The following is a 576716-nucleotide window of genomic DNA, read 5'->3' as shown; positions in this document are numbered from 1 at the left end:
TATTTAGTGCCTTGGTCCTTCAGTGAAGCCTCGGCCAAGATATGGAGGGGATCGAGCCTCTTTCTCCTTTTTTGTGCCTTGGCCAACCGCCTTTGGAACATCTTCATCTTTGCCTTGCACACGTGCATTCTCACCCAATAATGGTTCTTCATGTTTCTCAACAATTTTTTATCTTGGTTGGCCTTAGCCAACAGCCTCTCCAAGTGAGCATTGAGCTGGATAAGCATGGACTCTCGCTCAGCGGGCAAGAGATCACCGGGTCTTCTTCGATTCAAGTTGCGGTCACTACGAATCCTCCACAACTCATCAAGAGCTTGCTCATCCTCCAACTGTTTGTTGCGCTGCTCCAGATATGAGATTGTCCATTGTGCCCCCTCTAATCTCCTCTGCAATGCATCATTTTCATCTCTGAGGTGCTGAATGATCTCCTTTGACTCTAGGCTATGAGAACTGACATCAAGATCAACAAGCTCTATATCTGGAACACCTGATGGCCCCTCATCAATCCTGGGCTGTTTGCCCCTCTCTGATACCTATGCTGCTATCGGAGACGAGGCCCCTTCCACTTGGTGTGGAGATAACACTCGTGGTGCTGATGAAGAAGGCGAGACCCCTTCCACCTGGTGTGGAGAAAATACTCGCCTAGATGCTGCAAATAAGGCCCTGTGGCCTCTCTGATAAGTGACCAAGGGAGAAGAGCTGACATGGCTAGTCCCGGGGATATCATGCTGCTGTGATGGTCCTCCCTCCTCATGAACAATCTCAAGGGGTGATGATGGCGCTATGAAAAACTCACGAGAGATAAACTCCTCCCATGGGATGCCCTGATGTTTTGACTGTTTGAGATGTTGTTTCAAGGGGACAAATAGCACAAGGGAAATGTTAGGGAGGGGGACTTTTGAGGGGACTTAGGGAAAATATATGTAAGAGGGAATTTAGGGAAGAAATTATGACATATACAACATCACATAATCATAATATGCAACGGTTTTATGGGAAGTAGGGTTTAGGGTTATGTTATTGATTTTTAGGGGTAGGGGTAGGGTTTTAGGGCTTTTAGTATTTTTGGTAGGGAGATTGGGTAAAAATGATAAGGGAGGTGATAACGGAATGTGGGGAAAAAGTGGGGATGAAAAGGATGACCTTGAGCACAGCAAAACAAAACCCTAGCTTTACTTGCACTTTGACCTTTTTAAGCACAATACACATGAATTTCCCATTTCATCTTGATGGCATTTGACACATCTTCCATGCTCATTTTTTCTTTACCAAGCAAAATCACCATGATTTACAGGCCTACCTGAAGAAATTTAGGAGAAAGAAGTTGATTTGTGGCTCACTGGAAAATTTTTGTAGGTGAATCCTGATGGGTCGCGCGCACTGCCCAATGGGTCACGCGCCCTCAATGGTACGCACCAGTGTAATTTTTGCACTAGCAAAGGCACCCTGATGGGTCGCGCGCCTCTGACGGGTCGCGCGCCAGGATCAACGGGTCGCGCTTTTTCAGGAGGCTTTTGGAGGCCTTCCCGGTGTCGGAATCGGGAACAAGATAGCTTCTTGGAAAGGTCTTTGAGTCTACCTTCCAACCCAACTGGAATTTTTCAATTTGGAGTTCATTTGCCCTGTCAAAAATCAAATCTCCCAAGCCTGGTAAAAATGTGCCAAATGAGGCTGCCTCAAGGAAGAATGCTGTTGCAGTCAACTTTTGAATGCCTTCCTCAACCCCAAATTGAGCTCATGATAGCTCATTGGAAATATCTTTGTGTCTAGTTATCATTTTACCCATCAAGAAAGTCATTGGGCCAACCAAGCTAGGAGAAAACGTGATTTTCCCAAGGTCACTTAAGAGGTGTTTTTGATTCTCCTGAGGCAACGGTATTCTTCACATTTTTCTCAAACCATGACACTTGTGTAAAAAGTGAAGGAGGTTTCTCTTCCTTGGAATGGTTTGAAAAAAACCCTCTCTCAGTTTTCCAAAATTCATCTTTTATTGCTCAGAAACATCATTTTAGTGAAACTTATCCCGATTTGTGGAACAAGGGATTTTGTCGAAATGAAGCGAAATGAAGGGGATAAGGGGCTTCTAAATTCTTGGGGAAATTTTTGGAAGTAGGGAGGGATGTTAGGAAGCAGGGGAAAGTGGAATCTTAGGGATTGAGTGAGGGTAAGGGGTCCAAAAGGGCAAAACACAGGCCAAACCTAGAAAATTGCCAGGTTGTAGCTAGAAACTAGGGTTTGTGCCAAAATGAGGAATTTGGCGGATCTAAGGGATGGGAAGTGTTTGATAAGGTACTTTAAGGATAGGGGAAGGTGTATGAACATCAGGATATGAGTTTTGCCGATGATTTGGCCTCCCAAGAGAAATTGCCTTCAAAACCCTAGGAGAGGGAAATGAACCTTGCCTAGGCACAACTGAAGCATGAACAAGGTGTAAAATGACTCATTAGACACTGACATGATAATGAAAACCCTATGAATGATGATAGACTCAGCTAAATGATGACATGGACCGCCATTTGGACAACTTTAGAAGGAGTGAAAGCAAACCCTAGACCTAATGCCTAGTGACCAAATTTTGCTTGAAGACTCACTGAAATGACAAAATTTGGCCTTAACACTCTAAGACCACTTTGTAAGAGCATATTTGATCACTGGAGGAAGGCTGGAAAGACTGACACTAACATTGGCTCCAATGGGGAAGGTAGCTCCTTGGAGGTGCCAAGAACGACAGATCTCTGGAAGAGCTAGACAGTGCCTTCATCCATTGGGCAATGGAGTCAAAAACTCAAACTAAAATGCATGACTGAAAACTGATGACTCGGATGACACAAATTGACTCTCACTCAACTAAAAACTGACTCAATACTTAAACACAACTGACAAACTGAAAATGATGCTCAAAGTGGAGCTTATTCATCAAAACCTACTCTAACAGTTTCATTCATCACAGGATCAAGTGAAATGAAACAACCAATGCAACCAAGTAAGCATCCCATCTGCTGTTCGAATTCTCTACAAGTGCTCACTTATGAACAACAAGAGAGAACTACTGAAAGGCAACTCCCATGACAACTTAGAAACAGATCCATAAAATGATATGAATTCTCTCCCCACCTCCAAAAACACTGCATAAGGATCTTGAAATTCAAGCACACTGAAACTTAGCTCATCCAATGGATTACTTCTCTTCTCCTCATACCATGAATGCAAACTTTGATCTGAGCCTTGTGACGAGACCTCTGCTGAAAATGATAAAGAAACCGGCTGCCGGATCAAATTCATATCAGCACATGTTTCAAGCTCACCTGTAATCAATGGAAAAAGACTTTGACTGCAAACCTCATCCAAAACATCAGCTATTGGATCATGAAAAACTTGAAAAGACTGCTGCAATCCCATTTCTATTGGTTCCATTGTGATTACATGATTGCCTACATGCTGCTCATTCTTCACTGAAGATGGATTATGCAAATTTCCCTTCAAATACTGAAATGATTCAAAACAGAATGGTAGGGAACCTTCTTGTATCATTTGATCAAATATGTTAGCTTCCATGCCTTCATCTACAACTTGACAACCAATGGAATTTTGGGGCTGCAAATCTGAATATGAGAAGTCTTGAACAAAATTTCCATTGCTCTCAAGATGATTCAAATAAAGACTTGTTGACATTTGATTTCTGACTGCATGGTAGTTATCTCTGATGAACTGAAACGAATCAAAACAAAAAGGCAAAGATCCTTCACTTACTTCAAACTTTGATGCACTTTCCTCATCAATGTCATAGCTGATATGTGATGGCTGAACATTGTATTCAAGCTGCTGAAAATGAACTTTTTCCTCCCACAAACTAGCTGCTGATTTGTCTGCAAGATTAGCTTCTGTTTGGAGAACATAATCATCATCATACTGATCAAACTGAGGCAAATCATCAGTATAAAACACATCATCAAGCATACATGTCATATCAACAGATCTCTCTTCTCCAAGATGATTAATAAGACAATCATCATCAGATCTATAACAATTGGTATCAGAAAGAAAATGGTTTGAATCAGCAACATGTTCTTCTTCAATCAGCGAGCCATGAACATCATAATCATTCCTTATGTTGATCTTGTCCATCATCTTTTCCACTGCACTTACCAAAATGTCAAGCTTCACCTCTAGAGATGTTGATTCGGCCAGATCTATGTTTTTCATCTCTTCTTCTTTAAACCTTGCCCTTCGGATCAGCAGATGAGCCTCTACATTTACTGCATTGTTTTTCATCTCGTGAAGTGTTGCAATATCCCTTTCTCTCAGCTGAAACTCCATCTCCGGATCAAAGGCACCCGGATAGTGCAAGAGAGCAAATCTAGGAGTAGGCCTTATATCAACTGGCATCGAATAATAAACTTGATTAAATCTGGCTGAAAACTGTTGTACTGTCTCCCCTGGCAATCTTTTCAGCTGGTTATACTCTTCTACAATCAAGAAAAGGTTTTGCCCGATCATCCACCTGTCGAGAAAAACTTTGACAAACTGCTGGAAATCTGAAATGCTTGCATCAGGCAGGGCTTTGAACCAACTCTTCACTTTGGCTTGCAAAGAAAGAGCAAAAAGCCTTATACTAACATCTTCTTCATCAACTTCAAAAAGATCTAGAAAATTCTCAAAATTCTGCACATGTTGCTCAGCGTTGACATTCTTACATTCACCATCAAACCTTGGCAAGTATAGATCATAGTTTTTGGGGAAAGCATGAAGAACAGAAGGTAAAACAAGAGGTTTATACCGATCTGGAATTTTACAAGGTGTAGGGGTATGTACAGCAGGTATAGAATCAGTCTTGGTCTCTTGAGATTCATCAATCTGAAGATGGTCATCACAAAATTTAGAAGAAAGGTCTTGATCAAGCTCAAAGGTATGCAAATCTTTGGTATTCACAATCTTCAAAGGGAAAGAATCGACTGCAGGTCGAGGATCTCTTCTCAAATACAATATACTTTGCAAAGCCTTCTTGACATTCTTGGGAAAAGAGAAGAAATAATTTATGACAAAGAACAAAATGTCTTGGATGAAATTCCAACTTGAATACCTGGTCTGTCCATGTTGTCCTTTCATGTGTCTGCTGGTCGGGATCATCCTCCAGTGGAGTCTTTGGATCTGATCTCGAAAAGGATTTAGAGTCGCCAAGTGAATGATTTCAACCTTTCAAGTGTCTGATTGTTGTCCACTATCAACAATCAGATCTGAACTTGATACATGTACTGGGGTAAAATGCAAATGAAGTGCTGTATCCACAAGCTCACGGAGATTGACTGAAGCAGCGTTTATCTACTTCCGCTTATGCAAAGCAAAAGCGTTTCGAAGGCTACCTGGCATAACTTCAGGCTCCGTCTAAGACTTATGAAACAAACACATCAATCCACAAACAAGTTTGTTCTCCCCAGTATGGTCGCCAATATGTTAGCGCTTGAAATTTCACCTTAGGCTGAGAAAGGTAAACCTCAAGGCAACATCAAACCACTTAGCCTCGTAGCTAGCCCTACGGGGCTGGAGAGGGCTCTCTCCAGTCAATCTCAGTAAAGATCTTCAATGGGCGAGATGACCAATAGGGTAACACTGATTTTAGGCTAGTAAACTGATCAAAAGGGTTGATTTGGGATTTTTAGGGTTTTTGGTGGCAAATTGAGGAGTGACAATTTTGGGTGCGGGGATAGGACACAGTTTCTGCAGGGGGTTCTTTGGGGCGAGATAGGATACAGTATTGATGCCTTAGATTGAGGTGAATGGATGAGAAAGACAGGTGAGGAGCTAAGGAGAGCAAACAATAACTTTGAATTCTCCTTAAATAGTAGAAAACATTGAAATTAAACAAACTTAAAAGCAGAGCATGACAATCATGAATTCTACTTTAACACTTCATTTGTTTAATGTGCAGAAGGAAAAGAAAGGAAATGATTCACATAACACGCTTACAAGTACATAGAGAAACACACCATCAATACATGTAACCACAAGAATCCCAAAAAGGACTGCAAAACCCTGGTCTTCCTTTGCCAAAAATTGCAGAGATACAGTGAATAATACAATAAGAGCTTCTCCCTCAAGAGTCCAACCATGAAAATGAGCAAGAAAGTACATAATATAGATCATCTAACCTCTTTCCCTGCCTCCATGGGTCGAGCTCACTATCCTAGAAGCTATTTCAGTCACTTCTAAACTAAGCACTGAAAACTAGGCAGTCAAAACAACTTACCTCTATAAGCTAGGAAACCAATTCATTCATTTAATTTTCACCTATTTCATGAATGAATCTTCTAGAAGAGGTACATAAGTGTAAAAGTGTCATAAAAGTACATTAATTACATCAAAGATCATAATAATCCACCCCAAAAATTCAAACAGGGTCAAACTGCGTTTTTCTGAGCTGTACACTGAAATTTGGAGAAATTTGCCTGACGGGTCGCGCGCCTCTGCCTGACGGGTCGCGCGCCTTTGGGACCACTTTTGGGGCACTTCCAGGTGTCCAAATTGAGCAAGAGTAGGCTTGTTGGAAAGGTCTATGAGTCTACATTCCAACCCAACTAGAATTTCTGAATTTGGTTATCATTTGCCCCTCCAAAATTGGAATCTCCCAAGACTGCTTTCTGTGTCTCAAAAATGTGGCAGAAAGTCATTTTTTGCTTGTTTTTTGACTTTCTAGAGGCCCAAAACTTCATAAAATCTCTTGTCCATGGATGAGCATATGTAACTTCTCATGAAAAATCTAGAAATGCTGAGTTTTTGCAAAATGGAGTTGCCAGGATGAAGGGTCGCGCGGGGGGTGAGACCCGTTAATGGAGAAAACCTGTAAATTGCCTGAAAAAACCAAAATTTACCCAAAATGCTCAAAATTTCTTGGGATTTGTGCTGTGGCTAGGCTATTTAGTGCCTTGGTCCTTCAGTGAAGCCTCAGCCAAGATATGGAGGGGATCGGGCCTCTTTCTCCTTTTTTGTGCCTTGGCCAACCGCCTTTGGAACATCTTCATCTTTGCCTTGCACACGTGCATTCTCGCCCAATAATGGTTCTTCATGTTTCTCAACAATTTTTTATCTTGGTTGGCCTTAGCCAACAGCCTCTCCAAGTGAGAATTGAGCTGGATAAGCATGGACTCTCGCTCAGCGGGCAACAGATCACCGGGTCTTCTTCGATTCAAGTTGCGGTCACTACGAATCCTCCACAACTCATCAAGAGCTTGCTCATCCTCCAACTGTTTGTTGCGCTGCTCCAGATATGAGATTGTCCATTGTGCCCCCTCTAATCTCCTCTGCAATGCATCATTTTCAGCTCTGAGGTGCTGAATGATCTCCTTTGACTCTAGGCTAGGAGAACTGACATCAAGATCAACAAGCTCTATATCTGGAACACCTGATGGCCCCTCATCAATCCTGGGCTGTTTGCCCCTCTCTGATACCTGTGCTGCTGTCGGAGACAAGGCCCCTTCCACCTGGTGTGGAGATAATACTCGTGGTTCTGATGAAGAAGGCAAGACCCCTTCCACCTGGTGTGGAGAAAATACTCGCCTAGCTGCTGCAAATAAGGCCCTGTGGCCTCTCTGATAAGTGACCAATGGAGAAGAGCTGACATGGCTAGTCCCGGGGATATCATGCTGCTGTGATGGTCCTCCCTCCTCATGAACAATCTCAGGGGGTGATGATGGCGTTGTGAAAAACTCACGAGAGATAAACTCCTCCCATGGGATGCCCTGATGTTTTGACTGTTTGAGATGTTGTTTCAAGGGGACAAATAGCACAAGGGAAATGTTAGGGAGGGGGACTTTTGAGGGGACTTAGGGAAAATATATGTAAGAGGGAATTTAGGGAAGAAATTATGACATATACAACATCACATAATCATAATATGCAAGGGTTTTATGGGAAGTAGGGTTTAGGGTTATGTTATTGATTTTTAGGGGTAGGGGTAGGGGTAGGGTTTTAGGGCTTTTAGTATTTTTGGTAGGGAGATTGGGTAAAAATGATAAGGGAGGTGATAACGGAATGTGGGGAAAAAGTGGGGATGAAAAGGATGACCTTGAGCACAGCAAAACAAAACCCTAGCTTTACTTGCACTTTGACCTTTTTAAGCACAATACACATGAATTTCCCATTTCATCTTGATGGCATTTGACACATCTTCCATGCTCATTTTTTCTTTACCAAGCAAAATCACCATGATTTAGAGGCCTACCTGAAGAAATTTAGGAGAAAGAAGTTGATTTGTGGCTCACTGGAAAATTTTTGTAGGTGAATCCTGATGGGTCACGCGCACTGCCCAACGGGTCTCGCGCCCTCAATGGGTCGCACCAGTGTAATTTTTGCACTAGCAAAGGCACCCTGATGGGTCGCGCGCCTCTGACAGGTGGCGCGCCAGGATCAACGGGTCGCGCTTTTTCAGGAGGCTTTTGGAGGCCTTCCCGGTGTCAGAATCAGGCGCAGGATAGCTCGTTGGAAAGGTCTTTGAGTCTAATTTCCAAAAAAACTATAATTTTTCAATTTGGAGTTCATTTTCCTTGTAAAAAATCAAATCTCCCAAGACTGGTCAAAATGTGCCAAATGAGGCTGCCTCAAGGAAGAATGTTGTTGCAGTCAACTTTTGAATGCCTTCCTCAACCCCAAATTGAGCTCATGATAGCTCATTGGAAAATTATTTGTGTCTAGTTATCATTTTACCCATCAAGAAATTCATTTGGCCAACCAAGCTAGGAGAAAACTTGATTTTCCCAAGGTCACTTCAGAGGTTCTTTTGATTCTCCTAAGGCAACGGTATTCTTGACATTTTTCTCAAACCATGACACCTGTGTAAAAAGTGAATGAGGTTTTTCTTCCTTGGCATGTTTTGAACAAAAACCTCTCTCATTTTTCCAAAATTCATCTTTTATTGCTCAGAAACATCATTTTAGTGAAACTTATCCCGATGTGTGGAACAAGGGATTTTGTCGAAATGAAGCAAAATGAAGGGGATAAGGGGCTTCTAAATTCTTGGGGAAATTTTTGGAAGTAGGGAGGGATGTTAGGAAGCAGGGGAAAGTGGAATCTCAGGGATTGAGTGAGGGGAAGGGGTCCAACAGGGAAAAACACAGGCCAAACCTAGAAAATTGCCAGGTTGTAGCTAGAAACTAGGGTTTGTGCAAAAATGAGGAATTTGGCGGATCTAAGGGATGGGAAGTGTTTGATAAGGTACTTTAAGGATAGGGGAAGGTGTATGAACATCAGGATATGAGTTTTGCCGATGATTTGGCCGCCCAAGAGAAATTGCCTTCAAAACCCTAGGAGAGGGAAATGAACCTTGCCTAGGCACAACTGAAGCATGAACAAGGTGTAAAATGACTCATTAGACACTGACATGATAATGACAACCCTATGAATGATGATAGACTCAGCTGAATGATGACATGGACCACCATTTGGACAACTTTAGAAGGAGTGAAAGCAAACCCTAGACCTAATGCCTAATGACCAAATTTTGCTTGAAGACTCACTGAAATGACAAAATTTGGCCTTGACACTCTGAGACCACTTTGTAAGAGCATATTTGATCACTGGAGGAAGGCTGGAAAGACTGACACTAACATAGAGGACATTCTCTTAAGGGATGCTTTCTTCTACATTTAGGACAGAAAATAGATAATATGTCTTCCTCTTCTACAAGTTTTGTTCTGAAACTTCAAAGAGTGTATCTGTTTACTAATAGTATTCATTATTTCAATTTTCATATTATCCATTTTGTTTTCTAGTTCGATAATCATATCATCAATAGATTCAGTTTTCCTTTTTTTATTCTGAATTCCTTTACCAGATCTATATTGGTTCCTCGAGAATTTCCTGAACAAGTCACAGATTTGATCAAAAGGTTTTTGAGCAATATCCCCTTGTCCCAACAGATTTAAATTATTCCTAGCATCATTAGTAAGCCCACATAAGAACAAGGTTCTAATAGTACTTAGATCAAATTTGTGCTTTGACCTTTGGAGGATGTACAAGAATCTCTCCAAGTAGTCCTCTAGCATCTCATCATCATTTTGCACAATAGTAAATATTTCATCTTGAATATCCCTAGTTTTACAATATTCCTAATATTTTGATAAAAACACTCTCTTCATTTTATCCCAAGAATTTATAGTGTTTCCTCCTAGTCCCATGAACCAGTGGAGTGCTGCATCCTTGAAAGTTGCAGGAAATAACTTTAACTTTTGGGCATTAGATGAGTAATCATAACTTCTACACAAAATATCAAACTCAAATAGGAAAGAGTCTGGATCTTCATGTACCTTACCATAGAAATGAGGAAGAGCTGATGGTGGAATATTTTTCATTTTCACTTGTATGTTAGGATTCACAATCGGGAATCCAAAAGTATATTGTTCCTCATTTACCTGATTTTCACCACTTCCTTCTGCATTGTATTCCATATCTGCCATTGTTTTTCTTCCACACGAATTGCTCTTAGTAGGCTGAGAAGGCTGACTATGGATTCCAACAGTCTCCTTCTTCCCCTTTAGGGATGTGTCACACTTGAACTATTGCTACCAGAGCCTAAGTGGACTATTCCTTTATGACAAGTCTGAGTTTGTTTGGACTTTCTACCTGCAAAAGAAGGCCCAATGTGAGTTTTGGTTTCAAATTTATCAGTGTTTCTTTGGCCCCTAGTGGGCTTCGGACCCCTACCTCTTTTAGGCATTCATTTAAAAAAAATGACAAAACGAAATTCAAATAAAAGCTGCGAGTTAAAAAATAAATTGGCACCTATAAATTCCTTCAAACAATAGAAGCACACTGTAGAAAAAGATAATAGCAGACTTACCCCTATTGCAAAAAAATGGAAAATTCTTACCAATTCAAATTGCCTCCTCGACAACGGCACCAAAATTTTGGGTGTAGGAATTGCGCTTAAGCAAACTCCTCAACACTTAATTGTCAACTCGGGGGTTTCGAAAACTTAGAAATGAAGCATAGGCAATGCTAGAAATGGTATGAACTTTTCCTATTTCTAATCCTACTTCTTAAAGGAAATTCTTTGCAGAATCAGATAGAAAACAATTGAAAAGGCAATTAACACCAAGGCAACTCTAGTGCTGGAATGTAAAAGACAGTTTGCAAGTAAATCAAGTAAAGAAATCCCACATGACGGAAACAATCTTAAATGATGGAATGAAATGCTATGTTCATCTTTACAGTCTGACAAGTGGGCCCTTGCAGAATCCTATCTTCCTTCTGATCTTCCTCTCACACAAATAACCTATCCTTGCATTGTTGCAATCTTCGTGCACTAGTGAAGGTACAATATTCATGTGTAAGAGTATATTTGACCTTCCTTACTGAAGACTTATGTCTGAGTGAAGGTGCTCTAAGCTTCCGGGCTTAGAGCACTCTGTTTCTGTGTCAAGAGACTTGCTCTTGCACCGAAACAGAGTTCCCTTTACTCAGTTCCCAAATTACTTTCGAAAGTTGAAAGATGTGCTGGAAAATAATTGCAACTGTAAATGAAATTCTGAAGTAAACTATCTATGAAAAAGGAAATGCTTCAACTCATTAAACTTTGCAGAGGAAATAAACTTCATGAAATAAAAGCACTTTAAAAGAATCAAACAGTAGCCTAAGTACTTTGCATGTGTTAATCAACGTTGGTACTTTACCCACAATGATGATATTCTTTGCAAGTATAATGTGGTAATTCGATATAACTGCTTCTAGATCTTTTAGAGATGAACTTTTAATACCAAAAACAGTTACTCAATTAATGATTCATTCACTTGCGAAATAACTAAAAGTAAAAAGCAGGTAAGTGATTAAATGTTTGCTGCAACGAATGACTAAACCAAGGTGCAAGTAACAGCTTGCATTAGTGCAAGAAGGAGTTCCTTGCACAATCTGGTTGAAAATGAATTAAAACAGAGAACAAGAGTAAAGGAAATGCAAGAAAGATATTTCATAAGCAAAATAAACACAAATACTCTTCAAACCACGGATACCTTAATTTAGAACTTAAAGATTAGTGATTAAACTAACATCACACAACTACAAAAGAAATAACCACACCTTCTTTCTGAATAACGAAAGTGAGAGGGGTAAACGAGCTGGGTTGGCTGGGCCCTAGCCAACGAACTCGTTCCCCTTCTAAGGAACGAAAGAGATCAGCACTTCAAAGATACATTAAAGACAAATTTAAATTTTGCGCATGCAAATCATAATGGTTCCTTGTATTAATCAATTTGGAAAAGTACATTACAGAGCAGTCCAGCCCCACAGCGAGGCAATAACCAGATTACATAAACAAAAATTATAGTCGATGGTTCCATCCCTTCCTATCTACGATATACAACATATATATATCCTTTCGGCTCTAGTCCATTTACACTAATTATAGATAAATATCATTCAGGCCTCTCAGCCAAACAGACTTAGAAAACCAAAATTACAACTATGGCCAGTGGTTATAATACAAACGAACTTCGCTTGGCCAAAACCTAACTTTGGAGAAAAATCCCTAAATGCATGCCACCTATTATCATACTTCAGTTCATCAACAGTTAGACTTGGAGTCGAAGATCCAGATCTGTCCTCGTGGAAGATAGCTTCTTGGAAATCTCGGACAATGGTGGTGCAAGAATCTACCTGCACTAGTTAACTCATTCATCATTAACATTAAGTTCCATGATTACTCTAGGAAATCAATATGATTTACAAGAAATATGTAAATAGGCATGAAATCTATATAAAAAGATTAATAAAGTGTTGTAATAAATCTTAATATAAAATATGACAATGTGCAGGAAAAGGGTAACCATCTTGTACCAGTGTAAGAAAGAACGGTCTTTTATTAAGATAAAACAGAGGTTGATATTGATGGAAATGGGGTAGAAAATAGGGCAATTTAGGATACCAATAATGCATGAATAGTAGGTCAAATATGCCCTGTGAAGTCATTGTATGAAATTTAGGTCATCATGATGCTATTGGTTTTTATGATGCTAATGTGTTGGCTGAGATAGAGCCAGAGATGCAGACTATCAAAGTGAGGTTGCAGCAGGGGTAAGAGCAGATCGCCATACAGGTATGTTATGTTTGGCATGCATGTATGTAAGTTAAGGATATTTATATGCATTAGGTTTATATACATTAGGTTTATGTATGTGTTTTTTGATGTTATGGTTACATTCATGATAGATGGTAGTTCATGAGTGTAGTTATATGCACATGTGTTGGATAGTCAAGGATGGTAGTAACTTGTGGTTGTATGCATTGCTAATTTTGTTTTATGTTAGATAACTTGATGAGAATGTTATATGTTGTTAATGAGCATGTTATATGTTAACTGCTTGTTGTTACATGTTAGTTAACTTGATAATTAGGGTTATTTCAGTGAGATATTGATGTTGTAGTTTGGATTGGTCATATGCATGATGGTTATGTTCATTGCATTGAAGATCTTGATGTTATATGTATTGTGTTAACCTAGTTTGACCTATGCAAATGGTTATAGTTACGATATTCAAGTATGAGCCGATATATTTCTGATATGGTGTTGTACTAATCTATACTAATTGTACATATGTGATTGTTATGCATGAGTGACAAATGCTTATGAGCTTATGATGTGAACATGTTAGTCAGTTACTGTTATGGATATCATGATTTAGGTTTGAGTTGATATGCTGTGATGTTATATCGTGCTAACCTAGATTGATTGTGCACACAAGATAGCATCCCATGAAATACACTCAGGTATGAGTTTGCTTATTTCATATATTTGGTGGTTGATTGTTTGATTATGTCATCTATTTGGTGTTTGAATGTTTGGTGTCTATTACATTGTCTGGTTGATTTATTTAACATAGTATGTTTGCAAGTGGATTGAATGTTTGATGAATTTCATAATATGAGTATGTGTTCCAATGATCTCGCTTTAACATGTTTTTACTAACACATGTGCATTGATACAATTGATATGTACTTGAGTGTAGTAGGTGATAGTTGTAGCATTATGTCTAATGACTCTGAGTTGACTATGGATTATTACATGATTGTTTGTAAAAGATGATCTCAAATTGATAGATATGATTGTCTTGATATTTGGAACATGTGGTTGACATGTGTGAGCAGTTGCAAGAAACATGCTTGGTATTAGTGTGACGAGGTAATAATTGATGTGTTTATATAACTAACAGTTGGGTGACAGGACGATATATAGTAAGACTCAGTTGCAGTAGGGTAAATGTAAAAGAATGGAATCAGGTAAGAATTCCTTTGGCTATGTTTGGAAACCCTAATTCCAAATGAATGAGTGTTTTTCATACAGGGAGTCTTCTTAACCTTGATTTTGGTTGACATTATGTGGATATGTGCTAGATTCATGAACATGTACTTAAAAAGTATATTAGCTAGTCTTTAGTTACAGGTGGATCTGTCAAAGGATTGGAGTCCCTTGAGAGATGGTGTGGATGTGTCCAGTTGAAAGTAACATGATTGGCACAACAAGATAAGGTAATTGATGTATTGTCATGTTTATTTATACACTAAAAATTATGTGTTTATGGAAATATGATGCAGGAGACTACATGGCAAAGAGAGGTTTCCATGAAATCTTAAATAGGGCTCTGGTTGAGCTTCCCTCGGAACCATGGGGATTGAGTCATGGTGTTTGTTGTTAGTCTTCTGCTTTTGGTATTTTTTTTATTTTCTTGCACTTGATTGCAGCTTTATTCATGTCTAGAGTATGGCCATACCACTTCATTTGCAGAGTCATATTGTAATTGAATTTCATGGTTTTCTTCTTAGTTGTTTCTTGTCTTTCCTTTTATGTTTTGAGTGTCTTGGAATTGTTTGGGAAAGAGGAAAGTTAATGGAGCTCAAGGAGAGCTATGTGGTACTGTTGTAGCAGCAACCACCCTCCAAAATTTTGGCCTGCACCAATTTCAAAGCCTCCCTTGAAGAGTTTCAATTGATGACTGCACACACTCGACTTCACTTCGTGAGCTCGTGTGAGTCTTTACATTCGCCTTGCTTGTTATTGCATTCAAGTCCCTTCATGTTGATGTCTAAGTCATGCTTTCGATTTTGTTCTGGTTATGCTCAAATTCTATGCTTCGTATGTCTTTGTTTTGTTCACCATGAAATCATTTGTCGCACTCACACATGGAGTCACATTCACTATCACGCAAGCATCATCTCAATCATGAATGATCAACCATGAGTATCGTGTTTGTCGCTTGCACCATTGGTCAGTCATGTTTAACATGTGTGTCTGGATGGTTCGGTCGTTTCGTTGTCAAGTCATGTGAGTGCGTGTTCATATGATCACTTATGCATCTTCCTACTATTCACACACTTAGTCATTTTTTCTGAGGTTCTAACGACCAGACTCCTCACTGACAGCCGAACCATCACCCTGCTTTCGACTTGATCGATTGTCAACCAGAATAGTGCAGAAACACCAAGCTAATTATTTCAACTATCACTACGCGCAAGCAACTCAAACAGGACTCATGCTGGCCACCCAAACAGTTGACCGATTGTTCATCTCAAAAATTGTGCAGTACTCACGAGCAGGCCTCCCACTGCCCATCAATCAGATTAGCTCAGAAATTGCACATAGATGATCAGCAGACTGGCCTTCTGGGCTTAGTATAGTTTTCCCAGCGAATAGCTCCCAGTAGTAGACTGCCTGTTCCCTCTAGGAATTGCGCAATTCTAGCTGCCAGTGACCCCAGTAGCCAACTAGCAGTTCCCTATGGGAATTGCGTAGTTCTGTCTGAAAGTGACCCCAGCAACCAACTGGCAGTTCCCTCTGAGAATTGCGTAGTTCTGGATGCCAGTGACCCTAGCAGACAACTGGCAGTTCCCTTTGGGAATTGTGCAGTTTTGGCTGGTAGTCTCCTAGGCAGTTCCCCAGAAAAACTGCGCAATCCTTTCCTGTTGGCCCTTCATGCAACCCGACCCATTCCTCTAGAAAATTGTGCAAATCTGGTTGTCCATCCCAGCTGCCCATTCATTCTGAAAAATGCACAGAGCATGCCTGCCTTGCCTTCCAACAGCTCAGACTGTTCCACCCAAAATTTGTGCAATTTTGCCTCCTAGTTGAGCTAGACCTGCAGATAGTCACTGTTAACCTAGATTCACTATCTCTATCTCTCAGTGACTCTTGCGTAGTTTTCATCAGCAGTTGCCCAGAGCCATCATCCCGCATCACACCCTTGCTACCTCTCCCGGTCACCTACATCTAAATGATCATGTGTCATGGTAGACTAGGAGGTTTTGGATTTGATGTCGTCTCGTCATGAGTGACTGCAGGTACAGGTACACCAACCAACATGGCAAGACAACGAACGAGATGAATGAATGGAGCACATGCAGAAGGAAAAGTTCACCAATGGACGAATGAACGAAGCATGCGAAGCAGAAAAACGTGAAGAACATGCACCTTCATGAATAAATGAACCTGTTAAGCCTTCCAGCATGGAAGTAAGGAACAACATGTTAGAGCTCCATCAAGCGAACCAAGGACCATGAAAGACTCCACGCACTTCACAATGCAGAGGTGAAGCGATGATACACCATGAAGACATCCATCACTCAGTAGCACTGTAGCTCGACATGCACTCCAACAACAACACGAGTGTACCAACGCATTTCAAGTCATGTCAAGTCATGTCGCGCGCATCTCCACTACTGGCTATGTTGTCAATCAATGTGATGTAACGTGGAAGTCCAAGAGACCCACTTGTTTAACATAGAGTCATGTAAGTCAAAAATTCATAGAAGTCGAACAGTCATGAGGGTAGTTGAGCAGCCACAAGGGTCAAGTTCACCCTTGGCTATAAATACCCCATCATTTGTACATGCAAAGGGGATTTTCACCTTATCTCCTCCCACATAGCCAAGAGAGTCTGTAATATTTTCTTTGAGGAGTAAGTAGTGGCTCCAACACTCCGTTGACAGGGTTAGTGATGTATGGTGTAACGATGTGTCTTGGAACTTTCTCTTAATTCAGAAGCCTATCAACAGGCCAACACGTTTTCACACGTATTGTATTTATTTTAAGACTGATCTTTAACACTTGTAATGCATGTTTCTTTAACCTGTGTTCTACATCTGAACTGATTCATTTGTTGTAATGCATAATTTATTAATAAAAATGTGTTGTATATGTTGTTAATGTTGTCCCGTCCATGTTGACTTCTTTGTCGTACATCAGACAGACCTTTCACATGAACCATTCTATAACAACCATTGCACTCGTTCAAACTAATCTGTAAGTGTTGTACGTGTTATCTTACCTTGTATGTTGTGACTGTCGCATCCAAGTGGATTGCTCCACCGGAAGCTGTGTATGTCCTTTTGTGTTGTGTGTTCATAGCTGAGTTGGGACTGATCCCTTTCAACCTGGAAATCACCTTCATTCTCTTCCCCTCACAGTGAAAGAACCATTGACACAAGTACACTTACACTCACTAGGCACACGAACCTCACTTCCTGAAGACAAAGCAGACCACTCTTCTGTGATGACAAGCAAGAGTTGAGGAAGATCTTAGGTAATGGCAACTGGGCCATAGTACTAGATGGGACTCCTACACCAAATGGTGTGAAGTCTAGTTGGGACTACATACCGAGGAGATCCCTTGATGTTAGCAGGTCCAGCACTGTCAACAGGTACTCAACAGGTAATGTAAGACACGAATGAAGCTCAATGCATGAGTAAGTGCAGCAGAAGGTAAGACTATGACAATTGGTTAGACTGGTTGGGTCTATTGTGGTAAATGGATGGTGGCAGTACATACATGAGAAGGGTAACCAAAAAAGGTAAAGTAAATGGATCTGAGGTGTTAGATGCCTTGGCTATGTTGGGAATGGTTGTTCTCAATGTCGTGCATGCTATGCACAAATAAGGAATTTCTCTTAACCTAGACCTTATGTTATCTAGTAATTATGTTATGATCATGACTATGTTGATGTTTATATGTATGTATGTGTATGCATGTATGAATGTCATGTCTGGTAGGGTTATCATTGATCATGACTATTTTATGTTAATGCTTATATGTACATATGTATGTAGGTATGTTGTTAACTAACTAGATCATTATTATTCTATGTTGATGTTTATGTATATGTATGTATGTACCCATGTATATATGTCACTGTTTGACAAGTCATTTGGAATCATTCTCATGGGGGAATGATTGCTTATGCAAGAGAATGGCATGATGAGGTTCCTGGTCTTATGCGAATCAAATGGGAAGAGTAGTCATGAAAAATATATGAGGTCAGTATCATGTGGTTATGAGTTCATATTATGTGATTATATTATATCTATGTTATGGATAGGCTATACCGAGGGATACATCAGCGAAATGAAAGCAGTGTGGTCTGCGGCATGCTAGGATAAGCATGAATAAGACACTAGAAGCAAGGTTTCTTGGTAAGGACAATGTGGTTTCAGATGTGTGGTATTATTGTTGTGCATATGTTGTATATGTTGTGCATGTTGCATCTGTGATGATTGTGCGCATGCAGTATTGTGAATATGTAGTGTGTACATGTTGTTTATGCAACATTATGTACAAGGTGTTATTATAGATAGTGTTGTATGAATGTTGCATATTCAATGTTGGGTACAAATGATGCTATGTACATGTTGGATATACGGTGTTGTGTACACATTGTACTGTGTGCATGATGGATATAAGTTGTTGTATGTATATGGCGCTTTGCACATGTTGGATATGTGGTTTTGTGTACAAATGATGTTATGTACATGTTGGAAATGCAGTGCTATGTACAAGTGGTGTTGTGTGCATATTGTACATGTGGTGCTATGTACATATGGCGTGGTGTGCATGATTTTACAAGTGGTGTTTTGTGCATGTGGTGTTGTCTACATGTTGTACAAGTGGCACTGTGTGCAGGTGGTGTTGTGTACATGTCTTTCATGTGGTGTTGTGTACATGTGGTGTCGCGTACATGTTGTGTGTGTGGTACTATGTACATGTTGTACAATGGTGCAGTGTAGATATGGCATTGTGTACACATTATGCAAGTGGTTTCATGTACATGTGATTTTGTGCACACATTGTGCAAGTGGCGCTTGGTACATGTGGTACTGGTGTATGTGTCGGATTGCGTGCATGTCGTACATGTTGTGTTGAGGGCATATGTTACTAGGTATGTGCATTGTGTAGGTGCATGTATTGTGTGGTTTTGTACATCGAGAACAGATGTATTGTGTTGTGTTGTACACCAGGTTTAGGTGTATGTATTATGTTATGCACTAGATGTAAGGAATATGTATTGTATTGTATACACTGGGTGCAGGTGTATGTGTTGTATGTCAGGTATAGGTGCATGTGTTGCATGGTGTTGTATGGTATGTGTGGTTGTATGTGTGTGATGCACAGTATGCATATGTGCACCTGGTTGAGGAGAAGACACTGAGTGTTTGTCTAGTGTGGCGACTGATCCAGAGTGCGTACAAAATAAAGACAAAGATAGAAGCTAACGATTGATGAAATGATAAGTATCCAGTTTTTATTTCAATTTTATTATGCATGTGATTTATGACTATGGTATATGATGATTATATGGGATCTATGATTCTATTTTATGATGGTTACATGTGATTTATGATTTTGATCTATGATGGTTGTGTTTAAGCTAACTTGATGTGATATTTTTATACATGTTGATTTGGTCAAATATGCTAGTTTGACTTATTATGACAGGAATCGAACATGATTGCAAATGTAACTTATGGATGAGCTACCAATGAGGTACAATTTGAAGTTATTTTAATTTATTTTGAATCTAATGGAAGTTATGTGCTTGGTATAGGAAACATATAAATTCTTAGTTCGATGGTTAAAATCAATTGCAAGAATTAACAACAACAGTGAAAAGAAATTGGAACAGGCAACAGTATGCTGGTAAATCACTTTAGGAGCAGGGCCATTGTGGGATACTAGTACCCAATTGTGTCCATTGATTTCCATGAGCATGTTATGACTGGTATGATGGTTTTGAGGTAGGTATATGCCTTGGTTTTTGTATCTTCTCATGTGAGGAAGTCTTTCCAAGGGATGGACTGTCGGGATGGGGGTGCTAATGGAACTTGGAAGGTGAGTCACTGCACATAAGGGGTTGACCAGATTGCCCAAGGGACTATGTAGCAAAGAAGGGAAGGTCAGGGATGGATTTTTTTTTCATTAGCATTTCTAGATGGAATCATATGCACAATGGGAGTGCGCCCTGAAACAATGAACTAATAATTGTTCGTTGAGAGGAAAAGTGGCGCAGGATTATAGCGTTGGGCATTGGATGTAGATTTGACCTTGCAGTGGATTCTAGACTTCCTGGGAAGGAGGTGAATCCTGGTATTACTTTGAGGGTCGAGGTGTGAGCCTCTAGATTCCCTTGTTGCGAATGCATGCATCGTATTCTCTTATTTGTTGGTTTAACAGATGTGCATATATATATATATATATATCTGTGTGTGTGTGTGTGTATTATTGTAAATACTATATCGAGATAGTTTATAAAGATCCATAGAGAATATGGTTATTTGCTTGTTGAAGCAAATATGTGTATGTATATGTGAATTGTAAATACCGTAATGAGTTGTGTTATAAAGCTCCAGTAAGATGGTCATTGTAAATACTGCAACGAGCTGTGTTATAAATCTCCATGGGAAGTATGTTTTGTTTTAAGTGGCCTTGTTGGATATAGGTGTCATTGAACACTGAGGATGGTGTTTGTTCCCCCAAGGGGGAGGGTTCTGTAAAAGCCTTGGTTAAAAATCCATGTAAAAATATATATAAGTCCATGGTGATGGGACACGTATTCCAAGTTGAATGGAGGGGAAAACATCCTATAGGGTGTTGATTTGGTTTATTATGGCTAAGGAAAGTGGCAAAGGCAATGGCTAAATCTTTGGAAAGGCATGAGGCATTAATTGGCACATTTATTTATGAAAATAATGGAAATTAGGAGAAAAGGAAGGTGAAAAGTCACAGGTTGCATGTGAGGAGGAAATTGAAGGAAAATAATGGAAAATGAAGAAAATAGAGGCCTCATTAATAAAAAGGCTTATGAGGATCAGTTTGCAAGCTTGGTCAGCAAAGACTTGATCAGTTCAGTTTTGGAGCTCTCTCATTATTCTCTCTCTATCTCATACTCTTGGATACTTAGAGTTTTCTTGGAGCACTCTTGGAGGGTGTGGCATACTTGGAGTTTTGGAGCAAGAAGGAAAAGGAAGAGAAGGAAAGTGCAAGAGGGCATTGATATCAATAGCTACAATGTGTTTTTCTTGCAGGTATCGAGTCACATGTAAGTTTTCCTCACTATTTTTGGCATGCATGACACGTGCATGTGGTTTCTTGGTCATGATATATCACTGGCATGGAGGATTTCCTAGATTGATAGTGGATATTCCTAGCCTTTCCATTTTCTACATACCCATGGTGTTGTGTGTTTATTTACTTTGTTTCTAGTTGGTTCTTATGTTTCCTTAACTTGGGTTGAGCTATTAGTTCCTGGAAGCCTTGGTTAGACAAACACTCTGGAGCCCTGTAATGGCTTGGGTTGAGTTACTAGCCTCGTAGCCTTGGTTGGACAAATGCTCTGGAGCCTTGGAACAACTTGGGTTGAGTTACTAGTCTCGTAGCCTGGGTTGGACAAATGCCTTGGAGCCCTTGGTGGGTTGAGTTACTAGTCCCGTAACCTTGGTTGGAAAAATGCTCTAGATCCTGGTGAAAGTTGTGGGTTAAGTTACTAGTCCCATAGCCTTGGTTGGACAAATTCTATGGGGCCTGGTAAAATCTCTGGGTTGAGTTACTAGTCCTGGAAGCTGAGTTGGAGCAAACAATCTAGAGCCTTGGAAGGCTGGGATAGAGACAGATCTGATGATGGTTTTTTGATGTTCGACTGTGAGGTGGAACCACTGTTGGATGGGTTGAGGTCGATGACCTCTGGAAGCCCTGGATGAGTTTTGATTGATGTGTTATATGAGATCCCACATTCATGCTTGGAATATGGCACGTGGGTGAATGGAAAAAGAGATATTTGGCTCAGCCATTCTATGGTCAAGTGGAACGTGGAAGTCCCACCTCGGGTTTGGATTTTGCATCAGTAATGAAAGATTATTTCTCCTTGTATATCTATGAGAATTATGATGGATTATATGCGGTTTATATGGCTGTGATTTCATTGATATTTCGGTCCCTGCTATGTTGGTTATGTATGTATTTTATGACAACATTTATGTATGGCTCTCATCATGTTATTACTTGTTATTGAATGATCAACGTATATATAACCTAATGGATGAAATGGCATATAACGTGATAAGGAGATAATGCTTCATAGAGAATCTCATATAAGTATGAGACCCCTATGCTCAAATCTATTGTTTACACATGTAGGTTACATGTCGATTATATGTTTGATGAAAAGCCTATCATGGCTAGTAGGGATATGGTTAAGGTCTTTTTGAGCTTATTTCTTTTTTGAATCATTATTTCCCTGTACTTTAATTGATTCTGAGCTTTCATTCCATTCTGTGTAGTGGCCTGGGCACGGGGCCTAAAAAGGTGGCTTAAATCCTGGGGTCGTTGGCACAAAACTGGAAATTTTAGTCCACAGTCACTGATAGGTAGGCCTATAAGAGTGACTTTGGGTTTCTATTTTCTCCCTTGCCCGTAGCATGAGAGTGATTATGGCCTAAGAGGTCCAGAATAGTAGTAGGACCCAGGGACAGGTTATCTCAGTGGCTAACTTGTCTTCTGAGTGTTCTATTGATGATGTTGGATAACTGTGTGTGATGTTTCGTCGATTCCATTTCCTTAAAGTTACTTAGGAGATTGAATCATATCATAGTGGCCTCTCGTCGCATGTTTACACTGGCTGACTAGTTTCTTGGGTAGATGTGGAAGGAGGGTGTTACATGGGAAACCTATGATAAATCATCCACATCAACTTTGCAGGCCTCACACTTCTTTGACCATATTCTTAGAATGCATGACCTGATTCTTGTCACTCAATGCTCGAAGTTTATACTGCCAACGAAAACCATTTTCAACACCAGTTTGCATAGTAAACTCACAAGCAATAATAGCTCACCACCCGATATTCCATAAAAGATGCATCGATATCTCCCTCCACCATACCAAATAAACCTTTGGAAATAGAAGTGTCCTTCTAAAGCCAAAACTGCTATGATATCAAATGCATAATTTTTACCATGAGAGAAAAATCATTTACCACAAGAATAATTAAAACCAAAAACAAAAATCATTAAATACATAATCCATAATATTTACCCTAGAAAAATCCCAATTCCAAGGAAAACCCAACCAATGGAATTCCATTAATCCTTTGGCCAAACCCGTGGTTGGGCTAGCTAAGTGAGCCTTCACTACTCACCTCCTTGACACCATTACAATGAATTCCTCCCAACTTTTTAAAAGCTCCTTTACAAGCAATCCACAGGAACAAAACCATGGGAAACCAAAAGACCATGGGCCTAAAACCATTACTAATTACCTGGTTAACTTTGACTCTTTCCTCGAGTCAAGTTTACCTAATGTGGTGTAATTGTCAATAACCACCATGAAGTATCGCTCACCACTTGGAGCATTAGTTCTTGAAAGCCCATATAAATTTTGTATGGACTAGTTGTAAAGGTTTGGTGGATGAATGTTCTTTTGTTTTTAAAGGCACTCAAGTTTTCTTCCCCATTTGGCATGATTTGCAGATTATATTTTTTAGCTTTCTAATTTTTAGTAGGTCTCTTATTTCTTTTTTCTTTCTAATCTTTATAATATGATCAAAATTCAAGTCTCCCAATCTTTTGTGCCACAAGCAGCTCTCGTGAAGTTTCCCTAAATAACACTCCTTATTTTCATCCTTGAGAATGTATAAATTTTTTGAGGTTCTCACAACCTTTGTCACTACTTTTCCTATGTTTTCTAACTTTAATTCACAATCTTAGGAGCGAAAAGTGACGTCATACCCTCTGTCACTCATTTGGCTTACACCCAACAAGTTATTATTGCGTCTTACAAAATGAATATCCTGAGAATTACCATTTCCATTGTTTAGCTTCATTGTGCCCTTGCCCATGATCTTGACTAGATAATTATTGCAAAAAGTAACATTTCCTGATTTATTTTCATTTAGCGACAAAAACTTATGCTTATCACTAGTCATATACCTATAACACCCACTATACACATACCAGTAGTTGCTTTGGTTTTTGCCATTTAGGACAACGCCACATTTTCCTTTCTTTTCTTCCTTTTTCTTCTTCCAAAACTTGGGTTCTTCTTGTATTTTCTTGATTTGAGAAGATGGTTTGAATTTTCTGATTCCACACACATTTGATTTATGGTCAAAGTTATGACAATTATAACATTCAATAAAATCGAATAAAGGAGAAAAAGGATTATTGTCCCTGGGATTATTTCTACCTGAACTTTCAAATCTATGACGTCTATGTGGCTGATAAGATTCATTTTTTTATTTTTTTCTTATTGTTTCTAAGATATGTTCTGCAATTCATAGCCTTGTGACCAAAATTTGTGCAGTAATAATAGTAACCATAGAAAAAAAAATTGTATCTTGGAATAGTTTGCCTTTGAGGATGTGATCTTATGAGAATTTTATGACTTGTCTTTGAAGGGAGTAGGGATTTTGAAAAATTATTGCCTGTTCTTTTAGGCTATTTGAAACTATGTTAAAGAATTTCTTTGGCTACTACTGAGTTGTAATGTTGATATGTTCCTACTATTTTTTCACTTGCTTAGTGTGTTTGTTGTTGTGAATTTTCATTGACTATTTTTTAGTTGTATTACTATCAATTTTCTTGCTTTGTGATTGTTGATTGCTATCATTTCCTTGAATTCCATTTCCATTACTTTCTTTGAGTGCTTCGATGAAGTTGATTGAATTTTTGTCTTCAAGTTTATTGTTACTTGTTTCTTCTTTATAGCCCAAAGTAGTCTTGATGAGAGGGGATCTTTTAATACTAAGAATTTCATCTAAATTTTCACATCCTTTATTATGCTTTAGGTTTGGTTCATTTAAGCCTATTTTCTCTCTAATTCCTTTCTAATAAATACTATCCCTTCCTCCAAATTTTCACATTCCTTTCCTTTTTCTTTCAGTTGTTGCAATGGAATGGCTTCAATCTTCTTTGCTTCTTCTAAATCTACCTCTAGAAGAAGGATTGATGAGTCTTCACATCCATGTTCTTCCTTTTTCATATGTAATCAATAGCTCTTTTTGTTTCTTATTATTTTTCTTGATTATATTGATTTCTTCTAAGGAATTGATTAATTCACCTTCCAAGTCTACTTCAACCTCTTCTTCATTTAATTCACATTCATCATGTCCTTCATCTTGGATTTCTATGGCCATGAGCATGAAATCACTAATCCCTTCCTCATCAGAAGATTGCTCATTTTTATCTACTAAGGAGATGTTTTCTTCTTGGGTATATAATATTCTCATTTTAAATGTCATCTCCTTCATAACTCTCTCATACTTATTATTTTCTTTGCTACTAGGTTTATTATCATTAGAATAAATTTCAGCCTAAAAGTGGCCTCCTAAGGAAAAATAATAAAATAATAACTAAAATAATAGAAATAAGAGTTATGAATTTTGGAGGGAAAATAAGAAAATTACTTTTTTAAATGTATTTTGGCATGTCTCCTTATATGTTTACTCACATTTCAGCGTAGACACTCATTGGATGTGGAATTAAATTCCACATCGAATGAGTGACCATTATGCATACTTCTAAGAAGACCCACACTAATAAAAATCGAAGATACATTAAAAAGTGTGTTCAACACACTCTTTTAAGGTGTCTTCATTTTTTTATAAATGTCTCTTCTCGAAAGTATGCATAATGGGTATTCGTTGGATGTGGAATTAATTCCACATGAAATGATTATCTACACTTGAAATTTGAGTAAACCTATAAGGATATAAGCAAAAAATACAATTAAAAAAGGTAGTTTTCTTCTTTTCCCTCCAAAATATTTACATGTATCTCATTTTAAATTTAAAGTATTTGTATTGCTTTACATGTTATGACATGAGAATTGTATGAAAATTTCGTGGGAAATTTTAGGCTGAAATTCCCTCTAATGCTTCCTTTTTGAATGGACATTTAGATGCATAATGACCTACTCTTCCACAATTAAAGCATTTGAAGGACAACTTACGTTTATATTTTCTATTTCCTTTCTTCAACCTTCTAACAAGCTTAGCCTCCTCTTCATTCAATCTAAAAATTTGGCATTTTCAGTCACCTTTGGTTTTCTTATTTAATTTAAAGGTTGCTTCCCTTGATGTAGATTTTCCTTTTTTGGTTCTCATTTCATAGGCAATCAATGTTCCAAGTAATTGATCCATTTTTAAATTTTCAAGGTCAAACATCTCCTCAATCGTTGATCCCTTGCACTAAATCTAGAAAGAAGAGATCTCAATACCTTTTGAAATATAGTGAATCCTTTATACTTTCATTTATAAAGCTCATGTTATTTATTATCTCATCAACCTAAGGAAACATTTTTCTACATCCTCATCCTAATTTATTTTTAATGACTCAAATTGCATTATATATACTTATAGTTTTGCCTTTTTTACCATACCATCACCTTCATAGTTGTTTCGCAACTTGTCCCACATTTCTTTTGTAGTCTTGCAATGCATAACTTTAACAAATTTTGATTCAAACAACCCACTTAGGATTGCATTGATAACTTTGGAATTGAATTAAAATTCAAGGTTGTCCTCTATATCAACCAATATAGGTGGATTTTCATAGCCATTTATCATTGCATCCTACACCAAGGGACATTAGATATGCTCATTCTCACTTTCTAGAAAGTATATTTCACTCCATTAAAAAAAGGAGCTTGTTGGTAAGAGATCCATCTTGAATAGCCATGTCTCAAGTTTAGATCTAACTACTAGTTTAGATTGATGTTGAAGGAACCAACTCTGATACAAACTATCAAAAAATAGGATAATGCTGGGGGGGGTGGGAGAATCAATATTATGACCAATTTTAACAATTTATAAACTAATTAAATTATTCAGGAAATTACCATTAAACAATACATAAATCACACAACAATACCATAAACGGCATACACATATAACACATTTATTTTTACATGGATACCCATAAAGGGAGAAAACCAATAATATTCTTTTTAATTTTGATCAAAAATACAAACACCAACTTCTTTTTACATTATATTATGTAGGCATTGTTGATTTTCTAGGTGCAATATTTATGAATTCCTTTATGTAGATCTTATTTTTAACTTATTCCAATATATCATTCAACAATTATACTTCAGAATCTCAACATAAAGAAAAATAGAATAGTATAGATCACAATGCACAAAAGGAAGACAAGATTTACCCTAGGAAAACCCACCAAGGGGAAAAACCCAATAACGTTTTTGAATAGAGAAAATTTTCTTGTTCAATGGGAGACAAACCTAGACCTATGGTCAAACCTGGTCTTCTCCTCTAAGTTAAGTCACCCAATTTGTTCCAGCAATTCGTTATGTTTATTTGACCTAGAATTTTAGGCCTCTTGCAATTTCCATTTGCCCCAAAAAATTTAGCCCTACAATAGCTACCCAATTACGCAGAGAATTTCAGCCCCCTATAATAGAATGCCCAAAAAAATGTGAACCACAAACAGAATATCCAATCCATACATTTTATTTGCAAGAGATAGAAGAGAGAGAGAGAGAGAATATGTCCTTCTATTTTTCCTATTCATCCTTCTTGTCCAGTAGTTGCTTGCCCATAAACTGTCTTATGTGAGTGAGATCAAATTCCCAAGCAGAGGAGGTTGAACTACCTTTATATAGTGAATTTTCTTGTTCAAATGGGAGTGTCTCTTGGCTAAGGCTGAATTGACTTGGAGAGAAGTCAAATTGTCACTTTTGGAGCCAAAATTTCATTTCAAAAATTTAAATTTTGATCTTTAAAAAGTCATAATGGGACTTTGACTAAAAATCAATTTTCTTGGACTCTAGCATTATAAATATGATTTAAAATGATAAATACAAGTACATAAAGTGACCAAATATACATTATGAAGACCGACCATAGAGACAAATTCAATACTCCATCTTCACTAGAGAGATATTCATAATCATTGCCATAGGTTTTCTCAAATTGACAAATTTCTCTAAAGAAAAAGGTTTTCCATCATCACCAATGTCATCATCTAACATTAGAATATTCTAATGGACATGTCCACGGTGGTACCAAACCCATGGAAATTTCATCAACATATTAGAACTCACTCCTCCATATTTATCAGTCCTCAAATCCCATGGCCACTCCCTAGGCCAAAAATGTTGAGACCCTCAACTAGTAAGCATTCACTCACCATTCTTGGTGAACACTCTAGGCCAAGACATCACCCAACCCCTTCATGGTTGGTGATTGGTTCTATATGCTAAAAGGAACTCAATTCACCCTATCTGATGTGTGATCAGGGTCCAATACCTCACTCCACCCTTCTCGGTGTGTGATCAGGGTCCTGATTTTGAGGTACCTCACTCCACCATTCTTGGTGTGTTATGAGGGTCTAGGACCTCAATGTTGGGTCCCTATAATACTAGTGATTACCCCATTACTATTGTTGTTATACCCCCTATTTATATTGTTGTGCCCCTATTACCCCCATATTGTTATTTCTGTGCCCCACAGAATCCCTCTATTGTTATTTTTGTGGCTTATTATTATTATTGTTAGGTCGGCTGGATTATATTGTGACTCCTTAGACTCCTATATATAGAAAGGAGGTTTTGTCATTTGTATCATCCAAGAATTGTTCATTTATGTAATGTAAAGGAGGTTTCTCCCTCGAAGAGGCTGAATTCTAAGGCGTGGATCTCTCTTTTCTATCTTTTTGTGAGCTGGTTTCATAACATTTGGTATCAGAGCTTTGGATTCTAGGGTTTCGCTGCTCCAAACAGGCCATCGTGGAATTTTCGCTATAACTTTTTTTCTGTGACGTTTCAGAAGTCGCAAAAAAAACCCATTTGAGAAGAATTGGCGTTGAACCTTGGGTCCGAATTTCAGAGCTTTTCGCGCGATATTTTCGGAGCTATGATCTGAGGAAGTTGGCCTTTTTGCAGACTCCTGAATTACATTCAAAACAGGTGACCTGGGGAAAATCGTCATAACTCTCTCTCTGAGGATCGGATTGAAATTTCGTAAAAAGGTACAGAAAGAGGACGGACTGTAGTTTCTTGTATATGTGTTTCAGATTCAAAAGTTGAAACAGTGACTCGTGGCACGTCGTACAAATTCGCTCTACTGAACCAGTCTAAAAGCAAGTCACTGTGGGATATTTCACATAACTCTTCCTTGGAGAATCCAATTTGGCTCAGACTTGTGGCATTGGAAAGAGGACGCAGAAGGCTACTGCAGGTAGCAATTTCAGAATTGGATGATCCGAAATTACAGAGATACATCAGATTCAATATCAGGCTTCTACAAAGTAAAAAAAAGGTGTGTAGTTTTTATTTTTTATTTTTGCATAAGCTTGGTTTGAAGGAATTCAAAGGGAATAGTAAAGCATTATTATCGGTAACTGATGCCCCGAGGAAAGAAAATGCAAACACCTAGTAAGGGACCTGAAAGCTCTAGCATGACTCATGAAGAAGAGGAAGAAATGCAACATGATATATCAAAATTACAAGACCAAGTGAAACAACTGTCCCTTGCACAAAAGGGAACAGAATCTAAGATGGATGGTCTAAAGAAAGATGTAGAAGCTAAGATGGATGGTTTAAAGAAAGGTGTGGAAGCTAAGATGGATGACTTGAAGATAGATTTGAAGACAGACATGGACGAATTGAAGATAAATATGAATAAGTTGCTACAAGAAATCGTCCCTAAGGGTGAAAGGGTACTAAATGAAACTCATGATGAGAATAAAAGAAATGTTAATCATGATTCCATAGACTCTAATGTTGGATCGAAGACTCACCATGTTCCAAAAATCGATGTGAGGAAGTTTGATGGCAAGGATCCCGCCACATGGATATTACAGATGGAGCAATTCTTCGATCTCAATAATGTGCAAAACACACAAAAGGTACGTATGGCAACTTTATATTTGGAACCAAATCAGTTTGTATGGTATCAATGGCTTTGTTCTCGTAAACAATTTATCACTTGGGCAATTTTTACGGAAGAATTGGTAGCACATTATGAGGATACAAAAAGCAACACTTTTTTTAGCCAATTGGTAAGTCTCAAACAAAAGGGTTCAATAATGGAGCACATTGATGAGTTCCAAAAGTTGAACATAAGGGTAAAAGATATTCCAGAGGAGCATAGGATTGATTTGTTCATAGGGTCTTTAAAGGATAATATCCAACATGATGTGCACCTTTGGGAACCTGATTCATTAGAGAAGGCATTCAGGTTAGCAAGAAAAATGGAAAGCAAAATTATGGCAACTAGGAAGCATACCATTCACAACTATAAAGACGGAAGTTTTGTTGCCCATAGTCTTCCACAACCTACAAGGTTGACACCACAACAATTGGAAGAAAAAAGAGAAAAAGGGCTTTGTTACAATTGTGATAGCAAATACACAAAAGGTCATAAGTGTGCTGAGAAGAAATTATTCTACATAGATTGTGAAGACGAGAAGAAAAGGAGCAAGAAAGGTCAAAAGAAGAGGATATATTCCAGGAACAAAGCCTAGATGAAGAACAAATAAATCCGACCATATCTTGTAATGCATTGGCAGGAATTACCACTCCTCAAACCATCAAGATAGTAGGACAAATCAAGAAGAAAAAGGTAATAGTGTTGATTGATTCAGGAAGCACCCACAATTTTATTCATTGTAGGGTAGCAAAAGAATTGAATTGCTTCCTATATCCAGCACCAGAGTGTCAAGTGATGATTGCAAATGGAGGAACAATAAATTGTTCTGGAAAGTGCCATAATATCAAGCTATCCATGGGAGAATATGTATTGACTAGCCCAATGCTTTCCATTCCAATGGGAGGTGCTGATGTTGTACTAGGAGTCCAATGGCTACAATCCTTGGGTACAATAGCTTTTAATTTTCAAGAACTTTTCATGAAATTTTCTGTGGAAGGAAAGGAAGTTGAATTAAGGGGTATTGCAGGGAAACCAGGAAAGATAATCAGCTCTAATGGCATGACAAAGCTTCTAAAAAAGGAGCAAAGAGGTGTAATTGCACAATTATGTTCGCTAGATGTTTCCACATTGGAATCATCTATTTCTCCAGATCTCCAAAAAGTCCTGGACAATCATTCCAAGGTATTTGAGACTCCCAAAGGTCTCCCACCTATGCGTGATCATGATCATGCTATTCATCTGATTCCAGGAAGTGTTCCGCCAAACATCAGGCCGTACAGATATCCATATGTCCAAAAAAGTGAAATTGAACGTATGGTTGCAGAAATGCTAGAGGCTGGTATAATTCAACCGAGTCAAAGTTCTTTCTCAGCTCCAGTAGTATTGGTGCACAAGAAGGATGGATCATGGCGCATGTGTCCAGATTATAGGGAGCTCAACAAGCTCACTATTAAAGATAAGTTCCCCATTCCTGTTATTGATGAATTACTGGATGAATTGCATGGATCAATATACTTCACCAAGTTGGATCTTCGTTCGGGATATCATCAAATTAGAATGAAGATTGAAGACATTCCGAAAACAACATTTAGAACTCATGAGGGTCATTATGAATTTTTGGTCATGCCTTTTGGCCTTACCAATGCACCTTCAACATTTCAAGGTTTGATGAATTCAATTTTCAAACCATTCCTTAGAAAATTTGTGTTAGTATTTTTTGATGATATACTAATCTACAGCAAGTCTTGGAAGGATCATGTTGAACATGTTGACAGGGTGTTACAACTATTGGAGGAGAAACAATTATATGCAAAAAGATCCAAATGTTTCTTTGGAGTCCAGGAGGTGGAATATTTGGGTCATATTGTATCTCATGAAGGAGTTAAGGTAGACCCTAGCAAAATTAAAACCATTAAGGAATGGAAAATCCCCACATCCATAAAGCATCTGCGAGGATTTCTTGGGTTGACAGGGTATTATCGCAAGTTTGTTAAGAATTATGGGAGAATAGCAGCACCTCTAACAACATTATTGAAGAAAGATTCATTTTCATGGACTTCGGAAGCAACAAAGGCCTTTGAACATCTTAAAGAGGCAATGTGCCAAGCACCGGTCTTAGCTACGCCGGACTTCACAAAAACCTTTATTGTGGAATGTGATGCTTCAGGAAATGGAATTGGTGCTGTTCTAATGCAAGATGAAAGACCCATTGCTTTTGAAAGTCGTCCAATCAAGGGAAAGTTTTTAAACAAAGCTATTTATGAGAAGGAAATGTTGGCAATACTCCATGCACTTAAGAAATGGCGACCCTACCTAATGGGAAGACACTTCAAGGTAAAAACGGATCATGATAGCCTTAAATACTTTTTAGAACAAAGATTATCCTCTGAAGAGCAACAAAAGTGGGTCACAAAGATGTTGGGTTATGACTTTGAAATCATCTACAAAAAAGGGAAGCAAAATGTGGTGGCATATGCACTCTCAAGAAAGGATGAGGATGTGGAAGCATTGTTGTGTGCCATTTCTATTATCCAGCCAGATTGGATAAACGAAGCAAGGGAGGAATGGAAGAACGACGAAGAAGTGTGGGCACTTATTCAAAAGCTACAACAAGATTCCAGTACTTCTGATACATTTAGCTGGCAAAATGATTTGTTATGGTACAAAGATCGCTTATACCTCTGTAAGAATTCCCAGCTAAAACAAAAGATTCTTATGGAATTGCACACTTCTCCCTTAGGAGGGCACTCAGGATTTTTAAAAACTTACCACAGGGTTAAGAAGGAATTTTTTTGGGATGGCCTTAAATCAGATATTCAAAAGTTTGTGGCGGAATGTTTGGTTTGCCAGCAAAATAAAGTTGAAACAATTAAGACACCAGTCTATTACAACCTTTATCCATTCCAAGCCAACGTTGGGAGGAGGTTTCAATGGATTTTATCACAGGTTTACCCAAGTCTGAGGGAAAGAGTGTCATCATGGTGGTAGTTGACAGACTTACCAAGTATGCACACTTTTTTGCATTATCACATCCATTTAAAGCCAGTACAGTTTCTACTGCATTTATGGAAACAGTTCAAAAGCTACATGGAAACCCAAAGATTATTGTAAGTGACAGAGATCCCATTTTCACTGGAAATTTTTGGACAGAATTATTTTCTTGTCTTGGTACTCAGTTAGCTCATAGCTCATCTTATCATCCTCAATCTGATGGGCAAACTGAGATAGTAAACAAATGTTTGGAAGGATATCTTCGTTGCTTTGTATCTGATAAACAGACACAATGGGTCAAATGGTTGCCTCTAGCTGAATGGTGGTATAACACTTCCTTCCACACAGCAACAAAAATGACCCCATTTATGGCACTTTATGGGTATCAACCACCATCCATCACATCATATTTAAGAGAAAATTCTAAGGTTCAGGCAGTGGAACATCACATCGAACATCAACAACAAGTCCTCCAACTCTTAAAGGATAACCTCGTGTTGGCACAAAATAGAATGAAGCAACAGGCAGATCAACATCGCAGTGAAAGAAGTTTTGATGTAGGTGATTGGGTATTCCTACGGCTACAACCATATAAGCAAATGTCCCTAAAGCAAGCTAAGAAGGATAACAAATTATCACCAAAGTATTATGGTCCGTACAAGGTGTTGGAAAAGATTGGTACTATGGCATACAAATTGGAGCTTCCTGCAGCTTCTCGATTGCACCCAGTTTTCCATGTTTCATGTTTAAAGAAGGTTATAGGTGACAAGCTCCCAATTCAAACAATATTGCCAGAACTTGACGAGGAAGGAAAATTTATATTGGAACCGGAAGCAATCACAGAAACAAGAACTCGACAGCTACGAAATCGATCAATTTCAGAGTATCTTATCAAGTGGAAGAACTTATCCGCTGAAGATTCCACATGGGAGGATGAGAATTTTATGCAGAAGTATCTAGAACTGCTCAAGCGTTGAGGACAACACTTTTTTTGAAGGATAGGGGCATGTTGGGTCCCTATAATACTAGTGATTACCCCATTACTATTGTTGTTATACCCCCTATTTATATTGTTGTGCCCCTATTACCCCCATATTGTTATTTCTGTGCCCCACAGAATCCCTCTATTGTTATTTTTGTGGCTTATTATTATTATTGTTAGGTCGGCTGGATTATATTGTGACTCCTTAGACTCCTATATATAGAAAGGAGGTTTTGTCATTTGTATCATCCAAGAATTGTTCATTTATGTAATGTAAAGGAGGTTGCCCCCTCGAAGAGGCTGAATTCTAAGGTGTGGATCTCTCTTTTCTATCTTTTTGTGAGCTGGTTTCATAACACTCAATCCACCATTTCTAGTGTGTGATCAGGGTCCTCCTCTAAAAGGCACTCACTCAACCCTACATGTTGAGCAATCTAGGCCTCTTGGACCCATTCTCCCTACTAGGAGAATATCCATCCATGCTAGAGACATATCAACACTCCCTCTCAATGAGAGGGGTAATATTTATGAGCCCCAACTTGTCTTTGAAGTACACGAACTTGTCCATGGGAAATGACTTCATTAAGATATAAAATGCTTGCTCATTGGTGGATATGTATTCAAGCCTGATTTCTCTCCTCTATACCATGTCACAAATGCAGTGGTATTTGATCTCAATATGCTTCGACCTGTCATGGAACATAAGATTATCTTAAAGCTTCCCATATCTTTGATTATCATAGTATATCACAGTTGGTTCCAACTCTTGGCCAAAAAATACTACAAATAACTTCTGGGGTCATACTACTTTGGTACAAGCCTCATCAGTTGCAATGTACTCTGCTTTAGTAGTGCTTAGTGAAATTGACCTCTGCTTCTTGCTCATCCATGATATCATAGTAGTTCCCAAACTTAAGCATACTCCTAAGGTTCTCTTTCTATATCCATAACTTCCTAGTCAATGATCATCTGTATATCCATAAAGTTATACATCCTAGTTTGCAACACATCTCAAGCCATAATTCCCCATACCATGCAAATTTCTCAAGATGTGCTTTGCTGTAGTCCAATCCTCATGCCTTGGTTCAATCTAAAATTGGCTCAATGTGTTCACAACAAACAATATGTTCGACTTGGTGTTAACCAAATACATGAATGAACTAATCAACGGCTAGTACATATATCGATCTACCAATATGGATTCAAATCCTCTTAACTTCTTCAATTTAGTCACCGTGGGTTTCACCATGGATTTGTAGTCCATTATACCAAATCATTGAAGGATCTCCAACACATACTTTCCTTGACTAAGGAAGACTCCACTAGGTTTCTTCCATACTTCCAGTCCAAAGTAATAATGCATCAACCCAAGATCCTTCATATCAAACTCAGAATCAAAATTCTTCTTGCACTAAATGATAAGAGGTTCAAAAATTGTTGAAAACAAGTGGAATCAACATATAATAATAAAATCACAGGTGAATTCTTCACAACCTTAAATTAAATGTTTGCATCGACATCGCTCTTGGTAAATCCCAATCTCATCAAATAGTTATCAATGCAGGCATAACAAGCTCTTGGAGCTTGCTTGAGTCCATACAAGGCCTTATTCAACTTGAAAACATGATATTCCTTCCCATGTATCTCAAAGCCCTCAGGTTTCTCTATGTACACCTCTTCCTCAATTATGCCATTAAGGAGATCAATCTTCACATCCATCTGGTGCAAGTTCCATCCCAACAAAGCAACAAGACAAATGATGGATATAATGGATGTGTACCTAGAAAATGGGTAGAATGTTTCTTCATAATCTTCTCCCTCTTTCTGGGAGAACCCTCTAGCCATGAACTACACCTTGTATTTATCAATACTCCCATTTGCAACATGATTGATCATGTATATTCACTTGGAAGTCACCACTAACTTCCCCTCAAGCCTTAGCACAATATCCCAAACATAATTCTTCATGATTGTCAGTACTCTTCATTCATCATTTCCTTCCACACCTATTGGCTAGTTGCTTCTTCATATGTGAAAGGTTATGCATCAATAACTCTTATCATGAGAGCTACATATTTAGATTTTTTTTGGGTTTTTTAACTTACTTAAATGTGCCATCAAGAACTACATGTCCTTCTACCTCTTCCAATGTAGATTGAAGCCATGCTAGTGTCTTCTTGATCTCTAGGACAATAAGTGGTTCCATTGGATCACAAGGCCCTTCTGACATTTTAGTAACTCTTTAGAACTTGAATTCTCTTATTTTTATGCATCGTACTTCCCTTCATCCAAGGAATCCATGGAGACTTCCTTAGAATTCCAATATACCACTTTCGCATCGAAGATGACATCTTTGCTGACCTCATTAATTCCTTGCTTTGAAATGTATAATTTATAGGCCTTCAATGATTCTCTATAGCCAAAAAATATTCCTTTCTTTCTTGAAGGCTCAAACTTGTTCCTCTTATCCTTATGAACATGAATATATACAGGACAACCAAATATTCTCATATGTCCAACCTTTGTCTTTCTTTTAGAAAATGCTTCTTCAAGAGCCATACCTTACAGAACCTTATGAGGACTTCTATTCTGAATGTACACAGTTGTATGTTATGCTTCACCTATTAAGAACAATGACAAGGCAAAATCATGCATCATGGCCTTGATATACTCTTCAATGGACCTATTATTTCTTTTTGCTACACCATTTTGTTATGTATTATAGGGGACAATTAACTCCATCATAATTTCATCCTACTTGTTGAAAGAAACAAGCTCCTTTGAGGTGTACTCTCCTCCTTGTCAAATCTCAACATCTTGATATTACTTCCTGTCAACTTCTCTACTTTATCCTTGAATTCATGGAACTTGTCAAATACTTCATCCTTAGTCTTCAAAAGACATATCCATGTCTTACTAGAAAATTCATCAATAAACAAGCCACCAAGTGGTTTCATAAGCATTGGACCACACACATTAGAGTGAATTAAATCCAAAGTTACCTTAGATCTATTTTCACTGATTGGAAAAGTTCTCTCAATTTTTTTCATGATAGCACAACCTTTGCATATGCCATTGTTCATCATTTGAAATTCAAAAACCACTGAAACTATTTAACCGAATTCATGAAATGATCTATAATGAAGATGTCCATACTTTCTATGCCATAGTTCACTTTGATTGATCACACCATGTACTAGATCTTGATTTGATTGAATCACAAGTCTATACAATCTTCTATCGTGTATCTCAATAACCCTAGCATCATTTATACTAGATCCCTTGGACCAAACAAGTATGTTTCCATCCACAAAAGTAACTTTATCTTCTTTATCTTCCAAACAAGTAATAGAAACAAGATTCCTTTTAAAACCTGGTACATAAAGAAAATTGTTGAGATTCGTATTATTAAAATATTATAGCTCTATGGAAGCCTTTCCAATTCCTTTGACCGCATATCTATGATTGTCTCCAAGTTCAAATCTCTGGGGAAACCTCTTTCCCATCATGCTTGAAACATTTCCACAGTCTCCATTCATGTGTCTTAATGCTCCACTATCTACCAGCCACATGTCATCATCATATGCAATGTAATCTATTAGAGTAGGGAAATAAACTAAATCCTTTTCACTTTTGGTCCTCTTTAACTTCTCATCTTCAATATATGTTGCAGAAGCATTTTGTTTCCATTGTCTCTTATTATTAGCCATATTATAACAATCTCTTGAAATGTCCATATTCTCAGCATACATAACATTGTATCTCTGATAAGTCCTTCTTCTTAGAAGACGATCCATTTCCTGACTTCTTGTGTTGAGGGCCAAACTTCTTCTTTCCCTTGTTCTTAAAACGAGCTCCAAAGGCTTGGAATTCTTCTTCCTGATGATATCTTGACATCAACCTTGATTCTTCTTGAGGACAAGATGTCCATAGTTTTTCAAATGAAGGATCTTCTTTCCAACAACTTATGCCTTCTACAAAACCATCCCATGATCTGGGAAGACCATTGAGTGTTTTGGTCACAAGTTCTTGATCTGAAATGGATTCTCCAATTTCTTGAATTTTATCTCTAATTTTTAAAATCCTCATGAAGTATGAAGCCATGGTTTCGTCATTAGCTATCCTTGTATTTTGAAATTCGTTCGTCAAACTCATGGATTGGCCAACATTTTTTATAGTCTATAGATTTGTTAGGGCATCACAAATCTTCTTTGAAGTATCATGCTTTTAAATGAAGGGAATCAAATGATATTTAATGGAGTCTACTATAAGACTCATGGCACTGATGTCATCCTCTTTGAACTTCGCTTTTCCATTTGTATCAGTTGGTTCAGTAGTCTTTCTTGTCACAATATCCAAAAATTTGTTCTTGGAAAGAATAAGATCTATTCTAACTTTCCAAGATCTAAAGTTTGATGCTCCCTCTAACTTGTTATTATATTTCATGGAGGAAGAAATAGATGCCAATCTACAAGAAGGACTTCAATAAAATTCTCTCTAGGGTTTTTGCAAGGGTGATCCCAATGTTCCTTGCTTCCTTTCTTCACCAAAGCTCTAATACCATGTTGATTTTCTAGGTGAAATATAGATTAGCACGATATTTCTGAAATCCTAATAATTACTTTTGATGTAGATATTCTTTTAATCTTTTTCCAATATATCTTTTAACAATTATAATTCATAAATTAAACATAAAGAACAATAGAGATCACAATGCACAAAAAGTATACAAGATTTACCTTGGGAAAACCCACCAAGGGGAGAAACTCATCAACCTTTTTCAATATTAAATTATTCTTGTTCAATGAGAGACACACCTAGACCTATGGTAAAACATGGTCTCCACCTCCAATTCAATTCACCCAACCTTATCCATCAATTCGTTTTTCCTATCTGACCCATAATTTTAGCCCTCCCACAATAGCTGGTTGCCCCAAAAATTTCGTCCTTGTAATAGAGTGCCTAGAAAAATGAAAACCTTAGAGAGAATAGCCAATCCACACATGAAATTTGTAAGAGAGAGAAGAGAGAGATGGATAATGCATCCTTCTATTCATCCTATTCATCCTTCTTGTCCTTCACTTTCTTATGCAGAAATTGTCTTGTGTGAGTGAGATTGAATTCCCAAGTTCAAGAGGTTGAAATAATTTTATATAATGAAATGTATTGGTAGAATGGTTGTGTCTCTTGGACAATGCCAATTTAATAGGAGGGAAGCCGAATTTTAACTTTTGGAGGCTAAATTTTACATTTCAAAAATTTAAATTTTTATCTTTAAAAAGTTGCAATGGGACTTTGAATCAAAATTAATTTTTTTTTACTCTAGAATTTATAATTATGCTTTACAATGATAAATACGAGTACATAAAGCGACCAAATATACATTATGAAGACAAGCCACAGTTTCAAATTCAACATGCACCAACATATAGGAGGCTCCACCCTCATTTTCTTTGCAATCACCCACCTGTTGGAAGCACCAACTCCAAATGTTTACAAGCACCAACACATTGATGTTTTTCAAGAAGCTACCTAAAGGAGACACCAATCCCTTAATAAAAGATCTAAATATTTGGTTTGTCCTACTCTTATGATCTTGTTTCTGCAATACTCTTTATATTTCTGATCTTATGAAATTTTCTTCTACATATCAACTTCTATTTTCACTCAATATCGACCTACAACCTTTCTTTTTTCCTTTAGTTCCTTATCTGCTTGAATTTTTTTACATTTGATAGCTTTCTGACTATCTTTTTGTGTCAAGTATTTCTATCTTTCTCTCAAACTGTTAATTTGATCAAAACAAGAGCAAAAAAAAATCCTAATTACAACTCTAAGCACCCTTTTTGCCCTTATTTATCTAAAAATCTTAATTGCATTTGTACATTCTCCCATAAACATGTAGTGTTTTGATAATTTCAATCAACTTTATATTTAATAATTACAATAAAAAAACTGCAAATTCTTTTATGAACCTAGAATATATTATGCCAATATATCATAGATGGCAACAATATTTTATAATGAGACACATACAAATCTGATCCATCTGCAAAGGACATGAAATTTTTTCGTGTACTTATAAACCAAACATAACTTTTCTTGTTCTGCAACAAACCAGGTAACTTGTGCCAAGCATTGAATTAGTTTGTATCAACTCTCTATTCTCTTGAAATTGTATAAAGATTGAGAAGTCTTCAATATGAAATCAATTTAAGTCTAATAAATAGGAAGTATAAACTATCAATATCAATCTTCATCCAGAATTTTAGCAATCAATGTTTCACATGTTTACTTTCTAAAACTATTCCCCTCAACAATATTTAAACTAAAATATCCACAAACCAACCATAAGCCAAATCAAGATCTTCTTATTTCTACATTATTTCTAAAAAGAGCTTATTATTTTTAGTACTCTATTTTAGCATGTGTGAAATGTAGCTGCTAATTGAAGTCATTGACCCAATGCAACCATATTGACATCTCAAAAGTGAAACACCACTTTCCTATGTGCTTTGTCATCATACAAAAAAGAGAGATATTGAAATTAAGGTGTTGGTAGGCTAGAATATGTAAAAATTGTAGGATGAAAGTAAGCCATGGTACTTGTAGATCAATAATGTCTCCAAGCATATGAAAATGTGGACTCGGGATGTTTCATGCCTTCTCTATGTATTTCTGAAGAGGGCTATTGTAAAATTTGGTGGGTCTCAAAATATCTTCTAGAACTGAAATCTCTCCTTTGGTGCTTCTCGTGAGTAAACCATGCCAAACAATGTCATGAAAATTATTATCGTTAAAATTTGATATAAGGACATAATGGGGATAATAATTATTTAGCACAAGGAATGTGTAATATGCAAACCTACACTTTCCCATAACATTCAAGTCATATTCAAGAATCACTTTGAAACATCGGCAACATCAATTCCTATGTTTTGTAATTGAATTAATTCCATCTACCAGAGAACACAAGGGCATGGGAGCAACTTGATTTTCTAACTGAGTTCTAGAACGCTTGCTCAGAATGCTAAGGATTAGGCTAAGGATGGGACCAACCCTATGTTTTCCCATAAAATTTGAGTCATATTTGTGAAACACTTCACAACATTAGCATCATCAATGCCTATGTTTTGTAATAGAATTAATTCCATTTTCCATAGCACATAAAGGCATGGGAGCAACGTGATTTGTTGATTTCTTGAACCATTGCTTAGAATGCTAAGGATCGGGTTGCATCTTCATTTACCTTAATTCATTGTAAGACCATCCAAAATGCTACTGCAAATTAGGGTTGGAGACTATAGCAGAAATCAATAATTTTGGTGTGGGACTAACAAGGTCTAAAAAATTCCCTCGTTTCCTAGGAAAATGTGATACCTTCAACCTTAAGAATGTGTGTCATTCTTCCTATAGTATAAGTGTAGATCTTTTTGCCCCCCGCGGAAAATCAGGCTAGGTCCAATCGAAGGGACCACACCCCCCGACCAAACTAATTCGAGCCTAACCCTGAGGGAATCAAGGAGAATTGAATCTGTGATCTCCCAATGGCAAGGTGATTTAGCAATGGGACCTCGACCAATTGAGCTAACCCTCAGGCCTATCTAAGTGTAGATTCAAATAAATCATCAAGGTATAATTCATTATTAGAAGAGTATTCTTCTTCAAATTCCTAGAAAATATGATCATGACTTGCTCAATGGATAAATATTGGTTTCATGGATCTTATTGTAGTTTGAACAAGCTATTCATGAATAGTATCTTGACAAAGTAACCCTTGTGCCTTTGTTGTGTTGTCACTAACACTCTAGGTTTTATCTTCTAGATATTGGAGGATAAAACCCATGTCCTTACACTCATACGAGGCATTGTAAGACAAATGTAAGACAACTTAAGAACAAACAAGAATACCATTTTGTTTAACAATTCTTGAACTTCAAGTTTTGTTGAATTTTTTCATGATGCTCTTCAGTGAAGGAACATCACATTTGGCATCAGTATCAAGGAACAAAGAACTTCAAAACAATTACCTTAACCATGAATATGGGAAAAGAAGGAAAGAGTTTCATGTAATGGAAGATCGAATAGCCATGTATATTATTAAACTAATAGATAAAAATCAACATAAACGAGGTCTGTCAATCTCCAAAAATATCCACAGAAACCATAACTTTTAACAGGATGGAAGAAGAATTAAAAAACAAAAAGTAGGTCTGGTTCATGGAAATAAATATGTAGAGGAACGAATAATGAACCTCAAGTAGGAAACTAGTACACCTAAGACTAAGGCTCACCCCAAACCAAATAGTAAATAAAACTTACAGTCCACATTAATAAATCACTTTAGCCATGATTTACTAGTAGTTAATGACCATATATATGTTTATGGGATAAGTGTAGTAGAGAATTCATTCCTTTTAGATAATAAAGGCTCCACAACTAGCTCATGTAAATGTCACGAGGCCATGTTGCATTCAACCCAATTGTTCAATCCATGTGGAGAACATTCTCTAGATTTTTCTCTGCCAATTTTAGATGAAACAAATGTTGCATATAATTTACCATTCCCTATTGATCATATTAAATCACATGTTTCTTTTACTTATTGTGATCTAGTGTGGATATTTCAGTACAAAAAACATGGCACTAGATTCTGTGCAATTGCAAGGAGCATCAACTTATTGTGGTGATATGGAAATTAAAAATTTGTATAGGGAAGGCACACCTACATTATCAAACCTCATAGATCCAATTCTCCTAGTTTTTGAAGATAAATTTGAGCCCTCACTTGTTTAGAATGGTAGTCACATCAAAATATCACAAACATGGAGAGTCCATGATGCTTTCCTAGTAAGAGTACATATTTAGGAGGTTTTGGTTCAAAATTTTATATTTTATTTTAGTGTCACAAAGGAAATTCTATTCCAAATATCTTAGTAATAACAAAATAAGGTTCCTACCATTTTAGTTTTGATGAACAAAGTAACTCAGCTTTGTTGCATCAAGAAAATTCCCAAGCCAGATAGACATTTGGGATGAAATATTGTTTTCCCTCTACACCCATCCTGAGGCTAATGGAGAAAAGTATACCAGTTCCAGAAAAATGTGGGAATAAAGGCATGGAAATAGAAAACATATAAAATAGAAACATCTCCAATCTACCTTCGGCCTTTTCATAAAACCATGTCAGTTGGTTTCATCCAGCAACATGTACCTCATTTGGAGTGATGGAGAGTCATCAAAGGGAAACATATGCTAGAGATGAAAGAGTATTTATAGGTTTAGAACCGATTCAAGATAACACAAGTATGAATGAAAAAAATCATCAATTCAAGTCAATCAATACATTGTATTCCAAATTTCAGGCATACTGGGAATCATGTGTCAAATGGGTACTCTGGAATTTCTACCCATTCTTATGTAGTCCCTGGAAATTATGGTGATGTTACTTTATAACACTATATTTTGAGAAAAAACTCTCCCTTTGTTGGCATTATGGCTAGTGTGTTGTCCTTGATGACAACCTACTTGATAAAGATGTAGCTGATATCAACAATGTGATAATATGATGATTATGGAACTCATGCAGATTAATACAAATGCTACAGTGGATATGGATAGAGAAATGAAATTTTAGTGAAGTTTGAGAAAGTATACATGGATCCTGTGAAGAAGGGTCACGTACATACATAGGTCTTGTGAATAAAAATCATGTACAAAATCTGAACCATGGAAATTTTGATACCATGGGTAATTACCATGGTATTGGCCCATAGTAATTGGAGTGGAAATGTTCATTTGATTCGGTCAACAAATACTAACAACATTACCAAAGGATTTACCTAAGGTATTGGCTAAGGAAAAATTTATATAAAGAGATGGATATCAATGTGTTGAGTGTTCAAGTAAATGGTTTATTCATATGAGATATGATCTGAAACAGGTGTGCAACAGAGATCAAGGAGAATACTCGTATCTGAAATATCTAGAGACATGTTGAAATATATGATTGTTCGATTTTCTTGTTTAATGATAGATCTATGGTTATAAGTGATTTTATGATTTGAATGTGCCTTCAGTAATTTGATGATTTGATAGTAAGGTATGTGCACTATATGTTGTGTTTGCAACGAAGGATTATTCAGTGATTTAAGATCTATATGTTGGTTGCTTATGAATAGTCACATACCTACATAGATTTGTTTCTAGGTAGTCGCATATATATTCAGCGATGTATTTTTTAGTATGTTGAGATTTGTACGTGGGTGTTTTAGATCTGATCTAAAAATATATGATACCACGTGTTATAGATCTGATATGAAAATATATGATAATAGAAATAAACCCAAGAAATAACACAATCTGAATATAGATAGAAATGCTTCTTTATTGATCAAACCCATAAGGTAGGGTGACACCATACATTCACTCCTTAAGGAAGGAGAACACTTCACAAGCCATCTACCTGTTCATACAATAATCCTTGACATCTCTCAATGGGGAGCCTCTAGCCTTTTTATAGCCCTCATACATACAATACCATGGGTCATTACCATGGTTCCCTCAATACCATCTATCTAATACCATGGGCTTATTACATTATTGCTAACTACTTGTGGTCCCTTACATGATATGGGTTAACCACCTTATTTATTACTATGGCCCATCCCATTATTACATTATTCCCTTAGGTACCTCCCTTTGTACCCCATATTATCCCCCCTAGGTATACTACATTCCATCCTCCTTAACATGTTTCGTCCCCAAAACATGGGAAGAACACAAATAATAAGATCTACTCAAAAGAGTAGTCCAATGGTACCATGCACGTGGATCTAGCCATCCAAGAGAAAGGTGAACTCTCAATCTAGCTCGTGCCTCGCTCACTTGAGATGGAAGTTGATCCTCGTAGCTCTTCTGTGTATAGTAGGTGAATCATCGCCCCTCTCTATATGCCATGTGGGGGTTGTTGTCCTTGTAGCTAATTTATTGCCATCTTGTTGGTTGTTTTCTTGTTGGGTGATGTGGGTGGTGATATGTTGAAGTTTTAATCAACAATGTATCTTTCTTTAATTTACCACCTAATGGAGCCTGATTGGTATTTGGTACATGTTGTGGTGCCTGCTGTTGTTTCTTATCTTCCAATATTACTTCAACCACTGAATCCTCATCTGATGTAACATTTTTGGCTTCAACCTCCTTGGACTCTACCTATTTTTCTAGTACCTGGTTTGACGTTTGTGTTTGGTTGTCAACCATCAGTGGCTCATCATCTGATATGTCAGTCCCTGGAACATATTCTGCTTCAACCTCTGTGGACTATACCTTTTTATTGATGGAAATATCCTGTAATGTAATTTTATTCTTTTTATACCAGAGCTTCAAGAATTTCTTCTGCACATTAATATTGATAGTACCCACTGCTCTAATATGAAAATATATGATAATAGAAATAAACCCAAGAAATAACATGATCTGAATATAGATAGAAATTCTTCTTTATTGATCAAACCATTAAGGTAGGGCAACACCATACATTCACTCCTTAAGGAAGGAGAACACTCCACAAACCATATGCATGTTCATACAATAATCCTTGACATCTCTCAATAGGGAGTCTCTAGCCTCTATATAGGCCTCATACATACAATACCATGGGTCATTACCATGGTTCCCTCAATACCATCTATCTAATACCATGGGCTTCTTACATTATTGCAAACTATTTGTGGTCCCTTACATGATACGGGTTAACCACCTTATTTATTACTATGGCCCATCCCATTATTACATTATTCCCTTGGGTACCTCCCTTTGTACCCCATATTATCCCCCCTAGGTATACTACAATTTTACATCATAATCGCATATATACATTGGTCTTCTTAATTATAAGTGTGTACATATTCTAAATTAGATTTTTCTAGGGTTTGTAGTGTTGCTTGATGATAACCGTTAATGATGTATGTTATATTTACTGATGTTTGTCAATGACGCCTTAATATGTATATGGCAGTGTTGTTCGAGTTGATTGTTGTAACACCCTCCTCTAACATATACCCAAGTAACCATGACAACGGGGGTAAACATGAGACGAGAGGCTACTATGATCATATTTCACCTCCTATGTAACCTTAAGGAAGTGGAATCGACAGAAACATCACACAGTCATCCAATATCATCAACATAACCCTCGGGAGACAAGTTAGCCACTCAAACAGCATGTCCCTAGGTCCCACCATTTTTCTGGATCTCTTAGGCCATAGTCGCTCTCATGATATGGGCAAGGGAGTGACCAACAACCCAAAGTCACTCACACAAGCTTGCCTACCAATGACCAAAGACTGAAAGTGCCAATTCTGTGCCATCGACCCTAGGATTTAAGCCACTTTTTTAGGCCTAGAGACAAGACCACTGCCCATAAGGGAATGATAGCTTAGAATCAGTAAAATTATAGGGAAACAATGATGCAAAAGCAATAAGCTGAATAAGTCCATAACCAAAACCCTACTAGCCATGACAGGCATATCGTCAAACATATCATCAACATGTGACCTATAGGTGTAAACACTTGAATTAAGTGTAGGGATCTCATACTTATCTGAGAATTGTTATGAACCATTTGTCCCTCATGTCATTTGCTGCATTATCATCTATTAGGCCATAGATGCACTATCCATTCATTTACAAGTAAAAACATGATGAGATTCATACATAGTTTTTGTCATAAAATATACATATAACCCAACATAATAAGAACAAAATTACCATAAACATATCATCCATCAAAATCCACATATACATCAATACATTTGCACATGGAAATCAAGGGAATGAATTTAACATTCATAAATGCAATAAACCAATTGAAGATGGGACTAACACATTCCACTCGGCCATAGATTGGCTGAGCCAAGTCTCTCTTCAGCCAATCACCCTCGTGCCATATTCAAAGCATGAATGTGGGACTGAAACCAAAATAACCACCTAGTGCATACCGAGGCTAAACCACCTCACCCTCATCAATAAAAATCAGGCTTTACCATTATCCATCCTAGATCACTAGGCCAACATGATGAACACATCATAACATGCTTTACCATGATCTCCACCGATCACTAGGCCAAACAAGCATGGATGCCACTAGATTTCTCCACTTACATCGTGAGGAATTTTCCTGTCTCCTAGTCTCTCAAGCTTTACCGCAATCCAAACCTGAATCACTAGGCCCTAAACCGAGACCCACTCTTCAGGCTTTACCACATATCCCAAACCTTGGATTACTAGGACCAATGGAGAGAAAAAAACCTCTTGGATTTACTGTATATCTTGCCATTCACTGGTAAGAATTCCTAGGCCCATCGAGGCAACACAATCTTGGCTTTACCACAACCCACAGTCTGGCTCAGGGATCACTAGGAAAATGGCTTTACCATGATCCATTGTTTGGTTCAAGGACCACTAGGCCATATGCTCTATCATTCAGAGATCCACCCCACTCAGCTTTGAATCCATCCAACAATCCAATTCAACCAAAATATGAGAACACCATCACACCATGGCTATCCGAAAATGGAAAGGCTAGGTTGAAAACACTATTACACTTGGGAAGACCCTTGCCATGGTAGAAACGAACCACATGAAATTCCATGCATGCCAAATTTAAAGGAAAATACACATGCAAGTCAATACCTGTAATGAAACCTGTTGTAGCTGCTTAATCCTGCCTTTCCCTACTTGATATTTTCTTCCTCTTTCCTTCTTTCTTGCTCCAATGCCAAAATTTCTCCAAGAAACTCTAAGTGTCCAAGAGTATGAGAGAGATAGAGAATAATGAGAGAGCTCCAAAACACAACTAATAAAAGGTTTATAATTGATCCTCATAAGCCTTTTTATGCATCAAATCTCTGTTTTCTTCATTTTCCATCATTTTCCTTCATTTTCCTCCTCACATGCAACATGCGCCCTTTCACCTACCTTTTCTCCTAATTTCCATTATTTTCATAAATAATTATGCCAAAAATACCATTTTTCGTTTCCAAAGCCTTATCCATTTCCTTTTCCATGAAAAAACAAATGAACACCCCCTAGGATGTCATGCCCAACATTCAGCTTGGAATAAGTGTCCCATAAACCATGGTTATTGCTTTTAAATTTTATTACATGGAATTTTCACAAGGGCTATTACAGAACCCTCCCCCTTGGGGGACACCATCATCGATGTTCAATAACACATATAGCTCAGCAACCCACTAAAAGAATACTTGCTCATGGAGCTTTATAACACAACTCGTTACAGTATTTACAATGAAAGACTTGCTCAAAGCAAAACATCATGACAACATGATAACATACCGCATAGTGGAGCTTTATAAGACAACTCATTATAGTATTTACAATGATCATCCTACTGAGTACCAACCCACATGGCATCATAACATCATGATAACATAACCACATGATATCATAGTAACATGACAACATAATCATAATGACATAACACCCATACCTCATAGTGGAACTTTATAGCATAGCTCATAGCGGTATTTACATCCATATACATATGTACGTATAGCAACATCACCAAAAATATATACCAAAAACATATACCACACCATATATATCAAAACATATACCAAACACCATATCTAAGTATATACCAAAACACCATATCAAAGCAAATACCAAAACACCATATCAAAACATACACCAAAACACCGTATCAAAGCATATACCAAACCACCATATCAAAGCATATACCAAACCACCATAAAGCATATACCGACCACCATAAATCATATACCAAACCACCATATTGAAGCTACCTTGCCTCAACTGGAAAACAAGGAAGGATACATAGTCCACATTTGTTCTGCCATCTCCCATGTAGCTTCATCGGGCCCAAAGTGCTTCCATTGCACTTTAACTTGCCCGATTGCTTGGTTCCGGAGCATGAGCACATTTTCTTGTAGTATACACTGAGGCTATGTCTGGATTTCTCCATCTCATTCCACCTGCAATACATACCAGTTAATCACATGATCAACATCCTTAACACAATTCTTAAGCAAAGATACATGGGAAACATCATGGATTTTCATTATCAGAGGCAGTGCAAGTCGATAGGCTACTAGCCCAGTCCTCTCAGTGATATTAAAGGGTCCACAAAACTGTGGTGCCATCTTGGTACATGATCCAATCTGCAAGGAGCTCTTCTTCAGTTTGATGTGCAAGTACAAGTGTTCCCCAACCTGGAAGTCCTTGAACAACCTGTTCCTATTTGCATAACTCTTATTCCTATCATGTCTTGCCTTTAGATTCTTCTTGATCACATGCATTTCATGTTCCATGTCCACCAACATATCTGGTCCAATCAAAACTCTGCTAACTGGATGACTCCAACTGATGGGAGTGTTACAACTCCACCCATACAATGCCTCAAAAGGACTAATCCTCAAAGACTCCTGATAACCATTGTTGTATGCGAACTCTACTAAAGGGAGATACTCTTCCCACTTCCACTACTGATGCATTACATACATCCTCAACATGTCCTCCAATATCCTATTGACCCTCTTTATCTATCCATCTTTCCGCGGATGATAATTTGTGTTGAAGGCTCACTCTATGCCCAAACCTACAAATAATTCCTTCCAAAACTTGGAAGTGAACTTCACATCCCTGTCTAACACCATATTCTTTGGAACACCATGCAATATAACTACATCTATGATGAATACCTATGCCACATTGCTAACTGAGAACGTAGACTTCACTGAAATTAAGTGTGCAACCTTTGTTAATCTATCCATAATGACCATGATGGAATCATGTTTCTTCACTATCTTTGACAACACTGTGATGAAGTCCATGGAAATGAATTCTCGTTTCCACTCTAGAATCGCAATCAGCTGTAGCAGTCCACCTAGGTGTTTACACTCTACTTTCATTCGTTGACAGGTGAAACACCTTGCCACAAACTCTATTACATCCCTCTTCAAATTTGGCCAATAGTTAAATCTCTTCACCACTGTCAGTGTCTTCTGATAACTTGGGTGACTTAAATAAGGTTTCACATGAAAGTCCCTCAATAACACCTTCTTGAGCTCACTGTTATCTGATACATATATTCAGTCTCGAAACCTGACTAATCCATCCATTGTAAGACAATAATCCATACCCTGTGCACCGGCACCTGTACCTATACTAGTACCCTACTGTAACTGTGCACAATATCCATATACCTAACATCTTGCTGACCTACTTGGAGGATCGTATCCTATAATTTTGTCCCATAGGAGCTCATAGTTGCCAAGTGATGTACCTATACCCATCTACTAAGAGCATTTGCCACCCTGTTTTCTTTACCTTTGATGTACCTGATCTCGAAATCAAACTCGTTGATTGTGGCCAACCATCTAGTCTACCTGGCATTCAGATTTGGTTGATCAGATAAATACCTCAAACCAATATGATCTCTCATAAGTACAAACCTGCTGCCAAGAAGATAGTGTCTCCACATATTCAATGCATGTATGATCACTGCTAACTCAAGATCATGTGTTGGGTAGTTTTGCTCATTCTCGTTTAGTTTTTGGGACTCATAGCATACCACCTGTCCATCCTTCATAAGGACTCCACCAATCCATCTCTTGTAAGAATTTGTGCATACCACAAACTCTTTGTCCGGATCTACAATCTATAACACTGGTGCATGTGTCAACAATTTCTTAAGCTGCTCAAAGCTAGCCTCACACTCCTTTATCCTTTCGAACTTCTTACCTTTCCTTTGCAATGATGTGATAGGATAAGAAATATATGAGAAGTTTCTCATGAACCTCCAATAATAGCCTGCTACACCCATGAAATATCTCACCTCATCCACCCTCTTAAAATCCCAAGTTTTGGGGCAGAAACCCAAGTTTTTGTATGTAAAGTGTAAAGTCTTTACAATTTGTGGTCACGGAGCACGTAGATTTAAAGTGTCAAAAAGGGTTTTTGCCCTTCTTTTATGTAGGTTGTGTTTCCTTTAGAAGATTTACCCATGTTCCACAGACCATGGGATTGTATAAAACGGAGAGTCTTATAAGATTCTAAGGCAGTTTTTGGAGAATAATGATGAATGTGATGGGTCATTAGCGGGTAGAAGTCCACAGCTAAGTGTGTGGACCCCTGCAACTGAGTGCGCAGGGTAGTTAGAGTCTGTAAGAAGATTTGAAGTATTAATAAAGAATATTACTCTGGAAATATTTGTGTTTGATCTATTTACTTATGTTATGAATAAATGTGGTTATGTTATGCTGAATAATGGTTTCATGATTTAATGCTATATTTATGCGCAAATCTATATGTTTTACATTCTTATTTGAATGCAAGTGATAATATTTGTTTACGTGGAGAACATATTAATGCATATTGAAGTTATCAGATACTTAAGCCGCTCTGGGTAAATACGGAAGTAAGAGTAATTACAAAAGCACATAAGTGTTTGATTCGCCTGGTTAGGGTCTACGAATGATAGTCATAGACCTTCGTGAAGGTCTAGAGGCCGATTAAGAGAAGTATATTGATAATCCCTAAAAGGCTTATCGATCTATGTGAAGGAATATTAAGGGCATAAAACGACATCATTTCCATCTCTAGGTGAGGAAAGTTGGTTCCAACATCCCCCCATACTGCTTCGGGTGAGACTTCAGTCTGCACTCCACTGATTGATGCCAAAAGGGTTAGTAGTGTAGGGATTTGCTTGGTTAACTTAATATTGAACCTGGGTTAGGGCCCCCTAATCAAACAAATGGTTTTGTTGCTGGGACCAGAATCTACATAAAGAGATGTGTGATGTCACATCATTAGAATCCGACTAAGAAATAAATTGAAGATTGGTTGGGTAGAAAGATCCACGAATTCGTAGTGCAAGAAAACAGAAATCCGTGATTGACGAAAGAACAATGGTTGGATAGATACTTGTACATAGAGATACATTAAATCTTCTTCTATTCCTTCCTAATTGAATCATACGAGTGGATCGCTAAATTAGCAAACGACCAAGGAAGGTAGAGGCTTAACGGTCCGATAGTGTGGAGCCCGAAGTTAGTTCAGAGATTGGAAGCCTTGGAAGATGAGATCGCACATGCTATTGATCACTTGCTTGATCATATCATAGGAGGATTCGTGATAGAGTTCGCAGTTGATACTTCGGTTAGTTACAGCGAAGAAGAGTGCCGCTTCTTCAAGGGACCACAAGGTAAGTATTTAAGGTCTTTAAATACTTGGATTAATATGCTCTTGTGTGAAAAGCAGGTTATGCAGTTACCTTGAGGTTTGGAGCTACACGAAGTGGAAAGCTCTTTAGGGATAGAGGGATAACAGGCCCTGAATATAGCCCGATGATCGAACCTCCTTTGAGTGATGACGAGGAAACAGAAAAGCTTCACCGTAGAGCATTGTTTAGTTAATAAGATGAGGGTTCCCATGAATACCACCCACCCCACCTTATTCACCTCAAGAGCATACACCTTCGCCCACACCGCCACCACCTTCGCTACCGTTAAATATGGCGAATGCAGTAAAGTTTCCCGTTTTCAAGGGTTCGGGAAATGAGGACCCGGACCCGTTTTGGTTCATCGCGAAGGCCATATGGGAAGCTCAAGTTATAACAGATGATCATATGAAGAAATCAACATTGGTCACTTCTTTATAGGAATGCGCGCTGACATGGTACATTAAGTATTGCACTGATAACCCGATGGCTTCATTAGCAAATATTCAGACCACACTGAATAAGGAATTCAGTAGGCCTAAGTCTGAAGCACAATCAATTGTGGGATTCAAGGAGATCATGATGAAGCCTGACGAGACACCCTAGGAATTGAAGTGCACGATCTGCGAAGCTAACATGAATCTTACAGATGGGCATCACCACGAATGGTTTGTGGCTTCACTCTTGCCTCATCTAAGGGTTGCTTTATCACAAAAAAAGATTTGGACCCAAGTGGAAGCCTTGGAGATTGCAATGAGATTGCATGAGACATAAATGCAAGATGCTAATTTGGGATTTCAAAAGATTCACACGCAGTTGCAGAACCTTTGCCTAGAGTTTTAGAGTTTGAAGAAGGATAGAGTGGTTCAGCTAGAGGTGCACGAAGAAGTTTGGTGCCTGAAATGCAAAAGTTAGGGGCATGACAAAGATCAATGTCCAATCTTCACGAATTATGTTGCAGCAGGAGGGACAACGCCTCTAAGGCCGGAAGCTCAAGTAGGGCCAAGTACAAGGCCCGTGCTATGGTGTGCTATCTGGCAGGTAGCTGGAAAAGATGTGACAGACAATTGTCTACTGCTGCAGAAATTTGTACAGACACTGCAACAACTCTTCTGCAACTTCTGTCAATCGGTGGGTCATGATGAGCGTAACTGTCATAGCTATGAGCTAATGATGGATAGAACGCCTGCATATAGAGTGCAGGTAGAAACACGGCCTCCAAATCAAGGTGCTAGGGGAGCACGAGGATGATTTCAGGAGCATGGCCGAGGCTGAGGTGGAGGAGGACCTAGTAGAGGTTGAGGACAGGTGATTTTCTACAACTGTGGGGGACCAGGACACTACACACGAGAATGCACGAACCCGATGCACCTGTCGTGTAGATACTGCACTCAGTTTGACCGCGCGACATAATACTGCTCTATATTACTAGCTAAGATACATGAAAAAGGGGCGTAGCCTCAGCAACCTACCTTGAACCTATAGATGATGAGGGATAAACCCTGAGAAGAAGACCCCAATGTGAATATTGTGCCACAAAGTGGAATGAAAACTGGCAAAGATAAGGGAAAACAGCCTGAAGAAGGTGAATGGGTCTGTAAAGGTCTAGAAAAGGAGGTCAGGTTTGATTTGGAGCATGCAAGGGAAACATTTATGGAAGAAAAAAAAAACTTCGTTGAGGATTCTACCTCAGGAAGTCAGGATAAGCAGTCTAAAGAAATTGACCCATCCATGTTTACTACATTTTTGGAGACCTATATGAAGCTGCTACAAGATAGAAAGGTCATAAAGGGACTACAATATTTGATCAATAAATGTGTTGGTAATACTTTTGAGGGACCATGCATGGTCAGGAAAATTGGTAAGAATAAGGCAAGAATAGGGCGTGAGATGAGACTCACCACGCAAATAGGAGAATATGAAATGGACCAAGTTATTCTGGATCTATGGTCCGACACGAATGTTTTTCCTAAATAGACATGGGAGAGAATGGGGAGACCTGCGCTGCAGTGGTCTTCTATTCAATTAATGATGGTGAATCAGAAAAATATTATCCCCATGGGAATATTATACGGAGTGATAGTTGATATTGAAGGCGCGAGCGCGTTGGCCGATTTTGAAGTAATAGAGATTGTGGATGACAACAATCCCTACCCTACACTCCTTGGGATCAACTGGGCTATTTACATGAATGAGGTGACCAATTTGAAGAAGTGGAAGATGTCATTTGAAAGAACATCACTCTGCGTAGTAGTACCGTTGGACCCTGCAGAAGGACCGCACTACACTAAACTAGTCCGCGATTATGAAAGTGGCGATGATTTGGACCAGATTTATAAGATAACGACGCGAGATCAACACTGGGTGAATCCAACAGCTAATGGATGTATTGCATGGGATCGCAAAAGCACCTGCACATCAAATTCAGATGAGGAATTGGAACACTGGCAGAATAGATTGCACGAAGTGTTTACGCTACGATGTAACATGAGGACCAAATCGCTGTGTTGTGTATCATCAGAGGTAAGAAGTCTATCTTACTATGATGGTTTAACTGACATTGATAAATTTATGGATGCATTTGAAAGGGAAGTTCCAGAGAAGCATCACTTCCAAGCCTTGGACTTGGCGCTACGTGCTATGCCTACAAGATGGTGCAATACGAATAAAGACAACTTTGATGGATGGCGCGAATATTGAAGAATGATGAGGGTGTGGTTTGGTCGCCCAAAGGTATGATTGACAAAGAAATACGATGGAAGAAGTGATCCACGTGATCACTTAGCCAAATGGACCAATGCTTATGGAGCAGAATCACAACCAGAGTGGTTGCTTCTGTTCTGTCACACCTTTGACGTAATACCTATGAATTAATACTTGGAGACAGAGCTCCGCCATGGCACGAACGAATGGGATATTTTGAGACAGGGATTCTTGATGACATTCAGCTTTGAATATGGATTTGAGTGCATTGATGAAGTGCTGCAGGAGGTCAAAGCATCGATCTTCAAAATCCCATAGCTTCCCTTAGATTGGATTCAACCAGATTGGACCACCCAGCTGCGCCACACGCTGGAGTGCTACAATGTGACCATTGAAGAGGAAGACGAGAATCCGAGGAACATTAATATCCCGGAAACAAAAGGACACTGTGAAGTTGAGGGGTCGCATCTAGAAAATCCAGATATCACCGCACTGCTGAAAACAAGACAAGTGAACATTGGGACAAAGGCAGAGCCGAATTTTGCAAAGATAGGGGACTACTGGGATGATGCTATGGTGGATAAGATCGCTGAGTTGCTCCACAAATACTGGGACTTTTTCCCTACAAAGTTCTCAGGCTTAAAAGGGATAATAGGGGACCTGGGAGTTATGAAAATTATGTTGAAACCAGATGCGAAGCTGATCAAGCAAAGGCCTTACCACCTCAATCCAAAGTATAAATAAAAGGTCCGCTTAGAGTTGGATAAAATGCTTGCAGTAGGTATTATTGAACCAGTGGAAGAATATGATTGGGTGAGCCCAATAGTAGTTTAGGAAAAGAAGCAGAAGGATGAAATAAGGATATGCGTAGATCTCAGGAAGCTGAATGATGCTTGTGTGCATGATCCTTTTACGACTCCATTCACCGATGAAGTGTTGGATAATGTAGGAGGACAAGAAGCCTATTCGTTCACTTATGGGTTCTTGGAGTACCATCAGATCAAGATCACGTTGGAGGATAGAAGTAGACCTTTAGAACCGAGTGGGGATGATTTTAGTATGCTATAATTCCTTTTGGACTGAAGAATGCGTCGACAATCTTTTTGCGCGTAGTCATTGCAACATTCAAGGACTTCATTCACAAGTTTCTGGAGGTACATTTTGACGATTAGACGGTGTTTAGGTTGGTGAAGCGTCATGTAGATAGCCTATGCTTGATGCTGGATACATGCCAGAGGTATCAAATCGTGCTCAATTTGAAGAAATGTTTATTATGTGTTCCTTTCAGAATCTTGCTGGGCTATGTGGTATGCAGACAAGGATTATTGGTGGACCCAGCTAAGATAGCAGTTATAATTAATTTGGAGGCGCCAAGAAGTGTGAAACAGTTGTGCGCAATGTTGGGGAATATGGGATACTATAAAAATTTCATCAAGAGTTATGCCTAGATTACCACGCCAATGGAGAAGCTGCTAAAGAAGGATGCTACATTCTGTTGGAATGAGGAATGTCAGTGGAGCCTGGATGTGTTAAAGGAAAAGATGGTCACCACACCAATCCTAGTCTTCCCACATTGGAAGAAGGAATTTCATGTGCATGTGGATGCGTCATGTATTTCACTTGAAGTAGTACTGAGGCAGGCCAGTGAGGGAGAGTTGGATCACCCTATAGCATTTGCAAGTAGGAAGTTGTCTAAAGCTGAGAATAACTATTCAATGACAGAGCATGAAGGTTTGGCTATGGTGTACGTGCTCCAGAAGTTCATACACTACTTGCTAGGCAGACACTTTAAGATGTATACAAACCATTCCGCATTAAAGTACCTGGTTAACAAGCCTATGTTGGGGGGGGGATATGCAAATGGTTGCTGATGTTTCAGAAATATGATTTTGAAGTCATTGTGAAGCCAAGACAATTGAATGCGGGACCAAATCATATTTCACGCATTGAAATAGGATAGGATCCTACTAATTTGGAGGAAGGATTTCCTGACGTGTAGCTCTTTGCGGTGTGCGTAGCTAACAACCAGTTTGCAGGTATCATACACTTCCTGACAACAAGAACGGCTCCATAAGGGTATACTAGTTAACAAAATAAGGAGTTGGTAGTGCACACGGCAGACTTTTCTGTCATTGCAAGACATTTGTATAAAATGGGCTTGGATGAAATTCTGCGACATTATGTGCCTGAGTTTGAATGGAACAAAATCCTCATTGAAGCTCATGGAGGGGCTACGGGAGGACAATATGAAGGAAAAGCAACAACGCAGAATATTTTATGTGCTAGGTTGTGGTGGCTGACACTGCATAAGGATTTCAAAGCTTATTGTAAGGCATGCGATGCATGTCAGAGGATGGCAGGCCATCATGGAGGGATGAGCTTCCTATGAATCGCAAGTTTCATTACAACCATTTGAAAAATGGGAAATTGATTTTGTAGGCCCGATTCAGCCTCCAGGAAAGAAGACGGGTGCGCAATATATCATCACCACGACGGAGTATTTGACCAGATGGGCAGAGGCGTAGCCTGTAAAGGATTGTACAGGGGCAACACCAGCGAATTTCCTCTTTGAATATGCACTAACTAGGTTTGGTTTCCTGAAGATTTTGATGAGCGATCACGGTACACATTTCCTTAATGAAACGATCAATGCGCTGATGGAGGAATTCCAAGTTTATCATCAAAAGAGCATGCCATATCACCCGCAGGCTAATGGGATGGTCGAAGCATTTAATAAGATATTGGAGAACGCACTGATGAAGGTTTGCAATGCACAAAGGAATGATTGGGACATGCACGTACCCACGGTGCTATGGGCTTACAAAACTACTTGTAAGAAGTTGATTGGACAGACACCCTTCAAGCTGGTCTACGGCATAGAAGCTGTGATGCCAATGGAGTATATTGTACCTAGTCTACGCATAGTGGCATTCACAGGAATGGCGAACCACGGAGCCCTAGAAGAGAGGCTCGCGCAGCTGACAGAGCTTGAAGAAGATATATTTTTGGTTGGATTCCATCAGCAAGTTCAGAAGGAGCGTGAAAAGGCATGGCACGATCAACACATCAAACTACGCACCTTCAAGGTAAAAGATTTGGTTTTATTATATGATGAGTTTGATAAATTTCTAGGAAAATTTTAGATGCATTGGCTGGGGCCATATGTCATCAAAGAGATTACCGATGGTGGAGCAGTTCAACTGGTGAAATTGAATGGAGATCCATTTCCCGGAAAGGTAAATGGCATCCAATTGAAGCCATACACTGGGGATCCGACTAGATGATTATATGATGGAAGCATAGTCTTAGCGCTCCAGAGAGCTGAAAGGAGGTGCAGGACTATAAACTACACTACTTGGGTTGTCGAGCTACATGATTGAGGGACTACGCGGGATGGAAGAATGTCACAGCATCAATAGAAACACGATAGAAGCTACACTATGGAAGAAGAGACCACACAGGGCATCCAGAAAGTGACCGCTACAGTCACTGTTCATGAATTGACAGTGAGAAAATGGCTAAGAGGAGCGAGGGGGTGGCACTTAAGGCTGAAATTAAGAGTGAGATATTTCAAAGTTTGTCTCCAATCTAGCATTTATGAGCTAATTTTGGGGGGAATGGTCAGATTTTTATTTGAATTTGCCTATAAATTACAGATGACCGCCCAACGAAAAACACTTTGCATTTGAGAGATTTTGTGTCGTACTATTGGTTGTGCATGAATCCTGTGATTTTTTAGGATTTGATGGCCAGTTCAGTGTTTGAAAAGTTAACTAAGCAAACTCGGGAGCTCTTGAATAGCCTCATGTTGGCACCCATAGAAACTGCAAGTGCTGGAGGATCTATGGCCTATGAGGGAGCTGCCCCTTAGGTCATAAGTGTGGAAGTGCACGTTGCGGTGCCAAAATCACTGATCTTGCCTATGCCGAAGCCTATGCCGATAGGAGAGGCTTCCAAGGCAAAGAAGGACAAACAAAAAACGACACAGCCAGTGTGTGAGTCGCCAAGGAAGCATCAGAAGAAAGAGAAGCCCACCGCGCAAGAGAAAGGCAAGGTGGTAAACCTAGTGTCTGATGAGGGCACAAAGGAAATTGATATTGAGGGAGTAGACCCTATCTCAAAAATACCAAAATACATCCCTCCGCGTCAGGGTAAGGTGAAGGCCGCAAAGGACCTAGATGACGGAAATTTTCCCCTTCATAAACCCCTGCTTCTAGATAATATCACATTTGAAGGACCATGCTTAGCGCGCATCCCCCATCTAAAGCTTAAAGATTGGGACTTGGCGGACACGGAGCAATTCCCCCACCTAGCTACTGATACTTTTATGAAGTGTGTGTTCTACGAAGATTCTGGGGTCACTGCACTGGAGCCAGTGAAGTGGATTCGGGGGGTGGAAAAGGAAGGATTGTTGAATCTGCTATGGGTGACGCATTTTCACCACGCCCCCATAAATTTGATTGTTAGCAAATAGGTTTTGTGACTGGTGCACCATGGGTGCTTGTGGTTGGAGGAGTCGATCCCTATAACTGACATGTTGATCCATCGTATCACCTTGTTACCACCTTCGTGGCTAAATCTGGCCAAGGCATTTGGCAGAAAAATAGGCAAGCATGACCTCTCCGAGAGGATGAAGGACAAGTTTAAGCTTGTCAAGAAGCCTCGTGTATATTCAATTTCCAGAATAACCAATCCCGCAGTGAAGGTGGCCGCCTAGATCTTGGTGGGCAAGGTAATGAGGAAGTGTCGTACAAATGAGGTGTCAGCACCAGTCGTTTCATTAGCGGCCCAGTGCTTGGAGGGAGTACAATTCAACAGGGCACTCTATCTGTGCAGCAAGCTCCTCACAAACTGCAGGGAGGCAAAGGACCATAGCAAGACATTTCACTACTCATGGCTCTTACTTTTGATTGTGTTGGTCGCATGGTAGTTGTTGGAGGATAGTCAGTTTCCTCCAATCACAAAAGATTTTACCAAAGCAGCGAAATTTTCTTCGCTTTGGGCCACGAAGGATGCTGAGTGGGTCCGCGAGAGCAAGGTATTTTGGGTATTGATGGAGATGAGCATCAATATGGCCATCAACCGCAAGCCAAGGTTGTCACCAACTGTTGAAAAAAAGAAACAAGAAATTCTAAATATATAAGTGCTAAAAATAACATTGTTATAAATAGAATTTCGGGATACATTCCAATTTTATTTAGTCCCTAAACTAAAATGAGAATTAAAATTCGAATTTGATCTTAGCAACTGTTTGAAAAATAATTAATTAATTCATCTTGAATTAATTAGTTGGAGAAAATCAAACATGAAGTCTATGTGAAGGCATGCAATAGTTATCCCTTTGATTGAGGTAGTTATCCCTTAATTAAGGAGATCAGGATGAGTTGTACTTTGAGTTGTAATTAGTTAGCTCAATTAACTCAGTTAAGTCCAGTTAGATTAGTTCCAACAGTTTGTGGAACTGATTGTGAGTTCAGTTAGTTAATGCATGCATGCATGTAACTAGTGTACTTCAGATAACTAAATATTCTCTCATAAATAACTCATGCATGTCAATTTAGTGAGAGACCCAGTTGAGATCAGAGGATGGGACAGTGTACTATCAATTGGAGGAATATTCCCTTGAGGGTATATCTTGCATGCAGAAGGAATTCATTCCTTGAGGATTGCGCAGTTATTTCTAAGTTTGGTAAGTTGTGTGAGAGGTGAATTCACACAGGTGGCAGCCAGAGGACCCAGGAGAAACTGCGCGAAGAAATAGGAGGCTTAGAGGACTGAAGGAAGGCATATGTGTTTTCTATTCTGTCTATGGGTAATAGTGAGGGATTGTACTGAGAGCTGGATAGATTGTGAGCTAAATCTTTGTGTAATTCGGAGATATTTCCACTTGGATGATAATACAGATAGTGGGGTTTCTAGCTGAGGCTTTCCCAAAATTATTCTTTTGTGTTCATGTGTGATTGATTTCTCATTCTCTGTTATATGTGTTCTATTTTATCTTGCTCAAAATCGATTAAGCTTCCGCAAGTTTGTTGTAGAAGTAGATCTAGTATTTTGCTTTAGTATATTTCATTATCACGTGATCTACAGTGAGAATTTCTACGTGGTATCAGAGCAAAGGTGATCAAAATGAAGAACAACATACAAAGAAGGGAGAAGTTTGAAGGTTGAAGTTCTTGATTATAGAAATCGAATTCTTATCACATCTCAAATATCACCAATGGCGTTCAACAGTTTGAGACTCGAGTATGCCCTGGATGGCAGCTCGAATTATATAGCCTAGAAGGATCGCATGGAAGCGGTATTAAAGGACAATGGTTTGAAGGACTTCATTGATTAAGAAGTCCCCAAGCTAGCAGTAGCTAATCCCCAAGAATTGGCGGAAAGGAAGAAATGTGTGGCTAGAGCGAGGAGAATTCTTCTGGAGGGAGTTCAAGACCACATTGTCTCGAGTCTCCATGGGAAGGGGACATTGTTTTAAATGTGGAAAACGTTGAAGGATCTATATCAGAATAGCAGTGATCAGAGGAAGTTGGCGCTGAAAGACAAGCTTCCGAAAATCAAGTGCGAAAAGGGCGACACGATCTCTACATATCTGAACAAGCTCACCACCTGCAGGGATGAGCTTGGAAGTGTAGGAATCATGACAGCCAATGATGACATGGTAAGTCTTGCTCTCCTCAGTCTTCCTACGAGATGGCATAGCTACCAAGACTCAGTAAGAGAGAAACTACCAGATTGGGAACGACTATGGTCGGATATGATGCAAGAGGAGATTAGGAGAAGCACCAAAGATGGATCTTCATTAAAGCATGATGATGAAGAAAATATAGCCTTAGCGAGTAAGGCGAGGAAATGGAAAGGGAAAGGGAAGGATTCCCATTCCAAATCGAGTTCTTCCCATGGTGGGAAGAAGATTGACAAATCTAAAGTGTGTTTCTTTAAATGTCATGAGGTGGGCCATTATGCAACAAATTTTTGCACAGAAGAAATCCAAGAAGGGATCCTCGAAAGGATCAGATGGTGAGGCACTGGCCTCACAGTTTGAATTGGATTTCACCCTCATCACATGCATGGTTTCATCGATGGTGGGTTGTGTTTGGTACCTGGACAATGGAGCCTCATTCCACATGACCGATGACAAGATTTTATTCAGTACCTTGGAGGAGAAGGACCTCAAAATGCACATAGAGATGGGCAATGATGGAAAGTACCGTGTTTTAGGTGAAGGTACGGTTGTGTTTCAGAGGGAGCATGGAGTTCCTCTAACCCTGACTGATGTAAAGTATGTGCCTAGACTAAAGAAGAACCTAGTGTCCATCGCAATGTTGGAAGACAAAGGCTAAGATGTAGTCTTTAGTAAAGGAAAGGAATTCCTGAGACACATCAGCACTGGACAGACCAAGAGGATTGGGATTCGAGTTAAGAATCTCTACAAGCTAGAGGTAGATGACTGTGCTGCATTGAGTTCCAAAGCAGAGTTGGTGCAAAGCCAAGATATTGGCGAGCTATGGCATAGAAGATTGGGCCACTTGCACCATGGGGCCTTGAAGATCATGTAGCAGATTTCTACTGGACTTCCCAAGGGTAAACTGGAGCAAGTGGATACATGCAAAGGTTGTACCTTGGGTAAGTATGCAAAATCTTCCTTTCAGGATTGAGACAGTCGAGCTGGAGCAATCCTGGAGCGAGTTCATACAGATGTGTGTGGACCATTCTTGACAACCTCCACCGCTAAACAAAGGTACTATACTATTTTCATTGATGATTTTTCTCGTAGATGTTGGATCTACTTCATGTAGAAGAAGGATCAAAACTTCTCAAGGTTTTGTGAGTTCAAAGCCTTGGTTGAGAAAGAATCTAGAAATAAAATAAGGGCCTTGCGAAGCAACAATGGTGGAGAGTATGTCTCTCAATAGTTTAAGGACTTCTGTGTAGTAGAAGGAATTAAACGGGAGTTGACGGCACCCCATAACCCATAGTAGAATGGGGTGGCTGAAAGGAAGAACAAAATGATTGTGGGAGTAGCTCGGGCGATGTTGCATGACCAAGGCCTACCACCTCATTTGTGGGTTGAGGAGTGCAATATAGCAGTATACTTACAGAATAGAAGCCCACATCGTATACTGGGGATGAAGACACCAGAGGAGGCTCTCTCTGGGAAGAGAACAGATGTGAGTCACTTTAGGATCTTTGGTTCATCGGTATTTTTCCATGTGACCAAAGATGCCCAGAAGAAGATAGAGCCAGCAGCAAAGTTGGGGATACTTGTGGGGTACACTGCTACACCCCACAATTATCGGGTGTTCTTGCCTACCAGCCAGAGGGTAGTGGTATGCAGAGATCTGAAGTTCGACAAGCAGAAGGCCATGTAAGTACCCCTTGAGAGGGACCTCAGGTTGCATGCAGAGGAGGAACTTTTGGTTCCTAAGGAGGAGGAGCCTCAGACTGATGCAGAGCAACCACATGCAGAGGATCCAGGAGTGGAGACATCCACTCATGTAGATTCTTCCAGAGATGGGTGGAAACACTCAAGGGAAGTGGATAGATTGATGATGGATGCGAGAGAGAATGTGGGACAACTATCTTCTCATCGCAGATAGAGGAGGCCACCTGAGTAGTACACTAGTTACATGGCCCTAGTTGGGAATGTATAGAGACCGAACTATCTTCCTTTGAGGAAGCAGTGCAACAGCCAGTCTGGGTTGATGCTATGGTGGAGGAGTATGACTCCATAGTTCGGAATAGTGTTTTGGATGTTGTTTCAAGACCGGAGGACAAGTTAGTGCTGAGTTCCCAATGGCTTTACAAGGTAAAGCAAGAAGCTGATGGTAGTGTTGAGAAACATAAGGCAAGGTTTGTTGCCCGTGGTTTCTCACAGGTCGAGGGGATCGACTATGATGAGACTTTTGCTCCTGTAGCAAGGTACTCATCTATCAGATTGATGTCGGCACTATCAGCTCAAATGGGTTGGAAGATCCATCAAATGGATGTGAAGGCTGTGTTCCTCAATGGCAAGATTGAGGAAGAGGTGTACATAGAGCAGCTGGAAGGTTTTGATACCTTCGATCGTGAGTCACATGTGTGCTGACTCAAGAGAGATTTGTATGGGCTGAAGTAAGCACCTCATGCTTGGTACACCAGGATCGACAGCTATTTCACTGGGTTGGGCTTCACAAAGACTCAAGCATATGCGAACCTATACCACTTCCTGGTAGAAGGCAAGCAATTGATCATTGTTCTTTATGTTGATGATCTGATATTGATAGGTGTTGATCAGTTGATCGTGTCTTGCAAGGAGGACCTTGTAAGAGAGTTCGAGATGAAAGACATGGGTCTCATGCACTACTTTCTAGGCATGGAAGTGTGGCAGAAGGATGGGGAAGTGTTTGTGTCTCAAGGAAAGTATGCCAATGATATACTTAGGAGATTCCACATGGAGAAGTGCAAGCCCATGCAGACTCCTCTAGCAGGTAACTAGAGGAAGGAGGATGCTACCTTAGGTGATGTAGTAGCTGCTATTGTTTATTGGCAGCTTATGGGTTCATTTATGTATTTAGTGAACACACGACCTGATTTATGCTTTGTTGTGAACCAGCTGAGTCAAGCTATGGTTCAGCCTACCAAGCTATTTTGAAAGGCAGCGAAGCATGTGCTAAGATACCTCAGAGGCACATCTCAGTTTGGATTATGGTACAAATGGACAAAGGGAGTGAAGCTTCAGAACTTCACGAATGCAGATTGGGTAGGGAGTCCATCAGATCGGAAGAGCACTTCAGGAGGAATTTTCAACCTTGGTTCAGCTGCAGTTTTTTGGTACAGCAGGAAACAGAGTTAAGTTGCACTTAGCTTAGCAGAGGTTGAATACATGGCTGCCAGTCAGGCAGCATGAGAGGCCATTTGGATGCAAAAAATTCTAGTTGGATTGTCTGATCAGAGGATGGATCCAACTATGATTTATTGTGATAATCAGAGTTGTATCAAACTCTCTGAGAATCCAGTATTTCATGACAGGTCCAAGCACATCGATATTCGGTATCATCATCTTCGAGACTATGTGGTGAAGAGGATCATGTTGTTGTAGTATGTTTCGACCAAGGAGCAGGATGCAGATATTTTGACTAAGGCATTGTCAAAATGAAAATTTGAGTTCCACAGAGACAAGATCGGGGTGACAGATAATCCATTTCTTGTTGAGAGGGAGTGTTGAAAATAAAAACAAGAAATGCTAAATATAGAAGTGTTAAAAATAGAATTTCTAAAAATAGAATTTCGGGATACATTCCAATTTTAGTTAGTCCCTAAACTAAAATTGAGAATTAAAATTCGAATTTGATCTTAGCAGCTGTTTGAAAAATAATTAATTGATTCATCTTGAGTTAATTAGTTGGAGAAAATCAAACATGAAGTCTATGTGAAGACATGCAACAGTTATCCCTTTGATTGAGGAAGTTATCCCTTAATTAAGGAGATCATGATGAGTTGTACTTTGAGTTGTAATTAGTTAGCTCAGTGAACTGAGTTAAGTCCAGTTAGATTAGTTCCAACAGTTTGTGGAACTGATTGTGAGTTCAGATAGTTAATGCATGCATGCATGTAACTAGTGTACTTTAGATAACTAAATATTCTCTCATAAATAACTCATGCATGTCAGTTCAGTCAGAGACCCAGTTGAAATCAGAGGATGGGACAATGTACTATTAGTTGCAGGAATATTCCCTTGAGGATATCTCTTACATGTAGAAGGAATTCATTCCTTGAGGATTGCGCAATTATTTCTGAGTTTGGTAAGTTGTGTGAAAGGTGAATTCACACAGGTAGCAGCCAGAGGACCCAGGGGAAACTGCGCAAGGAAATAGGAGGTTTGGAGGACTGAAGGAAGGCATATGTGTTGTCTATTCTGTCTATGAGTAGTAGTGAGGGATTGTACTGAGAGATGGATAGCTTGTGAGCTAAAGCTTTGTGTAATCTGAAGAAATTTCCACTTGTATGATAATACAGATAGTGGGGTTTTTAGTTGAGGCTTTCCCCAGAGTATTCTTTTGTGTTCATGTGTGATTGATTTCTCATTCTCTGTTATATGTGTTCTATTTGATCTTGCTCAAAGTCGATTAAGATTCTGCAAGTTTTTTGTAGAAGTAGATCTAGTATTTTGCTTTAGTATATTGCATTATCATGTGATCTAGTGTAAGAATTTCTACACCAACTATATTTGAGCAATTTTCGGGATAAGCAGAGTTCAAAGTATAATTCCACTGTATCTCCATCTAGGTGTGCAAGGACCCAAAATAGAAGTGGTATGATCTACCATACCTCGCAACGGATGATGCCATAGCAGCGGTCCTCGATCATTGGCCAGCCGAGTGGCGCATGACCTCAGATTTGTCCGCTGCATCTTGTAAGTCCGCAGGAAAGAAGAAGAAGGAAGATGCCCAGTCGAAAATTCAGCAGTTGGCTGAAAAGCAGAAGAAGGAGGCTACAGAAAAAACCAAATGGAAGTGGAGCATGTCGCGAAGGAATGGGAGGAAGAGCGTGACTTTGATAGAAGTCAGAAATCTCCCTCGCTATAGACAAAGGAAGAAGAATGATCAAAGCAAGGTAGTGCAGATCTAGAAAGCACTCCCTTCTAGGTGAAGTGGAATAGGGAGCAGGAAAAGGAAGGGACGCGCAAAAAGTCCAAGGCCACCAAGTCGTCACTAGACCTGATCACCTTGACAAAGGGCGACTTGGATGACATCGAGGATAAGATAAGGGATGTGATAGCGGAACTGCTGCAACAGTAGAAGCAAGCCTTGGTTTCCATTCAGACGGGTCTTCGCAAGCTATAGATCCAAACTACTCAACTGCAGGCAGGTGTAGGGAAGAGAAGCGTGGAGTCAACTAATTTGGCATTAGGGACCACTAGAGCGGCAAAGATGGTTCACTCTTTGGATCCTCAGGCTACCACGATGCTTGATGGAGCCCTAAGCGTGGAGACAGATGCTGACAAGGCTACTTTAAGGAACATTGGTCTCAACTTGGCCATGCTCCCAAGCGAATTCCTTCACACGCTACAAGCAGGTGTGATCGCAGAACTTAGGGCCCGAGAGCAGCACGCGCTGAGCGTGATCAGCGAGTAGAAGGTTAACAATGAAAAATTGTTCATTGAGAAAACAATAGTGATAGACACCTGGAAGAAGGTCCAAGAGAAGAATGAGCGCACCGCAATGGTGGTAGCAGAAGCATGCAGAACCATTCCGGAACTGCACATCCCCGAAGAGGTGCCTGTGGAGGCCAAGATTTGGAAGTTGGCTACAAGTGTGCGCGATGCTCAGACCGAGATGGCCAAGGTTCAGTTTGAGCTGAACCTCAAGATTACAAAGCTCGAGTTGAGGGCACAGCCTTCAACTCCACCAGAGGTCAGAGAACAGCGCGAGGCATCCGTCAAGATTGCAATCACTGTTGTAGATGCCGCAATGGAAGAATGCACAGTGCTCTTCAAGAAATCAATGGAGGTACTCATGAGTCTGCAGGAAGATCCCAACCTACAGAGGTTGAATATTGAGGTGACGGAATTACAGCAGTAGTATGATGAAGCCAGAGTGACAACGTGCATTGTCGCCATCACACAGAGATTGGCCAAGCTGCATGAGGCAAAGGAACTTAAAGAATAGGAAGAATCAGCACAGCGAAAAGAGGTAGTCCTCAAGGCCATATTGGTGCCTTGGATGGATGAGGCCTATGTACTCTCCACCACCATTGGGGAAAATTTGTCCAGCCTACAAACAACACAATAGAAGATCCATGCAGATAGCGCAGGACCAGCAATGGAGCAGCGCGGCTATGTAGTGTACAACTAAAGTTGCAGTGGTACAAGTGGAGTTGGGAGGTATTCATAGTAAGATCTCCATACCAGAAGAATGACTCAAGGGTGGGTCACCATATTTGTGTTAGGGGCCTGTTGGGACAGGGTCCCCTAGGGTCGATTTTGGGGTTAAAGCCCAATTTTTTGTATGTAAAGTGTAAAGTCTCCACAATCTATGGTCATTAAGTGTGTAGATGTAAAGTGTCAAAAATGGTTTTTACCATTCTTTTATGTAAGTTGTGTCAACTTTAGAAGATCTACCCATGGTCTGCAGACCATGGGATTATATAAAAAGGAGAGTCTTAGAAGAGTCTAAGGAATTTTTTAGAGAATAATGATGAATGTAATGGGTCATTAGTGAAAAGATCAAAGAGTTTTAGAGTAGAAGAGAGGCTCTACAGCTGTGTGCATAGAGGCCTAGGGTAGAAGTCTATAGCTATGTGCATAGAGGCTTAGGCTAGAAGTCTACAGCTGAGTGCATGGACCCCTGCAGCTGAGTGCATAGGGTAGTTAGAGTCTGTATGAATATCTGAAGTATTAATAAAGAAGATTACTCTAGAAATATCTTTGTTTGATATATTTACTTATGTTATGAATAAATGTTGTTATGTTATGCTGAACAATGGTTTCATGATTTAATGCTATATTAATGTGTGAATCTATATGTTTTACATTGTTATATGAACGCAAGTGATAATATCTATTTATGCGAAGAACATATTAATGCATATTGAAGTTATCATATAATTAAGCTGATCTAGGTAAATACGGAAGTAAGAGCAATTACAAAAGTGCGTAAGTGGTTGATTCACCTAGTTAGGGTCTGCGAATGACAGTCGTAGACCTTCGCGAAGGTCTAAAGGTCAATTAAGAGAATCATATTGATCAGCCCTAAAAGGTTTATCGATCTACACGAAGGAAGATTTAGGGCATAAAATGACATCACTACCATCTCTGGGTGCAGAAACTTGGTTCTAGCATCCCCCCATACTACTTCAGGTGAGAATTCAGTCCATGTTCTGTGGATTTATACTGAAAGGGACGGTAGTGTAGGGATTTTCTTGGCTAACTTAACGCTGAACCTAGGTCAGGGCCCCCTAAACCAACAGCTACCCATTCCATGATGGCTCTTATCATCTCTGGATCTACTACAATTCCCTCCTTGGAGACAACATGCCCCAAGTAATGTACCTCACTCTAAAAGAAACTACACTTGTTGAGCTTAGCATACAACTGATGCTCCCCCAACAACCTCAACACTACTGCTAAATGCTCGACATGCTCTTCCTCATTTTTATAATATACTAGTATATCATCAATGAATACAATAAAAAACTTATCAAAATATGGAAGAAACACACTATTCATCAAACACATGAATGTAGCTAGAGCATCAGTTAAGCCAAATGGAACAACAACAAACTCATAATGCCCATACCTGGTCCTAAATGCATTCTTGTAAATGTCCTCTTCTTTGATGCGTACCTGATGGCATCTAGATCTCAAGTCAATCTTCAAGAACACTATTTCTCCCTTCAGTTGATCGAATAAGTCATCAATCCTCGATAAAGAGTACCTGTTCTTAATAGTCACCGTGTTCAACTACCTATAGTCAATACACAATTTGAGAGTACCATCTTTCTTCTTCACAAATAAGACTGGTGTGCCCCAAGGTGATATACTTGGCCTAATGTATCCCTTGTCCAACATTTCTTTGAATTGTAGCTTTAACTCAACTAACTCAGGTGTTCTCATCCTGTAAGGTGCTTTTGATGCTGGAGCTACACTTGGCACTAACTCAATAGAAAATTTTACCTCCCTGTGAGGTGGTAACTCTGTAATGTCTTCAAGAAATACATCCTAAAACTACTAAAAAATGGGGTACATGTTCAATACATCTACATCCTCAACCTCCTTACCCTTATCACTAGAAATGTGTACTACAAATAACATACACCCTTTCCTACGGCTACGCTTTGCTTGCATAGTTGTCACCATCCTAACTGATGTGGCTTGCTTCTTACCCTATAAGACTCTTGGTTCCCCATTGTCATCAAGACACTCAATGGCTTTGTCATAATAGTCTACCTTGGTTCTATGAAGATCCAACCAATCCATACCCGGCAACATATTGTATGATCCCAACGGTAATACATTCAAATATGTTGTTGTATGCATACCATTCAAATTAAATGTGCAAGCTCTTACCCAATGATGAACTCACTTCTTTGTACTTGTAGCCAACTTCACTAACCAAGACTCTTCATGCAATTCCTTACTCAAACCACACTTATCTACCAAGTGAGGACTAACATAGCTATAATTAGATCCAGGGTGAATAAAAATAGAAATAACTTGATCAAAAAGCTTACCATCCGGGTCAATGATAGATGCCCGGTGTTCTGCCTACCTGTCATCCATTGTCAAATAGATACGTGGAATAATTTGACTAACATCCCCAACAGTCTATGCCTCATGTGCACTGTATATCTAAGGCATACTTGTAGAAATTTTTCTACAAAACCTCACTCTGATACCATGTAGAAATTTCACAGTAGATTAAACTAATTATGCAATGTACTAAAGCAAAATACTTAATCTACTTCTACCATCAAACTTGCGGAAGCTTAATAGATTTTGAGAAAGATCAAATAGAACACATATAGCATAGAAGAAGATTCAATCACACATGAATCACAGAAGAATACTCTGGGGAAAACCTCAACTAAAAACCCCGCTATTTGTATTATCATATAAGGTGGAAATACATCAAGATTACACAAAGCTTTAGCTCTCACAGCTAGCCAGCTCTCAGTACAATCCTCCTGGATGCTCACAGGAAATAAGGATTCTCACAAACCTTCTCCTCTACCCTCCAAGCCTCCTATTTCCTTGCACAATTACCTTTGGGATGATCTCTGTCACCCAATGTAACACTGCTCTCACACACTGCTCTAATACACTGTTAGAACTGCGCAATCCTCAAGTAACCTTATTCCTTCTACATGGATGAGTTTCCTTTATAAGAAAATTTTTCCAACTGATAGTAAAATGTCCCTATCTTTAATCTCAACTGGGTTTTTGTCTGAACTGACATGCATGAGTTATTTATGAGAGAATCTTCAGTTATCTAGAGTACACTAGTTATATGCATGCATGCATTAACTGACTGAACTCACAATTAGTTCCTCCAACTGTTTGGAACTAATTTAACTAGACTTAACTTAGTTAACTGATCTAACTAATTACAACTCAAATACAACTCATCCTTATCTCCTTAATTAAGGGATAACTTCCTCAATCAAAGGGAGAACTGTTGTATGTATTCACAAAGACTTCATGTTTGATTTTCTCCAACTAATCAACTCAATATGAATTAATTAATTATTTTTCAAATAGCCGCTGAGATCAAATTTGAATTTTAATTCAGGGAATAATTAAAATTGGAATATATCCTGAAATGTTGTTTATAGCAATGCTATTTTAAGCATTTTTATTTTATCATTTCTTGTTGCTATTTTCCACATTGGTACCTGAAATGCTATCTATAGCAATGCTTTTAATAGAATTTCTAATTTTAGCATTTCTTGTTGCTATTTTCAACACTCCCTCTCAACAAGAAAGGCATTCAACTAGAACCCAATCCTGAACCTTTGGAATGTTCTGCATGCAACACTTCTCTCAAGTGTTGTTGCTCCAGCAACTCCAAAAATAAAAATATCCAACCTGAATCAGAATGATGCCTCTGTCATCAAAGTCTCTAACTGTTATTGCCTCTATAGACTAAAAACTCTGCACCTTTGTGCCCTTCAGTATTTGACTACTCTAGCCTCTGTCACTTTGATCTCTGACTGCATCAATCACACTGATTCCTCCTACTGCATCCGTGCTGCTGCTGGTCCAATTTCCCAGCACTGCATCCGCACTGCACCTCCTCTCATCATGTTGCATCGTGCTACCCACTACTACACTGCAACTCAGTTACTAAGAAGTAAGTAACTAATCTCCCAATTGACCTACCTGTTGGGCTAGAAACACCCTCTAATGCTGATGCTTCCTCTGCCGCTCCATCCGCATCTGTCTCTATCCACTTAGCCAGTCTTGCTACTCCTCGTCGGGGCTCCCGTAGCAAGGTCTAATCAAAGAGGCTGGGTACCTCAAAGATCCTACCCCTATTTCATCCTTCTTGGGACTATCACTTCACATCGCCCCACCTCACACCTGGAGGTATGGCTGCATGTGTTCCCTCTACCCACTTCGCTCAAAATTCACCCTACTGGAGGTATTTGCATGAGTGGATGCCTCCAATCGGTCTCCTCTCAACATCTCCAATTGTGGCTCCTCCACAATTGTCTGAGACTTCTTCTTGAACTGCATGTTGAGAAGTAATTTACTCTCCCTCTCAACCACCAAGCCTCTAACCTTTGCCTTTCTCCTCAAGGCTTTGCATGCATATTGAACCTCAAGAGCATATAAGTTCTTGGCTAGCACACCAATCTGTTTCATCTTTCCCGCCGTCACGAAATTTTCTGGAAAAAGAGCCAATTTTAAATTAGCGATATCTCCCTCATCTGAACTCTGATTCAGCCAATTTGTTTTTTGAATTTGGGCCTTTTTCTGCAAGGAATCTAGATCTGCTATTTGTTTCTGAAAATTTTGCACAAAAATTTTCAGATCTGCTCTGAAAACATGCGGCCCAATTTTTTTTTTACTTCGAATTTTCTTCTTCATATACTGTTCACTGCTTCGATCACCTTTGCTCCGATACCATCTAGAAATTTTCTACAAAACCTCGCTCTGATACCATGTAGAAATTTCACCGTAGATTAAACTGATTATGCAATGTACTAAAGCAAAATACTTAATCTACTTCTACCATCAAACTTGTGGAAGATTAATCGATTTTGAGCAAGATCAAATAGAACACATAGAACAAAGAAGAAGATTCAATCACACATGAAACACAGAAGAATACTCTAGGGAAAGCCTTAGCTAAAAACCCTGTTATCTGTATTATCATACAAGGTGGAAATACATCAAGATTACGCAAAGCTTTAGCCCTCACAGCTAGCCAGATTTCAGTACAATCCTCCTGGATGCTCACAGGCAACGTGGCTTCTCACAAACCTTCTCCTCTGCCCTTCAAGCCTCCTATTTCCTTGTGCAGTTACCTTTGGGATGATCTCCGTCACCCAGTGTAACACTGCTCTCACACAATTCTCTAACACACTATTAGAACTGCGCAATCCTCAAGGAACCTTATTCCTTCTGCATGGATGAGTTTCCTTTATAAGAAAATTCTTCCAACTGATAGTACAATGTCCTTGTCTTTAATCTCAACTAGGTCTTTGTCTGAACTAACATGCATGAGTTATTTATGAGAGAATCTTCAGTTATCTGGAGTACACTAGTTGCATGCATGCATGCATGCATTAACTGACTGAACTCACAATTAGTTTCTCCAACTGTTTGGAACTAATTTAACTAGACTTAACTCAGTTAAATGATCTAACTAATTACAACTCAAATACAACTCATCCTTATCTCCTTAATCAAGGGATAACTTCCTCAATCAAAGGGATAATTGTTGCGTGTCTTCACAAAGACTTCATGTTTGATTTTCTCCAACTAATTAACTCAAGATGAATTAATTAATTATCTTTCAAACAGCTACTGAGATCAAATTCGAATTTTAATTCTCAATTTTAATTCAAGGACTAATTGAAATTGGAGTATATCCTGAAATGTTATTTATAGCAATGCTATTTTTAGCATTTCTATTTTATCATTTCTTGTTGCTATTTTCCACATTGGTACATAAAATGCTATCTATAGCAACGCTATTTACAGCGTTTCTATTTTTAGCATTTCTTGTTGCTATTTTCAACAATACCACCCTAATTCTATGGACAATCTCTCTTAAGATGCTCCTTACTTCATGTCCAACACCCTAACCAATCAGTGCCCTCGCCTCTATGTTGTTGCTGCTGATGTGACCCATGTCCTTGTTTAACAACATTAAACTTATTTTTCAGTGCCACATTCTCTTTCTCATCTGCATGTGAAGGCCTTGTCCTCTTAGGCTACCATTTACCTTTACCTTTTTCCTTTCCTTTCCATCCATGTTGATATTCATTCCTATGCTTTGATTGTTCATAGCAATGCTTCTATTTTCCAATAACTTCCTCAAGTGACCGAGGCTCATCATACTCAATCTGATATCTAAATGCTAATGGAAAACCACTAAAAATTATATAAAATTTAGCCTTCTCATCAGTAAGATACAGTGCATACCTAAATAGCTCCATAAACTTGGTCATGTACTCTTCATTTATCATTCATCCCATCTTTAGCTCACATAACTCTTTAGCCTTATGATCGTAGTACCTTTCTGACCAATGCTTCTTCCTGAAAATCTTATTGAACTACTTCCAACTCAAGTCATTTGTCCTGATGTCTCGGACCCACTTAACATATTCCCACCAAATGTATGCTTTACCTTTCAAGCTGAATATCGCTGCTTTGGTCTTCATGTTATCTATGTAATTATGAAACTCAAAGAACTTGTTCATCCCAAGTATCCAAGCCTTTGCATCTTCTGGCTTCTTCATGTCTCCATCAAAATTAGGTGATTTTGCTTTCTTGAATTCATCTGGAAAGTATCCCCTATCATTCCCCCTGTAAGGATGATAGCAATGACGATCATGATTTCTATCAGAACTAGAACTAGAATAGTAATTTTAGTCATTGCCCCTCCTATCTGGAGTTTCCAACAACCTTCCATCTCTCACTATGTCAGATATATCTGACCTATGTCTACCAGGAGACCTACTATCATATGCCCCATTAGTTCTATTCTCATGTCCATGGCTGATCCAAAGCAACCCTTGTCGCTGCAAGTTTGAAAAAATCTGAAGAAGTATTGCAGTAACCTCTACTTGCTTCTCTTGTGCCTGTATGATCGGTCGTTATCTACCTTACAACTCCTTATCTCTTCCTTCAAACTTCTCAATGTAACTGCCAAATCAGAAGAGTTCCCAACACCATATTGCTCTTCGGATTCATAGGGAGAGTATTTGTAGTCAACCATATTGTTATCCATTTGGTATTTCTTCCTGCAATGTATAATATGTCAAATAAACCAAATCACAATAAATAGATGTACCTTAGTATAGCTCGGGGAGGATACCTTGTCTGCAAGATCACCAAATCAACGTGATATATGTATAACATAATCATAACAGCATATACACATAAACATCACTCTAGCTAGGGTCTAATCATCGATGCAAAGCCATATCAATAATGCATGCTATGACCTCATGCATGACAACAACCATTACTCCATTCTACACATTTCCACATGCAACCAACAACATGCATAAACAATGCCTAATCAACTACGCATACACATAAATGCATGTAGTCGAGCATAAGCGATCAATTCTTGTAATCAACCTACAAGACTGATATATGTAATCAATATATTCAAGAATGTAACCTACTAATACAAGGATGTAAGTAGGCGACATAAAATCAACATGTAAGTGACATATAATCCATATTTAACTAGTCGCATACTCATGACAAATACACTTCACCAAATCAATATCAAATTCTCCATGACAACCTTACTTCAACCATAATCAATCAGTAAGAAAATTCTACAAGCACATGGAATGTAAGTGTAAGAGACACACATTCAACTGACATGCATGCATGGCCAACACACGTCGCCCATCCATTCCGAGGGGTGAACCATGATCTAATACCACTCTATAACACCCTCCTCCCACATATACCCAAGTAACCATGCCAACCGTGGTAAACATGAGACGAGAGGCTACTATGATCAGATTTAGCCTCCTATGTAACCTTAAGAAAGTGGAATCAACAAAAACATCACACACAGTCATCCAACATCATCAACAGAACCCTTAGGAGACAAGTCAACCACTTAGATAGCTTGTCCCTGGGTCCCACTGTTGTTATGGATCTCTTAGGCCATAGTCGCTCTCATGCTATGGGCAAGGGAGTGACCAACAACCAAAGTCACTCTCATAGGCTTTCCTTCCAGTGACCAGAGACCAAAATTTTTGAGTTCTATGCTAGCCATAGAAACTTTTAGGAGCTACTATTCGTAGGTGGGCTAATTTTCCATGATTTTTCCAAAAAAAAAAAAAAATTGCCAATTTCCTTTTTTTATGAAAATGATTTGCCCAAATTTTACAATATAAAATTATTTCACCTTAAAATAGCCAACATTATATAGAGGGTATATAAAATCATTATAAATTTGAATAATTTTACAGATACATCAATAAATATTTTATAGCTTGCATATTAGGGTCTAGTGAGATTTGCCAATGTTTTTAAACTTCAAGATAATTTTCCATCCTTAAATTTCCCCGATTCCAGTGACCCCAGGATTTAAGCCACTTTTATAGGCCCAAAGCCTAGGCCACTTCCCAAAATGGAGTGATAGCTTAGAATAAGTAAAATTACAGGGAAACAACAATGCAAAAGAAATAAGCTAAACAAGTCCATAACCATACCCCTACTAGCCATGGCAGGAATTTCGTCAAACATATCAAAAACATGTAACCTACAGGTGTAAACAATAGAATTAAGTGTAGGGATCTCATAATTATCTGGGAATCGCTATGAACCATTGTTTCCTCATGTCATTTGCTGCACTATCATATATTATGCCATAGATACATTATCCATTCATTTACAAGTAAAAACATGTTGAGAGCCATACATAGTTGTTGTCATAAAATATACATATAACCAGCATAATAGGAACAAAATTACCATAAACATATTAGCCATCAAAATCCACATATACATCAATACATTTGCACATGGAAATCAAGGGAATGAATTTCTCATTAATGAATGCAATAAACCAACCAGAGATGGGACTACCACATTCCACCCAACCATAGATTGGCTGAGCCAAGTCTCTCTTCAGCCAATCACCCTTGTGCCATATTCCAATCATGAATGTGGGACTCAAACCAAAAGAACCAACTAGGGAATATCGAGGCCAAAACCACCTGACCCTCATCAACAAAAACCAGGCTTTACCATAATCCTTCCTAGTTCACCAGGCCAACAAGATGAACACATCATAATAGGATTTACAGTGATATCCACCCGATCTGTAGAAATTCTCACTGTAGATCACCTGATAATGCAATATACTAAAGAAAAATACTAGATCTACTTCTACAACAAACTTGAGGAAGCTTAATCAATTTTGAGCAAGATCAAATAGAACACATATAATAGAGAATGAGAAATCAATCACACATTAACATAGAAGAATACTCTAGGGAAAGCCTCAGCTAAAAACCCCGCTATCTATATTATCATACAATTGGAAATATATCTGGATTACACAAAGCTTTAGCTCACAAGCTATCCAGCTCTCAGTACAATCCCTCACTACTGCTCATAGACAGAATAGACAACACATATTCCTTCCTTCAGTCCTCCAAGCATCCTATTTCCTTGCGCAGTTTCTCTTGGGTCTTCTGGCCGCCACCTATGTGAATTCACCTCTCGCACAACTTACCAAACTCAAAAATAACTATGCAATCTTCAAGGAATGAATTCATTTTGCATGCAAGAGATATCCTCAAGGGAATATTCCTGCAACTAATAGTACATTGTCCCAATCCCTGATCTCAACTAGGTCTCCGACTAAACTGACATGCATGAGTTATTTATGATAGAATATTCAATTATCTGAAGTACACTAGTTACATGCATGCATGCATTAACTAACTGAACTCACAATCAGTTCCACAAACTGTTGGAACTAATCTAACTGGACTTAACTTAGTTAACTGAGCTAACTAATTACAACTCAAAGCACAACTCATCATGATCTCTTAAATTAAGGGATAACTTCCTCAATCAAAGGGATAACTATTGCATGTCTTCACATAGACTTCATGTTTGATTTTCTCCAACTAATTAAATCAAGATGAACTAATTAATTATTTTTCAAACAGCCGCTAAGATCAAATTCGACTTTTAATTCTCAATTTTAGTTCAGGGACTAACTAAAATTGGAATGTATCCCAAAATTCTATTTTTAGCAATTCCATTTTTAACACTTCTATATTAGCATTTCTTGTTTTTATTTTCAACACTCCCTCTCAACAAGAAAGGGATTATCTATCACCCCGATCTTGTCCCTGTGGAACTCAAATTTTCATTTTGACAATGCCTTAGTCAAAATATCTGCATCCTACTCCTTGGCCGAAACATACTGCAACAACATGATCCTCTTCACCACATAGTCTTGAAGATGATGATACCAAATATCGATGTGCTTGGACCTGTCATGAAATACTGGATTCTCAGAGAGTTTGATACAAATCTGATTATCGCAATAGATCACAGTTGGATCCATCCTCTGATCAAACAATCCAACTAGAATTTTCCACATCCAAATGGCCTCACATGATGCCTGATTGGCAACCATGTATTCAGCCTCTACTGAGCTCAATGCAACTGACCTCTGTTTCCTAATGTACCAAGAAACTGCAGCTGAACCAAGGTTGAAAGTTCCTCCTGAAGTGCTCTTCCGATCTGATGGACTCCCTACCCAATCTGCATCTATGAAGCTGTGAAGCTTCACTCCCTCTGTCCATTTGTATGATAATCCATACTGAGATGTGCCTCTAAGGTATCTCAACACATGCTTTTCTATCTTCCGAAACATCTTGGTAGGCTGAACCATAGCTTGACTCAGTTGGTTCGCCACAAAGCACAAATCAGGTCGTGTGTTCACTAAATACATCAATGAACCCACAAGCTACTGATAAACAGTAGCAGCTACTACCTCACCTGAAGTAGCATCCTCCTTCCTCTAGTTAACTGCTAGAGGAGTCTGCATGGACTTGCACTTCTCCATGTGGAATCTCCTGAGTATCTCATTGGCATACTTGCCTTGAGACACAAACACTTCCCCATCCTTCTGCCACACTTCCATGCCTAGAAAGTAGTGCATGAGACCCCTGTCTTTCATCTCGAACTCTCTTGCAAGGTCCTCCTTGAAATACATGATCAACTGATCATCACCTGTCAATATTACATCATCAACATAAATAACAATGATCAACTACTTACCTTCTACCATGATGTGGTATAGGTTCACATCTACTTCACTCTTTGTGAAGCCCAGCCCAGTGAAATAGCTGTTGATCATGGTGTACCAAGCATGAGGTGCTTGCTTCAGCCCATACAAATCTCCCTTGAGTTGGCACACATGCGACTCATGATCAAAGGTCTCAAAACCTTTCGGCTGCTCTATGTACACCTCTTCCTCAATCCTACCATTGAGGAACGCAGTCTTCACATCCATCTGATGGATCTTCCAACCCATCTATGCTGATAGTGCCAACATCGATCTGATAGATGAGTACCTTGCTACAGGAGCAAAAGTCTCATCATAGTCGATCCCCTCGACCTATGAGAAACCACGGGCAACGAACCTTGCCTTATGTTTCTCAACACTTCCATCAGCTGCTTGCTTTACCCTATAAAGCCATTGGGAACTCACCACTATCTTGTCCTATAGTCTTGGAACAACATCCCAAACACTATTCTGAACTATGGATTCATACTCCTCCACCATAGCATCAACCCAGAATAGTTGTTGCACTACTTCCTCAAAGGACGACAGTTCGGTCTCTATACATTCCCCAACCAGAGCCATGTAACCAGTGTACCACTTAGGTGACCTCCTCTATCTGCGCTGAGAAGATGGTTGTCCCACATTCTCTCTCGCATCCATCATCAATCTGTCAGCTTCCCTTGAGTGTTTCCGCCCAGCTATGGAAGACTCTACATGAGTGGATGTCTCCTAGATCCTCTGCATGTGGCTACTCTGCATCAGTCTGAGGCTCCTCCTCCTTAGGAACCAAAAGGTCCTCCTCTGCATGCAACTTGAGATCCCTCTCAAGGGATACTCGCATGGCCTTCTTCTCGTCAAACTTCAGATCTCTGCGTACCACTACCCTCTGGCTAGTAGGCAAGAACACCCGATAGTTGTAGAGTGTATCAGTGTACCCCACAGGTATCCCCAACTCTGTTGTTGGCTCTATCTTCTTCCGAGCATATTTGGTCACATGGAAAAATACCGGTGAGCCAAAGATCCTAAAGTGACTCACATCTGGTCTCTTCCCAGAGAAAGCCTCCTCTGGTGTCTTCATCCCCAGTATAAAATGCGGGCTTCTATTCTGCAAGTATACTGTTTTATTTCATGCCTTAGCCCACAAATGAAGTGGTAGGTCTTGGTCATACAACATCACCCAAGCTGCTCCCACAATCGTTCTGTTCTTCCTTTCAGCCACCCCATTTTGTTGTGGGTTATGGGGTGTCGTCAACTCCCGTTTAATTCCTTCTATTGCATAGAAGTCCTTAAACTATTGAGAGACATACTCTCCACCATTGTCGCTTCGCAAGGCCCTTATTTTCTTTCTACATTCTTTCTCAACCAAGGCTTTGAACTCACAAAACCTTAAGAAGGTTTGATCCCTCTTCTACATGAAGTAGATCCAACATCTACAAGAAAAATCATCAATGAAAATAACATAGTACCTTTGTTTAGCAGTGGAGGCTGTTGAGAATGGTCCACACACATCTGTATGAACTCGCTCCAGGATTGCTCCAGCTCAACTATCTCGATCCTCAAAGGAATATTTTGCATACTTACCCAAGGTACAACCTTTGCATGTATCCACTCGCTCTAGTTTACCCTTGGGAAGTCCGGTAGAAATCTGCTACATGATATTCAAGGCCCCATGGTGCAAGTGGCCCAATATTCTATGCCATAGCTTGCCAATATCTTGGCTTTGCACCAACTCTGCTTTGGAACTCTACTTGTAGAGATTCTTAACTCGAATCCCAATCCCCTTGGTCTATCCAATGCTGATGTCTCTCAGGAATGCCTTTCCTTTACTAAAGACTACATCATAGCCTTTATCTTCCAACTTTGCGATAGACACCAGGTTCTTCTTCAGTCCAAGCACATACTTTACATCAGTTAGGGTGAGAGGAGCTCCATTCTCTCTGAAAAACAACCGTACCTTCACCTAAAACATGGTACTTTCCATCATTGCCCATCTCTATGCGCTTCTGGCAGTCCTTCTCGTCCAAGGTACTGAATAAACCCTTGTCGCCAGTCATGTGGAATGAGTCTCCACTATCTAGGTACCAAACACAACCCACCATTGATGAAACCATGCATGTGATGAGGATGAAATCCAATTCGAACTGTGAGGCCAATGCCTCACCATCTGATCCTTTCGAGGATCCCTTCTTGGATTTCTTCTATGGACAATTTGTTTCATAATGGCCCATCTCATGACAATTAAAGCAACACACTTTAGATTTGTCAATCTTCTTCCCACCATTGGAAGAACTCAATTTGGAATGGGAAGCCTTCACTTTCCCTTTCCTCACCTTACTTGCTAAGGCTAGATTTTCTTCATCATCATGCTTTGATGAAGATCCATCTCTGGTGCTTCTCCTGATCTCCTCCTGCATCAGATGTGACCATATTCATTCCCAATCTGGCAGTTTCTCTCTTCCATTTGCTGAGTCTTGGTAGCTATTCCAGCTCCTAGGAAGACCGAGGAGAGCAAGACTCACGATTTCATCATCAGTTGTCGTTATTCCTACACTTCCAAGCTCATCCTTGTAGGTGGTGAGCTTGTTAAAATATGTAGAGATCGTGTCACCCTTTTCACACTTGATTTTCTGAAGCTTGTATTTTAGTGCCAGCTTCCTATGATAGCTATTTTTCTGATATAGATCCTTCAATCTTTTCCACATTGAAAATGGTGTCTCCTTCCCATGGAGACTCAATACAATGTGGTCTCGAACTCCCTCCAGAAGAATCCTCCTCGCTCTAGCCACACATTTCTTCCATTCTGCCAATTCTTGGGCATTAGCTGTTGTTGGCTTGGGGACTTCTTGATCAATGAAGTCCTTCAAACCGTCGTCCTCAAATATCGCTTCCATGCGATCCTTCCAGGCTATATAATTCGAGCTTCCATCCAAGGCATACTCAAGTCTCCAACCGTTGAACGCCATTGGTGAAATTTGAGATGTGATAAGAATTTGATTTCTATAGTCAAGAACTTCAACCTTCAAACTTCTCCCTTCTTTGTATATTGTTCTCTGCTTTGATCACCTTTGCTCTGATACCATGTAGAAATTCTCACTTAGATCATCTGATAATGCAATATACTAAAGCAAAATACTAGATCTACTTCTACAAAAAACTTGTGGAAGCTTAATCGATTTTAAGCAAGATCAAATAGAACACATATAACAGAGAATGAGAAATAAATCACACATGAACACAAAAGAATACTCTAGGGAAAGCCTCAGCTAAAAACACCACTATCTATATTATCATACAAGTGGAAATATCTCCGGATTACACAAAGTTTTAGCTCACAATCTATCCAACTCTTAGTACAATCCCTCACTACTGCTCATAGACAGAATAGACAACACATATGCCTTCCTTTAGTCCTCCAAGCCTCCTATTTCCTTGAAAAGTTTCTCCTAGGTCCTCTAGCTGCCACTTGTGTGAATTCACCTCTCACACAACTTACCAAACTCAGAAATAACTGCATAATCCTCAAGGAATGAATTCCTTCTGCATGCAAGAGATATCCTCAAGGGAATATTCCTACAATTGATAGTACAATATCCCATCCTCTGATCTCAACTGGGTCTCTGACTGAACTAACATGCATGAGTTATTTATGAGAGAATATTCAGTTATTTGAAGTACACTAGTTACATGCATGCATGCATTAACTAACTGAACTCACAATCAGTTCCAAAAACTATTGGAATTAATCTAACTGGACTCAACTCAGTTAACTGAGCTAACTAATTACAACTCAAAGTACAACTCATCCTGATCTCCTTAATTAAGGGATAACTTCCTCAATCAAATGGATAACTGTTGCATGTCTTCACATAGACTTCATGTTTGATTTTCTCCAGCTAATTAACTCAAGATGAATTAATAAATTATTTTTCAAATAGCTGATAAGATCAAATTCGAATTTTAATTCTCAATTTTAGTTCAAGGATTAACTAAAATTGGAATGTATCCCAAAATGCTATTTTTAGCACTTCTATATTTAGCATTTCTTGTTGCTATTTTCAACATGATCAATAGGCCAAATAAGCACAGATGCTATCGGATTTCTCCACATACGCTGTGAGGAATTTTCCTGTCTCCTAGTCACTCAAAATTTTCTGCAATCCAAACCCTGATCACTAGGCCCTAAACTGAGACCCACTCTCCAGGATTTACCGCATATCCCAAACCCAAGTTACTAGGCCCAACATAGAGCAAACCATCACTTGGCTTCAATGGTATATCTTGTCATTCACCGACAAGGATTCCTAGGCCCACCGAAGCAACGTAATCGTGGCTTTACTATAGCCCACAGTTTGGCTCAGGGGTCATTAGGCCAATGGCTTTACCATGATCCACAGTCCGATTGAAGGACCACTAGGCCATGTGCTCTATCATTTGAAGATCCACCCCACTCATATTTGAATCCATCCGAAAATCCAACTCAACCAAAACATGAGAACCCCATCACACTATTCCTATCCAGAAATGGAAAGGCTAGGCTAAAAACACGGTTACACCTGGAAAGACACATGCCATGATAGAAAAGAACCACATGAAATTCCATTCATGCCAAATATAGCAAGGAAAATACACATGCAACTCGATACCTGCAATGAAGCTTGCTATAGCTACTTGATCCTGTCTCTCCCTGCTTGCTCTTTGCTTCCTCTTGACTTATTTGCCTTTCTTGATCCGATGCCAAAATAACTCCAAGAAACTCTAAGTGTCCAAGAGTATGAGAGAGAGAGAGAATGATGAGAGAGCTCCAAAAATCAAGTGAAAAAGGTTACCAACTGATCCTCAGAAGCCTTTTTATGAATCAAGCCTCTATTTCTTCATTTTCGATTATTTTCCTTCATTTTCCTCCTCACATGCAACCTATGACCTTTCACCTACCTTTTCTCCCAATTTCCATTATTTTCATAAATAATAGTGCCAAAAATGCCATTTTGGCTTTCCAAAGCCTTATCCATTTCCTTTTCCAATTTCTTTAGCCATAAACAACCAAATGAACACCCCCTAGGATTTTCCGCCCAACATTCATCTTGGAATAAGCTTCCCATCAACTGTGGTTATTGTTTTTAACTTTTATTACATGGAATTTTCCCAAGGGTTGTTACAATTGCTATGTTGATTAGTTATCATGTTTGGGAATGGTTCAATGATCTATGATTGGTTCAGTACTTGATTCAGTAGGTGATTCAGTGTTATAGTGATTATGTTAGCCAAAAGATTCAGTGTTTAGTAATCTAAGATCTGTAAGCAGGTTTTATGCAAAGGAAGCGCGTATATATGCAATTTCTATTAAGAATAGTCATGTACATATTCTGAAGTTTAGTTTTTTTGGTTGGGATCTATATTCAGTACTTTCATGATTCAGATATTTAGTTTATTTACAGAGATTCAGTGATTTAGAATTGTATTTGAGTATTTCAGTTTGGATATTGGTTTGGTTTTATTATTTGTGTGGGTCGAGTATGAAATTTGATGAAAAGAGACCTACAGTTTGTTTTATGATTGTTTGAAAGGTGGATCTAGTCTGAAACGTTATGAAAAGTGGTCCACAATTTTCTTAGGGTTGCAACCTTCAGAGTGGGGTTAAGAGCTCCCTTATAGTAGGATTCGGTAAACAAGTTTAGGGGGTTTTATCTCCCTTCCAGTGGATGTTGGAGAACGAGTGGAGGATTTATCCTCCTACGGGTGAGTGCCTATGTATTGGTAAGAGTCTACACCAGTACTAAATGTAATGGATATTTTTTTTATATAATAAGAAAGAAGACAGAGACAATGATAGCGGTGGTTTTCTCCCACATTAGGTTTCCACCTAAAATCCTGGTGTTTTATGTGTGTTTCTTATGTGCTTTGATTTTTCCTATCCTTTACTACATACTGGAAAGCTATTGATTTAATGATGCAATGGTTAAAGATAAACATTTGACAGAATACATGAACAATTAATGAACTAGATATACTTTGGTTTCCTTCACTACATACACAAGTTTCTTTAAGAATAATGGCGTACATAATTTTGTATGTGACATTGAAAGATAAAGTGAATCCATCCCCTCCCCCCTCAGTATTTTTCCTAACATTAGGTATCAGAGCAGGTCCCTCAGAGAAGCTTGATCACTTAAAGGGAGATCTATAAATATGAGAATTCAATATGGAGTCTATTCTATCAAGCCACCTTTGTTTAATGGAACTATCTTTGTATTTTGGAAAATTAGAATGAGAGTGTATTTTTATGCACTAGGAGCTGATGTATGGGAAATTGTAGAAGGTGGATATAAATACCCAACCTCCATTACCATAAATGATGTAGGGAAGAAAACATATGAGATCAATGCAAAGGTTGTAAATGCAATCTTGGAAAGTTTGGCAAAAACTGAGTTTTTGAAAGTCATGCAGCTAAACACCTCAAAGGAGATATGGGATAAGTTTGTCCAAAGCTATGAAAGTGAAACAAAGGTAAAAAGTGTTAAACTTCAAACATATAGAATTCAATATGGGACTCTTAGAATGCATGATGATGAAAGAATTTCTAGATTTTTCCTTATAGTAGATGGGATTGTTAACTCAATGAAAAATATTGGTGACAAAATAAAGGATACTATAGTTGTTGAAAACATTTTGAGATCACTAACCCCAAAGTTCAATTCCAAAGTCTCTGTCATTAAAGAAATGCAAGATTTGAAGAATCTCACTATTGAACAACTCCATGGGATATTGAAAGCTTTTGAGATGAGAAAAGGGGGTACATCAGGTATTAGAGAAGCAACATTCAAAGCCACAAACAAAGGGAAATAAAAGGAAGAGTTTAAGGAAACAAGTTACATTTCAGATGAAGAAGAAGTGAATTTTGTGAAGAAGCTCCAAGTAGGATCTAGCAGGTTCAAAGGTAAGCTTCCTTTTAAATGTTTTTCCTATGGAAGAGTAGGTCACTATGCCGCTAAGTGTCCTTATAAATAAAATCATGAAAATAATGTTTCAAAGAAGAATGTTAAAAGAGGTTTTACTAGCAAGAAAAGTTTTTATACTCATGAAGATAATGAATATTCTTCCAATAATGAGGATGATGAATCAAATCAAGATTGTCAATTACTTATGGAATTCGAAGAAAAATGTGTAGATAAGTATAATGATGATGAATTTATGGATGCTCTAGAAGACAGTATGTATAAAGAAAACACCCTTTTTGAAGAAATAACTAAGTTGAAGATTTGTCTAAAAGAGGCTAAATTAATAGAAGAAAATTTGAAGAAACAAGTCTAAGAAAGGAAGAAGCATGATGAAACCTTAGAACTTGAAATTGTCAATCTAAGAAAGGAACTTGAGAAAAAGCTCTAAATATTAGATTTTCTAAAGGATAGGAAACTTTAGAAGAAATCATTAAAGTTCAGCGATCTCCTCTAATCAAGACAGGTCTTGGATACAATCCAAATCAAGATAGTGAGACATCAGAACCTATGAAATATTTTGAAATAGGTACAAAAAACTACGCCAATGTTGTAAAAGGAAGCAATCATCAAAATTACAAGAATCGAAAAAGGAATGAAAAGTAAAACTATTCTCATGATAAACAACCTTTCCATGAAAAAAGGGAAAGCTACTCAAAAAGGTACTAAGCTCCCAGGTACTCTTACTTCAATGGTCAATGCTTCACTTTTCACAACTTTGGTCGCAACAAAATTCATTGTGTTGTTTATAAAACAATTATGTCTAGAGAAGAAAGAAAAAAACATAATGAAAACATGACAAAGAAGTCTTCTTATAATTCTTTCTCCCCTCTTTAGAATGAAGTTGAATGTTCTATTTGCAATAAATTTGGTCATGAAGAAACTGAATGCAGAAGCAGTATGAATTCACCTTATCAACATGATTATAAGATAGAACCTCCCAAGGTATGGAAAAAATAAACTTACTTCTTCTGAAAATTGTGGTCTAACATTGTATGTAGGAGATCAAGAGAATCTATGGTACATTGACAACGGGTGTTTGAAGCATATGGAAGGTGACAAAGACAAGTTTGTTTCCTTTAATGAACTTAAGAAAGAAAAAAATGTGACTTTTGGTAATAACTCACATTCTACCATTAAAGGAAAAGGGTCTATGTCTTTAAAAGAAAAGGTCAAGGTTGAGAATGTATTATTTGTTGATGGGCTAAAACATAACTTGTTAAGTGTTAGTCAAATGCGTGATCAAGGGCATGCAGTTATTTTCAAATCAAAGAATTACGGGGTAAGAAATTTAAATACAAGTAATATCATATTCAAGGGAACCATAACTCCAGGAAATGTCTATGTCCTAGAGGGGAAAAAAATACTATTTTTGAACAAATCTGAATAAAGTTGGATTTGGCACAAAAGGTTGGGGCACCTTAGTTTTTCCCAATTATACAAATCAAGAAGTATTTGAGCATTTTGTGACTTACCCAAAATTTCTCCACCTAAAAATAGCATTTGCAAATCATGTCAATTTGGTAAGAAATCTAGAGTTCAGTTTAAAGATAAAGAAGGTACTTCAAGTAAACCCCTTGAACTTGTTCACATTAATTTATGTGGACCTATGAGAAAAGTCTCCTTGTGGTGAAAAATACTTCATATTATTTCTTGATGATTTTACAAGAATATGTTGGGTTGGTTTAATAAAGTATAAATATGATGCATTTGAAAAGTTTAAAATATTCAAGGCTTTGGTAGAAAATGAATTGGATCTAAAAATCAAATGTCTTAGATCTGATAGAGGAGGAGAGTTTATATCAGATGAATTTTTCAATTTTTGTGAACAACATGGCATCAAAAGAAAATTTTCCATATCTAAAACTCCCCGACCAAATGGAGTGGCAGAAAGAATGAACATAACATTTCAACAAATAGCATGTGCCATGCTTGATGAGTCAGGAACACCTCACACCTTCTGGGGAGAAGCAATACATATAGTCATGGATATACTTAACAAGGCTCATGTTCAAGTAAACAGTGATAAAATGCCTTATGAAATCTGGTATGGTAAGATTGCAACTGTCAAACACTTTAAAATCTTTGGAATCAAATGTTTTATAAAGAAAAAAGATGATAAGCTTGGAAAATTTGAATTCAGAGTTGATGAAGGAATCCTACTGGGATACTCTTCCAAAAGAAAAGGATATAAATGTTATAATAAAAGGATCCAAAATATTGTTGAAAGTATAGATTTTGTGATTGATGAAGAATACACAGCTACCAAAAAGGAAACACAAATAGATGACGAACCACTCCCTAATAAAATCCAAGAAGTTGTAGGAGAAGAAGAAAAGAAGCATGAGAAGAAGGAAATGAAAATGAGTTGTAGGAGAAGTAATTCGAAACAAAGCACAACTTGTATGAAAACATTATTCTTAATAGGAAGGGATAGACTTTGAACAAACTTTTTCACTTGTAGTTAGATTTGAATCCATAAGAATGTTCCTTTTATTTTCCAACTTTCATAACTTTAAGGTATATCAAGTGGATGTTAGATATGCATTTTTAAATGGGGATCTAGAAGAATAATTTTATATTGAACAACCTGAAGGATTCATTCTTGGAAATGATAAAATTATTGTTTTCAAACTAAATAAGGCATTGTATCGGTTAAAATAAGCTCCTTGTGCATTGTATTATCATCTTGACAGGTATCTTCAGCAATAATGGTTCAAGAAAGGATATACAGATAGCAATTTGTAAACCAAAATTAACAAAGACAAATTGTTAATAGTAATATTTTATGTAGATGACATCATATTTGGAAGCAATGTTGAAACCATGAATCAAGGATTTGCTTCAGTTATGCAGCAAGAATTTGAAATGTCTCTACTTGGTGAGCTAACATACTTTCTTGGTCTTCAAGTTCAAAAAATTAAAGATGGTGTATTTCTTTCTCAAACCAAGTATCTCAAATAGATTATGAAGAAATATAGAATGGAATACTACAAAATTCTATGCACACCAATGGTAATAGGATTTAATCTCAACCAAAATGATGACTCTCCTACACTTAATCAACCAGAACACAGATCTATGATTGACAGCTTGATCTATCTTACAGGTACAAGACCACACATTATGCATGTAGTTGGCACAGTTGGAAGATTTCAAGCAAATCCAAAGGAAAATCATCTCCAATTAGTAAAGATAATTTTCAGGTCTCTGCAAAGCACTCAAGATTTTGGTCTACGGTATCCCAAATGCAGATTTTACACTTCATGCTTACACAAATGAAAATTGGGCAGGAAATATTGATGACCGCAAAATAACTAGTGGAATAGAATTCTATTTGGGACCTCACTTAGTTTTTTGGTTCAGTAAGAAACAAAGTTATATTTCTTTATCAACTATTGAAGAAAAATATGTTGTTGCTACCTCTTGTGGTACTCAACTTCTATGGATGATCCAAACTTTACAAGTCATTCAAGTCACATGTCCTCAACATGTACCTATTATCTGTGACAATGCTAGTGCCATAAGTGTCTATAAAAACCATTTCATGCACTCAAAAATGAAGCACATTCCAAACAAATAATATTTTCTTAGAGAACAAGTGCTTGAAAAAAAGGTCAAATTAGAGTATGTTCCTTCAAAGGAATAAGTTGCAAATTTATTTACCAAGCCTCTTCCACATGATTCGTTTGAATATCACAGACATAAATTAGGAATGGTTATTGCTTCTTCACTCTACTAATTGTCCTAACATGTATGTCATGTTCAAGGGGAGTTGTGGTTGTAAACGCTAACAATTTACTTTATGTATGCAGATTGTATGAAAGACAGTCACATATACATGTGAATTTTGAGTTAGATAGTCATGTATGCCTCTTAGTAATGAAGATGGAGTGGCACATATTCAAGGGGAGCTACCCATATGCTTCCATCATTTCATTATCGGTATTCCTGTTCTGACGTTGGTTTGCTACAGTTTGTTGGTGATGCCCATATGATGTTTAAAAATGATGATTGATTCATATAAGTTGATCTTATGTTGTTTTTGCTAAGATGGTTATTGATGTATTTGTTGGTTGATGATATGGATGTGATCAAAGCAGATGGTGAGAATTTTTCACATGTACAGGGGGAGAAACTGTTATGCTTCTAATAGTGCATTGTTGGCATTATGATTTCTTCAGTACTTCTTGTTACGTGATGGGTTTATGATGAGTACATATCATTGTTTCTCTATGGTTGTTACTGTTGTTACTATTGTAGATACTTATGTTGTTTTCATTATGTTATAATGCTTGGCTTATTTACGTTGCATTTACATTATTGATTTTTAATCATTTTTAATACACTTGATGCATAAATTGATGCTACATTGTCATATCTTACACAACTTCTTGATGATGAGGATGCTCATGCTTCTCTGTTATTTCTATCAGATGTTTATGTTGTTGATTCATATATGGTGCATGGGGGATTACTATCATGTTCTTGCTATCTCATTGTTGAGGTTCCTATTTTTTGTTATAAGTGTCATATATTTCTCTTGATGTAAAGGTCATGAAAATGCCCATGTGTAAATCATTGTAAATTCAGTCATGTATGGGCTATTGGGATCAAGTCATGCCATGTATGTAGTCCCATTTTGGGACATTGATGTAAAATTTGGATCCAATATGTCAACCCAATATTTTGGGTGTCTGATGTAATCATGATTCACCAGTGATATAAGGCAAGATCATTTTTTGTTGTCGTTAAGTATTGTACTCTATTGAATATCCTCAGAAGGTCCAACATATGCTCATGGGAAGCATGGTCAAAATATAGATTTGAGGATTCATATCAGCAAAACAGACTTACATTGATGAGCACTACAAGGGATGTGCTTCATTCAACCTAGTTCAACCCTTTTCCCTTGATGTCAAAGGCAGAGAGAATCTTGGTGTTTGAAGAGAAGTCTTGGTATTTTCAGGTGTGTTTTCAGAGGTTTGCAGGTGGTGTCCAAACACCAAAGTGGTTGTCATCAAGTCCAAAGTAGGAGATTGTTTTCATTATGGCTAATATGATTTCCTTGATGAAAACATGCTTGATAAAGATGTACTTGATGTTAATAGTGTGATAATATGATGATTATGGAACTCATGCAGATTGGTACAGATGGCACACTGGATATGGATAAAGAAACCATAGTTTAGTGAAGTTTGAGAAAGTATATGTGGTTCCTGTGAAGAAGGGTCACATACATATGCAAGTCTTGTGAATAAAAATTGCATACAAAATCTGAACCAGGGAAATATGGATACCAGGTGTCATTACCATGGTATTGGCCCATATTAATTGGAGAGGCAATGTTCATTTGATCCCATCAACAAATACTAATGACATTACCAAAGGATTTACCTAAGGTATTAGCTAAGGAAAAATCTATATAAGAGATGGAGATCAAGGTGTTGAGTGTGCAACTAAATGGTTTATTCATATGAGACCTGATTTGAAACATGTGTGCACAAGCGAGTAAGGAGAAGGCTTAGATATGAAATATATGAAGACATGTTGAAATATATGATTGTTTGATTTTCTTGTTTAATGATAGATCTATGGTTATAAGTGATGACGTGATCTGAATTTTCCTTCAATAATCTGATGATTTGACAGTAAGGTATGTGTAGTATGTTTTTTGTTTGCAGTGAAGGATTGATTCAACAACTTAAGGTATGTACATTGGTTTTCTTATGAATATTCGCAGACATACGTGAACTTGTTTCTTGGTAGTCAATTATATTTTCAATGATGTATTTTTCAGTATGTTGAGATCTATAAGAGGGTGTTTTACATCATAAACATGCATATACACTGGTCTTATTAATTAGAAGTGCGTATATATTTTGAATCAGATTTAGTCAGGGTTTGTAGCACTTCTTGATGATAATTGTTAATGATGTCTATTATATTTGTTGTTGTCTATCAATGATGTCTTTATCTATATCTAGTAGTGTTTTTTGGGTTGAATGCTATTGTTATACGAGATTTATGATTGTAGACAAAAGTATCTCCCCTAGGTTTGGTGGTTAACCTAGGACAACAGAGAGACAAGGAACCTAATGCTTTCCTTAAAGTAAATAGATGATGGTATGAATCCTACTTGGAATCCACCGTGGGATTCGCTCCTTTTTTAGCTTGAATGCTCCAATTCTAGATCTGATTTCCAAAATTAGAACCTACACAGTCAGATAACACAAGCCAAGAAACTATGAGATATATGCAATATCATCTATATACTATATTCAATAGATCAACATGGTATTGAAATATATGGAATAATAACATCACATATAGGAAAACAGATAATTATTTGCATTAATATAAATGAAAGGAGTTTACAACCATAAATAGGTGTTGATCTTATAGAAGAGCTCCTACAGGTTGAATTTTAATTTCCTTGTCACAATGTTCACCTCCAATCACCATAAATGCATGAAATGAAACCCCTCACCGCAACAACATAAGGGAAGAATCACTCTCCAAAATCCAACCTCTTGCATATGGAAGGTTGTAAATATATAAAGGAGTGGGGTAAGTTGGGATTTCTTATCCAATTACCAATCTAAGGTTTTATATCCACCTTTGATGGGAGGATTGGAGCAAAGGATAAGGGATGGAAACTCCAAAGTAGGGTAGGATAGGATCCAGATGTTTTATCTGAGGAAAATGGTTGTAAAAAATTTTGGAAGCTTCTACATGTAGAAATTTTGAATAATTTAACACATATTCAATGGATATTATCCTGATCATGTACTATTGCGGAATACATACACAATATATAAGCTCCTCTACGTTGATCATCAATATAGCAGCATCAATAACAATAAAACATCAAGAGCATTCACACATTAACACAGTATGTAACCTGGGGAAAGAATCTCGCTAAAAACCCCACACTATCTGTATATTAATGATTGAGAACATGTAACATTACAAAGTACAATGCTTATCACAAGCAATCTAGTACCAGCTCCACCTGTTACACACAATACAGCTCAGATCTGATCTCCAAATCTATTCCACTGCTTGCCTACCTCTCCAGCTCAATACCTGCTCAAGAACTGATGAGAATGGTTTACCAAACTCGTATTTCACCTGCAAAGAATCACTCACACTGTGTTGGACGTGAGCACAGGCTACAATTCTTGATACTGGCCAATTCATTGGCATACTCAATCCCTTTGATTGTGCAAATCATCATGCACAACTATAGTCACAACTGATAGCAATCTGATCCTCTAACACCTGTCCCTACTAAACTGAACATGCACTGACATGAAACTGAGTTAACTGATGTATTCTATAGTTGCATTATGAGTTAATAACTTGTGAATTAATTAATAACTATTTCACCCAACTCATCTCTAGTCTATTTGCCAGTTAGACTAAATACAACCAGTTTAACAAAGCTAAATTGAACACAACTCCATCAACTGTACCTCCAGTCCACTAAACTCAACTCACTTGAGTTCTAACTGAAGTCCTGCATGCAAATATTAGTCATCCCATAAGTAACCACGTATTTCCCTCTGGGATCTGCATGTACCACATCCGTAGCTCATCCTGAAGTGCTCCAAGAGAATAAGATCAAGTTTATAGTCCAAATATTATTATGAGACAATAATATTTGACTTTTCTATTTTTGACAGCCAGTCTAAAAATAGACTTTGATCACTCATACTGTGATCACTCACACTGTGGTCACCCACACTGTGATCACTCATACTGTGGTCACCCACACTGTGATCATCCCTGCTGGGATAAAAAATAGAACTTGCGCCATAATTTTCCTGCAGGCCCACTTAGTGAAGGCGACTCTTTTCACTAAGCTCCATCATCTTGTTGCAATCTCAACACTCCCTCTCGACAAGATATGGATTATCAGCAACCCCTATCCTGCCTCGGTGGTACTCGAATTTGCTCCTGGTGAGAGCCTTCGTCAGAATATCAGCATCCTGATCCTCTGTTGGAATGTATGAAAGCAACATGATCCTCCGCTGCACACAATCTCTGATATGATGGTACCTGATGTCAATATGCTTAGATCTATCATGAAATACAGGATTAGCCGAGAGTTTAATGCAACTCTGGTTATCACAGTAAATCACAGTAGGATCCAAATGAGAACCGAACAAACCAACCAGGATCTTCCTCATCCATATAGCCTCGCATGTAGCCAAACTTGCTGCCATATACTCGGCCTCCGCTGAACTGAGTGCCACGGATCTCTGCTTCCTGCTGTACCAAGAAACTGTTGTCAATCCAATATTGAAGACCCCTCCTGATGTGCTCTTTCTGTCCGTTGTGCTCCCTGCCCAATCTGCATCCGTGAAGCCATATAGCTTCACCTCATCCTCCTGTCTGTACCATAAACCATATCCCGATGTGCCTCTCAAGTAGCGCAATACATGCTTGCCCGCCTTCCAGAAGAGCTTGGTAGGCTTAACCATAGCTTGTGAAAGCTGGTTAACTGCATAGCATATATCAGGTCGTGTATTGACCAAATACATCAGCGACCCCACCAATTGTCGATAAACAGTGGCATCCACTTCTTCTCCCGAAGTGGCATCCTCCTTCCTCCAACCTCCAGGAAGAGGAGTATCAACAGGCTTGCAGCCATGCATGTTGAACTTCTCCAGTATCTCCCGAGCATACTTGCCGTGAAAAACAAACAGTCCACCACTGCGCTACCATATTTCCAATCCTAGGAAATAGTGAAGGAGGCCCAAATCCTTCATCTCAAACTCTGTAGCAAGATCCTTCTTGCATGACAGTATCAACAGCTCATCACCCATTAGAATCAAATCATCAACATACAATACAATGATAAGCAACTTACTGTTGTGGGGGAAAGTATCCAACTCGGAATGACCCTAACCCACTCTAAGGGTGACAGTTCCTTAGCAACAGCTGAAAGCAAAGCTATCTAAAGTTTCTTCTTTATGACATGCAAGAGATAAAAGGGATAGATCCACTTACCGATGTCTTGCGCAAATGGTCGATCCTATCTCCTTTGTTTGCCGCTTGCTCCCAGCTCCAAGTCTTTTCACGGGCCCAGCTACACAAGATCTTGCAAATAAGACAAGAAAAGGAAACTACAAGAAGCATGCATGCATAAATGATTCAAGGATTAGCATAAATCAAAGACGCAAGTAAGACAATTCATCATTGAAACACATGCGAATAGAAAAACCTCAAATGCTTTATTAATATATGGAAGTAAGGTTCAGGCGGTGATACAACCATGAGAGGTCCAATCCAGCATCACCTTCCCGACGGAGAGAAATCTCTTCTTCACCTCCCTCAAGCAATCACCCAATGCTCACAACTGTAAACCAACAGCAATTCTTTGCCCTAAATTCCGGCCCCTAGATCCCATGGGATGAGATCCTTATATAGAGTTTTGGAGTGAAGATAAGTCAGCTTGATGTGTGACTTGTTGTCCTCTTCAACTCCAGTTGTTCTTCAGTTCTTCACTCGGAGTTTCTGTCTTCCACTTGGAGTTTTAGAAGCTCTTAACTCATCATTAGGCGAATCTTATCATCAAGTGTCTTTTTAGAAGCTTCCTAGGCACTGGCACTTTGAGAAAAAGATTCCTCCACACGTCCAAGTACGCCCAATGCAGGTAGACTTTGTTCTACTTGCTATGCAACGCAGGTAGCCTTTGTTGTACCTGCTATGCAGCGTAGATGCCTAGTGGAGCAGCTGCAATGATCCAAAACTGACCTGTTTTTGAGTGTTTTTCAGTGGAGAACTGATTTGCAGTGCTATGGTTTGCTGACCTTGTTCCTCTAAGGGTAAGAACAACTTGTTTAGGGACTTTGGATCCCTTAGATTATTGACATTTCATCCTCTATGCTGTAAGGCACAAAAATGTCTATAACAGTTGCCCCCTAAAGTATGAGGTCGTTTATCGGGTGAAATGCTTTATTAGGAGGATCCGAAGTTCATTCAATCGCCGGGAGGTGACCTGTAACAAAATACAATACAATACATTATCTTTTCATACTTTCTTTTCATGATCTAGCTGATGCGGGCATTTCCCATGATCAGCTTTATAAATACATTTGTCGTACATAAACAGACGATCGTCTGATAAGAGACGGATAATTCTCTGCTTTTAATTATCATCCTTTTAGTAGGATGCTCATCTGCTGCACATGTCTATGTTTTTATCTCCTGAATATATATCGCAGCCCGGATGGATGAAACTAGATCCGGGGTCTTAAAACTTGTCCGATCTTCACTCTAGTACAAGTCGATCCATGTGAGAATTTCTTGAAGTCGAACATGGAAATACATCGCTTGATTACCAGTCAATAACGTAAACTGTTAACAAGCGCGAGAGGAATCACCGATAATGATGATGACCCTCAAGGTACTGCAGCACAATTCACGTGGTGTGAATATAGGATCTGACGTCGAACACCACGCAAAGTCTCCTGGTCGAAGGTCATTAATGTATACCTATCGCCGGGAGTGAGAAACTTGCCATTGAGGCATGCAAGCTTCAAAGTACCGAGGGGGTGTTCCTAGATCAACTTCTTGGATAGTGAGCTGATGTCGACAAGAAGTGATCCGTCAAAGGAGGGCCTTAATGAATCCCACATCAGTGACACGGAACGGAGCTAGTGATGATGGTGAAAACGATCTGTGAAATATGATTCAGGGTGGCGGTCATGGAAGGATGAAAGATGATGTACGGTAGTGGATGGGACCCGGTTGACACTTTCTGAATAAAATCTCTTGAACATATAACGACACTGATGTGATGGATCGGTAGCATTACCCCATGTATGGATGGTATGGCGAGACCATGGTGAAGGGACCGGTGAATGATAATAACCCAACCCGATATTTACGGAGGCAAAAGTGTCATGTTCAAGAGCGACTTGCTACCATTAAGCTTTGAGGTTCTTCCCAATTTTTCCCCAGTCATTTCTGACCAGTACCTCTTTATTTTTGTCAAGCTTGAGGAGGATAACATATGCTTGATCTATAACCTGCCCTTCGGGCAAGCCCATCGCTATGTTTTAACGAGCCTAGCGATAGGGAAACTCGTTCTTGTCTAAAGACAAGTTTGTCGCTATCTAATATTTTTAACGAGCCCAGCGACAAAGACAACTCGGTCCTTTTCATTTTTAGAGAGTCTGAAAAGGGTACATAAAGTAGACTCCAGGGGTCCTTTTTCGTCATCTAATCCCTTAAGTCTGAAAAAGTATAAAACAATACAGAAGGGAGGAATGTTCGATAGCTTTATCGAGCCGAACTAGACAAGCGCTCGATCTTTTTGTGCAATAATCCCTCAGGTCCAAAAAGATTAAAATCTAGAGGAGGGATAGCTCTTCCGGTCCTTTTAACGAGCTGGAAGGCCAAAACTCGGCAAACTTTTCATTTTTTACGAGTTAGTGAAAAGAGCTCAAAGAAGACTCGTATTTTGAGGAACGAGTGATAAACAGGGATAGCAGCAGATTCCAGGTACAGGTTGGAATTTTCCAATCACGGCAGTATTACAAGGATGGCTAAGTGGGATCACTCTTCGCAGCTGTTCCTCAAAATAGGTAAACAATAAAGTGGATGTGAATGATCGGCCAAATGAAAAGTGGAGGTGACGGTGCACAAACACGACCAAGGCTTTTATGGCTGATGAATTTACGGTCTCAAATGGTTATTTACCGGTTCATTTTTTTCTGAATGAGCTTGAACACTGGGGGGAAGCCTGCTCACAAGCTTATGTTTATTTTTTAACGAGCATGAATTTCCGCATTAAAACTGCTCGGATCTTGCGTTTATTTTTTAACGAGCATGAACTTTGCCAAAACTGCTCGTTTTTACCAGTCATATAGTAGGAAGGTCTCGTGTGAGATAGCTATTTTTTAAGGAGCTTTTATCTCACGAAGCTATGCTCCATATCCTCTCTTTGGGCAAGCTGGGTCCTGACTTATCTACGGGTTAGCGGGGTTAGTCCTACCTAAAACTAAAAGTCGCCTATGCTTGCCTTCCAAGAGGTTTGCATGCCCCCAGGTGTAAAGTCTAATTTCAAGGTTGCCCCTACTTTTTCCGTCAAAACATTTGTTTTTAACGGGTGAGGCTTACCTCTTTCAGGTTATCCAAAGATTGTTCCATTAACTTTTTAACAGGACTTTCCTTGGCGGCGTCTACCGAAGTAGGCGAAGGTGAGTGGCGCTGCCTTAAACACATAACTTTGACAAAAGAATCTTTTTCCAGAACAACCCCACTTCCATCAACACCTTCTTCTTCACGGGGCCTTGGCACTTTGCCGGCTCTTCCTTTCGAAGAAGAAGAAGAAGGAGGGGACGGGGTACGGACTAGTCATATTCTCCCGCGGAAATTCTACTTTACACCCAAGGTTTTTTCTGCCTCCAGAGCAGACCAGGATGCATGCCCCCTGGGCTCCTGCGTTCCTTTCCCGAATCACTCGCATTCATCAGGAAGAAGAACCGGGGGAAGAGACCTTTCTTGATCAAAAAGACCATTGAGGATAGGTATGTGACTACTTGCGATGCGTGATCCCGGAAGTGAAAGTTGGTCTACGAGCTTGACCATCCTTCCTTCGTATGGAAAACACATTATTCGAAAGAGTGAGGAGACTATTGCTTCCATGCAATATATGTAGTCTCGTCCAAGGAGTAGGTTATAATCCAAGGGTCCTTGGACGACCATCAAATTCATCTTGACGGCCTTCCCTTTCAGTGTAATAGGCACATTAGGTAGAATCCCTAATGGTCGACTGGTTCCTTTGTCAAAACTCGAGAGATGCCTTGTCTCGGGCAAAAGCGCCGGGCAACCCAGTGCTTTCCAAGCAATAGAGGACAGGATACTCACAGATGCCCCTTCATCAATGATAGTTCCAGCCATCACCATTTTGTATATTTGGACTATAATTCTAAATGGTATGCTGGCTGGTAACCGGGGTCTGCCTAGTTGGTTCCAATCAAAGGACACAACTAGGTTGCTTGGTGGTGGGACCGAATATACGGCTGGATATGATCCTGACGATGCTCCTTCCTGCGATAAAGGAGTGGGCGCTTTGCCCAGATGCTCATCAGAATCGGAGTTGACGAAAAGAATATGGACGGTGTCATCCTTATTCTCTTCGGCGGGGGTGTCAACTGAAGATGAATCCTCAGTGACTGTGGTGTTTGAAGATGAAACTTCTGAAGGGAGAACCGGGTCAACTGCCGTTTTGACCTTTGGACTTTCGTCCGGTCCGGATTCAGTAGGTTCACTTTCAGTGACTGACACTTCAGCTGGCCCTCTGAGCAAGACAGCTGTATTTTCGACCAACGAAGGACCTGGCGCGAGTTTTTGATATCCAGGAGGAAGTAGTACCGGTGCCACCGGTTGATCTTCCAAAACTCTCTTTGCCTCGTCTAAAAAGGGACAACGGCGAAGGGTGTGATCGCCTTCACACAGTTCGCAGGGGAATCTCATCCCTCTTCGTCGTCTGCGACCTTCACTTTCGTTGGTCGACGGTAAGCATTCAACCTGGTTGTCAGAGGTTGACGCTTCCGAATCGTGCAAACGAGGGGACCAGTCCCTTAGTATCCGGGGAATACTGGGACAATCACTGTGGAAGTGGTCTCCTCTACATATGACACATGGCGATTTGGGCCCGGTCCGTGCTGTGTGTGGGTTTTCGTTAGATGCCTTTTGCTTGCCCCCAAGCGCCTTTGGCTCCTTCTGCTTCTTTTCTTTCTTCTTCTTTTCCTTCTTCTTTTCTATGGGAGCTCCGCTTTTGGCGGCTTGACCTTTCGAAGAAGAAGGATCGGAGGAAGGCTCATAAGAAGTGGAAGGCTGGAGAGTAGCTCTAGACTGGTCTAACTGTTGACTTGACTATTCAGGAACCGTGGTGGTCTGAACTACAGCGGTTGAGAATAGCCAAATTGGCAGGCCAATTTTCAGTCCTGGAAGCGACAATGTGGCCATGTGGGGCGCACCAACTTCTCCCCAAGAGGAGAAAGGGCTAGGGGTTCCATGCTGTGGAATCCCTTGGTTGGTGTGTTCCATGTTCTCAACCTTAAGATCAACGTAGGAATAAGGGGTGATTATGTTCCGTTCAGAATGAATTTTATATGACGACGCTTTTTAAGACACAACTTGCTTTTTCACTTTTTAAGAGTCAAGAAAAAGCTAAAGATGACTCTAGTCTCCTTCGATGTATTAACGAGCCCGAAGTGACAAATGCTCGGATGAACTTTTTCAGTTATAGAGTTTGAAAAAGGCCAAAAGAAACTACTCTGGAGTTCTAGGCAAGGGTGTGCCAAACCTTTCGCGAAACCACAGAATACGTTTTATGGTACGAGTGGTCGATCTTCGTGAATGCTGTGTTCACTGCATCGCGATCAGTAGGGCAGCCGACACGGCTTCCTATGGATAAAGGCTTTGTTCCTATAGGGGTCCCCCAATATACGCGACGGTACGCGGGGGCACAAGTCCGTATTAGTGCTATCGTCCCTCAGGAGGAATCACCCACCTTCGTAGAGATCAACAGTCACTATGTTTAACAACGCCGGTTCACGTCTCTACCTAGACCTCTACTGTGTTTCGTTATGTTTCAAAGCGTTGTTAGATAAATTCAGTTCTTTTTAGGTTGATCTTGCTTAGCAGTTTGCCTTTATGGATCACCACGTGATGTATGATACAACTCCTAAATGCAGTCTAAGAATGATAAGCAAGCTTTTTCAATTCTTTCAACTTATGAAAACCTTAACTACTGAAGGAAAAGAAAGACATCATCTTTTCAAACAGATCATAGAGCACACACTGATGCACTTTTCCTAAATCGACATGCAAACTGTCAAAATGCACATGCACAATGCAAGTATTTCTTTTCTTCTTCCTTAATGTTGATGTATTACAAAAAGAAAGCTGTTGTATAATTTCGAATTCAATTTCAAGCGAAAGAAAACAAGTTTTTGTCCAATAATCAAAAGAACACCTTAAGATTCACTCATTTCAACACAAGAAATACTGAAATTCGAACCATATAACGAAAGTAAATGCTCAAGCAGCTATGAACAGCAATAAACTAGCTCTTAGAATCACAACGACACTTTCTCACAGGTCTAGATTCAAGAGGTCATAGCAAGACTAGTTCACTTTCGCTATGGGAAACTGTGAATGACAACAATAAATACAATAAGAACAATCACGGTTTCTTCATACAACTGAGGCAGAATGAAGGCAAAGAGAAGTGGTTTCAGCTGGGTATACAAGTTGACAACTGGCTGCAAAAACAATACTGAAAACTGGGCAACAGACAGTGGAGAATCCAAGTTGCACAAGGCAAAACTGGATCAGCGCAGGTGCTGCACTGTGGATCTGAGATGCAGCGCAGGTAGCCCCTTCGGGACCTGCGTTGCAGTGCAGGTAGCCTTTGTGGTAGCTGCACTGATGAGACAAGTCACGTCTTTCTCAGATTCCGGGTCACAGTTTGCTCAAAAATGAGCGGTTTTTGGCCAAATCAGTTGCTATCAGTCAAGTATACTCTAGAGGATGATTAAAGGAAGATGAACACTATCACAAAGAGCTAAAAAGAGTCCTTATGGATCAGCTCTTCAAATCATAAACACGCCCAGCACTGGGCTAGAGTAGCTGCCCTCTACTTTGCATTCGAAGGACTCGCATGCAGTTCGATTCGGTACTCTTTTGTTTAAGAAATGAATAGCAAGAAACACAAGCTACCAACAAGACACGGTCCCCAGCGGAGTCGCCAGTCTGTTGTGGGGGAAAGTATCCAACTCGGAATGACCCTAACCCACTCTAAGGGTGACAGTTCCTTAGCAACAGCTGAAAGCAAAGCTATCTAAAGTTTCTTCTTTATGACATGCAAGAGATAAAAGGGATAGATCCACTTACCGATGTCTTGCGCAAATGGTCGATCCTATCTCCTTTGTTTGCCGCTTGCTCCCAGCTCCAAGTCTTTTCACGAGCCCAGCTACACGAGATCCTGCAAATAAGACAACAAAAGGAAACTACAAGAAGCATGCATGCATAAATGATTCAAGGATTAGCATAAATCAAAGACGCAAGTAAGACAATTCATCATTGAAACACATGCGAATAGAAAAACCTCAAATGCTTTATTAATATATGGAAGTAAGGTTCAGGCGGTGATACAACCATGAGAGGTCCAATCCAGCATCACCTTCCCGACGGAGAGAAATCTCTTCTTCACCTCCCTCAAGCAATCACCCAATGCTCACAACTGTAAACCAACAGCAATTCTTTGCCCTAAATTCCGGCCCCTAGATCCCATGGGATGAGATCCTTATATAGAGTTTTGGAGTGAAGATAAGTCAGCTTGATGTGTGACTTGTTGTCCTCTTCAACTCCAGTTGTTCTTCAGTTCTTCACTCGGAGTTTCTGTCTTCCACTTGGAGTTTTAGAAGCTCTTAACTCATCATTAGGCGAATCTTATCATCAAGTGTCTTTTTAGAAGCTTCCTAGGCACTGGCACTTTGAGAAAAAGATTCCTCCACATGTCCAAGTACGCCCAACGCAGGTAGACTTTGTTCTACTTGCTATGCAATGCAGGTAGCCTTTGTTGTACCTGCTATGCAGCGCAGATGCCTAGTGGAGCAGCTACAATGATCCAAAACTGACCTGTTTTTGAGTGTTTTTCAGTGGAGAACTGATTTGCAGTGCTGTGGTTTGCTGACCTTGTTCCTCTAAGGGTAAGAACAACTTGTTTAGGGACTTTGGATCCCTTAGATTATTGACATTTCATCCTCTATGCTGTAAGGCACAAAAATGTCTATAACACTTACCCTCCACCACAATCTGGTATAAGTTAGGATCCACCTCGCTCTTGGAGAATCCAAGTCCTGTGAAATAGCTGTCTATCCGTGTGTACCAAGCACGTGGTGCTTGCTTCAACCCATACAGCGCTCTCTTGAGCCTACACACATGCGACTCGCTGCTGAAGACCTCAAAGCCTTCGGGTTGCTCAATGTACACCTCCTCCTCAATCACTCCATTGAGGAACGCAGTCTTCACATCCATCTGATGAATGTGCCATCCCATCTGCGGTGAGAGAGCAAGAATCGTCCGTATGGAAGAATACCTTGCGACAGGTGAAAAGGTCTCCTCATAATCAATCCCCTCTATCTGTGAAAAGCCTCGGGAAACAAATCTTTCCTTGTACTTCTCCACACTCCCGTTAGCTGCCTATTTAACATTGTAGATCCATCTCGAACCCACCACTGATTTCCCTTCCGGTCTAGGAACAATCTCCCATGCACTGTTTCTGACAATAGAATCATACTCTTCCACCATGGCGTCTACCCATGCGGGATCCTCCACAGCTTCCTCGAAAGAGGATGGCTCATTCACAACACACTTTCTCATAAGAGCCATGTATCCTGTGTACCGATTAGGTGACTGTCTCTGCCTGCGTTGGGCTATAGGTGGTCCTACAACTTTCTCTGCATCTTGAGCCAGTCACTCAGCTTCTGTCAAGCGCTTTCGCCCTCTGATGGTTGTTGTTGCATGAGCGGTCTCTTCCACTCCATGAACCTCGTCCTGTGGTTGATCCACATCCTGAAGCTCATCCTTAGGAACTAATAGCTCCTCATCTACATGCAAGTGTAGCTCCCTCTCAAGCGAACACTTCATGGCTTCTCCTCCTGAAATTTTATATCCCGTCGCACGAAAGTTTTACCACTGTCTGGAAAATACACACGATAGTTGTGGGGCGTATCAGTGTACCCCACAAATATCCCAACCTCTGCGGTCGGCTCCAACTTCTTCCTGGCATCCTTCGTCACATGCATGTAAACGTTAGCACCAAAAATCCTCAAATGAGAAAGATCAGGCTTCTTACCAGAATAAGCCTCCTCGGGTGTACTCATGCCAAGTATCTTATGAGGACAACGGTTCTGCACATAAACTGTTGTATTGCATGCTTCCACCCACAAGTGAAGGGGTAGGCCCTGATCATCCAACATTGCCCTTGCAGCACCCACAATCGTTCTGTTCTTCCGCTCAGCTACCTCGTTCTGTTGTGGGTTATGGGGAGCTATGAGCTCTCTTCGAATCCCTTCTGCCTTGCAGAAATCCTTGAACTCGTCCGAGATGTATTCACCACCATTATCGCTCCTAAGAGCCTTCACCTTCTTCCCCGACTCCTTCTCGACCAGTGCTTTGAATTCACAGAACTTTGAATATGTCTCGCTCTTCTTCTGCATGAAGAAGATCCAGCACTTACGAGAGAAATCATCAACAAAAATCACATAATACCTGTGTTTTGATGTCGAAGCAACTGAGAAAGGTACACACACGTCTGTGTGAAGTCTCTCAAGGATTGTCGTGGCACAACTATCCTTCTCGTGAAAGGTGGCTTTCACAAACTTCCCCAAAGTACACCCCTTGCACTGATCGGACTGCGCAAGTGTGCCTTTAGGAAGCCCTGTAGTGATCTGCTGCAATATCTTCAAGGCTCCATGGTGAAGGTGACCCAATCTCCTGTGCCACAACTCGCCATCATCCTGGCTCACCAATCCTTCTGCCTTGCCCGCCATTGCTGCGCATCCATCTACATGCAACTGATAAAGGTTCCTCACTCGAACCCCTATCTTCCGGGTCTCACCAGTTGTCTTGCTGCGTAGGAAATCCTTTCCCTCGCTGAAAACAACATCATACCCCTTGTCTTCTAACATCGCCACTGAGATAAGATTCTTCTTCAATCCTGGAACATGCATTACTTCCTTCAATACGAAGGGTTTACCAGACTCCCTCTCAAAGGAAATGGTACTGATACCGGTCACACTGTATCTACCATCATCGCCCATCTCGATGTGCACTCCAAGATATTTTTCCTCCAGATCAGAGAACAAATCTCTATCTCCCGTCATGTGAAAAGACGCGCCATTGTCCAAGAACCACACTGATCCCATCACACTTGAAACCAAGCATGCGATCAATGAAAAATCAAGCTCAAATTGTGAGGCTAGAGCCTCTCCTGCTGAAGATCCAGCAGCCTGCTTGTTCTTCTTCTTCTGCGGACAATTAGTGGCATAGTGTCCGTGCTGGTGACAGTGAAAACACTTCACCTTGGACCTTTTATAGTTATGATGATGTGCTCAGAGCTTACCGACAGAAACGAATTGACTTATACAGCCCCTTATGGCTCCGGTGGGGGGAAGTGGATTTACGTATCATTACCTCAGTAAACCAAGAAGCCCCTGTCGAAGTTCAATACAAATATTTGGGTACATTCCACGAAATCCATGAATATTATCGAATAAGAAAAGGTAGAATGGGAGAAATCCTTAATATATACATTCGAACAACTGTTGGTCGTACTCGTTTCAATCGCATATCCTGCTTCTTGCCTTTCGCACCAGACTGAGAAGCTTTCTTGCTCTTCCCTTTCTTTGCTTTGGTAGCCAAAGCACAATTCTCTTCATCAGCTCCCTTTGATGAAGATCCGTCCCTAGTACTCCGCCTGATCTCCTCCTGCACAAGATCTGACCATAGTCTTTCCCATCCTGGCAATTTCTCCCGACCATTGACAGAGTCCTGATAGGAATGCCAACTCTTCGGAAGACCAAGGAGAGCCGAGCTCACCAAGTCCTCATCATCGACAGTAACCCACACACTTCCCAGCTCATCTCGACACTGAGTGAACTTCGTGAGATACTTGGGAATACTGTCACCCTTCTCGCATTTGATTTTTCTGAGTTTATCTTTGAGCGCCAGCTTCCTCTGATCGCTCTTGCTTTGGAATAATTCTGTTAATGATTTCCACATCAAATATGGAGTAGCCTTTCCATGGAGGCTGGACACAATGTGATCCTTCACGCCCTCCAACAGAATCCTTCGACATTTTGCGGTCTTCTTTTGCCAAGCTTCCGCCTCAGCAGCATCAGTAGGCTTTGGGATATCCGTATCTATGAACTCCTTCAGCCTGTTATCATCCAATATTGCCTCCATCATGTCCTTCCATGCAATATAGTTTGAGATGCCCTCAAGAGCATACTCCAATCGCAATCTGTTGAAAGACATTGATGCGTTGTCACCAAGAAAACACTGCTGCAAATTCGAATTCCACCAGCAACCAACTCAACCGCCTCAGATCTAAGATTCGTGAGAACACAATATTTCTTGTACAGAGATTGACTGTATGGGCATTCACCGGATATCTCACCTTCCAAAAGAAGGATGAATCCAGAGGCTACCTAGCCCGATTACAGACTCTGCCTGAAGAAATAAAATGTAAACACTTTCTGAATAATAGATCTGATGATCAATCCTCGCTTGATATCCTGTAAAAATCTCTTCTACAAATCAAGTAGCTCTGATACCATGTAGAAATTTTGAATAATTTAACACATATTCAATGGAGATTATCCTGATCATGTACTATTGCGGAATACATACACAATATATAAGCTCCTATACGTCGATCATCAATATAGCAGCATCAATAACAATAAAACATCAAGAGCATTCACACATTAACACAGTATGTAACCCGAGGAAAGCATCTCACTAAAAACCCCACACTATCTGTATATTAATGATTGATAACATGTAACATTACAAAGTACAATGCTTATCACAAGCAATCCAGTACCAGCTCCACCTGTTACACACAATACAGCTTAGATTTGATCTCCAAATCTATTCCACTGCTTGCCTGCCTCTCCAGCTCAATACCTGCTCAAGAACTGATGAGAATGGTTTACCAAAATCGTATTTCACCTGCAAAGAATCACTCACACTGTGTTGGACGTGAGCACAAGCTAAAATTCTTGATATTGGCCAATTCATTGGCATACTCAATCCCTCTGATTGTGCAAATCATCATGCACAGCTATAGTCACAACTGATAGCAATCTGATCCTCTAACACCTGTCCCTACTGAACTGAACATGCACTGACATGAAACTAAGTTAACTAATGTATTCTATAGTTGCATTATGAGTTAATAACTTGTGAATTAATTAATAACTAATTCACCCAACTCATCTCTAGTCTATTTGCCAGTTAGACTAAATACAACCAGTTTAACAAAGCTAAACTGAACACAACTCCATCAACTGCACCTCCAGTCCACTAAACTCAACTCACTTGAGTTCTAATTGAAGTCCTGCATGCAAATATTAGTCATCCCATAGGTAACCACGTATTTCCCTCTGGGATCTACATGTACCACATCCATAGCTCATCCTGAAGTGCTCCAAGAGAATAAGATCAAGTTTATAGTCCAAATATTATTATGAGACAATAATATTTGACTTTTCTATTTTTGACAGCCAGTCTAAAAATAGACTTTGATCACTCATACTGTGATCACTCACACTGTGGTCACCCACACTGTGATCACTCATACTGTGGTCACCCACACTGTGATCATCCCTGCTGGGATCAAAAATAGAACTTGCGCCATAATTTTCCTACGGGCCCACTTAGTGAAGGCGACTCTTTTCACTAAGCTCCATCATCTTGTTGCAATCTCAACACTACAATATGAGGCTTCCATAATTTCTCTATTTTCCCTAAATTTCTAGAACCAACACAGGTGCAAAGGGGAGAAACCTATATGTGATCAATGCAGGCCATAGTGGAGCAACCTATAGGTGAACAATGTCCAACAAGAGGCCAGGGAGCATTGGTCCTAAAACTAGCTCAGATGGCACAGTTTCAAAAGAAACTCTGGGAAATGAAAGAGGCATGCTTAGGGATTTGTGCAAGATGATGACAAGGGGGAATAGGATGTTGATTGATCCCATTAAGAGGCCTATTGATAGGATGTGAAAAAGTGGTCTATAACAGCTATATTGATCAGTTATGATGTTTGGGTATGGTTCAATGATCTGTGAATTGGTCCAGTACTTGATTCAATGTTACAGTGATTCTGTTAGCCAAAATATTTAGTGCTCAGTAATTGGAGATCTATGCGTAGGTTTTATGTAGAGGAAGCACGTATATACGCAGGTTCTATTAAGAATAGTTGTGTACATATTCTGAAGTTTAGTTGTTCTAGTTTGGATTTGTATTCAATAGTTTGATGCTTCAGAGGTTCAGTTATTCATAATTGTATCTAAGTATTTCAGTTTAGATATTGGTTTGGGCTTATTGTTTGTGTGGGCCTAGTATTAAAAATTGATGAAAAGAGGCCTACATATTGTTTGATGGTTGTTTGATAGGTGGATCTAGTCTGAAACATTCTAAAAAGTAGTCCACAAGGTGCTGAGGGTTGCAGCCTTGAGAGTGGGGGTAGGAGATTCCTTCTAGTAGGAGTCAGTAAATGAGTTTAGGGGGTTGTATCTCCCTTCTAGTGGGTGTTAGAGAACAAGTGGAGGTTGTAGAACATCCTTCTATGATATTGGAAAAATAGGAAAAGGGAATCACCCTTTTTAGAATGGAAATATACAAACTTTTTCAATTGTCCCTCATGCTTCTCAAAGCACAAAGGTTACAAAGGGATCTAGTTCTACTAGAGCCTTGAGATCATATAGGTTAACACCAAATACTATGCACTACCCATACCTAAAGGTTCCCACCACTTTTATTGTAACCCATACCCTTTGCTTCTATGATAATAGAAAGCCATGTGAGGAGGGTTAACAATTTAGTTTTTGTGCTTGAGATAAGTGATTTTCTAAGTTTCCTTTAACAAAATTACTTTTTGAGTTTATGAGAAATAATTCATTTTTCTTCATGCAATGTTTTTGAAAACAAGGCATTTAAAATACTATGCCAAAAATGTCGCTTTCAAACATTTCAAGCCATAGAAGCTAAGCCTTGTAATAAACTAAAGTTTAGTAATGTATGGCACAAACCTTAAATCAAAGCATATCAAAGCTTCACAACTCCAAAAAGGAACATACTTGACTCTCCAAGTCAGTTGTGAAACCATAGTCTATAATTTTTAGAAAGTAGTGGGATTGGAATGCAAAGACCTACAAAATAAGGTCACAACATAAGACATGAGAATAATATGGTCATAACAGAAATAGAAAGAAAGAATATTGTAAGTACTCAAGCAAAAAATTATTATAATGCTCATGTCGAAGTGTACCTTCAAAAACAAATCAAATTCAACCCATGTATTTGACGAAGCCCGTAAGCATCAAGTAGAAAGTATACCATATCAAGAGGTGCATTATGCAAGAAGATAAATGGAAGGGTCTTACATTTAAGAACTTAGCAATTATAGATGTGCTTTGCACATCAACTTATCAAATTGTTGTGTGTTCCAAGTTGAGATGGTCATAGATGGATATAGTCCTAGCAGTTTTTCAATAGCATAATGAGATTTATTACAAAAAAGTGCACCATTTATGGAATTCACGATATTGTCAAGAGTTATATGCCTTTTCAAGATGTCATAAAAAAATTAAGAATCACAATGTAGGAGATATTTCTCTAGTTCATATTGCAACCTTGCATGAAAATATATAATCAAATAGGAAATAAATCACCACTCTAATGTAATGGACTAGGAGTGTGGAATATTATTTATTTCCAATGGATTTATAAATACAAACAGGTTAGATACGAGGATTTTGGTTTCTAACAACCACCAAATTGGAGGTCCAAAATTTGGGACTTGAATTTTAGTCACATTTCTAGATTTTGGGATAGTTAGGAGTGCAAAAGTTGGCATTTGACAGCTTATGTCAATTGTTCCTTTGATCTCCTATGAGTATGTTAGTTTTACTTAGGATCTTGATGCAACATTCTGAATAAGTGTCCCATTTAATTATTTTTTGTCACTTGCCCTCACATGCTCTAATGTACTATGTGGTAATATATCTTGAGCCAAGCATTAGATTGTCAAGCAACATGAAAACTCATTCATCTACTTATAGGCATGGTGACAACCACATGTTTGGGTTTGGGAGCATTTATGCCCATTCTTCTATGAGAAGCTCCCATCATTGTGACCATGTGTGTCAAATACACCTACCAGGCCCAAAAACTAAAGATAGTGAGGTGGAACAACTTGATAGAGAGGTGGAAATGCCCAAAGGTGAGATTATGAGCATTGTGTGAATAGTTTCCACCACAAGCGGATCGAACAAGCCTCCTACAAAGTAATTTTGGAGGAAATTTTTGTGTTACAAAAGAAAATGAAATACAAATCCTAGATCAGAGCATCTTCTAGTTGCAATATTATTGAAGAATAATTCCAACTTAATAATTATAATTAACTATTTCCCAAATTTGTTGATTTGTTTTCCTTGGAAATAGTGTCTTTCCATTGGTATTTTCTATTCAATTTCACCTCACAAGAAAACCACTAGCATTGTATTCAATGAGTGGAATGCACTATATAATAACTAAGAAACAATTACATGTCATTGCATGAATAAAACGTTATGTTTGCCTTCATTTTTATAGAAAAAATACTTTGGGAAAGATCCCTCTAGTCCTAACATTAATAACCACGCTTTCATTGTAAGTGGATCACATTTTCCCACTAGCATTCACTATTTAAATCAATATTAGTCAATATTACAACAACCCCAAATGCCATAGGTGCTTATGATGACTTAAATGAAAAACCCAAGCCCGTCCCTTTGAAAACTAGCTAAAGGGTGTTTGGGTAATCCTAAAGTCTGAATATTGATTCAATTCTAAAGGTGTGGCATTTTTGTATTTTTTTATACATTTCCATAGATATATGAATTAAATTGAGCATTTGTTGAGCCATAGGATTTGGGGGGGGGGGGGGAGAGAGAGAGAGAGAAAGTCATCCAAGATTTGTTCCAAGTGTTTATAGGTGGCCCTAATGGGGCCCTTTTTTGTTCAGAGAGAGAGAGAGAGATATCTAGGCTTTGTTCCAAGTGTTTATAGGTGGCCCTAATGGGGCCCTTTTTTGTTCAGAGAGAGAGAGAGAGATATCCAGGCTTTGTTCCAAGTGTTTATAGGTGGCCCTAATGGGGCCCTTTTTTGTTCACAGAGAGAGAGAGAAAGAATCTTGTTCTTAGGCCTTAAGCAAAGAGAGAGAGAGAGAGAGAGAGAGATAGAATCATCCAAGATTTGTTCCAAGTGTTTATAGGTGGCCCTAATGGGGCCCTTTTTTGTTTAGAGAGAGAGAGAGAGAGAGAGAGTTAGAATCATCCAAGCTTTGTTCCAAGTGTTTATAGGTGGCCCTAATGAGGCCCTTTTTTGTTCAGAGAGAGAGAGAATCTTGTTCTTAGGCCTTAAGCAGAGAGAGAGAGAGAGAGAGAGAGAGAGAGAGAATCTTGTTCTTAGGCCTTAAGCAGAGAGAGAGAGAGAGACCCTTTCAATCCTCATCTCTAGTTGATGTAAATAAAGATATAATCTTTTTGTAGAGAGAGAGAGAGAGAGAGAGAGAGAGAGATCTTGTTCTAGAGAGAGAGAGGGAGAGAGAGAGTGAGAGAGTGTGAGTGAGTGAGATCTTGTTCTTGAGAGAGAGAGAGATAGAGAGTGAGAGAGTGTGAGTGAGTGAGATCTTGTTCTTAGGCCTTAAGTAGAGAGGGAGAGAAAGAGAGAGAGAGTGTGTGTGTGTGTGAGGGAGAGAGAGAGAGAGAGAGAGAGAGAATCTTGTTCTTAGGCCTTAAGTAGAGAGAGAGAGAGAGGGAATCTTGTTCTTAGTCCTTAAGCAGAGGGAGAGAGAGAGAGAATCTTGTTCTTAGGCCTTAAGTAGAGAGAGTGTGTGTGTGATAAAGAGAGAGAGAGAGAGAGAGAGAGAGTATTGTTCTCAGATAGAGAGAGAGAGATTGTTCTTAGTCCTTAATCAGAGAGAAAGAGAGAGTGTGTGTAAAGATAGAATCTTGTTCCTAGGCCTTAAGGAGAGAGAGAGAGAGAGAGAGAGAGAGAGAGAGAGAGTTGTGCACATCGCATAATATCGCTCTAACTATCATACATTGTAGTTTTTCATTAATAGGAATATGACTAGAGAGAGAGGGGTTGTGCACATGGCATAATATGGCTCTAACTATCATACATTGTAGGTTTTCATTAATATGAATATGACTATGATGAATAGTCAAGAAAGGAATATATATATATATATATATATAGAGAGAGAGAGAGAGAGAGAGAGAGAGAGAGACAGAGACAGAGACAGAGAGAGAGAGAGGTTGTGCACATGGAATAACATGGCTCTAACTATCATACATGGTAGGTTTTCATTAATAGGAATATGAATATGATTAATGTGTGTTTCAATTTTCATGTATCTTAAACACAATAATGTTAGTTACTAATTCCAACACTGAGTGAGTCAATTATTCAAACAGCTAAAAAAAATTCCTATTTAATTACAACTTATCCAAACCATGTAGATTTCAAAGAAAGAATGGCATAAAATAATAGTAATAATAGTACGACAAGTACCTCAATTAAAGCTCCCATATTTGTAGATAGAGCTTGCTCTGAGTTAATGCCAAATCTTCCTATTGCAATATCCTCTAGTAGTTATATTGATTCAACCAGAACTTGAAGAATCAACAAAACAATAAAATAAATTAAAAAAACATTTTTGTGAATAAGTAATAATTAAAAATACTTCAGTGCATGAATACCTAAATTATCTTCTCTTGGTTTCGAGAATAATTTATTAGAGTAGTCTAATCTTGGAACAAACCTCTCTTGATTTGACGAAGCACCAACCATAGCCACCATTGACTTTGTTTTTCTATGTTGGATCAAGGGAGGTTTGCTCCATGATTATCAAAAGCCTAATTTATTCTCTACTAAACAAGGCCAACCATGTAAAGGTGGAAGCTCTTAAGCCCCCCTTCCTCCCACATCATTCTCAATTCCCCAACACCCAATCTATCTACTAGAAAAATAGTTGAAAGCAACACATTAAGATTCATGCATATACACTAGAAAAATGAAAAATTCATAAAGAAACATATGTGGTTTTGTACATAAAGAAACATATAATAATCATTCATTAACATATAACTATCATTCATTAATTATAGACACAAAATACTTCATCTCAATAAATTTTATCATCAAAAATATGTTTTCATAATATGGTACATCAACTTTCTAATCATATAACTAGTACAAATAATTATTTTCATTTTCTTTCTTTTTGAAATGAATTGAGAAATTACTTCATCATTTCCTTATTCCCCTTTAGTTGTTTTGGCCTCTAAATGTATTCTTGATGACCTGGTCATGTACTCACAACATGGAGGCTACAACATGAGGGGTGGATCATTAGTTGCAACAAGAAGGAAATGTTAAATTGATATTTATTATTATTATTATTATTTTAATTATTTCATTAATGAAATTAGTATTAGAGTGTCCTTTACCTACTTGAGTAGCATAGGAAAGTAGAGTAGTTTTGGATGCAATCATATGTTCATCTTCTTGTCTAACCTCATCCTCTACATGATCTAGAGCTTAAACAAGAAACTTTATAATTACTACACCATTTTCAATTAAATATTTTTAATTGTAATCCATACTACATTTTTTATACCACACAAAATACCTTTAGTACCGAGTTTCACACCACCTTCATTGGGTGGCACCACACCATCACTAGGTTGTGTTTCTTCGTTGCTTGCCTACTTGAAACAAACAAACAAACACATTATTTTATGGCCAAAATTAATAATCAATATATTTTACATGTAATAAATTATAAATACTCTTCTTTGATTTTATTTACCTATGTGTCGATTTGAGTTTTCAAAGGTTTTGTTTGCTCGAAGTTCATTCAGTGTTCAATGACGACTTGATAGTTGTGCTTGAAAGAAATATTAAGGTATTCCTTTGTTGGAATTTCTTTGAACTCCAATCCCTAGAATTTTTCATAAGAACATGAATTTTTCTTCTTTTGTGCAATTAAATTAAATTTTTTAATAATTTATTATTTGGATGGAATTTATTTTTTTATACTTAGAATTCATACAACCAATTTGGAGGAACCACCGAGGCCAAGTTTGTGTTGCCCATGTTTTTCTATTCTGGCCTTTATGGCCTTGCTTGTGTTTAGGAGCCTATGTTGAAAAGTTTCAAATACGTAATTTCATGTCGCAATGATGATAAAGCATCATAATTACATTATTAGAAGTGTCGCATACCTTCCTGAGTCGAGTTGTGTATTTCCTTCCTTTCAGAGCATCTTATCCTTTTCATATTCCACTAGGGCCTTCCAATCCATCTTTGGGATCATTGGAGGATGCTCATACTTAGGGTTCATTTTGCAAATGAACCTATATTGGTCTCATGAATATTTAAATATTCACCTACTTTTGAGGTGACATTATATTTGTAGAAGGAACTGTCACTGGACATGCCAACCAACGTGTTAATGAGTTCCTCTTTTAACTTGGAACTTTGGGCATTCAACCTTGTGCATATGGTGGGCCCAAATATATCCAAGTTCAGGTCATTTAAATAATTATAAAATATATTGTTTCATGCAAAATGATATTATCATTAGTTTAAACTAATTGCACATTATACTTAAATTTCATTTAGGTTGTACATAATAATGAAAAGACTTCTTAGATACCTAAAACCTTTTGTATTTTTAGAGGGATGAGCTCATTGTCTACCAAAAGGGTAACCGGTAGCATTCGCATGCTAGTGACACGAGAACATCTAGGAAAACATGTTTCAAGATTTGAAATGTCATGTTTTACATCCATATCATCTCATGCACAATTGGGCGTGTGTTGGTTAGGGGTGTAGGACTGATATCAACCCTAGGGTGTGTACTTATCGGAGTGACTGGTGTACCACTCACAGGTGAATATTGATGTTGTACGGGTGTAGAAATGATGTTGTTACTAACACCGCCCTCTATAGGCATATCCTGAGGAACAACATCATTTGAAATCTCTTGTAAAAAATAAATAGTTTTTTTATAAACAAATTGTAGGAGTATAAAAATTAAAATCCTATATAAATAAATGGGATAATTAAATTTTTTCTTATGCCATAGTGTTGAATATTCTCCATCAAGTCCTTAATTTTTTCATTTATTTTTTGTGTCCGTAGACGAATCTCCATCAAATAAATGAAACCGATGCTTAATTTTCTCACGATCTTCCTTATTTTTTTAACTGGGTTGGTGGAGGAAAAAATTGCTTCTTCAGTAAGGTATTCCTCATGACGATCTGTGAACTACCCTAAGATTGGTGCCTTACCCCTGTCACCTTGGGACAATGGTATTACCAACAATGAAATGTCATGTTATTATTCATAAAAGTGCATGCATAATTCAAAAATTATGGAACTTGGTAAAGTAGTATGATATGGTTGTAGCATACCATGAGATACAACTTCCCTTAAAATAGTGATCCTCTTCAAATTTAATGCAGCCCTTCCACAAGAACTCAATCCCTACAATTGAATATGATTTGGAAATTTTGGCCTTTACAATAAACCCAACTTAAGGATAAAGTATAAATATAATGCTTGTATTTCTCACATGTTCACTAGACTAAATATCATCATAGAGAAAATACAATATAATGTTGTGTTATTATCATCAATAAAATTCATGATTATATTTTGGGACAAATTTGAGTTGCTTTCTACTATGGTAATAGAGGGCTGATAAATGGTTTTGTTGCAAGGTTCTTTCCTGCAAAGGTTTAAATAATGAATATCAATGTGTGTTGGTGTACCATGTTGAATATTTAATTACTAAATGTCTCTTTTAACTTTTTCATTGCTAAAAATATGGGGTTTTTTTGTAATGCCATACAAAATGAGTGGGATATTCTTAGTTTTGTAGAAATGAAAATTAGAAAGACAAAGTTAATACATGGTTGAAACATGATTTCTTGAAGGTCAATGTTCTTTAGAATTATAATCATGTTTATCATTGTACAATTTTTGAAATTTAGTGCCAATGGAAAACACTTCTATGGATTTATTCTTCTCTTCAAACAAGAGAAGAGAGTAAATGTGACTTAATGTCCCCACATAATAATTTCAAACACACTATAAGGAAAAAGAGATGAGAATAATGAATGACTTAACTATTAGATACTTCACCAGTTAATCCCAAAAATATTGACACTTTGTAAAACTGGATGATTCCAATTGCAACCAAACCCCTTTGGCACTTTCAACCATGATCAAAGTCAATGAAGGAAATTTTGTTATAGCCTTAATCATCACATTAAAAAAAAAAAATTGAAAATAAAAATGGATATCATTGAATCCGAAGCATCAATGAATTTAAGGGGGATTTCAAATTTAATGGAATTTTTTTAATTAATAGCAATTATTTTAGTGAGTCTAATTACAAGGAAGTTTTTGTCATAACACTCATTAAAATAATCATTAAAATTCATTCTCTCTTTGTTAAACTAATATACACATACATACACACATATTATATGGTATCTAATTATTAGTCTAGTCGGTGTTTTCTCCTACAAAGGAAATAGTCATTGTTTTTTATAGGGACTAGAAATCCTGATTTTTGGTCAAATTGCACTCAGTATTTTGGTTCAAAAGTTGTATGTATATATATATATATATATATATATATATATATATATATATATATATATATATATTATATATATATATATATATATATATAGAATAGATATATAATTTTAGAAAGAGTGCCCCCTCTACGACATTCATTAAAAGCAATATAAATAGGGATTTTGTAATTAATTAGTTAGTAGCGCTTCCATCTATATGTACTCAAAAACCCTTCAGATATAGCCAAAATTCTTGTACTTTTCATATATAAAAAATCTATTGAATTCATGATCATTGTCAAAAAAAATTACCTAGGAAAAAGTAAGGCCCTGGTATCAAGAGTTATTACTTGAATCCCTAACAAATATTGTAGGTACTGAAATCATATGTTTGACATTAGGAATATAAACATGACCTTTGATACTTTACAATTGACTTGAAAACTACACACATGTGCACACATTATACAAGTGGCTAGGAGGTTAGTAAGTTCAAATCGGTTGAGAGCGTCAGACCTTACGAATCATCTAACTGAGGTTCTTCTCTAGGGGGATCAGGTGCCCTAACATCCCATGGAAAGGTTGTTGTAGGAGTATGTCATGCTTGCTAAGTTAATTAGTTGGACAAAGGGTTACAAAGAGGGATGTTGAGCTATGAAGGGTTGGTACAAGGTTTAAATAGAATTATGTTGGGTGAAGGGAATGTCTAATAACTGAGAGCAATTGCTGATTAGTACAATAGACTAAAGGAGTTGTCTACTTGTGAGCAGTAGATTTATAGAGCTTAAAAGGAGCTAAAGGATAACAAGTACAAAGGACACATAAGGACTAAAAGGGCTACCTATATATATTTACAATTGCATTAAGGCCAAGAATATTTTGGGATGTATTGAAAATTGGTAGTTTAAAAAATATCACACATATATATGAGTCTATGCAGCTACTAGTCTACCTCACATGCTTCCCATCTATGTTCTAGAAAGATTGGTTTTAGGAGAAATCTGTAACCATACCATCATGCAATGATTTAATGCCACATTATCAAAGAATAAGAAATGTATTTTTATCTCATACAACTTTCAAGTGGGATATTATATGATGAGAGATATCAAGCACACCAAGAAAAAAGGAAAGTGTAGCTAGAATCATATTTCAAACAAATAGGTTTAAAAGGCATGATCTTAAAGGGTTAGTGTTAAAAATTCAAAACAAGTATTTTTAGCATTCCATATGCTTATGAGGTGTAGTGAGAGGAAGTCTTCACATAAAATGTTCAAGATTGAAAGGAAGTGAAAAGGAGAAGAACCAATACAAATTTTATTGTTTTTACTACGTTATCTCTAGAAAAGTAGATACAAATCATCTATCAATGACCTACTAAGATGAAAGCCAAAGAAGTATGGAAAGTTGAGATATCTCATCTAAAAGAGGAATCTATGTTTAAAGCTATATAGGAGGAACAAGAAAGAGATATCCGAGGAAAATAATGAGAAAGAGAGATTTCATAAGAATTTAAAAGAAAGAAATAAGAATAAGGAAGAAACCCAACAAGAAATTAAAAAAAAAAAAGGAAACATAAGAAAAAGGGAATTAACAAAATAAAGGAGGAAATAACTAGAGGAAAAATTTCAAAGGGGTTTAGAAAAATAGATGGATAGAGTATCCAAGATTGTTGAAGAGTGGATAAACAAATAATAACAAGAAAATACTCAAAAGGATAAAGAAGAAAATATGTTAAGAGGAAGAGAAAAAGAAGGCTTCCCCAATCAAGCCTAAGCTCTCTATAACTGAGGATGTCATTGACCTTGTAGGAGAAGAGAAAATTAAGGTATTTAGTACCCAAGTTTATAATGAACACCCCTTATGGACTGACACTCCAAGAGAGAATGAGAAGTAAGGTGTTAATATAAATCAAGAAGAAGTTATCATAGAAGTAGTTATCCCCACTAGATATGATGAGGCATTAAACCCTAGATAGAATAAAGAGACAAAATCCACTCCTATTGTTGAAGCTAATAATTCTGAGAGTTCCTAGGAAATGACCAATATGAGCATTGTTCCTAGTTAAGCTAAGATTCCTCCTATGATAAAGTAGGGAACAGAAATAGAAATGGAAAAGTGGGAAATAGTGATGGAATATTTCTATACACCAAATAGTTTAGGTAATGTTCTATCCTGGGGGTAGTAGAACATAACTTAACAAATGGATGATGTCTCTAACTTGGAACCCATTGCATATGATAGAAAAAAGGAAATAGAGTGTGAGGAAAAATAAAAGTAAAACAAAAATCACCATGTATAATGTGGTTATATGCACTTCAAAATAGGTCACACTATATGCGAAGAAATACTAAACCATCAATTTGGTAGTAGTTATGTTAGATTTATCCCATACCTCATGCAACAAGGCTAGAGAGGAGGAAAGAGAGCTTGATCAAGCCAAAAAAAAAGTAACCTCCCTTCAGCATCAAGTATAGTACTATAGATAATTATGAGGTAGAGAAAGCATGGTAAGTGACCTCATGGATGAGTGTGACAGATATTGGAAGGCACAAGATACATTTTACAAAAGGTTTCTGACTTCAAAAAGGAAAAACTATATTTTTTAGTGGAACACAAAGAAGTTTTAAAATGGAAGGAAAGGGGCTCCAAGAATCAAACCAAATATAATATATTAGAGAAATTCAAAAGGCTAGGGGAAATGAAGAGCACATGATAATATCTTTATCTAAGGAAAGACTAAACCATGTGGGCACATCATCCAAGTATTATGTAGATTTTATAGCAGAACTAACATAACAGATGAATGAGGAGTTGTTAGCATGTTAAGGGAGATGGAACAAGTTAAATTCGTTGATGACCAATCTCCATTTTCCATTTTTCAAGTCACCAAAATATTTTCAGCCATTTTAGGAAGTTGCAACCGATGGTAGAAAGTAGATAATCAATAGCAGAACATCAAACAAATCTCTTTGGTTGAATGAGTACATTTAAAGAGGTTTTCAGTGGATGAGATTATAATTATAGATCAAATAGAAAGGATGATGCGTAGAATTGGTAAATACACTCAAGGGTTCAAGGAATGTATGGATAACTTGATTATTCTAATAGACAAGCATAATTTCCCTTAAATTTGAAAATGTGAAGATACTTTTGCTCAATGGGATACTTTTGATGAGGAACACACAAATGATGAAAATATGAGATCACCTAAGTAAAAATGTTAGTTATTTGTTGTAATCATAGTAATAATTATAAATAAAAGGGGGAACCATTCTAAGGAATTTGGTCCCAAAGGACACATTTTTTTCTATTTATAGTGGCAAAACTATTTTTGAAGTTAATTCAGAAGCTTTAAAAAGGTCATTTCTTATTCGATCTTGATTGGAGTATTATTATTATGAACTATTCCTACTTTGGGATGCTTGATTCCTCCAACAAGAATTATTAATGATGTTATAGGTTATTATTAATTGCATGTGTTTTCTTCTTGAAAATATTTAGTGACTTGTATACATTATAGATGGGTGAGAATATAAATAAATATTTTTTATTCTTACTTTTTAGATAGGTGTTCTTTCGTCGGTTAAAGTGCTCTTTCATATATATGCTTTCATGGTAATTGCATATAAGTTATCTTGAATGATTTTCCATATAATTACATGTTTTTTATCCTTTAAGATTAAGGCTAGTGAGAGCACAAATTCCAGTCTGGATAAGATTCATCACATTCATATTTATTGATTGTTGCAGAATGACCTTCATACCTAATCAAATTGAAACAAAAAAGTGTTCTCCTTGAACCAGTGGAGAAAGGATCTTAGATGAACCACTGTGTGGATGGGTTTTCATTGATAGTGCATGTGAAGAACCCTAGGGTGTAGTGGGAGGTAATGAAATTAGAAATCCTTTGATAACCATGTGGAAAATGGCGAACCTAAGCTATACTTCAGCCAAAGTTGAAAATTTTGTTGAGGTTCACCAAAACTTCAAACCTCAAGGTTTGAGTTCAACGAACCCTGTGACATTAACAAAACCCACAAAAGCGAGCATTAAGGCAAAGACCTTGGCCTTATATTTTTGTTCCAATATAACTTCCAAAACCTTAAGGTGTCTTTTAATCTTGAAACTATCTATATGTTTTCACGTGGGTTGGGTTTACATCAGTTTGGGTCATTCAAACAAATGTTTTTTTACCAAATCCCTAGACCCAAGGAAAGCAGCCACAACAAACAAAGAGCAGGGCCAAGCATTAAATACTTCCTTTAGTTATGTAAAGAAGTACTTCCTATATCCATCAATATATCCAATGCCTCAAAATGGTAGTAACCTATCCCACTACGCCACCAGACCACCAATCAAGCTATCATGCTAGCCCACAATGTGATAGGCTGATTAGATATTCTATGTTATGGGTCCCATAATAGAAGAAGAAGTATCCACACATCAAAATATTTAATCATAAGATTGTAAACATTCAACCAAACTATAAAATTTAGTACCCCATTCAATGGCTTCTTGAACTCGTTCCATGTGCCTCTAGCACCAAACCCCACCAGATCCACAAACCTAGATGAAAATACAAAGTCGATAAATAGAAACCTTATTACACATGTTATGAGAAATAGAAATAAATTGAAATGTATTCCATGTTCCTAAAATATATAGGGCTCTCTAGATGTATTGAAATAGATGGTTGGCTAGAGCTTTAGCCTATCAAGCTTGTCATTGAAGTTACCATGGCGCTAGAAAAAATACACAAATATTGTTTGATGATGCAAAGAATGAGAAACCAGACATGGATTCCTAAAAAATTTTGAGATTAGACTAAAAAGAAACATGCCTTGCATTTACAAGCGATACACCTTAGAATAGATTCATGCACTAATGGGAGCAGGGGTAGATGTAGGTGAAGTTAAAGAAATCAAATTAATCGTTCCAAGTGCGGTTCAAGACCCTCCAGTTTGAGACCCCATAATTCCAAAGGGTGTTAATAACGAAAAAGTCATTATGCAACTGGGATGAAGTAATTACATGTATGTAGCATTTCATTTAATATATATTTTTTCACCCTTATTAGAATTTCCCTCCCACCCTTAAGAACTCAAAAAAACATACTTAATGAATATAGGGGTTGAATTATGTGCATAATATCAAAACCATTTGAATTATAGTTATTTCACATATATGGTTGAAAGGCTATGGTTGAGATGAACAACATGACCCACCACGTGGTTTTTCCTTTGCTTGGCTTGTTTTTCTCATATGTACTGAAACAACTTGGACTTTTTAAGTTATGTAAATGATAAGAGGACCCAAAACTATTTTGGTCTCAATAATTTGGCTCATTTTGCATACACATAACAATCCAACAAAAGGGAGGAAACAACTAAAATAACTTTTTTAGTAAAGAAACAAGTGGATGGTTTCATAAGGAGATACAACATTTACAATGTTATTGTCTATGACTAAATTTTTCCACACACTACTAATCCAAATTTCTCACAAGAAAAGCAAGAATAATCATCTAATGCCTTTGAAGAAGTTGGGGTATATGAGTTAAGTATAAGGATATGAAGAGGAAATGCCATTAATTTGTACACTTAAAAGTAATGAAAGTGCCTCATGATTTTCCTGTCTAATTAGTAAAGCATGGAATTAATTAGATACAATCTTAGAAGCATAAAGAACATAAAAAACCTTAACCTTAAAGACAAAGCCTAAGAATTTTAAAATCCTATCCAAAAAGAGAGACAAAGATTTAACTACTATTAGAGTGATTTGATGTTTCACAACAAAGCATTAATTGATAAGAGAAGAGACAAAGAAATAGTAAAGGATAAGGAGAAACTTGTAAATGACCATAATGGACCATAGTGTCTCATAGCTCATTGAATTTAGACACATCATAATCTCTCATAATTCAATAACTGGTATAGTGATATATGGATTTGGTATTGTGCTCTTTGATATTTAAGAATAAAGATACAATACATCAGTTTTCTAGAGATTTTTCCCATGTTGTATTTCTCTAGGGAATATATTATGTTCGCGGTAATCTATTATGTGTTTTTTACACTATCATCGTATTGTTTTTTCATTATATCTTAACAATATTTTGTTGTGTTTTATATTCTATAAAATCACTAAATATAAGAAAAAGAGTAACATAAATTCCTATTGTGTTAAAAGAAAGTTTTAGATATTTCTATGAGTGAAGCATTAGAATCATCCAATTCAGCTTATTGATCAATAAAAAGCCAAATTAATTCACACATGGGAAGTTAAATTAATAAATGGAATAAGTTTTGACTTAACTGAAGATGGTGCTCATCGTCAAAGATATTGTCTTCCTCTTCACAAAAATCCCTATTCCAGAAACCCTCGATTTAATCTCTAAGTTTGTAGATGTTAAAACCTTGAATCTCATTAAAATTTGTTTGTCATCTACTTTATTTTATACAAAGGCACTTTCTACGAACAGGCAGAGGGAACAACTATGGGATCCTCCCAGTTTCCAGTTGTAGCTAATATTTTCATGGAACATTTCGAGGCCATGGCCCTCAATTATTGGAATTTTAAACCCTAATGTTGGTATCAATTTGTGGAAGATACGTTTTAAATTTGGCCACATGGGCTCCTTACTATTTAGGATTTCCTAAATTTGCTCAATAACCTTTCTTTAAACTTCTAATTCACCATGGAATTAGAAGAATGTTCAACTCTTCCTTTCCTTGTTGTCCTTGTCTTTTTTCTTCTGAAAGGTTTCCTTACCTTAAAATGTTATCATAAGCAGACTCACACTTATCATTACATTCATGCCCAATATCATCATCATCATACAAAAAAGGTTGTCGTCCTAAAGACCATTTTCAATGGGGCACTTAGAATTTCTAAACCCCATTTTTTATATTCAAAAAGGGATCAACTCACTAAAGCCCTTATCAAGAATGGTTATTCTTATTCTCAAGTCAATAAAGCATATAGGTCTACCTACTCTTGTCACCCATGTGAACCTTTGCCCCCTCCTAAAGCTCTCCTTTCTCTTCCTTATATAAAAGGAACTGCAAATTGTATTTTCAGATTTTTATCCAAAAAGAACATCAAAATGATATTTATACTCTATAAAACCTAAATAAATTATTCAAGTCCCCTAAAGATAATATGGATCCACTGTTGGGTCCTGAGGTCAACCAAATTCCCTACTCCTATAGTAAGTCTTACATTGGGCAAACTAGTAGGTCTTTTCAAGCTTGTTTGAAGGAGCATATTGCAAGCACAACCCATAATAGGGTTTTAAAGCGATCTCTTGTAGAAAACACCTTAAAAGCTAAACACCTTATCAACTTTGACTAGACCAAGATCTTAGCTCGGGCTCCGTTCTAATCAACCTAGCTCCTTTGTGAAGTCATTGAGATTGAGAAACACCCAATAACTTTAATAGGGAAGAAGGCTACAAGCTTAATATCTCTTGGAAACCCCTTATCCACCTCCTTAACTCTTAACCTTTTCTTTCCTTCCTTCCATTTGGTCGATTATTTCCATTTTTCCTTCCCTCTTTCCTCCTCCTTTCCTCCAATATAGGCATATAATTCTTATTTTTAATTGATTCCCACTTTCTTCTTATTTTTAGTCTCATCAATTTTTGCTTTCTAGAGCCTAAAATTTATTTTGATAAATTAATAATAATAATATTATTATTATTATTCCTTTCATCTAAATTTATTTCCGTACATTAATATATTATAATAACAAGTTTAAATCGAATAATTTTTATTAACCCTTAGTATTATTAATTTATCCTTTTCTTAAAACGTTTATTTATATAAACTAATCTATTATAATAATTATTTTAAATTGAATATAATTATTTTAAATTAAATATTTTTTTATTTAAAATAAATAATTAATATTATTTCCCTTTTTCAACTCTATATAATGGTTTACTTTATCAACATTTCTTTCACAATTTTATTAATTTATTATTAATCTAGTATCGCTCCAATTTGCATCCCATAATTGATTAGTTTATTGAGTTCGTCAAACCTTAGTGTTAATAATTTTATTCCATCCTAGATTATTTTCTTTATTATTTTATTTTATTTTATTTTATTACTTTAATTTAATTCAACATTAAAAGTCCATCCTTATTCTTTAAGTTAATTCAATTGAACTTAAAAGTCCACCCTGGATCATTTTCTTTACTAATTTAAGACTTCATCCTAGATTAATTTCTTAATTTATTAATTTTAATATATTATATTACTTAATCTTAAATTTTTGATTTGATTCAACGTTAATTTTATTTTATTTATTAATTTATTTTATTATATTTTAAGTTTATTACTTAATTTTTAATTTAATTTAATTGAACATTAAAAAAATCATGCTTAATCTTTAATTTAATTCAATTGAACATTAAGAGTCTACTTTGGGTCAATTTCTTTACTAATTTAATAGTACTTTATCCTGGATTAATTTATCTATATAATTTATTTTAATATATTTTATTACTTGTCCACAGGGTCTTGAATAGACAATGATTGGGTCTATTATTAAGGCGCTTCTATATGTTAATCCATCAGGTCAATTCCTCACCCTATTCGAGTGTTGTTCTTGGACATGACCGTGATGTAGCCTCACCATTGCCGAACTTACAAAAAAAATTATATTTTATAAATTAATTTTTATTCATTTATTTATTTATTTATTTTAATTAAGCGCTAAACCTTCAAGTAACCGTTAATGGCACTGTCATGAGTTACTGGAAATTTATTCCAATCATCCAAAAATTTGTTTCAGTCCCTAATGATGGATGGTCAGTCCACCTGAAATGTTGAACATGTATAAATCTCCTCACAACAATTTCCATGAAACTTCTCACAATATGTAAACAGAGTTGCTAAAGTTTAATACGAGACAAATTGACCTATAATTAATAAATTTTCTTAAGAATAAATTGTTTTAGTGATCCATTAACATGGGAATTACAAGTAAAGGGACTAGTACTTGCTAATATAGTGGAAGAAGGATCTTGCAAGTAAAGAGATCCTGAAGGAAAATTTTGGATATAGCCTACTCAAATATAGGCAAGTGGAAAGTATAATTGAGAAAAGCATTTTCCTTTCCCATGTTTGGTGGACTCCACTTAACCATCTTGTGTGATATAAGGAAATAAAACCAACACACACTAATAATCTATATAAGGATTGCATCTTCCCACACCTATTATTAAAGATGGAGTGAAATTTCCTATGTTTGGTGGACTCCACTCAACCATCTTGTGTGCTATAAGGAAAGAAAACCAACACACACTAATAATCTATATAAGGATTGGATCTTCCCACACCTATTATTAAAGATGGAGTGAAATTTATGTGATGAGTATGAAGAGAAGTCCACTTATAAGATAAAATTAAGTGTTATGATTTGTGAGAAAATTAAGGAGATAATAGTCCTAGATGTAACCCTTGAGATCCCACTCACCTTTTAAAAAATCTAATCCATATGGGAGCTAAACCCCTCTCACTCATAATAAAATGAGAATGCAATATCTCACTATGGTGAATGGGGGCAACACTTTAATCTTTCTATTGAGTCAAATTGTATCCAACATCTTAAACATCTATGGAAAGAGTGTGTTACTATGTATTGTTTCCTTTAACACGTGTATGATTTTCTTAAATGAACGTGTGTGAATGTGGATTATGTATGTGTGAATACACATGGTGGTTAGTGTGAAAGTCCACCTTCCATAATTTTGAGAGCATGTTGATTAAATACAAGTGTTGAGGAGTGTGAGATACCCTATTCCATAGTGTTTTGAACCTCATAAACATCGAAACAATCTCTTTTCTTGTACACTAAGAGAGATGGAAGCTTATGTGAGGTTGCAATTAAGAATAGATTGACAATGCTCGAAAAATATTTGTTTGTACAATTAGGACATTAAGAATTCATGTTGCGCTTATGTAATATCCTAGTTTTGACCTTTTTGGATGTTTTAGAGATCGACCAAATTATAAATAGGTGGTGTTAGGCCCCTATACTACTAGTGTAACCCCTTATTGTTATTAGTATAACTCACTTATTATATTGATGTACCCATGTAGTGCCCATATTGTTACTATTGTGCCCCATAGAAGCCCACTATTGTTATTATTATGCCCTTACATTATTATTGTTATGTCGGCTCTGATTATGTTATAACCCCTTAGACTCCTATATATAGAAAGGAGGTCTTTTCATTTGTATCATCGAAGAATTTTTCATTTATGTAATGTAAAGGAGGTTGCCCCCTCGAAGAGGCTGAATTATAAGGCGTTGATCTTTCTTTTCTATCTTTTCTTGAGCTGGTTTCATAACATTTGGTATCAGAGCTTTGGATTCTAGGGTTTCGCTGCTCCAAACAGGTCATCGTGGAATTTTCGCTATAACTTGTTTTCTATGGCGTTTCAGAACTCGCAAAAAAAAACCCATTTGAGAAGAATTGACGCTGAACCTTGGGTCTGAATTTCAAATCTTTTCACGCGACATTTTCGGCGATATGATCTGAGGAATTTGGCCCTTTTGCAGACTCCTGAATTACATTCAAAACAAGTGACCTGGGGAAAATCATCATAACCCTCTCTCTGAGGATCGGATTGAAATTTCGTAAAAAGGTACAGAAAGAGGACAGACTGTAGTTTCTTGTGTGTGTGTTTCAGATTCAAAGGTTGAAACAGTGACATGTGGCACTTCATACAAGTTCGCTCTACTGAACTAGTCTATAATTAGGTCACTGCGGGATATTGTACATAACTCTTTCTTGGAGAATCCAATTTGGATCAGACTTGTGGCATTGGAAAGAGGACACAAAGGGCTACTACAGATCACAATTTCAGAACTTAAAGATCCGAAATTACAGAGTTACAGTCGTTTCAAGGTAGAGCTCCTAAAATCAAGAAAAAGCAAGATGAGGAAGTTTGATGGCAAGGATCCGGTAAATTGGATACTTCAGATGGAGCAATATTTTGATATACATGGTGTACAACTGTTACAAAAGGTATGTATTGCATCTTCATATTTAGAACCAGATCAATTTTTATGGTACAAAGGGCTTTGTTCTCGTAAAAAACTTGTTACGTGGTCAATTTTCACAGAGGAAATGATAGCACATTATGAGGATACAAAGAGAAACACCTTCTTTAGAGCAACACCACAACAATTGGAAAGAGTAAAAGGGTTTTGTGACATAATGGAAAGCAAAATTATGGAAACCAGGAAGCATACCCCTCACAACTATAAAGATGGAAGTGTTGTTTCTCCCAGCCTTCCACAACCTACAAGGGTTACACCACAACAATTGGAAGAAAAAAGAGAAAAAGGGCTTTGTTACAATTGTGATAGAAAATGCACTAAAGGTCATAGGTGTGCTGAGAAGAAATTATTTTACATAGAATATGAAGAGGAGGAAGAAAAGGATCAAGAAACATCAAAAGAAGAGGATATACGTCAGGACACCACCCCAGAGAAAGAAGAAATGAATCAGACCATATCTTGTAAAGCATTGGCAAGAATTACCACTCCTCAAACTCTCAAGATAGAAGGACATATCAAGAAGAAAAAGGTGCAAGAAGTGAAAGATCACATTGAGAAAGAAGAAATGAATCCAACCATATCTTGTAATTCAATGGATGAAATTACCACTCCTCAAACTATCAAGATAGAAGGACACATGAAGAAGAAAAATGTTCAAGAAGTGAAAGATCACATCGAGCATCAAGAAATGAATTCGACCATATCTTGTAAAGGACTGGAAGAAATTACTACTCCTCAAAATATAGAAGGACATATCAAGAAGAAAAAGGTTCAAGCAGAGAAAGATCATATCGAGCATCAACTGCAAGTTCTCCAACTTTTAAAGGATAACGCCACTTCGGTGCAAAATCAAATGAAACAACAGGTAGATCAACATCGTAGTGAAATTTTTTTTGATGTAAGTGATTGGGTATTTTTACTGCTACATCTCAAGCAAGCTATTTATGAGAAGGAAATGTTGGCAATACTACATGCACTTAAAAAATGGCGACCTTACCGAATGGGAAGACACTTCAAGGATGAGGATGTGGAAGCATTGTTTTGTGCTATTTATATTATCCAACCAAATTGGATAAACGAAGCAATGGATGAATGGAAGAAGAATGAAGAAGTATGGCCACTTATTCAAAAGTTGCAAAAGATCCCAATTCAAGCAATATTGCCAGAAATTGAAGAGGAAGGAAAAATCATATTGGAACCTGGAGCAGTCACAGAAACAAGAACCCGACAGCTACGAAATCGATCAATTTCAGAGTATCTCATCAAGTGGAAGAACTTACCCGCTGAATATTCCACATGGGAGGAAAAGAATTTTATATAGAAGCATCAAGAACTACTCAAGCGTTGAGGACAACGCTTTTTGAAGGAGAGGGGCATGTTAGGCCCCTATACTACTAGTGTAACCCCTTATTGTTATTAGTATAACCCACTTATTATATTGATGTACCCATGTAGTGCCCATATTGTTACTATTGTGCCCCATAGAAGCCCACTATTGTTATTATTATGCCCTTACATTATTATTGTTATGTCGGCTCTGATTATGTTATAACCCCTTAGACTCCTATATATAGAAAGGAGGTCTTTTCATTTGTATCATCGAAGAATTGTTCATTTATGTAATGTAAAGGAGGTTGCCCCCTCGAAGAGGCTGAATTCTAAGGCGTTGATCTTTCTTTTCTATCTTTTCTTGAGCTGGTTTCATAACAGGTGGATATTATGATGGGAGTTAAATGAAAGAGAACATATCAAATAAAAATATATAAACAGATATCTCATGCATTTCAACATTTCTATATCATTAAGATTCTTCTTCGAACTCAACATCTATATCATCAAGTTTAAAATTGAAGTTGAAAGGAATCATTAGCCATATCAACATCATCATCAATTTCATCATTTCCAATCATATCATCATCTACATCATCATCAAGAACATTGTCTCCTACATTTGGTTCAACTTCTTCAAGTTCTTCATCTAACACATCATCAATATAATCTTCATCCAAAACATTGTCTTAATCATATCCTTGCACTTCTTCAATGTGATATTCATCTAATACATGAACTAAATTCTCTTGTACATCATCTTCTTCTTCAATATCATCTTCTTCTGCAACATTATATTTAACCGTCCTTTCTCTTGGATCATATCTAGCAACATATGACCAACCCCCTCTACCAAGAACCTTTGATTAAAACACTTGTTCACATTGGCTTGGAAGAACATAGGGCTCTAATCTTATCTCAACATTCGTTGTATTAACCATGGTAAATTCGTTGGCATGTTGATTAACAGTTCTATCAATATCACGTTCATTCATTCGTAGCATGTACCATTTAATGTTAAACAAAACTAATTTTAAGGATTTAAAGTCACACTCAAGTGTATCTTCCAAATAGTATCAATTTTCAGAAACTTCTAGATGTCTATCACTTCTAGAGAAAACATTAATAACCTAAAATACTATAGTTATCCCACTATAAAAAGTTTTCATCTTTTCATCCAACTTTTTGATGTGAAATTTGGGTCCATTGCACCACATAGCCTTGTGGTGTTTCAACTGCAATATGTCTGACATGTAAAAATTGCATTGTTAGTTGATAAACATATTTACACTTAGAAATTATGTAAAATAATAAATAAAAAAACATTCTATATACACTAATATAATATTTAAAAAAACTAAATAGTATGGGTGAATATGCTTTCCTGTTTATCTTTTAAACCATGTGCTAAATCATTTTCCCTCTATATAACATTGGTATCTCCTTTACTTTAATATTCTTTGACTAATGTAGCCACACCATCCCATGATAACCTACCATTATTAGATTGTAAACATCATTCAATCCATCCCTTCATCCAATCAAGATTTTTTGCAAGGTATAAATGTATTGCATCCCACTCTTGAACAACTGCATTAAAATAAACAATTCACATATAATTAATTACCATGGTATACCTTCATAGTAATGGATTAATGAAGAAGACTAAAATTTAAATAATTATTTTATACATGAAAATAAAAATTCAATTATGTTATAAATATCCACCATTTACTTACCTGTCACTTTCCTCATTCTACCTTTCCCCAATAGATACTCCCCTTCAAATTTGTTGATGTACTTGACATCCCAAATGTGATCCACATTAATACTTGCAGCTAGTTTAGAAAGATAATGATTAATATAAACCATAGTTTGATATAACATATATCCCTCTACCATAGAACCCTCAAGACATGTTCTTTGTCTGACTAAATCCTTCAATGATTTCAAGTGCCTCTGAACCATCCACATTGCCTTTGGGTGTATAGGTCCACATTTTTCGATCTCCTAAATTTGGTGCATAAGGTAGCGTTGTTATGAATTGAAAAATGTTAGATGCAGATACTTTTTCATTTCACACATTAGATGAAGAATTTGTCTCCTCCAATACTTTATATATTCTTTATTGATTTCTTTAGATGACAAGCATCTACAAATTATGCAATAAAATCATACGTTTCAACAAAAAAGTATACAATACATTACAAGTAAAACATATGCAATAAAATATAAGTAAAATATCCTTTAAGAGTTAGAGAACTTGTTGTTGATACTTGATGTGATCTTCCACTACTTGAACCTTAGAATTTCCTCTTAAATGTGATGTGATGGATGGTGGATGATATCCATAAAGTTCCATAAATGGGGTCATTTTTTTTGTAGTATGGAAGGAAGTGTTATACCACCATTCAGCCAGAGGCAACCATTTGACCCATTGTGTATGTTTATCAGATACAAAGAAATGAATATATCCTTCCAAACATTTGTTTACTATCTCGATTTTCCCATCAGATTGAGGATGATAAGATGAGCTATGAGCTAACTGAGTACCCAGACAAGAAAATAATTATGTCCAAAAATTTCCAGTGAAAATGGGATCTCTATCACTTACAATAATATTTGGGTTTCCATGTAGCTTCTGAATTGTTTCCATAAATGCAGTGGCAACTGTACTGGATTTAAATGGATGAGATAATGCACAAAAGTGTGCATACTTGGTAAGTTTTTCAACTACCACCATGATGAAACTCTTTCCTTTGCACTTGGGTAAACCTGTGATAAAATCCATTGAAACATCCTCCCAACGTTGACTTGGAATGGATAAAGGTTGTAACAGACCTAGGGTCTTAATTGTTTCAACTTTATTTTGTTGGAAAACCAAACATTCCGCCACAAACTTTTGAATATTAGATTTAAGATCATCCCAAAAAAAATCCTTCTTAACCATGTGGTAAGTTTTAAAAATGTTGAGTTCCTTTCTAAGGGAGAGGTGTGCAATTCCATAAGAATATTTTGTTTGAGTTGGGAATTATTACAGAGGTATAAGTGTTCTTTGTACCATAATGAATCATTTTTCGAGCTAAATGTATCAGATGTACTAGGATCTTGTTGTAACTTTTGAATGAGTGCCCACAATTCTTCGTCATTCTTCCATTCATCCCTTGCTTTGTTTATCCAATCTGGTTGGATAATAGAAATGGCGCAAAGCAATGCTTCCACATCCTCATCATTTCTTGAGAGTGCATCTGCACACAACATTTTGCTTCCATTTTTTTGTAGATGATTTCAAAGTCATAACCCAACATCTTTGTGACCCATTTTTGCTGCTCTTCTAAAGATAATATTTATTTTAAAAAATAATTAAGACTATGATGATCCTTGTTTACCTTGAAGTTTCTTCCCATTAGGTAGGGTCGTTATTTCTTAAGTGCATGTAGTATTGCCAACATTTCCTTCTCATAAATAGCTTTGTGTAAATACTTTCTTTTGATTGGATGACTTTAGAAAGAAATGGGTCTTTCTTCTTGCATTAAAACAACACCAATTCCATTTCTTGAGGCATCACATTCCACAATAAAGGTTTTTGTGAAGTCCGATGTAGTTAAGACCAGTGCTTGGCACATTGCCTCTTTAAGATGTTCAAAGGCCTTCGTTGCTTCTGGAGTCCATGAAAATGCATCTTTCTTCAATAATGTTGTTATAGGTGTTGCTATTCTTCCATAATTTTTAACAAACTTGCGATAATACCCGGTCAACCTGAGAAATCCTCAGAGATGCTTTATGGATGTGGGTATTTTCCATTCCTTAATGGCTTTAATTTTGCTAGGGTCTACCTTAACACCTTCATGAGATACAATATGACCCAGATATTCCACCTCTTATACTCCAAAGAAACATTTGGAGCTTTTTGCATATAATTGTTTCTCCTCCAATATTTTGAGTACCCTGTCAACATGTTGAACATGATCCTTCCAAGACTTTTTGTAGATTAGTATATCATCAAAAAATACTAACACAAATTTTCTAAGGAAGGGTTTGAAAATGGAATTCATCAAACCTTAAAATGTAGAAGGTGCATTGGTAAGTCCAAAAGGCATGACCAAAAATGCATAATGACCCTCATGAGTTCTAAATGTTGTTTTTGGAATGCCTTCGGTCTTCATTTTGATTTGATGATATCTTGAATGAAGATCCAACTTGGTGAAGTAAATTGATCCATGCAATTCATCCAATAATTCATCAATGACAAGAATGAGAAATTTATCTTTAATAGTGAGCTTGTTGAGCTCCTTATAATCGGGACACATGCGCCATTATCCATCCTTCTTATAGACCAATGCTATTGGAGCAGAGAAAGAACTTTTACTAGGTTGAATTATACCAGCCTCTAGCATTTCTGCAACCATACGTTCAATTTCACTCCTTTGGGAATAGGGATATCTGTAAGACCTGATGTTTGGAGGAACACTTCCTAGAATCAAATGAATAGCATGCTCATGATAATGAATAGGTGGGAGGCCTTTGGGAGTCTCAAATACCTTGGAATGATTGTCCAAGACTTTTTGGAGATCTGGATAAATAGATGATTTTGATGTGAGAACCTCTAGTGAACATAATTGTGCAATTACGCCTCATTGTTCTTTCTTTATAAGCTTTGTCATGCCATTAGAGTTGATTATATATCCCATTTTCCCTACAATACCCCTCAATTAAACTTCCTTTCCTTCCAAAAAAATTTCAAGAAAAGTTCTTAAAAATTAAATATTATTGTACCCAAAGATTGTAGCCATTGGACTCTTAGTACAACATCAACACCACCCATTAGAATGGAAAGCATTGGGCTATTCAATACATATTCTCCCATGGATAGCTTGATATTATGGCACTTTCCAAAGAAATTTATGGTTCCTCCATTTGCAACCATCACTTGAGACTCTGGTGCTGGATATATGAAGAAATTTAATTCCTTGGCTATCTTACAATGAACAAAATTATGGGCATTGCCCGAATCAATCAACACTATTACCTTTTTCTTCTTGATATGTCCTATATTGAGATTTTGAGGAGTGGTAATTCCATCGAATGCATTACAAGATATGGTTGGATTCATTTCTTCTTTCTCTAAGGCTTGTTCCTAGTGTATCCTCTTATTTTGACGTTTCTTATTCCTTTTCTTCCTTCTCTTCACAATCTATGTAAAATAATTTATTCTCAGCACACTTATGACCTTTAACGTATTTTCCATCATAACTGTTACAAAGCCCTTTTGCTCCTTTTTCTTCCAATTGTTGTGGTGTCAACCTTGTAGGTTGTGGAAGGTTAGGGGAAACAACACTTCCATCTTTATATTTGTGAGTGGTGGGCTTCCTTGATGCCATAATTTTTCTTTCAATTTTTTTTGCTAACCTGAATGCCTTCTCCAATGGATCAGGTTCCCAAAGGCGATCTTTGGAACATGGTGGGTCTTCAATCCAATGTTAGAATCTATGAAATCATGACTAACATTTATTTTTTTCTCATCATTAGTTTCCTTTACTACCTTTTAGCCATTAGTAGGCATTTCTTATAGAAACTTTGTCAAATCTATCTTTAAATCTTCCATGTTGCCTTTAAGATTTGCTTTTATACCATCCATCTTAGCTTCCATGCCATCCATCTTGCTTCCACACCATTCATCTTAGCTTCCATTCCATTCATCTTACCTTCCATGCCTTTATTTAATCCATCCATCTTAGCTTCTTTTACTTTTTGTGAGAGTGAAAATTGTTGCACTTGGTCTCGTAATATTGATATATCATGTTGCATTTCTTCCTCTTCTTTATGAGTCATGGTAGAGCTTTCCGGTTGCTTAATAAGTGTTTCCTTTTTCTTTCTTCAAGGCATCAATTAATGACAATCATGCCTCACTATGCCCTTTGAATCACTTCAAACTAATTTTTCAAACCAAACTTACGCAAATTTAAAAAAAAAAACTACACACAATTTTTTCTTTGTAGGAGATTGATATTGAATCTGTTGTATCTCTGAAATTTTGGATCTCCAAGGTCTGAAATTGCACCTGTGGTAGCTCTCTGCGTCCTATTTCCAATGCCACAAGTCTGATTAAATTGGATTCTCCAAGAAATATTTATGCTCAATCTCCCAAGATAACCTGATTATATACTTTTTCAGCATAGCGAACTTGTACGAAGTTCCACGTGTCACTATTTCGACCGTCGGAGATGAAAATGATACAAAAAGAACTAAATTTCATCGTATTTCTGCAATTTCTTACTAAATTTCAATCTGATTCTCAGCGAGAAAGTTATGAGTATTTTCCCAAGGTCCCCTGTTTGGGATGTAATTCGGGAGCCTGCAAAAACCCTAACTTCCTTGGATCATATCTCCAAAAATATCACGAGAAAAGATTTGAAATTCAGACCTAAGGTTCATCAAGATTTCGACTCAAATGTATTTTAATTTCAGCTTTTGAAACGTCGTAGAAAAAAATTTATAACGCAAATTCCACGATGACCTGTTTGTAGCAGCGAAACCCTAGAATCCAAAGCTCTAATACCAAATGTTATGCAACCAACTCATAAAATAGAAGAAAAGATAAATCAACGACTTCAAAATTAGCCTCATTGAGGGGAAAACCTCCTTTACATTACACAAATGAACAATTCTTGGATAATACAAATGAAAAAACCTCCTTTCTATATATAGGAGTCTAAGGGGTCACAATATAATCAAAGCCGAAATAACAATAATAATAAGGGCACAACAATAAAAATAGTGGGCTTCTATGGGGCACACTAATAATAATATGTGGACAATAAGGGAAAAAAAATAATAATAAGGGATACAATGACAATATTAATGGGGGAATCACTAGTATTATAGGGACCTAACATCGATAAAGTGACAATAATATTAAAAAGCTTCAAGGAATGTCGATAAAGATTAACGAAGGATTTTGTTGCAAAACCAAAGGTTGGCGGACCCTATTCTCTCTCCTTTAACAAGACACATGGCAGGCATATTCAACCTTATTGAGTACTCTAATGCGCCAGAACCAGGTGACACGTGTCAACTCTAAGGAGTTTCCATGTGGAGTTATCACGTCATATTGGTGGTCGGCATATTGGAGGTTGAAGAAGTCAACACTTTAGAACGGTGGAGTTTGGAAAGTTCTGATAAAGGGAGCTTCTGATATTGGGCTAGCACATGGTCGTGAGAGTTCAAAGAACCAAGGGCACAAAGCAGTTAACAAAGGAATAATGGCCCCCGAAGGGAGCCTGAAAGCTTAGCACCTTAAAGCTAAGCGGCAATGCGAGGATGTCTAAGCAGAAGAAGCCAAGATGAAATCGAAACTTCACAGAAGTTAGGATACAAAGGGGGATCTAATATGGCATTAAGCCGATGGTCACTAGCCCGATTATATGAGAAAGCAAATGCCAAAGGAGCTAAGCGCCAAGGGACTGAGGAGTATCGGAACATAGCACCGCTATGAAGAAATGGTGTGGAATTTCTCTCATAAGACAGTACAGAGAGTTAATCAAGTTTTAAAGGGCAGCTGACAAGTTTTGTAAAAACAATTTCAACCACTCTAGATTCATAGGCGAAGGATCAACATAAATGAACCAATTTCCAGATTTGAAGGCTCAAGATTTTCCAACAGTTCCAATTTTCCTACACTTCCAGTGATTGTTTTTATCTTTAGTTTATTTCTCAATTTTTTTTCCAGAAATATAGCCAAAAACGGCAACAAATTTCCTTCAAAGATTCAATAGAATAGCCGAATTTTTCTAGAATTCCTGTTATTTAGTTTTGTTTCAGAAATATCTATATATTTATTAGATATTATTTTGTAATCAATTCCTTTTTGGAATCTGAAGTTAGTTCAATAGGAAGTCTATAAATATTTTGTAATAAGACTTAGAAAGGGTTGGATTATGCACGTAGAAAACAACTCTACCTTCATGTAGGTTGTAGGTTTTAACCCCGTACAGAAATTACCTGCATATGAATTCTAAAACACAGAAAATAAGTAATGCAAGAGCAGAACACATAAAACACATATACACAGAGATTTTCCCCTGGATCCAAAAACCGAAACTATCAGCTTGATTTTTCATTATTTTCCTTTCAATGTTACAATACATATTTATACATGCCGACACATCCAATACCATGGACCGAAAACCATTGCGCCCAATACCATGGACCGAAAACCATCGCGTCCAAAAAACATGTGTGAAAATCATGCACAAAACCATAGGTGGGTCCGCCCAACCTAACATAGTGTCCAAAACCAAAATTTTCCGGGGCGCTGCCTCGAACCCCATAAAGTGGGGTTACGGGTACACCTCAAACCCCCTGTGACCCCCCCTCGCTACACAATCGGCGCAACGAAGGGGGTGCTTTGCCCCCCCTCTAACCCCCCGACTAACTACGTGGGCTATTCGTGGAAAGAATATAACACAACCCAACATTATCCCACTTGTTGTTTTCTTTCCACAGGGGACCACAAGAGAGCCTAGTCACTTTTCTAGCCCTGAAACGCCCATTGTTTCTCTACACTAAGAGAACTTCTCAGAGCTCACAGATTTTGTCAATGCATTTGCAGTATTCTTCAAAGTGTCCACCTTTACCAGCAACACCTTTTTGTCTTCTATCATATCCCTCACAAAGTGATACTGAACATCAATGTGCTTTGTCTTTGAATGATATGCATGGTTCTTTGCCAAGAAAATTTCACTTTGGCTGTCACAGTCTATCCTTATAGCTTCCTGTACTAACCCCATACTTGAACAAAATCTTTGCAACCAAACTGCTTCCTTGCTTGCATGAGTGGCTGCCATGTATTCTGCCTCTGTAGTTGATAATGCCACTACAGATTGTTTCTCACTCATCCAACTGACTGCACCTCCAAATAGGTTAAACACATACTCACTTGTAGATCTTCTCTGATCCAGATCTCCAACCCAATCTGCATCAACAAAGCCATGAATATCCAACACTCTGTCCAATCCTGGTCTTCCTTGGTAGCACAAACCATAATCACTAGTGCCATGCAAATACCTGAAAACCTGCTTCACTGTTATCCAGTGCTCCTTCCTTGGTTTTGACATAAACCTGCTCAATACTCCCACTGCATGTGCAATGCCTGGTCTATTACAGACCATTGCATACATCAGGCTACCGATTGCACTTGCATATGGAACATGGGACATGTCCTCTTCCTCTTCTTGTGTCTTGGGACACTGTTCAACAGATAACTTTACACCTACAAGAATAGGAACCTTCACCGGTTTACTATCCTGCATATTAAACCTCTATAGTATTGTCTCGACATACTTCCTTTGGTTTAACCAAAGCTTCCTCTTTGTACGATCTCTTTTAATTTCCATGCCCAAAATATAGTTTGCAGCACCAAGATATTTCATGTCGAATTTGGAGGACAATTGGGTCTTCAAATCCTTGATAATTTCTTTGTCATTTCCAACCAGCAACATATCATCCACATACAGGACTACATAAATAACACGGTCACCAATTAATTTAAAATACACACAGTGATCTGCTTTGCTTCTGGTGAAGCCAAGTCCTCGTATAAATGTATCAAATTTCTGATACCACATCCTTGGTGACTGTTTTGACCCTTATAGAGACTTCTTTAACTTACATACCATTTCTTTCTTACCCTTCATCGCAAAGCCTTCAGGTTGCTTCATGTAGATCTCCTCTTCCAGATCCCCGTGAAGAAATGTTGTCTTCACATCCATCTGTTCTACCTCAAAATCAAAAGCAGCAGCAACAGATAAAAGTAATCTAATAGAAGTTACCTTGGCAACAGGAGAAAAAATATCACCAAAATCAATTCCCGGCACCTAGGAATAACATTTTGCTACTAACCGAGCTTTGTATTTCTCCACTTTTCCTTTTGCATTTGTCTTATTATTGAACACCCATTTGTTGCCAATGGGTTTCCTTCCAGCTGGCAACTCCACCAGATCCCAAGCCTCATTTTTGTGCAAAGATGCCATTTCATCAACCGTGGCCTCTTTCCATAGTTTTCCATCCTCTGAATTCACTGCTTCCTTCACAGTTCTGGGATCATCATTAGTAACAGACAAAGCAAAATTTGAAAAGAAAGCAGATGGAGTATACCTTTTTGGCTACCTTCTTTCTCAAACTAATCTTCTCACAACTGGAGTTTGTGGCTCTTCATCTTCTGATTCCTCCTCTACTGTAGAGTCTGATTCTTCCTCCTTTAGCTCAAACTCTATCTTCTCAGGTTCCTTTGGTTGGACTTCATGTTTAACATATTTCACCTCTTTGAACACCACATCTCGGCTGTACATAACCTTCCTTGTTACTAAGTTCCAAAGCTTATAACCCTTTAAACCATCCTTATACCCAATAAGATGCACTTTTTAGATTTACTATCTAACTTGGTTCGTTTCTCCTTTGGAACATGTACATATGCATCACATCCAAATACCCTCAGATGTGAAAGAGAGGGTTTCTTACCAGTCCATACCTCTTGTGGAGTCTTATCCTCCAAAGCTGATGAAGGTGACCTGTTGACCAGGTAACATGCAGTATCCACCGCCTCTGCCCAAAATTCCTGTCCTAACCCGGCACCACTGAGCATGCTTCTAGCCCTTTCCATCAACGTCTTGTTCATTCTTTCTGCAACTCCATTTTGCTGAGGTGTATATGGAGTAGTCTTCTGCCATGCTATACCACACTTTTTGCAGAATTCTTCAAATTCCTTATTGCAAAACTCTCCACCATTATCTGTCCTCGACACCTTTATCTTCTTCTCTGTCTGCTTTTCCACTAGAGCCTTAAATTCTTTAAACCTATCAAAGACTTCAAATTTCTTCTTAAGGAAATATATCCATGTATTCCTTGAGAAGTCATATATAAATGATACATAGTACACAGAGTTACCTAGTGATGGAACCTTCATAGGTCCAAACACATCACTGTGCACAAGCTCTAATATATGTTTCGCCCTCTTACCACCAGAGGGGAAACTCACCCGATTCTACTTCCTGTATACACAATTTTCACAGAAATCAAAATCTAGAGAGCTATTACTCATACCTTCTACCATACCTTTACCATGAAGTATTCGAAGGCCCTTCTCTCCAATATGTCCAAGCCTTTGATGCCACAGCATGGTCTTTTCTCCAGAGACCACTAGATTTTCTGCTCCACTTTCAAGAACCATAGAACTATTGCACCCATCAACAACCGTGCTACCTTGCAGCTTGCACAGAGTTCCAATCCAAACTCCTCACATGAATACCAGTGCTCTCCGAACCATTTTGCAGGTATCCTTCTCGAACATTATTTTTACACCTGCAGCATCCAGCTTACTAACAGAAATCATATTTCTTGCTAATGCAGGAATATGCAGAACACCTGGAAGTGTTCTAACCCTTCCACCTTGCAGCTTCAACTTTACTTTTCCACGACCAATTATTCTAGCCTTCCTGTCATCCCCCAAGAAGACATCACCACCATCATATTTCTCATACTCACAGAACCACTCTCTATGGGGAGTGAAGTGAAAGGATGCACCTGAGTCAATCAACCATGCCTCATGATCTATATGTGTACTTGAAGAATCCAAGTACACATCCCCACCTTCATCTGAGGTGGTTTTCGCCTCTGCAGAAAGAGCCTCATCAGATCTCTTTCCTTTGTCAGCAGCTTTAGATTTACAGTCCCTTTTGAAGTGGCCTTCTTTTCCGCATTTCCAGCACACCACCTTTACAAGTGTTCCTGGAGATTTAGATCTCCCTCTAGATTTAGATCTCCCACTCGATGACTTATTTTTGTTTCTGTTCTGGGACTGTCCTCGTACAGACAAGGCATCACCATTTTGGCTCTCCATATTTTTCCGTCTCATCTCCTCCGTTAGCAAGGTTGAGACTATTTCATCAAACTGCAAGGCAGTTGCATTGCTACCTATTGCAATAACCAGACTATCCCACGAATCTGGTAGAGAACACAACAAACTAATGCACTTATCTTCATCTGAAATTTTAATATCAACAGATGCTAACTGACTTACCACAATATTAAATGCATTCAGATGCTCTGTCACCGAGTCTCCATCTTTCATCCTCAGGTTATACAGATTTTTCCGCAGGAACAATTTATTCACTAGAGACTTATATTGGTACAAAGTCCCTAACTTGTCCCATAAAGCCTTTGTTGTATCTTCCCCTGATACATTCAGCAATACTGAATTTGAGACACACAATCGTATTGTGTTCTTTGCCTTCCGATCCAACTTCTTCCATTCTTCATCGGACACTCACGTTGGTTTAGTACCCGGATCTACCACGATTCACTGATATTTATCCACCAACAGATCTTCCATCTTGAGTTTCCACAACTCAAAACTCTGACCATTAAATTTCTCGATCTCTATCTTTCCACTGCTCGCCATCTTCTTTCACCACCAAAATCGATCTCACAGATCTCTCACTGAACAGGGTCTACCACAGGCCCGAGCAAAACCCCTCAGCAACAAAGGCATCCCCTTGAAGCCAAATCTGCTCCGATACCAAATGTAGGTTTTAACCCCATACATAAATTACCTGCATATGAATTCTAAAACACAGAAAATAAATAATGCGAGAGCAGAACATATAAAACACATATACACAGAGATTTTCGCTTGGATCCCAAAACCGGGACTACCAGCTTGATTTTTCATTATTTTCCTTTCAATGTTACAATACATATTTATACATGTCGAAGCATCCAATACCATGGATTGAAAACCATCGCGTCCAAAAAACATGTGTGAAAATCATGCACAAAACCATAGGTGGGTCCGCCTAACCTAACATAGTTTTCCAAAACCAAAATTTTCCAGGGCATTGCCCCAGACCCCATAAAGTGGGGTTACAGGTACACCTTAAACCCCCTGTGAAACCCCCCTCGCTACACAATCGGCGCAACGAAGGGGGTGCTCTGCCCCCCTCTAACCCCCTGGTTAACTACGTGGGCTAGTCGTGGAAAAAATATAACACAACCCAACATAGGTTGTGGATTGTACTCAAGGTAATCAATTTTCATAAACACAGAGGCAGTTTTGTTCCGAGATTCTTGTATCAAACAAATGGTGATGTTTCTCTTATGTTAAATTATTCTTCTTTCCAAATTTCCATATGGTTTTCCCTCCTGATTGTTGCAAGAAGATTAAGAGTTGAATTTACTTAAGTGTACTTTGATCTGGCTTGTTTTGAACAATCTTAATGTTTTCCTCGTGACATTAAATATAAAATTCATTTAAATATTATTTATATTTAATTGGTCATCCACTTTTTCATCTCAGTCACACCATAAATATTTTAAGATCCAAGAGTTTTCCTACCCTACCCTATTACAACTACTTTGTCCATTTGTAATTGATTACCCAAAAGTTTATGACTCCATGCCCAATGGACTTTTCCAACATCTTTCAACCAAAATTTTGAAAAACCCACCTTGAACTTCAATACCTAGCCTAAAATCTTGAAAGCAAAAATTAAATCATACAAAGAGAGCCCTCTCTGAAGATAGAAGGGCTAGATCCCAGCTTTAAAAGTGGTTTTTGGTTACCTTTGTAGTTTTCTTCCTCAGCCTAGGAAAATTACAGAGTGCTAACATTCTGGCGACCATACTGGGGATCGAAAGGTTTCATCTTCCCCAGGAAAGACTATCAAGTCTTAGATTTGACTGTTGATGGTGCACAACAGTCAGACAGATATGAAGGCTGAATCATTCACTGGGCGACTCCATTATCAAAGAATCCAAATTGCAAAATGCTCATGGAGACTCCACTGGCCGAAACATTCAGATCTTAAACTGCTCATTCGGTTTCTTTTCAAACAAAATGACAGGGTTTGTGGCAGACCCTATTTCTATTGAAAGTTTCAAAGAATACTGGGATGATTGTGATGATGATCAAATGGAGGAAGATTTCTCCAATTTACTACTTTATTTGAGGGCATGCAAATGTAGCTCTGAAGCTCAAGCCAAATTTTTAGAAGAGTTTTTTGATAAACTTGAGAAGGACATTCAGATCTTAAATGTTCGACTTCAGTCTTACAATTTTCAAGATCACAAGCAATTTTTTGAGGATCTTTTACAATTGAAACCAAGGTCTATTTTAACAACATATATGAGCAATCTCATTTTGACAAACAAATTATAGAACTTCTTGATGATCCACAAATGAAATATGTTTTCTTTGATCCCATAGTTTTCTATATGGAGGAATTGTTCATTACAGAGTTTCGATTATGTTTTTGCTGTGAAAGAAAAGTCTACAATCAGTTGTCATTGCACTTACATTTTCTAGTTTCCATTTTGTTGAATCATAGCTCGGGAATCACATCAAGTATGCAGCTACTTGATTGGTTGTTTTGGCATTTTTCTATTACTTAATTTTTCAGGGGTATAAGAAGCCTAAATTAGGTAGGAGTGTGAATAAGCTCAACATTTTGAGCATCTTTTTCAACTGTATTTTTCAAACTTCAATTTGCAGCAGAGTTTCTAGTTTTCAGTGTACATTTCAAATTCCAATTTGAAGAATGGATTTGGTTCAGTTTTAGGATTTGAACAGATTACCAGTTGGGTTTTAGTTGCAGTGGTTTCAGGGCAGAGCATGTTGCACGTATGGGATCGGCCTAATTGATCAGGCTACTAGTCTACGGTGTTCTTGGCACCTCACAGGGAGAATGTCATCCCCATTGGAGCTATTGTTAGGGTCCTATAATATAGGTAATCGAAGTCTATCTATCCAGTTATTTATTTTGGGAATCTGCTGGTAAAGTTTAGCCTATAAATTCGCCAGGTATTATAGTCTAAATTGTCTTTGTACAAAGGTCTTAAATTGGTCAAGTCATTGAAAATATGAGTGTCAAAAGAGGTCCATTAGTCTTGATTTGAATTGTAAGGACCCTAAGGCATCATCATTGATGTGTCATGAGTGTCTTGTCATGAGCGAATGTTGGAAAATTGATGGTGTTTGTGCTATTATTGTGCATGAATGTTGGCATTGATGTCAACTAGACTAGCAAGAATGTGTGTTGCAGAAAATGCAAGGCACGGAAATATTCCTATGGTATTTGCAGGCTTCATGTAGAGGATCATCATGGTGGGTGGGTGTGATTTCAATTGTCCAAAAATTCAATGAGAAGAGAAATTTGCAGTCATCTTCCAAGCAGCAAAAGAACTTAAGGCCTACATCAGACCCTCACCATTAGAAATTTCTCTGAACATGTTTTCCAATGATATGTGGAAGTCCAAAAGTGGACTCATGGATCAAAAGATATGGTTTGTTGAAGTTCAGATATTTGAAGCCTTTGGAAGGAAGAAATGTCGGCATATCGGAGATCGGAATGTCGGAGGTCTAGTGTATCGAAGGTCAGAATGTCAGAGGTCCAACATATCAACACATTGAAATATCGGAGGTTAGAGTATCGACACATTGGCAAATTGCGATATCGGAATATCAGAGGTTCGGTACATCAAGGCAGGTTATATCGGAGGTTGGAGGAGATCGTCACATCAGAGCATCTGCACATCCTAACATCGGCATATTGGAGTATCAAAAGTTCTTAAAGTGAGGAACCTTTAAAAAGTTGTGATATTGATAAAGTGTCAATAGTACTAAAAAGCGCCAATAAATATTAACGAAGGATTTCGTTGCAAAACCAAAGGTTGACAAGCCCTCTTCTCACTCCTCTAGCAAGACATGTGGCAGACATATTCAACCTTATTGAGTAGCTTGTGGGCCAGAACCGGGTGACACATGTCACCTCTAAGGAGTCACCACATGGAGTGATGATGTCATTTTGGAGGTCGGCATATCGGAGATTGAAGACGTTGACACTTTAGAGCAGTTGGAGTTTGGAAACGTTTCGAGAAAGGGGGCTTCCGATATTGGGTTGGCACATGGTCATGAGAGTTCAAAGAACCAAGGGTGCAAAGCAATTAACAAAGGAAGAATGGCCCCTGACAGCAGTCTGAAGGCTTAGCACCTTAAGGCTAAGCGGCAAGTCACAACTCTCGGTCCTATGATGAGAAATGCAGAGAGGGCTAAGCAGAGGGAGCCAAGATGAAATGGGAACTTCGTAGAAGTTACGATAAAAAGGGGGCTCTGATATGGCATTAAACCAATGGTCACTAGCTCGATCATATGAGAAAGGAAATTGCAAAGGAGCTAAGCGCCAAGGGATTGAGGAGTATCGAAACATAACACCACTGTGAAGCAATGATGTGGAATTTCTCCGATAAGATAGTACAGAGAGTTAATCAAGTTTGAAAGGGAAACTAACAAGTGTTTTGAAAACAACTTCTACCACTCCAGATTCTAAGGTAGAGGATCAACATAAATGAACCAATTTCTAGATTTGAAGGCTGAAGATATTCTAGCAGTTCCAAATTTCCTGCACTTTTCTAGTGATTGTTTGTATCTTTAGTTTATTGTTTAATTTTATTTATTTTCAGAAATATAGCCACAGTCAACAATATATTTCCTTCAAAGATTCAACAGAACAATCAAATTTGTCTAGAATTCCTATTATTTAGTTTTATTTCAAAAATCATTAGGGGAATTTTGAGGTCTAAAATGGGCCTCATAAGGAAATTATAAATAATAGTGCAAATAATAAAATAAGATTAGATTACATCATCAAATTTTAGAGGGAAAAAATAAAAACTTGTATTTTCAACTTGTATTTTCAACTTATCCCCCTAAGGTTTTATTCAAATTTCGAGCGGGAGAGCTCGTTGGATACAAACTTTAATTTCTCATCCAAGGAGTACCCACATTGCATGCTTTCGATGGACCCTACTATACGAAAAATGAAAAATACATGAAAAAAGTGATCGCAATCACATTTTTTCATGTATTTCTCATTTGTTGTGTAGCAAGGTCCATCAAAAGTATGCAACATGGGTACTCCTTGGATGAGGAATTAATTTTTCCATACAACAAGATCCCTACTTGAAATTTGAGTAAAACCTCAGGGAGATAAGTTGAAATTATGAGTTGAAAAAATAGTTTTATCGTTTATTGTTTTTTAATATTTTTATTTTTTTACTCCAAAAATGGTGAATCATCCCCCATGGTTGACATAATCATCTTGAATCCTATTAGTTCTTATAAAGTTTATTTTGGTTGTATATTTTTCTTAGGAGGCCCATTTTAGACCTCAAAATCCCCCTAGTGATCTATATCTTTGTTAGATATTATTTTGTAATCAAACCCTTTTTGGATTCCGAAGTTAGTTCAATAGGAAGTCTATAAATATTTTGTAATAAGACTTAGAAAGGGTTGGATTATGCATGAAGAAAATAGCTCTACCTTGATGTAGGTTGTGGATTGTACTCAAAGTAATCAATTTTCATAAATACAGAGGCAGCTTTGTTCCAAGATTCTTATGTCAAACAAATAGTGATTTTCTCTCATGTTAAATTGTTCTTCTTTCTTAGTTTCCATATGATTTTCCCTCCTGATTGTTGCAAGAATATTAAGAGTTGAATTTACTTAACTGTACTTTACTCTGGCTTGTTTTAAACAATCTTAATGTTTTAATTGATCATCCACTTTTTCATCTCAGCCACACCATAAATATTTTAAGATCCAAGAGTTTGATTACCTTGCCCTGTTAGAGCTACTCTATCCATTTGTAATTGACTACCCAAAAGTTTATGACTCCATGCCAAATGGACTTTTCCAACTTCTTTCAACCAAAATTTTGAAAAACCCACCTCGAACTTTGATACCTAGCGTAAAATATTGAAAGCATAAATTAAATCATATATAGATAGCCCTCTCTGAAGTTGGAAGGGCTAGATCCGAACTTTAAAAATGGTTTTTGGTTACCTTTGTAGTTTTCTTCCTCATCCTAGGAAAATTACAGAGTGCTAACATACAACACCTACGTCAAATGTGAGATGTGATCCTCCTAGGTAGCATTATATACCAGTGTATCATCCAAATAGACAATAACAAATGAATACGTAAAAGGGCACAGTACATCATTCATTAATCTCATAAATGTAGGTGGTGCATTACATAGGCCAAATGGCATGACTAACCACTCATAAAAACCTTTCCTGGTTTTTAATGCGGTCTTCCATGTATCTTCTTCTTTGACTCGAACCTGATGATATCCAAACTTTAAGTCCATCTTGGTGAAGTGATTTGCTTCTTGCAACTGATATAACAAATCATCAATCCTGGGTAGGGGGTATCTATACTTGAGCATGATTTTGTTCAACACCTTGTAATCTATACACATCTACCAAGTCTCGTCCTTTTTTGGCACAATGATGATGGGTGACCCACATGGTGATGTACTCGATCGAATGACACCCTATTCCAATAGCTACTGCAAGTATTTCTTCACCTCTCTTCTATAATAGACTCCATGTACAACCCAATGTTTGGCAATGGGGAGTCTGACAAACGTTGGATCTTATGCTCCACTTCCCTCTTAGGCAGTAGTCCTTTAGGCTCTCGGAACACATCCTTGTATGCCTATAGCGATTCTTCCAATTTTTGTTAATGTTTCTTAGTACACCCTTCCAGGGATTCCTTACCTCTTACTGACTCTTCTACAGACTGAATTTGATCCAGATTTAAACAGGAAATAACAAATTACAGATATAACCATAAATAAAAAGATGCAACAAAAATAACACTTCATTTCATTAATATCAAATACTGAAATATGCATACAAACAGAATGGAAATAAGGCTAGCTCGGCCGATGGTAGCTTATCTCTGAGAAGAGATATGACAGCTACATGCCTCTGAACTGTGTTACAATGAGGCTCATAGGCCTATTTATTATTGAGAAACAATGGAAGACCCTAAACATCCAAAAACCTAACCCTAGGAGATAAAACGCCAAACTATGGGACTTGTTTGGGTAAATTGGTACATCAACTTCTCGGGGTCGTAACTTTGGCATATGATCTCCGTTTGACGTGCACAATACCTTGTTAGAAAGATCTATCCGAGGACTACAACTTTTGAATGACCAACATGGGTCATTAATTGATGTCGGTCCTAGTTTTCCCAACAAAAACATCGTTTAGGGCCTCAAAACGGCTCCAAAAGTTCAAGACCTGAAAAATTGCCAAAAATAGTAATTTGTGCTACAAATAAGGAACTAAAAAACTGAAAGAAACAATGGTGGGGGTCCAAGTGGAATAGGCGGGTGGTCACCAATATCCACTTGGATCAGAATTTCTATTAAAAACAATAAAACATACTTCTTGCTAGAACTAATCAATTTCTTGGCTTGGTTGGCACTTACCAGTGAATTTTTTTACATTCCTTTGTGTGCTTTGATGATGAACAATTTTCCATCCTTGACAAGTTGGTATTGGTTCGCTCTCCACATGAATATTGCATCTTACATATACATGTAGGGACTCCCAAAGTTCAAAAACGACTCCACATACATCAAGGGGAACCACATCTAGTTCTACTTCATCAATAAAATCAACACTGATGGCAAATCTAATCTTGCATTGTTTTGTTACCTTCAACTCTGCATATTTATTTACCCATCCTAGTGGATATGATTTTTTTGGATGATCACGGATTTCCAACCCCAACTTCTTGACCAGTTTTGCTGCAATGAGATTCGCTTGTAATCCTAAGTCAAACAGAGCATCAATCTTGGTCTTCTTTACCTGTATCTTTATATGGAAAAGTTTGGTCATTTCTTTATGTTCCTGTTGTTGAAGGCTACTCAGATTCACCTCCTTCTGCACTGATGTATAAACGATCTTCTCATCAACGTCTGAGCTACTTTCAACTTAGTTGCTTGAATCTGTGGCTATGAGATTCTTCTTATTATTATCTTTCTTTTTGTTCTTTGGTTTTAACTCTAGATGCCATTTTCAACACTTTTATGTATGGTCATCAATGTTGCAATGGTTGCAATGGTTGTTAGGATCTTTGCACTGGTGTGTAGTGTAGGAATTTACAGGGTAACTTCCACAGAAAGAATACCAAAAGGACATCGCTCACAACCAGATCTCAAATCAATACACCAGTATTTTTGACGTGGTTAAAACCCTCAGAGTGCAAGGAGGGAAACAGTCCACGGCCTGTCCCAACGTGGGTACTACAGGCAATTTATTAATCAAAGAATGAAAATTTACATAAGCTTCTCTCATGCACGGATTACCCGAACAATGACCCTCCATGCGCTTTAAATAGAACTCATGGACCAATCGGGTGTCAAGCCACGGATCAAGTGTCGGTAATACCGAGGTGAGAGTGAACCGTCGGATCACTACATATCGTGACCGTCGGATTGTAAGTTACAAAATGTACAACGGTAAAGAAACACACTTTACCTAACTCTAACCTAACTCTATACTAGACCAAGTTGAACTTAACTATATCCTATGTGTCGGAATATCCTAACATCCCCCCTTAAGAACAACTTGGGATATGATTGAAGGATTTACAAATATGACACAATAGGAGAAGGAAGGAGGCACTAGAGCCTATCCCCCCTTAGTGACAACTTCCTGAACTCCAAGCATATATCGAAGTTTAGTGAACTTCGCCTCTGTGAGAGCCTTTGTGAAGATGTCTGCAACCTGATCATCTGTTGGACAATATTGCACTTCAAGAACATGGTCATGAATGAGCTTTCTGATGAAGTGCATGTGTAGTTCAATGTGTTTGCTGCGCTGATGCTGGACTGGATCTTTGCATAGTTGAATGGCACTTTGATTATCACACCAAAGTGTGGTTGGATGTTGCTGCTCAAAGCCAAACTCTGATAGGATCTGACGAAGCCACAAGGCTTCCTTACTAGCTTCCACGGCACCACGATACTCTGCTTCTGCTGACGAAAGAGAAATGGCAGCCTGTTTCTTACAAGCCCATGTAATAGGTCCTGAACCAAGAGTGAAGACATAACCGGCAGTAGACTTCCGATCATCAGGGTCACCAGCCCAATCAGAATCAGTGAAACCAACTAACAGAGGAGCTGCTTTGGCACTGTAATGAATCCCAAACTGTACTGTACCTCGAACATAACGAAGTATTCTTTTAGCTGCTTTCCAATGACTTTCACGGGGGTTTTGCATAAAACGAGCAACAAGGCCAACAGCAAAGGAAAGATCAGGACGAGTATGGGTTAAATACAAGAGTTTTCCGACAAGTTGACGGTATAAGGTAGCATCAACTTCAGGAGAAGTACAAGAGACTGAAAGTTTGACTCCAGACTGAAAGGGAGAAGGGGCTGGCTTACAGTCTTCCATGTGAAAATGACGAAGAATGTCACAAGCATACTTGGACTGGGAAAGGAAAATACCCTCTTGGGATTGCAAGACTTGAAGACCGAGAAAATAGTGTAAATGTCCTAAGTCTGTCATTTCAAATTTCTTTTTAAGGCTGGACTTCACATGGTTTATAAGGTTGGGATCACTACCAGTAAGAATAAGATCATCAACATAAAGAACAAGGATGATAAGAGAGTTGCCCACTTTCTTGGTGTAGACAGTATTGTCAGAATGACACCTAGAAAAGCCAGATTCTAAAAGAAAGTTATCCATTTTGGCATACCAAGCCCGAGGAGCTTGCTTGAGGCCATAAAGGGATTTCTTAAGTCGACAAACAAGGCTGGAGTCTGTTTGTATGAAGCCAATGGGTTGTTCCATATAGATTTCTTCCTGCAAGTCCCCATGCAAGAAGGCAGATTTAACATCCATCTGATGGACTTCCCATTTTAAAGAGGCAGCAAGGGAAAGAACAAGGCGGATAGAGTTCATTTTGGCAACAGGGGAGAAGGTTTCAGTGTAGTCAATGCCTTCAACCTGTGAAAAGCCCTTAGCAACGAGACGAGCTTTATGTTTATCAACTTTCCCATCTGGTCCATACTTGGTTCTGTAAACCCATTTACATCTAACAAGTTTGCGTCCCTTTGGTAGAGGAACAAGATCCCATGTATCATTTGTCATTAATGAATGATATTCTTCATTCATAGCTGCTTCCCAATGTGGATGGCCTGAAGCTTCTGCAAAAGTGTCAGGATCATGATTTACTGGAGCTTGAGCCAGTAAAGAAGAGGCTCTTTCAAACTGAGAACGTGTACGTCGTTGATCTGTAGGATCACCGGCAAGATCACCTGCTGCATCCCGAGTAGCACGGACCCATCTTGGAAGTTGAGGATCCGGAGAAGGTGGGGGAGGATTATCATCCTCGCTTTCATCATCTGAAGAAGAAAGGTTTTCAAAAGTAGAAGAGATAGGAAGAGGTGGCACATCCGCCGGACTAGGCTCGCAGGCCGATTTATTTTCATCAAATTTTACATCTCTTCTAATGATAACATTTTTGGACTTAAATGGAATAAGTCTATAACCTTTTACATCTTCAGAATATCCAACAAAAGTACATTTCTCACTCTTAGGTTCTAAAGCTTTATGCTTTTCATCTGGAATATGGGCCCATGCTTCACTTCCAAACACACGAAAGTGACTTACATCTGGTTTAATGGAACTCCAAGCTTCTTCTGGAGTGATATTCTCGAGAACCTTAGTAGGAGTGCGATTGATTATATAATTTGCACAATTAATTGCTTCGGCCCAAAAACTAAGACTGAGTCCTTTAGATTGCAGCATACAATTAGCCATTTCCTTTAAGGTGCGATTTTTCCTTTCAGCTACACCATTTTGTTGTGGAGTGTATGGAACAGTATGTTGCATTTGAATTCCATTTTCGGTGCAAAAGTTGATGAATGTGTTTTTAACATATTCTCCACCATTATCAGTTCTTAGCTTAAGAATTTGATGTCCAGATTGTTTTTCAACAAAGGCTTTGAAGGCCAAAAAAGTGTTAAATACTTCGCTCTTGAGTTTTAAGAAGTATACCCAAGTGCGTCTGGAGAAATCATCAATGAAAGTTAAGAAGTACTTGCAGCCAGAGAATGAAGCAACAGGAAGAGGACCACATAAATCACTGTGCACAAGCTGTAAAGGGGCTGAGGCGTGCCAAGAGGCACGTTTGTCAAAACTGTCCCGATGATGTTTTCCGAGTACACATCCGGAACAAACACCATCTCTGCAAGATACCATAGGAAGACCTGTCACCATATTTTCTTTACATAGATGCTGAAGGGAGCGATAGTTTAAGTGACCAAATCGCTCATGCCAAAGTTTGCTCACTTCATCATTATGAGCAACAAATACTGAGGGAAGATTGGATGACCCAAAGTTGTGAAACTTATACAACCTTTTGGAATCATCAGCAAGACCAGTAGCTAGAATCTGTTTAGGATCTTTTAGATCCTTGATTACAACATCATGAGGTGAAAATTCAACAATTTTACCTTCACCTGAGTGAGTTATCTGATAGACAGATAGAAGGTTGCAGGATAAGGTTGGAACACATAATACATCATTAAACTGACCATTGTCTAGATGAACAGTTCCAGTCCCTACAACATTAAGAGATCTATCATCACCAATATATATATTTTTGGTGTTACAATCATTTAAAGAAGAAAACATGGCTTGGTTTTTGGCCATGTGACAAGAGGCTCCAGAATCAATGAGCCACTCATGAGAATGAGAAGAAGAAGAAGATACATTTAATGCATAACCAGACTGAGATGATTGACAATGAGATGCAGAAAGTGCCATTCCGGAAGTTGAAGTTGAAGTAGGCTCCACATGGATGTTATGTTTCTTCATTGCGGCTTCCAAGGCTTCCATCTTCTTAAAGCATTTAGATTCTAAGTGGCCATCTCGATTACAAAAGTTACAATGTCTATCAGTCTTCTTCCATTTGTTTTTATTGGTCTTATCATTTTGCTGAAATGATCTTTCATTTTGAGGCTGAGATGGTTTAGGACCATTCTTTTGAGGATATGACTTCTTAGGATTCTTTGAATTTGGTTGCTGCTGGGCGGCTAACGCTTTCGTGGAAGAGTTTCCAAGATTAAGAAGACCAAGGTGTAAGAGTTTTTCTTGTTCTCTTATTAAGGAATCACAAAAGGAGTCAAAGGAAGGGGCCTTGTAGTCTTGTCCTTGACAAATGAAAGCTTCCCTTGTAGAATGGAAAGTGGAAACAAATACAGAGTAGGCTGGTCCCAACTTAGTAAGGATGGAATAAATAAGGTTACCATCTTCTTTCTTAACTTTAACACCTTCCAAGAGATATCTAAGGGTCTTGAATTTGGACAAGAAATCTTCAATGCAAGAAAAATTATTAGGATCCAAAGTAAGCAGCTCATTTTCAAGTTGATGGGCTCTAATTTCATTTTTAATCCCAAAAACTTTAGCAAGTTTTTCTAATGCTTCATGAGGAGTCTCAAGTCCTGCAATGTGGAATCTAAGATCAGGAGAAATAGACATCCCTATCAAACCACGTGCTTGATCTTGTCTATTTTCCCATTTTGCCGCCTTGTCTTCATCTTTTGGTTTCTTCTCTTGGTTTGTGGCTATTCTGAAGAGACCTTTACTTCTAAGTAAATCTTCCATGTATTCTACCCATTGGAAGTAGTTAGTGCTGTCAAGAATGACTTGGCATGGACTTTCCATTTTTAAAAAAAACTGAAGCTGAAGATGCTGAAAGTAAGTGTTCCAATGGATAGATCTCGAAAAAATAGGCGGTTTTAAAAAAAACGGCTCTGAAAAAGGCTTCCGGATGAAGAAGTTATGGCTTTTTGAAAAAAAATTGTTGACGTTGCCGGCAAAGTGCGCGAATGAAAAAATCCGCCCCCACAAAATGGAGACTTGAACCCAAGACCTCTACTCTCTTAAAATAGCTTTGAACCAATTGATCTATACAAAAAATTTGAGAGAGAGAGAGAGAGAGAGAGAGAGAGGGGGGGGGCCTTGGTTTGCGTGCTTGCCTTGAGAAAGCTCTTTTTCCCTACAAAACACAATACACAAAACCCAACACGAATATGCAAAGAAAAACGAACCTTGCGGCTCGAAGTTAGCTTTAGCCAAAAAACTAAATATTTTTCTCAATGTTTCTGATTTTCCGAGATCACACTAAGGTGCAGGGAAAAGAGCATACGCATGAGAAAAATCCTTCCTTTCTGTTTCTGATTTGCCCAGATCGCACAGAGTCGCAGGGCAAAGAGCATACGCAGAAATGAAAGGTATAGATCCGGTTAAAAAAAAGGCTAAATAAACTGAGACCGAAATAAGCAGAGAGAAAATAACAGTAAACTGCAAAAGAAACACTGTATACCTCCCGATCTGAAAAATGACGCAGCTAGGGCTACCGGAAACCTTTTCGCGTGAAACGAAAGGGGTTTCTCACTGGAACAGATGCTCCGAACGCAACAGAGCAGTCCTCTCGGCCCGAAAGCAGTCAGAAACAGCAGATCTAGGAAACGATAGCCGCATGCAGTTCTACCGGCTTCAGATTTGGATCACCAACGGACGCGGCCCTCAAATAGCTCTGATACCATGTAGGAATTTACAGGGTAACTTCCACAGAAAGAATACCAAAAGGACATCGCTCACAACCAGATCTCAAATCAATACACCAGTATTTTTGACGTGGTTAAAACCCTCAGAGTGCAAGGAGGGAAACAGTCCATGGCCTGTCCCAACGTGGGTACTACAGGCAATTTATTAATCAAAGAATGAAAATTTACATAAGCTTCTCTCATGCACGGATTACCCGAACAATGACCCTCCATGCGCTTTAAATAGAACTCATGGACCAATCGGGTGTCAAGCCACGGATCAAGTGTCGGTAATACCGAGGTGAGAGTGAACCGTCGGATCACTACATATCGTGACCATCGGATTGTAAGTTACAAAATGTACAACGGTAAAGAAACACACTTTACCTAACTCTAACCTAACTCTATACTAGACCAAGTTGAACTTAACTATATCCTATGTGTCGGAATATCCTAACATGTAGTGGTTGTCATCTTTTATATTTCCCCCCTTTTTGCTTCTTCTTCCCCTCCTTAGAAGTGTCTTGTTGCTCCTTCTGCTTCGATCCACTTGATTGCACTCTCTTCAAACCTATGTTCTCTAGGTATTGTGCCTATACGTAAGCCTCATACACTAATTTTAGCTTGAACAACATCACTTGCTCCCGCAGATGGCAGTGAAAACCCCGCAAATACTTGAGTACATCTAGGTTCTTTGGGGACATACCCAACATTATCACCATCTTTCTTAACTTTATGGTGTACTCCTACACACATTTCCCAGGCTTTTTCCTGAAGTAGTGCCACCAGATCCACTATTCCTCAACATACTCAATAGGGTAAAACTGTGACTTAATGAGGGTTTTAAATTCCTCCCACTTAGTCATTGGACACTCTCTCTCCAACCTCAAGGTCTCTGTGTGGCTTTCCCACCAAGTCAATGCATGACCCTCTAATTTCAGATGCGCAAATGAAATATTTTGTTCTTCCTCAATTTGATGGACACTGAAATAAACTTCTAGTTATTGAAACCAATGATTCAGCTTTAGAGCGCTGATATTTCCATGGTAAAACTTGATATCAACCCTCACTTCCATTTTAACCAGGGACTGTGACTGGTTCACGACACTCAAACTGGGTTGATCTTTCTGGGTTCTTTCTTTAGCTGGTTCTTTGTTTCTTCCCTATTTGTTGATCCCCCTTCTAATTTGTCTTGTGCTTTTGAATCCCCATATTCTCCAAATATCCCAAGCTTATTGCTCAGGGCCACCATTAGGAGGTTTACATTGCGATTTATATCTGACTTGTTGTTCCAATCACGAAAACCTTACCTCTGTAGGATCATGAGGGTCATTCACAAATTTGTCGACCATGATTAGGGTTTTATGATTTCTAGCCCCACCAATCTAAATCTTCTGCAAATCTCCACAAAATACCCAAAGAAACCTGCTCTAATACCAATAGATCTTATAAAATTATATTTAATATCTGAAATTCTACATTATTACATATTTGATTATTTGAAAACATTTTCGGAAGAAATCACATTGGAAGATTTAGGTCGACACGTTTCGAACCAACCTATGTGGTTCATCATTAGGACAAGTTGAAAAATCAAATCATAGCGGCAAGTTAAATAGGGAGATAAGACTGTCTAACGACTATAGGGAAAACGGCTATATTTAACTGGTTAGGAGAAAGGGACAAAATTGTTTTTATTTATTATTAAATAATTATATATTAATTAAATCAAATTAAATATTAACTCCAATATATAATGATACAAAACTAACATGACCCAAAATATAAATATAAATAATTAAACAAAGGATTATAACAAACTCTAAAATAAAGAAAACATTATTCAAAGAAAAAACAATACTTTTCCACTTTGACTAAAGTATGATTTTTCTTTGAATAATGTTTTCTTTATTTTACAGTTTGTTATATCCTTTGTTTGATTATTTATATTTATATTTTGGGTCATGTTAGTTTTATATAATTATATATTGGAGTTAATATTTAATTTGATTTAATTAATTTATATTATTTAATAATAAATAAAAATAATTGTGTCCCTTTCTCCTAACCAGTGAAATATAGTCGTTTTCCCTATAGCCGTTAAAAGGTCTTATCTCCCTATTTAACATGCCGTTATGATTGATTTTTCATCTTGTCTTGATGATGAACCACAAAGGTTGGTTCGAAACGCGTCGACCTAAATCTTCCAATGTGATTTATTCCGAAAATGTTTTCAATTAATCAGAATATGGATCACAGAAGCTTGAATTTGAATATTACAATTTTATCAGATTATGGATTTGTAGATATATTGTTAATAGTGCATTCATGCGAATGAAAATTATGTAGGAAATAGAGAACGGAAAATAAAATCTCTCTCTCACACACACACATAAAACACAAGATATGCTCTAGGAAACTCTTTTGGGAGAAAAACCTAGCTAGAAGGTAAGGTAGCTCCACTCTCTTTCTTTGAATGGACATATGGATGCAAGTACAAAGAAGTATGGCCTGTGGCCCGTCGGCTGCTACAATGCAAAAATCCTCTTTGTGTGCTCCACCTCATATCCCTCCTTGCTATTGTCTGCTCAACTATGGAACAAATGCACTTGAAAGAATGGAATATAACACAACTCGATAACCTACTAGTGGTTAAGTTTGACTACCTCAAGTCTTAATCATAGTTACAATATAGAATCTTCTAGAGTATTTTACATCATAATCATGTGGCTAGCCCCTTCTCCATGAATAATGGGGGCTGATATGACATTCTCTCGAATTATCAGTGTGAAAACGAGAACGTCAACTTTTGAGTGCCATAACTTTCGCGTATGAACTCTGATTCCATCGTTCGAAAGGTCTATGTGTGTAGAATAGCATGAAAATGTGCTACACTAAAGTGGCAAAGTTTTACCCTCCAAAAAATGTCATTTATTGCCTCAAAATGCTCCCAGAAGGTTTCAAACATTGTTTTGCTAAACTGGGCCCCGCCAGTGAAAATTGTCTCGTGAGGTTATTCCTTTTTTCCACTCTGAATGCATCAAGATATATGACAAACAATAGAATGATCCAATCTAGATTAGTAAATTTCCATTTTGTTAAAAAACTTAGTCTAAATTATGTAAGATAAAATTATTTTACCTTAAAAACCACCAAAAGTTTATAGAAAATACATCCTAATGTTGTAATGTATAAGCACTAAAAAAATCATGATGAAAGGATTGTGTGGATGCATACAATTATATGAGCATTGTTATTCCATAAAACAAAAAATAACCTAGTGTGTAACCATTTATATTAGCACCATTTTGTCATTAAGCAAAAAAGCGCTTCCAATCCATAATTATACAAGTACTAGTGATTTTAATTTGGGTTATACAGTAGGATGTGATAAATCAAAACACACTAGTGTGCTTTTAAGATGATCACTAAAAGAAATCCTTTGCTAAAACCCTCACCCATGCAAATTGTCTTAGTTATAAAAAACATTTGTTAAAATCCCTGGTAAAACCTCTACTATGAATAGTGGAGGTTGTAGTGAAGTTTTTTATCTTCTAATTTCCAAACTTGTCACATAAGAAATCTCTATAAAAACCTCCACTACAAGGTGTTTTCCTTGTAGCATGCATAGATTAGTGCACCTCACCCAAGGGAATTCAACAAGGCACATGTTAATACAAACCTAGCCAAATTCCTAGCAACACTAGTAACAATCAATTGGACCAAACCCTCGATCATTTTTTCATTATCTATTATTTGGACATGCATGTGTTTCCTAAAGTAATCAATAAACTAAAAATAACTAGACTTTCATTGTCGACTATTATTATGCCTTGGAATAGAAGCAACCATCTATTTTCATTGCTTATATGGTTGTCATTTAACATTTTACCTAGCATTCATCTAGCAAAATTTAAAGATGAAAACAATACATATTACATTTCTTATTTTCTCTAATCATATCATAGAAAGGCTTGAGCATTCCTTTCTAATACATGTTAAAGACTATAATGTTAATTATTGGCAAGAAATTCATCAACAAGAATCAATAGTGGTAGTTCTTTACAAAACAATGTCATTGGATTGAAAATGGTATTCAACGTCTCTATAAAATTTGGATATGAAAACAAAGGTCATTAGGGATTATTTTGGTAAAAACAAGTTTCTAATAATTAATAAAAATGGAAATATGTGGGTTTTATTTATAATTGTACTATGTCATATGCTTTAAATTCCATATAACAAAGGCATTGTGGGAAGCCATGGAGTAGACTCACATTACATCGCATCAACTGCTATAGTTTGTGAACAACCTCTACATCTTAACCCCTCAAACAATACCAATGATGGGAAAATGAACCTAATAAATATATTAATATTCAAGAACACTAGTACAAGAGGTTCAACTTTTCTAGTATATCAAGTATGGGATTCAAACTTTCGATTCTAGTTTTCCTGCTAGCAACCAATAGTGGATTATGCCCACTAAGTGAGTCAAAGACCTTCTCCCCGCCTCTTTCCCTACCCACCCCAAAAGAAAAGGTCAAGGCAAAAGGCAAATGTGAATACAAAGAGATGTGAGTGGATTTTCTCTTGCAACCTCTCAAAATAGCAAAGCATCCAAAGGAGGTCGAATGACCAACTCAACTTGCGATTGATGCTCCAATGTTCATAGTATATCTGTGTGATCAAAAAATATAGAGGTAATGAATGACATACAATAGGAACTCTACTCACAATAATAACTTCAATCAAAAAAGTGAAACATTTATCCACATAAAGGCCCAACATACACAATTGTTGGGGAACACTCATTAACTCATTCGATAGGATTTCCTCACCAAGACTTCAAAACATCTTGTAACATAGCTTATGAACAACTTTATAGTAAAGTATTGTTGAAAACACTAAGGGTGGGGGGGTTGGTGGTGCGTCAATATTTCTTTCAATTGTTAATTAGTCAATTAAAATTTTTCATTGATTAGAAGCTAAATATACCATCACACAAAAATAATAAAAACAAAAAAAAATAATAAAGAAAGTGAGGACTTCAATCCTCTTCAACCTATACAACAAAATCTCCAACTTCTTCAAGGCTCCAACCTTGAATGAGGATTTCAGTCCTCAAATATCAATCTAGGCTCCAACCTTGTATGGGGACTCCAATCCTCAAATTAAATCTAGGCTCAAACTCGGTCTCTCACAAGGCTCCAACCTTGTATGAGGACTCCAATCCTCAAATAAAATCTAGGCTCCAACTTGATGTCTCACAAGGCTCCAACCTAGTCTTCAAGGTCTACTTCAAGACATATTACAATGACTGCTTCCAAATTTCTACTCCAAGGCTCTTCAAATCTACTCTGAAAGTGACTCCTAAATTTCCTACTCCAATCTACTTCAAGGTGGGTTCAAAGCTACTATAAAAATGTCATCAAAAGAGTACTTCAATATCTCCAATAGTTGCTCCAAAAACTCTTCAAGAAGTACTCCAATTTTTTTTCACAAACTACTTCAAGAACTCTTCAAAGATCACCTTAAAATCTGATTAAGGCCTCCTTCAAATCTGGTCCAAGGTTTGTATCAAAGATCACTTGAAATATGGTCCATGGTCTACTCCAAAAAATCTTCAAAGGATTCTTCGGGATCTTGATCTGGAGTATGCTTCAAGTTTGCCCAAGGAATGTCCTCAATAAGCTCTCCAAGTGTGCTCAAAGGATGCTCCAAAAAGTCTCCTTGTCCTGCACAACAATTGTGAGTCTGCACAAAGAAGGCTTCTAGAGTTTCTCCATAAAGTCTCCATAAAACACTATTTCAAAACTCTCCAAGAATGCTTCAAGAGGATTGTTTCAAAGTGCTTTTAAATTGTTTTAATAAACCTGAATTCTACTCCTTATCATAGGCCGGAATTGAGCCAACGATTTGTACCTTCCACTTGTCTGTAAGTTGGGTTCTTGTCCATAGTCTAAGTTCTGCTCCACAATCTGATTTTTGAGGTTTGTTCACATTGTATAGTTGTAATTTCTAGTTCTACCACAGGTCAAAGCTTGTCATAGAAGGTTGAATTATAGATATTACAGAGGGCCGAAAAATCTGTCTTCAAGAGGCCAAATTACATGCCTGAATTTAGACCTCAGATGAGCCTTGGTTGCAGGGTCGAAAATTGTCTCAGATGTGACGAGATACTAGTCTATGATAGCCCAAAATTTGAGCTAAGGTAAGGTTAAATTTATTCATCCAAAGTGGTGAAGTATTTAAACTCCTTCAAACATGAATACTTATTATGCGCCTTCACCAAATTCCCTTCTTCAAATGTCTTCTTTTAGACCTCAGATTGTTTTCACCTCAAAGGATCTGCATTATTCTACCTCAATTGCCCACGAGTTGGGTATTTATAGTAGTTGATAGGGGGCCCTATACTGGAGCCAACCCGAACATATCTTGGAGCCAACCTGTGTATACTTATTTTTATGTATAACAGTCTACTGAATGTTTTGAGTTGAAAGATCCATCCATTTTTTTGTGTATAGCTTGGTGTAGATGCAAAATATTGATGCAATTTTATTAGTCATCTCCAACTACAAGATTTCAGTGGTAGTTGGTTTGTTTTTAACTTCTACCCTCTACAAGGTTGGAGTGAATGGGTATTAAGCTTCCAATGACTATTAGCCAAATAGATACAAGTAGTGACTAGAGATGGACTAAAATTCGGATTCTTATCTTCAACAAAGAAATTTTCAGGGGCTAAGATTTTCTAGAATACAAGCAAATATTCCATCCATTGAATCATTCTCAACATTACTCTTAGACTTCCTTGTACTTAACAAAAGCCCTGAACATTTCTCAAGAAGGCTCATGAGACACTCTGTTGAGAAATCAATGCTTCTAGTAATTAGGGTTTGCAGTCCTCTTTCTTGATAATAAATTGTGATGTGTATTGACTTATTTTACTTCATTATTATGTTATCTTTCATCAATAAATTACCAAAATAAAAAATGCATGAAGATCACAAAAACAAGGGACACAAGATGTAAGCACTCGACCAAGGCAAAACCCCTATGAAAGGGAAAACCCAGTCCAACTCTTCTTCTAGTAGATTCAAATCAAGATGAGACAATCCAAGGCTCTTTTGACCTAAATAAAGACCTCCAGTCACCAATCTGACCCTTCCTTCAAGCAGACAAACTCTACCAAATCCTCCAAGTGTCATCTCCTTAAAAACTAGTCCAAACCAGAATTTCAACCCCCCAGTGACAGAATTTTAGACCTGCAGTTACTGTAGAAATTTCAGCCCCTGCAACTTGGCCAGAAACCCTAGAAAAATTGCATGTGTGACAAAGAGAGATGATCCAGACTTCAACTTTGCTTCTTCCTTGAATTAGGTCTCCTTTCTTGCAATTCGCTCTTCTTTTTCGTCCTCTTTCTCTTGCAAATCGAACTTGTTGAGTGTGTGCTCCAAATGAGTAAAAGTACCTTTATTTATACTGCGTCCACAAGGTCGAATTGCCTCTAACAAGGCCAACTTGGTGAGGAGGGGTAAAATGATGCTTTGACTCAAAAATAAATTTTTTTACATAATTCAAAAGCCCAAGAAGGGTCTAATAAATGTGACAATGACTCTTTTGACTCAAGACAAAACCTAGAAGCCTTCAATGGAGGCTTTGACCAAGAAAATAAATAAAAGAACATGAAACCCATGCTTAAAAATTATTTTTCTTTTTACAATAACTTTTTTTTTGCATGACTTAAATACTATTATGAAGACCGAGACTAGTTATGTTCTTCAACACCCCCTCTTAATTAGGGAGGTATCCATAATGACACATACATATACATGAATGAACTCAAAATCAAATGATCTATGAAGAGTCACCAACACACATAGTGCTACTGATTAGATACTTGACCAAGGTATCTAACTGGGTGGGACTAAGGTGTGTTCCAATCTTTAGCCACTATAGTTAACATCAGGCTTCAACTCTTACACCAACCCAGGGATCTAAGTATCATATCCAAGGTTGGAGCTCCATAAGACCAACGATACCCTCCCTACTTTAGGATCTAAACATCATCACACAAGTCGACCAGATGTCCTCCCAAGCATCTTATCACCCCGAGATGCTTCATATGTCCCTATCTACTAAATTTGTAATGTCAACTAGTCCAAGCATGCTTCTAAAATATTTGAACTTCTTGTTTGGAAGAGACTTCATCAACGCATCAGCTACATGTTCATTTGTTGGAATATATTGTAGCTTCACAACCCCGTTGTGGACTAAACTACTAATGTAGTGGTACTTGTCGTTAATATGCTTCATCCTAGTATGGAACACGTGGTCTTCAAACATCTTGATGTTGCTTTGATTATCACAATTTATCACTATAGGATCTAGCAGTGCTCCAAACAAATCTAATAGAAGTTTTCTCAACCAAATTGATTCCTTTACTACTTCACATGCAACAACATATTCGACTTCAACACTACTCAAAGCAACTGAATCTTGCTTTCTACTCATCCATGAAATCATTGTGGATCCCAAACTGAAACAACCGCTAGTAGTACTTCTTCCATCTATCTCATTGCCACCACAATCAAATTTGGTAAAAATTGTGAATTTAATTTCCTTCCCATCATACATTAGGCAACGATGTATAGTTCCATGTACATTTCCTAAAATGTGCTTGTCAGCTATCCAATGGTCATGATGAGGCTCCAATTGAAATTGACTAAGAATGTTTACAACAAAGCATATGTTAGGTCTAGTATTTACCAGATACATCAAAGAGCCTACCAACTTATGATAACTTGTAGGATCAATAGGACTAGAGTCGAAACTTCTCAACACCTTTAGATTTGTAACCATGGGAGTTTTCATATGCTTCGAATCCATCATACCAAACTTTTGTAACATCTTGATTATACACTTTCCCTGACCAAGATATATCTCACTGGGTTTCTGTGAAACTTCCAAGCCCAAGTAGTAATGCATGAGTCCTATATCTCTCATTTCAAATTCTACTGCCAGCCTCTTCTTACATTCTAGTATTTTGCACTACACAACTGTAACAAATAAATCATCCACATACAAAAGTATGATGATTGGTTCATTATTCACTATCTTGATGTAGAGGTTTGCATTTGCAGAACTTTTGACAAAGCCAATCCTTAAGAGATAGGCATCCATTCTAGCATACCAAGCCTTAGGGGTTTGCTTCAATCCATATAGAGCTTTCTTTGATCTATAGACACGAGTTTCCCTACTATTTATCTCAAATCCTTCCAATTATTCAATATAAACTTGTTCATCTATGGTTCCATTTAGGAAGGTATTTGACATCCATTTGATGGATATTCCATCCCATTGTTGCAGTTAGGGAAATCAAAGATCTAATTGTAGTGTACTGGGCAGTGGGAGCAAAGGTTTCTTCATAGTCTGTCCCATCCTTTTAAGAGAAACCCCTAGCAACAAATCTTGCTTTTTACTTGTCTATGCTCCCATCAATGGCATGTTTGATCTTATAAAATCCATTTGGAAGTGACAACATATTTGTCACTAGGTCTAGGAACGATTTCCCAAACCCCATTCTTCATGATAGATTGATATTCTTCTTGCACAACTTTCTTCCATTCTTCTTGATGGGCAGCGTCTTCAAAAGTATATGGTTATGCTTCAATTAACTTAGTCATGTATGTTGCATCTCTAAATGTGTCCTTCGTTGCTTTGTGTCTTTCGACTTCGTCAAGCATAGCTTTTAACCAAGCATGTTCATTCTTTACTCTGAGAATGATAGTAGGTTGAATAGGTTCGCTTGATCCTCCTTCTTGATTTGTAGATGACTTGACATGTTGCTTTGCTTCTTCAAATAGTGGTGTATCTTCATCATCGGATTCAACAAGTATGTCTTTGGATCTTTTGTATGCAAGATTTTCATCAAATATGACATCTCTGTTCACTTCAATTCGCCTTTCTTCTTTGATGTAGATTTTATAGCCTTTTGATGAAAGGTTATAACCAACGAAGATACCTTTTATACTTGTACAGTCTAACTTATTTCGCTTTTCTTTTGGAACATGAATGCATGCAGGGCATCCAAAGATTCAAAGAAGGTCTACACATTGCTTCTTTCCTAAGAATGCTTCTTCCGATGTCATATTATCAAGGATTCTATGAGGACTTTTAGTTTGTATGTATATTGCTATCATGGCTGCTTCTCCCCATAAGAATTTTGGTAGGTCTTGATCAAATATCATAGTTCTTATGCATTCTTCAATGGTCCTATTCTTCATTTCTGCTACTCCATTTTGTTTGGGATTGTAGGGAACCATGAGCTCCCTCTTAATGTCTGTTTCTTTGCAATTTGATATAAGTTCATTGGAAGTGTATTCACCCCCCTTATCAGATCTAAAAGTTTTTTTCTTATTTTCAGCGAGGGTCACCACTTCAGATCTAAATTCCTTAAACTTTTCAAACACTTCATCTTTTATCATGAGAAGATAGAGCCATGTCTTTTTAGAGTGATCATCAATGAAGGTCACATGGTATTGATGACCTCCAAGGGATTTATCAGACATGGGTCCACATACATCGGAATGAGTGAGGTATAGTATTTCTTTAGCCCTTGGCTTATAAAAGGTTTCCTAGTATTCTCTCCCAAGGCACATCCCTTGCAAACTCCTTGGTCCTCCTTCACGTTGGGGATGCCCGTCACCATATGACTTAGAGAGGGAAATATCTTGTAATGAAAATGTCCATATATTCTATGCCAAAGTTCAATGGGACAAATTTCCATGTAAACAAGGGCTTGAGGGGATGGAGTAATAACTCTATAAACTTCCTTCATGAATTCCAATGACCCTTGCTTTCTCAAAACTAAAATCTTTTCCCCGAACCAAAACTTTACCATCTGCAAACGCAACCCTATCTGCTTTATCTTCTAAACAAGAAATGGAAAGTAAATTCTTTTTTAAACCTGGAACATAGAGAATGTTGTTGAGATGTAACTTTCCTCCACTTTCTAGCTTCAATGATGTAGACCCAAGGCCTTTGACAGTGTAGTTGTTGTTCTCTCCAAGCTCCACTAAATGTGATGATGAACCTTTTGATAGAGTATGAAGCTGTCCACATTCTCCTATCATATGTCTTGATGCTCCACTATAAATAATCCAAGCATTGTCATCATCAAGTGTACCTGTAAGTGCAACCAAGAATCCTTCACTTTTGACTCTTCTAGTTAGATTGTAGATGATCCTTATACCAAATCTTCCTGCAATTTTCAAGAGGTTGAGTCCCATCTTCAAATAGCTTGTTATTCAGAGAGTGATTTTCCTTCCATGGGAGCTTTCTTTCAAATGATAGTCAATCAAAGTGATCTTCAAGTAGTCATTCCTTCACCTTAGCTCTGAAACCATGTTGAGAAATCAATGCTTGTAGGGTTTTGATTCCTCTTTCTTGATAATTACCTGTGATGTTTATTGACTTCTTTTACTCCTTTATTATGTTATCTTTCATTAAACAATTACCAAATAAAAAATGCATGAAGATCACAAAAACGAGAGACACAAGATGTAGGCACTCAGCCAAGGCAAAACCCCTATGAAGAGAAAAACCCAGTCAAACTCGTCTTCTAGTAAATTCAAATCAAGATGAGACAATCCAAGACTCTTTTGACCTAAACAAAGACCTCCTCCAATCACCAAGCCAACCTTTCCTTCAAGTAGACAAACTCGGCCAAATCCTCGAAGTGTCAGTGCCTTGAAAACTACTTCAAACCAGAATTTCGAGCCCCCAACAACAGAAGTTCGGACCTGCAGAAATTTCAGCCCCTACAACTTGCCCAGAAACCCCAGAAAACTTGCACGTGTGAGAGAGAGAGATGCTCCAAACTTCGACTTTGCTTCTTCCTTGAATTAGGTCTCCTTTGTTGCAATTCACCCCTTTTCATCCTCTCTCTTGTAGATCGAACTTGTTGAGTGTGTGCTCCAAATGAATTGGACTGCCTCTATTTACACTGCTTCCACAAGGTCGAATAACCTCCAACTGGGCCGACTTCTCCACGATAGGGTCGACTTGGTGAGGAGGGGTAAAATGATTGTTTTGACTCAAAAACAATTTTTTTACATGATACAAAAGCCCAAGAATTCGACTTGGTGAGGAGGGGTAAAATGATTGTTTTGACTCAAAAACAATTTTTTTACATGATACAAAAGCCCAAGAAGGGTCTAATAAATGTGACAATGACTCTTTTGACTCAAGGCAAAGCCTAGAAGCCTTCAATGAAGACTTTGACTTAGAAAATAAATAAAAGAGCATGAAAACCATGCTTAAAAATTATTTTTTTTACAATAAAATTTCTTTTTCTTTTTCATGACTCAAATACAATTATGAAGACCGACACTAGTTACATTCTTTAACACATGCGACCTATCAAGGGTTACTTGCCATTCATCAATTTCCCTTGCTTTGACACCAATAATAAAACTCTCAACAAGTAAATCACATTATTATAACAAGAATAAATCCACAATTATAATGACCACCTCCTATTTTGTTAAAGACAACAAGATAAAATGATAAAATATAACACACTAGCTTGTTATTGCCACTAACGATTCAGTGTGAAATAATAAAACCCTCAGTACAGAATCCACATAACTAGCCTGAACATCAAACGTTTAAATATGATTTTGACGAATTTAAGACTATTTACAATCACAATTCGAACATAAAACTCATATTGATGAGTTGCGCTTCAATGAACATGGTCATGTTGACGATGACAATTGGATATGATTCAATAAGTGACCAAGCTTATTAATTTTAACAAATTAATCTACTACTAAGCATAATATCTTCATATGTTACCCTAATTTCTTAGTAGTAGTTTCATCCAAAATATTGCGTTTGAAGGTTACGTGTTTAGAACCTAACATACTTGTACAAGAAAATCAACTATTGCAGCAAAAGGCAATTTGCAATGGGATCACACAAATGGCTTAATAGAAAATCAGGAGAGGATACATTATAAAGATACCAATTTCACACTAATTTGTTACTTTTCCTTATATGGCATATCATACTCTTAACTGAAGTATAACATAGAAGACTTTTGTGGTTAAAGAGCATCAAAATCCATGCAATCCTTGCATCAGTTGCTAATACAGTGCACCACTTCATTCAAAGAAATATATACAAATAATTGGCCAACAAGATCAGGGGTAAAATGAAAAAACAAAAAACCAAATGTTCTTTTGTGATTTTCAATATCAGACAGACTGCAAGGCAACCTTATGGATGTTCAACATGATATCGATATTTTTGTAAATCTACAAGAACACCTCATATCTCATGAACAACTATTTTTATCTTTAAGATACAATTTTGAAACTGCAAAGCTCAAATAGCTTAATGAAGGCAGGCAAACAAAAATTCAACGGTCAAACTTTCATCAAATTGTCCCGCAAGGGACTGTAGCACTGATCTCCTCTGATCTGCAGTGAAATGAATCTGGTAAAGAATAGACACACAAAACCAGATGAAACAAAATATGGTCTTAAGTTAAGCTGAACTTCAAATTCCTGACAGGGAGTCGTAACTGCTTAAATGTAAATGGCAAGTGCTAAACCAATTGCTTCATATCAAATGGTTCCTTTCAAAAATACAGGCCTTGCTTGGAAATCCTGCCAGCACTTCACCCACATGAGCTGAAGCAGAGAAAACCTCCCATATCTTGTAACAAGAAAAAGATGATACAAAGATATTTTGCATCAGAGGAAACTTGATGCCCTTTCAGATACATCCATGAAAATATTTTTTTGCAGAAATACAATGAACAAATATTACAAGAAGCATCAACAATACTCTGAATCTAACCATGTACACTAACTAGATTACATTGAACACGCACATTCTGCATCATCAAGCAGAATGAAAGAATGGGCAGCTCACTATGGACCAGTTTGCTAGAACTTCCCATATGAGCCTCATTTTATGAACTTTAGTTGAGCCAAACTGAACCGACGGTATTTTCTGCACAATTACAGAATATTGGAAGCAATACCGGCAAACTAATCACATAAGGTGACAGATAGCGTTGCATTTCACCCAATATCACGAGCAACATCCTCTCTTCTGATTCTTTACTCCTCTTCCTTGTTGAAGACAGCATTCAATTTCTGCTCTAACTGTTAAAGTAATGTTAAATATCAGTTTTTAATTTGTAATCAACTAAACTAAATGGTTTGTTACTGAATTTCCTTGAGTAAAAAAGATTTCCTTGTTTCTCAGTATTTACCTGGATGTTTCTCAGCTTTGACTTTTCTAATTCATCAACAAGATTTGTCACGCTGAAAAGGTCAGAAACAATATTGTCAATAAATTGACTGCCTACAACCAGATCTCCAAACTAAAAAGTCGGTTTCCTTCAAGGTTTAGTAACTGCTAGAAGTAATTACATCTACCTGCTTTGCAACTCTGTAATCTGAAGCAAAAGTTCCCGCTCTCTATTTGAAGATGCCTCACACTGTAATCCAAAAAGGAGTCAACGCAAGATTCAATTTATATATTTTTAAGGGCCGGTAAATTAAGTCGAAAGAACCCAGCCCAATAAAATCAAGTCTTATTGCAGATTCCAAGTCCTATGATTAGATGCAATGGCTGTCTTATATGGTCCTAGAAACTTTAAATAATGAAATAAGGAATATCTCTATTAAGCGACCCTTAAAATCTGAACAGATGCAAAAAGTCAGAGAGATAACCAAACAATGCCAAGCTACATACAGGTAACAAGCTTCTAAACTTTTAAACAGAGATTAAGTTACAATGTTAAAGGATGAGAAATCCCTTCTCAGTCATCAAGTTTAAATGTTGTATATATATACCCAAATAAATGTTACATCTGCTGTGTTCTCCGAAGCCTATCTCCATGATCCATGAAATACTCCCGAGTTCCATCAGGTGATTAGTTTGATCCCAAAGACTATCAACCGAAAATAGAATCTTGATAAGCATTTTCTTGAAGCTAAAAGTTAATAAATATTTATGTTTGGTTGCTCTATATATAGTTCTTTAAATTGTACTTTCCAAATAACCTGGAGTTGGTACGAATTGGTTTCGTAATTGAGCTGTTGGGTGCACACAACAAAGTTCAGAGTCTCAAAAGAGGTAATGAAGTTTTGCACAATTCGCTCACATTGCGGGGAAAAAAACTGCACATGGTTTTCTAAATAACTCACATGCGTTATTGTTTCAATTGGCTCAGCAATGCCGAGCCAAAAGTTTGCTCATGTTTTCGTTGCCGTGAAGACAACAGTCTGGCAGAATTAACAAATGTGCTTGTATTTTTGTTGCCGTGCCGACACCAGTTTGGAAGAATTAGTAAATGTGCTTGTGTTTCATAACGTATAATGCACATGAATTTCATCTGCGTAAAAGAAATTAATAAGCACAGTCATGCCCTCATTTTCAATGCATTTTCTGGAAAGACGAGAAAAAAAGAGCGAGTTTTGAAATTGAAAGTACGTTACAGGGGTCAAAGGACACTGAGGAGATCACGAATTGCAGATTCAGCATTCACGTAGCGCGCGCGATTCAGTATTCATTGGCAAGTTAGGAATTTGCTAATTTCTTTAATCTTGCAATCTATCAATGGAAAGAATAGAGTGGCAATGTTAATTATTGGAGAGAAGAGAATTCAGAAAATGTATCAGTAAAATAAACGAGCAGGAAGAACAAGGGTCAACAACAAGAGATTGCCCCAAAATGCAAACCCCAAATTGAAATCGCTTAAATTTGATGAACGTTCTGATACATTATTCGAATTAGTCCCCAGCTCCGAGAATGCTTTTCAAATAAACAAATGTAAAGCTTCAAACCACCAAAGGCTGTGCCTAAAACCGTAAAAGCCACCAGTGATCTTTTCTTAGGAAGCACAAAACTCACCTTGTGCAAACAACATAAGCCCACTCACTTTGTTTTTCATTGTTATGGTTGAAGTTATTTTCCTATTATTTGCCTTAACTTTTATGGCTAGGTTTTCAACGGATTGAAATGCCCAAAAAACAACTAACAAGAAACGACCTGGCATTTATTGGTCATTTCTCGACAAAGAAACACATGAGAATAAAACCCAAAAGAAACGAAAAGATGATCGTTCCGTATTCGTATTTTCTCTTTTCTCTTCATATACACGAAATAATATCCTATTCTACCATCTCTGGCACTGGAGGTTGGGATTCATGAACATACCATGATCCATCCGCTAGGAAATAGGTACAGGTACAGGCCAATATTGTGCGATGATTATACGTAATACATGTTGCTAATTGGCTTTGTCTAATCATTATATGTTTTGGATTTTTTCCTCGGAATCCAGCAATTTTTTATTTTGGTAAAATCTTAATCTTTGTTGTTTAAAATTGGTTTTTGATTGCACATATGGATTCCGAACCCTGCCCCCAAGGCACTCATGTTGTGGAGAGGTCACAACTTAAACTTCTGATTCCAACAAATCCCTACTGGATTTTGGGCAAATTAGACAAGAAAATGAGCTAGAAAACCCTCCAAAACTACAATAGATAGACTAAGACTTACTAATTTGGCTTCTTCGTAATTGACTAGATGAACAATGATTTCAGTATCTAATATGGTTAATACGTCAACGCCAAATTCCGTGCATATCATTGGCAGCTTTTGAACTTACTATGTCATTCATGTTGGTGCATCTTTTGTAATGGTTTCGTTAGGTTTGCTGTTTGGTAATGAAGCTAGTGGCTCACCTATTATAGGCCCTTTTTATAAAATAGCCATATCCATAACATATTTAATTATAACTGAAAAGATCTTTCAATTAAACAGCAAAAAAAAATCTGATTGCTCTAGACAAAAATCTTAGAAATCTTACTAGTACCTCATAACTTGGGCCTTGGATTAAATTACAAACAATTATAACTATAGTTCACTCAAAGATCTTTCCAACAATGCAAGAATCATGTTAATTGAAATTCAAATACAATAGTTATGCTTCTCGGAAGTTGACCATTGTGATTGACCACCATAGTTCAAGAGGATGCCACATCAACCCCAATTACTCATGGAAAAGGGGCTAGCCACATGGACACTACGAATAATATTCTAGAAGGGTTGAGCTGTAACTCATGTTGAGAGTTGAATGGGTCAAATTTAACCCCTAGTTGGCCATCGAGCTATGTTATAACAAGGCCACTGGGAGGAAAAGGGATTTCATTCTATTTCTTGTATTTTGTTCCATAGTAGAGCAGAGTAGCTAAGGGTCGATAGAGAGAGAGCATAACAAAGGGGGTTTGTGTTATGTAACAGCCCATGGGCCATAGGTGTTAGGGAGCTCTATAGAGTGTCTTCTCCTTTGTACCTGCATCATTTCCTCTCCAAAAAAAAAGAGCAAAGCAACCTCACCTTCCAACCAAGGTTTCCTAGAGCATATATTGGTGTTCATTGATGTTTGTGAGTGATTTATGAATATTTTCATAGTTCACAAGAATTTTCCCCGTTCTCTACTTTCCACATATTACCTATTGCATTCATAAACAACAAAACAATAAAAACAATTCTGGAATCTAAAATAAATTAACCCTTCATCATATAGATTTCGATTAATTTTCATAGATCAATGTGATGAGTTAACCAATAGAATATCCACCACAATTTAAAAATCAGACAACAGTCAAACGCCAAAATAGTAAGTGGAACATCTCCACAAGACAAATCCAAGGAGATAAGGATGAATTAGGGTTTTGACTATGCCAAAACTCCATGAAATTATATATATATATATATATATATATATATATATATATATATATATATATATATATATATCCAAGAATGTGCTCAATAATGGTAAGAGGACCATGTAAATGCATGCAAAAGCCACATGTATGGCCCTCCAAGTATGCCACACCCCCCTCATAAAACTCCCCCATACCCACCTCCAGTAAAATAATATATATGTGAAGTCAAAGAGGTGAGAACACTCCCCAATGAATGTCAAATAATGGTAAGTGTAGTTGAAATACCCATGCAATAAAGATGAGAGAGCACCTAAGAGATGTGTGCATTACAAAAGTGTACCATGTAGCTACCTCAACCACCCACAAATCTACAATTGAGACAATTTTGAACAATTGAAAAGTTCATGTATATGTATGAAAATAAAATACAAGTACATACCATAGCCTCATTCCAAGGCTAGTACAATCCCTTAGCTCTCCAAAACCCTAGCTAGGATAAAACATTGAAAACCTTAGGTCCACCAAAGATCCTTCACAAACAACACTCACACTAGCAAGAGGTCTTATCTCCAAGAAAGATGTCTCCTCTCTTTGCTTGACCAAGTACCACCTAGGGTTTGATCACAACCCTAAACTACAAATCTCCAAGAGATAAAACCTTAACCCTAGTATTAAGATGCTCAAGTGTTCCAATAGCCCTAGAACCCTCAAGGCAAGAGAGATAATGTACAAAGAAGAATACCAAAAACATTCTTCTCATTGCATCCTCCTAGGGTTTTGTCATAAAACTCTAATGCTACATCTCTAAACACAAGATGAACAACAAGGGGTGAGCGAAAGAAAGGACTCTCTCCTTCCTCTATATATATGAGAGGTAAGGGAGACCAACAATACACAAGTGGACCTAAATCTTTACAAGCAACCTACTACAAACAAGTAGGGTCACACGTGAAAAACTACACTCCAAGAGTACACATGTCAAGCTCCCAGTAATTTTGTAAAACAATCAAGGCTCCAAGGTGATGTTTCCATACAAGATGTGCCCACAATCCTCCATAACAGCCCACACAAACTCCAACACTCCTAATCCATGTAGATGAACAACAAGGGGTGAGCGAAAGAAAGGACTCTCTCCTTCCTCTATATATATGAGAGGTAAGGGAGACCAACAATACACAAGTGGACCTAAATCTTTACAAGCAACCTACTACAAACAAGTAGGGTCACACGTGAAAAACTACACTCCAAGGGTACACATGTCAAGCTCCCAGTAATTTTTTAAAACAATCAAGGCTCCAAGGTGATGTTTCCATACAAGATGTGCCCACAATCCTCCATAACAACCCACACAAACTCCAACACTCCTAATCCATGTGCTCCTCCAGATCCGCTCCACGTACATGATCACTATCACAACCCATGTATTCCCAAATCATCCCCAAGCCTCCATGCAAGATCCAAGCAACCTAATTCCATATAGGGCTCAATACTACCTTCCCGCCCCCCACATGCCAACTCCAGAACACCCAATGCTTCTACATTGCAAAGGTGTTCTCTAAGCAAGTGAGATCCTATCACAAGGTCTCCCAACACTACAAAGAAGAAAGTTGCATAAGCATCCAATTGAGGTCTAGCAAATATAGAGCAAGCCACTTCCATATGTACATGGTCATCACTTACCAGCCAAGGGCTCATCCATACACCACTTACCTGATATCACATGGTCCCAAACTCCAAAGGTTAAGTGCCCAATGCTCCTCGTAGGTAGGTACCTCCCCTAGCTGAGAAACCAACTCCCCTATGTTGATTTCTAGTAGCATTGGATGCGCTCTAAGCCTCAAAATTTGCACGGAGGCTTGGACACATGTATTCCACAATACCTAGAAATCGTTTTGGGAAATTCCACCCGGAGACAGTTTTATTAAAATAATTAATTATTTTTAATGGGTGCCTAAGTTTAAATTTAGGAAATTAAAATAATTAAAGGGTATTCATCAAACTATGGATGAAACTTCTAGAAGAAGACGAGGATCAAGCCAAAATGATCTAAGCCATTGATTAGAATCTAATATGGGTCGTTGTTTCTCAACGAAAAGATTACAAGAGGAGGCTTGATGGGCATTTGGAAATCACATCGGAGAGAGATCAAGAGATCGAATTTCTCAGAGAGGACAAAGCAGGAGTAGCTAGAGAAGAGATTGAAGTCATTTCTTGCAGTGAGGGGCTGGGATAGTTTCCGGAGGAAGATTTCCTGATCCGGGAATACATTGCAGAGGAGGCAGAGAGAGATCCAAAAGAGGCAGCACAGAGGCCACGCTGAAGCAGCACAGAGCCAAAAGAGGCAGCGCAGAGGCCACGCTGAAGCAGCACAGAGCCTGAGAGGAGATCTGAATTTGCTGGAGAAGTCGAGTTTCAAAGCCAGAAGTCGAGGTGTGAGACCAGGAGGGCAAAAGTCAAAGTTCTAGAAGCAAATCAATCAGCCAGAAGGAGTGATGCAGTCCCCAGAAGCTGTGACGTAGAGCAACACAGTTATTGTGTAGAAACTGCGCAAAGGCAGCTAGGGGCTAGTCATTCAATGGCTCGATCAGTATTGGATTGCCAATGATAGTGTGAGGTATATCTCACTCATCTCTCTGTCAATCAGATTCTCTGTATTGGATAGCCAGTAAGGCATCCAAAGATTGTATGAAGAAAACTACTACTTAATAATACAAACCCTCAGCTGCTGCAACGATTTTCCCGCATTGGGTTTTTCCAGGGACATTTGTCCAAAAATAATAGTGTCCTGTGTTGTGTATTTCTTTCTTGCTCAGTTTCTTGTCTCCGCATTTAATTTAATTGGTGAAGGTTGCAGTGTATTATTTTCGGTATTTGTTGTAGGATGCAACAAATAATTTGTTTAGTAATTTAAAAAATAGAAGACACTTAATCAATTGTTGCAGTAGAGATTTGGGTCTCCAAATTTTCACATGGTATCAGAGTTGCAGGTGAAGCAAGAGAGCAGAGTCGAAGAGCCCAGCGCTAAAGAGAAGGAGGGAAGTCGAAGTGTTGCGAAGGCAACAAATCAAATCCCTAGAGGGATTGCACAGTCCAGACCAGGAATGCAAAAGTTTCGAGGAAGGTCTCTCTCTGAGTGAGTCGATAGAGAGGTAAGACTTCTAGATCGAAGTTTGCCAATGTCAGAGGGAGCAGCGCAAAGGAGGTTATTGGTGTGACGCAGTTTTTCTGCAACAGTTGTTGGGGCAGAAAAACTTCAGAAAGAAGAAGAGAGACATTGTTGAGGAAATTCTTCCTCAGAGGACTTCCAACCAAGAAGTTTGAATTCTCATTTATTGAGCAACAGCGGGGAGCAGCAGATCTACTAACTCCAACAGGGAGTACATAGGCTAGCCCAACAGTAGATCTACTAACTCCAGCAGGGAGTGCATAGGCCAGCCCAACAGCAGCGCAGAGGAGAGAGGAGGCAGTGCGACATTTTGTTGGCAGAGATGGCAGCTAATGGGTTGCGAGATCAAGATCGGTTGGATGGTGCATCCAACTATGTGATCTGGAAGGCAAAGATCTTATGTCTTATGGATGAGCACGATCTCAAAACCTATGTCGATAGTGTGGTAGTTGTACTGTTAATTTTAGGTATGTTCTATGCTTAGAGCAATTTATTTCAATTTTCATAGTTAGCTCAATATCTCTTCCAAATTAGCAATCACATCAGCGTTAAAGTAAACTGCAGATAAAACATAAACATAAATCTTAGAAGACAAGCCAAGACAAGAGGACACAAGATATGGCGCTAGCTAGGGACAAACCCCAATGTGGGGAAACCCTAGATCAGTTCTTCTTATATGTTCTTCAATAGTTCAGCAGAGAGAGAGAGAGAGAGAGATAGTACATATACATCAGAAGTCAACACTTTGACTTGACAAGATAAGAACATAGATCTTCTCTAAGAAGATGTCTCATGAAGTAACTGATATGGACTCATGTGATTCCATCACCCTATCACAGTGATGCACCATACTACACCATCATACCATGTCTCATCACAGAGCTGCACCATGCCGCATCACTGTTGCGTTGTACCTCATCATGATGTACCCATCTTGCTGCTCTTCATCTTCATGCCGCACACATCATGTAACACCATGTTGCACATGCTTGTTGTCCTGTTGTGCCACTACTGCACAATGTTATGGCTGTCCCGTTGTGCCACTGCTGCACTATGTCATGGTTGTCCGATTGTGCCACTGCTGCACAATGTCATGGCTATCCCGTTGTGCCACTGCTGCACTATGTACTTGCTGTCCTATGTATCCACCATAAAACATTGCAGCACTATGTTTGCTGTCCTATGTATCCACCATGAAACATTGCAGCACTATATTTGTTGTCCTATGTATCTACCATGCTGGTCTTTAGGACAGCAGACAAGATGTGCACCTAAAACACAACAATGTCTCTTTCTTACAGCAGATAGGAGGTGTAGAAGACTGTGTTTGCTGCTGTTCCTTACTGTGACTGGTTAGGGCACCCATGTGCTACAACAACCCTCAAACAGTCACCTAAAACATCCCTCAAAACCTGCGGCCTTGTCAAGGGAGGGTCTCCTCCATTCGTGTCACTGTTTTGGGTACTTTTCAGCCCAAGAAGCCTCCACGCTATCCCTATTTTAGTTAGGCAAGGCCTGCGGCCTACCACAGGGATTGTTGTCACCTATTAGCCAACCAAACAGTGTCACCCTTACCTTAAAGCTGCCCACAAACAGTCCGCAATTCTCCTTACCTAACTCAGCCTCTTTGTAGCATGGAACAACCCTCCACGCAGTCACCAAGAGGTTCTAACAGCCCTAAAACACCCACACTGTCCCTACCTTCTTTGCTGGTTAGGGCAGCGAGTTAGAGAGCCTCTTTACTGCCTCTTTTCCAGCGTCTAAGGGCTGTCTCAAACAGTGTATAGATTAGGGCATCTAGGGTATGATAAGACTGCGTTTAGGGTCAACTACTAGGCCTCCTTCACCGTGCTAGATCTCCCTTTGAACTACGGCCAAACCTTCACAAGACCTACGGCTAGGGCATCCTTCTTTTACAGCGAATAGGGTCTCCTTCTAGACCTGTGTTTAGGGCTTCCTCCTCTTAGACTTCTCTTCCACTAAAACCCAAGACAAGTGGAGAGAAATCAAGAGTGAAGTGTGTGTGCAAATGACAATCAAGTCAGCTCTTTTTATACTAATACGTTGAGCACATGTGGGGTTTATTTGGTTGCTGACCGACCTTGACGAATTGTCTTATAACACAAATAAATTCATAACTCCATGAATACTTATCAAAATCAGATGATCTTTAGATCAATCCTACACCTCTCAATAAAAGGGATACAAGAAAAATATTAGCTTCCATAAATAAGATGACCCACATGGAGTTTGGCCCTAGTTGCAATTTTAACATGTACCCACGGATCCAGATCCGCTCAAGAAGTACAAGGGTGAGATGGCAAAGGCCAAGCAATTGATCCTCGACGGAGTGAGAGATCACGTAGTGTGTCACATTGCCAGCAAGGATACTGCCCGACAGATGTGGGAAGCATTGGCTACGCTTTACGAAGGATCTTCCGAGCAGTGGAAGACGTACTTGGAGCAAAAGATGAGATCCACACAGATGCAGAACGGGGAACGCATTGATCCGTTCCTGACAAGGCTTCAGGAAATCCGAGACTCCTTGGCAGCTGTGGGGTCAACACCTTAGGCTATCGAGATGGTTAGGTTGGCCCTAAATTCAGTCTCAGAAGAATGGCAAGTGTTTGTCCAAAGTATCCTGAGTAGAGAGAGATTATTGGATTGGGAAGGAATGTGGGCCGCTCTTCCGCAGGAAGAGATGAGAAGAGACTTGTTAAAGTGCAAACTTGATAGCAGCAGCAGCAGTTGGACAAAGCCCAAGGAGGAAGAAAATGCATCCCTTGCATCAAAGGGGCAACAGGAGTAGCAAAAGAAAAAAAGATGTCTCGAAGATCAAGTGCTTCCGGTGTGGTGAACTTAGTCTCTACGCTACACAGTGTCCTCTCAAGAAGAAGGACAAAGACGAGAAGCATGATCCGAAGGCTGCATCCGCAAAGATCGAGGAGGGGGAGTTTGCCATGGTTGCCCAAATACCTCCAAGGGAGAGGTGGGGTGATTTAGAACTCTAGTTTGAAATAACTACAAATGGGCAGGATCCTTGAAGAGTCCACCTCTTAGATCATTACCTTGCTATGAGAGCCCATATCAAAAGTAGAAGGATGGACCAGGATCAGTTGGTGCAAATGAGTGTCGGAGTGACAGTTGCAGTGGCTAGGAGTGCCAGAAATTGAGCAGCGCAAAGTAGAGTTGGCAGCAGTGCAGAGTCAGCAGCAGCACAGAGGCTTCAGAAGGTCAGTGCAGAGACTAGCAACAATCACAACTCTAGGAATAGATGCATCATGCTGAACACCTTTTAAAAAAATTTCGATGCTTTTCCGTTGTTGACGCAATAGCAGCAGCAGGTGGAGAAGGTTGCAGTGCAGATGCAGTGTTGGCAGTGGCAGTGCCAGCAACAACACAGACGTAGAAATTATGAGGGTTGTAGTACAGATGCAATGTTGGCAGTGGCAGGGTCAACAACAATACAAACGCAGCGTTTGAGTAGTAGTTGGTGGGCAGCAATGTCAGACATCAACAACGCAGAGGGAGATGTTACAGAGAAAGGTGATGCTTCAGCACGTTGCATTACTAGAGCAAATTCCTTGCTAAGAGGGAATGTTTATTTCTGGTAGCATCGGATGTGCTCTAAGCCTCAAAATTTGCAGGGAGGCTTGGACACATGTATTCCACAATACCCAGAAATCATTTTGGGAAATTCCACCCGGAGACAGTTTTATTAAAATAATTAATTATTTTTAATGGGTGCCTAAGTCTAAACTTAGGAAATTAAAATAATTAAAGGGTATTAATCAAATTGTGGGTGAAACTTCTAGAAGAAGACAAGGATCAAGCCAAAATGATCTAAGCCATTGATTAGAATCTAATCTAGGTCGTTGGTTCTCAACGAGAAGATTATAAGAGGAGGCTTGATGAGCATTTGAAAATCACATTGAAGAGAGATCAAGAGATCGAATTTCTCAGAGAGGGCAGCATAGCAGTTGCTAGAGAAGATATCGAAGTGATTTCTTGCAGTGAGGGGCAGGGATAGTTTCCGGAGGAAGATTTCCTGATCCAGGAATACATCGCAGAGGAGGCAGAGAGAGATCCAAAAGAGGCAGCGCAGAGGCCACGCTGGCCATCATAGGGGCACGTTGAGGCAGCGCAGAGCCTGAGATGAGATTTGAATTTGTTGGAGAAGTCGAGTTTCAGAGCCAAAAGCAAGGGTGTGAGATCGAGAGGGCAGAAGTCGAAGTTCCAGAAGCAAATCAATCAGACAGAAGTAGTGACCCCAGAAGCTGTGACGCAAAGCAGCGCAGTTATTGCACAGAAACTACGCAGAGGCAACTAGGGGCTAGTCATTTAGTGGTTGGATCAGTACTGGATCGCCAATGATAGTGTGAGGTATATCTCACTCATCTCTCTGTCAATCAAGTTCTTTGTATTGGATAGCCAGTAAAGCATCCAAAGATTGTATTCAGAAAACTACTGCTTAATAATACAAACCCTCAGCTGCTGCACCGGTTTTCCCACATTGGTTTTTTCCGGGGACATTTGTCCAAAAATAACAGTGTCATGTGTTGTGTGTTTCTTTCTTGCTTTGTTTCTTGTTCCCGCATTTAATTTAATTGGTGAAGGCTACAATGTATTAGTTTCGGTATTTGTTGTAGGATGCAGTGAATAATTTGTTCAGTAATTTAATAAATAGAAGATACTTAATCAGTTGTTGCAGTAGAAATTTAGGTCTCCAAATTTTCACACCCCATTGTGTGCACCCAATGGGTTATTCAAAGAGCTCTAGGGTATCAACCACCTAGGCAAGGGCACCAAATCAACACTCTATCCGAGGTCAAGCATCCTCCCAAACTAAGCCATCCATGAGTCCAAGAAGCATCACCAAGGGGTTACGAGAAGTGGCACTCTCCTGGCAAGGTAAAAGCACTTTTGAAGTAACCCCAAAAGCTAACACATTCAAGGCATTTTCAATGATAGGGAAAAATGGAATTTCAGTCTGGGAAAGGCCAACTTTTTCTTAGTATTGTCTTGTTTAGTATCTCGATTAAGGATACATTTCGCAACTAAACAAAAATATGATGTACTGATTCAAATCTGGATAGCTGAAGGGTTCCAAACTTTCAGTACAAATTGACTCTATGTTGGTACGTCCTTCAGAGTCAAATTGAGATTATTTGGGGTAGGTATTTCCAAGAAGAAAACCTGGAACATAACACATACATATGCCCCCATTAATTCAAATTCTCATGACAATTTAGCTCACAAAACTTCCCTTCATTGCATGACTTTATGAGATTATTGCCAATCGAAAAATAATTTGATTTGTTCATCAAAAATCAATTTCTATGGCAGCCCACTAAGAGCATCTCCATTGGTTGGTTCTCATCCAAACTAGTAATTTCTTGCATATTAAAAGTGTAAAGGAAATAAATCATGCTACACTCAATGTAACGACCCCGCTAAATTGATCCATTATATAAGGTTTTAAACTTTATAATAAAACAGATGTGATGAAATGTAAGCAATAAATATGTTAAGTTTATAAATACAATTTAAATTTATAAACATATATAAGTTAAAATTTTATAAAATATATAATTAAACCTTATAATATATATATATACTAAATTTACAAAATAAATACTTGAATTTTATAATATAAATTTTATAAAGTATATAGATGGGATTTTATAATATAAATTTTATAAAGTATACATATGGAACTTTATAATATAAATTTTATAAAGTATATAAATAGAACTTTATAATATAAATTTTATAAAGTATATAAATGGAACTTTATAAATTATATGTAAATTTATATGCTCGACTTATGAAAATACTTATGCGATAGCCTACCTAAAACTCATTACAGATCATTAAAGGGGCGCGTCCAACCTGCTGAGAATTTATAGCAGAGCGCCCTTTGCCAGAAAAGATCTGTGAGTTAAATTGCATGCGGAGGCGTGTCAGGAGGGAGAAGAGCGGTGGCCGTAAGCAGGAGGGTGGCCACCGCCAAGCCTGCCATTATAAATCACTAATCTGAACCGATCAGGGGGGAAGAAAAACGGAGATGGAGGGCAGGAGCTGAAATTAGGAGTTCAGACCAGAGGACTAAGAATTACCAGTGGAAGAGCATTAGCCGGCCTGAGGTTCTGGGCACGGGGGCAGTAAGCTTCTGCGAGTAGCTTACTGGGTTGAGCAGCCATCTGCTCAGTCTGGCTGGGAGGAATTGGTTTCCCGGAGATTGGATCAAAATAGCCACGGCATCACCAGCAGCAGATTCACCAGCAGTAGCAGGATCAGCAGCAGTTAAGGTAAGTACCAATTTAATGTTTCAGGCTTCTGTATTTCAGATTTTAGTTACTGTGAGTTAATGTCTATTACACTCAATCTGAGTTGCATAGTAATTATTTTTAAGAAATGATCAGGCCTTTATGTAAGATACATTTGGCAGTTGTAGTAAAAAAATCAAATTCCAATAAACTGGATACTGCCAAAATAGTAACGTTATTACAATAATAATAATGAGAATTGACAAATACATGAAAAGAACATTTGACATGTATCTTAATTTTGAGCCTATTTCACATGTTATAAAATTCAGTTGAACCTGTAACAGCTAAAATTTCCCAAAACAGTATTAGCTGTCAAATTCAAAGCCTGTTGTGGGGCCTGAAAGCACTTCTAAAACTAGAAGATCAAGCCATTAATATGTTCCAACCTGTAAACTCCAAAACTCTTTTCTCCATATCAGGACAAATTTCATCAGAGGTAGGACGATACACCTTTATTTGCCAGTGGTAGTATGCACAATGTTGAAACACATAATTTGGTTTTAGCCTCAGGAATGTAAATGAAATTCGCGAAGTGGAACTCTATGTAAATCCATTTATTTTCTGCCCAGTAGACTGATAACACTCTAAAACATAGTCACCCATTCTCCATTCTTTCTTTGCTTTCATGTAGCCTCGTTCCTTGATTTGTACATTAACCTTAGAGTTTACATGTTTGCATACAAATGCACTGTACTCTTAAGTGTTACAAAAGGATAACTTTCAATCTCAGACGGTTATTTATTGCCATCTAGCTTATGCACCCAAGAAAATACAATTTGCACTACATTGATAACATGCAATCTTATTTCAGGAAGAAACATACCATAGAACAGACAGTGTTTGGGGATGACTTTCCATGCATGATATTGATAACATAGAATTGCATCCTTGCCACAAGTAGAAAGATTATTTCAATTTCCATTTCTAGCCAAACACTGTTAATGAGACTGCATAAGTAACTCATAGAATTCTCTGTTCAGAGAATGGTTACTCAGGCCAGAATGCCATCAAAATATTTTGGAAAATCCAGGAAATGTTATATGGGGAAACAAACTAAAATACTGCACTTGTCATTTCTACATGTAGTTTTGCATAGCTGTTGATTTAACGTTTGTATACATTTTAAGCCCCACTGAAACATGAAACACAACCACGTTTCACTGCATGTATTACTACAAAGTCATAATCAAACATGAAATGTATTATGGCAGTATTTCTTGAGAATATTCAATAGGAACAGCATGATCCAACCTCCTCAAATGCCAAATCCTCAAAGTGCAGTGAATCAAATTACTAACAAACAAATCCAACACCTCTAAAAGAAAAATCACCTATGTGCCATCAAATAAAGCTTGAATCCATGCTCTGAAGAATAGAATTGCACACCAATCGATAGAAAAGTTACAGCCTTATCAATAGTTACACGAGAACTACTGCCAATTATGGGGAAACCTGTTTCTGGGAGCTTGGGAAGTAGAATGAAACATTCTGAAATTTCTGGGAATGACAGGGAGTTCTGGGAACTCCTGATAAGTCTTGAGTTTTCCTATGTTCCACCAAGACTCCAGGGCAGAGGAAAGTGGGTGCGGGGAGATGCACAGGTGGGGTGTGTGGGAGTACCCTCAAATTTTAGGGAAATTAAGGGGGGATGGGTGGACGACGCGGTATATATATATATATAATGAAAACATAAATACATTGATCCATACATAATTGAATTAAATAATGAAATACACTGATCCATACTCATCATTCATACTGATACATATATCATTTATCCATACCACCACGAGATTCAGTAATGAAATACATTGATCTATATTCATCATTTTAGAATTCACATTGATTTAAAAATCAAATTCATCATTCATCATGATAGATTCTAAATTGATTTAAAATTCAAATTCATCATTCATCATTATAGAATCTAATTAGAACTGAGCAAAATAGGCTATAGTAGATATTGAAGTTTGTAGACTGGAATAGTAAATTGAGATAGTTCAAACTCAAAAATAGTAAAGAGTGGCAAGAAAAAGAATCAGACTGAGGTCATCAATATGTAGAGTCGAGTCAAAAGTTGAAACTGAAAATTAAAAATGGACAATGAGCATTGAAGCAACGTCATGGAGGAGGAGAGGTAACAATTAACTGGTAAGTTAGATAGTGTTGCAAGTAAGTCAAGCAGAGGTAAGCTTGGTAAGTCAAATGAGTGAGTTAGGGATTGCAAATTAGTTTAGATTTTGATATCTACTATGTAATTTTAATTTTAGTTTTAATTTTAAATTTTAAATTTTTTGTATTTTTTTTAATTTTAAGGGTTATTAGACAAAATTGAGGGGGACACATCCCCCATCAAAAGGGATGCTTATGGGTGTCCCCCTTTTGGCCCACAAGCACCCCTTTTGGGGAAACACGTCCACTACACTAGGGAAATGTTTCCCCGTGCCTTCCCGAAACAAAGACATGGGGAAACATTTCCTTAAGCATCCCCCTGTCCCAAATGCATTGGAAGTGTGAGGTGCATGCACCCCACCAAGGGGGACCTGTCCCCACGGAACATTGCAGTTTTCAATTTATAGCATTTGTGCATGATTTTATATATTATGGTTGAGTTTGAAATTCAAAATGTAAAGACCAAGGTTGCGGGGGATCGCCCCGCACCCTCCCCCCGAAGTGCGCTCCGCTCAGGAGCAAACGGGGAGCGACCTCGGGAGCGCGCTCCCTTTAAAAAAAATTGCTCCCCGGTTTTTGGGAGTGAACAAGGGAGAGGTCGAGGAGTGTTCACTCCCTGACCACTCCCGTTCACTCCCTATGGGCGAATTTCGTGGGCCGCACGGCGAAAAAGGGCCAAAAGAGATAAAAGGGTCTCCTCCCCTCCCATTATTCACCATTTGCATATTGAGAAAGCAGGAGAGGGCTTTTGGAATTGGAGCTTGAGTTGAGGAGGAAGATTGAGAGGATTGCTTGGGAGCTTGCAAGGGATATTGTAGCTTGGGATTGAAGGCCAAAGAGGTAGGATCTTGACTCTAATCTAGCATTTGTAATTTTTATATATTCATTGTTAAATGTAAATGTTCTCTTCTCTCTTTCCCATTCCCATTCCTCCTTTTTATTGTAGACAAGAAACTATAACTCCACCAAAGCTGAAAACTTCAAACATCATGGCTATGTGGCTTGGCATTCTCTTGATGTTGGTTCCTTTTTTTGTTATTATGGTGTTGGAGAGTAGAAGGAGGGTTGATCATGATGAAGAGGATGAAGAAGTGGGTAGTGGTGGATTTGAAAACCCTGGAGAGGAGGAGTACCTTGGTGAGGAGAAAGAGGAGAGTGGAGATGACGAGGGCACAAAAACCCCATTGCGGAAATACGTTTCTAGGCCTGAACCAAGGAGAGGGGTTGGAACCACTAAATTTACATGTCTCCATTGCAAAAACACTTACATAGGTTCATACACGTGCCAGAAAGCACCTCTGTGGGAAAATGTCATGGGATGGACGTAAACAAGTAGGAATCAAAACTTGTGTAAGTGTGACAACACAACAAAGAGCCAAATACATAAGGGAAGAGGAGGAAGCCCAATATAAATCTAAAAGATCAAAGGGTGACTTTGAACATGATAGCCCACAATCACATAGACAAAGAACTCCATCAACGTCCTCCCATCGCAGTGGATATGGAGTCATAGGAACAAAGATCCCTTTAAGGCGTAGAACCATTTCAGATTTCCTTGACGAAGGGTGTAGGAATGATGTGAATTAAAAAAAAATCTGGTTTCTCTATGCATGTGGAATACCATTTGATGTTCTTTGCTCACCTTATTGGCATGAAATGGTTTTTGCCATTAATGATGCCCCAAAGGATACAAGAGCCCTGGGTATGACAGGGCTAGAACCGTGGGACTTGATCATGAAAAATCAAAAATAGCACATGCTTTGGGTGAAATGACAAATTCTTGGAATGAGCATGGGTTATCTGTTGTATCTGATGGATGGACAAATGTAAAAGGCAAGCCATTGATAAGTGTTCTTGTTGTGTCTACTAGTGGTGCAGTCTTCCTTTTAGCATATGATTACTCAGAAAAGTTCAAGACCGCCATCAACATTGCAGAACCATTACTTCCAACAATTGAACACACTGGCCCATACAATGTCATCCAAGTCATCACTGATAATGCTTCTAATTGTAAGGCAACGAGAGAAAATATTTGTTAGTTTTTGTAGCATCGAATGCATTCTAGCCACGAAATTTGGTGGAGAGGCTAGAATGCATGAGATCTCCAGAACCCAGAAATCGTTTATGAAAATTCCACTTACAGATGATTTAATTAGATTATTAACCTATTTTTTTAATGTTTCCTAAGTCTAAACTTAGGAAAACTAGTTAATTAATCATAATTAATTAAGTCAAGGTGAAAATAGTCTAGAAACTCACACAGATCGATCCAGAAATGATCTGAGCCATCGATTAAGATTTAATCTTGGTCGTTGGAGTCCCAACAGGAAGATATAAGAAGGAATCGATGTGGTGATGGAGAACACACTTGAGCAGTTCGATTTCCTTGGCAGATTGATTTCCAGAGAGCAACAACAGTTGTCGGAGAGCCAGAGATCGAAGTAGAGAGTGAGGGGCAGCGACAGTGAGGCTACCAATAGTTTTCCAGATCCAGCGAGTGCATTTGCAGAGAGACAGAAGTACCACAGTGAGGGTGACACAGAGGCTTCGTAGAAGCCTCTAAGAGGGCAGTTCGATTTAGCTGGAGAGAAGCCGAGTTTTAGTTCCAGAGGCTGGCAAAGGGTTCCAAATGGCTAGAGAGGTAGCTTCTCAGGCAGTGGCAAACAGGACAACTACAGGAGCAGCTAATTCAAGCTGAGCATAGCAGATACTGCGCTAGGGTGACGCAGGCCAGCGCAGAGATAGTTTGGACGGCTCACTTGGAGTTGTAGTTAGAGCTCGGATTCGCGTATGGGGTGAGGAAAATTCCTCACTAGATTTTTGCCAGTGTTTTTCTTTGTAGGATTTCCAGATTCGGCATCCAGATTATTGTACTCAGAATTTCTCAATGCTGCATAATAATAAAAACCCTCATTTGTTGCACCGGTTTTCCCACATTGGGTTTTTCTGGCGACAATTGTCCAAAAATAACGGTGTCATTTTTATTGTGTGTGTGTGTGCGTATTTTCTCAGTTTCTAGCGCTATTATTTCTGTAGTATTTTATTTTGTGAAGAAATTGCAGTGTGATTAATTCGATATTAATCAGAAAATTAATAAATTGAATAATCAGTTAGGAGAATTAATTTCAGTTGCTGCATTTCAAGGAATTTTCATATTATTGAGGATAAATACCCCAACATATTTTCGTCTGGGTGTTTGGTTCACACAATGAACCTTTTGATGCATGATATTATTAAGAACAAACACCCTCAATACAAATGGATTGGTGATTTGTACAAGAGAGGCAAGAGTGATAAAATTTACTATCAATCATAGCAATACCCATGGGCTTTTCCACAATCACTCAAGTTTGGAGTTGTTGAAGATTGCGAAGACTAGATTTGCTAGCTATTACCTCACCTTCAAGCACCTTTTGAAGGTAAGAGATTCATTGGGTAGCATGGTATCAAGTCAACAGTGGCAGGTTTTAAAGGACAGGGCTCCAACCGTAATTAACAAGTAAGGTTTTGAATAGGTGGAGGACATTGCTCTTTATGCTCTATTTTGGGCAAGTGTGAGGGAAGTTTTGTAATTCACCGAGCCTACTTATAACATGATTTGTTTTGTAGATACAAATGTGCCAGTGATTGGGGAGTTGTATGAGCAGATGGATAACATTTTGGGGCAAATAAAAGATATTGTTCAGGAAAAAGATCCCAACTTGTATGATATTATTCACAAATGTGTGTATGGTGGAATAAACTTAATGTTCCACTACATGCCTTGGTGTATATCCTTATGCCAAAATACTACTCTCTAGCTTGGTTGGCAAAACCTACAGCTAGGGATGGGGTTTGGGCCAAACTCCATACAGATCCAGAGGTACAAGAGGGATATATGAAAGCATTAGATAAGTTGGTCCCTGATAGGGAGGACTGTGCTAATCTGCGTCTTGAATTAGGTACTTCACTAGCACTGGAGTGTTTGGTTCTTTGCATGCAATGGAGTATAGGGACAGATTTGATGCTATCACATGGTGGGACGCATATGGTGGGCAGGTACATTTGCCAAAATTGGCAAAACGTTGCTCTCACAGGTTGTAAATACTTCTTCTGCAGAGAGGTGTTGGAGCACCTACAACTTCATCCATAATGTGAGAAGAAACAGACTCAATGAAAACCAGGAGAAAGCTTGGTTTATGTGCACTACAACTTGAGGTTGTTGAGTCATTATTGTGATCGGGCTCGTGAGAATACATCATATACAACTTGGGACAACAACCCGGAGGAAGAAAATTTGGAGGATGGTGCTCTACATCTAGAATTGCAAAGAAAACTTTTGAAAGATGATGATGAAGCAACACCAGCCATGCCACCCCCATCGTCCAATTGCAGTGCTCGAGTTCCAACATCTTTGCCTTCATTGTCGCCACCTCCATCTACATCCACACGTGGAAGGCATGTGGCTTTTGGTTCCGATTGTCTAACTATGAAGGAGGAGACTCCCAGTAGACAACCAAGAACTTCTCAGAAATTAGACATTTGTTGTGGCAAGAGACCCAAGCATTAGTAGTAGATATTGGATTTACTTGTCTTTTCTAGTTTCAGTAGTTTTTATAACTGTTGACTCTTTCAATATATATTACAATATTTTTCGTAAACAATATGTGACAATTTAAGCTTGAAGTTTGAAATTGGCAATTATAACTCATTAGTAATGAATTATGAATATAATGCTTCATGAATGTTGAAAGTTGAAACATTTCATTTCATGTTAAATATTCTTTGTTGTAATGGTTAAAAGTACAACTTTAGTGATCAATGATGATAAATGTTATATATTGAATTTTGAAAGCTTGAAACTTTAAGATTGATGAATCATGAGACTCGATATGTTGTATGTTACTAACTTGTGGACATGGTTGATGAGGATTAGAACTTCTAGATGATTGATGTTGTAATATCCCCAATTTTGATTTTTAGCATTAGAGATGAGTTTGGGAGGACGCAGTTCTGGCATCGGGACTTAAGACAAAAAGAGAATATTGCAACTCTAGTGGAAAGTGGGGACCACAAGAAAAAAAATTCAACCCAAGGAGGGAACTCGCACTCTTGGAAGAGAGAGGAAAGAGAAGGGAGTGTGACATAGGAGAGAGAGAGTGGGGACCACAAGGAGAGAAGGAGCCACGAATTATAAATAGAGCAAGAGGCACTCATTTTGGTCATTCCATTCATCTATTCAAAAACTTTTCTTTGACATAGCACGCATGAGCGGAAGCCAAGTCTGCAAGTTTTGTTTAGCAAACGAGTGTGTCCGAGCGAAGATCTCAACCCTTGCTTCAGTGGACTTCGAGTGCCAGTGCAAGGAGGGAGTTCCATCATTTTCCGATTGTTTCAGCAATGGCAGTGTGAGTTTGTGTGGAGGACACGCTAGCAGCAGTGTTGGGACTGCACAGTGCTTGGAGGAGACAATTGGGATTTGAGGAGAGAAGAGAGTTTGTGCCTAAAACTTGAGGTGGAGTCTAGGATAGTGTTGTGGGGGCTTTTCCAGCATTTTGGTGGAGCAGCAAAAAAACATCTGCTACAGGCTACATCTTTTACTTGTGGAGGAGGGCCAAGCATTTGGGGTCAATTTTGGAGCGTTAAAACTAGAACAAACTCTTTCCAGGTTTTTGACAAGAACCTCATAAATAACTTGGCAGAATTTGTTGGGCAGATTTGAGGGGTCAAGCAGGCATCCCAATCCAGGCAGCAGCGAGAGGAGCTAGGGGAAATTTGGGCCGAAATTTTGAGGTCAACATTTGGCCAATTCCTTCATGGGTTTTTGTGGGTTATTGGTGGAGAGGCAAGGGTTAATTTCTCGGAATTTTCTGAGCACCGGAGGAGGCCCTAGCAGCAAATCTTCACACCTAGCAGCATATCGTATTTCTGACCAATTCAGCGCAAATCCAGGAGATAGAGCAGCAATGTATTTGAAGGGGACTTATTATTATTCATTTGGGCTTAGCTAGCTTGCCTTGAGCAAGCCCAGGTGCACTCTTTCCAGCACCTCATTGTACCCTCTTCATATTATAATAAAATGGCTCAGCAACGTAGTTTTTGGCTTTAAAATGGTGTTCTGATGCTTGAGTATTTTTCTGTGTTTTTGGCTATATTTGCTTGTTTATCATTGTATATTTCCATTAGGAATATTACAATGGTATTAGAGCATAATCTTGGCTCAACCTGTGGGAACCCCTTCGTTCTATGACAAGACCAATAACAACAAAAAATCATGGGATCCAAAGGAAGGTTAGAATCAAACAACATGGCAGTAACCTTGAATCAGGTGATTAGGATGCAACAAATAATGATTGATGTGGGGGAGAAGTTGATTCATTCCACAATTGGGAATTCAGACATGATTACAACTAATGTGTAGTTATTGGGAGAAAACTGGAGGGCGTACCAATCATTGGGTCATGGCATTCAAGCATCACTCTCTTTTTGGGAGTTTGTGAACTAAGAGGCATGCACAAACCAATGGAGATCTAGTGGAATTTTGCAGGGATGATGAGGAGGATTAAGGAAGAAGACGACTAAGTAGTTCAAGGAGCCATGGTTGGCAAGGAGACAGTTCAGCATACACCTGTTGATGAGATGCCATCCATTGTTGAGGTATACATTGATGAGGTATCTCGAGTTGTGACCGAGTTCTCGGTGATAGTAGCGCACCACAGGTTGATGAGGTGCCAAGAGACATCTCCATTGTTGATGAGGAGCCAATAGGGCATCCAGATCTATGACAGAGTTGCCGGAAGACAGTCACCTACAACTGACTGAAGAGCATGTCTTGCGTGTTGGGTTGTCTATGGAGGAGCAGTTGGAGGCTCATGTCGAGCCCATGATCGACGAGGATGTGTAGTCATCCTTTGGACTAGCCATTGATGAGGGGCAGCATAAAGACCACATGTTGGGATTTCAGCACAGATCGCTTCAGAGGCACATTGACAGGATCTACAGCGTTATCAACCCATTCCTACGCATTGGATTGAGAGAGGCAGAGTTGTCTAGACATACAAGAGGGGATGACTAAGTAAGCAGCATTGTTCGATCACCTTTGCCCATTGGAGAGAGAGAGATAGAGCTACCTAGTCAGATCGGAGTTGCACAAGGTGCAGCATTCGCATGTTGGGGTTGTTCTATGTGCAGGAGTTCATGCATTCGATCCCTCACTTGGGGTTGGATGGCGAGAGATTCTGATTTGGAACCCTGTGGAGTGGGCTATGGAGATGGTGATGGACCTAGGTGTAGCTCATCAGGAGCTTCCAAGCAATGGGGATACCAGCAGCGCAGACTAGCATTGGGTTCCGGGTGGGACTACATATCATTTCCCAGGTATGTCGGTTGGCTACAACCTGGATGGTACAGTTGACCTAACAATTGAGCATGATATTCGCTAAGGGAGTCTCGGTCAGCACTAGTGGCCAACCAGTTTATAGACAGACTTCTTTGGTTGTCTTGGTATGACGTCTATACACGAGATCATGAGGTGATCAGCATACTCTGGTAGGAGTTTGACAAAGGAGGTGGCATTGGTAGGCCACCGGACAGTGGCTTGTATGGCGTTGGGGACTCTTCACTTTTCTGTGGGGCACAGAGGATGCAGAGGAGCAGCGCAGTGGTAGCATCACTACTGACACATAGGGAGATTCACTTCTTGGATCCCTCAGCGGGGATTTGGAGTGAGGATCCATTCATCGGCAGGTATAGTGATGCGATGGTGGAGGTGATGATACGATCAGGTGTGGGCCGACACGTAGGGACACATCTCTAGGCCATCACATCCAGGGATGTGTGGGAGCATTTAGTATTGGGCAATGGACAACAGGTGGACATGGAGATGCATTATGGTGTATGTTGATTTGTGGTAGCATCGGATGTGCTCTAGCCATAAAAATTGGTGGAGAGGCTAAGGCACATAAGATCTCCAAGACCCAAAAATTGTTTGGGGAAATTCCCCCCGATTGGAGAGATATTAAAATAATTAATATTTTTTAATGGGGTTCCTAAGCCTAAATTTAGGAAAATTAAAATATTAATTGGTATTAATATAAAACTGGGTGAGAATGTTCTAAATGACATGGATCAAGCCAAATCTAATCTTAGCCATTGATTAGGGACTTAATCTCGCCTGTTGAAGACTCAACAGGAAAAGTATAAGAGGAGGCTTGAGGGTCAGTTGTAGATACACCAAAATTGATCAGTTAGTTCGATTTTCTGGAGCAGGGTTTTGCTGAGAGAATCGAGCTAGTGATCCGTTGCAATGAGGGGTAGTTCGGCACAAGGCTGAGAATACATAGCAGAGAGGCAGAGATAGTGCCAAAAAGACAACACAGGGCCAAGGGAGGCTGACGTAGAGGTAATTGGGATTTACGCAGAGGCTGAGGAGGCCAGCGTGGATGATGCAGGGGACCAAAGGGCTGACGCAGAGAGCCAAGGGGTTGGCACAGGCATCAATTGCTGCACAGAGGCTAGCAGAGCTAACGCAAGGCCAAGAGATAGCGCTGGTTGATTTTCATGGGGCAGACTGAGTGTTGGTGAGTTGAGAGGGTGACACAATCCCTAGCAGAGTGACACAGAGCAGTGGAGAAGCTTGGAGCAACGTTCGTTGTCCAGCTAAGGAGTTGTCATAGTTGTTGTGGGATCAATCGTCCAGTCACTGATCAACCAGAATATCTATCTCCGAGGAGAGGTACGTCTGTCGAGGGAATTCTCTGTTGGGTGAGCCATTTCTGGCACCCTATTTGTATTCAGAAATTTGCATAATAATAAAACCCTCATATCTGTTGCACTGGTTTTCCCGCATTGGGTTTTTCTGGAGACGATTGTCCAAAAATAACGGTGTCCCTTATGTGATTGTCTCAGTAATTTCAGTTGTTGATCTGTATATGTGTTAAGGTTGCGTTTGTGTTTATTTTCAATATTTATATTTATAAATAGCTTGTTAATGAAAGGAACAAGTAGGAGAAAATACACCAGATAATGCAGTAGGGATTTCTGACGTGTCAGACTTAGAAATTTCATCATGGTATCAGAGCATTGCAGATCACAAGAGAACTGAAGGCACCAACAGTAATTTGAAGAATTTGCAGCAGTAACAGCGGTCCCGAAAGATGGCATTGTTCCAGAGCATAAGCAGCAGAGAAGAAGTGACGCAGAGGGCCTACGTCATCATTTCGAGTCAGGAGGAGGGCCAGCACAGACGCAGAGGGGCAGATCAGACCTACGCAGTGCCCGGTCATCTTTTTCAGGCAGGAAGGATCGACGCTGTGGCTAGGAGGTGCAAATTCAACCGTTGCTGGGATTGCACAGAGCCTGAAAGGCTCAGTTCTTCAGTTGTTGGGGCTTGGGGAGCTGTGTGCAGATGGTGATTTGGAGCCAAGGTAGAGGGAGTTGCTACCTTGACAGATTTCTAGCCTAGAAATCCAGATCCGAGTTGCAGTTGCAAGGAGGATTGGAGAGGAGAAGTTCAACAGCTAGCTAGAGGATTTCCAGGAGGGAAATCAGGACTTAGAGGGAGATTTCCAAGAGGGAAGTCGAATCTCAAAGGGAGTCCAGAAGAGCAGATGAAATGGAAGTGAACGGACTAAGGGATCAGGACAGATTGGACAGGACTTCCAACTTTGTCATCTGGAAGGCCAGGATCCTAGCAGTCCTGGATCAACATCGCATCAAGGACTTTGCCTTGAGAGTCGTGGCTATCCCAGTCGACCTAGCTAAGAATGAGAAGTATGAGGATGCAATGGCGAGGGCAAAGTGCATGATCCTAGACAGGGTCAAAGATCATGTCATACCACATATTGCTGAAAAGAACACAACAAAGGAGATGTGGGATACTTTGACGACCTTGTATCAGGGCACTTCCGTGCAACGGAAGATGCAACTGGAAAATCAACTACGGTCGTATCAAATGAAGAAGGGAGAGCAGATAGATCCATTCCTTCTCAGATTGCAGGAGATTCACCACTAGCTTACTTCCGTGGGGTCTACACCGGATCCATAATTTAGGGTTAGGACTGCCCTAAATGCAATCTCCGAGGAGTGGGAGACATTTGTCCAAAGTATTTTGGCAAGGCTACTCTTCCAGGTTGGAAGGAGATGTGGGCAGCTCATTGCCAAGAAGAGATCAAGAGGATGACCAAGGCGGGGAGTAATGGCAAGGGAAGTCGAATCAAGAAAGAGGAGGAGGAGGATGCAGCGCTAGCATCTGCGGGACAGCAAGGGAAAAGGAAGAAGAAGGATATCTCCAAGGTGAAGTGCTTCCATTGTGGGGAGCTAGGACATTATGCATCCCAGTGTCCCAGGAAGAAAAACAAGGGAGAGGCTTACGATTCTAAGGAAGCTCCAGCTAAGGCGGAGAAAGAGGTCAAGACTGATGATGACTGTGCCATGAGTTCTCATGCACCTCTAGAGAAGAGGTGGGGAGACATCGAGTTGTAGTGAAGAGGACTACATACTAGGGGCAGGATCACTGAGGTGCCCCAACCCTTGGATCATATCCAGCTACGGGAGCCCTTAACGACAGTAGCAGGTTGACAGAGGTCGGGTGGAGCAAATTGTAGTGGAGCAGCAAGTCAGTGCTTGGGTGCAGAAATTTGTGGCAGCGCAGTAGAGGTTGCAGCAGTGCGAGAGGCACAGAGGTGTATGCAGCAACGCAGTGGCAACAAAGGGAGCACAGGATAGCAGCAGAGGCAACTTCAGTTTCACGAGGCTTCCAGACTGTCTGGGATGTTAGTATTTGGGAGAAGTCAATTACCTACTCGATAATTGAGTTGCAGTGCAGCAGTTAGCAGTGGCAGTGTTAGGGCCAGCGTGGGCAGCATATTGAGAGGGAGCTGCAATACAGATGTAGCAGTGGCAGTGACAGTGTCATGGACAGCAGTACAAGAAGCAACAGTGCAGATGATGTGAGGCAATAGGCCAAGCATCAGCACAGGTACCCGTGCGGAGGACCAGCGTGATGTTCCATGATGAAACATTACTAGAGCACATTTCTCGCTAAGAGGGAGTGCTGATTTTTGGTAGCATCGGATGTGCTCTAGCCATAAAAATTAGTGGAGAGACTAAGGCACATAAAATCTCCAAGACCCAGAATCGTTCGAGGAAATTCCACCAAGTTGGATAGATACTAAAATAATTATTATATTTTAATGGGGTTCCTAAGTCTAAACTTAGGAAAATTAAAATATTAATGGGTATTAATATAAAACTGGGTGAGAATGTTCTAAATGACATGGAGCAAGCCAAACCTAATCTTAGTCGTTGATTAGGGACTTAATCTCAGTTGTTGAAGACTCAACAGAAAAAGTATAAGAGGAGGCTTGAGGGTCAGTTGGAGATACACCAAAATTGATCAGTCAATTTGATTTTCTAGAGCGGGCTTTTGCTAAGAGAATTGAGCTAGTGATCTGTTGTAGCAAGGGGTAGTTCGGCACGAGGCTGAGAATACATAACAGAGAGGCAGAGATAGTGCCAGAGAGAGCGCAGGGCCTGGGGGGGCTGACGCAGAGGCAGTTGGGACTTAAGTAAAGGCTCAGGAGGCCAATGTGGGTGATGCAGAGGGCAGAGGGATGATGTAGAGAACCAAGGGGTTGACGCAGAGGTATCAGTTGTTGCGCAGAGGCTAAAATGCAGAGCTAACCCAGGGCCAAGAGGCAATGCTGGGTGATTTTCATGGGACAGATTGAGTGCTGGCGAGCTGAGAGGGTGACGCAGTCCCTAGTAGAGTGACGCAGAGCAGTGGAGAAGCTTGGAGGAGCTTTCATTGTCCAGCTAAGGAGTTGTCGTAGTTGTTGTGGGATCGATCATCCGGTGACTGATCAGACGAAATATTTGTCTCCGAGGAGAGGTACTTCTACCGAGGGAATTCTCTGTTGGGTGAGTTATTTCTGGCACCCTAGTTGTATTCAGAAATCTGCATAATAATAAAACTCTCATATCTACTGCACCAATTTTCCCACATTAGGTTTTTCCAGGGACGATTGTCCAAAAATAACGGTGTCCCTTGTGTGATTGTCTAAGTTATTTTAGTTGTTGATCTATATATGTGTTAAGGCTGCATTTTTGTTTATTTCGATATTTATATTTATAAATAACTTGTTAATGAAAAGAACAAGTAGGAGAAAATAAACCAAATAATGCGATAGGGATTTCTGATGTGTCAGACTTAGAAATTTCAACAGTGTATCGTAATGTGTTGGATCGCATGGTGGAGTAGGAGTGCCTTACATCACATTGAGTACATGTGGGGATTGGCTGGTGCCTTGACGCAGACAAGATGCAGGGCGGTACAAGATGGTATAGCCTTAGCCGGGGGTATCCAGTGGTGTATAGAGATAGGTTGTAGCTTACAGTGGCATGACGAAGAGTACAACGATACTTGGTGGTATGCGATGACACATGATGCAACGTAACAAACTCTTGGAGTATTGCCCCCAAGGAGACTTATGGACCGAGGCATTGGGCTTTGAGGGAGTTATCCGCAGATCCGAGGCGGAGAGAGTGTCGTTCGTAGGATCACTCTTAAGCATTTTGGCAGACTATTGATCATACCCTTTGGGACATACCCACCATCATTCTCCAGTGTTGCTTGCAGTCACAGAGTGTTTGGTTGTTTCCCCTTGACACTCTCCATTCAGGCAACAGGGCATGGGAGGCTCACCCTAGACAGTTGGATGAGACACCACGTGTCATGAGCCGAGAGGAGACTCTCCTGCTGAGACCCTTGGTAGGTGCATGAGTTATCAGATACAGACTTAGGGATGGTGTGGTTGATAGCTGAGGTAGCATATGTTCCACCCCTGAGCTCATACTTGAGGGACGGTGGATGGTAGACTTCATCTTCAAGTGGGTACCCAAACTCCGAACAGTGTCTAGGTGGATCGTCAGGAGTTGGGATAGCAGATTTCTCTGCGTGGTCTGGCTAGAGCAAGGCAGGTTTGCATGCGTGGGACATACTCCTAATACTTGGGGTCCACCTAGGGGATACATACAGGGGTCAAAGATGAGGGCCAGATGGGTTCTAGTAGATAGCAACGCTACACAGCGACATCCTATGAGGAGAGGGAGTTATGAGCTCCCCGTATGTTTGGGGGATCCAGGGACCCAGTTGGCAGGTGAATCACTCCCCTTTGTGATGAGCAGGGTCATGGCAGAGGGTGATCCAGTTCACTTTGGGTTTGACACATGGGGGATCACTGAGACCTCCATGGCATAGCGAGGCAGACTTATCTTGTTATGGCTTAGGGTCGAGATTGGCAGTGGAGGGGTAGATATTGGCATCATGGGGGTGCCCAAGCAGAATGAGCTTGGCTCTCACAAATCTTTCGCCACAAGGCTTCATGAGAGGAGGATACAATTCGCACATGGTGGGGAGTATGTCATAGTCAAAGTAGCGCAACTTCAGCATGATGGCACCACTCTGAGATTAGAAGGGGACCTGATTATCACCGCTCTTCACAACTCAATAACCTTTAGAAATGAGTTGGCTACTATAGGGGGAAGTCATGCAAATCTTCCATTGGGCTTTACCAAGTCACCGATGGCGTGGGGGACTTCACTAACATGGCAGGTGGGCTAGCAGGATGATATCAGGAGAAGCTCACATGAGCGAGACACTATTTCTGTAGGGATTGGGTGGTATCTTCAACAATATACTCTGGAAGTGCATGGGATGGCCTGCGTGGTAGGACAACTTCACGAGGAGTTGAGCATACTGCCACATTATCATGATCCCCTACTCATTGATGGTATACAGGGGACTTCTAGTACTTATACTAGGCAGGATAGTGAGTGGAACGAGGGGAGCTTCAAGTGGGACAGGATGGCTTGGGATCCTGGTATTGAAGGATTCTTTCATGTCAGGACATTGCAGAGACTTGGGATGACTTGGTGGCACATTTAGGACCGTGATATTACTGATGGCGATAGGGGTGATCAACAGACAGAGGAGGCACTGGTTCAAGCATTACTTCAAGGACGAGCAATTTTTTACGGGGAGGGTTGTAATATCCCCAATTTTGATTTTCAGCATTTGAGATGAGTTTGGGGAGAGGAAGCAATTCCGGCACCAGGACTTAGGAGGAAAAGAGAATATTGCGATTCTAGTGGAAAGTGGGGACCACAAGAAAGAGAAATTCGACCCAAGGAGGGAACTCACACTCTTGGAAGAGAGAGGAAAGAGAAGGGAGTGTGAATTAGGAGAGAGAGAGAGAGTGGGGACCACAAGGAGAGAAAGAGCCACGAATTATAAATAGATCAAGAGGCACTCATTTTGGTCATTTCATTCATCTATTCAGAAACTTGTCTTTGACATAGCACGCTTGAGTGGAAGCCAAGTTTGCAATTGTTGTTTAGCACGAGTGTCTCTAAGCAAAGATCTCAAACCTTGCTTCGGTGGACTTCGAGTGCCAACCCAAGGAGGGAGTTCCATCCTTTTTCCGATTGTTCCAGCAGTGGGAATGCAAGTTTGTGTGGAGGAGACACTAGCAGCAGCGTTGGGACTGCGTAGTGCTTGGAGGAGAGGAGTAAAGGGAGTTTGGGCCTAAAATTTGAGGTGGATTCTGGGGAAGTGTTGTGGGGGCGTTTCCAACATTTTGGCAGAGCAGCAAACGCAGCATCTGCTATAGGCTACATCTTTTACTTGTGGAGAAGGGCCAAGCATTTGGGGTCAAATTTGGAGCATCAAAACTAGGAAAAACCCTTTCTGAGTTTTTCTAGGTTTTTGACAAGGACCTCAGAAATAATTTGGCATAATTTTCTAGGCAGATTTGAGGGATCAAATAGGGGCCCTAATACAGGCAAAGCTAGAGCAGCTAAGGGAAATTTGGGCCGAAATTCCGAGGTCAACATTTGGCCAATTCTTTCATGGGTTTTTATGGGTTATTGGTGCAGAGGTCAGGGTTAATTTCCCAGAATTTTTTGAGCACTGGAGGAGGCCCTAGTAGCAAACCTTCACACCGAGCAGTGTATTTTTGGCTAGTTCAGTGCAGAGCCAGGAGATAGAGCAACATATTTGAGGGGGACTTCTTATTATTTATTTGGGCTTAGCTAGCTTGCCTAAAGCAAGCCGAGGTGCACTTTTTCCAGCACCTCATTGTAACCTCTTCATATTATAATAAAATGGCTCAACAACGCAATTTTTGGCTTTAAAATGGTGTTCTGATGCTCAAGTATTTTTTTGTGTGTTTTTGGTTATGTTTGCTTGTTTATCATTGTATATTTCCATTAGGAATATTATAGATGTTATATGGTTCAATCCATGTTTTTATGTTTTTTATATCTAATTCATCATTCTACATGCTTTTGTTGACATATATGCATAAAAATATATATATTATATAAAAATTCGCTCCTGAACCAGGAGCTTTTGAAAATGTCTTTCCTCGCTCTTGCTTCCACTCTCGCTCCCAAGTAACCTTGGTATAAGACACCTTCAATGGCTAGGCCTCTTGTCTACAACCACACCTGTTCGCTTTTCTAAGGCACCGCTATAAGCTCATATTTATGTATTCTAGTGTTTGGTAATAGGCCACAATGTCTATGTTTAGGGAATTATTCTATAGTATCATCAATTCACTTCAATGATGAGTTTAATTGATCATCATACAAGGTGGTCTAACATTGAATGTGACCTATTTGAAATAACTCGACATGTTGAACAATAATTTGTTATAACAACAAAAAAAGAGAGCTAAGTCACAACTATTTGAAATAACTCGACATGTTGAACAATAATTTGTTATAACAACAAAAAAAGAGAGCTAAGTCACAAGACATTGGTAGATAATAGGACACACAAGACATGTTGACCCCAAAAATCTAAGTTGCACAATCTAGGGAAAGTTTCCCCATTTTGAGGGGTCAATTTTCCAATGCATTTTTGTTTTTGAAACCCATACCCATTTTCCTAAATCATGCAAATTAGGTTTTGGGGACCAATATGTGTGTGTGTGTGTGTAGCGAGAGAGAGAGAGAGAGAGAGAGAACTCTCATTTATAAATAGCACATTATACTGAAACTTAGAAAGAAGGCATTATGAATAAATGTGCAAGAAACTTCCTCTCATTTTCTCTGAAGATCCACGGAGAAATTCCATAGCAATATGAATTTTTTGCGATTTTCCTTGTAAATTTTGGCTTTGGATATTTCAAGTGAGACAAATTGTCTTGGGGACATATGTTTTGAATGGTGGAACCTTTTTTGGGTTGACAAAGTGATGCTTGGATGCATAGTGGTATTTTATTGTGAGTATTATCATCCATTTTGCTACAATTGTTGAAGCAAGGTTTGTGAGGTGCCATATTAAAATTGCAACTTCTTTTGTGAACTCTATTTTCTTCATACGCAAAAAAATTTAGGACATGGTGTTGTCATTGATAACAACCAATATCATTGATGTCAAAGGGTATTTCAAAGAAAGAAGATTGTTGAGTATGATAGTTGGTTGACTTGAAGGATCACATCAATTGATGGCAAAGTGGCTAGACGATTATTGAGTTTTTATTGAAGTTATGATATTCAAATGAATCTATGGATGGTATGGTTGGATAGTCCTCTCCAAGACCTTTCCAACGGTATATCACACTTGGTCAAACTCTTCTTGGATGAGAAGATACGCAAGTTTGAAGGTGACAGTGGAAAAAAAGGGAAAAACACCAAATTCTTGTTAAAAACACCAAAATTGTTAAATCTTGTGCATCATCAGATCAAATCCATGTCTTTGTGAGCAATCAATGGCGGATGGCGCGTGGACTTGTGCACTAGTTAATTGGATTAAAGTCCATGCATCTCAAGGAAAATTTGGTCATTGTCGATTTCATGAATAGTGGATGGAGTAATAAATTGTGTGAGGTTTAATGGAGGTCGACCCCACCACCCACCCTCGCCAATGTCATCTGACCTCCGCCATGTTGGACCAATGAAACCATGACACATGATAGTGTCAGGTGGACCCCATATTTGGATGCCATGTGGACCCCCCAGTGTTGGAGATCAATGATGTGGCCCTCTAACATGGACGCATAGGTGGTAAGTCTGGACTGGAAAAGTGGCAGTACAATGACACATGGAAACACAAGACTGGCTTAAGGATCAGGACGTGGACATGATGATGAGGCAACACAACAAAGTGCCATGCGGCATGCTGAATTGGTGATTTTGGTTGGCCAATAGGGTAAAATTTGGGTGATACGTGGTACCACTTAGAGAGTTCCACGTGGCATTTGTGATGTAACGCTGACATCAACATAGGGTTGACTAGGAACCCCTAGGACCCAATCACATAGTGTGGTCACATGAAGGTTCTAGAGGTCGGTCCTGTATAAAAAATAGGCCCCTGTGTTCATATAAATAGATGGTCGTATGGCATGATGTAAAAGGGCATTTGGAGGAGTGTGGTGAAACGAGCCAAGCGTCTGCCTTCATTGTCTGAACAAGGTAGTGTAGTTCTGATCTCAAATGTCACGTGTTCGACAGTGTCTACTATGGTTTGATATGGGTCTCTGATGTGAAGTTTTGATTGGTAGTATGGTTTGACGTGTTTGGCTCTATGGTTTGATGTGGCTCTATCATGGCATGGTTTGATTAGTGCAAGGTTGACTAGTGCATTTTTTTTGGTACTCTGGCTTGACGTGGAACTTTGATATGAAGTTTTGATTAGTATTGTGGCATGACTTGGACTGTATCACAAAGTCTTGATTGGTCTTACATGTTTGGCACTCTAGCTTGACATGGAACTCCAATGTGAAGTTTTGACTGGTAGTATGGTTGACGAGTTCGACACTATGGCTTGATGTGGGACTCTGATGCAAAGTGTTGATTGGTAGTATGGTTGATGATTTTGGCACTATGGCTTGACATTGACTCTGTAGCGAAGTTTTGATTGGTTTAACGTGTTTGGCATTGTGGCTTGATGTGGGACTCCGATGCTAAGTGTTGATTGGTAGTATGGTTGACGAGTTTGGCACTATGGCTTGATGTAGACTCTGTAGCGAGGTTTTAATTGGTTTGACATGTTCGGCACTATGGCTTGACGTGGGACTCCGATGCAAAGTGTTGATTGGTAGTATGGTTGACAAGTTTGACACTCTGGCTTGGGACTCTGACACGAAGATTTGATTGGTAGTTTTATTTGACGTGTTCGACACTCTGTTGCAAGGGTTCCTGAATAGCAAACGTGTTTGGCGTTTTGTGGTTTGACATGGGCCCCCATTGCAATATGATGCCCCCGCCCCCCCCCCGGCATTGTGTGATTTGATTGGCACTATGGATATGACATGGCCCTCCATTGTATGATTTGATTGGCACTATGGGTATGACATCGCCCTCTGTTGTTTGATTAGCATTGTGGGTATTGACTTGAATCTCTATTGTGAGGTGAATTTTTAATAGTTTTGCTCTATGTTGCAGGAAACGTGGGGTAGGAGGGTGTTTTTGTACGGAAACGAGTACGAAACGCTGAAACGCGTTTGGTACGGCCCTGAAACGCGTTTCAGGCCGTACTGCCACGTTTCACGAAACTGAAACGTGGCCAGTATGGCCTGAAACGCGTTTCAGGGCGGTACGACCCACGTTTCAGCATTTACTTGTGTTTTTTTTAATTTTTTTATTTATTTGTTTTCTAATCTATTCTTATGTTAGCCTAGTGACTTCTAGTTGCTTCCAGATGCCTATCTAAAATTATAAAAGTGAACTTTTGCCCTAGTGTTGATATGCAGTTCATGGTAATGTTAAATTCTTAAAGTAAAAGGATGAAAATGAAAAATAACGGTTTTCATCCTTTTACTTAAATTTTTAACATTACCATGAAATGACTCAGGATGTTTGAGAGTGGTTTCGCCCTCATTGGATTTCATATGGAGAAAGTAGAATTTTAGATCTCACTCAAAATCCAGCAGACTTATCTGTTTTTCAGGATTTCAGGATTGGGGGGATTGCAATGTTTCCATTGGATTTTATCATGTACTAGGGTATGGAACTTGTATTTAATCGAGAGAACAAAGCCCTCTATGCAGGGGAGACTCCCAATAATCAAGAGAATGTAGGGTACTAGTGTATGAAACTTGTATTTAATCAAGAGCACTAAGGTCATTCGACTATGTAGGAGGAGACTCCCAATCAAGCACGAGACAAAAAACCAGAAATTTCTCGTGGCTGATTTTAGATATTTCTATTTTCATTATGTGATTATTCATGAGTAAATGTGATGTAAATTTAGATACTTATAGTTTATGCATTGACAATTGACAATTTTATCATAATGTAATAAATTAGAATGTATCATATATGCTTTATGATTGCACATATTTCTTAAATGTCCTAATATATATATATATATATATATATATATATATCCCGCGTTTCCCCGTTTCCAAAATTTGGGGAGGTCGCGTTTCGTATCGCTTCCCGTTTCGGAAACTCGTACCCATTTCCCCGTTTCGTGCAACCTTGGTTTTGCTTGATGGGCTAGAACAAGTAATATGACAGTGCAATTGGTGGAGTTCTATTGCACCTTGGGGGGTCACGGGTTTGAGTTTGGTCGGGCTTGCCGAAATTTTATTCTACCCTCAAAAGTGCATTTTGTCGAACTATTAACAGACGAACAATGTGCATTTTGTAGAACATGTGCCTAAAAGGTGTGTTTTGTAGACAACATACTGGAAAGGTGCATTTTGTAGTACAATTAATTTTTATTATGTTTTTATGGGTTATTTTGAGGGCCAAAATAAATTTTGAGAAAGGGGAATTAGTTAAAATTTTCTTGTAATTTGAAAGAGGGGACCTACAAAGTCATGAAAACATATTTTTAAGAACAAGTGGTCATAGTAGTTGTCAATATGCTCTAGAACTCATGAATAGGTTTTAACATCAAGAAGATGTCGCAAATTGGTGATTGAAGAACAAGTTGAATTGATTGTGTTTTGAGCTTGTGTTTCCCCCTCTACAATATCTTCTCCCCCATTTCTCTACCACTCTCTTTTCTTCCAAATTTTCCCCTTATTTTCTTTGTCGCAGTGATCTCCCTCGTTTTCTCCCTCTTACTTCTCTTATTCTCGACTCCTTTTCCACAACTTGCACTTTCCTTCCTCTTGTAACTCTCCTTTTTCCTTTCTTGCTTTGATCCCTACGACAACCTCTAGCTTTAGTTAAGCTCGTCTAATATTTAAGTCTTCATGCATTTAATTGAATAAAAAATGATTTTAGGTTAGTAAATTATTAATAATATAACATTAGCCTATTATTATTAATATATAATATTAATAATATAATAATATGCTATTATTATTGATTAACATTAACATTAATGCTATGTAAGGCTAAGATATCGGAAACGCTGCTCCCAACCCCTAGAAACATCGTTCGGTGTTTCAGATACTGAAACTTGTACGAAACTACTATGACACTGCATCAAAATGTTTCTATGGCGTTTCAGTTTTTGGAAATGACTATCCCGAGATTGGAAACGTATCAAAGCGGTTTAAAAAAATTTGGATCCATTTCCAGAAAATGAAAATTATGATATGGACCTGTATTTTCCATAAATGGATCCAAATTTTTTTAAACGCCTTTGATACGTTTTCAATATCAAGATAGCAATTTCCAAAAAACTGAAACGTGACGAAAACATTTCATTATCATTTCATAATCAATCCGTATTTCCGGAAGCGTATCATGTGAAAACTTAGCACTGGGAATGGATTTTAATTTTTTTGCTTGGGTTTCGGTTGAGTTTGCACCCCATTTTTAACCTATTTCATTGTTTTATCATGTCATCACTGCTTGGAGAAGCCAGAGCCATCATTCATAAGTTGAAGCCTGAATTCATTTGCTTGAGTCGACTTGGTGTTGGAGGATTCGAGAAGGCCATCCATCATCACCACTTGGAGTTGGAGAGGAGACTGTCAACGAGAGGTATTTAGTATTTTCCTACGCTCATCGAAACACCTACTGATCTAGGAGGATCTCATCAGATCAGTTACACAGGTTCAGTGTCATCGACAGCATTCAGTGTGGTGTCGTTCAGTTTTGACAATGTTGTTTATGGTTCAGGTTGTTCAAGTGATGTCAATGGTTTTCATGGTGATATGGTTTTGTGCCTGGTTGTCGACATGAGGTTGTCGTCAATTCCGCCAGGATATGGTTGTCAACATGTTGGTTGTCGTCAATTCCACCAGAATTTGGTCGTCGACATGAGGTTGTTGTCCACTTTGCAGGATTTGGTGTCGACATGGGTTTGTCGTCCATATTGCAGCGTTTGGTTGTCATCATCATGTGACGAACGTCGCAAATGTCACTTTGTGACAATTTGATGTAAATTCTCTCGTTAGAACAAAAGGATGAATGACAAGTCCTAACCTAAAGGCCTAAAAACCTAATACACATAAACCTAAGTCCTAAACCCTATCAAACCACATTACAAACAATGTATTAAAAATGCATTAGAAACTGATTCTAAACCTATTGGACCATACTACAACTCTATGTATTAAAGCAAACCCTAAGTAATAACCCTCGGCCTTTGTTAAACAATACATAAAACATTATAGATATTATAACAGTCCCCTGACCGCTAGACTAAACCGCGCAGGGACCGTTATCATGTGAACAGCAGTCGAGGTTAGCACTTGGAGTCAACTGCATCGGAGCCTCTAACCGTAGCACTATCGGGATATGACATGTGAACGAATAGCGATGTTAACCATCGAGGTTTTCAAAACAGCAAACCAGAACCGCCGCCTGGATAACCGCGTCGGAGTTAGCCGTGTTCACATGGTCGACCGCAACCATCGAGATAAGCCACCAGGTGTATGTCAATGGTTAGACCGCGGCTTGTCACACGTAACGGTCAATCTCCTCTGCCTAGTCAGCAAGCCGCCAACGGCTATGTGTTAATATAAAGTTTTATTTGGGTTTTTTGTTGCAGTTTTAGTGCAAAGTTAATTAAACCACCATGTAACCTTATCCAGGTGTTCAAACATGGTTAGACCAAAACCCACAAACCCTAAAATCAGCCCATTCATTCCTAAATTGGGAAGGAGTTCGAATGTACTTGGAGGATTTTAAAAGGTTGTTTTGCACATTGAAGTGGACATTGGTGGTTTTCGAGTTTCATGTGCAGGTTTTGGAGGGATAGAGGCTGTTTTGTTTTCAGTGTAATAGGGGCATTGGGAGTCAAAATTGGAAATCAAGACAGGCGTTGGAAAGCTGGTTCAGAGAGCCTTTTGAAGACAGTGACCAGAAGTGTCTTCGTGCGCATTCAGATTGGTCAAATTGTTGTGTAATCAACCTCTTCATTTTCAATCCTAATAAAGCGGTCACCCATCTTGAAAGCACACCCAGAGACGTAGTCCATCAGGGACGAACTCCGTAATCAATCTTGTTGTCTGGTATCGCTGTGTTTTTGTTGTTTATACTTTTGTTTTGCATCTTGCTTATGTTTTATCATCTGTCGTAAAGTCTTCTTCTCAAGCAGTTCTCACAGTTTCAGCGCTTTCAGTTAACATTCTATTCATTAATGGCGTAATCAATTCTACTTCAGTTTAAACATAAGATCATTTCAGATCATAGAATTTGGTATCAGAGCAGGTTGCGTTTGTAGAATTTGCCATTGAATGTTAACCAGGTCTAATTCGCAACGTGGAGAAGGAATCCTTGAGTAGATTGATCCAGAGATTGGAAAGCGACGAGTCGTTCATAAGTCGACCATGACGGGATCTGATGCAGGTGAAAATCCAGAAACTTAGATGAGTGATGAACAGTTTCAGCAAGCATTCTTGACTATGCAGCAGATGTTGGGAGAACTCTACGAAGACAAGAAGGGGAGAGATGCAGCTTCTTCTTCAAAAACATCGAAGAAGGATAAAGGTAAAGGCAAGGCTGATAAACCACCTTCACCTCCATCATCTCCATCGTCATCTTCTTCTTCTTCTTCCAGTGTGAAATCTAAAATAGAAAAGAAACCTAAGAAAACATCTCTTTTAAAATTTGATGTAAAATTTGAGTTACCTATTTATGATGGCGAAATGAATCCTGAAAAGCTAGATAACTAGATTAAGCAGTTAGAAGTGTAATGTCGTATTCTGAACATTTCTGACGATAAAACAAAAATTCAATTAGCTACACTTAGAATGGGGGGAATAGCTTTAATCTAGTGGGAAAGTAAAACTCAAATAGATGTAAAGAAAAAAAGGAAAAGTCATCTCTTCATGGTCAAAGTTTTTAAAATCTCTTAGAAACAATTCTATCATTTAGGATACATGCAGCAAGTTGTTATTGATTGGCAGCGTCTAAGGCAAAGTAAAGGGCAGAGTGTTCAGGAGTTTACTCAGGAGTTCAGAAAAAAGCATTGGCGCTTGGTATTTCATTGGATACACGTGAAACTTTATTAAAATACATCGGCAATGTATATCCATATTTGCAGCATACATTACTGATGTTTAATCCTGATGATTTTGATGAAGTGTGTGTTCAGGCCATACATATTGAATCAGGTGGCAGACCATTCAAGTTTTCACCGCAATCATCCAAAGAGTTGGAAATCAAAGATTCCAATCACAGTAAGGGGAAGAATAATTCGAAGAGAAAGAAATCAACAATAGCTCAAAAGGAAAGACCTACTTGTTCTCATTGCCAGAGAATCGGTCATGATGAATCAAAGTATTGGAAACTTCATCCAGAACTTAAGCCCAAAAAGTTCCTTAAGGAGAAGGATGAAAAGAAGGCAATTGCAACAGTCCATCAAGATCTAGGTTCAGATTCAGGTGATGAAAGGAGGATAACTGCTATGGTTACGACAAGTAAAACTTCTAACACTAGTTCCAATTCGAAAACTATTGCATCTTCATCAAACATAAATCCTTCAAATGAGGATAAAAGAGTTGAATTGTTTAACATAAGGATAACTTCTAAGCACACAAAGATAGATACAATGTTTGACAGTGGATCATAGGCCAATTTAATATTTGAATATTTAGTTCAAAATTTGGGTTTGGAAACACGGAATCATCCAAGACCTTACCAATAAGATGACTAAATAAATCAACTCAGAGAAAAGTCACAAAACAGTGTCGATTAAGATTTGCCATTACAGTGAATTACATTGATGAAGTGGAATTAGATGTGGTTACAGTAGACATATGTGAAGTTGTCTTAAGAAGTCCTTATCTTTATGATCGTGATGCAATATTTTACAAAAGAAAGCATAAATATCACCTTAAGAAAGATGGGGTTGAATTTATTGTCAGGGCACATCAAAACAAAAATCACTTGAATTTAGTTGTTGCTAATCAGATGAAGCGATTAATAAGTTCAAATAAAAGATTTGTAATCATGTGTGTAAAGGAACAACATAAGAAACAACATGATGTTTGTTCAGGTTATGAGTCTCAGCTTAAAGATAGTTTGATCAAAGATGTAGAAACTTTTCCAGTTCTATTTAAAGAAATCAAACATCTTATTCATAAGCAGGGAATACAACATGAATTACAGTTTGTGCCTAAAGATCCTCTTCCTAACGTCAGAATGAATCAATTCAGTCCAGGTTTGGAAATTATCAGTTACAAGGATGCAGGTCAGTATTGGGGAAAGTGAGTGTTAAATTTCTCTTGTAATGTGTCACCATTTCATGTTTCAAACAGTTTGGAAGCCTCTTTTCAAGTGGAGAGGAAGCTTATTTGTTTTCACATCAGAGCCTTTTCTAAAGCAGTGTCAAAGTATTCAAAACCTTTAAGGGAAACTTATGCATTGAGGGAAAGTGCTAATCAATGGAAACATCATTTAATGAATGAAGAAACAGTGATTCAAACAAATCAACAGCTAATTCAATACTTTCAAAGCCAAACTAAGTTGCAGTAGTTGTCACCTTACAGTTTGATGGGTTTATTGCATCAAGTTCACTTAGTAATCAGGAATCAGGAAAGTATATCAAGTCAAGTAGTTGGTTTGATGTCAAAAATGTCTTTGATTGTCTTTGTCATTCCGCAAAATAGTTTGTTAATACATGTCAATGGTATTGAACAATATCCTGTAGAGACTGTTTTCAAAGATGATTATGAATCACTAACTCATGGTATCTCGTGGAAAAAACTCAATTTCCATGTTCATAACAGGTTGTTTGACCATCGTCACAAGTTGTTCATACTGCAGATGGATGGAACAGGTCACCGATTCAAAATGTGCCATGGTCAACATCATCAGGGTCATCACTTGTAGGTGATTGATCGAATGTATTGGTACATCATTAGGGCAAGGTGGAGAGTGAGGAAGCTCTACCCTCACCTGCTATCTGTCTAGTCAAACTTTTGTGGTCCAAAAGCTCAAGTGGAGAGGATTGATCCAAGAGGATCTCGTCAGATCAGTTACACAGGTTCAGTGTCGTCGACAACATTCAGTCTGGTGTCGTTCAGTTTCGACAATGTTGTTTATGGTTCAGGTTGTTCAGGTGATGTCAATGGTTTTCATGGTGATATGGTTTTGTGCCTGGTTGTCAACATGAGGTTGTCATCAATTACGCCAGGATATGGTTGTCAACATGTTGGTTGTCATCAACTCTGCCAGAATTTGGTCGTCGACATGAGGTTGTCATCCACTTTGCAGAATTTGGTGTCGACGTGGGTTTGTCATCCCTATGGAAGGGTTTGGTTGTCATCATCATGTGACGAATGTCGCAAATGTCACTTTGTGACAATTTGATGTAAATTGTCTTGTTAGAACAAAAGGATGAATGACAAATCCTAACCTAAAGACATAAAACCCTAATACACATAAACCTAAGTCCTAAACCCTATCAAACCACATTACTATACAAACAATGTATTAAAAATGCATTAGAAACTAATTCTAAACCTATTGGACCATACTACAACTCTATGTATTAAAACAAACACTAAGTAATAACCCTCGGCCTTTGTCAAACAATACATAAAACATTATAAATATTATAACAGTCCCCTGACCGCTGGACTAAACCGCGCGGGGACCATTATCATGTGAACAGCAGTCGGGGTTAGCGCTTGGAATCAACCGCATCGAAGTCTCTAATCGTAGCAGCTATCGGGATATGACATGTGAATGAACAATGATGTTAACCGTCAGGGTTTTTAAAACAGTAGACCGGAACCGCCGCCTAGATAACTACGTCGGAGTTAGCCGCGTTCACATGGCCAATTGCAACCATCGGGATAAGCCACCGGGTGTATGTCAATGGTTAGACCACCACTGGTCACACGTAACAGTCAATCTCCTCCGCCCAGTCAGCAAGCCGCCAACGGCTATGTGTTAATATAAAGTTTCATTTGGGTTTTTTTGTTGCAGTTTTGGTGCAAAGTTAATTAAACCACCATGTAACCTTATCCAGGTGTTCAAACATGGTTAGACCGAAACCAACAAACCCTAAAATCAACCCATTCATTCCTAAATTGGGAAGGAGTTTGAATGTACTCGGAGGATTTTAAAAGGTTGTTTTGCACATTGAAGTGGACATTCGTGGTTTTTGAGTTTCATGTGCAGGTTCTGGAGGGATAGAGGTTGTTTTGTTTTACGTGTAACAGGAGCATCGAGAGTTGGAATTGGAAACTGAGGCAGGCGTTGGAAAGCTGGTTCAGAGAGCTTTCTGAAGATAGTGACCAGAAGTGCCTGTGTGCACATTCAGATTGGTCAAATTGTTGTGTAATCGACCTCTTTGTTTTCAATCCTAATAAGGCGGTCACCCATCATGAAAGCGGACCCAGAGATGTAGTCCATTAGGGACGAACTCCGTAATCAATCTTGTTGTCTGGTATCACTATGTTTTTGTTGTTTATACTTCTGTTTTGCATCTTGCTTATGTTTTATCATATGTTGTAAAGTCTTCTTCTCAAGCAGTTCTCACGGTTTCAGCTCTTTCAGTTAACATTCTATTCATTAATGGCATAATCAATTCTACTTCAGTTTAAACATTAATATCATTTCAAATCACCTACACTTATTGAATTGTTTCAGTATTTCCCTTTCAAGATTCAGTATTTGCCTTCCAATATGTGCCCCTTGTTCCCGTGAAAAATTCTGAATCTCCACATCTGAAATCCTACTGCAATCATTGGTTTATCATCTCCTACTTGTTTTTACATTCAACAAGTTATTTAATTATTTAAATATTGATGAAAAACACTATTGCAGACGACACTGACATACAGATCATAAACTGAAATAGATATGAGACAAACACACAAAGGACACCGTTATCTTTGGACAAACGACCCTGAAAAAACCCAATGCTGGAAAACCGGTGCTGCAAATAGAGGGTTTGTATTATTAAGCAAGAAGAATCTGAGTACCATAGGTTGCCTCTAACACCGGCTAACCTTTCAAAGAAATCTCGGCAGCAAGAAATACATACGAGGGTTTACCTCATTCTCCATCACAACTGATCACTGAGTGGCCTGACTTCGGCAAGCACTACGAAAATCCTAGCGCAATCCTTGCGTGGGCTAGCATCTTGCCTTTGGGAGACTACATCACTCCTTCTGCTAGTTTGATTTGCTAAGTGAAGTCTATCGTTCAGCCTTCCCGTCTCAAAACCTTGCTTCGTCAGCAAAATCTCAGACTACCGACGATTATCCTGCACTGCCACTACAAGAGACCCTCTTGGCCTGCATTAGCTCTGCGTGAGCCCCTTATTGGGCTACGTAGGCTTCTGCGCTACCTCTCTAATGCTATTGTTGCCACTCTGCCCGGTACTCGTTGGTTCGGGACTCCCTTCCGATTCAACTCTCTGCTACTGCCCCTCACTGCAACTTAGATCACCTATTCGACTTTCTCAGCAAACCATGCCCTAGAAAAATCGAACTCATTGATCAATATGGTGTATCGCCAACTGACCCTCAAGCCTCCTCTTATACTTTTCCTGTTGATGAATCAACAGGCCAAGATTAAGTCCCTAATCAACGGCTAAGATTAAAACAGACTTGATCCTCACCTCTTAGAAGCTTATCACCCATATTTTTATTAATACTCATTAATATCTTTATTTTCCTAAGTTTAGACTAAGTAACCCATTAAAAATATTAATTATTTTAATAACTCACAATGCGGGCGGAATTTCTCCAAACGATTTATGGGTCTTGGAGATCTTATGTATTCTAGCCCCTCCACAAAATTTTGAAGCTAGAGCACATCCGATGCTACCCAAAATCAACAGTTTCTCCCAGTTAGCCAAAAAACCATAAACTGTAAGGTACACTTATCAGGGTACATACTATAGAATATGTTATAATATACTCGGTCTATTGGCTTAAACATACAATGTACACAATCCATTTATAAATAGTGTCTGAATTTTAAGCAAGAAACCACAAACAAATTTAAGTATGTCCAAAGAAAGGTTAAATTAAAAAATTTTCAATCTTCACCAAGAGTTCTCTACAAGTTTGTTAGATCTGTTAAGAATGGCCTCTTGCTTCTGTCCATCTATGTTGTTCAATCTTATTTTAACACTGGGACTCTAGCCTCAAGAATAATGGTTTGCAAAAGGCCCTTATTTTTGTATATAACAATTATCCCTCAAACGTCTAATATTTGTGCCATTGACATGTACCATGAGCAAGTATGATCTAAATAATACTTTAAAAGTTTAATACCTTTTTGGGGCATTAGGGTACAATCTTTCTTGACCTACAACAAGAACTAGGGACAAGTACCTTTAAGAAGGGAGAAAATTATCATAATCAATAGTATATGTGAAAGGCCAAAAATCCTTTTTATGTGACTGTAAAGGCCAAAAATCCTTTTCTGTGATTGTGTTATTGCAACTAACAGTGCTAATAGACGTTGACAGTTGGGAGTGTGTTTTTTTTTTACAGTTATGAATTTTAAAATTCTTTGAGTTTGAATTCGTCAATTTTATTTTTCATTTTCCATTTACATCATCATCATGGCAACTTCAAGTTCATCCATTCGTAATGAGGAACAAGAAATTGAATCTGCCCTTAAAGTTAATCCAAAGTCACCACTTTGAAAATATGTAACTGTTAGAGGGAAGATCCAAGGAGGGGGATCATTGGCATGGATTTGCAATGAGTGTCAAAAGGAGTTTAAGGGATCATACACCCGGGTTAAAGCACATTTTCATTGGGTTAAGAGGCAATGGGATTCGAATATGCACTGGCCCACCTAAAGAGAATGGGATAGAGGGAAAAGGTTCAAGTAAGGAAAAACTTGCAAAATATCAGAAAAAACAGACGAGGAAAATGTTAAAGCAAATGAGACAAATCATGCCTCTCAATTCAAACAACCAACAAGGTTGGGAGCATCTTCATCAAATCCTCCACTTTCCTCTTATGGAAATGGCAACCCTAGTTCAAGCTAGTCTAATTTGGGACTGCTTAAAAGGATTTTTAATAATGATCCTCGAGCGAAGACAAGTGTAGCTATAAGTCAATGCATTTATGCAAATGGCCTTCCCCTTAACCTTGTGTGATCTCCTTATTGGGAAAATATGATCAAAGCAGTGAATCAAACCCCAAAAGGGTACAAGAGCCCAGGATATGAGAAGGTCCACACTACATTGTCGACTGTTGAGAAGTCAAATTTGGAGGCTAAAATAAGCCCCATTTGTAATTCATGGCGCAATGTTTTTTAGGGAAATGGATTGTGAGGGGAAGCTGAAAGATTCCCAATTCATTGTTGACAACAATTCAATTGGTAGGGCTAGAAAACGTTGTCCAGGTAATAACTTACAATGCAACGGTGCGTAGAGCAGCAGCGCAATTATTGAAGGCAAATATCAGCGCATCTTTTGGACCCCTTGTGTCGTACATTCATTGAACCTCATGTTGAGCATGCAATGTTCCTAATTGTGAAAAAGAGTGATATCCAAAGCAAAATAGTACATGCAACACAAGAATTCAGAAAATTCAGTGAACACCCATAAAAACACCAGAAATGTCATCCAGCTGAGCCATTTTATTAAATAATTGGAGTAAGAGTACAATGGTATGGAAGGAGTGCACCTGGGCTCGCCTCAATGCCAAGCTTGACAAAACCCAAGTGATAAAATATAATTCCCACGTGAGAGAATGAGCTGCTCCAATGATGCCCTGCGCTGCCCCAGAAAACTACATTGTCTGCAGAAAAGATACTATTGGAAACCCCACCTCCGATGCTCAGAATATTCTACAAAATTAGCCCCAAGTTCCTCTCAAATAGCCCACCAAAACCTAGAAAGGGTTTGATCTATTTTTGACCCCCGAAATTCTGTCCCAATTACCACGTCCTAATCCAATCGCTGGGAAATATGGTCTATCTACAAACTCCCTGTAAAAGCCCCCAAAACACTCCCAAAATGTTGAGCCTCAATATCCCAAAGTTCTCCTTATGGCTCCTGGAAAAACCCAACTCCAAAGCACTTCCTTCAAACTCCCACGTGTGCCTAGAAAATTGCTTCCTCACAGGCCTTGAGTGTACAAATTCGTACCACCTTCAATCAGCAACCTCATGCCCCAAAACTCATCAATTAGCCTGATCTTCCCATGAAGCTCCTATGCCAAATTTCTCCCGGAAAACACCACCCAGAAGATAACTGAAATGAGCCAAGCATGATCCCCTCCTGCGTCCTCCTAGAATACGCACTGGCTGAGAGAAAGGCTGAGTGTATAGCTCTGAATCCCTCCAAACTCTCCTCCAACCTGGTACAATCTGACCTCCCAAGGGTGGCATTCAAAGTCCACCGAAACAAGGGTGAGCTCTCCCCTTGGAAAACTCAGTGTTGAATAGCAGTGTCACCTGGCTAAGTAGCTCGAGCAACAATAGAAAGTTTGATTGACAAAACACCCCAAAAGTGGTTGAGCTTCTTCTATTTATAATTTTGTAGTTGCCTTTCCAACATGGGAACCTTCAACAAGCTTTTCGACCCCCTTCCTTGGCAATTCAAATTTCCTCCTAGGCAAGTGTGTTTTACCAATGTGTGTGGGCCCCATGCTCCACTAGCAAAAAGATTTCGACCTCCCCTTTTCCCCAAGTCTTCCTCCAAAAAATCCTGGGTCCCATAGTCAACAAAATTGCCAAACTTGTGGAAATAAACTTAAGGTAAATTATTTTAGGAAGGGGCATTATAGTCTTCCCCTCCCAAATGTCACTTGTCCCCAAGCAACTTCAGTGTTGGATGCTCAAGTATGTGCTCAACCTCCAACGTGGCATCCTCATCTGGTAAGCTCCTCCAGCGTATTAAGTACTCCCTGATGGTTCTGCTCCTCCCTAGTCTCCAAAATAGCTTCTGGTTCCAGAACCAGATGCCCCTCATCATCGAGTGGAGGCAACTCCGTGGTTGTTATCACTTGTTGTCCCAACACCTTCTTGAGGCATGAGACATGAAACACGTTATGAATCTTGCTCCCCAGTGGAAGCTCCAACTCATAGGCCACCTCCCCAACTCTCCTAGTCACCCTGTATGGCCCATAAAACGTGGTTGTAGCTTCTCAGCCCCCTTTTGTTTCAATATAGACTGAAAGAACAAGTTCCCCTCCTCAAACTGTCTCTCAATCTTGTGACTATCCACATACATCTTCTATTGATTCCGGGCTATCAATAAGTTATCCTTGAGAGCCTTGAGAATATCTTGACTCTCTTGGATCCAAGCTTTGGCCTTTGGGGCCCGGCTGTCTCCGAAAACAATGTCAGAAAAAGATAAAGCATCATAACCATACAAGGCATGGAAAGGTGACATACCAATGGACATGTGGTGGGTGGTGTTGTAGCAGTACTCGCTCAAATGCAACAACCAAATCCATGCTCTCTGTTGCCCGGTCACATAGTTCCATAGATAGCCCTCCAACCATTTGTTGACCCTCAATTTGACCATCCGTCTGCAGGTGGTAGCTAGTGTTAGGGGTGAGCTCAGTTCCCACTAATTTGAAAAGCTGCTGCCATAATGCCCACATAAACCAATTGTCTCTGTCACTGACTATGGTCTTAGGGAGTCCATGCAAGCAAAAGACCTCTGTTAAATTATGGTATGTTCTATGCTTATCGCAGTTTACTTCTTTTCATCTTATTAGCCATTGATTAGCAATCACATATACATTAAGTAAAGTGCAGATAGAACATTAAACGATCGACAAAAAACAAACCAAGACAAGAGACACAAGATGTGGCAGCTAGCTAGGGACAAACCCCAATGCGGGAAAACCCTTTGATCAAATCTTCTTTTGTCTTCAATAGTTTAGCAGAGAGAAATAGTACAAAATCAAAATTCTGTAATTTTACATCAGCAGCAGCACACCCTAGATCAGCAAAGTCAAACTTAGTCAAACGAGATGAAATTGACCTCCAATATGCTTGGTCAATTTCCCAGTCATCTAGTCCTCGAATATCCTGAAGAAGCAGCCCATAAATAGCCCCAAAAACACAGTCAAACTGTTGTTGACTGAAGTCAACCTGCTGCCCCAAACTAGGGCAGTCAACGCTGGTCAAACCAGAGGTCAGATTGCCTTAGTTTGCATGCCAAAATCTGTGTCCTACCTAGGAGAGGCAGCCACACCAAAACCACACCCCTAAATGGTCAACGTTGGTCAAAGAGATGCCCTGCAACTTCTGCGTCTTCCTTGCCCTACTATGTCCTCCTTTTTCCCACGTGTGAGCTGCTCCTTGTGTAACCCAAAGCTAAGGAGAGAGAGAGAAGAATGAGTGAGATGAGATGAGTTGATAATGAATCAACCTCACTTGTACTTATATGATTTGTTGGGCATGTGTGCCACACATTTAGCTGCTGGCCGACCTTGACAATTTGTCAAGTAAATACATATAAATTCATATCTCCATAAATACTTGTCGGAACTGGATGATCTTTAGATCAATCCTACACCTCTCAACAAGAGGAATCTAGGAAAGATATCAGCTGCCATAAATAAGATTACCGACATGGAGTTTGGCCCTAGTTGCCAATTTTAACACTCCCTCTCAACTAAGGAGAACTCCATCTGCTAATCTATCTGATCGTCGGCACTGTCCTAGCCATCAAATGCACTGCCTTGCACAGCTTGGCTCTGCTCTGCTGAACTATGAAGAAGAAGAGATGCTCGAGGATGTATCATACCATCCTCCATTGACCCGAAGTCAATCTCAGAGTGTGTCAACCACTCTCACTAATCCCATATCAATGGAGGTCATCCTAGCATAGGGAGTACGGTAGATACAACGATGCGTCCATCGATAGTACTACTAATGGTCCCTAACCCCATTTCCCTACTCATTGATCAGATGAGAGGTACTTCCCATGAGTCCCAGACTGCATGGGTAGGATGCCTCGATAGGAGAACTAATCATCTTGTCCATAGGAGAACGAATCATCCTGTCCAACAGTTGCCACAGGAGAACTAATCATCATGGCCCACAGGAGAACTAATCATCCTGTCCCACAGTCGCCACGGGTGTCACAGGGGAAGGTTGAACCTTTCACCCTATACATAGCGCACCACCAGGGGATGGTGAGTCGCCCTGTGGTTGCATGTCGCTCCAAGAAGTACCCCGCGCCCCCCTGGAGCTCCCAGAGCTCAATATATGCATCATACACAACCCTCATAAGAGGGTCTCTCAACAACACCAAGTTGTTCTCGGAAAGTCAAGAATTTGACCTTTCCCAGGGGCTTCGTCAAAATGTCGGCAACCTGTTCATCTGTACCAATATGTTGGAGCCTTATCGCTCCCCGCTGTACCATATCCCGGATATAGTGATACCTGATATCGATGTGCTTGGAGCGATCACGAAATACAGGATTCTCTAATAAACGAATCCTGCTCTGGTTGTCACACAGGATCACGATAGTATCCAATGTGAATCCAAACAGCTCACTGAAGAGCTTCCGCAACCAGATTGCCTCACAAGAGGCCATACTAGCAGCAATGTATTCTTCCTTAATGATGCTCAAAGCCACCGACTTCTGCTTCCTGCTCATCTAGGATATCGAGGCAGATCCCAAAGAGAAACAACACCCGGAAGTGCTCTTTCGGTCCAACACACTGCCTGCCCAATCAGCATCGGTATATCCATGTTGTCTCACATCTCCGGCAGTGTATCTCAAACCATGTGTGATTGTGCCACAAAGATATCTCAACAAATTCTTCGCACCAATCCAATGTGTGGTGAGGCTCAACCATATGTTGACTCAACGTGTTGACTCAAGCATTTCGTAAAACAGGTCCGACAGCACTATCGCTTAACTTTTTGAAGTCCAACTCCATCGGGGTAATCACGGGCTTGCAGTCCACCATACTGAACCTTTCCAATATCTTCACCACATATTTTCCTTGAGATAGGAAAATCTCCCCTGGTTTCTACCAGACTTCCAGTCCTAGGAAATAGTGCATCAGTCTTAGGTCCTTCATCTCAAACTCAGAAGCCAACTACCTCTTACATTTCTGAATGAGAGGGTCTGCTCCTGTTAGAAAGAGGTCGTCAACGTACAGCACCAGTATGAAAGGTTTGTCATCTTCAACCTTAAAGTAAAGGTTAGGGTCGGCTTCACTCCTAGTGAATCCCAACTTCATCAAGTAGCTATCAATCCTATCATACCATGCTCGGGGTGCCTACTTCAGCCCATGGAGGGCTTTCTTCAACCTGCATACGTGAGATTCCCGATCATGAATCTCAAATCCTTCAGGTTGTTCCACATAGACTTTCTCTTTGATCGAACCATGCAAGAATGCGGTCTTGACATCCATCTGATGTAGGTTCCATCCTTGCAAAGCAGCAAGGTCTATGATCGAGCGGATGGTGGTATATCGGGCAACAGGTGCAAATATCTCGTCATAGTCTATACCTTCCTTTTAAGAGAAGCCACGAGCAACAAAACGAGCCTTATACTTTTCAGCACTTCCATCAACTGTATGCTTTATCTTGTAAAGCCATTTCGAAGTGACCACTGCTTTGTCCTGGGGTCTAGAGACCACATCCCAGACATCGTTTTTCATGATGGACTCATATTCCTCAGTCATAGCATCCTTCCATACTTTATGATTGACAGCTTCTGCAAATGATAAAGGGTCATTTTGGATGATCGTGCTCATGATGGTCAAGTATCCCTGATACCTAGTTGGCTTCTTACTTTCTCGGAAAGTCCCTCTGGGTGCAATGTGTCCTTCAGCATCATCAAGTGTCCCCCTAAGCCATGAAGGCCTTTTCCTAGAAGAGGAAGGCTCTTATGGAGGGGGATCAATAGGATCCATAGGTTCTTCCACATTGGGCATCGTCTCATCTTCCTTTTCCTTCGGTTCCCTGGTGTCAGCTTCTTTAGATCCCCTTTGAGTAGGAAGATTGTCAACTTTGCTAAGAGCCATATCTTCGTCAAAGGTGACATCATGGCTAATCTCGATTTCCCTTTGACCAGCCACATAGATTCTATAGCCCTTAGTATTTTCGCTATAGCCCACGAAGATTCCTTTCTTTCCAAATGCACCCAATTTATTCCTTTTCTCCTTCTGCACATGAAAATATACAGGACTTCCAAAAATTCTAAAATGAGATACGTCAAGTTTCTTACCAGTGGGGAGTCTTGGAACCAAATGCTTGATGAGGGCATCAGTTTTGCACATATACAGCGGTATTCGCAGCTTCGGCCCATAGAAACTTCGAAAGTCTTTGATCATGAAGCATAGCACGGACAGCTTCTACAATCGTACGATTCTTCCTTTCTGCCACACCATTCTGCTCAGGAGTATATGGTGTTGTAGTCTTCCTCTTAATGCCAGCCTCTTTGCAAAAGTCATGCAACTCATTTGATTCATACCTAGTCCCATTATCAGTCCTTAAGATCTTGATCTTCTTTTTGGTTTGATTCTCGATCAAGGCTTTGAAGTGACGAAACCAAGTGAACACTTCATCCTTCTTTTTCAAGAAGTATATCCAAGTCTTGCGAGAATAATCATCTGTAAAAGTGAGGTAATATGAATATCCTCCCAAGGAGTTCACAGGCGTCATACCAGATATGCTTGAGTGAACCAACTGCAATATATCGGAGGTCTTGCTTTGGCTTGAGGGGAATGGTCCCCTTTTGAGCTTCCCTTCGGCACATCTAGGACATACACCTTCTTGATCTACTCGGAACTCGGGCATCCCTGTCACCATTTGTCCTGCATTGGATAGAGCTTTATAATGAAGGTGAGCAAACCTCCGATGCCATAGTTCGGACTGAAGTGATGTGTCACAACACATGACACCTAGCGGACTTCCTCCGACCTAATATAATGAATCGACTCGAAACCCAAGAATGAAAGCTTCTTTAAAATTCTTTTTCCATATACGTACCTTGCCATCGATGAAGGTTACCTTGTAGCCTTTGTCTTCCATTGCCAAAATGGACACTAGGTTCTTTTTTAGATCTGGTACATATAGGACTTCTTGCAAATGAATTGTATTACCCTGATTCAATTGAAGAGTGACATTCCCTATGCCTTTCACGGGATATTTCGCGTTGTCCCCAAGAACAATTTTCAGGTTGGTCTCCTTCTCTATCAGATTAGAGAGAGCTTCTTTGTAACCAGTGAAGTGCATTGAGGCACCACTATCAATAAGGCAATTTCCCAACGAGTCCGAGGGAGTAGTAGGAGAGAGAGCCATTGGTAGACAATATTTAGCTTGCTTATTGTTAACAACATTAGATTCATACCTAGAGTTTCTTGCCTTCTTGAAGGGTTGTCCTCTTCCTTGATTTCCGGCATTTCTTTTACCTTTGCCATTGGACCTGCCATTCCTTTGATTGCCTTGAGAGTGATTTTGGTCATCGTCATGGCGTGAGTCCCTTTTATCAGGGCACTCCCTCACATAGTGGCCCATTTTGTTGCAATTGTAACATCGCCCTTCACTTTCACCCTTCGGTCCAGCCTTTCCTTTGGATTTAGCCCTAGAATTGTTTCTTCTTTTAGCATGAGAAGAAAAGGCAGAGGGACTGCCTTTAAGTGCTGGTATTTCTTGCTCTTCCATCCTTGTTTCTTCTTGAATACATCTAGCCATCAATTCCTCAAATCCTGGGATGCCATTATTGTTGAGAAGGATAGTCCTGAATATATACCATTCAAGTGGCAGTCCTCCAAGAGTTGTGATAGTCATTTCCCTGTTAGGAACTACTTCCCTAATAGATAGGAGATCATTCTTGATCTCAGTGATCCTTAAGAAATATGCTTGCATACTCTCATCTTTGCCCTTCTTAATTTCCTTTAGCTCATTTCTAAGGAACAAAACTTGATTTGCATCATTAACTTTAAATAAACTCACTAGTCTATCGTAGATTTCCTTGGAGTAGGTCAGCTCGAAACATAAGCCACCAGGCGCTTATCGATAGAGTCCCGAATGATCTTATTTGCTTTGACTTCTCCCTTGGTCCACTTGCTTCTAGCAGCAGTGGATGCATTTGATGGAGGCGCAACAATATTGCCTCTCACATGGTCCAACACTTCCTGATCTTCTAAAGTCAGATCGAGAGACATCTTCCATCCGTGATAGTCAGACTTCTCACGGAGCTTGTCTTCGGCAGGGAAGAGTGTTGAGGACCCCATGAAGTTTTTAGGATAGCTTTGCCAACCTTCGGTGATTTGTCTTGCTCTTGCTCTTGCTTGGGCTTTGTCTTCACCTCAGCTCTGATACCATGTTAAATTATGGTATGTTCTATGCTTAGAGCAGTTTACTTCTTTTCTTCTTATTAGCCACTTATTAGCAATCACATATACATTAAGTAAAGTGCAGATAGAACATTAAACGATCGATAGAAAACAAGCCAAGACAAGAGACACAAGATGTGGCAGCTAGCCAAGGACAAACCCCAATGCGGGAAACCATCTAATCAAATCTTCTTTTATCTTCAATAGTTCAGCAGAGAGAAATAGTACAAAATCATAATTTTGTAATTTTATATCAGCAGCAGCAAACCCTAGATCAACAAAGTCAAACTTAGTCAAATGAGATGAAATTGACCTCCAATATGCTTGGTCAATTTCCCGGCGATCTAGTCCTCAAATAGCCTGAAGAAGCAGCCCATAAACAGCCCCAAAAACACAGTCAAACTGTTGTTGGCTGAAGTCAACCTGCTGCCCCAAACTAGGGCAGTCAACACTGGTCAAACCAGAGGTCAAATTGCCTCAGTTTGCTTGCCAAAATCTGCAGCCTGCCTAAGAGAGGCAACCACACCAAAACCGCACTCCTGAATGGTCAATACTTGGTCAACACTGGTCAAAGAGACGACCTGCAACTTCTGCATCCTTCTTTCTGTGTCTTCCTTGCCCCACTGTGTCCTCCTTTTTCCCATGTGTGAGCTGCTCCTTGTGTAACACAAAGCTAAGGGGAGAGAGAGAAGAATGAGTGAGATGGGATGAGTTGACAATGAATCAACCTCACTTGTACTTATATGATTTGTTGGGCATGTGTGCCACACATTTCGTTGTTGGCCGACCTTGACAATTTGTCAAGTAAATACATATAAATTCATATCTCCATAAATACCTGTCGGAATCGGATGATCTTTAGGTCAACCCTACACCTCTTGACAAGAGGAATCTAGGAAAGATATTCACTGCCATAAATAGGATAACCCACATGGAGTTTGGCCCTAGTTGCCAATTTTGACAACCTCCCTGAAGAATAACTCGGTCACCTGTGATGTTGAATACCGTGTGGGAATGGCGAAGAAATGAGCATATTGGTCAATTGATCCATCACCGCATAAATAAAATATTTGCCCTGCACCGTAGTGAGCCCCGTGATAAAATCCATGGAGATACTCTCCCACTTCACCTCAAGGATGGGAAGTGGTTGCAACAACCCGGCTGGATGGGTCAACTCCCCCTTATTCCTCTGGCAAGACTCACACTCCTGCACATATCTCAATACATTCCCCTTGAGGCCTTTACATGTGAAACGCACCCTGACCGTCATGTATGTCTTCTGGAACACCCGATGCCCTGATAATGGAGAGTCATGAGCTGCACGGAGAATCCTCTCCCTCAACTGTGAACCTGGCACCAAAAATATGCACCCTTTGTAGTATATGACACTAAGTTGCACGAAACGGGGAAACGGAAACGAGTTTCGAAAACGAGAAGCGATACGAAACGCGACCTCCACAAATTTTGGAAACGGGGAAACGCAAATATATATATATATATATATATATATATATATATATATATATATTTAAAAATTATTATTATATATATGTGCAATCATAAAGCATTAATGATACATTATAATTTATTACATTTAAACATTAAGATTTAATTTACATCACATTTACTCATGAGTCATGAATGATCACATAATGAAAATAAAAATATAGGAAAATCCAAAAGCAACCTTTATTATATATCCAAGGGCAAAATCTCAAAATCAACCTTTATTTATATTAGTATATGAGGCTGCAAGTACAATAAAGACTATAAGGCTGCAAGAACTATAGAGCCAAGTCACAAAAGACTAATCCTCATCATAACAATCCTCATTAAAAATAGAAGCAGCACAATGCTCAACAGTGGATGGTAGTGCTGAAGAAGATGATGCACCAATTCCACTTCCAGATTCGGCCTCAATATTCAGGGCACCAAGAGAGAGATCCAAATCAGGATTTTCTGCATCCACATCCCATTCTTTAGAAGGACCACTGTTGTATTCTGGACCCCTACGAGATGCAAGGCGAAGGTTGGAGTGCACATAAACAAGATCCTCTGCTTTCTGTGAGCCCAACCTATTGCGCTTCACAAAATGAATAAAACCATACGTGCTCCAATTCCTTTCTGCTGATGAAAAGCTTGCCACTTGTGAAAGAAGACGAATGGCAAGGTTTTGCAAATGTACACCATTTGCTCCATGACAAATCCACCACCTAACTGGATTCATGGTGCTTCTCTCCTCCAAAGCTGATATATCTGCATAATCATCTATTCCTGCAGCAAAACTGGCAAATTCCTCCTTTACCTCCCTATGTAGATGAGAAGGAAACATTCTCATAAGGGCTTTTTTCACCCCAGTAGCCACCTCTCTATCCTTATGGGGTGCCTTCCTCTTCCCATTGCTTTTAGCAATAAGCTCCTCATCATAAAATTTGGGGTTCAAAGCATGTGCTAAAGTGTGCAATGGAGTATTGAAATTGTTCCACCTATCAACAATGATTTTCTTGATCAAACCAGCAAAATGATCATCAACAAACAAAAGTTGTGGAGACTCTTGCGAAATGATTTCCATAGTTTTCTCAACCATGGAATCCATGCCATCATATACCTCTCCCAAGAAAGGTTGGTCAGTGTTAGCACTCCGGAGAAGCTCAAATGCAGGGGTTGTGAACTTTAGCAAGAAATCTACCTTGCTCCACCAATCCTCATCGAGGCACAATCTACGCACCATAGATCCCCGCTCTAAATCTGCTTGTCTCCACTCAATCCAAAGTTGACTCACCACCATAGAAACTAATGCATGCTTAACCTCAACAAGGCGGCGCAACATCATGAAGTTTGAGGCATATCTTGTCTCAGCAGCTTTTAACAAATCCAATTTGGAGTACTCTCGAAATATGGCCTGAGACTGGTGGTGGTTGGTGATGAATTTGATAATCTCCCTTGCTTCCCCTGTGAGTTCCTTTATCCAGGAAACTTTGTTGTCGATCTCCTCTAAGATCAGATTCAGATTATGGAAAATGCATGGTGTCCAAAAGATGTGGTCATAGCTCCCCTCAATAATTAAACCTGCAGCTTTGCAAACCGGTGCATTATCCGTGATAACTTGCACCACCTTGTTAGGCCCTATTTGTTCAATAGCTTTTATAATAACATCAGCAATGTACTGTGCATCTTTCACCTCTCCTGAGCAGTCTTCTGCCTTGATAAACATTGCTCCTTTGGGGGAAGTGGCAATGATATTTATCAATGGTCTGCGCCTTATAGCTGAGCCAAATCTGCTGCTACTGAAATCTCCTGCTGAAATCTCTTTCTCTTGCTGCTGAAATCTTTTTCTCCTGCTGCTGAAATCTACTTTGCTCACTGCTCAAAACACCCTAGCTGAAACAACTGCCAGTCTCCAAGAGAAACGACTTGCTGAATAGTGTGATGAGAAAATGAGACAAACTTCTCTTTTATAAGTTTAGAATAGACTTCTAGAATTTACTGGAAACCTAAAAAAAAATTAAAAACAAATTAAAAATTAAAAAAAAAAACACATCACAACTGGAAAACGTGGCTTGTATGGCCGGGAAACGCGTTTCCGGCCGTACTACCACGTTTCTGTTTCGGGAAACGTGGCAATACAGCCGGAAACGCGTTTCCTAGCTGTACCAAACGCGTATTTGCGTTTTGTACCGGTTTCCAGCTGGAAACGCCCGCCCCCCCCCCCCCCCACGTTTCCTGCAACATAGATATGACATCAACCGTCACCCTGTAATGCTCATCAGTGTGAGTACCCTCCAAAATCTCACATGCCCGCAAATCTTTGGATTACTCCACCAATAATTGTGCTTTCCAATGATGGCAAATGCTTATGAGTGAAAGTGTTGCAGGCCTCCTAGATAATGCATCTACTACCACATTGTGTTTGCCCTTGACACACTCAATATCAAAGTATGCACCTTGCTGACCCACCTTTATTGCTTGTCACTGAGGCCCTGCTACCCCATATAATGTCGAAGACTATTGTGAACAGTCTTCACCCGAAATCCGTTGCCCACCAGATACTGTCGGAATTTGGCCAACGCATGCATGATGGCCAACATCTCCTTTTCGTAAATAGAATACGACCTCTCATGCGGAAGGAGCTTCGGGCTCTCAAAAGCAATGTGGTGTCCCTCTTGAGATAAAACTGCACCAAGCCCCTCACCTGATGCATCACACTCCAAGGTGAACATTGAGTGAAATCCGGGAGTGCCAAGACTGGGAAACTACTCATCACCTCCTCGAGGCGATCAAATGTTGATTGCGCTATATCTATCCATGCAAAATCCCCCTTCTTCGTCAGATCTGTGAGGGGAGCTGCTAACTGTGAGAATCCCTTTATGAACTTCCTATAATAGGTGTATATGCCTACAAATCCCCTCAACTTAGTCACATTTCGGGGCACTGGCCAATCTCGAATGGCCCTGTTCTTCTCCTCGTGCATCCTCACTCCATCTGCGCCAATGATGTGCCCCAAGTAGAGCATCTTTGTCAGCCCAAACTCACACTTGGACAACTTGGCGTAAAATTGTTGCTCCTCTAAAATGCGCAACACCACCTCCAGGTGCTGCAAATGCTCCTCCCACATCCCGCTGTAAATCAGAATGTCATCGAGGAACTGATGAAAACTTGACTAAACTGAGAAGGGGGGTGAATCAGTTTAATATATTCATGGACATTAAAATTCTTTTCATTAAACTCATTAACTAAAACATTACATGAGCAACTTAACAAATAATGACCAGCAGATTGAATATGTGAACAACAAGTAATAAGCAAACCAAAACATCACATCAACACATAATAAAAACACATACTGACACCATATATATGTGGAAACCCATACAGGGAAAAACCCATGATTTTATTATTGTTGTGATGCAGAGGCAAGCTCCTACTCTTTATTAAATCTGATTTTTTGTAGGCTCCAACCTACAAGAGGCTGCTACCTCAATGTTCTGCAAGCTGCAACTGCATGGAAGCTCCAACTCCCATATGTTTTTTGTAGGCTACAGCCTACAGGAGGCTCCTACCTCAACAAGTTCCAACCTGGTCATAACTTATGCATATCTCCATCTTCATTTCTACATCTTCTTCCCTTCAAGTCTGCTTCACATAAGCTTCATATGTGCCAGGTAACTAATGCATAATAGCTCAATCAACTCTCACACATTCTCCCACTCTCTAACTTCTCAATGCCTTCCAAAATCACATATTTTATATAGTTTTATGTTTGTTTGTATCCCACATAGGGATATGAAGTGAATAGGCTTGACTCTTTGCCTTCCACTCATTCGTTTCCAAACTTTTCATATCTTGAATATTAGAGCACAAAAATAAATAATCCATCCAATATTAATTTCAACCACATGTAATGATTAAATGCATCAACCTAATGCCAACATCAAATAACAATATTTATCATTAATGCATCACAACAATCTTCACAACATCTTTGCCTTACCTTGCAGTCTTGCCTTTGTATCACAACAATTCAACTCAATGAACAATTTCACATCACAACAAATTCTTCAATATAGCAATCTCTGCGACATTATCCATGCATATCACAACTCCTTTGTGTTACTCCCTTGCTTGTTGCTCTTGTGTTGCTCCTTTGCTTGTTGCTCCTTGTGCAAGATGATCATTTGCTTGCTGTTCCTTGTCCTTGCTGCTCCTTTGCTTGTTGCTCCTTGTGCAAGTTGATCCTTTGCTTGTTGCTCCTTGTGCTTGTTGCTCCTCTATAATAACATATGTCTTCCTGTGCTTCTTTGCCTTGATCGCAACCATGCATGCTTGTTGTTGCTCCTTTGCTTGTTGCTTCTCCTTCAATGTTCCTTGCTGCTACTCCTTTTCCTGTTGCTTCTCCTTCATTGTTCCTTGTTGCTTCTCCTTCATTGTTCCTTGTTGCTACTCCTTTGCCTCTGTTGTGCTTTTTCCATCAATGACAACAATGCCAACAATCTCCCCCTTTGGCATTGATGGCTAAACACTTCTCCTATTCTCTCTCATTTGCCTTATTCTCTCCTCTCTCCTCTGTTGATCTCCCCCTTTGACATCAATGGCAATGGGGGTTACAAAGGTCTTGTAGCCCTCCAATCCACATTTATCTATTCTTTGTTATTAAGGTACTGAAAAATATGGTCTTCAACTCACTGTAAAACAGTCCTCAATGTAATTGTCACCAATGCATTAATACTCTACAACCTGCAATGTTTTGTTTTGCATAAACAATGTTGACACTGTCATTGAATGAATGCCACTCTAGATGCCTAAATAGGGTTGCTCCAGATTGAATTCTACTCCAAAATGAATGTTGCTCCATATGTGATCTAAAATGATCATATGTTAAACTGAAGTAGAATTTATTAATGTCAACAGTGAATTGAATGTTAACTTAAAGTGCTTTAACCGTGAGAACTGCTTGAAAAGGAATGAATTGACAACAGAATTGAAACATAAGATAGATGCAAACAGAAGTGAAAATCAGCAAAAACACAGCGATACCAAACAGCAAGATTGATTACGGAGTTCGTCCCTAATGGACTACGTCTCCGAGTCCGCTTTCAAGATGAGCGTCCGCTTTATTAAGATTGAAATCCGAGGAGGTCAATTACACAGCAAATTAACCAGACTGATTGTGCACGCAGGCACTTCTAGTCATTGCCACAAGAAAGCTCTCTGAAATAGCTTTCCAACGCCTATCACAGTTCCCAATTCTGACTCTGGATGCTCCTGTTACACTAAAAACAAAAATTGCCTATAACCTCCAGAATTTGCACACAAAACTTCAAAACCACTCCTTCCCTTTTACATGAGAAAAATAATGTTCTTATAAGGCTGCAAGTACATTCGAAGCCTCCCAAGCCAAGATTGGCATGAACACTGAAAGTAGGGTTCAGTCTTATGACATAAAGCCACCTTAGTCATTACTTACAAGGTCTTGCATTAAACTAGCATCATAATTTATTTAAAAACCCAAAAATGACTTTATAATAACAACAATCCATTGGTGGTCAGGTTGACTGCGCGGAGTTGTTAACCGCCCATGTGAATAGTCCATGGTCAAGCCACAAAGGTACACGATTGCAGTTTAGGCCCGGCGGTTCTAGCTACTAGCGTGGTTTTTCCATCCCTACATGTGACAATTGTTCTGCGGTTAGTCTAACTGCCTCCCCACTGCGCATTCCGACATGATTAGCCAACGGCGGTTGAGTTTGCACCGTTCACATGCCGAGGTTATGTGGATTCTCCGCGTGGTTAGGCTCTGTTGTTTGTAAACCCCGATAGCTTATTCCCCAACTGATCACATGCCCCATTTTCATGGTCCCGCTGCGGTTAGGGACTGTGTTTTATATATATGTTTTGCAATGTTATGCAATAGCCTGAATGGGTTTAGGACTTAGGGTTATGACTTTTTAATGTATTTTGAATACATGGATTTAGGTATAGTTTAGGGTTTTAGGTGTTAGGTCTTGTAGATCTTAGGTTAAGTGTACTTTAATGCATGGTGTAGATTATGTATTAGGGTTTAGGTCCAGGACTTAACAACATTTTTTGTCCTAAAAAAAACCCTTTTTTTACAACTTGTCACAATGTGACATATAAGCCCACATGACGATAACCATGGACCAAAATTGACAAGCAAACCCTGGCAGAGCTAACGACGAACATGAGTCGACAACCAAACCCTAGCGGAACTGACAACAATCACATGTCGACAACCAAGTACAAAACCCTATCCTTCGAACACCATGAAAACCATTGACATCACCGAACAACCTGAACCATAAACATCACTGTCAAAGCTGAAGACATCGGACACTGAATGCTGACGACGAAACTGGCGAAGCTGATAAAGTTCAAGACCTCATCGACCAATGATCATTTGACGATCACTTCGATGTTGAACCATTGAAGACTCCACTCATGCTAGACTGACAAGATCCTCCTGGATCAATCCTCTCCACTTGAAAGCTTTTGGACCACAAAAGTTTGACTAAACAGATACTAGGTGAGGGTAGAGCTCCCTCACTTTCCACCTTGCCCTGATGATGTTGATCATGGCACATCTTGAATTTGTGAACTGTTCCATCCATCTGCAGTATGCACAACTTGCGAAGATGGTCAAACAACCTATTATGAACATGGCAATTGACTTATTTCCACAAAGTACCATGAATTAGTGATTCATACACATCTTTGAAAACAATCTCTACAGGATATTGTTCAATACTATTGACATGTATTAACAATCTATATTGCGGAATGACAGAGACAATCAAAGACATTCTTGACATCATACAAACTATTTGACTTGATATACTTTCCTGATTCTTGATTACTAAGTGAACTTGTTGCAGTAAACCCATCAAACTGTAATATGAAAACTATTGCAACTTAGTTTGATTTTGAAAGTATTGAAATGTCGGATGATTTATTTGCACCACTGTTTCTTCATTCATTTAAATGATGTTTCCCTTGATTAGCACTTTCCCCTGATGCATAAGTTTCCCTTAGATGTATTGGATACTTTGACACTGGTTTAGAAAAGGCTTTGATATGAAAACAAATGGGCTTCCTCTCCACTTGAAAAGAGGCTTCCAAATTGTTTGAAACATGAAATGGTGACACAATACAAGAGAAATTTAACACTGACTTTCCCCAATACTAGCCTGCATCCCTGTAACTGATAGCTTCCAAACCTGGACTGAATTGATTCATTCTGACATTAGGAAGAGGAGCTTAGGCATCAACTATAACTCATGTTGTATTCCCTACTTATGAGTAAGATGTTTGGTTTCTTTAAATAGAACTGAAAAAGTTTCTACCTCTTTGATCAAACTATCTTTAAGCTGAGACTCATAACTTGAACAAACATCATGTCGACTCTTATGTTGTTCCTTTACGCACATGAGTATAAATCTCTTATCTAAACTTATTAATCACTTCATCTGATTAGCAACAATTAAATTCAAGTGATTTTTACTTTTATGTGCCCTAACAATAAATTCAACCCCATCTTTCTTAAAGTGATATTTATGCTCTCTCCTATAAAATACTGCATCACGATCATAAAGATAAGGACTTCCTAAGACAACTCCACATATGTCTACTGGAACCACATCTAATTCCACTTCATCAATGTAATTAGCTGTAATGGCAAATCTTAATCGACACTGTTTTGTGACTTTTATCTGAGTTGATTTATTTAGCCATCCTAATGGGTAAGGTCTTCAATGATTTCGTATCTCCAAACCCAAGTTCTTAACTAAATATTCAGATATTAAATTTGCATGTGATACATTGTCAAACATTGTATCTATCTTTGTGTGCTTAGAATTTATCCTTATGTTAAATAGTTCAACTCTTTTATCCTCATTTGAAGGATTTATGTTTATGAAGATGCAATAGTATTTGAACTTGAACCAGTGTCAGAAGTTTTACCTGTCGAAACTATGGCAGTTATCCTCCTTTCATCCCCTGAATCAGAACCTAGATCTTGCTGAATTGCTACAATTGCTTTCTTTTCATACTTCTCTTTGAGGAACTTTTTAGGCTTAAGTTCGGGATAAAGTTTCCAACACCTAGATTCATCATGACCGATTCTCTGGCAATGAGAACAAGTAGGTCTTTACTTCTGAGCTATCACTGATTTCTTTCTCTTCAAATTGTTCTTCCCTTTACTGTCATCGGAATCCTTGATTTCCAACTCTTTCGATGATTGCAGTGAAAACTTGAATGGTCTGCCACTTGATTCAATATGCATGGCTTGAACACACACTTCATCAAAATCATCAGGATTAAACATCAATAATGTATGCTGCAAATATGAATGTAAATTGTCGATGTATTCTGAATACGACAATGCACTTCTAACTGCTTAATCCAGTTATCTAACTTTTCAGGATTCATTTCGCCATCATAAACAGGTAACTCAAATTTTACATCAGGTTTCAAAAGAGGTGTTTTCTTAGGTTTCTTTTCTATTTCAGATTCTGAACTGGAAGAAGAAGAAGATGATGATGATGATGGAGATGATGGACGTGAAGGAGGTTTATCAGCCTTGCCTTTACCTTTATCCTTCTTCGATGTCTTTGAAGAAGAAGCTGCATCTCTCGCCTTCTTCTCTTCGTATAGTTCTCCCAACATCTACTGCATACCCAAGAATGCTCACTAAAATTGTTCCTTGCTCATCTTAGTTTCAAGATTTTTACCTGCATCAAATCCTGTCATGGTCGACTTATGAGCAACTCTTCGCTTTCCAATCTCTGGATCGATCTCCTCAAGGATTCCTTGTCCACGTTGCAACTTTGACCTAGTTAATACCCGACAACAAGATTGATTACAGAGTTCACCCCTGATGGACTACGTCTCTGGGTCCGCTTTCAAGATGGGCGTCTGCTTTATTAGGATTGAAATCCTAGGAGGTTGATTACACAGCAAATTAACCAGACTAATTGTGCACGCAGGCACTTCTGGTCACTATCACAAGAAAGCTCTTTGAAATAGCTTTCCAACGCCTGTCACGGTTCCCAATTCTGACTCCAGATGCTCCTGTTACACTGAAAACAAAAACTGCCTATAACCTCCAGAATCTGCACACAAAACTTCAAAACCACTCCCTCCCTTTTACATGAAAAAAATAATGTTCTTATAAGGCTACAGGTACATTCAAAGCCTCCCAAGCCAAGATTGGCATGAACAATGAAAGTAGCGTTCGGTCTTATGACATAAATCCACCTTAGGCATTAGTTACAAGGTCTTGCATTAAACTAGCATCATAATTTATTTTAAAGACCCAAAAATGACTTTATAATAACAACAATCTGTTGGTGGTCAGGTTGACTACACGGAGTTGTTAACCGCCCATGTGAATAGTCTGTAGTCAAGCCACAAAGGTACACGATTGTAGTTTAGGCCCGACGGTTCTAGTTACCGGCATGGTTTTCCATCCCTACATGTGACAGTTGTTCCGCAGTTAGTCTCACTGCCTCCCCACTGCGCGGTTCCGACGTGGTTAGCCAACAGAGGTTGATTTTGCACCGTTCACATGTTGAGGTTATGTGGATTCTCCGCGCGGTTAGGCTCTGTTGTTTGTAAACCCGGACGGCTTATTCCCCAACTGATCGCATGCCCCATTTTCATGGTCCCGCTGCAGTTAACCCTGCAGTTAGGGACTGTGTTTTATATATATGTTTTGCAATGTTTTGCAATAGCCCGAATGGGTTTAGGACTTATGGTTATGGCTTTTTAATGTATTTTGAATACATGGATTTAGGTATAGTTTAGGGTTTTAGGTGTTAGGTCTTGTAGATCTTAGGTTAAGTGTACTTTAATGCATGGTGTAGGTTATGTATTAGGGTTTAGGTCCAGGACTTAACAACATTTTTTGTCCTAAAAAAAACCTTTTTTACAACTTGTCACAATGTGACATACAAGCCCACATGACGATAACCAAGGACCAAAATTGACAAGCAAACCCTAGCAGAGCTAACGATGAACATGAGTCGACAACCAGACCTTGGCGGAACTAATGACAATCACATGTCGACAACCAGGTACAAAACCCTATCCTTCAAACACCATGAAAACCATTGACATCACCAAACAACCTGAACCATAAACATCATTGTCGAAGCTGAAGACACCTGACATTGAATGCTGACGACGAAACTAGCAACGCTGATAAAGTTCAAGACCTCATCGACCAATGATCATTTGACGATCACTTCAATGTTGAACCACTAAAGACTCCACTCATGTTGGACTGACTAGATCCTCCTGGACCAATATGACATATAAGCAGTGCTCCAAATACGCTACAAAATTTTTTAACATTGTAAGGGCACTGCAAAATATTGTTGTGAGAACACTTTGTAAAATATTGCAAGAATTCGTTGAATGAATGCATTGCATAGCACATTGCAATAATATTGTTGAGAGAGCACTTTGTAAGGAAAGTGTGGCATGCATTAGAAATGGAACCTCATTAATTGGGATCTGTGCACTTTAAAATAAATTGATGCTCTCCATAATGTAAGGAACGTAATACTTGATATTAAAGGATGATGGTATTAAGAGCACATGATATATTATATTGACATATAAGCCATGACAGGAATCTGTATGATATAAAGGCTTCAAATGCAATATATTGAGAGCCTTGTCATATCTCTTCAAATATATCAATATATGAACACATTGACAGCGCAATATACAAATATATGAAAACATATTGCAGCTCATATTCTGTCAAACGACCATTCCCGCATGGGTTCCCAAGAATGACTTCTTCTTGATGCGTTCTTCCAGTTCCCTATTTTGCTGCATAGCAAGGGAGCACCCGACTACCTCGTGTTGAATTTTCTAAGTTTATCCTTTAGAAAATTAATCTGTATTCTGCTGGTTTATTTCTTCTACTTGTAAATTCTGAACAAGTTATTTAAAACATTTAAATACCGAAATAAACACAATACAGTCACAACATCTACAGATCATCAACTAAAAGAAAACAAACACACAAGTGACACTATTATTTTTGGACAAATGTCCTCGGAAAAACCCAATGCGGGAAAACTAGTGCAACTATTCTAAGGGTATATTATTATGCAATATTTCCTTGAGTACAACTGGGTGCCTAACTAGCTCACCCGACAGAGAAAAATACATGGCAACAATACCTCTCTATTCCAAAACAGGTATTCAGAAAACCTGTCCCAAGAAACCCTCTCCGACGACTTTGAAGCTCAATGTTGTCCCTTCTGGCCTCTGCGTCAGCCCTCTAAGGCATTGGGCAACCTCTGGGACCCTCTACGTCACTCCAGCAGCCTCTGCGTAGATGACACAGTCATTCTAGCCTCTACATTGTCTCTGCTTGGCGCTGTGTGGCATGAACTAGTTGCTGCTCTCGCTCTCTTTGCTTCTGCACTGGTCTCTCAGTGATGTCTCTACCTCTCTATCCAATACTCACTGCCCCTCGTTGTTGATCACTGATTCACTTTTGCTTAGCAACCCCGCTCTAGCAAAATGAATGACTAATCACTCTGGTGTATTCTCCAACTGACCCTCAAGCCTCCTCTTATACTTTTCTCGTTGGTCCTTCAACGGCCGAGATTAAATCTCTAATCAACAACTAAGATTAGATTTGGCTTGATCCATGACTTTTGGAACCTTCTAACCCAGTTTTATATTAATACCCATTAATATTTTATTTTTCCTAAGTTTAGACTTAGGAACTCCATTAAAAATATTAATTATTTTAATATATCCCAAACCAGGTACAATCTGTCCAAACAATTTCTGGGTCGTGGAGATCTCATGTGCCTTAGCCTCTCCACCAATTTTCATGGCTAGAGCACATCCGATGCTACCCCAAATCAACACTCCCTCTTAGCAAGGACTGTGCTCTAGTAATACTCCTCACTAAGCATCACAGTGATTATCCGGCACCGATACCTGTGCTAATGTCAGGCCTCCCCGCCCAACATCCTTTGCACTTTTGCATCTTGTACTGTTGCCCATGGCCCTGCCACTGCCATTGTTGCATCCATACGACAGCTCCCTCTGCATCTGTGTTGTTGTTCGTCCATCTTCTCGGCACTCCATTTGCACTGCAACCCCCTCTCATCATGTTGCATCATGCTATTGCTAACTGCTACTGCACTGCAACTCAGTTACTGAGAAGTAACTAATACACCCAACTTTTAACATCCCTGTCAGGCTAGAAACACTCTCATGTTGAAGCTACCTCTACCGCTAACAAGTGCTCCCTCTACTGACCTCTGCGCTACTGCAACAACTCCCTGCATCTCACAGCGTTTCAAACCTCTTTGTGCCATCCTGCACTGTTGCAACACTCTCTGTGCCTCTCGCATTGTTGCAGCCTGCTAGCCTTGCATTGCCCGGGGACTCCTGCACTGTTGCAACACTCTCCGTGCCTCTCGCACTGTTGCAGCCTACTAGCCTCGTGCTGCCCGGGGACTCTTGCATTGTAGCATTCTCTATCGCTTCATCCGCATTCGTCTCTATTGACATCCACCAGTGCTACTACTCTCTCTTTGGGGCTCCCGTAGCAAGGATCTAAACAAGGACTTTGGGTACCTCAAGGATCTTGTCCCTCATCGCCTATAGTCCTCTTGACTACAGCTCGATGTCTCCCCACTTCTTCTCAAGTGGCACATGAGCAGTCATGGCACAATCGTCACCCTCCTCGACTTCTTTCTCCGCCTTCGTTGGCGCTTCCTTAGAGTCAGAAGCCTCTCCCTTACTCTTCTTCCTCAGACATTGGTTCGCATAGTGACCTAGTTCCCCACAATGGAAGCGCTTGACCTTGGAGAGGTCCTTCTTCTTCCTCTTCTCCTGTTTTCCTGCAAATGCCAGTGTTGCATCCTCTTCCTCTTCCTTCTTGATCCGAACTCCTTTGCTGCTACTTCCCGTCTTGGTTAGCCATCTGATCTCCTCTTGGCAAAGAGCTGCCCACAGTTCTCCCAATTTGGAAGACTCGCCCTACCTAGTATGCTCTGGACAAATGTCTCCCACTCCTCAGAGACTCTGTTAAGTGCGATCCTCACCATCAACTCCTGATCCGGCGTGGCCCCTATGGAAGTCAGTTGGTCACGGATCTCCTTCAACCAACCGAGGAAGAGATCTATCTGCTCCCCCTTCTGCATCTGGTATGACCTTAGCTGATTCTCAAGGAGCATCTTTCTCTGCACGGAAGTATGCTAGTACAATGTCTTCAAAGTGTCCCACATCTCCCTTGTTGTTTCCTTCTCGGCAATATATTGGACCACATGATCCTTGACCCCATCAAGAATGATGCACTCTGCCTTAGCCATTGCCTCCTCGTACCTTTCATTAGCTACCGGGTCAACTGAGATATCCATTACTCTCAAGGCGAAGCCCTTGATGCGATGTCTGTCAAGGCGAAGCCCTTGATACGATGTCTGTCTAGAATGGATAGGATCTTGGCCTTCCAGACCACAAAGTTGGACGCTCCATCCAGCCTATCCTGATCCCTCAACCCATTCACGACCATCTCTTTACTCTTCTCTGTCAACTCCTCTGAGTCTCTCTACTTCCCGCCTGGAAGTTCTCGGTTCGACTCCTGCTGAGTCTCTCTACTTCCCGTCTCGAAGATCTCGATTCGACTCCTCCGATTCTCTCTACTTCCCGTCTAGAAGTTGTCTTCCGAACTCCCTCTGAGCCCTTAGTTTCCCTCTTGGACATCCTTCTACCAACTGTCAAGTTGCTCCTCTCTGATCGTCTGTGCAACTGCAACACTGATCTAGATTCATTGGCTAGAAATCCGCCTCGACAGCAACTCCCTCTACCTTGGTTTTGCCTTCTTAGGTATTGTTCTGACCACAGTACCCCACCAGCTTCGCTCCTGCAAACTGCTCACAGCTTCCTTTGCCCCAACAACTGAAGGATTAAGCTTCTTGGCCCTACACAATCCCAGCACTGACAAAACAGCGCCCTCAGCCTTTACGTTGGCCTCTCTTAGGCCCAGACTAACGATGCAGTCCCTCTGCGTCAACCCTTCCTCTGTCGCTTCTGCAAGGATCAGCTACTGTCACTCGAGACAGTTGATTCTGCTGCAAATGCTCTGCTCAGCTGATGCCTTCAGCTCTCCAGTGATATGCAACCACGCTCTGATACCATGTTGAATTTTCTAATTCTATCCATTAGAAAATTAATCTGTATTCTGCTAGTTTATTTCTTCTACTTGTAAATTCTGAACAAGTTATTTAAAACATTTAAATACCGAAATAAACACAATATAGTCACAACATCTATAGATCATCAGCTAAAAGAAAACAAACACACAAGTGACAGTTATTTTTGGACAAATATCCCCGGAAAAACCTAATGTGAGAAAACTGGTGCAGTTATTCTGAGGGTATATTATTTTGCAGTATTTCCTTGAGTACAACTGGCTGCATAACTGGCTCACCCAACAAAGAAAAATACACAGCAGCAATACCTCTCTATTCTGAAATAGGTATTCAGAAAAATTGTCCCACGAAACCCTCTCCGGCGACTCTGAAGCTCGGCATTAGCCCTTCCGGCCTCTGCATCAGCCTCCTGCTGACCTGCGTCATCCCTCTGAGGCACTACGCAACCTCTCGGACCATCTGCGTCACTGCAGCAGCCTCTGCGTGGATGACACAATCGCTCTGGCCTCTACGTTATCTCTGTTGGGCTCTGCGTGGCCTGAACTGGCTGTTGCTCTCACTCTATCTACCTCTGCGCAGGTCTCTCAGTACTGTCTCTATCTCTCTGTCCAATACTCATTGCCCCTTGCTGCTGATCATTGATTCACTTTTGCTTAGCAACCCCGCTCTAGCAAAATGAATGAATGATCACTCTGGTGTATTCTCCAACTGACCCTCAAGCCTGCTCTTATACTTTTCTCATTAGTCTTCAACAGCCGAAACTAAAATCTCTAATCAACGGCTAAGATTAGATTTGGCTTGATCCATGACTTTTGGAACCTTCTAACCCAGTTTTATATTAATACCCATTAATATTTTATTTTTCCTAAGTTTAGACTTGGGAACTCCATTAAAAATATTAATTATTTTAATATCTCCCAAACCGAATACAATTTGTCCAAACCATTTCTGAGTCTTGGAAATCTCATGTGCCTTAACCTCTACGTTATCTCTGTTGGGCTCTGCGTGGCCTGAACTGGCTGCTGCTCTCACTCTCTCTGCCTCTGTGCAGGTCTCTCAGTACTGTCTCTGCCTCTCTATCCAATACTCACATCACTGATTCACTTTTGCTTAGCAACCCCGCTCTAGCAAAATGAATGAATGATCACTCTGGTGTATTCTCCAACTGACCCTCAAGCCTGCTCTTATACTTTTCCCATTGGTCTTCAACGGCCGAAATTAAAATCTCTAATCAACGGCTAAGATTAGATTTGGCTTGATCCATGACTTTTGGGACCTTCTAACCCAGTTTCATATTAATACCCATTAATATTTTATTTTTCTTAAGTTTAAACTTAGGAACTCCATTAAAAATATTAATTATTTTAATATCTCCCAAACTTAATACAATTTGTCCAAACCATTTCTGAGTCTTGGAAATCTCATGTGCCTTAACCTCTCAACCAATTTTCATGGCTAGAGCACATCCAATGCTACCCCAAATCAACACCTCGAGTAAAGATATGGTGACAATTGTGGGGTTCCCCTCTATTATCTACACAGATACATCTTCACATTCCCGCCATAGGGCCTTCACTTTTAGTGCCCACGTTTTGCACAACGGTTCTAAGCTGAGTGGGTGGTCCCGCCTCCCAAAAGTTAACCTCTGCACGCGCCTCCCGTAGGTAGGGGAACAGACTATCCACCACGAAGAATCCTCTGGTTCCTACCCTTTTTTGGAAAATGTGAAACATTTGTCTGTGCCTGGCAATCCCGAATGTGGCAGCGGAGAAACATATTCAATGAGAAACTTATTGCAAACCATATGAATGCATATATGTGTCGACAATGATCTCCAATAGAGAGACCATTGTTGTCCAAAATATTAATAACTTTAGTTAACGCTCTCCAAATTATGAAAGACATGAAGTTAAGTTTGGGCACAAAGCTATGCTGTGCTTGCAAATACTAATTTTTTACAACACTGCTCTTGAACATTTAAACTACACTATGACATTGCTTGTTTAGTTTATTGCAGATCGAATATAATTATATTAATTATAACAAAGACAAAGCCATAGCAAGATATTGTTGCTCCAAGGAAAATGTTGTTCCAAAACAACTCTTCTTCATATGTCAACGCTCCAACGCTCCATAAATGAGTTTTGTTCTAGAAATGAATTACTCCATAAGTAAATTTCTCTCCCTAAATGAATTTTGCTGCTCCAATATATGAGCGCACGGTGCATGAAGAAAAGAATTAACAAGGAAATGATCCAACTATTGCCATGTTTACAATTGTTGTGAGAATGGCGTAAACCATGTACATGATCATCTTAAGTTTGGTGGGTGCTGTGAAATATGCAGATAGAAGCAGGGCAACAAGTGCGAGTGCATCCTTTACTAATTGATCAACTTTATCCTTTGTCTCCCTATCTCCACAACTGCTTGTAAGCCCTTTGCGTAATCTCTTCGAACAGTTAATTTTAGAGAAATTCACCATGAAATAATCTAACAATTCACCAAATTCAAAGATCTGGAAGGGTTTCTTGATAAGCGTGATGAACATCGGGCGAATCATCCAAACTTCTGCAGGCTTTTGCTTTTACTACTATCATTGCAACGCTGGAGTACCTAGTTACCCACTTCAATGATGAGAAGATTCTCAGTTTCGCTCCTTGTACATAACCTCTCCAGAATTATTTTGCGCCCATGCAAACTATGATTTATTTCCTAGTGAATATTTTTATTATCAGTGTAGACAAGAAGAGAATTGAATTGTCCACAATAAGATACGTGCTCGGCTTTCCCATCGTTTCAAAATGATGATATCTGCAATGTAACAACTCCTACAATATATCGACCTCTCTGTAATGATGATATCTGCACTATATCTATGTCCATGTATAACACATGTTGAGTAATTGATTTGCATGTAACGCATTAATGTTTTGCCACAAAAAAATAGTGCTTGTTGCCAGCACATTATTAGCTTCTGCTAAGCATTTCTGAACACCATGTATTCCTATTCCTCAATGTTGCCAATGTCTGCCAATACACAATAATGCTACACAATGTTTCAATAACGTATTTGCCAAATATATCAATGCCATCGTATCATGATCAACCTCTCCATATATGCACCATATCATATTACGCCCACCAATATAACGCACAACCTTTAGATGCTTTATTTTTAACATGATTCTCTATCACATGCTCGCATGGATCTGTCAACATCCGTTTCTTCAAATCGTTTATTTCACAGTTCTTAATTTTCCTCTTTGTCTATTCCCTTAGCGATGTTGAATTGCCACTCCTTCAAATTGTGTAACGCCTACTGCCATGCTTTCTCATTTTCAATGAATAACAATAAGTGGAAGCCCGAGTATGGGGAAATTCCGCGAGGCCTAAGCGACCTTGGTCGAGTAAGTGATCAATGACTCAATATTCCCACGATCCAACCAAACGATCACCACCAACCAAATCCCCACCTTCTGACCCAACATTGATATCCTTATCAATTGTGAAGCAGAGTGAATTAGCAGCAAGTTATAGTAAAACAATAGGTCCTTATCCTTCCTTGATCTTTCCTCACTTCATTTGGGCCGCCTCCTATTCTGGCTCTCTAATCCCTGGCTTTGCTTGCCTCAATCTTGGCTTCCAGGAGCACTTCTTCTATGGTGGCTTAGCTCTAGTCTTTTCCAGCTTAGCTGACTTCTATCTGGCTGGTATTTCTAACCTCTATGGTGTCGATGGCTGCTTGGATGGCTTGTATTGCCTATCAAGCGTGTCTGGCTTGTCCAGCAGCGTATATCCTTATCTTTATTGCTATTTATTCTCTCCGTTGAGGAGGAGATCCTTCCACTATTACAATGGATTGGATTTATATTCTCTTGATGATTATTCTGATTCGGAAAGGAGGAAGTGATATGTAGTATGTTTTTGCGAAGGTTTTGAAAAATGGTGGTTCTATTAAGGTTTTGACCATGGTTACCCGGCCTTTGGCTGCATTGTTGTCTAGTGACCCTAACTCACAGGACCATTTTACCCAAGGCAGCATCATCAAGTCACTTGCTGGGCATTTGGCACCATTCTCGATTAGAGCAACTATATTGCCCTACCCAATTGGCGATGCCCATCTATTCAGTTTCAAGTATGATAATCAATGATAATTATCATCTTGCTCTGAGAAATGAGGATCATTCCGCCCCTTGTGAAACATCAGTTCATAGAGAATTATTTGTGTTGCGAGAAGCACCAATTGCTCTCGGTAAATCTGCCCGCAGTGAAAGTTACCTACATATGGAGCATTGCAGGGCAATTATTGAGACCTCTAGCACTCTGTATCTGATCCAACTTGTGAATTCTGATCCATGATCTCTTCAGTTTCATTCCACCCTTTGTATCTTTCACAATAAATTCGAATTTCAGCCTCAATTTCTCCCTGGCTTTGGCAACCTCCTTTGCCACTCAATTTTGTACCAGCCTTCTCTGTAATTGATCAAATCCAGGCTTCATTCATTGCATTATGCTCTTCAATAAGCATATCGACAGCACCATTATCACCATATTCATCCTCTCCTTTGTTGAAGAAAATGTAACTATGTCCGGTCTTCATAAATGTACTTTTGATATTTGTACACTATGTCCGGTCTTCATAAATGTACTTTTGATATTTGTACTTATTCAAGAAAAGAAATATTATTTGTATAATATATGTCAATGAGTTTCTTGCTCATTGAAGTAGGTCTAGCACATGTCAAAGTGCTATAGGTGAGTCAAAGAGTCAAAAGAATTATGTTAAAGACCTTAAGGGCATGTTACATCATGTATAAATATATATTAAAGTCAAAGAGAAAACCTCCAAGCAAAGTCAAGTCTGCTCCTATGCAAAGGCACCGTCAAAAAGCTCCTTCAAGCATGATATACCACTATAGAAACTATCCAAAGTTTTCTCAACAAATCGGCCTCCAAACAACCCTCAAAGTCAGCCTACAAACAAGGTGACGGTCGGCCTTCTAGTCGGCATAAATGGAGGAAAAAACCTTTATATATAGAGGTTGTCCACTCCTCTATAATGCATCCAAGGATCTCTTAAATAAGAGAAGACAAGGAGCGGAGATTAGAGTGAGACAAGTCGAAGATGAAGAGCCTCTAGTGTAGCGAAGGAGGGAGAAGTCTAAGCGAAGATTGAAGGACTGTTGCTAGGGAAAAACATAATCACACGTGCGAGAAAACGAGGGTTGTCTCTGGACATATCAGCAACAATATAATAGTCCCATACTTCTCATTGTTTGGGCTTGAAACTTAGGCCTATAAGGCCCCTCACTGGAGCGAAGAAGAGACCCTCACATACGAAGGAGAAAGGAACCAAATACACCACAAAACCTCCCACACGTGCGAGGTTTAGGGATGCAGTGCTGCCACATCAAGTCTGCAATCATGCATGAAGAAGAAGCTTGATTGGTGAAGATAAGAAAAGCATCATCCTATGTGAGTAGGTACACTTAGGATCAAGAAGAAACATCTCTTCTAGAACTAGCATAAGAGAGCCTACCACCAAGGAGTAGGAGAACGAAGTGCCCAAAGGAGGACGAAGTGCCGAAAAACAAAGTGGCAAAAGAAGTGTCGGGGAATAAGGTGCAGAAAGAAGGAAGGACTTGACTTGTGATTGGAGGATACTCTTGTCAGGGGGCTAGGATTTGGCATTGATCAACAGAAGCTTCAATAAGAGAAATTCACTCAATGGTGTTCCTCTCAAGAGAACAGAGGTTTTAGCCTTGGCAGAGAGCCAACTTCGTGTGTTCTTATTTTTATGTTTTGGGTAGCAGTTTCATGAAGTAGACACATATGCACTAATAAGAAGAAGAAGAATAAGCTAACAAGGAAAAGTAAAAATACTCCACAAATTGTTATCAAGTAACGAAGAATCACACTACACTACTTTGCCCTAAGATTCTTCAACATGGTATCAGAGCTAAGGTGACACATCAAGGAAAGGGCAACTCAAGAACACTCATCAAGGAGAAGCATCTACAAAGTCGAAGCATCAAGCCTAGAAGTCTCAATCACTTCAAGGACAAGAAGGGTCTACAATCCATCATTCATCAAGGAGGTCTACAAAGCTAGAAGAAGAGCCTTACATAAAGGCACCTACAAAGAAGAGCAGATTGAAGCAGGACCTACATCAAGCTACAAGTCATCAAGCAAGTCCACTTGAAAAAGGCAACTTGAAGAACATCAAGATCCTAAGAAGACAAGCCATCAAGTCTTCAAGGAGGAAGCAAATCCATTACATCTCAAAATCTATCAAGTATGTACATGTCCCCTTCTAAATATACATCAATGTCTTTTTGCAAGGAAAGCAATAAATTGGTAGGTACCAATAACTTTCTTGCATGGAGGAAGAGGATGGATCTACTTCTCAAGGAGAATGAAATCCTACAACATGTCAAAGGGAATATCAATGTTCCTGCTAAGGAACAAACTCAAGCCTTAGCCAAGTACAATAAGGATGAGACAAGAGCTCAAAGGATTCTGATAGAATCAATCAATGACTCTCTCATTCCCTATGTCTCCAAATTTGAGACATCGAAAGAAATTTATGATAAGCTAGTAGAGCTATTCTCGGTATCCACAATTGGAGAAGTGATATCTTTGAAGAATGAATTATACAAGATGAAGATAACAAAGGAAGGAATAGCTCCCTACTTCATGAAAATCTCTGAAATGAGAGATCAACTTCAAGAGCTTGGGGAAGTCATGTCTGACAGAGAAATGACCACTGTAGTACTCAATGCTCTAGATGAGGATTGGGGCAACTTCACATCAAGCATATATGCCAAGAAGGAAGCAACCACTCTCAGTGAAATGTGGTCTCTATGCAGGACAGAGGAAACCAAACTCAAGGCAAAAGATGTGGGATCAAAGGAGCAAGCATTTGCTACCATGGCCAAGAGAAAGGGTAAATTTGGCAAGTTTGGTCCACAAAGAACAAACAACAAAGACATGTCCAAAATCTAATGTTTTGGATGTCAAGAATATGGACACTACAAAAGGAATTGTCCTAAGCTTAATAAAGACAACAACAACAAAACAAAGAGGGAAGAAGCTCACATGACTCGAGGTGAAAGAAGAAGAAAAGAAGCAAAAGAAGGAAGATCCTTCAGATCTCTACTATGACTAAGTCAAACTATTTACTTCTAATCTTCTTTCAAGTTTTGAGTAGTATAGGAGCATGTAGGAATATTGCATGGCTAGAACCATCCTCTACAATCTAGAAGCATGATGTACATAGAGTTGCAGATACTCGTGAAGATGTAGCATTTATAATAAGAATAAAAATGCATGGGTAGAAATATCCTCTAGAATATAGGAGCATGGCAGATATAGCTCAAGATATTCATGTAGAAGAAGCATACCTAGTATAGGACCTCATCCATGATGAAAGAAAATTGATCATGATTAAGAATTTTAGAAGACCTCCATCATCAAAAGGAAAGGAACATTTGCAAGGCAAGGGTCTCTAAGATCCTACGATGGAATCTTCAAAAGAATGTTCATGAACCAAAGCAGATGCCTCATTGGGAATCCCATTCATGGGATTCAAGAAAAGGATGATATAAAGGCAAGCCAAGATGAAGCAAGAGGGGCCACACCAAGGACAACCAAATGAAGCTAAGATGATCAAAGGAGAATCAAGATGAGGTATGTATGCATCAAAATTTAGTCATTTGTATATTATTGAGTCATGGGAATAGTTCTATAACATGATCAAGTTTGAATAATCTCTTTCACCAAGAACATGTTCGAAGGCATGTACTACAATGCAATGAAAGTCAACAAAAGAATATGCTCACATAAGGAGTATAATATTGTTGACTACAAAGCAAGAAGAAATGTTGACTAGTCCAGGAAACAAGCAAGGAAGAAATGCTCTCACAAGAAGCATAAGATGGTTGACCTATCTACCTAAGAAGGAGCAAATGAAGAAAGAGATCAAGCATGTGAGGAACACCATGATCACCGAGAATCACTATCTGATAAAATACTTTGAAGATATCTCCCGAAAGAAGGCAGGACAACTCTAACAAAGGAAGGAAGGACCCTTGACACCTATGAAGGCCTTGGATATATGAAAGATGCAAATAATTGATTCTACTCTACAAAGATGTCGTGATGAAGAAGCCATCCAACAATAAAAAAGCAATGTTGAAGCAATATCAAGATGAAGTCATGATGGGCTATTAGGTCGAAGCATGTAAACAAGCAAGTACAACAAAGCATCCATGAGAAGAGTATTTTGAAGCATGGACAGATGAAAAAAGAGTAGCCAAATGACAAAACCTGATGTATGGCAAGAAAGACACTTTCCACGAAGGAAGCAATGACATGACAAACCAGGAAGGAAAGTGATCAATGGATGGTGCCCTACCTAGAAGAAGTTCGAACAAAGACTTCATGACATCAAAGAAAGGAAGGAAATCAAGCAGTTGAAGAACCCACGAAGAAGAAGTTGTTGACGAATGAAAGAGTCCCTAGTTAAGAGGGAGCTCTGACAGGTCCCTAATCAAGAGGGAGTTTTGGATCACCCCTGATTACAAAGGAGTGAAAATTGTGTTTTTCCATTTCATGGGTCATACACTAGACCAGGACTAACAGCCGTAAATCTAGATGAAGGCCATGAATGGAAATCTAGACACAAGATAGACACAACATTCTTGTCTTCACTTGGGAAGAAAGAATGGGAGGATTGGGTAATCATCTGGCATCCGATACTCTTTGAGGATGTGTAGGGCATCCAACACAGGAGTAGGCAAGGGGACAGATATTCTTTGAGGGTTGGGAACCCAAGACAAGAATAGTCCTAGAAGGTCATACTCAATGAACACCCAGGTGGGTATGTACCATGAGAGACAATGATTGAAGGTGTCTATGAATCATTGGTCTCGCCAGCATTGTAGCTCATGATCTCATGAAGAGATGGAGTTGTTAGTCAAGGCCTTGCACTATGACAATGTTGATGGATATGATGCTATAACAGATGGATTACTAATCCAGTTTCTCTTATGTGAATTCTTCAAAGATTGATAACAGCCAAACACCTTGTAATTTTGTATGAATACCTCCCTAGTTAAGAGGGAGTGTTGAAGAAAATGTAACTAGGTTCCATCTTCATAAATGTACTTTTGATATTTGTACTTATTCAAGAAAAGAAATATTATTTTTATAATATATGTCAATGAGTTTCTTGCTCATTGAAGTAGGTCTAGCACATGTCAAAGTGCTATAGGTGAGTCAAAGAGTCAAAAGAATTATGTTGAAGACCTTAAGGGCATGTTACATCATGTATAAATATATATTAAAGTCAGTGAGAAAACCTCCAAGCATATTCAAGTCTACCCCTATGCAAAGGCACCATCAAGAAGCTCCTTCAAGCATGCTACACCAAAATAGAAACTATCCAAAGTTTGTTCAACAAATCGGCCTCCAAACAACCCTCAAAGTCGGCCTACAAACAAGGTGACAAGTTGGCCTTCTAGTCGACCTAAATGGAGGGACAGACCTCTATATATAGAGGTTGTCCACTCCTCTATAACGCATTCAAGGATCTCTGAAATAAGCGAAGATAAGGAGCCGAGATTAGAGTGAGACAAGTCGAAGATGAAGAGCCTCTAGTGCAATGAAGGGGGGAGAAGTCTAAGCGAAGATTAAAGGACTGTTTCTAGGGCAAAACGCAGTCACACGTGCAAGAAAAGGAGGGCTTTCTGTGGACATATCAACAGCAATATAACAATCCCATGCTTCTCATTGTTTGGGCTTGAAACTTAGGCCTATAAGGCCTCTCATTGGAGCGAAGAAGAGACCCTCACATAGGAAGGAGAAAGGAACCAAATACACCACGAAACCTCCCACACATGCAAGGTTTAGGGCTGCAGTGCTACCACATCAAGTCTACAATCTTAACATCAAGTCTGCAATCCTACATGAAGAAGAAGCTCGATTGGTGAAGAGAAGAAAAGAATCATCCTATGTGAGTAGGTACACTTAGGATCAAGAAGAAACATCTCTTCTAGAACTAGCACAAGAGAGCCTACCACCAAGGAGTAGGAGAACAAAGTGCTGAAAGAAGGAGGACGAAGTGCTGGAAGAAGTGTTGGGGAATAAGGTGTAGAAAGAAGGAAGGACTTGACTTGTGCTTGGAGGATACTCTTGTCAGGGGTCTAGGGTTTGGCATTGATCAATAGAAGCTTCAATAAGATAAATTCACTCAAGGGTTTTCCTCTCAAGAGAAGAGAGGTTTTGGCCCTGGCAGAGAGCCAACTTTGTGTGTTCTTGTTTTTATGTTTTGGTAGCAGTTTGATGAAGTACACACATATGCACTAATAAGAAGAAGAAGACGAATTAGCTAATAAGGAAAAGTAAAAATACTACAAAAATTGTTATCAAGTAACGAAGAATCACACTACACTACTTTGCCCTAAGATGCTTCAACATCCTTCAATATCATATAGCGGAAGGTCTTTAAAATCCATAGCATAAGGTTTTTGCTTCTTTCATTCTAGTGACAAGGTGATGATTTCAACGCTTGCAAAGTCAAAGGCACATATCTTTCTGGCATCAGTGCAATGATTAGGCTTATGCAAAAATTCTTGTGCAATTCTGTCATATTCATTGGAGTGTTCGTTCTTGGCCATTAAGGCATAGGAATCATGCTTATCTCCTCATGTGTATCATCCACATGTTCCAGAGATTGAAGAAAATGTTGCGTGCCATTGTCATTGTTTTGTATATATCCAACATCATAAAATACTATATTATTATCTTCAAAGTGCTCTTTCATGGTGACTTCAAAAATGTCGCTAGCAATGCTATTCCCTTCAAATTATGGGCACAAATCCTCACTTGCAACTGTATCAACAACATCACAACTTGTGGGAGGGTCAAATTCAAGCCTTTTCTCCTTCTGGTGATCATTTAAACACAACATATATGACTTGCTTGTGTTTTGTTCGAGGAAAGAATCCAAATCTAGGTATATATCAAGTTTGTTGTTGTATTTCTCTTGAGATCTAGAGTACACTCTTCAATTAAACCACCCATGTTGCATTCCTTGGAATCTCTATAAGGATTCAAAATTGTAGTGTTATCTTTAATGGGGCAACCAACAATATCACCATCAAGTTTTCATCAAGGAACCGTTGGAGTTGCACTCCCCCTGAGATATTACTTTTTTTGCTATTATTGACTGGATAATTACATTCATTCCCTCTTGATGCCTTCTCTTCTAGGTACAGAAGGATGTTTCTTTCAAGTTCACATCATATGTTTCCATGCCTTTCATTTTATTGAGAGCTCATCTTACATCTTCAATGAAAGATTTGCAAGACATACCTGTTGAAATTTCTAAGTATTACCCGTTAGAAATTTTATCTGTATTCCCTGGTTTATTTCGCCTACTTGTTTAATTACTAACAAGTTATTTAACCATATAAACACTGAAATAAACACAATACAATCTCAACCATCTACAAATCAACAACTGAAAGAAATAGACAAACACACAAGGGACACCGTTATTTTTGCACAATCGTCCCTAGAAAAACCCAACTTGGGAAAATCGGTGCAGCAGTTCTGAGGGTTTTATTATCAAGCAACGTTTCTTGAGTACATTGGGTGCCAAACTGGCTCCCCCGACCGAGATAAATAATCTGGCAATAATACCAATTCTTCGGAAGCAAATATTCTGAAAGTTTGCTCCACAAAACCATCTCCAGCCCACTCTGAAGCATTACGTCAGCCCTCCTAGCCTCTGAGTCAGCCCTTTGAGGCTCCGCGCAGCCTCTCTGGCCCTCTGCGTCACTTCTGAAGCCTCTGCGTCAGTCACGCAAGCCCTTCTAGCCTCTGCGCAGTCACTACAGGCCTCTGCGTGGCTTCCTCTGGCTCTGTGTCTGCCTCTCTGCCTCTGCATTGGTCTTCCAGCACTATCTCTACCTCTCTGCCTTGTACTCACTGCCCCTCACTGCAATATCGATCACTAGTTCGATTTCTCTTAGCAAACCCCGCTCTAGAAAATCGAACTGACTGATCACTCTGGTGTGTCTCCAACTGACCCTCAAGCCTCCTCTTATACTTTTTTGTTGAGCCTTCAATGGCCAAGATTACATCTCTAATCAACAGCTAAGATTAGATTTGACTTGATCCATGTCATTTAAAACCTTCTAACCCAGTTTTATATTAATACTCATTAATATTTTTATTTTCCTATGTTTAGACTTAGGAACCCATTAAAAATATTAATTATTTTAATATCTCCTTTACCGGGCGGAATTTCCCCAAACCATTTATGGTTCTTGGAGATCTCATGTACTATAGCCTCTCCACCAATTTTCATGGCTAGAGCACATCCAATGCTACCCAAAATCAACACTCCCTCTTAGCAAGGAATGTGCTCTAGTAACACTCCACCGCTAAGCATCACCATGATTATCCGACACCGGTACCTGTGTTGATGCTTGGCCTTCCTGCCCAACATCCCCTGCACTATTGCATCCTATAATGTTGCCCATGGCTCTACCACTGCCACTGCTACATCTTTATTGCAGCTCCTTTGCATCTGTGTTGTTGCTAGTCCTTCCTCCCAACACTGCATCTGCACTGCAACCCTCTCTCATCATGTTGCATAGTGCTACCCATAGCACTACCACTGCTATTATTGTACTGCAACTCAGTTACTAAAACGATGATAACTGATCTACCCAACTACTAACATCCTTATCAGGCTAGAAACCCTCCTGATGTTGAAGCTCTCTCTACCGCTATCCAATGCTCCCTCTGTTACCTCTGTGCTCTTGCAATAACTTTGTGCCTCTCGCACCGCTGCAAACCCCTTTGTGCTTTCCTGCACTATTGCAATCTCCTCTTTGCCTCTTGCACTACCGCAACCCTCTTTGCACTACTAGGGACTACTGCACTCTAGCGCTCTCTGCCGTTACATCCACATTCGTTTCTACCGACATCTGCCATCCTGCCACTGTCTCTTCGGGGCTCCCGTAGCTGGATCTTATCCAAGAGTTTGGGTACCTCAAGAATCCTACCCCTCATCGCCTGTAGTCCTCTTGACTACAACTTGATGTCACCCCACCTCTTCTCTAGAGGTGCATGAGCACTCATGGCACAATCATCATCATCCTCTACCTCCTTTTCCGCCTTCGCTGACACTGCCTTGGAGTCAGATGCCTCTCCCTTATTCTTCTTCCTAGGACATTGGTTTGCATAATGGCCCAGCTCCCCACAGTTGAAGCACTTAATCTTGGGGAGGTCATTTTTCTTCCTCTTCCCCTACTGCCTCACAGATGCCAGAGTTGCATCCTCTTCCTCCTTTTCTTGACCCGGGCTCCTTTGCTACTGCTTCCAGCCTTGATCAGTTGTCTGATCTCTTCTTGACAAACAGCTGCCCATAATTCTTCCCATCCTGGAAGATTCTCTCTGCCCAAAATGCTTTGGACGAATGTCTCCCACTCCTCGGAGACTGCGTTCAGGGCGGTCCTCACCGTCAACTCCTAATCCGGCATGGCCCCTATGGAAGCCAATTGGTCTCGGATCTCCTACAACCTGCTGAAAAAGTGATCTCTCTGCTCCCCTTCTACATCTGGTAAGACTGCAACTAATTCTCTAGTAGCATCTTCCTTTGCACGAAAGTGCCCTGATACAATGCATCAAGGTGTCCCACATTTTGTTTGCCATATTCTTCTCGGCATTATGCTGAACCACATGATCCTTGACCCCATCAAGGATTATGCGTTTCGCCTTGGCCATCGCATCCTCATACTTTTTGTTATCAGCTAGGTCGACTGGGATAGCCACGGTTCTCAAGGTGAAGGCCTTGATGCGATGTCTATCCTGAACAGACAGGATCTTGGCCTTCTAGATGACAAAGTTGGATGCTTTGTCCAACCTGTCCTGATCCCTCAGTCCTTTCATTGCCATCTCTGCTCTTCTCTTCGACTCCTCTGAGTCTCTACTTCCCTCCTGGAAGTTCTCTCTTCGATTCCCTCTGAGTCTCTTCATCCCTCCTGGAAGTTCTCTGCTAGACTCCCTCTGAGTCTCGATTTCCCTCCTAGAAATCCTTCTAACAACAGTCGAATCGCATCTCTTTGATCTCCTTTGCTCCTACAACACTGATCTGGATTTCTTAGCTAGAAATTTGCCTAGGTAGCGACTGCCTCTACCTTGGTTCTGCCCCGTTAGGTACTGTTTTGCCTTGATAGCGACAGCACCCCACCAGCTTCACTCTCTGCAATCTACCCACAGCTTCCTATGCCCCAGCAACTGAAGAAACTGAGCCTCTAGGCTCTGCGCAATCCCAGCAATGGCTGAATCACTCCACTAGCCAATTGCGTCAACCCTTCGGGTCCCTGCATGGCTCTTTGTGAGCCTCTCCTGCATTCCTTTGCCTCTGCGCTGGCCTCTCTCTAGCTCGAACTGATGACGCATGCCCTCTGTGTCAACCCTTCTCTGCTGCTTTCTGCCTCGGAACAACTTCTATCACTCAGGACAGTTGTTTCTGCTGCAAACTCTCTGATTCAGTTGGCGCATTCAACTCTCCTGTGATCTGCAGCCCTCTGATACCATGTTGAAATTTCTAAGTATTACCCGTTACAAATTTTATCTGTATTCCCTGGTTTAGTTCTCCTACTTGTTTAATTACTAACAAGTTATTTAACCATATAAACATTGAAATAAACACAATACAGTCTCAACCATCTACAGATCAACAGCTAAAAGAAATAGACAAACACACAAGGGACACCGTTATTTTTGGACAATCGTCCCCGGAAAAACCCAACTTGGGAAAACCGGTGCAACAGTTCTGAGGGTTTTATTATTAACCAACTTTTCTTGAGTACACTGGGTGCCAAACTGGCTCACCCGACAGAGATAAATAATCTGGCAGGAATACCTATTCTTCGGAAGCAGATATTTTCAAAGTCTGCTCCACGAAACCCTCTCTAGCCCACTCTGAAGCACTGCATTAGCCCTCCTGGCCTCTGCGTCAGCTTGAAACCCTCTGTGTCAGCCCTCTGAGGCTTTGCGCAGCCTCTCTGGCCCTCTGCGTCACTTTTGAAGCCTCTGTGTCAGTCACGCAGGCCCTTCTGGCCTCTGCGCAGTCACTGCTAGCCTTTGTGTGGCTTCCTCTAGCTCTGCATCTTCCTCTCTACCTCTGCACTAGTCTTACGACACTATCTCTGCCTCTCTACGTCATACTCATTGCCCCTCGCTGCAACACTGATCACTGGTTCGATTTCTCTTAGCAAACCCCGCTCTAGAAAATCGAACTAACTAATCACTCTGGTGTGTCTCCAACTGACCCTCAAGCCTCCTCTTATACTTTTTTTGTTGAGTCTTCAACGACCGAGATTACATCTCTAATCAACGGCTAAGATTAGATTTGGCTTGATCCATGTCATTTAGAACCTTGTAACCCAGTTTTATATTAATACCCATTAATATTTTTATTTTCTTAAGTTTAAACTTAAGAACCCATTAAAAATATTAATTATTTTAATATCTCCTTCACTGGGCAGAATTTCCTCAAACCATTTATGGGTCTTGGAGATCTCATGTGCTTTAGCCTCTCTACCAATTTTCATGGCTAGAGCACATCGGATGCTACCCAAATCAACAATACCAACAATCAAAACCAATGTTATTAGGACTGCTCTCCCCTTGGGATGATGTTGCTCTTTACCTGGTGACTATTTTCATTTTCTTGAACAGCTTCCCTTAAGATCAGGCTAGTCACTGGTTGTTCTTTATTCTTCCTTTTCCATACCTTTGTTAGTTTCCTTTTGGGGTCTGCATTTTCTTTTGTCTCACTGTTTGGATTTCTTGTAGTGTCCATCTTTTGTCTAGAGTTCTTTAGGGTATAGTGCATCTTGCAGTTTTTGGCTTTGTTTCCAGGATTGCTACATAGATAGCACCTTATATGGCTGAGCAAAGGAACAAATGATGCGTGTTTTCTTGAGTCATTTATATTTTTTTTACGAACATTTTGCATCTAACGGCTCTATGTCCAAATTCATTGCATAGGTAATAGTAACCATAGAACTGATTTGTGTACCTGGTGAATGAATGTCCTCTTTGTTTGAATGCTTGAAGGAGTCTCCTCATTTGCTACATCTTTGACTGATTATTCTTGGTTTGTTTGTTCCTACAATCTACTGCAATTTGTCCTAGTTCATGCCAATGGAAGCATGAGATATATTTCCTCCTTTGAGATATTGAAGACTTCTTAACTTCATTCTCCTTCTAGTTATATTGCTTAGTTTTATTTGTTTCTTCCTTTGTAGGTCCTTTTGGTGCTGCTTTGTCATCTTTAATGATTTCCTTTTCTAATTTCTTCATAGAGGAAACCTCCTCTTCTAGTTGCTTATGTTGAAATTTCTAGGTCTGACACTTAGAAACCCTCCATGCACTTTACTGATTTATTCCTACCTACTTGTTTCATTACTTACCAAGTTATTTACAATGTAAATACTGAAAATAAACACTAATGCATGCTCAACATATTACAAATCAACAACTGAAAGAAACAGAAACAATGACACCATTATTTTTGGACCAATGTCCCCGGAGAAACCCAATGTGGGAAAACCGGTGCAGCTATCTGAGGGTTTTCTTATTAAGCAATATCAGAGTACAATCTCGATGCCGAAACTGGCCTACCCAACAGAGAATTTCCTTGGCAGTAATACCTCTCAGTTTGAGACAAATCTCTTGGCTGAAACCTCGGATAATCCTTCCGACAGCTCCTCAGCACCAATCTGCCCCAGTAACCCTAGCGTCTGCCTTTTCTAGACTGCGTCAACCCCTCTCTGCCCAGCATTGGCCCTGTGTCACCCGGATGGGTCTGCGTCAGCCTTAAGAGGCCCTGCGTCAGCCCTCTGGTCCTCTGCATCAGCAACGCTGGCCTCTCTAAGGCTCTGCGCAGCTCCCGGCTGCCTCTGCGTGGCCCTGCATGAGTCTTGACTGACTCTGCGTCACTCTCCCCGACTACTGCGCTACTCTCCCAGCACTATCTCTGCCTCTCTGTCTCTTTATACTCAATGCCCCTCAGCAACAACTCCCGATCACTAATTCTATCTCTCTTAGCAAACCCCGCTCTAGAGAATAGAATGACTGATCACTCTGGTGTACTCTCCAAGTGACCCTCAAGCCTCCTCTTATACTTTCCTCGCTGACATATCAACAGTCGAGATTAAGTCCCTAATCAACAACTAAGGTTAGATCTAGCTTAATCCATGTCTTTTGGACCATTCTAACACAGTTACATATTAATACACATTAATATTTTATTTTCCCTAAGTTTAGACTTAGGGACTCCATTAAAAATATTAATTACTTTAATATCGCCTGAACTGTTTAGAATCTGCCCAAACCCTATCTGAGTATTGAAGATCTCATGTGCCCCAACCTCTCCACCAAATTTCATGGCTAGAGCACATCCGACGCTACCCCAAATCAACACTCCCTCTTAGCGAGGACTGTGTTCTAGCAATACTCCTCATTGAGTATTACTCTGATCATCTGGAATCAGTCCCTATGCTGATGTTAGGTCTGCTGCCCACCATCCTCTACACTGCTCTATCCTGTACTGCTACCCATGGTTCTGCCACTGCCACTGTTGCATCTGTACGACAACTCTCTCTACATCTGTTGCATCTGTACGACAGCTCTCTCTACATTCGTGTTGTTGTTGGTCCTTTCTCCCAGCACTACATCTGCACTGCACCTCCTCTCATCATGTTGCATCGTGCTGCCCACTGCTGCACTGCAATTCAGTTACTGAGAAGTAAGTAACTGATCTCCCAACTGACCTCTCTGTTGGGCTAGAGACACCCACTGATGCTGAACCTCCCTCTGCCGCTGACAAGTGCTCCCTCTCTGACCTCTATGCTGCTGCAACAACCCCCTGCATCTTGCACCTTCGCACTCCTCTCTGTGCCATCCTGCACTGGTGCAACACTCCCATGCCTCTCACACTATTGCAACCTGCTATCCTCGCGCTCTCTCAGGACTCCTGCACTGTAGCTCTCTCTGTTGCTCCATCCGCATCTGTCTCTACCCGACTCAGCCAATCCTACTACTCTTCGGGGCTCCCGTAGCAAGGTCTAATCCAAAAGGTTGGGTACCACGAGGATCCTGCCCCTCATCGACTGTAGTCTGCCTGACTACAGCTCGATGCCTCCCCACTTCCGCTGAAGTGGTGTGTGTGCACTCATGGCACAGTCGTCCTTTGTCAAAACTTCCTTCTCTGCCCGTGCTGTGTTGGAAATACTAAGAGGGGGGGTGAATCATTATTCCTTTTCAATTGTTATTTTTACCAGTTAAATCATTTATATTTAGAACACAAAATGAACAATAAGAATAAATGCTTTTATTAATATAATATTTACAATAAATCAAGTACAATATATATAGGGCTCCAACCTGTTTCCAAGCACCAACTTGGACTTTTTGTAAGGCTCCAACCTCTAGGGCACCAAACCTGTCTTGTCAAGGCACCAACCTTGGATTTAGGAGCACCAACTCCAAGGACACCAATCCTTCCAATTCTGAGGCACCAACACCAAGGGCTCCGACCCTATCTTGTCAAAGCAACCATGGATTTAGGAGCACCAACTCCAAGGACACCAATCCTTCCAATTCTGAGGCACCAACCCCAAGGGCTCCGACCCTATCTTGTCAAGAATTGTTTTGATTGTATTACACTGCTCTCAAAATCTTCTTCACTATGTTCTGTCAATCTACAGCTTCACTGTAGTCTCCATGCTACATCATCAATGACAACCTATCTTCATATGAAGGAGTCTTCACAATTCTTCATATTTCCCACACAAAGTCTGCAAAGTTACCTCATGATGATTTCAAAAAGCCATCATGATCTCCAATAATGTCTCCAAGGTCTGCTAATGCTTTTCAACAAGATATCTTTGATAAGTTGCGCTAAGCCTCAATGTCTGCACAAAAAAAAAAAACAATTCTCTATTTCAACCCGTTGTTCTATCTGCCATGGTAAGTGCTTCAGGAGTGACTGCTTCTCACTGTTCTTAGGTTCGTGATATCTTACTTCCAAGGATCATACTCACAAATACTTCAATACTGGTGTAGTCTATTGCTCCCTTCAAACGATGGCAGATCAAACCTTGTTTCGCTTCACTGAATTGTTCTTGGAGTTACGATATGTACTTCTCGCATTAATCCATCACAGGTTCAAGCCTTTCAAAGATTAACCCATTCAGCAAAGTCGCTTGACCTTTGGCTTCCTTCTTTCTCGTTTGATCTTCGGCTTCCTCTGTCTTTTCAAGTTCACGAGTTGTGAACTTCTTTATGCTCTATTTTTCTGCCCGAGATAGATGCTCAGAACTTAAGCGTTTTAACTCGTTTTTATACGATGTTCACCAATACTCAAAAGACACGTTCATTTGGAAGAGAGGCTGACTTATGATGTCGCATATTAAAATTATATTAGAGAGGCCCTTTTTTTTAATATTCATCCAATAGACTTATTATTTACGGAAATCACATAGGAGAGGCTATACCCACATGGAGGTCCCACATCCACGTCATCACCTTAATCGCAATCGCAACTTCATGAAAATTGAAGGTTTTACAAGTCGTGCTCATGCTTTGTTTTCCGATATAGCCGATGCCCTTACTAACGATGGAGCGGATGCAATATGATATTAAATCATGTTATAATGGTGTGGGTCAGTAATAATATCGTGATCGTAGGTTTGACCGTGACAACCAGACTTGCGATATGGCGGATGCGATGTTATATTAGGGCTGTTACTATAACCTGTTCGGGTCCGCATGTATTATCGCAATCACAGTTTTAGTGTGACATTCCTTTAAGACTGGTGATATGACTTCTGACGAGGCAGCCACGATATTATATTAGGGCGTGTTCTATTGGAGCAGTCAGGTCCGCAGCTCAAATCGCAATCAGGGAATTCGAGTAGTAACAGATAATAAAGCCACCAATATAATTCCTCTGATAACACTGTTAACTCCTTCGTTATGGCTCCTCTTCTGATAGCTCTACTCCTCTGATATCGATGTTGCTCTTTGTTCTTCCAATAACACTTACCCTTGGGCATATTCGTTAACCTACTTCTCTTGCTCCAATAACTTGCTTCTTTGATGGCTTTCGATAGACTCTTCATCTTACTCTTTGGCTTCACGATGGCTTCTCCTCTTTACTCTTTCTCTTTCTCTTCTGATGGTTTTCGATATCTTTCCTCTTAGGTTCCACTATTTCTATTATGTCTGTATTCAATCCTTGGATCCTCCATGAGCAGTATTAAGATCAATGGGCATCAATAGGCAACATCATGTATTAAGGAATTTGCCATCACAAACACTGCTATATTGACATCAATGACAACCTAGATTAACATGCTGACGCTGCATTAGTCTTGGAAGACTCTCCCTTACTCTTCTTCCTTGGACACTGGGTCGCATAATGACCCAGCTCCCCACAGTGGAAGCACTTTATCTTAGAGAGATCCTTCTTCTTCCACTTTTCCTGCTTTCCCTCAGATGTTAGGGCAACATCTTCCTCCTCCTGTTTGACTTTGATCCCCATACTGCTGCTACCCGTCTTCGACTGTCGTCTGATCTCTTCCTGGCGAAGAGCCGTCCACATCTTGTCCCAAGATGGGAGAGTCCCTCTGCCCAGTATACTCTGGACAAATACCTCCCAGTCTTCTGAGACAGTATTCAGGGTTGTCCTCACTATCAACCCCTGATCCAGCGTGGCTTCTATGGCAGTCAACTGATCTCGGATCTCATTTAGTACTCCGAGGAAGGTGTCAATTCGTTCTCCCTTCTTCATGTGATACGACCTCAACTAATTCTCAAGTAGCATTCTTCTCTGCAGAGAAGTATGCTGGTACAATTTCTTGAGAGCCTCCCACATCTCATATGTTGTCTCCTTCTCGGTAATGTGTGGTACTACATGATCCTTGACCCCGTCAAGGATGATGCTCTTGGCCCTTGCCATTGCCTCCTCGTACTTGTCGTTATCATTGGGGTAGACTTGGATAGCTATTACCTTCAAAGCGAAGTTCTTGACATGATTTCTGTCAAGTACGGATAAGATTTTGGCCTTCCAGACTGCGAAGTTCGACACTCCGTCCAGTGTATCCTGGTCTCTTACTCCGTGTAGTGCCATGATGCTCTTCTACTTCCCTCCTGGAAGTTCTCTGTTTGACTCCTCCGAGTCTCTACTTCCCGTCTAGAAGTTCTCTTCGGGACTCCCTCTGAGTCTTGATTTCCCTCCTGGAAATCCTTCTACCACTGTCAAGATGCCCCCTACTTTGATCATCTTGTGCAACCGCACCATTGATCTGGGTTCCTCGGCTAGAAACCCTCAATAGCAACTCCCTCCTCTTGGCCTTGCTCTGTCAGGCACTGTTCTGACTACAGTACCTCACCAGCTCCACTTTGCAATATTCCCACAGCCTTCTAAACCCCAGCAACCTGAAAGTGAGAGCTCCTAAGCTCTACGCAATCCCGGCACCAGCAACCCGGCCTCCTAAGCCAATTGTGTCAGCCCTCCCAGCTTCTGCATGAGGCTTCCTTTCCCTTCCTTAGCCTCTGCGATGCCTCTTTCCGGCTCACCCTTGATGGCGTAGGCACTGCGTCACCCTTCCCTTGTTGCTACTCCGCTAGAAACAACTTTCGTCACCTCGGGACAGTTGTTTTCTGTTGCTATTGCTCCGCTCAACTGATGTCCTCAGGCCTCCTATGATCTGCAATCACGCTCTGATACTATGTTGAAATTTCTAAGTCTGACACTTAGAAACCCTCCATGCACTTTACTGATTTATTCCTACCTACTTGTTCTATTACTTAACAAGTTATTTACAATGTAAATACTAAAAATAAACACTAGTGCACGCTCAACATGTTACAAATCAACAACTGAAAGAAACAGAAACAATCACACCATATGACACCATTATTTTTGGACCAATGTCCCCGGAAAAACCCAATGTGGGAAAACTAGTGCAGCGATCTGAGGGTTTTCTTATTAAGCAATATCAGAGTACAATCTGGGTGCCAAAACTAGGCTACCCAACAGAGAATTTGCTTGGCAGTAATACCTCTTAGTTTGAGACAAATCCCCTGGCTAAAACCCCAGATAATCCTTTCGACAGCTCCTCAGCACCAATCTGCCCCAGAAACCCCAGCGTCAACCTTTTCTAGACTGCGTCAACCCCTCTCTGCCTAGCGCTAGCCCTGCATCACCCCAGATGGGTCTGTGTTAGCCTTAGGAGGCCCTGCGTCAGCCCTCTAGCCCTTTGTGTCAGCAGCGTTGGCCTCTCTGAGGCTCTACGCAGCTCTCAGCTGGCTCTGTGTCACTCTCCTTGGCTACTGCGCTGCTCTCCCGGCACTATCTCTGCCTCTTTGTCTCTTTGTACTCAAATGCCCTCCAGCTGCATCTCCCGATCACTAATTCTATCTCTCTTAGCAAACCTCGCTCTAAAGAATAGAATGATTGATCACTCTGGTGTACTCTCCAAGTGACCCTCAAGCCTCCTCTTATACTTTTCTCATTGACATATCAACAACCGAGATTATGTCCCTAATCAACAGCTAAGATTAGATTTGGCTTGATCCATGTCTTTTGGACCATTCTAACACAGTTTCATATTAATACACATTAATATTTTATTTTCCCTAAGTTTAGACTTAGGGACTCCATTAAAAATATTAATTATTTTAATATCTCCTGACTGTTTAGAATCTGCCCAAACCCTTTCTGGGTATTAGAGATCTCATGTGGCCCAACCTCTCCACCAAATTTTGTGGCTAGAGCACATCCGATGCTACCCCAAATCAACATCTTATACCAATTATTATTTTCTTCTAACTTCTAGCTTAATCAACCTCAACGTCTAATCTTTTACACTGTAGGTCTCTCTCCTTGAATTTACTGCTCATCAACTCCTCTAGTCTCCTTGCTTCTTCCAGTTGTGTCTTCAAGCTGACAATTTCCTCCTTGTACACATGCTCTTTTTCATCACAGATCTACACCAGATTCTTCAAATATTTGTTTTCATTCTTCAGTCTTTCTATACTAGCCAATGATAAGTCAAGCCTAGCTTCATTTTCATTTGATTTTTCTTCATGAGAGTCAGGCACATTCACACAAGTAGAGGTTTCATTTAACTGAACACTTTCCTTTTGACAGAGTTTTTTCTCCTTCCTCTTTCCCTTTCCTTTCTCTACATTGTTGTTGCTAGCCTCTTCATGCATGCGCTGCAATCTATTCCAGATTGCTTTTACAGAAGTTAGATTTATTATTGTATCAAGATCCTTATTATGAAGATTATTAAACATAACACATTTCGCCTTAGCATTCCACTATTGTTCTTGCGTAGAGGGAGAGTCTTTACAGTAGCCATCACATACTAGTCTCCACACATCAGGTCCATAAGCTATTAGTTTAGATTTTACCTTATCTCTCCATTCATGAAAGTTTGATGTGTTAGTCTAGGTTGCCATTGATGTCAATATAGCAGTGTTTGTGATGGCAAATTCTTTAATACATGATGTTGCCTATTGATGCCCATTGATCTTAATACTGCTCATGGAGGATCCAAGGATTGAATACAGACGTAATAGAAATAGTGGAACCAAGGAGGAAAGCTATGGGAAGCCGAGGAAAGCCAAAGAGTAAGAGGAAGAAGTCATTGAAAGCCAACAAGAGAAGAGAAGCAATTTATCGGAAGCAGTTTATAGGGAGGAGTTAAGATATCGGCGCTTTATCAGAGAAATTATATTGTCACGTTATCGGCGGTTCTATTATATTAAGTTATGTAAACATTGCTCAAACCCTCGATGCGATATGTACTACAGACCCGAAACAGGTTATGGTAACAGCCCCATACAATATCGCATTCATCGCATAATCGCAAGCCATAAAGGGATGTTCTATTCAAATTGCCGATTGCGATATATATGCGGACCCGACCGCTCTATTATAATACACCATTATGTTATATCACGTCCGCCACATCGAAAGTTATGTACCGCAAGTCTTAAAGGATGTCATGTTAAAAAACATCGTTTTCCATATTATTACGGACTTGACTGCACCACTATAATATGACTCAATACGATATCGCATCCATTGAATCGCATGTTTCAAAGAAATGTCAAAATGTCGATTGCGATAAGGGTGTGGACACAACGAACCGCCAATTGCGATATAGTTGTGTACCCAACGAGCTTATCAAAAACAGTTTATTGTATACCACATCCGCTCCGTCGGCTGTAGGGGATTGACCATGTTATGAGAAGACCTCCAGAAGTTGCGATTGCGATTAAGGTGATGATGTGGCAGGTGGGACCACCCATTATATGGTTTTAACTATGTTGATATGTGAATATCGATGATGTTGATATCAGAGGACAGAGCATGTGCACACTTGTAAAACCTTTGATTTTCATGAAAGTTGTGATTGCGATTAAAAATATGACGTGGCGTGTGGGGACCTCTATTAAAGTGGATTTTCATGAAGGTTGTGATTGCGGGGGTAAGGTGATGACGTGGCAGGCCCTCCAATATATTTTAATATACCACCTCATGCACAAGTTGGCCCCTCCACCTTTAAACAAGTCGTTTCGATTCATTGGCAAAACTCATGCATATATATATATACAAGTTGAAACACTTCACTTGAGTCAGGCGTATCAAGCATCTATCACAGAGAACAAGAATAGTCCACAACTCGTGAACTAGAAGAAACAGAGGAAGCCGAAGGTCTGGCAGACGCAAAAGGTGCAGTAGAAGCCGAAGGCCACGCGAAGAAGGAAGCTGAAGACAGATCGGGAAGACAATCTTTTGACCTGATTCATCTTGAAAGATAGGGTCAGAGCCCTTGGGGTTGGTGCCTCGGAATTGGAAAGATTGGTGTCCTTGGAGTTGGTGCTCCTAAATCCAAAGTTGGTGCCTTGACAAGATAGGGTCGAAGCCCTAGATGTCGGAGCCTCATCAAAACCAAGTTGGAGCTTGGAACACATTTATATTGTATTTATTATTTTACTCAATAAAATTATACTTATACATTTCTCTATTTAAATTGTGAAGAATTAAACTGGTAATAATAACAATTGAAAGAAAATACTAATTCACCCCCTTCTCAATATTTCCAACAATTGGTATCAGAACCAACTTCTTCATATCAGCCTAACAGCTAGAAGGAGGATTCTTAGTCACAATGAAAAATCAAGAAGTGTCAGGAAGACCTCCTTTATTCGACGGCACAAATTTTGGTTTTTGGAAAAAAAAGGAATGTCCTACTACTTAATGTCCCTTGGACCTGAAGTTTGGCATTCAGTTTTAAATGGGTACACAGCTCCTTCCACTCTTCCAACAGATCAAGACGAAAGGAAAGCTTACATTGCAAATGCAAAAGCCTTAAATTCCATCACTAGTGGAATCACTGATTTTGAATTTACAAAAGTCATGAATTGTGACTCGGCCAAAGAAGTATGGGATAAGCTAGTTAGCTTATACGATGGGGACTCCAAAGTTAAGAAGGCAAAGCTTCAAACTCATAGAAGACAATTTGAAAGTCTGAAAATGGATGATGAAGAAGATATTGTATCATACTTTCTCCGAATAGCTTAAGTGGTCAACTCTCTTAAAGGATTGGGAGAAAACATTGAAGAAAGCACTATTGTTCAAAAGGTCTTAAGATCTCTCCCAAACAGATTTGACTCCAAAGTAAGTGCTATAGAAGAAATGAAGGACCTAGATACTCTCAAGATGGATGAACTTCATGGAATCCTCATTGCCTATGAGATGAGAAAATGAAGCCCAAGTTCCAAAGATGCATCATTCAAGGCCTCAAAATCAAAAAAGAGGAAAGAATGGAATACCAGTAGTAATGGCTCCGATGTTGAATCTAAATTGGCGCAATTTGTACGAAGACTAAAGAAAGGATCTAAGCTAAAAGGTAAGTACCCTCTTATTTGTTTCAAATGTGGAAGAATAGGTCATTATGCTGCAAAATGTCCTTTTAAGCATGATAGTGATGGTGAGGAAAATTATAAAAGGATGGTATACAAAAAAAGGGGTTCAATACGAAGAATTTCTTCTCTAAGCAGGATGAGTCTGATGAAGATGAATTTGTAGTCATCAAAAAGAAATCAACTAATCATTTCCCTCATCGCAAAGGAGGTAATGATGAATCAGATGAAGAAAATGACTATGTTGGAAGCCAAGAAGTATTATTCATGGCATTCACAAATGATGATGATTAAAGTCTAGAAGGAAATGTAGATGAATTGTTAATGAGTGCCATTGAAGAAAATGAGAAATTACGAAATAAAATCATTTCTATCAAGGTAGAAAAATGAGGAAGCAAAAAGAAGGCAAGACCTCCTAAAAAATAAGCTAAAAGCAAAAAGAAGAAATTTGTGAAGAACGTGAAGCCGAAATAGTATCTCTGAGGAAGGAATTGGAGCAAGTCAAAAAGGGTTGGGAAAGCTCTCAAATACTTGACATTATCCTAAATGATCAAAAACCTCAACATGACAAAACTGGGATAGGTTTTAAAGGAGAATCATCAAGTACTAAGAATAATGCAAAAAGCTATGCCGACATACTTTCCAGCAACCCAAAAGAAGAAAGATTATTTCATCAAAGGCCCACCTCAAATCCGTAGAATGAAGAGAGAGTGACTCCAAGGAAGAATGTTGATTCAAATCATGGCTATTACAACAGGTACAAAACTATCTTTTTTGGGCATTGTTTTTATTGTAAAAATTTTGGTCATCAAGCTAAACATTGCATGGCTCGTAAAAATGAAACACCAAAATTGAATGATCAAACAAACAAACCATATGGTCTCAAAGGGCAAGGACAAATCAAGACCTACAACTCTTTTGATCCCTTGGCCAAATTTGATCCAATTTGCTCATTATGTAATGATAATGGACATAATGAACAAAATTGCCCCCTCAAAAGAAGAGAAGCAAAAAATGAGAATCCCAACACAGATAAATGTGGCCTAGCTCTATGTGCTCACAGTGATGAAAATCATTGGTTTGTGGATAGTGGGTGCTCCAGACATATGACAGGTGACAAAAGGAAGTTTGTCTCATTGAACAAAAAGGAAGGAAATGTATCCTTTGGAAGTGGATCTGCCAAAATTGCTGGAAAAGGAACTGTTACCCTTATTAATGGAAAAGGAAAGGCTCAAAATGCTTTGCTAGTAGACAGGCTCAAACACAATCTCTTGAGTGTTAGCCAAATCTATGATCAAGGACATAATGTTGTCTTTAGCACTAAAGATTGCGAAATAAGGAACTCTTCCTTAGGGGAACTTGTGGCGAAAGGAGTTAGAACATCAGATAACGTCTACATTCTGAACAAAATTCAAGAAGATAAATGTTACTTAAGTCAAACAGATGAAAGTTGCCTATGGCACAAGCGACTTGGACATACAAATTTCGATAACTTGATCAATATCAGCAAGATTAATGCAGTACGAGACATACCAAAGTTATTCAAGCCAAATCAAGGAGTATGTGGTCCATGTCAACATGGAAAGCAAACTAGAACCAGCCACAAGACCAAGGAGTTTTCTACATCAAAACCTTTGGAGATCATCCATGCTGATTTATGTGGACCAACTAGAACTTCGGCACTCCAAGGAGAAAGGTACTTTGCTTTATTTGTTGATGACTATACTAGAATGATGTGGGTATATTTCATAAAATATAAATCCAAAGCATTTAAATGTTTTAAGAATCTTAAAGCTCTTGTAAAAAATGAAAAGGATTCTAAAGATTAAATGTCTTAGAACAGGTAGAGCGGGAGAATTCACATCAAAAAGAATTTGATGAATTCTGTAAAGTACATGAAATCAAAAGAGAACTCTCTGCTGCTAGAACACCCAAGAAAAATGGGGTAGTTGAAAGAAGAAACCGAACTATTCAAGAAATGGCAAGAACAATGTTAATAGCAGCTGACTTGTAGCCAAAATTCTGGAGAGAAGCAGTCGGGACAGCTGTTTATACCTTGAATCGAACTCAACTAAGACCAAATAATGAGAAGACTCCTTATGAATTATGGAAAGGAAGACCTGCTTCAGTAAAATACTTCAAGATTTTTGGAAGCAAGTGCTTCATAAAAATCAATAATGAATCACCAGGAAAATTTGATTCTTGGGTTGACGAAGGAATATTCCTTGGATATTCTACAAGGAGCAAAGCCTACAAGTCCTACAATAATCGATTACAAAAAATAATGGAAAGCATTGATGTGAAGATTGATGAAGACCTTCCAGAAAAAGAAATTGAAGATCATGAAGTTGACCCTCTCATTGAAGAAAACAAAGAAAAACCTAAAAAAGAGAAAAAAGATCAAGAAAAACACAAGGAAAAAGAACCATCTCAAACCCCTTCAAAGGTGAAGTTTCTCCAAAAACATCACCCAAAAGAGCATATTATTGGCAATATAGATGAAGGGATGCAAACCCGAAGAAGAATGACAAGTACACCAAAGAAAAATGATATTTCTCTCCTATCTATGATAGAACCATAAACATTTACTCAAGCAAGGATCCTCATTGGGTAAAAGCCATGGAAGAAGAAATGTCTCAAATCGAGAAGAATGAGTGTTAAAATTGACAACCAGGGCAAAACTTCATGTGGGTCATCTTATTCATGGCTAATAATATTTTTATTAGATTCCTCTCGTCGAGAGGTGTAGGATTGATATAAAGATCATCCAGTTCCGATAAGTAGTCATGGAGATATGAATTTATTTTGATTATGGAATTATTATCAAGCCGACCTACAACTCATGTAGGCTCAGAAACCCAACAGTCGCATCTATTCAAACACCAACGTTGTGTATGAATATAGGAGGACTTTTCCTCATTTGGACTCACTCATTTCATCACATCTCTCTCTCTCTCTCTACTGCGCAGAAAAGAGTCTCTTCTTTACTGTGCAAAAATGGGTCTCTCTCTCACACATGTGAAGCTAGAAGTTGTTAAAACTGAAGCTGCAACTGCAGAAATAAAGTTTGACCTGCGTGGACTAGAAGATCTCCTCATCTGAATTGTGTTGTAGGTTCATCTGAACTTCCTCTGAAAGCCGAAACTTTTGGTGGTGGAATCAAGTCAATCCGACAGGCGGTTTGCAAGATATCGACTGCCCTAGTTTGAAGGAAGCTGTCGAAACTGAAGTTGCAACTGCAGAAGTAAAGATTGACCTGCGTGGGCTAGAAGATCTCCTCATCTGAATTGCGTTGTAGGTTCATCTGAACCTCCTTTGAAAGCCGCAACTTTTGGTGGTGGAATCAAGTCAATCCAATGGACGGTTTGCAAGATATCGACTGCCCTAGTTTAAAGCCGGAAGCTGCCGAAACTGAAGTTGCAACTGCAAAAGTAAAGATTGACCTGCATGGACTAGAAGATCTCCTCATCTAAACTGCGCTATAGGTTCATCTGAACCTCCTCTAGAAGCTGCAACTTTTGGTGGTGGAATCAAGCCGATCCGACGGTCGGTTTGTGAGATATCGTCTGCCCTACTTTGATGATGAAGCCACTAATGCTGACGCTGCTGATCTAGGGTTTGCTACTGCTGATATAAATCAGATTTATTGTATTGTTTCTCTCCGTTGAATTATTGAAGATAAAAGAAGATTTGATCAAAGAGTTTCCCCACACATTGTGGGGTTTGTCCCTGGCTAGCCGCCACATCTTGTGTCTCTTGTCTTGGCTTGTTTGCTATCGATCGTTTAATGTTCTATCTGCACTTTACTTTATGTATATGTGATTGCTAATCTGTGAAATATAATAAAAAAAGAAGTAAATTGTTATAAGCATAAAACATACCATAATTTAACATGGTATCAGCGTTGAGGTGAAGACAAAGCCCGAGCAAGAGCAAGAGCAATCACCGAAGAGAAGATTGGCAAGGCTATCATAAAAGAACGATGGGGTCCTCTACACTCTTTCCTGCTAAAGACAAGCTCCATGAGAAAGCTAACTATCACGGATGGAAGATGTCTATCGATCTAACCCTAGAAGATCAAGGAGTGCTGGACCATGTAAGAGGCAATATTGTTGAGCCTCCATCAAATGCATCCGCTACTGTCTGGAACAAATGGAAAAACGAAGAAATCAAAACAGAGAAGATCATCCCGGACTCTATCAACAAGCACTTGGTGGTCTACATCTCTGAACTGGACACCTCCAAGGAAGTCTACGATAGACTAGTGAGTTTATTTAAAGTAAATGATGCAAATCAAGTTTTGTTTCTTAGAAATAAGCTGAAGGAAATTAAGAAGGGTAAAGATGAGAGTATGCAAGCATACTTCTTAAGGATCACCGAAATCAATAACGATCTCCTATCTATTGGGGAGGCTATCACTGACAGGGGAATGGCACTCACGACTATTGGAAGATTACCATCCGAATGGTACATGTTCAGGACTACTCTTCTGAACAATAATGTAATTCCTGGTTTCGAGGAATTAATGGCTAGATTCATTCAAGAAGAAACAAGGGTAGAAGAGCAAGAAATGCCCATGCCTAAAGGTCCTCCTGCTGTCGTTTCTTCTCATGCTAAGAAAAGAAATAATTCCGGGACTAAATCAAAAGGAAAGGCTGGACCTAAGGGTGGAAGAAAAGGACGATGATACATTTGCAATAAAGTAGGTCACTATACAAGGGAGTGCGTTAATAGAAAGGACTCATACTGGGACAATGATCAAAAATCCCTCTAATGGCAATCAAAGGAATGATAAATTCAATAGAAAAGGTAAGAGGAGAGCTGGGAATCAAGGAAGAGGACAAGCATTCAAGAAGCCTAGAAATTCCAGGATGTATTAAATGCACCTGACCTCCGAAAGAACCTGGTGTCCATCTCGGCAATGGAAGACAAAGGCTACAAGGTAACCTTCAGCGATGGCAAGGTACGCGTATCGAAAATAATGTTAAAGATGCCTTTACTCTTGGGTTTCATGTTATCAGGTCGATGAAAGTTAGGTAGGTGTCATGTCTTATGACACATCTCTTCAGTCCGAACTTTGGCATCGAAGGTTTTCCCACCTTCATTATAAAGCTCTACCCGGTGTAAGACAAATGGTGACAGGGATGCCCGAATTCTGAGTAGAGAAAGAAGGTGTATGTCCATGATGTGCTGAAGGAAAGCTCAAAAGGGGACCATTCCCCTCAAGCCAAAGCAAGACCTCTGATATATTACAGTTGGTTCACTCAGGCATATCTGAGGCTGGCATTAAGAGGGAGACTACTACACCACATACTCCTGAGCAGAATGGTGTGGCGAAAAGGAAGAACCATACGATTGTGGAAACTGTCTCTATGGGTAGATGATGTAACAATGCCTGATGTGGAGGAACCCATGGATCTTATTTATCCACCTGAGCCTCCCTCTTCTAGGAAGAGGACTTCATGGCTTAGAGGGATACTTGATGATGTTGAAGGACATGCTGCACCCCGAGGAACCTTCCGTGAAAGTAAGAAACCTAACAGGTATCAGGGATACCTGACCATCATGAGCATGATCATACAAAATGAGCCTCCATCATTCTCAGATGCTGTCAAGCATCAAGTATGGAAGGATGCTATGACCAAAGAATATGAGTCTATTATGGAGAATGATGTCTGGGAAGTAGTACCTAGACCCCAGGACAAGACAATTGTCACTTCTAAATGGCTTTACAAGATAAAGCATGCAGCAAATGAAAGTACGGAAAAGTATAAGGCTCGTTTTGTTGCTCGTGGTTTCTCCCAGAAGGAAGGTATAGACTATGATGTGATATTTGCACCTGTTGCCAGATATACGACCATCCGCTCAATCATAGCCCTTGCGGCTTCACAACGATGGAACCTACATCAGATGGATGTCAGGACTGCGTTCTTGCACGGTTCTATCAAAGAAGAGGTCTAAGTGGAGCAACCCGAAGGATTTGAGATTTATGATTGAAAATCTCATGTATGCAGGTTGAAGAAGGCTCTCTATGGGCTGAAGCAAGAACCCCAAGCATGGTATGAGAGGATCGATAGCTACTTGATGAAGCTGGGATTCACTAGGAGTGAAGCCGATCCTAACCTTTACTTTAAGGTTGAAGATGACAAGCCTCTCATACTGGTGCTGTATGTGGATGACCTCTTTCTAACAGGTGCAAACCCTCTCCTTCACAAATGTAGGAGGGAGTTGGCTTCTGAATTTGAAATGAAGGACCAAGGACTTGAAGTGTGGCAGAAGCTAGGGGAAATTTTCCTATCTCAAGGAAAATATGTGGTAAAGATATTGGAAAGATTCGGTATGATGGACTGCAAGCCTGTGACTACCTCAAGAATCTTAACTTTTAGAAGTTATATGGTAGTGATGTTGGACCAGATTTGGGAAATGCCTCTGAGTTTCATAAACTCATTCGCATTGATGTTCTTGGTGAACCTCCATCTGAACATATGTTTTGCAGTTAGTATTGTGAGCTCATATTTGGTTGAGCCTCACTGGATTGATGCCAAGAATCTTCTGAGATATCTTCGTGGCACAATGGGTTAAGATACACTGCCGGAGATGTGAGACTACTCGGATATATTGATGTTGATTGGGCAGGCAATGTGGTGGACCGTAAGAGCACTTTCGGGTGTTGTTTCACCTTGGGATCTGCTTCGATATCTTGGATGAGTAAGAAGCAGAAGTCGGTGGCTTTGAGCACCACCGAAGCAGAATATATTGCTACTAGCATGACCTCGTGTGAGGCAATCTGGTTGCGAAAGCTCTTCAGTGCGCTGTTTGGATTTACATTGGATACCACTGTGATTCTCTGTAACAACCAAAGGTGGGATTCGATTATTGAGGAATCCCGTATTCGTCGATTGCTCCAGTAGATAGACATCATTTGGGATATGGTAAGTCGATGAGCAAGGAGGCTCCATCGCATTAAGATGATGTACAGGTCGATACACCTTGTCAAAGCCCCGAGGAAAGATCTAATCTGTGATTTTCCCAAACGACTTGGAGTCGTCAAGAAACCCTTGTACAAGGGTCCTGCATGTTGCATAAATGAGCTCTGGGAGCTCTGAGGGCTTGCGGTTCTTACTGGAGCAACATACGACCATAGGGTGACTCACCCTTCCCTGGTGGTGCGCACTGGAACAAGATGATTCGCTCTCCTGTGGGACAAGATGATTCACCCTCTTGTGTAGCAGGATGATTAGTTCTCTTGTAAGGCCTGGATTGATGTGTTCTCCATGGCGACTGTAGCAGGATTGATGTGTTCTGATGTGAGGCCTGGATTGATGTGTTCTCCATGGCGACTGTAGCAGGATTGATGTGTTCTGATGTGAGGCCTGGATTGATGTGTTCTCCATGGCGATTGTAGCAGGATTGATGTGTTCTCCTGTGAGGCCTGGATTAATGTGTTCTCCATGGCGGCCTAGAATGATGTGTTCGCCATGGCACTTATAGCAGGATTGATGTGTTCTCCTGTGAGGACAGGATTGATTAGTTCTCCTGTTGAGGCATCCTACCCATGTAGTCTGGGACTCATGGGAAGTACCTCTCATCTAATCAATGAGCAGGGAAATGAAGTTAGGGACCATAGTAGTACCGATGGACGCATCGTTGTAACTACCGTACTCCCTACGCTAGGATGAACTCCATTGATCTGGGATCAATGACACTGGTCTGGGACCAGTGGTAGGAGTTGTACCTTACTATGACATTGACTTCGGGTAAAGATTGACCTGCGTGGACTAGAAGATCTCCTCATCTAAACTGTGCTATAGGTTCATCTGAACCTCCTCTGGAAGCCGCAACTTTTGGTGGTGGAATCAAGCCGATCCGACGGCCAGTTTGTGAGATATCGTCTGCCCTACTTTGATGATGAAGCCGCTAATGCTGATGCTGCTGATCTAGGGTTTGCTACTGCTGATATAAATCAGATTTATTGTATTGTTTCTCTCTGTTGAATTATTGAAGATAAAAGAAGATTTGATCAAAGGGTTTCCCCACACATTGTGGGGTTTGTCCCTGGCTAGCTGCCACATCTTGTGTCTCTTGTCTTGGCTTGTTTTCTGTTGATCGTTTAATGTTCTATCTGCACTTTACTTTATGTATATGTGATTGCTAATCTGTGGAATACAATAAGAAAAAGAAGTAAATTGTTATAAGCATAGAACATACCATAATTTAACAATGAGACATGGGAGTTGGTACCTCATCCAAAGGATAAAAATATAATTGGAACCAAGTGGATGTTCAAAAACAAAATGAATGAAGATGGACAAATCATCAGAAATAAGGCAAGACTTTTTTGTAAAGGTTATTCACAAATTGAAGGAATCGACTTTGAAAAAACCTTTGCACCAATAACTCGTGTGGAAGCTATAAAGATGTTCTTGCCATTTTCTTGCTCAAAAGGATTCAAAATCTATCAAATGGACATAAAATCAGCATTTCTGAATGGGGAACTCAAGGAAGAAGTCTACATGGAGCAACTAGAAGGGTTTAATCTAGCACAAAGAAAAGACTTTGTTTGTAAGTTGAAAAATGCATTATATGGGTTGAAACAAGCTCCTAAAGCTTGGTACGCAAGATTGGATCACTATCTACAACAACAAGGCTTCAAGAAGGGGGTGGCAGGGAGTAATCTCTACATAAAGATGGATGAAGATAAGTTACTAGTCACTCTTGTCTATGTTGATGATCTGATTTTTGCTAGTAATAATGATGAAATGACCAATGAGTTTGCTCAAAATATGTCAAAAGAGTCGAAATGTCGATGATAGGAGAGTTATCTTACTTCCTTGGACTACAAGTATCTCAAACCACAGCAGGCATGTTCATATCTCAAGCAAAATATCTTAAAGACATGCTTAAAAGATATGGAATGGAAGATTGTGCACCCATGAGCACACCTATGACCACAGATTGCAAATTAAGCAAAGATGATGACTCTCCTCCGATAGATGCAACTCATTACAGGTCAATAATTGGAGCCCTCCTATACTTAACTGCTATGAGACCTGACATTATGCAAGTAGTATGAATGGTGGGAAGATTTCAATCAACTCCTAAACAATCCCATTTGTTGGCTGTAAAAAGAATTCTCGAATACTTGAAAGGAACTCCTGATTTTGGTCTTTGGTACCCTAAGAGCTCAACTCTTACTGTGGCTGCATACACCAATGCTGATTGGGCCGGAAGTGTCGATGATCGAAAAAGTACTAGTGGAAATGCATTCTTCCTGGGAGATTGTCTAGTATCTTGGCTCAGCAAAAAACAAACATCCATATCACTATCTACAGTTGAAGCCAAGTATATAGCTGCTGCAGATTGTTGTACTCAAATATTATGGATGAAGGAAGCTCTGAAAGATGTCAACATAGGTACCAATCAACCAATCACGATCTATTGTGATAACACAAGTGCTATCACTCTCAGCATCCAGTGATGCACTCAAAGACCAAACATATACCAATCAAGTATCATTTCCTTCATGAACAAGTAGCTGAACAAAACATCAACTTGGAATATATCAATACTAAGGAGCAGATAGCTGATATTTTCACAAAACCTCTTCCTCGAGAAGCATTTGAACATCTTCGCCAAAAGATGGGGGTTATTTTTCTAGCATCACATTAAGTTGATTCATAAAGATGTTGCATGACAGGGGGAGAAGTTCGATAGGGGGAGTTCTTATGCACCTTTTTGCCATTGACGTCAAAGGGGGAGAGAAGAAGAATATTGCCATCAATGACAAAGGGGGAGATTGTTAATGTAGGTTGTCATTGATGTCAATATAGCAGTGTTTGTGATGGCAAATTCTTTAATACACGATGTTGCCTATTGATGCCCATTGATCTTAATACTGCTCATGGAGGATCCAAGGATTGAATACAGACGTAACAGAAATAGTGGAACCAAGGAGGAAAGCTATCGGAAGTCGAGGAAAGCCAAAGAATAAGAGGAAGAAGTCACTGAAAGCCAGCAAGAGAAGTAAGCAATTTATCGGAAGCAGTTTATAGGGAGGAGTTAAGATATCGGCGCTTTAAAAGAGAAATTATATTGTCACGTTATCGACGGTTCTATTATATTAAGTTATGTAAACACTGCTCAAACCCCCAATGTGATATGTACTACGAACCCGAAGCAGGTTATGGTAACAGCCCCATACAATATCGTATTCGTCGCATAATCGCAAGCCATAAAGGGATGTTCTGTTCAAATCACCGACTGCGATATATATGCGGACCCGACCGCTCTATTAGAATACACCGTTATGTTATATCGCGTCCGCCACATCAGAAGTTATGTACCGCAACTCTTAAAGGATGTCACGTTAAAAAACACCGATTGCCATATTATTACAGACCTGACTACACCACTATAACATGACTCAATATGATATCGCGTCCATTGAATCTAAGAAATGTCAAAACGCCGATTGCGATAAGGGTGTGGACACAACGAACCACCAATTGCGATAGAGTTGTGTACCCAACGAGCTTATCAAAAGCAATTTATTGTATACCGCATCCGCTCCGTCAGTCGTAGGGGACCAACTATGTTATGAGAAGACCTCCGGAAGTTGCGATTGCGATTAAGGTGATGATGTGGCAGGTGGGACCACCCATTATATGGTTTTAAATATGTTGATATGTGAATATCGATGATGTTGATATTGGAGGACACAGCATGTGCACACTTGTAAAACCTCCAATTTTCATGAAGGTTGCGAATGCGATTAAAAATATGACGTGGCATGTGGGGACCTCTATTAATGTGGATTTTCATGAAGGTTGTGATTGCGGGGGTAAGGTGATGACGTGGCAGGCCCTCCAATATATTTTAATATACCACCTCATGCACAAGTTGGCCCCTCCACCGTTGAACGAGTCGTTTCGATTCATTGGCAAAACTCATACATACATACATATATATATATATACATACAAGTTGAAACGCTTCACTTAAGTCAGGCATATCAAGCATCTATCACAGAGAACAAGAACAGTTCACAACTCGTGAACTAGAAGAAACAGAGGAAGCCGAAGATCTGGCAGACGCAGAAGGTGCAGTAAAAGCCGAAGGCCGAGCGAAGGAAGCTGAAGACAAAGCGGGAGGACAATATTTTGACCTGATTCATCTTGAAAGATAGGGTCAGAGCCCTTGGGGTTGGTGCCTCAGAATTGGAAGAATTGGTGTCCTTGGAGTTGGTGCTCCTAAATCCAAGGTTGGTGCTTTGCCAAGATAGGGTCGAAGCCCTAGAGGTCGGAGCCTCATCAAAACCAAGTTGGAGCTTGGAACACATTTATATTGTATTTATTATTTTACTCAATAAAATTATACTTATACATTTCTCTATTTAAATTGTGAAGAATTAAACTGGTAATAATAACAATTGAAAGAAAATATTGATTCACCCCCCCCCCTCAGTATTTTCAACATGATGTACTAAGCGTAGGTACAATTTGACAGTCCATGACTCAACTAGAACTACCTTCAAGTTGTTAGGCTTACACTGAAGGAACCGGCTCTGATACCAATTGATGAAAACTTGACTATATTGAGAGGGGGGGTGAATCAGTTTAGTATATTCATGGACATTAAAATTATTTACATTAACTGAAACATTACATGAGCAACTTAACAAATAATGACCAATTGATTGAATATGTGAACAGCAAGTAATAAGGAAACCAAAACATCACATAAACACATAATAAAAACACATTAACACCAGATATATGTGGAAACCCATAAAGGGAGAAAACCACAATTTTATTATTGTTGTGATGCAAAGGCAAGCTCCTACTCCTTATTACATCTGATTTTATGTAGGCTCCAACCTACAAGAGGTTGCTACCTCAATTTTCTGCAAGTTGCAACTGCAAGGAAGCTCCAACTCCCATATGTTTTTTGTACGCTACAACCTACAGGAGGCTCCTACCTCAACAAGCTCCAACTTGGTCATAAATTCTGCATATCTCCATCTTCATTTCTACATCTTCTTCCCTTCAAGTTTGCTTCACATAAGCTTCATATGTGCCAAGTAACAATCAGGTCTCACACATTCTTCCACTCTCTAACTTCTCAATGCCTTCCAAAATCACATACTTTATAAAGATAGTATTTTGGTTGTTTGTATCCTACATAGGGATATGAAGTGAATAGGCTTGACTCTTTGCCTTCCACTCATTCGTTTCCAAACTCTTCATATCTTGAATATTAGAGCACAAAAATAAATAATGCATCCAATATTACTTTCAGCCACATGTAATGATTGAATGCATCAACCTAATGTCAAAGTCAAATAACAATATTTTTCATTAATGCATCACAACAACCTTTGCAACATCTTTGCCTTTGCCTTGGAGTCTTGCCTTTGCATCACAACAATTTAGCTCAATCAAAAATTTCACATCACAACAAATTCTTCAATATAACAATCTCTGTGACATTATCCAAGCATATCACAACTCCTTTGTGCTGCTCAATTGCTTGTTTCTCTTGCACTGTTCCTTTGCTTGTTGCACCTTGTGCAAGCTGATCCTTTGCTTGTTGCTCCTTGTGCTTGTTGCTCCTTTGCTTGTTTCTCCTTGTGCAAGTTGATCCTTTGCTTGCTGCTTCTTGTGCTTGTTGCTCCTCTATAACAACATATGTCTTCCTATGCTTCTTTTCCTTGATCGCAACCATGCATGCTTGTTGTTGCTCCTTGCATGTTGTTGCTCCTTTGCCTGTTGCTTCTCCTTCATTGTTCCTTGCTACTACGCCTTTGCCTCTGTTGTGCTTTTGCCATCAATGACAACAATGCCAACAAGAACACCAATACAAACTTTCGCAACTACCCACGGAATACATGATTCATGCATGAATGAAAAGTGGCAGGTGCATTGGTCAGCCCAAAGGGCATGACCAAAAACTCAAAATTCCCATAGTGGCACCTGAAAGGCATCTTGGGGATGCCCTGATCCCTCACCATGATCTGGTGGTACCCCAAGCGCAAGTCTATCTTAGATAAGTATTTGGCTCCTATAAGCTCATCCATCAACTCATCGATGCGCGAGACGGGGTAGCACTTCTTCAAGGTCTTCTTATTGAGTGCTCTATAAGGAGTGGTGATCCTTGTAAGCCTTGGGATCCCTATAAGGAGTGGTGATAACCCCCTGTACCCCTAGCTCCAGCTCAATCGTGTGCTCAAATCCTCCGTCAGAGAGCTGCCCTGGTGGTATGTCCCCAAACAATATCAAGTACTTGTCCAAGATGGCCTATATGTCGGGGTGTGGTGGCTTGGGATGTCCCCCAACCTCTGAAATCCTCAGATCCACTGCCCATGCTATGTCCCTATGCCTCAAGTCAGCGTCCATCTTGTGCGTTGAAATTGTCTGTGGAGGATATGAATGCATACCCCGAAGAACCACGAGCTTGCCATCCATCCCGGTGAACTCCATCTCTAGTTTCCTCCAATTAGTGGTGACCCGGCCAAGGGAATAGAGCCACTGGACACCCATCACCACATTGGTGTCTGGTACATCCACAACAAAGAAATGATTTGTCACTAGGTAATTCCCCATGGTCACTATCAAAGCAGGGACACATCAGGTACAGTGCATAGTCCTATCCCCCGACACCAGAACTGAGAACCCCTCATACTCCTCCGTAGTGATACCCCACCTCTGAACCATCTAGGTATCAATGAAATTGTGGGTGGCTCCACTGTCTACCAAGACTGAGACACGCTGTCCCTGCATTATGCCTTTGATCCTCAGGGTCAAAAGTTTGGGAATCCCACTCAAAGAAGCGAGGACCCCCCCGGATGGTGTGAAAGGTGCTCCCCCAGGTGGTGGTGGTGGCAATGATCTCTCTACTCGAACCTTGTTGTCTCCCCCGCCTATCTCCAACTCCACATCATCCTCCTAGTCGCTATCCAAGAAGACCTCGATGTAGTGGGCCTTGCCCGTTGTGCATCTATTGCCTAGTGCCCACAGCTTCCAACAAGTAAAACATAGTTTCCTCCTACGGAGGTCGCTCTTGGTCTCCTCATCTAATTGCCCACACCCCTGGGTTGCTCACTGTGGTGGGGGCCTAGTGTCATTCCCCTTCTATGGGTAGGGAGCCCGTGATGTAGTGGGTTCTCTAGTATTGGGGATTTCCCCTTGCAAATCCCTGGCACAAGTCATAGCCTCCTACAAAGTAGTGGGTCTACGGGACCTCACCAGTCCACACAATGGCTCAAGCAATGCCTCTATAAATTTGTACAACCTCCTAGCATTGAACAAATCTGGCACCATGACTGAGACCCTCAAAAGCTCCGATATGTACAGCTCTGGGTGGCCAGTCTGCCTAAGTTGGCTCAGCTCCCTGAAGTGAGCCTCTAGGTCCCTCCTATCAAAACGCTACACCACTCTCCGTGTGAAGTCCTCATAAGAGGCCACGCTGGCATGCCTTAGTGTGTACAAGCCATGAAACCACCAATCGTGTGCCTCCCCCTCCAAGTGCAAGGTAGCCATTTTGATGGCATCCACCTCTGTCATCCGATTAAGCTTGAAATAGGTATCCAACTTCTCCACCCAAGCTCGAGTTTTGCATTTGGTTTTTCCATCATACGTGGGAAAATACATCCCCCCAATAGTACGCTGCAATTCTGAACTTTGTGTACTCGGTCCCCCACTATACCTGCCCTTCTCATTCTCATTGACCTGGCAATAACATCTAAAGGACAAGGCTTATTTGAAATCTTCCCCCATGGATTGCCACTCCCTGAAATAATCTACCATGGGCATCGTTACCCACCATTTTGTGGGTGATATCCCTAAGAGAAAAAAATTCTCCAAGATGGTCCTCAGCCAACAACCAGCAGCCCCTTGCAGCCACCAACTAGCTCATTGTGCCACTTCTCTACCACCTGAGCCAATCATGTGGTCCCTCACCCATCTGTCATGATTGTATGTTTGAAGGTGGGCCTCCCGAACCTAAAGGTATGCCTTGTCATTTGATAATTGAGTATTGTAGTTTTCTTATCATGGACACTTCTGGGCATGGATTAATGGGGGGGATTCGGAGGAAATAATGGGCTAGGTCTGTATTCTTGTCCCCTAGACCCCTTTTTGGATATTAACCTTGGATTCCAGTCCTGTGGGATCTCTTATACTAACCATTTGGATTTAGGGATGGTACTTCATGGGAAACCCTAATTTTGGTTGTGTGGTCCCGCTCCCTCATCCACATATATCCCTCCCCCAATTCATCATTTCTTCCACCTGGATCCACATTCCTCCACTGGGTCCACATAGGGCTAGCTCTTCCTTTCCCCTTGCCCACACCTTAGGTCAAAACTAGAACGATGCCTCGGAGGTTGATGCAACTAAAAAGAAAAGTAAAAGCATAATTGGCCACATTCAACAACAAAATGTACCACATAATGCAAAAGATGGCCAGGACAAACACATTTAGCACGTGGACAAAAGCCAATACATGAACTCTACCCCATCATCATGGCCATCCCCTGGCTCCTATAGGTTCTATGAGCCTCCTTCATCATATAGGAACCCATGATTGTCCCAACCCCTAGTGGGCAATAAACCACCCTACCTTAAAAGGGGTATCCGCTACTATATCTCACACACCATGCTCTTACCCCTTAAGCCCCGAGTAGTTAATTGAAGAAAAATCATAAAAAGACAAAACGCATATAAAGAAAGGTGGAAAAATCAAGGTCGGGGCACCTCATGTACCATGATTTCTCCCTCCTATACATTATATAACCAAATGTGAGCTTCCCTTTTTCTAGCTACCCTTGTACCCCAGCGTGTGTCCCAGGGTTGCCCCTTCTCATTCCCTACTCCATTCACCTCTTCAACACATGACACCGCCTTTTAAAGGATGTACCTTGGACATATTACCCCCTTTAAAAGTAGAAACCACCTAATGGGATGCTTGGAAAACCCCATTTTGAGTTTGGAGACATTAGCACATGCCAAAGCCCATTATGGAAAGGCAGGCCACTATGAAGTCCCCACCTATGGTGCATGGTTTGTAAGCTCCTTTACTCGATTTCTTTGATGGCATTGTTGTACTGGAAGGCTAGGGGACATATTGGATCTTATGCAAGATTGCAGGTGGTCTCCATCTTGGGTTTGGTCTCCCCATACGGGGTCCTAACCCTCCAGAGGGCTATATTGGCATATGTAGGGTATGTGTTGAGAGCCATAGGCCTCCATAGCAATAAACAGTACTCCATGGATCCCCAGAGATGTTCAAAGATTGGCTCGAGATCCACCTATTAGATGAGGAAGATGGACCTCGTTCACCTTTGCCCAGCCAGCCCCACAGATGCACCATGCACTTGGCAGTTGATCTAGGACTTGTAGGATGATGTGGCATCGCCTACAACATCATTTGAGCCCTTACAGATGGTATACATACATCTTCAACTCATTTGGAGACCCATGAGGTCACTTGTGTGCCCTCACAACCGCCGGGAGCACCACAGGTTTATTATGTGGAGAACAAGGGGCCAACCCCTTATCCATTACTTTTGGAAATCTAACTCATCATTTTGGCACTTATGGACTTCATCAGGCCTCTGAGAGAGCCCAACAACATGCATTATTGATCATTCGACCTCTTGGGAGGCTTATTATTTTATTTGTAAGCTAGTTCAGTAGGCTTGTCACCAAAAGTTAGATTATTAACACATTATTTTATTTTTTGGAGCTTATGTAGGCCGAAGAGACTAATTTGAACTCCTAATTAGTGTATAAATACAAATGAGATGAGTTCATTTTCTCATCATCACTTCGGATTGGATCACTCTTCTCTTTAGAGAATTTTGCACTTTTTCTGGAATGAAGAATTGAAGCATGGATGAATTTTGATGTTTGGACTGAGGTATTTTATCTTGGAGCTTCTTTATTGTCAAATTGTTGATAGTTGGATATGTTCTATTACATGTAAGTACACACATTTAATGCTATTCTTGTTTTACTTTTGTCATATGCATTGAATGGAATTTTCACTACACTAGGGCTAGTTGTTGCATTGCATAATTGCAAATTTGTGGAATTATTGTTTCTATATAGCATCTCTCAATGTTTGGGCCATGTACATGAATGAAATCTCCTAGAGATAATTCCATCGGTGAATTTATTTTGATAAGTCATCTCTTTTTGCCAAGCGAAGTATAAAAGCTTTGAGGTCTCTTCTTCTTGCCCTAAAGGCCAAGCGAAGTAGTCCTTAAGGCCTCCTTGACCGAAATACAAGTTCTTTTCTCATCGTTCTCCTAGACTCCATTCTCCCCAAGGGTTTAAGGCACTGATCCACCAATAGGTGATTACTCAAAGAACATTTTTCTCCATCTTTCCCTCTCTTCGAGGTCTAGCCAAGTTGGGTCACCTAGGGCAACACTTCCCCAATAAAATAGCCCAAGAAAAAGTTCGATGTCCTAGCCTCTACCGCGTGTTGATTTGGGATAGCATCGGATGTGCTCTAGGCCTCAAATTTTGCAAGGAGGCTTGGGCACATGCATTCCAAAAAACCCATAAACCATTTTGGGAAATTCCACCCAGAGACGATTATATTAAAATAATTAATATTTTTAATGGGGTTCCTAAGTCTAAACTTAGGAAAATTAAAATATTAATGGGTATTAATCTAATTGTCGGTGAATATTCTAGATAAAGACAGAGATAAAGTCAAAATGATCTGAGCCTTTGATTAGGAGTTAATCTAGGTCGTTGGTTGTCCAACAGGAAGATATAAGAAGGGGCAGGGATAGCTTCTGGTTCTCAGCCGGAGAATCATTAGCAGAGAGAGGCAGAGGGTAATCCAACAATGGCAGCACTGACCCAAAGGGGCTGACGCAGAGCCATGGAGAAGCAGCGCAGAAGCCAGTGAGGAGTCTGAAATTTGTAGAGGAATTCAATTTTCAGAAGCTAGATTCGGGGTGTGAGACCAAGCGGCAGAAATCGAATCACCTGGGCAACAAATCGACCAGCCAAAGGAGTGACACAGCACCCAGAGAGCTTGATGTTGGGTTGACATAGACACTACACAAAGACAACCAGAAAAGTCGAGGGCAGTTAGTTTGGGGCTAGTTCAGCCAGCATTTCCAGTGATAGTGTGTGGTAACCACACAATTCTTTATGCCAGTATTTCTCTCTGTAACTGAATAACCCTATGAGGTATTCAGCGATGTATTCAAAATTTGCTACTATTTAATAATAATAAACCCTCAAAGCTGTGGAATCGGTTTTCCCGCATTGGTTTTTCTAGGGACATTTGTCCAAAAATAACGGTGTCCTATGTGTTTTTATTTTCTTGCTCAATTTCTATGTTTTAGAATCATATTTAATTTGGTGTAGGTTGCTTCAGTAATTTACTTCAATATTTCAAGAAGAAATCTAAAATAAGTTTGTAATGTAATTTACAATCTAGGTGAAGTAGATTCAACTAGTTGCAGTGGGATTCTTGAGATTGTTAGATCTAGGAATTTTGACATGGTATCAGAGGTTTTGATGTGAACAAGAAGAGTAGATCTAGCACTGAAGCAAGGGCCAACTTGCTGCAGCAAACAGCAGTTCGAATCCCCTGAGGGATTGCGCAGTTCTAGCCAAGAGGGCTATATTTTCGAGGTTGTCTCTCTCTGATTGAGTCGACAAAGAGGTAAGACTTCCAAATTGAGACTTTCCCAAGGCAGAGGGGGCCACGCAGAGCCTCAGCATAGAGCTAGAAGGACACAATTTTTTGCAAGCTAAGTGCTGGGCAGAAAAGTCGTTGGAAGAAGGAAGCAGATCGCATAGTGAGGGAATACTTCTTTAGTGATTTCTTGCCAAGGAAATCAGTATTTCTCATTTGCTGCACAACAGAGGCGCAGCAGACTTACCAGCTCCATAAGGGAGTGCATAAGCCAGCCTAGGAGCTACGCAGTAGGGAGAAAGAGGGCGTTGTTCAACATTTTTCGGAGGATATGGCAACTAGTGGCTTGAGGGATCAAGACAAGTTGGACGGAGCTTCCAACTATGTCATCTAGAAGGCTAAATGTCATTCCTTCTAAACGAGCATGCCCTCAAGACATATGTTGATAGTGTGGTAGTTGAACATGCGGATGAAGATCTGCCAAAGAAGTACAAGGTTAAGATGGAAAAGGCCAAGCGGGTGATCCTAGATGGAGTCAAGGATCACGTGGTGTGCCACGTTGCTAGCAGAGCAACTGCTAAGATGTGGATGCCTTGGCCACGTTGTATCAAGGATCTTCTGAGCAGCAGAAGATGTACTTGGAACAGAAGTTGAGATCTGCGCAGATGCAGAAGGGAGAGCGTGTTGATCCATTCCTGGGCAGCAAATCAACCAGCCAGAGGAGTGACGCAGCACCCAGAGAGCTTGACGTTGGGCTGATGCAGACACAGCGCAGAGGCAACCAAAAAAGCCGGGGGACAGTCAGTTTGGGGCTAGATCAACCAGGATTTCTAGTGATAGTGTCAATTAACATCATAATTCTTTCTGCCAGTATTTCTCTCTGTAACTGAATAACCCTATGATGTATTCAGCGATGTATTCAAAATTTGCTATTGTTTGATAATAATAAACCCTCAGAGTTGATGCACTGGTTTTCCCGCATTGGGTTTTTCCGGAGACATTTGTCCAAAAATAACGGTGTCCTATGTGTTTGTATTTCCTTGCTGCGTCAGTAATTTACTTCAATATTCCAAGAAGAAATTTGAAATAAGTTTGTAAGGTAATTTACAATCTAGGTGAAGTAGATTCAGTTGGTTGCAGTAGGATTCCTGGGATTGTTAGATCTAGGAATTTTCACACTGTGTTGGTGTGTCCTCAAGGCCTCCTCCAATTTTGAAGCCATTCCAACAATGGAATTGTGAGATAACCCAAGCCCTAGATTTGAGATTAAGCTTTGCCCTGGTATTCCCTAGGCTAACACCTCATAGGATCAATTTGATACTTTTAATTGGAATTTCTTTCTTTGATCCTTTCCCCTTCCTTGTCTGGGTTAAGAACATAATTGGTTACTAGATTATCTCCCCTTAACCTAGGCTAGGTCCACTTGGTCCCGTGTGGTCCCATACCTTTGAAAGGTCAATTCTTCAATAACCATTCGGGAAGTCAAGTTCAATAAGGATTTTAGGATTGGAAAACTCCTTTACAAAGCATATTCCTCTAACCTAACCCTCAAATCCTCACCTCCTTATCCTATAAATCTTTGTACATTGCTTGAAGGGAAAGAAAGCATATTCTTTACCCCCTTCTAGGAAAAGGATCATTAGGGTCACTCCACATCCATTTGTTGATTCATCCTTCACAAGTGACTTCCATATACCAGGTCTCCTCCCATCGGTGAAATTCTGTAAAGAGTAGGGAGTCTTAACTGAGGTGACAGTGGCCTAAGTCTCCATTTGTTTCCCTTGATCTAGCAATTGTGCCCTTTAGGAATCTCCTTTAGGTCCCCTGCTAGTTTGAGTGGTAATAGGCATCTGATTATTCGGCCCACCTTGCTCACTAGGTGGTGAAGGTAGAAAAGTCAGCAGCGTGGTCCTGGTTGGTTCGTTGAAAGATAGTGGGTGAGTGGTTGGTGATGGGTGGTCATACTATTGTGAGGACCCTGAAGTCTCTCCAAATAGGAACTCACGATGGATACTCTTGTCCCTATTCTACTAATTGATTTCCTCCAACATCTCCTTCAGTCCCTTGGCTAAATCATTTAGGGCCTTCAAGAGGCTATCAAATGTTGCCTCCTCCTTACTCTTTGGGTCCCCCATATTTGCTACTACTATGGCCTTCCCACGTGCCTCAGTGTCAGGTGTAATCTCTAACTCCCTCTCCCTACTCCGATACCTCTGTCTTCGGTAAGTAATGTTCTGCCTATCCTCCTTGTTCATAGGAAATTTTCCCCACAGTTGAGCCAAGATCAAAGCTCTGGTACCACTGTAATGTTCCTAATTAGGAAAAACAGTGATATGCAAAGCAAAATAGAACATGCAACACAAGAATTCAGAAAATTCAGTGAACACCCATAAAAACTCCAGAAATGTCATCTAGTTGAGCCATTTTATTAAATAATTGGAGCAAGAGTACAATGGTATGGAAGGAGTGCACCTGGGCTTGCCTCAATGGCAAGCTTGACAAGACCCAGGTGATAAAATAGAATGCCCAGGTGAGAGAATGAGCTGCTCCAATGATGCCTTGCGCTGCCCTAGAAAACTACACTATCTACTGGAAAGATACTACTGGAAACCCCACCACGAGTGCTTAGAAAATTCTGCAAAATTAGCCCCAAGCTTCTCTCAAATAACCCACAAAAACCCAAAAAGGGTTTGGTGTGGTTTCAACCCTCGAAATTCGGCCCCAATTACCACGTCCTCCTCCAATCACTGGGAAATATAGTCTGTCTGCAAACACCCTAAAAAATCCTTCCAAACACTCCCAAAATGCTGAGCCTCACTACCCCAAAGTTCTCCTTATTCCTCCCGGCAAAACCTAGCTCCATACCACTTCCCTCAAACTCCCACGTGTGTCCAAAAAATGGCTACTGCGCAGGCCCTAAGTGTATAAATTTGTACTACCTTTAATCAACAACCTCCTACCCCAAAACTCATCAATTAACCTGATCTTCCCCTGAAGCTCCTATGCCAAATTTCTCTCAGCAAACACCACCCGGAAGATAGTTGAAATGAGCCAAGCGTGATCCCCTCCTGTGTCCTCCTGGAATACGCACAGGCTGAGAAAAAGGCTGAGTGTATAGCTCTGAATCCCTCCAAACTCTCCTCCAACCTGGTACAATCTGACCTCCCTAAGGTGTCACTCGAAGTCCACCGAAAGAAGGGTGAGCTCTCCCCTTGGAAAACTCGGTGTTGAACAGCAATGTGACCCGGCTAAGTAGCTCGAGCAACAACAGAAAGTTTGATTGACAAAAGGCCCCAAACGTGGTTTGTAAGAATTTACAGGGTAAGTTCCTCAGAAAGAACACCAAAAGGACACCACTCACAACCAGATCTCAAATCAATACACCAGTATTTTTGACGTGGTTAAAACCCTCAAAGTGCAAGGAGGGAAACAGTCCACGGCCTGTCCCAACGTGGGTACTACAGGCAATTTATTAATCAAAGAATGAAAATTTACATAAGCTTCTCTCATGCACGGATTACCCGAACAATGACCCTCCATGCGCTTTAAATAGAACTCATGGACCAATCGGGTGTCAAGCCACGGATCAAGTGTCGGTAATACCGAGGAGAGAATGAACCGTCGGATCACTACATATCGTGACCGTCGGATTGTAAGTTACAAAATGTACAATGGTAAAGAAACACACTTTACCTAACTCTATACCTAACTCTATACTAGACCAAGTTGAACTTAACTATTTCCTATGTGTCGGAATATCCTAACATCCCCCCTTAAGAACAACTTGGGATAGGATTGAAGGATTTACAAATATGACACAATAGGAGAAGGAAGGAGGCACTAGATCCTATCCCCCCTTAGTGATAACTTCCTGAACTCCAAGCATATATCGAAGTTTAGTGAACTTCGCCTCTGTGAGAGCCTTTGTGAAGATGTCTGCAACCTGATCATCTGTTGAACAATATTGCACTACAAGAACATGGTCATGAATGAGCTTTCTGATGAAGTGCATGTGTAGTTCAATGTGTTTGCTGCGCTGATGCTAGACTGGATCTTTGCATAGCTGAATGGCACTTTGATTATCACACCAAAGTGTGGTTGGATGCTGCTGCTCAAAGCCAAACTCTGATAGGATCTGACGAAGCCACAAGGCTTCCTTACTAGCTTCCACGGTACCACGATACTCTGCTTCTGCTGACGAAAGAGAAATGGCAGCCTGTTTCTTACAAGCCCATGTAATAGGTCCTGAACCAAGAGTGAAGACATAACCGGCAGTAGACTTCCGATCATCAGGGTCACCAGCCCAATCAGAATCAGTGAAACCAACTAACAGAGGAGCTGCTTTGGCACTGTAATGAATCCCAAACTGTACTGTACCTCGAACATAACGAAGTATTCTTTTAGCTACTTTCCAATGACTTTCACGGGGGTTTTGCATAAAACGAGCAACAAGGCCAACAGCAAAGGAAAGATCAAGACGAGTATGGGTTAAATACAAGAGTTTTCCTACAAGTTGACGGTATAAGGTAGCATCAACTTCAGGAGAAGTACAAGAGACTGAAAGTTTGACTCCAGACTAAAAGGGAGAAGGGGCTGGCTTACAGTCTTCCATGTGAAAATGACGAAGAATATCACAAGCATACTTGGACTGGGAAAGGAAAATACCCTCCTTGGATTGCAAGACTTGAAGACCGAGAAAATAGTGTAAGTGTCCTAAGTCAGTCATTTCAAATTTCTTTTTAAGGCTGGACTTCACATGGTTTATAAGGTTGGGATCACTACCAGTAAGAATAAGATCATCAACATAAAGAACAAGGATGATAAGAGAGTTGCCTACTTTCTTGGTGTAGACAGTATTGTCAGAATGACACCTAGAAAAGCCAGATTCTAAAAGAAAGCTATCCATTTTGGCATACCAAGCCCGAGGAGCTTGCTTGAGGCCATAAAGGGATTTCTTAAGTCGACAAACAAGGCTTGAGTCTGTTTGTATGAAGCCAATGGGTTGTTCCATATAGATTTCTTCCTGCAAGTCCCCATGCAAGAAGGCAGATTTAACATCCATCTGATGGACTTCCCATTTTAAAGAGGCAGCAAGGGAAAGAACAAGGCAGATAGAGTTCATTTTGGCAACAGGGGAGAAGGTTTCAGTGTAGTCAATGCCTTCAACCTGTGAAAAGCCCTTAGCAACGAGACGAGCTTTATGTTTATCAACTTTCCCATCTGGTCCATACTTGGTTCTGTAAACCCATTTACATCTTACAAGATTGCGTCCCTTTGGTAGAGGAACAAGATCCCATGTATCATTTGTCATCAATGAATGATATTCTTCATTCATAGCTGCTTCCCAATGTGGATGGCCTGAAGCTTCTGCAAAAGTGTCAGGATCATGATTTACTGGAGCTTGAGCCAGTAAAGAAGAGGCTCTTTCAAACTGAGAACGTGTACGTCGCTGATCTGTAGGATCACCGGCAAGATCACCTGCTGCATCCCGAGTAGCACGGACCCATCTTGGAAGTTGAGGATCTTGAGAAGGTGGGGGAGGATTATCATCCTCGCTTTCATCATCTGAAGAAGAAATGTTTTCAAAAGTAGAAGAGATAGGAAGAGGTGGCACATCCGCCGGACTAGGCTCGCAGGCCGATTTATTTTCATCAAATTTTACATCTCTTCTAATGATAACATTTTTGGACTTAAATGGAATAAGTCTATAACCTTTTACATCTTCAGAATATCCAACAAAAGTACATTTCTCACTCTTAGGTTCTAAAGCTTTATGCTTTTCATCTGGAATATGTGCCCATGCTTCACTTCCAAACACACGAAAGTGACTTACATCTGGTTTAATGGAACTCCAAGCTTCTTCTGGAGTGATATTCTCTAGAACCTTAGTAGGAGTGCGATTGATTATATAATTTGCACAATTAATTGCTTCGGCCCAAAAACTAAGACTGAGTCCTTTAGATTGCAGCATACAATTAGCCATTTCCTTTAAGGTGCGATTTTTCCTTTCAGCTACACCATTTTGTTGTGGAGTGTATGGAACAGTATGTTGCATTTGAATTCCATTTTCGGTGCAAAAGTTGATGAATGTGTTTTTAACATATTCTCCACCATTATCAGTTCTTAGCTTAAGAATTTGATGTCCAGATTGTTTTTCAACAAAGGCTTTGAAGGCCAAAAATGTGTTAAATACTTCGCTCTTGAGTTTTAAGAAGTATGCCCAAGTGCGTCTGGAGAAATCATCAATGAAAGTTAAGAAGTACTTGCAGCCAGAGAATGAAGCAACAGGAAGAGGACCACATAAATCACTGTGCACAAGCTGTAAAGGGGCTGAGGCGTGCCAAGAGGCACGTTTGTCAAAACTGTCCCGATGATGTTTTCCGAGTACACATCCGGAACAAACACCATCTCTGCAAGATACCATAGGAAGACCTGTCACCATATTTTCTTTACATAGATGCTGAAGGGAGCGATAGTTTAAGTGACCAAATCGCTCATGCCAAAGTTTGCTCACTTCATCATTATGAGCAACAAATACTGAGGGAAGATTTGATGACCCAAAGTTGTGAAACTTATACAACCTTGTGGAATCATCAGCAAGACCAGTAGCTAGAATCTGTTTAGGATCTTTTAGATCCTTGATTACAACATCATGAGGTGAAAATTCAACAATTTTACCTTCACCTGAATGAGTTATCTGATAGACAGATAGAAGGTTGCAGGATAAGGTTGGAACACATAATACATCATTAAACTGACCATTGTCTAGATGAACAGTTCCAGTCCCTACAACATTAAGAGATCTATCATCACCAACATATATATTTTTGGTGTTACAATCATTTAAAGAAGAAAACATGGCTTGGTTTTTGGCCATGTGATAAGAGGCTCCAGAATCAATGAGCCACTCATGAGAATGAGAAGAAGAAGAAGATACATTTAATGCATAACCAGACTGAGATGATTGACAACGACATGCAGAAAGTGCCATTCCGGAAGTTGAAGTTGAAGTAGGCTCCACATGGATGTTATGTTTCTTCATTGCGGCTTCCAAGGCTTCCATCTTTTTAAAGCATTTAGATTCTAAGTTCCTCAGAAAGAACACCAAAAGGACACCACTCACAACCAGATCTCAAATCAATACACCAGTATTTTTGACGTGGTTAAAACCCTCAAAGTGCAAGGAGGGAAACAGTCCACGGCCTGTCCCAACGTGGGTACTACAGGCAATTTATTAATCAAAGAATGAAAATTTACATAAGCTTCTCTCATGCACGGATTACCCGAACAATGACCCTCCATGCGTTTTAAATAGAACTCATGGACCAATCGGGTGTCAAGCCACGGATCAAGTGTTGGTAATACCGAGGAGAGAATGAACCGTTGGATCACTACATATCGTGACCGTCGGATTGTAAGTTACAAAATGTACAACGGTAAAGAAACACACTTTACCTAACTCTATACCTAACTCTATACTAGACCAAGTTGAACTTAACTATTTCCTATGTGTCGGAATATCCTAACATGGTTGAGCTTCTTCTATTTATAATTTTTCAGTTGTCTTTCCCATGTGGGTCCCTCCAACAAGCTTTTCGACCCTCTTCCTTGGCAATTTGAATTTCCTCCTAGGCAAGTGCATTTTACCAATGCATATGGCCCCCACGCTCCACTAGCAAAAAGATTTCGCCATTTCAGCCTCCCCTTTTTTCTAAGTCTTCCTCCAAAAATTCGTGGGTCCCATAGTCAACAAAATTGCCAAAATTGTGGAAATAAACTTAAGGTAAATTATTTTAGGAAGGGACATTACAGAGCAATATGGGGAAGCAAATTGAGTGGATTCGAGTTATTTTTGAAGAGGCAAAAGAAATTTAAGCCTTCATCACAAACCACCACATGTCCCAAAGTATCTATAGGAAATTTGTGAAGTTGGAGCTCCTTAAGGTGCCTAAACTTGAAAGTTTATTTCTAAATTCTAATTTCTATAACTCTAAATTCAAATATGTAAATTGGATTCTCAAATGTCATGATTCGTGAATCATAATAGGTATTCACTCAATTATAATTTTTGATGTATTGAAACATTGACACTTGCAGGTTGTCAAGACTTGTTTTGCTTCTCATATCATAATCTTAATAAGGCTTATGCATATGAAAGAAGCATTACAATCAATGGTATGCAGTTCTCTTTGAAATCAATGGAGGGAATCCCAAACTAAAAGAGCATAAGTAGTGAAAAGGTTGGTTGTTGATGATGAATGGTGGGATAGGGTCAAGTACCTCTTGGCATTTACTAAGCTAATTATGGATTTGCTACGCATGTTTGACATAGATATGCCTAATTTGGGCGAGGTGTATGAAGACATTTACTCCATGATAGAGAAGATAAGGGTGGTTATAAATGCAACGGAGGAGGACCCAGATGAAGTCTTTTACAGAGAAGTAAAAGATATATTGACCAAAAGGTGGAACAAGATGACCACCCCATTGCACCTTATGGCCTGTGCAGTGAATCCAAAATATTATTCTGCAAAGTTGCTAAATAATCCAGAAATAACCGCATCAAAGAAAGACCCAAAAGTTTCACAAGGATTTAAGAAAGCTATTTGTAGATCATGATATTGGGATTCAGATTCATTCAGAGTTTGCTCATTTTGTGGGATCAAAGGATTTGGGTGCAGATCTTGATTCTATGTGGGACAAGACCATATTAAGTCCGATTGATTGGTGAAATTACTATGGTGGGGAACTTCCACATATCCAAAAATTGGCCATCGGGATCTTGTCACGAGTTGTTAGTTCCTCTTCAGCAGAAAGGAATTAAAATACATATGGCTTCATCCATTCAGTGAAGCAAAACAGATTGGGCTCCAAAAAGGTTGATGAACTAGTGTATGTTCATTTGAACCTTTGCCTTTTGTCACACAAGAGTGACAAATACAAATTTGGGCCCACCAAATTATGGGATGTGGAACCAAAGTTGCTTGACTTGGATATGACATTGAATGCCATGTAACATATGACTTTGTTTGATGAGGAGGCACCAATAATTGGATCTTCAAGTGGACATGGCACTAATGCTCCCACTCCTCGAGAGGATTCAAATGTTGATGTGGATATTAATTACATGGATGAAGACATATTTGACGATATGTAAATGTAATCTATGATGATGTTTTAAACTTTTGAACAATGAACATTGAATACCATGATATGTGATATGATAGTAGAGTACTAGTGATAAGTTCATTTTGTATTTTGTACTATGTAGTGTGCACCATTAATTTTGGTGATGATATTGATGATTGAAATTTGAAATAGAAACTTGATGATATGTTGAATGTTATAATAATCATTGATTATGATGACAATTGATGAATTGATGATGATGAGTTGTTTATGTTGAATTCATGATGATGATTATGTATTTTTAAATAAAGAATCTAGATTCTAAAAGATGGATGGTAATATGAAACTTTTATTTTGTCTGATATGTGTGTGTGTGTGTGTGTGTTGTTTCCTTGTCGTATCATATCCAGAGTTTTTGAAAATTTGTTGTATCTGTTTCAAAACCCCGTATTCGTATCTGTTCCCATATCCGTTTCAATGCAACTTAAATGTAAGGTTTTTTGTTAATATTGGATGTAATTTATAGTATTTAATAATATTAGTTATATAATTATTGGTATTTATTATAATCATTATATTACTACAATATTATTGTTAGTGTTAAAACTAATATTAATATCATTCGTAGTTGTTTCTACCATTTACTTATACTCTTAGAATAATTCTCACATCCAAGTTGGATGAAAAGTCATTAAAATGCATTTTCTTAGCATATGTTGATAATGAGTTACGTTACTGATTATTGGAATCTTTGAAAAAGAGAGTTATTAGAAGCAGGGATGTTATTTTTAATGAAAAACAAATGTTTAAAATAAATGACAAAAATGTGGAGGAGAAAAGGTTTGTTGAAATTCTAAAATAACAGGAAAACCAACCACCATTACCAGAAGACAGATCAAGAGATAATGAGCAGCCATTGCAGCAAAATGAAAGTGAGGAACAACAAGGAGAAGAACATGAAGAACAGCAAAATCAACAGCCATTAGCAGAAATTCCACCTCAAACTTCATCAATTCGCAGGTCTATCAGGCCACATAGTGATGCATACAAAATTGTTAGTAGGCTGTCAATGCAAACAGCAATTATCCATTCACTCAAAACTCCCTTTCGACTGTGTAAACTACAGAAAATTAAATTTCCTGCAACTATGAATATCTCATCGTGCCATTAAGTTTTTGGATCTGCACTTACATCTGAAACTTATCTATCCATTCACAACCGGTCTTCCAATTAGGCATATACATTACATCCAATTCCAAGTTTCATAAAGAACCAAAATAAGCAAATGTTCTATCCCCAGAGAATCATTTTTCATTTACACAACAGTGTAATCCGTTTCCCCAAAATAAAGTAGACCTGAGTGCTCAAGCTTGCACACAATAATGATTTGGCACAATATTTTCCCTGGTTTAAAACTATTCACTTTGGGGTTCACTCAACGCTTGAAACTTGATTTTTTCCCAGAAACAGATGGAGCAAATAACTACTCACCTTTAACGCACTTCCAGTAGCGACTCACGCCTCATACAAGAATTCCACATAGAGTTTACCATATTCTCTCATTAACAATTGGGCTGGAATGAATTTCCTTTCAGAAAGGAATCAAATCCCTTTTCAACGCCTTACCAAATCAACACCAAGAGCCATAAGTCTGTCAAATACAACATACCATTCAACATGACTCCCAAAGGCGATTCCTCCAAAGAGGTCAATCTCTCATCATAATGCTTTCACCAATTGATTTAGAATGCAACTATTCCATGCTGATCTCCGCTCATTATTTTGAACAAGTCTAATTCATATTTGAATGCCAACATTCAGTTTCAGAGGTTCATTTCCAGGTTTGATTTGAGTACTACTCAATCATAGAGCAATATTAAACCAATCATATAGCACAAACCCAGTTCCCTTTCCACTGTATTTAATAAAATACAAAAACACAGAGACTTACGTGCCCATTACAATTTTCAGTGGAACCCTTCAGCTAGAGTTCAATACACACAAAACGCAGAGAGCATTTTGGCATCCACAAACCCTATCTTCAATAGACTATATCTTCGAAAGTATAGAAAACCAAAACTTGAAATTTCTACCACCTGTACAATGATATTTCTTTTCAATCTGTACAAAATTTCATAATTTAAAACTTCACAGAAAAAGAGTTATAACTAAGATTCCAAGATAACTCGTTTCAAACTAATTTTAGGATTAGTTACAAGCCCTATCTTCTATAGGCTATATCTTTGAAAATATAACATGATGCAGGGGCGTCATTCAAAAACTTGTTTTCAATTTGTTCTAGATAGTCAATTTAATTAATAAGTGAATGATGAGATGTACGGTTGTAAGAATGGCTGTTATGGTCAAAACAAACTTCTGAATCATTGAGGATTAGTTAGAGATTGATTTGAACTATTTAGAGATCCCTAATAATTAGTAGGTCCTATATATATATATATATATATATTTCGTGATTCCTTCTATGAGTGTATGGTGCAAATCTATTCATTTTGAATAGTTTAGATTGAATCCCTCTCTGTGATTGTTTATTGCAACTCTGTTCTAATAACATTGACAAAAGGTAAGAATAAATTTAATGCTTGCGATGTTGGTGTATATCTGTGTGAGGAAAGTGCAAAATGCAACAGAACCCTTTAGCGTTGAACGAGTTTCAGTCACAGTGATCCTGAAAGTGAACGCTACAGAGCATCCATCGTAATCTGGGTAATTACATGTTCCAGTGGTTAGTGGATACTGATCATTGATCTCTGTGTTGAGTGATAGAATCACAGTTAGGAAGGAGGGGATATTCATAACAAGGGGTGCCTCCAGTTTTAGAACTCATTTCAACTCGAATCGATGTACAGAGAGGAACCCTAGCACAGTATTCAGCTCCCAATCATTTCCACAGTTGAGTCAATCGTAAAGGTGAGTGTTTCCAGATTGGCCTGGTACCGTCAGATCGATCAAGGAATGGATACGATTTAGTGTGGGAATGACAAAGGAGTTGTGGAAAAGTCAATGCATTTAAAACCGTTGATTTAAGATCATCTACGGAGGCTGAGTAACACTGGAACAATGGTAAAAGCATTTGGCAAACAGTGTCCTAACTTGTTCATTGAACCTGTTTAAATACAATTTGAATTATTCCTCTTAGCAAGCGCTGTTAAGAATAATTTATATGACAGATCATGATACTGGAGGGCTGATACTAAGCGATGGTCAATTCTTGTGATTATGGTTGGATTGAAGACTCTGATTTTTGCTTTAGTTTGTCGGATAATTTAAGCAGGTAGAACAAAACCTCTAGTTGAATCCACCATAAAAATTCAGAACTTGAACTTTTGACCAATTGTACTTTGATATGTCACCCTACTCTCCAAATTTCAATGTACGAACCTTCCCAGAAAAAAGTTAAAAGTGAAAATGCCAGGATGTCTTGATTGAATGAGCAAAACCCTAGAATCATACTCTCCAATATCAAATGTCATGAAACAAATGCCTCAAAAATGATAAAAATTCAATGAATAACAATCCACCTCAAAGGGGAAATCTCCTCTTACAATGAACCAATGCACAAGACAGGTGGAGATGATCCTAAACTGAGGCTACTTAGTATATCTATGGGTGATAAATGGTAAAATTACAATTAAAGGGTCTAGTTGACCACACTAACATAACAGTAGAAATAACTTACTATTTTTTGCTTTACATAGGGCTTTGTCTAGGGCTTAACAAACACTTACTGTGATCACAAGCTCAAATATAGCATTGTTATAGCATTCAGTTTTCATGTTAATTGATAAAGCAATTACCATACATTTAAAGATGGAAACAATATTGTTACGTCCAAATAGACCCCAATTTTCATGTTACCAAATTATTGTTGAACAGTCAATAAGCCAACTGACTTCAAATTTGTAACTTAATTTAATTTCGAATGGGCCATTATATTTAAATAATAAATAAAAATAAAAATAAAATAATATATTTTACCAATAGACCATTAGATGGAAATTATTATTGATTATATATACAATTACCTAACGAAACTAAATTCTAAGAATAATAATAATTTAGGACTATCTGTTTATATTTAAATAATATTAGAATATTAATAAATATAGATTATTTAATAAAGATGAATTATTTATTAATTTATTATATTCAAATAATAAATATGGATTATATAAATATTATATGTTATTAAATGAATTCCTTTAGTTGAATTAACCAATGAATTTTAGCTAATTTTTAATAGAAATAAAATAAAATATATATTATTTGTTTTTAGATATACATTCCTTTAAAATATTATTTACCCGATTTAGTTGTTTCAAGAATATTAGGAGTTTGACTTTGATCATTAGGTCAAAATTAGCCGTTAGCATTATAGCCGTTGGAGTCTCTGCACGCTCTATTTAATCAAGCTAAGCCGGATTGGTTCTTCAACTTGTCCTGACGATGAACCACACTGGTTGGTTCGAAACACGTCGACAAAAGATTGGTTATGTGATTTTGCCAAAGAATTTCTAAACAATGTTATGGATCACAGAAGTCTAAATTCCTTAATAAAAGGTGATATTACCCAGTGTAAAATGATGCTAGGGGTTGACAGGATTCACTGTCTGGTGAAGGAAACTGATTTTCAATTCACCAGCATCTTTAGTCCCTGGCAAGAAAGACCAAGAACTAAATATTGTATGATGGAATTGTAGAAGGGATACTTAGCTACACTGCAATATGCGAGTCTTTTTCAAACTATGCCAGAAACACCATGAACATAGTATGGTCCAAATGCAGTCATTTTTCGTACAGTTCAGAATTATCTAATTAAGTTCTTTGGTCTGGAAAAATGAATCGAGATCGATATAGATACAATATCCCAAGGGAAAGGTATTAACAAACAAATTTTGCACCCTAATAGTTTCAAGGATAAATAGAAGACAACCCAAAACCGCAGTATTTATCTATGCACACTATGGTAATGCAAGAAACAATAACTAGATTGTTTATGAGTACTCAGTCAATTTTGAGCACTCTACCTCTAGTGTATTGCTTGTAATATACACAGGATCAGTAAGTTTACTGATACACTGTTCCATATATGAAAACTTCAAACGACCTTCCAACTCTATTAATTGTAATCCTTAAAAAAATACGTACAGCTCTTACAAGCATATAGATATCAATAACATAGTAACAACTTAATGTGCCTTTTAGAAACAAAAAATAAAAATCATTTAGTCCAGAAAAATGCTTATTTTTTGTGCAAATGCAGAAAGAAACAGTCTTCTGCTCCAATGCCACGGTACAAAATTTACTTTAGATTAAAACTGAACTGGGAGTAGCAAAACACATTGAAGTCAAAAAAATCAAGGATAAAAGTAAACAGCAAGATGAGCACTAGATAAGCCCACGGGGTTTTGGATTGACGGTGAATGGGTGCCTTGTTAAAGCACTCCTTGCGATAGGTCACCGGTTCAAATCCCCCGTGGGTACTTAGGTTAGTCTTAACTAGAAAAAAAAAAGATGAGCACTAGATATGTTCTATAATCAAAATCATGTCCAAAAAATGATGAATTGCATGGTTTGGACTTGAGAAGAAACATGTTATCTGAAGCACCACTAACCATATAATTTTCTGCACCATCATGAGAGGTAGGTTTTGAAGCAAGGCTACTCGAGTAATAGGCTGTCACAGGGAACAATAAAAGGTTTTAACCACCATATCATATGCTAACAAACATAACATTGCATTATGACCCATTCAGGATATAATGTTGAAAATCAATACCTGGAGGAGCTTCAACCTGACTCATATACTTCATCACAGTAGCAATTTGATCCTTCCAATCAGAAAAACACACAATTAGAATCGATGAAATTATATCCAAATACTGTAAATCAAAGGCTAAAAAGAGCATTATGCAGTAACGTTAGCCAATTACCCTTTGCATGGTATTCTGTTGCAAAATAAACTGTAACTGTGGAAGGATAGTGGAAACAGGTACACTTGAAGTATTGTCTGAGGGTATAGGAGATGGTTGATCCATGGAAGTTGTCTGAGATAATGTCTGCTTACAGGGGCAATATCAAATATATATTTATCAAAAGCTGCTTGGACTTCAAATGCAACACATATTAATGATTATAATAAAGAAACAAGAAGAAACAGTAAAATATAAAATATGTGGGATACCTTAAGCTATGCCTATATTTATAAATATGGATTAATTTTGATAGTATTCCTCTTGTAATTAAAGTACCAGCATAGAAGCTACCTTTGGTTGTTATGGAAAATTTTGGGTATGTTCTTTTAAGTTAAACAAACAACAATTGCCCCAGCAGGAACAGCCAAATTTATAATAGGGTCAAAGATTCAACAATCAAGTTACTTTCCATATCTTGTTTAATATCATTGCAGAAAAAATATGAAGCCTTTAAATAATGGAGTCATTTTTTAAAGATGGCCTGACAAGGGATATATTTCTAACGGATTTATTTGTTTGTAGGAAGCCCAATAACATTGAACAGGTATATTTGAAAGGTTGCACTTGTCCTTGAATACAGAACAGCATTGCACCATAGAATCAAATTCTTTTTTTAAGTAAATTTTTCATTACCAATAGTGTGTGTTCAAAAGTAATATGTATGTTCTTCAATGAGCAGCAGGTATAAAATTTAATATTCAAGAAAATATTTGGCTGAAGATTTAATACCCTAACCAAAATTAAATCCCTAAATTCTACCAGAATTTAACAGCTATAATTTAAACAGGAATGTATCAATTTGATTCTCAGATACATACCTGGCTTCTGTGTTTGACGTCGATCCTGAGCTGCTGTAGCACCAAATTTGCTTCCATTACCAAAATTACCAAAACCTCCCTGCCAAACTGGGCACAATATCGGTACCTAGCTCCAAAATACTTCAAAATTGAAGCACTCTGACCCCGTGCCCAAAACTTCAAGAACAATTAAGCTCAATTTCCTTTTGTCAGTGATTCTATTAAAAATTCCTACTGTCCTCGTAAAACTCAAAAAAAAATTCCCCCCTCCCTGTTATGGCCTCCTCTGCTCCCTTATATGCTTAAATCCACTGCCTTCCAACCTCCATGCTGTTGGCTTCCTCCCTTCCACTGACTCCCGTTTCCTTTCGCTGTCACCCTCCTAGCTTCATGATCCTTCTTTTCCTTTTTGGCTAGAGGCGGTTATATTCTTCATTGAAATGGTTCCTTTATTGAGTTTAGGAATTAGTATTATTTTATCTTATTTAATTTCCACTTTAATTAAATTGTTTTATTTATGGATTTAAACAAATTGCTTTATTTTAACATATAGATAAATTATTTTATTTATCTTAATTTAATTTAATTTAATTTATATTTCGTTATCTTTATTTTATTATATATATATTATTTTTTTATTTGAAGGATATATATAGGTATATAAGAGTGGTACACATATCAAGGCCCTACTCGACATATTTATTATATTCTGGTGAGTTAGGAATTTATTTCGATAATCAATTCATCAACCTAAACTTAGACATTTTCCAATATTAGCCAGTATGTATACTAGTGCAATACGTGTGGTTCATGCATATGTAGCTATCATATGCATGCTAATATTCACATTCTGTTTGCAACTATAGGTGGGTCATTACAAAACAAGAGTCAAGATGCTGTGAAATCCAACTCCAAAAGATTGAGTTCAAAACATCACTTCTGGCCAGTCATACCACACATTTGGCATTCCTACATTGAAATGAAGACACCTAATATTACCACAATGCTATTGTTGTTGTCTAATAATAGTTACTGGTGAAGCTAACATGTCCAAGGCTGACCAGCATCATTCAAAATGTTGTGATATACAACTAAAGTGAGACAAAATTTCCCAACTCTTCCATTACTTCTGTCAAGGATGATGGACCACTATTGAAATACACGTACACTGTTCAGCAACCAAATGAAGGATACAAGCCATGGCTCCAAATGGATAGAATCGTATTTTCAACCCTCTTTTAATACTCATAACCAATGATGCATTAATCGTTATCGGGATTAAATCGGCACGGGAAAAAGTCAGGAAAAATCGTAAAAATTGGGAAAAGATCGGTAAAAATCAGGAAAAAATCGTAATATCTAAAGCATCTACAACATAAAATAAATACATTGACACATAAATATGATAAAATAACTAATATATAAGATGTTTAATATCATTTCTAGTGCCACATCACACATAACAATGAATCATGTCCTGAATAGTAAGTCCTGACTCATGACTCCCAACTCAGCCTCAAAATATCAACAAAAAATATAATAATGTATCTCATATCATGAGTATGATGTCATATACAATGAAATGAACCAAATAACTGAAGTCTAGTACTACTGATTTCCTTTGCCCCTCTAGATGTAAATGTCGGTGGGGTTGGCAGTGGACTCTGTTGTGCTCTAGAAGCTAAAGAACTAGGAGCTACAGGAGGTAGACCACGTCCTCTACTGGTGACAGGGGTAGCTTGGGTAGGTTGTCACCTCCTCCTCATAAAATATATATATATATATATTATTCGATTTTTACGAAAAAAAATTGTGATTTTTTCAAAAAATCGCCGGAAAAAATACATTTATTTATCAACCGATAATATCGCCGATTTCAAAAACTCGCGATTTTATGATATAATCGCAATTAGTGCAACACTGCTCACAACAGCCAAAACAAGCTCTAGCCAAGGACACTTTGAAAACAAAATTGAAACTCAACTTCTTTAATGTCCTCACATGACAAGAAAGGAATCAATGGAGTTAAATCAACAAGTTACATCTAGTAAAGGAGTGCTTGTTGTATCTCACAATTAGTTTACTTATATTCAGAGAGTCATAACTAATAAAACTAGAAGGAAAGAGGAGAAAAACGCTGACTAAACTATACCATTAGTAATAGGTGATTCACTTTTATTATGTAAACCCCGAAGGCCAGCTATTTGGACTCAGGAACTTGAACCTAGCACTTGAGGCATAATAGCTCCACATAACTGGGATAAAAGGAGATCAAGCGTAGCAAAAATTAATGAACAATTAACCATATAGGATCATCTAATACATTGAAGTTACCCAAAACTTGGTGAAGAGTGTTCATAGCAGTAAGATTGTCTGCATCTGGGAAATCGAAGATGCAATCAGTGTCGGGCCCTCTCCAACAGCTTCCTTCTATATCTCTATATTTAACATATGTGATCCTAGATCAAAGAGATGCATGCTTCTACACCTACATATCTTTCTCGATATCCCACTATTCCTCATAAGTTCTTATCTAGCAACCATACCCCAAACATGACACACATAGTGTCCAGGTGACCATAAGTTCAAGCCAAGTCTAATAATAAGTGGACCTCATGCACTGCCTAAAACCCTCTTAGCAACATAAGATTTTTGGTTTGTGGGAGGGCAATGTTACCTAAGTCAAAAGATGTCCTAACAAAAATAGGTCTTAAGAATGATATGGTTGTCCTCTATCTGACTTGATTTTCAATGTAACTGTACACCATAAATTTCCTTTCATGAGGGAAGATGTGATCATTTCAATAATGTCTAATAAATGAAGATAAATAGGTCAATTGGACTGCTAAGTACATCAGTTTTGACACAGTGGCATTGCAAAGGTCACTCCTATAAAAGCATGATAAAAGCAGATCGAAAATCAAAAAGAAAAATACAAAATTGTAGCGCAGAGATAAAAGTGCTAGTCGTGGTGAGAACCAAAACCCTAGGAAAATGGTAAAGTATACAACAGGGAACCTCAATGTACCTAGAAAAAGTGACCAGAGGTTGTTGACGAATGATAGCTTCCCTACCCAAGGACAGGAATCGCAATATTAATAGCTCCTAGCATCCAAGGACATAGAAAGGAAACTCCTAATCACCAACCAAAAGACCTAGACAACTTGGAAAAATTGGTCTAATGTGTATCTCCTTATCTAGACAATGCAACCTGCTGTAAAGATCCTGAAGAGGTCAACTATCTATTGATGCTACAAGCACTATCCCAACATCCGACACAACAGCCCCATAAGGGTCTCACTGGTGGAGAATGATGGCCTCCCAAGATCTCGTACATCTACCTATTGATATGGTGTTGTCTACTACTTATTGGTGTCGCTATCGATTGGGAGCACCAAAAAGAAAGATGTGATCATCTTGGAGTCGCCGATCTGGGGCAGTGGTGTTGATTTTTACTGGGGCATAGCTTAGAAATATTTTTCTCTTCACGATAACAACTTTCGATGATCCAGTTAGCATAAATTCCACATAGTATTCATTTCATTAAGCAGTTAGAAGAAAAATATCAACTAGTAAACCATGAATGAGTAGTAGAACAATAATCATGAAACCATGAGACAAGAGACATAAAAATTAGCTCTGAGGCCATGACAAAAACCCACAAGGGGAAAGCCCAGAAAATTCTTCCTTATGAGAGAGAAAGAGAGAGTTCAATTTATCAGTACATCAGCTAAATAGATCATCAAGAATAAAATCTTACCAAAACAAGAGATTCCAATGAATGTAAAGATTCCTCGCTCCTAAAATTTCGGTCATTCCTGAAATTTTAACCCCTCTTCTTCTGTTCCCAACTTTTCTGGATCAAAGATCTTCAAGAAAAAATCGATGCATGTAAATTAATGGAGGAAAGCCTCCTTTATATAGACTTTTGAGGAGGTCGAATGGCTGACTTTTGGGGCCTAGCCAACTTGAATTAATTGTGAGGCTGGCTTGTAGATTTAGGAGGGGAAAATATAGATTTCAATTTCAATTTTCATCCTTTACTTTTCTCCATCATTTTGCTAATACAAATTCTGACCAAAGCTGCCAATCCTCAACACTCCCTCTCAGCTAGGGAGGAATTCTTCCGGCTACTCCATAGATCTCATCTCGACTAAACAATGATGTGTCCATGGCAATCATATATGACCTTGGTAAAGATCACACACACCCTATGGTCTCCAAGTCAAGCTCCATGACCTAAAAGATTACTGCCAATCTTCAACACTCCCTCTCAGCTAGGGAGGAATTCTTCCGGCTGCTCCATAGATCTCTTCTCGGCTGAACAATGATGTGTCCATGGCAATCATATATGACCTTGGTAAAGATCACACACACCCTATGGTCTCCCTCCAAGTCAAGCTCCATGACCTAAAAGATTATATCATAGATCTCATCTCAAATGTACATGTCTCAACATAAGGACAATTGATAGTTGCATCATCATCTCATCTCATCTCCTCCCATCTTATTTCATCTCATCTCGTCTCATCTCAGAAGAATGATCCATAACTATAATAGGGAAGATCGATTTACCACAACCAAGTCCATGGCAGTCATAAATGACCTTCGTAAAGATCACACACACCTTATGTCCACTGACTGGTTCTCACATAAGCAAATATCATCATCCGGCTTGTCAGCAGAAAAGTGTGCCATAATAGAATCCATCAGACAATAAAAGGCTTCTCACAAAAGCAAATATCAGCAACCAATGTCAAATCTAGCAAACAAAAAGTGGCTTCTTATAGAAGTAAACATCAACAACCAGCGTCACAAATTAGCTACATTTCCAACTATAATCATTCTACATGCAGCAGGATCATCCATGTCATTCAAACCAATAAAGCACCTAGAATTCATCAAGTCCAAAAAGGGTCAGCAGTTTCATGCATCAAGTGATTCAAGGAGCCAATCATAGAATCGACCAAGTCAGCAAAAGAGTCTTGCAGCCTCTTCAAATTTTCATCAAGCAAGTGTCCATGGACTCACATTCCATTATGCCACAACCTCAAAAATTTCATCGAGCTCATGCCATACTTCAATCAACTCCCTCTTACATTGAAGAGTTCCTCATATTTTGATAGAAACATATTATTAGCACATAGTAGGCTCGTCTTTAGCAGATTCGGTTTAGCGCCACTCTTCAAACTTCCAGCCATCTTCATCTTGGAAATCACGACAGACTTCTTTTCTTCATGGATCAAAAACAATGGTTGATCTTATCTACTCCCACTGAGTCCAAAAGCTTATCCAATCACGAGTCTAATTGACTTTGTCCTTCCATCCTTCTTCAGCTACTACCACATCCCTAGTAGTCTTCATTATGTACCTGCAATCCTCACAAGGAGGCCATGGAAGAACAAATACAACCAAGCAAGATATACAGAAACCAGAGACTCATAATGAAATAGTAATAGAAACAATCAAGAAAGTACTTATCTCAAGAGATTGTATCAACTACCCCTTGATCTAAGTCTTCTTGGGTCTAGTTAATCTCATCCATGTCATCATCATCAAGGAGTCCACATCATCAACAAGGAATTGACCTCGTTCACATCATCAAGAAGTCCACATTAACAGGGAGTTGGCATCAACAAGGATTTTGTATCTTCATCAAGGAGTCCAAATTAGCAATGAGTCCACATATCAACAAGGATTCACTATTAAGAAGTCCACATCATCAAGGACATCAAAGAGTCCATATCACCATCAAGAAATTCATATCATAAAATCATTAAGAAGTCCAATCCGTATTATTATCATCATCAAGAAATTACCAAGAAATCCATATCAACAAGGAGTACATATCATTATGCACATCATTAAGCATTCCATGTCATCATCAAGAAATGGTATCAATCATCAAGAAATCTACATCATTATCACCAACTAGTTGACCTTGACAAAATCGTCATAGATGAATCTACATCAAGAAATCCACATCATTCGTAACATAAAGTAGGGTACAAGATACTTATCTTTGGAGAATATGACAGCTCCCTCTTAATCTTCAACCTTCTTGCATTTAGCTAGTAGATTATACTCATAATCAAGATGATAGATCTCTTAGAATCTAGGGTTTCTTCATTTATGGGGAAGCAATTAATCAAGGCTTTTTTTCCCAACCCTAATGAGTTGGTAGGGCTAACAATAGATTAGCTAGGTTTTTGACTTCAACCCTAATTTCCCAACTTCAATATTCTTGCTATCAGACCTAAGGTTTGGACCCTAGTCAAACCAATGTCTAAAAATTTTCCAATGCCTTGGCATTTCTTCAAATGATCAAATAACACTTATCCTTGCAATCTTCAACAATTTCATCATTTTCATCAACGACAATCCTAGGGTATTACAACAGTGAAAATTTCAACTAGTGCAGCAACTGGAAATTATTCTTCTCACTGTAAATTAATTAACACTTTATTTTCCCACACAAACAACGAATAATTCACAACTGCAATATTCACCAAATTAAATTTTGCAAAAGATAAACTATAAACTGAGAAATAATTTAGCACACACATAAAAATTGACATAGTTATTTTCGAACAAAAGTCCCCAGAAAAACCCAACTTGGGAAAACCGGTGCAACAATTTGAGGGTTTATTTTATGATGCAACAGTTTATTTTCCCACACAAACAATGAATAATTCACAACTGCAATATTCACCAAATTAAATTTTGCAAAAGATAAACTATAAACTGAGAAATAATTTAGCACACACATAAAAATTGACATAGTTATTTTCGGACAAAAGTCCCCAGAAAAAACCCAACTTGGGAAAACCGATGCAACAGTTTGAGGGTTTATTTTATTATGCAACAGCAAGAATTCCCGAGTACAATAATACGTCGCCAAACTAGCAATTCTTCCTGAGAGAAATACTGGCAAAATCACTGTGAAGCAAATATGTCAGCACCACAACTAATCCTACTCTGAAATCTGGCAAAATTGGGTTGTACGACTTGCCGCTTCGTGAGCCACTGCACAATGCTTGCACATGCTCTATTTGCTCTACCTTCGGAACTCACTAAATCCTACAACTTTGCCTATCTCTGCCTTGGAAAGTGACTCGCTTGGCCCCCTGGAGTATATCCTAGCCTTCAACAACTGAGTTGACTCCTCTAACAGAATCGAATTCTCCCTAGAAACACTCTACGCAAGCCTTGCGCAATTCCTTGAGGAAAACTTGTCCCTCTCTCAGTTGAATCTTCTAGAACTGGAAATCTCCTCCGAAAACTACTATGTTGCCCCTCTGCCACCTACTACTCGATCTATTGTCCCGATTTCTCCTGCTGAATCATCTGCACTGGAAAATTGAACTGCCTAGATCACTGAGTATCTACACTAGTGTGTTCTCCATCTACCCATCGACCTCCTCTTATAATCTCCTGTTAGGACTCCAATGGCCAAGATTAAAACATAATCGATGGCTGAGATCATTTCTGGATCGAACTATGTGAGTTTCTAGATGATTCACACCTTTCTCAATTAATATTGATTAATTAACCAGCTTTCCTAAGTTTAGACTTAGAATACATTTAAAAATAGGCTAATAATCTATTTGAGACACTTCTAGGTGGAATCTCCATAAACGTTTTTTGGGTTATGGAGAATCCCTTTGTTTTAGCCTCTCCACAAAGTTTCGAGACTAAAACACATGATGCGACAAAAACTAACACTCCCTCTTAGCAAGGAAGGTGTTCTAGCGCTGTACTATTGGTACAACACCATGTCTCTGTATCACCCTTTGTCATGTTGCTGATGTCTAGCCACTGTGACTGACTGCCACTACCCAACAACCACTACGCAACTTTAATGTTGCATCTGTGTTGCTGCTAACATTGCTATATTGTTTCCAACTCTGCATCTGCACTGCAACTCCCTCTCATCTGTTGTTGCTCCAACTGCAACTACTTCATCTGAGAAGCATCCAAAATAATCTATCCCAGCTACTAAAATGGGTTCTCCACCATACCCATCTGCTCTCTGAAATAGACAAACTTAGCTCTTCCTAGAGCTTTCGTGAGTATGTTTGCACCCTGCTCATCTGTGGGAACATACTGTCGCTGGACTACTCCACGCTACATGCAATCTCTAATGAAATGACATTGAATATTTGTGTCTTTCGGCTTGTCATGAAACACTGGATTCTCAGAGAGCTTGATGCAACTCTGATTATCATAGTAGACATTGGTCGCCTCTATCCTCTGCCTGAACAAACTTATTAGCAACTTCTGAATCCATATAGCTTCATACAAGGTTGTGCTTGTTGCCATATACTCTTCTTCTGCAGAGCTCAGTGCTACTGACTTCTGCTTCTTGCTACACCAAGAAACCATTCCTGATCCAACGTTGAAGCAATACCCGGAGGTACTTTTCTTGTCCATTGATCTGCCTGCCCAATCTACATTTGTGAACCCACATATTCTAACGTCATCCCCTCTCGTATATCTCAACCCATACTCGATTGTTCAGCGCACATACCTCAAAATATGCCTCGTTGTTGTCCAATGTACCCTCTTCAGTTCCACCATGAACTGAATGAGGGTATTGACTATGAAGTAGATATCTAGCCTAGTGTTGACCAGATACATGAGAGAACCGATGAGTTTTCTATACAAGGTGGGGTCAACATCCTTGTCATCTGATGCATCTATTTTCCTCCAGTTGGTGATCATGGGCATAGACATGGGTCTACAATCCTACATTCTGAATCTCTTCAAAATATTTGTAGCATATCTTCCTTGCCCAAGGAAGATCTCCCCATCCTTATGGCACACTTCCAATCCTAAAAAATAGTGCATTAACCCCAAATCTTTCATGTCAAACTCTGTTGCCAGGTTCATCTTGTAGGCCTCTATAAGTCGTGATGACTTTGTCAGGAAGAGATCATCCACATACAATACTAAGATGAGTGGCCCACACTCTACCATCAAATAGTAAGGCTAGGATTTGCATCACTCTTGACGAATCCCATCTATTGCAAGTAGTTATCAATCTGACTGTACCATGCCCTAGGAGCCTACTTGAGCCCGTATAGAGCTTTCTTTAATCTGCACACAAGTGTGACTCTCATGAGTCTCAAAACCCTCTAGTTCTATGTACACCTCTTCCTCTATTACCTTGTTCAAGAATGTTGTCTTGACGTCCATTTGGTGAATCTGCCACCCATCTGAGCTATTAGGGATATAACTGACCAAATAGAAGTGTATTTGGAACCTGGGTCGAAGGTCTCCTCATAATCTATCCCTTCTTTATGTGCATAACCCTTTGCAACGAACCTAGCCTTGTACTTCTCCATGCAGCCATTTACAACATATTTGACCTTGTATTTCCATTGAGAACCTACAATTGATCTTTCCTTAGGCCTCGGCACCACCTCCCAAACAACATTCGTTATGATAGAGTTGTATTCTTCTACCATGGCATCCACCCTTACCTAATGTTGTGTGGCTTCCTGAAAACCGGAAGGTTCTGCAACCTGAGCCACCAATGCTTGGTAATTGTCAAGTTGGTTGTGCTCTCTCTTGTTCGTTCTAGAAGCTCCAACAAACTCCTTTGCATCTCTGAATGTCTGACAAGCTTCTCTGCTGGTTCAACCACTGGGTCGAGAGGACTACATGACAGGCAGGATCCTTGAGGTGCCCAAACTCTTGGATCACATACGGCTACGGGAGCCCTTAACGACAATAGCAAAATGACGGATGTCAGTTGGAGCAAGGTGTGATGGAGCGTGTTGACCTCTACTGGTCAACTACCCATGCAGTGCACCCCGTTTTTCTTGACAGAAAGAAGCAGCACCTGATCAGCATGTCCGTGCCATCTTGCATCATCAGCAGCTTGATCATTTCAGTTGTAAACCCGGTCTGCATGTATGAATTGTAAATAATCTAAGCAGATCATGAGTCATGTATGTAATTTGTCTAGGTGGACCTAAATTTCTGATGATAATCTACGTCCCGAAAGGTTTTTCGTCTCACCGATCCACGGATCGGCAGAGTTTTCCTTCAAACCTGACCCCAAAGCCGGGATTGATTTTGTCATTAGAACTTTAGGAGAATCCTAGTGTGTTGATCTGCTAGATTATCGTGGTGTCGCAGAGCTGGGTGATTTATGAGGGTCTGTATTAAGTGGGCTTGTCCCCTTGAGATGTAAATTGTAAAAGTCATGATGTAATGTGTCCTGAGGGTCGAGAAATGTTTTAAGTCCCCTCATGAGTCCTAAGTCCTAGGTCCTAGGTGATGTTTCCGAAAGCTTAGTTCAGTGATCCATGTTAAATGAATTAAAAAATTAAAAAATGAATAAAAATAATAAAATAATAATAAAAAAAAAAAAAAAAATGAAGCAAAAACCCTAACTAATAAAATAATAATATTTTAAGTTAATAAATCGACGGATGAGATCAAGAGATGTCTTGATCCTCATCAACGGTCGAGGTCATTTCTACATGGATCACTCAAACTAGCCGTTAGGATCATTCCCTTTATATAGGGTCTTAGGGGGTCATTTCAGATCATTCGATCTGTGAGTCAAAGACTGAAGAAGCTCTCTTGTAAATCTGTTTCTAGTTAATAAAGAAGACTTTGGGGTCCATATCTTGCTGGTGTTACTCTCTTGAAATGTTGTGAGATTGTTTTAATTTTCTGCATATGTTATTTTCAGCTGTTAATAATAGCTTTTGTAGAGTATTGTGGGTATAGGTATCTTGCTCACTTGCTAGGGTTTGGGTGCTGTTAGGGTTTCTGAAGTAATGGCAGGTATCTCCATTACTTCCTGAGATCTAGCAGCATTCTTGCCCTCTTTGCTGATGGTTGTTTCTGAGCTGTGCAGAAAAACCCTTGCTGAAGAAGATTTGGTGGGCGTTAGGGGAAGTTCTCGGCTGAACCAGCCAACTCCCACAAGCATTTTTTGCTGAGCCCAGTGGATTTGATCCTGGGTCTATCATTCGGTTTTATTTCTCTGATCTGCATGAGAGAATTTCTGAAGTTTTTTTTACAGTGACAATCTGAAATTTCTTTTCTTAAAAATTTTCCGGTTCTTATTGTTAAATCTGGCTGTGAAGGGGCTAAATCTGTACATTAAATTAGCTGATCTAGGGTTTCAAAATTTTCTGATCTAGGGTTTCATTTTCAGTTTCGCTTAGGACAGGTTTATTTAGGGTTTTGATTTTTGTTTTTATGTACATATTTTGGGTGATTTCAGGTGGCAGAAGCAAACACCAGATCTGAGGGCCAAGCCAGGTCCAAGCAGCAAAGCATTTACCGCCATAGGGCTAGAGGAAGCTCGCCTGAATTTTTTTTACTTGATATAATTCTGCGTTGAGGGTGCAATCAGTTTTCAAATCAATTTACTGGAGAGATCATCCAATGCTGGATTCCTCAGCACCAGATGCCAGCCGCTGACAGTTTGTTATCTAATGCGGTGGTCCATGATCCATCATCTCTTTCTCAGAGGATTTACCTGCATTTAGAAGAAAAAGAAACGGAGGACCGACCCATAAACGCAGCCGTCATCTATCACTCACGTTTCATGAACATTTCATCCTTCCGCGCGGGTGCTGCCTCAACACTGCTCTGTCTGTCGACTGTGGGAGGTGTCATTTTGGTTGTTTAAAGTGCTACAGCTTCCATCGAAACCGTCGGCGTATATCTGCGTGGGCATCAAAAAAAAATTTTCTTGTTTTACGCCGGTCAGCAGAGATAAATTCAGAGCCGCAGGTAAAAAAATCGCTCCTCAGGTAAAGATAAACTCGCTGGATTATTGCCGTCGACATTGTATTTGCCACCGCAACTGTTAGCAAATCGTTCAGAACTCGCTGAGAAATCGAATCAATTCCACGCCATCACCTGCAAACCCTGCGAAATCGATTTTAAATGCTTCGTGGCCGCCGACAGAGGGTAAGCAGGTAAAAATCGCTTCATCGATCCTCAGGTAAGTATAGACTTGTTTCATATTTGACATCGACAGTGTATCGTTGCAAATTGGGCACGCGTTCAAATTTTTACGCCTTATGTTTTTTATCGCAGGCCATCACTCAGGTATATCGTGGGTCACTGCTTTTCGCTTGCGTGGTTTCTTTTTAGGGTTTAGTCGTTTTTTTTTATTCCGATATCCATGCGTAATAGCCTTTTTTCGATTTTGGTTTATTTCTATAGATTCTAGCTTTAGATTTAAAATTTTTTATATAGTTTTGGTTTAATATAGACTTTAATATTTAGTTTTCGTTTAGATTTAATGTTTTAGATTTTTAGATTTGAATTTTTGTTTTATTATGGTTTTAAATAAAAAATAAAAAAGGACTTATTTTATTAAATTTTGGCTTAAGTTTAGTTTTAGTTTAATTTAGTTTTAAATAGATTTTGAATTTTAAATTTTTTTAGATTTTTTTAATTTCCCTTTTTTATAATATTGAAAAATAAAAAATTAAAAAATATTTAAAATTTAAAAAAAAAATATATATATATATATATATAAAAATTTCTTGTGGAAAATTCTCTTCATCAGATCCAGTCACTTTCGGGAATTGTCATATCTTTCATGCTGAGATCTAGATTTTCAAGTCGAGATGCGAAGTTGATATCTGGTTAATGGTTTATGATTCGTAGTGGTTTAAAGCATTCATCTTTTTTAAATTTTCAATTGCTGGATATCATTTTTGTCATTCTAAGAGCATTGTGATTTAGCTGATTCTAGCTGATGATAGATGATCGCTGTTCATGGTCCATGTTTTTATATCATTTAACAAGTAATCGTCTTATCTGCAATCTCTTAAGGCACTGGTCTGCTAAATTAATCAAATCCATCGAGTGTTTTTCATCGTGTCTCGTGTCTCCCAACCAACTGGTCGACAGTTGGTTTTCATCATCTCGCAGGGTCTACCCCCCTTAGCCGCAGGAGACAGGCTTAAACGGAGGGATCGGGGATCAGAGTGACAGCCCCCGGTCTGAGCGTTGTCGTGCCAATCTGCGCGACAACATTTTTTGGCGCCGTTGCCGGGGACAGAGTTTTTCTGTTCTTGGGGTTTCATCGACATTCAGCTTCTCATCTTCTCATCTCTCATTTGAGCTAGCAGATTCAAATATTTTGGCATCTTTTCATCACATATCAGCAGCATCTCTTCGGTTTTGTTTCTTGTTTGGGTGGCGACTCCATTTTTCTCATTTTTCCCAGACAAGAAGCTTTCCTCATATCTGCTTGTGTTTACTTTTTGGATCCTAGAATCAGATTCGTTGTTCAAGTGGCGACTCCACTTCTCTCATCTCTTAATTTTCTTGAGCAGAAATCTTTTTCTATCATCCATTTCATCCCCTGTTGTTCATCATGGATTATTCATGTAAACCATGTCATTTTACTAATAATCTCCATGATCTTCCAAAAGAGGCCATTTCTAAATTATTTAAGTTCTCGGGTGATGATCCGGTCGCTGTTAAACATCATTTAAACATGTTTACTTGTGTAAAGATCTTATATTGTAGATTTCCTCAATATAATCATGAAGATTTCAAGATGCGTCTATTTGTCCATTCTTTAGAGGGTAATGCCTTGAATTGGTTTAATAATTTTCCTAATGATTTTTTCACTTCTTTACAAGACATTTTCGATGCTTTTAAAGATAGATATAATAGTCCAAACAGCTTGCCTTCTACCTCTAAAATTGTGCAAAAAGAAGAAAGTAATCATATTAAAGGTCAAGCTGTTGAAGAAAGAGTTCAAGATCAGAATATGTCATCAGCCGGAACTATTGCAGATCAAGTTCATGATAGTGAAAAATCGGGGATAAATGACAATGAAAAGGAGGAGCAAAAGCAAATAATACAAGATTTAAAGATGATGGTGAAAAATATGGAAAGGAACCAAACTAATCTTATCAATGATGTTAAAACTTTACGCACCCATCTGGAAAAACGTAATAAGGAGATTCAGGACACGCAAAATCAGCATGCTAAGGAAATTGAGGCCATGAAAATTAAATATGAAACAGAAATTAGAAGCATGCAAAGCAAGATGTCAGTCTTAGAGGAAAATATGGTGACCATGAAAGCTGATCATGATAGGGAAATTGACTCTATGACATTCAATCATAACAATCAATTGGCTGACATGCAAGCGAATCATAAAGAAGAGATAAATTTCATGCAACATTGCTTGGTGGACATAGAGGAAAAGAATGATAAGGTAATAAAACACATGCAAGAAAACCATGCCATGCAAATCAGCGCTATAAGGGATGAATGCTCTAGTCAGATGGATGCCATTAGAATACAAGTTCAAAAGATTCAACAATGGTCAGATGATAAGAGAAACCAGGAGCCTTCTCATTTGCCGCAACAAGTTCCATCTTACTATGAGGAGGTCATTAAGTGGATAATTGAAGGTGATCCAGATAAGCCTAAAAACGATAAAAATCATATCCAAGACACAAAAAGACTTAGCATGCATAACTTACACACTTCATCTGATAGTTTCGAAACAGAAAGTTCCAGATCATCAGTAATTCATCCTGCCAGAAAGAAGAAGCGCAAGAGGAAGAAGATTAGACGAAGATTTGATGCATCAGACGGCCGTGAGCAGCTTGATTTTCGGATAGGAAAGAGTCCTACCATATGCAAAATTGGACATGGCACATCCGACAAGCAGCCGATAGATTTGCCTGAAAGCAGGCAAATGCTCAGTATGCACTATATTGAACACATCTGATGCCGTAGGGCATCCTTTGTAGCGTATTTCTAACCCTACTCCTTGTTTTTCCGCATTTTCGTTTCTGCTTTAGATAGTTAATAAATGAAGAGCTTTTATCTTTATTGTGCTTAACGTATAAGCTAATTTTTGGATGGACGCTACTTATTTTTTGTGTTGTATGGATGCAGATTCTGGATTCTCACATTCCTGCAAGCAGCAACGTGTCCCCAAGTAGAGCCAGATGTTGACCTCTACTGGTCAACTACCCATGCAGTGCACCCCGTTTTTCTTGACAGAAAGAAGCAGCACCTGATCAGCATGTCCGTGCCATCTTGCATCATCAGCAGCTTGATCATTTCAGTTGTAAACCCGGTCTGCATGTATGAATTGTAAATAATCTAAGCAGATCATGAGTCATGTATGTAATTTGTCTAGGTGGACCTAACTTTCTGATGATAATCTACGTCCCGGAAGGTTTTTCATCTCACCGATCCACGGATCGGCAGAGTTTTCCTTCAAACCTGACCCCAAAGCCGGGATTGATTTTGTCATTAGAACTTTAGGAGAATCCTAGTGTGTTGATCTGCTAGATTATCGTGGTGTCACAGAGCTGGGTGATTTATGAGGGTCTGTATTAAGTGGGCTTGTCCCCTTGAGATGTAAATTGTAAAAGTCATGATGTAATGTGTCCTGAGGGTCGAGAAATGTTTTAAGTCCCCTCATGAGTCCTAAGTCCTAGGTCCTAGGTGATGTTTCCGAAAGCTTAGTTCAGTGATCCATGTTAAATGAATTAAAAAATTAAAAAATGAATAAAAATAATAAAAAAAAAAAAAAAAAAAAAATTAAAAAATGAAGCAAAAACCCTAACTAATAAAATAATAATATTTTAAGTTAATAAATCGACGGATGAGATCAAGAGATGTCTTGATCCTCATCAACGGTCGAGGTCATTTCTACATGGATCACTCGAACTAGCCGTTAGGATCAATCCCTTTATATAGGGTCTTAGGGGGTCATTTCAGATCATTCAATCTGTGAGTCAAAGACTGAAGAAGCTCTCTTGTAAATCTGTTTCTGGTTAATAAAGAAGACTTTGGGGTCCATATCTTGCTGGTGTTACTCTCTTGAAATGCTGTGAGATTGTTTTAATTTTCTGCATATGTTATTTTCAGCTATTAATAATAGCTTTTGTAGAGTATTGTGGGTACAGGTATCTTGCTCACTTGCTAGGGTTTGGGTGCTGTTAGGGTTTCTGAAGTAATGGCAGGTATCTCCATTACTTCCTGAGATCTAGCAGCATTCTTGCCCTCTTTGCTGATGGTTGTTTCTGAGCTGTACAGAAAAACCCTTGCTGAAGAAGATTTGGTGGGCGTTCGGGGAAGTTCTCGGCTGAACCAGCCAACTCCCACAAGCATTTTCTGCTGAGCCCAGTGGATTTGATCCTGGGTCTATCATTCGGTTTTATTTCTCTGATCTGCATGAGAGAATTTCTGAAGTTTTTTTTACAGTGACAATCTGAAATTTCTTTTCTTAAAAATTTTCCGGTTCTTATTGTTAAATCTGGCTGTGAAGGGGCTAAATCTGTACATTAAATTAGCTGATCTAGGGTTTCATTTTCAGTTTCGCTTAGGACAGGTTTATTTAGGGTTTTGATTTTTGTTTTTATGTACATATTTTGGGTGATTTCAGGTGGCAGAAGCAAACACCAGATATTAATCTGAGGGCCAAGCCAGGTCCAAGCAGCAAAGCATTTACCGCCATAGGGCTAGAGGAAGCTCGCCTGAATTTTTTTTACTTGATATAATTCTGCGTTGAGGGTGCAATCAGTTTTCAAATCAATTTACTGGAAAGATCATCCAATGCTGGATTCCTCAGCACCAGATGCCAGCCGCTGACAGTTTGTTATCTAATGCGGTGGTCCATCGTCTCTTTCTCAGAGGATTTATCTGCATTTAGAAGAAAAAGAAACGGAGGACCGACCCATAAACGCAGCCGTCATCTATCACTCACGTTTCATGAACATTTCATCCTTCCGCGCGGGTGCTGCCTCAACACTGCTCTGTCTGTCGACTGTGGGAGGTGTCATTTTGGTTGTTTAAAGCGCTGCAGCTTCCATCGAAACCGTCGGCGTATATCTGCGTGGGCATCAAAAAAAAAATTTCTTGTTTTACACCGGTCAGCAGAGATAAATTCAGAGCCGCAGGTAAAAAAATCGCTCCTCAGGTAAAGATAAACTCGCTGGATTATTGCCGTCGACATTGTATTTGCCACCGCAACTGTTAGCAAATCGTTCAGAACTCGCTGAGAAATCGAATCAATTCCACGCCACCACCTGCAAACCCTGCAAAATCGATTTTAAATGCTTCGTGGCCGCCGACAGAGGGTAAGCAAGTAAAAATCGCTTCATCGATCCTCAGGTAAGTATAGACTTGTTTCATATTTGACATCGACTGTGTATCGTTGCAAATTGGGCACGCGTTCAAATTTTTACGCCTTATGTTTTTATCGCAGGCCATCACTCAGGTATATCGTGGGTCACTGCTTTTCGCTTGCGTGGTTTCTTTTTAGGGTTTAGTCGTTTTTTTTTATTCCGATATCCATGCGTAATAGCCGTTTTCGATTTTGGTTTATTTCTATAGATTCTAGCTTTAGATTTAAAAAAAAAAATTTTTTATATAGTTTTGGTTTAATATAGACTTTAATATTTAGTTTTCGTTTAGATTTAATGTTTTAGATTTTTAGATTTGAATTTTTGTTTTATTATGGTTTTAAATAAAAAATAAAAAAGGACTTATTTTATTAAATTTTGGCTTAGTTTTAGTTTAATTTAGTTTTAAATAGATTTTGAATTTTAAATTTTTTTAGATTTTTTTAATTTCCCTTTTTTATAATATTGAAAAATTAAAAATTAAAAAATTTAAAAAATTTAAAATATATATATATATATATAAATTTCTTGTGGAAAATTCTCTTCATTAGATCCAGTCACTTTCGGGAATTGTCATATCTTTCATGCTGAGATCTAGATTTTCAAGTCGAGATGCGAAGTTGATATCTGGTAAATGGTTTATGATTCGTAGTGGTTTAAAGCATTCATCTTTTTTAAATTTTCAATTGCTGGATATCATTTTTGTCATTCTAAGAGCATTGTGATTTAGCTGATTCTAGCTGATGATAGATGATCGCTGTTCATGGTCCATGTTTTTATATCATTTAACAAGTAATCGTCTTATCTGCAATCTCTTAAGGCACTGGTCTGCGAAATTAATCAAATCCATCGAGTGTTTTTCATCGTGTCTCGTGTCTCCCAACCAACTGGTCGACAGTTGGTTTTCATCATCTCGCAGGGTCTACCCCCCTTAGCCGCGGGAGACAGGCTTAAACGGAGGGATCGGGGATCAGAGTGACAGCCCCCGGTCTGAGCGTTGTCGTGCCAATCTGCGCAACAACAGAGCGACAGTGGCAGAGCTAGAGTGCCAAAGTCTGAGGCAACGCAGTGGATGTTGTAGGAATGCGAGAGGCACAGAGCAAGTTGTAGCAGCACAGTAGCAACAGATGGTCAACACAAATTAGCAGCAGAGATAGCTTCAGCATCACAAGGCATCTAGACTGACTAGCATGTCAGTTTTTTTGGGATGAAGTTTCAGTTGCTTACCTCTCAGCAACTAAGTTGAAGTGCAGCAGTTAAAAATGGCAGTGCTATGGGCAGCATGAGGCAGCATTTTGAGAGGGATCTGTAGTATAGGTGTAGCAGTGGCAGTGGCAAAGTCATGGGCAGCAGTACAGGAAACAGTAGTGCAGTGGATGAAGGGTATCAGGCCAAGCATCAGCAACACAGAGGACTGATGCAGTGGATCAGTGTAGTACTTTTGTTGAGAAGTGTTACTAGAGCACATTCCTCGCTAAGAGGGAGTGTTGATTTTGGGTAGCATCAGATGTGCTCTAGCTCCGAAATTTTGTGGAGGGGCTAGAACACATGAGATCTCCAAGACCCAGAAATCGTTTGGAGAAATTCCACCTGGATGAGGAGTTATTAAAATAATTAATATTTTTAATGGGTTCCTAAGTCTAAACTTAGGAAAATAAAAATATTAATGGGTATTAATAAGAATATGGGTGAGAAACTTCTAAGTGACGAGGATCAACTCTGTTTTAATCTTAGCCGTTGATTAGGGACTTAATCTTGGCCGTTGATTCATCAATAGGGAAAGTATAAGAGAAGGCTTGAGGGTCAATTGGAGATACACTTGAGAGATCAGTGAGTTCAATTTTTCTGAGGCGTGGTTTGCTAAGAAAATCGAACAAGTGATTTGTTGCAGTGAGAGGGGCAGTAGCAGAGAGTTGGATGGGAAGGGTGTTCCGTGTTGAATTTTCTAAGTTTACTTAGTTAGAAACCCTCCATACACTTTATCTTATTTATTCCTACCTACTTGTTATTTTCCTTAACAAGTTATTTACAATGTAAATACTGAAAATAAACACTAGTGCATGCTCAACATATTACAGATCAGCAACTAAAAGAAACAGAAACAAACACACCATATGACACCATTATTTTTGGACTAATGTCCCCGGAAAAAACCCAATGTGGGAAAACCGGTGCAACTATCTAAGGGTTTTCTTATTAAGAAATATCAGAGTACAAATCTCCTGGCTGAAACCCCGGATAATCCTTGTAGTAGCTACTCAACACCAATCTGCCCTGGGAACCCCAATGTCAGCCTCTCTCTGGACTGTGTTAGCCCCTCTCTGCCTCACATTGGCCCTGCGTCACCCCGGATTGGTCTGCGTCAGCCGTGGGAGACCCTGCATTAGCCCTCTGGCCCTTTGCGTCAGCAACGCTGGCCTCTCTGAGGCTCTGTGCAGCTCTCGACTGCCTCTGCGTGGCCCTGCGTGAGCCCTAGTTGGCCATGCGTCACTCTCCTTGTCTATTGCGCTGCGCTCCCGACACTATCTCTGCCTCTTTGTCCCTCTATACTCAAATGCCCCTCAACTGCATCTCCCGGTCACTAATTATATCTCTCTTAGCAAACCCCGCTCTAGAGAATAAAATGACTGATCACTCTGGTGCTTTTTCCTAGTGACCCTCAAGCCTCCTCTTATACTTTTCCTGTTGACATATCAACGGCCAATATTAAGTCCCTAATCAACGGCTTAGATTAGATCTGGCTTGATCCATGTCTTTTGGACCATTCTAACACAGATTCATATTAATACACATTAATATTTTATTTTCCCTAAGTTTAGACTTAGGGACCTCATTAAAAATATTAATTATTTTAATATCTTCTGAACTGCTTAGAATCTGCCCAAACCCTTTCTGGGTATTGGAGATCTCATGTGCCCCAACCTCTCCACCAAATTTCGTGGCTAGAGCACATTCGATGCTACCCCAAATCAACACTCCCTCTTAGCGAGGACTATGCTCTAGCAATACTCCTCACTGAGTCTCTGATCATCCGGCATCGGTACCTGTGCCGATGCTAGGCCTTCCTGCCCAACATCCTCTGCACTGCTGCATCCTGTACTGCTGCCCATGGTTCTGCCACTGCCACTACTGCATCTGTACGACAGCTCCCTCTGCATCCGTGTTGTTGCTGGTCCTTTCTCCCAGCACTGCATTCGCACTGCACCTCCTCTCATCATGCTGCATTGTGTTGCCCACTGCTGCACTGCAACTCAATTACTTAGAAGTAAGTAACTGATCTCCCAATCTTTCCTCCCTGTTGGGCTAGAGACACCCACTGATGTTAAAGCTCCCTCCGTCGCTGACAAGTGCTCCCTCTGCCGTTGACAATTGCTTCCTCTCCGACCTCTGTGCTGCTACAACAACTCCCTGCATCTCACACCGTTGCACACCTCTTTGTGACGTCTTGCACTGGTGCAACACCCCTATGCCTATCACACTACTGCATCCTGCTAGCCTCGCGCTGTCTCGGGACTCCTGCACTGTAGCTCTCTCTGTCGCTTCATTTGCATCCATCTCTACCTGACTCAAACAGTCCTACTACTCCTCTTCGAGGCTCTCGTAGCAAGTTCTAATCCAAGAGGCTGGGTACCTCGAGGATCCTACCCCTCATCCCCTATAGTCCGCTTGACTACAGCTCGATGTCTCCCCACTTTCGCTCAAGTGGTGTGTGTGCACTCATGGCACAGTGATCGTCTGTCAAAACTTCCTTCTCTACTCGTTTTTGCGCTGTCTTAGTCTCGGAAGACTCTCCCTTACTCTTCTTCCTCGAACACTGGGTTGCATAATGACCCAGCTCCCCACAGTGGAAGCACTTGATCTTGGAGAGATCTTTCTTCTTCCGCTTTTCCTGCTTTCCCTCAGATGCTAGGGCCACGTCTTCCTCCTCCTACTTGACTTTGATCCCCTTGCTGTTGCTACCCATCTTCAACTGCCGTCTGATCTCTTGCTGGTGAAGAGATGCCCACTTCTCGTCCCAAGGTTGAAGTGTCCCTCCGCCTGGTATACTCTGGAAAAATACTTCCCAATCTTCTGAGACAGCATTCAAGGTTGTCCTTACCATTAGCTCCTGATCTGGTGTCGCCCCTATAGCATTCAACTGATCTCGGATCTCATTCAGTCCTCCGAGGAAGGTGTCAATCAATTCTCCCTTCTTCATCTGATACGACCTCAACGGATTCTCAAGTAGCATTCTTCTCTGCACAGAAGTTGTTGGTACAGCTTCTTGTGTGGTACTACATGATCCTTGACCCCGTCAAGGATAATGCTCTTGGCCCTCGCCATCACCTCCTCGTACCTGTCATTATCATTGGGGTCGACTGGGATAGCTATTACCTTCAAGGCGAAGTTCTTGACACGATTCCTGTCAAGTACAGATAAGATTTTGGCCTTCCAGACTGCGAAGTTCAATGCTCCGTCCAGTTTATCCTAGTCTCTTACTCCGTGTAGTGCCATGATGCTCCTCTACTTCCCTCCTGGAAGTTCTTTGTTCGACTCCTCTGAGTCTCTACTTCCCGTCTGGAAGTTCTCTTCTGGACTCCCTCTGAGTCCTAATTTCCCTCCTGGAAATCCTTCTGTTGCTGTCGAGATGCCCCCTACTCTAATCGTCTTGTGCAATCGCACCACTGATCCGGGTTCCTCAGCTAGAAACCCTCGATAGCAACTGCTTTGGCCTTGCTCTGTCAGGTACTATTCTGACTACAGTACCTCACCAGCTCTACTCTGCAATATTCCCACAGCCTTCTAAACCCCAGCAACCTGAAGGTGAGAGCTCGTAGGCTCTGCGCAATCCCCACACCGCAACCCGACCTCCTCATCCAACTGCATCAGCCCTCCCAGCTATTGCGTGGCTCTGCATTAGGCTTCTCTTGCCTTCCTTCACCTCTGCGCTGCCTCTCCCTGACTCACCCTTGATGATGCAGGCACTGCGTCACCCTTGTTGCTGCTCTGCTAGAAACAGCTTTTGTCACCCCGATACAGTTATTTTCTGCTGCTATTGCTCCGCTTCGGTTGATGTCTTAGTCCTCCTGTGATCTGCAATCACGCTCTGATACCATGTTGAAGTTTCTAAGTTTAATTAGTTAGAAACCCTCCATGCACTATATCTGATTTATTCCTACCTACTTGTTATTTTCCTTAACAAGTTATTTACAATGTAAATACTGAAAATAAATACTAGTGCATGCTCAACATATTGCAGATCAGCAAATAAAAAAAATAGAAACAAACACACCATATGACACCATTATTTTTGGACTAATGTCCCCGGAAAAACCCAATGTGGGAAAACTGTTGCAGCTATCTGAGGGTTTTCTTATTAAGCAATATCAGAGTACAATCTGGGTGCCGAAACTAGCCTACCCAACAAAGAATTTCCTTGGCAGTAATACGCTCAGTTTCTGACAAATTTCCTAGCTGAAACCCTGAATAATCCTTCCGGCAGCTACTCAGCACCAATCTACCCCAGAAACCCCAGCGTTAGCCTCTCTCTAGACTGCGTTAGCCCCTCTCTGCCTCATGCTGACCCTGCGTCACCCCGGATGGCTCTACGTCAGCCTTGGGAGGCCTGCGTCACCCCTCTGGCCCTCTGCGTCAACAACGCTGGCCTCTCTGAGGCTCTGTGCAGCTCCCAGCTGCCTCTGCGTGAGCCCTGGCTGGCTCTGTGTCACTCTCCTTGGCTACTGCACTGCTCTCCCGGCACTATCTCTGCCTCTCTACCTCTTTGTACTCAAATGCCCCTCAGCTGCATCTCCTGATCACTAATTCTATCTCTCTTAGCAAACTCTGCTCTAAAGAATAGAATGACTAATCACTCTGGTGTTTTTTCCAAGTGACCCTCAAGCCTCCTCTTATACTTTCCTGTTGACATATCAACGACCGAGATTAAGTCCCTAATCAACGGTTAAGATTAGATCTGGCTTGATCCATGTCTTTTAGACCATTCTAACACAGATTCATATTAATACACATTAATATTTTATTTTCCCTAAGTTTAGACTTAGGGACTTCATTAAAAATATTAATTATTTTCATATCTCCTGATCTGCTTAGAATCTGCCCAAACCCTTTCTGGGTATTGGAGATCTCATGTGGCCCAACCTCTCCACCAAATTTTGTGGCTAGAGAGCATCCGATGCTACCCAAATCAACATTCTGAGCCAACGAGTACCAGACAAAGAGGCAGCGGTAGCATCAAAGAGACAACATAGAGGCCTACATAGCCCAGAGAAGGGGCTCACGCAGAGCTGACATAGGCCAAGAGGGTTCTTGCAGTGGCAGTGCGAGATAACCGAGGGAAGTTCGAGATTTTGCTGGGAGTTCAACGTTCTGATCTGGGAGGGCTAAAGTCGAAGCTTCTGAGGGCAAATCAGCAGAGAAGTGAGCAGTCTCCGAGAGGCAAGACGCTGGCCCACACAGAGCAGATTGTGTTGGGGTTTTCGCAGTACTTGCCGCAGTCGGCCATTTAGTGGATCAGTTGAGACTTGGAGAACGAGGTAAACCCTCGTATATATTTCTTGTTGTTGTAATATCTCTGAAAGGTTAGCCGATGCGAGAAGCAACCTGTTGTACTCAAATTCTGCTTGCTTAATAATACAAACCCTCTATATGTTGCACCGGTTTTCCCGAATTGAATTTTCCGAGAACGATTGTCCAAAAATAACGATGTCCCTTGTGTATTTGTCTCGTTATATTTCAGTTCATGATTTGTATATATGTGTAGTCTGCAATAATGGTTTCATCGATGTTTATGTAATTGCATAAACTTGTTGAATGTAAAAACAAGTAGGAGATGATAAACTAGTGATTGCAGTATGATTTTTGATGTGTAGATTCAGAAATTTCCACAGTTAGATGATGCTTGGTGGGAGAGGGTAAATCTACTTATTCAGATCATGGACCCTATCATTTCTTTGCTTCGATTTGTAGATACACACCAACCCATCCTAGCAGAGGTTTATGAGGGATGGGATTCCATGATTGAGTTTGTGAGGAGCATTATTTTACAAAGAGAGTGCCCCGAGTATGAGACATCATCAGAGACCTTCTTCATCACCATACAGAATATTCTTGTCAACAAATGGGACAAGAATTGCACACCTTTACATTATTTGTCTCACTCATTGAACCCAAAATACTACAGCCATGAGTGGTTGAATGGTGGACCTTCCCGCAAATTCCCTCCTCACATGGATGGGGAAATTTCACAGGGGAGGAAAGTTGCAATGAGGCGGATTTTTCAAGATAGAGAATCTCTTGATGAGGTGGAGGATGCCTTTGAAGAGTTTTCCGCTAGCATTGGTCGATTTGCAGGATATTATGTGATTAGAGATAGGGGGCTAAGAAGCCCTATTCTTGGTGGGCAACTCATGAGGCAACAAGCCCTCCTCTACAGTAGTTAGCCATGAGGCTCCTTTCTCAGGTGACTTCATCCTCTTGTTGCAAGAGGAATTGGAGCACATATGGGAATTTGTTTAGTGTTAAGAAGAGCAGGCTTGAGCAGTCCAGGGCAGAGACAATGGTGTATGTGCACACCAACCTTCGTCCTATTTACAGGTAGAGGGATGAGTGGTTGAAGGGAAAGACAAAGATGTGGGATGTCTTTCCTGATGATATGGGTTTGGATAGCAATGTTGAGTTGGCATTGGCCAACATGGATCTTAATGAGCCAGAGTTATAGTCTGTCACTTTTGATGATGGTGATACTGTAGAGGGGTCATCCTCCACACTAGCAGATGCAGAGATGACATTGGATACAGAGAAGGAGGATGCAACAGAGGAGAGCAGTGGTGACCACTACGATGAGTACAATAATGTTGATTTTGATTATGAGGATTGATGACTCATGATCTACCAAATGCCTTCAGGCTTGTAGTTGTTTTGTATTTGTTATTTCTATTTTCCATTGGCATTGCTACTACCTATGTAACATTGTACACATTTTGATTTTGATGACTTAATGAGAAAACTACAGTATCTTGTCTTTCTCCTATTGGATCATTGATGAATATGTATTATGATTTATCATTTATGTCACAATTGTATTTGTATGCATAATACTACTTAGTAAAACTTACATCTAGATGAAGATCTATGTTTTAATCAATGAATTTGTATCATGAATGAGAATTGTGTAAGAAAAATCTAATTTTTATTATATATATATAACGTGTCCTGTTCCGCGAGGTCAACAAGTATGTGTCCGGCACTTGAATCCCTGTGTCCTTCATGTCTCGTGTCCCCGTGTCAGGTGACTTAGCTTCCAATGAGAAAGAATTAACCAGCTAACCAAGAAGGCACATGCTGTTGGACACCTAATCCTCAATGGGTTAGTGTGGAAGCCGAATGGACAAAAGGAGTCCAAGAGACCTTGGGATGTGAAACCCAACGGTCAAACAATGTACTATAAATGTATATCATTTGTCAATAAAAATTGTATTGCATGTTTTATTTTTCATATTTTCTCTTGTTGCCCATGTGAGTTTAACATGGTATCAGAGCAGGCATATTCCTTCCCTGCATAATTAATTTGAGCCATTTGTTTTATGGCCTTTCTGTGCAGTTTATTTCTGCCATAAACTTCATGAATATTTATTCAGCTAAATTTTAGCTGCGCCTGACACTGCCAGCGTTGTCCAAGCTGTTCTGACATGTCTGTCTGCCATATTTTTTACCTGCGCTCTCTGTCCATAAGCGTTTCATGGTAATTTTAGTGTTGTCCTGTCTGTCATTTTTATTCGCTGGCCCTGTCTGTCATATGCGTTTTATTTCTGAACGCTGGCCTGATTTAGTGCAAGACTAATGGGAAGAAATGTGAAACATTCGAAGGTCACGGATGTTCGAATCCTATTTTGGAATTCTCTGGATCACGGAGATCAAATCCTTTAAGGAAATCTTTAGTATGACATTCACGATGGGCGTCCTCGTACAAATGGAATGTATTCTGACTTGTTGCATTTTGGTATTTTTGTATCTTGGTACGAAGGCATTGATTCTCCACAAGGAGCATGTCCTCCAATTTCTGTAGGGCTTGACTTTCATGGAAACGCATTCCATTCTTCTTTCCTTTTACCTGCAATATTGAACACTGTCACATACATGGAGGAGATGCGGTGAGCGTGGTCCTGTTTGGAGTCTGGTGGAGAAGCGGGATATCGTGGAAAACACTGCTCCAATCCATGCATGAAAAGAATGCTGTCACATTGAAGAACGCGGAAACGTGGTATCGTTGTTACAGTTATTACTAATACGCATATAGTTTTGGGGAAATGGTGTGATTTGAGGTCAAATAAATCAGAATGGACCTGATATGCGTGGTTATAATACCTGATATGCGTGATTATATTATTGTTAATGGAAAATGAATTCTCCGATGAGTGTCGTATATACGAGGACTGATGAATGTTTGAAGTGGATCTGTGTTTGAGCTGCGATCCAACAGCCTGAGTGTTTGTAAAGCCTGCTGTCGAAGCCCACAAAATCTGGTTGCATTACTCCTCTGCGTTGAATTGGAGTCGTATGGTATGCTACGTTCGGTGCATGGATACTGTGTAATGGTGTATGGTGAGCCTGTAGTGCGTTGAACCTTCTATGTGGAACCTTCTATGTGGATGTTCTATTGTGCAGTAGTCCTACAAAACGATGTGTTGGTTATGATATGTTAAAATTAACAGCGTCGAATTGATATGCCAAATCCATGTGTTGACTGGTATTATTCTATCCTGCGTTAATTTAAAATCAATGTTGTACATGAGGGTCGTGTGTTGAATTTTATATGCTTTGAGTCATTTATAAGTGTTGGAGCTATGGCGTATGGTATGAATATACTTTGAATTCCTCCCTTGAAGACCGTGCTGGTGTATTCACAATTCATTGAAGTTTTTTATGGTTATATTATATGTAATGGCATATATTACGTTGAGTCATATATCCATAAAGGTGTTAGTATGCGAAAGTACATAAATGAATGGAGCCATAACATATATGTGAGATGGGCATAATATTGAAATCCTTATATAAGTTGGAGCATGATATATGATATATGAGTGGTGGTATAGATATATATTATGTGACAATGTATGTGCACAGAATATATGCTCATATTAAAAGTTTTGACATAGTGTAGTGAAGAGTGAAGATTTTCCATCTACATATTAAATAAGTGTCTTACTTAAATAGAAGGGTATCAATAAAAAAAAAAGGCAGAGAGCAAGGCTATGATTATTTTTGAAATCAAAAGTAGAAAATATTTTTTGATGATGCATTCACTCATCTCCATAGTTTGATTAACTCTCTTTGTCAAAGAGAACTACCATGAATGGCCAAGGAAGATAAAGCATACTTTGATTTTTAATGAATTATGGAAAGGAGTTAGTGAAGGAGAAGGAGGCAATCCTCCTGAGAAGCCCACTTCAGAAAAAGAACTTGCCATATGGGAAAACAAGAACAACAAGGCCTATGCCTTGATTTCAGCGTCAGTCGATGAAGAGTTAAATTCTGTTTTCTGGATATCACCATTCTTTGTGTTGTGAATCTATTGCAAGGTGCCAACATTGATTTGAAGTTGTTGCCATAAGTTTATATAAAAGAGCAATTGGTGTCCATATTTTCCTCATTGTTTTACTATTTTTTTTGAGGCTGAAAAATGGCTCCAATTGGTGCAATATTAGAGTCACTGGACAATCTAATACTCTCTACTATGGGTAATACAATCAAAATCAGCAAGGATTTTCTCACCGATATTCACAGTTGTTTACAAGATGTACATGACAAAATTGATTTTTTGCAGCTCGAAACTCAGCTACAGCAAGAAGAATTAAAACAGAGGAGTCATCATTCTGAACCTGTTTCTGTTCAGAAAAATGAAGCAGACTCCCATAAACAGCAAGACAATATTGTTGAAGTTCATATAGATCCAGTGCCCAATAAAGCAGCAGTAGTACATGCAGATGCAGAAACTCAGTGTGCACTTCCCAAGCCCATCATCAGACCTTGGGAACAGCTTGTCCACAACAAGCACAGAACTGGTCTTGGATATGACAAGGACTTGTCCTTTCATATTCCAGACTACGCCAAGCCCATTCAGTTTCAGAGTGCTGGATTTATTCATGACAGTTCACCTACTCCTCATGACAGTCCACCTCCAGCTGTTCCAGATTCTACTCCTCTTCCACCACAACAACAACAACAGATCATAAAATGCCAACACTGTGGCCGAGTTGGCCATCTGAAAGATCACTGTTTTGATCTTCATTCATGTGAGCACTGTCATAAAACCAACCATTCTTCACATAGATGCTTCAGAAACAAACGTCCTGCAAGAACAAAGATTCATCTTGGATGGATCGCTTCTTGGCAATGGGCATCAACAGCCAAGAAGATATTCCAAACACATGTCAGAACTTGTTCCAGAGTATTGAACAATCTTGCAGTTGAGTTTTCTCCATCTTCTCACCTTGTATCTGACAGGGGGGAAATGATGGTCATCTACAAGCTTCAAAGCCACATCCAGCGAGCCTGAGCCACAACCTGCCACACCAGTTTCAGAGTTGTAGCCAGAGACAAAAATGCCTGTGAACATGCCTTCAATTGGAAATCTAGGACACTTCCTCTAGCAGAAGACTTCAGCTTCTTGCCAGTTTTGGAAGAATTCCAGGAGCAAAATTGAGAACACTTCCTCTAGCAGAAGACTCCAGCTTCTTGCCAGTTTTGGAAGAGTTCCAGGAATTGCATTAAGCATTCCAGAGTTGTTAGTCATCCTTAAACCATCACAGGTTGAGACTTCCCTTTTCAGGTTGAAGTTCTCCCTTTTATGCGGGGTGAGACCTCCCTTTCATGGTTGAAGGTTTCCCTCTTTAAAACAATAGGATCACTTCCTCTAGCAGAAGACTTCAGCTTCTTGCCAATTTTGGAAGAGTTCCAGGAACTGCACTAAGCGTTCTAGTGTTGGTGGTCATCCTTAAACCACTGCCCTTTATACCAACATTTCATAGAGCACATTCAGCCTAGTGCTGCCATGAATTTTTTGCACATTTTGTATTACAGCTCTCTTCTTGGACTCATACATAACCCTTCGGATTAAGGGGGGGAATGTTGGACACCTAATCCTCAATGGGTTAGTGTGGAAGCCGAATGGACAAAAGGAGTCCAAGAGACCTTGGGATGTGAAACCCAACGGCCAAACAATGTACTATAAATGTATATCATTTGTCAATAAAAATTGTACTGCATGTTTTATCTTTCATATTTTCTCTTGTTGCCCATGTGAGTTTAACACATGCATTAATTGCAGAACACTTAACCTACCAGAAACCAAAATCAAGTCAAGTATCACAAAATACAAGCGAACGGGTATATCAAGAAGCGCCTAAAGTAATTTTTTAGTGCAATAAGTATCACACAAGAGTTCAAGATAGAAAATTATCAATGAATTAAAAAGTAATTATCAAAATATGATTGTAAAGACCACAGATGAGCAATCATCCAGGTCAACGATATGGAAGGAAATTTTTAATCACCCTACCCCCATTGGGTGAAAGAGAAAAAACAGTGACGGCCTCCAATAACTTAGAAGAGGAAGCTTACGATTGATTTATACGGTGGACCAAACAAATTTAACACTTGTTCTTTCATTGGCAAAGTTTCACAATTGTGTTGGAGAATAATTTGTTATTGATGTCAAAGGATGACTTAATGAAGATAAGAATGTCAGCAAAGAGCATATTAATCCCTTTCCAATGAGCTATAGCATGCCTCTTCACTCCTCTCCAATTCAGAGAAATGAGTTCTTTTAAGTGGAGAAACCAACTTTTGTTCCCCTCTTCATGTCGGCCTACCTTGAGATCAAGTCGCCCTCTTATAGACATGACGGTTCAAGTGTGGGATCAATTAGTATAAATAAACAACATGTCCCCTCCATTTGCTCATCCAACTCGGCCAAGGAAGAGAAAATTAAGAAGCCTGAACCTAAGGTAGAGTGATAAGGTTCATATCAAGGAAGCACAACCTGCATGAAACCCGCAAGTAAGGACGAGTCCTATGGCGAGCCGAGTCACTCGCATAGAACCTACGGTCTAGACCCGAACCCAGTGGGGTTTTCATAAGACCCGAATACCTGTATCAAACCCGCGGGTAGCCTATTCAACTCTTATCGAACACGTATAGGGCCCGTCAGGCATGAAAAGGCACAAACAATCCAGAATTTTGATTTTTTTTTTAATTTTATTTTTTTCTTTTTTGGAAATGAGGTGGAGGGAAAGGGAAATTGCAGGGAAAAAATGCTTTATAGGCACTTCTCTCTCTTCCATTTCTCATTCACTTGTCATTTGAATATTTGGCTAATTTGTGTGAGTGTTGAGAGTGAAGCTAAAGGAGGTTGAAGGAGCTGTTGAAGGAGGCTAAAGGAGGCTTCATCGAATCAGACTAAGCATCATGTAGGCTTCTTGAACCTAGTTAGAATGCTTTCCATGTATTCATTTTTTTTATTATTATGTTTGGGGATGCCTGTGACTAAGTTTCCCAGCCACAAGGCCAAAAAAATTTCCAAATTAAAAAAGAAAAATAAAATTTAAAAAAAAAATAAAAAAATCTTTCAAATTTTGTCACCATGCCACCAAAGGGTTTTAGACAGACTCGTGATCCAACATGGCCACAAGGTCAATGAATCATTGCCGGTAATGACCACCATATCAAGTGAAATTATTGCAATGCCACAATGCATGCAGGCATAAACAGGCTGAAATACCACCTAGCCAAAATTCTTGGGAATGGTGTGGGATGTTGTCAAAGTTGCCCTGATGAAGTCACTACTGAAATGGTCGCTGCTTTGGAATCCACCAAAGAAGCAATTCCTAAGAGAGCAAGAAGGAAGGATGAGATTGTTGGGCTAGGTAGATTTTCATCTAAGAGTGAAACACAGTTTCAAAGTCCAGGTATTGGTAACTCCTCTTCAAGTGTTGTGGAACACAGGAGTATAACCTCTTCTTTCTTCAGTCTTCGTACAACTCCAAGATCCCAACCAACCTTGGACAGTGTCAATGAAAAGAAGAGGAAACACGCAGATATGGCAATGAGGAGGTTTTGGTACCATAACAATTTTTCATTCAACTATGCAAAGTCTTATTTTTATTAGCCCATGGTGGATGCCATTGCAAGTGTTGGCCTTGGATACAAAGTGTTGGCCTTAGATACAAAGCCCCATCTTATAATGCACTTAGGGGGAAAGAGCTAGATGAGGAGCTTGAATGTGTCAAGGAACAATTGGAGAGCATTAAAAGCTCATGGAAATTTACTAGTTGTACAATTATGTCTGATGGGTTGACAGATCAGAGGGGTAGAACAATAATAAATTTTGTTGTACCTTACCCTAAAGGGACCATGTTCCTAAAATCCATTGATGCATCTGCAAATGTAAAAGACACACATTTGATTTTTTCAATGTTGTTTGATGTGGTGGAGGAAGTTGGGGTCGTAAACGTTGTCCAAGTAATCATGAACAATGCAACAAATTATGTGGCATCTGGAAGGTTGCTTTGTGCCAAATATCCCACCATTTTTTGGACTCCATGCATTGCCCACTGCATAGACTTGATGCTAGAGGACATTGGGAAGTTGGAGTGGGTGCAAGATGTAGTGCAAGAATGCAAGCAAATTACCAAGTATATTTATAATCATGCTTGGGTGCTAAACCTTATGAGGGAATTCACACAAGGTGAGCTTAGTCGCCCTAGCTGTCACATGGTTTGATACAAACTTTCTTTCCCTCCAAAGCCTTTTGTATGAGTACCAAGCTTTGAGAAGAATGTTTTGTAGCCAGCAATAGGTATTTTGGAAAGATAGCAGAAAACCAGAAGCAATGTTTGTGAAAACATCTGTCTTTGCTAATAGTTTGTGGGACAAAGTCACTGAGATTGTCAGCTTCACTGAGCCCCTTGTGAAAGTCTTGAGATTGATGGATGGAGAGAAACCTGCAATGGGACATATTTATGAGGGCATGGATAGGGCCAAAGAGAGGCCATCAAGACTTTCTATAAGGGAAATGAATCTAAATATCTCCCTATATGGCAAATTATTGATTCTAGGTGGGACAAGCAACTACGTTCACCATTGCATGCAACATGAGCATATCTCAATCCAGGCTTATTCTATTATGGGGGGTCTAACATTCAAAGAGATCCCGAGGTGATGAGAGGTGTCATGATATGCATTGAGAAGATGTTCCTGGATCAAGATATTCAGGACAAAATCAACATACAATGAGATACGTACAAGGAAGCATCTGGCATGTTTGGATTCAGCTCAAGCCAACGTCTCAAGGACAAGAAAATGCCTTGTAAGTGCAAATTGTTACAACTTAGATTGTAATTTTGCTAGTTCTCTTTTATATGTTTGCCATTGCAAACTAATAATCTTTGTTGTTATCTTTTAACAGCTCATTGGTAAATAGATTGTGGCACTAAGGCACCACAATTACAAGAATTCACCATCAGAGTTCTAAGTCAACCCTGCAGTGCTTCTTCTTGTGAGCGCAATTGGTCAGTGTTTGAGCACATCCACAACAAAAAGAGAAACAAGTTGGAGCATGATAGGTTGGAGAAGTTGGTTTTCATATACTACAACCTTCGAATGCTCACAAAACAAGTGCAACCAAAGGATACAGATCCAATTTTATTGGATACTATTGATTTAGAGTTTGATTGGGTTGTGGAGGAGGAAGCCCCTGATTTGAGTTGCTTGATGAAGATATTGAGGATCTCTCTAGTTTTCCATCTCAAATGGAGACTCCAAATGCACTTGCCTCACAGTTGCTTCAGCCTTTCGATGTTACCACTAGCTCCACGAGGGCTTATTGTAGGCGTGGTCATCCATGAGTGATGAGACTCGAGATTGTTATGAGAATCATTTATCATTTATGACATATGCATTTGAATTTTGAACTTGCTAACATTTTTTATTTTAATTATGGAATCACGAGTCCTTTTCTTATTCGGTGTCTAAATGTTTTGCTTATAAAAATCGAATATGTTATGTTGTACTTTTATAGATATGAGATGATGTTATGAATTATTGCATATATTGTGGTTTTTATAACTTATAAGGATTGGAATTGTCATTAGTTTCTTTTTTGTGCTTAAAATTTACCATATTTCAAGATTTTTTTGTATTTTGACGAGTCTTATAAGGGTTGTTCCCAAGTCCTATAAGAGTCGACGAGTCAATGCCGTGACGAGTCTTATACGAGTCTTATAAGGGTCGTTCCCGAGTCCTATACGAGTCGACGAGTCAATGCTGTGACGAGTCTTATACGAGTACGAGTCATGCAACATTGGTTCATATCTCATGAACCAAAAGCCAAGTTAAGGGAAATCATTTTGATTTTTATCTCTGGTTTTCGGATCAAGGTTTACTGGTGGGTTTTTTATCAGTCTTTTGAAGCTGTCTTTTGCTGGATTTCGATCTTCTTTTGTTGCATTTTGTGGAGAAGAATCTGGACTTGTAGACCTCTTTCATCCAGCTTGAACTTGGCCTTGTTTAACTTCAGAATTCGGCCTTTAAAGTCACATATTACAGCCTCTTTGGAGCAGAGAAGCAACTGCAAACCTCAACCTATTCTATGCACTCCTCAGGAAAATACAGACCTCAGCCTATTTGTGCAGACTTGGACTCCTAAGGATAATTTCAAACCTATAATTTTTGGCCCTCCCTCTATGAATAAGATGCAGGACTAAGGACCAGAACTCAACCTTTCTGGGACTGTTTAGGGTTTGTATTTCAGCCTCATTTGGACAGACTTTCGTGACTTTTTAAAGCAGACGTGGAGACATTGTTGAAGGCATTTTTCTGGACAGACCTGGTGCACACGTTGACCTCAGTTTGGAGATTTTTGAAGCAGTCATTTTGCACACATTCTTGGTGTTCTTTGGAGCAGTCGTAAAGACTTTTGTAGCAGCATGTTTAAAGCATACTTGGAGCAAATTTGAAGTGGACAAATCTGATCTTGAGTTACCCTATAGCAGACTTGAAGATTGGAGCTAAACTTGAAGCAGATTTGAAGTGGACGTTGGAGTCTTCCTTGGTACAGACATAGGAACATTGGAGGATATGTTAAGCAGATCATTGAAGACATATGAAGCAATTGTTTGGAGCTGATTTGAAGACTTCTTGGAGCAGACCTTGGAGTGATCTTTGAAGCAATATTGAAGCCATCTTGAAGGAATGTTTTTGTTGTGAAGTATATTGGAAGTGTTTAGGTTGGAGCCTAAGAGGATTGGTGTCCTCGTTGAAAGTTGGTGCCTGGATTTGTGGTTGAGAATTGGAGTCCTCATTCAAGGTAGGAACCTTGAAGAAGTCAGAGATTTTTTTGTTCAGGTTGGAACCTAAATTTTTGTAAAAGAGGATTGGAGTCTTTACTATCTTCATCAATAAAATTATTTTTTTATTCTATTTCTTATGTTCTGGTTTAACTTGTGAAAAAAATCTTAACTGGCATAATATAACAATTGAAAGAAATATTGATTCACCCACCCTCTTAATGTGAAAATTTCTGAATCTACACATCATAAATCCTACTGCAATCACTGGTTTACCATCTCCTACTTGTTTTTACATTCAACAAGTTATTTAATTATTTAAATAGCAATGAAAACACTATTGCAGACTACACATACATACAGATCATGAACTGAAATGAAATGAGACAAATACACAAGGGACGCCATTATTTTTTGGACAATCTACCTTGTAAAAACCCAATGCGGGAAAACCGGTGCAGCATATAGAGGGTTTGTATTATTAAGCAGATTTCTGAATACAACTAGGGTGCCAAATCTGGCTCACCCAACAGAGAATAAACCCGGCAGAAGTACCTCTATCTAGAGACAGATGAACAAACCCCACAGGTGACTGCGTTGTTCCCAGTGCTGGGCAGCGATGGCTGCTCCAAGCTCTGCGCTGGAACTGCATCACCTCCTCTAGGAGCTGCGTCACTATGTCACTGCGTCAGAGCTCTCCCTCTGCGACACTACGTCACTGTGTCAGAGCTCTCCCTCTGCGTCACTGCATCAAAGCTCTCCCTCTACAAGATTGCATCACTGCGTCAGAGCTCTCTCTCTGTGTCACTGCGTCAGAGCTCTCTTGGTGCTTCTCTACCTCTCTGTTATGTATTCTCGGCCTTGGACTAAAGTCCCTCTACCGAACTACCCCTCTCACTGTAACAAATCACTTATTCGATTTTCTCAGCAAACCTTGCCCCAGAAAAATCAAACTGACTAATCTCTCAGGGGTATCTCCAACTGACCCTCAACCCTCCTCTTATACTTTTCTTATTGATGAATCAAGGGTCGAGATTAAGTCCCTAATCAACGGCTAAGACTAAAACAGACTTCGAGATTAAGTCCCTAATCAACGGCTAAGACTAAAACAGACTTGATCCTCATCACTTAGAAGTTTCTCACCCATATTCTTATTAATACCCATTAATATTTTTATTTTCCTAAGTTTAGACTTAGGAACCCATTAAAAATATTAATTAACTCCTCATCCAGGTGGAATTTCTCCAAACGATTTCTGGGTTCTCGAGATCTCATGTATTCTAGCTCCTCCTCAAAATTTCGGAGCTAGAGCACATCCGATGCTACCCAAAATCAATACTTAGTATTTCCTACAAATTGCCCTATTAAAAAGGTTCCATGACAAAGAAGACAATGACCTACACAATAAATTTGTTCATCTTAAACGGAAGGGAAATGAGAATGACTACATGCACAAATGGGAAGCTTTGGCCACAAGACAAAACGGATTCAAAAATGAACAATTACAAAAAATGTACATTTGTGGGTTAAAGAATTACATTTGTAGTGAAATAAAGCTATGGAACTCTAGCTGCGTCTCAGAGCTGAGGGAGCAGCAGGTTGAGAGGTTGAACTCTATCCGCCCTGTGTAATGTCCCTGATTTGGTGAGTGCGGAAGTTGCTAAGGAGTTTATCCAATTTTGATGATATTAATGAAAAGGGAGCAAATATTATTTTATTAGAAAAAGGGAGATAAATATTATTTTATTAAAAAAGGAAGGCAAATATTACTTTCGCATCAAATATTATTTTATTAGAAAATGGCGGCAAATTCTATTTTATTAGAAAAAGGCAGCAAACGCCACTTAGTGGAAAGTGGCCCCCACTAGTATAATAATATTAAAAAGGGGAATCTAGAAGCTTGGAAGAAGGCTCAATGAAAAAATATTATAAGAGGGTGGACTCATTTGCTAAGCATTCTATTGGATCATCTCTCATTGTTATTGAGAAACTCAAGCGAGTTTCAGATTGATGGTTTCAAGCAAAATCCTCACCCTAGTTTTGATGGATCTCATTGCCACCCTAGCTAGTCTTTCTCCTCCTTCAGTGGACATTATTTGACACCCTATTTGGATTATTTCCAGTGTTTTTCCTGAAGATCTAACTAAGTTTATTTGCAGAGAAATCTCAGTTCTGTGGAGCAAATTTGATATTGAATGAAGGCAAAATTACTCATTGCAAGAGGTCGAGGTTTTTCCAGGGCACTTGCACAGCCATATTTCCATAGTAACACCCGGTGATTATACCCAGTTCAAGAGGGCTGATTTCATTTATAAAACACAAAGGCCAAATTAGATTTTATAGTACCCTTTGCTCAGCCAAACATCTCCAGATTTATTCATAATTTTTTGCACCAAAAAAGCAGATCGAAGCCAAGCAAATTTATCAATTTTGAGGCTGAATTATTTGTGCATTTCCAGAATTTAGTGTATCAAGCATAGAGGTCAAATTCTCCAGTATTTCGTGGCTGGGTTTACCCAGAGAAATAGAGTGCCAAATTCTGTGTGTTGGATCTGCCCATATGCTGGGAACATACTGTCAAAGAGTGCTGCAATCTCCACTGTCCTGGCCAAGTTTATAGTGTTGAAAAGGGACAGAATTTCTCCAGTTTTCTGAGCATATACATCGGGTATGTGTGGCTGGGTATGGATCTGTAGAGGCTGATTTTTAATGTTGAGAGGGACCAAGTGCCTCCACAAATTGTTGGTATCATAGACTGCGAATAGAGGGTCAAGACCTTGCAATTATCAAGCCACCCATCACTAGCACGAGTCTTGTCCAGCCTCAAGAATTTCCTTGTATGTATTTTGTAGATTTTGTGTGCTGAAAAAGGTAGCTGGGTTGAGCCACAGTTCTGGGCTGATTTGTGGGTCGAAATCTACCATATATCACTGTTAACTATTCAAGTGTGAAGGGAGCTGAGTTTTGCTGTATGTGTTTCCTCATTCCACAATTATTTCAGATCGTGTCCATTGTTGGAGTGACATGGTTATGCACTGATTTTCTGAGCTGAAGAGTGAAAGGGCTGATATCACTATCATTGTTGAAGATACCAGTGGTCAATCCCTTTGAAATAAGCCCAGGTTCTTCATATCTGTTTAATGTACAGATCTTATTACAGCTAGTAAATCTGATATATATATATATATCATTTGCATCTCTTCAACATTGGGCTAAATCATTTCTAGTTGATGAATATTGGTGTGTGTTGAACTTAGAGCGATTTTATGAGCACGGTTTGATACTATGAATGTATTATATTGAGTAAATTTTGGAATATGCATCTACAGTAATCTGTCATTAAAATGTTTGTCAAAATGTCTCACTGAGACAACCCCCGCAATCTTAGAAAACACAATGGTATTTTTGGGTCTTTTTAAGAAGGAATATTACAGCCCAGACGGTTGGTTCATGCCTCTGTGTGTTCCTAATGTCGAGATCTTCATCCTCCTTCTGCATTTCCAATGCCATTTCATTTTGGGCTCGCCATGGTGTTTCATGGTTACTCTGTTATGGCCTTCTCAGCGTGTCCGTCCTTCTCTACTGCCGTCGATTTCGTTTCTGAGTTGGGAGAAGCTTGGGGTTCTACTTCATTGTGTCATCGCCTCAACCACTTGCTGTCGTTTCTTGTTCCTTTTTCGGCTGGTGCTCGTATCTGCGCGATGTTTGATGCTGCGGGTTTCTGGTGTGGGCTTGTTTTTCCTTGCTAGCATTTTTGATGCCCTGTTTCTGGGCATTTTTGTCAAGGCTTCCTAGGTGGCCTATGCCTAGTTTCTTTCATTTTCAATGGATTTGTTTGCGGGCTACCATGCCCTGTTCGTTAATGTCCAGGATCATTTTCTCAGTCTGGTTATTTGGGGGTTCTTGCCTTGCCTTTGTTTTTGTAGGGTTTTCATCTGTGGACTAGGGTTTGTTTCTCATAAGTGGACCTTAGCGTTTTATAAATGATTGTCAAAATGTGTAGCTTTTCTTCCTCCAGGAAGGGTCTCTGTGTTAGTTGGTGTAGCTCCGACAGGTGTTCTAGTCTCAAATTGTGTCTATGAGGCTAGGGAACACATTTTCTCCAATATCCAAAAAAGGTTTCGTGAGAAAAGGCCTTGATTAGATTTAATTAATTGATCAGCATAAGGTTAATTAATTAGTATTAATTGGGGTAATCGATTTTCCTCTAGAGACTTCCGGAAATGTCATTTGATGGAGTCAAGATGATCTTAGCCATTGATCGTGATTAGATCTTGGTCATTGATTTGTCAATGAGAGATTATAAGAGGAAATCGATGGGCATTTGGAGAGTAATGAAGGAGACACAAAATATTTCCGCAAATATTTCCAGTATTCTCAGAGTTAGAGAGAGACCAAATATTTCTGCAAAAAGAGGGTCAAACAAGCAATGCGAATTGTTAGTTTACCCAGTGCGAATTGGTAGAGCAATAATTCCATTTTCAGTTCCCAGAATAATTACCAAAGGAGGTGTGAGTAGCTTTAGTGGACAGAGGGAGGCAGTATATTTCCCAAAAGCGTTTTTCAATTGCCACTACAAGTTCTAGGATCTAGTGTGAGTTGTAGGTAGAGGGTGCGAGTTTGCCGGAGAAGGCCGAGTTTATTTTTGTAGAGGAAACTTTTTGTTTCCAGATCGATTTGCTAGTTGGAGTAGTCGAGAAATTTACAAGAGCTTTGTCAATGCCAGGCAAGCAGTTGATGTACTCTCAAATTGTTGAAGATTAATAATAATAAAACCCTCATCTACTCAACTAGTTTTCCCTTCGGGGTTTTTCCAGGGACATTTGTCCAAAAATATTATTGTCCATTATTTGTGTTTGTGTGCATAATTTTCTCAGTTCTTATGGTTATTTATTTTTTCTGTGAAGTTGCAATTGTGTTTTATTCAATATTTGCTGCAAGTATTTTGCAATTGACAAATAATCTAAATAGATACGAGAATAATAATCAATAATTGCAATAGAAGTTAAAATTTCACATGGTATTAGAGCAAATCGGAGGGCGGAAGGAAGATTTGCATAGAGCACGGGAAGAGAAAGTCGAGGGTTTTAACCCAGTTCGAATTCTTTAGTGATTTCTCCAGTTGATTTGAGTTCGCTAAATTTCCAGATTTTCCAAAGATGGCTGCAGCAGGATTGAGAGATCAGGACAGGTTGCATGGAGCATTCATCTTTGGCATTTGGAAGGCCAAGATGTCGTTTTGATTGGATGAGTATGGTCCGAAGGAGTTTGCAAAGAACGTTATTACCATACCAACAAATCCACAGTGTAGACTGCATACAAGAAAGAGAATGCCAAAGAAAAGAGAATGATCCTTGAAAGAGCATATTGTTCCACATATCGCAAAGAAAGGGACAACAAAGGAAATGTGTGATGCCATCATAAAACTGTTCAAGAATCTAGGGCAAATGAACTTAATGAGATTCTTCTTGTCATGATAACTATTTGTGAGGTTCTTTAACATTTTCTTATTAGTACAATCGTTCCTTATTATTAGAGTGTGTTTACTTAGTTCATCAAATAGTTACCAAAATCAAAAGAGACAAGAACACACGATGTTGGCTTTTTGTCAGGGCCAAAACCTCTCACTCTTTGAGAGGAAAAATAACATGAAATTCTTCTTATAGATATTCCCATTGACGAATACCAAGACCGTGACCCTTAACCTAATTAAGCCACTCCAAGACCAAGACATCAATCCTCTTCTTTGACACTATTGAGATTATCACCATCACTGCTGCTTCACCAAGGTCATCATCGAGATCATCATCGCTGCTCTGAGATCATTACTATGCATTCACTGATATGATCACTGTATATTTACTAAGATCATCATTGTACATTCACTGAGATTATCACTGTACAATTACGGAGATCATCACTGCACCAACGAAATCTATATACTAAAACTACACCGAGATCTTTTATTATGATGATGACTTCATAATTATCTCTTCTTGAAATCACTGTGTCGAGATTATGACCGCATCCAGAATATGAGACAGAGTGTGTCTCTATAGGATCACCAAGATCCTTGTCATCACACTTACGCCTTGACTGTGACTGTTCCTAAAGAGTATGCAGGGTGTGTATCTCTTCATCACAAATATACCGAGACCATGAGTTCATCTTGAGACAGAGATTGTGATTTGTATGTATCATGACTTCGTTTAGTATGCCGAGATTGTGATCATGAGATGGCTGAGACACAAAAATGTTGTCACTGTAATTACCCATTCGAATTATACTCTTGTAGCACGGATCACAGATAGTGTACTCTTCCAAAGATTGCAAAGGATCCTCACTCCTGTAATGCGGATCCTTGACTTGTACCCATCCGAATTTTACCCTGTGACAGACCCGAAAATCTCAGACAAGTCTGAGTTCTGTGTCTTTGTTTTGCAGATACCCTAGCTAGGTATATATAGTTGTTTTCCCTCCATATTTAGCCAACCTAACAGAGTGAACTGATATGTCTCCTTCTGCAAGCCGACATGACTTCTATTTAATTCATTTGTTGGCCGAAGTGAAGAGGATTGTGCTTGTCATTTTGGAGAGTTGTTAGACACTTTTTATAGACTTGTATACATAGTACATAGGCTAAAGAAGAGCTATTTATACATGACTTTGACTCTTTGACTTTCCTAGACCTATGAAATGAGTAATAAACTCATTCTTATAATTTAAAAAAATATTTATTTTTCTTGACAAGTACAAAGATCAAAATTACATTTGTAAATACCGAACCTAGTTACACTTTCTTCAACACTCCCTCTTAACTAGGGAGGTATTTATAATGGTACTTGGTCATTCTCAATCTGAAGAATTTCTCATAAGAAGAATCAGATTGGTAACCCATCTGTATAGCATCATAGTAACCAACATTGTTTCCACAGCAAGGCCTTGACTAATAGCTCTATCTCTCATCAGATGAGAGCACAATGTTGGCGAGACCAATGACTATAGACACCTTCATCATTGTCTCTCAAGGTACATACCCACCCGAGTGTTCACTAAGTATGCCCTTCTAGGGATATTCTTCTCTTGGGTTCCCAACCCTCAAAGAATATCAGTCCCCTTGTCTACTCTTGTCTTGGATGCCCTACACATCCTCAAAGAGCATCAGATGCCAGATGATTACTCAATCCTCCATTCTTTCTTCCAAAGTGAAGACAAGAATGTTGTGTCTATCTCACCCTCTCAACTGGGGAAGATATGCCCAAGCTCCCTTTTAATTAGGAACTTATCAGAGCTCCCTCTTAGCTAGGGACTCTTCTATATATCAGCAACTTTTTCTTTGTGAGTCCTTCAGCTGCTTGATCAACTTTTCTCCTTGATGTCATGAAATTTAGTTGAGCTTCTTCCTTGTAGGGCAATAGCCATCGATTACTTTCCTCCTTAGTTCATCATGTCATTCCTTTCTTCATGGAAAGTGGCCTTCTTCATATATGGAACCTTCGTCATATGATTACTTCTTTTTCATCATGCTTCTTCCATCCATCACATGAATGCTAGTTGTACTTGCAAGTAGCCCTGGATGAACTTATCCATATATTATTCAAGAAATCAAAACATATCATTAAATCAAATCATACCTTACTAGATGGCTCTTCATCATGACATCTTTTTGTAGGTATCAACATCCTGCATACATGGTGACACATCTCCCAAGGATATCCATTGTCAAGGGTCTTCATCTTTTCCATCAGAGTCTTCATATCATTCTAGGAGATTTCCTAGTTAAGTCTTCTTGGTCTTTTGGATGTTGATTGCCTTTATTAGGGTTGCATATCTCATGATCTCTTCCTTCCTCACACATTCTATTCTCAGTGGTTTCTAATCAGAGTTCTCTAATCGTAGTCAACCACCTCACACTTTATATGAGGACATATTATGTTGATTTCATCTAGTGTGACTTCTGCCTTTCTACTTCTTTTCAGAGGAGGAGATCATTTTCCCTTGATCATGCTTCTTAAGATAGAAGTGATGATCTATATTACCTGCAACCATACGGCATGACATTATAAAATTAAATACACGCATACATACCTCATTTCACCTTTAGGTCATCTAGGCTTCTTCCAACAGCTTTCTTGATTGAAGTGTCTTCAACCACTTGATCTGCTTCTATTCTTATGTCACCATAACATCATCCATGAATTCCATGAAACATTTGATGAAACATTTGCTTCCTCTCTAGATTAGTGAATCCTCTGATTAGGATTTTACCAGAGAATCTTGAGGATCTTGTATATCCTCATCTGGCAGATGTTTCCCTTTTGACTTGATGTATGATGAGACCTGTCCTAGATGACTTCTTCCTTTCCTTCAATGTCCAATGAGATTCCAAGAGTTATGTCTTTCATGTTTGACTGCCATTAATTTTGTTCTTCATGATTCCCACGCTGATGCCATGAGCTCTTGCTTCTAATGCTTTCATGATGCCACGATGCACTTTAATATCATGGTCATATCTTTAACAAAAGATCGAGGAGCTTATGATAATATCCTTTTGTGAGGGAGGTCATCTTAATCGTAGTGGAGATCTATTTCTCCCTCTTTCCTTGGCCCTTTTCTTCATCTTCCTCCATCTTTCCGACAGTATGAGATTCTTTCCATATTCTTTCCGTAGCATTGAATCTTATATTATTCTATCTTTTCCTTTCCGCACATAATTGTGTCCTTCAACAGTTTTGCCTTCTATCTAACATAGATACCACAAGTTGTCGAATAAGGTAACCTTCTTTGTTCATGGATATTTGTTACCTTGATGATTATCTTCTTATCATCTTTCCTAGATCTCTCAATTGAGATCTCATGAAGATATTCTTTCTTTCTTTGATACCTTCATTTTGTGTAGATCAGGTCTAAGTGATGTGACCTTCTATACTGCATTTTTCAAAGAAAGTATCCTCTAGCATTTCATATATCTCTTTGATGTCTTCTTTCTTGGTACATGGGGAAAGAGAACCTGAAGAGTTCCTTCCCGTGAATTCAAAGAAGACCTTTTTCCTTGATATGTTCAGTGACTTATTTTATCTATGAGGATTATGACAATTCTCCTCATTTCACGCAAGGACCTTTGATGACCCATTCAATCCATAGATCTCCTTGCAGTCATGAAGTCATTTAACCAAACTTGATTATAAAAATGAAAGATACTTACTTGACAAGTGAAGATGAACTCTTCTACTTGATCACTTTGATGATGGTTGGAGAAGATGTATTGGAGTTTCCTCTTGGATGATCTTCTCTTCGATGGAAAGCCTTTCTTCAATGGAAATGGTTGCTCCCTTTTGATGAGGATGATTTGTTGCTTCCCTTGGATGATCTTCTTCTAGGGCAAGGAACTGATCCTTGCTTTTATAACCTTGAAGGTGATGACAATGCTTTTTGTTCTTCAATATGCTTTGCCTTCTTTAGTAGTGTAGATCAGGATTGTTGCTAGGGTTTCAACCTGTTTCAAGATGAGGTGATCTTTGATTTTGAGATCCTTTGAGTTACATTGCTTTGTAAACATCTTGATGAGGGTCTTGGTGGCCTTTGTGGAGACGCAAGTTCTTGTTGTTGTAGACTTGATCCTTCAATCTTGACAAAACCCTTCAACTTGCTTTGATGCCCTTGAAGACTAATCCTTATATGTCTCTTTGTTGCCCTTCCTTTGACTTTTGAAACTTAACTCTGATTCCATGTTGAAGAATCTAGGGCAAATGAGGTTAATGAGATTCTTCTTGTCATGATAACTATTTGTGAGGTTCTTTAACATTTTATTATTAGTACAATCGTTCCTTATTACTAGAGTGTGTTTACTTAATTCATCAAATAGTTATCAAAACCAAAAGAGACAAGAACACACGATGTTGGCTTTCTGCCTAGGCCAAAACCTCTCACTCTTTGAGAGGAAAACCAGCATGAAATTGTTCCTATAGAGATTTCCATTGACGAATACCAAGACCATGACCCTTAACCTAATTAAGCCACTCCAAGACCGAGACATCAATCCTCTTCTTTGTCACTGTTGAGATTATCACCATCACTGTTGCTTCACCGAGGTCATCATTGAGATCATCATAGCTGCTCTGAGATCATTACGGTGTATTCTCTGATATGATCACTATATATTTATTGATATCATCACTGTACATTCACTGAGATTATCATTGTACATTTACGGAGATCATCACTGTACCAATGAAATATATATACTGAAACTGCATCAAGATCTTTTATTATGATGATGACTTCATAATTATCTCTTCTTGCAATCAATGTGCCGAGATTATGAATGCGTCTAGAATATGAGACAAAGTGTGTCTTTGTAGGATCACCAAGATCCTTGTTATCACACTTACGCCTTGATTGTGACTGTTCCTAAAGAGTATGCAGGGTGTGTATCTCTTCATCACAAATATACCGAGACCATGACTTCATCTTGAGACAGAGACTGTGATTTGTATGTATCATGACTTCGTTTAGTATGCCGAGACTGTGATCATGAGATGACTGAGACACAAAATTGTTGTCACTGTAATTACCCATCCGAATTATACTCCTGTAGTGCAGATCACAAAGAGTGTACTCTTCTGAAAATTGCAAAGGATCCTCACTCCTGTAATGTGGATCCCTGACTTGTACCCATCCGAATTTTACCCTGTGACAGACCCTGAAAATCTCAAACAAGTCTGAGTTCTGTGTCTCTATTTTGCAAATACCCTAGCTGGGTATATATAGTGATTTTCCCTCCATATTTAGCTGACCTGACAGAGTGAACCAATGTGTCTCCTTCTGCAAGCCAACATGACTTCTATTTAATTCATTTGTTGGCCGACGTGAAAAGGATTGTGCTTGTCATTTTGGAGGGTTAGACACTTTTTATAGACTTGCATACATCATACATAGGCTCAAGAAGAGCTCTTTATACATGACTTTGACTCTTTGACTTTCCTAGACCTATGAAATGAACAAGAAACTCATTCTTATAATTTAAAAAAATATTTCTTTTTCTTGACAAGTACAAAGATCAAAATTACATTTGTAAATACCGAACCTAGTTACACTTTCTTCAACAAAAATTGTACCAAGATCCTACAGAAAATAGGAAGTTGATTCTCAGAGAGAGGTTGAGAACCATCAAGCAGAATAAGGGAGAAGACGCGACTTCCTATCTCGCGAAAGTTCAACTTGCCAGAGATGACCTAGCTATAGTTGGTAATAAGCCCAGGGATGAGGAGGTCGTTTGAATATCACTCAATGCATTTTCCAAGGAATGGAGTGTTTTTGTCCAAGTGATCAATGGGCAAGACAAACTTCCAGATTGGGAACGCCTTGGAGCGACTTCACTCAGGAAGAAATTAGGCTCAACTTGGTTAGTGGGAGCAACAGCAGCAAGACACTGAAGGTTGAGAAGGAGCAGGAAAACATTGCCTTAGTAGGAAAATTGAAAGCAAAGAAGGGTTCCAGGAAGGTCCAAGCTCAATAGGGGACAAGAAGAAGGACCTATCAAAGGTCAAGCGTTATGGATGTTACGTCTTTGGTAATTATGTCAAGGATTATCCTCTCAGGAAGAAGAAGGGAAAGAAGCAAGTTGCAGCTTCAACAAATGTAGATGAGCTCTCTAGCACGATGGATCAAGAGTTTGCATTGATTGCTTGCCTAACTAGCTCAACTTCACAGGGTGTCTGGCACATAGAGAGTGGAGCATCATTTCATACGACAGGAGTTAGAGAGTACTTCTCTAGTTATGAGGACAAGGACACCAGGTTCCAAATTTAGATCGGGAACAAGTCAAAGTGCAAACCAGTTGCCAGACGGACTATGTTATTTCAAAGAGAGAACAACAACCAAATACCTATCCACGAAATGTTGCATGTGGCAGGTTTGGGGATGAATTTGATCTCTGTATCAGTCCTTCAGGAAAAAGTTATGATGTCATCTTTAGAGCGACGAAAGTGTTGTTGAAGCACAAGGATTGGAGGTCACCTATAGAAGTCGAAGTGACGAGTAGCAAATTGTATAAACTGCAGATGGACACTCTGAAGGCACTAGTTAGCAGCAGCAGTTTGAGAGACCAAGGGGAGCTATGGCATAGGAGGATGGGCCATATTCATCATGGAGCACTTAGATTGCTTCATGAGACAGTGACAGGTGTTTCGGAGGTAAGCACAAAGCACAATGATGTCTGCAAAGGATGCGTGTTGGGGATGTTTGCAAAAGCATCTTTTCCAAGGAGTGATGGTAAATCACAGGGGATTCTAAACCTTGTACATTCAGACATATGTGGGCCAATGTGTGCAAAGTATCTCAGAGGGTATCAATACTTTTGTACTTTTATCAATGATTTCTCCAATAAGACCTAGATCTATTTCTTGAAGACCAAGGATGAGGCCTTTAGTTGATTTCAAGAGTTTAAAGCCCTATTAGAGAATAAGACAGGCAGAAATATTTAGACTCTTCGGTCAAACAACAGAGGTGAGTACACTAGTAAAGAGTTCCAGGAGTTGTGTACTATGGCAAGAATCAGGAGAGAGTGGATGATTCCTTACAACCCACAACAAAATGAGGTTGTTGAGAGGAAGAAACTATCTATTTTCGAGGAAGCGAGAGCGATATTCTATGACCAAGATCCCCCATGCTATTTATGGGCAAAGGTATGTAGTACAGCAGTTTATATTCAGAAAAGGGTCCCACACAGAGCGCCTAGCAAGACGATTCCCAAGGGGCATTCACCAAGAAGAAGACAAATGTCAATCACTTCAAGATATTTGACTACATAGCTACTGTCACATTCCAGAGGAGACACGTTCAAAGTTGGATCACACTGCAGAGCGATGCCATCATGGAAATGATGGTCAGCCAATTGGTGGATAGCGAGCCTTACAAGTTACAACTATCAAGAGGCCGCACAACAGCAGGTGTGGCGGGATGTGATGGTGGAGGAGTACTCCCCAATCATGCAGAACGATGTGTGGGAGGTTGTACCCAGACCAACAGACAGGGCGTTTATGTTGATTTCTAGTAGCATAGGATGTGATCTAAGTCTCAAATTTTGCAGGGAGGCTTAGAGACATGAATTCTCCAATACCCAGAAATCGTTTTGGGAAATTCCACCCGGAGACAGTTTTATTAAAATAATTAATTATTTTTAATGCGACCCTAAGTCTAAACTTAGGAAATTAAAATAATTAAAGGGTATTATTATAAACTGTGGGTCAAAATTCTAGAAGAAGGAGGAGATCAAGTCAATATGATCCTAGCCATTGATTAGGATCTAATCTGAGTGGTTGATTGATCAACGAGAGGATTATAAGAAGAAGCTTGATGGGCACTTGGAGAATACAGAGAGAGTTCAAGAAATCAATTTTCTGAAGCAAAGCACGATCAGGAGATTTTCGATAGTGAGCTTTTGCAGCGAGGGGCAAGGATAGTTGGGTTGGAGTATCTTCTCCAAGACCCAAGATCAGCAACAGAGAGGCAGAGAGACACCAGGAGGAGGCGGCGTAGACCCAGGAGGGGTTGATGCTTGGCCAAAAGGGCCCACGCAGAGCTGACGCAGAGCCAAAAGGGCTCACGCAGAAGCAGCGCAATCTTCCAGTCCAGAAATCTGAAATCTGTCGGGGAGCTGAGATTTCTGAGCCGGGAGGGCTGGAAACTGCTCCAGAGGGCAGACGTTTCCCAGTTGGACTGACGCAGAGTGAGCACAGAGATAGTTAGGGATAGTTGGTTCAGCTGCCGGAACAGCTGAAATTGTCGAGTAGAGTGAGGTAATCTCACTAAGCTTTTCTGCCAGTTTATTTTCTCTGTAACTGGATTGTCGAAAGGGCATCCAAAGTTGTATTTAAAAACTACTGCATAATAATAAAAACCCTCAGAGCTGTTGCATTGGTTTTCCCTCATTGGGTTTTTCCGAGGACATTTGTCCAAAAAATACTGTCACTTATGTGTATCTTTCTCTATTGTTTTGTTCTTGTTTTGGGCAAATTAATTAATTAAGTAAAGGCTATAGTGCGCTAGCTTCGATATTTGTTGTAGGAAAAAATAAATAATTTGTTTTAGTATTTAACAGATAGGAGAAGTTTAATCAGTTGTTGCAGTAAGTGATTCAGGTGGGATTCTCGAATTTTCACAGTTAATTGGACCAGCTAGATCTATAAGATCAAGCACAGTGTAGATGGTAACATCAAAAAATAGAAAGCTAGGTTCTTGGCCAAGAGGTTCTCTCAAAAGGAGGGAATAGATTACGAGGAGACATTTGCTCTGGTGGCCAGGTACACTTCTATACGAGACGTGATCTCATTAGAAACACATATGGGATGGCAAATCCAACAGATGGATGTCAAGATGGCATCCCTAAATGGTGAACTGGAGGAAGAGGTGTACATTGAACAACCAGAGGGCTTTGTGGCACACAACAAAGAGACCCAAGTGTGCAAATTGAAGAGAGCTTTATACAAGCTCAAGCAAGACCCCAATGCATGGTACGAGCGCATCGATAGATACTTGCAAGGCATGGGCTTTGTGAAGAGTGAGGCGAATGTGAACCTCAACTACTTAGTGGTTGGGGGAGGGGTTCTCAGTCTTGTCCTAGATGTGGACGACTTATTCTTGACAGGTTCACTAGGGCTCATTGAGGAGTGCAAGAGGGATCTTGTTGCAGAGTTCGAGATGAAGGATTTGGGGTTCATACACTAATTTCCTAGGCATGGAGGAATGGCAAACAAATGGCAAGATTTTCCTTGGTCAAGGGAAATATTGCATAAAGATCTTGAGAAGATTTGGGATGGAGGATTGCAGATCCATGTCCACTCCCATGATCACGAATTGGAGGAAGATGGATGCATCAACAGAGAAGGATGTGGACCCCACCTTATATAGGCAGTTGATAGGCTCTCTCATGTACTTGGTCAACACCAGGCCAGATATATCCTATGCACTAAACTCTCTAAGTCAATTCGTGGTGGAGTCTAAGAGAGTGCACTAGATAGCAGCAAAATATGTGCTGAGGTATTTGCATGGCACAGTCAAGTATGGGATCAAATATGCTTGAGGTGAAGGTGTCAGATTGGTGGGCTATATTGATCCAAACTAGGAAGGTAACGCAGTAGATCAAAAAACCACTTCAAGGTGTTGCTTCAGCATGGGATTAGCAGTAGTTTCTTGGTATTGCAGGAAGCAAAAGTCCATGGCACTCAATGCAAATGGGGCAGAGTACATAGCAGTGAGCATGGCTACATGCAAGGACATTTGGCTTCGGAAGTTGTTGGTAGCCTTGTTAGGTTAGAGGATAGAGACGACAGTGATACACTGTGACAACCAGAATTGCATCAGGTTGTCAGAGAATCTGGTGTTTCACGACAAGTCCAAGCATATAGACATCAAGTACCACCTCATCAAGGACTATGTGTAGCACAAGATTGTCCAGCTATAGTATATATCTACAAATGAGTAAGTAGTAGATACTCTTACGAAGGCTTTAGGGAGGGTGAGGTTCATCTTCTTTAGAGACAAGTTGGGTGTTACACAGAACACCTTCCTCGCTAAGAGGGAGTATTAGTTGGTGTTGCTCGTACAGGTGTTCTCATCTCAAATTTTGTCTATGAAACCAGGGAACACATTTTCTCCAATACCCAGAAAAGGTTTCACGAGAAAAGGCCTTGATTAGATTTAATTAAGCAGTTAATTGATTTTCCTCAGTCCAACATAGGGAAATAAGCTTAATTAATCAGTATTAATTGCGGTAAATCGATTTTCCTCTAAAGACTTCCAGAAAATTCAATTGGTCGAGTCAAGATGATCTTAACCATCAGTTGTGATTAGATCTTGGTCGTTGATTTGTCAACAACAGATTATAAGAGGAAATCAATGGGCATTTGAAGAGCAATGAAGGAGACACAAAATTGCAGTGAGAGAAAGGGCGCAAACGCAGTGTGAGAATACTGACAATGAGATTTTAGTAGAGAATTTGGGAGAAGGTTTCTGAAGGAGATTTCCACTATTCTCAGACTCAGAGAGAGGCCGAATTTCTCTACAGAAAGAGGGTTGAACAAGCAGTGCTAATTGCCAGTTTACCCAATACAAATTGCTAGAGCAGTAATTCCATTTCTAGTTGCCGAAATAATTAAAGAAGGAGGTGCAAGTAGCTTCGGTCGATAGAGAGAGGCAATATATTTGTCAAAACCAATTTCTAGAAGCATTTTCCAATTGCCAACATGAGTTGCATGATCTAGTGTAAGTTTCAAGCAGAGGGTGTGAGTTTGCTGGAGGAGGCCAAGTTTATTTTTGCATAGGAAACTTTGTGTTTCCAGATCGATTTGTGAAACATAAAATAAACTTGTATGCAAGAGCGAAATGAGTGTGTAGATTGTATTTGTCGTAGGTAAAATGTTAATATTGATAAAGATTTCATGGTGATTACAATTCTTCGTGGTAGTGTGCCTATATAGGCATTGACTGGCCACGAAGATAAGTGTTCACATCTTTTGACCAATGTCCCTTCATAATTAATGGGACATTAATTAATTATTATTAATAATACTTGTTATTTAATGTTTATTTTAATGTTTGTTATGAATAATTTTATTCATAACATTGCCACCCCCTTGGATTTGAGAGTGGTTCCAACCACATTGGATTTCATATGGCGAAAGTAGATTTTTAGATCCCACTCAAAATATAGCAAACTGAAAAGTTTTCGAGATTTCAATATTGGGGGATTGCAACATTTCCATTGGATTCTAACATCTATGAGGATATGGAAATAGCATTAATCAAGACCACCAAGCCCTATATGTTCCTTGAGGATATGAAACTCCTCTATCATGGCCCAAGTAAAATTGTACCTATCACTCAGACAAAATCTCAATTTGACAAGTTAAGATTTTAAGTTTTCTATTTGATTTTAATGGTGAGATAGTGATATTGATGAGGAGGATCCCAATCTAGGCAATGATTTTGATGATATGTAGGTAATTGTGGTGGTATGATTTTTTTTGAAACTATAGAGGCCATCTAGAGGCTCTTTTTTGATGCATTTTTTACTCAAAGAGGGATTGCACTCGATGTTATTTTGGTTATATGCACCCTTGCTATATATATGAGAAACTTTGCATACTTATTTATAATGGTTAGGATTCATATGGATGCACATAAATATTTACGTACCTTTTTCAAAATTCGAATATATATGTATTTTTTGGTCGAACAATTTTTTGGTTCAGGTTTATTCTAGTTCCTAGTTTTGGGGTCAACTAATTTGATGACTAGTCTGATTCTGAATTGTGTTCATTTTCAATTTCAAATTTTGACTTTTGACTCTAGACATTGACAACCTTATGCCGAGTCTTTGACTCGTCATTTTTTACTTTTTTTGTGTTTAAGTAATTTCAATGTAGTATTTCAATCTTCAAACTTTAGTATCGACTAGTTTGCTTAATACTAATTAGATTCTAGAATACTGAGTGATGAATTTAAAACAATGTATACAATATTTTACTATTTCTATTTCATTGAATCATTTATGACATATAAATCAATGTATTTCATTATTTAGTTTCAATTTGCATCATGTTTATAATATATATATACACACATCCTGGTGTCCCCCTGCCCCCCCTGAATTTCCCTAAAATTTGAGGGTGCTCCCACATGTGAAATTTTTAATCTATTGTAGCAACTAGAAATTATTCTTCTAATTGATTTTATTAAGTGCAGTTTATTTGCTACAGCAAACAATGAATAAAATCACAACTGCAATTTTCACAAAAATTAAATATGTTGCGGAAACAAAAACTGGAACTGAGATAATAGAGCACACACAAAATAAAATTGACATTGTTATTTTTGGACAAATGTCCCCGGAAAATCCCACTATGGAAAACCAGTGCAATATATGAGGGTTATATTATTATTCTTCAGCAGCAAAAATCTGAGTACAAATCTACATGCCAAACTGGCAATCCTCTCGTGAGAAAATACTGGAAAAATTATTGAGGGAATTTTTCCCTTCTCCACAAGCAATCCCGCAAAAATCTAGCCAATCGAACTGGCTATCCAAGACACCTGCGCAGGATTCTGCGCAGCCTGTAACTCACACTACATAGATTTGCCTCTGATCAAGACGTCCTGCCTACTGCTATTGCTGGAAGTGATTCTTCGGCCCTCTGGAAAATTATTCCGACCTCTAGCACCTGAATCGACCTCCTCCTCAACCAAATCGAATTGCCTCTTTAAGTTTGCCTGCACAGTCCCTGCGCAACCTCCAGTGAAATAACTCGGCCTCTCTCGGTTGACTCTTCCGGCATTGGAAATCTCCATCAAAATCTCTATTGCTGCTCCTCTACCTCTGCTACTAATCTCTGGCTCGAATTCTTTTCTTGGTTGAATCTCTGCTCTCTGGGAAATTCAATCTGCCTAGATCACCCACTCACTTGATGTCTCTATCTCCATCCAAGTGTCCTACTCTTATAATCTTTCGTTGGTGAACCAACGGCCATGATTAGATCCCCATCAACGGTTAAGATCATCTCAAACTCAATCTGTGTGAGTTTCTAAAGCATTCTCACTTTTCTCATTTAATCCCCTTTAATTAATCGATTTCCCTAAGTTAGACTTAGGTATTTTTTAATTATCAATCAATTAATTTAATTAAGCTGTCATTGGTGTTTTCTCCCAAAACCTTTTCTGAGTTTTGGAGATTTTGTGTTTATTAGTATCTCTCACCAAAGTCGAGACTATAACACCTATTGGATGCTACAAAAACTAACAACACATGCCCCCCCTATGTGTCTCTCGATTTCTATGTCCCCTTACCAAAACCTTGGTGTGACATTGAGAGTCACATCTTGCTTGTTACAAGTATTTTCTGCAGATTTTCTACAGTAAACCAATAGGATAGCGAACAGTTAACTCCTCCACTTCATCCATAGATCCCATTTAAGGCATTAGTCCTCTTTTGGTTGGGGAGTCCTCCCATAGCCTTTAAGAAGGTAGTTGGGCTTAATGAGTGGGGATTTGGGTTGAGGTGATATTGGCCCTCCTCCTATGTGTACTAGTCATTGTGGGTTGCCAAGACCTTAACAACCCTGCTAAATTGATCAGTAACAAGCCCCGCTGTTTTGTATAAAATACTCCATATCTACATATTCTAATTACCTTAAAACTTAAAGGAATCATTTTATTCAAAAAACAAAAGATACAGCAACCTACATCATTCCATTCATGGACATAAGAGAAATTGGTGACGAAGTGTAAAACTTCTCATTACCTGACGTACATCTATATTTTCTATAGATTCAGATACAATGGGAGTATGCAGAGTACAAGATATCAAAAGACAGCATATAAGTGCATAACTTAAAGCATAGAGTGGTTTTCCTTTCAAGTAACCAGTCATCAAGAGTGGTATATTATTGCGTTGGCTCGGTCTGCCGAGAAAAAGTACTCCCAGAAACTTCAGATACGGCACAGCTAGAACACATCTCCCTCTCAACATCTAAATAATGTCAACCAAACCTTGCATGGCAAAGAAACATGATAGAAAACTTATATGCATTAAAGATACCTGTAAACCTTCTGTTCTCTGTGGACTGGAAGATGGGAGAACCTGCAATGGAAGCAACAGAATTGTAATGTTTGCCAAATATGAAAATAATGAAAAACATTAACTGAAAAGCCTTCATAACTTATTCAAATTTCAAACACACCGCCTCTAGATCAACATCCCCGGATGTGATTTTGAAGCGTCCCTTTTGTTGCACAACTAGACCCCTTAACTTTTCTTCCAAGTTATCTGCATTGATTGCATTAAAAAATTATGCAATACCCAACACAAAATTCAAAATAAACTGATTATAAAAACAAGTGTGGCTCTCTTGAAAGAAAAAATAAACATAAAACTATTGGAACATAGAGCAAAAGACTTTGAAAGGACTTGTTATACATGCTGAAGATTTTGGAGATCCCGGAAAGCTGTCTGTACTATGGATGTCACTAGCCACATGAGTGATTAATGGCCCACTAAAATTCCTCTCACGCTGAGGTCGAGACTGGGGCTTGTCCCTGCTTACAACATTGAAAAGTAAATTATTGAAAAGGAAAGCAACATATAAAAGCAAAGTCAAAAAGATGAATACAAATAAGTGTTCAAAATACATAAACACTGAAGCTATATTTATTATTTTAAAATTTATACATAAAATTGTGTCCTAAACATTGTTCAAGAATGGTTTGAATAACAAATTCGTAGTAAATTTGCAAATATAGCCCATAATAATGTGAACCACTTACCAAAGAAACCTTTTCCGCCAATGTTGCAATGCCCAGAGCCAATACACAAGTGGAATGATCACTATAGGAAAGTTTTGGGGAAAATTTACATAATAATGCAATAAATGTAATCAATTATATAGAGCAAATAAAAATATAAGATTCTTATAATAAAAAAGAAGGTTTTTCAAGAAGGAAAAAATAAAAATGTGGGAAAGAAAAAATAGACCAGAAGATAGAAGGAAATGCGAAGCATGAGAAGATCAGAGTTTTGCACATTTTATCCTTTTCATATTGGGCAGGCTTCCATTGTAATAAGGAAGAAGTTTGATGAAACTAAGCTTCATGAAGATGTTGAAGTGGAGAAATACAATGCACAAGGAGAGATTTAAATATATCCAAAAGATCACTCTGTTGTTACCATGATGTTTACGGGGAAACATGCTCATCAGTCCCAGGTTTTCCTGCAACCCACTATGCTCAAGGAGAAACTTCTAGCCTGAAATGAATATATTATTGAAGGAGAGGGAGACATTGAATTGAACTTTACTGAAATATCTATGAGACCAATTGGCCTATGGGATCAAAAGGCTTACATCTGCTGCAACATTTCATCATATAAAGGAAAGAAAAAATGAATTCAAGGAGAAGGCAAGATCTACAATGTGTTACAAAGAACTTTTGGACTACTCATCTGGATTTGACCTTTTCTTCACTGAAGCAAAGTCTCCTAACCCAGCTGCATCAGCTTCAGTAACTTGTCGCTGATGCACATCATCTTTGTGGCTTGTTTGACCATGTCCTCTACATTAAACTACAAAATATCTATTGCAAAAAAGTACATTCCCACAGCTGTCATTCTCATCTTAAAATCACAGCTCAAACTGTAGACATCTCAAGGAGCAAAGGAGAATGTGAGGTCAAGCTTAAAGTATTTACACATAACACAACATCTTTGCAAGTTTGTAGTCCCATGCCTACTTTCATGCATTTAACTGTAGATTCAGATGCATTTTGTTGGCCTTTGGGGCTACCCCAAAAGTGCTTTCACCTACTGCCAGTCCCTTAGCGATCTTCATGGACATATGGATGTCTCAATTTGGGAGGATGTCTGCCATTGGTTAGAGTTCTAGGGTGAAACCTGTTAGGAGTGGAAGAAGCATGAACACTTGTGCAAAGGCTAGCAGACCATCATATCATATAGTTGGTGATGGATGTTGCTCTTTCTACATATTTTGATGCATATTCTTCCATTGAGGAGCACCTTTGAGGCATTTTGATCCGGATTTAAACAGGAACGCAACAAATTACAGAGATAACCAAAAATACAGAGATGCAGCGAAAATAATACTTCATTTCATTACCATAAAATATTGAAATATGCTTACAAACAGAAATGGAAATAAACCAGCTAGGGCGATGGTCGCTTATCTATGAGAAGAGATGTTGCAGCTACATGCCTCTGAACTGTGTTACAATGAAGCTCGAAAGCCTATTTATTGTTGAGAAACAATGGAGAACCCTAAACATCCAAAAACCTAACCCTAGAAGATGAAACGCCAAACTGTGGGCCCCGTTTGGGTAAATTGGTACATCAACTTCCCGGGGTCGTAACTTTGGCATACAATCTCCGTTTGACACGCACAATATCTCGTTAGAAAGATCTATCCGAGAACTACAACTTTGGAAAGAGCAACATCAGTCCATGGACCCATGTTGCTCCCAGTTTTCCCAAAAAACGTCGTTTAGGGCCTCGAAACGGCTCCAGAAGTTTAGGACCTGAAAAACTACTAAAAATAATAAATTGTGCTACAATTAAGGAAACTGAAAAGTTGAAAGAAACAATGGTGGGGGTCCAAGTGGACTTGGCGGGTGGCCACCAATATCCACTTGGATCATTCCTCCCCCCTCAGGAAGCAATGGTCCCCATTGCGTTGAGTTCCTCCATGAGATGAGGAAACTTCTGCTGAACTTGGTCCCTGGTGAGCCACTTGCCCTGGTGAAGGAGTTGGCCTACTTTGACAATTCGATACAGCTGGATATTCTACTAGTGAGTGTGGTTGATCTGTGTGTCCATGATCCAATCAGCTGCAGCTGATTCCATGCAATCTAGATTTAACTCCATGGGTGTGAGCTGTTCTGCAATGTCGGATGTGTCTAGTAATGGTGGAAAGTATGGCTGAAGGCGGTCCACATTGAACACTGGGTGCAGGCCAAGGAATGGGGGAATGCTGAGCTCAAATGCATTGTCTCCCATAGCCTTGGTAATGGTGTAAGGACCATATCGGAGTGGTCTGAGTTTTTTATAGGCTCCGGTAAGGCGTTCCTTTTGCAAATGCAACCAAACTTTATCGCCCACCTGAAACTTGTGTGGCACCCGATGTTGATCATGTCACTGCTTGTACTTGGCATTTGATTTCTCTAGAATGTCATGGACCTGCTGGCGAATATGTTGGATGTGCTCAATGAAGTTGTTTGCCTTATCTGTTTTGGACTGGACATGAGCCAAATCTGCGTGAGTAGCTGCAATAGGCATGGCCACATCAATGGGTGTTAAAATTGGCAACTCAGGCCAAACTCCATGTGGGTCATATTATTTATGGCAGCTGATATTCTTATTGGATCCCTCTCATCGAGAGGTGTAGGATTGATCTAAAGATCATCTGATTCCAATAAGTATTCATGGAGTTATGAATTTATTTGTATTATAAGACAAATTGTCAAGTCAGCCAGCAACTTGTGTAGGCTCAGAAGCCCAATAGTCATGTCTATTCATCATCTACATTTTAGTATAAATAGGTGAGGACTTGAAGTCATGGACTTGATCTCCTCCCCTCCACGTCTTGGGTTTTTGGTGAAGGACAGACACATAAAGGATACGCTGGCCTATGTACGAATGATGCCCTAGATCTAAAACGCAGAAGCCCTAGAAACGGTCATGGAGAAGTCTATACGCACCACAGCCGCAAAGAAGTCTGCCCATAACTGCAGTAAGGGTAACGAAGCTGCAGTCATGGTAATGGAGACGCAGTAAGGGTAACAAAGGTCGCAGTGATGCCCTAGCGGCAGTAGCTACAGTGAGGAAGACACCTAGCTGCAAAGAGCCAAGGTATATGAAGCCGTATGGATAGAAGAACCACAGTCAAGGTATATGGAACCGCAGTAAAGACATGTAGCCGCAGCTATAAAAGGAACCGAAGTTACACGCAGTCAATAAAGACTTTTATGCAATTATGAAGACCTTATACGTTGTTCAGGAAACCTTATACGTTGTTCATGGTGAGACCTTATACGTTGTTCTTGAAGACATTTATACGCAGGGCATAGAGATATTTATATGCAGTCATGAAGACTCATTCATGGAGACAGTTATATGCAGTCAATGGAGACTCTATACGAAGCCATGGAAACATTTATATGCAGGTCATGGAGACATCTATACACTGTCATGGAGACACCTTATACACAGTCATGGAGATACGTTGTCATGAAGACATAACAGTCTCAGGCATACTTGTGAAGACAAGAGTCTTGAAGTGACACTCTTTGTCTCGGCCTCCTCTCTAGATACAGTCATAGTCCCGTCATAATTATGATGAGAAGGATTCCAGTGATCCCACAGAAATGCACTTTCATGACCTCGGCATAGTGATCTCAGTCATAATAAAGAATGACAAGAATGAATGGTCTCATATAATGATGCTACATAATCTACAGCAGGTGCAATTGCAAGGCTTGAACAATATGTAGAGACCATCTTCGTAGCAATCTCAATAAGGAGCAGCATGATGATGAACAGGGTTGCATGATGATAGAAGATGCAGCATAATGAGCAGCATGATGATGGATGAGACAGCATGCTGATGTATGAGACAGCATGATGATGAGAACAAATGAGAGCAGCTCAGTCATAAAGGTCCAGCACTGTGATGGTACAGCATGGTGCTACACGGTAAGGTGCAGCAAATGGACGAAATGCAACACTACGATAGGTGAAGTCGTCACCTTGGAGAATCAGTTGAAGCAGAATGTCTTCAACTGATCTCATCGTTATAGGAGATGATCTATGCTCAGATCTAGATAAGTCAAAGTGTTGACTTCTGTTGTAAATGTACTATCTCTCTCTCTGCTGAACTTTGAAGAACATAAAAGAAGAATTGATCAAGGGTTTCCCCACATTGGGGTTTGTCCTTGGCTGGCGCCACATCTTGTGTCCTCTTGTCTTGGCTTGTCTTCTGCGATTTATATTTATGTTCTATCTGCAGTTTATTTTAATGCTGATGCGATTGCTAATCTAGAAAATATATTGAGCTAACTATGAAAATTGAAATAAATTGCTCTAGCATAGAACATACCTAAAATTAACATGGTATGAGAGTTGAGGTGAAAACAAAGCCCAAGCAAGAGTGAAAGAGCAATCACCGAAGACAATTGGGATAGGACAAAAGGATCCGTGGATTCCTCATCCCTCTTCAAATTCACCAAGGGTGAAGACGAAGCAGAGTATACTATCAGAATGGCACAACGGAAGTTTCTGATGGCCTACCTAAAGATCACTTCATCGGGAAGTTCAGATCTAAGGGTGGAAGGAAAGGCGGATGCCTTGGTTACAATAAGTTCGGCCATCATGTGAAGGAGTGTCCGAATGGCAGAGACACATCTCTTGATGAAGATAACAATCATCCCAGGGACATCTTCAATGATCAAAGGAATGACGGGTAATGCAAGTCATCAAGGAAATAGTCGACTCTTCAAAAAAAAGCAAGGGACCCCAGGTATGAAGAATCAAATGTTGTTTCTGATAAGATAAAGAAGAATTATCTTGTATTGGCCCTGATTGTAGCGCTTCAAGACACTTCATCGAATAGATGGGTGCACTCTCTAATTTGGTAGAGATGGAAACAATTGTGGGATTATACTTGGAACCAATGCCACCTATCCCAGAAAGCGTGTAGGGAATGTTACCCCTCAATTGAATGAGGGTAACTCGATTCATTTACAGAATCTCTTTCATGTACCTAATCGCAAGAAGAACCTGGTGTCCATTTCGGCAATGGAAGACAAAGGTTACAGGGTAGCACTCATCGATTGAAAGGTACGAATTTTCAAAGATGTTTTTTGAGTTCAGGGTTGTATCAAGTTGCAGGAAGTCCACCGGGGACCATGTCCATTGACACATAGCACCGGAGGTCTATGAGTCAGAAGGTGGCAGGGATGCCTGAATTCAAAAAGAGCATGAAAGTACATGTCTGAGATGTACCGAAGGAAAATCTTAGAAGGGGACCATTCCCCTTATGTAGCAGGTCCACAAGTTTGGAACAACTCAAGGAGTTTGAGATTCATGATCGGGAATCTCATATATGCAGGTGGAAGAAAGCCCACTATGGCTTGAAGTAAAACACCTCGGACCTAATATGAGAGGATTGACAGTTGTCTGATGAAGCTGAGATTCACTAATAGTGAAGTCGATCCAAACCATTGTTTGAAGGTTGTGGATGATAGACCTCTCATACCAGCACCTTCTGAGGATGACCTATTTCAAACAGGTGCAGACCCTCTGACTTGCAAAAGTAAGAGGGAGTTGGATTCCGGATGTGGAATGGTGAACTGCAAGTCCATGACTACCTCAAGGATCTTATATGGTGATGCTGTCGGACCAGATTTGGGAAATGCCTCTGAGTTTCATAAACTCACTCGCGTTGATGTTCTTGGTGAACTTCCGTCCGGACATATGTTTTGCAATTAGCAGGGTGAGCTCATATTTGGTTGAGCCTCACTGTATCGGTGCGAAGAATCTTCTAAGATATCTTCGGGGCACAATCTGTCATGGATTGAGATACATTGCCGGAAATATGAAACTGCACGATTATTCGAATGTTGACTGGGCAGGCAGTGTGGAGGATCACTAGAGCACTTCTCAGTGTTGGTTCTCTTTGGATTTTGCTTTGAAATCATAAGAAGCAGAAGTCCGTTGTTATAAGCACTGACGAGACCAGATACATAACTAGGAGTATGATCTTGTATGAAGCTCCCTGGTTGAGGAAGCTCTTAAGTGAGCTGTTTGTACACATGATGAATACCACTGTGATTCTCTGTGATAACCAGAGGTGGGATTCAATTATTGAGGAATCACGTATTTGATAGTTGCTCCAGCAGATAGACATCAGATACTACCTTATCTGGGATATGGTAAGTCAATGAGCGAGGAAGCTCCATCGTCGTGAGATGATGTCGCTACAATTTGTCAAAGCCCCGGGGACAGATCAAATCTGTGATTTTCCCAAACGACTTGGAGTCATCGAGAGACCCTTGTAAAAGGGTCTAGCATGTTGCATACATTGAGCTCTGGGAGCTCTGGGGGCTTGGGGTTCTTACTGGAGCAACATATGACCACAGGGCGACTCACCCTCCCCTGGTGGTGCGCGTTGAACAGGATGATTAGTTCTCCAGTGGGCCAGGATGATTCGTTCTCCGTGGCGATTGTGGACAGGATGATTTGCTCTCCTGTGGACAAGATGATTCGCTCTCCTGTGGACAAGATGATTCGCTCTCTTGTGGGACAGGATGATTCGCTCTCCTGTGGACAGGATGATTCGCTCTCCTGTGGACAAGATGATTCGCTCTCTTGTGGGACAGGATGATTCGCTCTCCCATGGACAGGATGATTCGCTCTCCTGTGGACAAGATGATTCCCTCTCTTGTGCGACAGGATGATTCACTTTCCTGTGGATAGGATGATTAGTTCTCCTGTTATGGCATCCTACCCATGCAGTCTGGGACTCATGGGAAGTACCTCTCATCTGATCAATGAGCAGGGAAATGAGGACAGGGACCATAGTAGTACCGATGGACGCATCATTGTATCTTCCGTACTCCCTATCCTAGGATGACCTTCATTGATCTGGGATCAATGGTACTGGTCTGGGACCAGTTGTCGGAGTTGTACCCACTATGACACTGACTTCGGGTCAGTAGAGGACTGGTCTGGGACCAGTGGTACATACTCTGAGACTGACTTCGAGTTAGTAGAGGACTGGTCTGGGACCAGTGAGAGTGGTACATACTATGACACTGACTTCGAGTCAGTTGAGGACTGGTCTGGGACCAGTGGTACACACTCTGAGACTGACTTCGGGTCAATGGAGAATGGTATGACACATTCTCGATCAATTCTTCTTCTTCATGGTTTAGCAAATCAGAGCTAAGCAGAGCAGAGTTGAGCAGAGCAGAGCTGAGCAGAGCTAGCAGAGCAGAGCCAACAGGGCTGAGCAGAGCTAAGCAAAGCAGAGCAGAGCAGAGCAGTGCAGGGCACTGATGGCAGAGATAGTACAATCGGACATATGGATCAGCGGATGGAGTTCTCCCTAGTTGAGAGGAAGTGTTAAAATTTGCAACTAGGGCCAAACTCCATGTGGGTCATCTTATTTATGGTAGCTGATATTTTTATTGGATCCCTCTCATCGAGAGGTGGAGGATTGATCTAAAGATCATCCGATTCCGATAAGTATTCATGGAGTTATGAATTTATTTGTATTATAAGATAAATTGTCAAGTCGGCCAGCAACTTTTGTAGGCTCAGAAGTGCAATAGTCATGTCTATTCATCATCTACGTTTTAGTATAAATAGGTGAGGACTTGAAGTCATGGAGATACATTCTTCATGTGATCTCCTCCTCTCCACGTCTTGGGTTTTTGGTGAAGGAGAGACACATAAAGGATACGCTGGCCTATGTACGAATGATGCCCTAGATCTAAAACGCAGAAGCCCTAGAAACGGTCATGGAGAAGTCTATACGCACCACAACCGCAAAGAAGTCTGTCCATAACTACAGTAAGGGTAACAAAGCTGCAGTCATGGTAATGGAGACGCAGTAAGGGTAACAAAGGCCGCAGTGATGCCCTAGCCGCAGTAGCCGCAGTGAGGAAGACACCTAGCCGCAGAGAGCCAAGGTATATGAAGCCGCAAGGATAGAAGAACCGCAGTCAAGGTATATGGAACTGCAGTAAAGACATGTAGCCGCAGTTATAAAAGGAACCGAAGTTACACACAGTCAATAAAGACTTTTACGCAGTTATGAAGACCTTATATGCTATTCATGGAAACCTTATACGCTGTTCATGGTGAGACCTTATACGCTGTTCTTGAAGACATTTATACGTAGGGCATAGAGATATTTATATGCAGTCAATGGAGACTCTATACGAAGCCATGGAAACATTTATATGCAGGTCATGGAGACATCTATACACTGTCATGGAGACACCTTATACACAGTCATGGAGATACGATGTCATTAAGACATAACAGTCTCTAGCATACTTGTGAAGACAAGAGTCTTGAAGTGACACTCTGTCTCGGCCTACTCTCTAGATACAGTCATAGTCTCGTCATAATAATGATGAGAAGGATTCCAGTGATCCCACAGAAATGCACTTTCATGACCTCGGCATAGTGATCTCAGTCATAATAAAGAATGACAAGAATGAACGGTCTCATATCATGATGCTACATAATCTACAGCAGGTGCAGTTGCAAGGCTTGAAGAATATGTAGAGACCATCTCTGTAGCAATCTCAATAAGGAGCAGCATGATGATGAATAGGGCTGCATGATGATAGAAGATGCAGCATAATGAGCAGCATGATGATGGATGAGACAACATGCTGATGTATGAGACAGCATGATGATGTATGATGCAGCATGATGGGCATGTTAGTAAAGAGCAGCATGATGATGAGAACAGATGAGAGCAGCTCAGTCATAAAGGTCCAGCACTGTGATGGTACAACATGGTGCTACACGGTAAGGTGCAGCAAATGGACAAAATGCAACACTACAATAGGTGAAGCCATCACCTTGGAAAATCAATTGAAGCAGAATGTCTTCAACTGATCTCATCATTATAGGAGATGATCAATGCTCAGATCTAGATAAGTCAAAGTGTTGACTTCTGTTGTAAATGTACTATCTCTCTCTCTGCTGAACTTTGAAGAACATAAAAGAAGAATTGATCAACGGTTTCCCCGCATTGGGGTTTGTCCCTGGCTGGCGCCACATCTTGTGTCCTCTTGTCTTGGCTTGTCTTCTGTGATTTATATTTATGTTCTATCTGCAGTTTACTTTAATGCTGATGTGATTGCTAATCTGGAAAAGATATTGAGCTAACTATGAAAATTGAAATAAATTGCTCTAGCATAGAACATACCTAAAATTAACAATGGGACATAGTGGCTGGAATCCCAAGCCCACCTGAAAAGGGTTGTGACCAGTGGAGCTATGGAGAGCCCAGTGGTAGCTGTGTTGAACCGAGGGGAGGCTCTCGTCCCATGTGCGTGGATGCTTTGAGTTGTACATGCGCAGAATGTGTACGATCATCCTATTCACAACGTCTGTCTGGCCATCAGTTTGAGGATGGAAGGCTATGGACTTAGTGAGTTTGGTGTCCAGTATCGACCAGAGACTAAACCAAAATGTACTGAGGAACCTGTTGTCCCGATCTGAGGTGATAGACTGTGGGATCCCAAAGTGTACCCACACTCGTTCAAAGAAGATTTTAGCAGTGGCTTCTACTGTGATATTCTTCTTGCAGGCTGCCATAATGGCCATCTTCGAGAACCTGTCGACGACCACAAAAACACAGTCGTTTCCATGCTTAGTAGAAGGAAGGCCCGACATGTAATCCATGGATATGGATTCCCAAGGTCGACTAGGGGTAGGCAGCGGGGTATAGAGGCCTTGCTTCTTGATGGTCGGTTTGGCAATGGCGCAGGCAGTGCATGATCTGATGTACTTCCCAACATCTCGTTGAAGATTTGGCCAATAGAAACACTTTGCAGTACTGCCACCGTTTTCTCGACCCCGAAATGCCCAGCAGCCCGACTGTAGTGTGCTTCCCAAATCATCTTGGCACGCTCGCTTGAAGGAACACAAAGGTGACCTAGGTGGCATAACAGGCATCCTGGAGGTGAAAATCTGGAACATGCTGACCCTCTAAGAGTATCTGGTATGTGTGGCCGAATTCTGGGTTGCTTTTGTAGAGACCTGGCCAATCGGAAGTCTTGTGCCCACAAGAGTTGAGCATGGTGGTTAACCCCATGATCGGTGGTCGACTGAGGCAATCTGCAACATTATTGGTGCTGCCCTTCTTATACTTGATATTCAAATGGAATTGTTGTAGGTATGTGGACCACTTCTGATGGCGATCATTCTACAATATCCCTTGGGTCTGTATGAACTACATGGGTCGGTGGTCTATGTGGATGACCGTTTCCTTCCCCAAAATGTAATGCTTCCATTGTCGACAGGCCTGCACAATGGAATACATGTCTTTGTCATAAGTGGGATACTTTCGGACTATGTCTGAAAGTGTCTCACTGTGACATGCCACTGGATGCCCGTGTTGAGTAAGGACTGCCCCAATAGCATAGTCAGAGGCATCTGTCTCGACCTCAAATGGTTGTTGCAAGTCTGGTAATGCGAGCACTGGTGCCGAGCAGAGGCGATCTTTCAACTCTATGAATGCCTTCTGTTGAGATTCAGACCAAAAGAATTTTGATTTCGCTCCTCCCTTGGTGACTTGACTCAAGGGCCAAGTGATATGAGAAAATCCCAACACGAACCTGCGATAGAAGTTGGCAAGACCTAGAAAGCTGCGAAGCTCTGTCAGAGTGGTTGGAGATGGCCAATCCTAAATGACTTGGATTTTGGCTGGATCCACATGCACCCCTCGTTCATCAATAATGATTCGCAGATACTGAACCTAGGTCATGCCAAAAGTGCATTTCTCCAAATTGGCACATAACTTGTGTTGCCGCAGTGTTTGGAGACCCTGTCGGATGTGGTGGAGGTGCTCTTCCCAACTCTGGCTGAAGATCAAGATGTCATCCAAGTATACCACTACAAATGAGTTGGTGAATGGCCGCAAGATATCATCCATTAGCCTCATGAAGGTTGCAGGAGCATTCGTCAATCTGAAAGGCATAACCAACCATTCGAAAAGGCCCTCCTTGGCTTTGAAGGCAGTCTTCCACACATCGGAGGGTTCGATTGGTACCTGGTGATATCCTGACTTCAAATCAATCTTGCTGAAATATTTTGCCCCCTTCAATGGGTCCAGGAGGTCATCAATCCGTGGGATCGGGTACCTATTACAGACAGTGATCTTGTTCAGCGCCCGATAGTCAATACAGAGTCTCCAAGTCCCATCCTTCTTCTGTACCAACACGATCGGGCTCCCACAGGGCGATGAACTCGGACAGATGTGACCTTTCTGCAACAGCTCTTGAAATTGCCTCTTAATTTCATCGTTCTCCAGCACGGAGCGCCAATAGATTGGTCCATTGGGCAGTGGCGCACCTGGGGTCAGATCGATGGAGTGCTTGACATGACAATGCAGAGGAACCCCTGTGGGGGAGGTGAAGATGTCCTCGTACTCCTCCACGACCTTGTCCATCTGTAGTTGTCGTGCGGAGGGGTCCTGTCTGGAGGTCGTGGCCACCGTCTTCTTCCTTCCTTGAGGACGTATCATCAGGAAAAACAAATTTCCCTGTTTTGGAAATGAGCTTATTGCATTGTTTTGCAGTAACCAAAGAGATGGCGGCAGGCGATGCTACCTCCGATATCCTGTAAAACTTATTTCCCAGAGTAACAATAACAGCACGGGGTCTTGATTCATACGCAGCATGTCGCTTCCACAAGTATGGTTGTCCTAATAATACATCACAAACATCAAGGGGAGCAACGTCACACAATACCTCATCCGTGAAGGGTTTGATGTTGTATGGAAGGCGACACTGTTGGCTTACGCGAAGATCCCGTCCTTGGTGAAGCCACCCGATGGTGTACGGTTGTGGATGTGCTGTGGTCGGTAAGCCCAGCCGCTTCACGACCTCTGCCGAAATGAGGTTCTTTTGGCTCCCGCTGTCGACAATGAACTATAGCGGGGAGCCCTTTACCCACATCTGGGAGTGGAAGAGACGCTCCTCCTCCTCTGGATCTTCGGGTTCCTCCTTCTGGATCTTCGTGGTGGCAACGGTGGCGTTGGGCTCTGCATCGATAATCTGCTTCCCTTTGTCATTCCCCTTGTCGGGTTCTAACTCAGAGTCGAAACATGCATCTGATTCTGAAACCCTTAGCTTGGCCACCAGTGACTGCTTGGCCTGACACTCACTTGTGTTGTGAGTGGAGCTCTTATGGAACTCACACCACTTTCCCGTGTCCTTTTTCGGCTTCACGGCGTTGTTCTTTTCTTGCAGCTTTGGCGAGTTGTCTTGGGCCGCCCCGCCTTGGCTTTGTCCTTTGTTCTGTGGTTTGGGGGCACCTTTCCCTTGCTTTGGATTCACAGATCCAAAGTCTCGCTTCTTCTGTTTAAACTTTTGCTCGATCTTGACGGCATATCGGTATGTCGTACCGAGCGAGAAGATGTTCAGGAATTCTATTTCTTCCTGGATGTACTTGTGCAAGCAGCCGAGGTATTTGAGTACCAAATGCTGCTCTGAATCCTTGATACCCAACTTTGTGCGAAGGGTATGGAAAATATTGGTAAACTCCGCCACGTCTTGGTCCCTTCCCTGCCGCAGCGTGGTCCACTTTATGTATTGATCCTCATAGCTTCCGACAGGGTAGTACTGCTCCTTGATGGCAGTCTGGAATGAATCCCAAGTGGGTGCAGCTGAAAATAGTGAGGTCGTACTTTCATCCTTCTGCTCGCAGCAGGTTTCCCACCAGTCCTTGACGTGGGGGGCGGCTTTGAGAAGAACGAAAGTAATCTTTTCCCGGCCGGAAAAATTATGAACAAAAAATACCCTTCTAGCATATTTAACCATTTATCTACGGCATCTGCATCTATCCAACCCTCAAATATGGGAATGTCAAAGTTAACTTGTACCTTAAAGGGTGTAGCGCTTCCAAAGTAGCTGCTAGGAGTAGATGTGTCGCCCCTAGGTAGACGCTGAAGCATCTAGGCAAAGTTGTCCATCATCACGTTCCTTTGTCGCTCGAGGGCCTCTTCGAGCAAGAATTTGATAGGATCTCTTGCTCCCTCGTCTTTCTTTTCATCCGCCATGGGAGGCCGTCGGTATTTGCAAGGCTGGTCTTGCAAAGGTTTGACCAGTTCAAGCCCTAACTCCTTATATCCTGACCTCGTTGGGGACATGCAAGGAAAGACAGAGAAAGAGCAGACCCCCCTGATACCACTGATCTGGATTTAAACAGGAACGCAACAAATTACAGAGATAACCAGAAATACAGAGATGTAGTGGAAATAATACTTCATTTCATTACTGTAAAACACTGAAATCTGCTTACAAACAGAAATGGAAATAAACTAGCTAGGGCGATGGTAACTTATCTCTGAGAAGAGATGTTGCGGCTATATGCCTCTGAACTGTGTTACAATGAGGCTCGAAGGCCTATTTATTGTTGAGAAACAATGGAGAACCCTAAACATCCAAAAACCTAACCCTAGAAGATGAAACGCCAAACTGTGGACCCCGTTTGGGTAAATTGGTACATCAACTTCCCAGGATCGTAACTTTGGCATACGATCTCTGTTTGACGCGCACAATATCTCGTTAGAAAGATCTATCTGAGAACTACAACTTTCGAAACAGCAACATCGGTCCATGGACCCATGTTGCTCCCAGCTTTCCCAAAAAACATCGTTTAGGGCCTCAAAACGGCTCCGAAAGTTTAGGACCTGAAAAACTGCTAAAGATAGTAAACTGTGCTACAATTAAGGAAACTGAAAAGCTGAAAGAAACAATGGTGGGGGTCCAAGTGGACTTGGCAGGTGGCCACCAATATCCACCTGGATCACATTTCACATTCCATGAAGCAATTACATACTTGGAGGCATTTCTCGCCAGTTGAGGTCATCTCATATTCCACAAGGCAAAATTGCATATTTGGAGGCATGATTCATATCTGAACCTTTGTCACACTTACAAGAAAAGGGAAAAGCTTCTAGAATGATTGTTTGCATTGGGACAAAGAAGCTTCCAGGAGGAGTGCCCTGTTGAGATTGGTAGCTTGGGAGGTACTTTGAACCCTAGGCTATAGGGTTGTGGAGGAATTGGTATCACAAGGCCACTTGTAGGCTAAGAACCCCAAGCTTGTGGGTGTGAAACCGTGCATGGATTTGGACACTTAGCACTTAGATATTGTAGGGCGCCCTTAAAGGAATAAGGGGCTGCTTGTAGCACCAAGAGAGGCCTTGTGGATTGAGAGAAAAGAATTTTTATGTGATAATGTGGGTGAATTTGTCTTAAGTTTCAAGTCGGCCTTGACTTGAGGAGAGCATTTGAGAAGGTTAGATGTCACCCTAAGGAATGATATAAATAGGAGTGAGGAGGAGCCCCATTCCTCGTCCAATCATCGCATCTCTCTCTCATGTGAAGACTGAAACAAGGAGGCCAAAGTTTACCTCAAAGAGCCGCAGCCGTAGGAGACCAAACGAAGGAAAGAGAAGGACGTTCTTGTGACTGTTTGGGTCTGGTTTTGTGTAGGTAAAGGCAGCAAAGAAGGAGAGTTAGGGCCGAGTTAATTTGGGGTTGTTCTGGGCATAAAAGGAGTGAAATTGTGAATTTCTCCATCTGTAACAGGCCGAAAAATTCTGTGAAGTTGCTGGACGAAGACACCAAGTTTTGGGAGGCCGAGTAGCCTATGTGGCTACCAAATTAGACCGCGTTCTTCTGTGGGTGTAGTGGAGCAGATAAGGATCTATGGGTGTGAGAATTTTGTGAGTTTATGCAAGTACAGTGTGCCCTAATATCTCAGAAATTGCAGACCTTACCTGAAGTATTTTGGAGGGCTAATAGTGAACAGTTTCAAGAAAGAGAGGGAAGAGGATTGGGTCCACAGTGGTTGGAACATCCAAAGAGAAAATTCATCATCAGAAGTTGCACAGGTGCTATGGTCAAGAGGAGCAACAGAAGGTTGCAGAAAAAGGTATGTTATTCTCTTGAGTTTATGTGATTTGCTAGTGGATGGTTGTCCTAGTTTAGGACAGAAGTTGCAGGTCATCTTAGCGCTGTAAGGAGGGCAGTAAGTAGGTAACTTCGGGAGCCCTAAGTGCATATATGAGAAGGACTTTGGGTCTACTAGGAGAGGCAGATTTGGAGATGCTCAACACTGATCTTTGAAGGACAAAAGGAGGTCAAGGGAGCAGTTTGACTAGCCCAACTTTGTTTTTGAAGGAGGACTTTTGACAGTGATAGGTGGTAACCCTCCATGCCCTAAGTTTGTCTTCATTGGGCAGCACATGAAGGCAATAGAGGGAAGAAGTCCACAAGAGTTGTATTCTTGAAGGACAAAGGAGTAGCTAGTGGGCAAGAAATCCCAAAGAAGCTAAGCAGTGCCAGTGGGCATTCTAGAGTTGTTCACAAACGGAGATGTGAACAACTCGCAAGAAGACCCTATGTGTTGAGTCACTGATGGACGAATGATCAGCGAGAGGGAAGATTGGAGCCATGTTCAGTGACCTAAAGGAGTAGGATCATTGATAGAGGCAAAGAGGTGTTGTTGCAGATTGGGAGCCAAAAGACCGGGCAGATGTGTTCAAGGTACAACCAAGAGGAGTTGTGAAGGCATGCTACATCAGCTAGACAGTCATATTGTATCTTGTTCAAGGTAGATTGGTTGTCTAAAGACAGAAACCAAGCCCTAGTTTGTATTACTTGTATCAATGATTGTATGAGGGCCATGATCCCTGGTACAATAGCCCTAGATAGTTGTATTATAGTTTGTTAATACAACAAAGTTGGGTTAATGAAAAATTGCAAAAAGTCATATTTGTGCACGTGTTGATTTACAACGATTTGTTCCGTTGTGCAAAGTAGTTTGTTGTAGCATTTGGATTGGTAGTGTCAAAGATTCTAAGATGCTAACCTAGATTCTCTAGTGCCGTGAAAAAAAACAACACGCCCCAACTTAGGTGGTGACAAAAGGCGTCTATGCATGATTCAAGTGTTGGACAATGGATAAACCAACGCTCTTTGTGTGTTTCGTGACATGTGCTTAATACCTCTCGTAGATCCATTAACTCTGGCAATGCATCCATTTACTAACACCTGCGGGTTTTGGTGTAATGGCAATCATGATTCCAACAAGTGGTATCATAGCCAAAGGTCTCAAGTTTGAGTCACACTTGACTCGTGCTCGGGGAGGAGATAGTTGGACATTGGATAAACCAACGCTCCCCATATGCTTCATGACATGTGCTTAACCGCCTCTCGTAGATCCGTTAACTCTAGCGATGCATCCGTTTACTAATACCTGCGGGTTTTGGTATAATGGAAATCATGATTCCATCATCAAGGACAGAATCATGGAATACCACTCCATCAGGAGAAAGCACTTGTGGATTTTAAGTTATAATTTTTATGAAAGTTTCTAGATATATCGAAGAGTATTTTAAAGGAGACTTCTTGGAGGTTCACTAAAATAAATTATTAGAAGAAAATACAGAGGAGGAATCTCTTGAGGTTTCTAGATAATATTCTATTGGAAGTTTCTAAAGGAGCACTTTCCCCTAGAGGCTTCTAGAGTTTTCCTTATACTATTGAAGCTTTTAGTAATTTCTAAATATATTTTATTCATAGGAGATTAGAGATAGAGCCTTATAAAAGGAAGAGAGCTCTCATTTGCTAGACATGGTTGGAATTATGTGAGTTCCCCTCCAAGACTAGTTGAAGATCATTTAGGAGGAAGAAGTTGAGGGACTTTCTAATGTGAAGTTCATCACTCTTTTCTCTTTAGATTGATAGAAATTACTTGTACACATGTTCTAAAATAGTCTTTATAGAAGGGTAGGCTTCCCCAAAAGAAGAAATTAGAATTGACGTCAAATCATTCCTTCATCTTTCTATAATCATTCGATTTTTTGAAGCTTTTCGTTGCTGTAATCTCTTAGTTAGGACTATCCACTCTCTTTTGAGGGCTTCCCTAGCTAGGGTTTCAAGGTTTAGTGTGGCACATCTAGACTGTCTTGATCTTAGGTGTTAATCACACTTGATGATGAATGTATTGTTGGTTGTTCATGCTATGAAGAGGACTTCCTACTTGTGTCGACTTCATTTATGAAGTTATATGTAGCTGTCTCATAATTATTCATGGTTACACATTATTACTTGGTTGACTTTGTACTAGTTGTGAGGATTATCTTTAGAAGAACCTTCCTTTAAATTTCTACATATTGAAGTAAACCTATGTGGTTAGTTTGACCATGTTTATAACAACTTAACTCGGCCTCCTTCTATTGTTTGAACACCTTTGATTGTTGATCATGACTGCACCACCAATTGGATAGGCACTAGCCTTGCAAATCCACCATCCCATTTATTTTTAAAGAAAATATGGAACATTCTTACTGAGGAATCTCTCCTCTTGTCGGAGAAATGTCGACCAAAACTGGGATGAAGAGTTGTCGTGGCAATAGTGAGCAGCCTTCGTAAGTGTCGCTACGATCGCATTTTGTTCAAGGACTTGAATATCTTAGAGTGCGGGTCTAGGAAGTAACATCACCCTTACCTAGGAGGTTTTCAAGATAATCAACAAGATGATTAACCCATTGGGTGCACACAACAGGGGAGATAGTTTCTCAATTAGGGGAAATACCTACCAAGGAGGAGCAATACTAAGCACTTGAAAGAGGGCACTTAGTCTTAAGAGATTGGGACCATTTGATATACTCATTGGAGGTTAGGCACTAGACTTAAGAATGCTTGGATTGAGAAGCATACTTCATGGAGGTTGGTTTGCACTCAGACGCATATGTTGAAGAGCATTAAAGCTTAGTGGTTGCTAACACAAAATCTACCACCTTATTGCAAAACCTCACTAAGCACTCTAGATTAAGGGAAACAATAGAATTAGCCACCATTATCAACTTAGTAATTGCTTCCCTATTGTTTTGTAGATAGATATGTTACCCACCAAAAGGTGGGTAATCCATAGGAGAAATTTTCCTCCTCCTTGGATAGCCATCCAACTAGCAACCCTATTGATCAGAACATGGCATGATGCCATAGATCCTCTATTTTGCTCTGGTCATATTTTTTTCTCCCACCAGGCATTCCTTCTTGAAGGAAAGTGGGCCATCCATTAGCAAGTGTAACCAATTTGAAATCATGCGCTTTTACTTAATGTTTATGGCATACTAATATGAATCAAGGGTTGATATGGATGATTAACCAATCTTGGCTATAATCTCGTTCCCTCATCTCACCTAGGAGGTTAGTCTTTGACAATAGTAAAGTGGGACCTCCGCTAAGGCCTTAGGTTTATAGGAAGGACAATACTAGGGAGGCTTTGATTAAATTAGATTGGCCATGATATTCCATACTTACCAATTTTCATTTACTTCCATTATTTCATCTCCATTCTTCGAGCTAGTAGTTACTAGTCATGGGGATTGGCACCTTCTTATCCTCATTCTTGAGTTTGGGACGAAAAACTTTGCCATGGAGGTTAACGCAGCTAAAAGAAAGATAAAAGCAAAAGAAAGCCATAAAGAAAGAAAAAAATAAAATGCAAAAGATGGCTAGGACAAAAATTCGCACATCGGCAAAAGCCTCGAATAAGCTCTACCTCCAAATTAGCCATCGCTAGATTCCACGATGCACATGATGCTCCATCCATAAAAAGGAGCCGTTGTATTTTCCCAACCCCATTGAGCGATAAATTGACTCATCATTAAGGGGTACTAAATGTTAAACCTCAAAAAGAAAGCTTGGGCTTTTGAGCTATGCACCCAAATCATAGCATTATCATAAAGAAGTAAAGGTGCACCAAAGGGGTGGAAAAATCAAGGGAAGGAAAGGGGTAACTCATACCTCCATGATTGCTCCCTCCTTACATCTATACACTCATGATGTTGGACCACTATTAGCTAGTCACTTAGCTATGGCAACTGGCCCTAAAATCCTGCCCACTTCATTACCACCATCTTTGCATGCACCTATGGATTGATCGGTTAACCTACGACTTACTACTTCCCCTAGGGCACTAGAAACACCTAATAGGGTTCTCCATGTAGCCATCCCTAACGTAAAAGAGGGAACATTTATACGAGACTTGGTCTACATAGATATTTATGGGTGATCTTTGTGCGAAGTATTAATTGTGCCCCTAACATTAAATATGGTCCACTATGATACATCTTTGGTTTTTGTTACCTAATGATTTTTTATGTGCACTTGGCCTTGAGATGGTTTTTTTAGGTGGTTCTCATCACAACAGCAAATGGCTTCTTGAGGTGATTGCCCCAACTTCTCAACAAACCATTAGAGGTTGTACCATTATTAGAGAAAGAGAGAGACAGAGAGATTGACCTTAATGATGCAATGTTGCCTATCTAGAGCATAGCTTTGGGCTATTTGAAGACCCTACATGATGCTTGACAACCCAAGGGGCTCCCACATGCTGAAACGTTGAGCTCATGAAGCTTAGTGTTGTAGATATTGATGATTTTCCTAGTGCAACTAGGCTAGCCTCAACATTGTTTGGTGGGCATCACTTGTTCTAGAACCTAGATGATGATGGTCATCCTTGAGATGACAAAGGAGGCCTTGTACATCACATTGGAGCCCCAATGCTTAAGCACTAGAGTGTCATGTTACCCCTCTTGCTCCTTTGAGGGTGACAAGGGCACCATGTAATATTCCAACTTAGCAATATTGTTAAGGGAAATATCAATCTTTCCCAATTTTGTCTTATTTCATGTCTGCACTTAGGAAATGTGGGTTCAGAGGTCTCACATGGATTTTGCGGATTAAGTAGGGGCCCAAACATTAGGAAGGAAGGAAAATATTATGACTCTAGTGGAGCATGGGGGCCACCCCATGGAGAATTGCAGCCCGCATGTGGAAGGCACTCTCATTGGAGCGAAGTTGGTGGGGAAAGTCGAGTTGGGCCAACATGGGCATCTTGGAGGCTCTTTGATAAATAGAGCAAGAGGCACTCATTTTTGGCATTCATTCATCTATTCAGAAATGGTGTCTTTGACATTGCACGCTTGAGCTGAAGCCAAGTCTGCAGTGTTGTTTAGCACCCGAGTGTCTACAAGCGGAGATCTCAACCCTTGCTTCGGTGGACTTCAAATGCCAGCCCAAGGAGGGAGTCCTACCTATACCAGTTTGTACCAACCTAAGGAGGGAGTCCAAACTGTGGTGCTCCCAATGGGTGTGGGGGCACAATAATAACCTCATGGGTCTCCAAATGAGTCGAAGATGCCTGTAGATCATCTGCAAAGGCTTTGATGATGGTGTAGGGGATGCCACATTGTCCTACAAGTCCTCGGTCAGCTGCCAAGTGCATGATACATCTGTGGGGCCGACTTGGAAAAGATGAACCAAGTGCATCTTCCTCGTCCAATGGGAGTATCTCAAACATCTTTGACCATCCTCGAGGATCCATGGAATGTTAACTACTGTTGTGGAGGCCCATGGCTCTCAACACACACCCTACATGTGCCAATGTAGCCCTCTAGAGGATTAGGGCCCCGTATAAGCAGACCAAACCCAAGATGGAGACCATCTACAATCCTGCATAAGATCCAATGTGTCCCCTAGCCTTCCAATACAACAAGTCATTAGAGAAATCGAGTAAATGAGCTTACCAATCATGGACCACAGGTGGGGACTTCATAATGGCCTGCCCTTCCATAATGGGCTTCGGGATGTGCCAATGTCTCCTAAACTCCAAATGTGGTTAACCAATTATCCTATTAGGTGGTTTTTACTTCTAAAGGGGATGATATATTCAAGGTACATCCTTCAAAAGGTGGTGGCATGTCACAGATATGTGAATGAAATAAGGGATGAGAAGGGGCAGCTTTGGCCACATGTTGGGGTACAAGGGTATCTAATAAAAGGGAAGCCCAAACTTGGGTTTATAATGTATAGGAGGGAGCAATCATGGTACATGAGGTGCCCTGGCCTTGATTTTTCCACCCTTCTTTATATGCCTTTTGCCTTTTTATGATTCTCTTTGATTAATTGCTTGGGGCTCAAGGGGTAAGAGCATGATGCATAAGATATAGAAGTGAATACCCCCTTTTAAGGTAGGGTAGTTCATTGCCCACCAGAGGTTGGGGCAATCACGGGTTCCTATATGATGAAGGAGGTTCATAAAACCTGTAGGAACCAGGGTGATGGCAATGATGAGGGGGTAGAGCTCATGTATTGCCTTTTTCCCACGTGTTAAATGTGTTTCTCCCGGCCATCATTTGCATTTTGTGATACATTTTCTTGTTGAATGTGGCAAAATATGCTTTTGTCTTTCTTTTTAGCTGCATCAACCTCCAAGGCGTCTTTCCAAGCCTGACCCAAGGTGTGGGCGAGGGGAAAGGGTAAGCTAACCCTATGTGGACCCAGGTGGGAGAAATGATGAATGGGGTAATAATGAGTGGAAAGGTGGTATTATAAGTGGATAAGGGAGCGGGACCACACAACCAAAATTGGGTTTTCCAGTGAAATACCATCCCTAAAGACAAATGGTCAGTAAAAGAGATCCCATGGGACTAGAATCTGTTGACGGTGCTGAACCCGCCAACATGGCAAGGGGATCTCCTTGGTAAGAAGTCCCAATTAGACCTCAAACCGTTTGGTGTAAGAGTCCCAGCAGTGGGTCGTAAGGTAATGCCTTGACCTCGATGTCGTACAGAGGCAAGTAAGATAACTCTGTGAGTAGCAAGGGTGTCACTGATGCAAAGAGTCAAGGAATGTGTACGAGAGGTTCCAACACTTCGAAGGGAGAGGAAGGTGAAGGTGAGTTCCAGGTTGAAAGGGATCAGTCCCAACTTGGCTAGGAACACACCACACAAAGGACATGCACAGCTTCCGGCGGAGCAGTCCACTCGGATGCAACAGTCACAACAACAAGGTAAGATAACATGAACAACACTCATGGATCAGTCTGAAACGAGTGTGACGGTTGATATAGCAAGGTTCATGAGAAAGGTCTGTCTGATGTCCGACAGAGCAATCGACACAAACAGTGACAGCATTAACAACATATGCAACACATTAACAACAAGATTCATATAATTGCATACAAATCAGTTCATATACAAGTACGTAAGTTAAACAACATATATCATTAAGGCAACTGAAACAGTCCAACTACAATAACAACATATGCATGAAAATGTGTTGGCTCTTATTATTAAAGAAATGTAAGTCACAATCATACAATACACCATGTAAACCTGCTAGCCCCAATAGTGGAACGTTACAGCCACATCCGCCTGCTCCTCCAAAGAGATGTACTAGCTTCGTGCAGTGGAGAAGCCAAGGCGCATTACAATATTGTCCAAGCCTTCTTCAAGATAGTCTTAGTAGAAGCTTGGCTGACCAAAAGCCTATACAATGAGTTATGAGGGACTATTTATAGCAAAGGGTGGGGTGACCCTTGACATTCCCCTTTGTGACAGTTCAACTACCCTCGTGACTCTTCACCTACTCTATGACTATTACATCCAACCATTGACACTTGACTTACACTTGACATGACTCAACATTACAATGCACATGTACTCATGTGAGACAACATGGCTTGAACAAGCCTTGCAAGAAATCACTGACACTCGGTCCGCTGTGATGAGACCAACTCTTTGACATGCTTGTGATGGTGAAGGTGGTGAGCTAATGCCAAGCTTGGTTATCGGTGATGGTGTGCATGCACCTCATGGTGACATCTTGCTGAAGCGAACTCTTGCCTCTGTTGCATCCGGTGCATTGGTTCGACCCCTTCATCCAACTCGTCTGCTAACATGCACATGGTCTTCTTGGGTATGGTTGAACCAGCGACACATTGATGCATGGTGTCCGTGTTGATCTTCAAGTGTGTACTGGTGGTCATGCACATCAACTTGTTGAAGTACATGTTCAACTCCAGTTGGACTTGCTTCTTGTCTTCGCCTTGGTGAGTGTGTTGAATGGGTTGGATTGCATGCGCGCACTCAACGACATGCATGCCGTCGAATCCCTTGCATGCGATCAACAACACTGCTCACCATGTCTGCTCTGTGTCAACTGTTGGGATGGATCCTTAACTTGTACAGGCCCAGTTTCATCCGTGAGTGCATGTTGCACCCACTGTTGTTCATGTTCCTACTGCAACTCATTGGTATGTATGTGTAGCTTCATGTTCTTCCTGAGTTGCTGCTTCAACACATGCAACTCCTTCTTTGTTCCATCTTCTGCCTTCGCGCGATTTTCATGTCGCGCTGTCACTTCATAACCGGAGTCTCCGAAGTTGCTTTCATAACCAATGGACCTGCTTGAGCTTGCAAATTTGTTCCGCCTCCGTGTTGTCAACAACCCTCCTCTTGCATCCGTTGCATCTGGTATGTTGTCTTCCATTGTTGTTAATGATGCTGCTCGCTGTGATGTTACTGTTGTCATATCTTGATGTCTTCGTGGGTAGGCGAGTCCATGGACACTTGATTGACTGCATCCCCAGGCGTGCTCTGAACGGTGTCTTCATCTCTGCTCTCCTGGAAACCATTGTACCTGTACTGTTGAGAGGCAGATGAACACCTGCGATACCTGGAGACATGGCAACACTCATGGCAAGCAATCTGTCAGTTGAAAACCAAAATGAACATGAGAACTGACTTGTAACATACCTGGGTGAATGATCATGAAGGTTGCGCAATTTCGGCCAAGAGGTCGGGAGACCGACTGCCAAGACTGCACAAGGCACAGTCCGGGTTGCTGGGAGACTGATTGACTGATGGAACTGCGCAATGCACAATCCAATCTGGCTACTCACTTCTGGGATTACGCATTGCACAACTCCAGCTGGGAAGGATTGCTGGCCCAGGGACAGATTCGCGCAATTTCTTGGGCCAAGGAGCCACTGTCCTCCAGAAATGCACAAAACAGTCCTAGAGGCCAGTGTTGGGCAGACGTGCGCAAATCTGGAGAGGAAGGTAAGCCTTTCTCTCCCAAATTGCGCAATGCAGCCTTGGTGAAAGCAAAGCCCGGGCCAAGGTTGGCCAGACTCGTCGACGGGCAACTGAAAGCAAGTCAATGAATGCATAGCAACATGAAGTGATAACAGAGATGATTAACAGTGCATGCAAAGCATGAACGAAAGATTCAACAAATAGATCAACATGCATGTGGGTGAGGTAGTTTGTCGGTTGGGCAAACGTCCGTGCAAAACAGTTTCATGCATGCGACAATAGTGAGATCGCAACGAAAACTGAAATAGAGCTAGGACAAGCTAGAATATATGTAAATGACAGCAAGCATTCAAAGAAATCAAGAAAACAACACTCCCACAAGCGAATACACAAAAAGCGACAGAAATGCTGAAAAAGACAAGTTGAGGCCACTTACCAGTGAATAGTTGAGCCAGATGTGTCGAAGAGTCCTAGATGTGTTGTGGGATGTCAAGCTCCAAGATCAATGTGAATGAATGAGCTCTAATGAGTCGAATAAATAAGTTTGGTCTCAAGACGCGCATGCCACAAATCTAGGAAAAAGCGACACTTGGAGGGAAACTTCTAAAACAACTTTGCATGTAACCCCCGATTGCTAAAAATAGCTCCTTGAATCATGGGATGCCTTTTGCATGTTGTCTCTTGCTATTCTGGGAAGATCAAGTCATGCATGCATGCAAGTCAAGTTTCCTTGGTCCCGGGTGGAACTAGTCAACCGAGTTGTCCATGCATGCTAGTGCTCAACTGCTTAGGAAAAATGTGCATTCCTGACTGCAAGCTGGGCTGACTGCCCAAGGAGATTGCACAATTTTTGGGCCCAGCAGCTGACTGTTGCCCAGATTTGCGCAAATCCTAGGCTGAACAACCTGCTGTTGGGAAAAATTGTGCAAATCTTGCTGGGAGGGTTGGCTGGCAAGATTGCGCAATCCTGGAGACCAGCAGACTGTCAGAGAGGATTGCGCAATTCTTGGAGGGAAGGCTAGTTGCCCTCCAGGGATGCGCAATTTTCAAGGGGAAGCTTCTCAGCCTGCAGCTGGACCAAGTTCAGGTAAGCAGCCTGTGAGGGGAATGGATCGACTGTGATCGACAAGCTGCCTTTGTGCGAGGAAAGCACTAAAGCTTGAGTACTTGATGAAGCAAGACAAAGTGTTGTGTAAGGTTGGTAGGGGAGGCTCCAAAACAAGCTAAGGCAAAATTTTGGAGGGTGGTTGTAGCCGCTACAACAGAATCCAAGGTTAATATCCAAAAGGGGTCTAGGGGACAAGAGTGCCCACAGTATAGGGCAAAGACTGCATTTACGTGGTGGTTGATCGGTTGATGAAGTTTGCACATTTCTTTGCCATCTCAGTGTTGATTTGGGGTAGACTGGATGTGCTCTAGCCACGAAATTTGGTGGAGAGGTTAGGGCACATGAGATCTCCAATACCCAGAAAGGGTTTGGGCAGATTCTAAACAGTTTGGGAGATATTAAAATAATTAATGTGAATTAAAATAAAGTTGTGTTAGAATGGTCCAAAAGACATGGATCAAGCCAGATCTAATCTTAGTCGTCGATTATGGACTTAATCTCGGCTATTGATTTGTCAACAAGAAAAGTATAAGAAGAGGCTTGAGGGTCACTTGGAGAACACACCAGAGTGATTAGTCATTCTATTCTCTAGAGCAGGGTTTGCTAAGAAAGATAGAATCAGTGATAAGTTGCAGCGAGGGGCAGTGAGTACGAGGCAGAGAGGCAGGGACAGTGCCAAGAGACCAGCGCAGAAGCAGAGAGAGGTAGACGCAAAGCCAGAGGGAGCCACGCAGAGGCAGCAGAGACTGCGCAGAGCAGAAGGGCTTGCATCATCCACGCAGAGGCTGCAGGAGTGACGCAGAGAGCCAGAGAGGCTGCGTAGAGCCTCAGTAGGCTGACGCAGAGGGTTTCAGGCTGACGCAGAGGGTTTCAGGCTAACGCAGAGGCCAGCAGGGCTGACGCTGAGCTTTAGATTGTGCTGGAGAGGGATTTCGTGGAGCAGGCTTTCCGAATACCTGTTTCTGAAGAGAGGTATTGCTGCCAGATTTTTTATCTCTGTCGGGTTAGCCAGTTTGGCACCCAGTGTACTCAGAAAAGAGCTGCTTAATAATAAAACCCTCAGTTAGCTGCACCAATTTTCCCGCATTGGGTTTTTCCGGGGACATTAGTCCAAAAATAATGGTGTCATTTGTGTGCTTGTTTCTGTTTCCTTAAGTTGATGATCTATAATGTGTTGAGCATGCACTTGTATTTATTTTCAGTATTTACATGGTAAATAACTTGTTAAATAACAGAACAAGTAGGTAGGAATAAATCAGTAAAGTGCATGGAGGGTTTCTAACTGTTAGACTTAGAAACTTCAACACTCAGCGCGGTACTCGGCCTCACAGGTGGCCGAATTGTTTTTCAGGGAGGTGTTTCAGCTACATGGTCTTTCGAAGACCATTGTCAGTGACAGGGACAACAGGTTCAGGGGGGGTTTTGGTAGGAGCTATTCCGACTGGTGGGCACTGAGCTCACTCCGAGCACTAGTTGCCACCCCCAGACAGACGAGCAGATGGAGATAGTTACAAATGGTTGGAGGGTTACTTGTGTAACTATGTGATGGGCCATCAGCAAGCATGGATATGGTGGTTACACTTGGGAGAGTATTACTACAACACCACGTACCACATGTCCATAGGTATGTCTCCATTCCGAGCTCTATACAGTTACGATGCATTGTCTTTTAGGGACGTGATGTTTAGAGATAGTAAGGCCCCTAGGGCCAAGGATTGGATACAGGAGAGCCAAGACATTTTGCGAGCTCTCAAGGACGACATGTGGACAACCTAGAACCAGCAGAAACATTATGCAGACAGGGGCAGTGTTGAGAGATAGTTTGAGGTAGGGGATTTGGTCTTCTTGGGGCTTCAACCGTACAGGCAGTCATCGCTCAAGCAGAAGGGGACCGAGAAGCTCAAGCCACATTTTTATGGGCCATACCAAGTCACTCGCAGAGTTGGGGAGGTATCATATAAGCTGGAGCTACCCCTGGGTAGTCGGGTGCACAACATTTTTCATGTGTCTTGCCTGAAAAAGGCACTTGGGCAGCTGGTGACAACACCTACAAAGCTACCCCTTATGGATGATGAGGGGCACTTAGTTCTGGAGACAGAGGCTATTCTAGACACTCAAGAGAGGCATCTGCGGAACAGGGCCATTAAGGAATTTCTAATCAGATGGAGAAGCCTACCAAATGAGGATGCCATTTGGGAAGGGGAGCAAATACTTCAGCATCCTTCATTACAATTGCTTGAGGACAAGCAACATCTTGGCGAGGAGGACTGTGATATTCCCACTTAGCATTATTGCTAAATGAAATATCAATTTTAATAAATTGTCTTAATTCATGTTTGCACTTAGGAAATGTGGGTTTAGAGGCCCCACATTGATTTTTGATTAAAAGCAAGTCCCAAACGTTAGAGGTGGAAGAGAATATCGAGCCCCTAGTAGAGCATGGGGGGCATACATGGAGAATTGCGGCCCACATGGAGAATATGCATGCCTTGGAGGGAAATTCGGTGGGAGGAAATCAAGGTGGGTCCACATGAGCACGTTAGAGCCATTTTGACAAAAAGGAAGGAAAGGCACTCTTTTGGTCATTCATTCATCTATTCAAAAATCTTGTCTTTGACATAGCACACTTGAGCTGAAGCCAAGTTTGCAAGTGTTGTTTAGCACACAAGCGTTTCCGACCAGAAATCTCAACCCTTGCTTTGGTGGACTTCGAGTGCCAGCCCAAGGAGAGAGTTCCACCCTTTTCAGATTGTGCCAGCAGTGGGAGTACGCGTTTGTAGGGAGGAGTCACTTGCAGCAGCGTAGGGATGCTGCAGTGCTTGGACGAGGCAAACTTGGGAGTTGAGGACTGAAGGGAATTTGGGCATAAGATTTGAGTTGGAGCTGGGGAGAGTATTTGATGGGAGATTGCAGTTATTTTTTAGGCCATTTGCAATAGGATTGACAGGTGGGTCGAATTTCCGAGCAGTAGAGCCATAGAGGGAAAAGAGGGTCGAAACTCCAAGGTCAACCAACTCCCAATTCCTTCATGGGTTATTCTAGGTATTTGTTGGAGAGGCCGGGTGAATTTCCCGGAATTTTCTGAGCTCTGGAGGAGGCCATGGTAGTAGATATTCACACCCAGCAGCATATTCCTAGGTAGTTCAGCGCAAAGCCAGGAGATAGAGCGGCAGCATATTTGAGGGGGACTTCTTATTGTTCATTTGGGCTTAGCTAGCTTGCCTTGAGCAAACCCAAGTGCGCTCTTTCCAGCAACTCATTGTACCCTCTTCATATTATAATAAAATGGCTCAACAGCGAAGTTTTTGGTGCATATTCATGGTCTGATTCATGTTTTTAATTTTTGTAGCTTTTTGTCAGTGTATGCTTTGTTATTTACTATAAAAATTCCCTAGGAATATTACACAATGGCTCCAACCCTCACAAACCCTAGACGGCCAAGATGTTGACCACTCTGTGTCCACTGCCAACTACCCGATAGCAACATACATTTTTTCAAAACAATCCATCATGTTTGAGGCTACTTTGAGCATTCATTCCATCATGTTTGAGGCTACTTTGAGCATTCATACATCTTGACATCATCATCCTTCAGCAGCTTTGTCGAAATTGTAATTCCAAATTCTGCAGTCCTGTGTAGCTATTGTAAAAATGATTCTAGTATGTCTATGAAGCCATGTAAAACACCTAGGTAAACTTAAGAATTTTCAGCAAAGAGTTCCACTCTAGGGAGTTTTTTAACCTCAACTAATTATTCGTTGTTTTTCCTAAGCACCAAATAATTAGAGGAGTTTTGAGCAATGCTAGTGTGGGGCTCGATGGTGATGTCTTAAGTGAGTCCTAGTGTTTAGATTCGATGTAAATCATTATACTAGATCATGTCTTGAGTCTTGCAGAATTTGGATGAGTCTATGCTTCTAATTTCAATTATTAAAATTTCCCACTGATCGGGATTTTAATAATCATTTTGATGTAAAATGTAAAATATCATGTCTATGGAAGTTGATGGGGGTAGAGTACTCATAATTTGAACCTCTACACGTCAACTTTCTATTTAGATACTTTTTGAGGGTTGAAATCATGTCTATCACCTCAAATTATTTTATTTTTTATTTTCTGGCAAAAAATGGTCAAAAAATTAAAATGAGAGAAAATAAAAATTCTCTCCAAGTGGAAAAACGAATTTTTGGAGGAGATTGACATTCTCAAGGAAGATAAAATTTGAAGGACTCAGTTCCAAATCAGAAAAAAGCCACAAAAAATTCCGTGGACCAAAAAAAAAAATCCTCAAGGAAAATCAATTTTTTGGGTCCAGGTGGTTAAAATAAATGAGGGAATTCTGAGGAAAGAAATTTGAAAATATTTTGAAGCCCTTTATCAAAGGAAAATTTTGATTTTTTAAGGAAAATCAAACGTTTGGACCATGGTGGTTAAGTCAAGGAGCAATTTTAAGGAAAAAAGGTTGGAAAAAATCTTTTTTGGACTGAGATCAGAGCCTTCATCAACAAATTCGAATTTCTTGTTCCAGATCAAGGGACGGGATTTAATTTTGGCATGGATTAAGCATTAGCTAGTCGTTATTCTCTGGGATCAAGTCAAATTGGTGCCATTATTTGGACCTAGCCGTTTTCCACTTGGAAGGGAATCTAGATCTCTCATTTTTCTATATAAGGAAGCATATACTCATTCAAATCATCTTTGGATGGTGTAATTGGCTCTAAAAGCTCTATAATATTTTTCTAATCAATAAAATCAAAGTCTTAAGGGAAAATTTATGTGTGTATGTCTTCAACTTGTTATGGTAACATTGTTTTGATTTATGCTTAAATTTCTACAAAGTTTTAATTTGTTATTTCAATATCCATCTAGATTTATTGTAGCTTGTTTGCTCCTATATTTGGATTGGGAAACACATTTGATTAGGTGGATCTAGTGGATCCTTGCTTGGACACTAGACTTCCTTTTTGTTGTGCTAACCCATCTCTGTTGAAACTAACAAAATCTTTCGAAGATGTGTAGAAAATTTTTCTGATCAGGTATCGAGGACTTAGGGAAATTTTTGCTTGAATTAGCTAAATACTCGAATTGAACATTTGGAGTAATCCTTTATTAGATCTTCATCTCCACGGCCCATAGCAACTAAAAACCCGTAGTGGGAAATCTGTGAAGGGGGTTTCTTGTCTTTTACTCTACGAATACCACTTATCTTAAAAAAAATCATCTTACTTATTTAAAGTACATTCATAAATAAATATGCTACTTTCATAAATAAATCTGTTATCTAGAGCTTTTATCGGCTACTCAAGAAATACAGTTGGACTTGTTGCACAGTATTTGTCAAAGTTCCAAGGAAGCAGAAGTGCCAAATTATTTCAACAAGATCGAATTATCCGTCAGCAGTCCATATGTCATTGTTAAAGTCCATGTGTCATTGTTAACCCATTCTGCAAGTTATGTAATGTAAAAGATGCTAGTGAAACCTTGAAATGTATGTAACAACCTAGGTGACCCTATTATTTTGGTGAGAGTTTCATCCTAGGAAGTTTTTTGTCTCATTAATTCATTTGTGTTTCTAAACACGGATGGTCGGCAAAGCTTTTCCCTCCAACCTCACCCCAAAATTAAGGTGGAATTCTTCCTCAAAGTCTTAGGTGAGCCTTAGTGTTCTAGTCGAGTCTTATGTAAAATTGATTTGGGAATAATTTAAGCTAATTAGCTAAATTATTTTATTACAAATCACTTGGTCTACTAGATCATATTGTGTCGCAGAATTGGGTATGTATTAGGAGGGTCTAAGCCAAACGGGGGTTCTCCCTTTGAGGGTTGAATTGTACTAATCTTATGTAAAAATATTTTAGTGCATGGTCCCTCGCAATCAGAAACCATGGCTAAAGTATCTGAAAGTGAAAAAAATAATTAATCCCCTCTAGTGTCAATTAATTAATTAGAGTCAAATTAAAATGTCTTAGAGAAATTAAATTCTCCAAGCCGAAAAATTCGTGGGTATCAAAAGAATTAGTATTTGGAGGTCCTCCACCAAGGGCAGATTGGATATTTCAAGAAAAAATGGACCCTTGGGCCTTGGTGGTTAAGTCAAAGTCAATTTTTTGAGGAACTTAGCTCAAAATAATTAATTTTGAGTTAATTAAAATGGTATTAAATGATAAATTCGAAAATTCCTTAAAAATAAAAACTCAACAGCTAAGATTAAAAGATGGTCAAGTATTTTTCGATGGTCAAAATTATTTTGACAAGGATCAAGAAAACTAACCATTTTTTTCATCTGGAGGATTTATCTATAAATTAGTCATTTGAGTCTCTAGATTTTTGATGTCTGGTAAAGAAATTGTTGCTGAAGCATTTATGTAAAACTATTGTCCCGTTGGGAACTTTTATTTCTATCATAATAAAGACTTTGGGGTGCAATTCAAGGTGTTCCATGTTCGTTGATTTGTGGTATGTACTGACTATGGGCTTTCCTATGTTGTGCTGATAAATGGTAAGATCTGTTTTTCATTAAATAGAGATAAAATTATTCTATTGGTAGTTTTGGGCTAATCTTAGGTGATTTGATTCGCCATATGATTAACAAATTTTCTTGAGATAAATCCATAATATTTGCAGGTACTTCAGTCCTTGGTCTCCAAGTTCACAAACTGTGGGCAGGAACCAGCGTTGCTTGGATCCGAATATTTGTGTGGTGGATTTAATCTTCACTAAGCCTATAATATGCATTGGGTTTCTAAAGTGTTTTTAGCCATTTATCAAAGAAAAAACTCCATTAAAAAAATTATTTATCAAAAATTTATTTCAAAACCCCTTGTATATTTGTAAATTTTGTTAATAGATTTCTAAATTAGATTTGTAAATTATTTTTGCTAATTGGGGTTTTGGGTTTTTTGAGATTTTGTATAATTCGGGTTTTGGGGTTTTGAGATTTAAATTTATTTTTTTATATTGGGTATTTGGGTTTCTATTTTAAATTTGTTTCGGGATTGAGGAAGAAATTGGCATTGGAGACTTAAGAAACCCTAGACGCCTAAGGGTTTCAAGTTTTTTTTGCAAGCTGCTTATTTTCAAATTGGGGAATAAACTCATTTTCTGAAGGCCCTAGCACTTACCCAACCTAAAAGGCTAGTGTTTGGGACCTATTTTGCAAGCATTAAGAAGGCCATAAGCCCTACAAGGGATAGATCTCATTGCAAACAAGGGTTTCTTCAAGGGATCGGCATTTTATCTCTAACAATTTGTTTTGCAACGATTTTGGGGTTAACATTGTGTTTCCAGGTGGTCATCTTCATTGGAGGCCTTTCTAGCCATCTACAAGGCCCCAAGGCCTCTTGGTTTGTTATCTGAAACCTAGTTTCTCACTGTTTTACCACTGTTGCAATTTTTATTTTTAACAGTGATATATAAGCCCTAAAATCGCATTTCAATTGGTCAAAATAACTCAAAATTGCAAATTTTGAATTTTCCTCAATTTTGGCCAGTTGGGCATCAAGGATATAGCTTAGATCTATTTTTTTGCTTGCTGGAATTTTCTGCATAAATCCCTGAATCAGATCTGGAGTTTTCTGAACAACACACCTTAAAGGGCCTGGAAACTAAAATTTTCATTTTTGGCAAGACTTTTCTAGTTTTGGGCATATTTGGCACTTGTTATAGCTTCATTAACTCACTGATTTGTTGACTTGTTGATTTGTTTACTGTTGTAACAAGATATATCAGATCTGATCTAATTTTGAAAATTGCATTTCGAGTAAGCTAAAATTCACTATTTCACTTTGGCAAGTTGTTGGGCACTTTAACAATCAAACTAGTTGTTTTAAGCTTGTCATCTATTGCTTTCCTCACTGTTGTAATTAACATTTCAGATCTGATATAACAGTGGCAAAAGAGAGATTAAGAGGGCTAATACATCTAATTCTTGAGTTGGCTAAGTTTATTTGGTAGTTGGGTTTCTCTTTATGACAGTGGGCAAGCATAGACACTTTGAATTTGAATTTACTTGCTGTTGTCATAGGTCTCATACTGTTGTCATAATAGTCACTTGTTGCTCATTAAAAGGTCATTGGAACATAAATTACATAAGTGTTTTCATAGATTTACATTTTGTTGTTACATGTTCCTAAGCATTGATATTGTGGAAATGGCTAACATTGTGTCTTCTTGCGAGTCTATATGCTTCATACTTCACATCTAATAAGTTCACTCACTAAAAGCACTCTAATCATAACTTTCCTTAACATTAATTTTGAGCATTTAATATCTAATTGGCATTGTGATATTGGCATAAGAGCATCTTGAATAATTGTCATCTGCATCTTGTGGATAAGTGCTCTAAGTTCATTCAGTTGCATCATTGGTTAAGTATTGCTCTATTGTGGATCTACTTTGCATCTAGAGGACATCTTGTTTATTATTGGCACTTGTATCATTGAACAATTGTTCTTGTTTAAGATTGTCTTTCAATACATTGTTAAGTACTCTTGTCATAAGTAAATCAACAATAAGTACTTAAATCACATAAACCAATCTTAAACTCAGGCTCACTCACAATTTTGCATTCCATCCTAAGTGTAGTTGCACTAAAAATTTACATCCAAGCATAAGCTTGGTTGATAGACTCCTAGGGCAAACCTTTTCCAATTAGCTTGAGGGATTCAGCGTTTCTTAGTGGTTAACACAGTGACCTTGCAGTCGTCAGAGCCACAGTCTCCACGATGCCAGAGGCACTAGGTTGTTGGAACGCAGGGGGAGGTATCGTTAATCACACTACTGCCTACTTCCCGTTGGCTTCCATCCCACAACCTACTCTAAAGGTTGTTTCTACAAACAGTTAAGGGAGAGATTCAACTTAGATTGGGCATTTAATCTAAAACTAACCAACATCCTTGGATCACACCTAGTTCTTAGGAGTTGCATTCATATAGGTTAGTTCCTCATACAAACAGCGGTTGTCCATCCGATTACTTGGTCATAATTTATAATAAGAAAGAACCCTTGACTCCATAAGGCACTGGTCTCAACTCTAATCTAATCAAATCATTAATCTTGCTTAATTCTTACCAAGTAGTTAGGCCACTCAACTATGTCTCCCAAATAAGTTGGTTCCCAACTTGTTTTTCATCACCTCATTTCCATAGGGACTACCCCTCATAACTTGTTGTTGGGAGACAGCTAGAACGGAGTGGGGGGTATCAGAGTGACAGCCCCTGCCCTGAGCAGTTGTCGAGTGCTTGTACAATTTGAGCGACAACAGGACTCGTATTTCTCTGAGATAGCCCTTGTACATTTGTAAATGTATTTTACTGTGAATAAACCTTACAATTTGTAGATTTTTTTAAATTAATTTTTGTGTATATAGTAGTTTGTCTTTTTTCTTAACATTTATTTGCAGGTAGATTTTCCCTTTTGAGCAAAGTTGAACGAATGATTTGAGGGTTAAATTTTCTAAGGCCATTTACTTAAGATTTGGGAAAATTCTCACTTGGGATTTGTTTTGCATACCTGAATAAATTCTTTCATTAAAGCCGCAAGTGTAGGATGCTCTCCTTGCCTTTCGAAGCAAAGGATTAGGGGAATTTAAAGTAGTAGGTAGTTTCGAAATTTTGGCAGCAAGATTTTGGGCATAATCTCACCTGGCCGAAAGCCTTGCAAGGCTTGTTTCTGCCTTGTAATAATTCACACCAGTGTTGCATGAAGCACACCCCCCCCCCCGGTTCCAAGCCCCAAAGCGCGTCTCGTACGGAAGCGCCTAGGAAGCTTCACCGGAAGCAACGCTTCCGAATTCGGAAGCGCCGCTTCGGCTTTTTTAGCTGCTTCCTGGAATTTTTGAAGCGTTGTACGGAAGCGCCGCTTCCATGCCTCTGAAGCGTGCTTCGTACGGCGCTTCGGGCCTCAGAAGCGCGGCGCTTCGGAGGAGGAAGCGTACGCTTCACGCACACTTCCGTACGCTTCGGGCAAGAAGGCCGCGCGCAAGGGAAAAAGACATTTTTTTTTTATTTTTTTTTTAAGTTATGTTAACTTAGCATAAAGGGGGTGGGTTAGGGTGAGGTTAGAGTGAGGTTAAGGTGAGGAATGAAAAGAATAAAGCCCCCATTCATTCCTCATTTTTTCACTTTGATTTTATGAGAGTTGGAGAAGAGAAGAGACGAGAGGAGAAGAGAAGAGAGGAAAGGAGAGGAGAAGAGAGGAGAGCTTGGAGGAGTGAAGAAGGAGGAGCTAGGAGAAGGAGGAGGAGCTTGGAGCAAGAGCTTGGAGGACTTCATCTACAAGAGCTAAAGAGGTAAGTTCAAACCCCAAACTCCCTTTTTTTTTTACAATTATTTTGTATTTCTCTCCTCCCTCTCCTACTCTTCCCATTGTTTCTACTTGCTCCTTTATTTACAAGTTGTCCACCACCTATATCCATATTCCAAGATGGTGTTCTTTTGGCTTCTATGTATCATTCCACTCTTGGTTTTAATGATGGCAAAGGTGAATAGGAATAGAAGGGAAGAAACAGAAGAGGACAGTGGTGATGGTCCCAATATGAGTGACCCAATGTATGATGAGGAGGAAGGGTTTGAAGAGGAAGGGGATGAACCTGAACAGGACACTGAAACACAAGATGGGAAAGCTACATCAACACCCTTGTGGAACTATGTGACCAAACTTGATGGGGGAAAAGGTGGTGGATCTTACAAATTTGTGTGCCATCATGGTTGTCATGCAGGAAAACCATATTGTGGTTCATATACTCGTCTGAGGAGGCATCTTTGTGGGGTGCTAGACAGTGATGAAAAAAAGGGTCCTGTGGGGGTACAAATTTGCCCAAACATATCAACTGAAGAAAGAAGAAAATACATCCTGTTGACCACTACCGGTCAACTACCCATGCAATACACCCCCCATTTTCTTTGCAAAAAGGGGCAGCACCTGATCTATGTGTCCGAGCCATCCTGCAGTCATCAGCAGTTTCATCATTTTGATTGTAAACCCAGTCTGCATGTATTAATTGTAAATAATCTTAGCAGATATGAGTCGTGTATGTAAAATTGCATAGGTGGACCTAACTTTCTAATGGTAATCTACATCCCGGAAGGTTTTTCGTCTCACCGATCCATGATCGGCAGAGTTTTCCTTCAAACCTGACCCCAAAGCCGGGATGCATTTTGTCATTAGAACTTTAGGAGAATCCTAGTGTGTTAATCTGCTAGATTATAGTTGTGTCGCAGAACTGGGTGATTTGTGAAGGTCTGTATTAAGTGGGTTTGTCCCCTTAAGATGTAAATTTGTAAAAGTCATGATGTAATGTGTCTTGAGGGTCGAAAAATGTTTTAAATCCCCTCATGAGTCCTAAGTCCTAGGTCCTAGGTGATGTTTCTGAAGGCTTAGTTCGATGATCCATTTTAAAATGAATAAAAATAATAAAATCAATAAAAAAATAATAAAAAATCAATAAATAAAAATAATTAAATAATTAAAAAATCATAAAATAGAGCAAAAACCCTAAAATAATAAAATAATAATATTTTAAGTGAATGCATGCAAAATATTATTTTTTAATAATTCGACGGATGAGATTAAGAGATGTCTTGATCTCCATCGACGGTCGAGATCATTTCAACATGGATCACTCGAACTAGCCGTTGGGATCATTTCCTTTATATAGGGTGCTAGGGGGTCATTTCAGGGAAGAAGATCTGTGAGTCTAAGACTGAAGAAGCTCTCTTGTAAGTCTGTTTCTGGTTAATAAAAGAAGACTTTGGGGTCCATATCTTGCTGTTGTTACTCTCTTGAAACGCTGTGAGATTGTTTAATTTTCTGCATATGTTATTTTCAGCCGTTAATAATAGCTTTTTGTAGAGTATTGTGGGCACAGGTATCTTGTTCACATGCTGGGGTTTGGGTGCTGTTAGGGTTTCTGAAGTAATGGCAGGTATCTCCATTACTTTTTGAGATCTAGCAGCATTTTTGCCCTCTTTACTAATGGTTGTTTTGAGCTGTGCAGAAAACCCTTTCTGAAGGAAATTTGTGGGCGTTCGGGGAAGTTCTCGGCTGAACCAGCTAACTCCCGCAAGCATTTTTTGTTGAGCCCAGTTGGATTTGATCCTGGGTCTATCATTCGGTTTATTTCTTTTTTAAATTTGCACGAGAGATTTTTTCAAGTCTGTTCACAGTAAAATTCAAGTTTCTGATATCTCGAAAATATTACTGCAATTATTGTTGAATTTGGCTGTTCTAGAGCTATAAATTTTTGTGATTTTAAGTAAATTTTGAAGGGTTTTACTTTGAAGTTTTGCATATATCTGCCGAGCACTTGTTTTCTGTCTTCCAGGGTTATCGTTGCGCCGTTCAGGGTTTTGCAGGCTCAGGCACTTCTGATCTGAGGCTGTTAAAAATATGCTAAAACTGTGATGGGCATCATTTCATGCATCAGTTCATTAGCTGGATGAAGGAGAACGCATCTAATCAGCAAACTAAAGCCACGAAAACTGTCCATAAAAAATTTTCCGACATCTGATATCAGACATCTCAATCCCAGTGACAAAATGAAGATTTTTTATTCCAAATTTTTGAGGGTTATCACAGTTTTGGGATACGCCTGTATTTTTCACTAAGGAATAAGCTCCTAAAGGGGATCTGCGTGAGAGATCACGACGTCCTGCAATCGCTGCCGATTTTCTATTGGTTATGCAAACAAAATCACACCCAATGGCTTCAGCATTTATCCACGTACGGTAGCAAAATTTCATTACTGGATCTGCGTATCATTGTCCAATTCCTCCACGCCTGCGTTAAGTCTCATTGCCGCCGTCGACTGTGGGAGGTTTTTTCAAGCGCTGTTGATAACGCTTTCAAGCTGTCTATCGGACCAGGTCTATACCCACATCAAACCAAGGGAGAATGCGGTAAATGCACAGTTCGCCCTTCCTATTTTCCCAAACATTACGGCGTATTCGCTTGTTGTTTCTGCATAGGGTATCAAGACGCGGCATCACAATCAAGCTCCAAAACTGGTTCGTATCCATCGCTGTCATTTTTATCACGATTACCATTGTCCTATCGAGGTTTAGTGCGGTCACATAATTCTTCTCCCTTAGGTTTTACGCTGCTCCGTTTGAATAGTTTTCATTTTGGTTTATGCGTAGTCACGATTTATTATTTTTCGATTTTTTCTTTGGATATAAACTCATGAAAGCGTAGTCTGTTTTTATTAGATTTTGATTTAATTTTAGTTTAGTTTTGTAGTTTTATTTAGATTTCATTTCTTTTAAAAAATATATATATGAAAATAAAAAAAAGAAATGCGATTTCACTTTTAGATTATTAAATCTCCTTTTTATTGACTTAGGTCATATGTATATAACTTTAGATCTAGATTTTAAATTTTGTTTTAGTATAGATATTTTTAGTTTTAAAATTTTGTTTTTGTTTAAAAAAAAAAAAAAAAATTCGTTTTCTTTTAAATTTTTGAAAAGCATAAAAAATATTTTGGAAAATTTTCCTTTTTGCATTATCCAGTTCTTCTCGGGAATTATCATGTTATATCTTTTATGCTGAGATTTAAATTTTCAAGTCTGGACACGAATATGATATCTGATTAATGGTTTATGATTCTCGTGGTGGCTTAAGGCATTTATCTCTTCAAAATTTTCAGTTGTCGGATATCGTTTTGGTCATGTGATTTAGCTAATGACAAATGATTGCTGTTCACGATTTACGTTTCTATATCATCTAACAAGTAATCATCTTAACCATAATCTCTTAAGGCACTGGTCTGCTAAATTAATTAAATCTTTTTAGTGCTTATCTTAATCGTATCTCGTGTCTCCCAACCAACTGGTCGACAGTTGGCCTCATCATCTCACAGGGACTACCCCCCTTAGCCGCGGGAGACAGGTTTAAACGGAGGGATCGGGGATCAGAGTAACAGCCCCCGGTCTGAGCGTTGTCGTGTCAATCCGCGCGACAACATTTTTTGGCGCCGTTGCCGGGGAAAATTGTTTTCTCGGCGTTTCAACGACAATCTTCCTTCTCGTTTTTATCTTTTCATCTGGCCCGGCAACGCCAACATTTTTTGGCGCCGTTGCCGGGGACTAGAGTTTTTCTATTCCTGGAGGTTTCATCGACATTCACCTTCTCATCTTTCTCATCTCTCATTTTGAGCTGGCAAATTCAACCTTTTGGGTTATCATTTGGATCTTTATTGCCTTATTTTTCGCCATATCAGTAGCATCTCTTCGGTTTGTTTCTTGTTTGGGTGGCGACTCCACTTTCTCATTTTTCCCAGACAAGAAGCTTTCCTCATATCTGCTTGTGGTTACTTTTTGGATCCTAGAATCAGATTCATTGTTCAAGTGGCGACTCCACTTCTTTCATCTCTTAATTTTCTTGAGCAGAAATCTCTTTCTATCATCCATTTGATCCCTTATTGTTCATCATGGATTATTCATTTAAACCATGTCATTTTACTGATAATCTCCATGATCTTCCGAAAGAGGCCATTTCTAAATTATTTAAGTTTTCGGGTGGTGATTCGGTCGCTGTTAGAAAGCATTTAAACAGGTTTACTTGTGTAATGATCATATATTGTAGACTTCCTCAATATAATCATGAAGATTTCAAGATGCGTCTATTTGTCCATTCTTTAGAGGGTGATGCCTTGAATTGGTTTAATAATTTTCCTAGTGATTTTTTCACTTCTTTACAAGACATTCTCAATGCTTTTAAAGATAGATATGATAGTCCAAACAGCTTGCCTTCTCCCTCTAAAATTGTGCAAACGAAAGAAAGTAATCTTATAAAAAATCCAGCTGTTGAAGAAAGTTTTCAAGATCAGAATGTGTCATCAACCGGAAATATTGCAGATCATCATAGTGGAAAATCAGGGACAAATAATAGTGAAAGGGAAGAACAAAAGCAAATTATACAAGATCTAATGATGCTGGTAAGAAATATGGAAAGCAATCAAACTAGTCTTATCAATGATGTTAAAACTTTATGCACCCACCTGGAAAAACGTAATATGGAGTTGGAGGTCACACAAAATCAGCATGCTAAGGAAATTGAGGCAATGAAAATTAAATATGAAACAGAAATTAGAAGCATGCAAAGCAAGATGTCAGTCTTAGAGGAAAATATGGTGACCATGAAAGCTGATCATGATAGGGAAATTGACTCTATGCAAAACAAGTTATTAACTATGGATAAGGAAATGACTATCATGACGTTCAATCATAACAATCAGTTGGCTGACATGCAAGCAAATCATAAAGAAGAAATAAATTTCATGCAACATTGCTTGATGGACATAAAGGAAAAGAATGATAAAGTAATAAAACACATGCAAGAACACCATGCCATACAAATCAGTGCTATAAGGGATGAATGCTCTAGTCAGATGGATGCCATTAGAATACAAGTTCAAAAGATTCAACAATGGTCAGATGATAAGAGAAACCAGGAGCCTTCTCATTTGCCGCAACAAGTTCCATCTTATTATGAGGAGGTCATTAGGTGGTTAATTGAAGGTGATCCAGATAAGTTTAAAAACGATAAAAATCAGATGCAAGACACAAAAAGACTTAGCATGCATATCTTACACACTTCATCTGATAGTTTCGAAACAGAAAGTTCCAAGTCATCAGTGATTCGACCTGCCAGAAAGAAAAAGCGCAAGAGAAAGAGAATGAGAAGAAGATTTCATGCATCAGACGGCCGTGAGCAGCTTGATTTTCGGATAGGAAAAAGTCCTACCATATGCAGAATTGGACATGGCACATCCGACAAGCAGCCGACAGATTTGCCTGAAAGCAGGCAAATGCTCAGTATGCACTATATTGAACACATCTGATGCCGTAGGGCATCCTTTGTATCGTATTTCTAACCCTACTCCTTGTTTTTTCCGCATTTTTATTTCTGCTTTAGATAGTTAATAAATGAAGAGCTTTTATCTTTCCTGTCCTTAATGTATATGCTGATTTTTTTGGATGGACACTACTTATTTTTGTGTTGTATGGATGCAGATTCTGGATTCTCACATTCCTACAAGCAACAACGTGTCCCCAAGTAGAGCCAGATGTTGACCACTACCGGTCAACTACCCATGCAGTACACCCCCCTTTTTCTTTGCAAAAAGGGGCAGCACCTGATCTATGTGTCCGAGCCATCCTGCAGTCATCAGCAGTTTCATCATTTTGATTGTAAACCCAGTCTGCATGTATTAATTGTAAATAATCTTAGCAGATATGAGTCGTGTATGTAAAATTGCATAGGTGGACCTAACTTTCTAATGGTAATCTACGTCCCGGAAGGTTTTTCGTCTCACCGATCCATGATCGGCAGAGTTTTCCTTCAAACCTGACCCCAAAGCCGGGATGCATTTTGTCATTAGAACTTTAGGAGAATCCTAGTGTGTTAATCTGCTAGATTATAGTTGTGTCGCAGAACTGGGTGATTTGTGAGGGTCTGTATTAAGTGGGTTTGTCCCCTTAAGATGTAAATTTGTAAAAGTCATGATGTAATGTGTCTTGAGGGTCGAAAAATGTTTTAAATCCCCTCATGAGTCCTAAGTCCTAGGTCCTAGGTGATGTTTCCGAAGGCTTAGTTCGATGATCCATTTTAAAATGAATAAAAATAATAAAATCAATAAATAAATAATAAAAAATCAATAAATAAAAATAATTAAATAATTAAAAAATCATAAAATAGAGCAAAAACCCTAAAATAATAAAATAATAATATTTTAAGTGAATGCATGCAAAATATTAGTTTTTAATAATTCGACGGATGAGATTAAGAGATGTCTTGATCTCCATCGACGGTCGAGATCATTTCAACATGGATCACTCGAACTAGCCGTTGGGATCATTTCCCTTATATCGGGTGCTAGGGGGTCATTTCAGGGAAGAAGATCTGTGAGTCTAAGACTGAAGAAGCTCTCTTGTAAATCTGTTTCTGGTTAATAAAAGAAGACTTTGGGGTCCATATCTTGCTGGTGTTACTCTCTTGAAATGTTGTGAGATTGTTTAATTTTCTGCATATGTTATTTTCAGCCGTTAATAATAGCTTTTTGTAGAGTATTGTGGGCACAGGTATCTTGTTCACATGCTGGGGTTTGGGTGCTGTTAAGGTTTCTGAAGTAATGGCAGGTATCTCCATTACTTTTTGAGATCTAGCAGCATTTTTGCCCTCTTTACTGATGGTTGTTTTGAGCTGTGCAGAAAACCCTTTCTGAAGGAAATTTGTGGGCGTTCGGGGAAGTTCTCGGCTGAACCAGCCAACTCCCGCAAGCATTTTTTGTTGAGCCCAGTTGGATTTGATCCTGGGTCTATCATTCGGTTTATTTCTTTTTTAAATTTGCACGAGAGATTTTTTCAAGTCTGTTCACAGTAAAATTCAAGTTTCTGATATCTCGAAAATATTACTGCAATTATTGTTGAATTCGGCTGTTCTAGAGCTATAAATTTTTGTGATTTTAAGTAATTTTTGAAGGGTTTTACTTTGAAGTTTTGCATATATCTGTCGAGCACTTGTTTTCTGTCTTCCAGGGTTATTGTTGCGCCGTTCAGGGTTTTGCAGGCTCAGGCACTTCTGATCCGAGGTTGTTAAAAATATGCTAAAACTGTGATGGGCATCATTTCATGCATCAGTTCATTAGCTGGATGAAGGAGAACGCATCTAATCAGCAAACTAAAGCCACGAAAACTGTCCATAAAAAATTTTCCGACATCTGATATCAGACATCTCAATCCCAGTGACAAAATGAAGAATTTTTTATTCCAAATTTTTGAGGGTTATCACAGTTTTGGGATACTCCTGTATTTTTCACTAAGGAATAAGCTCCTAAAGGGGATCTGCGTGAGAGATCACGACGTCCTGCAATCGCTGCCGATTTTCTGTTGGTTATGCAAACAAAATCACACCCAGTGGCTTCAGCATTTATCCACGTACGGTAGCAGAATTTCATTACTGGCTCTGCGTATCATTGTCCAATTCCTCCACGCCTGCGTTAAGTCTCATTGTCGCCGTCGACTGTGGGAGGTTTTTTCAAGCGCTGTTGATAACGCTTTCAAGCTGTCTATCGGACCAGGTCTATACCCACATCAAACCAAGGGAGAATGCGGTAAATGCACAGTTCGCCCTTCCTATTTTCCCAAACATTACGGCGTATTCGCTTGTTGTTTCTGCATAGGGTATCAAGACGCGGCATCACAATCAAGCTCCAAAACTGGTTCGTATCCATCGCTGTCATTTTTATCACGATTACCATTGTCCTATCGAGGTTTAGTGCGGTCACATAATTCTTCTCCCTTAGGTTTTACGCTGCTCCGTTTGAATAGTTTTCATTTTGGTTTATGCGTAGTCACGATTTATTATTTTTCGATTTTTTCTTTGGATATAAACTCATGAAAGCGTAGTCTGTTTTTATTAGATTTTGATTTAATTTTAGTTTAGTTTTGTAGTTTTATTTAGATTTCATTTCTTTTATAAATATATATATATATATATATATATGAAAATAAAAAAAAGAAATGCGATTTCACTTTTAGATTATTAAATCTCCTTTTTATTGACTTAGGTCATATGTATATAACTTTAGATCTAGATTTTAAATTTTGTTTTAGTATAGATATTTTTAGTTTTAAAATTTTATTTTTGTTTAAAAAAAAAAAAAAAAAAATTCGTTTTCTTTTAAATTTTTGAAAAGCATAAAAAATATTTTGGAAAATTTTCCTTTTTGCCTGATCCAGTTCTTCTCGGGAATTATCATGTTATATCTTTTATGCTGAGATTTAAATTTTCAAGTCTGGACACGAATATGATATCTGGTTAATGGTTTATGATTCTCGTGGTGGCTTAAGGCATTTATCTCTTCAAAATTTTCAGTTGCCGGATATCGTTTTGGTCATGTGATTTAGCTAATGACAAATGATTGTTGTTCACGATTTACGTTTCTATATCATCTAACAAGTAATCATCTTAACCATAATCTCTTAAGGCACTGGTCTGCTAAATTAATTAAATCTTTTTAGTGCTTATCTTAATCGTATCTCGTGTCTCCCAACCAACTGGTCGACAGTTGGCCTCATCATCTCACAGGGACTACCCCCCTTAGCCGCGGGAGACAGGCTTAAACGGAGGGATCGGGGATCAGAGTGACAGCCCCCGGTCTGAGCGTTGTCGTGTCAATCCGCGCGAAAACACATCCAAATAGAGATGGTTGCACAACAAAAAAACAAGAAACAAAAAACTCATTCTGAATCAAGTGCAACCTCTAAATTTGGTAGTTGCTCATCTCCTCATGGTACTTCTGCAAGCTCTGGAGGTAGAAAAACAATAGGGGATTTCCTTAATGTTGCTGGGAGGGATGATGTGGATGGAAAGATAGTCCGTTATTTTGTGCTTGCGGTGTACCATTCAATGTGCTTCACTCTCCCTATTGGCATGAAATGGTAAAGGCCATCAATGAAGCCCCAAAAGGATACAAGGCCCCCAACTATGAGAAAGCTAGAATAGTGTTATTAGAAGAGAAAAAGGTAAGGTTCAAAGAGCTTTGACACGTTTTACAAATGAGTGGGTAGATTCTGGGGTATCCATTGTATCAGATGGGTGGACAAATATTAGAAACCAACATTTGATAAATGTTCTTGGTGTTTCTTCTAGTGGTGCAGTATTTATTACATGTCATGACTCCTCCTCTATCACTGCATCGGCACAAAACATTGTAGATCCCTATTGAAATCAATCAAAGATGTTGGTCCGAATAATGTGGTTCAAGTGATCACAGATAATGCAGCAAATTGTAAGGCAGCAGGAAAAATTATTAAGCGTACTAATCCACACATCTTTTGGTCTGGGTGTCTGGTTCACACATTGAACCTTTTGATGCATGATATTGTGAAACACAAAGAATGTGGGTGGATTGCTGAGGTTTACAGGAAAGGGAAGCAGCTCATTAAATTCATCACAGGGCATACAAGGGTAAACTACTTCTATGGCACTTACTCCAAGTTGCAGTTGCTTAAAATTGCAAAGACAAGATTTGCTAGTTATTACCTCACCTTTAGGCAGCTAGTGAAGGTGAGACAAGCTTTAACTAATCTGGTGTGTGCTGATTCATGGGATGAAATTAACACTGACATAGATGGTGCTAATGCAGTCAAGGACACTGTCCTTGACAGTTACTTTTGGGGACAGGTTAAATATGTTTTGCAATTCACCAAACCAATTTATTACATGATCAAGTTTGCAGATTCAGATCGACCAGTAATAGGGGAGGTGTATGAGAAAATGGATAGCATGTTGGGGCAGATTAAAGACATTGTTGAGCCTAGAGATACCACCTTGTACAATTATATTCGTGTAGAGGTGGAAAACCGATGGAAAATGCTAAATGTTCCACTGCATGCATTAGCATATGTTTTGACACCTAAATACTATCATCCATCATGGCTTTCAACACCAGCACATGGGGGGGAAGCAGGAGAAAACCACACCAAGACCAAGAGGTTCACAAAAAATATATGGTTGCATTGAGTAAATTAATCCCTGATGAGGAGGAGGCTGCATTGATACGGAGACAGGTGAGCAACTATACGCTCAACACTGGTCCATTTGGGAGCATGCATGCAATTAAAGATCGAGAGACTTTTTCTGCTCTTGAGTGGTGGAACATGCATGGAGGGGGTACTCCACTTCTACAGAGTTTGGCATTGCGGGTGCTATCACAGGTGGTAAACACTTCTTCTGCAGAGAGGTGTTGGAGCTCTTATTCTTTCATCCACAGTGTTAAAAGGAACAGGTTGAGTTTAGACCGGGCAGAGAGCATGGTTTATGTTCATTACAACTTGCGATTGTTGTCCCATTACTGTGAAGATGCAAAGTCTAATAAAGACTTGTTGATTTGGGACAAGAATCCAGAGGAGCCCAATTTGGAGGATGGAGTGTTGCGATTAGAGCAATTAGAGGATGCTCTTATCCAGGTATGTCCATTGTGGTATGAATTTTCCAATTTTCCCTTATAAAGCATTTCTCTAATTCATGTTTTTTATTTTTTTGTTAACTAGTGTTTTTTTTTGCATGAATTTTTTGAGCGATTCCAGGATGATGATGATCGTGTTGATATGCCACCCCCACCCCCATCTGGTCCCTTGGTTCCTACTCCTAGGTTCCATGGTTCAACACCACCAGCAGGGGGTTCTTCTTCATCAGTTTCAGTACCATGACTTCCACAGGCACCATCTTCTTCATTGCCACCATGTGGAGGCCCACCGCCACGTTCTATTCGTGGTGGAAGGAGGAGAGATTAGTAGATATATTCACAATCTACTACTTTTTGTCATAGATTACTCATTAGACTTGTAGACTTGTGAATTTGAATTTTGAACCTTTTTGGCTTGGCGGTGACCAAGTGACATATTTTGTAAACATTATTATTTGAATTTTGGACATGACAAATGTTGACAGTTGCTCACTTGCTAGATAAATCATAATATGCTCTATGTTTTATGTTTTATAATATGCTTAAATGTTTTATGTTTTATAATCTGCTTAAAAATTTGATGTATGTTTGTAATAGCTAGAATATAGATGATTGTTGTACATACGAGTAACTACAATGGAATCATGGATGCCATATCTATCTTGATTTATGCAAAAATATGCATGTTTTCATGTCTTCTACAATTAATTTGGTATTTGGGATGTTTGTTTTGAGTATAAATGCAAAAAAATAAAATATATATATATAGCAGACGCTTCCGCGGACGCTTCGCATCCTAGATTTTTGGAAAATGACGCTTCAGCATCCCCGCTTCCAAAAACGCTTCCACTTCGCTCCCGCTTCATGCAACATTGATTCACACTAACCCTTGTATATTTTTAGAGACAGGATCAAATCTCTTCAAGGGATTTTTAGCTAACAAATTTTCTTGCAGGAGATTTTACTTGGGGTTTCCAATTTTGCGGATTAGAAATTCATTTTGAAGAAGCTGCTAGCATAGAAAGCCTTGAGCCATAACGAATTATCCTTCAATCAAATTTTGATTTTAATTGAACTTTTGTGGCTCATTTCTTGCTTGATCGAGAGCCTTTGGTTGATTAACTCTTTGAGGCCATAAGCCCTCTAGGGCTTGTCTCTTCTGTAATCGATCTCAAATTCAAACCCTTGGATTTTGCAGAGATAAAACATATTTATTTGCACAGGTTTCATCACCTGGCAAAGAGGGATCTATTTGGTTAAAGGTTGTGATCTCTGATTCAATTTTTTCTTAAATAGGAACTGTTGCAGAAATCGATTTCTTGGGAGGCCTGTTTTCAATTTCTTGAAGAGCGAACCTAAATTCTGGAAATCGTTTGCATCTGGAACATTTTGAAGGCTTAATCTTTGGAAGCTTCTATTTCCTAACCGCAAGCCCTTAGGATTCTCCTCACTGTGCGAAAATCCATGGACATTAGGCCTCTTGAAGGAATTGCGTATCTCTGAAAGGGAAAACTAAGAAATTCAAAACCAATTCGTTTGGAAAAAGTTCAGAATTAAACTTTTGTGGAGGTCATATTAAATTTTGAATGCATTTTATCATTGTCGAAAGCAAAAGAAGGGTTTCTCCTCCTTGATGTCAAATTTTCCTAAACACAGAGCAAAGCATTTTGAAATTTAATTTTTGTCTTTGTAGGCCGCAAACATTTGCAGGTTCTTTTTTTTGGATGTATGGCAGCCTAACAAAGCACTTGTTAAGGAATACGAAGTCATATTTGGAAAGATTTTGTTGAGGGGAAATTTCTGTCATTTTAAATTTTATAAAGTCATTAAAATTCTTCCCTCATTATTAAATAGAGGAGGGGGCTTTGGAATTTCATTTTGTAATCTCCTTTGAAGAATTTGAAACCCTCACAATTGTCTAAGGGGTTTATTTTTCTAACTTTAATAATAATAAAAAAGTTTTTTTAGAGGGAGTTTGGGGTCCCACCCTTGGTATTCTTATCTCCTCTCTTGAAGCCTCTCTTGCTTTGCATTAACCTTTTTATTTTCTTGTGTAAATTAGAGTTCACTAACCATTTAGATTTAGTTTCATTATCTCCAATTTGAATTGCTTAAGCGCTTCATCTGATTTTCATCACTAATAGCTTTGGTTTACATTGAATATGTTGAAATTTCTAAGTTTAACACGTCAGAAATTCTTCCTGCATTATCTGGTTTATTTCACCTACTTGTTTATTACTTAACAAGTTATTTAACGATATAAATACTGAAAATAAACACAAATGCAGTCTCAACTCATATACAGATCATCCACTGAAATAATAGACAAACACACAAGGGACACCGTTATTTTTGGACAATCGTCCCTCAACAAACCCAACTTGGGAAAACCGGTGCAGCAGTTATGAGGGTTTTATTATTAAGCAGCTTTTTTGAGTACAACTAGGGTGCCAAACTGGTTCACCCAACAAAGATTTCTATCCGGCAATACTACCTCTCTTCGGAAGCAGATATTCAGCAACTCTACCCCACGAAAATCCTTCCAGCGCTTCTCCAAGGCTATACGTCAGCCCTGCTGGCCTCTGCGTAGCTCTGGAACCCCCCGCGTCAGCCCTCTGTCTCTCTGTGTCAGCTCTCTAGCCTTCTGTGTCACCCACGCAGGCCCTGCTAGCCTCTGCGTAGTCTCTTTGGCCTTCTGCATAGCCTCCTCAATCACTACGTTGGCCTTCCGACACTATCTCTGCCTCTCTGCTATGTACTCATTGCCCCTCGCTGCAACTCAGATCACTTGTTCAAATTTTCTCAACAAACCTCGCTCCAGAAAATCGAACTGACTGATCAATCTTGGTGCATCTCCAACTAACCCTCAAGCCTCCTCTTATACTTTTCTTGTTGAGTCTTCAACGGCCGAGATTAAGTCTCTAATCAACGGCTAAGATTAGATTTGGCTTGATCCATGTCATTTAGAACATTCTCACCCAATTTTATATTAATACCCATTAATATTTTAATTTTCCTAAGTTTAGACTTAGGAACTCCATTAAAAATATTAATTATTTTAATATCTCTCTAACCGGGTGGAATTTCCCCAAACCATTTCTGGGTCTTGAAGATCTCATGTGCTTTAGCCTCTCCATCAATTTTCATGGCTAGAGCACATCCGATGCTACCCCAAATCAATAGAATAGCATTTGCTTGGCTAAGAAATCTTAGTTACTTATATACTGAAGTTATCTCTCATCATTTGAAAAGCTACTTGTGCGATATAACCATACTTGCTCTTAAAACATTCTTAAAGGATAAAGGATACATTTTAAGTAAAGTAACATTACAAATTTAATCAATAATTCATTTCACATTAAGAGCAATTGGGATATTTCTCTAACATTTTGTTTCTTTGAGTAATATTTATATGTTTCATTAATCCTTGTATAAGCTAATCTTGTGCTCTAAGCATTTATCTCATATCTTGGCACTTACTTCTTGGAAGCAAATTGGCATCTTGATTCCTTTGAAGCAGCATTGAATATCATTGATATATCTTTAAAGCCATTGCATTTAGGATCTTAACTTGCATCTTAAAATTTACCTCCACACATAAGCTTGGTTTTATAGAAAGTTTTAAGGCCACCTTCTTCATCTAATTTGAGAAGCTAGACCCTTACTCAATGGTCAAAACAAGTGACGTCATAGTTCTCTTGTGGGCAATCCCTTGTAAGAACAGAGGCACTTGGGTCACTAGAACTCCAGGGTTAATGAGGCCTTAGCCTCCTTTCCCTAGACTTCTTTCTATAACCTTGTGTAAGACTAGTTTCTAAACAATTGAGGAGAAGGATTCATCTAGATTAGGCATTAACTAAAATCAACCAAGATTTTATACTTCACCCAGTTTTGTTTTGCATCTCAACTTTCTAACTTTCTATTTCTTGCGGCATATTGATCATTGTGGGCATTACATTTTCCTTGCAATATTACATTGGCATTCTTGAGGTTGTCTTTTATTTCCCTGCTCATTGTTTATCTATGTTGTCATACTTTACTTGAGCATCTATTTTGAAGTACAAGTTATATGTCACTGCAAGTTGTAATTATCTGCGCATACTTTGAATATTGTGTCATTTTTCTTGTACTAACATCTCTTTTGTAGCATTGTTGTTATTGGGACTTGAGCATCCATTTACTTGCAAGCATCTTAATTGAGCATTGATAAGGCACTGGTCTATCATTCACAAACTATATTTGGCATATTGATCTTAACTGAATTCATTTATATATCTCATCGCTCATAAACATTTACACTTGCTCTAATTAACAATCAAGTCAATAATAATAATTGCCTTGCCCTTTAGATCTCCTTAGTCTCCTAGGACTTGTTGTTCCAACAAGTTTCCTCTTCCACCCATCTTTAGGGACTACCCCCCTTAGCTTGTCTAGGAGAGAGCTTAAATGGAGTGAGTAGGGATCAGAGTGGCAGCCCCTACTTTGAGCATTGTGCCTTAGGTGTACACTTTAGGCAACAACAAGCCTAACAATGGGAAACTAGACAGCCACAAATGATTTCTTTGTCGTAAATGTTCTTAACACCAATGTGGTATTGGAAGTTCAATGGCTCTAATCCATGGGGTTCTACACCACTAATTATAGGGAGATGGAGATGGAGTTCATGGGACCAGAGGGCAAGAAAGTGATTTTGGGAGGCATGCACACATATCCACCAAAAGTGGTATCATCAAACATGACGGAGGCAGAACTAAGGCATAGGGACATCAAATTGGCAGTGGAGTGTTGAAAAACAGAAAGGGGATCAGTGGATCAGCCACAATAGTATCCATGAAGCAACAAAACCTGAAGCTTGTTGCCTTTAATGTAAAAATACACAAAAGGTATTTGAAATAATAATTTATTATATAAAAATTGTACAAGTGATAGTTCAATGTTACAATTAGGGCCTGCTTTATATACCTAGGCAGGTGTCCCTTTATGAACGGTCGTGTCCTTTGGGGACACACATCTTCACTAAACTAATCACTAATTAATCATTGTTTTGATGTAGTGTTATTATCTATTTTTACATAATTTATGTTCATAACATTGCCTTCCCCTTCAAAAAGCTTTGTCCTCAAAGCTTTTTGATGAAAAGACTTGATTTCTTATCTGCTACAAATGTCTTCTCTTCACTTCCGCTAATAATTTCTTCATTTGACCACGTCAATTTGGCATGTGTAATCATTGATAGTACCACCTTGGGATTAGGGTTGTTCCATTTTTATTTTTAATAATAATAAAAAAAAATTAATATATATATATGTGTGTGTGTGTGTATATATATAATCATAATATTTTTTTTCAATTAAGTTAATTTTAATTATATAATTGAACTATTATGAAACTATATATATATATATATATATATATATATATATAGTTTTTATGTATAATCCAAGGGAAGTCACATCGTTGATTGTCACGTTGTTTGACCGGAAGTCACGCTCTTTGACGAAGGTCACGCTGTTTCGCAGCGATCGTGTTCCCATTGTATCTGTGTTTGCCAACCGCATACTAACCGCTACATCTTCTGGCGCAAGCTTGATTTCCTCACACGTCATAGACTCCAAGTCTGCGAGGTCAAAACAAACAAATCGAAAATCGTGAATAGGGTCAAGGTAAAGAGGGTAAACTCAGATATCCTTGCCGTTAGTGAACGTAGCATCGGCAACTACAAGCCCAGGCTGAACAACATGCCCAAGTTGATTTATACGAATACGCCTGCAGAAGCAGAAAAACATACAAGGCTTTTCTGGATTTAAAGCGAGTACTGCCAGATATGGCTACTTCGTGATAGACGCCTCACAAAACCAAGTTATGAAATAGTTTGAGGAAAGCAAGTTGTTCCATTGCTTGCACACAATTTGATACCTATACACAAATTGCACAGGAAGCCAATAGAATATATCCATATGAAGATCCTGCAGCAATTCGTTCCACCCTAGGGCAAATACAAGAGTCGTTGATTCAATTTCCATATTTTTTAACCCAACCAGACCAACAAAGAGACAATAACAATTCATGACAATATAATTTGAATCTTTCTTGCTGTCATTTTCCATGGTTACACTTTTAGTGTTTGTCATTGAACTGTATTCTCCTTCTCCAATTCCTATGCAGAAGTCTATTTTCTTTTTTTCTAACTTGTATAATATTCTCTTGCTTGCATCATTTCCACCCTTTATTTGAACTTCCTTTGATTTTCGTCTAGATCTTTTCTCAACCAAAGAATTTACTCTGGATATTTTAATAAGATTCTTGGGTGAACACTTTCTGTACTGTGCACGGATAGTGTAATTGTGAAAAGGATACCTCCCCTCAAATAACTACAGCGTTTCTCTGAATTCTTTGACATGGCTCTGTATTTCTTTAGGACTGCTGGCATTTCTAATGCCTATAACTTCAGTTGGAAGAAGATACACATATTTTCGACTATTACATTCATTTCTTGCATCGACTCACTTATTGAAAGTCCTTATGTTGTATGGAAGATGCCCGTTGATAACATCTGCAAGTGCCATACCATCTGGATCTTCCTCCCATGCACCATCAGGAATCTCCATTTTCATTGTTATTACTGTAGCCAGAGAATGTACCCCTTTGTCAGTTCGACTGCTCCTCTTCCATCTGATTTTATGTAGATTTCCATAGTTACTCTCAAGCATTCCTCCCGCCTTGAGAATAGCATTTTCCAATTCATCCTCAATTGTCATTGTAGAAACAGTCTCGTTGAATTTTCAGACCTTTGTAATTAGTCCCAACATAACCAACACGCATTGCCACCTTCTTTGTAATGGGTTTCCACCTGGTCTAATTATTTGGAGAATTATCCGACTTTGCTTCGGCTGAATCTGGTTTTGCTTTAATGCTAGTGCTAGAGTTGCTAACACAGATAGTCTGAGGCAAGGACAATATGATAGGAGAGATTTTGAGAAAGGTGAGAGGTCTGCTATTTCTTTGATAATGAGAGATCTTGGAAGGTAACAGCGAAAACCGAAGTTTTGGCAAGTCCCTCTTCACAACACTTCCACTGTAACTACTTGTGCTATCTAAATTTGACTCATCTCCAATTTTCATTATCATCCCAATTAAACCCTTGTGTTTTGTACATTGGACTGTCTTCTCTGATTTTCTCAGAATGTAGTGATTCTCCCTCATTTTGTTCATGGTTTTCTTCCTTCTCTTTCCCATAATCCATTTTTTTCCCGAATATGTCATCTTCATAATTACTTTCAAAAATATCTTCTTCTTTTTCTTCTTCCATATTTTCCTTTTCACCATCATCAATGTCTTCTTCAACATCTTCCTCGTTGTTATGATATTTTTCATCTTCTTGTTCCTCAAGATAGTCCACATCCACCTCATCATTTTGATCAAAATCATATTCTCCTGCTTCACCTTGTTTCGTTTCTTCACCATCACTATTGTCTTCCTCTGCATAACTTTTCTTTAGACACGCTGTAACTTTTTCACATGATTTTTTTAATCGCTAAAATGCTTCTTGAATTTTACTAAATTGCTCAACGCATTCAGGACGTAAACATAATGGCATATTGTGTGGTGAACTACGTTCAAAGACTCGCATGATTATATTGTGCGCCATGGCTCTGATACCAATGAAGCAACAAAACCTATAGCTTGTTGGCTTTAACGTAAAAATACACAAAAGGTATTTGAAATAATAATTTATTATATATAAAATGTACAAGTGATAGTTCAATGTTACAATGAAGTTCTTCTTTATATACCTAGGCAGGTGTCCCTTTATGAACGGTCGTGTCCTTTGGGGACACACCTTTTCACTAAACTAATCACTAATTAATCATTGTTTTGATTTAGTGTTATTATCTATTTTTACATAATTTATGTTCATAACAATCCAATAGAACTTTTGGCTCTATTGCAGAAGCATTCATTGTTCGTTGTTCACCTTATTGGCATGAAATGGTTTTTGCCATAAATGATGCCCCCAAAGGATACAAGAGCCCTCGGTATGACAAGGCTAGAATTGTTGGACTTGATCATGAAAAAGCAAAAATATCACATTCTTTGAGTAGAATGACAAATTCTTGGACTGAGCATGGGGTGTCCATTGTATCTGATGGATGGACAAATGTAAAAGGCAAGTCATTAATAAGTGTTCTTGTTGTGTCTATTAGTGGTGTCATCTTCCTTTCAGCATATGATTACTCAGTGAAGTTCAAGACCAGCATCAACATTGCAGAACCATTACTTGAAACAATTGAACGTATTGGGCCATACAATGTCATCCAAGTCATCACTGTAATGTTGCTAATTATAAGGCAACAGGAGCAATTATTGAGGATAAATACCCTAACATATTTTGGTTTGGGTGTTTGGTTCACAAAATGAACCTTTTGATGCATGATATTATTAAGAACAAAACCCAACAATACAAATGGATTGGTGATTTGTACAAGAGAGGCAAACAAATGATAAAATTAATTACAAATCATAGCAATACCCATGGGTTGTTCCGCAGTCACCCAATATTGGAGTTGTTGAAGATTGCGAAGACTAGATTTGCTAGCTATTACCTCACCTTCAGGCACCTTTTGAACGTAAGAGAGTCATTGGCTAGCATGGTATCAAGTGCACACTGGCAGGTATTAAAGGACAAGGCTACAAATGCAGCTAACAAGCAAGGTTTTGAAGAGGTGGAGGAGATCGCCCTTGATGGTCTGTTTTGGGCACGTGTGAGGCAAGTATTGCAATTCACCAAGCCCATTTATAGCATGATTCGTTTTGCAGATACAGATAAACCAGTGATTGGGGAGGTGTATGACCAGATGGATACCATGTTGGGGCAAATAAAAGATATTGTTCAGGAAGATGATCCCAACTTGTATACAATGATTCACAATTGTGTGTGTACACAGTGGAATAAACTTAATGTTCCACTACATGCCTTGGCATATATCCTTATGCCAAAATACTACTCTCCATCTTGGTTAGGCCAACCTGCACCTGGGGGTGGGGTTAGGGCCAAACCCCATACAGATCCAGAGGTACAAGAGGGATATATAAAAGCATTAAACAAGCTAGTCCCTGATAGGGAGGAGTGTGCTAATATGCATCTTCAATTAGGGAGATACTTCAGTTGCACTAGTTTGTTTGGTTCTTTGCATGCAATGGAAGATAGACACAGATCCGATGCTCTCACATGGTGGGAAGCATATGGCGGCATGGGACTTTTGCCAAAATTGGAAAAAAAAGTTCTCACAGGTTGTAAATACCTCTTCTGCAGAGAGGTGTTGGAGCACCTACAACTTCATACATAATGTGAGAAGAAACAGACTTAAAGTAAACTAAGCAGAAAGCTTTGTTTATGTGCACTACAACTTGAGGTTGTTGAGACATTATTGTGATCAAGCTTATGAGGATCCAACATATAAAATTTGGGACAACCACCCAGAGGACGATAATTTGGAGGATGACACTATACATCTTGAAGAATTGGAAGTAGAATTTTTGGGAGATGATGATGAAGCAACAACAACCATGCCACCCCTATCCAGTAGCAGTGCCAGTGCTTGATTTCCAACTATTGTTCCTTTGTTGTCGCCGCCTCCATCTACATCCTCACATGGAGGGCATGTGCCTTTTGGTTCTGGTCGTGCGACTATGCGGGAGGAGACTCCTAGAAGACCACCAATACCACAACCTGCTCAGAAATTAGACATTTCTCGTGGCAAGAGGCCCAAGAATTAGCAATAGATAATAGATTTACTTGCCTTTTCTAGTTTCTACTAGTCTTAATAACTATTGACTCTTTCATATTTATTATGATATTTTTTGTAAACAATATATGAAAATTTAAGTTTGAAGTTTGAAATTGGCAATTATAACTCATTGGTAATGAATTATGAATATGATGCTTCGTGGAAGTTGAAAGTCATTTCATTTCATGTTAGATATTCTTTGTTGTAATGGTTACACTTAACTTACAAATACGACTTTGGTGATCAATGATGATAAATGTTATATAACTTCTACATGATTGATGTTATATGGTTCAATCTATGTTTTGATGCTTTTTATATCTAATTCATCATTCTACATGCTTTTGTTGACATATATGCATCAAAATATAAAAATATATATATTATATAAAAATTCGCTTCCCGAATCACTCCCAAACTAGGAGCTTCTGAAAAAGTCGCTCTCGCACCCGCTTTTTCTCCCGCTCCCAAGTAACCTTGATCCTACCATACCACGCCCTGGGAGCCTGCTTGAGTCTATATAGAGCTTTCTTCAATCTGCACACATGAGTGTGCCTCTCATGAGTCTCAAAGCCCTATGGTTGTTGTATGTACACTTCTTCCTCTATCACCTCGTTCAAGAAGGTTGTCTTGACATCCATCTGGTGAATCTGCCATCGTATCTAGATTGTCAGGGATATAACTAACCGGATAGAAGCGTACCTGGCAAGTGGGGCGAAGGTCTCCTCATAATCTATCCCTTATTTTTGTGCATACCCCTTTGCCACGAACCTAGTTTTGTACTTTTCCACACTGTCGTTTGTCACATATTTGATCTTACAGATCCATCTAGAACCTACAATTGATCTGTCTTCCGGCCTTAGCACTACCTCCCAAACATCATTCGTCATGATAGAGCTATACTCTTCTGCCATGGCATCTACCCACACTTGATGTTGTGCAGCCTCCTGAAAGCCAAAAGGTTCTGCAACCTCAGCCACCAATACTTGGAACCTGTCAGGTTGTCTGCATTGTCTTTTGTTCGTCCTAGGAGTTCCAATAAACTCCTTTGCATCTCTCAATGTCTTACGAATCTCTCCGCTGACTCGATCACTAGTCATGGGAGGTTCAACCAGCTCCTCCCCATTCTGCCTCTGTTGCTCCATCTGCTGAGAACTCCCCGGATTTCCTGCACCTAAGGAAATGTTGGTATTGGTCACAGTACTAGATCCTTGTGACTGTCCTCCTACATGTCCCACTGGTTTCCCCTGTGACTGCCCCTGCTACTGGACCAAAGGAGCTTTTGCTAACTGATTCTAATCACCTGCAGGCATCTCACAAGATCTCCTGAAAGGTCGGTCCTCCATGAACTTCACGTCTCGCCTTACTACAATCTTCCTATTGCTAGAAATGTAGATTTTGTATGCCTTTGAGATTTCATTGTACCCAACTAAGAACCCCTTCTCTGGAGTCTGATCCAGTTTGGTACGTTTATCATCTGCCACATGGCAACAAGAAGCGCTGCCAAAAATTCTAAAGTGGCTAACTTCTGGCTTCATTCCTGTGAAGACTCCTTCTGGCGTTTTGTTCCCCAATGCTCTATGAGGAATCCTATTCTAAATATATACTTTCGTGTTACATGCTTCTACCCATAGAAATTTGGGTAGATCCTGGTCATATAACATAGCCTTTGCAGCTCCAAGAATGGTTCTGTTTTTCTGCTCCGCTACACCATTCTGTTATGGATTATATGGGGTTATCCATTCTCTCTTGATGTCTTCCTTTGCACATAAATTTGTGAGGTCTTTATCAATATATTCTCCACCATTATCTGAGCGAAGCACCTTGATCTTCTTTCCTGTCGCATTCTCCACGAGAGCCTTAAACTCTCTGAAATGATCGAAGACCTCTTCTTTGGTCTTCAAGAACTAGATCCAAGTTTTCCTCGAATGGTCATCAATAAAGATGAAGAAATATTCGGCACCGCCTAAAAGCTCTAGTGGACATTGGGCCGCAAATATCTGAATGTATGAATCCTAACATGACATCAAGTTTTCTATCACTTCTTGGAAATGTTGCCTTAGCATACTTCCCAAGTACGCATCCTTTGCACACATCATCGTGTTTCGTGCCAAGTTCTAGAACCACTGTTACAGTTTCTCTGAGCATCCTGAGTGCTCCATGGTGTAGATGTCCCATTCTCCTATAGCATAACTCATTCAACTCCTTCCCACTACTATTGTCACTGCCTATTAGTGCCATTGGAGAACCAATCTGTAACCGGTACAATCTGTTACTTTGAACTCCAATCTATCTTACCTTTTCCAGCTTGGGTGTTTGACATACACTTTCTTCCCTTCGAAGTGAATATCATACCCCTTATCCTATAATTGGGATACTGAAATCAGGTTCATACCCAATCCTGGCACATGCAATACATCTGTAGCGTTGGTGCTTGCTCCTGACTCCCTCTAAAAATCTATGGTACCTCTCCCTACTGGAGTACATTTCGTTTTGTTTCCCATAGTAATTTGGAAGTCCATCTGCTCCTCTTTGTAGCTAGAGAAATCGTGTGAGTTGATTCTCCATTTTCTATATACCAGACTCCCTGTGAAGTTGATCCTGCTAAGCAAGCAAATTCGTCCTCCAATCTAGAAGATAAATATGAAGTCTCATGAATGTTACTTCTATCCATGGTTATGCCGAAGAATTTATAGTGTGCTATTCCTCTTTTCCACCCCAACACTGGCTCTGTTCTAGCAAACTACTACAAGGCCCTCTACGCCTAGCTAGAGATCTATCCAACGAAGGTACTAAGTTGCTCCCTCTGCCTCTGGAATCACTCGATCTGGAAGGATCGAATTTTTCTACCCCTCTTAGAAAAATTGGTCTTTTCTCAAGCAACTAGGCCCCTTGGCAAAATACTACGTTGCCTTTGGGAATTTCGACCTACCACCCTTGCTGAGCAATGAAATTCCTTTTCCTCATTTTTCTTAGCTCTCTAGTTGATCAACTTTGCTCTAATACCATGCGAAATTTGTATCTATTTTAGCAACTGCAAATTATTCTTCTAACAGAAAATTTGATTATGCAGTTTATTTGCTACAACAAACAACGAATAAAATCACAACTGCAATTTTTACCATAAAAATACTGCAGAAAATAAAATACTAAAAACTGAGAAATTCTAGCTCACACACAAGAATTTTGGCACTATTATTTTTGGACAATTGTCCCTGGAAAAACCCAATGTGGTAAAACCGGTGTATCAGATGAGGGTTTTATTATTATTCTTCAGCAGCAATTCTAAGTACAATAATTTAGATGCCCAAATGGCAATCTAATTCGAGGAAAATACTGGTAAAATTATCATAAGAATTTTCTCTCAACCCACAGCGATTTTTTGCCTCCGAAACTGCCTCCGTAGCCTCTGCGTTGAGCTCCCTGCGTCACCCTCTGCACAAAGTTTACGTTGGCCCTCTGAGAATTTCGGCCTTCCTTCCTTTGCCTCTTCCAAGAACTGGAAACCTTCCTCCCGGAATGCTACTACCCTCCTCTTCCACCTGCTACTCACCCTCTGGCTCTATCTTCTCTGCTGAGTTGCTGCTATTGAGAAAATCGAACTACCTATGCAACTGAGTATCTACTCTGGTGTATTCTCCATCACCACATCGATCTCCTCCTATAATCCATTGTTGGAGCACCAACGGCCAAGATTAAAACTTAATCAATGGCTAAGATCATCTTTGGATCGATCCATGTGAGTTTCTAGATGATTCTCACCTTATCTCAATTAATACTGATTAATTAACTATATTGCCTAAGTTTAGACTTACAAAATATTTAGAAATCGGTTAATAATCTAATTGAGACACTTCTAGGCGAAATTTCCAAAAACAATTTCTAGGTTTTGGAGATCTCATGTATTCTAGCCTCTCCACCAAATTTTGTGGCTAGAACACATCCAATTCTACAAAAACTAACATTATTGAGAGGCCAACCCCGAGGATTATGAAGATGTTGAAAGGATTCTTAGGCCTCTGCACATATTACAGGCAATTTATTAATGGGTTCTCTCAGTTGGCAGCACCTCTAACAGATCTCACCAAGGAGCTTTTGTTCGCACTGACATAGCACAAGGAGCCTTTGAGTGGCTCAAGGAGGTCATGAGCACATGTCATGTATTAGCATTGCTAGATTTTACACAACCATTTGTTCTTGACTCTGATGCCTCGGGAGAAGGCATAGGAGCAGTTTTGATGCAAAACAACCATCCCATTGCATTTGATGAGAGAAAGAAGCTCAAAGACTATGAGTGCCTCTATTCCATCTATGATCAGGAAATGTTGCCCATTATGCATGGATTGGCCAAGATTAGGCCATACCTGGTGGGCAACAAGTTCAAGGTAAAGACCAATCATAACAGTCTCAGATTCTTTCAAGATCAAAAGGAGCTCAATGACAGGCAATAGAAGTGGGTCAACAAGATCCAAGCACATGATTTCAAGATAGAGTATATTAAGGGCAAGAACAATACAGTTGTAGATGCCTTGTCCAGGAGGCCAACAACATTTTCTCTTATGGACATCTCAATGGATTGGAGATCTCACCTTCTCGTGGAGTACTCGAAGAATAAGTTAACTTGTGAGGTATTGGATGGTCAGCTACAGGATGACAGATACAGGGTGGTCAATGACATCATTTACTACAAGGGAAGGATTTACTTGGTGCCACAGTCTCAATTAAAAGGGAAGATTATGCGTACAACAAATGATTCACCATTGGTAGGGCATCCAGGATTCCTCAAGACTTATAGGACCGTTAGAGAGAAATTCTCGTGGAAGGGTCTCAAGGAGGATGTTCTAAGACATCTCCATGAGTGAAGTACATGTTAGAAAATCAGAAAGGCAGAAAGATTTTCTTATTCTTGATTTGTGATGTTTCTTGTTATTACGATTCTTTATATCTTCTTTCTTTTAGTTCATCAAGCAATGACCAAAGCAACAGCACATAAAACAATAGACACCAAATGTACGCATTATGTCAGGGCAAAACCCCCCTCGAGGGGAAAACCCAGTCAAGAAATTCTTCCTTTCAATAGTATTCTTTGAGACTCTTCACCCTATACCAAGACCAGACCTCCCCTCCACACCAAGTCAGCCTCCAAGAATTTCGACCACTTTCCAGCAACTTCAACTAGGCAACAGCTTCCAACAATAGTGAAACTTGGAAGACTTCAATCTCCCAATCTAGGGCACGAAACAGAGAGAGAGGTACCAAAATTTTGATTTTCTTCTTCTCCTTAGGCTCCACCCAACTTGCAATTCCTTTGGCTTCCTGGAAATAGACTTTGCACTTTTCCCAGCTACAAGAGATATCGAACTTCTCGTGAGAGAGTGTGTTCCAAATGAATTCGATGTGCTTGTATTTATAAGCTATATGTGAGGTCGAATTAGAGTCCTTAGGCTGACTTGATTTCTTCTAGGTCAACTTGGTGTGAAGGATACATAAATCATATTTGACTCGATACTTAACCATTTTACATGATTCAAAAGCCCAAGAAGGGTCTCTTTAAAAGTGCAATGACTCTATTGACTCAGAATAAATCCTAGAAGTCCTCAATGGGGACTTTGACCGAAAACATGGTGACCCAAGCATGAAACCCATGCTTTAATAAGTCATAATAATAATAATAATTCTTTTCTTTATTGTTTTGACAAGTACATTACAAGATGACTCAAATACATTAAATGAAGACCGAACCTAGTTACATTTTCCAACACTCCCTCTTAACTAGGGAGGTATTCATCATATACAAGTACAATGGAAGATCTCAAACTATATGAGCAATGAAGAACTTTAGGCACCGCAATGCCATGGACTAGATTCCTGACCAAGGCAATCTATCCATTGGTCTCCCAATAATTTAGGCACTGTAATTCCACGGACTAGATTCCTGACCAGGGCAATCTATCCAAGTGGAAATAAGATGGACTCAAGCTTTTAGATTCTCTGGGTACCATCAATCTTACTTGCTAACCACCAACCCAGAAATCCAGGTGTGTATCCAAAAACAGAGCTCTATAATCAACACCATCTTTTCCAACTCAGGGACATAAACATCAACACAAAGTGCCGACCAGATGTCCTCTCAGGCAATGCTTCACTCACAAAGCCTCAACATCCCTATATTCAGCAAATCAAGGATAACTAATCTCTCCCAATCAAACTGATTGGTAACCAGCATGCTATCAAAACCTTAGAGAGATTCACCTGTACAAACACAACCCTAATCAATAATGTACTTTCATATGTACATAATCAAATACAAACCTTCGAGGTCTTCCAAACAACTCGATGTTACTTCTCAACTTTTCATAGTAGGGCTATCAATCGAATCTCTGACAAAAGATTTCTCAATCATACACTTTCCTTTCCTACTTCTCATGTAGCAACATATCCTCCGAAATTCATTCTTCAATCAAACCAAGCTATGCCCTCCCTCTTAACTAAGGAGCATTTATTTATCCAAACTCCCTCTTAATATTAGGAAGATTTCTTTTATTCAGGCTTCCTCAGGGAGATCAGCTTCTTCTTTTCGTCAGCGGAGAATCTTTCGTGGCTTCCAACCATTTCATTAGAGTTATATCATCCCTACCATGTTTATATTGAAGATTGTGTACCTGCACAACTTAGATAGCAAGTACAACCAAACCTATAGAAGCATGAAGTTAGCCATATCAAAATTATGGAAGCGTTTCAACCTTACATATATAAGATACCAAAACAAGAGATAAATACTCTTCAACATCTTGCTAGGGAATTTGTCATAAACCTTAGACTACTTCATAACAACTTTAATTCATCTAGGGTTTCAATGTTTCTTCCAAAGGTATGACATACCATCCTACAACATAAAGCAAACCCTAGAATCAACTCAAACAAATATCCGTCTAGAAGGTATCTAACAACTTTCAAAATTCATATGTTAGACTTTCCACTAGGGATTCATACAAATCCTAGATTTCATACAAAAGAATCAATCAAAACCAATCACAGCTTAGTCATTAACATGACCAGCTTCCATTAGGTTTAGTTGCAAACCCTAGATTTTCAATCAACCATCAATCTCAACCAAAACTCAGATTTCAACAATCTTACACAAATCTCAAATTATCATATTATCATTAGAGATTTTACTTCTACAAAGGTTCAACTCCATAACCCTAGAATTTCTTTTTCACAATCTCAACAATCATTATATAAATAGATCTCAGATTGTTAAATCACACATACTAGAGATTTTAACTGTTGCTAGGTTTAGCTGCAAAACCCTAAATTTCCAAATATCATCATCCTAGAATCTCAGGCAAGGGACTTATATTAAATCCTAAGACCATCAATAACTAGGTCAACACATGCATCTAGGAATTCATTACCATGCATAAGCATATCATATGTCCGACAACATTAATACATATACTCACCTAGACCAAGCTAGGGTTTCGACCAAATGGACACACACACACATATATATATATACACCTAGGGTTTCATCATCATGCAAAGGCATTTTATACCATGTGTTAGTCAAACCCAACTTCACAAATATCAAAAAGTTAGACATACAACAAACTTGATTAGACTAGGGTTTGATCAGACAAACACACACATACCAAGGAAATCATTTCTAAGACATTATAAGGATCTTGCTTACACATTCCACCAAACCTTAATGAGTTAGGGTTTCAATATAGGAACATAGCAAACCCAACATTACCAATACTTCAAAGGTTCAGGATTTTAGACCTTATCTTTCAACCCTAACAAGTTAGGTTGTCCTGGTCATACCAAAATCCCAAACATGACATCATCAATAAAACTTCAAATAGCATTTCACAATATCCCTAAGCTGTGTTAGGGTTTCACACATTGACATTAGCATACCCTTAGGTTAGGGTTTTCCAAGAACCTGTCTATGGTTCCATAAAATCAATTAAGAGTAGGAGTGGTATAGATTTATCAAGTGATGAATCACCCAGAATAAGAATCAATATGATTCACTATAGCTAGACACAACAATGTTAGTAATAGATTGTCAAATGAATAAGCATTTATTATCAAGAAAACAATGTTTTAAAGCATACCTTTGTTTCTTAACAAACCTTATCTTGAGTGGCTTTCTTCCATACTCCTTGAGGATATAGCAGATGTCTTCCTAATCAAGACAATAGAGGGAGAATGGTGATTAGTATTTAATATAATCAAAACTAAATGAGTACATGAAACCAAAAACTGAAAGGAAATGAGATACTTATCTTTGGGAGTTGTTGGGGGCTCCCTCCAAAGCTTGAGGGATACCTACAAACTTATAAAAACAATAAAAATGTCTTTTCCAAAATATGTTAAAAACCTATAAATTCTAAAACATATAAAACAAGATATCTAAAGCTACAAGCAAAGGACTTAGTAGTGTAAGTCCCTAATGTCAAATTCTTCGGGCTTGACTTTCTTTGGGTCTCCTTCTTCAACAAAGTTGGCTTGATCTCTTTCTCTCTTCTTGTTTCTTGGATTGTCGGGACAGTCACTCCTATAGTGACCTTTCTTATGACATTGATAGCATTCGACCTTAGACATGTCAACTTTCTTCCTTGGTCCTTTCAATTTCTTTCCTTTATGTTGAGCAATGTAGGCATTTGATACTCCTTCAGGATTGGCAGCTAATGAGATCCTTAATTCTTCCTTACTGCAAGCAGTTCATAGTTCTTCAAAGGTTGGAGCTACCTTCTAATTGTTAAGTCCTGTAGCAAATGCACTCCAAGTAGGTGGCAATCCTAATAGGGCAATGATCACGAATTCTTTGTCTGGAACAATTTCATCAATGGCCAAAAGATCATCCCTGATTCTTTCTATCTTCACAAAGAAGGATGCCACTATGTCTTCTTGAGTCATCTTTGTGGTCCTTAGCTCATTCTTCAAACTTGCTACTTGACCAATGTTCTTAATAGTAAATAACTTTGATAAGGCTTCATACATTTCATGAGCATGATCGATGTTAGCTATGAATGGGACAAGGTTGTCCTTTATTCCTTCTACCATCAAAATCATGGCCACCAATTCTAGTTCCCTGAATTTCACTTTGTCATCATCACTGGAATCCTCAATAGACTTCTTTACTTTTCCTTTGACCAAGTCTAGTACCTTGTTCTTTTCAAGGATGAGGTCAATCCTCTTCTTCCAGGACCTGTAGTTAGAGGCTCCTTCAAGTTTATTCTCTCCCTTGATTGTGTTAGACATCTTCCTTGAATATAGTAGATTCCTTCCTTGAGATAATCCTTTTGAATGGTTCCTTGATCAAGTGCTTGAGACTACCTTTTTCTTCCTTCTTCACCAAAGCTCTGATACCATGTTAGAAAATCAGAAAGGCAGAAAGATTTTCTTATTCTTGATAATTACTTGTGATGTTTCTTGTTATTACAATTCTTTATATCTTCTTTCTTTTAGTTCATCAAGCAATTACCAAAGCAGCAGCACATAAAACAATAGACACCAGATGTAGGCACTATGCCAGGGCAAAACCCCCCTCGAGGGGAAAACCCAGTCAAGAAATTATTCCTTTCAATAGTATTCTTTGAGACTCTTCACCCTATACCAAGACCAAACCTTCCCTCCACACCAAGTCAGCCTCGAAGAATTTTGACCCCTTTCTAGCAACTTCGACTAGGCAACAGCTTTCGGCAACAGTGAAACTTGTAAGACTTCGATCTCCCAATCTAGGGCACGAAACAGAGAGAGAGAGGTACCAAAATTTTTATTTTTTTCTTCTCCTTAGGCTCCACCCAACTCGCACTTCCTTTGGCTTCCTAGCAACAGACTTCGCACTTTTCCCAGCTACAAGAGATATCGAACTTCTTGTGAGAGTGTGTTCCAAATGAATTCGATGTGCTTGTATTTATAAGCTCCATGTGAGCTCGAATTAGGGTCCTTAGGCCAACTTGATTTCTTCTAGGCCGACTTGGTGTGGAGGATACATAAATCATATTTGACTCAATACTTAACCTTTTTACATGATTCAAAAGCCCAAGAAGGGTCTCTTTAAAAGTACAATGACTCTATTGACTCAAAATAAATCTTAGAAGTCCTCAATGGGGACTTTGACCTAAAACATGGTGACCCAAGCATGAAACCCATGCTTTAATAAGTCACAGGGCAGCAGAAGGCTTCTGTAAAATGGTTGCACCTTAGAGAATATTGTTACAATACCACATATCGCATGTCAATTAGGATGTCATCATTTAGGGATTTATATGGCTACGATGTCGTTTCATTTGCCGAGTTGGTATTTGGAGATATTTAGGCCCCAAAAGCTAAGGACTGGATCCAAGAGTGCCAACATATCCTCAAGGCCCTCGAGGATAATTTGCACATGACACAAAACCAGCAAATATTGTATGCTAATAAGCACTAAATTGAGAGGAGGTTTGAGGAGGGAGACATGGTACATTTGCGCATACATCCTTATATATAGTCCACCCTCAAGCAAAAAGGTGCAGAGAAGTTGAAACCACAACTGTACGAGCCATACAGAGTCACCCAAAGAGTGGTAGAAGTAACCTATGAGTTAGTGCTTTCGGAGGGGAGCAAGATCCATAATGTCTTCCATGTGTCATTTTTGAAGAAAGCATTGGGGCAACAAGTCATATCTACACCCGAGTTACGCACTTTGGATGAGGAAGGACAAGTGGTATTGGTTTTGGAGGAAGTACTAGAGATGGGACAAAAGAGATTGAGAAACAGGTTCATCAGGGAATATCTTATTCGATGGAAGGATCGACCAATATAGGATACAACATGGGAAGGGGAGAAAATACTTCAACATCTAAGATCAAAATTGCTTGAGGACAAGCAATCTTGGGTGGGGAGGACTGTAATGTCCCAAATCGCTTGAGCATGGAGATATCCTCCCTACTAGCCTAAGTTGTCTCCTTTAGGCTAGCAAAAAGGGAAATTATTGAGGGGACAACGGACTTTTGCCTAACTCTACTTTAATTAAATAAAAGGGGCAAAATATTAGTAAATAAAAAGGGGCAAAAGTCACTTGGAGAAAATAAGAAAAATCCACTTAGTAACCTTGCCAGCCCTCAAATCATGCACTTCACGTGCATCTACATCATCTTGGACACCTCATCATCCTTGGACATGGCATTTGGAGCACTTACATTGGATAACATTAGCCCTAGAGAGCTTACAGCTCACACATTGGTTAAATTAGGGCATATTTTCACAATGCTAGTGGGTTGGCTAAGGGCTTATAACTCGAGAGCATTTTAGCATCAAACTTGTTTTTGGGGTTTTGTTAGGCTAATTATTAGTCATGCTCCTCATATAAATAAAGGAGAGACTCATTGTATTGGATCATCATCACTTGTGACATATTTCAGCCCTCTTGGAGAATTTCGGCCTTCTTGATTTCTTGTGGAGATGTGACTCTATGGTGTACTTTACTATTTGGAGCTATCTCTTTGGTCTTGGAAATGTTACTTTGGAGCAATAAAGGATTTTGCATGCATTCTATCTTGTAAGTGTGCCTTGGATTTGATAATTTTTTATTCTTGTGCCTAATGTATGGAATGATTAATTATCTAGGGTTTCTATTGGGCTAGTTATTGTTGAAAATCAATGTATGAATGGCATTGTATGCATTAATCACTAGTAGAATGTGAATGGTAAGCCCCTCGGTGAATCTTTAAACTAGCTCTCCCAAGTGATTTCGCTCCCTCACAAAAGTAATAGTTAGGGTTTTGAAATCTAGGGCTTCATTATTCCCTTACTCCTTACCAAGATTTAGCATATTTAACACTCCCATAGACTCCATCATCCCAAGGACTACACAATAGCCTTGTCACTTTGTTGATCACCTTCAAAAATAACCATAGATCTGATTTTCTCTCTTAATCTCATTTTCAGCCCCTTAAGGATAAACTATTAGCTAGGGCTAGGGCATGAAATTGGCCTAGGGTTCAATTAGTTTGCTTGTGGAAGTATTCAACATTAAAAGAAGTGTCGGTTGCCTCAAAACCAGCCCCTTTTAGTGGCCAATTCATCCACCTCAAAGGTAAATTCTTTTGCCCTAGGTAGGTCCTGCCCTAGAAACGCTCTAGTTTTCCCTAGGATTCAACTTGAGGCTTGTTGAAGGCTTCTTGTTCCATTGGTTGCTAGCATTCATCGCTTAGAAGCCTTTTCTTGGCCTTGTGATTCTAGGTTGATCCTTTTGGCTTGCTATTCATCAAGCCCTAGATCATTTGTGCCATAAATAGGCTATATTGGAGGATGTGAATTGCCTAATCTTGCTTTTTGTGCCTTCTCCTTAAGAAGAGTTGTCCTCTATAAGCCTATCTTGTCACCTTATCTCTTGGACTTATCATATCTTTCATTGGTGACCTACTAAAGTGAAGCCTCCCTAGTGGTGAAAATCCACAAAATAGTAGGAGGTAGTGGCTGTGATGACAGTGAACCACACCTCATTGTATCCCTTGCTCTAGTTTTTGCCTTGTGAGCTCCCCTCACAAGACCCACCAGATTTTGAGGCAACAGTGTGCATTCATTATTGTAAGTTAACAATGTACATCCGGGCAGTTCCTCCGCCTCGTTAGACGACTCCTAATTAATCATACTAGAAAGTAATGATAACAATCTTACAGTGGGATTCTAAATGGTAATATGATTTTTTTATGTCCCATGGATATTTGACATATGTGTGTGTGTCATTTCCCCAACACATACCACATTTCTGAAAATTTGTCATATCAGTGTCCCTTCCCCCCCAACTCCATATCTGTTTCAGTGCTACTTAGTTTAACATAATAAGGAAGAAGAGCTATTATTAGTTTATGGTTGTCAATTATAAACCCAAAACCAGTGTTGTGAGAGCTGGAGGATACTTAATGATCTTTCCAAGTTTTGCCAAGTTGGCCTGAAACGGGTAATGATCTCCAAATATTAGCAATCCAAAATTCAGCCTAACTTACCAGCACTCAGGGAACTCTAACCAGCTCAAACTCAAGAAACTCACCTAAAACCTAGTCACCTGGTTTGTGTCAATGTTCAAATTTGACAACAATGAAATTCAAGAAAAATCACCTAGCCAAAAGCATTTGATAAAATTCACCATTAAGTTTGAATATATATATTATATGTGTGATTAATTATATGTGTGTGTGCGCGCGTATTTAGTTAAATAACTTAAATAGGGCAATTGTAGGTTTTGTTTGTCAAACAAAGGGCCTTTCCCTGGGCTCAAACTGTGGTCATCATTCTCCTTCAGGTCCTCTATGTGGGATACTTTGGCATCTCTGACCAAGCAGACCCTGGTCTCTTGGAATATATCAGTGGTTTTAAAAGCCCCCATTGGTCTTTGCTTTGTTTCTTTCTTTCATTGCCCCTCTTCTGCTTCTCAACTTCAAGTGAAGGTGCACACTTCTCAGCACTTAATAGATCTAGTTTTAGTGTTCATATATATATATGTGTGTGTGTGTGTGTGTGTGTGGATAGGAGTGTTAAACAAAGCCACAAATACTGTGACAGACATCTACGCCCACCCAGCTGTAGATCAAGAAAGCAGTATCTAGGACTGAAGTCACTGCATTAAAGAGATAGGAATCCACAAATAATGAGAGAGAGAAAAGCTGCAACTATTAGGAGAAGTTTCTTGCACTTCTTATGGATATTTGTTGCATTCATTACAAAGTATTTGTTACATTTATTGTAGGAGTGTGATCAATCTAAAATATTGCAATTCTGGAAAGAAATGTTCTTTTAATGAAGAGAAAGAAGTGTGTTTGATAGGAAATATGCTAGGATGTATCTTTTGGTTCACCTATTTATATAGGTGAACAAGTGTGTAATGCTAGGCTGGCCTTTAAAATATGCAGGGGCAGCTATCAGCCTTTAGGTTCACCAAAGCCAAGCACATGTGCTCATTTCCAGTACTTGCCTAGGCCCTAGACATTACACCCGCCAAGGTAAAAACTTAAACTGAATCATTTCCTGTTCCATGCTTTAAAAGGTAAAGAGAATAACGATTAGGATTAAATGAAGTTTGCCAGGATGTTACATACAAGCAACTTCATATACTGTCACAATCATGATAACAAAACCCAACAGCTCATCCAACCAAAAGTTTTACAATACGTGGCTCAGATCAAACAAACATATAATTGGTGTTGTGAAAGACACAAATGGGACAAGAGAAATAGGCAAAATGCATTAGTGCTGAGAAACCGTTCACCAATTACCTAAATTGATCCTCAGCAGATTTAACATAATTAATTATACTATACACAATAATCCCTCTAATCCATACTTGTGGAAAATATGAGAATAAGGTGAATCATAGTTTTTACTTCATCCACAAATTAAAACAAATATCACAAACTCCTGTTACTTCAAATCATTCAACGATTTTACTACAGGAGCCAGGACAGTAGCCAAAGATTCAAAAATTCAACCACTAACTAATTTGCAAAGTTCATTATAAGCATCAGTGTTGATAATATCGCCGAGATATCGGCGATATTCGGAAATATCACGATATTTTCGGCGAGCCGAAATATCGCCGACCAAATATCGCGATATTTTCGAGTTTTGAAAATCGCGCGAGATTTACGATATTTCGGCGATATATTGGAAAATATCGCGCGACGACCTAAAATATCGCCGGTGACCCTGAAAACATTCCGCGCGGGCTATATAATTCGATTTTTGGTTTTTTTAAAGTCATTTTGGTTTTTTCTGAGCGCTGGAAGTCCAATGTGGTTGCTGCCAAGGAGGGTTTGAAGCCAATACGCCATCAACAACGAAGATTTCTAAGCTGCAAGTGCCAAGAACTGTAAGACAAACTCGATTTTCATTCTTCCGGTTCCCTACAATCATTTGCTTGGTTTTTGATTTGATTTCAAACTGCAAGGGTTTGCATTGAACCACAAACATGAACCACTTCCACCGGACAGGAGCAATCAACAGACAAGTCACAAAAATACGCTGGCATTACCATATAATATATATGCACAGCGTGACAGCATAGAGGATTCCGATTTACAGATGGCAGCTGTGTAATAATTAATTAATAAATTATGTAATATGCTAGGCTGCAGAAAGTTGAAACAATCAAGCATCTAATCATAATGTGCGGCTACAAAATATTTTCAGTGTTCAAACTTCACAATTACCCATTCTGCAAAGTTCAAACAACATTCAATATACAGTTTCTCATGATCTTAAGTTTTAACTTGATGTCCTCATGTGACATGTCAGTTTTTGGAAAGAATGTAGCAGTAGAAGTATGAATTGGATAAATGAGCATATATTCCTCCTCTTCTACAGCATTTATGCCCAAAAGATGTAGGGAATCATCACCTACAGCAGGTCTAGACTCTAAATTTTAAAGTTATAAACCACTTGCAAATTACAAGTACATATGTCATAAACCATCAGTAATGTGATGTCAAGTTTATGGATGGAATGAAAAACGCCTCTAAAACCTCTCAATAGGTATAAATTTATAACGCTAGCCCATGGGGATATTGAACCGTCAAATATTTGATTACCCTCGAAGAACAAAAATTTCAGGCCTATACACTTTAATAGAATGCCCACAATTATCTAAGTTCCTGACTTCTTCTATTTTCAACATACTTCAAGAATGTCCATTGTCTACCTGATGGATCTTAGAACTTTAGAAGCAACTGATAACACTTACAAAAACTCAGATGAAGAGAAGGATGATGATATTCTCAAAGATCCGAACCTTTTCAACTGCTAAAAACATGTTGTCATGGATAAGTATCAAAGTTTGAAGAAGTACTGTTGGAATTTGGAAACCTCATCTTTTCTCTCCCATATCGATGCAATCATCAAAATCCTCCCTCCATCAGCTCAATGCCATTTTTCAACTTTCTTATGCACCCTCTTATTGCCATTTTTCATTCACATTGCAAAATGCAAATAATGTAGTAATTTTTTTGAATGAGGTTGTTATTACTTATTATTTTTTCATTTTGTGTTGGGGGGTTTAATGCCAATTTTTTGTTTTTTTTGTGCCCTAGGTTTGAATTAGTTCACTACAAATGTCAAATATGCCAAAAGCCTTGGACCCATTTTGGGAGTATGGGGAGGCTGTTGGTGGGGCAAATCAGGCATATATATCATGCAACTTGTGTGGGACCAAGATGTCAGGAGGGATTACACGATTGAAATACCATCTAGCTAAACTCTCTGCATATGATGCAGATGTGATGCCTTGTATGGTTTCTAGTGCAGAGGTTATACAAAAAGCTCATGAAGCAATTGCTGAACAAGACAGAAAGAAAGCTGCTAGGGAGAGGCCAATGGTCTCAGATAGATAGCTGCTAGTTTTGTTTGTTTTGCAACTTTTGCTACATATAAGTTTATAACTCATGATGATGAAATACTTTTAAAGTTTTATATATGTGATGTTTTGTTTGAATCCTTGATTGGACAATTATCACTATCAGGGATCAGCAGGATATGTGACATTGTGATGCTATTTTGTTTGAGTCCTTGACTGGACAATTATCAATTTATCACTATCGGGGATCAACAGGATATGTGATGTTATTTTGTTTGAGTCCTTGATTGGACAATTATCAGGGATCAGCAGGATTTGGTATCGCCTTTGAAGTTTGATGTATCATTTCTACTTGACATCATATATATCAATGCCTTCTTCATATTTATGTGCCAATGTGTTTAGTTCATGTTTTTATTGCTTTATATGTTTAGAAATCTGAAAAAAATGAATATATTATACATTTTTTATGCTCGCCGATATTTGCCAATATTTTCGCCGATATTGCCGATAAGATATTTTCTAGACCCTCGCCGATATTTTCCCGATACCGATATTATCAACAGTGATAAGCATATATGCCAAGTTTCCTTTTACAACAAGGTACAGAAGCTCAAGATAGTAAAAATATATATATATCATAGTTTTAAAAACCGCTCAGAAAAACCGGTAACCGGTCAAACCGGCCGGTTAGCTAGCTGGCCGGTCCGAACCGGCCTAAAAACCCGGTCAGATCCCTCATTTGCCCGAATTTTGGCCCTAACCGGTGAAAACCGGCCGGTTCCGTCCTAAACCGGCCGGTTTATGGCAAGCCCACCGATTCATGAAATAAGCAGTATTTGGTTCTAGTTTTTCGTGAAATAAGCAGTATTTGGTTCTGGTTTTTCGTTGGCATATTGAAGCAGTATTGTCTGAGGTCTTCGGCCCTCTTAGGGCACAAATTGGCTGCATATTTTTGGCACAAGTTGAAACTTATTTTAGATCTGGAGCAAAACATCTTTGATTCAATTCTCTGAGCTTGTTCGAGACTATGACAGAGATCCCTTGCAGACTATTGAAAAGATTTTGGTGGCTGATAGAAGATACTTTTGGCAGAGGCTTACTCTGCCATTTCTGACACTAATCTGGTGTGTCATCCAAGGCTGTTCATTGAGGTTAAGAAAGGTTAACTGCGCTCTGTTTCGGCCTCCTCTTGACCATAACACTAAGGCTTACTCTTGGCATATGCTCATTGATCCTTAAGCGCATCTCTGAGCATCTTATTCGGCCTTCTGTCCAAGCCCTAATGCGAGCAGGCCTGTGCATCTTACTGTGATTTTTCATGGAGATTTTGAGGCATCGATCCAAACTTTCTGAGGCACCTTCTTTATGCCAGAGTTTTGGCATAATTCCTATGATGTTGACATTCTTCAGGGATTGAAGCTCCTTTGATGGCAGAGGTTACTCAGCACCTGTGGTAAGCCTTCTTTAATTTATTGGTTGCATTCCTTGTGGCAAATCTAAGACTTGGTGCGGACTGTGGTAAGGACCTTTTGTAGTCATACATCACGGTGACATACTCAGGCTTTCTGAGCCTTCATTCATTGATATAATCCAGGCATTTGTCTGAAGTATATTGAAGTATATTCAGACCCTTTGTTTGACAGAGCTTGCAAATGATCCATGACAAATCGGTGGCCAAATCCTTTTGTATTTGGCATTTGTTTTGACCTTCTGGAGCAAAGCAATTTTATGAGTCATCTCTTGTTGTGACAAGCCTAATCTGAGATCTGCAGCAGACTATTAGTATCCAGGGCCTATTGCAGGCATATCTGATGTCTGTTCTCTGAGCTTCAATTGTTTGATATCAGCATATGCAATCAGGTTGCTTGACTGTCAGTGTCAGTGCCATAAACATTGACCAGAATATTCACCTTTGCATGGTATATAAATGAGCAAACTTTGCATATTTTGTCTCTATTGGCTTGGAATCATGGTTTTACATCTTAAAAATAGTTTTGTTTCATTAAAAATTAATTATTTAATGTATTTTTTTAAAACCGGTTCGTTTAGACCAAACCAGTCCCGGTTAGACCGGTTCCGGTCGGTAAACCGGTTCATTAGGTGGACCGGTCCGGTCACCGGTTCCGGTTTTAAAAACATTGATATATATATATATATATATATATATATGCAGTATTGATCTGTAGAATTCTCAAATATATAATCCTCAACATTACTAAATTTGCCGAAATTCTCAACTTTTAAATATTAGATTCTTGAACTTGCACTTTTAAAGACTATATCCTTCAGCTTATATGAAAAGAAGATTGACCAGCCCATTCTTCATAATTTACAAGTATTTCCTTGAATATCCCTAGCACTCTATAAGCAAGTATTGACGTAAGGTCTCTTGTTCATCAAACAGTGAGACCAAGGAGCTCTACCTTACACCAATAGGAGGTTGAAATTCCAACGCCATTTAAATATTTGAAAACACAGTTAACAAAATCACTACTTATTTAAAAAATGGAGTAACACAAAGCTTTTGGCCTTTATATATAATCCTGGATAGGTACTTATGTAAAAACCTTAAAAGAGATATTAGTATTTTACAGGAAAAAGTCCTCAGAAAATGTTAGTTGGAAAGCTACCTGTTAGCATCTCCAGTTCGCAATCTGTAAGTTGAAAGAATTTGTTCCGCTACAAGTGGGCCACTAGAGACTTGGCGACCAGCCACTGGGGCAAGGTTGCTATCCTTGTGAAAACCTTGCTTTCGCTCATCATTCCTATAATTTTCAGCATTGCCCTTATAGATTTGCATCTCCTGGGTTCTAGAGAATTCAGATTTTGTGCGCTCCCTCCAAGTTGGGCTTTCACACTGGATATCATCCTCAAAAACATCAAATCGCCCTCTGCAACATTTACAGTGGCACAACTAATTTATGTGGTAAAAACTAGTTCCAAATGAGCTATGATTCTTCCATAATCGAAAAGCAATTTTATATTTTCTCCTCATAAAGTCATCCTAATTCTACTTTGCTCCAAAATTTCTGCTAGTGCAGGTTTGAACTATGACGCTAGCAAATCTATTATACATGGAATATAAATCAAATCCATAAATATAATATTTAAAGTGACCACAAATAAATTGTAACCTACATATTACTTACCCAGAGAAGAATTTCAAAGTTCCAAATTTAAATGGATAGCCAAAATTAATAGCAGATTCTGCTAACCCATATGGAATCCAAAATAGGTTTTAGACTTGACTGAACACCATTACATAGTATATGATAATAATGTCACAAAATGCACATTGCATAGCACGATGTTTTTTTCTCAGATGTTAGATGGACTGTTAGAATAAATGATAAAAGATAAGCAATATATAGAACAAGGGTTGGAAACAAATTGCCTCATGTCGTACTTGAGACCGTTTAGACATTGAATTGGAAAATAGGGCTTTGGCCCTGGTTGAACCCGCATGACATGGTCTTCATCCTGTGAACTCTTCAATGTTATAAATGTTTCCAAGTTATAAATCACCATTGTTTATAAAAAAATTGAAAAATATAAAAATTTGTAAGCATTCAAAAATTTCATTATTGGTCTTATCAAAATGTCTGCTGCCAAAAAGATTGCTCATAAGTTCCTGCTGCAAAATTATTTTCTTTTGAAGTACATACACAAACCAAATTACCTTCTCTAAAGTTTCTACTCTGAGCGATTCAACATTGATAGGAGACTGGAAATATGGCAGTGTATCCTTTGAGTCTTCACGTCCCTTTGTGGGCTTTCGAGGTTCCAACTCCTCGTTTGCAGCAGGAAGTTCATCATAATCTTTAATCTATCAACAATGCCAATCAAAAGCATTAAAATGATATTGATCTGTAAGAGAGAGAGAGAGAGAGAGAGAGAGATTTCAGTGCTATTTTTATGAACAATTTAAGGAGACAAACTTTTGCGAAAACAAGATTCAGAAAAACAAATATATTCCATACCAAAGCAGCCTCAGCCTTCAAGTCCTCCAGGTCAAAGTTCCAGGCACTGATCCCTCGCTTGTACTCGTTCTACATTCATGTCAAAATCAATAAAATTGAACAAGCTGTATTGCATTAAATGTCTGTAACCTCTATATCTCTTGCTCTACAACCTCATATTCTCATTTCCAATGCCTGCAGACTGCTAGTGTCTCAAGAAGGAAACAATATATCCTAACTCGCAAAAATCACATAGGCAATAGTTTGAGAGAAAGCAAAAAATAAGCAATACATATGATATTTGAAATCTGATTAGTGATTAATTACAGCACCGTGGCACAGCAACAGGTCAAGATCAAGAATAATTGGATATCTTTCAAATGATGTTGAATCTTACTCACCAATACTTCTCATATCTTAAACTGATCTCGCTTGGATCTGTGGCTCAAAACCACTCGATTGTCCACAAGAATGTGACTATATTTTGATGCAGTTCAGGGGTTTGTTACAAACTTACAACGTACAAGCAATGTTACAGACATCATGTTAGTGAATGTATTGCCAACGGTCTGGAAAGAAGCTTATTGGGAACATCAGGGAAAGCATTGGAAAATATTGGAAAACTTTGAAAAAATACAAAAATAAGCATTTTTTTTCAAATTTCTAAACATCTAGATTCTAAAGTAACCACTTCCCTAAATCCCTTTTATGGGAAAATGTGCTTTCCCTCTTCAAAGTGTGAAAAATATCCAAACTCTCTTGCCTCAGCCAATATTTTCTATTTTCTAGCGATATTTTGCCAATATATTGCAACATTTTAAAAATGTCACAATTATATTCAAAATTTCAAAAAATCACAACCTTTTACAGCAATAATATCTTCTTCTTTTTTCTTTTTTGTTAGCTAGACCCACGGGATTTTGAACCAGCAACCTTCACATAAGGAGTGCCTTAACAGTACACTTTTAGCCTTGTTAAATGGGAGCGAGTTACTCTTCCCTATGAAAAAGGAGGTATATCAATAAGACTGCCAGGACTAATGAACATTGCCCTAGGGACAAAAATTATCTGGAGAATGATAAATGGGAACGGCCACTGGTGGGAAAAAGTACTAACAATGAAATACTTGAATGGTCATAGAACAAAGTTGCTCACTGATACTATTCCAGACAGGCCATGCACCCAAATCTGGAAATTGGTTAAAAGGATAATTCCTCTTATTAGAGATCAAATATCCAAAAATCCAGGGAATGGCAAAACAACCTCTAACTGGGAGGATAGAATAATGGGGAAAAACCCCTTAAATCAGCAACAAATTTTAGGGGCCTTCAAAGATGGGTGGAAGAGCAAAGTTTTAACACACTTTATTCTATTTCAGATTGGGATCAGAATACGGGGTTAGGTGGAAAAAGCTGGCCACTCCACCAAGACTAAAAAGTCAGTGGGAAATTTTAGAAGTCCATTTGGCTAGGGCCGCGCCCATCAACATAGAAGAGCAGGATGACTTTGTTTGGGACCCAAATGGAGGGGATTACACAGTGAAATTGGGGTACAACCTCCTCCAAAAACCTCACAATCAAAATGACTGGAGCCTTTGGAAGGCAGCTTGGAATTCAGAGAGTCTGCCCAAAATTAAATTCTTCACCTGGACCCTTCTCAAAGGAAAAATTCTTACCTTTGAAAATTTAAAAAAAAGGGAATACAAGGGCCCTCAAAATGTGTCATGTGTCAAAAGGAGGAAGAACCTATCCAACACCTCTTTGTTAACTATATGATGGCGAGAGAGTGTTGGAAATAGGCAACAAGTCCTTTGGAAATAAACATAAATCCAACAATCCAGTTGACAATTCTTCATAAAAACTAGGATAAAAGCTACCCATATACAAAGAAGAAAAAGGCAACAATAAAAAGGATATGGAAATGTCTCCCTTCAATCCTATGTTGGCAAATTTGGTTAGCCCGAAACAAATGCATTTTCAAATAACAAAAGCCAAATCTAGGCAAGATCTTAGCAAAAACTTGGAGCCAAGTTGCAGAGATAATCAGTACAAATGGAATCTCAAAAATGGGCTAGAATAATTTACAAGAAGAAGAGAAAGACTGGTACAGTAAAGCAATGTTAGAAAACAAAGCAAAAGCAGCAATTACAGCAAATAATAAAGAATTCCACACAAACAAGAATTGGAAATTAAGATTGGAGGACAAAGAATTTGCAAAATGGATAAAAGAACAGAAGAGACACATTCTCTTTTTTGACGGAGATGCAAAAAATAACTCAGGCAAATCAGGGGCAAGAGGAGTTATACTAGACCCAAATGGACAAAAAATAATAACCTATGAATGGAGCCTAGGAGAAATGACAAACAACAGGGCTGAAGCATACAGCCTTCTCCTAGGCACAAGGCTTTTAAACAAAAAACGCATTCAAGAACCCTATAATAATAGGGGACTCTGCTATCATAATAGCCGCTCTAGATACCAATAGGGACTTCAAAAGCATAACCATCAATAAAATCTATCAAAGGATCAAAGCAAGTTTTGAAATTCTGGAAAATATAACCTTAAAGCATGTCCTGAGAAACCAAAATAAGGACGTTAATAGCCATGCCAACAAAGCAATTGACAGACCAGTTGGCATAGTCAAAGAGAACAATGAAGTTTATGAAGAAAGTATCCCTTGACCCCCTCACCCAGTATGAAGAACGAGAATGTATACCATGATCCACATGTATCTGTGCAGGCTCCCAGGCGACCCGAGACAGTTTGGCAATCAACAACAGCAAGTTTCTTCACAATAGAGACCAATAATTCAAGACCAGAAACCACAAATCAATGAAGAAATGCCGCAAAGTAGGAGTGAGGAGACCGATGAAGAATCATCGCACAAGTACCGTGGGATTCTGGAGATCAATGGCCGAGGTTTGACTTCAGTTGCAGCGGAAGAGGATCTCGGAAATGTCGTCGCAGCCATCGATGGTGGCAGATCAATGGCCATCAGGCACTTTCTTGCACGAGAGTTAGACAAAAAGAAAAGGCGGGATTTTAAACCGGAATGGTATTTCGGGCAGAGTTTCAGCGGTAAGTGGTTTCAGGAGGGAACCACCCGATTCCACTCATTGATGGACACGTATCATGAGGGCGGTGTGAGAATACCACCTTTTCGGGCGGGTACTCTCCGCGCGATTTGCCCACCCGAAATACTTGCCAGACGTTGGATCTATCGTGTGTGGATCGACGGTGGTAGTGTGACGTGCAAGTTGTTTGACCGGTCAGATCTGACGGAGGATTTTCTACGGTGGAGATCGAGTCTTATAAAGGTAAGCTTTGAAGATCGCGCCAAGGCTTCAGAAAAGCAGAAATCGTTATTTACCGTGTATTGTGTATATGCCGACTTTTCAAGGATAATGGTTTTTGACTTTATCCGCCTTTTCAAAAGTTAAGTGCGGGTTTGGTCTCCACGCGAGGCTTTTGGAGTTCAAGTCATTTTTTGGAAAGTTAACCCACATCTCAGAACCACGATACCAGCTCATTAGTTTTGAAGTTTATGGATTCTGGGCGGCAAAAGTAGTTGTGGGGACTGCGCTCCCATTTACGCACTACTTTTGAACCTGCCCTCCTCTGATTGTACAAGGAACTAGCTTCCTTTCCCTCTTTTTTGCAATATATAAAAAGTAACTGACTGTGTTAAAAAAAACAGTACACTTTATCACCAACTATTCTATGCTCTGTGGGCTTTACAGGGATAATATCACCAAGCTGAGAGAATCACAATATATCACAATGTTGGTGATAGAGCTTGTCAATACTACCAACACTGGTTACAAGTGCTTTTTGCAAGACACTTCCTGTAAGTAATTTCCTAAGATCTAAACTTAATTAAATTCCTTCAAATTAATTACCAACTGACTGCTTAAAATTAATTATCAATTAATTGCATAAAATTAATCATCAATTGATTGCTTAGTATTTATTATTTAGCCAAAGCAGTTACAGGTAATTTAGTTATTAACTAGGTCTTGTTTGTGACCAATTTTACTATGCCTTCTTGGCATTCATAGTTACTAATATTGTACAATGAAATATCAAGAACCCTTAATTAGGAAGACAAAAAATATCCAAATGTTATCTTCGAGTAATGAATTTATCTAATTATTTAAACCAGTGTTGCACGAACCCCCCCCCCCCGGATCAAAACCCCGAAACGTGATCCATATGGATCCATGGTGATCCGCTAGCCGAAACGCATTTCGGAAATTCTGAAACGCGGATCAGGCCGGAAAAGACGGTTCCTGCACTGTGGAAACCGTCTGGCCCAATCCGCGTTTTAGAATTTCTGAAACGCATTTCGGTCGGCGGATCCCCTGTACGAAACGTGGCGTTCCGAGGCCGGATCCGTACGGATTGCGACCGGTTCCGTGGGCAGCCAGTCTGTTCTACCATGCGGCCCCACAAATACGATTTTTTTATTTATTTTTTTCTAGTGGTTGGGGGTGGGTCCAAGTTGGGTTAGGGTGAATTAAAAGGCCCTTTCACCTCTCATTTGCTCACTTGTTTTTTTTTTTGAGAGCTTGGAGAAGAGAGGAGAGACTTGAGTAGAGCTTGGATTGAAGATGGAGGAGCTAGGAGAAGGAGGAGGAGCTTGGAGGAGTAAAGAAGGGCTTCCATCTAAAAGAGCTAAAGAGGTAAATGCAACCCCAAACTCCCTCATTTTTTTGTCATAGTTTTTTGTATTTTTCTCCTCCCTCTCCTACTCTATCCCATTCTTTCTTCTTACTCATTTAATTGCAAGTTGTCCACCACCTATATTCATATTCCAAGATAGTGTTCTTTTGGATTTTATGTATCATTCCACTTTTGGTTTTAATGATGGCAAGAGAGAGTAGGAATAGAAGGGAAGAAGAACAAGAGGATAGTGGTCCCAATATGAGTGACCCAATGTATGATGAGGAGGAAGGGTTTGAAGAGGAAGGGGATGAACCTGAAGGGAACACTGAAACACTAGAGGGGAAAGCTGCATTGACACCCTTGTGGAACTATGTGACCAAACTTGAAGGGGGAAAAGGTGGTGGAAGCTACAAATGTTTGTGGCCTCATGGTTGTCATGGAGGAAAACCATTTAGTGGTTCATATACCCGTGTGAGGAGGCATCTTTGTGGGGTGATGGACAGTGGTGATAAAAAGGGTGTTGTGGGGATACAAATTTGCCCAAAAATTTTAGCTGAACAAAGAAGAAAATACATCCAAATAGAGGAGGTTGCACAACAAAAAAGCAAGAAACAAAAAACTCAGTCTGAACCAAGTGTAACCTCTAGATTTGGTAGCTCATCTCCTCATGGTACTTCTACAAGCTCTAGAGGTAAAAGAACAATAGCGGATTTCCTGAATGTTGCTGGGAGGGATGATGTGAATAGAAAGATAGTTCGATTTCTTTGTGCTCGCGGTGTACCATTCAATGTGCTTCACTCTCCCTATTAGCATGAAATGGTAAAGGCCATCAATGAAGCCCCAAAAGGATACAAGTCCCCCAACTATGAGAAAGCTAGAACAGTGTTATTAAAAAGAGAAAAAGCAAAGTTTCAAAGAGATTTGACATGTTTTACAAATGAGTGGGTGGATTGTGGGGTATCCATTATATCAGATGGGTGGACATATATTAGAAACCAACATTTGATATATGTTCTTGGTGTTTCTGCTAATGGTGCAATATTTATTACATGTCATGACTCCTCCATCAGTGCAACTTCCCAAAACATTGCAGATCTCCTATTGCAATCAATCAAAGTTGTTGGTCTGAATAATGTGGTTCAAGTGATCACAGATAATGTAGTAAACTGTAATGCAGCTAGAAAAGTTATTGAGCGCACTCATCCACAGATCTTTTGGTCTGGGTGCTTAGTGCACACATTGAACCTTTTGATGAATGATATCGTGAAGCATAAAGAATGTGGGTGGATTAATGAGCTTTACAGGAAAGGGAAGAAACTCATTAAATTTATCACAGGGCATACAAGGGTATAATACTTCTATGGCACTTACTCCAAGTTGCAATTGCTTAAACTTGCAAAAACAAGATTTGCAAGTTATTACCTCACCTTTATGCGACTAGTGAAGGTGAGACAAGCTTTAACTAATATGGTGACCTCTGAATCATGGGAGGAAATTAACACTGATAAAGATGGTGCTAATGTAGCCAAGGACACTATTCTTGACATGTTCTTTTGGTCACAGGTTAAATATGCTTTGCAAATCACCAAACCAATTTATTACATGATCAAGTTTGCAAATTCAGATCGGCCAATAATTGGGGAGGTGTATGAGCAAATGGATAGCATGTTGGGGCAAATTAAAGACATTGTTGAGCCTAGAGATATCACCTTGTACAATTATATTCGTGCAGAGGTGGAAAACCGATGGGAGATGCTAAATGTTTCATTGCACGCATTAGCATATGTTTTGACACCTAAATACTATCATCCATCATGGCTTTAAACACCAGCGCCTGGGGGGAGGGAGCAGGAGAAAACCACACCTAGATCTAGAGGTTCTAGAGAAATATATGATTGCATTGTGTAAATTAGTCCCTGATGAGGAGGAGGCTGCCATGGTACAGATTCACGGAAACAGTTGAGCAACTATACGCTTAGCACTGGTCCATTTGGGAGCATGCATGCAATTAGAGATCGAGAGAGTTTTTCTTCTCTTGAGTGGTGGAACATGCATGGAGGTGCTACTCCACTTCTACAAACTATGGCATTGCAAGTGCTATCACAAGTGGTAAACACTTCTTCTGCGGAAAGGTGTTGGAGCTCTTATTCTTTCATCCACAGTGTTAAAAGGAGCAGGTTGAGTTTAGACCAAGCAAAGAGCTTGGTTTATGTTCATTACAACTTGTGATTGTTGTCCCATTACTGTGATGATGCAAAGACTAATAAAGACCTTAAGGTTTGGGACAAGAATCCATAGGAGCCCAATTTGGAGGATGGAGTGTTGCGATTAGAGCAATTAGAGGATGCTCTTATCCAGGTATGCCCATTGTGGTATGAATTTCAAAATTCAGTCAATAAGTGGTACATCCATTGAATTCAAATGTGTCAATTTTGCTTATTAAAGCATTTCTCTAATTCCTATTTTTAAATTTTTTTGTTAACTAGTGGTTTTTTTTTGTATGAATTTTTTGAGCAATTCCAGGATGATGATGATCAAGTTGAGATGCCACCCCCATCTGGTCCCTTGGTTCCCAGGTTCCATGGTTCAACACCAACAGCAGGGGCTTCGTCTTCATCAGTTTCAGTCCCACTCCCACAACTTCCACAGGCATCTTCTTCATTGCCACCACGTGGAGGCCCACCTCCACGTACTCTTCATGGTGGAAGGAGGAGAGATTAGTAGATATATTCACAATTTACTACTTTTGTCATAGATTAATCATTAGACTTGTAGGCTTGTTGTGAATTTGAACCTTTTTGTCTTGGCGGTGGCCAAGTGGCCTATTTTGTAAACATTACTATTTGAATTTTGGACATGACTAATGTTGACAGCTGCTCACTTGCTAGATAATATGCTTTATGTTTTATGTTTTATAATATGCTTAAATGTTTTAAACTTTTATAATATGCTTAAAATTTTCATGTATGTTTGTAATTGCTAGAATATAGATGGTTGATGCTCGAATAATTAATCATTGATGTACAATGGAATCACGGATGGCATATCTATCTTGACTTATGTAAAAATATGCATGTTTTCATGTCTTCTACAACTAATTTGGTATTTGGGATGTTTGTTTTCAATATAAATGCAAAATATATATATATAGACGCTTCGCTTCCTAGATTTTTGGAAAATGACGCTTCGTCCCCGCTTCGTGCAACGTTGAGTTAAACCTCCAAATGCAAGTTCAGTTTTACAATCCAATAAACAGAAAATGTGTTTCTATGTTCCTTAATACAGTGCAATAGAGAATGACCGAACCAATATTGAATTTTGAAAGCCTTCAAAGATGACCATAGTACAAAAAAACAATGCCATGTAAACAAAATTTCTCACTAGAAACTCAAAAATCCTGCCATGTTCAAATCTGCAACAAGCTATAAACGTCCCTTTCTGCACATGTCATTATAGAATAGGGAAACATTTCGTTTCATAGCATTTCTGATTGCATTGTCATGTTGAGAATCAGAAGCAACAGTCAAACATCTTTCTCAATGAATGTCTCAAAATATTATAGGATGTACAAAATACCAAAAGAATAAGGTAAAATTAGGGAAACCAAAAAAAAGAGGAGCTGAAACAAAGTGAAAATACTGTTAACATCAACTGATTCAGTGTCTAAATACTAACAACCTAAACAACCTATCTCTCCACTCCTTCCATCTCCCCATGTTTTGACTGCATAAGACAATGTCAAGACAGAATTATAAGACGAGGAACAAGGAACCAACCTGAGATCTCTCTTCTTTTTCTCCATAAGGCATTTTCTTTTGTGCGAGTCTGTCTGCTTCCTTAAGCTGCAGCCAATGAATCAATTTCCATGATTTACAAATGAACAAGACAGAAAATAAAAGAAAATCTATTAAAAAAGGAAAAGTAAGCCATTGAAGTCAGAAAGCCATTTTCCATGCTTACTAAAGTCATTAATTTTTAAGATCTGACCTTTAACACCCTAAGGCGATCACCTAGTGGAGGTAAGTCATCCAGTAATGTTCGAGCCACATACTCATTGGATCGAGCATGTTTGAAAAAAGAATGTTTCAAGAGCCTCTCTGCAGATGGTCGCTTTGTTGGATCCTTTACCAAGCACATAGCTATCATCTCCTTGAAAGACTGAAATGACAAAACCATAAAAGCTATCACCTGCTTAAAGAGTGATAGCTATGACTTGTAACTCAAATACATAAAATTATTGATGCAACAGTAGTTTAGATCACTGGCATACCTTAGTAAATCTTTTATCCCTTTCATAGTCCAGGCCAGGAGGTGCATTCTGCAAAGTCATAAGCAAAACCTGCAGCACACAACACAGAAGACTTAAACTGAATTTTAATAAAACCATGGTGGTGAGCCACAGCAGTAATAAGTCATTGCTACAGTTAACATGACCAGGGTAGCTTCTACCTTCATCGGCGGGTACTTGGAAAATGGAGCATGACCATGCGCAAGCTCCAATGCTGTAATTCCAAAGGACCATATATCGGCCCTACAGGAAAACCCATTTTCAGGAATGCAGAAGATTTTCATACAACCTCAAATAGAAGCAGTATCTACCATGAGGTGTTTGCAGGGAACACAAATGAAAAAGAAAAGTATAAGCAGCTCACTTGAAATCATAACCATGAAGTTGCTCCATAACCTCAGGCGCCATCCTGTACAACATATACCCAATTATAAAATGGATATTATAGTTTTGATGTACAAATAGGCATTAGTGTTCATAAGCAATGAATCTCAAAATAATATGCACCTAACACTTGTTCACAATTACATTTTACTGAACAGGATAACAAATCCACAAATACAATTGAGAGAAAAAAAAAAAGTTAAGAGCTCGAAACATGCACCAGCATGGGGTCCCCACAAAAGTATTCCTGGATCTTTGTCTATCACCAGTATCAAACATGCAAGCAGAGACACCAAAATCTCCTAACTTAATTGCACCACTTTCATGAATTAAAATATTCCCAGCCTGTAGGAGTATGAATACACAGGTTAAAATGTCAATAATATGAAAATTAATGTCTTTTAAAAAGCACAGACAATCAAAAAAACTGTATAAGTTAGAACATAGGCTATTCATAAATTACATCTTACAGTAAATCTGATTCAAGCATGGTTGGTAACACTAAAAATTATAAAACATCATATGAAGAAATTCCAGCTTCTATACTCTGCCTAATTGAAGATAGTTATTATTTTGTCATATCAAGTTCAGGATGATAGAGAACTGGAAATCATGATGTCAGCGCCAAGGGAAATAAGCTTTCAAAACATTTCAAAACTCTAAGTGTATATTGCAGAAGATTTACTACTACAATGATGAACTGTGAAAATCTGCTTTCTCAAATACTTTCATATTCCAGTGTTTCACACAGATTTTGCAGAGGCCATCAGGAGTTCTGATTCTCTGCTGTGCTGACGCTGAGACCAACATATGTCTCAAAGGACAACCTTACTCAGACTTACAAAGGACAAGCAGTAATAAAAGGGGCCAACTAAGTTACCAGAAACAGAAATCAGGGTCAAAGTTCAAACCAATCAATGAGGAATCTAAAGTTCTGGGGGTGAAAAAATGATTTAGGTTTCTGGTCCTACGTATGCATGAATAATTAAATTTTAACTATCATCATATCAAAAAGTGACCAATCATTAAGTGGAAACTAAATTTCTACATATGCCCATTGCCCATTCTCTCCATTTGGATCCCAGGATGATCAAAGACGAGAAAATTAAATATTCAAGAAAGTAATCCTACCAACAAACATAGGTGCTGTCATACAGAACATGTAATGGAACCTATGTGCATTTACTTTCAGTTATAATAAGAATTCCGAGTACAGCCAAATTATAACAAGCAACCAAATAGTAACGTATATGGACATTGGAAACAGAGACTGATGTTAATTTTAAGAGACATCACCCTTCCTTCCATGTACAATCTGTTGATTTGGGGTAGCATCAAAGGTGCTCTAGCCATGAAAATCGGTGGAGAGGCTAAAGCACATAAGATCTCCAAGACCCAGAAATGGTTTGGGGTCCACCCAGTTAGAAAGATATTAAAATAATTAATATTTTTAATGGAATTCCTAAGTCTAAACTTGGGAAAATTAAAATATTAATGGGTATTAATATGAAACTGGGTGAGAATGTTCTAAATGACATGGATCAAGCTAAATCTAATCTTAGCCGCTGATTAGAGATTTAATCTCGTCCGTTGAAGACTCAACAGAAAAAGTATAAGAGGAGGCTTGAGGGTCAGTTGGAGACACACCAAGATTGATCAGTCAGTTCGATTTTCTGGAGCGGGGTTTGCTGGGAAAATTCGAACAAGTGATCTGAGTTGCAGCGAGGGGCAGTGTGCATCGCAAAGGGGCAATGACAGTGTCGGAGGGCCAGCGCAGTGATTGAGGAGGCTACGCAGAGCCACAGTGCACACAGAGGGCCAGAGAGACTGCGCAGAGGCTAGCAGGGCCTTCGTGGGTGACGCAAAAAGCCAGAGAGCCAGCACAAAGCAGCAGAGGGTTGATGCAGGGGGTTCCATAGCTACGCAGAGGCCAGGAGGGCTGACGCAGAGCCTCAAAGAAGCGTTGGAAGGATTTCCGTGGAGCAGACTTGCTAAATATCTGCTTCTGAAGAGAGGTATTACTGCCAGATAGATATCTCTGTTGGGTGAGCCAGTTTGGCACCCTAGTTGTACTCAAGAAAGCTACTTAATAATAAAACCCTCAGAACTCCTGCACCGGTTTTGCCAAGTTAGGTTTTTCCAGGGATGATTGTCCAAAAATAACAGTGTCCCTTGTGTGTTTGTCTGTTATTTTCAGTTGATGATCTGTAGATGGTTGAGACTGCATTTGTGTTTATTTTCAGTATTTATATGGTTAAATAACTTGTTGAGAAATAAACAAGTAGGTGAAATAAACCAGATACTGCAGCAAGAATTTCTGACGTGTTAAACTTAGAAATTTCAACATGGTATCAGAGGGTTGGAGATCACAGGAGAGATGAAGGCACCAGCTAAATCAGAAGATTTGCAGCAAAAACAGTTGTCCCGAGAGATAGAGTTGTTCCTAAGCAGAAGGCAGCAGTGAAGGAGTGACGCAGAAGGCCTGCATCATCATTTCGAGCCAGATAGAGGGCTAGCACAGAGACAGAGAGAGGTAGAAGAGGCTCACAAAGAGCCATGTCATCCTACTCAGTTAGGTAGGCTTGAAGCAGTTGGCCAGAGGAATGATTCAGCCTTGCTGGGATTGCGCAGAGCTAAGAGGCTCAGTTTCTTCAGCTGTCGGGGCCTAGGGAGCTGTGGGCAGATTGTGGGTTGGAAATCTGGTGGGGTGTTGCTACTATCGAAGCAGAACAGTACCTAACGAGATAGAACCAAGGTAGAGGTAGTCGTTGCCTTGAGGGATTTCTAGCCAAGAAATCCAGATCCGTATTGCAGGTGCATAGAGGATCGGAGAGGAGCAGTTCGACAGTTGGCAGGAGGATTTCTAGGAGGGAAATCAAGACTCAGAGGGAGTCTAGGAGAGAACTTCCAGAAGGGAAGTCGAGACTTAGAGGGAGTCCAGGAGAAGAGCAGAGATGGCAATGAACGGACTGAGGGATCAGGACAGGTTGGATGGGGCTTCCAACTTTGTCATCTGGAAGGCCAGGATCCTCTTTGTTCTGGATAGACATCACATCAAGGGCTTCGCCTTGAGAACCGTGGCTATCCCAGTTGACCCGGCTGATAATGAAAGGTATTAGGATGCAATGGCCAAGGCAAAATGCATACTCCTTGATGGGGTCAAGGATCATGTAGTTCAACATATTGCCGAGAAGAACACAGCAAAGGAAATGTGGGATACCTTGACGACATTGTATCAGGGCACTTCCATGCAAAGGAAGATGCTACTGGAAAATTAGTTGCGGTCATATCAAATGCAGAAGGGGGAGCAGATAGATCTATACCTCAGCAGGTTGCAGGAGATTCGGGAACAACTTACTTCCATAGGGGCCACGCCGGATCAGCAGTTCATGGTGAGGACCACCCTGAATGCAGTCTCCAAGGATTGGGAGACATTTGTCCAAAGCATTTTGGGCAAAGCTAATCTTCTAGGATGGGAAGAGGTGTGGGCAGCTCTTCGCCAAGAAGAGATCAGACTGCTGACCAAGACAGGAAGTAGCAGCAAAGGAGGTCGAATCAAGAAAGAGGAGGAGGATGCAGCCCTGGAATCTGCGGGACAGAAGGGGAAGAGGAAGAAGAAGGACATCTCCAAGATAAAGTGGTTCCATTGTGGGGAGTTGGGTCACTATGCAACCTAGTGTCCCAGGAAGAAGAATAAGGGAGAGGCTTCTGACTCCAAGGCAGCTCCAGCTAAGGAGGAGAAACAAGTCGAGATGGATGACGACTATGCCATGAGTGCTCATGCACCTCTAGAGAAGAGGTGGGGAGACATAGAGCTGTAGTCAAGAGGACTACAGAAGATGAGGGGCAGGATCCTTGAGGTACCCAAATTCTTTGATCATATCCGGCTACGGAGCTCCGAGAGACAGTAGTAGGATGACAGATGTCGGTAGAAGCAAGATGCGGATGGAGCAACAAGGCAGTCCTACAATGCAGTGGTCTCTGGCAGCGCAGTGAGGGTTGCAGCAGTGTGAGAGGCACAGAGGAGGTTGCAGTAGTGCAAAAAGACACAAAGATGGTTGTAGCAGTGCAAGAGGCACAGAGATGTTGCAGCAGCACAGAGGCAGCAGAGGGAGCACAAGATAGCAACAGAGGTAGCTTCAACATCAAGGAGCTTCTAGCCAGACAAGGATGTCAGTAGTTGGGTAGATCAATTACTTACTTCTCAGTAACTGAGTTGCAGTGCAACAATTAGCAGTGGTAGTGCTATGGGCAACACGATGCAACATGATGAGAGAGAATTGCAGTGCAGATGCAGTGTTGGGAGGAAGGACCAACAGCAGCACGGATACAGAGGGAGCTGCAGTATAGATGAGGCAGTGGCACTGACAAAGCCATGGGCAACAGTACAGAGGATGTTGGGCAGCAAGCCAAGCATCAACACAGGTACCAGTGTCGGATGATCAGGGTGATGTTCAATGGTGGAGCATTACTAGAGCACATTCCTCGCTAAGAAGGAGTGTTGATTTGGGGTAGCATTGGATGTGCTCTAGCCATGAAAATTGGTGGAGAGGCTAACGCACATAAGATCTCCAAGACCCAGAAATGGTTTGGGGAAATTCCACCTAGGTAGAAAGATATTAAAATAATTAATAAACTTAGAAAAATTAAAATATTAATGGGTATTAATATGAAATTAGGTGAGAATGTTCTAAATGACATGGATCAAGCTAAATCTAATCTTAGCTATTGATTAGAGATTTAATCTCGACCGTTGAAGACTCAACAGAAAAAGTATAAGAGGAGGCTTGAGGGTCAGTTGGAGACAAACCAAGATTGATCAGTCAATTCGATTTTCTGGAGCGGGGTTTGCTGAGAAAATTCAAACAAGTGATCTGAGTTGCAGCGAGGGGCAGTGAGTGCATAGCAAAGAGGCAAAGATAGTGTCGGAGGGTCAGCGCAATGATTGAGGAGGCTACGCAGAGCCAGCAGGAGCCACGTAGAGGGCAAGAGAGACTGCGCAGAGGCTAGTAGGGCCTGCGTGGATGACGCAGAAGGCCAGAGAGCTAGCGCAGAGCAGCAGAGCGCTGACGTAGTGGGTTCCAGAGCTACGCAAAGGCTAGGAGGGCTGATGCAGAGCCTCAGAGAAGCGTTGGAAGGATTTTCGTGGAGCAGACTTGCTGAATATCTGCTTCCGAAGAGAGGTATTACTGCTAGATAGATATCTATGTTGGGTGAGCCAGTTTGGCACCCTAGTTGTACTCAAGAAAGTTGATTAATAATAAAACCCTCAGAACTGCTGCACCAGTTTTCCCAAGTTGGGTTTTTCCGGGGACGATTGTCCAAAAATAGCGGTGTCCCTTGTGTGTTTGTCTGTTATTTTCAGTTGATGATCTGTAGATGGTTGAGACTGCATTTTTGTTTATTTTCAGTATTTATATGGTTAAATAACTTGTTGAGAAATAAACAAGTAGGTGAAATAAACCAGATAATGCAGGAAGAATTTCTGACGTGTTAAACTTAGAAATTTCAACACAATCTTTATACAAAGAACGTCATAGGCAAAAAAGCCTAGGAGAACCATGTTGAAGCATTTTCTTCTATTAGTTTTATTAGTGGATTTGTTGTTTGTATTGTCTCTAAATATACCCCCCTAGAGACAAGTGGCAAGCAGAGACCTGGGATACTTCCTAGATCAATGAGACCACAAACGTCCTATTGATCTTTGGCTGAGAAACCCAATTCCATAAAGTTGTTGGGGAGTTCCTGTTACGAACAAAGTTCGTACTCTACAATAATCTTAAGAACACTTGGTACACGAAGACATCTATTGAGGATAAGAAACATATATTGAATAATGTATAAGAGAAATGATATGAGATGATGGTGTTACAAATGGGGGGGCCACTTATATATCTAGGAAGATGCCCTTTCATGACTGGTCATGTCCTTAACACATGCGTCTTCAGTAAATAGTTATTGCTTAATTAACTATTATTACATTTATTATTTATTTATATACTATATATTTATATATATTTTATTCCTAACATTGCCTTTCCCTTTAGAAAAGCTTTGTTCTCAAAGCGTACTGATGAAAAGGCTTGATCTCTTTTTATGTTTCGAATGTCTTCTTTTCTCGGAATTGTTATCTTCGTTGATACAAGACAATATGATCTCTGAGTGATAAACAAAATTGTCGAACTGAGAATGGATTTGACCATCCTACATTAATCTTCTGTGGAATGTTGTAGTTACTGGATATTTCAGATGAAATTTTATCACAAGATTGAATTGCGCTAACATTAGTAGCCTTCAGAACATATATTTGTTGTTTTTGTTCTGAGCGATACATATTTGTAAACTGATGGAGATGTTTGCTTTTGTGATTCAGATGTTGACAAGGAATTCTTGTGATTTGATTTCCTTTAAACATGTTTGTGATGCTTTCTTGACTTACTTGAGATATATGATTTCCTTCAGGTACAGAAGTCACTTGGTTAATTGTTGGATATTTACTTGAAATTTTTGTCGTTTGAATTGTAACATCTGAGTATGTTTTCACTTCTATTGGTTTGTCATCTTCTTGAATTGTGATGTTCATTGGATCAGTATTCGTTCTTTTTTCTTCAATTTGAGTTTTTTCATCTAGAGACTTCGATTTTGTCATAATTTCTTCTAGTTTGTTCTCCAATGATTTCTTATCATTTTTAAAGTTTCTTGATTTGCGTGAGTAGCTTTTGATTGTGATTCTTGATACGTGAAAGTTCATTGCTTTCTGGATTGTTGGTTTTATTCTTAATGTCCTGCTCCTCATCTTTTAAACTTTTGATTTGTTCTAATAATGTTTGATTAAGGTTCTTTAAATATAAATTTTCTTCTTGTTCTGATAGGCGCTTCTTCAGTTCTTTCTCTATGGCCTTAGCAATGTTGATGTGTTTCTTCATCCATTCTTTTCTCTGCAAGGATCTCATCTCAGCTCTACAGTTTCTCAGCCCCTCTTCAGGACAATAATCCATCATTTAACGGTCTGAACATCTCAGCCTTGGACTCTACCCCAAGAACATTGTCAAACAGTGTAGTAGCTCCTCTTTGGTTGATGATACTATAGTGATGTCTTCATCCTCTCCCTCCTTTACTTCCACCTCCATTTCTGATGTGGTTGAAGGGGTTGTTACGAATATAAATTATATAAAATAACAATAAATATAAATAAATGTAAAAATAAATAATCAAGTAATGATTATGTTAAATAGTCATTAGTTAAGTGAAAAGGCATGTCTAAAAGACATGCCCAATCATGAAAGGACACTTGCCTAGGTATATAAGCGGGTCCTCATTGTAACATTCAACATCCTTGTACATTTTATATATATAATAAATTATTATTACAAATACCTTTGTGTATTTTTACATTAAAAGTAAACAAGCCATAAGTTTTGTTGCTTCAGTGGTATCAGAGCCATGCAAGTCTGTGAACGTTACCCGCCGCACAATATAACCATGTGAGTCCTTGAACGTTATCCGCCACACAATATGCCATTACATTTACGTCCTCATTCAGCAATTTAGTAAAATTCAAGAAAAGTTTCAGCAATTAGAAAAATCATGTGCAAAAGTTACAGCACATCTAAAGGAAATCAATAATAAGGAAGAGGAAGCAGTAGATGATTATAATGTTGAAGATTCCGATGACGCTGATATAGATCAAGATGAGGATCCAGATGAAGCTAATCTTGATGTGGATGAGAATGATATAGATCAAGATGATGATCCAAATGAAGATGATGTAGATGAGGATAATGTAGATCAAGATGATGATCCAAATGAAGATGATGTGGATGAGGACTATCTTGAGAAACAAGAAGATGCAAAATATCATAACAATGAGAAAGATGCGGAAGAAGACATTGATGATGACGAAGAGGAAAATGTGGAAGAAGAGAAAAAAAAAATTGAGGATAATTATGAAGATGACATATTTGAAAAAGAAAAAGTGGATTATGGGAAATATGAGAAAGAAAACCATGATCAAAATGATGAGAATACTAATTCTTATTCCTCAAATCAATTTGTAAATAAACCTATAGCAAGTGCTCAGGTTCCATTTTGTCCAACAGAGAAAGCAATGCGAGATTGTTGGTCATTCATTCAACCTTCCACATTCAAGATTTGTGGTGAGAACTATTTCAAGGACAAGAAAAAGACTTCTACACCAAACTGTGCAGCATTTTGTCTATTTGGCATAGATGTTTTTGTATGTCCAAGAAAAATAGATAGTGGAATAACTAGTGTAATCAAAGAAGCTACTGAATTGATAGTGAAAGGCTCCATTCTCTGTTGCACTCAGATGAAGTCTTCAAAATTTTCCCAGTTCTGGAAAGCTTCAGGAAACAAGGAAGAATTATTTAAATTTAGATAAAAGTTGATTTCCGTGTACACGCATATGAATGCTCAAATGTCTATCTGTCTCTGTGATGTCAATGCACCTAGGAAGCCACAACTTTCTTGAGGATATCCGGAACACGCAGTTGGTATCGCAGTTGGTAGCCACGGCTTTTGTCTATGTTTTTGTGTTCAGTTGAAAAAAATGTACCTGAGAGAGTGCCAGATCTCGGTCAGTAACTCCTTATTGGAGCAATTGCCAGAGGATTTGCAAGTGCAAATATTGGCGTGGCTCCCTCTAAATTGCATGCAAAGATACAACATTGTTAACCGGCAATGGAACGCCATCCTTTCATCCAACTATTTCATAACTAGACTGTGAAGTAATGCACCTACCAACAAGAAGCCATCGTTGGCTCTAATAGTTACAAACCCCAGGAAGCCTTGTATTGCTTTCTACTTCTACACATGCACCTGGAAACCCTACTTCTCTCTCTCATTCATTCCAAAGTCTCCACATTTAGCACCACACGAAACAACTAGAGATGTGTTATGTAGAGGATCGGCAGCAGGCCTCGTGTTTGTGAAAATCCCTGAACCGGAAACCCCTACTGCAGCAACTGATGATATTTCTCCTCCTTGTTAGATTTACATGAACAAGTTATTTGCAGTTTCCTACGGCAAACATTGAAATACATACACTACAACCTACACCATTTAAAATAATATGTCGAAACAAGAAACTAAACAAGAGAAAGATACAACACAAATGACAGTTATTTTTGGACAAATGTCCCCGAAAAAACCCAATGCGGGGGGTGTAGCAGATCTGGGGGTTTTTATTATTAAGCAGAAGTTATTTCTAAATACAATCTCTGGATGCCTTGATGGCAATCCAGTACAGAGAATATCACTCAACAGAAGAAATTAGTGAGATTACCTCACTCTAAACTGCAAGTCCCGGCTGATCCAGTAGCTAAACCAACAACTCCTTGGCTACTTCTGCGTTGCCCCTACGTCAACCTCTAAGGCACTGCGTCACCTCTGTTGGGAATCGATTTGCTCTCAGGAGCTGATTCCAGCCCTCCCTGCTCAGAACATCAGCCTCCTCAGCAAACTCAGACCTCTGCGTGGAAGGCTTTTGCGCTACTCTGCGTGAACCCTTCCTGGCTCTGCGTCACCCTCCCTGCCAACTGTGTTGCCTCCTCTATGTGTCTCTCTGTAATGTCCCTTCCGAAATTAAATTGTTACCGGTTTATGTATTCTACAATTCTAACAATTTTGGAGGCCATGGGACCCATGTGATTTTTGCAAAAGACTTAGGAAGGAAAAAGGGGCCGAAATGTTTTGTCGGCATAGCGTGGGGGCCACCCACATGAGGAAATACGCACCACCTTAGAGGGGAAGTTCGAATGACTAAGGAGGGAAAGTCGAATTGCTAGTTGGCGAGGCCCACGAATTATAAATAGAGGAGGCTCAGCCACATTTGGTATCTTTTGACATATTGAACTCAACCTTAGTTGCTCGAGCTACTTGGCCGAGTCACTGTATTGCTTAGCACACAAGTGTCTCCGAGCAAAGATCTCAACCCTTGCTTCGGTGGACTTCGAGTGCCACCCTAGGAAGGCAATTTGTACTACCTTGGAGGAGAGCCAGTGGAGTTTCACAGTCATATCATTCAGCATTTGTCTCAGCCAGTGCGTGTTTCTGGAGGACGCAGAAGGGGAACACGCAGGTGTTGCTTGTGGGTTCATCCGAGCAGCAACTGCCGGGGGAGTTTGGGCATTGAAACTACAGTGGAGGATCAACCTTCCGGGAGAGTTTTGGAGCAAGAGGTTGCTGCATTGGAGCAGTTCGATTTACAGTCACTTGGGACTGCACAGAGAGCTATCATTGGGCTCACATGGGAGTTGGAGGAAGGAATTGTAGAGTTCAAGCTGGACAGGAGAAGTACGAGATCACTTGGAGGGCCAGTTGAGGAGGATTGCTAGAGTTGGGAGAGCAGAGATTGACAGGATCATTCACAACAACATAATTCGAAATTGGAGGAGGGCCAAACTGTGAAGGGTCAATTTTTGAAGGTTGGAACCAGGGGAAACCCTTTCTAGGTTTTTTTGGGTTTTGGGCAGGGATCACACTCCTAATTTCATAGAATTTTCTAGGCAAATCTAAGGGGTCAAACAAAGGTCCCAATGCAGCCAGCAGCTAGAGGAGCTAAGGGGAGTTTGGGCCAAAATTCCAAGGTCAACATTTGACCAATTCCTTCGTGGGTTATTCTGGGTATTTGGTGGAGAGGCCGGGGTTAATTTTCCGTAATTTTCTGAGCACCAGAAGTGGGGCTTCCAGCAGCATCCTTGCAGCAGACAGTGCAGTTTCATAGGGGCAGTGCAGGGCATCATTGCAACAGTTATTGTGCCATCTGGGCTTGACATATTACCACTTGGGTTTGATCACGCTTGCCATTGAGGCAAGCCCAGGTGCACCACTTCCACATTATTGTATGCTTCTCCCAAATTATAATAAAATGGCTCAGGTGTTAGATATTCCTGGACTTTCTATGGGTGTGCATTAAATGTTTCAATCTTATGGTGTTGTTTTTATTATTTGCTTTACATAGCACTATTTTCCCTAGTTTGGAACATTACACTCTCTGCCTCTCTGTTGAGTATTCTTGGCTCTAGAGAAGATCCTCCAGCCAAAACTCTCTCTGCCCCTCTATGCATGATCACTACAAAATCACTGTTAAAATTTGGGTACCAGAGAACAAGTGGTTCCCTAAGGCTTTGATCTTTGGCCTAGGGAAAAGTGTCCAAATTTATTTGTACTTTTCTCCTAAAGTGACTTTATAAGTGGTAAAGTCAATTTAATTTAAAAGTGACTTTATAAGTGGTAAAGTTACATTCTAATTTAAAAGTAACTTTATAAGTGGTAAAGCTATATTCTAATTTAAAGGTGACTTTACTAAAGTCAATGAAGAATTAGAAAGTGAAAAAGTGACTATGGAAATAAAAGACTAAGTGGGTCTTTTTTTAAGTGGGTGAGTTAAAAAATAGAAAGTGAGAATTAAATGCACATTTATTCTCATCCCTAGATCTAAATGAATCTCAGCCATTAGATCTAAGGGTAACCCAAAAGGTCATTAAAATAATAAAAGGAGAAGAGGAGAAAAAAATCAATTCATTATTTCATGAGCATTTGAGAGAAAGAGAAGAAAGAGCAAAGAGAAAATTTCTGAGCAGTGAGGAAGTGAAGGAGAGCAGCAAAAAGACATTTCAACAAATCTGGGCAGCAACGTTTATTAGCACGCATCCCAAGGCAAAACCGTACAACAAGAGCAGTGTTACTTGGGAGCGGGAGCGAAAGCAGGGAGCAGGAGCGAAAACGAGTGCGGGAGCGACATTTTCAAAAGCTCCCAGTTTGGGAGTGAATCCCGGAGCGTTTTTTATAATATATATATATATATATATATATATATATATATTATATTTTTATATTTTGATACATATATGTCAACAAAAACATGTAGAATTATGAATTAGATACAAAAAACATAAAAAACCATAGGTTGAACCATACAACAACAATCATCTTGAAGTTATAATCTTCATCAACCACGTCCACAAGTTAGTAACATAGTAACATACAACATATTGAGTCTCGTGATTCATCAATCTTAAAGTTTCAAGCTTTCAAAATTCAATATATAACATTTATCATCATTGATCACCAAAGTTGTACTTGTAAGCTAAGTGTAACCATTACAACAAATAATATCTAACATGAAATGAAATGTTATCAAATGAAATGAAACAACTTTCAACTTTCATGGAGCAACATATTCATAATTCATTACTAATGAGTTATAATTGCCAACTTCAAACTTGAATTGTCATATATTGTTTAAAAAATATCATAATAAATATGAAAGAATCAATAGTTATAAAAACTACTAGAAATTAGAAAAGACAAGTAAATCTATTATCTATTACTTATGCTTGGGCCTCTTGCCACCACGAGAAATGTCTAGTTTTTTAGTCTTGTTGGAAAATCAAGATCTTTGTCATTAATATCACCCTCTAAGCATTAATATCCAAAGGTATCTTTGTCATTACCTCTTTATATGTATAGGGATCTTTGTCATTAGTATCACCCTCTAAGCATTAACATAAGATAGAAAAAGCATAGCATGTTAAGTCAAGATTTTGCTTGAGTGATGCATACATTTTTACGAGGGCCATGATAGAGGAGTTCGACAACCAATGTCACTAACATCAAGGTACATAGAGGGATTGGTGCTCTGGATTAAATACGAGTTCCATACCCTAATACATGACAAAATTCAATGGAAACATTGCAATCCTGAAATCCTGAAAATTTGATAAGTCTGCTGGATTTTGAATGAAATCTAAAATTCTACTTTCTCCATATGAAAACCAATGAGGTCAGAACCACTCTCAAACATCCCGAGTCATTTCATGGTAATCTTAAAAAATTAAGTAAAAGGATGAAAATGAATATTAAGGAGAATGTCACCTTTACTTTAAGAATTTAACATTACCATGAATCGCATATCAATACTAGGGCCATAGGGTTGATCATTAAGTTGCCCCACTCAAAACTTATTTGTTTCTTTGAAAAAAAATTGCATTTGGAACATTACTACAAAAAAAAAATTGCAAAAAAGGCTAAACGCTCCAGGTAGGGAACGTTTTTTTTTTTAGGGAGTGCGCTCCCAAGCGCTCCGCCCAGGGTGCGGATTGGGAGTGGGATCGAGGGGGGGGACGCTCCCCCGCAACACTGAGCAAGAGAAAGGCACAGAAATCAAGGACGGGCAGCCAAAAGGGCACGAATTTCGAGGCATATTTGGGCACGAATTTCGAGGCAAATGTATTGTTGAAATCCGCACGGTTCATACAGTCCATACAGCAAGTTCTAGGCACGTTTTTCGAGGCTAGCCATACAAAATTTAATGTTGTTTTACTGTTGGAAAATTTATGTTTTGGCTGTTTGCTGATTGGCACAACTTTCGAGGCAGAGTTCAAGCACGGAAATCAAGATAAGTTGTAATTTGTGATTGCTAGAATTTTTACTGTGTATTTCAGTTTCTCTGTAAAAACATTTTCAAAAATAAAGAAGAGCTCTCAAACTAGTTTTCCCCAAGAGTTGTAGAGGGTTTTTCCAAGGTCACACTGACCAAAAATCACTGTGTTATTTTCTGTGTGTGGCTATTATAATTTTGTTGTGTTTTATTTCTGCAATTTTAGCAGTTGTGAAATCTCTAAATTTGTGTTTTTAGAAAAATATTGTCATTTCTAGATTTTAGAATGTTTATCATGTTTGGATTTAAAACTAAATGCATAGAGTGATAAAGAAAACTGATAACCGGGGTGGGGGTTGAAATTTATTCATGGTATTGGAGCTTGGTTGGCTGAAAAGTGTAGTTTGAAACAGCAAAGTGAAAATTACAGCAAGCTGATTTTTACACAGAAAACAGAAATCTTTACCACAGATTTGAAAATTTCAGTTTGGTAGGACAGTGAAACAAGTCTTTGGGTTTGAGAGTTGAAGACAGGTTGGATGGGCAGAACAACTACAATGCATGGAAGGAGATAATCCAGAGCATCTTTGAGGAAGCAGAAGTTTGGGGCATTATGGTAAATACCACACAGAACCCAGTTGTAGTACCTATTGACCCTATACAGTTGGCAAAGTTTAACAAAAAGAAGGCTAAGGAAAAAAGATTGATTCTGAAGGGAATCAAAGACCATGTCATTCCTCATGTGAGAGGAAAAACTTATGCACATGAGATGTGGACAGCCTTGACCAGTCTTTACCAGAGCTCAAATGAAGACAGAAAAATGGTCCTAAAGGAGAAACTAAAGGCCATTAAAATGGCTAAGGCTGACAATATACCTCACAAAGATCACTTCAATGAGAGATGAATTGGCAGTCGTAGGTGAGATCATTGCACCCACTGAGTTGGTGAGGATTGCTTTGAATGGTCTTCCCAAGACTTGGGAGAATTTTGTGGATGGCATTGTTGCACGGGAAAACCTTCCCGATTGGGAGAGGTTGTGGGATGATTGCATTCAGAATGAGATCAGAAAGAACCATATTGGGGCAGCCAAATAGGTGGAGGAGGATGACAATGTGGCATTGTTAGCAAGAGGCAAGAAGGGCAGAGCAAAGAAGCAAGCTTCCAACAGTGGAGGCAAAGGCAAAGGTAAAGGCAAGCAGCAGAACAAGGAGAAGGACTATTCCAAAGTCAAATGTTGGAATTGTCAAAAGTTGGGACACTATGTTGTTGTGTGTCCGGAGAAAAAGAACAAAAAAGAGAAAGACAAACCCATAGCAGCTTCTGCAGAGATAGAGAGCTTCTCAGAGAGCTTTGATCGGGAATTTGGGTTCGTAGCTTGTGAGGCCACTAGTGCAAAATCACCTGCCAAACAGGTTCAGAGGGATTGTGCATTCCCCGCTACTAGCAGAGCATCTTCTAGCATTTGGTATGTTGACAGTGGCGCTTCCCGCCACATGACAGGAGTCAGAGAGTACTTCCCAAAGCTTTCGGAGGGTGATACTGACATGGAGGTAGTACTTGGTGATGACAACATTGTTAGAGCAGTCGGTGTGGGGACATTGACATTTGATAGGGGACCCAAACCTCCCTTGAAAGTGTCAGATGTTCTATATGTGCCTGGAAAGAAGAAGAACCTAATATCTGTCTTAGCACTTGAGGACAGAGGGTATGATGTGTTGTTCAGGAGAGGGTAGGTGCTTATATATCCTAGGGGAACTCCAGCGTCTTCAGCGAGAGAGATTGGTGTGTGCCATGCCAAGGTGTACAAGTTCTCATTCTAGCCCCTGATGGCATTGAGTAGCAGCACCCGAGACAAGACTGACAGTAGATCTAGCAGTTTAGAGTTGTGTGAGATTTGGCACCGCAGGATGGGGCACATGTATCATGGGGCCTTGAGTACATTGCAGGAGATCACCACTGGTGTGCCAGATTTCAGTTATGATCACCTTGATGTATGCAGATGATGTGCTATGGGGAAGTTTGCCAAATCCCCTTTTCCCAGCAGTGAAAGCAGAGCGACCAGGATCCTTTACTTGATTCATACCGATGTGAGTGGTCGGATGTCTCATGTATCCTTGAGTGGCTATGAGTACTATGTTTTATTCATTGATGACCACTCCAGGAAGACCTGGATTTATTTCTTAAAGACCAAGAGTGAGGTCTTCAAGCGATTTCAAGAGTTCAAAGCTCTTGTGGAGACCGAGACAGGTAGGAAGATCAAGGTCCTCAGGTTGGACAATGGAGGGTAGTATACCCTTGGTGAGTTCGTTGATTTTTGTGCTGAGGCAGGCATTAGAAGGGAGTTCACAGTTCCTTAGTACCCCCAGCAGAATGGGGTTGCAGAGAGGAAGAACAGATCCATTGCAGGGGTTGCCAAAGCCATGCTTCATGATCAAGGGTTACCTTTATTTTTGTGGGCAAAGGCCTGCAACACTGTTGTGTACTTGCAGAACAAGAGTCCACATCGTGCCTTAGGGAATGTGACTCTAGAGGAGGCTTTTTCTGGGAAGAAGCCTGATGTTGGGCACTTACGTATCTTTGGGTGCCTTACATATTCCTATGTCCCCAAGGAGAACAGGACCAAGCTAGAGCCCACTGCAGACAAGGGCATCTTTGTGGGTTATAGCGAGACCTCAAAAGCTTATCGGATTTATATTCCTGCGCAGAGGAAAGTGGTTGTTAGGCGGGATGTGAAGATCGAGGAGGAGAGAGATTTCAAGAGGTCACGAGAGTTAGAGTATCCAAAGTCACCAAACCCTCAAGAGCAGCTGAGTCAGTCACAGGGATCCAGTGGTTAGGGATCAAGAGGTACATCAATTACAGTGTCAAGTCCATCAGTGAGCAGTGGCTCTCAGAGTTAGGTGGGTGGTTCTTCGGGCAGTCCACAGAGCAATTCACAGGGTAGTCCACAAAAGGACAGTTCGCACGGTACTTCAGCATCTACAAGCACAAATTCAGGAATGAGGTCAATTGGCAGGCCTTCAGGAGTTCAAACTTCTGATGATGATGATGAGGATTCTTTCACTCCAGTGGGAGAAGTATGCTCAGGGAAGAGGAAGCCCAAGTGGCTTCAAGATACCTTGCGCGAGGCCACATCAGTTGTTGGGCCAAAGAGACAGGTTAGAGAGAGTAAACCACCTGAGCGATTCTGTAGTTACATGGCATTAGTAACAAGCATTGTTGACTCCGAGCCTTCTAGTTATGAGGAGGCAGCCAGCCAGTAGGTCTAGAGAGAGGCCATGATGGAGGAGTATTCTTCTATTATGAAGAACGATGTTTGGGAGGTAGTGTCGAGGCCTAAAGGTAAATCAGTTGTTACTTCCAAATGGCTTTACAAGATAAAGCATGCTGCAGATGGCAGGATCGAGAAGTTCAAGGCTCGATTTGTGGCGAAAGGGTTCTCACAGGTAGAGGGAGTTGACTATGAGGAGACCTTCGCTCCCGTAGCTCGTTATACATCTATTCACTCCATTATATCGCTTGCAGCTGAGATGGGTTGGAAGATCCACCAGATGGATGTGAAGACCGCATTTCTCAATGGTTTCATTCAGGAGGAGGTTTATATTAAGCAGCCGCAGGGCTTTGAGGTGCATGGGAAGGAGTCCCATGTATGCAGATTGAAAAAGGCACTCTATGGCCTGAAGCAAGCTCCTAGACCTTGGTACTCGAGGATTGATACATACTTGCAGCAGTTGTGTTTCACAAAGAGTGAGGTTGATCCGAACCTATACTTCATTGTGGTGGGTGAGGATCCTCTCATTCTGGTGTTGTATGTTGATGACTTGATCATCACTGATGCAGAGAGACTCATTGAGGGCTGCAAGAGAGACCTTGCTTCAGAGTTTGAGATGAAGGATATCGTCTTGATGCATTATTTTTTGGGATTGGAGGTGTGGCAAGAGGAGGGGCATTTCTTCCTGGGACAAGGGAAGTACATTGTGGATATTCTTAGCAGATTTCACATGGAGGACTACAAACCCATGTCTACACCTATGATCACTAACTAGAAGAAGCTTCAAGCTTCTGATTCTGAGTTGGTGGATCCTACTCTATACAAATAGCTAATTGGTAAATTGGCATATTTGGTCAACACTCGACCAGATATATGTTTTGCAGTTAACACTATGAGTCAGTTCATGTGTGAGCCCAGGAGAGTGCACTGGGTGGTTGCAAAACACATTCTTCGTTACTTGCAGGGGACTGTGGATTTTGGTCTGGATTATAAACAGGGTGATGGAGTGAGACTGGCAGGGTACACGGATTCAGATTGGGCAAGTTGTGCTTCAGATAGGAAGAGTACTTCCGGGTGTTGTTTTGGGTTGGGTTCGACAGTTGTGTCGTGGATCAGTGGGAAACAACAGTCAGTTCCATTGAGCTCAACTAAGGCAGAGTATATGGCTACTAGTTTGGCTAGTTGTGAGGCCATATGGCTTCGCAAGATGTTGTTTGGTCTATTTGGTCAGGCATTGAGACCTTCAGTAATTCACTATGATAATCAGAGTTGCATAAAACTCACGGAGAATCCAGTTTTTCATGACAAGTCAAAGCATATTGAAATCAAGTATCACTTCATTAGAGACTGTCCAAAAGGGAGTTGTCAAGCTTGAGTACATTTCCACAAATGAGCAGGTAGCGTACATTTTCACTAAAGCCTTACCACGAGGCAAGCATGTCTACTTCAGAGACAAGATGGGAGTGTGAGGAACACTTTCCTCAATAAGAGGGAGTGTTAAAATTTGGGTGCCAGAGGACAAGTGGTTCCCTAAGGCTTTGATCTTTGGCCTAGGGAAAAGTGTCCAAATTTATTTGTACTTTTCTCCTAAAGTGACTTTATAAGTGGTAAAGTCAATTTAATGTAAAAGTGACTTTATAAGTGGTAAAGTTACATTCTAATTTAAAAGTGACTTTATAAGTGGTAAAGTTACATTCTAATTTAAAGGTGACTTTCTTAAAGTCAATGAAGAATTAGAAAGTGAAAAAGTGACTATAAAAATAAAAGGCAAAGTGGGTCTTTATTTAAGTGGGTGAGTTAAAAAATAGAAAGTGAGAATTAAATGCACATTTATTCTCATCCCTAGATCTAAATGAATCTCAGCCATTAGATCTTAGAGTAACCTAAAAGGTCATTTAGAGAATAAAAGGAGAAGAGAAGAGAAAAAGATCAATTCATTCTTTCATGAGCATTTGGAGAAAGAAAAGAGAGAGCAAGGAGAAAATTTCTAAGCAATGAGGAAGTGAAGGAGAGCAGCAAGAAGACATTTCAGCAAATCTAGGCAGCAACATTTATTGGCACACATCCCAAGGAAAATCGTACAGCAGGAGAAAGGCACAGAGATCGAGGAAGGACAGCAAAAAGGGCACGAATTTCAATGCAGATTTGGGTACGAATTTCGAGGCAGATGTACTGCCGAAATCCACACGGTCCGTACAGTCTGTACATCAAGTTTTGGGCACGTTTTTTGAGGCTGGCAGTACAACATTTAATGTTGTTTTATTGATGGAAAATTTATGTTTTGGCTGTTCGCTGATTGGCACAATTTTCGAGGTGAAGTTCAAGCACGGAAATCGAGATAAGTTGTAATTTGTGGTTGCTGGAATTTTTACTGTGTATTTCAGTTTCTCTGTAAAAGAATTTTCAGAAATAAAGAAGAGCTCTCAAACTGGTTTTCCCCAAGAGTTGTAGGGGGTTTTTCCAGGGTCACATTGACCAAAAATCATTGTGTTATTTTCTATGTGTGGCTGTCATAATTTTGTTGTGTTTTATTTCTGCAGTTGTGAAATCTCTAAATTTATGTTTTCAAAAAAATATTGTCATTTCCAGATTTTAGAATTTTTATCATGCTTAGATTTAAAACTAAATGCATGGAGTGATAAGGAAAACTGATAACCGGAGTGGGGGTTGAAATTTCTTCAATCACTATGCTACCACTAGCTTCAGCAATTCGATCTGACTGATCAACTCCTTGTATGTCTTCCAAATGACCCTCAAGCCTCCTTAAATAATCTTCTTGTTGACATTCAACAGCCTAGATTAGAAGCTAAGCAATGGCTAAGATCATTTATGTTTGCTCCTCGTCTTCTTCTAGAAGTTACACCCACAGTTAGATTAATACCCATTAATTATTTTAATTTCCTAAGTTTAAACTTAGGGACCCATTAAAAATAATTAATTATTTTAATGAAAATGTCTCTGGGTGGAATTTCCCAAAATGCTTTCTGGGTAATTTGGAATACATGTGCCCAAGCCTCCCTGCAAAATTTGAGATTTCATAACATCGTCCTTTGCGTTGTTAATGTCTGACATGTTGTCCACCAACTACTGCATTACTACTGCAGTTGTACTGTTGCTGACATCGCTACTGCCAACACTGCATCCATACTACAGCTCCCTCTGAAATTATGCATCTATGCTACTGCTGGCACTGCCACTGCCAACTGCCCCTGCATTGCAAACTGTTGTTGCTACTGCATTAGCAACGGAAAAACATCCTAAATTACTGAACTGGTGTTCAATATGATGCATCTCGATGCTGAAGATCTAACTGCTGCTAGTCCCGCGCTATCCCTCTAAAGCCACTGCGTTGTTGCTGCTACTACAATGTGCCTCCCTGCACTGTTTTAAATTTGCACTACGCTGATCGGATTTGGCGTTCTAGCCACTGCACCTGTCGCTCCAACACTCCTCTGACCAACTGACACTGGTCCATCCTACTACTTCTGATCTTGGGCTCCCGTAGCAAGGAATTGATCTAAGAGGTGGGCTCCTCAAGGATCCTGCCCATTTGTAACTCTTTCGAACTACAGCTCCAAATCAACCGACCTCCCTCATGGAGGTATCTCGGTTGTCATGGCAAACTCCCTCTCCTCAATCTTCACAGGTGCAGCCTTTGGATCGTGCTTCTCATCTTTGTCCTTCTTCCTGATAGGACATTGTGTTGCATAGTGACCCATTTCACCACACCTGAAGCATTTGATCTTCGAGACGTCCTTCTTCCACCTCCGCTGCTCCTACAGCCCCTTGGATGCGAGGCTTGCATTTTTTGCATTGTACTCCACATCTACTTCCACGGCAAGTAGCAGACATGACGTCTTTATTTACAATGCAGAAATGTCAAATGATAATAGTCTAATATGTAATGATGATCATATTTAGTCTTTAGATGTACATTTCATAATTATTAAGATTTTCTATTTAGTTATTGACATATTTTTGGGATTTATTTTTTTATTTTTATATATTAAAATTTTTAATAATTTATAATTTTATAATTTTTATGACTATGACGTCCTCCTGTTTCCCCGAAAAATCCCTAAAATTTGGGGTTGCTTATATACGTCTCCCTTGTGCATATCCCTACTCCTGCGTTTCCCTGTCTCAGAATCTCAGTGGAACAAAGTCATCATTCGGCATTAATTGTGTCATTGTAAACCCAAATTCTGCAAAATTATTGTAAATCGTCTAGTATAATTATTAAGCCATGTAGAAACACCTAGGTAAGCCTATTATTCTTCTCAATTGGTTTCATCCTAGGGAGTTTTTTAACCTCACCAAATTATGTGTGTTTGTAAACACAGATAATTGACAGAGTTTTTCTCCCAGATATCCCCGAAAGCTAGGGTGGAACTCATTGAAAAGGTCTTAAGTGAGTCCTAGTGTTTATCGAGTCTATGTATTTTTCATACTAGATCATATTGTGTCACAAAATTGGGTAGTGTCTTGAGGATCTATGCCTAAATGTGTATTTCTCGTTCTAAGGATTGAATTAAATTGTAATATCTTGATGTAAAAACATTTTAGTGCATGGTCACTCATAATTAGGCACCATGGCTAAAGTATTTGAAGGTGGAAAAAATAATTAATCCCCTTTAGCCATTTTTTAATCTTTCTAGCAAAAAAATAAAAATAAAATAATTAACCATAAAATTAATTAATTTTGAGTCAAAAAATAGATGCAGAGAAATTATATTCTCTCCAAGTGGAAAATAATCAAAAATTCGTGGGTCAAAAAAGAATTAATTTTTGGAGGTCCTCCGCCAAGGGAAAATGGATTTTTAAGAAAATTTGACCCCTTAGACATTGATGGTTAAGTCAAAGTGAATTTTTTGAGGAAATTAGTCCAAAATATTAATTTTTGGATTAATAAAAAAGGGGTTTTAAGAGAAATTCGAATTTTTCCTCTAAAATAAAAAATAAAAATTGATGGTGATAAAGTTATTTTCAAAAGAAAATCGATGGATGATATTATTTTGCCAAGGATCAAGCCAACTAGCCTTTATCTCCACTTAGAGGGGTTTTCACCTCTCATTTTCTATATAAGGAAGCTATGAAGCTCTTCATTTCTTCTTTGGATGACGAAATCTATAACGCATGTATTGAGCCTTGCTCTGCTAGAATTGTATTTCGCATAATAGAAAGACTTTGGGGTTTCAATTCATGGTGTTATTTTATCTGTTGATCTGTGGTATGTGCTAGTAATTTTTCATGTTGTATACTATCTGTGTTTTATAAATTTTTATTTCATTTGCTACATAAGGGAACATTTATTGGTACAGGTATCTTGCCTTAGTTGTTGGATTTAGATCTATACCCATAGATCTAAATCCCTCATGATCTAACAATTCATCTTTTAGGTTTGAATAGAGATCTACAAGTACACTAGCCCTTGGTCTCCAAGTTCAAAGACAGTGGAGAAGAATCAACCGTGTTTGGATTTTGAACTTAGAATATTATTGATATCATTTGTTTGCTAATGTTCATGTAAAGTGATTAGAATACTCTTGTAACATATTGCTTCTAATTGATAAGTGACATAAGGAATTGGTTGCTAATTGAATAAGAGCTTTATCTTGTTTAACAACATTGTGATCAAAATTGAGTAATCCTATCTTGATATTGGCATTGCTAATTATAAATCATCTTGTTCCATTGCTGTTGCTAATTTTTGGGTTTCCAATTTACATATCGAATTGTCAAAGAATTCATTTGAGCACTTGTTACTTTGAGATTGCTATTCAAATGATTTATATTTGGGCACTCTAGTGATCTTGTCTCACTAGCACATTGTTTTAATTGAGATTGTTCTTAATATTGCTCTTTAAGCACTTTGTTTATGCTCTTGTATTGAACATCATAAGCATCTAATCATAGGTAATTTAACTTAGAGTACTTAAGAAACCATTTGATAATCTCATTTAAGACAATCACTCATAACTTACACCTCATCCTAGGATTAGTTGTGCATTAATTAATTTACCTCCAAGCATAAGCTTGTTTGAAAGAAGATAGGACCACCCTTCTCACCCAGCTTGCGAAGTTTAGACCCTCACTTGTGGTTAATATGGTGACCTTGCAGTCGTCAGGGCCACAGTCCTTGCAGCATAGGAGGCACTCAAGTGATTAAAATCCCACGGGAGGTATCGTTAATAAAGCCATAGCTTTCTTCCTTTGGGCTTCTCTTCACAACTACATTTGAGACTAACTTCAAAATAATTGAGAGAAAGGATTCACTTAGAATAGGCACTTAATCTATAAAATTAACCAAGAGTTTGCATTTCACTTAGCATTAGTTGTTGCATCTCATATAGGATAGTTTTCATCCTAGCAGCAATTGTTCATCTAGTAACTTGGAATTTAATCTTAATTGTGCAAGTAAATTGACTCCTAAGGCACTGGTGTTGTGAACCCAGACATGAAAACTTGAATTCACTTGCAGAACACAAGAATGTAATAAATAATTTTTATTAAATGAATACTGAAGGAAGATACAATTCCTTCGTGGCGGTGTGCCTATATAGGCATTGACTGGCCACAAAAGTTAACAGGCGCCTTGTTTGACTACAACCCTTTACGGTTAACTTACAGTTAGTAATTAATTAATTAATTAATTGAATTAATTAGTTATTTATTATTTGTATTTAATTATTTTTATATGAATTTTTGTTCATAACATTGCCCCACTCTTAAAAATTACTTTGTCCTCAAAGCAAAGGTAACGAGGGTTATTGTTGTCAGAACTTCTCTATTTCCCATGAGGAATCTTCTTCTCGGAGTTTTTTCCACTTCATCAGATGTTCTCTTATGGTTTTAGAGCACAATACCTTCTCTCGAGTTGCAAGGATACCTTCAGTTTCTAGGATAATCCTTCCTTTCTCATCGACTTCAGGTATCTCAATTTGAGTGCATTGGTTTTGTCCTAATACTTTTTTGAGTCATGAAACATGGAATACATTGAGGATTCGGCAGTTATCTGGTAGTTTCAATCCATAAGCAACGTCATTGATCTTCCTAATTATTTGGAAAGGCCCATAGAATTTTGGAGTCAACTTGTTCTTCCCATGATTTTTCAAGGATAACTACTTGTAGGGTTGCAGTCTTACGAAGACCCAGTCTCCTTCGAAGTCTCTTTCTGAACAGTGTTGGTCAGCTTGTTGTTTCATTCAATTGCTAGTAGTTGCTAAGTTTTCCTTTAATATCTAGATAATCTTTTGACTTTCTTCCAAATGATTCTTCATTGATTGAATCTTAGAGTCATTTAATGCAAAATCCTTCCATTTCGGGGGGTCGTAACCATACAAGGCTTGGAATGGTGTCATTTTGGCTAAGGTATGATAGGTGGTATTGTACCACCATTCTGCTAGATGCAACCATTGTGACCATTTGTTTTGCTTATCAGATATGAAGCATCGTAGATATGTTTCTAAACACTTATTTACTCTCTCTTTGTCCATTTGTTTGTGGATGATAGGATGAACTCATGTTAAGGGTTATCCCAGTTTGATTGCAAAAATCCTTCCTGAAATTTCCTTTAAATCTTACATCTTTATCACTAACAATGACTTTGGGTAGACCATGTAGCTTGTAGATGTTTTTGCCAAAAAATTCTGCAATTTGCTTGGTTGACTCTGTTTTCTTGACTACCATGAAATGTGCATATTGTTGGACACCTAATCCTAAGTGGGTTAGTGTGGAAGTCGAATGGACAAAAGGAGTCCAAGAGACCTTGGGATCTGAAACCCAAGAGTCACGTATTTGTACTATAAATGTATATCTATTGTTAATAAAAAAATGAACTCACTGATTTATCTTTCCCATTCTTTGCTGTCCATGTGTGTTTAACATGGTATCAGAGCCACTTGTTTTTCTGTGGCCTGTTATGTGCATGTCAGTCCTGGCCCTCTGCCATATAACGCCTCTCTCATCAACGCCTCTGTCCTGACACTGCGCCCTCTGCCCTGTTGAATGTGCGTTTTGGAAATCTGAATATGCGTTTTGGAAATCTAAATATGCATTTTGGAAATCTGAATATGCGTTTTGGAAATCTGAATGTGCGTTTCGGTTACACCTTGACTGCGCCCTCTGCACTCCCTGGGCTGTGCATATTCCTTTCCTGCATGCTGTCTGCACTGTCCATGAGCGTTTCATGATAATTACGCTGCTCTGTCCTGCGCTGTCTCTGCCATTCTGAATCTGCTCAGCAATCTGCGCTCTGTGTGATAATGGGTAACGCTTGGAATACCTGCTCCAGTACGTTCCTCTTCATTGCAATCATCTCCCATCCAACGTTCAGCCTGTTGTTATGAACTTGTCTTTTTGGGCTGCAATCTTTAATGGTCTAGTCACTCGATTTATGGAGGAAGCGAACAAGTAATGGCGTCGATCTATATTACATGCTAGGTTAATGGTCTGAAATTTTTCCTACGCTGCATCATAACCGCTCATTCCCTTGCAACAATTTGAAAAGAATGCACTCCAGAATGTTCTGGTCTCTATGCCGATGCCGGAGGATGAGAAAATAGGCGTGTGATCGACTCAATAATGACTTTGATTTTTCATATTTTTCGCTACAGTGCCTTGTAGTGCACCACATCAATTATTTTGTTGAATTCATTCCTCGAATCGAATGTTGTCCATCTAGAGTCAGTTGAGGCCTCTTTTGCATAGGGGAACCATTTGCCTGCCTCTGTTGCCTCTCTTCACTGTATTGCTCCCTTAGGCGCTGCCAGCGTTCCATTGCCAGACCTCCGGCCTCTCCAATACGCATACCTTCATTGCCAGACCTCCGGTTGCTCATGCCTCTCCACGTTGCTCCCAATACGTTGTACGTTGCTCCCAATATACGCTGCTATCTCTGCTTTAATTCGCAGTCAACATCTCTCGCCTTCGCTTACACCATTGGCTCTCCAATACGCATCGTTGGCTCTCCACACATATATGCTTACCTCGGTCATGTGATAAGAATTTTGGAGCACTGGTGAGATCTTCACGCTGGAAACATTGTCGATCAAGCACAGAGCAGAGAGGAAAGGTTCAGATTTGAAACAATGTCCTCATCAACAACGTCATCTTGAAGTCGCCTTTTAGTGGAGCCTGCGAAAGAAAAAAAAAACTTGTAACTGCTCAAGCGCCGACTGATCTAGTGATTCCGGTTCAAATGCAGCAAATTGGCTGGGTGTAGAAAGTCTTCTGGGCGTATGTATATCAGATGGCGTGACAGAACAGCAATGGAGTTCTGAAGTGATAAGAAGGTAATAGGTAAAGTTTGAGTCTGTATAGAGTGAGGAAATCCTTACTTAACGTGTAGCTCAAGCCGCCTTGGTGATTGTTTTTCGGGTTTAAAATTGTCATGCATGGCAAGGTGAATGGAATTTTTGATGGATTTTATTTGACCATGTAAGACCTTCTCACCGTCTGCCTGGTTTCAAAGTCCATCCTTTTTTACTTTGTAAATTTTAAGAACAGTTGATTTATGAGATGGTATCGATATGCCCTTCACTCACACAGGCTCCATACTTGTTTGACTCCTTACCGTGTTGTGGTATCTTACCTCTTCTTACCTCTGTATGCCCTCAAATCCTCTCATTGGACCTATCGAATCCATACCCATAATCAACCTCACGTATTTATTTAACCTCTCCATCCATTGACTGGTATATAACCTCTCCACATATATCACTCCCGCAACGAGTCATACATAATCGGCTCTAACACGCTTCTCCCACTTCGCAGCGGAATTCATTGAAAAATTATGGAGGTGTGGTGAAGGTTCACATTCCTTTGAAGTGTACCATGTGGTTTATTTGATGTGCAGACACTACAATCATTGTCAGCTCTAGTAGAGGAGGAAAAGCGATATCTACCCATGCCTTCCACAAGGATTCTGGAGAGACTACTTTACCTATATCAATGGCGTTTGAAATGAATAATATACAGTGCAGCACACAGGCAAGTTTTTGAGGATCCATAGAGTTTTTTGGATGCGTGGATCTGTAATATCCATGGAGGAGTATGCCGACTATATCGTTTGATGCATGTTACAATTTGTCCCAGTCACAGATCTAAGTGTTGGGTTTGTGATTGCAGTAAATCTACACTCATAGATATTTTATTGCGGGATTTCAACCATGGATGGCTGACAAATTATTTTCTTCCATTAGATCTAGTATATTGCACACTCATGTAATGATGGATATATGAGATTCTTGCAGGAAATGATCTTGAATGTGATGATTTGAAATCCATCTGTGTTTCGGATTTGGGAACTTGTTGCTGATGCAGCAAGCCTTGATAAGTTAACCGCCATTGCTGGGAATTGAAGAAGAGTTGTGGGTGATGCGCACCATAAAAAGGATTTTGGTTCCACTGGGTTTTCTCAAGTTCACTTCACAAATAGCTCTGAGAAAGATTCACACCCTGTTTTGGATTGATTCTTTCAGCATTTTGGCTTCTACTTGAAGGACAAATCTGAAGTATATTTGGGCTACAGACTACAATCAAAGCAAAGTTCTTTTGGAGTGCCTCTGATAATTTTCGGCCCTTTAGGGCACCTATCTGAACAATTGCATGGACCTACGGCCTTGAATATTTGGCATATGTTTTTGAGGATTTCACTATCATACTGATGTCTAAGGCTAGTTTTCCTTCTCCAAAATTGCACAGTAAACTCTCATATGATATCTGTGATTCCTATTTTCAGGCCTGTGGTTCAATATAACTTTGTATATAAGGCAAAGAATATTAAACTTTGAAAGAGATTTGTCTGTCAAAGCTTCGGTAATTTTGCACAGAATAAGTTCCTGAAAATATATATATATATATATCATATGGTATGAAATTGCATGGTATATGGAAGTATATTGAAAAGCTACATACTTGAAGATTTTTTTGAAGACAAAGTGGTACACCAATCAATTTTTTTGCAGTGATATTATTGTCAAAATGGATAGAATGGGTGTTGTATTAGAATTACTGAATACTCTAATACATTCTACCATGGACAATACAATTATGATTGATAAATCCATTGTCGCAAACATTCAAATCTGTTTAAAAAATGTACAAGAAAATATTGAGTTTTTGCAGCTGGAAACAAAGCTACAGCAAGAAGAATTACAGCAGTGGAGTCATCATTCTGAACCTGTTTCTGTTCAGAACAATGAAACAGACTCCCATAAACAGCAAAACAATATTGCTGAAGTTCATTCAGATCCAGTGCCCAATAAAGCAGCAATTGTACATGCAGATCCAGAAATTCAGTCTGCACTTCCCAAGCCCATCATCAGACCTTGGGAACAGCTTGTCCACAACAAGCACAGAACTGGTCTTGGATATGACAAGGACTTGTCCTTTCATATTCCAGACTACTCAAAGCCCATTCAGTTTCAGAGTGTTGGATTCATTCTTGACAGTTCACCTGCTCTTCATGACAGTTCAGCTTCAGCTGTTCCAGACTCTGCCCCTCTTCTACAGCAACAACAACAACAACAAAAACAACAGATCGTGAAATGCCAACACTGTGATCGAGTTGGCCATCTGAAAGATCACTGTTTTGATCTTCATCCATGTGAGCACTGTCATAAAACCAGCCATTCTTCACACAGATGCTTCAGAAACAAACGTCCTGCAAGAACAAAGATTCATCTTGGATGGATCGCTTCTTGGCAATGGGCATCAACAGCCAAGAAGATATTCCAAACACATGTTAGAACTTGTTCCAGAGTATTGAACAGTCTTGCAGTTGAGTTTTCTCCATCTTCTCACCTTGTATCTGACAGGGGGGGAAATGATGGTCATCTACAAGCTTCAAAGTCACATCAAGCGAGCCTGAGCCACAACCTGCCACACCAGTTTCAGAGTTGTAGCCAGAGACAGAGATGCCCGTGAACAGATTGAGAACACTTCCTCTAGCAGAAGACACCAGCTTCTTGCCAGTTTTGGAAGAGTTCCAGGAATTGCATTAAGCATTCCAGAGTTGTTGGTCATCCTTAAACCATCACAGATTGAGAACACTTCCTCTAGCAGAAAACTTCAGTTTCTTGCCAGTTTTGGAAGAGTTCCAGGAATTGCATTAAGCATTCCAGAGTTGTTGGTTATCCTTAAACCATCACAGGTTGAGACCTCCCTTTTGTGGTTGAAGGTTTCCCTCTTTAAAACAATATGATCACTTCCTCTAGCAGAAAACTTCAGTTTCTTGCCAGTTTTGGAAGAGTTCCGAGAACTGCACTAAGCGTTCCAGTGTTGGTGGTCATCCTTAAACCACTGCCCTTTATACCAACATTTCATAGAGCACATTCAGCCTAGTGCTGCCATGAATTTTTTGCACATTTTGTATTACAGCTCTCTTCTTGGACTCATACATAACCCTTCGGATTAAGGGGGGGAATGTTGGACACCTAATCCTAAGTGGGTTAGTGTGGAAGTCGAATGGACAAAAGGAGTCCAAGAGACCTTGGGATCTGAAACCCAAGAGTCACGTATTTGTACTATAAATGTATATCTATTGTTAATAAAAAAATGAACTCACTGATTTATCTTTCCCATTCTTTGTTGTCCATGTGTGTTTAACACATATTTAGTGAGTCTATCTACTACAACAAATATCTTGTCCTTACTATCAGGCATAGGTAAACCGTCGATGAAATCCATTGAAATTTCCTCCCATTTCTGATTTGCAATATGTAAAGGATGTAACAACCCAGGAGTTGAGACATTTTCGCTTTTACTTCTCTAACACATGTCGCACTTGGCGACACATTTCTGAATTCCCTTCCAGTAGAACGATTGACATGTGTTGTAGTATGTCTTGAAGAACCCGACATGCCCAGCTACAGGGGAATTATGTGATTCTTTTGGGGCCTTTATTTTAAATTTGGATAAAGGACTTAGATAAATTATACCCTTATACCATAGTATGACATTTTTCCATTCAAAGTTGGGATGTTGGAAAAATGTTTTCGATTATTGAACAAGAGTCTTGATCCTTGGCATATTCAGTCTAAATCTCGTCCAACCAATTAGGGACTACTACTAATGCGGAGCACGTTGTGGTGTCTTCATCTTTTCGTGAGAGAGCGTTGGCAACAACATTATCTTTTCCCTTTTTGTCTAAAATTTCCATGTATTCTTCTCCAATACGAAAAGTACTTCTAGATGCTTGAGGTGCTCCTTCCAAGTTTTGAAGTACATAAGGATATCGTCAAAGAAAACCAATACGAATTTTCACAAGTATGGGCGAAAAATCTCATTCATGGTTGCCTGGAAGGTGGCTGATGCATTTGTTAGTCCAAATGGCATTACCTTAAACTCATAATTCCCTTCATGAGTTATGAATCCAATCTTCTCAATGTCCTCTATCCTTAGTCGTATTTGATAATAGCCTGACCTTAAATCTAATTTTGAAAAATATTATTCGCCATGAAGTTTTCCCAACATCTCATCTATAAATGGAATGGGAAATTTGCGTTTAATAGTTATCTTGTTTAATCCTCGATAATCTATACACAACCTGAAGGATCCATCTTTCTTTTGGACTAACACTATTGGCACCACATATGGACTTTTGCTTTTCGTAATGACTCCACATTTTAGCAAATCTTGTATTAGTCTTTCTATCTTTGTTTTATGATGATGGGGATAGCGATATGGCTTGACATTTACAAGTGCCGCATCCGGTTTGACTTCAATGATGTGTTCAATCTTCCTTTCGGGAGGTAATTTCATAGGCAATTTCTGAAATACCTCGTCATATTTCTAGATTAGGGAGACTTCAAATTGTTGGTGAGTCCCTTCCATGGATAACAACTCTAACTGTTGGCATTGTGCAACGAATATCGATGCTCCTTTTCGAATAAGTTTCTTCATTTGTTGTGCAAATATGATTTAGGTAGGAGGAGCCTGGAACACAAACAGTTTATACTTTCTTCCATTCCACTTGAACTTTATAAATTGTTTCTGGTAATTTGCGGAATACGTCCCCAAGGTTTGTAACAATTGTATTCCCAAAACAGCATCTACACCTCCGAAGGGAATTGTGTAAAAGCTAAACTCCATTTCCTAATCGCTTGGTTGCAATTTAACCTTGTGGCACTTCCCTACTCCATCTATTCTTTTACTATCTGCCACCATAACCTTTATATCTGTCACAGGATATGCAGATAGATTTAGCCTCTTTGCTACATTAACATCTATAAAATTGTGGGTGCTTCCTGAATCTAATAATACAATCACATTTTGCTTCTTAACATGTCCCTTCAGCTTTAAGGTTTGTGGATGGGCTATCCCTGTGATAGCGGCCAAAGAAATTCTTGGCATATTTTCCTCTTTTGGATCTGTATTAGGAGCCTCATTTTCTTTGTTGGTTTCTTCGTCTGAGTCACTATATGAAGATTCCTCTTCTTGTTCTGCTTCGCAATTGTAGAGTTTTTGTGTGTTGCACTTGTGTCCTGGAGAATATTTGTCTCCACACTTCCAGCATTTGCCATCCTTTTTCTTCTCAGAACTTGACTGTTGGTTTCCTCCTCACAACGGGGGTGGAATGTACTTGCTAGACTTGTCTAGAGAATTCTTGCTTGACTTTTCTTTTGAGTAATTGCTTAATTTTTTAGAAAGGGTATATGACTTATTGAACTTATGCTTTTGTTCAATGATCTTCGCTGCATGTCTGGCTTCCTCAATGGTTTTAAGTTTGTACAATTTCAATTCTTCTCAGATATACTCCGTAAGTCCACATCTATACATTTTTAGCAGTTCTTGATTGCTTTGTCTTGTAGCTAATAATTCCCATTCGTGGGTGTATTCGCTTATAGACCCTTTTTGCTTGAGATAAACGAATTTTTCATAGATATCATCTTCTTCTTCTTCATGAAACCTTTTTAGTAAAGCATCCATAAAAAAATTCCAAAGAAATGAATGAGCTTCACATTTGTTGGACCACCATAGGAACCAATCATATGCCTCAGCTTCCAAATTGTTGGATGCGGTCATGATTTTTTCTCATTCACCTATTGGAGGGTTTGACTCAAAAATGGCCTCCATTTTATCAACCCAAACAATAGTGCCTCTAAGATCTTTATCATCGTACTTAGGTAATTCTCTTTTAATTCATTGATAGTCTTTTTCTGGACCCTTGGTATAGTACTGGCTTCCTGACAAAATAATTCCAGGTGGATCTGAAAATTCAGGTCCATCTGTACCTTGTTGAATATTTGCCATTTCCTGGTAAGGGGTGGACTGAAACAACATGGTGTCCACTTTTTTTGTTAGCTTAGCGATTTGTTCACTATGCTCATCCAGTTTCTGGGTTAGTCTCTTTGATTTTGTAATCTTTCTGCAATATTTCCTCCATCATTTTTGTTAACTTCTTTTGTCCTTCTCGAATTTTTGTTTGCGACTTTTCTATGTCGGTGAGGCGATAACGCACGTTGTTGACTTTGTCCTTATAACAATTAACATTTTCCTGTAATTCTTCCGAGTTCACCATCTTGCCTTTTATCTTTGTGGACCCCACTATTGACTCTTCCTTTTTCACATTTCTTTTCTTTTGTTTTTAATTATATAATTAAATATATATCATTATTTAATTAATACATATAATTTTTATATATAATTTAAATATATATATATATATATATATAATTAATTATTTTAATTATATAATCAACTAATAGAATTAATATGAGTCCACACTATATAATTGATGACGATTCGAAAGTTCGACGATAAGGTTGAATAGTCAGCAAGAAAAAAGTCACAATGGACAACAGCAACCAATTGATCGGTGGGGTTGAGAAAACGCACGAGGTCAGAACAAACAGCGGCGATGATAGGGTTTGTTGAGGCAGAAGGGAGACAACAGTAGGGCGTGGACATATGGACAACGTTTTGAGCACAGTGGTGGGGAAAACAACGGCTAGCAATACGTGATGGTTGGAGCTGAGCACAGTCAGTAGGTCGAGGGAACAAGGCAGCACAGAGATGGTGAACACAATGATGGAGACACAGCGGAATGGACGCAGCACAAGTCGAGAAGATTGATGGCTCTAATACCACTGTTGTGGACCCAGACATGAAAACTTGAATTCACTTGAAGAACACAAGAACGTAATAAATATTTTTTCTTAAATGAATACTAAGGGATGATACAATTCCTTGGTGGCAGTGTGCCTATATAGGCATTGATTGGCCAGGAAGGTGAACAAACACCTTGTTTAACTACAGCCCTTCATAGTTAACTTACAATTAGTAATTAATTAAATAAATAAATAACTAATTAATTGAATTAATTATTATTTATTATTTGTTATTTAATTATTTTTATTTATGAATTTTGTATTCATAACAACTAGTCTCTAATTGATAACTTCTACAAATCTAATCAAGTTGTACAAAATAATTAAACTTGTCAATCATCTTCAGCCAAGTTGTTAGGCCATTCAGCTGTCTCTCGAACTCATCATTTCATCCATAGGGACTACCCCCCTTAGCCTACTATAGGGAAACAACTTAAACGGAGAGAGTCGAGATCAGAGTGACATCCCCTGCCCTGAGTGTTGTCACAATCTCGTGTGCAATTTCCCCTTCTAAGGGTTGAATTATTATTTCGATGTGAAAGTGTGTTTAGAAATATTTTTGGTGAGTGGTTCCTCATTATTAGAACATGATTACCAAAATATTTTTAGATACACTTAGAGGGTAGAAAAATAATTAATCCACTAGTGTCTTTTTACTTTTAATTTTTGGCAAAAAATAAAAACAAAAATTAAGCCAAAAATTATCAAAAAATAAAATGAAGGGAAATTAATTACCCTCAAAGTGAAAGTTATCAAAACTCTAATTTGTGGGTCCAAAAGAAATTGATTTTATGAGGTCCTCCATCAATGGAAAAGTCAAATTTTCAAGAGAAATTAAACCTTTGGACCATGGTGGTTGCGTGAAAGATCAATTTTCAAGGAAAAAAGCTTGGAAAAAATATATTTTTGACCTGAAGTAAGGCCTTTATCAACAAATTCGATTTTTTTCCAGATCAAGGGACAGGATTTGATTTTCGCATGGATCAAGCAGCAACTAGCGGTTATTCTCTAGGATCAAGTCAAACTATCCGTTATTTCAACTTGGAGAGGTTATTCCCTCTCATTTTTTCTATATAAGGAAGCTCTCAAGCTCCTCATTATAACATGAATGGTGTTGAAAATCTTTTGTACTGAGCTAAGCTTTGTTGGAATTTTTTCATTAATAAAAACTCTTTGGTGTTTCAATTCAAGGTGTCTCTAACTTAATGATTCATGTTATGTGTTGAATGGGTTTAATGCTCGAATTTTATGCTTTAACTGAAGATTATTGTTTCATAGTCAATGGTTGGACTATCTATTAGCACGGGTATCTTGCTTTAAGTTTTGGGCTAGAGTAAACACATTGACGCTGGTGGATATAGCAGGTATCTCTAGATCACTAGTTTATTTGTGTGAATCGAACCCCTATGAAGCTAATGATCTATCTTTCAAGTGTGTAGAGATCTCTTCAGGTGATTCAGCCCTTGGGGAAAGCCCAAGTTCATGGACTTTGAAGTGACCACACCGATATATTGTGCAAGGTTTGGAGTGGTACACTAAAATTCAAAATTATTTCCATCAAATTATTTTTCGAAATCTACTTCGGCTATAAATGAATTATTTGATAATTAGAGCTAATATCTTCTTGTAGATTATTGTAAATAATTTGTAAATTATTTATAACCCTTGTATACTATTTTTCTCATTTGTAAATAATAGTTTTGGAGTTTTATTTTAGAAATTTCTAGATCTTGTGTCATGGGCTCTATTTATCCATCTTGTAGGTGCCAAAGGACTAAAATTTCAAAGAGAAATTCAAGTGTGAGCATCTTAACCCTCACCTAGCCTAGATGGCTAGGGTTTGAGAGGGTTTTTAGTCTTGGAAGGAGTAGTTATGAAAATTCAATTATCCAAATCACCATCGCCGCAACTAATTAAGTTCCTTCTATTTGTTAATTACTGAACAAATTATTTATTGTTTCCTACATTAAACACCGAAACTAATACACTGCAGTCTTCATCAATTAAATTATAAGCGGAAACAAGAAACTAAGCAAGAAAGAAATATACAACACATTACACCGTTGTTTTTGGACAAATGTCCCTGGAAAAACCCAATGTGGGAAAATCGGTGCAGCAGCCGAGGGTTTGTATTATTAAGCAGTAGTTTTCTGAATACAATCTCTAGATGCCTTGTTGGCTATCTAGTATAGAGAATATCACTGACAGAAGATTAGTGAGAAATACCTCACACTATCATTGGTGATCCTAATTGATCCAACCACAGAATGGCTAGTCCCTTGTTGCCTCTGCGCAGTCACTGCGTAGGCCCAACGTCAAAGCTCCTAGGGATTGCGTCACTCCCTCTACTAATCGATTTTCCTCTCTAAGACTTTGATTTTGTCCTCCCGGTCTCACACCCTGGCTTTCGGCTTCAAAAATCAATCTCTCCAGCAAAAATACAAATCTCCTCAAGGCTCTACACTACCTCTGCGTCAACCTACGCTAGCCAGCGTAGCCTCTGCATTGCCTCTCTCGGATCTCTCTCTGCCTCCTCTGTTGAGTATTCCCAGATCAAGAGAAATCTCCAACCAGAACTATCCCTACCCCTCTCTGCAAGAAATCACTTCGAATCTCTCTAGCAACTATTGCGCTGCTCACTTCAGAAATTCGATCTTTGATCTCCCACTATATGTGTCTTCCAAATGCCCATCAAGCCTCCTCTTATAATCCTCTTGTTGAGAACCAATGGCCCAAATTAGATCCTAATCAATGGCTCAGATCATTTTGGCTTGATCCTCGTCTTCTTCTAGAAGTTTCACCCACAGTTAGATTAATACCCTTTAATTATTTTAATTTCCTAAGTTTAGACTTAGGCACCCATTAAAAATAATTAATTATTTTAATTAAACTGGCTTCGGGTGGAATTTCCCAAAGCGATTTCAAGGTATTTTGAATTACATGTGTCCAAGCCTCCCTACAAAATTTGAGGCTTAGAGCACATCCGATGCTACCAAAAATCAACACTCCCTCTTAGCGAGGAATGTGCTCTAGCAATGCCTCCCACTGAAGCATCACCCTGACTTCATAACATCGTCCTATGCGTTGTTGATGTCTGACATGTTGTCCACAAACTACTACACTGCTGCTACAACTGTATTGTTGCTGACACTGCCACTGTCAACACTGCATCCATACTACAGCTCCCTCTGAATTTCTGCATCCGTGTTGTTGCTGGCACTGCCACTGCCAACTGCCCTTGCACTGCAAACTGTTGCTGCTACTGCATCAGCAACGGAAAAACATCCCAAATCACTGAACAAGTGTTCAGCATAGATGCATCTCGATGTTGAAGATTTTACTGTTGTTAGTCCCACGATATCCCTCTGAAGCCATTGCGTGTGAAAATTCTATCACTGCAACAACTGATTTATTTTACCTACTTATTTCCCAATAAGTTATTTATGAAAACCCTTTAGTAAACATTAAAATAAATTTTGTTGCAGATATCACACCATAATACAGAAACAAACACATGCACAAGAATCAACACAGATATTTTGGACAATTATCCCCGGAAAAACCCAATGTGGGAAAACCAGTGTAGCAGAGGAGGATTTTATTATTCAGCAATTCTTCAGTACAACTGGGTGCCAAACTGGCTTACCCAACAGAGAAAAATTCTCCAGCACTTCTCCCAGTCTCAGCGTCAAGCTTGCTGGCCTCTACGCAGCTCCCAGACCCTCTGCATCAGCTCTTGCCCTTATGCGTCACCCACGCAGGCCCTCCAATGACTGCGCAGTCTGCTGCCTCTGCGTCTGCTTGAGAGGCTCTACATCTGCCTCTCCAACCTCTGCGCTAGTCTTATGGTGTTGTTCCCGACTCTCTGTTCCGTACCCGTTGCCTCTTGCTGCTCTCCAGACCACTAGTTCCAATTTCTCAGCTAACCCCGCTCTAGAAATCAAACTAACTGGTCTCCCTCAGTGTGTTCTCCAACTGACCCTCAAGCCTCTTCTTATACTTTTCCTGTTGGTCCTTCAACGGCCGCAATTAAATCTCTAATCAACAGCTAAGATTAGATTTGGCTTGATCCATGACTTTTGGAACCTTCTAACCTAGTTCTATATTAATACCCATTAATATTTTATTTTTCCTAAGTTTAGACTTAGGAACTCCATTAAAAATATTAATTATTTCAATATCTCCCAAACAGGTTAGAATCTACCCAAACCATTTCTGGGTCTTGGAAATCTCATGCGCTTTAGCCTCTCCACCAATTTTCATGGCTAGAGCCCATCTGATACTACCCCAAATCAACACTCCCTCTTAGCCAGGACTATGCTCTAGTAATACTCCTCACTGAGCATCACACTAATTATCCAGCACCGGTACCTGTGTTGATGCTAGGCCTCCCCGCCCAACATCCTCTGAACTGCTGCACCCTGTACTGCTACCCATGGCTCTGCCATTGCCATTGCTGCATCAGTACAGCAGCTCCCTCTGCATCTATGCTGTTGTTGGGCCTTTCACCCAACACTGCATCTGCACTGCAACTCCCTTTGCATCCATGTTGCTGTTGGCCGTTCTTCCCAACACTGCATCTGCACTACATCCTCTTCTCATCATGATGCATTGTGCTACTGCACTGCAACATCATACCCATTTCAGCTACTGAAATGGATTCTTTATCATCCCCATCTTCTCCCTGAAATAATCAAACTTCGTTCTTCCAAGGGCCTTAGTAAAGATGTCTGCCACCTGCTCTCCTATAGGAGTGTAACTCAATTTTACGGCTCCTCGCTGGACACAGTCTCTGACAAAGTGTCATCAAATATCAATATGTTTTGGCTGATCATGAAACACTAGATTCTCAAAGAGCTTGATGCAACTCTGATTATCACACATGATCCTGGTCGCCTCCATCTTTCTTTTGAATAGGTTCACAAGCAATTTTCTAAGCCATATGGCCTCACACGAAGCTATGCTTGCAGCCATGTATCCTGCCTCAGCTGAGCTCAGAGCCACAGATTTACATTTCCTACTGCACCAGGATGTCATTCCTGATCCAATGTTGAAACAGTACCCAGAGGTACTTTTCCAATCCACTGAACTTCCACCCCAATCTGCATCAGTAAATCCACTCAATCTGATATCCTTACTCCTGGTGTACAAGAATCCATAATTGACTGTTCCCTGTAAATATCTGAGAACGTGTTTGGTTGCTGCCCAATGCGCCCTCTTTGGTTCCACCATGAACTGACTGAGGGTGTTGACAGTGTAACAAATGTCTGGCCTGGTAATGACCAGATACATTAGGGACCCTATGAGCTACCTGTATAAGGTGGGATCAACATCCTTGTCTTCTGATGCATCAATTTTCTTCCAAATGGTAATCATTGGGGTAGCCATGGATCTACAGTCCTCCATCCTAAATCTTTTCAGAATTTTTGTAGCATATCTCCCTTGCCCAAGGAAGATCTCCCCCTTTTGCTGCCAAACTTCCAACCCCAGGAAATAATGCATTCGTCCCAAATCCTTCATGTCAAATTATGTGGCTAGATTCTTCTTGCAGCCCCCAATGAGACTGGATGGTCCTGTCAGGAAGAGATCATCCACATATAATTCTAGGATTAGAGACTCGTTCTCTACAACCAGATAGTAGAGATTTTGATCTACGTCACTCTTGATAAATCCCATCTTCTGCAAGTAGCCATCTATTCGACCATACCATGCTCTAGGTGCTTGTTTCAGCCCATACAAGGCTTTCTTCAATCTGCATACATGAGACTTCTTCTCATGTGTCTCAAAGCCTTCTGGTTGTTCAATGTATACCTCTTATTTTGTCACCCCGTTTAGAAATGTCGTTTTGACATCCATCTAATGAATCTCCCATCCCATCTGTGCTGCAAGAGATATCACGCTTCTAAAGAATATATACCTGGCTACCGAGCCAAAGGTCTCTTCATAGTCAATTCCTTCCTTCTAAGCATACCCCTTAGCCACAAACCTGGCTTTGTATTTTTCCACACTGTCGTCTGCAGTGTATTTAATCTTGTCGATCCATCTCGAACCTACCATCGATTTGTCTTGAGGCCTTGGCACTACCTCCCAAACATCGTTCACAGTTATGTAGTTGTATCCTCTACCATCGTATCCAGCCAAACCTGATGATGAGCAGCCTCCTGAAAACTGGAAGGCTCCCCATCCAGAGCTACTAATGCCTGCTATCTATCTGACTGTTTTCGCTCCCTCTTATTGTTCCTTGGTGCACCGATGAAATCCTCTGCATCTCGTAGAATCTGACGAAGTTCCCTGCTCGTTCTTCCTCTACCAACAGGTGCTTCCATTATCTCCTCCTCCTCCTGTGATTCTTCTTGATCCGAGAAAGGATTCTTTACTTCCGTTTGTTGAAAAGGTTTGACAAATGGCTCCTCTTTTGACTGCTCCTCCAAAGGCATTTCTCGATATTTTCTGAAAGCCCTGTCCTCCATGAACTTCACATCTCGTCGGACTACTACCTTCCTGCTGCTTGGAAGATAGATTCTGTATGCCTTAGCATTCTTGCTATATCCCACTAGATATCCTTTCTCTGCAATTTGATCCAACTTCTTCCTCTTTTCCTCAGGTATGCGGCAATATGCTAAGCTCCCAAATATCTTGAAATGACTGACTTCAGGTGTCTTCCCTGTGAAGACTTTCTCTGGAGTAATCTTTCCCAATGCCCGATGAGGAGTTCTATTCTGAACATAGACTGTCATGTTGCATGCTTTTGCCCACAGGAATTTTGGCATATCCTGATCATACATCATGGCCCTAACTGCTTCTACGATGGTCTAGTTCTTCCTTTCTACCACTCCATTCTACTCCAGATTGTAAGAAGTTGTCCACTCTCTTCTAATGCCCTCCTTAGCGCAAAAATCAATGAAGTCCTTATCGACATACTCTCCACCATTATGTCAGTGCAAAACTTTCATTTTCTTCCCAGTCAGATTCTCCACCAGAGCCTTGAACTCTTTGAATCGACAGAAAACTTCGTCCTTGGTTTTTAGAAAATAAATCCAAGTTTTCCTTGAGTGGGCATCAATGAAGGTGACGAAGTACTCGACATCACCAAGAGCTTTAGTGGACATAGGTCCGCAAATATCTGAGTGTATCAATCCTAGTACACTCTCAGCCCTGTTTTTACTTCTAGGAAATGCTGCTTTAGCATACTTTCCAAGAGCACATCCTATGCATACATCATCTCGTTCCGTACTAAGATCTGGAACTCCTGTTACAATGTTCCTAAGAATTCTTAGAGCCCCATGGTGCAAATGTCCCATTCTTTTGTGCCATAGTTCGTTCAAATCCTTGTCTCCATGACTGCCTATTAGTGCCATTGGTGATTCTAGTTGTATTTTGTACAACTTGTTACTTTTGATCCCGATCTGCACTTTCTTTTTCCAGATCGAGTGCTTGACGTATACCTTGATGAAGAAAACGTCATAGCCTTTGCCTTGAAGTTGTGACATGGAAAGTAAGTTCATCCCCAACCCTGGTACATGCAACACATTGGTAGCACGGAAACGCTCTCCCATTTCGGTTTGAAAAACTATGGTACCCCTTCCTACTGGAATACACTTCGCCTTGTTCCCCATGGTGATCTGAAAGTTCATCCTCTCCTCTTGATAATCTAAGAAACATTCCTGGATTCCCGTCATATGCCAAGAGGCTCCACTCTCTATATACCATACCTCTGATGATGCATAACTAGTCACACAAGCCACTTCTTCCAACCTGGAAGCCAACATAGAGAAATCGAAATTACTGTCTCTTGTGCAATTTTCTGAAAATTTGTGCGAGTCTCCTGACGTAGATGCCTTTGCATCATGGTCTGGACCCATAATTGATTTTCCCTTCCTATCTCTGATACCATGTGAAAATTCTATCACTGCAACAACTGATTTATTTTACCTACTTATTTCCCAATAAGTTATTTACGAAAACCCTTCAGTAAACATTAAAATAAATTTTGTTGCAAATATCACACCATAATACAGAAACAAACACATGCACAAGAATCAACACATCAACACAAATATTTTGGACAATTGTCCTCGAAAAAACCCAATGTGGGAAAATCGGTGCAACAGAGGAGGATTTTATTATTCAGCAATTCTTTAGTACAACTGGGTGCCAAACTGGCTTACCCAACAGAGAAAAATTCTCCAGCACTTCTCCCAGTCTCAGTGTCAGGCTTGCTGGCCTCTACGTAGCTCCCAGACCCTCTGCGTCAGCTCCTGCCCCTCTGCGTCAGCACTGGGCCTCTCTGCGTCACCCACGCAGGCCCTCCAGTGACTACGCAGTCTGCTGCCTCTGCGTCTGCCTCTCCAACCTCTGCGTTGGTCTTCTAGTGTTGTTCCCGACTCTCTGTTCTATACTCGTTGCCTCTTGCTACTCTCTAGACCACTAGTTCGAATTTCTCAGCTAAACCCCACTCCAGAAATCGCACTGACCGATCTCCCTCAGTGTGTTCTCCAACTGACCCTCAAGCCTCTTCTTATACTTTTCTTGTTGGTCCTTCAACGGCCGAGATTAAATCTCTAATCAACTGCTAAGATTAGATTTGGCTTGATCCATGACTTTTGGAACCTTCTAACCTAGTGTTATATTAATACCCATTAATATTTTGTTTTTCCTAAGTCTCAACCATTAATATTTTATTTTTCCTACGTTTAGACTTAGGAACTCCATTAAAAATATTAATTATTTCAATATCTCCCAAACCGGTTAGAATCTGCGCAAACCATTTCTGGGTCTTGGAGATCTCATGTGCTTTAGCCTCTCCACCAATTTTCATGGCTAGAGCACATCCAATGCTACCCCAAATCAACACTGCGTTGTTGTTGCTACTACATTGTGCCTCCCTGCACAGTTGCAACTCTGCACTACGCTGCTCAAGCTTGGTGTTCTAGCCACTGCATCTATCGCTCCAACACTCCTTTGCACTAATTGACATTAATCCATCCTGCTACTTCTGATCTGGGCTCCCGTAGCAAGGAATTGATCAGAGAGGTGGGCTCCTCAAGGATCCTGCCCATCTGTAGCTCTTTCGAACTATAGCTCCAAATCAGCACACCTCCCTCCTGGAGGTATCTTGACTGCATCACAAACTCCTCCTCGATCTTCGCGGGTGCAGCCTTCGGAAAGTGCTTCTCATCTTTGTCCTTCTTCCTGAGAGGATATCTTGTTGCGTAGTGACCCATTTCACCACACCTAAAGCATTTGATCTTCGAGACGTCCTTCTTCCGCCTCCGCTGCTCCTACTGCCCCTTGGATGCAAGGGCTGCATTCTCATCCTCCTCCTTGGGCTTCAACCCACTGTTGTTGCTTCCGTCAAGCTTGCACTTGACTAGATCTCTCCTCAGCTCTTCCTGCTTGAGAGTTGCCCACATGCTATCCAGTCTGGAAAAGCTACCCTGCCCAGGATGCTCTAGACAAAGACCTACCACTCTTCTGAGACTGAGTTTAGGGCTAGTCTCACCATCTCGGAACCTTGAGGTGTAGACCCCATAGCTGCTAACTCATCCTGGGTCTCCTGAAGCTTCGTGAGGAACGGATCAATGCGCTCCCCCTTCTGCATCTGTGCAGATCTCAATTTCTGCTCTAAGTACATCTTCCGCTGCTCGGAAGATCCTTGATACAGCGTTGCCAAGGCATACCACATCTCCTTAGTAGTCCCTCTACTAGCGACGTGACAAACCACGTGATCCTTTACTCCATCAAGGTTCATCCTCTTGGCCTTCGCCATTTCTGTCTGGTACTTCTTCAGCGGATCTAGATCTGCAGGCACAGCCACCACGCTATCGACATAGGTATTGAGAGAATGCTCATCTAGAAGGAATGACATCGTTGCCTTCCAGATGACATAGTTGGATGCCCCATGCAACCTGTCATGATCTCTCAGCCCACTGGTTGCCATTTCTGCCACAAAAACGTCGAACTACTCCTCTATGCTTCTTACTATTGCTGCTCAGGCAATAAGAAAATGGACTTCTTGGCGGGAAGTCCACTGAGGAAAAAATTCCCTCGCTATGCTTCTCCTCTCTCTTCTGACGATTTTTTGCCCAATAAACTGCCTGGGAAAAAACTACGTCCCACCAGCTCTTTCCTCACGCTAAGGCTGCTACGTTGCTCCCTCTGGCACGGCAAGATTTCAATCTAGAAGCCCTTCCTCTCTGTCGACTCACTCAGAGAGAGACTTTCCTCAAAAATTCAACCCTCCTACCCTGGACTGTGTAAACCCTATGGGGATTCGAACTGCTGCCTTCTGCAGCGATTCGACCTCCTCTGCTCAGCGCTGGGTTCTCTAGCACTGTTCTTCTTGCTTCACTTGCACTGCTCTAATACCATGTGAAAATTCGATTACCCGAATCACCACTGCAGCAACTGATTACTGAACAAATTAGTTATTGTTTCCTACAGTGAACACCGAAACTAATACACTGCAATCTTCACCAATTAAATTATAAGCGGAAACAAGGAACTAAGAAAGAAAGAAATACACAACACATTACACCGTTGTTTTTGGACAAATGTCCCCGGAAAAACCCAGTGTGGGAAAACCAATGCAGCAGCTGAGGGTTTGTATTATTAAGCAGTAGTTTTCTTAATACAATCTCTAGATGCCTTGCTGGCTATCTAGTATAGAGAATATCACTAACAAAAGATTAGTGGGAAATACGTTACACTATCACTGACGCTCCTGACTGATCCAATCACAGAATGGCTAGTCCCTTGTTGCCTCTGCGCAGTCATTGTGTAGGCCCAACGTCACAACTCCTAGGGACTACGTCACTCCCTCTGTTGATCGATTTGCCTCTCTAAGGCTTCAATTATGTCCTCCCGGTCTCACACCCCGGCTTCCAGCTTCAGAAATTGATCTCTCCAGCAAAAATATGGATCTCCTCAAGGCTCTGTGTTGCCTCTGCATCAACCTACGCTGGCCAGCGTTGCCTCTCCCGGATCTCTCTCTGCCTCCTCTGTTGAGTATTCCCAGATCATGAGAAATCTCCAACCGGAACTATCCCTGTCCCTCTCTGCAAGAAATCACTTCAAATCTCTCTGGAAACTGTTGCGCTGCTCACTTCAAAAATTCGATCTCTAATCTCCCACTCGATGTGTCTTCCAAATTCCCATCAAGCCTCCTCTTATAATCCTTCTCTTGAGAACCAACGGCCCAGATTAGATCCTAATCAATGGCTCAGATCATTTTGGCTTGATCCTCGTCTTCTCTTAGAAGTTTCACCCACAGTTAGATTAATACCCTTTAATTATTTTAATTTCCTAAGTTTAGACTTAGGAACCCATTAAAAATAATTAATTATTTTAATAAAATTGCCTTCGGGTGAAATTTCCCAAAACGATTTCAAGGTATTGTGGAATACGTGTCCAAGCCTCCCTGCAAAATTTGAGGCTTAGAGCACATCCGATGCTACCAAAAATCAACGGTTTTCCAGCCTGAAGGAAGAAGTCGTTCAGCCAAGGAGGACTGATTTGGGGTTAGAAGCCCAAAGCTACAAGACCCAAGTGCTACTTTTGTAATGCCTAGCCTATAAGAGGAGGTTGCTAGCCCTAGATGGCTTGTTTGCTACTGCAACTAGGGTTTTCTTCAGTGTTTGCCTTCCAAATTGATTTTGCAGGTGTTGGAGGTCATTTTTGGGCCTAAGATTGACAAATCTTGCTTGGAAGTGGGGAGGTTGCGATGCCTCTAGGCCTAGGCCGCAACCCTAAAAGGGCCAATTTACCCTAGTTGTAGGCCTAATTAGGCCTTGAAGCCTAGGCCGCAGCCTTTGGAGACTTTAAAAATTTGTTTGCAAGTGATTTCAAGGGCTAACAATTTGTCTTGCAGGTCTAAAGTGATTTTGGGTAAGGGTTTATAGTGTTTTCTCATCATATTTTCGCCAATTTGTGGGCTAATCTTGGTTTTTACAAGCTTATCATCCATTGAGGAAAGGTTTCGAGGGCCAAAAATTCATTTGCTTCATCATTCTAGTCCTTGGAGGCCTAGCCACTAGCACAAGGAGGGCTAAAAGCCCTAGCCATGAGGCCCAGAGCCTCTTTCCTACTAGGCCGCAAGCCTCGCTAGGCTTGCCAAGCCTAGCCATAACCTTTGGAGGGCTAGATCCATCATTCATACTAGTTTTGAAGTTGATCCAGAGGTGTTGCAGGTCTTCTTTGAAGGATTACAACGCCAAATATCCATAACTCCAAGCCCTAGTCTTGTTAGCTATTGCTCTACAAGTTTGATCCTTGTGTTTTAAGCTAATAATCTGCGAGTGCAGGCATTGGAGGAGCGATTTCTCTCTTATTTCCCAATTTGGCATAGGCCACTAGGCCTAAGGGTTTGCTTCTCTTATCCTCACCCTTTCCTCCTCACTCTCAAAATTTACATCAAATCTGAAGTATTAATAGCAGTGGCATAACTTAAGTAGTGGCACATAATCATTGAGAAGAAGTCGTAAAACTAATTTAAATAACCTCAAGATCCCAAAGTGGTTCATTGAATAGAGGAAATTTGACATTGTTTTGTCTCATTTGCAATTGAAATATTGGATTGATATCATTGAAAAAGAGGTCTGATCAGATTTGAAATAAGTGCTTGGAACTTAAATCCAATAAGCCTTATAAGCCTGAAACTCATTTTACAATTGTTTAAGGTCTTGTCATTGGAATATTGATTGTTTTTCAAGTGGATTTTGGGACTGACATCGTGCATTTTGTATGCTGATCTATAATAGTGATATAGTGCAAAGGTGGCTCTTAATACCTTAAGTTACATTGGTGTCTTTATAATAATCTTCCATTGCATTGCATTGGCATTAGAATAGCTCTCCATGTCATTGTGTTAAAGTGCTACTTGCATTTGCATCCTTGGATTGCCACCATTGGACTTTGCATTCTTGGCATCTCATTCTTGTAGTTGCATTAATCTTATTTTAAAAATCACCGTTAGCAATCTCATTATTTCCTTATGCTTGTTATGAATTGTACTTAAGGGAAATTGCATCTTGTATCTAGTTGGTTCATAAGATAAGTGAATGGGAGAATTTGGTCTCTAATTGTTAAGTAACATAAGAATATATTGCTCTCATTTTTGTGATCTAAATTTATCTCTCAAGAAGAATCTAATAAGCTCTTGGAGTAATTGGAATTGCTAATTATACTCATTTAAGTTGCTAATCTTGTTTTATTGGTATAATCTCTAATTGCTCTTTAAAGTGTTCCATTTATATTGCTCTTCTTATCTTGTATTGAATATCATTGTGAGCATTTTGATTTGAAGTGATCTAATCTTGTTGGAGCATTTGACAAATTTGATAATCTCATTGAAGCAATCACTCACATCTTGCATCCTCATTCTAAGTTAGAAGTGAAGCTTTAAAATTTAGCTCCAAGCATAAGCCTGGTTGTAAGAGAAATAGGACCACCTTTTCCTTTGGATTGTGACGCTTGACCCTTGCACTGAGGTTAGAACAGCTAACCTTGCAGTTCTCTTGAGGGCAATCCCCCTTGTAGGAATGGAGGGATCTGGGTCGTTAGAACCCGAGGGTAGGTATCGTTAATGAGGCCTTAGCCTCCTTCCTCTGGGTTTCTTTCTACAACCCCTCTGCAAGACTTGCATCTAAACAACCAAGGTTAAGGATTCATCTAGACTCGGCATATAATTAAAAGTTACCAAGAGCTTGCATCTCACATAGATCTAGGTCCTACACTTCATCTATGATAGAATTTGCATCCTGTGGCAATTGTTCATTTGGTAACTTGGAATACTATTCATATTGTGCAAGTAATTAATTTTTAAAGGCACTAGTCTCTATTCATAATCTTAAGAAATCTAATCAAATCGTGCTTAATAATCATACTTGCCTTTTGAATCTCAACCAAGTTGCTAGGCCATTCAGTTGTGTCTCCTTAACTTGTTGGTTCCCAAAAAGTTGTTCATCACCTCATCCATAGGGACTACCCCCCTTAGCCTGTATTTGGGAGACAGCTTAAATGAAGAGGGGAGGGATCAAAGTGGCAGCCCCTAGCCCAAGCGTTGTCGCAATTTCGTGTACAATTTGAGCGACAACAAGACACAATCATGCACCCTTTACCTAAAAACTTGCCATCCCTAAGTAAAACAATAGAGACTTTATGGAATCTCGAGGAGGTAAAAGAAATCTCTCCAGCCCCACCCCCTCCAATAATAGACGTCCCCAATTATGCAAGCAGCTCCTACGAAAGAGCTTTAAGGAAACATGAAACATTATCTTTCAGCTCACCCCCGCTTACTAAGGGAAGAAATAAAAATAAGGAATGCAAAAAAAGATAGAATAGAATAAATCTCGAGGCCATGACACATTACTTGTTAGATACAAAAAAAAATTTGAATAGCAAGAAATGTTCCTACATTTTGTCATGTAAACAATTTGTTAGACAATGCCCCTTTTCACAAGGCGGTGCAAAATATTTGACAATGACTTGAAACAAACTCCAAACGATGGTAGGCAAATCTGAGGATAGTTGGACTTTATGGACTGTGTCCCACCATTTGGGTAAAGCCATAGCCACTTTTTGATAAATAAAAACAATAGTCATTGTGCAAAAAAAATAACACTTCCAAGGAAATCATGCTTTAAATATGGGAGTCGAGATTGCAATGTTCACATAACATGACAAGGTTCTTAACAATAGAGAAGAAATATAAACTTTCCAAAATGCAAAAACATGCAATGCTTAAAAGGCTTGTTAATTTGAAATCAGCATCCAGTGGTATGGATATTAATGACTCTACCCATTTGCTTATTAATCAAAACCATTGGAATAATACCTTGACATCCCGATGTATGTGGCCATGGTTATGGAGGTACTCCAGTGCCTTCAGAACATCTCGCAGGATTGTAGCAATGATCACCTCCTCAAACCCCTCTGGAAAGACAGACTTCATTATATGAAGACAAGAACCCCCTGCCATGTATGGCATTACAACCCATAGGTTCTGATTTGCTACAAAAGAGCAATGTGCTTGTAAGAGATTTGGATGGCTGATTAAGCTCAATGTCTGTGCTTCACGACGTATTTCATCCTGCACTTAAACAAATTTGGCACATTAATAGCAACAAGAGTGGCTTTCCATCTAAATTCCATATTGTTATGTGCGCCAAACAGATTGTAAGGTAATTCTTCAATTCAAAAGCATGCTGTATTGCTGCTTTTTTGCAACCAATCTCAATTAGATAAAGACAAACCCCTGAGAGACAATTCAAAGTTTCAAACAATCTGGGAAAGTATGTCTCTCTTATTTTGTTAAATATAATGTCAACAGTAAAATAAAATGGTAGATCCATTCTGCACAGGAAATTTCAACAAAGGTTAACTGTTTTTAATTCTCTCCTCATAAATATATTCCTCCCCTAAAAGTAGTGAGCATACATGCAGACAACACAAGAACAGTATAGCAGTCACTCCTCACTAGACCAGTTTGAAAACACAACCTGACATGTATGACTGTAGGTGTTAGCTCTATATGCAAAGTAAACAAGAAGAATTTACAAACATCCTGCCGAAACCTGTATCAGGATAGGAACACAGAAAACTGCTTATATTTTCTGCTCAGGTTCTTCCACATGACAAAAACTGAATATCATAATTCCACTACTTTGGAAAACATCAAAGATCCATTATTAATTTCCTACCAAATGCTGCAAGCAAATTTAGCAAGAACTGCAAAATATGATGAGAAAGGTAACTTTCCAGATGACATTCATTTATAAACATAGAAGTCATGGCCTAATCTTTCTATTGAATTAACATTTGGCATGACATTAGTGACAGGCATGTAATTTCACTACTTTAGAAAGCATCAAAGGTCCATTCTTGATTCCTCACCAAATGGTGCAAAACACATTTAGCAAGAATTGCAAAATATGACATGAGAGATACCTTTAACAGATGAGATACATTTGTAGACATAGAAGTAATGGCCTAATCTTTTATCGAGTAAAAAACTGGCACAACATTAGTGACAGGCATGTAGATCTCAAGGTTCAATTCAAAGCTCTGGCCCAAAGTCAATTAACAGTAAACATTTAACATAGAAAAGAAATTGAGACAAGTTATAATTAATAGAAGAAACCACTTAAGAAGGTCAAGTCCACAGCAAATGAGACCGCGGAAAGCTTCTTAAAGTAATGCAGCATTCATTTCGATAAACCCACATCCCAAAACATGACAGCAGCACCAATGTAGATAACAAACTGTGTTAGTTCTTAAGTTTTCAAACATTCGGAATTGAAATGACACAGAAGTTCAACTGTCAAGTCTCATTGCAACAGTGTTATTTATTAAGTGTTGCAAATTAATTCAAAAAACAAGGCAAGGCCATTCATATTCCAAAACGACATTGAATGTGAGAAACTATTAAATACTCTATTGATCTGAAAAATGGTAAATTATGATATATGAAGCTTTGGACAAAATGACAATGTTAGATAAGCTAAGCTACAATATCTTGTCCAATTTCAAAATAAAATGTTGAGAATTATAGCTCAGACAAGAACTACCGCACAGTTTCAATGTGAAGGTGCAAGAAGTAGTTCAAGATATTTTTAAAAGTAATTCTATTCTGTAATTTACTTTAATTAAAATAGTGAAAAGTCTTATATTTAGCTTTAAAGTCTAAAGAAGTGTATCTCGTACATGCATGACTTAGAGGAGTAAACTCAAAAGTAGATTAGGGTCTTGGTCTCAGCTAAAATTACAAAGACAGTTCAGGATAGGGGGTATTGACATAGTTGAGAACTTGGGTTGAGCAACCAAAAGAGAGAGAGTAGGGATTTAGGCAAAGGTGAATCTGGAAAGTAGGCAAGGCCATGCAGCACAGGTCTGTACAATCATACAGCAGGCCATACTTTTCCTGTTCTTGGTGATTTGTGACTGCACAGCCACTACGTTTAGCAAAGTGTGCAGGTTTCCTTGTAAGTTTTTTGAAGGAATGAATAGATTTTGAAGGAGTACTTACCTGTGTATGTGTGAAACTAATTTTATGCTTCCATTATTTAGTTTCTAGATATTGTATGATCGACACTATGGCCTGAATTTAATTTCTGCATTAATTAAATTCATAAATTTACTTGTTTAATTGAGATCATAAGGACAATCATCTAGGATCGGAATTTTCACATGGTATCAAAGTTATATTTCTGGTTGAGATTCTCGGGGATTCATACCAGTAAAATCAATTGTAAGGAAGGACCAGTCACCAGTAGTTAGAGAGTTTCAAAATTAATTTCAGATTTGGGAGTTTGTGCAGTAGATCTCAAAGATGGCATCAGCTAGCCTCAAATTCGAGGAAAAATTGGATGGTGTCTCGAAATTCTTATCATAGAAGGTGAGGGTTATGTTCTTACTAGAAAAGAATGACCTTTGGGATAATATAAAGGATGTTGTGACTCCACCTACAAATCCGCAATAGTTGGCAGCTCACAACAAGGGGGAAGTGAAATCCAAGCGGATGATCTTGGATGCCATAAAGGATCATCTGATCCCTCATATATCTAAGAAGATGTAGTATTCCTACTTAGGAAACACAATGATAAACAAGCAAAAATACACATGCAACACATAAAATCCAACATGCAGTAAATGACTCATGAATTTAGCCAAAAAATGCGCAGAACTGAGCCACTTTATTATATATATGCAAGTGGAAAGTACAAATCTGAATGGGGTGTGTGCACCTGGGCTTGCTAAAGCAAGCTTGACAACCCCAGGTGATAAAGTATGTTTCCCAACTGCTAAGAAGTACTTCCTCTTCTATTTCTGCGCTAGCCCTGGAAAACTACAATTGTTGGATGGAAGGAAGATGTTGTTTGGACCCTCTAGAGTGCTCCAAAAATTCTGAGAAATTAGTCATGGGCACTACTCCGCCAACTCAACAAAACCCTGAAATGTCTCACGAACCCAAGTGATGGAAATGGCCCTGGAATAAACTGCACCCTCCTCTATCAATTTATGTTGCTGGCTGCCGAGTAGAACTAGGAATTCTGCCCTCATAAGTGCTCAGAAAATTCTGCAAAATTAATCTTGGTTTCTTCTCAATAAACCCAGAAAGGGTTGGGCCTAGTTCCAACCTTCCAAATTTGCCCCCAATTAGAGTGAGCCCTTCCACCTGCTGGAAAATTCATACCACCCAAAAATCTGCTGCAAATGTACCCCCAAATGTTGAGGAATGTTCCCCAAAATTCCCCTTATGCATCCTGGAAAATCTCAGCTCAAACCCCCAGCCAATCCTCCCACAACTAAGTCTCTCCTCAAGGAGCTACGCAGACCCAATGAGACTGCCTCTGCATGTGCACTGGAAAAAGAATTTCGGCCTATAGAATAGTCACTGATTCAGCCCACCAAACTCCCACAAAATGGCTGCAAAATACCAAAGTAATGTGACCCTAAAAGCTCGGAGCCAAAACGGTTTTGTAGCTCCCTCTGCCAAGCTGTGCGTATTTCCCTTTTGCGTCTAGAATGCCCCAAGAACAGTTCGATATCAGTTGTAGAATTCTCCCGGATCAGCTCACAAGTGTAGCTATGGCTCCCCTAGGGTGGCACTCGGAGTCCACCGAAGAAGTTGAGATTTCCCCTCGGAAACCTCGTGTGTTGAACAGCACAAAGTTGACTTGGCTCAACAGCTCAAGCAAACAATAGTATAATTTTCAGATTGATAAAAGCCCCCAAATGATGGTCCCTCCTCTTCTATTTATGCTTGCTGCCCTCTTTCTTTCCTCGTGGGCCCCATTCTCCACTAGCACGGCTTCCTTCTCCTTTCTTCTCTCTCCACAAGTGTGTTTCCCTAAGTGAGTGTGTATTCCTTTGGTGTGTGGCCCCCACAACCCACCAAGAATTCGATTTTTTTCCTCTCCTAAGTCAAAATACCAAAAATTGTGGCTAATTCCAAAATTGTCAAAAAGTGTAATATTTCCTAAGTGGCTTAGGAAAATTGGGAATATTATAGTCCTCCCCGCCAAAAATTGCTTGTCCCCAAGCAATGCCTGAACAAGCGTCCCCACTATCTGATAGCCCAAATAGTCACTGCAAATAATACTAGGGTCCCAAATGTGTTGCCGAGTTATCCTTGTCCCATGCACTATCCTGTCACAAAGGAATCCCTCAATACCAAGATCCTGAGCCACCCTGCTCAATGTGGAGCACCCCTTGCTCCACCCACTATCCAGCCAAGTGTAGGTACCAAGTACCCTCTACGTTCTTTCAAGAAGCAAAGCATCATGATAATGCAGGGCTCTGTCCAACTCTCCAAGAAGTCGCCATATCGAGTAGTCCATCCCATGCACTCCAAGAGTAAACTCCTGATAATACAACCTAATCCCTGTAGGGATGTAGTTTGTCCCGCATGAGCTTTCCCAAATAGCACCGTGCTGACCAATCTGCCATGCTGATGAAGTCCCCCACGCCATCAACGACTCACTAAAGCCCAATGAGGAATTTGAATGATCTTCCCCTATAGTAGCCAACTCATCCCTAAAGGTCGTTGAGTTGTCAAGTACTATGATGCCCGAGTCCCATGCTAGCCTCAAAAGGGTGCCACCATGTTGTCGTTGCATCACTCTGGCTCTAATAGACTACCCATCAAGCGTACATTGTATCCTCCTCTCCTGGAACCCGATGGTAAAATACTGATAAAGGTAAAATACATCCTACCCAAGCATCTCCATGACGCCAAAGCGTACCCATCCAAATCTAATTCCGAACCTGTGCAGCAATAGAGAAAACCTTCCTTTCCATAAGATGAAGGCCTCTACGAACCCCCATGTGCAATCCCAAGGGTGAACTAGATCACACTCTACCATGAATCTACTCATCACGAAACACAGTGATCTATCAACCAACTGAATCCTTGCATCCCATAGTCGGACCTACTGTGGCATAGCTCTGACAACTATTAGAATCCATATGTGCCTTATCTCTAGTCCCTGCATGCAATCAATATATAGGCTCCATATATCATGAACTAATCTGATGCATGCCAAATTGCCATGTGCCTACCACTGCGTAGTACCGATGACCGCTGGAAGCCACATGTGCCAAATAGCTACCTCCTGAATGCAACCAATAGATGGGTATCTAATACTCGCAATCAACTCAGTGTATGTGGGTCCCTCCTACTCCTACCAACCATCACCACTGGGTATGCCATCCACCCTCTTGATAATGTGCCAATAGAATGTCTACAACCCAGACACATACTAGAAAACTGCCTCAGCCGTACACGGTATCCTCTACCCCATGCATGGTCCTGACATGCCATGTGGAAAGAGTAGCACATCTCCCTCGTGACAATCTCCCCATGCGTAGGCTCAGTGATGAATGATATGCCACCCTTGCGGATGATCACCTCATCCCTCAACTTGTGGCTGTCAACTCGTGCACTGACCCAATGCCACCATTGAGAAGTCTCTCCCCTAGTGCATTGTGTGACATCCAAATATCTTGGGTGAGCTCCTCATCCCCCGTTGTTGATGCCCAGAGTGTCAAAGGACAATAGCCAAATCGACGGTGCCCGTAAGTGATGTAGACGAGGGCCAAACATGTGAGTCCCCATGGATACCATCAAGTATCGCTCATCTGTGTCCCTGTCGATCTTGGGTGAACTACACCCAAAGGTATGCCCGGTGTCTCCATCTAGGAGCCTCCAGAGAGGCAACACTCCAAAACCTCGTTGCGCAGCACCGTACACCCCTGCATACCATTGAGCATCCATGTACTCCTCGACATGCCATTGCACACCACGGCCTACAAGGTTGTACACCGTTGGATACCCCCTGCTAGTGTTGTCCCATCCTGTATCACCTCATGTCCTGCCTGTGTCACCGTACTTGACACTCCCCGCGGGTACTCAATGTGATGCGAGCTACTCCCCCTACTCCATAGTTTAAACTGACATGCTGCAGCACACCACCATGCATTTGCATGCTCCTCGCTGCATCGCCTTGCACACCATTGGATGTTATGGCCTAAAATTAGGTCTATACGCATTAGTCTGCATCCCTCTACATAACATTGGACCCTACGAGATAACTCTGTGCAGTCCTGTGTACCACTGCTCACTGTCGTACCACCCTGTAACATACGGTATCCTGCATGTGCCAAATTATCCACCATTCTGCTAGTAAACCCCCCATCATGTGGGCTACATCTCCCCATCTACCTTGAAAGACCTAAGCGGGCTGACTCCTCACATGCCAATGGGTATGAAACTATTGTGCCTATCCTCAGTAGCTCCGGTGTCCAATATATCAATGAGAGGGCACCGTCTCCATGTAATGCCCCGTCTGGTGGCCTGTCGATGCCACATCCTCCTACCAGCTCCTGCCAGAGTAAGCTAATCACCCTGTGACTCCACGCATAGTCAATATGCCAAGACAACTCATGAAATCTGTTTGCTCCCCTGTCAAACCATCCTGTCACTAGTGATGACCAAGGTTTTGATGGAGATCTAAAAATGTGTGTGCCCAAACGTCAGATCCATCACGTAGCTACTACCAGCTCTATGATGTGATGGGAAATCCCACCTGGATCCCAACAACAATCTGGCCCTCGAGTCCCTCTAGTAATCCCTGGCCTCTGCTGAATTGTGGCCATGGATTTATCCAACCGCCTAGCCTGCTCCATCGGGTACCAGCTCAGTACCTCTCGCCATCCATTCCCAAAGGAGGGATCGAATGTACAATCCCCTGTGGAAGGAACAAGCCCTCCAAGCTCATGCAGTGTCATACTCAACTCATGTCGCTCAGTCCTACTAACCTGGTCATCTCCTCGGGTATGTCTAGACAACTCTGCCTCCCTCAACCCATTGCGTAAGGGTGGGCTAATAACATTGTAGATCCCATCAATGTGCCTCGGAAGCGAACTATGTTGAAATCCCAACATTTGGTCTCTATGTTGCCCCTCATCAATGGCTAGCCCAAAGAATGGTTGCACAACCTCTTCCATCATGGTCCCAAAACGAGCCTCTGACTGCTCCTCCATAGACAACCCAACACGCAATACATACCAGTCAGTTGTAGGTGACTGTCGTCTGGAAACTCTGTCATAGATCTAGATGCCTCTATCCCTATCGGCTCCTCATGAAAAGTGGATATGTCTCCCGCCACCTCATCAAATTGTTGTGCGCTACTATCACCTGAGAACTCGGTCACAACCCGGGATACCTCAACAACGGATGGCATCTCATAAACAAGTGTATTCTTAACTATCTCCTTGTCAACCATGGCCCCTTCAACTACTCTCTCATCTTCTTCCTTCATCCTCCTCATCATCCCTGCATAATTCCACTGATTTGTGCATGCCTCTTAGCTCACAGAACTCTCAAAGAGAGAGGGGCGTCTAAATGCCATGACCCAATGATTGGTATGCCCTCCAATTTGCTTCCAATAACTCCACATCAGTTGCAATCATGTCTTGCCATCTTGATGCATTACCCATAATTTTGGGCATTGTGGATTTGTTGTATAATTGAGAATGGTCATGATTCCCAATTGTGGAATGAATCAACTGCTCCCCCACATCAATCATTATTTGTTGCATCCTAATCACCTTGTTGTCGCACAAAGTGTCTAGGCACCGCGACAACGGTCAGAGTAAGGGCTTTCACCCTGATCCCTACTCACTTCGTTTAGACTCTCTCCTAGACAAGTCAAGGGGGTAGTCCCTAGGAATAAATGAATGAAGGAAACCTGTGGAACACAGGCTTTGGGAGACTTAAGGTTGAATAGCTTAATGAAAACGAGACAAGTTTTGATTAACTGAGATGAATAAGACACAACCACAAGATAAAAATGATTTTTTTAACCAGTGCCTTAAGACGTTCAATTAACCACCAATCTACTTGAAGAAACACAATCAAGCTATTCAGAAGAAACGGTGATCTTAACATGCAAAATAGTATAGCAATTAAATTCTGAAAGATCTAAATACCATGAAGAACCATGAAATTCAAATACTAAGCAATTCACAATCCTGGAATTTAAATGATTTTTCTTTAATGACCCGGATCTAGAAAAATTTATCGTTCTCCTATAATCAATCTTTAAAGATGATTTTAAAAATAGGAAGCGTGTTTGACTATAGAGAAATTAAAATATCGATACCACACAATTTTCCTTTTAAATTTTACCTTTAGCACAAAAAGGACACCAAGAAGGAACTTTAGATTAACAATTTAATTATTTCTTAGGCAATTTTTAATGTGCTTAAGCTTATGAAGCAAATTTAACGTGGCAAATAAATTTTTTAATGTGACCAAAGATAAAAATCAAAAGACCTTAATTAAGTTTAAATTTTTAATGGGTCGTAGGCCACATAAAAATTAAAGAAATTTAAACGTGAGGGCACAAATTCTCCTTTTGATTCAATTCCTTAGCAATTTCAAAGTCACCAAAAAAATAGGTTTTTTAGATTTTTAATTTTTTTAAAACAAAATTAAAATAAATAAATAGATTAAACAAAAAATATAAATATATATATATATATATATATATATAAATCAAAGTCATGAAAAAGATAAAAAATAAAAAAAGGAAAAACAAAATGAAATTCGAAATAAAAGGAAATATCAAAGTGATAAATTAAAATCAAATTTTTTTGAGTTTCTATTTAATTTGAACAAAAGTTAAAACAAAAAACAAAAAATAAGATAAAAGGCAAACCCAAAAAAATCGAATAAATGAAAAAGGAAGTAACCCTGATGAAACAAAAGATAAAATAAAATAAAAACGGAAATAGAATTGTATGTTTATGTTTGCCTGCAGGTCGACGGATGAAAAGAAAATAGCTACGATGAAGGGTGGAGCAAAGGTTTATTGCAAGCAACGAAGGGAGCAATGCTTGCAGGTCTGCGAGGAAAGGAAATGATGCAAGTTCAACGGCGGAGAGTGCAGGTCTGTGAGGACGTGAAAGGAGAAGCAAGGGGACGCAGGAAGCAGTGGAGGAATTTGAGGGATGCAGCAAAGAGAGGTGGGGCTGCGAGGCAACGACGAGAGGGAGCTCGGGATAGCCGAAAGGATGGAGGAATGGAAGAACGAGGGCAGCAATGAAGGAGGGTTGTTGGGAAACTCGGGTTTTTTGCAGGCAAAATGGAGGAAAAGAGGGGTTTGGATGTAGGAGAGCAAGGAGATAGGGAACGTTTGGAGATGGAGAAGAGCTCAAAGGAACTCGCAAAGTGAACGAAGAGATTTATTCGAGCTAGGGCCTGCGGTTTCGAGGGCGGCGTGGGCAGCAATGGCGATTTTTTGGGCAGCAAAAATTTTCGAAATTTGTCCAGAGTAAAAACGCAGTAAAAAGAATGGAAAAATGCAGCAAGAGACAACAACAGAATTTTGAGAGGCTTCCACACAAAAAAATGGTAACCCAAAAACTCCAGAAAAAAACCCAGAAAAATTTAAATTTCGAACCAATATATCTCTTCTTAAAAATCTTTTTCCCAGAAGACCCTGGATCTGAATTTAAAACCCTTAGCCTGAAAATAATGTCCCTGCAAAATGATATTGAGGCCAGATCTTACCCTCCAGGGCCTAGATCTGGCTTCAAACAAGAATTCTCCTTCAGATCTGTAGCTGCAAAAAAAGAAAAAAAAGAAAAAACACCCAGAACGATATATACAATGATAAAAAGAAAACCTAGAAACCCGGTTAAATAATTACAATAATTACATGCTGAGGGCTCTAAGTAGCTGGATCTATCATTATGCCACACAGAAATTGAATTTTTTTTTTTTTAATTTTAGAGGTGCTAACTCGGAACCCTCATGCATCAATAAAACAAAAAATCTTATGATAAGCCCAGGATTAATTTAGTTGGGCTCTTCAAGAAACACAGATCGGGAGTTGCCTGGTCCAACTAAAAACTTCCCCTAACGCCCGAGGATCTAAAATCAAGACTTCCCTGCAAAACTCAATCCAGCCATCAAAAATAGAGCAAGAAAATAATAATAAAGTTCATAGAAGTAAAGATACCTACTATTACATTCAAAATTTAAATTATTATTCAAACCCCAGCAACTCAGCAAGATACCTATACTCAAATCACTCTTCAGAAACTATCATCAATGGCTTTAGAAAAAATTACGCATAAAAACAACGCATCTTACAATATTACCATGAAGAGTAACACCAGCAGAATTTAACCCCAATGTCTTTATTTATTATCCAAAAAAAAATTACACAAGAGCTTCTTGCTTAGTAGACGGCTCAGAGATCGAATAGATTGACTAACAAATGACTTCCTATTTAAAGATAAATCCTCCAATAGCTAGTTCAAGTGATCCTCGTCAAAGCAATCTTGATCGTTGATGAAGATTAAAATTTCTTTTAATCTCATCCGTCGAAATATTTAAATATTGAAAAAATTCAAAAAATTTATTTAAATGCATTTTAATTAACTCAAAAATAGAATTTTTGAGTTAATTTCCCCAAAATTTTGACTTTGACTCAGGGATCACAAGTTTAAAATTTATCAAAAATAATTAATTTACCTTAGTCCTATGACCTTTTAAAATTTATTTTTTTAGGACCAACGAATTTTTCCTTTGGAGAATTTAAATTTACCTAGGACCTAGAATTAATTAAATTTCTAGCTTAGGATTTTAATAAATTTTTTGCCAGAAAATTTAATTAATTAACCTATGAGGGGATAAATTATTTTTCCAACCCTCAAGACACTTTACATCATGATTTCATATTTTTTACATCATAAGGGAGAAAACCCATTTGTAATAGATCCTCACAGATTACCCACTTCTGCGACACAAATATAATCCAGCAGACCAAGTAATCTGTAATAAAATAATCTAACCAAGTAGATAGGATTATTCCCAAATTACTTTTACATAGACTCGATCTAGAACACTAAGACTCACCTAAGATCCTAGCGACAAAATCCATTCCAGCTTTAGGGTAAGATTGAAGGGAAAAACTCTACCGACCATCTGAAAATGGATCGGTGAGACGAAAAATCTCCTAGAATGGAGATCGTCACTAGAAAGGTAGGTTTACCCAGATCATTACATACATGACATGGGTTTGCTAAGATTATTTACATTATACACATGCAGAATGGGTTTACATAACATCTTGGAAGCCAGGCTGATGATGATAGCTGGACGACACGGACAGATCGATTAGGCGCTATTCCTTTTGCAAAAAAAGGGGGTGTACTGCTATGGATCGTCAACACGTAGTGGTCAACATCTGGCTCTACTTGGGGACACCTTGTTGCACCGGAGGAATGTGAGAATTCAAAATTTGCATCCATGCAACACATAAGATAATATAAGTAGCGTCCATCCAAAAATCATCATATAACATTAAGCACAGGAAAGATATAAGCTCTTCATTTATTAACTATCCTAATAACATGAAAAACATAAAACTACCTACAAAATAAAATACTGAAATAAAAGGGTGTAGGGCTAGGAATACAATACAAAGGACACCCCATGGCATCAGATGCATTCAATGTAGTGCATGCTGAGCATTTGCCTGCTTTCTGGCAAATCTGTGGGTTGTTTTTCGGATGTGCCATGCCCGATCCTGCATATCGTAGGACTACATCTTATTCGAAAATCGATTTGTTTTCGGCCATTATTGTATCAAACATGTTTCTTCTTCTCTTTCGCTTTGTACATTTGCTTTCGTTAGGATTTGATGTTGATGATGATGTGGTCGGCGCACAACTTCCTTCTTGATCCGAAAAACGCTCATGGAAAATTTGGAATGTTCAAAACTTATGTGACCTGCGCTTCTTTATTTTCATGAACCTGATTTGTTATGACTGGTGGATCAACCATGCAAGCATAAACCTGATTCTTATCAATTTCCATTTTATCCGGGTCACCTTCAATTAGCCACTTCTCAATGGGACAAATGACCTCCTCATAATAAGATGGAGCTTGCTGCAGCAAACAAGGAGGCTTATGATCTATTGACGTTTCCTTGTTTCTTGCATTCTCTAACCCATACTGAAATTCATGTATCTGTCTCTTTTCCATTACTTGCAACTTATTCTGAAGAGTGATCTTTTCAATTGTTATGGCATCCATCTAGTTAGAGTGTTCAAACTTCATAGCACTGACTTCCTTGGCACGGTTTTCCTCCATGGACAATAACTTATTCTGAAGACAATCTTTTATTATTTTGTCATTATCTGCTTTTATGATCATCAAGCAATTTTGCATAGAGCTCATTTCTCTATCATGATTAGCTTTCATGGTTTCCATTTCCTTAGCATGTTTTGCTCTCATGACAAGTAAACAGTTTTGCAAGGAAGTCCTTTCTTTGTCGTGATCTTCTTCCATGGCCTCTATCCGTTTTTGAAGATTGATCTAGTTAACTTCCATGTTCTGAATCATTTGTGTATAATTGAGTTGTATGTCCTTAATCATCTGAGGATGTTCATGATCTTCTATAGACAAATGATATTCCTTACCAACAACATTAATTTGATTGCTCGCCCCCGCCATTCTACTATCTATGATTCTTTTGACAACATGGCAAGTAGCCTCTTCATGAAGAGCATTACAGGCCCTACAATAAGGCAGAGCCTCATCCACAAGATTGGCAAACTCACGCAGATTTGTTGGTCTCTGCTCATTAGATGGGTCTTTCTTCTACCATACATTATTATTTCGTTTATTATTATTTCTAGGTTGGAAACTCTATGCTTGAGATCTTTCCATTTGGACCAACCTAGCCTGCATGACACTCATTTCCTTCACATAATTAGATATTAACTTTCTTTGGTTAAGTTCCATGCTTTCAAGTTTCTACATCAGTATCTGAATAGGGTCATCATCAGATTCATTGGATTCTTTCTGTTTACTTGGACCCTCATCAAAAACTAAAATTTCAATCTTCCCATATGCTCTCTTATCCTTTTCAATTTCCTCAACTAAAACCTAGGCAGCCTTATAATCATTAGTTTTAGCTCGCCTCAACTCATAAGAAGTATCAGCATCAAAGGCATCAACATAAAAATCCAAAAGAGACATGGCAGGAGGTCGATAATCTTGAGGTAATTCTTTAATAATACCATTAAACCTCTTATTAAATTCCTCTACAATTTCATTTTCTTTCTTCTCTATGATGTTGATAGATTTAACCAAATGCCTTTCTTCTCTTTTGTCTCCATACTTGTCCTTAAAGGCATTAATAATCGATTGCAATGAATTAAACAAATTATCAGGGTTTTATGTAAACCAATCCAGAGCATCTTCCTCTAAGGAAAGAACAAAGAGGCTCATTTTCACATCTTCATGATTATGGTCAGCACCTCTAGCATATTTACCCAACCAAGAGCTAAAAGCTTTTAGATGAGCCATAGCACTAACCGCATTATTTCCTTGGAAAGAAGGCAACTTGTCAAGGCCATTGTTAGGAAGGTCATTTGGATAACCTTGAATGTTAGCAAAGTTACAAGGGGTGAACAAGTCCATGATGTCTTGCTCAAAGGGAAAAGGAAGGGCCAAATGGATGTTAGAGAGAAAGATCCTTGCTCAAGAAAATCAATAGATCCACAAGAAGCGAGCTTCTAGCATAAAATTCTTGAAAAAAATGAAAGAAGTGGAGTCGCCAGTTGAACATGAACCTAGCTCCAAGATCCAAAAGGCCAAAACCAAAAGATTAGTAGGAGAGAAGCAGCTGGATATCAAGGAGGGCTTCTTGTCTGAGAAAGAATGGATGAATAACTGGAGTCGCCACCCAAACAAGAAATTAACCAAAATGTCTAGGTGCTAAAGGTGCAGATAGAGAAGATGAAAGGATTAGTGAGAGGAAAAAGATAAGGTGATGAAAAGATGAAGAAATATAATGGCGCCAGAAAATGTGGCGTTGATGGGATAAGAAATGATGAAAGATTGAGAAGATAAAGATGATTAAGACGAATGTCGCAAAGCCAAGGTCCAATAAATTGGTCCCCAGCAACGTCGTCAAAAAATATTGTCGCACAAAGTGTCTAAGCACTGCGACAACGCTCAAAGTAGGGATTGTCACCCTAATCCTTGCTCACTCTATTTAAACTTTCTCCTACCTAAGTCAAGGGGGGTAGTCCCTAAAGGTGAAAGATGAAATGGAAACTTGTCGGGAACCAACAAGTCCTAGGAGATGCAACTACTTATCAATGCAACTTGAATGAAATTAGGTGCCAAGCTTGATAAATGAGCAATGTGAGATATATCTGATTAGATTATTTATGCGACACTTAATGATGTAAGGAATGATCGACCAGTGCCTTAATGCTCCAATTAGAAAACACTTGCAAATGAAATGTCAAGTCAAAAAATAGGTAAATGTTGCTAGAAGAATATTAGCACCAAAGACAATAAAGAAATGGGTAGGGAATTAACAAGCGCAATAGTATAAATCGTGCTCACAACCTCAATTGTTAATGGTTAAGATGCAAGATCTAATGCAATACAGATCTGAAATGAGGATGACCACGCTTAATTGCTTCAATGAGATACAACCATATGTTTTAATGTGAACAGTATTAAGTTACCTTTCAACACATAATTGTAAAATTCCAAAAAGCAATCTTAAAATTACTTGATGAAACAATGGTGATTAGCAAATGAATATTACACGAATAATAGAAGAACACAGAAATTAATTGCAAATACCAAATCTGAAACGTGTAATGCAACTTTTGATCTGAGCAAAGAAAATCAAAGAAATTAATGATACTTCTGAAGGGACACAAGAAATGAGTTAAATGCAATCACCAAATCACGATGGCGTACCAGGGAGCTAATGATAAAAACTCAGCCTTCTACAATTTAAGATCAGCCTGTAAGAACTTATTGTTAAGTTATATCAACATAATAATAACCAGTGATGATGAATGCACATGTCAAGGTCGTGTAAGTGAGATGCAAGGCAAATACATCGACAAATGATAGCTTGAAAAGGAAGTGCCTCTTACATTAAAGTGCTTTGGCAGATTGCTCTTCACATTAGCAAATCATTCATTTACATGCTTTGTAACAACTACTATGTCTTTGAAGTAGAGGCACTCCCTTTTCAAGCTATCATTTGTCGATGTATTTGCCTTGCATCTCATTTACAAGGTCATGACATGTGCATTCATCATCACTGGTTATTATTGTAGGCTGATCTAACTTAACAATAAGTTCTTACAGGCTGATCTTAGACTGCAGAAGACTGAGTTTTTATCATTAGCTCGCTGGTACGCCATTGTGGTTTGGTGATTGCATTTAACTCATTTCTTGTGTCTCTTCAGAAGTATCATTAACTTCTTTGATTTTCTTTGCTCGGATCAAAAGTTGCATTACACGTTTCAGATTTGGTATTTGCAATTAAATTTTGTGTTCTTCTATTATTCGTGTAATATTCATTTGCTAATCACCATCGTTTCATCAAGTAATTTTAAGATTGCTTTTTGGAATTTTACAATTATGTGTTGAAAGGTAACTTAATATTGTTCACATAAAACATGGTTGTATCTCATTGAAGCAATCAAGCTTGGTCATGCTCATTTAAGATCTGTATTGCATTAGATCTTGCATCTTAACCATTGACAATTGAGGTTGTGAGCACGATTTATACTATTGTGCTTGTTAATTCCCTACTCATTTCTTTGTTGTATTTGGTGCTAATATTCTTTTAGCAACATTTACCTATTTTTTGACTTGACATTTCATTTGCAAGTGTTTTCTAATTGGAGCGTTAAGGCACTGGTCGATCATTCCTTACATCATTAAGTGTCGCATTAATAATCTAATTAGATATATCTCACATTGCTCATGTATCAAGCTTGGCTCCTAATTTCATTCAAGTTGCATTGATAAGTAGTTGCATAGCCTAAGACTTGTTGGTTCCCAATAAGTTTCCCTTTCATCTTTCACCTTTAGGGACTACCCCCCTTGACTTAGGTAGGATAGAGTCTAAACGAAGTGAGTAGGGATCAAGGTGACAGCCCCTACTCTGAGCATTGTCGCGGTGCCTAAACACTTTGTGCGACAACACACCTCATTCAAGCTTACTGCCATGTTGTTTGATTCTAATCTTTCTTTGGACCCCATGATTTCTTAGCTTTTATTTAGTTCTTGTCATAGAATGAAGGGTTCCCATAGGCTAAGCCAAGATTATGGCTCTGATACCGCTGTAATCTTCCTACTTAGGAAATACAATGATAAACAAGCAAAAATGCACATGCAACACATAAAATCCAACATGCAGTAAGTGACTGATGAATTTAGCCAAAAAATGCGCAGAACTGAGCCATTTTATTATATATGCAAGTGGAAAGTACAAATCTGAATGGAGTATGTGCACCTGGGCTTGCTAAAGCAAGCTTGACAACCCCAGGTGAGAAAGTATGTTGCCCAACTGCTAGGAAGTACTTCCCCTTCTATTTTTGTGCTAGCCCTGGAAAACTACAACTGTTGGATGGAAGGAAGATATTGTTTGGACCCTCTAGAGTGCTCCAAAAATTCTAAGAAATTAGCCACAAGCACTACTCCATCAACTCAACAAAACCCTGAAATGTCTCACGAACCCAAGTGGTGGAAATGGCCTTGGAATAAAATGTGCCCTCCTCTATCAATTTATGTTGTTGGCTACTGAGTGGAACTAGGAATTCTGCCCTCATAAGTGCTCATAAAATTCTGCAAAATTAATCTTGGCCTCTCTTCAATAAACGAAGAAAACTAGAAAGGGTTGGGCCTAGTTCCAACCTTCCAAATTTGCCCCCAATTAGAGTGAGCCCTTCCACCTGCTGGAAAATTTGTACCACGCAGGAATCTGCTGCAAATGAGCCCCCAAATGCTGAGGAATGTTCCCCAAAATTCCCCTTATGCCTCCTAGAAAATCTCAACTCAAACCCCCAGCCAATCCTCGCACAACTAAGTCTCTCCCCAAGGAACTGTGCAGACGCAATGAGACTACCTCTGTGTGTGCACTGAAAGAAGAATTTCACCTGAGGAATAGCCATTGATTCAACCCACCAAACTCCCACAAAGTGGCTGCAAAATACCAAAGTAATATGACCCTAAAAGCTCGGTGCCAAAATGGTTTTGTAGCTCCCTCTCCCAAGATGCGCATATTTATCTTTTGTGTCCAGAATGCCCCAAGAATAGTTCGATATCACCTATAGAAATCTCTCATATCAGCTCACAAGTGTAGCTATGGCTCCCCTAGGGTGGCACTCGAAGTCCACCGAAGGAGTTGAGATTTCCCCTCGGAAACCTCGTGCGTTGAACAGCACAATGTTGACTTGGCTCAACAGCTCAAGCAAACAATAGTATAATTTTCAGATTGATAAAAGCCCCCAAATGATGGTCCCTCCTTTTCTATTATGTTTTCTGCCCTCTTTCTTTCCTAGTGGGCCCCATTCTCCACTAGCACACCTTCCTTCTCCTTCCTTCTCTCTCCACAAGTGCGTTTACCTAAGGGAGTGCGTATTTCTTTGGTGTGTGGCCCCCACAACCCACCAAGAATTTGATTTTTTTCCTCTTTTAAGTCCAAATACCCCAAATTGTGGCTAATTCCAAAATTGTCAAAAAGTGTAATATTTCCTGAGTGGCTTAAAAAAATTGGGGATATTACAGAAAAAGACAATGAAGGAGATGTTTGATGCCCTGGTTGTCTCTATTGGAGTGCGAACATAACTAGGAAGATGATATTGCAAAACAACTCAGATCCATAGAGATGCCAAATCAAACATAATCACCAGTTACTTTATGAAGGTTACACAAATTCATGATCAACTTGCAATAGTTGAGGAGAAGGTTGTAAATGAAGAGCTAGTCAACATGGCACTGAATGGATTCCCAACTATATGGGAACCATTTGCCAGAGGTATTTGTGCTCAGGAGAAACTTCCTAACTTTGAGAGGCTTTGGGTAACTATATCCATGAAGAGACTTAGATGGAGTCAAAGGCAAGCAAGAAGGATGGTAATGAGAACCTAGCTCTATTTTATCAATCAATAAGGGCAAAGGTAAAGAACATAATAAGGTTAAGGGAAAGAGTGAGGAGTCAACCTCATAGTCAAGAAAGAATGGCTTCAGTAAAATCAAGTGCTTGATTTCTTATAAGCACGGTCATTATGCATTACAGTGTCCAAAGAAGAAGGGTAAAGGAAAACAATGGAAAATGCAAGCCGCAACCTCTACAGAAACTCAAATGAACAAGTTTGCTTGCATGTTCAAGAAGGATTTCTCGATGATATCTTGTCTTTCTACCAACACAGATCTGAGGGATGTGTGGTATGTGGACAATGAGGCATCTCAACATATGACATCAGCCCCATAGATATTTCCTAGTAGATCCAAGTCTATTCCCTCCCAACTCAATTTAGATAACTATATAATTTCAAAATGTCTTGTTTGTTTCAGGGCTCAAGAAGAACTTCAGTTTCAGTCATGGAGGATAAGGGCTTTACAGTTTAGTTTAAGAATCAGCAAGTCATCATCAAACCAAAGAAATCTAACCTAGATACAGCTCAGCTAATAAAGGTGAAAGTAGGTAATTTTGTATAGGTTGTGTGGTGAACCTGTTCAAGCCCTAGAGCATAACAATGACAACTTGTATGAGTTGTGGCATAAGAGGATGGGGAACCTAAATCACAAGGTGTTGCCTATATTGATGGAGATAGTCACGACTCACAAGTCTTTCAAAGTTCAATACTGAGCAGCATGGTGTGGGCAAAGGGTGCATGCTTAGCAAACATGCCAAAGCTACTTTCTCAAGCAGCAAACATAGGTCTAATAGGGATTCTAGACCTAGTAAATTCAGATGATTGTGGACTGATGTCAATAGCATCAAATAAAAGAAGCATGTATTTTGTTTCCTTCATTGATGACTTCTCTCACAAAACTTGAACCTACTTCCTAAAGGCCAAGAGGATGAGGTCCTTAGCAAGTTTCAAGATATCAAAGCTCTAATTGAAAACCAAACAAGGAAGAAGATCAAATTATTGAGATCAAAGTTTCAAACGATAGGGAGTAGTATACCTTCAAGGAGTTTGAGGGTTTCTACAAGGAGGCAAGAATCAAGAGGAGGTTGATTGTTCCATACAACCCACAATAGAATAGGTTCCAAAATGGAAGAAACAATCCATCATAGGGGCTGCTAAGGCCATGGTACATGTGTAGGTTTTAACCCTGTATAGAAATTACCTACAACGAATTCTTAAAAACAGAAAATATACGAAGGCGAGAACAGAAAACTATACACAGAGATTTTCCCCTAGAACCCAAAACCGGAAAACCAGATTGATTTTTCATTATATTCCTTTCAATGTTACAATATATTTATACATGTTGAAGTATTCATAAAACTCAATCCATTAACCCTGGATTAGAATATAATCGTAGTTCCCTTGACCAGATCTACAAAATACTATGGACAAAACCATCATGCCCAAAACCATGAACAAAACCATGGGTGGGTACGTCCACCATCCTTGGGTACATGCCTCTGGGTTAACCAAATCTTCCTTGTAGGAATTTACAAGGTAAGTTCCTCAGACAGAACACCAAAGGACACCGCTCACAAACAGATCACAGATCAATACACCAGTACTTTTGATGTGGTTAAAACCCTCAAAGAGGGAAACAGTCCACGGCCTGAGCCAACGCGGCCACTTCAGGCAATTTATTAATAAAAGAATGAAAATTTACATAAGTTTCTCTCATGCACGGTTTTAACCACGTCAAAATTGCTAGTGTATTGATCTGTGATCTGTTTGTGAGCGGTGTCCTTTGGTGTTCTCTCTGAGGAACTTACCCTGTAAATTCCTACATGGTATCAGAGCTATTTGAGGGCCGCGTCCGTTGGTGATCCAAATCTGAAGCCGGTAGAACTGCATCCGACAACCGTTTCCTAGATCTACTATTTCTGACTGCTTTCGGGCCGAGAGGACTGCTCTGTTGTGTTGGGAGCATCTGTTCCAGTGAGGAACCCATTTCGTTTCACGCGAAAAGGTTTCCGGTAGCCCTAGCTGCGTCATTTTTAAGATCTGGAGGTATACAGTGTTTATTTGCAGTTTACAGTTATTTTCCCTCTGTTTATTTCGGTTTCGGTTTATTTAGCTTTTTTATTACCGGATCTATACCTTTCATTTCTGCGTATGCTCTTTGCCCCGCGACTCTGTGCGATCTGGGCAAATCAGAAACAGAAAGGAAGGATTTTTCTCATGCGTATGCTCTTTTCCGCTGCGCCTTAGTGTGATCTCGGAAAATCAGAAACATTGAGGAAAATATTTAGTTTCCGGCTAAAGCTAACTTCGAGCCGTAAGGTTCGTTTTTTTTGTATGTCCGTGTTGGGTTTTGTGTTTTTTGTTTTGTAGGGAAAAAGAGCTTTCTCAAAGCAAGCACGCAACCCAAAGCTTCAACCCCCCCCCCTCTCTCTCAAACTTTTTGTATAGCTCACTTGGTTCAAAGCTAATTTATGAGAGTAGAGGTCTTGAGTTCAAATCTCCTTTTTGTGGGGGCGGATTTTTCATTTCCGCACATTCCCGCACTTCGTCAGCGACTTCATCAAATTTTCTTCAAAAAGCCATAACTTCTTCATCCGGAAGCCGTTTTCAGAACCGTTTTTTTTTAAACAGCCTAATTTTTCGAGATCTTTCCATTGAAACACTTAGTTTCAGCATCTATAGCTTCAGTTTCTGTTAAAATGGAAAGTCCATGCCAAGTTATTCTTGACAGCACCAACTACTTCCAATGGTGGTCCTACATTGTGGATTTACTTAGAAGTAAAGGTCTCTACAGAATAGCCACAGGCCAAGAAACCAAACCGAAAGATGAAGATAAGGCAGCTAAATGGGAAAATAGGCAAGATCAAGCACGTGGGTTGATAGGGATGTCTATTTCTCCAGATATTAGATTCCATATTGCAGAACTTGATGCTCCTGATGAAGCAATGAAACAGATTACTAAAGTCTTTGGAATTAAAAATGAACTTAGAGCCCATCAACTTGAAAATGAGTTGCTTACATTGGACCCCAATAATTTTTCTTGCATTGAAGATTTTTTGTCCAAATTCAAGACCCTTAGACTTCTCTTGGAAGGTGTTAAGCTTAAGAAAGAAGATAGTAACCTTATATATTCCATTCTTACTAAGTTGGGACCAGCCTACTCTGTGTTTGTTTCCACCTTCCATTCTAATCGAGAAGCCTTCATTTCTCAAGGACAAGACTACAAGTCCCCTTCCTTTGATTCTTTTTGTGATTCTTTAATAAGAGAACAAGAAAAACTCTTACACCTTGGTCTTCTTAATCTTGGAAACTCTTCCAAGAAAGCGTTAGCCGCCCAGCAGCAACCAAATCCAAAGAATCCTAAGAAGTTGTATCCTAAAAAGAATGGTCCTAAACCAAACAAGGGTCCTAAGAAATTTCAGCCTCAAAATGAAAAATCATTTCAACAAAATGATAAGACAAATAAAAACAAAGGGAAGAAGACTGATAGACATTGCAACTTTTGTAATCGAGATGGCCACTTAGAATCCAAATGCTTTAAGAAGATGGAAGCCTTGGAAGCAGCAATGAAGAAGCATAACATCCATTTGGAGCACTCTTCAACTTCAACTTCATCATCAGGAATGGCACTTTCTGCATGTGGTTGTCAAGCATCTCGGTCTAGCTATGCACTAAATGTATCTTCTTCTTCTCATTCTCATGAGTGGCTCATTGATTCTAGAGCTTCTTATCACATGGCCAAAAACAAAGTCATGTTTTCTTCTTTAAATGATTGTAACACCAAAAATATATATGTTGGTGATGATAGATCTCTTAGTGTTGTAGGGACTGGAAATGTTCATCTAGACAATGGTCAGTTTAAGGATGTATTATGTGTTCCAACCTTATCCTGCAACCTTCTATCTGTATATCAGATAACTCATTCAGGTGAAGGTAAAATCGTTGAATTTTCACCTCACAATGTTGTAATTAAGGACCTAAGAGATCCTAGACAGATTTTAGCTACTGGCATTGCTAATGATTCTACAAGGTTGTATACGTTTCACAACTTTGGGTCATCAAATCTTCCGTCAGTATTTGTTGCTCATAATGATGAAGTGAGCAAACTTTGGCATGAGCGATTTGGTCACTTAAACTATCGCTCTCTTCAGAATCTATGTAAAGAAAATATGCTGACAGGTCTTCCAATGGTATCTTGCAGAGATGGTGTTTGTTCCGGATGTGTACTCGGAAAACATCATCGGGACAGTTTTGAAAAACGTGCCTCTTGGCACGCCTCAGCCCCTTTACAGCTCGTGCATAGTGATTTATGTGGTCCACTTCCAGTTGTTTCATTCTCTGGCTACAAGTATTTCTTAACTTTCATTGATGATTTCTCCAGACACACTTGGGTATACTTCTTAAAACTCAAGAGTGAAGTATTTAGCATGTTCTTGGCCTTTAAGGCCTTTGTTGAAAAACAATCTGGACATCAAATTCTTAAGCTAAGATCTGATAATGGCAGAGAATATGTTAACAACAAATTCATCAACTTTTGCACTGAGAATGGAATTCAAATGCAACATACTGTTCCATATACTCCACAACAAAATGGTGTAGCTGAAAGGAAGAATCGCACCTTAAAGGAAATGGCTAATTGTATGCTTCAATCTAAAGGACTTAGTCTTAATTATTGGGCAGAAGCAATTAACTGTGCAAATTACATAATAAATCGCACTCCTACTAAGGTTTTAAAGAATATCACTCCAGAAGAAGCATGGAGCTCAATCAAACCAGATGTAAGTCACTTTCGTGTTTTTGGAAGTGAAGCATGGGCCCATATTCCAGATGAGAAACATAAAGCTTTAGAACCTAAGAGTGAAAAATGTATTTTTGTTGGATATTCTGAAGATGTCAAAGGATATAGACTTATTCCACTTAAGTCCAAAAATGTTATCATTAGAAGAGATGTAAAGTTTGCTGAAAATATATCGGCCTGCGAGCCTAGTTCGGCAGATGTGCCACCTCTCCCTATCTCTTCTACTTTTGAAAATATTTCTTCTTCAGATGATGAAAGCGAGGATGAAAATCCTCCCCCACCTTCTCAGGATCCTCCTTCAGCTCCTCAGCTTCCAAAATGGGTCCGTGCTACTCGGGATGCAGCAAGTGATCTTGCCGGTGATCCTACAGATCAGCGACGTACACGTTCTCAGTTTGATAGAGCCTCTTCTTTACTGGCTCAAGCTTCAGTAAATCATGATCCTGACACCTTTGCAGAAGCTTCAGGCCATCCAGATTGGGAAGCAACAATGAATGAAGAATATCATTCATTATTGGCAAATGATACATGGGATCTTGTTTCTCTACCAAAGGGACGAAAACTTGTTAGATGCAAATGGGTTTACAGAACCAAGTGTGGACCAGATGGGAAAGTTGATAAACATAAAGCTCGTCTTGTTGCTAAGGGTTTTTCACAAGTTGAAGGCATTGACTACACTGAAACCTTCTCCCCTGTTGCCAAAATGAACTCTATCCGCCTTGTTCTTTCCCTTGCTGCCTCTTTCAAATGGGAAGTCCATCAGATGGATGTTAAATTTGCCTTCTTGCATGGGGACTTGCATGAAGAAATCTATATGGAACAACCTATTGGCTTTATACAAACAGACTCCAGCCTTGTATGTCGGCTTAAGAAATCCCTTTATGGTCTCAAGCAAGCTCCTCGAGCTTGGTATGCCAAAATGGATAACTTTCTTTTAGAAAATGGCTTTTCTAGGTGTCATTCTGACAATACTGTCTACCCCAAGAAAGTGGGCAAGTCTCTTATCATTCTTGTTCTTTATGTTGATGATCTTATCCTGACTGGTAGTGATCCCAACCTTATTAACCATGTGAAGTCTAGCCTTAAAAGGAAGTTTGAAATGACAGACTTAGGACACTTACATTATTTTCTTGGTCTTCAAGTCTTGCAATCCAAGGAAGGTATTTCCCTTTCCCAATCCAAGTATGCCTGTGATCTTCTACGCCATTTTCACATGGAAGACTGTAAGCCATCCCCTTCTCCCTTTCAGTCTGGAGTCAAACTTTCAGTCACTTGTACTTCTCCTGAAGTTGATGCTACCTTATACCGTCAACTTGTAGGAAAACTTTTGTATCTAACCCATACTCGTCCTGACCTTTCCTTTGCCGTTGGCCTTGTTGCTCGGTTTATGCAAAACCCACGTGAAAGTCATTGGAAAGCAGCTAAAAGAATACTTCGTTATGTTCGAGGTACAGTTTAGTGTGGGATTCATTACAGTGCCAAAGCATCTCCTCTATTGGTTGGTTTCACTGATTCTGATTGGGTTGGTGACCCTGATGATCGGAAGTCTACTGCAGGTTATGTTTTCACTCTTGGTTCAGGACCTATTACATGGGCTTGCAAGAAACAAGGTGCCATTTCTCTTTCTTCAGCAGAAGCAGAGTATCGTGGTGCCGTAGAAGCTAGTAAGGAAGCCTTGTGGCTTCATCAGATCCTGTCAGAGTTTGGCCTTCAGCAACAGCATCCGACTACACTTTGGTGTGATAATCAAAGTGCCATTCAACTATGCAAAGATCCAGTCCAACATCAGCGCAGCAAACACATTGAACTGCACATGCACTTCATCAGAAAGCTCATTCACGACCATGTTCTTGAAGTGCAATATTGTTCAATATATGATCAAGTTGCAGACATCTTTACAAAGGCTCTCACAGAGGCGAAGTTCACTAAACTTCGATTTATGGTTGGGGTTCAGGAAGTTGTCACTAAGGGGGGGATAGGCTCTAGTGCCTCCTTCCTTCTCCTATTGTGTCACATTTGTAAATCCTTCAATCCTATCCCAAGTTGTTCTTAAGGGGGGATGTTAGGATATTCCGACACATAGGAAATACTTAAGTATAACTTGGTCTAGTATAGAGTTAGGTAAAGTGTGTTTCTTTACTATGTACATTTTGTAACTTACAATCCGACGGTCACGATATGTAGTGATCCGACGGTTCATTCTCTCCTCGGTATTACCGACACTTGATCCGTGGCTTAACACCCGATTGGTCCATGATCTCTATTTAAAGAGCATGGAGGGTCATTTGTAGGTTAACCGTGCATGAGAGAAACTTATGTAAATTTTCATTCTTTGCCCAATCTCGTTTAATTTCCATGCCCAAAATACAGTTTGCAGCACCAAGATCCTTCATGTCGAATTTAGAGGACAATTGGGTCTTCACATCCTGGATAATTTCTCAGTCATTTCCAATCAATAGCATCTCATCCATATACAAGAACAAACAAATAACATGGTCACCAATTAATTTAAAATACACACATTGATCCGCTTTGCTCCTTGTGAAGTCAAGTCTCTTTATATATATATATATATATATATATATATATATATATCAAATTTTTTATACCACATCCTTGGTGATTATTTTAACCCATACAGAGACTTTTTTAACCTACATATCATTTCTTTCTTACCCTTCACCGCAAAGCCTTCTAGTTGCTTCATGTAGATCTCTTCTTCAAGATCCCCGTGAGAAAATGTTGTCTTCACATCCATCTGTTCTGCCTCAAAATCAAATGCAGCAACAGCAGATAAAAGTAATCTAATAGAAGCTAACTTGGCAACATGAGAAAAAATATCACCAAAATGGATTCTCGACACTTGGGAATAATTTTCGCTACTACCCGAGCTTTGTATTTCTCCATTTTTCCTTTTGCATTCATCTTCTTCTTAAACACCCATTTGTTGCTAATGGGTTTCCTTCCAGCCGACAACTCCACCAAATCCCAAGCCTAATTTTTGTCTAAAGCTACCATTTCTTCAACCATTGCCTTTTTCCAGAGTTTGCCATCCTCTAAATCCACTGCCTCCGTGACAATTCTAGGATCATCATCAATAATCGATAAAGAAAAATTTGAATAGAAAGCAAATGGATTATGCCTCTTTGATTGTTTTCTCTCTCGAACTGATCTCCTTAAAATTGGAGTGTGCAGATCTTCCTCTTTTGGTTCTTGTTCTTCTGTAGACTTTGATTCTTCCTCCTTCAATTCAAATTCTATCTTCTCTGATTCCTTTTTCTTTTGTAGGACTTCATGTTCAATAACATCTTTCACTTCTTTAAACACCACATCTTGACTGTACACAACCTTCCTTGTTTTTGGGTTCCAAAGCTTGTAACCTTCTAAACCATCCTTATATCCAATAAAGATGCACCTTTTAGATTTACTATCCAATTTGGTTCTTTTCTCCTTTGGAACATGTATATATGCATCGTAGCCAAATACCTTGGGATGTGAGAGAAAGAGTTTCTTACCAGTCCATACCTTATGTGGAGTCTTATCCTCAATGTTGATGAAGGTGGTCTGTTAAACTGGTAACATGCAATATCCACTTCCTCTAACCAAAATTTCTACCCTAATCTAGTGCCATTAAGCATGCTTCTTGCCTTTTCTATCAACATCCTATTCATTCTTTCTGCAACTCCATTTTGTTCAGGTGTGTAACTCCATTTTTGTTGAGGTGTATATGGAATAGTCTTTTGCAGTGCTATACCACACTTCTTATAGAACTCTTTGAATTCCTTCTTGTAGAACTCTCCACCATTATCTATCGTCAACACCTTAATCTTCTTTTCTATCTGATTTTACACCAGAGCCTTAAATTCTTTAAATTTGTCAAAAACTTCAGATTTCTTTCTGAGGAAATATATCCATGTATTCCTTAAGAAGTCATCTATAAAGGAGACATAGTACAGAGATTTACATATTGATGGAACCGACACAGGTCCAAACACATTACTATGCACAAGCTTTAATATCCCTTTTGCCCTCTTAGCACCAAAGGAGAAACTCACTAGATTCTGCTTCCCATATACATAATGTTCACAGAAATCGAAATCCAGAGAAGACTTCTACCATACCATTACCATGTAATATCTGAAGGCCCTTTTCTCCAATATGTCCCAGTCCCTGATGCCACAGCATAGTATTTTCATCAAAGACTACAAAATTTTATTCTCCACTTTTAGGAACCACAAAACCGTTGCACCCATCAATAATAGTGTTGCCTAAAAGCTTGTGCAGAGTTCCAATCCGAACTCCCCTCATCAATATCAGTGCTCCTGAAACCATCCTGCAGGTATCTTTCTCGAACACTATATTTACACTTGCATCATCCATCTTGCTTATAGAAAATAGATTTCTAGCCAATCCTGGAATGTGAAAACACCAAGAAGTGTTCTAATCCTTCCACCTTGCAACTTCAACTTGATTTTTCCTCGTCTTATGATTCGGGTCTTCCTGTCAACACCTAGGAAGACATCACCACCATCATATTTCTCATATTCACAAAACCAATTCCTATGCGCAGTCATATGAAAGGATGCACCTGAGTCAACCAAACAAGCCTCGTGATCTACGTGTGTACTAGATGAAGAAGCCAAGTATACATCCCCACCTTCATCTGAAGTGGTTTTTGCCTCTGCAAAAGGAACATCATCAAATCCCTTTCTTTTCTCAGAAGTTTTAGATCTACAATCCTTTTTGTAGTGCCCTTCTTTTCTGCATTTCCAACATACCTTACAGATTTTCCTGGAGATGCAGATCTCCCACTTGAGGACTTATTTCTATTTTTGTTCTAGGACTGTCCTCTCACAAACAAGGCATCTCCATTCTGGCTCTCAATATTTTTTCGTCTCATCTCCTCTGACAAGAAGGATGAGACTATTTCATAAAACTCCAAGGTAGTTGTATTGCTACCTATAGCAACAACCAAACTATCCCTCGAGTCTGGTAGATAACACAACAAACTGATGCACTTATCTTCGTCTGAAATTTTAACATCAATAGGTAACAACTGACTTGCCATAGTAACGAAGGCGTTCAAATGCTCTATCAACAAGACTCCATCCTTCATCCTCTGGTTATACAGTTTTTAACTTTTTTCCGCAGGAACAGTTTGTTCACCAAGGACATAGATTGATACAAAGTCCCTCACTTGTCCCACAAAGCCCTTATTGTAGCTTCCTCCAATACATTCAACAATATTGAATCTGATAGACATAATTGTATTGTTCTCTTTACCTTCCGATCGAACTTCGCCCAGTCTTTTGTGGACATTCCTGTTGGTGTCGTACCTGGATCTATAGCAATCCACTAATCTTTATCTAGCAACAAATCCTCCATTTTGAGCTTCCACAGCTCAAAACTCTGTATTGAATTCCTCAATCTCTAGCTTTCCATTGTTCGCTGTCTCCTTTCACCACAAGAATCGATCCGCAAATCTCCCACTATAACATGGTTTACTACAAGCCCGAGGAAAAGTCTTCAGCTGCAAAGGTGTCCCCTTGAAGTTGAAACAACTTTGAAACCAAATATAGGTGTTAACTCTGTACAGAAATTCCCTGCAAATGAATTCTTCAAAACAGAAAATATACAAATGGCGAGAACAGAAAAATATACGCAGAGATTTTCTCCTGGAACCGAAAACCGAGAAAACTAGATTTATTTTTCATTATATTCCTTTCAGTGTTACAATACATTATATACATGTCGAAGCATTCATAAACCCCAATCCATTAACCCTGGATTAGAACATAACCATAGTTCCTTTGGCAGGATCTACAAGATACCATAGGCAAAACCATCATGCCCAAAATCGTGCGCAAAACCATGGGTGAGTCTGCCCCCCATCCTTGAGTCCACCCAACCATTATTGGGTCCGCATAAAAAATTAAAAATATTCCCAGGGCGTTGCCCCCGGTGCAGGAGGGTGGTAGGGAGGTTGTTGCCCCCCTCCAACCCCCACCGCGCCCAACGCAACAAAACAACACCTACAGCTAGTTGTGGAAGAATATAACACATACCCAACAACATGACCTGGACTTGTCAATGTTTCATTAGGCATAGGCATGTAACACAACAATCTATATCTAGAACCGGTGAACTAACAGAGTCTTAGATGTAATGACCCACCTACAATTACAAACAGAATGTGAATATTAGCATGTATACAAGGCATGCATATGATAGCTACATATGCATGCATTGCACTAGTATACACACTAACTAATTATGGAAAATGTCCAAGTATAAGGTAATTAATTAATTATCGAAGTACACCAACGTACCAGAATCTAATGAATATACTTGTGGAGTACTTGTTATACCACCATCATAATATAACTAGTACATTATTCAAAATATATAAATACAAAGAATTTTGATTAATTAAAAGAAATTATATATTATATATCAAATGAAAAGAATTAACTATGTAAATCTATAAGTTCTAAATTGAATTATTAAAATTTAAAAAGGAACTATATTATTATAAAAGAACTAACCATATAAGTCTTAACTAAATTAAATATAAAAAAATAAATAAAAATATACATTAAAAGGGTATAATTTTATAAAACTATTAAATATCAATTCAAACTATTAAAGCTATTAAAATAGTTGGTGAACTAACTCAATTCAATTAAATCATATACGGTGATTAATATTATGGTATAAATGTTAATTGGGACCGCCTCAAAACAAGAATCATTAAAGTCATTCATGACCGACAAGGCAACAAAAGGATAAGTTAAGAAAAAAATCTTGGTGCTGAAGCGGTGGGGTTTTGGAGATATAAGGAGAAGCAAAGGAGGTAAGAAGGGGGAGAAAATTTTGGAAGGGAAGTTTGGAAGAAAGGAAGGGAGTGTAGAAGGGGGAGGTTTTACGGAGAAACCGAGGAGGAATTTTCAACAGAGAGTGAGGATTGAGCCTAAATTGTTCTTGAAGCTTTTGGGCATGGGGGCCAGAGCGCTTCAATTTTGAAATATTTGGAGCAAGGTATCGAGTTTGTGCCCAGTTTGGCAGGGAGGATTTGGTCATTTTGGTAACAAGAACAAATTTGGAGCGACAATAGCTCAAAATCGACTTCAAACACAGAAGTCAGGGATGTATCTGTGAATTAAATTGATAAATTCATGTTTAAATTGCATTGGTTAAGTTATGGTAGAGTTTAGGGATTAAATTTTGGTTAGGTCATTAAATTAGAGGACAAGACACCAAAAGAGGCAGTCATAGGTGTGAAGCTAAAGGTAAGTCATTTCTACATCTTTAGCTATGCAGCCTATATCCATATATCAATAAAAAAGAGGACTAAGTTGGAGCCCTCCAACAAAAAGGGTTCATGTGGGTTATAGTGAAACTTCAAAGCCTTACAAGGTCTACACTCCAGAGCAGAGGAAGACAAAATTGAGCAAGGATGTAAAGTTTGAGGAAGACTCTGTATCTTAGAAGTCCCATGAGCATATTTAGTGACAAAGGATGAGTAGTATGGAGCTTCAAAAGTTGAGCCAAGGTCACTAGTGATTTCCAAAGTAGTACAATAGCCTTTAGATGAAGAAAGGAAGATAATAGCCCCTTCAACTTATGTCAAGATATTTTGATGGTTCACTCAAACATTGAAGGATGCTTATGATCATGTTTAGGTTCCTTGAAGCACATTTAAAGAGTGTTGACCTTCGAAGAAGCTTCCAAACTACATGGCATTAATGAGCATCATTCTAGATCTTCAGCGTTCCAGCTTTCAGGAAGCAACAAACCAATATGATTGACAAGATGTCATGGTGTAGGAGTACACCTCCATCATGAAGAATGAATGATGTTTGGGACATAGTGCCAATATTGGAGGCGATGTTAGTACTCGATTCCAAGTGGCTCTATAAGATCAGGATGCAATAGATGGCAACATTAAGAAGTTCAAAGTGAGGTTTTATGACGAGAGGTTCTCCTAGAAAGAGGGAGTGCACAACGAGGAGACATTTTCTCCAATTGCCACGTATACTTCCATTAGAGTAGTTATTTCCTTGCTTTCTTACAAGGGATGGAGAATACATCAATTGGATGTGAAGACAACTTTCCGTAATGGGGTCAATGAGAAAGAAGTGTACATAGAGCATCCTCAAGCTTTTGAGGTCAATGGGAAGGAACTTTAATGTTTGCAGGCTTAAGAAAATCTTGTATGGACTCAAGTAAATATCAAGAGAAAGATATGCTAGGATAGACTAATATTTATAGTGTATGGGCTTCACCAAAAGTGAAGTAGAATCCAACTTATATTATATATTTTTTGGGACTGATCTACTCATTTTGTTGATGTATGTAGATTACTTGCTTCTTACAGGTGCAAAGTAGACATGGCTGTTGAGTTCAAGATGAAGGGCATTGGCATGAAGCATTGCTTTGGGTTTGGAAGTTTGGCAAAGACCTGGGGAGATATTCCTTGGGAAAGGTGAGTATGTAGTTGAGATCCTAAAGAGGTTTGAAACAGAGGATTGCAAACCTATGACCACACCCATCATTACTAATCTGAAGAAAGTGACAACTTCAGATTCAGAGTTGGCGGATCCCACAATGTACAAGTAGTTGATAGGTTCCTTAATGTATTTGGTCAACACCAAGCCAGATACATGTTTCACAATGAACACCTTGACTCAATTCATGGTGGAGCCAAGGCAAGAGCATTAGGTCGTAACAAAACATGTGGTCAAGTATTTGAAGGATGTTAGCCACCAAAAAGAGGGTAACCCCATTGGACAAAATCTTTATCCTTCAAACAACCAGCTAACCAACAACCCTCCATTGCTCAATACATGATGATATGCCATGATCCTCCAACATTTGCACCTGTCAGACACCTCTCATCATTCGACATTCCTCTTGGAGGAAGGTGGGTCATCATTTGACAAGTACTTTAACCATCTTGCAATCATGTGCTTTTACTTAATGTTTTGGGCATTCTAACATGAATTAATGAGAGATCTGGGTGATTGACCAATCTTGATTGTAAACCTATTATCTCACTTTACCAGGGAGGTTAGTTTTTGACCCTGGTCTAGTGGGACCTTCTGAAAATTCTGAAACCTCAAGCAACCCCTACTACAGCAAATCTGAATCTACTTCACCTACTTAATTTTAATATACATTATCAAGTTATTCTTCTAAACACTGAAGCAAAATACTTATGCAGCCTACACTACTTTAATATTTGATTACATGAAACAGAAAATTGAGCAAAGAACAAGATACATATGACACGGTTATTATTGGACAAAATAGTCCCCAGAAAAACCCAATGCGAGAAAACCAGCGCAACAGCTCTGAGGGTTTTCTATTATGCAAGAGAAAATTTTGAATACAAATCTAGGATGCTCAACTAGCAATCCTTTACAGAGAAAATATTGGACAAAAGACTGGTGAAATAATCTCACCCTATCACTGGAGAAATAGTGACTGATCCTTTGCTCTGGAGGCTCTGCGTCACCTTCTGATGGCCTCTGCGTCACCCTGGGCAGTTTCTACGTAACCCCTTCTGGGTATTACGCTACCTCTCTGCTCTGGATCCTCTGCTGGTTGAGAAACTGACTTTCCTGCCTCTAGTCTCACACCCTGGCTCCCGGCAACTGAACTTCAAATTCCCTCAGCAGAAACTCAACTTCCCCTCACTAACTATGCTTCCTTTGCATCAGCACTGCGTAGGCTAGCGTCATCCCTCCTCTAGACGTCTTCCTATTCTCTCTCTGCCTTGTATTCTCCGAAAATTCCTTCTCTCGGATTCTCACTGCCCCTCTACTAAAAGATCTCCCCAATCGATTTTTCACCTGAGAACTTCTCACCTCAGAAAATCGATTTCCTCAATTATGTGTCTCTAAATGAACCCCAAGCCTCCTTATACTTTTCTCGTTGAGACTTCAACGGTCGAGATGAAGTCTTTAATCAACAGCTAAGATTAAAACATGACTTGATCCGCCTTCTAGATCATTCTCACCCATCTTTTGATTAATACCCATTAATATTTTAATTTTCCTAAGTTTAGACTTAGGAACCCCATTAAAAATATTAATTATTTTAATAAAATACAATCCGGGTGGAATTTCACCAAACAGTTTTTGTGTTCTTTAGAACCCATGTGCCTTAGCCACTCCACCAATTTTCATGGCTAGAGCACATCTGATGCTACCAAAAACTAACACTCCCTCTTAGCGTGGAAAGTGCTCTAGCAACAATGTCCAACTACATGTTGCTCTGCTTCTGAAGCACCTCCTTTCCGCACCGTTGTTGCCACCAACATTGTGTTGTTGTTGCTACTGTACTGTTGCCCATGACACTACCACTGCTATTGTTGCATCTGTACTACAACTCCCTCTCAAATGCTGCATCTACTATGTTGCTAGCACTGCCACTGCTAACACTCATTCGTACTACAACTCAGTTGCTGAGAGAAGCAACTGAAAAACATTCAAAATTCACTGAACTTAACTGTGTTCAGCATAATACCATGAATGTTGGAATTTTACTGCTCTAGTCTCTGACCCTCTGAATCTTCTGTGTTGTTGCTGACTTCTACACTGTGCTAACTGCACTGTTGCTAACCTTGCTCTGTGCTGATCAGTCTATGGTCTCCGACTACTGCATCTATCTCGCCAAACAATCCACTACATCATCTGACACTAAGTCCATCTTGCTACTGTTGAATCTCGGGCTCCTGTAGCAAGGAATTGATCAAGAGGTGGACTCCTCAAGGATCATGCCTGCATGTAGTCCTCCCGACTACAGTTCTATATCGCCCCATTTCCCTCCTGGAAATGCGTGGGCACTCATGGCAAACTCATCTTCGTCAATCTTTGCTGGAGCAGCCTTAGGATCATGTTTCTCATCCTTATCCTTTTGCTTCAAAGGAAATTAAGATGCAAAGTGGCCCATATCGCCACATCTGAAACATTTCACCTTCAAAATGTCCTTCTTCCGCTTTTGCTTCTATTGTCCCTTTGGTGCTAGAGTTGTGTTCTCCTCCTCCTCCTTGGTTTTCGTGCCACTCCCATTGCTGCCATTGAGGTTGACCTTAACCAGATCCCTCCTTAATTCTTCCTGTTGAAGGGTTGCCCACATCTCCTCCCATGAAAGTAGTCTTTCCCTGCCCAATATACTTTGGACGAAGACTTGCCATTCATCCGAAACTCCATTCAGGGTCGTCCTTACCATCGCGGTAGATTGAGGAGTGGACCCTACTGCAGCAAGCTGGTCTCTTGTGTCCTGAAGACGTTGAAGATAGGAGTTAACCCCTTCAACCTTTTGCATCAATGTCCGTTGCAACTTTTGTTCTAGGTACATCTTCCGCTATTCGGAAGAGGCTTCATATAGTGAAGACAAAGCTTCCCACATCTCTTGGGTTGTATCTTTGCCTAAAAGTGTGAGACCACATGATCTCGAACTCCATCAAGTATGAACCTCTTCGCCTTCCCCTACTCAGCCTTATACTTCTTCTTTTGAACATTGTCAGTGGGAACAACCACAACATTCTTGACGTAGGCTTCAAGATCGTATTCTTCAAAACAACTAAGATTCTGGTCTTCCATATGACATAGTTGGAAGCACCTTCCAACCTGTCCTGATCTCTAAGCCCATGCGATGTCATCTCACCCAACTGTTAAACTAACTCCTCTAGTCACTGCTCAATTGCCCAACAAGTGAGAAATTCGAACTTTTTGGCAAAAAGTTCTCTGAGGAGAAAATTCCCCTTCTTTGTGTCTTTGCTCTTTTCCGACGGATTTCTGCCCCTGACAGAAACTGCGTCCTTCAAGCATTGCATTGAGGCTCTGCATCACTCCCTCTGCCTCTGCAAACTCACGAACTAGAAATCGTACCTCTCTGTCAACTCTCCCAGAGAAATATTTCCTCGGAATCTCTGCTTCCCGGCAACGACTGCGCAATCCCTTCAAGGGGATTCGAATTGCTGCCAAGTGCAGCTTTTGGCCTCTCTGAAAATTCCTAATCCTCAAGGAACCCCTACTGCAGCAAATATGAATCTACTTCACCTACTTGATTTTAATATACATTATCAAGTTATTCTTTTGAATACTGAAGAAAATTACTTTTGTAGCCTACACTACTTTAATATTTGATTACATGAAACAGAAAACTGAGCAAAGAACAAGATACATAGGACACAGTTATTTTTGGACAAAATAGTCCCCGGAAAAACCCAGTGCAGGAAAACCAATGCAGTGGCTCTGAGAGTTTTCTATTATGCGGGAGAAAATTCTGAATACAATCTAGGATGCTCAACTAGCAATCCTTTACAGAGAAAATACTGGACAAAAGAGTGGTGAAATAATCTCACCCTGTCACTGGAGAAATAGTGATTGATCCTTCAGCTCTGGAGACTCTGCATCACCTTCTGATGGCCTCTGCGTCAAACTGTGTCACCTTGGGCAGCGTTTGTGTCACCCCTCCTGGGTATTACGCTGCCTCTTTGTTTTGGATCCTTTGTTGGTTGAGAAATCGACTTTCCTGCCTCCAGTCTCACACCCTGGCTTCCGGCAACTGAACTTCGAATTCCCTCAGCAGAAACTTGACTTCCCCTCACTCACTGTGTTGCCTCTGCATCAGCACTGCGTAGGTCAGCGTCAGCCCTCCTCTGGATGTCTTTTTGTCCTCTCTCTGCCTTGTATTCTCCGGAAATTTCTTCTCCCAAATTCTCACTACCCCTTGTTGAAAGATCTCCCCAATCAATTTTCCTCCTGAGAACTTCTCACCTCAGAAAATTGATTTCCTCAATCTCTCTGTGTGTCTCTAAATGAACCCCAAGCCTCCTTCTTATACTTTTCTCGTTGAGACTTCAATGGCCAAGATTAAGTCTCTAATCAACGGCTAAGATTAAAACATGACTTGATCCGCCTTTTAGATCATTCTCACCCATATTTTGATTAATACTCATTAATATTTTAATTTTCCTAAGTTTAGACTTAGGAACCCCATTAAAAATATTAATTATTTTAATAAAATACAATCCGTGTGGAATTTCACCAAACGGTTTCTGGGTTCTTTAGAACTCATGCGCCTTAGCCTCTCCACAAATCTTCATGACTAGAGCACATCCGATGCTACCAAAAACTAATAGACCTCCTATAAGGCCTTAGGGATATAGGAGGGGCACTACTTGGGAGACATGGATTGAAGTAGCGTGTCCATGATTATTTCATACTAACCACTTTCCATAATTTCCCATAATTAATCTCCATTCTTTGGGCTTGTGGTCATTGGTTCATTAGGATTGGCACTCTCTTATCCTCATCCTTAAGTCTGGGTTAGTCTGTTAGAAACCTTGCCCTGGAGGTTGATGCAGCTAAAAGAAAGATAAAAACATAAAATGGCCACAATGAAATTAATTAGCGTGTGGACAAAATCCTAGCATGATCTCTAACCCCCCCATTAGCCATCACCCAATTCCTCGAGCACTTGATGCTCCATCAAATAATAAAGGAACTCTTGAATAATGCAACCCTAATGAACAATAAATTGACTAAATGAATTCTAAATCGTTAAAAGTAAGTATGGGATCCTAAGTTATGCTCCTACGCCAATCATTATCAAAAATAAGTAAAAGATGCACCAGAAGGGTGGAAAAAGCAGGCCGAGGAAAGGGATAATTTATGCCTCCGCAACTGCTCAACTCCTCACATCTATACACTCAAGATGATGGACATCCATCAATTGGTTTCATGGCCATACCACGTTGCCTTGAAGTCCTTCCCCTCCATTGCCACTATTATCACAAGCACTATGATTAAATGGTTGCCTAAGGATATGTTACCTCCCCTAGGGGCTAGAAACACCTTATAGGGTTGACCATCTAGCCATCCCTAATGCAAAGGAACACTTTTACGGGACTTGGTATAGTTAGATATTTGAAGGTGATCTCGATTTGAAGCAATATTATGTCCTTAACAATTAAGTATGGTCCACTATGATGCATCTATGGTCATTGTCCATAATGATTAATGGCTTCCACTTGATCTTGAGATGGTTTTGCCAGCTAGTTCTTCACAGAATAGCATAGGCCTTTGAGGGCACATAACATCACTCCACAACATAGCATGCCCAATTCGTTTTGCATTTGCTAAAGGGCAGTGATGACCTTGTAGATGCAGCATTGCCCCTCCGGAGCAGAGTGTTGTGCACTTTGATGATTCCAAATGATGATTGACACCATAAAGCACCCCTAAGTGTTGAAACACTAAGCACCTCTTACTTGGTGTTGGATTTACTTGATGTTGTACCTAGCAAACCTAGGACACCCACACGCTGGCCTTGACATTGTTTGATGGTTGTTGCTTGATTCGAATTCCAGATGATGATGGTCATCTTTAGGGTGACAAAGGAGGACTTGTACTCACACTTGGAGCCCCAATGTTAGAGAGAGATAGTGCCACATCACCCATCTAGCCCTTGAGAGGGTGACGTCGGGCATCCAAAGCATGGTTTTTGGACAAGGAGGCACTTTGAAGCACTTCTTGAGGTCTCCCCACAAGACTTGGAGTTGATTATGATGATGGGACATCTCATTAGCCCATTCCATGCCCTTTTGTAGCATTTATGGCCCAGAAGGGGCATGATATCATGCTTTTGGAGGACATCAACCCATACATGGGCATTTAAGGCGTTATTTTATTGATTTGAGCCATGGGGTTGGCTTGTAAGCCCTTGTCTTAACACTCAAAGTCAAATGTGTTTTAAGACTTGTAGGCTAATTTTTTTTGTAAAGGTGAATGGATAGACCTCATATAAATAGAGGATCCCCCACTTCATTTATTCATCATCACACATGTGAATTCAGCCTCCTTAGAGTGAGTGTGAATTACCTTGTCCCCTTCTATACTTGGCAAAATGTGATTTTTGTGGAGCATCTTGCTATATTGTAGATTGATATTTGCTTTGGAGACGTCTTTTTAGGATTGAAAGAAAGCTCTTCTTGGAAGAAATTGTAAGTTTATTATTGATTTTTCCATATTTGCATGTGAATGAATTATTGCTAGGGTTTCTAAATGTTCCATGACTAAATGCTTATTGTTTATTGGAAATCTTGGTAAATTTTTGCATGTTAAAATTATTCTTCCATGAAAGCTATAAAACTCCTAGGTCCACCTTCTATGTTTAATTTCTCCCCACACAAAAAAGATAGTTAGGGTTTTACAAGTGAAAAATTACCTCTCTCCCCTACTCCAAACGATTTTCATCTTTCTTTAAGAATTTTCCCTAAAACTCCATTTACCCAAGTTAGAATACGCACTTGCCAAATTTGTGTTGATCAAAAATCCTTAAGATCAAAAAAATTTCCCTTATTTTATCTCTCTAAGCTTCTTAAGGCAAGCAACTAGGGATTTTCTAGGGAGAATTGCTTATGGGTTATTTTGGATGAATGTTAGTGGATGACATTCTAGGGTTTACCTCTATAAACCATCTAAACACAAAATCTAGCATTTGTTGTGGTGAATTCCCCCCAAATAGGGCTAACAGCATCCTTCCCAAAAAAAATTGTGCCATTGAAACCATAAACCCTAGCCAAGCTTCAACTTGAAGCCTATGTGAAGGTTTATCTTGTTCCTCTGTTGATCTAATCATTAAGTAAACCCTTTCTCTTTTGCATGTCTAGGTACAAGATCATTGCACATCACTAAACCCTAGCTTGTGAAGGTCCTTGTCTAGTCTAGGGTTAGAATGATTTCTCCTTTATAAAGAAAATTTGAGCTTATTCCATTATTGAGGTATCTTTCCCTAGCATACTTATATCACCTGGAGCCCTCCAAGTAGAATATCCTTATAGGTGAATACAAGGAAGCCTCCCTTTTGGTAAAATTCCACTAAACAACACGAAGAAAATTGTTGAGGTGATAGTGGCAATCCCTCATTGTTGCCATAGGGTCTCGCCCTCACCTTGTGAGTCCCCTCAAAGGCTTGCTAGAATTTGTGGCGACAAAGAGCACAATGGAGTATGGTTTGAGATAGAATGGAGATGGTGAATTGAATTTGCAAGGGTATATAGACTTAAAATGGGTAGGCAATGCAACATATAGGAAGCGCACCTCAGGGTGTTGCTTTAGCTTGCAATCGGCAATGATATCCTAGTTTAGTAAAAAGAAAATTTCTATCAAAAATCCTTAAGATCAAAAAAATTTCCCTTCTTTTATCTCTCCTAGGCTTCTTAAGGCAAGCAACTAGGGCTTTTCTAGGGAGAATTTCTTATGGGTTATTTTGGATGAATGTTAGTGGATGACATTCTAGGGTTTACCTCTATAAACCATCTAAACACAAAATCTAGCATTTGTTGTGGTGAATTCTCCCCAAATAGGGCTAACAGCATCCTTCCCGAAAAAAATTGTGCCATTGAAACCATAAACCCTAGCCAAGCTTCAACTTGAAGCCTATGTGAAGGTTTATCTTGTTCCTCTGTTGATCTAATCATTAAGTAAACCCTTTCTCTTTTGCATGTCTAGGTACAAGATCATTGCACATCACTAAACCCTAGCTTGTGGAGGTCCTTGTCTAGTCTAGGGTTAGTATACTTTCTCCTTTATAGAGAAAATTTGAACCTATTCCATTATTGAAGTATCTTTCCCTAGCATACTTATATCACCTGGAGCCCTCCAATTAGAATATCCTTATAGGTGAATACAAGGAAGCCTCCCTTGTGGTAAAATTCCACTAAACAACATGAGGAAAATTGTTGAGGTGACAGTGGCAATCCCTCATTGTTGCCATAGGGTCTCGCCCTCACCTTGTGAGTCCCCTCAAAGGCTTGCTAGAATTTGTGGTGACAAAGAGCACAATGGAGTATGGTTTGAGATAGAATGGAGATGGTGAATTGAATTTGCAAGGGTATATAGAATTAAAATGGGTAGGCAATGTAACATACAGGAAGCGCACCTCACGGTGTTGCTTTAGCTTGCAATCGGCAATGATATCCTAGTTTAGTAAAAAGAAAATTTCTATGGCACTTAGCTCAGTACAAGCAAAATACATGGCAATCCGTACTATTGTTGTGAAGCCATTTGCATTGACAAGTTACTTGCAGATTTATTTGATCAGATGTTGGATCCCATAGTCATGTATTATCATAATCAAAGTTGCATCAAACTCTCTTTTTTAGGATAGGTCCAAGCATATAGATATTAGATACCACTTCATACAAGATAGAGTTCATAAGGGAGTAGTGAAGCTCCAATTTATGACCACATTCTAGCAAAGGACTTGGTAAAAGGGAAGTTTGAGGCATTTGGAATCTAGACTCTAGAGACAAACTTGAATTGGTATTGAATTCCTTCTTCACTAAGAATTGAGAATTATAGCTTAGACAGTAACTCCCACATAGGTTCAATATGAACATGCAAGAATAGTTTGAAATATTTCAAAAATATAAATAATTCACTTTAGTAAAAAATTGAAAAGTCTTATATTTAGTCGTTATGTCTGAAATCCACATAAAATTGCATCTCCACAAGTAGCAAAGTATAACAAAGCAAGTCAAGCTCTTCTAGAGAGACCAAAATCCACAAATGTGATGATGGACAAATGAAAGAGGTGATTCTCTTTTAACATGAGATCTATCACCTCTAATAATTCACTAAAAGCCCCTAAAACAAGTTTGATTTTGAGTAGACATAAAAGTAAAATTGGGTTACAAGACAACCCACCAACGCAACATCAAAATGCCAAATAAATGCCCACACCTGTGAGCCATAAACCTCTAAAAAGGATGGCATCATGCCATTTTAGGCTCAAAATGCTCCAACAATGCACTGGAAGGGCTACTAGGGTCTTCAAGCATCACAATTGACCTTAATTTGAGGGAAGGTTCTCAAATCAAGCCTTAAAGCATCTCCATCCTGTCCAAAATCCAACTGTGGATGCCTTGCGTCAACTCTATGGGTGCCAAGTAGACAAAGTATTGTGCTCTCTCTCTAGCATTGGGGCTCCATCAGGTGCAACAAGCCCTCCTCAATCATCCTGGTGAATAACCATCCTCATTTTGCCTCTAGATCAAGGCATGCCCATCAAGTAGTGTTAAGGCCAACTTGGGGGCATGTTGGGTCCACCGGTACATCATCAAGAATCCTCCATGCTAAGCAAGAGAAGCTCAACGTTTTGGCATTTGAGGATGCTCTGGGGTGTCCATCAACTACTAACATCATCTAAGTGCCCAACACTTCGTTGAATGTGGGCAGTGCTGCATCTACAAGATCATCATACTCTCTGAAGGTGAAGTGTGGCCTAGGAATCATGCGGAGTTTGAGAGGAATAAGGTGACCTCAAGGCCTCAATTACTCTAAGCCACCTAGAAAAACCATCTCAAACTCAAGTGAAAGCAACCATTCATCAGAGATTAAAACCATAGATGCGTCTAAGTGGACCATACTTCAGTGTTAAGGGCATATTAATACTACAAATAGGGATCACCTTCAAATATCTAACTAGACCAAGTCTTGTAAAAGTGTTCCCTAACTTTGTAGGGGTGCCTAAGTAGTCAACCTTATTAGTTGCTTCCAACCCCCAAGGGAGGTAGCATTTCCAAGGTCAACCCTTCAATCCATAGATGTTGGGGAGAATAGGTGGGAATGGAGGGGAAGGACTTCATGGTTAAGTGCCATGGTCAAGGGACCAAATAATAAGAGTCCACATCTTGAGTGTATAGATGCAATGGAGGGAGTAATCGTGGAGGCATGAGTTACCTCTCTCAGCTTGCTTTTTCCACTTGTGTGCTTTTTACTTCCTTCTTATAATGCCTTTTTTGAAATGGTGTATAGATCAAGGATCAAAGCTTGCTCTTTGTGATATAGCATTTGTTTTACCCCTTAAGATGAGACAGTTTCTTGCTCATCGAGGTTGGGACATGCAAGGGTTCCTTTTGATGTGAAGAAGCATTAAGTGATCAAGAACCGAGCGATGGCTAATGAGGGGGGTAGAGCTCATGCTAAGCTTTTACCCATGCGCTAACTTTTGTCGCGGCCATCTTTTGCATTTTAACTTTTCTTTTTCTTGTGTTATGGCCATCTTATGCTTTTTCATTCATTTTGTTGCATCAACCTCCAGGAAAATGTTTTTCGGTCCGACTCAAGAATGTGGATATGTGAGTGCCAATTCCCAATAAACCAATGACAGTTAACATAAAGAATGGAGATGATATCAAATGAGATGATGTGACATGGAAATGTTAAGTATGATAAAGGATAATGGACACACTACTTCAATCCAAGTTTCTCAAGTAGTGCCCCTCCTATGACTCTAAGGCCTTAGGGGAGGTCCCACTGAACTAGGGCTAAAGATTAACCCGCCTAGCCAGGTGAGAGAACAAGCTTACAATCAAGATTAGTCAATCATCCAGATCACCCCTTTATCCATTTTAAAATTCCCAAAAAAAGTAAGTAAAAGCACTTTGATTGCAAAATGTTCAAAGTACCTGTTGAGTGGTAGCCCACCTTCGTCCAAGAGGAATGTCGAATGTTGAGAGGTGAATAACCGGTGCATATGTCGGTGAAACTGGTATGTAGGGTTGCTAGTTGGTTGGTTATCCAAAGTAGGAGAAACAGTTTTATCCTATGGGGTTACCCATTTTGGTTGGTAACATATGGCTTCAACTCCGAGACATGTGCTCATTGTAGAGTGCATGATCCATATGCTTGAACAGGGAATCATGAGAACCCGAGCAATCCCTAGGCTTGCAAACTTGTTACCTACACTCTTAAATCAACTTGTTTTGTAGCATGTGTATGAGGTGTTGATTGTCACCCTTGCATTTATATGATATATAAAATCCATACTAAAAAGAAAAAGCTAACTAGATGCAACCTAACCTAGGATGCAACACAACAACATGATAAATGCAATAAGTAGAATGCTCATACAAAATGCAACACACAAACGCAATGTAACTACTTATCTAAAATGCATCAAGTTCCATTGAACAAAGTAAGGTAGTTTTCTCCTACCAGAGAAGGCAAGAGTTCACCATCAAGCTTATGGGAAAACTAAGGTCATGACTTTCAATTGCTTGAAAGACTCTTTCATGTTTCCACTTTTGCTTCAAGAGAAAGGAGATTGAGAATACCATTAATACACCTATCTATGGGTTCAGTTTTTAAGGCTTGTTACCACAAAATCTAGCAAGCCTTGGAGAAGGAAACCCTATAAGACAAGAGCTAGACAAAGTGCTAACTATGGTGTAGAGGCCCACAATCACCTCAGCCAAAACCCCCCACTCTTTACGAACTTTCACCGATGGGAGGAGTCCCGGTAGGAGGGATATCACTTAAAATAGATATGCTAGGTATAAAGCACAAAGTGATCAAGCTTGAGCCCATTCAAGAGAGAGGCTCAATAATGGTTCAAGGCTTCAAAGAAGCAAAACACTCTCTAAGAAAATCCCTAGAAAAGAAAACATAAGACCTAGGGTTTTGAGGTTTTTCAATGGTGATAGGTATTCACAAGGTCAAGGCCCAAGGGAAGGGTTTCTTACAATGATATTCAACTAAGCCAAAACTCATGAAACCCTCAAGAAAGTCCTCAATTTGAGGAGAAAAGAGAATAGGGTTTCCCTCTTGAAGCAACACTTAGGGCAAGAGGATTTATGAATGAAATTTGAGTGGATGCCCACCAAACTTGGAGGTTAGGCAGCCCAAACCCTAAGCTTGATGTTTAGGCTCTCAAATCACCAAAAAGCCTCCTCCCTAAAATTTCACTACAAGCCCTAGATTTTCGTCCTAGCCTTAAAAGGATCAATTTTAAGGAGCAAAAATTATGGAGAAAAATTAGGATTGATCACCAATGACTTGGACTAGTGCCTTGTCCTTTAGGCATATGGAGTCAAGGATGTGATAGATACACCAAATTTTTTGCTAAGGAGGCCGAAATTTGATGCCCTATGTATCAATATTCCAGCATTTACCCACTCAATGATAAATGGAATTTGATGGAGAGTTTTAGTAATTCCTCCACTAGGAACATTCATTACATGTTATACAATGAGTAACATATGTAATTCTCAACTAGATATCCTTTAAGATTTATCTTCAACAAATTAGGGCACAAATAAGCATAATCTAGAAGCAACAATTCCATACATTAGACAATTTCAAAAAGAAAATCTTCAACAATAGATACTTACAAGATAACGTGTAGTATATCCATCCATTCACCAAAGAAATAGCTCCAAAGACAATCCAAAATTGCTTCCAAACATCAAAATGCATTCCAAGAATCTCCAATAGCCAAAAAGAGACAAGTTTTAATTCTTCTAAGAGGTTTGAATTCTCCAAGTGATGATGATGACAATTGGAGACCAAAAGAGGTCTCTCATATTTATACATGTCTAATCAAGTCTAATTTTAGCCTAAAGTCCCTCTTAGTTGTCAAATCATGGGAAAAAACTAATTGTGTTTACAAGACAACCACATAGCCAATGTGAAATCATAAAATTTAACCCACAAGAGAGTTGAAACGTTGACGTCATCACTATGTGAGCCTCTTGGAGGCATGTGTTGAGCTCTCTTTGTGCCAAAGTGAGTCAAGAGGGCTCCAAAAATCATTTACTAGGTGTTAACCCTTAATATCCATGCAAATCATCATGTGGACCCCAATTTTGTGTTTGGGGCACAAAATGGGTCTCATGGGTTTCCTAGTGATAGAATAGCATGTATCTGCTCCAACGTTGAGGACTCGGAGAATAGTGTTAGCCCTCCCACATCTCAAAGGGTAAGACAAACCTCATCTTGGCCTCGAAGCAGCTGCCAAACCATGTGATCACTGCTAAGCCAACTAGGGCAAACTAGTCCAAGTGCATCATCTCATGAATAATGTGGGGCTAAACGCAGACTGTTGTGGTGTTAAAGGTGCCCATGGAGTGAAGTAATGATGTTATGCAAGTAACAGGACTCCCATGGCTCTCAACACTTCAACTGGAGGGTGTCATATGCTCCTCTAGTGGACTTAGGCCCCAATTAAGTTGCTCAGCCCATGATGAAACCACCTGCAAATCACACAATGTCCAGTGTTGCATCTTCACCATCAGGTACAATAATTCATTAGTGCATCTAAGTGAACCAAGCTTGTTAGTCAAGGGCAAATTGAGACTTCATATGGGGCTTCTCTTCCAAATTTGGGGCTTTGATCTCGTAATAGTGTTACCTCCCTAGGTAGGAGTGGTTAATAAATAACCCTATTAGGTGTTCCCAACCCCTAAGGGGAAAGACATGTCCTTGGTACATCCTTCAATCAATAGGTGGCATGTGAATGATGATGAAATGGATGGGGTCACAGGGGTCTCAAGGCCAAATGCCATGGGTACAAGGATAGCAATGATGAGGGATGTCCACATATTGGGCATACAAATGTGGAGAGGGAGCAAATGTGGTTACATGAGTTACCCCAGCCTTTGTTTTTCCACCCTTCTTTATTTTCCTTTTGCCTTTTCTTGATTTTTCTTTGTATTACTGCTCGAGGCTCCAAGAAATGAGAGCATGTTGTGAATGATGTTTAGCAATTATTACCCCATTAAGGTGGGGTAGTTCATCACCCACCAAAGGTTGGGACATGCACGGCTTCCTTTATGATGTGAAAGGGGCGCTCATGGGCCCAAGGAACCAATGTGTTCGCCATAATGACAAGGGGTAGAGCTCATTTTTGGCTTTTGCCCAACTACTATATTAAATCTCCCAACCATCTTTTGCATTATATGATCTTCTTTTTCTTTTGTTTCTTGGTTTTGGCCATGATATGCTTTTAACTTTCTTTTAGTTGCATCAACCTTTGGGACAATTCTTACAGGCCTGACCCAGATATGTGGACAAGGGAAGGGGGGTGTGCCAGAGCCATGTGGACCCAGAGAAGAGAAATGGTGGAATAGGGCTTGTAATGTACGGAGGGGAGTGAAAAATGTGGAATGGGAAAATGGGACCACACTACCAAAATCAGGGTTTCCCAAGTAGTGCCCTTCCTAAAGCCATAGGCCAATAGGGGAGATCCCACAGGACTAGGATTGAAGATTAACCCCCCATTTAAGGTGAGGAAACAAAACCACAATCAAAGCCCTTCTTTCTTCCAAATCACCCAATAATCCATGCCCAAATGAAAAACAAGCATAAGCACCTGATTGCATAATGAAAAACATACCCTTTAGGTCAAATTGCCTACCTTCTAACATATGCTCTCACTAGATGGGCGAGGAAACATACAATTGATGCAGGGAGAAAAGATAAAGTGGAACATCACATTGGCTAGAAGGAGGCTATCACAGGTTGCTAGCTATTAGCTAGAAGAAGATGAGTAGGAGAAAAACTCTCCTAGAAGTCCCCACTTTTGGTGGATAATAGGGCCTAGGTTTAGGTTGAGGCGGGCCCTCCAACCCTGAGCAAATAAGGGGCATGGATCCCAACTCTTATAGAGACAGTGTCTCCAACACCCATTTCAGGGTATCTAGTCCAACCTAGAACTCATGGAATCAAACTCCATCATCAAAGCCATAATTTTGTATAATTCAAAGGTTTGGGAACCAAAGTTGCTCAAGTCAAATTGGGCCCACACTAAGACAATTCAGACCATCTTGCTCCACCATATAACTAGATGCAAGAGGACAATACCCCAATGTATTGTCCAAGACACATCGCTTTTGAATAAATACTATCTTCAAACTAGCAGAGATGTTACACTACCCTAGAGATTTACCAACTCGATAGCAAGCAAGGATTTGTACGCAAATCTTGCTTATCGATCTTTGAAGGCCATCACCCAATCTCCCTCCCCCAACTTGTAGGAGAGTGTGGCGTTGGTACTTAAAACATTTCTTGTTTCCTTCAGTGAACACACTTATCGATTGACTACAATCCCCCATCAAGTACTCTTTAGATGCTCCTAGCCACCTCTAGCCTAAAAGTAAGAGATGAATGGGATTATCTAGGATATTTATTGGCAATCAATTCATGTCACTTGGAGAGCACCACTTACGGTTTTGAGACCCAAGATAGCCTTTTATGCAAAGCACTTCATGGAGCTTACAAATGGCCTTTTATGCAATGCACTTCTTGGAGCTTACAAATAGCCACATAGTGTAATCCCCTTACATGTTTTGACACTAGATGAATGGGCTCAGATTTCCCTAGGTCAATTCAAAGTGGGCTCCCATCCGTTTTGGGTGGAAGTTAGTCACCAGATCCCAAAGGAGGATAGATTATGCCAAATCTACCATGGACAAATCATAGGAGATAAAGACAAATGAGAACTTTATATTCAAACACCCCTGATACCATGAGATATGCAATCAATTCCACTGCTTACTCAAGGCATGCAATCAATTCCACTGCTTACTCAAGGCATCTCATAACTCCCTCTCTACCTTTTTCCAGTGTCTAGACCAATTTAGAGTGGGCTCCCATCAACTTTATGTGGAATTTAGGCATCAAATCCCAAAGGAGGGCAAATTATGCCAAATCTACCATAGACCACAAGAGATAGATATGAATGAGCACTTTATATTCAGACACACCCAATACTACAAGATATGTAGTTGATTCCACTTCCTACACAAGGCAGCTCATAACTCCCTCTCCACCTTTTCCAATGTCTAGACTAGTGGTTCCTATCATTATAGTTGAAAGAGGCATTGAGGCTCAAATCTCATATCGTTCAAACCCCATGCGACTAAACACTACTCAAAGGATTACATCTTTCCTCCTTATGCTCCAAGTGAAAAGGGGCACCAAAAGGCAAGCAAAGTGCAACACCATTTCAACCCCCAAATCTATCAAACACTGAAAGGAAACCTAACCCCTAAGAATGAGATCCTTGTAGAGTTGTCGTCTAAAGTCTCAAAATAGTTTACACCAAATGAAAAAGAAACTCCTGACAACAAGTCACCTCTTCTAGACAAAGAGACATCCTTTGGGCCAGATCCAGCTCCTCCAGCCAATCTTTTGTACAAAGATTCTTTCCCCTTGGCCTGGAATGGAATGCGAGTTTCCCATTTGACTTTAAAGGAGGACACCCTCTCCTTTATCATATGACAAACACCTGGAACCTTGAGGCTTTTTATCTTATACTTGGCTCTAGTTATATTTATTTTTCTTATTGAAATAGTTGAGCTTAGATCATATAAATTACTCTTGATGTTTGCTTTTATTGTAGTGCCCTTTGCACTTCCACCGTGTATCACTACTTATGTACTAAGCAATCCCATTGACCTACTTTTGGTCATTTGTTAGACATTGATAAACTTGGCTTATGTTATCTTTATCTATTGTTTCAAGGATGATAAGCAACCTATTTACAAAGGAAGCAAAAGATGGATTATCATTGTTGCTATTAATTTCTTGCATTTTTACCTCCCAGGTTCTTAATTGATGCAAAAGTCCTAGTCACAAGTGTGAGAACCCAGTGGAAACTTAGACAAGCTACCCATTGTCACCTTAGTAGCCTTGCCTTTCTCACTTCAAACTAGTTGGTATCTAGCCTATGGGGGCTTCCCTAAGGTTAAATAAGCTCAATTCTTGGAGTACGTAAAGTGGGAGCAAGAGAGAGCTTAGCAACGATAAAGAAAAAAATTATATATATATATTGGTTTGGGGGTGATGGATGAAAGGAAAGATTAGTGCCTTGCCTACGCTATGGGGTCATGCATGCAATTTTAGAGGCCAATTCTAAAGAAATATGAGGGGCTATAACCAATGAGGGTGGCATGCCAAATAGCAAGCCTAATATGGTTACAAGATCTACAAGTTTAATGGTGGAAAGGATCTACAATAGATCCACTACTCAATGCAATCAAATGAGTGGCCCTTACCAAGGACCATCTATATATGCAATTGGAAAATTAGAAGAAGTGCATAATGCTTTCATCTTAAAGGTAAATAACACAAAAGGGAAATGAGATAAAAAGGAAAAAACCAACTACCCTACCTTTTCGACATAGAATCGATCCTCGTCTATGGCCCTTGATTGTCTTCGACATCGATAATCTACAAAAAGAGCTTCCAATGTTGTGCCTAGAACAATATGCCACACGTATAGAAATTGTAAAAACATTAAACAAAGCTTTAAACAAAAGAAAGACACTTTATTCCATAAGCTTAGAGCTCTTTCACTTACACCAAATATGCCAAGTTGAAAATGGAGAGAAAAAACCCTTATATAGGTTTAAGCTCCACCTCCTCATACAATAAGATATGATTTGCTTTCCTAGATCCACTAATATCTCCAAGAAATAACAAAATAATAATCCTCTCTACAACATGCTTACTAAAAGTAGCAAGAAGTTAGTTGAGATCCACAATTTCCTCCAAGAGGTTACAACAAAATATTCTTAACAAATAAATATAACAATATCCTCAAGTAACTAACTCCAATAGCCAAGAGAACAATAATAGAATAGTGGAGTTAGTTACAACTTACAACAACCATCCAAAAATAAGGCCAAGTAGTTGGGCACCTCCTTTGGTTGAGAGATTGACCATGTCTAGGCTCCAAAAATAGCAAGAGAATGTTTATCCACATGTGCATCCTTCTAGAAATATGTCCAAATGCAAAGTCGGCATGTAATAGCATGAAGTACGTACAATAATAGTCTTGTTGTGTGAACGGCTTGATCCATAAACAAATGTCCAAATAAACAACCGTGTGGCACATGACATCAAAATCCCAAGGTAGAAGTAGTGGTGGATGACCAAATAGATGCTCCAAATGTGTGGATGCCCTCATTAAGATGGCATGAAGAAGTCTACAAAGCGACCTAATCCATATGCATGTGCAAGTGTGCAATCAAACTCCTAAAGCGGACATCTTCAACAAATAGCATGGAGACATGCGCAAATAACCTCCTCAAGTCCTCATCATGGAAATAGATGCATCAATAAATGGAGCGCTCAAGTGAAGTGGACCATAAATGCTCAAACTCAAAGATATAACCAACTCCAAAAAATATGCAACAAAACACTCCAAGTAACATGTGTGGGACCAAATCATCCATAAATCAAGGTAGAAGGAGTGGATCTCAACATAAATGGTCGACCATCATAAATTAGACACTATAAATCAAGTCCCAAGTCACCAAAGGGCCTTAACAACCTCCACATGTATTGTCACAAGACTCACAACCACTATCTAGTGAAAAATGCCTTGACCCGTGAGAAATTCCTACATGTGTTCAAGGAACACTCTATGAGAATGAGATGTATGATCATCATACAGTGCACGTTCAACATCAAAACATAAGAATAAAGCCAAGTGATGTGGTAGTGGATTCAAATGTGCAACTACGAGTGGGTTGGCATCTCCATCCACACCAAAGATGCCTAAAAAACCATGATGGAGTGGAACACTCCCCTAGTTTGAGTGTTTATCATATAAAAATATCACATAAGACCTCAATAGGCACCTCAAACTAAAAGACGTTCTCACCCAAGGTGATATATCATCCATCACTGTGATAAAGTTGAAAACCACATGTGTGTTGAACCAAGTGTTAAAAATCCATTATTGAGGGGAGTGCTCACCAAGATTAAGTGGTTGTATCATCAAGTATGACCATAGGCCATGATACAACATAAAATCCCAAGGTGCTCTCTCCAAGTTTAGTGATGCCATCAACCATGCCAAGTGTGAGCCTGAAACCCTAGGTCTCTCCAAGATGCATAAGAAGGTGAGCACTCTACAAGAATAGTCTTCTATTTGGATAAATATAATTATGGAAGTATAATAGACACTCCAAGAGCTAGGGCACTCCATCACAATCTTTAAATAGCATATCATCATCAAAACCTTAACAAACCCCCCAAGGTGATCAAAAGTATGGCAAGGAGGTGAGCACTCTAGGAAAATGGTTATCTATTTTGTCTATCATCATCATCAATTAAAATAGACATCAAAAATAATAGAGCATTCCTTCACAAAAGCTCCATATCAATCAACACATCATCACAAACCTTAGAGCACTTTGAAACATGGTCAGGAAGATGAGTGCTTCTAGAAATTCTTTGTCTACTTCATTAATAACCATCACAGAAATTCAATAGACACCTAAAGCACTAAAGCGTTCTTTTCTCGAGAGGCATAATCTCTTCAATCCCTCTAAACATGCAAACAACAATATCATGAAACAAGGAAGAAGCACCAACATCAAGCTAATAGCCTAATCCTCAAACATGAAGATACCAAACACCATAACATAGCACCTAGAAGCATCATCACCATCTACCAATCCAAACATCAAGGAGTTGTTGACTGCGTTGGACCCGCCAACATGTCAGGGAATTTCCCCGGTAAGAAGTCCCAACTAGACCTCAGACCATTTGGAGTAGGAGTCCTAGCAGTGGGTAGTAAAGCTATGCCTTGACTACGATAGCGCGCAGAGGTAAGTGTGATATCTTTGTCGGAAGCAAGTGTGTGACCTTGCAACGAGTCAAGTGAGATGCATGGGGGTTCTAACACACAGAGGGGGAAAAGGAAGTGTGTCCCTTAGAAGCCTATAATAGTACGCAGCTTGAAAGGAACACACGAGTTGAATGACATCACAAGCTGGAAAGCAAAATAGTCCACAATCCAAAGTGACGGGTTAAACCAACAACATGACTTCAACAAGATTCATATAATCGTATACAAAATAGTTCATACACAAATGCGTAAGTTAAACAACATACATTGCTAAAGTAACCAGAATAGTCGAACTACAATAACAACATATGCATGAAGATGTGTTGGCTCTATTATATATATAAAGTGAAAGTTCCATCCATACATACACCATTGACAGCCACTAGCCCCAATAGTGGAACATTACAGTCAACACTGTTTGCTCCTCCAAAGAGATGTACTCGCTCTGCGCTGTGGAGAAGCCAAGGCTCGTCACAATACTCTCTAAGCCTCCTCTAAGCAATGCCTAGCCAAAAGCTTGGCTCCCAAAAGCCTGTACTATGAGTTATGAGGTTCTATATATAGCAAAGGGTGGGGTGACCCTTGACATTCCCCTTTGACTCTTGGACTACCCTCATGACTCTTCAACTTCATTACATATAACTCTTTACATTACATATGACTATTTGCATTCCACTAATGACACTTGGAATCTCACTTACAACATGTTTACAAAAATACAATTTCCACATATACCAATGTGGGACAAAAATAGGCTTGAGTCAGTCTGACAAGACAAACAACATCACTCGGGGTCTTGTGGAAAGACCAACTCGGTAACCTCCTCACGGTGATCTTTGGTGACAAACTGATACCAAGCTTGGTACTGCGCTATTGTGTCCCCGTATTGTTTGATGACATCTTTGTCGAAGCGGACTCTTGCCTCCATGGCTTCCAGGTATATGGTTCTAAAACCTCTGTCCAACTCATCCTGAAGCATGCGCAACATTGTCCTGAGTGTGGTTGGACCACTGATGTACCTTTGCATGTTCTCTGCACTGAGCTGCAAGTCATCGTTGGTGGCTACGCGCATCAACTGCTCTATGTACTTGTTGACATCCAGCATGACTTGGTTCTTCCTCATGGCCTAGGTGAGGGTTCTGATGGAAGGGATCTTGTGCGTTTGCACTATGACATCCAAACTCCTGAACAACCGTGCATAGGAAGCCTCAATGCTAGTGATGAGCAGAGGGAGTTGCTCATAATTCCGGATTTGCATCTGAATCTGTGCTTTGTCTAGCTCAAGCTTCATCCTCTTGTGCAATTAAAGCGGGGCTCCCTTGTACCTCATTGTCCATTCTTGCATGTGCTCAATAGCAGTGTGAATGTCTTCGAGAGTTTGCATTGTCTACACGCACTGCTACTAAAAACCATATAAATGTAAAATCGCTTTGTGCACAGTGACAAATCTTCTATACATTGTCCGCATGGTGGCCTCCAAAGTTGATATCTCTACCACTATTGATTTCTTCATCTTTGTCATGGCAGATCCTGTGGACTGCTTTGTTCTTTGCCTGGCCTCTTGCAAGTCCTTCGCCATTTGATCATTCTCTGTTATCAAGAACTTGACCGTTGAACTTGTGGCTTCTGCATAAGCCTTAGAAGCCTCGGCCATGGCAACTGGATGTCTTCTAACATCTGGTATAATCACCCTTTATTCTGTGTGCGCAGGTGATGTATGATCATTCAGGAGCTGCTTTCTTCGTGCCTGTACAATCCTCTATTGTGTCTCGTCAAATGCCAAATTGTACACATCCGTCTCTGGATCATCATAAAGGAGAACAACTTCTCCTTGCTCGCTCGGGACTAGTTGTGGTTGTGGAGATGGCAAAGACTGTGGTGCAATCTCGGATGCCCTTGGCATGAGATCGATGTCTTGGTCCTCTAGCTCCTGTTCTGTCTCCATGTCTGTTGCCTCAACCAACTGCTCAACCTACTGAGCAAGTTCCCGAACCTGCACCTGCTCACCCTCTTCTTCATCTGCTAGCTGCTCTGTTGTCTCAACCTATATCTACACAATTTGCTCTGTCAATGCGCCTTGTCCTTCTTCCTGACCCTGTTTATGCTTTTCTTCCCTTTCTCTCCTCCTGAGCTCTTGTTCTGCTTTTAGCTTCTTCTCCATCTCCTGCAACTTCCTCTCTACTTCTTCCAATCTTTGCTTCTCCCTCTTTCTCTGTGCTACTCTCCTTTCGCATTGTCACCTCTTTGCATCTATCTCCAAAGCTACTCTCTCAATAAGTGGATCTTCTTTGAACTTGTAGCTTTGCTCAGCCTCTGCGCTCTCGACAATCTTCCTCTTGCCTTTGTCTTGTGTCGGTTTGCTACTCACTGCTGTTGTTGTTGTTGCTTCCTGTGGTGCTGTTGCCTGCAGTGCTGCTTTCCATTCTATAGCCATGCTAACCGGTTCATTGAGCCTAGAGGAGTTGTAGCAATATCTCCAAGGATCTTCCTCTGGCTAATGACATGCCTCGTTGACCCATGGGAAGTACACCTTCACACAGTGGTTCTTGCATATGCAGTGAGGGTCATATGGATTGAAGCTCTTGGTGTCGAACCGGAACTTCTTCATGTCCTCAGCCTCGACATCTGCATCCTTTAAGGTATGGATTTCGTACAACCGAATCCGCAAAGGAAGAGTGGGCCATGATGTCTTCTTCCTCCTGTGCAGTCCCATTGATAACCCTGTGGAGATGTAGTATGCAACCTCTTGCATGACCAACTTGTCCGTGGCAAACCTCGGTAGCTCATGTGGAGGCTTCTCCACGCCAAACATCCTGATGAAGGTGCCATCGGGTGAGGCATACTAATCTGCAATGTTAAGCAATGCCTGCATCGCTTCCTAGGACATGCAAGGTGGATCCTGTCCAAATATGCTACGAGGGTCATACGGATTGAAGCTCTTAGTGTCGAACCCGAACTTCTTCAAGTCCTCAGCCTCGACATCTACATCCTTCAAGGTACGGATCTCGTACAACCCAATCCGCAAAGGAAGAGTGGGCCATGGTGCCTTCTTCCTCCTGTGCAGTCCTACTGATAACCCTGTGGAGATGTGGTATGCAACCTCTTGCATGACCAGCTTGTCCATGGCAAACCTCGATAGCTCATGCGGAGGCTTCTCCACGCCAAACATCCTGATGAAGGTGCCACCGGGTGAGGCATACCAATCTGCAATGTTAAGCAATGCCTGCATCGCTTCCTAGGACATGCAAGGTGGATCCTGTTCAAATATCATCCTGTACAGTGGGGCAATGAAGTGGTCAGACAGCCTCGCCATGACTCCTCGGTAGCTGCACTCAAAGAGCAACTTGCAATAAACGTTCACAACTTCCTCTGATGGTGTCCATGTCCAACCCATGCCAGGGAACTGTTGTTGGGCACAGATTGCATCAAGTAGGTACGTGGACATATAGAATCTTGCTTGTCCATCCTTAGGTGGATTCCAGGCATTAGACACATGCACTTTCAGCTAAAGAGCCAACATGTGAACATATATGACCAGTGGAACGACCTTCCTTCATTTTCTAACTGATCTAACATAACCCAACTCTGCGGGAAGTTCTACGTGCTCTCTTGACCATACAAGCGACATGCGAATATGACCAGGGGTTGGTGAGCCTTCCTGAGTGACTTCGTCTTGTAGACCTGGTTAGGTGTCGTCCCGAACTTCGATGGCTCTTTTACCCAACACTTCATGATATCTCTAGAGTTTACATTGTTGTTGGGAGTGAAAAATAGTGCATCCACGTAGTTCATCGGCTGCGGCAAGTGATAAATCTAATGATAGTTTTCTGTCCTAAAGGTGGCAAGCTGTGTCCCACTGGTGTTGCTCAATGTCATCGTCTCGAAATCAGTATCTGAGACAACCTAGTGAATTATATCTGCGCACGGGAAGGCGGGGTACCTGCATGCAACGTTGTACAAGCCTAACTTGTGAATGTTGACATAGACTTGTCGATCTTCTAGATATTCCTTGAAACTACCTGCAAATATGTCCTTTATTTCTTGCCATGTGATTTTCATGTCCTTCTCTACAAACAGTTGTGTGTCTGCATAGATGGGCAAGTTCATTGGCACATGTTCAACTACATCTCCAGTGCTGCTCTCTACAGTGTCCTTTGATCCAGCTCTCTTGGAAACCATGATGCCTGTACTACTGAGAGACTGCTCAACAACTGATGTACCTGGAGACAAAGCGGACACTCACGGCAAGCAAATGTCAATTTAAAAACACAAAGCACTTCAAGGATCGATCATGCAACAAACTAGGAGACTGCTGGGCAAGATTGTGCAGTAGTGACTCTAAAAGGTTGGGAGACTGTCAGCTAGAACTGCGCATTGCGCGGTCTCAGCTGCCAATGAGACCTACTGCTGACTGGAACTACGCAGAGCGCGGTCCAATGAGGCTGACTGTGGACTGGAACTGCGCAATGAGCAATTCAGTCTGGCTTGACCGCTGGCTGGGACTGCACATTGCGCAATCCCAGTGGGCAAGACTGGGCACTGTCTCCCAGAACAGTGCAGAGCACAACTGGAGACTAGTGACAAGCAGTCTCTACGCAATTCATGGGGCCAAGGTAGAGCCTCGAGTTCAGGAATGCGCAAAGCATGCCGGTGAAAGCAAGATCTGAGCCAAGGCAGCCCAGATCTGCCCAAGGGTGACTTGAAAACGAGTAGATTCGAAAGCGAAAGCAAAGGATGGTGCAGATAAGAGTGAATGATCATGCATGCAATCAAAACCAATGCAGGAATCAATGAAATGGACGAACAACAAAGTTGGTGGAGAGGGTCATCGCAATGGCAACCGTTAGTGCAAAAATAGTGTTATGCATGCACGCTTAGGAAAGACAATGCAAAACTTGAAAGAACACTACTGCAAGTTAAAACAAACCAAAACGTCAACGGTCGTTCAATAAAACATGTGAAACAACACTCACACAAGCCAAGGAAATAAAAGAGACAGAAAAAGAAGCAAAAGACTTGAAAAGCAAAACTTATCCGGAAAAGTTGTCCCGACTGTGCCGAAGGTTCCTAGATGCCTTGGGAATGCTAGAGCTCGAAGATTGAATGTGTAGAATGAGCTCTGGGGCGTCGTTTAAATAGATTTGGTAGATTCAGGGTTTATGACGCGCATGCCAAAAATCTTGAAAAAAGCGACAAGTGGCGGGATTTTCTAAAATCAACTTGAGTGTAACTCCCAGTGCTAAAAATAGATCCCTATTTTTAGGAATGCTTTTTGCTTTTTTGATTTTTGGTTTTTTCAGGAAAGGTTGCCATGCACGCATGGGAAGATTGCGCAATTCTGGAGGCAACCGGGCAACTTTCCAGCACATGCATCGGGTAGCAGCTGAAGGAATGCTTCTGCGCAATTCCTGGGCTGAGTGGCTCTAGCTGCCTCTCATGCTCTGTGCAATTTCCCAGCTGAAGACAAGTTGCCAACTGGGTCTACACAATTTCTATGCCGAAGCCCAGTGTCGGGATGTGCTACGCAATTTCTCTGAGCAAGGATGTCTGTCAGACTGCTCTGGGCATTTCTAGAGAGCGGGGCTAACTACCAGGCTGCTCCACGCAATTCCTGAGAACACGGCAGGTTGCCCTCTAGGATTGCGCAATTTGCCAAGACTACGCAAGAACCGGATGTGAACCAAGTCACGAGGTCAACTTATGGTTGGCCAGCAAAGCAAGTAAACGAACACAAACTGCAAAGTGAAAGATAAACTTGAATGAAACACAAGTAACTGAGCAATGCAAGACAAACTACTAAGATTTTGAGGAGGGAGGCTCCAAAACAAAGCGAGGGCAAAATTTTGGAGGGTGGTTGTAGCCACTACAACAAGAGTATATCACCATGATAAAAGCAACATGAAACAAGACAATCAACCACATAGTTCATCAAGGAGGATCATAAATCATCATTATGCTCAACCATCCTAAAAAAAATAGAAGTGCATCCATCAATATTCCTATAAGATACCCTTGAAAAACCTGTCATGTGATGAAAATCACTATCTACCACCCATGCCAATATGAGGGGTAACACATTCTATTATAAAGATATATACATTCAAGTAAAATAAATATTCATGTGAAACACAAGAAAAAGTACATTGACTTTTGTAGGAGTAGTTGCCCAATCCGTTCCTCATAAGAAGCCAACATACACATGAAACTTAGTCAATTGTTGTAATTGTTCGTAGGTGAAGACAATGTCATGTCACACCACTCACCAAGTTGCAATTCCGTTCAAGACATGAATAAGCACTTGGGGCCAAGTGCAAGCCTTGGGTGATAGTTTCAAAAGAGTACCCACCCTTTGTAGCAATGTAATCAAACAAAAGTGCTTGTGTTCAATAGTTTACTTGTGGAGAGTTGTTTCACACGCAAACAAATTGTGTGTGATGCCCAACCTCCTCAAGCCAATTGTAATAATTCTCTTGAGTTTAAAGGAAGCAATTTCAAGAATAAAAAACTATATATACAAAAGAGTCCCAATCAAGGAACCACTAAACACATCCCCTTGGGTGGGAGACATGTCTATTGCAAATTGGATAGGGGAACACCTCAAGGATGTCATCTAAACCCCCAATCAAAAAAGGACAAGGTTGTCCATTGTTGCTGGACAAAGGGATATCCCCTAACACCATGGACTGTACCTTCACATCCTCTACAAGGCTAACAACCCCAAATGAAAAATAGTCAAAAAAATCATTTCGTTGTCTTTCTTTTTTCCTTCGTTGGGGCCCATTAAACTTTTAAAGGCCATTAACCATTTTGATGAGCCGACCGAAAGATTCTAACAATGACCATGAGGGTGGCATTGGTATCAATGACAAAGAAGGATTTTTAAACGCAAGGAAGTGAAACACTGAGCACAAGGAATTTATGCCTGCCTTGTAGATTGCTCCTTGTGTTTTTTATTTTAATTTTTGTGCATAATATATCTGTCGTTGTCAATTATCATAAAACTTTTAAATCATGTCATGATGTATGGATGTATCATTGTACTTTTATCGCAATGTAGTATCAAGAAAGGCAGTGAGTCACGCATTTGAATTGCATTAGGTTTATTTATGATTAATATTACTGAGTATTTGATATTTTCTTTCGATATTTTTTGAATGTTATTCTATATTTTGTTTCTCTCTTGGAGGAGGGGAGGGTTGTCTCTTCAGCTGTTCCCGAAACTCCCATCCCACACATCTCCTCGGTCCTTGTCCCCTTACCTGAACCTTGATAAAACATTGGTCTCAATAACGAATTAAAGAAGTGGCATTTCCAAGATGCCCTATCTTATGGTAAAATGATGAAAGCCACTATGAACCTCCACGCGATGAAGTTTTTCCTTATGCATACGATATATATTTGCAAAGAAACTAAGACGAGAGTCAAAAGGAACCCTCATAGGACCTTTTTATATATTCTAGAAACTTTTGAGAAAGGGAACACTCTAAATTACCACATGGATGGTCCCATACCAGGCAGGGTCTGTTATCCCATTACTTTTCATATTGAGAATATTTTTAAAATCTATGTTAAATTGATAGAATAACAGTTTTGTAACAGAGAAACGATGTTCCCTCTACAGCTTATGGATGTGTCAAGTGTGTAACACTTATAAATCAAAATGAAAAGGTTTGAGATTCATAGTATCAAATAAATAAAAACCACCATTAATCAAATGACGTGAAAAATATATATAATGAAAAACTAGACCTGCATATATCCTTCTTAACCCTGGATATTTTTAGCATAAAGAGTTTCACATTTCAGTTTCTTTTTTTATCCCTTTTGGTGCCTGCCTAAGAGTTCCAGGATTAAGATGGATCTATGCTGATGATAGGCAAATAATTTTTTATTAAAGCATTCGTTGCAACTCGATGTTATCAACTATGAACAAGTTTATCCATGTGGTCTTTCCCCAAGAAAACAGTGATCAGGATTCAAAACCACTATTTTTTGTACTTGCCGATATCGGGAGTTAGGACACAGCATAACAATGCATGAAAGAAAGAGGGGAAGATTAGCGAGAAAGAGATAAGGGAGGGAGACAGCATACCAAATTGCTGTTGCACTTCTCCAAGTCAAGGACTTTGATGGCAACAATCTCATTGAATGGAATACAAAGAGCCCGATACACTATTGCGCTGACACCCTGTCCCACTTCCTCGTAGATTTTGTATTCAGATGAGCTCAGTGGATATTTTTTCTCACTTTTCTGAGCCATGGCCGTTATTCTTGGGGGACTTTCAAACAGAACTAGTATAAATCTAAAGCAGCCCAGAAAACACCATTTTCAAGGCCCCGAATGTGCCCTAGCAATTAAGACTGCATGTTAGAAAATACAGTTTGACGTGGTTGTCATGCTGTGCTTTCACATTGCACGTGATAGTAGCTGCATATAATCCAGTCAAGTAAATACCATGCCTCCCGTCCATATTAGTCAAAACCAACATTTCATCCAAGGTTCTCAGGAGTCTGCCATAGATTCTTCAACATTCTCTGAAATATTCTGAGGGCATAAACAAACGAAAAGAAGTAACTGAATCACTGTTAGGAAAGTAACTCATAAAATTATAACATTCACCACTCAATGCAGTTAGCCTGACATTGAAATTAAAAACCATCACAAGCACCAACTTCGTAACAATCTTTGACCGTGCTCGTCTCCAACTACCAAGAGAAAATACTTTTTGATGATGATATATCCACACTGATAAATGATTCCCTTATGGTAGTGCATTTTGACTTTCATTCCCATACGGCTTTAACATTCCCCTCTTTTCCAGATAGATCCAGGATCACCTATTTAATGAATGGTATTGTTATTGGATCAAAACCAATCCTATGCTTTACTAATTCTGCTATACTGATATCCTAAGCTTGCCTGTGCTAAGAAGTTGATCGAAGGATCTCTAACAATGCAGACGACTTAAATAGAGACACTTGTGCAGCCGGCTGGAAAAGATCCTGTGGACCACGAACACAGATATACAAAATAAAAAGGAAATGGTTAACCATACTGAAAATCTGAAACAGACTTTACAATGAATGCTAAGCAAAGTTATCATAAAAAAAGAAAGCATAATGCTAGTAATGTAAAGAACGGTTGGGTTCGACTGATACTTGATCGTTTTTGCATTTTCTTGCAATTTTAAGCATCCTGATCAAACATCGGCACTTGTACAACAGACAATAAAGAAAACATTTATCAGAAAAGAAAACGTGCAAGCTATATTTTTAAACTTTGACAATTAGAGCAGTCATTTAAGAACAAATGCACCACAGCAAAATGATCAATGTTTTAGAAACAACTCGAGTTCAATACAGCAGATCTAATCTGGTCTGTCTGGCTATCTAGGAAAAAGTCGACAATTGGTGATAACAGAGGCCAAATTCATACTTCAACAGAGACAAATTGTAGCAAGTGCTCTTCTCTTGCCAGCAATTAGGGATGATAGTCTATGCATGTGAGATGAAGGGACTGTGAAAGCATTGTTCATCGTTAACAAATGATCGAGGCAGACATGGGGTAGTGCTTACGGGGAGGGGGAACACAGTAGTTAAAACTCATTCTGCTTTATATGTTTCCTGTATGCATGCATGCGTGAAATGTTTTTCCCAATATTATATGATGCAATTTTCAGTACTCTGATTCCGGCAGCAGCAGAATAAGACAGACAGACAAAGACAAGAAAATGGGTGATAAACTCAATGATACTGGAAATCAGGCAACGGAACTCATGTCCAGGGAGCAACCACAGAAAACGACCAAATTCTCGGGTTATCTTTGGGAGGCAATTGTCATGAGTGTGGCTAAATTATGAAAGCTCGCCCCCGGAGATCACACGAGTTGTGAGCTGAATTATATTTTGTAAACTACTCGCGAACTGAATGAAACAGATGAATCAAAAAGGCTGGAAATGGGACTAAGATGCGTGAATTGTTTGTTACAAGCGATGGAGTTGTTGGAGTACCAAAGAAGGAAAATAAATTTAAACAAAAAGATTTGAAAATTAAATATTCCAATTTCCAATGAGCGGGGGATAATAAAAGGAATTCCAAGTCAATATTGAATTCTGGAAGGAAGGAAAAAGGGTAGTCCAGTCAACTAACGGAGGAGCAGTTTGCTTTCCCCCGGCGGCTTCTGGCGCAGAGAATTCGGGAGGGATGGATCCATGGAGCATTCAATCAATCTATTCGATTTCATTCTTTGTATTTCCGTTGGAATTCGTTTATTGCAACAGATCTTCAGCTGCTTGCTTACAACTTGATCAGAAGAAGAAGACGACGCAGAAAAAGGGATCCAAAGCCGCAATGACCTACCTTACCTACCAGCAATAGAATCCGAACAGAAACGAACAAGGGTCAGATACCTCTGGAATGCACACGTCTCGTGTTCAAACCCACCCTCGTCATGGTCATCTTCTTTCTTCCTTCATCGTCTACCGCTGCGGAGCGGCGTTGGCAGTGACACACAGTCTATGACACTCTTACATACATACAGGGAGGTCCTCGGTGTTATGGCCTTCTGCATGAGAGGGAAACAAAGAAACGACAAAATTGAGATGAAGCGACGCCACGAGTTCTGTTTTTGACCGGGAGACTCACTCCCACGGATTGCATATGCATCGAATAGTTGTTTTGAGTTGCATGTTCATTGCACACAATAGTAGTTGTCATTTGTTGCAGTTGTACTTGCACCATGATGGAATTTGTGGGGGTTCGTGTGACTTAATTTTACATTTTATATTGTAACTTTGAATGGGCGCTCACAGCCCAACCAGTGATTGGACGAGCGTCACTTGTGAATTGATCCTCTCTTGGGGAGGTGTGCGGGTTCCCTAAGATGGGCAAGGCCAACGTTACATAATGTTTTGTTGATCAGTCTTGCGTAGGTGAGCTGCCCACCCTCTCTTCTCTTTATGCTTTGCATGATTAATATTTCTAGTGGTGCCGTATAGTATCACCTCGTATAAAGAGAGGTCAAGATGGGTCAATCGAGTCGAATCTTACACGCTTGCATAAAAATCTGCACTAATAGGTTAGACGCATCATGGCACTCTCGTTCTATTAGAAAGTGAGAGAAGGTTATTGGTCATGATTGTGTTTTTTTTATATGAAGTAAAACACTTCAATATGCACTAACAATCCAGCGAAGTGAAATTTAAGAGGTGTGGAACATTCATTTCATAAAGCAAAGTCACTTCATAAAGTAATGGCATGGAAAATGAAGCAAAGTCACTTCATAAAGTAATGACATGGAAATAGAAAGGTATCGTTGTCACAAAGTTTGGACCCATGTAAACTTAGGTTAGGGGATACAACCCAAAAAATATGTTTGAGAGTTCCATATCACACACACAACTCCAAGGTTGTTACATACTTCGGTAAGTTAACTATTTTATCCATTTGTATAACTTTTGAAATTTGCTTTATTTTCGCTTTAATTTTAAATTTTATAAGCTCTTTAACTCAAATGCCATGTTTTCTATTTAGATTTTTTATGCCCAAGCTTGTTTAGGAAACCTTCCAACTCAAAGTTGAAATGAAGCTATTTCAAACAAAGGTAAGCTTGAATTTGGTAAAGGTTGTCTCTTGCAACCACTAATAATATCATTGCATAAATTTAGGAGCTCAAAGCCCTAACATGGAGATAAGCTCATCTAATTTAGGGCCTTTGACATGTTTCAAAATGAACTTGTTTGTGTTCGCCAACTTTAACTTATGTTAAGTTCTCGCCAAGGGACCAAATTTCTTAATTAGTTATCAATCAAGCCTTATGTGATCCGAATTTATGAAGGGAATGAAATGATAGCCAGATTTATAACCAAACACAGAGATACAGTGAAACTTGACTTCTATTAATAAATGAAAAATGTTGAAATTATATACATGTAGAATGAAAACAAACTAGCTTGAATGGTGGTGGCTTATCTTTGAGAAGAGATGTGATGGTTATGTGCATTTGCCAAACTATCTTATAATGAAGCTCGAACGCATTTTTATCATAAAGAAGTAATGAGAAACCCTAAACATCCAAAAACCTAGCCCTCAGAGATGAAGCGCCAAAGGCTTTAGGGCCCTAATGGGGTAAGTTGGAATGTCAATTTCCAATGGCCATAACTTTGGCATACAATCTTTGTTTGGCGTGTATGATAGCCCATTGGAAAGGTTTATTTGAGAAGTACATTTTTCGACTACTAACAAAGTTTATGGCTTTTGTTGGCTCGTTTCCCTAACAACCATCGTTTATGGCCTCAAAACGACTCTGAAAGTTCAAGGCCTAAAAGTTTCCAAAATAGAAAAATTGTGTTGTGATCTAGTGGAATAGGTGGGCGACCACCAATATCCACCTTTAAACTGCCTGAAGCCCAAGAACCAAATCGATACATAATATATTGCTTTCCTATATATCTAGGATTGACCACCATGAACACTAGTCATTAAAAGACAACCATGTTGCAATGAAGGATCTTGGCATGAAAGGAAGGGCTTCATAGCCTCCCAAACTATCAAAGAAATGTACCAACAACCTTAATTTGAGTGAGGATGACCACCAATGTTTGTAAAGAAATACCTTATTGAGCTTCTTGGTCCTGATGATCTTTTTTATTGATATCATGCATGAGAAATTGATCCATAAATTGAGGGATTGAGAGTCCACACAATTCACTAATACATATTCTTAATGTGGAATAAAAATTACTCTATCTTCTACATTTACTGTTAGACCGGAATATGCTCCACCATAGTAAATCATGGGAACGAAAACATTAATTGAAACCCCTTTATCCATGTTATGCTAACCACTATGAGTTTCAGCTCTAAGGGGAATGAGACGCCATGCTTCGAAACTAAAATCAACACTTCAAATAACAAAATGTTCCATTAGCATATTCCAACTCGAAGTTAGAAACAAAAATACTTTACTATAGAATTTTCCATACACTTCACTCACAAGTCATTGATCATGCCAAGGCAATGTTATAAACCATGCACCTTAAAAATGATAAAAAACCAATAATTATAACCTACTTCTAGTGGCAAACCTCCTTTTACAAGGAAGAGAATGTATAAGACAAGATTTGATGATCCTAAGACTTTGTCTCCTTAATTATATACATAGGAGACAAATGGCACGATGAAAGGTTCTAGCCGACATAACAATATAATAATAGAAATGTAATAACTCAATATCTAGGGCTTAACAAGGCATTTTAGGGTTAACATGTGGTTTATATAGGACATAACATGTTCATCCCCTTCAAACAAGTGTTTCCCTCAACACTTGTTAAGTGGTACACTTTCAAGTTGCAAATGACTAACATGGTCATGATATCAAGCAGGTGGCTGACCCCTAGGCATCTCTCCAAATACCTTGGAATGATTGCTCATAACTTTTGGGAGATGCACTAGAGAAGAGGATATAGATATTTGAACATCTAATGAACAAAATTGTGCAATTACACCATGGTATCCCTTTTTTAGCAATTTTGTCATGCTATTAGAGCTTATCACTTTAGAGGGTTTCCCTTGGATACCTCTAAGCTCAATTTCCTTTCCTTATAGGGAAAATCTCATAAAAATATCCTAAAAATTAGGGTCATTGTTCCCAACAACTATAACCATTGGACCCCTAATACAACATCAACACCACCCATTTGGATTGCAATCATGGGACTATCCAATAAATACTCCTCCATATTCAACTTAATACTATGGCACTTCCCTGAACAATTTATGGTACCTCCATCTACAATCATTACTTCAAATTTTGGTGTTAGAAACACAAAATAGTTAAGAAGTTTTGCCAATTTCTAATTGATGAAGTTATGGGTACTACCTGAATCAATCAACATTGTTACCTTTTTCTTTTTGATATATCTTTCTATCTTGAGGGTTTGTGGAGTATTATTGCCATTCAATGCATGACAAAATATTGTCGAAAAAGGTTTTTATAGCTCTAGATCTTGTGACAATTCTAATTCTTGATCTTCTTCATCTTCACATTCTATTTAGGATAATTTCTTCTATCTGCACTTATGTCCCTTATTGTATTTGTTATCATAATTGAAACATAGTCCCTTTTCTCTTCTTTCATCCATTTTTGAGGTGTCAACTTTATCAGTTTAGGAGAGGGAGCATGATGTTATCTATAGTTATTAGTGGCCAATTTTCTAGTAGCCATATTTTTACTTTCAACTTTCCTGGTTAGATTGAAAGCATGCTCTAGGTATTTTGGTTCGAAGATACACACATCATGTTGGATGCTTTCCTTTAAAGTTCTCATAAAGGGGTCTAACAATTTATCCTCACAATATTCTTTATCCTGAGACTTGACTTTTGGAATTGTTGAATGTGTTCTATAATTGAACCTTTTTCACAAAGTTTTACCAATTGACTACATAACATATTGCTTGTAATATCCCCATAATGTGTTATCCCCCAAAAATCATACCAAGATACAATAGAATCGTTTTTCCTTTCATAAAGCCATCGATACCATACAAAATGATCTTGTTCTAAATACATGGGTGCCATATATACCTTTTGTAAGGCTAGTACTTGGTGTAGATCAAAGTATTGCTCCATCTGGAATATCCATGTTATAGAATCGTTACCATACAACTTCCTCATATCAATCTTCAGAATGTAGTAGTTCCTTGGTGTTTATTTGAATCTTTGATGATGTGCATCTTGGATTGAAAAGTCATGATTATGGTTTAATCATTCGATATTTGTGTTTTTTAATTGTGATAAAATACCCCCCACATGTGATTGAGTTTCAATACAATGCTTCTCCTTACGTCCATGATTTTTGTGGATCTCCATATACCTTTTTGGGAGATCCTGTAATAGTTTTTTTTCTTCCTTATTTTCAGTCATGGATTTTTGTATTTCTTCCTTGACAATCTGCATTTCTTCTGTGATTTCAATCATGGAATTTTGTATTTCTTCCTTGAGATGTTTTTGTATTTCTCCTTGGTTTCCTCCATATTTTTCTCCACATTCTTTACTAATCATTATATCTATGACAATTGATCTTCTAACTTGGATACCTAGCACTAGACATATTTTATTTCTTCATGAGTCATGGATAAGCCTTCGGGAGGTTTAATTGGAGTAGTAGTTTTTAGATCATTCTTTAGAGTGTGAGAAAAAATAATAGTACTCCTCTTTATCACAACTTTCAGTCACCCCCAAAAAATGGATCTTCTAATCAAAAGTTATGTCACTTATAAGTTACATACTTTTTAAAACCTTAATTTGGAGAATAATTGAATGACTAACCTTTTTCTTATGTATATTTGAGAATTGAGCCCTTCTTAATCTAAAATGTGGGCCTATAATATTCATATTTGTCTTCTCTATAGGTTTGACCATAATTTGATGTGTTAAGTGAAGTTAAGTTAACTTTCCCAAAACTTGTTGATTTTTGGCCTCTTCCCAAGAACAACCTTGTATAGTTACCACATGTCCAATTCTTCAAATATGATTTTGAATTTTTTACTTGAGGTACTTCGTCATGTCTCCTAAGATCTTTGAATATTGCATATTTTGAAGTCTCTCAGAAAAATTTATAGCAAAAATTCCATGATCACTCGTTTGAAACTGATTTCAGGACCATTCACAAACCTTAACTTCCACATGGTATATCTCTAAAATTACAGTGAGCCAAAATCTATTTTTTTTATTAGATGTACCTTTAGATGTCTTCTCGATCTAATCAAAATTTTGTGGTCTGAAGTGTCTAAGAAAAATAATTATAGCAAAAATATTGAGATGACTCTTTTGAAACAAATTTCAGGACTAATCACAAACCCTAATTTCCACAACATATATCTTTGAAAGTATAGAAAACCAAAATCTGAAATTTAAAAAAAAATGTCCCACCCTATCTTGCCTCAACATGCTCAAGTTTCACCATCTGAAACATCCTAGCAAAAAAAATTGGTGAAAATGCCACGATTACTTATTTGAAATAGAAAAACCCTAAGTTCATATGCTCTAATCCCAATTGTTATGAATCATTCACCCTAAAATTATTAAAAATCCAATAACTAAAGTTCCACTTCAAGGGGAAAACCTCATTTACAATTAATACAATGTATAAGACAAAAATTGATGATCCTAAGACTAGGTCTCCTTAGTGTATATATAAGTGATAAAGGGTACAATTATAATGGTACAAAGAGAGGTTCTAGTTGACATAATAATATAACCATAGAAATATAATAAATCAATATCTAAGGGTTAATAAGGGGATTTAAGGTTAACATGGGGCTTATATAGGGCTTAGCACCACACAATTCACTAATACATATTCTTGACGTGGAATATAAATTACTCTTCTTTTATAATTACTATCTCCACCATATTAAATCATAGGTATTGAGAAATTATTTGAAACTCTTGTGTCTGTGTTCTATTATAGCCGATATGAGTTTTAGCTCTAAGGGGAATTAAACATCATGGAAATGAAATCAACACTCCAAACAACAAAATATTCCACTAGCATATTCCAACTATGAGTTAGGATCATAACTACTTTGCTATAAAATTTTCCCTATACTGCACTAACAAGTTATTAAGCATACCAAAGCAACCACTAAACTAATGAAAGAGGTAATCACCATTTCTGGGTAAGTTAGCCATTTCTCGAGCTACAAAGAATCATTGGGAATGACTCCAAACAATATAAAAATGAATCACAGTGTAGTTAAGTGCGAAAAAAGGATTTGTGGTTTGTGTTTAAAAAAATGATTTTTTGTGAGTGTAAAGATAGACTCAATGCTTATGCAAGAATGTGGCAATGCCCCATTGCTTGTGGGGAAGAAATGGGAGTGAAAGGATCTCTCCCATACACATGATCCATTACCCAAATGCTACCAAAATCTAGAGAATGCAATGACATGATTTTGGCACATGAATCTACGCTAGCATTCAAAGAAAAAACCCACAACAATTATTAAACACATTGAACCAAATGCATACATAAAAATACAATCAAAATATATAATAATTTACCATTGAAACCCAACTTGGGAAAACTAGCTTTGAATAGTGGTTTTTATTATTTATTAATCAACCATTTTCAGAGCTCTTTGCAGAGTTTTTTCCACTCTCTCAACCTTTAGCAATTTGTTTACAAGAATTAAACAAATTCCTCGTGAATATTGATAAAGGAAACCCCTTTGAGCTTGTTATGAAGAGGATATAGGAAATGTTAGGTTCTATTGTAGTTGATAGAAGACCAAGCTTCCCTATTACCATCGCCCTAGGAGAACCTACATTGATTATGGAACCTTGTGGACCTTTCAGAATGTGGCATCAATGTTTTTCCTCCCAACAATATGCCCACTTCAATTGTACTCAACTTGGACTACACCTTTCTACTCTTTTTTAAGTTAAGTCATTAGAGGAAATTTGCATAATTAACCAATTTTATATCAATTGCAATATACACAATATAAGATGGGTGGCCCAATCCTAGCACAACACTTGAAATACTTTTTTTACAATACAAGTTTGGCAACGTACCTTTACATGGATCTTGGCCTAACTAGCTTCATACAAACTTAGGCTAATGGAATTATAAAAGCAATGGTCCAACAGAACCCCAATATAAACTTGACCCACCCAACTCGTACACTCTCAGTCCAATTGAACACAACTCTTGGTCCACTCAATCTATTACAAAAAAATTCCAATCAACCTGCTTTGTAACACAATGGCATGTGGCCTATAATATGTCACATGCCCCTCTTGATTATAAAAGCTATCCCTAAGAAAACCTCGACCTGAACACCTACCTCTATTAGTAGCATGTGGCCTTTCACACCATGCAATGTGATCTTTCAGTTTTATGCTACCCATGACCTTTTCCATGGATCTACGGTGCACTGTCTACAATTAGATGTGATGTGTTGCTTACTAGTGTTATTCTTTTCTCATTGAATCAATCACCATTGGGAAAATGAAAAAAAACATCTTCCCCAAAACCATCTTTGGATAATTTTTTGTCATAATACACTGTCCATAATATAGTTGGGTTAGGATTTTCATCTTTATTGACTAATTTAAAGAAGACTCAAGAGGCTCATGATATACCAACCCATTTTATCAATTGTGTACAAAACCTAGTCATTGGGATAGTCATTGGGTTAGAAGGGTCACTCAAGTTATATACCATATTAAGCTCCCTTTACAACCTATAGGTCTTGTCTCCAACAACTAGGATAGTAGCATAAGATAAATCCAATTGTATATTCCCCCCAAGAGTGGCTCCCAAATTTCATGGCAATAATATAACACATATGTTATCACCTATTTTCTAGGTATTTGGATACACTCGACCACTGAGTCTTTAATCATCCCTATAGAAAGCACCTTTCTAGAATCAAAAGAATATGAATATTTATAAGGTTTAATGATTTCTAGGCCTAGTTTTTCCATAACTACTTGAGGTATTAAGGTTTGGGATGCTTCAAAATCAAAAAGAAAAATTTGAGAATTAAAGTCACAAATTTTAAGGGTTATGTAGAAGGGCAAGGTGTTTCTATCTATAACATTTATAGGAGGAACTAAGGTGATTATAGGGGAGATCATCATGAGGGTTTATGACATCAATCGACAAGTTTTCTTTTACATTAGGGACTAATAAATTTTCTCTATGACTCCCAATAATATAAAAATGAATCACAATGTGGTTAAGTGGGAAAAAGGATATGTGGTTTATGTTGTACAAATAGATTCAATGCCTATGTAAGTATATGGCAGTGCCCCACTACTTGTGGGGAAGAAATGGGAGTGAAAGGAGCTCTCCCATACACAAGATCTATTACCATAATGCTACCAAAATCTATAGAATGTAATAGCATAATTTTGGCATATGAATTTGCACTAACATTCAAAGAGAAAACCCACAGCAAGCATTAAACACATTGAACCAAAAGCTTACATCAAAATACAATCAAAATAGACTGGGAAAACTAGCTTGGAATGGTGGTTTACATTATTTATTAAATAGCAATTTTCAAAGCTCTTTATAGAGTATTTGACTCTTTCTCATCCTTTAGCAATTTGTTTACAAGAATTAAACCAATTCCTCGTGAATATTGATAAAGGAACACCCTTTGAGCTTGTTATGAAGAGGATATAGGAAATGTTTGGATCTATTGTGGTAGTTGGAATTCCAAGCTTCCCTATTGTCATAACCCTAGGAGGAACTACATTTATTATGGAGCCTCGTGGACCTTCCAACATGTGGAACCAGCATTTTTTCTCCCAATGGTATACCCACTTTGATTGTACTCAAACTAGACTACACCTTTCTACTCTTTCTTAAGTTAATTCATTAGAGAAAATTTTCATAATTAACCAATTTTATATCAATTGAAATATACATAGTAGTGAAAGACGCAATATATTACCGTTGCTACAACACCCTCCAAAATTTTACTATATTTGAATTTTGGAGCCAACCTGCCATCATGTGAAGTGTCGCTTTTGGTCATCAAGTGTTGTTTTATGTTTTTGCACATTTTCCTAGTGTCCATGCTCCTTATTAAGTGTCGTCAGATTGTCGAGATTAGCTATAGTGCACTTTTGTGCCATATCACACATTCAAGTCACAAAATGACACTTGTGTCACAATCGCTCATGTTTTTTCTGTTGCATTTGGAGAATATTTGTGAACTAACGTTTTGATTTATATATGTTATTTTTAGGTCTTGTTCATGTTTTGATGATAAGTTTAGAGTGTATGAAGCCTAACCATGTACAAAACCCCTTGTGTTCCTTCTTGATACATCCTCTAAATTTAGTCATTTTCTAAGTTTTCATCCCTAAGTTTGGAAGAGCGCACTGTGGACTTCTAGACCCTAGCAATGACCTTCCCTACTAGCTAAAACTACACCCTGCGCCATCCTAAAGTCACTCTCTCTCTCCTATGTGCATTGCGCAATTACAGTGAACAAGGCCTTCTCCTGGCTATTTGGTACTTCTTCATGTGCTCACCTTGACCCTGCCTGCCCAGTGTAGTGCATTTTGCACTTCTAGTGGGAAATGATTCCACTCACTATGCCTTGAAATTGTACCATGTGCTCTCCTTAAGACCTTGAACTTCTTCCCTTGCGCACTTTGCAGTTTTAGTGAACAATTCTTGCACCCTTTCCTCTTGCAACTATGCCATGTGCTCACCCTGCCCCCTTCTCTTCCAGATCTGTTCACTGCGCATTTCTAGTCATTAGTACTTTCCTCCCTGTCTCCTACAAGTTACTCTACGCTGAGAAGGCCCTCCTTCCTCTTCCTTGCACATCGTTGATCCTCAAATATTTCATTGCATGAATCATAGTAGAGTAGGATATTTTTGGACAAATGTTTGCTTGCCATGAGTGATCTTCAACTATAGGTATTCTTAGTGGACATGGTGGAAGATGTTCGAGGAGATCTACTAGAAATGTTTGTTAGAGAAGGCATTCTTGAAGATAAAGGCACAAAGGCACCATGTTGTGACAATTGAAGGAATGTTGGATTGTGATGATCAAAGTGACCCATGAAGACTCCATAACATGTCTAGACCCTTTGGAGGGTAGAAAGAAATCATAATGTAAGATTTGTACAAAGTATTGAAGACATAGTGGCAGTGTCATCACTTCTCAAAGAACTTCATGTTACAAGTCATCGGACTCCAAGTCATCAATTTCGATGACCCGTCTTATTATCGCCATAATATGATGTGGAAAATTATTATGTATTTTGGGAAAATATTGTAAATGTAAATATTTGGAAATTCCAAGAGTCACATATGGACAAAAGAGTCACTAGGAAAGGTCCAAAAGTCTTGTAGAAGTCCAAAGGTCATATTAGAAGTCCAAGAGTCATGAGGGTAGTTCAAGAGTCATGGGGATATGAAAGGTCATTCCTCTTGTTATAAAAGAAGCCACATTACTCAAGCAAAGGACTTTTCACCTTGGCTTCTCAAACTAGGCATTAGAGAGAAGATTTTCTTTTGAGCAAGTAGTGGCTTAATGATCCACTATCAGTTCTAGTCATGTCTCATTGTAATGATGTATCTTGGAATTTTTTTCTTAATAATAGTAGCTCACTGAGTCAACACACTTTCATGCATGTATCATGAATGTTGTAATACTATTCTTTAGAGGTTTGGGGAATGTGTTTATGTTCTTGTGTACTAAATAAATTTAATACTTCATTGGATTTGGTGCTTATCTTGTTGAATGTGTGTTGTATTTGCTTTAATGATTGTTATGTCTATGTGAACTATTTTGCTAGATGGTTAACGATTCTTTCATATGTATGTGTGTGTGTCTTTATTAGGATAGTACTACTACTTTTCTTCTAAATGCTCACTTTCTCTTCCCTTTCGGTGAAAGAACCTTGATACATATTGCAATTGAACATTTCACAAGGCTTACTTGCTCATTCGAAAGTACATGTGTGTTGCTCTCTTATGTTAACCTTTGTAGCAAAGGAAAATATTTAAGATTGTGGAAACCGAGCCATATTCTGGATGGGGTTCCTACACCAAGTAGTGTGAGGTCTAATTGGGACTTCATATCGAGGAGACCCCTTGTATGTTGTAGCCCATCCCACATTTACCCGTTTTTACAAGCTCTCTAGGGTAAACATAAGCTGAGTGTTACTATGACATGACCCAACCTCCAAGTCCCAGTTATGGAAGTGGGGTCTACTAACCGAAAACATTATGCCACCCCTCAGGAACAATAGATCACCCAGGTGTCAGACAATAACCATTGGTGATCAATCCCTGAGCTGGAACTTTCTCTTCTCAATATTTACATCCCAACCACGCACTTGACACATTGTGCATGTGGTTGGAAAGCTCTAACCGCGTGCATGAGCCTTCCTCCACGTGGTTGCAACTGAAAATTGCCAGTTCTGTGCCTGTGGTTGCGAGATCAGTGCCACTTTTTAGGACCAACCTACAGGCCACTAACCAGAACAACCAAGAACTCTCCAAAACTCAGTTTAATATGATAACAAGTCTATACAAACAATACTAAAGCTAGATCTTGCCCAAAACATGTTGCCCACATGATAAACATTTCGTCAAATATGTAATAAACATAGTAGTTACAAGTCATGAATGCATATATGATCATGATCTTGTTAACTTCATTAAAGAACCACCAAGACGACTCAATGCCATTTCAAGCTAGCTTCAACAACACTAGTTAGATCATGCATTCATTAACCATTAAATAATTTATCAAATCATAAATATATCCATAACAAGAGCACATCATTTAACCATGCCTATAACCAGCATATAACCAGAATAAATCCACAACAAACCAGCCATAAAATCAACATAATAACCAGTACATGTGCTCATTAATCACAATAAGAAAATAACTCATATTAATCATATGCAAAAGCCAACCAAGTCAACGAATTCCATGTGCCACTCGACCATAGATTGGGTTGAACCAAATCTCTCTTTCAACCAATCACCCTCGTGCCATTCCATGGATGAATGTGGGTTCATATGGGTTAAATAAAAATAGAACCAACGAAGGTTTCCAGAGGCCAAACCACCTCAACCCTCAACCATAGTGATTTCACCTAAACCGGTCCAGAAATCATTATTACTAAAACAAGCTTGGATGCTTTGACTTCCTTCACTAGATCCAGAGGACTTTTCATGTCTCCAACCATCTATCAAGAGTTATAGGAGAAATCCCATCTCCACCCTTGACCCTTGGGAATTTTCCTAAGACCACCTCAACCGGGATCCAAGTCTACTAGCCATCTAAATCTTAATCAAGATGGAGAACCCATTGCATCATGGCTATTCAGGAAATGGTAAGGAAATTCTTAAACCATTATCAATCGAGCCAAATCTCATGCCCATGATAGAAAAATAGCCAAACAACCACATGTATGTATCAAGCATTCAAATACCAGCAAGGAAATCACACATGCAACTTGTTACTTGCAATGTCCTCCTACGTTAGCTACTTTTCCAACCTTCTTTTCCGCTGCCCACAAATTCCTTCACTTGCTTCTCTCCAAGTTCGAGTGAATGTTACGATGCTCCAAGAATTCTCTAAGTGTGTAAGAGTGTGGAAGAAGAGAGCAAGAATGATCAAGAGCTGAGCCAAAAATTGTCAAAAAATTATCCATTGTTTTTCTGATGCCTTTTTATCATTGAAGTATCATGTCTCTTCCTTTCCTTTTTCCCTTTTCTTTCATTTTCCTTCATTTTCCCTCTAATTTCCCTCGCATGCATATTTGTGTCTCCTCACCTTCTTTTTCTCCTATTTTCCTTTATTTCCATAATTAAATGCCATTTATTGCCTCTTTGCATTTGCCAATTTCCATAGCCATTAATAAACCACAAGTGATGCAATCTATAATGTTTTCCCACCATTCAACTTGGAATATGTGTCACGTGACCTTGGTCTTATTTTATTTACATGGAAAATCAACGAGAGGCTATAACAAACCCCTCCCCCTTAGGGGAACGTCATCCTTGATGTTCTATGATGTTTGTGACCAGAAAAAACATACTAATTATGGAGTTTTATAACACAACTCTTTGCAGTATTTACAATGACCAACTACTGAAAAGATGACCACCATACTGCTTATTGGAGCTTTATAACATATCTCATTGTAGTATTCACAACATACTGCTTGTTGGAGCTTTATAACACAACTCATTGCAGTATTTACAATACACACACAGATATAACCAAAATACATATACCAAATACATTTTCTCAACTAGCAAATAAGGAAGGATACAATGTCTGCATCTGATTAGCCATCTCCCATGTAGCTTCATCGGGTCCAAAGTGCTTCCACTGCACTTTAACTTGCTCTATTGCTCGGTTTCGGAGCATGAGTTGTTTTCGTTGCAGAATGCATTGTGGCTCTAGCTGGAACTCTCCCTTTGGTTCCACCTGCAATACAAACCAGTCAATCACATGATCAAAATCCTGGACATATCTCTTAAGCAATGAAACATGGAAAACATCATGGAATTTCATTGATGGAGGCAAATCAAATTTGCATGCCACTTTTCCAATCCTCTCGAGGATCTCAAAAGGCCCACAATACCGAGGTGTCAACTTGGCACATGATCCAATTCTCAAGGAGCTCCTCCTGGGCTTGATGCGCAAGAACACGTGCTCCCAAACCTAAAAATCCTTGAATGCCCTATATTGATTCACATAACTCTTCTTCCTGTCATGTGCTTCCTTTAAATTCCTCTTAATAGCTTGCATCTCCTACTCAATCTTCACCAACATATCTGGTCCAATCAATACCCTGTTCACTAGATCACTCCAACTGATAAGAGTATTACAACTTTGCCTGTAAATATCCTCAAATGGACTCATCTTCAAGGATTCATGATACTCATTATTCTAAGCAAACTCTACCAATGGAAGATAATCCTCCCACTTCCTCTCTTGAGGCATGACATACATCCTCAACATATCTCGAGAATCATGTTAACACTCTCTGTATTCCCATCTGTGTACAGATGATAAGTTGTACTGAAAGCTAAATCTATCCCCAAGCCCACAAACAACTCGTTCCAAAACATGGAAGTAAACTTGGCATCTCCATCTGATATTATCTTCTTGGGAACTCCATGCAACCTCACTACCTCCTTGATGAAGATCTGAGCTACCTCACTAGCTGAATTTGTAGACTTTACTGCGATGAAGTGAGCTACCTTACTCAACCTGTCAACCATAACCATGATGGAATCATGCTACCTCCATGTCCTCGAGAATCCTGTAATGAAGTCCATGGAAATGAGCTCCCATTTCCATTATGGAATGGGAATAGGTTGCAATAGACCAGTAGGATGCTTACATTTCACTTTCACCTGTTGATAGTCCAAACACCTTGCAACAAACTCAACCACTTTATTTTTCAAGTTCGGCCAATAATAAAACTTCTTAACAGCTACCAAAGCCTTCTGGTATCCTAGGTGACCTGAATATGTTTTGACATGAAACTCTCTCAAGATAAGCTTCTTCAACTTGTCGCTATTTGGCACATAAATCATATTCCCAAATATGACCAAGCCATATGTTTTGAGGTGATATCCTCATCCTGATCACCTTCACTAAATTGTTGCAACCTCTGCTTCAGTTGTTGATACTTCTCATCATGTTTCCCTGCATGCATGATTCGCTACTATAGATCTATCCCATACGATCTCATAGCTAAAATATGATTTAACGGTACTCTCCTACTGAGAGCATCCATAATTATGTTCTCCTTGTCCTTAATATACTTGATCTCAAAATCAAATTCGCTAAGGGTAGCCAACCATCTTGCTTTCCTTGCATTCAAATTAGGTTGGTTAAGTAGGTACCTTAGCCCACTATGATCACTCATAAGAATAAACCTCATGCTAAGGAGATAATGTCTCCACATCTTCAATGTGTGAATAATAGCTGCTAACTCAAGATCATGAGTCACATAGTTATGCTCATGCTCATTTAGCTTCCTTGATTCATAATAAACCACCTATCCTTCCTACATCAAGACTCCACTAATTCCTTCCTTTAAATCATCTATACAAACCACAAACTCCTTATCAAGATCTACAATATTCAAAACTAGAGCATTTGTAAGCAAATGCTTCAACTGATCAAAACTAATTGCACACTCCTTAGTCCATTCAAATTTCTTTCCTTTTCTTTGCAAAGATGTAATATGATAGCCAATCTCAAGAAGTTCTCGATGAACCTCTTATAGTAGCTTGCTAGTCCCATGAATGATCTGACCTCATCTACATTCCTAAGAGTTGGCCACTCCATAATAGCTTTAATCTTTTCTGGATCCACTACTATCCCTTCCTTGGAAACAACATGTCCCATGTAATGAATTTGAGACTGAAAGAAACTGCACTTGTTGAGCTTGGCATACAACTTATGCTCTCTCGGCAATCTCAACATCGCTGCCAGGTGCTTTGCAAGCTCTTTCTCATTCTTAGAATATATCAATATATCATCAACAAAGACTATTACAAACTTATCCAGGTAAGGATGCAACACATTGTTCATTAAACATGTGAAGGTGGTTGGAGCATTAGAAGACCGAAAGGAACCACCACAAGCTCATAGTGCCCATACCTAGTGCAAAATGCAGTCTTGTAGATGTCTTATTCTTTGATGCACACTTGATGATATCCTAATCTCAGATCAATCTTTGAGAATATTGTTTCTCCCTTCATCTAATCAAACAAGTCATCAATCCTAAAAAATGGATACCTTTTCTTGATAGTTGCCTTATTCAATTGCCTATAATCAATCCACAATTTGAGAGCATCATCCTTCTTCCTTATGTACCCCTTATCAATCATCTCTTTAAGATGCAACTTTAGTTCCAATATTTCTGGAGTGCTCATCTTTAAGGCTCCTTAGATGATGGTGTTGCTCCTAGTACCAACTCGATAGAGAAATCCACTTCCTTATGAGGTGGTAGCTCTGGAATATTTGCAGAAAACACATCCTGAAACTGTTGCAAAATAGGATACCTCTTCAAGACTTCCTCATTCTTAACGTCCTTCCCTTTATCACTGGAAACATGCATTGCAAACAACAAACATACTTTCCTACGACTGCACTTTGTTTGCATAGTTGTAACCATTCTCACTGATGTAGGCTTCTTCCTTCCCTACAAGACACACTTTTCTCCATAATCATCCATGCACTCAATAGCCTTGTCATAGTAGTCCACCTTAATCCTGTGAATGAATAGCCAATCCATGCCCAAAAGCATACTATATGAACCCAAAGGAATCACATTTAGATGTTCCAATGTTGGCATACCATTGTTCTCAAATGCATAATATCTCACCCAATGATGAACTCTTCTCTTAGTCCTTGTAGCCAAATGCGCCAAGCAAGATTTTGCACGCACTTCCTTAATCAATTGGCACTTCCATTTCAATAATGGATGTTTGATGATCTGTTTGCCTGCTATCCACTGTTGCATAAATATGAAGGATACTCTGACCAACATATCCAACTATTTGTGCCTCCTGAGCATTGTAAATATAAGTCCTTCCACCCTATTGCGATGGACAATCCCTCCTGCGATGTTCTCCACCACAATTCCAATGCCTTAAAGGCTTTCTGCCATCGCCTTTATTATGCTCCTCAGGCTAAGACCCATGTCCTCTCTCAACTGTAATTAACTTCTTGTAAGGTGCCACATTTTCCTTGTCACCTACACCTTGAGGTCTTCCTCGCTTCTTAGGTCATTTTCCTTTAGTTTTCTCATTAATTTTCCAGTCACGTTTGAACTCTAGCTTTCACTTTGACTACTCATAACAATGCTTCAACTTTCTGATGGCTTCCTTCAAACTCAATTCAGCTCTTGAATGTTATTGGAAACCCACTGATGAACCTTTGAATCTTCACTTTCTCGTCCTTGAGATAAGGCACATACCTTAACAGTGCCAAGAATCTGCTCATGTATTGATCATCTATCATGGAACCCATCTTCAACTTGTAGAACTCCTCGGCCCTTTCATCATACTATGTTTCAAACATGTACTTCCTTTTGAAAGGTCTTTTAAACTCGTCCCAAATTAGTTCATATTCTCTAATGCCTCTAACATGCTTTACATCTTCCCACAAGATATTTTCCTTTCCCTTGAGATTGAAGGTAGCTATCTTGGCTTTAATGCTCTCTGAGTAATCAGGTAATTTGAATAATTTATTCATCCCAAGCAACCATGCTTATGCATCTTATGATTTCTTCATTTCTCCATAAAAAGTAGGAGGCTTGGATTTTTTGAACTCTTATGGAAATAATTGCTTCTCGTTCCTCCTATAAGAATGTTGGCGGTGATGGAGATGATATATTTTAGAACCGGACCTAGAATAAAATCCACAAGTGCTACTCCTCCTCTTAGGTGTATCCAAGGATCTTCCACCTTGGACTATATCTTCTTTGTCCATTTTGTGCCTTCTCTGGGACGTGCTACCATATGCCCCATTAGTCTTCTCCTCCTGCTTATCTCTATGACTGATCCCCAATTGTCCCTGCTTCTGTAAGTCTGAAAGGATTTAAAGGATCATTGCATTGACTTCTGCTTGCTTTTCTTGAGCCCTTGCAAGTCTTTCATGTGCCTCAATCAACCTATTATTATCTACCTTGCAATTTCTAATCTTTGCGCTTGGACTCCTCAATGTATCTACTAGATTAGGAGAATACCCTTATTATTTCTACTCAACTGACTTTTCCCATTCCACTGAGTTCACATCAGGCTTGTACGGGGTGTCATGTGAACTGTAATCCACCATTCTTCTCTTCATCCTTGGCCTTCCATTTCCCGCAAACATACCAAGTTAGATAAACCAAATAGAGACATAATCAAATCATACCTCAATGTATCTTAGGGGATGCTATCACATCTGCACAAATCAATCCAAATTAGCATGATATAGATATAGTAATAACAACGCATATCAACGTCATGATGCATGCATGATAATAATACAAAATTGTAACAATAACTACATGCATGATAACCATAACCATTTGCAAGTATCCCGAGGTCCAATACTGTAAGCCTCACTTTGATACCACTATAACATCGATACCAGAGAAAGGCTTACAGGGAATGAAATTTCTCTGATACCACCCTATAACCACCCCATCCCACATTTACATGCTTTTACAATCTCTCCAGGGTAAACATGAGTTGTGTGTTACTATGACATGACCCGACCTCCAAGTCCTAGTTATGGAAGTGTGGTATACTAACTGGAAATATTATGCCACCCCTCAGGGACACCAAATCACCCAGGTGTCTGAAAACAACCACTGGTGATCAATACCTAAGTTGGAACATTATCTTCTCAAGCTTTACATCCCATCCACACACTTGATACACTATGCATGTGGTTGGGAAGCTCCAATCGCACGCATGAACCTTCCTCCATCCGGTTTCAACCGAAAATTGCTATTTATGTGCCTAAGGTTGCGAGATTAGTGCCAATTTTTCAATGCTAACCTATAGGAAGCTACCAAGAACAACCAAGAACTTAGTCTAAGATGATAACAAGTCTATACAAACAATAGTAAAGCTAGATCTTGCAAAAAAAGTGTCAATCATGTGATAAACATTTTGTCAAACATATAGTAAACATAGTAGCTGCAGGTCATGAATGCATATTTGATCATGATCTTTTGAACTTCATAATAGAACCATCAAGAAAGTGCAATGCCCTCTCAAGCTAGTTGTAACAACATTAGTTAGCTCGTGCATTCATTAATCATTCAATAATTTATCAAATCATGATTAGATCCATAACTAGAGCACATAATTTAACCATGCCTATAACCAACATATAACAAAAATAAATCCATGACAAACCAACCATAAAATCAACACGATAACCAATAAATGTGCTTATTGATCACATTAGGAAGATAACTCATATTAATCATATGCAAAAGCCAACCAAGTGAGGGACTTCCACATACCACCCGACCATAGATTAGGCTGAACCAAATATCTCTTTCAACCAATCATCCCCGTGCCATATTCCAAGCGTGAATGTGGGATCATATGAGTTAAACCAAAATAGAACCAACCAAGGGTTCTAGAGGCCAAACGACATCAACCCTCAACCATAGTGATTTCACCTAAACCAGTCCAAAAATCACTAATACCAAAACAAGCTTGGATGCCTCCAACTTCCTTCACTAGCTCCAGAGAAATTTTCTTGTCTCCACCCATTCTTCAAGAGTTCCAGGAGAAATCCCATCTCCACCCTTGACCCTGAGTAATTTTCCTGAGACCACCTCAATAATGATCCAAGTCTATCAGTGATTGAAAGCTTAAACAAGATGAAGAACCCACTGCATTAGGTTATTCAGGAAATGGTAAGGCAAGGATGAAACCATTGTCAATCAAGGAAAATCCCATGCCAATGACAACAAAATAACCAAACAACCACATGCATGTATCATGCATTCAATTCTCAACAAGGATATCACACATGTAACCTGTTGCCTGCAATGTCCTCCTATTGTAGCTGCTTTTCGAACCTTCTTTTCCATTGCCCACAAATTCCTTTGCTTGCTTCTCTCCAAGTTCGAGTGAATGCTAAGATGCTCCAAGAACGTTCTAAGTGTGTAAGAGTGTGGAAGAAGAGAGCTAGAATGATCAAGAGTTGAGCCAAAAACTATCAAAAATTTGTCCATTGTTTCTCTGATGCCTTTTATCATGGATGTGTCATGTCTCTTCCTTTCCTTTTTCCTTTTTCTTTCATTTTCCTTCATTTTCTCTCTAATTTCCCTTGCATGCATATTTGTGTCTCTCTACTTTCCTTTTCTGCTATTTTCCTTTATTTCCTTAATTAAATGTCATTTATTGCCTCTTTGCCTTTGCCAATTTCCATAGCCGTTAATTCACCACAAGTGATTCCCTATATATTGTTTGCCCACCATTCAACTTGGAATATGTGTCCCATGACCTTGGTCTTGTTTTATTTGCATGGAATGTTGGGTGTGCGTTATATTCTTTCTACACGTCATGGAGTTCAAGGCAACACCCCTTTTTTTTGGTGGACCCAATAATAGTTGGGCGAACCCAAGGATGGGGGCGGACCCAAAGATGGTGGGTGGACCTACCCATGGTTTTGCACATGGGTTTTTGGGCACGATTGTTTTTTCCCATGGTATTTTGTAGATCAGGTAAATGGAACTGCAATTATGTTCTAATTTAGGGTTTATGAATGCTTCGACATGTATATATATGTATTGTATTGTAACATTAAAAGGAATATAATGAAAAATCAATTTGGTTTTCCCAGTTTGGGTTCCAGGAGAAAATCTTTGTGTATATTTTATGTTCTTTCCATTGTTTATTTTTCTGTTTTAAGAATTCATTTGCAGGTAATTTCTATAAAGGGTTAAAACCTACATTTAGTATCAGAGTTGTTTCGGCTTCAAGGGGACGCCTTTGTTCTTGAGGGTTTTACTCAGGCCTGTGGTAGGCCCTATTACAATGGAACATCTGCACGATCGATTTTTGCAGTGAAAGTATACGGTGAATAGTGGAAAGATAGAGACCAAGAAATTCAATGGACAAAGTTTTGAGTTGTGGAAGCTCAAGATGGAGGATCTGCTAGTGGAGAAATATCAGTGGATCGTTGTAGATCCACCTACGACACCAAAATAAATGTCGGCATAAGGTTGGGCGAAGTTAGATTGGAAGGTGAAGAGTACATTACCATTATGTCTCTTAGATTAAGTATTGTTGAATGTATTGGGGGAAGCTACGACAAAGGCTTTATGGGACAAGTTAGGGACTTCATATTAATCTAAGTCGATGAACAAATTGTTCTTTTGGAAAAATCTATATAACATGAGGATGAAGGATGGAGACTAAGTGACAAAGCATCTAAATTCATTCAATATTGTGGTAAGCCAATTTTTATTTGTTAATATTAAAATTTTAAATGAAGATAATTGCATCATTCTATTGTGTTCTCCACTAGACTCATGGGATTGTCTAGTTGTTGCAATATGTAGCAATACAACTACCTTTAATTTTGATGAAACATTCTCATTATTATTGTCATAGGATATGAGACGGAAAAGTGTGGAGAGACAAAATGGAGATGTCGTGTATGTAAGAGGACAGTCCCAGAACATAAACAAAAATAAGTCCTCAAGTAGGAGATCTAAATCTCTAAGAATATATGTAAAGGTATGTTGGAAATGTAGAAATGAAGGGCACTAAAAAAAGGAATGTAGATCTAAACCTCATGAGAAAGGAAAAGGATTTGATGATGTTCATTTTGTAGAGGAAAAAACTGCTTCAAATGAAGGTGGGGATGTGTACTTGACTTCTTCTTGAAATACACATGTAGATCATGAGGCATGGTTGATTGAGTCGTATGCATCCTTTCACTTGACTCCCCATAGGGAGTGGTTTTGCGAGTATGAGAAATATGATGGTGGTGATATATATAGAGGGGATGACAGGAAGGCCAAAATCATATGATGTAGAAAAGTCAGGCTAAATTTACAAGGTGGAAGGATTAGAACACTTCCTAATGTTCTACACATACCTGCATTGGCCAGAAATTTAATTTTTGTAAGTAAGATGGATGATGCAGGTGTAAAAACAGAGTTTGAGAAAGATACATGCAAGATGGTTCAAGGAGCACTGGTATTAATGTGGGGAGTTTGGATTGGAACTTTGTACAAGCTTTTGAGTAGCATTATTATTGATGGGTGCAACAGTGTTGTGGTTCCTGAAAGTGGAGTAGAAAATATTCTAGTCTTTGGTGAAAAGAATATGTTATGGCATCAAAGACTGAGACACATTGGAGAGAAGGGTCTTCAAATACTACATGATAATGGTATGGTAGAAGGTATGTCTAATTTCTTTATGGATTTTGATTTATGCGAACATTGTTTATATGGGAAGCAAAATCAGGTGAGTTTCCGCTAAGAGGGCGAAAGGGATATTAGAGCATTAGAGCATGTGCATAGTGATGTGTTTTGACCTGTGTCGGTTCCATCACTGTGGAAGTCTATGTCCTATGTCTCATTTATAGATGACTTCTCGAGGAATACATAGATATATTTCGTCAGGAATAAATATGAATTCTTTGACATGTTTAAAGAATTTAAGGCTTTGGTGGAAAATCAAATAGAGAAGAAGATCAAGGTTTTGAGGACAGTTCATTGTGGAGAGTTTTTCAAGAAGGAATTCAAAGAGTTTTGTAAGAAGTGTGGTATAGCATGATAGAATACTAATCCATACACACCTCAACAAAATGGAGTTGTAGAAAGAATGAACAAGTCATTGATGGAAAAGGAAAGAAGCATGCTCAGTGGTGTTAGGTTAGGAAACGAATTATGGGAAGAGGCAATGGATACTACATGTTATCAGTTTGACATATCACTTTCATTAGTGTTGGAGGATAAGACTCCAATGAGGTATGGACTGGAAAGAAAGCCTCTCCCTCACATCTCAGAGTATTTGGTTGTGATGCATATGTACATGTTCCAAAGGAGAAAAGAACCAAGTTGGATAGTAAATATAAAAGGTGCATCTTTATTGGGTATAAGGATGGTTTAAAAGGCTATAAGCTTTGGAATCCAAAAACAAGGAAGGTTGTGTATAACCGAGATGTGGTGTTTAGAAAGGTGAAAGATGTTATTAAACATGAAGTCCTACCAAAGGAACTTGAGAAGATAGAGTTTGAACTGAAGAAGGAAGAATCCAACTCTATAGAAGAACAAGAACCATAAGAGGAAGAGCCACACACTTTAGTTTTGAGAAGATCAGTTCGAGAGAGAAGGCAACCAGATAGGTATAGCCCATCTGCTTTTTGTTCAAATTTTTCTTTATCTATTACTGATGATGATCCCAGAACTGTCAGGGAGGTAGTGTATTTAGAGGATGGAAAACTCTAAAAGGAGGCCATGGTGGAAGAAATGGCATCTTCGGACAAAATTGAGGCTTGGGACTGGTGGAGTTGTCAACTAGAAGGAAACCCATTGGAAACAAATGGGTGTTTAAGAAGAAGATGAATGCAGAAGGTAAGGTGGAGAATTACAATGCTTGGTTGGTAGCAAATGGTTATTCCCAGGTGTTAGGAATTGATTTTGGTGATATTTTTTCTCTTGTTGCCAAGTTAGCTTCTATTAGATTAGTTCTATCTATTGTTGCTAATTTTGATTTTGAGATAGAATAGATGGATGTGAAAACAACATTTCTTCACAAGGATCTGGAAGAAGAGCTCTACATGAAGCAACCATAAGGCTTTTTGGATAAGGGTAAGAAAGAACTAGTATGCAGGTTAAAAAAGTCTCTTTATGGGTTAAAAAAGTCACCAAGGATGTGGTATAAAAAATTTTGATACATATATACGGGGACTTGACTTCACAAGGAGAAAAGTAGATCACCATGTCTATTTTAAATTAATTGGTTACTGTGTCATTTATTTGGTCTTGTATGTGGATGATATGTTGCTAATTGGAAATGACAAAGAAATTATCCAGGATTTGAAGACCCAATTGTCATATAAATTTGACATGAAGGATCTTGGTGCTGCAAACTATATTTTGGGAATGGAAATTAAACGATATAGAGAAAAGAGGAAACTCTGGTCAAACCAGATGAAGTATGTCAAGACAATATTGTAGAGTTTTAACATGTAGGATAGTAAAACGGTGAAGGTTCTTATTCATGTAGGTGTAAAGTTATCTGATGAATAATGTCCTAAAACATGGGAAGAGGAAGAGGACTTGTCCCATGTTCCATATGCAAGTGCAGTTAGTAGCTTGATGTATGTAATGGTCTGTACTAGATTGGACATTGCACATGCAATGGGAGTATTGTGTAGGTTTGTGTCAAAACCAAGGAAGGAGCATTAGACAACATGAAGGGGGATTTTAGGGATTTGCTTGGCACTACTGATTATTGTTTATGCTACCAAGGAAGACCAATATTGGACATAGTTTTGGACATACATGGCTTTGTTGATGCAGATTGGGCTAAAGATTTGGATCAGATAAGATCTACAAGTGGGTATGTGTTTAACCTATTTGGAGGAGCAATCAGTTGTATGAGCAAGAGACAGTATGTCGTGACACTTTCAGTTACTGAGGCTGAATATATGACAACCACTCATGCAAGCAAGGAAGCAGTTTGGTTCCAGTGATTATGTTCAAGTATGGGGTTGGTACAGTGAGCTATAAGGATAAATTGTGATGACCAAAGTGCAATTTTATTGGCAAAGAACCTTGCTTATCGTTCGAAGGCAAAGCATATTGATGTTAAGTATCACTTTATGAGGGATATGGTTGGATAGAAAAGGGTGTTTCTAGTAAAGTTGGACACTTTGATGAATGTTGTAGATGCATTGAAAAAGTCTTTGAGCACTGAGAAGTTTTCTTGGTGTAAATAAACAATGGGCATTGTAGCTCTGGATCAGTGACTATGCACTCCTGCAGCCCCCTATGTGGAAAGAAAACAACAATTGGGAGAATTTTGGGTGTGTGTTATATTCTTTCCACATGTCATGAGGTCCAAGGCAGTGCCCCAATTATTTATTTATTTATTTTATTTTTATTTTATATATATATATATATATATATATATATTAATTTTTTTATATTTTATTTTTATTTATTTTTTATGTGGACCCAAGGATGTGGGGGGGGGGTGGGCGGTGTAGAACCAAAGATAGTGGGCGGACCTACCCATGGTTTTACGCATGGTTTTCACACATGGTTTTTTCCCATGGTATTTTGTAGATTAGGTCAAGGGAACTATGATTATGTTCTAATCCAGGGTTAATGGATTGGGCTTTATAAATGCTTCGACATGTATATATATGTATCGTAATATTGAAAGGAATATAATGAAAAATCAATCTGGTTTTCCTGATTTGGGTTCGAAGGGAAAATATCTATGTATATTTTATGTTCTTGCCATTGTTTATTTTTCTATTTTAAGAATTCGTTTGCAGGTAAATTTTATATAGGGTTAAAACCTACATGGAAAATAAATCAGGGGTTGTTACACCAACATCGTCATCAGATGCATGGCCCAATCCTGGCCTTACACTTGAAATACCTTTTTTACAATACAAGTTTGGCAATATGATTTTACATGGATCTTGGCTAAGCAACCTCATACAAACTTAGAACAATAGCCTTATACAAGCATTGGTCCAATTGAACCCCAATATAGACTTGGCCCACCCAAGTCATACACTCTCAGTCCAATTGAACACGACTCTTGGTCCATCCAATCTATTACAAAACTTGGCCAATCAACCTGCTTTATAATACAATGGTTGTTTGGTAGACAAATCTTATCATGCTGATAGGATAGATCTCCCTAGACTCGGAAACCAAGGCTAGAAATAAACAGACAAGCATATGAAAACATTCCCTAATTTATCATTAAATCACGGATGTAAGTGGGATGCATAACTCATACCTTTTTCCAAAATGCTTAATGATGATCCGCATTGTTTTCCTTTATAGCTTTCAACATCTTTCTTGATGCTCCAAGAAAAGACCTGCAACGACTAAAAAAAACAAAATATCAAAGCCTATAATACATCAATTATTCAACCATAAACTATGTAAGTGATCAAGAAATCTTACAACAAACATCATGACAAATGTGAGTGGGAAAGAAATATATATTTGTATTAAGAATGAAGAAAAGGAGAATTACAACCAGGCCTTTGTTGGAAGCCTCCTACTAATGATCCTCAATCTAAACTCTTGCAATAAAAAATCCTCCAATAGATACTTGGAAAACATGTGAGTATAGTTAGAAAGTCAGAAATGGTAATCCAGTTCTCTTTGAGTCCATTGTACTTATAGGGAAAGAGTGAAGTTGAGAGATCCATGAAGGGAGGAGGTAGATCCGCAATGAATGGGATGGATCCACTATGGTACGAAGGAGGTCGAGGAAAGAAGGAGCTCAAGCCCAATCTCCATTGCTTTGGAATAGATACCAATCTCGAGGCTTTTAGAATAGAAGCTTCATTTACCCTTTTTTATTTTTACCTCTATAAGAAGACATCATTCCTTTAAAATAGGAAAACTATAATGACAACACTCTGTGTTTACTCCGCAACATGTAATATTGCAGGTTGTGAAATAAACACTCGCGATAATGTCTAGAATTATGGTTTTTTGTGTATTTAATCCAAGATTCTTATACTTCATGGGGAGGCATTTCTTTCGTCTTTCTTGGGAATTCATGACAATAATTCATCGGATAGCTAGAGATCCAATTTTGGCATCATTTGCATGGATGTGACAAATTGATGTGTAATAATTTCCCCCTAAAGTATAAATTTATGAAGGGTATAATGGCTAAAGTGTTTTATCATGCAAAGGTTGGAATCAAGGAATAATCGGTTGGAGACATGCAAGTCAACAATCAAGAAATTATAGTACAATATCATCATATGATCATCATTGAGGTAGGCATTCTCATACTCAAACTAAAAGTATTTCTAAAGTAAAGTACAGAAATATGCAAAGATCCATATCAAAATGAGGTCATGGCCATCAGATATACATTATGGATCCATGTTACAATCTTGAATACTCAAAATTCCACACAACCTGGATGAACCGGACAAGATCTAGGGTCTTCATCTCTATCTATATGCAATATAAATATATCCATGTGAATAAGTGTCTTGAAGTTAAACATGGAAGAAACCATTTGATTATTGACCAATGATGAGGACTATTAACAGATGCTAGAGAAACCACCAATAATGAAAATGAATTTCAAGGTAATCTAGTACAATCTATGAGGTGCGAATAAATTATTTGAATTCAAGCACCCATAGAATCATCTGATCTAAGGTCAATGATGAGAACCTGTCGTTGAAAGCAAAAGAAACCTGCCATTGAGGCATGCAACCTCGAAGTTACTAAAAATGGGGTTTCTAGATCAACTTCCTAGAATATGTTAGAGTTAATAGGAAGTGATCTGTCACAGGAGGGCCTATGTCACGAAACAAATATGAAGTTTTGAAGGAAAAAACTATGAGTGATTCAGGACTGACTTAGGGATGGCAGATGTGATAGAAGGATTTAAAGACTACAAAGTGATTCTAACTCAGTTTTATTTCTCTTGAACATATTGGTGACACGACAATTGACTTGGAAACACTTGACTAAAAGTAAGACCAGAGACCAATATGAAGACTTTCATTGAGGTATGATCAAATGAGAGGCAAATGGATTTCCCAACCACACGAAAAAGTGACAGAGTGTCAGGTTTAAGAGTGACATATTGCCTCTTCAAATAAAAAAGAAAAATATTTCTTTCCCAAATTCCCCCCACCATTACTAGCAAGTACCTCTTTCTTTTTACACAAGCTTAAGGATGATAACATATGCTTGTCATATAAGCTCATCCTTCAGATGAGTCCTTCAGAGTATTTTTAACGAACTCTAGGAAGGAGTGGCTCAGTCTCATCATGATTGATGAATCATACATTGCTTACGTTTTACGAGTCCAGTGAAGATATAACTCGACTTCTTTTTCACATTTAGAGAGTTTGAAAAAGAAATAAAAGCGAAAGCTCCATAAGATCATTTTTTGTAAATTTAGTCTCTTGAGGTCGAAAAAGTATACAATAATACAAGAGAGAGCTCTTTTAGCCATTATTGACTAAAATATTCCTTTTTTGTAAATAATTTACTCAATATGGAAAAGGGTTAAACTTATACTGAGTAAATGTTTCTTCGAATCCTTTTACGAGTGTGAATGAAACAAGCTTACTCGGTTATCTTTTCATATTTGAGAGTCAGAAAATGGATTAAAGATAACTCCAAGGGGTTCCTTTCTTCGTACAATTTTAACGAGCTCAAAAAAGTGATAAAAGTATACTCTCACCATTACATTATGTTTCAATATTCCGACCTATTAGTTGCACATTGACACCAAAAATCATCATATTTGCTTGAAAAATGGATAAAAAGGCTTTAATTTTTGCTAATTAGGTAAAAATTGATAAAATTAATAACTAAAAATAAATTATTTTTTTATAAAAGGCCAAAAAGTGATTTTATTTTTACCATTTGAGTTTTTAACCAATTGCAGACTCGCTAAAAATCCATTTTTATCCCTGATCTTTTAGAGCAGATTGCGACCAATCCGATGGACAATTTTAGGCTCCATTTCTTTGAGGTAAGAGATCTCTCTCTCTCCTCTTCATTTTCATGGTTTCATTTTTAATGGTAAAATTTTTGGATTTGAGCTTTTTAAAAAAACTACGTTGCGTCACAGAACTATCGCAGTTTTTCTCTTCAGACTCGCGATGGTCACGGATCCAAAGAGAAATTTCGTGATGACATCGCTCTGTTTTGAAAAGCAAGCACGATAACCAGAAAACACATAAAAATTTAAAAATTTCTTATGAAATCACTTCAAAAATTCCAAATCCTTGTGCTCCAATAATTGCCCCTTTGTTTCTAACAGACTTTTGATCCATCCTAGAGTTTGAATGGAGAGAAAGAGAACATGAGGCTCATGATTTCATAGCAACCAATGACCTAAACACTATGATTGCAATTAGGCGATGTGGATTGGTCGAATTTTTCTTAACTCCTGGCATGGGAGCTCAATTGGAGCTCTTAGATTTCATGGTAAGGGCATGGAATTTCAATGAGCAACATTTTCAAATTAGATCTCATACCCTTACAATTGAAATATAAGACATTTATTTTCTGACTAGACTATCAAGGAGAGAAGTTAGGGTCTTGTTATATGACCATTGTGGTGGTGATGAATATAATGATTATTATGTTACTGAGTATTGTGTCATAGGTTCTCGTAAAACAATTAGTGGGAAGATAGAGATAAAAGATGTTGAGGACATTCCATTAATAACTATCTTGTTTACCATTCCTCGAGTTGCTGGAAGTGCGACTTCTCATGTGGCCACAGAATATCAAATGCAATATGCCATTGAATGCATGGAGCCCAGAATGTTTAACTAGTGTGAGGGGTTGCTGCTCAATATGAAAGAACAATTGA

At 39.4% G+C, this 576716-nt stretch overlaps 1 protein-coding gene and 1 pseudogene across 2 annotated transcripts; both read right to left on the bottom strand.

Moving 5' to 3' along the window:
* Positions 1–167546: 167546 nt before the first annotated feature.
* On the bottom strand, positions 167547–547941 carry LOC149191972 (uncharacterized). Of its 2 annotated transcripts, XM_089404443.1 has the most exons (23): positions 547457–547937; positions 546257–546310; positions 545190–546100; positions 485687–485941; positions 438289–438413; positions 438049–438093; positions 437846–437927; positions 437667–437735; positions 437384–437554; positions 437173–437238; positions 428753–428821; positions 428452–428598; positions 428167–428261; positions 427403–427663; positions 352323–352441; positions 352087–352172; positions 351945–351986; positions 297014–297139; positions 296860–296911; positions 296696–296757; positions 168913–168974; positions 168747–168798; positions 167547–168636 (listed from the first exon to the last, which is right to left on the bottom strand). In XM_089404443.1, the coding sequence occupies exons 3-23, from the start codon at positions 545355–545357 to the stop codon at positions 168592–168594; spliced, it is 2199 nt and encodes a 732-aa protein (XP_089260569.1). In that variant the 5' UTR covers positions 545358–546100; positions 546257–546310; positions 547457–547937; the 3' UTR covers positions 167547–168591. The 2 variants fall into 2 exon arrangements, with proteins under 2 accessions (XP_089260569.1, XP_089260570.1); XM_089404444.1 differs by lacking the exons at positions 167547–168636; positions 168747–168798; positions 168913–168974 and adding an exon at positions 292394–292713 and having other exon boundaries at positions 547457–547941.
* LOC149191973 (putative tRNA pseudouridine synthase pseudogene) lies at positions 405140–405839 on the bottom strand (annotated as a pseudogene).
* Positions 547942–576716: the final 28775 nt, after the last annotated feature.

The sequence above is a fragment of the Pinus tabuliformis genome, chromosome 2_2, assembly GCF_031772625.1.
Source record: "Pinus tabuliformis cultivar Carrire ecotype Pingquan chromosome 2_2, CPIR1, whole genome shotgun sequence".
Lineage (NCBI taxonomy): Eukaryota > Viridiplantae > Streptophyta > Pinopsida > Pinales > Pinaceae > Pinus > Pinus tabuliformis.
The sequence above is the reverse complement of the archived record's forward strand: the minus strand, read 5'-3'. Positions and strand labels throughout refer to the sequence as shown.

What these genes read in the sequence shown, in the direction of transcription:
- LOC149191972 (XM_089404443.1), bottom strand. Translation starts at nt 545,357, where the DNA reads ATGGCTCAGAAAAGTGAGAAAAAATATCCACTGAGCTCATCTGAATAC. An exon ending in CCAAGTACCCGCCGATGAAG is followed by an intron (nt 437,736 to 437,845) that starts GTAGAAGCTACC and finishes TGTGTGCTGCAG; the next exon opens with GTTTTGCTTATGACTTTGCA. An exon ending in AGAGAACAGAAGGTTTACAG is followed by an intron (nt 297,140 to 351,944) that starts GTATCTTTAATG and finishes CCCTGTAAGCAG; the next exon opens with ACATTATCTCAGACAACTTC.